Source organism: Electrona antarctica (genome assembly GCF_951216825.1).
Source record: "Electrona antarctica genome assembly, chromosome: 15".
NCBI classification, from domain to species: domain Eukaryota; kingdom Metazoa; phylum Chordata; class Actinopteri; order Myctophiformes; family Myctophidae; genus Electrona; species Electrona antarctica.
The window spans coordinates 21,843,784-22,383,783 of record NC_136796.1 but is presented as its reverse complement, the minus strand read 5'-3'; the positions used below and the strand labels follow the sequence as shown (position 1 = coordinate 22,383,783).

At 43.3% G+C, this 540,000-nt stretch overlaps 1 protein-coding gene across 1 annotated transcript; it reads left to right on the top strand.

Annotated features, from left to right (window-relative positions):
* The first annotated feature begins 201,076 nt into the window (after nt 1–201,076).
* Nucleotides 201,077–438,347, top strand: grin2da (glutamate receptor, ionotropic, N-methyl D-aspartate 2D, a). Its single transcript, XM_079522009.1, has 18 exons — nt 201,077–201,178; nt 207,108–207,245; nt 247,799–248,065; nt 276,922–277,109; nt 291,209–291,349; nt 328,990–329,104; nt 347,188–347,393; nt 371,353–371,521; nt 378,529–378,682; nt 391,065–391,190; nt 396,044–396,156; nt 399,702–399,818; nt 404,870–405,030; nt 410,443–410,512; nt 414,403–414,520; nt 422,801–422,862; nt 424,958–425,128; nt 432,415–438,347. The coding sequence occupies exons 2-18, from the start codon at nt 207,165–207,167 to the stop codon at nt 435,592–435,594; spliced, it is 5,439 nt and encodes a 1,812-aa protein (XP_079378135.1). The 5' UTR covers nt 201,077–201,178; nt 207,108–207,164; the 3' UTR covers nt 435,595–438,347.
* The last annotated feature ends 101,653 nt before the right edge of the window (nt 438,348–540,000 follow it).

Below are 540,000 nucleotides of genomic sequence, written 5' to 3'. Positions count from 1 at the left end.
AACGGCTCCCTTCAGAATAGGGAACCAGCTGTTCGTGTCCTGGGGTACCAGGACCAAGGGAAAGCCTGTCACAACAGTTACTATCTCTAACTGGATAGTGGAAGCCATTCGTCTGGTTTACACAACCCAAATGTCCTCAGTGATATCTGGCTTTACAAACCGGATATCGTTGGGTTAGAAATTTCTGCATCCCGGTTAAGTTCGGATCGGACACCACTGCAGTGGGCTCTAACTTGCCTGGGGTGACCAGGGGGCTGATGTCACGTGATGCCACGATGACCTGGGGGCTTACCTGGGGTGTGTGACGGGAATTGCGACTTCATGACAGAGTGATGGGAATTGTGGTTTATGTGACAAAAACGCAAGATTTCATAGTTATCTGCGACCTTTGGTCGCTATTAACAAGGCCAGTGGTTCCCTATACACAGGCATTGTTAAATGGAATCATTAAGGAATCAGAGCGTTAAGAATCTTTAAGGAACCCGAATCGTTAAAATCCTAAAGAATCCCTGCAACCCTAATTGGTATGCATGTTAAATAGTGAGTGGCACTGGCATGCATGTGAAATAGTGATATGATGCATGCTAAGCAGTGATTGGAATGCACGTCAACGAGTTTCCTAATGAGGCAGATGGAGTGTTTGAGTGCTCTGTGGATTCACTATGACTAGGCCATGTGGCCGGACGCCCCTAAGCTGTGTGTGTGTGTGTGTGTGTGTGTGTGTGTGTGTGTGTGTGTGTGTGTGTGTGTGTGTGTGTGTGTGTGTGTGTGTGTGTGTGTGTGTGTGTGTGTGTGTGTGTGTGTGTGTGTGTGTGTGTGTGTGTGTGTGTGTGTGTGTGTGTGTGTGTGTGTGTGTGTGTGTGTGTGTGTGTGTGTGTGTGTGTGTGTGTGTGTGTGTGTGCGCGCGCGCGACAATCTACTCTCCCCTCCCCTCTTTCCTTTCCATTACGTGTCATTCCTTCATTCATCTTCCTTCATTCCATTTGTACAGCTTGCCTTCATTCTTCTTTTCCATCTCCTTGCTTCATTACGTCCTTAATGTCACATATCAAAGGTACAGTAACAAGACTAGGGAAATACTGCGGTTAGTTGAATAGTTGAGGCAACCTCTCTTTCTGTCAGAAACTGCTTTTTTCCTCCCTTCCATTTCCCTTCTGTGTCGGACACGGTAGTCCGACATACCATTAGTCCGACATATGTGGCCAGTTAAGACTCACCCGTGGCTCCGACATGTGTTGCCGGCAGGGACGTCGCTGACCATTTGGTTGCCCTACTCATAGGATATTTGTGCTGCCCCCCTCCCAACGAGAGCGCTGTTTCCTCATGCAGATGCTATAATGCAGATGCTATTTTCGCTGTGCGAGGACGCACACACAGCCGCTCGTTATTCCGTGGCAGAGCCGTGAAGAAAATTGTTATTATGAGGGTCGGCTTGGCAGTTTTTGCAACATTTTGTTGCACCTCTCGGCGTGTTGTCCTACTCGCAGTGCGTATTGCGCGTATACGTAGCGACGGCACTAGTTGAGACGCATGCATTGCCGGTTAAGACTCATCTGTGGCTCGATTAGTAGTGATATGTTTCCTTGGACATGTTACTGTTTGGCCATTGTCCTCCGCAGAAGATGTCCGTCGTGGGCCACCGTCCTGTGGGTGTGACATAGGCCTGATCACCCGACGTTCCCCACTGGCCATGCAGGCAGTCACGTGACTTCGCTGTCTTCCTGGAGGGAGGGCTTTATAAACACAGTCTGTGGCAACAGCTCTTCGAGTAGCAACGCTACGGCAGCTCTCCCTGCAGCTGATGCCATGTTTCGTTATGTTTAGCCACTTTCCAGTTTGTGTTTCTGTTCAGTTCTGCTTTGTTTGTGCCTGTGAGAGAGGACGTCCGTGTGGTAGGTGTAAGTTGTAGTTCTGTCCTTGTATGTTTAAATGTTTTTTTTTGTGGCTTTCGCATTTATTTTATATTTTTTATGGAGGGACAGACAGTAGGCTGACAGGAAGTGGGGAGAGAGATGGAGGGAAGACATGCAGTAAAGGCCGTCGGGATCGGGAGTCGAACCCGCGGCACACTGCCAGACTGGATTACCAGCCAAGGTGCCTGGACCACTGAGCCATGGCCCAGGCCTGTCCTTGTATGTTTGTCAGGGTTTTGAGTTAGGATTAGGTTTGTCCTTTCTTTCGTTATTCCGTTGTCCTAATTCTTGTCATTGTAAGTAACTATACATCCTGCAGAGCCTTCGTATATATTCTGATATTGATTCATTCTGAGCCTTCTCTAGGTCGTCCTCAGACGAGCCTTCCATCGTCGCTTCCAGTCATCCCGGTTCTCCATACATCCGGCCAGCTCGTAACCCATGCACGCACACACACACACACACACACACACACACACACACACACACACACACACACACACACACACACACACACACGTTCAGTTCAGACAGGTCTGATTTATTTATTTATTTATAGTGCAACAATACCCCAGGGGGTCTCTGTACACTTCACAACAAGTCATACAACAAAACACAGTATAGCAAGTCATTGATTGTGGCACAACTACAAGCTCAAACAGATCCACTGAAGTTCTCATTTATTGAATGGCAGCAGCCAGACTCCACTCACAATGCTCTTCACTTCCCTGCATCTTTCATGTTATGTGTACCAACCAACTGTCTGTGTTTGTGTAGACTGTAGAGGTCTGCATAGTTGAGCTGGACACCTCTGGCAGACGTACGTGTCAGTGTTACCAGATTTAGTGAGAGAAAAGAAAGTAAACAAGCATGCACGCACGCACGCATGCACACACACACACACACACACACATTGGCTATTTGAAATCTACAAGCTCACAAGCGAGCTTGGAAATCTGCTATTTTCAAAGGAATGTTGGGGAAAAATGTGAAATGGCTTTGAAACAACACAAATCTGGTATGGGGGTCCCAGTTACAAAATATTTTCAGATGGGGATATGTGGACAATTACATAATCCTTCAGATGAAAATGTTAAGGACCACTGATTTAAACAACAATTAGGAAGCAAGCCCCCCAAAAAACGCAACCCGAAACTATCAATATTTACAAGCAACTTAACAGAAAAACAAACCCAAAGTTTGCTTATAATAATAAGCGGACATGGCAAAACTGACAATTGCAATATCCTTAAGCTCAGTATTATGACAACTGCAGTGCAAACGTTTTGCTTCCAGAACAGTAGCCTATTTGTCTGGGTGCTGTTCTGGCAGAGAGCTCTCTCAAGTGTATCCTCTTCATACTACACTGTCATCGCTCTGTGTTCCTTTCCCTACCGTCAGTCTCACAGACGACGAATGAAAAAAGTCGCAAATTAAACGGACTCACTCTCACTTTTTGTTTTTGCAACAAATTTCCTTTTTTTCTGATAGTGCTGCAAGGTTTCCTTTCCCTCTGCTGGTGATGTACTCTGACAGCATAACAAACTCAAGCCAACAAACAAAGCAGAAGTGTTTGAATAACGGTCTGAATAAACCATGAGTCCAGCTGGGTTTGTCTTTTCTCGTAAGGTGATGTGTGCATTTTTTGAAGGCTGCTCAGGTGTCTGCCAATGCCAGAACACTGACCCCACTGCCACGTTGTTTACACAGTGCTTAAGTTAACGGACATTTAATCGTTGATCCAGCGATGCCCAACCTGTCTGCCGGGGCCCGCTGGTGGGCAGTGAGGCTATTGCAAATGGGTTCCCGAATAATTAGCAAAACACTAAGATTTTAATCGTAATATAACATTAATGTATAAAATAAATTAATGTAAAAAAAGAAAAGTTGTCATGGGTTCAGTAGTAGTGTGCCCCCCCCCCCCCTCCCCCCATCCAGTTATTATACTGGCGCAGTCCGGAGATGGAGAAAAGACGGAGAAAAATAGAAAGCATAAGACAAGACAAAGAAGACTAGACTCAAGGTTCAAGGTTCAAGGTTCAAGGTGTTTATTGTCACACAGATGTACAGGTACAGCATTGTGAAAAACTTACGTTGGGTGATGCTCCACAATACACATAAGTAAAAAAGTAAATAATTAAATAACGATACTAAGTATAAAAGTTTTAAAAAGTTTAAGGAACTCAGATCAGTATACAAGGCCGTAATACCATGGCATGTTCAATGTTCATTCATTTAGGCTTGTTAAGCAGCCTTACAGCCTGGGGGAGGAAACTGTTCTTTAGTCTGCTTGTGTTGGCTTTGATACTTTGGTACCTCTTCCCCGAGGGCAGCAGCCTGAAAAAAACTGTATGGGGGTGTGTGGGGTCCTTAATGATCCTCAGGGACTTCCTGAGGCATCGCTGAGTGTACAGCTCCTCCATGCTGGGCAGCCGACACCCAGTGATGCGCTCGGCTGAGCGCACCACCCTTCTGAGGGCCTTGTGGTCCCCGTCTGTGCAGCTCCCATACCAGCTGGTGAAGCTGCTTGTCAGAAGGCTCTCAATCGTCCCTCGGTAGAAGTTCCTAATGATTGTAGGACTCAGGCCGAACTTTTTTAGGCGTCTGAGACCATATAAGCGTTGTTGCGCTTTTGCAACCACCACAGTTGTGTGTGCCTCCCATTTAAGTTTTTCGTGGATGTTCACCCCCAAGTACTTGAAGGTTTCCACCCTCTCCACCACAGCGCCGTTGATCGTGACAGGAGGATGTGGGTCCCTCCCCCGCCTGTAGTCCACGATGACCTCCTTGGTCTTGGAGACATTCATCAGGAGATGATTCTCCTCACACCACCGCTCTAGGTTGGTCACTTCCTCCCTGTACGCTGCCTCGTCGTCTCCGGTGATCAGCCCCACCACCACCGTGTCGTCAGCGAACTTCACGATGGTGTTTGTAGGGTGTGAGGCCACACAGTCATGTGTGTAGAGGGAGTACAGGAGTGGACTGAGAACACAGCCCTGTGGTGCTCCTGTACCGAGAGTCAATGGGGAGGAGGTGCAGTCGCCCACTCTCACCACCTGGGGGCGGCCCGTCAGAAAGTCCAGGATCCAGTCGCACAGAGCTGCGTGCAGACCCAGATCCTGGAGCTTAATGACGAGCCTAGATGGTATTATGGTGTTGAACGCCGAGCTGTAATCCACGAAGAGCAGTCTCACGTAGGTGTTCTTCCCCTCCAGGTGGGAGAGGGCAGTGTGGAGGACATGCGAAATGGTGTCCTCCGTACTCCTGTTGGCACGGTAAGCGAACTGCAAGGGGTCCAGGGTGGGGGGGAGCATAGGACATATTTGTGCCTTAACCAGTTCCTCAAGACACTTACTGGCTATGGGTGTGAGGGCTATGGGGCGCCAGTCGTTAAGACTGGTCACTTTCTGCTGTTTGGGGATGGGAATGATGGTGCTGGACTTGAAGCAGGTGGGAACAGTTCTGAGGGAGAGAGACTCGTTGAATATCCCCGTAAACACCCCTGCCAGCTGGTGGGCACAGGCTTTCAGGACACGTCCCGGGATGCCGTCTGGACCGGCTGCCTTGCGTGGATTAATCCGACTGAAGGAGCGGCGGACGTCAGCCTCACTGATGGTAAAGGGACAGTCAGAGGGGGGTTGCGGGGGGGTCTGTTCTCCCACAGAGGTGGAGGTGAGGGAGGGGGCAGTCGTGCTGATAGAGGGTTCAAACCTGGCGTAGAATGAGTTAAGTTCATCTGGGAGGGCAGGTGTTATTTGTGGGGTTTGGTTTGTTTTCCCCCTATAGTCACTTATAGCCTGGAGTCCACACCATAGGTGCCTCGGGTTGTTAGTAACGAGCTTGGACTCAATTTTCTGGCTATATTCCCCCTTTCCAGTTTGATGGTTGCCCTGAGTGAATAGTTTGCCTTTTTATACTCCTCCTGAGAACCAGACCGATGAGCTATGAGCCGAGTATGGAGAGCTGTCCGTACTTCAGCATTCAGCCATGGTTTCTGGTTGGGCATGATTTTTATTTTCCTCATAGGGACAACATCCTCTGTGCACTTTCTGATGTAGCTGGTGACAGTGTCTGTGTAGTCGTTCAGATTTCCTGCAGCCTTGAACGCATCCCAGTCCGTGTTGTCAAAACAATCTTGAAGGATGCCTTCTGATTGGTCTGACCAACGATGTACCGTCCTATAGACCGGGGCTTCCCGTTTCAGCCTCTGCCTATAGGCGGGGAGGAGCAGGATGGAGCAGTGGTCGGATTTGCCAAATGCCGGACGGGGGAGGGCTCTGTAACCATTGCGGAAGGGAGAGTAGCAGTGGTCCAGCGTGTTTGCACCTCGGGTTCCGAAGTGGATATGCTGCTGGAGTTTGGGCATAATCTTTTTAAGATTTGCCTGGTTGAAATCTCCAGCCACGACAAGCGCTGTATCTGGCTGATGTGTCTCCTGCCTGCTGATCGCGTCGTGGAGTTCCTCAAGCGCTGTGTTACAACAAGAACTCTGTCACACTGGACAACTATCCACCTCAGTGGTAAGAGGATGGAGGAACAGATACTGCCGTGAGAAGGAATGGCAACACATGGAGAAGTTTGTCAAGGACGGATGCCAAACGAGCCCTGGAACAAACTGCACATGCCACTTTATTAGCGCCTGGCTGGAAGGGGAACAAGGTTAATCCTTTTATTGTTTTTGCATTATGTCAACCTTTGTGTGTATATGTTTATGGATTTATTGATTGACTTATGTTATGTATATTATCTTTCTCAGTTTCTACGGTGAATTTTGGAATAAAGTGTCAGTCAAAATCATCAGTCGGCTTCACCCTTATTGTCCAGCCGGGGTCCGCTACACACACCCCATGAAGCCTCATTGTTTTTGTTGCATTTCTGAGCCAATAAGTTGATGTATTTGAGTCTCCTACGAGTCCTACCGGATACTCTTCAGGAATGCGACAAAAACAAAAAACTCCATGAATTCAAGGCTTCGTGGGGTGTGTAATTGATATAGAATAGAATTATTGTTTTGGATGAACTGCTCCTTTAAGAATGTAAATCCTCATTTGTACACACTGACAAAGGGCGGAGGGGAAAATTAAAGGGACACTTCACCCCTTTTGCAAGCAATTTTAATGATGTTTGGGAGACAAACACTTTCCTGGGCTCAGCCTCTAACTGAGACCATTTCGAGTCAAACAGCCAAATGAGTTAATGCTTTCTAGATACTGAGTTCCCAAACTGAATAAATGCCATGCTATACACTTCCCTGTTACTGTAGTTCAGTCTTGTTTTAACTAAATATCCGCTGAAAGATTATATATTTTTTTCATGGACAGACTTGGGTCCTGATTAATATACTACAGGCTCAAAGGGCTGTAGACCCAGGGATCCAGGAGACCCAACAAGCACTGCATGTGTACGTGCGTTTGCCTGAAATCATAGACCAGCTAACTATGATTATAAGATATGTCTTTCCTGGAGAGGCCATTGAGGAGCGCTTCTTGGAATTTCTTCGAATTTCTAGTCACACTGGGAAAATCCTTGTTTCAAGCAGTTGCAACAGTATTGGAAATTAATCTTGATGGGTAGTGAAATTGGCAGTTTTAAGTGACGCAAGTATGTGAACTCGCAGAATGGGTCTCATGCACAGCAGTGTGGCCTACCTTGAATGTAGTTGGAGTGAATACTGTTGCCTGGAAGTTTGTCAAATTATTGCTTTAATCATATTTCATTGTGATGCCACCGCTCTTGTAATATTACTCAAGTAAAATGTTGAATACAGGGGTTTTACTTGTAACAAAGTATTTCTAAATTGTGGTATTGCCACTTCCACTGCTTTGTAAACTTGTCTATCAGCTATTTTCAGCAAATGCTTCCCCCACAATAACAGAAAACAGAAAGCCCAGAGGGACTCCGCTTAACCTCAGTGATTCCCCTAAGCCTTAGGGGAATCACTGATAAAAAATGTAATTGTTAAAGTGCAGCTACAAGTTGATAAAATAATAATGTAAATAGTACAGTAAGAGTATAAAACAGTAGTGCAACATCAGCTGAATCAATAATTTATTATTATTATGAAATATCACGTGTATAAATGGTATCTGATTGGGATAGACTGGCATACTCGCTGATACCGATACCAGCAATTTAGGCAGTATCGGAAGCTTTGACAATACTAGTGGTATCAGAAAAACACCACAGAAAAGTGGCGGTTTTGGACTTATGACTTATGGCGTTGACATGGAGGTGTTTTGTTTCCAACACACTACTGAGCGGTAACACCAAACGTGTGTTATGGAGAGTGAACGTAGCTGGCATTACATTTGGATCCTGCCACAGTCTCTCTCTCGCTCTCTTTCGCTCTCTCTCTCGCTCTCCTGTGTCTCTGCAGCAGCTTGACTCGCCCTCTGAAGAACAAAAGAACATAAAGGAGAGCACATTACAAACTCTGATTTCTTTCTTCCCCAACAAAAGAATCATTGTGTTTCCATGAATTATGCAATATCAGTGTGTCAAAAGGACACTGCTGCAGTGCACGCCACATCATTTTCGTCAGTGAATTATTTTCAAATGAGAATTAATGGAAATGATGTAGGATATATATTTAAAAACATGTTTATCACGATTTAAAACATGATACATTTCCCTTTTTCAGTGTGGCCTTCCCTATTAATTGTCTCTGAGTCTAATCTGAGTTCCCAGAAGGTTTCACCAGCTCCCTCACTGAATTATGAATCACTGAGTCAGTGGCAAATGTAGTTGGTGGGCTAAACAAACAAACCAGCAAAATGCAGATTAATTGTCCCTCCAGGCTATTTAATAGTCGACCAGTTGGCCTGTAACAACAAACTAGCCAACTGCAGAGCAATTGTCCCTCCAGGACATGGGATGCAGCCTATATGCATTTGGTTGACCCTGATACAGTGGTTCTCGAAAGTGGGGACCCTCAGTGTTCCTTGAGGGGGTTCCAAATGGACCCGTGCAGCTGGTCCATTTGTATGCCCCTGATTTCCCTTGAACGTTTGAGAGCCACTGCCCTGATACCCTGAAGATGTTTACTGCTTACTAATGTTGGGGGAATGGGTCACTGCAGGGGACAGTAAGAACCCAGAGATTGAGGCTGTGTGGGGTGTACATTTGACAGAGGAAGGTACTGATGTTTTTCCATTGTGGTGGATAATTTTTGTGTTGTGTTGTCTTACATTTATCTATTTTCTGAAAATGAATGCCCTATACTTGATCATACTACAGCGTCACATGAAAACAAAAAAGTAGCAGATCCACTTGCGTCGAGTACAGTGGTCGTAAAAGTATTCCTTTTAGGTAATACATTGAATAGGAATAGTAATCTAGGATCATAATTAAACCAAAAAAACTATCATCAGTCTTACAGTAGAATATCAAAGAACAAAAAGGTACAGGTACATTGAAACTATACACACTATAGGATACCTGAATATCGGCATTACATTTTAGCCTTTGCATAAGCCTTGAAGGTCATCGAGGCTAGGGCAAGTGCTTCTGTTTTTTACTATTTCCCCTCCTCACTCACCAGGGGCCTGTTTCACGAAACTTGGATTAACTAATCCAGCATTTAAGCCAAAACCAGGCTTGTTAAATCATGGTCTGTACAGCCTGGTTTATTCCATTCCACTAAAGCCAAGCGAGGCTTAGAATGGGTGGATTTATCGAGCCAGGATCATAAAGCCTGGCTGAATGCAGAGCCTGGCTTTTCCTCTCTAGACCCATTCGGTGGAACACAGATTTACAGATCCTTCTTCTTTGTGGGGTATTATGGCAGTTGGCATCCTTAATAGTTGCATTACTGCCCCCTTCTGTATATCTCAGTATCTTTACTAATCTATTCCAGACTTACTGATACAAGGATTTAAGCTTCTAAAATAAATACTAATTAAAGAGAGATAATACTCTCAATAGTGGATAGACTGAATGATTAACTACGCCAAAAATATAGTCTACATTTTACCACTACTCTTAACTTAAAACTTCATAATGAAATCGTCATAATAAATGTAACAGAATTCTTAATATTGTAAGCATAATGGTATTGTAGCATTGTGATATTTGGCCATAACTCCCTCCTCTGAGGGAGCTACCTTTGGGGAAGGGGGTTGTTGCCCAGACAGGGGCCAGACTGGTGAACCGTGGGTCATGGGTTCAATAGTGGGTGAAATGTTACAATGGTAATATGTTGTAAAACAATGAGTAATGGTAATATTTAGTAATGTTTTCACCTTTCCAAAAAAAATATAATATAATATAATAATTCTTCTTTACCACTTGCACCACAGCAAACCTATTCTAGGGGAACATTCACCAAAAGCAGCTGATCTACAAACTCACAAGCTGTCATGATGAGGTTGTGCAGCCTATATATTTTGGTTCTTTGATTTTGTATATAGTGCTTAAATTAGTCCTTTAATGCAGACCGATTAAAACAAGGCAACATAAACCCATAATTGAATAAGTGTGGCAAAAATCATTGATTTGTGATCAGATTGACTGCTTAAAGAACAGTAAAGACATCAGGATTAGGTTAAACCTGGCTGTTAGCCTGGTCCGGAGCAGGCTAAATCCACAGCATTAGTTTCCATGGTAACTAGTGTGGCATTGCTTTCATGAAACTGAATCAAGCCTCAACATATCCAGGTTAACTGGAAAACTTAATCTGGCAAGATTAACCAGCTTTCATGAAACCGGTTAATCGCTGATCCAGGATATATTAAGGCAGGATATCTGTTAAATCCCGGTTTAATCTCTAATCCAAGTTTCGTGAAACGGGCCCCTGATCTCCAGTTGAACGATGCATTCCTTCACCCTATGAATGAAAGTCTGCCTCCTGTGCTCCTCTCAGGAAACAGAAGGCAGACCCCTCCCCAACACCCCCAATTCCCTCGACGCCTCCCTCTCTCCTTATGTTTATAGATCTGCAGGAGATCTGAGGAGTTCCCCTCTCAGATGTGAGACCACAGGGGACACAGGCTGGGGAGTTACTGAAATGGGAACTGGAAGAGGGTGAAAAAAGAAGGAAAAAACGTCTTGTCTCAGTGGAATAAGGATCACAATCACTAAAGGCTGAGCGAGAGAGAGAGAAAAAGGTTGAAGCAGGTAAAGGTAAAGAAAGAAAATGTGTGTGTGTGTGTGCGTGCGTGCGTGCGTGCGTGCGTGCGTGCGTGCGTGCGTGCATGTGTGTTTTAATGCCAGGTCTGTAAAGTGTCGTCTACACAGAAACATCCTCAGTGTTAATTTATCTCAGAAAGTGTGAAAAGTGAATAGACATTTATGTTACCCTCATTTCCAGTGTTTTCAAAGGTATAAAATTAGAATTTCGCCACCCTTCGGGCGGCTCATCCTAGTTACGATGCAACAGAAGGAAATTGCGGGATTTGACAGCCTCCACTTCATGTTTCAGCTGTGTTTTTAAACCCAGTATTGTGCCATTCACATGCAGTAACAGTTACGGATGGCTACACATCGTAGACACACGCACACCCAGGGTAAATAGTACTGGATGGCCACACATCGTAGACACACGCACACCCAGGGTAAATTGTATGTGTACTGTACTGAGGCTCATAATAGGAGCATCAAATGTACTTAGTTACTTTGCCTCATGTCCAGTATGTCATTTTAAAGGTTTTATTACTGACAAACAGCCGATCTACAATCCCACTTGGTAACAATTCTCTTTGCTGCAGAAGGAGAAGAACACAGCTCTACACTCTGGTTCAATTGGCCTTCACACAGTTTTGTGTTACACATGATACGTAGCTTGTGGAGTTAGTTCAGTCAGATATACTCGAGTGGCTTCATGTTATGCTCAAGGGTGCATACTGTATTTACTTGAGGGGTTAATACGCTGCATTACTATGTGGGTGTATACAGTGTTTACAAGACCCACATGTCATACGTTGATGTGGCAGTCAACTGACCAATTGGGTGGGGTATTTAAGCTCGCCTAGGCTGCATGCATTCTTCCTGCCTTTCGTTCTGCATAATGGTTCCTGGTTGTTGTTATGCAATGTTTTCTCGCCACCCCAGCACCACCGGTGGGCTCTGCTATTTCTGTTCCCCATGGGGGGTTGTTATTATACAGTATATCTTTCTCCCTGTTTAATGATGGTGTTTAAATTGTGCCGAGCAGGGAGAAAATGTAGCAGATAAAATATTATATGCACACTTGTATTCTCATTCTATAATAATATTGGTTAAATCCATTCGTGAGTTATCTGATTGAAATACAGTTTATGGCTACTCTGGCACCCTATAGGCATGACTGTGTTTTTGAAAGAGGAAGCATGGTCAGTCCTAATTTGTTCATGCGTAGTTAATTAGCTTTTAATGAGATGGTACAAAGGCATGGGAGAAGCACCACAAAATTGCTTTAAAATATGTTTACAATTACTATTATTATCTCAGAGGCCACCTCTGTACTTTTTGTCAACTTGTTGTCTTTAAAAAAAACAAGTTATTAGACAACAACCTGTGATATTTCTTTTATATTTCTGAAACGATTAACGAACGATAAAGGACACAATCGTTCAGAAATAGTGTTTGTTCACAAGCTTCCAGCCGGCTGTCATTGACTGCAATTTATTTCGCTGAATTTCTGGAGCAAGTTTTGAATCCCATGCGTTTCAATGGTGCCTGACTGGCCTGTGGACTGACTGCACCTTCTTCTATCATAGCCTTGATGCTAAAGCTCTGGTGTTGGTGTGGAGTAATGCGTTGACAAAGTTAAAAAAAAGTAATTTGAAGCAGACGGCAAACTGGACTGGACACTCCCTCCATTGGCTCCCGGTCGCTGCCCGCACAGAATACAAAACTCTGATGCTGCCATTCAAAGCAATCAAAGGTATGGCTCCCCCATATCTTGCAAGTATGATCGAACCCTACAAACCATCCCGCGCACTCAGATCAGCCAACGCAGGGAAGCTGGAAGTACCTTCACTAAAAACGACATCGTTCTCCTGCCATGCCTTCTCTATGAATTTTCCTAAAACAAAAACGTCATTGCTGAACAACCAATTTAGCATAAAACATTCAGACATCCAAAACAAATCTGGGTTCTTATCCTGAATTTTTTCAAATAAAGAGTTTCTTAAATCATGTGGACAGTAGAAAACTAAATGAAACTCATCCTCTACAACTCCCAGGTCACAAAGAACACACAATTCTCCATATTCAGACCGCAGCCATCTTGCCAGCAAGGTGATACCTAGGTGACACTTCCCATAGAGAGCCCATTCATCCAAACAGAAAAGTCCTCTCTAATTATATTAAACACCGTCAAAATCACCCAACATTGCAGCTGTAGGGAAAGCTTGAATTATCCTCTTTTAATCTGTAAAGTTTTTGTTTAATAAAAATCCACCGTAGACATTTTATGAGCTACTTCCTGTCAAGAAATTCCTTGCAGATGATTCTTTTCTAAGTATCAGAGTATGGAAGCGCTCGTTATCAGTAAAGCAACCTCCTGCTGCCTGCTGCATTATGCGCACATTCAAAACAGGTGGGTACCATAGAGTATATAAAAGGATAGAGACTGAACTGGCGCGAAGCTCCGCCCCCCCAGCTATTCATGTCAGTGGAAGTTGCTCAGTGGCGTTTTGAAGCACCCGGAAGACTGCCGGAAGTACCGTCTCAGAACGTCTACTTCCGCATTTGACCACCACATTTTGGTGGTCAAATGCGGAAGTGCAACCGAGCGCTCAATGTTAAAGCCCAGCTGCACGGGGTTTCCCGGTCATGAATCCACGGGTCCGCCTGTAGTCCCTCCTCCTACCACTAGGGCCCAGAGCTTCAACGTTGAATAACCTCACTGGCCCCTTGGTGGGTACGCATGGGCCGTTGAGGGATAGTCAACGAGCACTTCCAAACTCCAGCACTTAGAAAATGCCTGTGTCAGGCGCTGTTTAAGAATTGCTGATTCGGATGTTTCACTTTTTTTTAATAGGCTGCTTAATTCATTGTGCGTCACTGCTTTCATAAAGCCGGCTGCTACCCCCCGGTGTCGAAGCGTCGACGATCAATGGGTTTTTTTTGACGAAGCGTCGATCTCCAAAAACGTGATCTAAGGTCAGCCCTACTCCCCAGACAGCCCCCCCCCCCCCAAGTGTCCCCCCAGTGCCTCCCCAGACAGTGCCCCCCCCAGTGTCCCCCCAAGTGCCCCCCATTGTGTCCCCCAAGTGCCCCCCCAAGTGTCCCCCAAGTGCCCCCCAAGTGCTCCCCCCCCAAGTGTCTCCCCAAGTGCCCCCCATTGTGTCCCCCAAGTGCCCCCCCAAGTGTCCCCCAAGTGCCCCCCCAAGTGTCAAAACAATAGGGTAAACTTAAACTCAGGGATAAACTGGAGAAAATCTAAGAGTGGTTAGATCAGGTGCCCCCCCAAGTGTCCCCCCAAGTGCCCCCCCAAGTGCCCCCCAGTGTCTCCCCAGACAGTGCCCCCCCAAGTGCCCCCCAGGTGTCCCCCCAAGTGCCCACCCAAGTGTCCCCCCAAGTGCCCCCCAAGTATCCCCGCAAGTGCTCCCCCAAGTGTCCCCCCAGACATTCGCTTACTATTCGCGTATTATTCGTGGAATTTGCGTATTATACGCGTCGATCTGTATATCAATCAACCACATCACAAATCATGTTTAGTGAATGAATATAAGGATTATTAATGAATCGATCAAACGATCAATGAGTGCACGCCATAAATTAAATCTAACATGACATGTTGTTATGTGCTAACATATTTACATCAGAATGAATGCAGAGGAGAATATGATTAGCGTAAGAGAATCAGCTGATGTTTATGAGCACAGAACATGAGCGAGCAAGCAAGCACATTTCTCACGGGCAGCGTATAGGCCTACAAAACAAAATGAGAGCAAGTGTAACAAATATAGTAATACAAATACACGCACGCACGCACGCACGCACGCACGCACGCACGCGCACACACACACACACACACACACACACTCCTAGGGTAACCCAATCATCTTGAGAGTTAATACAATCAGGGACTCGGGACCTGTGTTTAATTGGAGCATATAAAGCAATAGCATAGCTGTCACTAATGACCACCATAGAGCAGCAGCAACACTGCCGTTCTTTTCACTCACACTGTCCCCTGCCTCATTAACTCACTCAATGGCCCTAACAACATGTCCCATAACGTTCACATGTATTCATGTCATTGCATAATATAATTGTGCATGCGTGCGTGCGTGTGTGCGTGCGTGCGTTAAAATCCCAAGTGTGGATTTAAAGGACAACTCCAGACTAAATAACATATAGGCTCATTTTCCTACTTACAGAATATTGATCCCAAATGCCTTGCTCAGAATTTCCCCTGCCGTCCAGTTTCAACAGCAGACCCCATGCAGCAGCCCTCATAGAGCATAAGTATATTGCTTTTTTGCTATTTGTTGCAGTCAAAAGTATATATTTTTTCATGAATGTGTTATTTGTTATTACAAACACATCCATGCCTTCATTGTCCCACACAAGCCACTGCAGTCTCGTTTTGGGGTCTTTCCTGGGACTTGGCAAAACACATAACAGCATAACATCTGTATAGTAGACTCTGATGGCTCGTGTGGGACAAAGGCATGGGCACATTTGTGACAATTGATAAGAGATTGATAATAAAAAAGAAATCACTTTTGAATGCACCAAAAAGTGTAAAAGCGTTATGCTTATGGACTCCACTCTATGCTCTGAGGGCTGCTGCATGGGGAAACAGGGGCAATTCTGTAAAATAGACCCCATGGCAAGTAATTTGTCTGAAATTTCTTTATTAGGATCAATCCCTTGAGATGAACCATCTTGTTTTCAAGGGGGTCCGCAATTCACGAAATACACTTCATACATAAAGACACTTTTTACAGACAATTCAACCAGACAAAAAAAAACAACAAAAAAAACATAAGAAAACAATGCATAAGAAAACAAAACAACTGCAACAAAACAACAGTACACATAACATGGATATAATATGGGATCAATATATGTAGGAAAATGAGCCTATATGTTATTTAGTCTGGAGTTGTCCTTTTCAATTCATTAACTAACATCACATTTGTCCGAGTTCATATAAAAGACCACGCATGCTCTATCCCAGGGGTTCTCAACCCGTGGGTCGCGACCCCTCGGGGGGGTTATTATTTTAGGGGGTCCCCAAATTATTTTCAAAAAAAAAAAAAAATGTTTTTTATTTTTTTTTCACGATTTTTCAAAAATAGCAGACCTACAAGCTCGTAGCGCGCATTTTTAAATAGCTAAATTATAACAATGCTTAAAACACCAAAAGGGGTTCCCGCCCAAAATGGTTTAAGGTTATTGTAGCAGTCAATTTATATTGGGGGTCGGGAGGGGGCGGGGCGGGGGTCCCGAGACATTGCCAAAGCATTTCCGGGGGTCCCCGGCCAAAAACGTTGAGAACCCCTGCTCTATCCAGTGGTTCCCAAACCTTTTAGCCTGTGACCCAAAAGAAGAATTTGACGTTTGCCCGGGACCGTTTCATTTAAAATAAATACATCTTTGGGGGGGAGGGTATTTTTTTTTAAATATCGTTTTATAAATGTAGGAAGATAATATTTTTTACTCGAGTCGTGATCCCCATAATTGGTCTGTGACCCACAAATGTGTCCCGACCCACTGTTTGTGAACCAGTGCTCTATATACCACTCCTAAAATGTAAAAAATAAACGTGTATTTAATTCTCCCATATGGAACAATAAAGGTGGAAATAAAATGTAATTAGCCACATTTCAAACTTTATGTCAATCTGTTGGTGTCAAACGACAAACGCTTATGTCGGCCCTTTTGTGTCCTCAGAGCAGCATAAAAATGTAATTTCCGTTTTTTATTTGAAGTGACTTCCAGCTGGCACAAAGTGCCAACAAAATGTCATCTTTTGGAGATCTTCTCTACCGGTCTGTGATGATAAGCCTGCAGGAGAGAGAGAAAAAAAAGATAAATGTTCAAGTATAGAAGTTGTGGCTTCGGTAAAACCGCCTTTTTGTTGCTCTTCTGTCTGATGCCCACCGGTGAGCATACACATTCAAAATCGAGGTAAACCCCAGGACTCTATTGAAATCTGACAGACAGACCTGCAGGAGGGGGCAGACAGACTGACAAAATACCGTTGTGCTGTGGACAAACAGTTTGAAACACCTGAAGCAGAGACAAAGGTGGGTTTGTGGGGAGGCGGGACACAGAACGATCGTCTGGTCATACTGTATGTTAGGACAGTAGTTCTCAAACCTTTTCGTGTCAAGGAAATATATTTGGCCACTGACCCCCATCTGAAAATATTTTGTACTATAACCCCCAGAAGAAAAATAGAAGTGTACAAGTGACGGATAAAGTGGTTAAATTGATTGTGATGCTGTATTAACACATTTGGCTGGGGTCCCCCTGGAACCCCCTCAAGGACTCCTGGGGGTCCCCGGACCCCACTTTGAGAACCACTGCGTTAGGATCTATTCCATATCAAATCCCAGGTGTTCTTTCAGAGTTTGATTGATTGATTAATTGAATCGTTTATTAACAGTAGCCTACAGGTCAGGTGAAGGTACTGAAAAAAGATAGCACAAAAATCGTAAACGTATATTTACAGAAAGAGGAGGGGTAAGAGAGGATGCTGCTACTAAGGTGTTCAAGGAACTAAACTACAAATGTATAAATTAACTACGTATACTATTACTACCATGTATATCCTGGTATGATACTAACACATTACAACTTCCTTTAAATGGTTTGTTAAAGACTGCCGGCAGCACAAATGTCAGCGCACTCAGCAGCTGAAAACTGATTTGCTTCCTCCGTCGTCAAAGTACAAAGCCAGCAGCAATGAAATCATGGGGAAAATCTGCATATTCTCGCAATAAAGCAACTCAATTCACAAGAAAACAAAACACATTTTGATATGAACCGCTTTAGCATGCATCTCATCGTGCAGTCAACTAATGAGTACCATACACCATTTTGTCCTCTCTTTCATTCATGCTGCTGGCTGTACTTGATATTGGGCGCATCCAGATGTTAGTATCACTCAATATTATAGATAGTAACATCTGTGCAGGCTAATAGAAATCTGTGGTGGAATAAGTCCTCAGATTCTTTACTTGAAGCCATTACTGTGAAACATTTTTTAGTTTTTTGTCTGTCTTCTCTAAACAGTATGTGTCTGACGCAAGCACCGAAAATGTATTTAGGTAGTTTATAGTTAATAAATACAGTTTATTTTACCCCCTTTTCTCTTTAGTAAATGTCAATTGATTTCTCACCAAACACATTTCTGTGTCACTTTTAATCCTACTGACTCATTTGCCACTCCGAGTTGAAATAAAGGTTGTGATATGATGATGATGATGATGAGTCAGACCCAGCCTTCGTCCTACTCCTACGAGCTGGGGCGGCACCTACTTTACAGCAGGTATACGATTGCGTGCAGTGACAACTAACCCTGCCTGCCTTCCCTCCCCGAACACAGGCCAATTGTGTTTGTATGAAGGACGGGCACAGGGAGGAGACACATACTGTACACTACGATGGATTTATCGGGTTTATTTTGCGTTGGTGTCTCTGTCGTGCCTCTTTAAATGTTTGTTTTTTTGTGGCTTTCGCCTTTATTTTATATATTTTATGGAGGGACAGACAGTAGGCTGACAGGAAATGGGGAGAGAGATGGGGGGAAGACATGCAGTAAAGGCCGTCGGGATCGGGAGTCGAACCCGCGGCACACTGCCAGACTGGATTACCAGCCAAGGTGCCTGGACCACTGAGCCATGGCCCAGGCCTCTGTCGTGCCTCTTTACGTGTTGGACAGTGCAACACGAACCACCCTACCAGACCACCACCCAATGTATTCATACTATTCCGGGGAACATTTCTCTCTCAAAATAACAACCTTTCTGCTAATGTTACTATGTTGGAGTTGCTTTGACGAGTATCCCTCAACTAGCTTGTGTGTGTGTGTGTGTGTGTGTGTGTGTGTGTGTGTGTGTGTGTGTGTGTGTGTGTGTGTGTGTGTGTGTGTGTGTGTGCGTGTGCGTGTGCGTGTGTGTGTGTGGCTGAGCCACCATCAACTTTGCTCTGTCAGACACTATTTGTTTTTTTATTTTGATTGTGCTGTCATGCTCGTTTGAGCACAGGTAGAGAGCCTATATGTGTTTGGGAATGTTGTTGAAGCCTATGTTATTTTGTCAGCTAACATCCAAGCCATACAGCATGTATTTAATTGATATCTCCAACAGTCAATGCACTGCGCCCAGGCTAGCTTGGCTAGGTGGCTAACAACACGCAGACTATACTAAACGGACGTGTATCACAATCTGTGTGCAACATAACTGCTATTTACTGAGGAGAGAACACGTTTGCCTGATCACTTCTCAATTCACTCTCGTGGTGATTTTGTTCCTCTCTCTGGTTCCATGTCCACATGTCTTCTCATCAAGTCAAGTTGTAAACATTGAGCACTGTTTTGACATGAGGGGAGATTGAGGCGGAGATCAGAGCACCCGAAAAAATTCTAACGGTGAATAAAAGCACTGTCCCATAGCTAAATTAGAGCGACAAACTTGACAAACATAGTAGAGAGATGGAATATAGTGTACTGCAGTGACAGTCTACACACCGTCACCAACAAGCAAACTTAAGAACTAGACTGGCATTACTTATACACGTCAAACTCGTTGGCTGGAAAATGGCGCCCAAAGTGGGCGGAGTTAACCCCAAATCTTACCTGCCTCGTTGCTGTGCGAGTCATAGACACCCAATGCAGACTATAGCGAGTGAGGTGAAGAGGGAGTACCAGTACCAGTGGCGATGAAGAACATGGGAAGGGTGAAGTAGGCAAATGCATAGTGCAAGTGCCTGGGGGTTCACACTTCACAGGGCTGACGTTGCATGCTGGAAGAATGTTCATCGTCTTCATTACTTCCTCTGCCCCAAACAGAGGAGGAAGGAAGCTACAAAGAGGAAAGCAAAGCGGGGATGAAGAGAGGACCCTGTGGTCCAACAGAGGAACAGGAGGCATGTGTTTTCTGTGTTAAACATGGACCCACAACAGCAGTAGAAGCAGTAGGAGGGCCTGTACTAATAAGGTGACCTCGGAAGTATGCGGCGGAAAGAGTCTGGTCTTAACCCAGTCTTAATGATGCTCGTGGACGTGACAACCAGAAGGGGAGACTGCGTTCGTGCCCTGATAGACCTCGCCTCCGACACGAGCTATATCACACACCAGACTGGCTGGTGAACCAATCACACTAGCTGTGTATGGTGTTGGGAAGATGGAAGTAAGAGTCGACACGAAAAGTTATCTTGTGACAATAAAGGTGTGGAACCCACGAGGGACCTTAAAGCTACATGAGATGATCTGCTTCGCTGACTGACAGAATAAATAAAGGTGCAAAAGTATTGGGATCAAACTATACTTACAGTACCAAATGTAAAAGTACTCTATACAGAATGGCCTGACCTCGGTCATACATGTGTATGTATTTAATGTTGCAGCTGGTAAATGGCTGGCTGACTTTAATGCCTATGTGCTACAGTACAGACAAGATTGAGAGACAGGTAGGTAGATAATGCCTTGCGGAGGGGGCAGGCACACAGACAGGATGAAAGACAAGCACACAGTATACAGTCAGACAGAGAGACGTAGACAGACATGGTGAGAGACGGGGAGGGCAGACAGACAGAGAGACAGACATGCACACACACGTACGGTGCTACAGCGTTGTCATAGCAACTGAACGGACCGACCATCAGTCATCCACAGATCGCACGTTGGGGTTCAGTCAATCTCAACTGTCCCCAGGGCATCATTAGTATGGACGGACAGACTGACTGACAGCGGGGGAAGTAACCAAGTACGTTTACTCAAGTACTGTACTTAGGTACAATTTTGATGTACTTCAATACTTCTACTCCACTCCATCTCAGAAGCAAATGTTGTGGTTTTGCTCCACTACAATTATTTGAAAGCTTTGGTTACACAAGTTACTTTGTAGATTTATATTATTGTTTCAAAAGCTCTATGTTATAATTCAAATCTATTCAAAAATAGCTGATGAACAAACTGTGTTGTGAGCTTGTAGATGTGCTATTTTTTTTAAAGGTTTGACATTATTTTACTTTTACTTTGTTACAAGGCAAAATCAAAATATACTTCCATTAACAGAGTATTCTTTTACATTGTATTATTGCTAAAAATCTGAGTACATCTTCCACTAAGTGCTGCTGACTGAGGGATGGACGGACGGACGGACTGACTGGGCTCCCAGCCTCGCGTAACCAGACAATATCACTGCTTGGATATTAATCTTGTCCTTCTCAGTGTTAGGATTTTACAAAAAGACTAAAAGACTCAAACAGACTCTATAGAGGGTATGCGCATGCTTAAAGTGAATGGCACATCGAGTGGCAATGCATACTGGTCCCTGGTTGGTTATAGCTGGGTTCCAAACGAATCTGGTTACATTGGCAATTTTAAAACGTGTGTGTGTGTGTGTGTGTGTGTGTGTGTGTGTGTGTGTGTGTGTGTGTGTCATGTGTACTTGAGTACTGTACTTAAGTACAGATTCTGAGGATCTGTATACTTTAGGCTACTTGAGTATTAGATTGTTTTGTTATATAATAAGAGTACTTATTACTCTTACTCGAGTACATTCCCTGTCTTATTCCAGCCGGCAAACACAAAAAAACAGGCCCCCCGAAAATCTGCATGCTACCCGTGACATCATGTGGCATGCAGCCACACTTCACATGAGTGTGATTTGTTTTCTTCCCACATCTGCTCTCACACTAGCCGTGTATATGGCTTTCCCCTCCGCTCGCCACTAGCCGTGTATATGGCTTTCCCCTCCGCTCGCCACTAGCCGTGTATATGGCTTCCCCCTCCGCTCGCCACTAGCCGTGTATATGGCTTCCCCCTCCGCTCGCCACTAGCCGTGTATATGGCTTCCCCCTCCGCTCGCCACTAGCCGTGTATATGGCTTTCCCCTCCGCTCGCCACTAGCCGTGTATATGGCTTCCCCCTCCGCTCGCCAGACTAACTAATTAACTGTTGTTAAGAGGGGGACGAACAGCACAATCAATTCCAGTTATTTTTCTGTATTGTATCAAAAAAGGAAAGTATAATCCTTTTATACTAAGATGAATACTAAAGTGAATGCAGTACATGTGGTTTCAGAGTCACTTATCTGAAACAAGAGTTACAAGGTCCTATAAATTAATTGTAAAACAAGAAATGATCACATAGTGATATTTGTCAGGTGAAGAAGCGCTGTCTCCGTTGTGTTCTCAACTCCCCCATTCGTTTCCGACGTTCTGTGCGTGGTTCAATGACTGTTTTGTTGTGGCTTCGCATTGGCTGCACTGCGCTGTCTGCAGCCTGCGTGGCTGACAGGGATATTTGCCTCTCCCCAAACTTTTTCTGTGTCTTGTGCCAGGGACCCCCAGAAGAGAAGAGTTGTTAAATTTAAATGTAAAAAAAATATTAAAAGAAATCACACCCATGTCCGTGTGAAGTGAGGGGCCGTCTTCATAGAAGGGGCTAGTTTCCCTGACCTGCAAGCTCGCAGCACAACACATCTGCTTCTTTTGAACAGCCAACGTACATTATACAATATGAATGAAGTGGTTAAAATGATTGTGATGCTGTATTAACAAATCTTTATGGGGACCCCCTGGAACCCCGGTCCGTGGACCCTACTTTGAGAACCATTGCTCGGAGTCGGGATAATAAATAAGATCATATTTTGTATCAAAGTTTCAGTATCACCATGAAACATTACAAGACAATCCACCCAGTGTTACCCAGTGATTCTGATATAACCTGGCTAGAGACCTGGCTTGGTCCCAGTCTGCAGCTTTATAGAAACTATGGAGGGGCCATGAAATATATTCCAGAGAGTTCCAATGCTGTAAATCCCCCATGATGGCAAATAATGAAGGGAAGCATATTGTGCTGGTGGTGTAGCTCTGGGGTGTGATTTACACGCCTAAAAGCTGCTCAGTGCTCCGTGCACTTCCCACAAAATTTAAGGAAGGCATCGAGCTGTCGTCCTTGGCTTTAGTTTAGCCGAACTCTCTCTCACACACACACACACACACACACACACACACACACACACACACACACACACACACACACACACACACACACACACACACACACACACACACACACACACACACACACACATTCACTTACACACAGGGTCCTGCACCGGGCTCCGATATGCCTGGGTGATTCCCTGCTCTCCAGTTGGGGGTTCTGCCTATTACCTGCTGTCCATTCATGCTTGTTAATCATAATTACCAACTGGTTGGAAGGGACTCATTAGCTGCTACCACCCAAACACCTGTGTTTCTGTACCCGAGACACATCTCCATCAATTGCCTGAACTAATGGAGACACATACCTGTCAACCCATCTTGTTTGCCTACATTTCACGTTTCTCTCCCGCTGTCTGCCCTCCTGTTTCACTATTTACCTGTAATTTGTTATCTATTTATAGTTTTGAAAATGTTTAATAATACTTTCCTGTCAAATATTTGACTTTCAGAAGAACGTGATTGAACAACATTCATACTGTGCTTCCCAGTAGCAGACTAATATTTTTGGAGGGATACAATGCAGGGGGCGTGGAGCAAGCAAGCGGCGATAGCCATATTCTATGCAAGTAGACAAGCATATACTCTAGAGTCATACAGACATACAAAGACACAGACAGACGGGGAGATCAAAATAGAATTAAACTGGAATAAAATTAAGAACAGGGCATATATGAACTGAAGGGATAACAGGCATGTATGTTACTAGAATTTCGCGGGCCTTCGGCCCGCTCATCCCAGAGTTGCGTTGCCCCGCGTTGCGATACAGAAGTCCACAGATACAGAAGTCCACAGTGACACGCGTTTTATGCAGCTGTTTTGTGTTGCAGCGCGTGCGCGTGTAGTGTTGTTGTTCTTATCCATAACAATAAATGGATCAAATATGCTCTATATTAGTTATGTATAGATGTAAAGCAGTGGCTGTCAAAGGTGTGATCCAGGGACCCTCGTGGTTCCTTGAGGGGGTTCCAAATGGACCCATTATAGGTCTGTAACTCTGAGAGTGTACAAATGGAACCAAGTGGACCCTACAGGTCTGTAACTCTGAGAGTGTACAAATGGAACCAAATGGACTCTTTTATAACGTTTAACTCTGATACTGTACAAATGGAATCAAATGGGACTCTTATGGGTCCATTTGGTTTTACTCTCAGAGTTATGGGGGTCCTTGAAATTAAAAAGGTTGAGAACCTGTATGCAATGGCTTATGTCTTGTAAAAAGAGAGACCAGCCTATTCGCCAAACCATCATATGTTATGCTTTGCTAGGTTGTACAAATTAATATTGGGTCAATATAATTTGCAGGACTCACGTGTGTGCTCTCTGTCTCTCTCGCTCTCTTCTCTCTCCTCCGTCTCTGGGGTGTGTGGGGGGGGGGGGGGGGGGATTAGTTGCGCGGCCTGCGACAGTGCTATACTTCTCCAGCAGCGGTGCAGAACCGAGAGAGTGACACATTATTTTGGATGTAAACTGCGCAACGTGTAGCTTTAAAGTTCGGATTGTGTAGTCGCACCGGTGGTACAAAGTGAATGTTACAGCGCGCACGGTGATGTTGTAAGGCGCAAATGCGAGTACCTAGTCGCACTGTCGAGCCCTGTGTAGTGTAGTGGCATTTTCGCTGCATCGCGAGGCGATCCAAATTCCCCCCCGCGCACGCACGCACGCACACACACACACACACACACTGTACGTAGCTGTGTGTTGTTGCAGCGCGCGCGTGTGCGTGTAGTGTTGTTGTTGTTGTTGTTCGTGTCCATGTATGCGCGTCGGTTTGTCCCGCTTGTACCACGGCAGGTTTGCACAGTGCGCTCAGTGCGATATTTCCGAACGTGGGCGTTGTGTGTGTGTGTGTGGGTGGGTGTGTGTGTGTGGCTGGCCTGTGTTTTGTTGCGTAGGGATCGCCATGTGAGGGGGCTAGCCAATAAGGGCCCTGTGTTGCATGTGGAGAATTGTGTAGGTTAGTGTGTGTGGCGTAGCCGAACGGGGTGGTGAGAACATGAGGGGGATGTAGCACAGCAATCGGTGACCCCTACATTAAGCTGTGTTGCTCCCAAGATGCAGTGCAAATGCGTGTTGTAGCAACCGTAGCCAATGGGAAAACAGGATGCAGTGTTGCCAGGTCCGCGAATTGTAAGCGAGTTGTAAGTAGCGTGTTGAATGGCATTTTTTCTGGGCTTGTTGTCATAGACCTGGCAACAAATTAGGCGGGGGTGTCGGTGCTTGTGGCGTGTTTGTGTTTATTATTGATATTGATGTTGTTTGTGAGTGTGGACGGGAGGCGGCTTTAGTGGAAGTGCAATGACAGTTTTTACGCGGGTGTTGGTGAGTGGGGCCGTGCGGCGCGACATGAGGAGATAGGGAACGAACGACGCGGAGGGTAAGTCTGTGACGTGTTAGTGTGTTTAGTGGGTTGTTGCAGTGTGTGTTGCAGTGTGTCAGTGACGTAGTAGCTGGTGCCTTTTGTTCCTGTCCTGGGGACACCTCCTGGGGACACCTTTTCAATTGTATATAAGATGTATGTAATGAAGTACAGAGAGACAGGCACATGGAGATGGGGTCATCCCTACTGTATCATGTTCCCTGGGTTCTATGGTCCCCACTCCCCGCTTACCAAAAAGGTTATGGTTAATATTAGGGTTGTAAGCGGGGGACATATAGGACCCTGCAGGGGACATTAACCCGGGGAACATACTGTTTACCATCCCCATAGACGGACGTGTGAGAGAGAAATGCTCACGCACGCACGCACGCACGGACACACACACATAGGACGCCTCCTGGTGACGTGCCAAAGCAGTCCCCACAACACAATCGGCAGTCATTAACAATAAAATGTTCTGAGTAGGACTGATTGGCAGGCTGCAGACACAATATTGACATGGCGTCTTTGCCAGTAGAATGTCTTGGCGGTATAGGGAATGCATCTGATTGGCACAGGAAAGGACATGTTTTGGCAACGTGCATGGTGGCTAGGCAGTTAATGCATGCAAGGGAAGAATTAGTCAAGATGTGGAAGTGGGAGATGAGTTTGTTTAGCCATGTGTTTAGTTTCTGATTAAATAGAATTTGAAACTTTGTTTTGATTGGTTTTTGCACGCACACGGCATGAATCAAACTAGGCGGCGTCAGGCACCTCTCTCCACACAGTGTGTGTGTGTGTGTGTGTGTGTGTGTGTGTGTGTGTGTGTGTGTGTGTGTGTGTGTGTGTGTGTGTGTGTGTGTGTGTGTGTGTGTGTGTGTGTGTGTGTGTGTGTGTGTGTGTGTGTGTGTGTGTGTGTGTGTGTGTGTGTGTGTGTGTGTGTGTGTCATATCATGTGTGTGTCAACATCATACAGAGCAATAGTTATAATATCCACAATTGGCACAACTGCTGCAGGTATGCTTTGTGTAGAGTGAGAATGTGCAGAGACAAGCAATTCTCAAATGAAAGGCAGATAACACCCAAGAATGTACTGTGGTGGGAAGGGACTGTACTGTAAAAATAATAATCAGATACAGCGGTCTGCAGCCAAATACATCTAATTTTTGGGGTACCAATTTGCACATAAACTGATTTAGAAGGCATTAAACAAACATGGGTATACTTCCACCACTGATAGTTTTTTCCAGCTGCTCTATCACCATTTCTCTCTCTCTCTCCCTGCACGAGATCTGAATAGCACTTCATCCCCCACTCACTGCATAGAGCATCCTGTTTTAGCACTTCATCCTCCACTCACTGCATAGAGCATCCTGTTTTAGCACTTCATCCTCCACTCACTGCATAGAGCATCCTGTTTTAGCACTTCATCCTCCACTCACTGCATAGAGCATCCTGTTTTAGCACTTCATCCTCCACTCACTGCATAGAGCATCCTGTTTTAGCACTTCATCCTCCACTCACTGCATAGAGCATCCTGTTTTAGCACTTCATCCTCCACTCACTGCATAGAGCATCCTGTTTTAGCACTTCATCCTCCACTCACTGCATAGAGCATCCTGTTTTAGCACTTCATCCTCCACTCACTGCATAGAGCATCCTGTTTTAGCACTTCATCCTCCACTCACTGCATAGAGCATCCTGTTTTAGCCTAAAAGCACAACGTAGCCCCTGGCATTTACTCTAATCTGCTGAATCTGATGGAGGCTGCCGGCTCAGACAACATCCTCCCAAAGGCTGACAGAGTTCACAAGCTAAACAAAACACCAATGTAGTGAAATAATGGAAAAAGAAATGCTGACAGGAGGAATAGAAGTTACTCAAATGCCCTGAAGAATCTTCTCTCTCTCTCTCTCTCTCTCTCTCTCTCTCTCTCTCTCTCTCTCTCTCTCTCTCTCTCTCTCTCTCTCTCTCTCAAAATCTAAGAACTACTGTCATCAAAACATACTTAAACTGAGTAAAAGTAGAAACGACCCACTCACTTTTACCTTATTATTTCCCCTCCGCTCTCATCTTTCTCTCTCATTATAAAATTAGGATAGTTGAATCAGAAGCAAAAACTCAGGTTCCATGCCGGTTCAGTCCAGCTGCAGGTATTTAATCTGTAGTGACAGTACACTACAGAGACTAAAGCCCAAAGACCCAAAGGGTGGAGACGGGACGAGACGGGACAAGACGGGACGAGTCGGGACGAGACTGTTTTAGCGTTCGTCCCAGCAGTGTGATATGTCCTGTTGCACGTCGACCCAAGCGATTCAACTGATTCAATTCAATGGCCACATCACACCAATGGGTCGCCAAGCATACTCACAACCGTTTCGTTGCAAGGAGTTGCATGGCGACCCATTGGTGTGGTTTGGGCCACACCAACGACATATAAAGTAATAAAGAATAAAGAATAGAGGAACATCGAAAACAACACACGTAAATTAACACCTTACTTGATCACCACACGAAAACATCAAATGTAGATCTACAAGCTCAAAACGTGGTGCTTAGCGACACTTCTTGGGCTATTTTACTACTTTTGAATCCCGAAAAGTAACAGATTTGGACATAATTAGCTTTCCACCCGACAGAGACAAAATACAAAAGTACAGCTGCTAACACTGACAGAGTGTAAAAGTAAGCATGGGGGATTCAGACTCAAACTCATGATGGCCATTGTGCTACACATTTCATCAATATGGAGTAATTTGTGCCAGCTGTGTCAGTTGTAGACCCAGTCGATCTTGCTATCCTAATAGAGCATCGCAGTCCCGCCCCCTACCAGGGCCCAGGAAATGATTCTCCGTTCATTTTCCTCATAGACATTTCAGAAAGTATTTATTTAAAGACGTTTACGCCGCGGACAAAGCCAACTCTTGTCGTGACAAATCATGACAACAAACACAATTTTTCGGGCCAAACAAAGAATTAGAAAGTAGAAAAACACGGCAGGTTACAACACTTTTTTGTTGTTTTTCTTCTATGTAATTATTTGTTTGGTCCAAAATATTGTGTGTGTTGTCATGATTTAAATAAATACTTTTTGAAATGTCTATGGGAAAAATGCATTGTGATTCATTTTCTGGGCCTGGCGTCGTCATTAAAGGGGCGGGACTGCGACGCTCTATTGTCTGAGGTAGAGCCACAAGGATCTAAACATCATGCTACGAGGTGGTAAGAAAACTTTAATCTTTTTGGAGCACAATCCAGTGTGACCCGGTCAGTAAGTCAGTCAGTCAATCAGTCAGTCAGTCGCTTGCTCGGTCACTCACTCATTTAGCTAAAGACAGGGCTGGCAACATTGCTGCTTTCAAAGACAGAGAAACAGACTAAAGCGGCTCCAAAGGGGGCCACTGCAGACAGACAGTCCCCATGGTGGGACATGAACAGGGCTTACAGGCCTTGCACGGCATGCTTCCACCAAGAATCGTCAAACGAGAGGCCTCACTGCCACTCTAATGTCACCAAAGCCCCCAGGACATGCTGAAAGTACTGCCACATAAAACACGTAGAATGAGCTGATGGTATCCTACCCCAATTACACTGTAAAGAGTCAAGCATGCCGGGGAGAGAGTTTGATATGGGATCAAAACTCCTTTCTGCACATTACAGCTTCCCCACTTAGCCCCGTGAAAATGCGTCGTAGAAGCAGCAGGAGCACCCATGATAGTAGCTGCCACATCAGCAAATGAACCTTGGTGTAATCTGCTCCTCTCTGGTGCAAGACCCACGACCTCTCTGGAAACAGGAAGGCTGTGAAAGGAATTGCCAATAGAAACCATTTTTATTCCGTTAATCTCTGATGAAAAAACTGTCCACTAGAATTTAGAAACAAGTCCAAACTAGAAAAAGTGCCCTTCTGGGCACAGGTCTCCACCAGGAGGATAGGAGTGTGTGTGATGTTTGGCAAAATGTTTAGGAGCAATATAAACGTGTGTGTGTGTGTGTGTGTGTGTGTGTGTGAGACGCGGCTTGGCCTGTTGTAGCGCCACCATGAGGCTGATTTGAAAACTGTCAAGTGGCATTTCTTCCAAAGCCTAGTGGGAATATGCATGCACAGTTTCACCACAATCGGACGCTGCGTTGAGTAGTTGTGGCGATTTGTACAAAACGGGTACAAAGCGGGCTACTCCTGAAAAGTTTAGAAGCCAATCGTAGCCAATGAGGGTGGATTATGAGAAATCAAACAAACCCGTCTTGATCACATGACTATGAAGAGCATGTGTACCGATTTGGATAAAATCTGAAGAAGTAATATTAGAAAATGTGTTTTACATATGTCGGCCTCCTGGTGGCGCTATAAAGAGCAGATGTGAAAAATTCCAGGCAAAGGTTTTTCCTTGGCCTCTAGGGAGTTGGCATACAAATCCACAGATCCGTGCAGTTGGAGGTAAAACACTTTTCGGCCAATTATAGCGCCACCATGAGGCCGAGTTGAAAATGTTCATGTGGCATTTCCTCCTCGGCCTAGTAGGAATGTGCATGCACAATTTCACGGAAATCACACGATGTGTTCATGATTTGCAGCATTTTGTTTGAAACTGAGCACTCCTGCGAACTTTGGAAGCCAATCTTAGCCAATCAGGATGGAGTCTGAGAAATGTGAATGACCCGTTTCGTTGAATGGCTCTAGAGAGACTGTGTACCAATTTGCGTGATGTTTGGACAAAATCTGTAGGTGTACTGTCCAAAAACTTGTTTTGCACAAAGCACAAAGTTTTGGTGGCGCTATAACAGGCCGTTCTGGAAATTTTGGGGCAGAGGTTCATCGTTGGCATCCAGGGAGTGTGTGTGCAAAATTTGGCATTGACCGGGTTAACGGTGCCGGAGATTAGCTGTTCACAGACGGAAGGACGGACACACGGACGGACGGACGGACGGACAGAGTGCAAAACATACTCTCTCCCCATGCCTTCGGCCTGGTGGAGACAATAATCAACTACACTTTAGAAACAAGCCCAAATAAACAACTACACTTTAGAAACGAGCCCAAATATACAACTACACTTTAGAAACAAGCCCATTTGGGCTTGTTTATTATTATTAATAATATATAATAAGCAGACATATGGCAATACTGCTGTAGGACTGCTCAAGGAATGAAGGGAAAACAGCACCCCTTTAAGTCACAGATCACATAACTGAATAATGAATATGCTTCAAGCCCGGTTTCTCTGCTAGCTCTATTTTCTACTATTCCTGCAAGACATTTTCCTATAAGCCATATCTCAAAAACTAGTGGGTTAAACTGCACAACCAGTATGTCAATTTGAAGCTATGATTCCGTGCTTCCCTGCAACGAAAATGAATAGTAATTCAATGACTTAGCCCCGGTCAGAAAGGGACACAAATGTTCTTCTTACGTAGTTGTATTTACCTTTATTTGGAGGCCATCATACTCATTAAGGTGATGTCCTTAAGCATTGGCCCTGCCTCCCTCTGGTTCAAATGCACAACCCCGTGCCTGCAAACCAAGGGGACCGCCCACCCAACTTCTAGACCAATCATTGATAGCCCAGAGTGAAAGGGGAGATGTTGGGCAAAGCCGGGGAGCCACAGGCCCAAAAGCTCAAGGAATAGGGTTTTACCTGTGATGTCATGCCGTACTTTTTATTTGTGTTTTATCTATTCACTTGGTCATTAAGGTCCACAGAATGAGAGGCCTGCTCTGCCGGAAACATTGTGAAAACAAAAAAGTTATGGCCATTTTTGTATACCACACCATAGACAACCAATATAAGACAACATTTTCCAAATTTCATCATGCTTCTCAACGTTTTTGGCTGAGGACCCCCGGAAATGCTTTGGCCGTGACATCACGCCTCCATATATGGTCACGCCTCGTGACATCACGCCTTCATATAAGTCATATACGCCAATTTTGTGGCCAATTGCAACTCTTTATTTTAGCTCAATACAGTACGTGAGAATCAATCCTTCCCATGTTCCTTAATAAGTCTAAAACGTTAAAAGATGAACAGCTGCTCCTCCTATATTGTTTTAGAGCGAGAATAGTAATTTAATGTAACAAAAGAGGTTTTGTCCTCGGTAATCTGTACCCCCTATCCCAGAATGCATTGCATGTGAATAAAGAACTGAAGGTGTCTGGCTCATGTGACAATGGGTGAGAGAGACTGTTGTTTTGGTTCCATTATGATTCTCTGCACATAACTCGGGAGAAAGATAATGGGCAGGGGAAGCTATGTTGAATTTCACTTACCCAAACAAATGTCCATAATCCATCACTTTTCTACTTGTACTGCACTGGGGAGGCATTATCTATTCATAACTGAACTTTTAGTTAAAAAAACTACACTGGAACGCATCACTGTCAAAGTATTGTGACACTTTCGTTTTGAAACGAAGTTGATTTTGCATGCATTTTATCAACCATGCATCTACCCTGCAATTGGTAATGTTTATAAAAATGCATGGACTGGTGAATTGTTCCATACAAAAGAAGCTGTGCGTGTGAGGTGTGGTGAGTACTGTATACAGTGAGGTGTACTGTGACAATGCAAGAGAGATTGATGGATACAGAGAGACAGGGAGTGAGAGATGGAGACACACAGAGAGACAGATAGATGGACAGAAGTAGGCAGCTAGATAGCTCCAACAGAACTACACTTCATCCCCATCCCAGTCCATCTGTATTTAAGTCTGACGTCATTTTGTAGTCCTACGTTACGTCCGGGTCCAAGTGGCACCAGCTCCCGTCCGCATCTCATTGTAAATAGAATATCTAAACGCGTGAATCTTTTCACAATGACGTTATTTTTCAGAAAGGAAGCCATTGAAGGTTAAAATGCGTCTTAATGCTTCCAATTCGAGTAGAATTATTAATGTTCTGTACAAGTGTCCATGACAAAGAAAATATATGATGTGGAGACAATAAAGACTATTATTATCATTATTATTGAAGGTGGTAACAGTCCATTTGCTCAGTACAATATTTCGGGGGCATATTTAGAATGTGTGCAGGGTTGAGTATGTTGAATCTAGTTTGCATTAATGAGGATTTAGTTGACACAATTAAATAAAATGGAGATAGTATTCAGTGTGGGGCAGATGGCCTGTCACAGCCAGATTTGGGGGACCAGTAGCTTTGTTGTTGCAAGGAAAGCGGTAAAATGAGACTTTTGTTGTTGTTTTCGTCTCAGATTTAGTCCGATGGAGGGACACAGTATAACTCTATGGGGACACAAAAGCGACACAAAAGTGGGACCCGGAAGTATCTCTGGAGGGGGTGCTCACGTCACGGCTAAAATACTGAATAGGAGCAGCTTTGACGATAAACCACTCCTGGAAGGAGCGATGTGAGTCTTCTCAGACTCAGGTCTTCTCCTGTTCTGAGTGTCCATACACTTTCATGTCTCATTGTTTTCTTGGCTGAAATGCCAAGAGTTGAAAACAGTTTAGCTTTCGGCAGGCAGGGTACACGCAAGCACAAGGTATAAATGCTCAGTGCAGCGGAAAGCTGCTGGAGTCTCCGAAGACGTGCCGCTCTGGAAAAACATCTTGGTGGACACGGGGCCTTGTGGAACATGATTATTGATTGCACTTCAAGAATGGCATTATGGCTGCCACGGGGCACAGCTGATGAGTTATCAGCTCTTCATAACATAATTAACCGTTTCCGCGCCATTGCCGACGATTAAAGTCAATTGAAGCCTAATTTTGATACTGACGCTTAACGCCATTGGCGACGGCCTACGGCAATTGCTCGAGCCATAATGCTACTCACGTTAGCCGGTTAGCTAGCTGTGTTGTTAGCACAGCACTGGATCGCCCATCTTAAATCGTCGTCGCCATAATAATCCATTCTATCCATTTCTTTCAATCGCCTGTATCTCCTATTCCTTGTCCCAGATGGCATTTTGGTCAAAACAGCGTTTCTTTGACGGCACAGATATGATGATCTGGAGCTCTGCAGAGCTCCGGTCTGGCTTCAGATGGTAAACAAGGCCTGTCCGCTCCGTCTAGTTTCCTAGGTTAAGACATACTGCTCATGGACCGGAAATGGCGGCTTTTCAAAATAAGTGTTAAGCAAACCCTGTCGTTCAGGACACACCTGAAGTCAAATGAAAACTATGGAACAGCTCGGAATAAAGCAGGCTTTGACTGGAAAGTTCCTCTCTGTGGAGCAGACGCATTTAGCCACAGAAGAGCCGCTTGTTGCTAGCATCTGGACGAGGAAGAGATAACTGGCCTTCAAGAGACTGCATTAAGATGAACGAGTATATACAACAGGAGTATGAATGAGAGAACGAGTATATACAACAGGAGTATGAATGAGAGAGAGAGTATATACAACAGGAGTATGAATGAGAGAGAGAGTATATACAACAGGAGTATGAATGAGAGAGAGAGAGTATATACAACAGGAGTATGAATGAGAGAACGAGTATATACAACAGGAGTATGAATGAGAGAGAGAGAGTATATACAACAGGAGTATGAATGAGAGAGAGAGTATATACAACAGGAGTATGAATGAGAGAACGAGTATATACAACAGGAGTATGAATGAGAGAGAGTATATACAACAGGAGTATGAATGAGAGAGAGAGTATATACAACAGGAGTATGAATGAGAGAGAGAGTATATACAACAGGAGTATGAATGAGAGAGAGAGTGAGTGCCTGGGAAGAGAAGTGAATGGATTTGTATACCAAAGTTACACGAGTTAAATATATAGTTTTAAAATATTCATTTGTTTTTCAGTTTGGTGTTTGATTTCAGTTTAGTTTTAGTTAGTGTTATGTGTGCAGTGCATAAGTAGTTCTAGTTTTAGGAGTTAGTTAGTTATCCATCATAACCCTGGTACGGGGCTAACCATGCAAAACACTGGATTGATCAGTGCCAAGAGAGGCGTTAATGGCTCTGCTTGTTCTCCAAGAACACAAGAAAAAGCAGCTCAACTTAATTGTACTTCATGCCCTTAAATGTGCAAAGTGTGCTGCCCAAGTCAAGAGCATTTGCAGCACTCACTGTTTCCAGCATTACTCTACTGTATACTGTCTGTCTAGATAAGCGATCAAAAGAAGCAGGAAAGGCATTTATGTTTGCGCCATGGAGCCAATCCCAGGCAATTAATTACCCAGGAAGATGGATCAATTGTTAAGCTATCCATCTCCATTGTGAAGTTTCCGGATGATTAATGAGGAGCTTTAGGATTTGCTTAGGCTAAAGACAAGCTTGCAGTGTGAGGGACATTGGTTTAGAATAGAGTAGAAACATGTGTATGTATTTTACTGTAAACACATAGCACGCTTACTTATCGTCTCTGTCGGGTGGAAACCTCATATGTCCCAAACTGTTACTTTTCAGGATTTAAAAAAAAATGGCACAAGCTTGTAGATATACTACTTTTTATGTTTTTGTGTGATGCTGTAGTATGATCATCAAGTAGAGCATTAATTCATGAAAAAGTACTCCTACTACTGTTTCAACAGCAAACGTTATACTTTATCGTACGATGGACCATGGTGCAAAAATAGCAAAACAAGCAAGTTCACACATTCTCGCCATTTTTATGTTACTCTATGCTATGGCATTCCCAAAATAGGGACACCAGGTCACTTTCGGCCACTATGTCCATTTCGCCTCAGGGTTTCCTCCGGATGCCGTCTCTATTAATATATATACTCTAAGGTAGAGACACACAATGTTATGTAACGTAATGTTATGTTATGAGACCGGCTGGTCGAGAGGAGCGTAGCTTACTTAATAAATGAATGAATGAAAAGACAAGTATGACTCAATGCACTAACTAATAAATTATAAGGCACACAACATTGGCGACGAGGATTAGTGTGGACGTTTGAAGACTGAGTTGAACGTTAAAAGGAGTTAAACGAGCAACATGGTCACCCAGCAGTATTGCAGCTGTCCGTACTCGAATGGACGTACATACATACATACATACATACATACACACACACACACACACACACACACACACACACACACACACACACACACACACACACACACACACACACAGCTGTTCATTTTGGCACCGCTCAAAAATGTAATATGGAGATACAAGGTTTCTTTCTGACAGCAACACTATTTGAGAATGTTGTTGGTGGCTCACATGACCTCACATACGGTACAAAGAGCAAGGTGCATGTGTATTACAGTAATGGTCCAAATGATGATAGCACAAACAATCCCCTTTGTTGGATGATTCCTCACATTGCGCCCACATGTATCACTGGTGCAATTACCGCTAGGCCACACACCTGGGACACGAGATGACTTCCAGTTATCATCAGAGCACACAAGTAAAATCCCTGAGTGTTAATTCAACTCGGAGAGTGTCCAAATGGAACCAAATGCACGCTAGCCCATTTTGTAACTCAGAGTGTACTGTACAAATGGAACCAAATGCACCCTAGCCCATTTTGTAACTCAGAGTGTACTGTACAAATGGAACCAAATGGAGCCTGCTGCCTCACACTTATCATGCGGCTGCAGTTGATTCAGAACGTTCATGAGTCGTATGCTTTTCTCATACCAAGAAAATGGACCCTATCACTCCAGACAGTGCTTAGCTCTTTACTCTGGCTACCCTTTTCAAAATGTATAACACGTGGAATGGTTTAGGCCCTAAGCCTTAAAGTGGCACTAACGTTTTTGTAACAAATACATTTCATTTTTGCCCAATCTGCATGGTAGATTATGTTTAATACAATACAACTTATTCAATTGGGGTGATTATATTTTGTCTCTTCTATTAAGACATTTAGATCATGTCAATCATCATGTCTCACCTAGACAAATATCTTCAATATGTGGAACATTTTTTTTAAATGTTTGCATATTATGACATGGTTGAAATTGGTTAATGTTTTGTGTACAGCACAAAAATGCCTTGCTGTTGCTATACAAATGAAATGGACTTGCCTTGTCTTTATGGGTCCATTTGGTTACATTTGCACACTCACAGAGTAAAATGAACACTCAGAGTTAGGGCTCTATTTTTAGCCTAGTAAAGGCAGTGACGTCCCTAAAAAGCGACAGGTTCTCTGTCTGCCGTCTCCCCTCTGCTCTGTTAACATTATGGGCAACTCATTCAAGTGGTAAATTAAATGTGAAATATATCCTCTATTGAGAAAATAACAATATATGTTGACAAAGACACTTTTTGATTCTGTACACAGCTGTTACCCATTCCATGTGATCATGATTAAATGTGTTTTTTTTGTGGCTTTCGCCTTTATTTTATATTTTTTTATGGAGGGACAGACAGTAGGCTGACAGGAAATGGGGAGAGAGATGGGGGGAAGACATGCAGTAAAGGCCGTCGGGATCGGGAGTCGAACCCGCGGCACACTGCCAGACTGGATTACCAGCCAAGGTGCCTGGACCACTGAGCCATGGCCCAGCATGTGATCATGATTGACAAGAGGGTTGTATAAAGATGTGTTCCTCTGTGTTCATCTCTAGTCTGAGGAAGAGCATTGCGCTCGAAACGTCAGTCATTTGTTGTGCAAATAAAGGCACTTCACGAGCATCGGAGCCCACAGTGCGCGAGTATCTTATTTTCTTTATCTGGACAAAGACACTTCATACATTTGGAAACATATTTTTATTCAAATCAATATAGTCTTCAGTTAATTTCATATTATTTTAAAAGTAGGCTAACTACAGTTGAATTTCATGGGCTGGCCTGCAGTACACCGTTCTAACGGACCAGAAGTGGGGCCGCTGTCTCATTTGGGGGTGTGAAACTTGTAGTCCCCGTGTGTGTCTATCCCACGGCACGTTCTCAATCAGCCCGATGTCTCTCACCTGTGCAACCTACCCGAATCATACAAACCTGTCTCCCTCACAGTCAGTAGATCTGCGTCTGCTCTCTCGCGTGCTGGTCGGGCCTGGCGGTAAGAAGCTACCATTATTCCTCCTCACATATACATTGTGCGTTACATGATTAGTGACTGTTGTGTTTCTCACCCTAGGCATAAATGCACGGTGCATGTTCACCCTTGACAAGATGGCTTAAAGGACAGTATAAGGAACTCTGATAAACACGGAAACGCTTCGGAAAGGAAGGAGAAAAGCCTAAGTTAAAACCCCACCTGTCTCTTGGAGAAGGATAAGTGAATGATATATTATGTAGCCATGGCCTTATTTCCCCCTCAGCTCAGTGGCCCTTTGACATTTACGTCCACCTGAAAGAAATAGACAATTATTCATGAACTGTTTCTATACCACGCTGATTTCCTGCTTTATCTGTGATAGACTATACCCGCTGGGCTCACTTGGTACATGGCTCCTGTGTGTTGGTTTGGGTCGGATGCCACACCTACTATTTGGACATGCACATGCAGTGGAGGATTTATTTGTATGTGTCGGGTGGTGGAACATGCATTTCACATCCAGGATGCCTTTGTGTTGGTGAAAGGTGTACCAAAAGCACTTCACATCCAGGATGCCTTTGTATTGGTGAAAGGTGTACCAGAATCACTTCAAAGCCCGCTTTCTGTCTCATTACCTGTAAATAAACCCCCCCTCCCCTCCAGTAGCTCATGTGCAACTGCAAACCTGTCCTGGAAGCTGATGTTTTCGACCGCTGAGAGCGAAATAACGACTATACGGTAAAAAGCTTTCCGCCACAGCCGAGCCAAAGGAAATAATGATGTGAAGGCATGGTTAAATCAGTCTGTAGGTTTTCCAAATAAATATATATATAAATAAAATATATTACCAAGCTTGTGACTAAATAATAAATAACTACATTGGATCCATTTGGAACACAGGCCCCCTTTTACTTCCATTTGCTAAAAAAGTAGCGGTTTAGGACATGTAAGGTTTCCACCAGACAGCAACAATATACTGTACAGCTTTATCAATATCTCTCTCTCTCTCTCTCTCTCTCTCACACACACACACACACACACACACACACACACACACACAGTCATGGCATTGGCTGCAGAGGGCATCAGAGCTGTCTATTTCAGAGCATTGTTCTACCTGGCAGCAGCCTGTTGGAAACCCTCCTCGCCTCAATAATGAATTCACCCAGAGCTGTGTGTAAAGGTGTTGTGGCACCATGAGCTGCCAGAACAGTCTCAGTGCACCGTAGCATAGATCAGGACTGTCCAAACTTGTTTTCTCAAAGCCGGCCATAGCCTAGTGTAGGCCCTACACTACAGCATTTGAAAATGTGAAAAAGGAGTTTGGTCTTCATCATGCTTTAAAGGGAGTATATGATCAGGATCGTCCATGACCACATCCAAACCGCTCAGTTTCACTCCAACTATGGAGCTAAGCCTTCCTCACCAGTTTGTTGGCATCACTTACCCCCGCGGGCTGCAGCAGTAAAGAGAACACTGTGGCTACCACAGACTGGTAGAACATCTGTAGCAGTCTGTTGCACATTGCTGAAGGAGCTGAGTCTCCTCAGGAAGAACAGCCTCCTCTGCGTCCTTCCTGTAGAGAAAGCTGTTTAATTGCAAATTAACAGCCCCAGGATTCTTTCAAAATAGGAGCTCTGGGGTGCCGGGAAGACATGACCGCTTTTACTCTGTAAAGCCTTCTGTTCCGGAAAAAAACAGAGATTTTTTTTGCTTGCTTACCTTTCTCTCGATTGATTAAATAAATAAATAATCCATTGTGTTCTTATTTTGAACGAGAGGCAGTTGATAAGTCAGAAATGAAGAGCTTAGTATATCCATCAGATCAAAACCACGGAGAGCGCTCTAGATTAGGAGAGACGAGGAAGTAACCGGGACCACTGGTGATGCAGTGCCATGATTTTTTTCCACCCTAAAACATGATCATCAGGTCTTATTGTTATGTAAGGAGGAAGATTTTTTTTTTTTTAAAGTGTACAGTATTTGTTAAAATGTCGTTTTTATGTGTGCACGCCCACCAGTTTGCCTGGTGGGTGGTGATCCACCTGAACTGAAGCCACACCCACAGCTGTTGTTGTATGATAAAGGGGGAGGGGTTAGGGGAGGGGCTGATAGTGTGATGTCACTATATTACTGTTTTTTTCATTGGCACGTTTGACTGTCAAGGTTTCAGCCTCCAGGAATAAACCCTAAAGAGAATAACAACCACACCAAGGGGTCTAATGGAGCACTGTCACCTCTTAAACACATGAAAAATTGGAAAAAGTACAAAACTCACGGCACTCCATCTTTAAATATCTTCTCTGTTTTCCCCAGAATTCAGATTCTGGGGTTTAATTGGTTAATGAATTAATTGCAGATGTTAATATGAATACATATTGAAATAATTGTGATCACACAATTATGTAATGATTGTGACAGGCCTAATTCATGCAAAGGTCTTTAATACACATTTTACACAAAGGTCTTTAAACACTTTGATTCACATTTGCATGTTGATGCAGGATACACAATAGGGAATTTGCTATAGCTCTTATGTAATGATTGTGACAGGCCTAATTCATGCAAAGCTCTTTCTCTTGGTCTGTGCATGGCTTGTAGATCGGCTATTTTCGGTGCGTGACACTATGGTACGACTAAGCTTAAATCATGCGTTTTTTTATGGCTCAATCAAACTCTGCTCTAGCACCCCCCTCCTGGGATCCCCAGGGAAGGTTTGTGCAGACAGTTTGGTGTTTCTCAAAAGTGGTGCCTCCAAATATTATATGTTTAATTACCCCTATCTGTTTCTCATTGGAAATGAAACACATTGGTAAGCCATTTGCAGATGGAGGTCCAAACAAACAAGTATACGCCATTCCAGACATTTTTAAAACAAGTCTCTTTTACAAAGGCATTTGTATAGATGGACTTATTGCTGCCTTTTTATTATGCACTGTATAGTTGGGGAGGGAGAGTCTTACCATATTGATCAGAATTGTATTCATTTCATCATTGTTATTTTGTATATTAGCCTACTTTTAATCTATTGTCTTGACCTTTATGCCATGTTCTACTTTGAGATTTGTGTCAAATAAAGTGCATTACAAATAAAATGTATTAAGCTGATAGTGAACGCCTGCTCTAAAATCCCTGCAGTGCCTGTCCTTTAACCTCAGTGTCAGATGCTTGGGTGCCACCTATGCTTGCATGGGGCAGTGCCTCCCCACGTATTCCACTAACCACCACAAAGTATTTTTTCTGGTTTTAATTAGTTAAGTATAGTTAAGGACAATTCTGAGCTCTAATTTCAGCTATAGAGCTTCATGGCACATGAAACTGGACTATGACATTATTGATTAATTTTTTTCTTTGTGATCAGCGGAAAGCCTTCCTGCTTACAGATTGTATACCACACACTTGCGGCACTGTAAATATTCAGTCTACACATGGCAACATTGCTCAAAGCGCTTTACAATGGTTCATTCATTCATACATTGGGAGGTGAAGCGGCAAACAGTCAATGCCAGCGTCCTCACTTCCCACATTCACACACCAATGGTGGCAAGCTCACACCAACTCATTGGAGGCAATGTAGGGTTCAGTGTCTTGCCCAAAGACACTTTGACATGTGGACAGGAGGAGCCGCGATTCGAACCGCCGACCCGGGGATCATTGGACGACCTGCTCTACCTTCTGAGCCACAGCCGCCCTATTGTGCTGATCAGAGATCTGATCTTCAGAGGACGGTCGATGGCCATTTGAAATGTGAAATAACACTGCTGTAGTGCCCCATATTGTGTGTGTGTGTGTGTGTGTGTGTGTGTGTGTGTGTGTGTGTGTGTGTGTGTGTGTGTGTGTGTGTGTGTGTGTGTGTGTGTGTGTGTGTGTGTGTGTGTGTGTGCGTGTGCGTGCGTGCGCGCACACACATGCACGTGACTATTATTATGGCAGATCCCTGAACAGCATTTGTGTCAAGTATGGTGCAGATTGGGGGCCACGGTGGCACAGTCGGTAGTGCTGTCGCCTCACAGCTATAAGGTCCTGGGTTCTGCTGGGGATGCTGTGGGTGCTGGGGGCGTGCTCTTTCCTTCACGTCATCAGTGCCCATACCCGAGTTGGGGTTGGCGAAAAGGGCCTTTCTGTGTGGAGTTTACATGTGTTCTCCCCGTTATGTGTCTCCAAAAAACATGCAGTAATCCTGGTCTCTATAAACTGCGTCCCCCTGGGCGCCGGTGCCAGTAGGGATGTGAAAGAAAGTAGAAATCGAAAAATCGTTTTCCCCGTTGTTGGCTGGATATGCGGTGTCTTTGGCGCGGGGGAGCGCATGGCCCACCGCTTCAAACAACTCAGTTATTCTTATACCAGTTGGCCGTGCGCTGCCCCGTTCCGCTCCTCTGGCCCTCACACTCACCTCCGAGGTGGATAGTCTGGTGACACACACTGATGGAGGTTACTCTGTGGCGGGAAGTAAATATTGCCGATAAAGTATAGTTACTTTTTGGAGAGCCAATGTTGTTAGCATAGAGGTGGAGAGCTATTAATAACATAACAACAACAGCGTCAGCAGCAGGCTGCTGCTGCTCCTCCAGTGTCGCACAAAAGTGACATCACTGTAGAACCCTTGGTATCTTTATAACCATCTTTGGCATACGTCCATATGCTCCTCCAGTGTCGCATAAATGTGACATTACTGTGGAACCCTTGGTATCTTTATAACCTGCAGCTTCGGCATACGTCCATATGCTCCTCCAGTGTCGCATAATAGTGACATTACTGTCGAATCCTTGGTATCTTTATCCTAGCCCCTGTGCGTTCAGCGTCAATAAACTGTATTTTTTCACCCTTCTGAAATACTCAACAGGATTATTATTTCATGTCGACATTCAAGTAGGCTACAACACACACACGTGGGCCTGCATGGGCGCGATGAAAAGCAGCCGAAATTCATTCATAGGCTAGGGAGAAGAGGTGTGATTTAAAAGTGTCAGGGGAGTGACTCCCTCAATGTCATGTGATGATTGCATGTTCAAATGTCAGTATGGCTGGCTGCTTGTGTCAGATTAACTTCATAGAGCTAGTACACAGAAACATACAGTCCTTTTGATACTCCACCAATCAACATGCAAGCACATACACACACACACACACACACACACACACACACACACACACACACACACACACACACACACACACACACACACACACACACAGTGCTACAGTAACGCGTTACGTCCCAACACTGGCTACAACTATCAGAAGATGTAACCCAGCTTAACCCGGGTAAAGTAATGAGTCACTCTGCAAGTTAAACGTTTTCCACCTGTCCAATGTAATTTCTGATACAGCCATGTTGGACTCCTCCTGCATTGAAGGAAGCATGAGGTCAGTCCGTTACTCTCCCCAGGTTGGCAGAGGGACTGTACAGGATTACATTAGATAATTGACACTGAAAAAAATGGGTTTCAAAATAGTGGGATAAAAAAAAGATTGGAGCAATAGTGTCAGTGTGACTATTGTCAGAACAGTGTGGCAGAATGGCAGAACAGTGTTCATGTAAAGGTTAGCCTGGTCCAGCCACGTGCTTTCTGGTCTATAGAGGGGTGGGCGCGCATGGAGCAAGCGCTGGAGAATATTGGTTCACTGATCCCCCCTCCGCCCCTTTTTTCCCTGGTAGAAAACAGCGGAGAAAACTGACATCACCATTATTTCGAGCGACGCCCCTCTGCACTGTATAGTTCCCCGAGGCTTTTTGTTTTTTTAGCCCAAAAACATTACTTTTTTCCACAATGCTGCTGTGCATGTCGTTGTACCACTGAACTCTCAAATGTCCATTTGTCTTTGTAACGACAAATGGACTCTTTAATTATGTAGCTGTCGATGAACTGCTCTTGCTGACACAGTCTGATCATGTCCTGCATTGACATTCTCAGTCACCTGCGGAAGAGTTGTTCTTGTATTTTGCCTTGCACTAATGCACAAGGATCACGTCATTGAATGTGGGCTTTTGACCATGGTTTCCGATAGATAGATAGATAGATCTTTATTGTCATTGCAACATGTACAACGAAATTGAAAGTGCCAACCAATCAGTGCATCATATCACAAAACAACATAATGCTAAAACAAAACACACATGACTTCCTGCATTGACTGCAACTACCGCTGTGGAATAGAAGCTTTTTACTGAATCTGTTGGTCCCTGACTTGATCACTCTGTACAGTCTGCCTGATGGCAACAGTTCAAACAGTGAGTGACCGGGGTGGGAAGTGTCCTTCATAATGTTCCAGTGTGGGGAGAGGGCATCCAACGATCTTCTGTGCTGTATTTATGACCCCCTGGAGCTTTTTCCTCTGTGCCACTGTACAGCTGGTGTACCACACACACACACATATGCAGTATGTCAATATGCTCTCTATGGAGCACCGATAAAAGGACACCAGCAGTCTCTGTGTGATGTTGTTCCCCCTGAGCACCCTACAGGAAGTATAGTCTCTGCTGGGCCTTTTTCACCCTCCTCAATGTGGACTCCCAGAAAACGGAAGGAGAACACCCTCTCCACACAGTCCCCATTGATGAACAGTGGTGGAATGTCTGTTTTCTTCCTCCTGTAGTCTATGACCAGCTCCTGGGTCTTAGATGTGTTCAACTTGAACGCGCGCGAGCGCGCACGCACACACACATGCACGCACATATGCACATGCACACACACGCACAAAGGAAGTGGGACCGCACAGTTGTCAGATACACAGCTCTACGTCTTCCAGCTCCCATATTTCCCTGCACAGCTTTTTCAGTCACTCTTCAGTCTTTTTCTCTTGCCATCTTGATGCAAAATCGAGGTCAACCAGGCCTGCTTGCCATTTTAATAGATGTCACACAGTATGATAGCATGTTAATTGCTTAATTGTATCATGCATGTATCATTAATTTGTCAAACGTCAATATGTCTTACTGTCCGTGTGCATGATGTATGCGTGCATGTGCATGATGACTGCGTGCATGATGAAGTCTGCACAAATGCAAACGATTAGGTCTATACTCAAAATGTTTGTGTGGAAATTTACAAACGGATAAATGACTTTTGTGTGTGTGTGCGTGCGTGCGTGCGTGCGTGCGTGCGTGCGTGCGTGCGTGCGTGCGTGCGTGCGTGCGTGCGTTCGAGTGTTACATATAGTCTGCCAGCAGCCTAATAATCACGTTGACAGTTAGTTAGCTAGACAAACAGCCAGCCCTTCTACAAGGAGAAGCCAGTGCTGCCATCTTCCAGTTTACAACTGCAACATAAACAAGAGGTGCAGCGTGCATGCGCGTGCGTGTGCGTGCACGCATGTCTGAACCATTCTTCTGATAATTAGGCCTATTTTTAAACATGCCAGACAGCCGGGTTGACTGGTCTGGACTGTAGATTCTATATTTATGCCGACAAGGCAACGTGAACTGAAATACCAAGCAGAGAAAGAACAAGTGTTTTGACAGGAGATACACGTGCATGCATGTGCACGCACGCACGCACGCACGCACGCACGCACGCACGCACACAAGCATGTGTACAAGCATGTGTACAGATGACAGTGCTTTATTGTCTTCCTGCCTCTAATTTACACACTCATCCAGACTATTGCACACATGCTTGCTCTCTCTCTCACATGCCATATATCTCTTTATGATTATACAGTATTTGAAGACAAAATCATGTCATATCTTCTTCTAAAGTAAAAGCCTGTTCTGTCCTTCTCAAAGATGACAGCGTTAGGATACTTTGTTTCCTTTACATTAAAGCAGCAGTTCATACCAGTCCAGTTGTTCTGCAGGTGGGGAGAACATAACAGAGCTGCAACTACAGGAGCCTACTCTGTCTTTCCAAAACTGTTACTTTTCAGGATTCAAATTCAAAAACATAAAAAGTAGCTGATCTAAGCTCGAAACGTGGTGCTTCAAGCTTGCAGGTCTGCTACTTTTGATGCTTTTGTGTGACGATGTAGTTGATCAAGTAGGGTGTTCATTTACAACATAAAGTTAGAACATAACAGGTTTCTGCCCAACAGTAACGTTATGTTCTTACTTAGCTATTATGCTATTGAATATGTTTTTCATAAAAGGTAGGGTAAGCGATTTATTTATTTGGTTAAAACAAAAACTTTACTATACAGTGTTCAGTAACAGGAGTCTCTCCATCTCTCCAGCTCTCCCGAAGATAGATTTTCAGTTGGGTTGCAAAATTCCAGCCAATCATAAAGAGAGAGTACCCATTTATCAGCTTTTTTTTTTTTATGACATTCTTTTTTTGGCTTTTTCTGCCTTTATTGATAGGTTGAAAGTAGACTGACAGGAAATGGGGAGAGAGATGGGGGAAGACACGTGGCACACCGTCAGGCTGGCTTAGCAGCCAAGGTGCCCAGACGGTTGAGCTAACCGTCTGGCAGCTTCTTTATTTTAATAGTATTTCAGTTCCAATTTTGTCTCATTTCTTTGAGTCATCACTCTCAATTTCACTTTGTTTAATCTGTATCCTATTTTAGTTCACTATCTTGATGGGATTAAATTGGTATGCCGACCGGACATTTTTCTGTTTAATAGAGCTGAACAAACACTTTGTAGCAATGAGTACCATTGTACATCAGAATATTGAGCTATTTAACACTTATTTTAACCAAAGAAAAGCACTTACCCTATCCCACGAAACCCCATTTCTCACCCAGTGTCAATTAGGCTATCTAATGTAATCATGGGCACTACACTCATCTGCCAACCTGGGGAGAGCAACGGACTGACCTCATACATGCTTCATTGCATGAGGAGTCCAAGCCACTTCTTTTCACCTGACAGTGGGGAGTTTCCCTGGTAGGACATAGCGCGTGGAAGGAACACGTTATTCCAACCAGTTCCTTTCCCCTCCATCAGGCGCTCCGGCTGACCAGGGGGAGGCCAATCAATGTTTTATGATGTAAATCACTGAGTCTGACGAATGGTCTAAACCTCAGATCAATGCCTATGTTGTGTAGTATCCTCATTTTCTTCTGAGGGGGGCAAAAATATCTCTTTCTTTGGCCCCTGGTTATGGATTACCTACAGACCAAACTCAAATTGGCCTACTTTCCAACAGTTGCACATGTTTGGACACTATAGCCTGTATACTGTGTACTGTGTACTAGCCTCTGTGTAGGTCTCAGTTCAGAACCAGTATTTAGTCCATGAGCAAGACCTCCAAAATTGTAACATTAATTATGAATTGAGTGGGCAAAACCATACCTATATTAAATTGTTTATAGGATCAATATAAGTAAATTAATATATGATAACCCTTCCACAGTAGTAGCTTTTTCATATTTTACATTGTTTGCATATTTTCCTATATAATGCCTAATTTGCATATTTACATTTTTATGATTTTTAATACAATAAATCCTTTTGTCTTTGTGTAAGTAATCAACTGGGGAAGTTTCATGGCAATAACAATTTAATATAGGTATGTTTTTGCACATTGAGTCACATTGAGTCTTTGTCTCAATGTGTTTTTACAGGTTAAATAAAGGCTAAATAAAATAAAATCTGCAACTCTGGGGTAGAGCCTCTGCTCCGTTACTTGGAAAGGAGCCAGCTTATGTGGCTCGGGCATCTAGTACGGATGCCCCCCGAGTGTCTCCCTAGGGCGGTCCTCGCTGCACTGGAAGGAGACTTCCTGGCAGACCAAGGACCAGCTGGGGGGGATTATATCTCCACACTGGCCTGGGAACACCTCAGGATCCCCCAGGAGGAAGTGCCCAGTGGGTAATTGTTTGAAGACGGATGGATGGATGTCCATGCATATCCCATCGACCTGCACTGCAAAATAAATGTCATTCAATGGAAGAATGTGAAGGTATAAAGAAAGAAATATGGCCGCAAAACAAACTTTGGCGCATGGGTTTTCTCTGGGCTTTTCAGCAATGGAATTGCTCTACCTTGAACTTTAAGTGCTTATTGTAGTGCCAAGTGTCATCCAGCAGAAGAGCAACATTTCAGACTGGTGTCTGTCTGCTGGGAACTGTTAATTGAGACACACATAGTGTGATCAGTGTGCTGGAATGAATTGCACCGTTGCCCTTTGATGCAGGGCACGCTGAGCGGAGTGAGCGCCCATGCAGGCATGAAATCACCTCCAGCCGTTCCTAGAGATATCATGTTCACGAAAATCGGTTGCATTGGGTGTGGTCACAGTCAGTAACATTGACCTTTGACTACCAAATAATTCTTTTATTCTATTCTATTCTATTCTTTTATTCTATTTTATTGTTTTGATTTGTTTCCGGGTGTATTCCATAATTACGATAGCACAGTGATAAGAGAAACGACAGGAAACGGGAGAGAGCTGGCGAGAGACACCCACCACCGGGCTCGGTAATCGGCTCTATAGACACAGTTGCAACTCTTCCTACTTCCGAGCCGAATGATAAAGGCTCTGTTCCATTTAGTGTACAGTGGTTCTCAAACCTTTTAATTTCCAGGACCCCCATAACCTGAAACACTTCGAGACCATGCTCACTGTTTACAGTGAGCCAACATGCACAATAGCAGCACCCAGACTCTGTTTGACCAGAATGGAACAGATTAAAGTGCATGTGTAGTTTGTATGTTTTATTGCAAACTCCATGTCCGCCATGGCTGTTGCCGTTGTACGAATACAAACAAAAAAGCCATGGCAAGTATTTGCATCATTAAAATCCCATCAGTATGCTGCACGTACAGCATGTTTGTGTTTCAGAGGATGTTTCGTGCAGATACATGTCTGTAATGCAGATATCAGTGTATGAGTATCTTATCTCCTTTGAAATATACACTTCTCAATTCACCTGAGCTTTAATCTCACAGGTTTACTGGTGTAAAGTTTGGCCATACTGCTCTGCTTTGTTTGGCCTGGGACTTTGATCCCAAAATAATGACTAAATGCACTTTGAAGGACTGACTGGGTGACCATATGTACCAGAGTTTCGGGGACCTTGTGGAATTCTTTGTTGAAGTGAAGTTGTTGCTATTGCTTTGTGCTGTGTATTTGGGCCCAGATGATGAGGTTTTCAGTGAAGTGAGCTTTGAGGATCCGCTCGTAGATCCTCTTCAAAACCTTTTATTGTTTGCACAAAACTATATTCTAGTGCAGTTCCCTGAATTGGGAAAAGGCAATACTTAAGACACAGTGTCATAAACACCGTCCAGTATATTTTATAAGTTCAATTACTGTTTGCTGGAGTGGAACAATTATAATATGATGGCCACTGCATTGCTGCAAAGAGCCCTATAACGTTATTTGCTCTAGTCTAAAGAGATTGTTTCCTGATGAAAATATGTGCACTGGCACACAGGCCTTTGATCTACTTGGAACGATGCAAGTTGCAAATGCATGCCCCACGGCACCCAGTTATTACGTCTGTGTCCCTTTTATGCCCATATATGGAGTTCTTTGTCAGGCATGCCCAAATATAGAGTTCTTTGTCAGGCATGCCCAAATATGGAGTCTATGCAGATGTCAGAATACAATTGTGATGTCAGAACAGGCAACAGGACGGCTCCATATATGGAGATATAGGGGTGATCAGGTCCAGAGCCTGGGCAGAGAGAGGCTTTTGTGCTGGTTCTGGACAACCAGCTATCCAACAGACTCGTCATCGGGCACTGCACTCCCTGTGGTCATGTGTAACGCGTGTGTCGAATTTGAAGTCAGTGGGGCGAACCGTTCTCGAGCTACGTGGATTACAGACGTACACACGTACGTATGTACTGTACGTACGCACAGAGACGTGGTGCATTTATAGATATAAGCCACTATAAGTGGACTGCAAGTGTAGCCTCGATACCCAGGCTTATATTTTTGTTTGCATGCAGCTCAAAAAGAAAAGCCTGTGGAAGATATGAAGTGGGAGAAGTGGGAGCCAACTTGTATTTCGCTAACCAATAACAAATTTGGTGATGTCAGTGTTCTCTGCTGTTGCCTACCAGGGAGGGGAGGAGCGGGCGGGGGCAGGCGGGTGCTCAGATCGGTGAACCAATAGGATTCACCGCTTTTCCGTGCCGGCACCCGCCCCTCTAGAGCAGAAATCACACAGGCTGGGCCAGGCTACTACAAGGACTAGGATAAGCCAGAGGCTCAACGGAAACATTTTAATTTGACACAGACTTACACGCTCACTGTGGTTTCTATTTGCAACAACTAAAATACAAAATAAAATAGCCAATTCCCCATAGCAGCCCTGGGCGAACGCCACCTGGCTATGAGGATAATGTGTTTTAATACCACACCATAGACTCCGCCCACTCCACTGAGTGAACTGCTTCAGTCTTATAATCAGCTAGGCTATTATAATACTTGCACAGATTGCACATACATGCCATTGTTGATTTCACAGACTATGACGCAAAATATTTGTCAACTACCTTTTTTCACTGACGAAAACTAAATAAAAACTAAGCTATGAGGACTAAAACTGAGACTACCGTAAATATATTGACAATTTCGTCACCAAATGAGTACTAGACTAAAATGTTAGGGAGGCAGTGGAGAAGAGATCCAGTAGAAGTCATTTTATGTTTGGTTGAGCTCCGGTGTTGCACTCAAAATAATGAATTACAAGCTATTTTCAGCATGCAACCAAGTGTAAAACTAGAAATGCACTCTGTTGAGGTGCCAACTTGCGCCTTGCACACAAGTAGGCCAAACCTGGGCCAGGTATGGCCAGGTGCAGAGCGCGCACTTGTGTGCAAGCAGAGCGCGCAAGTACTGCTACTAACTAATGTCTATTACAACTGCTGTTCTAAATCCTTTAGACCCGTTATTGACCTTATACCAACCTTGAAACGTACCTTAGTTACGTCACCATCAACAGCCAATAAGGGACCACCATTCTTACCCCGACATAATACATACATACCCAGCCAATCACCAAGAGTACCTTAGTTACGTCGTCCTAAATGGTCGTCCCTTATTGGCCGGTGAACAACACCGACTTACCCAGCCGATCGCAGTACTTGCACGCTCTGCTTGCGCAAGTAATCAGGCATTACAATGCCGCCAACAGGTTTTTGTCGACAAAATCAACTGTATATTTAGTTGACTACCTTTTTAAGATAATTTAGTCAACTAAAATTAGACAAACTTCACAGATGACTGAAATATGACTTAAACAAATTTCACACACACACACGCAAGCACACGCACACACACAGGTTAGTTTGCTAGAATGAATCAACAGCGAATTGCGGACTTTATTTCCTTTAAACAGAGAAATCTGTTTGCTGGTATAGGGTTGAAAGATGTGAGTTGTGTTGATCACCTCCCAGTCCCTATAGTGTCCTCTCATTGAAATTCTGCACAGCACTGATTCACATCTTGCAATGTATCCTTAAGTATAATTATTCATTCCAGTTTCTGTTTTACTATTGTTGTCTGACACAGGTGGACACAACGCTAATTCACTTAAATAAAATGCAGAAGAAGCTGTTAATTGCTTTTTGCTGTCAATTGCTGACTGGTAGACTGGTACGTAGCCCCTGAATGGAGTGGCTCAGAATGTAGAGCAGCTGCCTGCCTGCGACCCATAAGGTTCCTGGCTCGATTCCCGTACTCAATTTCCTCCTGGCTTAGTGTCAAAGAGGCTGAAGAACAAATTGCTCCCGATGAGCAGGTCGGTGACTTCATTGTATGGTTGCTTCCACCATCAGTGATTGAATGTGTGAATATGTAACGCACATTGTAAAAGCACTTTGTATAAAGGCACTATTGAAATGTCCATTTCAGTCTTTCACTTCACCGGAAAGGTGTAGCCTTGGAAGGGAGAACTTTATTTTCTCCTTTTCTTCGTAGGATGACAGGGGATTGCTTTTGAATAATGAATGAGCCATGTGTCAAACAAGGCAATTAATGAGGCCAGTGTCAAACAAGGCAGGAGCGCAGACTTGATCCCTGTGAGGTGCACCTGAGCAAGGCCATAGTCAGGCGACTGCCCTCACCTAGCGGTGTGAGGGCCCTGTTGTCGTCTCGGCATGCTCCATGTTGTATACCCCATAGGTTAGGGATCAGTTACTGTATAATATTGTTGATGTCGGGCAGAATCCTCTTTCTCCATATTCCATATTCTCATCTGGAGGTTATGCCATTGATAATAAATTGTATCATTACTGTTGGACAGAAACTGTATCTCCATTTGTCGTTTCTTCGTAAATGAATGCCCTACTTGATCATACTAAAGCATCACACAAAAAGCAACAGCAGATGTACAAGCTTGAAATGACACATTTTGAGCTTGTAAATCTGCTACTTATGCTATTTTTAAGGGGCCAAGCCAGAAGGGACTTATTTGTCCCTTATTGTATTTGTCTGTTTTTTTTCTTCTTCTCCTTCAGTTATAGCAGTTCTGGCTTAACCGTGCAGTCGGTTGATCGCGAAACATGGCAATATGGTAGACGGCTATGCCAAATGGTGAGGACGCGAAGCCCACGACCATTGGCCAAAGGGCGGTGATGTATCTGGAAACCACAATTCACATTAATATAGCATAAACAACCATGTTTTAGACTACAGTGTAAACCTGGATCTTTGTCTCTTATTGAGATAGTGACATGTTTAGACAGGATGCATGGGTAGCTGCAGGGGGGGACCCTGTATGCTAATAGATCAGCTCGCTGATAGCAGCACTGTGCTTCCTTCCTGATGACCACTACCTTATTTAGGCATGTTTGACCATTTGGTACTGGGGTGGTTGAGACCATGCACCTTTCCTTTGATGTCTCTGTCTTTGAGTTGTATAAAGCCTACTGAAAATCTTTGTAACAGGGTGAGTTAGTCCGGAGGCCGAGAGGCTGAAGGAATCCATGGGGCTCCGGCCCCATGGCTGCGATGTATTCTGAACTCTGAAAATAAATGGAACTCCGGAACAACTTTCATCTGCCTGTCTCTGCTGTTGACTTCATTCTCCGTCCTGAGTGTTTTTTAGTCTAAGTATTTAAGGTCTGTTTATGGGCTATAGGGAGAGGAAAAGCAGTCTCTCTTTGTAGAACAGATTCCTCAGCGGCACTATAGCACTCAATTGAAAATGAAAACTTTGAACAGGCATAGCTCATGAACCGCTTTGCCATCGTCAATGAACTTTGATACACATACAGTATGCGCCTCCTCATGCCGAACAACTTTCGTGTTCTGACTTTTGACCTCTGAACTATAGATCACCCACTATTTTGATTTATATGAACAGTTCAAATCTATCTCCTCCCGGGATCTTTGATCAAAATGCACAAAAAATCCTACACGTGAACTTTGGACCTATATCGACAAAAAAACTGGAGTACTTTTTTTAAGTGAAAGAATTAAGGTTTTATGAGCCAATGAAAAGTGCAGTTTTATGAAAATTCTTCTTCTGCCCCTAATACATAGATGCAGAGTCACATGTTTATGAAACTTTACAGTATGGTATAGAGGGTCATGCCAAATAGCACTGAAAAGAGTCTTAGCAATCGTTTAAAAATGAAACCTTTGAACAGGCATAACTCATGCCTCGTTTGGCCAAAAGCCATGGCACTTGTTTCCATATGTGCCTTGACTCATGGGGAACACATCTGTCACTTGAACTAGTAAGCTCCACCCTCAGATTTTCCGCCATTTTGAGCCTTTTGAAAAACGCTTAACCCTAGAACACTAAACATATCTTTTGTCACGCCATCACTAAACACGGGTATATTTTACCCAATGTAAAATATTCAAACAAACAAACCTATCCCTTCGATGTCACTGAGCATCATGAAGGTGACCCACCCACCTCAGACATCTGCAATGTCGCTCTTACTATGCAAACATGCAGTAACGCTCTGACGCTAACGCTCAACCATCACATCACGCTCTACACACACACACACACACACACACACACACACACACACACACACACATGCGTGCCGGCAGAAGCCTGTAAGCCACCACCCACTCCAGAAAGTGTGAGCTACTCACTCCGGAGAAACATCAATATTGTTCTTATAAAATAGTTGGTAATGGTTTGTGCCTATAAGTATTAAGATTATAAAGATCGCTTTGGTCATTTTGACTGCCAGGGACTTCCCATCCATTTCCAATGATCGCGGTGGTTTGACAATATGGATATAAAGAATCAACTGACTGAGAGAAAACGCTAATGTTACTGCCGTCGAATTATTACAATTTTTTGAGACAGTTTATTTACAGTTGTGACGACACAGAGACAACTCCCTGACAATATCGCTGAGACAGTTTATTTCTTTTTGGACAACAATGCTTATATGAGACAATTTTAAATGAAACTTGTATGACAGTGCTGACATAATGAAGTGACATTATTCCGGTAGAGTGTGTCAGCCCTTCGGTCGCCCGTCGCCTAATATTAAGGCGTCTTACTGGTGTTATAGGGTTAAACCTGATTTTCTGCCTGGAATTTTGAGCAATTTGCGTAAAACGTTATACACACACTATAGACAATTATCTGAAATCCCAGTTGAAGATAAGTTTGTACGTGAAAATGTGTAAAATAAATTGGCTGCTAGCAGTGATAACGAGCACTTTGAACAGCTTCGTTTGACCTTTTTTTTGGGGGTGTAACGATACATTTTAACAGCGATATGTATCGCGATACATGGTTGACGATACGATACATGGACGATATTGGTTCATTCTGGCGATACGGTACGATTCAATGATTTAAAATCGACACAGTAGGCCTAACTAAATATGTGTGAAAGTGCAGGTTTTTTAAGGGAAAGATTTATTATTATGGATATAAATAAGTAAACACAGTGATTCTCTGGCAAGTAAATGGACATTGTATTTGAACACACATGGACAAACCCACACCTTACATGAACACAGAGAATACACACATTTTTCGATAGACCAATGGCTATATGGAATGGAAAAGTAATTAAACCCATCTTTTTTTTTCTCCTTAAAATTTCTAAATACAATGCACAAGTGATTAAATGATTATTTCGATACCGATTATTTCCATTGGCGATACGATACGATACAAAGTCAAACGATTTATAATAAGGTTTTTTTTTAATTAAAATCGATATTTTAATACAGTTACTATTTAGTTACACCCATAATATATATATATACCGCTGGGTGACCTAAAGTGGCACTGTTGAGCAGCCTATTCACACTGAGCATTATAACTACTAGACCTGTACGTGCCCGTCGGCCACCGGCCTACTTGAGAACGATGCAACTTGGGAGCATAATAATACCCGTTGTCAACTTGTCATAGCATCCGTTTTAACTGTCTGTCTGTGTCCCTTTTGTGCCCATACTGTATATGGAGATCTCTGTATCTGTCTGTCTGCCTCTGTCTGTCTGCCTGTGCCTGAAGAGTGCAAACTGACTGTGAAAAGTGTACTGGTTAAGTAATCAATTTTCAGGTGTGGGGTTGCCATGGCAATCAATTGGCTGAGGCAGAGGCTGGGAATTGCACAGGTGAGGGGACTTAGGCTGATTAGGCCCAGGTTCTGGAGAACCGTGAGTCCGACCGACTCGATACCGGGCACTGCACTCCCTGTGGGGGTGTGGAATGCGTGTGTCGAATGTGAAGTCGGTGGGGCAAACGGCTCTCGAGTTACATGCATTACAACCGTACACACACATGCACGCACGCACGCACGCACGCACGCACGCAGACACACAGAGACATGGGGCATTTATAGTAGGATAACTGCTGCCAGCCAGCAGTGTTGTTGAGCAGCCTGCACCGCTCAGTTCACACGGGTGTGATTTTTCTTATTGCTTGGCCCAGTCTTGTCGCTGCTTGCAGCTATATTTTAACTTGAATCGTGAACAGTAAACTGTTTTGGAGATGAGAGGTTTCCACCCGACAAAGACGATGTGTAAAACCCCAATGTTTTCGTCTGCCGTTGAAACCCAAATGAAACGGAACATCATTGGATAACACTGAAAAAATGGTAGAAATGAAAAGGAACGTGATTGGATGACTGCACTTGGGCTCATTAATAATTCATAAGACTTTTCCTGCCATCCTAAGGGAACACAATCTTGCAGGATGGGGTGCACAAACACCATGATGTTTTTTTCTGGGATGTGAGAGAAGCATAAGATACAGACTTTTTTTCCGCAGCTGCAGCATGCTTTGTGCATGCTCTGTACTTAATCTTTTTACGTATCTTTTTTGCCCCTTAAAACGCTTGACTCTTCCTACCAGGTTAACAAACATAAACATCAAATCGAACGACACCCTCATCTCTGACAAGCTTGATGTAGCCAACTACTTAAACATCTTCTTTACAAACATTGTAAACAACTCTGGTTAACAAACTGCCCTCCCACTCTGGGCGTTTTGGTGCAGAGCACATCAAAGCCTTCTACAAAAACCTAGGTGTTTGTAAAGAACTGAGGAGGTACTTAAAAAACTGAGTGCCCTTCAACCCCACAAGGCCACTGGCCATGACAATATTCCCTCCAAATTTCTCAGAGACTCGGCCATCTCTATATCGTCGCAGTCCCGCCCCCTTTCATGATGATGCCAGGCCCAGGTAATAATTCCCAATGCATTTTTCCCATAGACATTTCAAAAAGTATTTATTTAAAGACCTTTTAAGCGTTGTACGAAGCCAACTCGAGTCGTGACAAATCATGGCAACAAACACAATATTTTGGACCAAACAAATAATTACAAAGAAGAAAAACAACAAAAAAAAGTGTTGTAACCTGCCGTTTTTTTCTTCTTTCTAATTATTTGTTCGGCCCAAAACATTGTGTTTATTGTCATGATTTGTCACGACAAGAGTTGGCTTCGTCCACGGTGTAAACGTCTTTAATATAAATAAATACTTTTTGAAAAGTCTCTGAGGTAAATTAACGGGGAATTATTTTCCGGGTCTCTCGAGGGGGCGGGACTGCAACGCTCTATAGGGGGAGAGCGTAGTGACGCGTTCGGGAGGATTTTGGCTTATTTGGGCGCCATCTTCTTGCCTACATGTAGGCTAGTAGGATCCTAGGCTACTTGGTTGCCAGTCTGTAGTTCGTAAGTTTGCTTGTCAGTGACGCTGGTGTGTACACTGTCACTGCAGTACACCATCTTCCATCTCTCCTATCTTTGACTTGTCACAACTCTTCTACTCTATGGCTCTGGATCGACGGTGGTCGCCGTTAGAAAATGTTCTGATAGCCGCCTCCCCCCGCGTCAAAACAGTTCTCAATGTTTACATCTTACTTGACGAGAAGACATGTGGACCTGGAACCAGGAAGAGGGGGAAAAACACCACGAGAGTGACGAGTGATCAATGTGTTCTCTCCGCAGTAAATAAATAATCTGTCTGTCTAATCTGACCATTATTATTTTGTATGTCATGTCATGCTCGTTTGAGGACAGGTAGAGAGCAGAGCATACATGTGTTTGGGAATGTTGCTGAAGGTTATGTTATTTTGTCAGCTGACGCCAAATCAAAGAAACCATACAGCGTGTATTTAATTATTTGATAATTAAGCAGCAGCCTACTACTATAGCCTACTAGCCTACTGGTAGGCAGGAAAATGGCAACCAGAATAACCTGTTCTGAGCTAAACTCCTCCCTACACTCTTTTAGGGTGGAAAAACATCATGGCACTCCATCTTTAATACTTCCTTAATGTGAAAGTCCACACCCACAACACCAGAGGGAGCTCAACAAACCATGTGCAACCCAGATTCGGCACAAACAAGGGACTAAATGCATTAACGCTCCTATGCCACCAAAATGTGGAACACCCTACCAGCCATTAAGACATGCAAATCCCTTGACTCCTTCAAAACCGCTCTCAAAGGGCACCTACGGGCAGCTGCAATTCGAAACTGGCCCCCGTAAAATCTGAATCACCCTCACCCACCCCCTTTTTCCCCTCACCCTATGTTTTTTCCCTTTTTACCTCTATGAAGATTTCTGGCTATATAGAAGTGTATATTTGTACGTCTCTAAATGTTGATGAATTGAAAACGGTGGGCCCTATTGTAAACAAGTGTAATGCTTTTATGGTGTGTACACTGACATTTTTTGTTATATTATAATAAAGTATCATACTACTGTATACTATACTGTACTGTAGTAACCTTGCTTCTTGCGGCTACATTGTCTGAAGGAAGCAATTGAACAACCTTGAACCTTGGTGGAAGCATGCTGTTGTTGTAGTGCTGTTCTACCGTACCTCTGGCAATAGAGAGGCACAGCTTATGGACCTCAGCAGTAAACTTTGAAGTTTACTGTCCTTTGCATAACGCAGGCCAAATGCTATGAACAAATTGTGACTTTCATAACAAATTTAGACTTTAGTTGTACATTTTTTAGCACTTTGATGGTGCTATTTTAACACCAACTTCTTTCCAACAAATAGATGTTATGGTATAGAGCACAATTTGCAGAAATAAGGTGGGTGGGGATGATTTTGTTTCTGAATACTGGATTTATTAATTGAAGAATGATTTTCCTCTGTTTTTTAGAGCAAAAAAAATGTGCAGCTGTCTATCATTATTCATTATGCATAATGGTGTTATGCAAATGAAAACATGTAAAAAGATACAAGTGGCTGCCAGGACGTGGGAGGTTAAAACGCTGGCAAACCGACTGCCAAAGAACGCGCTCCTGGGGGCAAAATGAACTCCCGACATCTCAAAAATACTCCTGAAATCAGAGAGAGGGATTTCAGCATGCATACATTATGCTGAAATGATTTAACCACGTGAACCGCATGCATCTCCTCCCGCCCGCCCAACACTTCCTGCTGACAGGCGCCGCCCCAGACCTTAGAAATGCATGCAGTGACAAATATCACCCACCCCGCCCGGCTTCCCTCTCCCGAAAACGGGCCATTTGTATTTGCATATAGACGCCAGACAAAGCCGGATGCACCACGGTGGATTCTAACCCAAATACAACTAATTATCCATCCATCCATCCATCCATCCATCTTCAACCGCTTATCCGTAGTCGGGTTGCGGGGGCAACAACTCCACCAGAGAGCTCCAGACCTCCCTCTCCAGAGCAACATTAGTGACTTCCTCCTGGGGGATCCCGAGACGTTCCAAGGCCAGTGAACAACTCTCTCTCTCTCTCTCAATTCAATGCAATTTAAATAAAGCTGAAGTAAAACTAAAATGCACTAAACCGCGGCCGGAGGTTACCGCGGCCGCAACGTCTGGCTACGCAAGACTATAGGGACCAACCGACTACAAGGAATTGAGGGAGTGCGGTGTCCACCGCTGAGTTGTTCGGATTGCGGTATAGTCCAGAACCGCCAATCCGACCGATATCCATATGGGCATTTTGGTTTGTAACTCCTCAGAATTAAATTAACACTGAGAACACAGTGTTGTATCCCAGATGTAAAAACAAATAAAAATCAAGCCCTAGCCTATACTGTTAATAGCCTACAGCCAGGGGCTAGGCTAATATTTGACCCTGCAACATTTGTGTGCATTTCCTGCAGTGCTGAGTGCCTCAGCTGTAATTATCATCTGCCTTGGGGTTGGGTTGATGTGAGAGGCACACAGCAGAGCAGCAGGAGGGGGCTGTTTTCTCTTCTTGTCTTCTTCTCCTGACATAATTAACGGCAAAAAACATTCTATGGCTGAATTCAGCGGATATGAGAGGGGATGGATGAAGAAAACTGTTATAGCCTTGCCGGATGCCTTCCATTATTTTGTGTAGTCATCATCATAGCACAATGATGCCTTTGTAGCCACGACGTACGTGTAGCTATTCGGAATTGTTGACACATCACCTTATCTGTCACAAATGGCTGGATGGGAAAAGACAATCAGTCCCTCAGGGTTCTCAGTGTCTTTTCTGTTTTCTGTCAATGTGGAGAATACTTTGGATGGCTATTTTCTGCAAAAGCTTTCCCCACAATATGGATGCTGAGGTCTATATGTGCTTAACTCCTACAAATGGACCTGTTGTACACTCTCATATACACTCGGCACGCAGTTAATGGGTTTGATTGTGGACAGGAAAATGAAAGGAACAGAACGAACACATTTTAAAGGATTCAATTAGGCCTAACATGCTACATTTGTTAATACTATTAATGGATTGAATTCTGGTGGACCGCTCATTGGGGGCGCATGCGTGCGTGCGTCCAAATTCCACCGTTCCAGTCGGGTCGGGGAGAGAGACAGAGAGAGAGCGGGGAGAGAGAGAAAGAAGGGAAAAAGAAAATTCCACAACGGGCAAGTTTAGCATTCAACACGTGTCGCAGGAGTGAGTGAGGGAGAGAGAGAGGGGAGGTATAGAGGAAAAGAGAGAGAAAGAGAGGGGAGAGGTACGTTGCTAGGTGACGGAGCGTACATACTGAATTTTAACAAAATAACCAGAGAGAGAGAGAGAGAGAGAGAGAGAGAGAGAGAGAGAGCGCAAGCAGTGAGAGAGACTCAGCAACATGTAGCCTCTCGCCGAGTGAACGAGAAACGGGTAGAGAGTCGGTATAGGCTACAATTTCTCTGCTGGAAGTGCAATATAGACATTTCTTCACGCCACCGTGGGAAGGCATGAGAGACGCGCTTTAAAACCCCCCAGGATATGTGATGTCCAGAGGAGGGATGGACGGATGGGCTTCTAAGGAGGATGGAGAGACTCGGAGGAGAAAGAAAGAAGAAGAAAAAGAGAGTGTCGGGTTCTTGAAAAACAGTGAGTAGGGAAAAAAACATGTATTCTCTCCCCCCCTCTGTGTTCCAGCTGTTCTTTTGGTGCAGGTGGAACATTTTAAGCGTTTATTTTTTCTTTTCTCCCCCGTTCTCTTACACAAGTGTCAGGAGGTTTGTCCTTCAGAATGGAGACTGACGCGGTGTGTGCGTGCTTGTGCGGGGGGGGGGGGGGGGGACATGCATGCAGGCAGGCGGTGTTGTTGCTGGTGTTGGTGGGATCATAGTGTACTGTGGACGTGCCGCTTGGCCGGGCCGGGCGGGCAGGATGGATGACTGGATCTTTTGGATGTGTGGGCGCAGCAGGCGGCCGGCGGCCACCGGCCGGTCGGTTCTTTTGATGGCAGGAGGAGGACGCAACGGGTCGGGCGGCCGGTGCGCCGCGACGCTCGCTTTAGTTTGACCCCTCTGTCATTGATGCGCGCCTCGCGCCGATGTGGTGGCTGTGTGTGTGTGTGTGTGTGTGTGTGTGTGTGTGTGTGTGTGTGTGTGTGTGTGTGTGTGTGTTGTGGGTGCGAGTGCACGCACAGGCCTATAGGCTACATTGCCTCGTGCATACCCCCCCCCCCCCCCCCCCCCACCCATACGAAGTCAGTACATAACTTAATATGAGCCATATTGATTGTAATGCTCGTATTTTTTTTAATTATCTGAGCGTCACTACGGTGTTTGCTGTCCGCTATATTATATTATAGGCCTATTGTTAATTTGCATGCTGAGGGTCGAAGCAAGAAGACAGCTCCCCCCACCTGCCCTGAACCGGCTGTTGCGCATCATGAATGATGTGTGCCTGCCGTGCGCGTCCTTCTCTATTCTACAGCTATATTGTGTGTGCGCACTGTGCAGCACATTGAATGTACACTTATTGGAACACACGTGCAATGCATGCAGTCAGCGCGCACACACACACACACACACACACACACACACACACACACACACACACACACACACACACACACACACACACACACACACACTGTACTGCACATCCATGTGTGAGGGAGGGGGGAAATGCACTCTGAATGATGACATGCAACCTCCCATGGAATTGGAATTCTGTGTGTCCGTGGCAATTTTCTCTGGCCCCCCTTATCTTATCGCTTCAATACGTAAAAGCATGAAAAAGAGAAATCTGCTTTGGGATGATTGTAGCTTTGCTGGTGTGTGTGTACGTGCTTAAGTGTGTACGTGCGTGAGCACACAGGACTGAATGTGCTATTCACCAGTTCTCCCATAATGTCCTTTTGGCTTGCCTCCTGTCTTGTGTTACGCTGTAATTCTAATTAGTTTAAGTGTAAAGTACACAATTTATGAAGTCCCACCGAGGCTCTACAGCAACTCCATCTGTATAAAAATAAACATTTTGCTGAAGTAGGGTGAAACACCTTGGCTATACTCTCGGTTATGCCATAATTGAGCCCCGGCCCGCTTCCCACCATTTTTTTATGGCTGTCTGTATCGCTGATACAGCACAGCCTCCATTACAGTCTGAGCTTGTGGGCAGTTCTAGTTTTATTCAAACCTTTAGCCTGTGTGATAACACCTCAAATGGGCCAGCAATGAGATTTGATTGCATGGACACAGAAAAATAAAGTAATGGTTCTTCTTAAATGGTTCTTTAAAGGGCTATACGGTATGTTTCCAAGCAGAACCTTCACCTATACTGAAGAACCATATTATTTTAGTGAGTGGTTCTTCATGTTCCTCATATACAGTATGGTTCTAGACTTTTGTTTTTTGTTTTTTCTTTCTTTGAGGAACCACAAATGGCGGATAGTTCTTTGAGGAACTACAAATGTCAGCTGCAAACTCTGCAATCGTGCTTGAAAATGCAATGTGAGAACAGGCAGCTACGCTCCCAAGCTGGAGTTATCAGTTAATACACATGTAGTGCGAGGTTGACTGTGACTGTCCTGAGGCTAGTCATAAAATGAACAGAGGAGATGACACGAGTCTTTCTGCTGCCATGCTCTTGTCTCCCAGTCAATAAAATGTTGTTCATTGTTTATGCATCAGTTCATTTTAGGTTTGTTATAGACTCGTTTCTGACACCATGTAAGATACTTGTGTACTGTACTGGGAAAAACGGAATCCATTCTCTTTGGATCAAATAGTAATCTCAGCAAGGCAGATGGCTTCTTGGTTAGAGTGGGTGACAGTATTATCACACGGAAAGATGAAATTACCTACCTAGGTTCCATCCTGGAGGAAAATCTTTCCGGTGATAAAATGGACACCAACGTAATCAAAAAAGTTAACCAAAGAACAAGATTCCTGTACAGGATCTCCTCACTAGTCACCAAAACACCTTGAAGACCCTAACAGGCTTCATCGACTATGCATGCACCTCTTGGTACCGCAGCACCTCAAAGGCCCTTAAAACAAGGCTCCAGACTTCCCAAAACAAACTTTTCAGGCTACTACTTGGCCTCACTCCCTGAACCCACCTCACCCCTGCCCACTTTGACAGGCTGGAATGGCTTAGGGTTGACGACAGAGTACAGCATCTTGCAATGGGTCTGGTCCACAAGATTCGATACACCACCAAGATACCCATGTACCTGTCTAAATACTTACTTAATGTCAATGAAGTCCACACCCACAATAAACAAACCATGTGCAACCCAGATTCGGCACAAACAAGGGACTAAATTATTTTTGCTCCTATGCCACCAAAATGTGGAACGCCCAACCAACAGTCATTAAGACATGCAAATCCCTTGACTCCTTCAAAACCTCCTTCAGTGCACCTATGGACGGCTGCAATTCGAAACTGGCCCCCGTAAAATCTGAATTTATCGTCTCGTATTCGTTGTTGTCTGGAAGAAACCACCTAACTCCATTTTGGATGTTTCGGATTTTCTTTGGCATAACCCTTGGCATAACCCTTTACATCTGTGTGTTGGTAAAAATACAAGCCCTCCTCCCTGTGTGTGTGTGTGTGTGTGTGTGTGTGTGTGTGTGTGTGTGTGTGTGTGTGTGTGTGTGTGTGTGTGTGTGTGTGTGTGTGTGTGTGTGTGTGTGTGTGTGTGTGTGTGTGCATTTGATTAGTCTACTCCCTCACCCTCCGTTTACATGTCTGACAGCAGAGCTTCCAAGCTAGTCCAGGAGAGCCTGTGGTCAGTCCTCACATTATTATGCAGACATCCTCTCCCTTTGATTTGGACTTCAAATGGATCACGTGTTGCAGGGCATGGAGAAGAGAAGGTGACATGCTGGCTCCACTGCTTGGCTGCGTGGCCAATTACCATAATTGTGTTCCACCTTCCATTTCCATTTATACTCACAGTATAATCTTGTTTTAATTTCATTCATTTGTAATTCCAAATATGTACTAAATGGACTACCTGATGGGTCCATTTGGTTCTATCATTACACTATCAGAGTTACTGTGCGGTGTAGACTATTCCTATGTCTGAAATTTCATCCTCCATCCATCCATCCATCTTCAACCGCTTATCCGTAGTCGGGTCACAGGGGGCAACAACTCCACCAGAGTGCTCCAGACTTCCCTCTGCAGAGCAACATTAGTGACTTCCTCCTGGTGGATTCAACTGCGTCTTGGTCTTCCCCCTTGGTGTGTGTGTGTGTGTGTGTGTGTGTGTGTGTGTGTGTGTGTGTGTGTGTGTGTGTGTGTGTGTGTGTGTGTGTGTGTGTGTGTGTGTGTGTGTGTGTGTGTGTGTGTGTGTGTGTGTGTGTGTGTGTGTGTTAGGCTGTGCAACAGTGACACTTGGTGGTGAACAAACACTATAACGCTATTTTCGTGCTCGGACAGACCCAGCCACCCAGCCAGGGACAGACCCAGGGATACACATAGCTGAAGACTTAGAATGGCCACAATTCAGTCCAAGATCCACATGGAAGCCATGCCATTATTAGACTCCATCTTGTTTTGTTTTTTTGAGGAGCGCTAGCCCCTCCTACATCCAGCTTTACCATCCACAAACATTAATTTCACATTGACAATGAATGGAGAATTTTACATCAGTGTCTGAGCAAATAGACATAGTGTCTATTTTACGTTATGATGATGTACGATGATAAGAGCGCCCCTCACTCCACACGGGTGTGATTTTTTACGCCTAACCCGATAATTTCCGGGCTTGCGTGATAGGCCTACAATTTCAAACCAATCAGTTAAATGCTTACAGATGGCGCCATCCAGGCTAAAATACTTGCAGGTATTACTTGGGAGAGAGCCTGTAGTCAATTTAGACAATTCTTCAGGTTGATTGCATTCCGGGGGACAAAAAGTTCAACCAGGTATATAGTGCATGAAGACGACTGTCTGTGTCTTGTTCGAAATGCCTTGTTTAGCCTCTAATTGAATTCTGCCTTCCTTACATTCCCTGATGGATTATCTGAGCTCGCGGTCAATGGCTGGGTTTCCAAAATAAATGTTGTGTAGCTTGAACACACCCCTCTAGGCCGCAAACAGAAGCCTGTGTGTGGCCTAATTGGCTGTCTGGCAGCCAATCAGACACTATGTCCTTTTTTGGGAAACACTGTCAAACACAACAACATAGCAATAGACAACCTAGACTAGAGAACAACCATACCTGTCCTCATTGCGCACGTAAGGCCTCCTGCATGAATACAACAAACCTGTTTCCCTAAAGCCTCTTTAGCCTACACACACAAGAGAGCCTACTGTCAGCTGTCCAGCAGTCCAAATATTATTAAATTAAACTTCAGAGGTGAAGTGATGTCAGCAAGGTAAATGTATAGGCCTATATGAAAACACAGGCCTGAGGCCTACCATACCAGGCCTCAGGCCTACCATTGCGTGGCACATCTATGCACGGAATATCTATTCACAGTGAAGGGGGTGTTGTTGAGAAGAACCACACGCCCACTCCCTACGCATGAACCCAGCCAATGTTGATGAAACCGAGGCATTTGATCTCACTTTGTGTTTCATCTCATCTTGGGTATGAAAACTGGATCTGATGTTGTAGACATATATATTTCAAAGAGTCATACCCTGCAGTGGAGATCTGAGAGCTTTGAACAAGAAGTTAATTGAGCTCCAATGGGTGCAGCGTAATGTAAACATGTGCCAAGTCAGATATTACACTGTCACAGGTTAAATTAAACTCTAAAGGGTTTTTGCATTGCAGTGCAATAAAGATGGCATCGCTGCCCAGAATGCTTGGCTGTATAGGTTATTCCATAATTGAGTTTTGCTATGGTTGTGTATCATTAAGACAGCTACTGTAAGTGTGTTAATTATCACTGCACAATCACACAGTATAGTGGGTATGCTGTGTTCAAAGTTCAGCTAAATTATCTTGTCACTGCTTTAAATCCTGTTACGTTCACAAACAGTTCAGGTTATGAAAAGTGATGACGTGAAGTGATCATGTATGTCAATCTCACACACAATAGTATAGCCAACAAAGAGAGTGTGTGCGTGTCAGTTTACTATTATTTTACGACTTACTTTTTTCCCCTTTTTCCCTGTGCAGTCTAGTCCCTTGTCACTGGTTCTCTTATAGCTGGTCCTAGCGAGAGCACATACGATCACGTCTCCTCAGATACATGTGACATCAATGCTGCTTCTTTTTGAGGAGAGCTCCAATGCATGGCTTTGAAAGATTACGTCATATGGCAGTCAAGTCTATGGACTTCAAATGTTTGTTTAGGGTAGCAGTTAAACATTGGCGATGTGAGATGTGGCCGATATGAATACAGTGGGCGCCCCTCACTTCACACACAGTGTGATTTTTAGCAGACAGTGAGTGAGCAGAGTTTCATCAAGAGCATGTAACACATGTGCAGGAACATGCTATTCTTCCCAGTCAATAGGTTCCCTGACCAACCTGTAGGAGTCACTATTGCCGTGCCAGAGATCAGCGTATACCTGGCTTATTTTCCTTTTGGGCTTGAAGGTTTTGTGCGCCTCGGGCCAGTCCGTGTCGGTCCAGACTCGTCTCGTATTCGTTGTTAACTGGAAGAAACTACTAACTCCATTTTGGAGGTTTCGGATTTTCTTTGGCATAACCCTTGGCATAACCCTTTACATCTGTGTGTTGGTAAAATACAAGCCCTCCTCCCTGGTGTGTGTGTGTGTGTGTGTGTGTATGTGTGTGTATGTGTGTGTATATATTGAACCAATGGAAAGTATTAAAAAGTGCCTTGACAAAAACCTAAGTCCATTGGATCCTCAAACTATCTACCAAACTAGCTAACTCCACCCGTTTATCTATCTTTTTTCATGAATAAGTGCTATTGAAAACCATTTACGTCTCTGTGTTGGTAAAAACATATTGAACCAATGAAAAGTATTAAAAACATCTTCGACAAAAACCTCCTAACTCCACTTGAGCTGGATGTTTTGTCATTTTCTGACAAATGAACATTTTGGAGTCAGGTGGTTTCTCCAGACAGCAGAGATATGTACTGAAGAAGTCACAGTGACCTTGACCTTTAACTACCAGCTTCTAATAAGTTCATCCTTGAGGCCAAGTGGACATTTGTGTCAAATTTAATCAAATTCACCCGAGGTGTTCCTGAGATATTGCGTTCAGGAGAATTGATGCATAATTCCCCCACTCCCAAAATAATGTCTCCAGCTACAGTTGGGTGCCACCGATATTGTCCCTTATCATTTGACCCATTTAGGCCTGACCTCAAAATTTTAAAAAATCCTTCTAAATCCTCCAGTTTTCTGAAATAAATATTTTCACGATTTTTCAAAAATAGCAGACCTACAAGCTCGTAGCGCGCCACTCGGTGGCGCGCTATGAGCTTGTAGATCTGCTATTTTTCAATAGCTAAATTATAACATAATGTTTAAAACACCAAAAGACCACCAAAACACCAAAATGGGTTAACTGTCCTTTTGCGCAGATCACGCAAACCTCAGCAAAAAGAAAAGGACAATATCGATGGCTTCCAACGGTATGACTTTCGGTGGCAGAGGCATAAAAATATCTAACATCTCGAAGATGGCATTCTGTACTGCATGTTTGTTTTCCTTTTCACAGTGCTTGCACAACTGATCCAGGCCAAGCTTCTCTCCTCACCTTGTGCCTGTTACTGTTAGCTTTTTGAACGATGCAAACATGTACCGTTAGGTATAGTCACCGGTGAACAGATTGTGCAGCACAGAGACTTTGACACATTCAAGAGCCATGCCCAGAAAGCAGTACCAAGACAGTCAATCAGAAACGATTCTCTTTTGTTCCCCAAACACTAGGTTGCACAAAGGTGTGACCTTGTGCAACTGTAGGAGTGTGACGGATACAGAATGTGTTTAAAAAAGCACACTTTCCCTGGATACACAAAGGTTATAAAAAGCCAGCCAGGGCTGGGTTTATTGACGAATCAGCTTATCTCGAAGCCAAGGTCATCCTTGTTCCATTAAATGTGAATGGATCGTGTGTACCCTACTGTATCTATCCATTTTGAGGCAACGAGTATCCCCTTATCCCAAGTTCCTCATTCACTATCTCGCGTTGTCAGACCAGACAGTTTGTTCCAGCCAAACGTGGACAAAATGTCAGACAAAATGTATCACGCTCTTATTTTCACTCACTGTAATCTGGGTTCAAGAGGATGCCAGTTTAGAAATATAAATAACAGATGTGATGCCTTACATTGGAGGCAAAGAAAAGCTTTGCACAAGAAAGACTGGATTTGAATTCAAAAGGGTAGAACAGACATGCAGATGGACGCAAGGTCAAAAACCTCTTATGGTCTTTCATGCCCTTTTATTCTTACTATTTTGTCCTCTCTTTCTCTGTCTCTTCCTCTTAATTCGTTTCCATAAAAAACAGATTCCCAGGGGCTCTATACAAGTCTCCCTTTTGCTCAATGTTATGTTGTAAGGATGCAATCATGCAATAGTAGGGATTCAAATGGTATTGCCACTACGCTGTTTGAATCCACCTCATCCCCTTATGTCACGTAAACATAACACCTGTACTTCCCACCCTCCATCCATCTGTCCCTCCCTCCCTCTCTCTCCTTCCCCCCAACCTCTCCTCCTCATCTCCTTCCATCTCCCCTTCGATGTATCTGACGCGGGACTTGGCTGGTGTCAACCCCTGGAAAGTGGAAGCTAAGTAGGCTATCGCCCCTGATGTATCAGATCTGTATTGATAGGGACAAAGTCACAAAACACTAGAGCAAAGATCCAGAATGGAAGGGAGCCAGGTGGCAGTCACATCAGTACCTGTTCATTGATTTTATTCTGAATGTATCCTGCATTATGCAGTTTACTGTTGAAGCTTTTACACCGGTTCACCTCCTGCACCTGCACTTTATTATGGATTTTGTTTTGCTGTCGGGCAAAGACCTTATATCTCCATATTTTACCTTTTATATTTTATTTAACTTTTACGTAAATGGCCAAAGACAGATGCAAGTGGAGAAACTTTGTTGCTGCCCTATGCGCCAGCCGGCACAATGGGGATATTATAATGAAGTAAGTTAAAACATTGTAAGTGTCAGCCCAAAAGTAGTGCAAATAGCAAAACAAGCCCACAAAGGGCCGGGATCGTGACGGCATGATCTTGCAGATCTGTTTTTTATTTCGATTTTTTTTTAAGTTTATGTTTTTAAATGACATACTCAAAATATAGGGGTTGGCACTAAGGTCTCTGCCCGTTGGGCAAGTACAGGTCATGTTCTATAATAATTATCCATGTATAAATTATGGATATGGGGTCAGGACAGATGGGCCTTTTCGGGGAGGGGTCAGAATAAATGATGGACTTAGATGGTTGTTCGTAATAATGGGAACATTTTGAATTATTGTTCAGTTTAACACTTTTTTACCTTCTGGGGGTGTGCGATAAAAAATGGCATACCTAAATGTCTAATACCTATATATTTGGAATTTGCATAGCGACTATGGGTTCACACTTGTTATTTTATATTTTTAAGTGTGGCAACAGTGAAAACAACACACTATAGGTAAACAGTGCTCTTATTTTACATTCCACAGACCAGAAGACTAGAAGCGTTCGGGTGTTTAGACAGACATCTCGTGTTGTTTATACCTGAAAGCCACCTCTGCCTGCTGTGTGGGGTTTTATAATGATCGAAACAATGAAACGTATTAACAAGAGTTTGAGACTGAATAATAACCACATTTGAACAGAGTTTATTTATTCATGTAATTCCTTTTTGTCAGTGACATTGTTTATGGTACGATTTGGAAACGGTGGCACTGACAAACCGGCAGAAGGCGGAGCTTCAGGTGGCTCATTGTATCACGCATGTCTATAACCTGACTAAATCCATGTTACCACTACTGTTCGAAGCCATCTAAACATGTCAATCCAACCTTTGCCTTAACCCCTTAAATCGCAGCATTGTACGTGCCTGTAAACAAGCTTGACGGGGTCTGTTTTGCTGATAGGCTTTATGCACACGCCATTTTGGAAAGAATTTCCTTCTGTAGGTGCTACTATTGTGCATGTTGGTTCACTGGAAACACTCTGCTAGACCAGTGGGTCTTGAGTGGGTTAAATGGCCTGTACGGTTGTGTAACTGTGAGAGTGTAAACGTGGAACCAAATGCTTCCATTTGTACACTCAGAGTCATGGGCGTCCTTGAAATTAACAGTTTGACGGCCGCTAATTGTTTAATCCAGTGAATATTTGATTAAAATGCGGGTAAAGCGTTTTATGGAGTCAAACTGTTAAAAAGTTTGAGAACCACTGCACATTAGTATTAATTAGTCTTAATTAGTATAATCAGTAAGAGGAAGGTCAGAGAGGAGGTGTATGGATGTGGCGAGAGAGGACATGCAGGTGGCAGGGAGTGAGTGAGGAAGATGCAGAGAACAGAAACAGATGGAAACCTCTGTGATGAGAGAGAGAGAGAGAGAGAGAGAGGAACCGGGGGATACTGATCATGGCATTCATTGTGATCATGTGGCAATGTTGTGGCATATGCCCTAACATCATGGCAATTAGGATGCCCCAAAAAGTGTCGGACATGCAAGGTTTCCACCCGAGAGCAATAATATAATATTGGCTTTGTAACTATGCTGTTTACTCGTTTCCATAGTTTTCAGTTAATGTACATCCTGTACTGTACTGTGTTCTCTCAAAACACCACTTCCAAGACCCACTTTACCGTGCCTCTGCATTATCTTCATGGCGCTTCCTCTGACCTTGCCCCTTAATTAAGTGACTCACTCTGACTAAGTCCGCCTGTTCATCGCTTAAATTGTGATTGTGTGCAGTTAATGTGTTACGGGAGGTCACTGCATTGCGTAGTCCATTTGTATACGTGTTACGGGAGGTCACTGCATTATGCACAGGCAATAAATGGACACGCCGAAGCTTTGTTATTGAGACCTTCATCTCTGGAACCACCTTTGCATCTACTGACCTCAAGGATCTCTCTCTCTCTCTCTCTCTCTCTCTCTCTCTCTCTCTCTCTCTCTCTCTCTCTCTCTCTGACCCCTGTCTCAAACTAAAGATTTGAGTTAAAGATGTTTGCTTCAAAAATAGAAGATTTGCAAAATATATATATATATATTCTTTTTCAAAAATAGCAGATCTACAAGCTTGCAGTGTGGCACAAAGTGCTATTTTTGAATAGCCAATGCTAAAATGACACAGATGCTTTCCCGGTTTTGGTGCATGGGTTAAACTCATGCTCACTCCCCGCCCACTCCTCTCCGGGCGTTTAGGGTTACAGCCAGGAGTAATCGTCTTGGCGCCTTGGCTCGGACCCTTGAACTCATTACCCTTCGCTTGTCAGAGATGCCAGCGATGAAGGAATGTAATCAGTCTGAATTGAATTTGATGAAGCTCATCTAACTCCAACAGCACCCATTTTGTGTATTGCCAGAGAAGCAGGAACTGAAGCTTTATTCCATGGTTGTTCTTAACCCCCTTAACCACACAAACCCTAGCATCCCTTCTTGGGCATATGTCATAATAGGTGAACATTCAGCACACATTGACACTTCTTGGGCAAATGATTCCTCCTATAATGACATGCCTAATATAGGGATGCCTATATCCTGTACTGGATACGCAAATGTGCCTTGCATGCCTTTGATTTGCCGCGCAGCAAACGTTTTGACGACGCATGTGCACTGGTGTACCAGTAGCCTAATGTGCACTGGTGTACCAGTAGCCTAATGTGCACTGGTGTACCAGTAGCCTAATGGGCACTGGTGTACCAGTAGCCTAATGGGCACTGGTGTACCAGTAGCCTAATGGGCACTGGTGTACCAGTAGCCTAATGGGCACTGGTGTACCAGTAGCCTAATGGGCACTGGTGTACCAGTAGCCTAATGTGCACTGGTGTACCAGTAGCCTAATGGGCACTGGTGTACCAGTAGCCTAATGGGCACTGGTGTACCAGTAGCCTAATGTGCACTGGTGTACCAGTAGCCTAATGTGCACTGGTGTACCTGTAGCCTAATGTGCACCGCTGGTAATATGGTTTTTCAGTGTTCTCTATCGAGATGGCACCCAGGGTTGTACTAGCTCTGGTCCATAGCTCTAATGCGTTGCATTTAGAGCTATGTTACTCTCGACTTCCTCCGCTCGCATGAATGCAGACCAGCCTCTCGTCTTTAGCGTAAATAAAAACGCTTTTGGCCAAAAAGTACTGTTTATACGTGTGGTGGGGGTCTCAGAGTGCTCCGACTAAGGAAAGTAGGCTTTCTAATGACACAACCCGCCTTTGTTTTGGTGAGTAGCAAAAACGTTCTTTTTATTTACGCTAAAGACAAGAGGCTGGTCTGCATTTATGCAAGCGGCGGAAGTCGAGAGTAACATAGCTCTAAATGCAACGCATTAGAGCTATGGACCAGAGCTAGGGTTGTACATGCATTGTATCACGCATGTCTATAACCTGACTAAATCCATGTTACCACTACTGTTCAAAGCCATCTAAACATGTCAATCCAACCTTTGCCTTAACCCCTTAAATCGCAGCATTGTACGGGCCTGTAAACAAGCTTGACAGGGGGTCTGTTTTGCTGATAGGCATCCTTGTAATGTCGTTTAAAATGTCAGGTATTTCTTCCCTTTAAACTTATTTACATGTATAGGAGTGCACCTGCTCCTGACATCCATAACTCAGCTGTATTCTGGCCCTTATCTCAGGCAGCCCAGCATGTAATCTCTCATTTGGGATTAGCAGAGGAGCGATAGCTACTGCAGATCACTGTGATATGGTGGCTGTCAACCTGGACGAAAAAATAAATAAATGTTAATTTAGGATGGAAGTTGAGGAAGGAAAGGAAGGAAAGACGGTGGCACTAAGGAAGGAAAGTAGGAAAGAGGAAAGGATGGTAAATAAGTGTAAGGGAAATGAGCCATGGAAGGAAAGAAGAGATGAACGAGCAAAGGAATCCAGTAAGATAATATTGAGGGAATGTTTGGGGAGTGTACAAAAGAACAGTGAGGGTGACATGGGAAGAATGGACATGGGAAAAGAACACACAGCGGCGTAAGAAAGCGGACAGGAAGAGAAAGAAGAGGTGGGTAGGAGGAAAAAAAGGTGAAAAAAAGAAGCACAAGAAGAAGAAGAAGAAGCTGCAGGGTGCGAGGAAGTGATCCAGGAAGCACCCGGGGAACTGCAATGAATGAAATGACGGGAACAGCTTTCTAGGAAAGGAGATGTAAAGAGAAGATTCAACATGAGCACTATAGCAGCATCTCTATTCTGGGCGTGTCACAATAGGCCAACATTCAGCTGATCTGAAATAAGCAAAGATTTGTCAAAAATAGGTGATGTACAAGCTCATAACGCGTCTCGTTGCGATACACTCAGACACACCAAACAAAGTATATACGATTTTTACATGACTAAAGAAAATAGTGGACATTCACTCAGATGGGAATCTAAATGGTAAAAAAAAGCACCTTTAGAACACACATTCACTCACCAACAGTGTAGACAGAGTAGTTAGGGCATGGGCTTCAGTGTCTTGCTCAAGGACACTTCTGCACTTCGCCTTTTTACTGGGGCCAGTTCTGAATTGCAGCGGTTTTGAATGAGAGTAGGGATTCACATTCTTTTATGGATGTTAGACTGTTGGTATAGGCTTTCCACATTTTGGTGGCATAGTATAGGACAACACATGTAAACACTTGTCCGTGCAAAATCTGATTTGTCCGTGCAAGAAAGTGATTTGTGGAGCTCCCTCCAGTGTGATTGTGGACGTGATTGACATTTTTGAGGTAGTATCTAGTTAGACCAGGCCCATTGTAAATTCTACATCTGAAGATTAATGTCCCTCTGTTGCACAAGCAGGGACCAGAGGAGGGGGGGAGGGAGGTAAGAGAGGAGAGTGATATATGCTGGCGGGGAGGGATTTCTATTATGCACCTGTAACCCCACCTGATGTCTGTCGGCCGGGCCTCTGAGGCAATGGACACTTGGGAGCAGAAGAGTGTGAGAGGTGACGTGAGGGTGGGAGGAGGAGGAGGCGGCAGGAGCGTAGCTGACCATTTGGTTGCCCTACTCATAGGATATTTGTGCTGCCCCTCCTCCCTCAGATCGGCTATTTTTGCCGTATATTGCGCGTATATGTAGCGACGGCACTGGTAGGAGGGGAGCACTAGCACCTCAATTTCACCTGAGGATTGTGTCTGTGCTTGCCTTTCTCTCTCTCTCTCTCTCTCTCTCTCTCTGTCTCTGTCTCTGTCGACGTTTCCCAATTTGCAATTTGAAATTAGTAATTTAGCAGCCACTTTTATCCAGAGCGACTTACAAAATGCACAATGGGAGTGACTGGCATGAACCCAATCACCAGCCGACAATGGCCAAGTAAATAAGAGTGTAAAGAAAAACAATTTAGTACTTCTAATGAACTAGGACACCAGGCACAAATCTAATGTATAGCGTCTGTCTAAACAAAAATATATCAAATTACAGTTCCAGCATTTGTGGACAAGCAAACCGTATGTATGTCTATCTAAATAACACAATGTGAAATAGTAGCCAACATAAATTATGGCATATAAGTGCTGTACTAACACATTCACTGCCATTGATGTAATATTCCATAATTTCATATGCAACCGTTCACTGCCATTGACAGAATATTGCATCATTTAAGGGCTTATATTGATTAAGTTAGATCGTGCTCGTATGCAATAATGCAACATACTGTATGCCTCACGGTTGCTAGGCGATCGATAAAACCGGAAATTAACCAGAAGTGGAAAAACGCCTAACTAATGCTCATGATAGTATGGTAACATTTTTATCTTCCACATCTGTGTCTCAGGGGAGGGCTGTGTGGACGGTTAAAACATCTACCTACCAGTGACATCACCAATGCAGAATCCAAGCTAATAGAAACAATCATGCATGCTTTCTATTCCTGGAAAGTTAGCATGCTATAATGGAAGCCATTGTTTTTGTGTTAATAAAATGATGTAAATACATTTGAAAACTGCCTAATCATCATCATCACACAAGTTCATTTACAGTCAAACCTGTGTCCCCACTCAGAACATCTGGAAACGTGAGTGGTCTTGTTCCTCTTATTGGGCAGGGTATAGTTCTCCACTGAAGAATATCCAAAATGACATTGGCTTTTCCTCTGTTGCAGTGTCCAACAGACCAGAGTCTTCTTTGTGCCACAACAACTGAGATGGAAGGGATGCATTCATAGATCTGAGCTTTAGTTGGATGGTTCCTCTATAAAAGGTTCTAAGGAGTCTTGTGTAATGTGTATGTTCCATCAAGGTGATCCCGAGGTTCCTTATTCATTGTCCATGTTTCGGCACCATAAAGAAGGATACTTCCCAGTTCCCACACAGGCTTTGAACAGGTTGATCTTGGAAGATGATGATGTTACTGGCAGGCAGGTTTCTGAAGTGTCCACAGCCCTCCTATGAGACACAGACCGAGATTTGACCATTATCATGAGGACCAATTATAGGAAGGTTAACAATGGGTGAAGTTGTCCTTTAACCCTTAGAAGAGCAAAGACGCCAATTGGCGTCTTTGCTTATATTCCGTAAATGAGCAATGACGCCAATTGGCGTCTTTCTATTTTCTTATTAATCTAACCATATTAATATCCTCCGGAGCGCTGTTTAAATCCCTGAGCTTATATTCCAACTACATTACCCATAAAACCCGTGTCACGTGACACACCTGCATCCTTTGCTATAAAACCTGGCCACCCCCCCGGGATCTGCGTGGGGAAGACAGTTTTGGAGTAGTCTATGGTGCGTGTCGAAAGTGAGTGAGTAGTATTATATTGATTGAGCGAGTTTTGTAGCAGTAGTAGTAGTAGTAGTAATAGTAGTAGTAGTAGTAGTAATAGTAGTAGTTAGTTGTAGTAATTTAGGTTTATATTTAGTTTAGATTCTTTAGTTAGTAGTCTGTTGTCTGTCTGTCTTTGTCTGTCAAAAAAAAAAAAAAAAAAAAAAGTGTCCGCGTCTTGCCGTCTTATCTGTGTATAGTATAGCTTTAGATCGTTAGTTTAGTGTGTTTATTTTTACCTGTTTAGTGTGTGTCTGTCTGTTGGTTGAGTGTTGGTTTGTCTGTACGTCTTGTTAGTTTATATAGTAGATTACGAGTGTAGTCGGTCAGTAGTCAGTGTCAGAGTGTAGTTCGACATGGCGCCAAAAAAACGCTCCAAGCGTCCATCTCCCCTTCCCTCTACCTCCACTGGTGGTGTGCGCCAAACAACCATGGAGGAACATCTCCGCATGGTCTTCGTCGGGAAGAAGGGCCGGCCCCGTAATCCTGATCCTCTTCCACCTCAGACCGACGAGGAGTTGTCTGGTAGCGACGGAGAGAAGCCAGGAGATGCGGTGGTGCCTCTTGTCCCCCCCGGGCCTGATGCTAAGCCCCTTGTCCCCGATGTCGAGCCTACTGTCGTCCCCGATGTGAAGCTCTTGTCCCCCGTCAAGAAGAAGAGCAGGCAAGCGGCTTCGCCCGGTCCCCAGCCCGGTGGCAGCGGGTTGCAGGATCGCGGCCTTCTCGCATCTACTAGCCCCAAGCCTGCGCCCAGTGTTAGCGGTCCCTCTCCCCGGCCTGGCTCGAGCGACGACACCGTGCTCCGCCGATCTACACGGGTTACGAGGTTTTCCAAGGGGTTTGTCGCCCCCCCCCCCCAATCTTCCTCCGAAGAGGACTTTGAGCCGTTTCGAGACAGCGATGGAGACGAACCGTCCCCCGATGAGCTCGATGGTAAGAATCTTATTGTCTGAAACATTGTTACGAAAAATGCCAACACATTGTAGCCAACACACATCAAAGCAAAGCAAAGTGTCCATCGTTGTATCCCCCCCCCCCCACTGCTACAGCGGTGGAGTCCTAAGCGAACCAATGGGGCTTTCAAATAGATCTGTATTGAGCTTGCATGATGATCAAATGAACGTATTGTACCGTGGTTTATATGCTATATATTATGAGAAATGTTCCATTACTTTTTTCCCCATCTATTCAGTATTGTTTTATCGTTTATTATGATCCCTGTTTTTTTGTATTACTTTTCCGCGCCGCTGGGGGAAGGGTGGTGTAATGCAGGCCGCAAAGCTAAGCTAATTCATTATACTACTAAATCTATATAATATTGCGCTTGCATGATAATCAAAATAGTGTATTGTACCGTGGCTTATAGGCAAAATCATATAAGATGATCGCTAGAAATAAATGATTTGGATTATGTAGCATGCACGATAAAACTATCATATAAAAAATGTATTTTGACGATGACGAAGGTTTTCAGGAGGAGGCCGCCATCATGCGGCATGCCCGCATGATGGCGGCACCTTCGTCAAACCTTCGTCAAACCTCCGCCGCGGCGGCGGCGGAGGGGGCAGTGGGGGGTGATCGTCCACTCAGGGCAAGAGCAGGTGACGACAATAGGAGACTTGAGGTGCATTTGCGTGGCCATGTGCCAGTGAGAATTGACAAGAGAACCTGCAGGCTCCACCTGCTCAGTAACGGTCCCAATGGTAGACCAATCCGGCATATGACCCTGTATTACTGCCCTGATTGTGAGGTGCCCTTGTGTTTGTTCCCATGCTTCTTCGTTTACCACAAGGACAAGAATATCAAGCACTACTTTGAATAACTGTTTACAACTGTTTACAAGTCTACACCCTCAACGTCAATAGAACTGTACCCTGTATAGCCTACACATACAATGTCAACGTCAAAATAGAACTGTACCCTGTATAGCCTACACATACAATGTCAACGTCAAAATAGTGTAACAGTGCGGCTAAGCTGCTTCATCTCCGGTGGTTCAGGGGGGGAGGGGGGGTGGGTGTCCTACACACACACTGTCAACGTCAAATAGAACTGTACCCTGTATAGCCTACACATACAATGTCAACGTCAAAATAGTGTAACAGTGCGGCTAAGCTGCTTCATCTCCGGTGGTTCAGGGGGGGAGGGGGGGTCGGTGTCCTACACACACACTGTCAACGTCAAATAGAACTACCCTGTATAGCCTACACATACAATGTCAACGTCAAAATAGTGTACAGTATGTACACTATGTATTGCATTAGTATTTATTTATTTTCTGTAATTATTTAAAATTATAATGTTTATGTTCTGGTTGTGTTGTTCTGAAGAAATAAAAGTGCACTTTTCCAATTTGAGATACCTGTCGGGCTATTTTTACACTATTCAGAGGTTTATGGTTTGACTAAGCGAGTTTCAACTGTGATTTACTCTGTAATTGTAGATGGTAAGAACCCAATTTTTTTTTTATAATGCAGTATACATTCAAGTCTATATTTTGATACATATCATGGGCACCAAGTCATATCAAAACAATGTCCTTGGATGTGTTTTTTATCAAAACTGTGTTTCTTCGTAACAGGTTTTTGAGATTCATGCATGAATATACAAGGTACTGGTAAGACTATGTAGACATGGTATATATCAAAATGTGCGTTAGAATGTCTACATTTACCCAAAAAAGAATTTGAGTTTCTATCACGTTCCAATGCAGAGCTATGGGAACTTTTAGCTGGATAGGTCAGATTGGTCCTGACTGACCATGCTATTTATAGATGGCAAAATATCTACAGTGGTACATGTGTGAAACTTTTTTCTTTTTCTTTTTTTAACTAGACAACTCACCCTTTAAAATGAGATATGGCATGGGTGTGTACGCCCAGCAGAAAAAAAGTTCTTTAGAAAATAAAACTTCAACTGGTCATAACTTTTTTTGGTTGTCCTAGAAACAGAAAACAGTGTAAATGCAGGCTCTTTTAAATGGCTTCCAACACAAGAACTAAACATTTTATCAACAAAGTTCATTTTTTTCCTGGAAGCAGACAAGTCAAGCTTTCTCTGAAGGTCTTTCGTTGTCACACATTCACAACAGAGAATTTTCAATAAATCATTCAAAAACGCCATTTTTCCATAGAGAAGTCTACAAACTGTATAGAAATCCTTGAAACTCTCAAAGAGTTAAGGCTTAAGCCCTATACCATGAGGTGCCCACACTTTTTTGACTCAAGAACTACTTTTAAACTGGCCAGCTCAACAAGATCTACCCAACCCAAAAGATATGATCCCATAGAAAGGCAAAATGGAATTTCTAGGGTTTTTATATATATTGTAACTTTGTAATGTTTGTCTGCAACGCTCTTGAAAACAATATATTGCTTTGTGGGTTTGAGCTGACAGGTCCTTTTTATGTCAATCAATCAAGTCACCTGAATTCAAGTGGCATATGCCAAAAATTGAATTTTATTATTATTATATATTTTAGGAACATGTCATGTGGTCTACTTGCACAGCCTATGTGATATACTGGTAGATCGTGATCTACCTTTTGGGCACCCCTGCCCTATACTTTACTGAGCAATAAGATTGGCTTTTAGATCAGTCTTTCTCCTCCTTTTAATTTTTACATTTGTGAAATAAATTGCCTATAACGAGGGTGAAAGTGGGAAATTAGTGAAAACATCTGATGTATAAGTTCACAGTGTGTCATTATGATCATTTTAAAGAATTGTAGGAAATGTACTCACAATCCTAGACCCCAACTAGAAAAAGTGCCCTTCTGGGCACAGGTATCCACCAGGAGGATAGGAGTGTGTGTGATGTTTGGCAAAATGTAGGAGAGGTTTTTGCATCTGTAACATGTATGCCACCACATGCAAATGACTGCATATTCCCTACGGCTGTTCATTAGAGCCGTCTGTCACAAACAATAGTCTCAGTGCTGTTGCCAATAGAAGAAAAACAAACAGACGAGAGAGAGAGAGAGAGTGAGAGAGAGAGAGAGAGAGAGAGAGAGAGAGAGAGAGAGAGAGAGAGAGAGAGAGAGAGAGAGAGAGAGAGAGAGAATAAGCAAGAGAGACTCAGCAACATGTAGCCTCGCCGAGTGAACAAGAAACGGAGACTAGTATGTATAGTCTACTATTTCTCTGCCTCATATGTCCAAAACTGTTACATTTCAGGATTTGAATTCAATAACAGCAAAAATAGCAGCCCATTTTGAGCTTGTAGATCTGCTACATTTTTTGACGCTATAGTATGCTGAAGTAGGGAATAAATGTATGATTTTTTAAAAGATGGAGTGCCACAATTTTTGTATTTTTCCAGTTTTTCATGTGTCTATGAGGTGACAGTACTTCATTAGACATCGTTTTTATGTGCAATGGTGTATTAACTTTGTATTTAGGGTTTCTTCCTGGAGGCTGAACCCTTGACAGTCAAACGGGCCAATGAAATAAACGGTAATATAGTGACATCACACTATCAGCCCCTCCCCTAACCCCTCCCCCTTTATCATACAACTACAGCTGCAGGTGCGGCTTCAGTTCAGGTGGATCACCACCCATCACCACCCACCAGGCAAACCAGGCATACTTAATGAACTGGTGGGCGTGTCCACATAAAAGCATGATTTTAACAAATACTGTACACTTTTTTGAAAAAGTTCTTCCTCCTTAATAATAATACCTGATGATCATGTTTTAGGGTGGACAAAAATCATGGCACTCCATCTTTAAGTTAGAATATAGTATACAGATAAGAGGTTTCTGGACGACGGCAACAATTTGGCGACCTGTAGTGTGCAAAGATGTGGTTAGTTCAGCCGGAGAGCCTGTGCATGCTGTGAGGTTACAGAATTGCGTCAGGTTTTGTTTTGTTTTTATACGAATTTGACAAATGTATTCTTCTCTTGCCTCCCCTTTGATCTCACCTCTCTGTCCATCTCGTGTCTCTCTTTTCTGCCTCTGCCCACCACAAGTAGCTAAGTACATTTACTCAAGTATTGTGCTACAATTTTCATGTACATTCTTGAAGTACTTTTACCTTGCTTGATTATTTCATGTTTCTTTTTTTAATACTTTCTACTCCACTATCTCAGCGGCAAGTATTGTACTATATCAGAGCGTGTCACATCAGGTTGTGAGCTTGTAGTTCGGTAGATTCGAAAGATTTTGACAAATTAAAAAATCTATTTTGATATTGTTTGCAGTACAATTTGGAATACAGCACTTTTACTTGTAACAGAGTATTAATACAATGTGCAGGTATTGTTGGTACTTCTATAAATAAATATATAGAACTTCGTCCACGGCTGCAGGTCTCTCCCCCCCCCCCCCCCCCCCCCCTCTCTCTCTCTCTCTCACTCACTCACACGCTCACTCATTCTGTCTCTCTGTCTCTGTTCTTCACAGCCTGTGCTGTGAGTCACCGCCTGTCCTGCCTATCAGACCACTCTGCTTACTCTCTCTCCCTATAAGTTATACGTCTTCCATTAAGCCAACCTGTCCTCCTTGTGTACTTGATGCTGCCCTCCGGCCATCCAGCCGTAGTGACTATTAGCCCGGAGCCAGTATGAATAACCCGCTATTCTTCTATTTCCGTGGCTGAAATACCAAACATGACTTATTGTTAGAGGACCTTCTTTTCCGAATGGCACTGTTCAATCATGTACAGTAGGCTCTACCCAAGAGGTAAAACATGACATAAATCCTCTTCCATGTCCTCCACTGTTCCTTTGTGAACCTGTGCTGCCTTGTCTGTTTGCCTCTTGTCTCGTGGCTCATGGTAAATGGTAAATGGTGCATTTATATAGCGCCTTTATCCAAGGCGCTTTACATAGATTGTGCATTACATTCACCCATTCACACACACATTCATACACCGATTGCGGCGGAAGCCATGCAAGGTACCAACCAGCACATCGGGAGCAATTTGGGGTTCAGTGTCTTGCCCAAGGACACTTCGACATGTAGCCAGGAGGAGCCGGGATTCGAACCGCCGACCCATGGATCATTGGACGACCTGCTCTACCTCTTGAGCCACAGTCGCCTGTGGCTCAAGGCGACTGTTTGACGACAAGGCGACTGTCAAGGCGACAGTTTGACGACTGGCGACAGTCGTCAAACTGTCGCCACAGTTTGACGTTTGTCCCAATAAGTCATGATATGCATTTTGGGGAGTGAGAGTGTGTTATTTTGGAGGTAGTCCAACATTGTTGCACAAATGCTTTCATCCACTGTCTGCCTGTATATTCTCGAGTAGCTCTGGTCCATAGCTCTAATGCGTTGCAATTAGAGCTATGTTACTCTCAACTTCCGGGCTTGCATGAATGCAGACCAGCCTCTCGTCTTTAGCGTAAATAAAAAGAACGTTTTTGCTACTCACAAAAACAAAGGCGGGTTGTGTCATTAGAAAGCCTACTTTCCTTAGTGGAAGCACTCTGGAACCACACGTATAAACGGTACTTTTTGGCCAAAAGGGGATTTTGTTTCCACCGAAAAACAAATACTTTTAGTTACTCCACTGCGCCTTCTACCGATATTGCCCAGAGAATTGCCTCATAGAGAATATTTTTCCTCCGGTGAAAAAATAATCCTTTCTGGCCAAAAAGTACCGTTTATATGTGTGGTGGGGGGCTCAGAGTGCTTCCACTAAGGAAAGTAGGCTTTCTAATGACACAACCCGCCTTTGTTTTGGTGAGTAGCAAAAACTTTCTTTTTATTTACGCTAAAGACAAGAGGCTGGTCTGCATTCATGCGAGCCCCGAAAGTCGAGAGTAACATAGCTCTAAATGAAACGCATTAGAGCTATGGACCAGAGCTAATTCTCGAGGTGATCTACAGATCACAAAGTGTGGCAAAACGATTCCTTGAGATATTTCCCCTATTTGTCGTACAAGATGTTAGTAGCCTCTCTTTAGGTGTGGTCGCTACATTAGCTTAACTTGTGTCAGCAAATGGTAACTGCTTAGTGCCATCTGACTTGCAACACGAGTCAGTTCTGTATTGTTTTATTAGTGTCAAAGTGGTTTAAGTGACGCTCTCATACGGAGCATTTCCTGTGACTAAAAAGCTAGTTTTCTGCACGCAGGAAATTAAGGCAAACGCATGACGCACACGCATGAGCATGCGCACACACACAACATGGCCAGGGAAACGCTGGGAAAAGGGACATATTTCACTTTATGTATAAGTGAGCAAGGTGGTTGGCAGGGTTACATCGTATAATTGCTATCATTCAGTGGTGGAAAAGGTACTCCATGTTTTTTTATTTAAGTAAAAGTATCTTTACCATCAAAAAGGTGTTGTACCCTGCCCTTTTTTTCTTCTTTCTAATTATTTGTTCTGACTAATTATTTGTTCGTAACCAAGTGCATCCACTTGGTTACTTTCCACCAATGATATCACTTCTAGCCGGTGAAATAATCGCTAGATTAAATTGCTCATTTTGTTGGGGGCCCTTCAGAGTCTACTGAAGGACTGCAGGTCGCCGGAGCCAACTTTGAAAACCATTAATTATTGTCATCGACCAAAATCTTTCTTCTACTTTTATTAAATTATGGTCCATTGAGCTAACACCTGATATACTGCAGCTCATAACAATAAGTCATACAAAGTGTGGTTGCTTTGATCAGCACAATTCATCATCGTTATGAACACAGACATTGACATTTTTTCCTTGAACAACTGCATACTGATAGCGTACACTTTTTCCATCACCATCTCTGGAAATGCACACGCATTACAGTCAAGTCTTCCTTGAAAATGACCTTGGGAAAAGCAAATATTTACCTCACAAACGCAAGGCTATGCCCATTTTCTTCACAAAGATGAATTAAGATCACCAAAGCGACAGTATGGCAGTTTGTTGGACAACAATGGAGTTGTGTGACTTATGGATATGAGCTACTGTATATCTGGTGGTGGCTGCCTGGTTAATATAATACTTCAGTATAGGAGTTATGGCAGTAGACTAGCTTAGCAGGTATTGGGCTATTTGATGACAATAAGAAAACAAGATGGGCTCATTGTTTTGTTTTACTTTTAAGCAATTAAACTTCAAGTGTTTTCCAGTACTGTTGAGTGTTTTTGCCCCATTCACGTCTCACTTGTCTCAGGGGCCAGGGCTTAAATGGAATCCTCTTCAACCTGTTACCCATTCGTCTTAATCTCTCTTAAACAGCATGCGTCAACAGTTGACACACTTGTGCACAATCCTGCATTTAAAATGAATGCATCACAAGCTTATTCTAGTGTGACGTTGAATGGAAATGAAAGAATCAAACGTGTTTTGTTTAAACCACTGGTTCTCGAAGTGTGGTCCGGGGATCCCCAGGCCAGGGGTCCTTGAGTGGGTTTCCCGAGGGTCCCCAGACATAATTGATGGTTATGAACCAAATCTACCCTTGTGGGATTACTACTGTATATCAACTTAAGTTTTTCAGAAAACTCTTAGGATTAAGAACATTGGTTTAGAACAGTTTTTTAATTTTTTTTGAAAACTTCTGAATTTCTTTCTTTACCCAAATCTTCTCATCTGGGGGTCCCTGCAGGCACAACACATTTTCAGATGAGGGTCCGCAGTCAAATTCATGTCATTCTGTGGGTCCTTAAGTTGGCACAACAAAGTTTGAGAACTGCTGATTTAGAAGGCATTTGTAAAATCGGCCTCAGGTCTTAATTAGAGTTCTCATCGGGCCTGAAAAGTAAGACCCGGCCCTACCCTACCCTAACTGGGTCGGCCCGAGGCCCGGCCCGACCCTAACAATTACCATAATGTCAGGCCCGAAAACCCGAAAAAGCCCGAGTGAAAAAAAAGAGAAAAAAAGGAAAAAGAAAAATGCCACTATATGGCCGCGGCGCCGTGGATTATTGAGACGACCGTGTCAGAGAACGTACTAATAGTCTAGTCGCCGAAATAAAGGATTTATGTAACTCACGTTAATGTTCCATTTTCAACATTCTAATGGTTTCCAGCAATTTCCAGGGGTGAGTAAACATCTTCTGAATCAAAGTAGCAGCGATCCTCTGAAGTGACGCAGTTAATTATGTCCAATAGGCTACTGGCAATATTATGACAATTGTCAACTTGGCTATAATCTACTAGTTACTGTATAGTTTACATTAATCATTGCCTCTCAAACCCACATACCACGCGTAATGTGCGTTGCCTAACCAAAAGAACAGACATACAAACCATCAACATGCCGCTCGATGGCGTGTCGAGTCTGTCGACAGCTTGCAGATCTTTTATTTTGGGCAGTGGGCACACAACGAGGCGCGCTGCGCTACGATGGGGAAATTAAATAGCTGTAGGCGCGCTGCGATACGATTTGTAAACCAAATAGCTGTAGCCTACAGTGTGACTGTAACATTGCTTGGTCATCATGTAACTATATTACGTGCAGGCGCTTTCATAGTTATATGGAGCATTTACCGTTGATTAGGTAGCCTAATTTAGCTTATTCACCCAGCTGGGTTCAACGAGACAGCAGTGTCTCGTTAAGCCCCGACGTTTCCAAAACGAGCTATTGCGGATAAATCGATGGTCTTATAAAACATTTAAGCATATGGCAAGTTGACTTAAGTTATATAGTTGATGCTGAGCAGTAAGCAGCTCATTTGGTTGGCAAACCAGAGGCCAGCCAGCGGTAGCAAATTCAACAACCACCGTTCTATTCTGTCACTTTGGTGCACTGCTGCCTGCTGCTGATCATCGCCTCCTCCTCCTTCAGTCACATATAATAGCCTAAACTGTAAAAGTTAATCGCCAACATTCACCAGCTCAGCCCTCTTCATATTAAATAAATACATTACACAAACAACAGAATTGTTATTATTGTTATAATAAAATTACATAAAAAGAAAAAATCACGGAAAATCACAGAGCCCGAGGCTCGGCCCGGCCCGACTAATTATCGTGCATTTTGGGCCCGGCCCTACCCGAAAATGCCGGGCCGGGTCGGGCCGGGCCGGGTTCGGGCAGAGATTGAGAACTCTAGTCTTAATTAAACTGAGGGCTTGGTTTCGCACTCAAGCATTTTGTGTAGGCCTACTACTACTCAGAAGGACATTGTATCATTGTTTTTTCGTCTCACCGGGGCCCTTGTTCCTATCTGTGAACAGCATGCTAATAAGATGATAATCACCATTTAGCGCAGAGAAAGATATCTTTGACTACCGAAATCCCTGCTAATACACTCGTTTCGCTCATCTTGGCTGGGCCCTTTGTTTGCCCCAGACACTGCCAAAAACATTATTGTCCAGTCGATCGGGAGGCGTTATTATAAAATTAATCATTTCTGATCTCTTTTTTTTCAAGTTAGTTAGTTCATCCTTTTCCCCAAATGCAGTGATTCCCAACCTGTGGGCCAGGCCCTGTGGCCCCCAGAAATAATTTGACAAAACACTACCATTTTAATGATATCATCACATTAATCCAATTAAAGGACAACTTTAGTTTGTTTTATTATTTACTATAGTCCAAATAGAACCCAGGAAATTACATCTGACCACACAAGATCATGGGATCTACTGAATGTTAACACAATCAGCGCCGGGATTTCTTTTTTGGGGTCTAGTAGGAGCTCCTGACCAGAGTGGAATCAGAGTGTGCCAAGGTTGGCCTCCGGCTGAATGCCAAGAAAACTGAAGTTATCACCTATAACATCCCATCAGAGCATCCACCTCTGACAACAACAGGAGGCACTGCTTTGAAGGAAGTCAAGGACTTCAAGTACCTGGGCTCATGGGTCAACTCAACCGAACAAGACCTGAAAGTGAGGAAGGCACTTGCATGTAGGGCCCTAAACGGCATGGCCAGTGTATGGAACTCCAACAGGAACTAAACAGAGTATAGTGTACCAATAAACAACTTGGAGCTTTGCTCTACCTTCTGGCTGTTGAGAAGTTGACCCTTGTTGGTCTTTGGAGCTGGGTTGTTTGGAAGGCTGATTCAATTTGCAATTGAAAGCTGTTCTCCCTCTGCACTCGCTGTAAGACACTTCTGGTTAAAGGTCTTTCTTAACCACTTTCAACACTGTGTCTCTATTTTGGGTATGTTGTTAGACAACACAAATATTCTTAAAAACATACAGAAATCTCGAAGATACTGTAGCTGATCCGATGCTTTATAAAAAGGGCTTAGGAGGTGAAATATTGAATGCAACCATCTCTTTAGGTTGAGCTATACGAGTGTGAGCTATGTACAGTATGTATACTCCACGCCTCAAGTGTTGCACACACACACAATGGACTGTCCAGAAAACCCACACAGGGCACAATGAATGCACACATCAAACAGGCCGATACAACAGAGCAGATAATGACCTTGAATGTATAATCAATGTTGTCATGTAATTATCCCCCCCACATGCACGCACGCATGCACGCACGCACGCACGCACGCACGCACGCACGCACGCACGCACGCACGCACGCACGCACGCACGCACGCACAGCACACACACACACACACACACACACACACACACACACACACACACACACACACACACACACAGTCACACACACACATCCACTCGTACATGTCCTCTCTGTCTCATACTAAGATAGGCATTCAGGTATAGTGGACCTGCTGAGGCAGATATGACCTTGTGAGTTTCTTTGCATGCGGGACGTGTCTTGCATGTAGAACAGAGGGCGGCTTCATATGATGTATGAGCTTTCAAACCGTCACAAACAACCGTCTGAACCACATAACCTTAGCATCCCATTAGGGTGGCTGTTAGCACAGTAGAGAGGCCGCCTGGAAGGTCAGCAGATCGCCTCCCCGGCCTCGGCCCCCTGAGCAAGACACTTAAAGCTCGAACTACTCCCACCCCTGTTCGCCGCCTCGGCCTCAGCCCCTGAGCAAGATACTTTAAGCTCTAACTACTCCCACCTGAGTGCTCATCATAACCATCTGAGCAGCCGACAAGTGACAACAACAAAATCCCGAACATAGGCAAACAACGTGACACACCTGTGAGCTTTTAGATCTGCTATTTTCGGCAAAGAGGGTTAATGTAGAGGGGTACAAAGGGTTGGACCAAGTATAGATAGACCCTTGGGGGACCAAAGGTCAACAAAGTCTAGAGTGTAAGTGGTTAACTGCTCCAGTGGCTAAACAGAAGATGGCTGTGGTTGTACTGGGCTGTTTTCTGCATCTTTCAAAAGTTTGTAGATCATCTATTTTCAAATATTGGAAGTGCAAACTGCAAAGTTTTTCAGGTCAAGGGTTCATGTGGTTAAATGTAAAAAAAAAAAGAAAAAGTTAAGAGCCGTCAGAGTCCCTATACACACTGTAATCAGAAAACCCTCAACCACCAACAACACTTCACGTAACACTCAGAATTGTATCGTCTATTGCAAAAGTATAAGAAAGGGCTTAATGCAATTTCTACTATTTTATATTTCATAGAGAATATTCACCAATACTTTTTTGGCAGTTATGTCGATATTTATTTGTACTGAACTGCTCACCACTGATACATAATGGAGTAGACGCGGTCTGCAGCTCTGTCTTATCAGGCCTGTCCTGTGATGTGATGCATGGGGAAACAGGTGCAGGCGGTATTGATTGTTCTGAACGTGCATTCAGTATAGAGTATGGAGACAGAGTCTGTGGAAAAATCCAGTCTATATCAAGGGTTGACAATAAGGTCTCAGAGGCACTTGCCTGTCGTGCAAGTACAGGTCATGTTCTACTTGCCCGCAAAGTAAACCGTCCATTAGGGAAAAAAAATTAAATGCTTTTTGTAGCAAAAGCTTGTACATATCGAAGGCCCATACAGAAGAAAACCCTTTACCTGTACTTTTGTGTAACAAAACAATTTCCACTCACAAATCCAGTGTTTACTTTCTCCCGATAAACACAAAGGAATGAAAATCAACGAGCAAGGGAGCAGTGTGATATGGAGCTACTATAGAGTGAACCCAGCTGGGTTTTATTCTCTCAGTATAATCAAAGAACATCTTCCAAGGCTTTCTCCTTTGTGGATGAGAAAGCCTGAGAAATGCGGTTCTTGTTGTGTTGTATTAATAATAGTTGTGTCCAGCTATAGAGGGTATGCGCGTGACATCATCATCATACCCAGAAGTGATGCGGGAATGTCTACTGCAAAAAAACTACTTTCTGGCCTTGACAGCCCATACATCCAAACAGAAAAGTCCATTCTGATTGCATTAAATTTAAGTTTGGAAAATTGTTACGGGTTGTGATTTTACTCAAGTTAAAAAATAACAAATCCATGCCTTTTACTTAACAGTGTATTTCTACATTGTAGTATTTTACCTAAGAAATAAAATAACAAATCAGAGTACATCTTCCACCACTGCACTCAACCCCTTCAGTGGTTTCCAAAGAAAAGCTCTCGACTCCTTCTACTATATCTGCACACTTTATTCTGACAGCCAGAGACAAGGAACGACAACAATATTGAATCACAAGGCGGAAAGTGACTCTCAGTCCTGCTGTCACCTCGAGTTGATCTCTCTCTCTCTCTCTCTCTCTCTCTCTCTCTCTCTCTCTCTCTCTCTCTCTCTCAATCTCTCTCTCTCTCTTTCTCTCTCTCTCTCTCTCTCTCTCTCAATCTCTCTCTCTCTCTTTCTCTCTCTCTCTCTCTCTCTCTCTCTCTCTCTCTCTCTCTCTCTCTCTCTCTCTCTGTCATCCTTTAGCTGCTCTGTCTCTCTACTAACCGTCCCTTGAAATAAGGAACAGTCACTTATTTGGAAACCAAAAGATGTGTCTCTTATTGAACTGATAAGGGACATGCTTTGTTCCTTATTTTTCTGGAATCTGTCAATGATACACATTTTACAAGTTCACACAGCATGTACACAAATAGCACATGTTGTCAACCAAAAGTCTAGACTTACTAAACTGGACCTTATTTATGTCTGTATAAGGCAGAGCTGCATTTGCTGTCCACCTCTCTTTGCCAAAATAGCTATATTGTTCCCCCCAAAGGTGGATGATCGGGTTCACTGTACAAGTGTAGCCTGCATTCAGTATTATACAGGGAGGTCTCACATGTCTCCCCCCTTCTCCCCTCCCTCCATTGGCTCCCGGTCGCTGCAGTACAAAACTCTGATGCTGGCCTTCAAAGCAACCAAAGGTATGGCACCCCCATATCTTGCAGGTCTGATCGGACCCTACAGACCCTCAGATCAGCCAACGCAGGGAAGCTGGAAGTACATTCACTAAAAATGCTGGGACAATGTTCCACATGTCCCAAACTCTTCTCCCTTCTGGCTCCAAAACTATGGAATGCACTTCTCATTGCAATCAGAACTGCAGACTCACTCCCAATCTTCCGCCATAGTCTGAAAACCCACCTATTCAGACTTCATCTTAGCCTGTAGCACTTGCCCTAGCCTCGACGACCTTGCAGGCGTATGCAATGGCTCAACTTATGTAACTTGCTAAAAGATAGCAATTTATTTAGACATAGCACTCTATTGTGTATACGCATATGTTTCATAATATAGATATTCCACTGTTATAGGTCCTTAGCTTACGTATGATTCTTGATGACTATTGTTTATGTATTTGATGTATTACCATGTTTTGTTCTTGCTTACTGTAAGTCGCTTGCTTGCTATTGCCCTTCTTGTTCCTGCTTGCTATGGATTGGGCAATGAAGTAATAAATCCACAGCAGACAAGAAAAATGGAATACAGTGGACAATGTGGACACAGCTAGATGATCTGGACTTTGTGGATGACCTGGCCCTTCTCTCTCACACCCAACAAAAGATGCAGGAAAAGATCAGCACTGCTGGCCTCGGTCTTAACATCCACAGAAGGAAAAGCAAAGTTGTGAGAGTGAACTCTGCCAGCACTGCACCCATCATGCTGGAAGGTGAAGCACTGGAGCAGGTTGATGAGTTCACCTACCTTGGAGGTATTGTCAATAAGCAGGGTGGAATAGATGCCGATGTGAAAGTCAGGATTGGCAAGGCCAGGGTACTGTAGCTTACCTCCAATTAAAAAACAACTGGAGTGCGAAATACCTGGCCACCACAACAAAGATCAAGATCGTTAACAGCAACGTGAAGTCAGTCCCTACTCTACGGTGCCGAGACATGGAGGACCACTGTGAACACCGCAAACAAAATCAACACCTGTCTGCGACGAATTCTCCACATCCGCTGGCCTAACGTACAGTAGTGTATTGTACTTACTATAGAAGGCTTATAGAACAATATTTTGTCATTCACGCTGTTTTGAGCCATAGAGAAATGGGGATCCACTCATAATTTCGATGCCACATTGGTCCGACACGTGGCATTGCGTGCGGTTAGGGTTGGGGACAAATTGGACAATGTTAGTAATGGGGCGAGTGACGCAAGCTGGCACATCAACATAAAGCTCCGAGTGCATTTCCTCACAAACCATCACATTTTAGCTATGTCTGGGTCTTGGGTCTCTTGAGTGGATGTTGTCTATCCATGTCCAAATAAATGACTCACCTAATGCATGCTCGTATGTTTTAGTTTTTTTCTTCATCTTCATCCAAAAACAGCTAATGGATGGGTTAGGGTTTACGTACACGTACATCCCAGTAAATTCAATGGGAGCTCGAACAAAATAAATAAACTGAAAAAGGAGAAAGTTTGCACATCGTTTTAAAAGCTTTACCAGAGCAGAAAAAAAAACATTGTTGCTGTCGGGAGGAAACCTCATAACTCCATTTTTGAGTGTTTTTTTTGGCATCAGTGCTATTGAACACCCTTTACGTCTGTGTGTTGTTTCGAAAATATTGAACCAATGAAAAGTAGTAAAAAGTGCTTTGGACAAAACCTCTTAACTCCATTGGACCCTCAAAATGTCTGCAAAAGCAACTAACTCCACCACCTCTCCCACTCTCATGGAAGTAATTGACAATATATAGAGTTACAACACCAACTTTGATGAGGCTGTATTGCTTTGTTTTAAAAATATATGGTTTTCTTAATTTCCTGAAAAATGTATATTTTTCATTTCCTGAAAATGTTGGAGTTATGAGGTTTCCTCCCGACAGCAGAGATATACAACGTTTCGGCCTCCTTCTTGCTCAAAAAACCTTTCATTCAAGGCACTAAATGATACCATGTCTCGCTAGATTTGTTTTTTAATGTATTTGCCACTGTTGACCTTCATTTTTACCATGAAAATAATCGTGTACGTGTTGTTGCTGTTGTTGTTGCTGTTTGTTTTTACTGTTGTTGAGACGGAAGACAAATTTCCACAGGTGGACAATAAATTAAACTAACTGAGGAATGGGATGCCATCCAACAGCAAAATGTGTCTAGGTTGGTGATCAGGAGGTGCCAATCTGATTTTGGATATTCTACCCACTACTGAGTTCCATAACATTGTGTTGTTTTTTCCTTATTACTATCGGAGAGTGCAATCATCCAATCCACTAAGCAACTTAAAGCAACGGTTGAATACCAACCATTTGCCATTTTGGCACATTTGTTGGAGGTGCTTACCCACATGTTTAGCAGTATTGCTCATTCCACGAATGCCCGATCCTTACAATCTATACAGGTTGTACAGGTGACAACGATCAATGATTAAAATTATATAAAACATAATTCCAATTGGTATTATCAAAGTAGAGAAATAAATAATGGACCAAAGTTACGTTTTCAAACTTTTATTGCCGAGTTTATATTTGCAACAACAATTGCAAATGTAATTATTCCACAAGTTAGGTCTAGTCCCATTTTTCTCTGCCTCTCCTCCATGGTTGATTTGTTGTTGTCTAACTTGTCTTTCACCGCAGTTTTCCATGCATGCAATGTAGTCAGTAGTGCAATAGGCCTATACCAAATTCATCCACCAAAGGGCAGCGGTCTTTCTGGCATGAGTACTGCTGTTTGGTTTCACCGCTTCAGTGAGTCCACCGTCACGGCAAAACTCACGTAGTTACAGAACGTACAGTATGATATAACCAAATCAAATAGCCAAATCAACCATGAATGGATTGGAGAACTAGCAACACCAGAACACATAGCTGCATGCCTGCAAAAAAAGCACAAAAAAAAAGAAGCAAAAAAAAATATTAAAATTAATATTAGTTCAGTGTCGAATAGTGTTTTGCTAGTCGAATATTCGAGCCAGCACACACTGTTTGCTGCATGGCTTAACAGAAATGCATATAGGGACACACAGACATAGAGACACACACGGCCACGCTGCTCACCCAGCGGTATTGCAGCTGTCTGTACTCAGACAGACATACAGGTACATGGAGACATACATACATAGAGACATACATACATAGGGACACATAGCTGTTCATTGGAGCGGTTAGTCACCGCTCAAAAAGACCTTTGGTGATAACACTGGCCCATATTTGCATACCGGTTCCTGATTGGTCCCTCACTATTTCGGAGGGAGTGAAATCCAATCAGAACTGAGTGGTGCCAGAGTAAATCTGTCGAGGTCAAACAATCTTTTCCATCTGGTTTCCAGGCTAGTTCATTGTGTCAACAACACTGTCATTCAAAACAGGTTCGAATCTCACTCAGCTCCGGTAGTCATGGTTCCACCACCTCTACATTTACCTGAGTACTGTAATTGAGTGGTTAATTAAATTACTATTGTAAGTGTACCATCAATTGCTGTTAATATCTCTACTTTATTTGAGCATTTGCCATTTTTGGATAGGCCTATGTGTGCATTTCAATATTGCATTTTGGGAACATTTAAAAATGCCTTCATGGCAATGCATTAAAAAGAATACATACTTAGTAATTGAATTCTTCAACCCCATAGCGTCCGTATTGTGAGGAATGCTTTCGCAGTAAATAGCAGATCGCCAAGCTTACAACATGTTGGTATGGGATTTACTGTAAGAGGTTGAATATTTGATGAAAGGCATGTACTTTTTTCCTAAGTAACATTTCCAATTTCCAAAGGCAGGTATATCTAATTTGTGAAGGAAAAGGCTGGGTATCTCACTTTGCCACGGTAAGCTCTTTCTTTATCAGCCTGCGCTGAATCTCTGCGGCTTATCACGGCTTCAGGAATCAAAGTGGCTTAGTTTTTAGTTTCATGCCACCTCCACCTAAACATGGCGCTGATAACTCTCCTCAGCTAAAGGAAAAAGGCCCCAATCTGGTTGTGTGTGTGTGTGTGTGTGTGTGTGTGTGTGTGTGTGTGTGTGTGTGTGTGTGTGTGTGTGTGTGTGTGTGTGTGTGTGTGTGTGTGTGTGTGTGTGTGTGTGTGTGTGTGTGTGTGTGTGTGTGTGTGCGTGTGTGTGTTTTATCAGGGAGGTATCAGGGGGAGGGGCTGTTGTAATTATTACCTCCTTGTACGGGTTATGTCTTCAGCCCCATTCTGTCTTTCCCATCTGTCTGTCCCTCTATAGCAGATGTGCAGATTTTCCATGAAACTTGGTTTGAAAAGACTGAAGGTCAAGGGCACAATAAAATGTCACAGTCTGGATTACGTAATCGGTAGGGCTGTGTGATGTTATGGGAATTTGTGTTACCTTGGAGAAATAAAAAGCAACGCAGCCTGTGAAGGTTTGCCAGCTTGAAGCCAAAATGTGCCAAAATAGACAACATAACGCCAAACAAACTGAAGGTCAACTTAATTACCCTCCCTGTGCAGCTGAAGTGTCTGGATAATATGTTATTTTAGTCCATGAACACAGGATGGAAGAAAGCAAATGATTAAAAATATGATTGTGGTTAAGACAGTCAATTAACTCTTCACACTTCCCTGATCTTTCCCTGAAAGTTCCTCGAAAAGACACAGGTTTTACCCCTATTCGCCTGATTAGCCAGTTCAGACCTGGGACAATTTCACACCTGGTAAATGTCACACTTTCTCCATGAAAACGTTTGGATTTCTCACTGAATTGGCAGGCCCTTTGAAATTCTTAAACGTCACATCTTTAAGCTTGCATTTCATATCACACACCACCTGTAACTTTAACCAGCCCTCTTTACTGCACTGCACCACACTGCATCGTACATTCGTAATGCACTTCACTGCACTACAGAGTGCAAACTTTCTAGTTTTGAACACGTTTTCACCCTCTCTGATCAATAATTGTTCATCATGTCAAGTATTTCGTTAACCCCCCAACATGCTTGATAATTGATATTACCTTTTTCTTTGTCCTCATTTTGTATTCCATATTCTATAAATGATGCACAAGTCTGATGCTCCAGAGCAATGGGTAAGACATTTTTTGGTGGAATGCAGCTTTAACTTATTGGCTATTAACCCTGTAACACCCATGCCCCCATGTAATTCTCTCTAATACTGCCCCCCACAATAGGCACGTACGCAGGCATGCGCGCGCACACACACACACACACACACACACACACACACACACACACACACACACACTGAAGACATCACACAGACAAAATCTAATGTTTTATTCATGTTGTGGTTTGGAGAAATACTGCAGGTCTTGTTGTGGTCTGTTTTCAAGGGACTCCCTAGTGGTCCAGCCTTCTAGCACGTCTGCCCTCCATCGCAGTGTACTGTATATTCCCCAGTCTCTGCTCTGTCCATCATTCTTTCTGTGACTTCTCACAGGTGTCACACCTCCCCTCTCCTGTCTCTCTCCTTTACCGGCTCAGTCCACATAGCTCCTTGCCAACATCATGTCACTTGTCACTGTACTGGATCCGTCATCTCTCTGTTTCTGACAGCTGCAGTGGTGGAACAAATACTCAGTTTTTCTTTTGTTACTTGAGTAAAATTACAAGTTAAAGTATTGGCATCAACATAGCTGGGCGGACAGTTCACGTCACAAACCTAACATGCACACTTGCGAGCGGCACCATTGCTCCGATCCGCACCAAACTTCAGGGGTCTGAACAGTGAACAGTGAGTGTACCGACGGACGGCGGTTATAATACTAAGCATTTTGGAAATCAAATAGCCTGTAGCCTGCAGTGGACTATAACAAATTTGTGTGGTCATCATGTAGGCTAACTTGCTTAAGTTGTAGGCTACAGTAGCTTACATTTAGCGTTTACAGAGTTATAGCACTAATATGGATCGTTTGGTCACTGGTGACGTTGATTAATGATTAGGTTATTCCTCGCAGCCAGCTGGGTTTAACAAGATAGATCAGTGCAACATGACAAAATCCTGCGTTTGCGCTACAGCAGTGGTACTGCAGTGTCTAACATTACAATTGACAATAACTCGGTGACAATTTCTCTGAGCCGTGCAGCGTAATAAGTATTTGTATTTGAAGGCTGCATACCAAAAGTAAAAATCCTTCCGAAATTTGCTGATTAACAAGCTCACAACGTATCCCATCGCAATGTGCCGTGAGCTTGTAGATTGACTATATAGTCAAAGTATCAAATAGGGCATATTAAGAATCTAAATCTAGAAACTAACTGGTAACTAAAGTTTTCAAATTATTATAGGGGAGTTTAAAGCACAATATTTTTTCACTGAGATTTGTATATATATATATATATATATATATATATATATATATATATACGATGCATAGCCTGCCCTGCAAGCTATAGTTTGGGCAGATCCACTCGAGAGGTTTACAGTACGCATGCATGTTTCAAGCAGCTGATCAAACTGGTGGTTTCATTGTACTCCCTCTTGCTGTCTGTGTCAGCACCAGCTCCTATAGGCTCTGCTTTCCCTAAGGGTTCTGTTATAGATATGTGTACCGTATCTCCCTGATCTTAAATGGTTGTCTTCTAATGTGCTGAGCATGGAAGAATGTATAGCAGAACCTGAACCCAGAGATTCACACTTGTACTATTCACTATACATTAGCATTAGCATTGTTCTCAATCTATTTTTTTTGTTTTTTTTACCTGAACTCAAGTAATGTAATGTAAGTATTTCAAAATTGTACTCAACATTACTTGAGTAAATGTACAATTACTTTCTTTCCACCAGCTGCTGGCGGGCGACTTTCCTCTGTAATCCTCGCTCTCTGTCTGTCTGCCACCCATCTCATTGCCTGTGTCTCTTGTTCTTTCTGTTCACTCCTACCGTCGTTCCCAATCTTCCTGTTCTGTGCTTGAACCGAACTCAAGCGAACTGCTGGAAGCTCTTATATGTGCATTGGTGTCATCATGGCTTCTGCTGTTTGTTTGAGCACTCATTGGCTCTTGGTCGTTTTTCTTTGGCACACAGTGAAGCGAATATAGCATTTTGCTTCTCCCGTGCTGAAAAAGACTTGTGTTACACTAAAAACTCAGCTTCCCATCATGCACCTGTGCACAGTGTGAATCTCAACAGCACCACTTTCTCACCTGTTGGTACCCTAGACAGACAGACAGACAGACAGACAGACAGACAGACATGGTTTTAGCTGGTTTTTAGCTGTTTTTTTTAGCTGTTCTTCACCGACTTCCAGTTAATTTAGAGAATTAATTTAAAGCTTTTAATTCATGTTCAAAGCTCCTCATCTAACTGAGCTCCTATAAAAACATAGGTTAAGGTAATCTCTACACTAATCGCTTAGCATTTACACAGCATGCCTTATGTTACTGTCCGTTATATTTTGTATTATTATGCTCTTATTGCTTGAAATATTAGTTTTGTTTCTCTTATCCTTTTTTTAAACGATTTAGTGCATTTATCATTTGTAAACCAGATGGGAAAGAACTGTTGGCCCCCACTGAACAAATGCCAGGGGCTTTTTATCAATAACAAAAAATAAAAATAAAAAAGACAAATCTAAATATTGTCGATGTTAAATAATAATACTGATTGACTCATTGAGAGGCCTACTATCATCTATAGGCTAACCAGTCACAAGTGACTGCTTTACAAAGTGTGGCTGCCTCATACTCCCAGCTCTGTCCTTCTGTGCTGAGCCGGTGAGGTGAGGTGTCTCCCAGACACACACTCTGAACTTGAGGGAAGCTTCCGTGTCTAGTTGTGGAGAAGCCAGAGCCAACAAGCTTCACAGGCGACAGATGTATGTGTGGAGCTGTCCATGTTGCCAACAAGCTGGAAGGTAGCAGCAGTCTTCAGTTGCCATTGCCCTAAATACTCACTGCACCTCACTACATGTGTCGTTGCTGTCAGGTCCAAAACAGTTCCTTTTCATCATTATAAAAAAAACACTGGAAAATAGCCTACAAGCTCATAATGAGCTTGTAGTTCAGATATATTCACTCATACGTTTGTGCGACACTTTGACTTTTTGTCAGGTGAAACAACCCTGTGCCCTGTCGAAGGGCGCAGGGTCGGACATTGCAACCCGACTCGCTCGCCTATTGGCTCACCTCTTGTGGCTCAAGTCTGCTTTAGATGGTGCGGATACGTCATTTTATCAATTTGTTTTTGTGTACCCGTCACCCTTTTACGTCTTGGTGTTTGAGAACGGCACTTCCACAATCCTGGAGTGGGGAAGTGAACGGGACGGCACCATTTGAAGTTTGGCCACATTAGTCCCAATTAAGAAGTCACAATATGCATTTTGGGGAGTGAGAGTGTGTTGTTCAGACAAAGGCACACCACATATAAATATAGCCATTGATTGGTCTGAGCGGAGCAGATAAGGGAGGAGTTGTTATCAGAAGTGATTTGAATCAGGTGAGTGTAGGAGGAGTTGTTATCAGAAGTGATTTGAATCAGGTGAGTGTTCTAGGAGGAGTTGTTATCAGCTAGAATGGACATAGACCAGTGAGGGAGGTGAACCTATGTTATGTTGTTCCAACGTCATATAGTTACCACAAGTCTCTACCCTAACTAACTCGCTAACATCCCAAACACCCATCCACCTCCATCACACACAGGTACACACATATAGGCTCACAAGGCACATCAAAATTCTTACAGTATATACTTTTGAGAAAACTTTTTCAAAGCGCTCAAAGTTGGCTTGACCTTAAGGTCGCAGACTACCCGATTCAACATGTAAGCATCGCTCTTGAAGGCAAATCCGTATCGAGTACTGCTCATCCCTTAAAAAAAAGGGAAAAAAAGAAAGGTCGCCTGGGAGTTTTCTTATCTTCCTGCATCCTTATTTCCATCTCGTTAGAAAACATGCGGTATAATGTACAAACAGGTTGAACAGACACAGACGGTATCTATTCGTAGGCAGGCTGCGTGCGGAGGAGTATATACATTGCTGTCTAACAGCCTCTAGCTTTGGCTTCTGAAGCACTCTGATGTCTAAGCCTGGCCCAGAGTGCCCTGCTCTGCTGCACATAGACAGAAAATTACACTGACGTGAAAGGCCTTTAGTAAAAAATCACACCTGTGTGAAGTGAGGGGTGCTTATATATTAAAGTCTAACTCAGGTTGATTAGGTGATGTAATGGTGATGTAAAACAAACGGTGATAAAACAAACATTAAATTCTCTTTATTGTTAATGGCATTTAATGTTTGTGTTAGGGACAAGATGACGTAATTTTCCCTTCATTGTTAATGGCGTTTTTAAAACAAACATTGACTAAAAACAAACATTAAGTTCTCTTTATTGTTAATGACATTTAATGTTTGTGTTACGGACAAGATGACGTAAATTTTCCCTTCATTGTCAATAGTGTTTTTAAAACAAACATTGAACTAAAAACAAACATTAAATTATCTTTATTGTTAATGGCATTTAATGTTTGTGTTAGGGACAAGATGACGTACATTTTCCCTTCATTGTCAATGGCATTTTTAAAACAAACATTGAACTAAAAACAAACATTAAACCTGTATATAGGAGGGGCTAGCGCACCTCAAAAAAATGAACACATATATTTCGCTATAAACTAAAAAATATAAACTAAACTATAAAACTATTGTTCAGGGATCATCAATATGTCCGTAAACAGACAAATGTGTCCGTGGCAAAGACGTGTCCTTTCCTTGGCAAATTTTACATTTTCTGTATTACACATAGGCTAATGTTCTTATTTTGATCCAATTGCCCAATCACTGAATGTCAGCCTCCAGGTTTTCTTCAGAATATGTATGGCACTGATTTTCTACGACACTATGGCACATTATGAGTCCATTAGTGGTTCTCAAAGGTTTCATTTGCAAGGATACCCTATATAACTCAGGGTCCATTCGGTTCCCTTTGTACACACTCAGAGTTACAGACCTGTTATGGTCATTCAGGGCTATGTCTTTCTGGGTTTCTGGTAATACTCATTTTGCATGTCCATGGCAAACGGCGATGACCCCTGCTATTGTTTCATTTACTCCACTGCGCCCTCTATAGATCCGTCAATGGTAATTTATGACTCTAAAGGGTGCAGTGGAGTAAATAACATACTTTCCATCTGGCGGACATATTTTATTTTCTGCCCAAACAGTGTATTAGCCTATACAGAGAAGGTGGGGTCCTGAGAGGCTTCACACCCTGGAGAGTAGACTTTCAACAATACAAAACTGCCTTTGTGAGTAGCGAAACAAGGCAGTAGTAAGAATAATAATATTATGTTGAGATTTCAACAACGTAATTATACTGTACATACTGTAGTTATCTGCTCACAATGTTTTGCAGTAATCAGCTGCATCAGCCTTTTGTATTATGTGCTATTGTAGGTGCGTGACATGGCACGCAATATATCCCTCGATCCTCCCTCTTGTTCTTTCTTTCTTTCTTTCTTTCTTTCTTTCTTTCTTTCTTTCTTTCTGGCATTTATGCAAAGGTCCTCCTGACATAGCAAGGAAAGTCACGTACTTCAACATGAACCAGTAGTGTAGATCAGTACGTTTCTCAGACGCCGTGTTGCGTTACATTGTATTTCTCATTGGACCCCGCGCCCGGATCTCAACGAACCTCTCACTGTGCACTTTTGACATTTCTTAAATGACTCATACACCATTCTCTGGAGGAGAGTGGGTTTGGATTATGAAACACTTAACTAAAGCAAGAAAGAATGAGAAGTTTGTTTCTTCTGTTTTAATAACTAATAAGCGTATGAGAGACAAAACCACTCTGTGGGCCAGTCAGCCAAAGACAACACATGCGCATGCACACACACACACACACACACACACACACACACACACACACACACACACACACACACACACACACACACACACAGTAATCCACAGGCCATATATGTCAATATATGTATATATGACACATATATGCACATGTATGTGTAGCATATATGTACATGTATGTGTAGCATATACAGTATGCACATGTATGAACCTGAATATGGCATATGCAAGAGATATGTTGCATATATGTGGCATATATTGGCATATATGTTCATATATTTCCTTTCCGTGTGGCAGATAGACTGGCCCAGCTGGAACTCTCCCGGTTATCGCCATGGCCAATTCATCACTGGTGGGTGGGCTCTTGGGGCGAGTCCCCAAGAGTGAGTGTTCAGTTCATCTTGGCTGCATAGAAGTGTTGATCATCTAGTATCAAACCATGTGGTATCAGCTATCAGATACTGTTTGAATAGTGCCAGTATATCTGCAGTTCCAGGAGAGCAGCACCCAGTGCGTTCTGTGATGAAACACACTGGCTTTTTTTTACCCACGTGAGGCTCCGACATCTCTATGGCAGGGGCAGAGATGAAGCAGGGACCCCCCTACATATTGGATTCATGTTAAACCTGGATTCATGTTAACCACTTAAACCTGCAATACTTGACCCGTGGCTCTATACTTGGTCTGCTTTTTTCCCCCTGTACACCAAACCTCTGTGGTTAATGAAAGTCCCTCACAAATATACCTCCTGTTGAAGACCTCTGCTCTAAGTGGAGGTCAGGACATAGGATAGCAACACCCCGTACACTATAGTGCAATAATACTGAATGCTGTGATGTGTTGGGTTTTTATTTATTTTAACCATATAGCATCCCTATTCCTGGGGTGTGAATTTGCTTATTTGCATATTTGCCTTGGCTTTGCAAGTAATTGCTGCCACATGCCTTTTCTGGATAACTAACTGATCCGACCAGTTTCACACCAGACACTGCACTTCCTCCGGATGTCAGCAATACACACGTTAAAGATGAATGTGATCTGTTGGATAGTTTTTGAGATATGCGAATGAAAGTCATACACACACAGATTTGCAGACGTTATATATAACATTGATTGATTGATTGATTGATTGATTGATTGATTGATTGATTGATTGATCTTTTTTTAGACAGACAGACTTTATTAGACAGAAATGCACATAGTAACCTACATAGTACAACATTGAGCTTCTGAAAATACATTTGAATGTATCTTGCAATACAGATAGATTTATTTTCCATCTCTTGTCTTTTCCTCTGCTTGCTGTAACCTTGATTCAAACCACTAATGCCTGGCATGGTGTGGAAGCACATGGAGTCAGATGAGATGAGACAAGACAGGCTGATTTCAGTAAAAGCCTTTACATGACCATGGAGGGGGACGTGGCTGGACTGTGTAAATAAGAATGATCATTTAGATGGTATTGAATATCTAGACTGAGCCTGCAATATAGATTTTTATATCGCCATGCACGCTACTGTTGCAGATAGATTAAACCCCGTGTGACCCACATGTAAACACTCCACTAATAAATGTTTTAGTTCGGGGTGGTTTGTTATTAAAATTACTCCTGTGGGAGTAGTTCTCAGAGACTTTGTTTGCAGTTGTTCTTAAATGAAACAGAAAATAACAATGAATCATTCATTTTCTCCATAATACCTGATAACAGCGAGAATGAGTTTATTATGTTGAGAATTTATAAAGTGGAATACACAAGAGTACTGCATTTGAAACAGATCACTGACCTGACATTGAGGTCTGCTGGGAGAGGTACTTACATGTTTATTTATGTCAACAAAATGTTGGATGAGATTGGATCAGATTACTGGATTGCCAAGGGGAATTCAGCTCATAAAAGGAGCCAGTTAACACATTCCGTCCCGTTACCATAGGCGGGATCGTGAGGCCAGTGCCAGTGAAATGTGTGATATAAGCAAAGAAGAAGAGCCACATCCGCCCGACCCGGAAGTGATTGCCCTCCATAGCTGTAGTCTAGACTCGCTCTAAGTTGTGGATGAACACCCGCGATTAATGTTTAATATTTTATTAGGCTTTAAAGAGAGGGAGAGCGAGTGCATTTTCCGTCAGCGGCATCAGTCGTGGAGTGTCCGCGGCAGTGTTTCTCGCGGCCATGGAGTGTCTGCGGCAGGCAGCAGTGTTTCTCGCGGCATCAGTCCGACACCCTACCCCAAACCCTAACTGCAAGCACGACGCAACGCATGTCCGACCAACGCACTGCTGTGGAAGCGAGCGGCAGTGGAGTGCACCTACCCTGGCAGATGCCGCCCCTCTCACCGGCAGCGCCGCGGCTGTTACTGGCAGTTGCTGCGTGTGGAGCGGCGGATGCCGCCCCTCCCCCGTGGTGGTTTATCAAAGAGACTCTTTTAAGTCAAATTTTAAACTAGAATCAGAAAATTGATAAACCAGTGGAGCTGGAAAACTTTGAGATCTGAAGAAGAAGGGTTTTGCTCTGAATCCATTCAGAACTTTTGGACAAAGGAACCTGCTGTGGCCTCAATTTAATTGAAGGTTGGGTGAGGAATATATATTTTTCCCATTTTAAACAATGCATTGCCTTCTACAATTTTTGGTTTGATTACTTTTTGATGCTTTTTGATGAGACATTCAAAGGAACATTGTGTTGCGGGAGTTAAAAAAATCGGGAGTTTGAACATAAACATTTTGTATTTCAAAATTCAGTCACATAAAGATATTGCAATTTAATTTCAAAAACAGTTTTGTGTTTTCTTTTTTTGGTCTGCATTACAGTTACAGTATAAAGAATTTCTCGCGTGTGTCCTAGTGTAGCAGTTAGAGCATGCCTTTCATATGGAAGGTTGTGGGTTCGAACCCTGCCTGGTGTCGACGTCAGCAAGGGCATGCGGTTGCAACGGGTTCCCAACGCCAAATCAAATGGGTTCAGATCTGAGCAAGTCTCCTGAGGAGGCGTGTCTGAAGCCTGTCCTGGACGGGAGTCTCCGGACGTAAAAGCAAAAACATGCAATTTTATGGTTCTGATTGTTCAATAATGGAGGCACGTCATCTAAAGTGGACTAAAGCGAGTCGACGTGCCGAGTCTGCTTCAGTCGACTCAGCCCCATTCGAGATATGTCCAGATAGGGACAGAATCATAACTCACTGCCCGCATAGCCATATTGACGTTTGGTCCAATCCTCTGGCCAGTTGCCATCTTGGGAGTGAGACTGCATTGGATCTGCCTCATGTCATCATTGCCTCCTTATCTTGTCTTGAAATAAGTGAAACTGTGTGTGTGCACAACTATGGCCAGCCTTTTCTCCTTTCAGCCCAGATCAAGTCAAACAGATGGGCAGCCTTTGCAGCAGCACGCCCCCAGGTCATTCTGACAAGACAGGGAAGACAATGGATTCGTGACTCTGCCTTCGATCCAACTCAATGTGTCAAATGTCAGTTAGCCTCTTCTTGGAAAGGGTTGGGGAGGTGTCATGCTGCCAGGTCGCTGTGACCTAATCTGATTCTTTCTAACTTGTTAAGTCCAAAAAAGTTAATATTTTAAAGTTGTAAATTACGCAAGAGAGCTACTACACAATCTGCAGCGTAAGGAATCCTGTTAATTGTTTGAATGCAGCAGTAAAGGTCAGATAAGATTAGGCTAATCTTCAGTTTTTGTGTTTTTTTTTATTACTCCATCCACTGCACGCTTGCTAAAACATATATTTTATCCCATTTAAACCGTACCGTCTCCTTCCCCCTTCCCTTTTATTTATCTTACGCTGTATGTTTTAATTAGCCTACTTATTCTTCTTGATGTGGAGCTAATAATCGCCTGTGAGTAGCAGCCGCTTCAGAGCTGCTGTCTGAATGCATGCAGAGGGAAGATGGGTTGTGCGGTTAATAGAGTTTTGGATCCAGAGCATTCAGGTTATTACTTGCGCAAGCAGAGCATGCAAGTACTGAGATCGGCTGGGTAGTGGGTATGTATGTTTCGGTGTACTCCACCGGCCAATAAGGGACAACTGTTCTTGATGACGTAACAAAAGTACGTTTCAAAGTTGGTGTAAGGTCAATAGGGGGTACTGTATGTATGTATATGCAGCCTATGTATATATGTATGCTGGGGTATGTATGTAGGTGTCCTCCAACAGCCAATAAGGACCACCATTCTTGGTGATGTAACTAAGGTATGTTTCAAGGTTGGTATAAGGTCAATAATGGGTCTAAAGGATTTAGAATAGCAGAGAGCTCTAGGACTCAGAGCAGCAGTCGTATACCCAGACAGCAGAGAGCTCTAGAACTCAGAGCAGCAGTCGTACCCAGACAGAGAGCTCTATTGGGACTCAGAGCAGCAGTCGTACCCAGACAGCAGCAGAGAACTTTAGGACTCAGAGCAGCAGTTGTAAGTTGGCATCTTGGCATCTCGAGAGAGTTCATTTCTAGTTGAACTATTGTTTTGCAATGATACGTTTTGCTTACTCATCTGGCCCTCAAGCTTGCACTGGTAGCCTGATGGAAATCCAGAAGCTCATGCATACAGTGCGTGGGGGACCTGTTACCAAGACAACAGGTATACAAAGGGTCTGGCAGTTGAACAGACTGGCATGTGAGTGAGTCCCCCCGCCCCACCCTTCCTCTATCTGCAGTCCATTCTGTCCTTAAAGGCAAAGTGAGGATTAGGCCTGCGACTGTCGATCATTTTCTAAAAGGAAATTTTACTTTTTTGATGAAGTGCTGTGAAAAATATATATACTTGTACACTTTATTATACATGAGTGAATGGCTTAACCACCTAACCCATTAAAACCTGAGGTCGATTCGTCAGAGAGCACACTAGTACAGAGACCCGAGGGACTAAAGCCTTCCCCACAATAACAGAGAACACACTAGTACAGAGACCCGAGGGACCCCAGTCAACCATAATGGGGTTTTATCTATCTGACTGCATTCAGATCACCAAGGTTGCCTCAGGGTTCTTTTTTTCCTTTTTTTTTCTCTCTCCTCCGGGAGTTTGACTGAGCACACGCATATTGTTCCTCATCAACTCACTGCTGCAATCATTTATGTGCACATTTAAATCTGGAAGCTGGCAGGTATTTCTACTGATCGTCCACTTAACCAGCACCAGTCTCCAAATTGGGAGTAAATAGGCCTAGCTCAAGGTCACAGTTATGGTAATTCTCCCGGGGGAGAGAATTGCTAATTCATTTTCCCACCTAGATTTTAATGGGGTGATTCAAAGCAGAAGTGCAAATATGTAGCTGTTACGATAAAGTTTATAGCATTTTGTGACATCGCTGTCAGGTAGAATCTCCATATGTTTTTCTTTTGTTGATTAATGTCCACATTTGTTATACAAGACGGTCCCGCAAAAGTAGCGAGAAAATAGCCTGGCTATTTATTGCGACACCGCTTGCAATCACACAATGCCACCCATTACTTTGCAGGAACTTGAGGGAAGACACTTTTGTTTTCAAGGGGACGGGAATTAGTCACTGTAGTGACAGTGACTGAACTTGTCGGAGACAATAAACAAAACAATTTGCAGCCTGCTTCGCGAGTGCTTATTCCACACTATTCAGAGGCACTTCAAAGAAATGGAAACCAATAACAATTCAATCATTGTTTGGCATTTGTTTATCTCCTTTTCTGCTGACTATTAGTCAATGGCTTTTATGCAGTGCGGCGGAGTTGCTCATCAGGTCGAGCGCAGTAGTACATGTCTTGAGTAGATTCCCATTGTCTGTACCAATTCAATGTTTCCCCCACAAAATGCATTACATTGTGTATATATGGTGTGGCTGTTAAACTCCTTCCCTGCCGCCACTAGATGGCGCTCTTGCCTTATTTTGCCACGGTTTTCAGGCCGTGGGGCTCCTATTTGAAGCGACACCACCGGTATTGACCTACTTCCGGGAACACGGAAGTAGTAGGAAGTAGAACATGTATGATGACATGTTGTATGATCACCTCAATCGGAGCTCAATTCCAATACAAAAAGTGTTTTGGATCGCGTCTAGCATGGAAAATTATCAAGGATGGAAAATGATCAATGACGTCGCCAACACGGAAGCGAAGTGTTGCCTGGTGACGATGACGCCAATCATTATTAAACATTATTAACTAAGGGGTCGCCCACTGTCGTCCTAGGCGCTTTACGAGCATATTTTTTATCTCGTCCGATGTCGTCCTTAGCAGGAAAACGCGTTGTTGTCCCCACTGTTGATAGAAAGACAATATTCATTACCCAAACTTCTCATGCCGCAACATGTTGGTTTGTGTACTGTTTAGTGAGAAAACCATGCTGCACATTGAGATAATCATCTGGGGATGCCCCCCTCAACCTTGTTGGCCTCAGTACCCCCCTTTCCATGATTTCTGGAAAAAAAACTCCTGTAGCCATCATCTACAACATCTTTGCTTAGAAAGCTGCAAGAGAAAACCCTGGCTAACATGCCATGAATGAATGATAACCCACCCTTTTGAAGGAATTAACAACATCGCATAAAATAAATGGAGTGAAAGAGTTGCAATGAATTATACTCGCACGCACAACTCCACTGTCACATTCTCTTGGAACATTTTACCGGGTGCACGGTCAGGAAACACTTTTAGAAGAAGGAGAATACCAGCACTCACGGAGTCCTTTAAGGCACTTTATTGTTTCATTTTTAACAGGGAAAGGTAAGCTGCAAGCAGCAACACAACGCTCTGGCCATAACTTTTAGTACGTCCAGTTTTTTACGTAAATAATTCCAATTCATATGCAAACTAGATAAAGTGCCCCTCGGGGCACAGGTCTCCACCAGGGCAGGTCAGGTTGTGGTCTCCTGGTGGCGCTATGTGAAAAGGGTGCCATTTCTTCTTCCGCCTTGGATGGCAATTGGATGATTTGAGGCATTTTGTTCCAAAAATGGGTTTGTGGCGCTATAACAGGCCAATGTGAAAAGGGTGGGATATATTCCTCAGCCTAGTAGGAAAGTCTGTGAAAGATTTCACGTAAATTGCACGATGCGTTCATGATTTGAGGAATTTTGTTCCAAAAATGTGTTTTGCAAAAATCCACCTGTTGGTGGCGCTATAACAGGCCAATGTGAAAAGGGTGGGATATATTCCTTGGCCTAGTAGGAAAGTCTGTGAAAGATGTCACGTAAATTGCATGCTGCGTTCATAATTTTGTTCAAAATGGGCCAATCCTGCAAACTTTGAATGCCAATGTTAGCCAATTCGGATGGAATATGAAATATCGGACAGATCCGGCTTGAACACATGACTATAGAGATAGTGTGTAACCATTTGCGGGAGTTTTGGACAGAATCTGGAGGAGTAATATCCAAAAATGGCCGTTCTGGAAAATTTGGGGCAGAGGTTCATCGTTGGCATCCAGGGAGTGTGCGTGCCAAATTTGGCAAATTTTGGCAAATTTTGGGTTAATGGTGCCGGAGATTAGCTGTACACAGACGGACGGACACACACACACAGACAGAGTGCAAAATATACTCTCTCCCCATGCCTTCGGCCTGGTGGAGACAATAAGTATTCCTTTCACTGTGTTGTGCTATTTTTGAGCGGTGCCTCCACTAGCTATGTCCGTCCGTCCGTCCGTAATAGAGGGTATGCGCATGCTTAAAGTGAATGGCACATCGAGTGGCAAAGCAACAGGCAAAGTGAGTTTAACATTGTTTAATGTTGTTTAATGCAATCAGATAGGACTTTTCTGTGTGGATGTATGGGCTGTCAAGGCCAGAAAGTCGTTTTTTGCCACTCAGTAGGCATTCCTGCATAACTTCCTGGTTTGATGATGATGTCACGCGCATACTCTCTATTCCTTATGTCTGTCTCTGTGTCTGTACTGTATGTCCTGTATGTCCGTTCATGGTGGTCTGGATGTTCTGGGGACCCCCGCAACAATACAGCACAGAGCACAGTTACTATAAAAATAAATGTATAGTTGCACCGCTCATTTCACACAGGTGTGATTTTTACACTTTACAGATCAGCAGGTTCACACGGTCTGTTAGTGTTTTATCATTACACGGTAAGAGTAACATTTATCTTTCCATGTTCCACTTTCTCACTTTCTCCCTGCAGTACCCCCACATACCCTTAGGGGTACACAAACAGTAGAGCAAATGTAATACCAAGGGATTAGGGCTTTAAACTACATTGTACCATTAGGGGGAAACAGTGAAGCAGAAAAAAAGAAGGGAGAGACAGAGAAAATACGTTTAAAAAACATCTGCAGGCGAAGGACCTTGATTATTGAATTTTCTTTTTAAAATGGGTCAGTGGCAACTACTGTATGTCATTTATTTGGTGAAATATTAATCAAATCGCAAATGCCCATTCAGAGTACGGCATATCGACAAAACAGATTAAGCAACGTGGACAATGAATGTGTGTGTGTGTGTGAGAGAGAGAGGGAGCAAGACAGAAATAAGCTGTGGGGTGCCATTCTGTTCAGTTCTCGTATCCAGAAGAGGGGCCACGTGTATGAAGGACGAGGAGTGATTATGCAGGAACAACAAAACTCTGTGTTCAGACGCTAATAACGTTTTATAGCAAGATTAACATTTGCACTTTTCTCACTTTTCTTCAAATTGGTTCATTCTGTTCAAGATCAGATAAGAAAAGTTTTAATTCCCTTCATAATCACACCGAATAGAAATGTCTCTGCGGTTCAATGCCCCTTTCTCCACCGGAGCAAATCATTATGAACGAACGAACGAACGGGCTGATACACTTCTCTGGGCATGGCTGTCTCGCTGGATGTTGGCGACAGTGCCACTGGCATCTGTTGGGTCCAGGACACCAGCCATGTGCTATAGGTGGCTGGTCCAGTGGTCCAGGACACCAGCCATGTGCTATAGGTGGCTGGTCCAGTGGTCCAGGACACCAGCCATGTGCTATAGGTGGCTGGTCCAGTGGAGACTAGCGAGCACTGCTGTCTCCTTTCCGCCAGAGATGCAGTTCAGTCAGGACAACTCAAGAATGGATGGAATATATATTTATTGAATATAAGATGAGCAATATATTTATTAGTGTGGTTGCCCTAAACAGACTATTGTAATTGGAACACTTTATTCACCTGGAGTAACCTTTATTTTGAAATGCTACTCCTCCCACAGTTTTGACTGTACGCACTTGAGTCATATCTCAAATTGACCGGCTTCATCGGGAAGGATGTGCTTGTATTTTTCTAAGAGAAATGTTGTATAGTTTAATTGATATGAATGTATTAGTGAATAGAATTTCCCCATTGACATGAATGGGAAAATGCGATTTTTCGCATTTTGTCACATTCAAGTATTTTTTCCTCAGAGACTGTAAGCACTATAGTTACAAAACTTGGAGGGTAGGTTCATAATAATTACTAAAATTAATTAACTTATAATGTTATCGGTCGGCCTCATGGTGGCGCTATAACAGCCCACTTTACGTTTTGGCTTATAACTCTTGAACCGTAGGTCGTAAAATCTAAATGATTTTTCCCCTGGATTCCTTGGGTCATGACGCATCTCCCCATATAGGCCACGCCCATTTGCGTCATGATAGATTTTCCGCCATTTTGAATTTGATCCAAAACACACTTTTTGCTTTTCCTCCTACAGATTTTGTCCAAATCTCACAAAAATCTGGACACATGATCTCCGGACCTTTCCGATGAAAACTCGAACGGCGGAATTTTGATAGTGCATATCGTTCGGCCGTAATCGTCGTCCGAAGTTAGCGGGAGGGGCCTTCCTTAAAAAAAACGCCACAAATCACGAACGGAATGTCCAATCCATCCCAAATTTGAATCACTTGTTACGGGTGGGTTACTCAACCCAGAGCCAATAGCAATTCCATTTTCATCCATAGGGGGCGCTGCAAATGCGAAAAATGTAACAGTTTCTTGCAGAAAAATGATTTTTGGGGGGATAAATCCCCTCCGAATTACTTACGCATGATCGCAGGGGTGACGCGACATTGCAATTGGCTGGCAATATCAGTGGGAGGGGCATATGTAAGCCACTGCGGCAACCACACTTTGCAATTTTTTAAAATTGCGACCTTTCTAGTTATGGTTTGTATTGGATCTGCTTTTTAGGTACTCAGATCAAGCACATCAGTCCCGACCATAGGGACTCCGAATCCCCCGTACCTAAACCAGTGGCGTATCCAGGAATTACGTTTTGGCCAGGCAAGATATGTTAATTGTCGTCTCCCTGCGCACAATCGTAGGTTTTCAAAGAGATATACCTGCCAGACGAGTGGGATACAAAGGCTGAAAGGCATGCATTTACATTGAGGGTCGCGCTCTACCGCAACGGCCAATCAGCTGTCCATTTTAATAGTTCTCATGTCTTGTTTTGGTCCTCTTTTTTCTCATTGTATGGATTTTGGCCAGGCCAGAAATGGATTTGGACAGGCGGCCGCCTGCCCTCGCCTTATTGTAGATACGCCTCTGACCTAAACAGTAGATCCAAAATGACGGTGGTAGCTGGGGTGGAGGAGGGTGCGCAGCAAGGTTTGCATACAGCGGCGCAGCAGAATCAGCAGCAGCAAGCAAGGAAGCAGGAGGAGGAGTGCAAACCCTTCGAGTTTAAATAGCCGGTATGAAGATGGAGTGAGCGTGTGGTTGGCTGAGTGAATCATGTGAATGAGAGCGTGATGCTGAGGTGGCCCAATAACGGCCGGCAGCGACTGCACTGAGGTTCCCTGACTGAACTTGCGAGCTTAGCCCAGATACCCTGGGTAAATATAGTAATCATTTCATTTCATTTCATTTCTCTGAGCATGTCTACGACAGGCACAAATGCTCATTTATCTTACTTTCTTTTCCCTTTTGTTTATTTTTGTCTAAACTATTTAGTTTGGTGTCTATCCATGCAGTAATTATGTTCTGTAGCAATATTATGTTGTCAGGGATTGATATGGTGGTGAGTTTTGTATGCCCTGGTGGTTTCTACTGCAGAGGCACTTCAACATTATACGGGGGAAATAAATACTTGACAACAGATTGACAGTTGGGAATGAAAACTACTTAAATTCCTTCTCACGGCTGTATTTAAACTCTGACAGAACCCCCGGTTCAATATTCAGCTCTGTGCAACTGCATGTCATGCTTCCATCACCACCCCTGTTGGCAGCGGTGCCGATCGTAGCCAACTCCTGTGTACCATACTGTATACTGTAGGTTCACAATTTCATTGCAATTTCCCCACAGTTGTTGTCAGCCCATCTCTGTGTTATTGTAAGAAACACAGCATATCGAAACTTCAAATTCATTCCCTGAGCGTAGTAAAAGACAGAGAGCTGCATTTTCTCTCCTTTGTTCTCCTATCCATTCTAATCTGGATATAGGGCCCTATTTTTGCCATTGTCTTACCCATTATCCCTAAACGTATGTGCCTTTTTTACTATTTTTTAGTTTAAAACATTTTGAAAATATTTTTAAATTGTTCAACTAGGCGATCTACAGCAACACGTTGTGAGCATAAAGATATTCCTCAGCCTATTAGGAAAGTTTCAAAGATTTCACGTAAATTGCATGCTGCATTCATGATTTGAGGCTTTTTGTTCAAAACGGGTCAGTCCTGCAAACTTTGAAAGCCAATGTTAGCCAATTAGGATGGAATCTGAAATGTCGGACAGATCCGTCTTGAACACATTACTATAGAGATAGTGTGTAACGGTTTGCGGGATTTTTGGACAGAATCTGGAGGAGTAATATCAAATAATCAATAATAACAGGCCATTCTGGAACATTTGGGGCAGAGGTTCATTGTTGGCATCCAGGGAGTGTATGTGCAAAATTTGGCATCGACCAGGTTAACGGTGCCAGAGATTAGTTGGTAACGGACGGACGGACGGACGGACGGACACACGCACACACACACACACACACACACACACACACACACACACACACACACACGGACGGAGTGCAAAACATACTCTCTCCCCATGCCTTTGGCCTGGTGGAGACAATAAAAATAAATCACACTCGTGTGAAGTGATGGGTGCCCAGAGTTTTGGTGGCATGTTGATGTTCTCATGTCTGTGAAAAATTAAATAAATGTATACAAGATGTATTTATATCAGCGAGATGACGTCCTACCATAATTTACCCTAAACAAACATAAAAGTCCATAGACTTTGGCTGTGACGGGAAATGTATAATTAGGCTCTCACATCATCATCACCATTCAACTGTCTAGATCCTAGATGCCACGTCTTTCCATCGGGTCCTGTCAGCCATCGCTGCTCCCAGTTCTTGGAATGTCAGTCCTACGTGTCCCTGGAGATTGTGAGGATATGTATGAGGTCTGGTTCCTCTGGATGATTGAGGGAGCCGCCATAGCAAGATATCTGATATGACTTGATCTTTGGAGCGGTAGCAGTGACCAACAAAGATTGCTCTATGACGTTCTACTGTTGTTGTTATTGGCGGCAGTTCACCATAGATCTGCTCTTTGGTTGGATGAGTTTTCCAGGAGATGTTTTTAACACGCATGAGAAGTCTTGTATATGTACTGTGCCATCAAGCCGGTCTTGTAATTCCTTCTTCATAGTCAATTCCTTCTTCATAGTCCATGTCTCAGCACCATATAGCAGGATACTTTCAACACAGGCCCTGAAGAAAGAGACCTTTGTGGAGGCTGAAACGCCAGACTGCCAGACTCAGAGGAGTTTGTTGCAGGCGTTCCAGGCTTGTTCCTTTCTGGTAAGAAAGTCCTTTCTGCTGTCGGCCACAGCAGAAAGGATCCATTGATGTAATACTTGGGTGGGTAGGGTGCTCATTCATAAGCATGCACTCCGTTTTTTCTTGGCATTTATAGGCATTTAGGCTCTAAACAAACATTAAAAGTCCATAGACTTGGCTGGCCCCACATATGCACTCATTCATGCTGCAAAGTGTACACTTGTGCAGCCAGGCACATACATGCAGGTGCGCATACAAATCAACGTGCTCCAGTTTAAAAGGAGGCATATAATCAATTGAATGTATAGTATACACACATATATATTCATGCATTCATGCAATATGTTCTCAAGCCACCACTGGGAGTGGGCACCCACTCAGTCGAAGAATATTGCACACACTTGACCACACAAACATAACTGTAAATGCATGTGTGCACAATCATACACAGCAGTCTCTTGCCCTCATCTCTTTCTCATGCGCTCCTTGACTGCAACACATTGCAGTCGTGTGTCTCTCTCTGACACGGCATTTTCTTTTTTATTACATTGGCTCGCTCTCGCTCTCTCTCCCTCTCTCTCATTTACAGTGCTATGATGCCTTTCTCTCCAGGCCCCCGGTTGCGTTGCAGCGAATGACAGACAAATAGATGGAGAGATGGGACAGGTTTCCGCAGTGTTGAGTGTGTTTGTGCGAATGTGCGTGCGTGTGTGTCTGTGTACATGTGTGTGCCTGCCAGGGCGTGACACTCGCTGCGGTTACCGTTTTTTTTTGCACACACACGCACGCACACACACACACACGCACGCACGCACACACATGCACATGAGAACACACACAGAAACCCCAGATAATGATGCTGTGCATGCCCCTATAGTATACTTCCATGTCCATGAATTAATGATCTAGCCTCTGTCTGTCTGTCTGTCTGTCTGTCTGTCTGTCTGTCTGTCTGTCTGTGTCTCTCTCTCTCTCTCTCTCTGTCTGTCTTCTCCCCTGCTCTCTGCAAGGTCCTAGCTCACTATATCTTGCGACTATAGCTCAGATGCATTCGAACATTTCTGTCAACTCTGTTCCGATGCAGTGGCGGTATTTAGCAGTAGAGGGTGGACATTATGTTTAACCTTGGTCGCTCATTGATTTTCCCCTGTCACTTCACTTTTTATTCAACCAAAGGCTTGAGCAAACACCTCTGTACTGGGCTGAGAGTGCAGTAATACAGTGGTGGGAAAAGTACTCACATTTTATATCAATACTGTTACAGGAATACATATAGTCTGGAATTCAACATTTACTTGAGTAAAAGTACAAAAGTACTGGCTTCAGAATGCACTTAAAGTACCAAAAGTAAAAGTACTCATTGTGCAGAATGTCCCATTTTAGTAGTAGTTAAAGTATTGGAAATAATATATATATATGTTCTGCAATTTATTTCTTGGCCTAAATCACAAAACCATGTGACTTAGGCCAAAAAATTGCCAATTTTGGCCTAAGTCACAGTCTTGCGGTAGGCTGTGTTACTAAAAGGGGCGGGATCAGAAAATATAATTTTCCTCAAAAAATGACTTAGGCCATTAGTTTAAGAAGGTGACGATTACTGTTAAATTAGTTAGATCAGCCAATAACTCCATTTATCCCTTAATAATAATCACAATGGAAAAATTAGTCTGCAGAAGATACTCTTCCAACGGTTTTCCCATGGGATATTCTTCTTCAAATGTAAAAGTGTGGATCAGTGGATGCCTGGCTGCGCCTGTGAGAGGGAGATGAGTAGCGTGTAAGGAGGAGATACCACACAGAAGAGTCTGGTTGGTGTTTTGAACTTTGTCCAACAGCCAGTAGCAAAGTGTTAACTTACTGCTTACATTAAATCAACAAAAGACGTCAGCTTACCCAAGCCGGCTTATTCTGCAACTGCAGAATAAGCTTACTTTGGAAACTGACATTATAAGCATGCAATGATATTCGTATAATGGAGACCTGATCGACTGATTGGCTAACTAGCTTGGTTAAAAGCGCTTGATTGGCGAGGAGTTCTCATGCTTAGACTCTTTTCAATGAAAGGTTTGGACAGCATGGGAACGTGAGCTGAGTTATGAGATGAAAAGATCCTCCTTCGTGAAATTTCGTCCAAAGATTAAATGATGTAATATGTTTTTCGTTATGCCAGCTCATCGTGGTAAAATGCATGCTTCACACTGGTCGGGTATAAAGCTTTACAATTTTATTCCATTGGTATGGTGTGTCTGTCAAGTCAGGTCTGAGAAACATGTATTAACCACAAAATCAGGTTGAAATGAAAGAACTTTAATAGTTTTATTCTTCTACCGTGGGAATATCTAGAAAGTAGGGGGTGGAAGGTAGGGGCCACACTTCAAAGACAATAGAGACCAAGAGATAAACCATCGGAGACAAAAGAGAGGAAATTTAGTACCTCCATTCCACAGTGTAGTCTGGGACAGGTTTAGAGCTTACTCAATAGTCTGAATAGAGCTGGTGTGAATCACTCCTCTTCACCATTCTAAGGCGTTGAATCTATTCATTTTATTCTCATTTAATCTACAAGGTTTAGTTAAAAACAAAACTAATTCAATTCATACAGCGTAGCTATGATGTTCTGCTTTAATATGGAATGAAAACAATAAAATAAAATCACACCTGTGTGAAGTGAGCGGTGCAACTATACATTTATTGTTATAGTTACTGTACTGTGGTCTGTATACTGTATTGTAGTGCACTGTGCTCTCTACTGTAGTGTACTCTGTGCCACTTTACTCTGTGTTGTACTCTACTGTCCACTTTAGGTGGTGTAGCTTTCCGTGCTTGGACATACATGTATACAGACACAGGGACAGACATACGGACACACACATCTCCGTAATGGAGCAGAGGCACCACTCAAAAATCTGGAATAAAATGCCATGGCATTTGAGCCACTGTTGCTCAGTCATCACTCATTCACATGCATGTACGCACTCTTGCTCGCGTGCACATAAGCTCGCATCGGGCACACACCAACACCAGCTACCAAATCCCCTTTAGCCTCAGCAGCACATCTTCCTCCAACCATCTGGTCCAGGTGTGTTGAGGGGAAGCATATACCTCTGCCAGGTATAACACGACTCGCCAGTCTTCGCTGACAAATGGTGCTCAACCTGTGGCCCGGAGACCACTGGTGGGCTGTGAAGTTGCATCGCAGGTGGCCCAAATAATTGGCAAAACACAAGCCGGTAACACAATCAATTGATTAATTCCATTCATCAAGTTTTTTTCCTTCATTTTTGAATTATACTCTGAACGAGTCAAAGACAACACCGGGTAGGTTAACAATAGAAATATAGTCATTTCTTGGGTGAACTACTCCTTTAAAATAAACGCTGAAAATAGATGCGGCCCTGGCCCGGACAAGTGGCGGTGGCTACGATGTAGCCTGACATCGTGTCATGGGTTCGAGTCCCGATCCTGACGGTCTTGGCATGCGTGTCACTCCCCATCTCTCTCTCTCCCCATTTCCTGTCAGCCTACTGTCCTATCCATAATAAATGCCTTTTTTAAATCTTAAAATATTTTCCAAGTAAGAACCTATACTGTATAGTTAGCTTGATTTCCATCCATCCGCCTGTCAAGTGGATTCCCAGCCAGGTCGATTGGCCATGTCGCCGACCCACAGTGGCATGGCATTAATAATAATACCTTTTATTTGTACACCGCCTGTGCACAGCTGAAGGATGCTTAACCTAATAAAATGGAGCAAAGTAAAACAATAGGAATGAACGTCAGTGGGGTTTGTCTGTCTGTCTGCGTGCGTCCGTGCGTGTTTGTGCGTGTGTGTATTTTGTGCCTTTCTCTTTTGCTTCCATGGCTTTGTGGGCTTGTAGATTGGCTATGTTTGGCCAAAGAGATTGTGTGTAGAATGGTGAAAAAAGCGGTCAAAGTACAGTTGTATCTCAATTCCGCTTCTCTAAGACTATAGAGGGTTTAAGAGGTTTGGAGTGATTCCTGATGGAACACACAATGCAACAGAATAAATGCTTCACTCACCGGCGGAAATTACTTCATTACTTCAAACAGACTGCCACCACTGCATGACTGCATTGCAGGAGTCCACCGCATTGTTTGCGGCATGGAGCTGTGTGTGTGTGTGTGTGTGTGTGTGTGTGTGTGTGTGTGTGTGTGTGTGTGTGTGTGTGTGTGTGTGTGTGTGTGTGTGTGTGTGTGTGTGTGTGTGTGTGTGTGTGTGTGTGTGTGTGTGTGTGTGTGTGTGTGTGTGTGTGTGTGTGTGTGTGCGTGCGTGCGTGCGTGCGTGCGTGCGTGCGTGTGCGTGCGTGTGCGTGCGTGTGCGCGTGCGCACGCGCAGGGGCTATAGCATAGTGATTGAGATGATGGTTGCAGTACGGTGATCGCGGTCCCACCAGTGCCAGTGCCATGTCATTATAATTTGAGTGGACCCCAGTGCCTTCCTCCTGTGTGTTCCCTCCCGACACACAATGATCCCTCTAGTCATCGCTTACATGTTTCACAACAAAGCACAGCCTGTCTCCGCTACTGCAGCTGAATCTAGGGCTGTCAACTGCCTGAAATTCAAATGAAGGGGCACCTGGCGGCATGCCGTGAGCTTTGGTGGCTGGATATTGAACGTAGCGCGCGGTCCCACTGCGACTCTCGGTGCAACCACTGCCGCCACCCCGCCGACTGCGTCTCTTTCCTCGTCACTCATCACGTCCTTCACTCCCTGTCTTTCTTTACCTCTGGCTTCGTGTACAACAATTTTCTTCACTCCACATTAACTGCAGGACTTCTGACACCATGTTGTGTTAATGAATAACATACGCGTGAGTCCGACTGTACTTGTAACGTGGATAATATTTATTGAACTCTCACTGCATGTCTGTTCCTGTACTCATCACCCCTCGACTCTGTGGTCTGAGGTGAAAAACAGAAGGGCTGGGGCGGTGGCGGTGGCCGAACGGATAGCGGAGCGGTCTTGATACCGGAAGGTCGCCAGTTCGAATCAGCTGTCCGACACGTTAAAATTACCACCGCTGAAGTGCCCTTGAACAATTAAGGCATTGAACCACTACGATGAAATGTGTTCTATGAGCAGGGCCTGGCTGGAAACAAGTTCTTGAGCTTAGCCCAGATACCCTGGGTAAATATAGTAATCATTTCATTTCATTTCATTTCATTTCATTGCTCTTCACCGTGGCTCGTGACGTCATGTTGTAGTTTGGTGGTCACCTCACCACCGAAAATCCAGACTATGAATGAGCCTTAACACTGCGGTGGTTAGGACCGTTATCACCTAAAAACTGTAGTATGCCATCCCGCTTTATCAGTTCAATACGGGGCACGTCTTTTAGTTTCCAAGTAAGTAAGAGATGGTTGATGACCCCTAGCTGAGTCGCATGTAGAGAAAGAAAAATGGAATCTTCAGATAAATTCATTAATAAAAAATAAAAATAAAAATAATATATATATATATATATATATATATATATATATATATATATACTGTATATATATACTGTATATATAATGTGTATAAAAAACGCTGGCCATTGACAACAATACCCACTGAGGAGAAAGTCAAAGGACATGTTTATACATGGTGCCCCTGAATGGCGGAGGGGGAGCAGATGGCCGCTCTGTTTGAACACTGTGTTTTAATCTCTGTAACTGTGAAACCGGCCGGTCCAGCGACCCTGCCTAGCCTTATCGGAGCCGCAGCCAGCGCTAACATTTGGCTAAAGGCATTAATTGTGAATCGCTCAGCACCCAACTGAAACCCCCGCCGCCCAATACCCCCCCCCGCCGCCCAATACCCCCCCGCCGCCCAAAACCCCCGCCCAGCCGACTCGGCCACCTCCACTCCCGCTAATGTAAACTGACATTCCATTTGGGGCCAGCTTTGTAATTTAAAGTAGAGCGGGCAGTCCACTCTCATATTGAAATGGACTTGGCGAGTGAAACAGTGGGACGCGGCCTGCCCTGGCCAGTCTTAGAATTTGGTTGGAATTTATTGAGAGGATGGCCCCTTGAGATGCAGCGTCTCGTTTTATAGGGGGTCCTATACGTAAGTAAGACATTACAAATACACAATTTACAATTGTAAACAGGTAAAACATTATATACAGTGCAAATACAGTATACACACACGTACAGGTACATTGCGTTAGCTTGCTCACTACACCCATGCAGTCCTCATTTTCCTCAACTAATTTTAAAAGGTTTAATCAAAGTTAGAAATAACCGTAAATACAAGCAGTATTAACACAATCAGCAGCCGGGATTTCTTTCAAAATAGAAGCTCGGGGTGCCGGGCAGATATGGCAGCTTTTACTCTGAAAGCCGGGGGCTTCCGTTCCATACAAAAACCGGGAGGCATAATGTTGCTTGCTTACATTAAGCAGCCCTCTTGTGATGTACAGCTCAGTGAAGCGTTAATATTCCGGGCGAGATGCATGTTGAAGTCAGAAATTAAGACAGAAGTATAGCCATCTGGTCAAAACCACGAAGAGCTCCCTAGATTACGCGCGACGAGCCTTTCTTTCTGATCCGTAAACAGGGAAGTGAATGGCAGCGTGCATGCGCAAAAAGCAGTACATTGCAGACGGATAGGCCAACCCCAAAAATGAGAAAAAAATCTGAATATATTTTTTCCGTTTGATATCAATGAAAAAGCGCTAGGACGTCACAATCAGTCGGTTGGATTAGCTATGACGTGAACTAAACTGGTGGTGTGTGTCTGACAGGGGCCATGAAAATAAAATACATTAAAAGAAAAGAGTAACTACTTTTTATTCATTATTAGTTATTGAAAGTGTAATCTTTCTTTTTCTTTCTTTTTTTTGGCTAAGAGTACCTTAGCCGACAGAGGCATCTGTCGGTTCATATGCTGCTCACATATTGGCTAAATTTAATCAACATTAAATCAAGCGTCCTAGTGGCTGCCAGGCCAGCCCATTCATCAGTAGCAGCAGCCCCTGTCACCCTGCACTGAGCTGTACATCACAAGAGGGCTGCTTAATGTAGAGTTGTGTGCATTTTATTAAATTTCTATTTATAATTTAGGCATTGTTGCAGCACGGTCAGATAGTTGTCCCAACTTCTAACATATGCTCTTATCTTGAGCAACTTACAAAGCACTTGCATTTGACTGATTGATTTAAAACTATATTAGTGAGAAATGGAAACAGCATGTGGTACAGTAATTCATTGACATTAAAGCTAAAAGGATTAAAACAAAAAAAAAGTCTCCGAAGTTGTTTCATTTGTGAAACAAGAAGTTGAAGGATGTTAATGTTGATAATGTTGAACATTATTATTCCGTGTGTCCGTCCGTGTGTGTGTCCGTCCGTCTGTTACCAGCTAAACTCCGGCACCGTTAACCCAGTCGATGCCACATTTTGCACACACCCTGGATGCCAACGATGAACCTCTGCCCCAAATTTTCCAGAATGGCCTGTTATAGCACCACCAGGAGGCCGACTTTTGTAAAACACATTTTTTTATATTACTCCTCCAGATTTTGTCCAAAAATCCCGCAAATCATTACACACTATCTCTATAGTCATGTGCTCAAGACAGATCTGTATTTCATATTCCATCCCGATTGGCTATCATTGGCTTTCAAAATTTGCAGGATTGGCCCGTTTTCAACAAAAAGCCTCAAATCCTGAACGCAGTGTGCAATTTACGTGAAATCTTTCACAGACTTTCCTACTAGGCTGAGGAATATATCCCACCCTTTTCACATTGGCCTGTTATAGCACCACCAACAGGTGGATTTTTGCAAAACCACAAATCATGAACGCAACGTGCAATTTACGTGAAATCTTTCACAGACTTTCCTACTAGGTTGAGGAATATATCCCACCCTTTTCATATTGGCCTGTTATAGCGCCACCAACAGGTATATTTTAGCAAAACACATTTTTAGAACAAAATGCCTCAAATCATCCAATTGCCATCCAAGGTGTAAGAAGAAATGGCACCCATTGGCTTATTATAGCGCCACCAGGAGGCCACAACCTGACCTGCCCTGGTGGAGACCTGTGCCCTGAGGAGCACTTTTTCTAGTTATTATTATTACCATTATTATTATTATTATTATTATTATTATTTATTTTTTATTTTTTTCCCCGGAAAATAAAATAGCACATTTAACATGAAAGTGTCCACAATGTTAAATTCCCTGTATCCCCAGTACATATAGCATTTGTGAACATTAACCAAATATATCTGAATACGATAACTAGCATAATGTGTGAATGGGCATCAAGTACAGACAAAATAAAACAAAGGGAGTGCTAGGGGGTATAGCCTCATGATTTATGCACACTGGTGTTGCATGCCGTGAATGGCAGATATACAAGCTCACGACACGTGACATTCATCACGCATTGTGAGCTCGTAGATCTGCTATTTACTGAGCACGACACCAGCGCGCAACCTCGTATAACTGAGGCTTTAGAGGTGAGTTTTCAGATGGATGGGCAGTGAGTCTGCAATCCAGACAGTGGGGCCCAGAGGTCATTCCAAACGGCTTGGGAGTCGGGAGGGAGAAACGTACAGTAGCTAAAAATATGTGAACATTTTTGGAAGGTTGGAAGGTCTCAGTAGTGTTCGAGCCTGGAGATGACTGTGGCTTTGAATAAGTAAAGCAAAGCAAAGCAAAGTTCTTTGTTTACCCAGGGTAAGTGGACTAAGCTCGAGATGCTTGTTTACAGCCACGCCCTGCTCATAGAACATTTCATGGTTGGGGTGCAATGCCTTGCTCAAGGGCACTTCAGCGGTGGTAATTTTAACATGCCGGTCCGGGGATTCGAACTGGCGACCTTCCGGTATCAAGACCGCTCCGCAAACCGTTCGGCCACCGCTAGCTATGGTATTCTCCTCTGTGGGGAAGAGTTTGATCCTCCCAATAGAGCACCGAAGTCCTGACGTCACTCGCGCATCGCCTGGTTCTGCCTGGTTCACGGAAGTAATTTCTCTATGCAGAATAACATGGGGTCTTCTTAAAATCGTTTCATATAAGCGTTGTGGTCCAAAAATAAACAAGTTGTCTCAGCATTATTGCCGGGAAGGTGTCTCTGTATCGTTTGCGACCGTCCGTCACTCATATGATACAGTCTGTTTCTAGCAAAAATTTAACTAATTCAGTAGCAGTAACAATAGTGTTTTCTCTCAGTCAGTTGATTCTTCATATCCATTTCAAACAGTTATTATATGAGGCAATCTAAAATCTCCCTATAGGCAGCAGAAGAACACCACCTCTCATAAGATGCAATGGAAAAGTTCTAACTGCACTCACGTGTAAAAAATGCCCCATCAAACTTTTAGATGCTGTTTTTATCCCAGTGTGGAGGAAGAATGATTAGGATTTTTATTGTGATCTCTCGCCCTTGAAATATATAATCCATTGGTTTCTGTTGTGTTTGAACAATATTAGCAATTCAAAACCACACCTCCAGTCGCTGTCATAAGAACGGGATGTGATGCGATGTGAGCTTGTATATCAGCTGTTCTCTGTGCGCAGTACTGTTGCGCTTTGAAGTATAAATGTCTCCTAGGGTGCATCTCACTAGCCAACACACGAGAGGAGGTTGAATGGACTGAAACCAGCGCACCCCAGAACAACAGGTTTGGAGATCTGTTGGGAATTGATTACATGAAACAGTCACCCGTGCGCCCAGTCCCAATGTTTGTAAACAAATAATTGGTCTATGGGGATTTCAATGCAAATAAAAAGTACATGAACCCGTGGATTTGCGCACTCTACCGATATTGACGTCAGACTTTGGTGCTCTATAGTGTAAAGTGCAAGAGTGGATTCTTGCATTATGTGTGCCTTGAAGCGCAGTTGAATGTCCAGGATCATCACTCTCAGATTGTTGGCAGTTTGAGCTGGAGTCACCAGGGTGCTGTCCATGGAATATGAAACGGTTCCGGAGGGGACGAGACACTTCCCAGGGAATGAGGAGAAGCTCTCTTTCTGTCTATGCTTGGCTTGAGGTGGTGGTTAGTCTTTTAACCCATTAAAACCGGGAAAGTAATCCGTGTCGTTTTAGATTTTTGCCGAACTATAACCAGTCTAACTAACTCCCCTGTCAGGGACGTCTTTCACCTCCTTTTTTATGGTTTGCCCAGAGCGCCAGGGACGCATTTCACATCCGAACCTTTTGCCACTATATGGCAGTGTTTGCTAAACTATGAGTTACCATTTATTTGTTGGACTCTCTGTCCACATGCTGCCACATGGATCACATGACCGCAAACACTGAGCTACAGCTAGGGCTGGGAAGACGGTACACAATGCATTCCAATGACACGTGCCATTAAAACATGCATGCATTCCTACGGCTGTGGTTTGGGACAGGATTGATCTTATCACACAAATTCTTTTTTGGAGCTGCACGCACACCTTTTGAGACCGTGGGCAGATCGTGGCAACGCATAATATTCTAGGATTTTTCAAAGGTTAGTGGAAAAACTCTGAATTCCTGGCAGTTGTTGGACAGAGAATGTTTCTTATTGGCAGGGCTATTCAAAAATAGCGGATATACAAGCTCATAGCGTGTCACTTCATGCCATGCTATTGTATATTATTTTATTAAGTGCACTTTTTTTTTTGCTCAAATCTTAGCTTCTGGAGGTCCCTGGAACAAAATATTTTGTCGATGGCCAAATTAATACAATTTTGGGTGGGCCTTGACGTGAAAATATTTTAGAACCGCTGAAAAACGTTTTTAGAAGACATTTCTTTTAGAATCGGCTCCTCAGGTCTTAATGGGTTATGGCATGTCTCAGCCGGCCTGACTCCTAATTACATTTTAGAGTGATTATCTTTTGAGCCTATATGCACAGCCTGAGCTCCTCAGGCAGCGACCTGCTGAGCAGACAGAGGCTGAAGACAAATGGTGACTATGCCTTTGATGTCGGTGCCCTTCAGCCCTGAAGCGCTAAAACTGTGTCTTCTTTTGAAACCACTTCTTAAAACACACTTTTATCACAGTTTAATTCCATGAGTTATGTTGTTGTAAATGTTTGATTGCCTTTCTTCTTTTGTGATTTGGAAGACTTGGAAGACAGTTTACAATTTACACACTTAGCAGACACTCTGCTAAGTGTGACACTTAAAGGAGTAGTTAAAACAAAATCAATTACAAACCCCATGAAGCCTTGAATTCATGGAGATTTTTTCTTTTTTGTCTCATTACTAAGCCAATAATGTGATGTCCGGTGGCATAGTCTCCTACTGAGTCTCCTATATTGGATAGGAATGTGTCAAAACAAATCAAATCAGTAATCATGGTAAACACGAGGTAATGCATCAAATGCATAGAATAGTAATCTAGGATCATCAATCTAAACATTATAATCAGTGAATCACACCCGTGTGAAGTGAGGGGCGCTCTTATCATCGTACATCATCATGATGTAACATGTCTATTGACACTATAGCGTGAAATTATCCATTCATTGTCAATGGGAATTTAATGTTTGTGTAGGACGAAAACAGCCGATTTGCTCAGACACATAATGAGGTAAATTCTCCATTCATTGTCAATGGGAATTTAATGTTTGTGTAAGTTGAAAATCTACACTAATAGCTCAATATAGGAGGGGTTAGCGCCCCTCAAAAATAATGTGTGCATTGAAACTACAAAAATACAGGATGACAGGTCAAGAGGAAGAAGCCATCCTCTGACCCCTACCTCTCTTAGAATCCCCCTAGAGTTGATCCGGGCACGTTTCCATTTTCTGTATGCGGCGGACACGCCACCAGCATACCCCTCAACCCCCTCAAGCAAAGCTTGCAACAACAGGAGCTTTGCCTTCTCATCGTCATTGCTTCTCTTTTCCCACACCTTTCTGGCTCAATTGCTGCAGCTCTCTCTCTCTCTCTATCTCTCTCTCTCTCTCTGTGCAAATCTTTGTGCTGTGTTGTGTTGTGTCTGTGGCGAGAGTCACCAGGGTTCTGGCAGCATGGTGGGTTAGAGTTACCAGGGTTCTGGCAGCATGGTGGGTTAGGGTGAGAGTCACCAGGGTCCTGGCAGCATGGTGGGTTAGGGTTAGAGTCACCAGGGTTCTGGCAGCATGGTGGGTTAGGGTTAGAGTCACCAGGGTTCTGGCAGCATGGTGGGTTAGGGTGAGAGTCACCAGGGTCCTGGCAGCATGGTGGGTTAGGGTTAGAGTCACCAGGGTTCTGGCAGCATGGTGGGTTAGGGTTAGAGTCACCAGGGTTCTGGCAGCATGGTGGGTTAGGGCGAGAGTCACCAGGGTTCTGGCAGCATGGTGGGTTAGGGTTAGAGTCACCAGGGTTCTGGCAGCATGGTGGGTTAGGGTTAGAGTCACCAGGGTTCTGGCAGCATGGTGGGTTAGGGTTAGAGTCACCAGGGTTCTGGCAGCATGGTGGGTTAGGGTTAGAGTCACCAGGGTTCTGACATCATGGTGGGTTAGGGTGAGAGTCACCAGGGTTCTGGCAGCATGGTGGGTTAGAGTCACCAGGGTTCTGGCAGCATGGTGGGTTAGGGTTAGAGTCACCAGGGTTCTGGCAGCATGGTGGGTTAGGGTTAGAGTCACCAGGGTTCTGGCAGCACGGTGGGTTAGGGTTAGAGTCACCAGGGTTCTGGCAGCATGGTGGGTTAGGGTTAGAGTCACCAGGGTTGTGGCAGCATGGTGGGTTAGGGTTAGAGTCACCAGGGTTCTGACAGCATGGTGGGTTAGGGTTAGAGTCACCAGGGTTCTGACAGCATGGTGGGTTAGGGTTAGAGTCACCAGGGTTCTGGCAGCATGGTGGATTAGGGTTAGAGTCACCAGGGTTCTGGCAGCATGGTGGGCAGAACTGACAGCAGGTATAACTAAACAAATAGCCCATAGAGAGAGAGAGAGAGTCTACAGTAGACTATATTTTATGGAGTCCAAACATCAAGCCTATATGACTTCCAGTGCAGCTGTGCGCTCTCTCTCTCTCTCTCTCTCTCTCTCTCTCTCTCTCTGTGTGCACTCCATCCTCCTGCGGCCCTTCCCCTTTCCTTCGGTAATTCATTCACACATTGCCTTCCATTCATCCTTTTCATATCCTTTACCACTTTATCTCTGTCAGTCTCTCTCTCTCTCTCTCTCTCTCTCTCTCTCTCTCTCTCTCTCTCTCTCTCTCCATCTCTCTTTCTGTTCCTTCTTGCCTTTCCCCCTCCCTCCCTTCTTTCCTCCACTTCAACCTCTCTCTCACTCCATCACATCACTCCATTCCGTCTGCTGGTCCTTCCAACTGTATCTTCCTTCCTCCTTTCCTTCTCTCCATTCACAACCTCTGCTCTCTATCCTTCTCTCTCTCTCCATGATTCTTCTTTATGTCTCTCTCTCTCTCTCTCTCTCTCTCTCTCTCTCTCTCTCTCTCCCCCCGAGTGCAAGTAATGACTCCAGTTTGACAGACAACTTACACCCCTGGCTGTATCGACCTCTGGTCACTCCCCCCCCCCCCCCCATCTCTCTCTCTCTCTCTCTCTCTCTCTCTATCGCCCTGTATCCTGCAAAGGCATACACACACACACACACACACACACACACACACACACACACACACACACACTGGCCTTCACGTGTGTCGCTGTGATTTCCCTCAGTTTTCAAAATGGAGGACGAGGGTGGTGGTGTTTTTTTTGTTTGTTTTTGCATTTGAGTCACGGCAATGCTTTGCCACTCGGTCAGACACACACACACACACACACACACACATACTATAGTATGCATGCTTGCTTCATGCATTCTGCATTAACATGCGCACACACACACACACACACACACACACACACACACACACACACACACACACACACACACACACACACAATCACACACAGCTGTGTAGGTCGCTCAAGGGTGATACACGGCAGTGGTGGAAAAGCTATACTCTACTCACATTACCACAAGATACAAATACCATGTAAAGGCCTGTGTTCAGAATTGTACTTGTAGTAAAAGTACAAAAGTTAACGTCAGTGTATTTTGGCTACATTGTACTTGTATGAGGTGAATGCAGTGATACTCAACATGTGGGTCGGGACCCCAAGGAGGGGGTCCGCAAATGATTATGGGGGAAGCCCAAATGAAGTGACAATTTGAGCATGGATATATCTTTATTATATATTTTTCCAATATTTATCTGTGGAACCGATCGTGTAAAACTCCTACAAGTGCTTGTCAGGGTGGGGGGGTGGACAGTTTACATTGAAAATGCTGGTATACCATCCATCCATCCATCTTCAACCGCTTATCCGTAGTCGGGACGCGGGGGCAACAGCTCCACCAGAGTGCTCCAGACTTACCTCTCCAGAGCAACATTAGTGACAGAGCGATGCACTGTGAGCTTGTACATCTGCTATTATATAAAGCGCAACACCCGAGCACAACCAATCATAAAATGACTTGTCTTAGTTCTGCTGGATCTCTTCTCCACAATTCCCTCCCTTGTCAATATATTACAAAAATCACACCCGTGTGAACTGAGTGGTGTAAGGTATTATATAGCCTTATCAGCTGTGGTCTGACGTAATGTCTGACGTAATGAAATCACACCCGGGTGAACTGGGTGACCGTAGCAACCATGCTCATTTTTTTGGAACAGACAGACAGACAGACAGACAGACAGACAGACACGTAAACTAACAAAGCCAGTCGTAGGAGTGGTTTACACCACTCAAAAATTGCCAATATATTTAGTCTCAGTTTTAGTCATCATAGCTTAGTTTCTCTTTCTTTTGTCAGAGAAAAAAAGGTAGTCGACGAACATTTTTCATCAACACTGGTCGGGACATTGTAAAAATGTCCCAAATGTTGCAGTACAGTCAGGCCTACCACATGAGACTGAGAATATGGCCTCTGTGAGGTGGAAACAGGTCCAAAACCGTTATCTTTCAGTATTCATGCAAATTCAAACGTAGCAGATCCACAAGCTCGAGCTTCTAGATCTGCTACTTTTGATGATTTTGTGGAATTGTAGTATGATAAAGTAGCCAAGTAGGGCGCTAATTTATACGAGAAAAAACTAACAAACACAAAAAGTTTAAAAAAAGTGTCTGCTCGACAGAAACGCTATGATGATTTTACAGTATACACTACTTCTGCCTCTGCATTTCCCCTGCATCATCAATAAAGCTCTATCTAGTATAGTAGCCTACAGTACTGTATAGAATGTACTATACTATAGTATGCAAGCTTGCTTCATGCATTCTGCATTAACATGCACACGCACGCACGCACGCACGCACGCACGCACGCACGCACGCACGCGCACACGAACACAAACACGGATGTATGCATGCTGTATCGTAATCAACACTATGGCTTGCCAGTGAGTGCGCAAGTGCAGGCTGCTTTAATCATCATTACCTTAATTGGATTTTTAAAACATGATGCAGAGGCTGAAGGTAGCAAAGAGGCAGGGTGGATGAAAATACCACTACATCATCCTTACTGCGGAGGAGAGAGAGAGAGAGAGAGAGAGAGAGAGAGAGAGAGAGCGAGAGAGAGAAAAGGGGGGGTTGAAAAGAAACGGATATATTGTAGAACAAGGTGTGAACGACCACTAGCCTGACAATAAGATTAGAAAGAGAGCGTAGGAAGGCAGTTAGACAGAGAGAGAGAGAGAGAGAGAGAGAGAGAGAGAGAGAGAGAGGGAGGGAGGGGGGGTGTCAAAGCGGCGAGAAAGACAGGAAGGAAGGATGAAGGAGAGGAATGAATGAGACAAACGGAGGAAGAAAAACGAATGGTAGGAATCAGGAAAGCTGGTGTCTGAGCGAGTATGTGCCTCACTCCCTCATATATACTCTCTAGCCATTCTCCACACGGACATCTTCCCTGTATGCTGCATTCTTTCCCATAATACGTCCTCTCAGTTTAATATCTCTGTTTCCATTACTGGATTTGGCACAGCCGTTCAGCACAAGCTGCCAGTGCCACTATATAGAATGTACATTTCCCCTTCTTGGTGTTTCTACCCCGTCCTTTCCACCGGGAGGATGGGGAGTGACTGAGTTGCATCCCCGTTCCGTTGGAAATCTGCAAAAGCAGTGATGGGAAAAAGTACTCAAATGTTTGACTTGTAATGTAGAATGTAGAAATACTAAAAGTCTGGGTAGGCCTCACTCAGACCTTTACAGCGTTGTGAGTGTCATGGCCGCCCCAATGCATTTCCAATGGAGGTCACATGGTCTGTTGTATGGCTTTCAGCTGTGTTTCGACTGCCCCCTCCCCCTCACACAACACAAATGTTGTGTCAAACCATGTGACCTCCATTGGAAATGCATTGGGGCGGCCATGACACTACACAACATTCATCCAACAAGCATGCAGCAATGCAGTAAAGGTCTGAGCTCAGCCTAATCAAACTTTACTAGTACTAGTACTAGTTTACGAGTAAAAGTACAAAAGTATTTGCATCAAAATGCAGAATATCACTGAGGAACTGTATGTTATGGAAAAACTAACATTCATACTTAGACTACAAGAGGATAAATTCTATAAAAAGTGGGAAAAGTGGGATCTCTTCTCTCAGCCTAGCGATAATGCAAGAGGATTTCAATGAATGTATCTTGTAATATGAAAAATGCAGCCTTGTCTTTTGTTTTTTGTTTTTGTCTTCCTCCTTTTGTTCCTTTTCTTTTTTTTCTTCGTATTGTCTTTTTGTTTTGTTGTCTCTGTCTTTTCATCAATACAAATTAAGTGGAAAAAAAAAGCAGAATATCCCGTTTCACAAGGTATAATAATGCATTATGTATGACATGTATTGAAATCTTTTTAAAATAGCAGCTATATACAAGCTCTGTGAGCTTATACGTTTAAATGGGGCTGAAGTGGTTGATGTATGTTTTGTCATAATAATTCAAATCTACAAAGTAACAAGTAGTCTTCGAGTAAAAGTACAATATTCATGCCTCTGAAATGTAGAATTAGAATTATTGGAAAACTGGATATACTGAAGTGAAAAAAAATACCTCGAAATTGTACAGTAAAAAAAAGTACAGTACTTGAGTAAAATACGTAGCCTACTTAAGTACTTAGTTTCTTTCCACTACTGGTTTTCACTCGTGTTCCTTTGGATGTAATCTGCAGAAGTGATGATCAGATATGCATGAGAATGTGCAGAAAGGTTGGTCACAGGGCAGAGGGATGAAGAACTGATTAACTTTTCACACTAATTGGGGAGCAAGGAGGAACTGATTAATTTCTCATACTGACTGGGGGACAAGAGAGAACTGATTAACCACTTCAGCCGTCGTGTGACGGTGTCGTGTGCCTAAATAGTGGACGTAGCCAATCTGCAAGCACACAACACATTGCACTGTGGCGTGCATGTTGTGAGCGTGTATCAATGCAATTTCTAAACGTTTTGGAACATTCCTTTCGCCAATAATTTTGTCCCCAAAATAGACATCCCAGGTTGAAACTGCAGTAACATTTTGACACTGATAGCGATAGGACAAAAGGGGGACCCCGCAGGGGTTCATGAGCGGGGTTCCAGGTTTGAGAGAACCGCGGTACCCTACACCCTATTCCACAATACACATACAACATGTAGAAATTACCTTTCTCAAATATATATATATATATATATATATATATATATATATACTCGTGTGTGCATTCGTTTTGGTTTAGTTTTCTTATGAACATGATTTATGTTTGTCCACCCTGCCTCAACCCCCTCACACTCTCCTTCATAGCGTCATCCTCCTTATTACCCTCTTATGTTGCTGAGTCATCAGGAACAGCTGTGCTCTCTCGCCATCTCTCTCTCTCTCTCTCTCTCTCTCTCTCTCTCTCCATCCTCCCTTTCTGTCCATTTCCTTTGTAGTCCACAACCTCTGTCTGTCTGTCTGTCTGTCTGTCTGTCTGTCTGTCTGTCTGTCTGTCTGTCTGTCTGTCTGTCTGTCTGTCTGTCTGTCTGTCTGTCTGTCTGTCTGTCTGTCTGTCTGTCTGTCTGTCTGTCTGTCTGTCTCTCTCTCTCTCTCTCTCTCTCTCTCTCTCTCTCTCTCTCTCTCTCTCTCTCTCTCTCTCTCTCTCTCTCTCTCTCTCTCTCTCTCTCCAGGGCCTTCATTTGTCTATCTTAATGACTTGGTATTTAGCTGTCTCAAAAGGCTCAACTTTGACCCCAGGGGATCAGAGGCTCCTTGTCTCAAAGTGCTGTCCTGGCAGACACTAATGACAGAAACACGCACGCACGCACGCACGCACGCACGCACGCACGCACGCACGCGCCCAGCCCAGCACTTGAGTCAAAATATAGACGCCCCTGTCACATTTGTCACATTTGTACTTGAGTTAAAGCACTATAGTACGTGCTTTTAAAATAAATACTTAAGTATAAGTATTTGTACACTTTCAAAGTTACAGACCTGTAAGTTGTTCCAATATGTTCCCGTATACCATCTATCATTTGGCTGGCAGCCCAACACTTAACATCCCCAGTGGTGTGCTCAAGGAATGCCCCCTGCCAGCTGCCAGTCCGTGCTAACATCAGACATCTTCAACATCTCCCTCCCCATGCTCCAGGCTGTCGCTCTCGCTTACTTCATGCTTCAAATCAGCTCCCGTCATCCCAGTATACCTAAGAGGTCTCCAACTGCTCACTGACTACCTACAGTACCGCCCCTGTGGCGAAATGACTTTGGTCGTGGCTGGTTAATATAAGACGCACACTGATGCCTCTCCATCCCAAATGCACTGGACCCCCGCCACCGATATGCCTATTGGCTGAACCACTCCACTGGGTGGGAGGCAATAGCATCCACCACCTGTAGCCCTGTCTCACCTGTCTCACCTGAAGGACATGGATATTGTCTCTGTATTCAAACTTTTTTTTTTCCTTTTTTTTTTCTTTCGTATATTTTAACGTCCTACTTTATCACACAGCATCACACGAAGGCATCAAAAGTAGCAGATCTGCAAGCTCGAGCTGGAGCACGGCGCGAAGCCACGCGTTTCGAGCTTGTCAATCTGCTACTTTTGCTGCTTTTGAACTTGAATCCTGAAAAGTAACTGTTTTGGACACAATGAGGTTTCCGGCCGACGGTGATGATATACTGCATGGTCTGCTGTTCACTGATGTTATAGCCCAGGATTTAACACCACCTTCAAACTATGTGACAAATATAAGCCTAAGCTCTCTTGGACTGAGCACGTCCTCAATGTGAGATAGTATCTTCGAGTTTTTGACTATAAAATGGACACAGACGGTACACACACCAGGACATGTTTCACTGCCACTGTGAACACTGGATATGAGAACCCCAGGGATGTGTGCTGAGGCCCCTGCCGTACACACTGTTAACCCACAACTCACTGGAGCAAACACATCATGGAGTATGCCGACGACACCACAGGCGTGTTGTTGGGGCTTATCACCGTCAACGACCCGCGTCCTGCAATCTTCCGCCTACAGGGACCATGGGGAGACATACTCTTTGAGATCTGGTGCAGAGACAACAGCCACTCTCTGGGTTTCGACGACATGAAGGAGATGACTGTCGCGCTTGTGTGGCGCAGCGGTAAAATGCCTGCCCACCACAGTGGAGGTAGCGAGTTCGAATCCATGCACATGGTGCCGCTTTCCCACTTGAACCCTTCATTCATCTGCTATTTAAAAATGGATGAACAAGCTTGTTGCAATGTGACGCATTGTGTGCAAAAAAAACCCAAAGCAGACTTGGCAACACTATAGATGTGGTCAGCTGCAGACAGGGAGGCCTTGTAGCGGGTGGTACAGTACATCAACTGCCAGTTTCCCTGACATATGTCTACACAGAAAGGTGTAAAAGAAAGGCTTTTATGTTTTATTTGATTTCAGAAGTATTTGAAGACCAACACCAGTAGGTAAAAAAAAAAAATCCCCACAGGGGGGAAACCTGAATCATTCCACCTGACAGACTTATATCTAGAACCTTCAAAACTTTAGCAGCCAGAAACTCTGATCTACACTTCATTTTATGGGAAGTGTTAAGTTTGCTGTTCCTACTGTATATTGTTCTCGTGTGTGATCCATTTCTTTTTATTGCTTTGATTTTTTTATTGCTTTGTTTTAATTTACAGTTTTATGTTCTGCACTATGGCCCCGGGAGCACTATATTCTGGATGTTTTTTTACACAAATCTGTAAGGAGAAGAATGACAATAAAACTGTGCGTGTGTGCGTGCGTGCGTGCGTGCATACGCGCACGTGCATACGTGCATACGCGCACGTGCGCACGTGCGTACGTGCGTGCATGGGTGGCCATTTCTCGCGACAGCCACAGTGGACAAAGTGTATGCTATCTGTCTCTGTGAATTAATTGCCCATGTGGTTTGTGTTTGTCGTCCCTTGGAGAGGGATTACACCTCCTAACCTCCTCCTCAGCTTTCTCCACAACTCGGTGGAAATAAAACCATATAAATCGGCAAGCACACTGGGTTTTGATCAATCACGTATGCCGTGTGTGCGCTGCGGTGCCTCTGCGGTGCTGCTTGGCTAGTTAGAACAGTGGTATCAAACTTTTTCGTGTGCCAAGGACACCCAAATTGATATGTATTTGTGCACGGACCGCCCATCTCAAAATGTTTTGTGCCGCGGACGCCTCCAGAAGCAACAAATTGAGTTAAAAATGTTAGCTGAAAAGTATATAATATATATACTTTATTCAAAGATTTGCCAAAAAAACTACATGATTTTTGAATAGCAATAAAATATTGGTATAATAGCATAAAATATTAAAGTTAATAAAGTGATAAAGTGAGTAATCTGTGTGACACAGATGCTATATTCACACATTTTGCTGGGGGCCCCTGGGAGTCCCTAGACCCCACTTTGAGAATCAAGGTGCAAGAACTGCCAAAACAAACTTTGACATGGCAAGGCTTTTTTGCCAGGTGAAAACCTGGCTTATGATGGCTCATTTTCTTTTAGCGACCTTTTGAGGACCTTGCCATGATGCTGCCCCTAAGTCAATGGGAGTCTGAACCCGTACTCTGAAACGCAACGTAAGCCAATGGGAGTCTGAACCACTAGTGCTTCTAGTAGGGACCTGGTCATGATTGGCTGCCTCCTAAGCCCTGAAACGCAGCAACGCGGAAGTCTGAACCCATACTCTGATACGCCGCAGCGCGGAGCGAGCTTAGAGTATATATTAATAGAGACGGCACCCGGAGGAAACCCTGAGGCGAAATGGACATAGTGGCAGAATTTGGTATTGCAGCTCGAGCCAGCACTGGTCCGTTGACTATATTGCGCACGTTCATGTTATTGGGGCATTGACATGTGAACACTGTTTCATACGTGTGCCTTGATAATCAACGGCCAGCGCGTTCACGTTTTGGCCCAATCCATCCCAGAATGCACTCTGTTCATGTGTGTGATTGAGGAATGAATGAATGAAGGCATATTATACGAATAAACATTACACACTGTAGACAAAACAAAGACAGGCAGGAAACACAGGCGGACGTGGACATGCATACACAGCTGCACATGAATTATGCAGCATGGCATATTAGCTACCTGTTGAATAACAACTGAACGCACGCACGCACGCACGCACGCACGCACGCATCACGGTTTAACCAATGAGAAAGCCAACTGAGCACAGCTACGTCAGCCCATGAGAAAACCAGCTGGACTAGACTACTAGAGGACTAGCATGCACGTCGGTGATAGACTCAGCTTGCTATTTCATAGCAGGTGGTAAAAAACATGGAGACAAGTGGTTTCTGTCCGACAGCAACAATTTATTGACCAAGTTGGCTGGGGACCCCCTGGGACCTGATAGAATATTATGACAACCACCTCACCTTCCAGATTAAATATCTGTGGGAGACGCAATTCTCCCAGAGCGCCACAGCTCATTTCTCCTCTTTGCTGTGTGTGTGTGTGTGTGTGTGTGTGTGTGTGTGTGTGTGTGTGTGTGTGTGTGTGTGTGTGTGTGTGTGTGCGTGCGCGCGTGCGTGCGTGCGTGCGTGCGTGCGTGCGTGCGTGCGTGCGTGCGTGCGTGGGTGGGTGGGTGGGTGGGTGGGTGGGTGCGTGCGTGCGTCGCTCGTGGGAATAATAGACAGGTACAAGGAAAAAATGATCTGTGTCGAAGAGAGAGTTTCAGAAGCATTTCCAAGTCTTCTCTCAGAAAGGAATGCGTGGCCGTTTACGGTTGATGCCCACTGTTGAAGTGACACTGAGTGACACAGTTCTATTATGTACTGTGAAATTCATTCTTAACGGGACCATGTTCTCTTTAAGCTATTCTCAGTGTGGAAACGCTTTATTTCACCATGTCACTTTTTACACTTCCGTAAGTAAAGGACTTCTTTTGCACCTGTCTTCAGCCCTAGTAAGTCTTGAGTTCTAAACTCAAGACAAGGCGCAAACTTCCCTACCTCTTCATTTTTCTGCCATTATGTTTGCCAACTGTGTGTGTGGGAAATGTGTTTTTTCACATGTTTGACGGGATTGTTATTTCATGCAGGGAGAAAAAAGCTTAAGTCTGAAGCCCAATTCATACTTTATCACACAACGCTGTCATGCGACTGGGCATAAATTAGGCATGACAAAATATGGCTTTGCTCTTATCTGCAATGGTAATTCTTCATGCATGAGGTTTCCACGTACTATTGTGTCTGTGCAGAAGCTCTTTTGATTAAAATGTATTTCTCCTCCGGGATGAATAAAGTACTTACCTACCTATTGCACAGATAGCTTATTGGCTACTAAATATGTTTTCAACAATTACAGTAGTTTTAGTGAATAACAAAAACATACTAAACGACGAAGCAATTACGGTTTATTTATTTGGAGCTAATATTTTTGGTTGAGGTTGTTTTGGAGGTAAAGTTGTTTTGGGCTTCTTGAGGTTGCTTGGGGAGTCGGAGACAGAGTGACATTCCGATGCACTGCCATTCCGACTACGTGGTAAACCGGTTGCTTATTTTGTTTTGTGGGAGTTGGCAACACTGCACTCTAGTTATAACTTTACATAATACATTCAAGTGAGTGTTAAACTTCATAAATGTGAGCTACAGCTAAGTTAACGTAATGTACTGTCGGCCAGTGCTTAAAAATCACACCCGTGTGAACTCTGTGTGGGGTCCCCGGAAGTTCCAGACCCATAGGAACGCGGCCAGGGTGCTGGCCCGGTTCCGGGGAGCCGCCCCGTGTCCGAAATGGTTGAGAAATGACAGAGTTACCGTGTGGGGATCCCCAGGGGGTCCCTCTACTGTACTACACACACTGTACTGTACTGTCACTGTACTGTACTGTAACACCCCAAATCATCATATATAACAGGGGTTCTCAACCCGTGGGTCGCGACTCCTTGGGGGGTCGCCAAATGTATATATACTAGAATTTCACGGGCCTTCGGCCCGCTCTTCCCAGAGTTGCGTTGCCCCGCGTTGCGATACAGAAGTCCACAGATACAGAAGTCCACAGTGACACGCGTTTTATGCAGCTGTTTTGTGTTGCAGCGCGTGCGCGCGCGCGCGTGTAGTGTTGTTGTTCTTATCCATATATGCGCCTCTGTTCGTCCCGTTTGTTCCACGCCAGGTGTCGACGCAGTCGTTCGCGCAATTTTCGTGTTTGCATTATTTTAACTGTGTAGGCATACCATATTCTGAATTACCAAAAAGAGGACACATGCGCGCGTGCATGTGGATGTGCACATGCGCGTCGTGCATGTGCATGTGTCGTGCGTGGGCGGTTCTGTTAAATGCAGATGTCAAAATAATCTATAGCCTAACAATAATGTGATCAGATATGCTCTATATTAGTTATGTATTTATTTAAAGCAGTGGCTCTCAAAGGTGTGATCCAGGGACCCTCATGGTTCCTTGAGGGGGTTCCAAATGGACCCATTATAGGTCTGTAACTCTGAGAGTGTACAAATGGAACCAAGTGGACCCTACAGGTCTGTAACTCTGAGAGTGTACAAATGGAACCAAATGGACTCTTTTATAACTTTTAGCTCTGATAGTGTACAAATGGAATCAAATGGGACTCTTATGGGTCCATTTGGTTTTACTCTCAGAGTTATGGGGGTCCTTGAAATTAAAAAGGTTGAGAACCTGTATGCAATGGCTTATGTCTTGTAAAAAGAGAGACCAGCCTATTCTCCAAACCATCATATCTTATGCTTTGCTAGGTTGTACAAAATAATATTGGGTCAATATAATTTGCAGGACTCACCGCGCGCACAGCTGCCTTGTCTGTGTTGACATGACATGGGCTTGCAGGACAGAACTTTTATTTGTGACAGACACATAGTTCCTTTGCAGACAATACAATCTGCTTGTCATTGGTCAGTCACAAAGCGAAGAAAACAATGTGAGAAAAAATGTAAGGACTGGAAAGCTCTGTCTTGCTCTATCTCTCTCCCTTTCTCTCTGTCTCCCTCCCTCGCTGGGGTGAAGACGTGTGTGCTGTCTCTCTCTCTCGCTCTCTTCTCTCTCCTCCCTCTCTGGGGTGTGTGGGGGGGGGGGGATTAGTTGCGCTGCCTTCGACAGTGCTATACTTCTCCAGCAGCGGTGCAGAACCGAGAGAGTGACACATTCTTTTGGATGTAAACTGCGCAACTTTTAGCTTTAAAGATCGGATTGTGTAGTCGCACCGGTGCTACAAAGTGAATGTTACAACTCGCACGGTGATATTTTAAGTCGCAAATGCGAGTACCTAGTCGCACTGTCGAGCCCTGTGTAGTGTAGTGCCATTTTCGCTGCATCGCGAGGCGATCCAAAATCCCCCCCCGCGCACGCACGCACGCACACACACACACACACTGTACGTAGCGGTTTGTTGTTTCAGCGCGCGCGTGTGCGTGTAGTGTTGGTGTTGTTGTTCGTATCCATATATGCGCCTCGGTTTGTCCCGCTTGTACCACGCCAGGTGTCGACGCGGTCGTGTTTGCAGTATTGTAACTGTCCAAGTTAGAATCAGTGTGTGCGGTGTGTAGTTCTTCTTCTTCTACTTTGTTTTGGTATGTGTGTGTGTGGGTCACGTGGTGGGCTTTGAGCAAATGGGAGAGGGAATGTAGTGTTGCCAGGTCCGCGTATTGTAAGCGAGTGGTAGTGTGTGTAAGTAGCGTGTTGAATGGCATTTTGTCTGTGCTTGTTGTCATAGACGTGGCAACAAATTAGGCGGGGGTGTCGGTGCTTGTGGCGTGTTTGTGTTTATTATTGATATTGATATTGTTTGCGAGTGTGGACGGGAGCCGGCTTTAGTGGCAGTGCAATGACAATTTTTACGCGGGTGGTGTTGAGTGTGGGCGTGCGGCGCGACATGAGGAGATAGCCGTGGATCGACGCGGAGGGTAAGTCTGTGACGTCTTAGTGTGTTGTTGCAGTGTGTGTTGCTCCTGCTTCGGCTTCGGCACCCAGCGTGTCAGTGACGTAGTAGCTGGTGGCTTTGGGTATTGGGTTGCGTACATGTTTTCAATTGTATAATAGATATGGTTATATATATATATATATATATATATATATATATATATTCCCCAGCTAGGGACCCAGGGACATACATAGCTGTCTATATAGGAGTGGTTGCACCACTCAAAAAGCTAACACAGCTGTGTTAGGCTTCGCAACAGTGACACTTGGTGGTGAGAACCAACCAAATGCTATTTTCGTGCTTGGACAGACCCAGCCAGCCAGGGACCCAGGCAGCGACCCAGGGACACACATAGCTGTCTATAGGAGTGGTTGCACCACTCAAAAACACAAAAAGTTATCTCTATATAAAGAATATGTGTGGAGATAAGAGGTTTATGCGCGACAGCGACGATATAGCCTACTGTTTAATATACTTCCTCTACATGCCGGTCTCATATTGGAGGGCCATGCCCTTCACAATCTCTTCACTGCCCAATTATGATTTCCATACTGAAGCCGGAGTGTGGAATGCTTAAGGCGGATGCTTCCATTTAATAGTAAATTGGAATCCACCGTTCCCTATATATTCCCCATTTCCGTAAACAAGGCAAGGGAGGGAGAGAAAATCAGCTGCAGAAGAATTGGAAGCAGCATGCAACGGGGCAGGAACGGAATATGGACGTATTGAAAAGTGTTTAACGCCGTTTGGGTGAAAAATTGCTGCGGAGATTTTGCGGCCCCATAAACTAATGATTGGCCTGTCATCAAGATAAATTCCAGTGGCATTTACCTTTTAAATGGCTTAAAGCGGGTCCTCTCATCCGCATTGCAGCCATTTAAGTGTGGAGCCGGAGAGAGAGGAAACAGATTCATCAACGTTCCGCATGATAGAGAACAAATGCGGAATATTGTCTGTTGAGCCGCGGTGTTATTTACCCTGCCGATCCCCATCCAAGCCTGTCTAGCGCTGCCATTACCTGTTCCATTACCTGCATGACTATGAACTGTCTACTGCCACTTCTACTTCCATCGACCTGTATGTCGTTGCTGTCGGCCAGAATCCTCGTATCTCCCAGGTTTTTAGTTTTTTATTTAATTTGTATTAACACTCTACTAAGCTTACTTGATCACACTACAGCGTCACACAAAAGCATACAAAGTATCAGATTCACAAGCTTGAAAAGCGGCGCTAAACAACACGTTTTGAGCTTGTAGATGCTACTACTTTTGATGCTTTTATATTTTAATCCTAAAAAGTAGCAGTTTTGGACATAGTATATGAGGTTTCCACCCAACAGAGACGATATTGTACAGTATATTGTATGGCAGTGGTTTTCAAAGTGGGGTGTGGGGACCCCCATCCTTGGGGCCGGGTGGTGGTTTCAGGGGGGCCCCAGCATAATTAGTTAATATATCATTTCAACCATATTTCTATACCGTGGCTATTCTCTGCTTTTTTTTTGTAGGAAAAAGAAAATCAACCAAACATTTTTAACATAAATCTTCGCTTCTGGGGGTCCATGGCACAAACTATTTTGAGATGTTACTTTTCACGATTCAAATTCAAAAACAGTGTGGATCTGCTACTTTTGATACTTCTGTAATATAATCAAGTAAGGCATTCATTTCTGTAATATAATCAAGTAAGGCAATCGGCACAAAACATAATAGATATGAGGTTTTGATTATATTATTAATATGAGGCAATTGGTTTGGTTTCACTGTAAGAATTGAACCAATTTGCCCAAGTGAAATAACGTGATTAGTCTTATTTTGATACACAGGATAGTGCAGGATAGTGAACACAATATAGACTCATTTATTGTCTCCACCAGAGAGAGTATGTTTTGCACTCTGTCCGTCCGTCCGTGTGTCCGTCCGTCCGTGTGTGTGTGTGTGTGTGTGTGTGTCCGTCCGTCTGTGAACAGCTAATCTCCGGCACCGTTAACCCGGTCGATGTCAAATTTTGCACACACACAATTTCCAGAACGGCCTGTTATAGCGCCACCAGGAGGCCGCTTTGTGCAAAACACGTTTTTGGACAGTACACCTACAGATTTTGTCCAAACATCACACAAATTGGTACACAGTCTCTCTAGAGCCCTTCAACCAATACGGGTCTTTCAGATTTCTCAGACTCCATCCTGATTGGCTAAGATTGGCTTCCAAAGTTTGCAGGAGTGCTCAGTTTCAAACAAAATGCTGCAAATCATGGACACATCGTGTGATTTCCGTGAAATTGTGCACGCACATTCCCCCTAGGCCGAGAAAAAAATGCCACGTGAACATTTTCAACTCAGCCTCATGGTGGTGCCGAAAAGTGTTTTTACTGCACGGATCTGTGGATCACTTTGTATGCCAACTCCCTAGAGGCCAAGGAAAAACCATTGCCTGGAATTTTTCACATCTGCTCTTTATAGCGCCACCAGGAGGCCAACATATGTAAAACACATTTTCTAATATTACTCCTTCAGATTTTATCCAAATTTCACGCAAATCGGTACACATGCTCTCCATAGCCATGTGATCAAGACGCGTTTGTTTGATTTCTCATAATCCACCTTCATTGCCTACGATTGGCTTCTAAACCTTTCAGGAGTAGCCCGCTTTGTACCCGTTTTGTACAAATTGCCACAATTACTCAACACAGCGTCCCATTGCGGTGAAACTGTGCATGCATATTCCCACTAGGCTGAGGAAGAAATGCCACTTGACAGTTTTCAAATCAGCCTCATGGTGGTGCTACAACAGGCCAAGCCGCGTCACACACACACACACACACACACACACACACACACACACACACACACACACACACACACACACACACACACACACACACACACACACACAAAACATCCTCCTGGTGGAGACCTGTGCCCAGAAGGGCACTTTTTCTAGTTAATATTAACCTTCCTCTTTGTCCTTGTGTAGCTGTCAGTCAGAACATATTTTGACCAGTGAGGCCTGCCGCCTGACCCACTGCATGGCTTGACAAAACCCCAGACTGACTGTTTCTAGGTCAGTGGGAACGCTTCCCTTAATGTGGCTTAAAGTCTAGACACATATTCCCAAAATGCTAATTATCTTCTCTATTCATAACATTGGCATGGATGGACTCATAGCCCTTTGAGATCAACCACAATATGTCTTTGACCTTTGTATCTACATCTCCGTTGTGTATTTTTTGTTCTGAGCTTGATTCATTTTTTATTATAGTTTTCTGCCTCATGTTAATTTAAAATCATCTGTGTTTGCAAACCTTTTCTGAATCAGAGCCCGCTTGAATATCTCAATAATTTGTGGGCGTAACTTCTGAATATTATTCTGAAGTTACACAGACAATATTATAGGCATATTTATACAAATGTTGTTATCTGGAGAAAATCCCACTACATAGCGTCATCAGGTCACAGTCCGGTGGTCACTATGACGTGTAAAAACTGTAATAATTATCTTTCATATCTCACTGTTTCACAAAGCAATCAGTAATCACATCATGAAAGCTCAGTGAGACAGGAAAGAAGGGAAACGAGTGAGGAAAGGATTACAATTTACAATTTAGGCATTTAGCAGACGCTCTTAATCCAGAGCGATTTACATTAGGCAAGAACAAAAAGCATGGGAATACATCACATATATAAAATGCATTTATCATGAAACATGCGTAAGCTAAGAACGTAGGACAAGGATGACATTGTGATGTAAAGTCAGGTGACAGGCTTCTCGCCCAGACCTTTTGATACACTTTATGAGTGAAATAAACATTTTGGCTGTGAGTCAGACATTGGCAGGAGTCTCGTCTGGGCCTGGGAGGGGAACAGTCGCATTATGAAATAGGACATTGGCATTAATACATAAAAATCAACGTTTCCAGGGTGATACGAGTGATATACCATACAGATAAGACAGCCGAACTCTTCTCACATCCCCAATCTTTCCCTGAAAGCTCCATGAAAAGACACATGTTTCCCTGCTGTTCATGCCTGATTAGCATTTGATAGTGTCTTCCCACACAATGATTCTTTTTACAGATGAATTATGCATGAACACGATCAATAAGGATGTAACAATAAAGCGAGAGAGAGGGCCTAACACTATCCGTGTTGCCGTGTTGATACAGTATAAGGCCCCAATGAGCTGCTTTCTGTTTGCACTTTGTCTTGTTATTTTCCGACCTTGCTGGTTGATGCATAGATAACCATGGGAACAGATTTGATGCTTTGAACTTCACATCTCAAAACTGGACTGAAACCAAAGCATCAAACATAATAGCATAATTTCGGGATGCTCTTGGTTAGGGATGCTCTTGGTTAGGGAACGTGGTAATATTAAGACATTGTAACATGTTGGTGCAAGTAAGTACTTCAAACCAGTGGTTCAAACTATTTCATGTCAAGGACCCCTAAATTAATGTATAGCGGATGTGCAGCGGACCCCCATCTGAAAATGTTTTGTGCCAGGGACGCCCAAAAGAGAAGATTTGTGTTAAAAAATAATAAACAAAATACAGTTTTAAGATTTCTTTCAAATTTGTTCAAAAATGATTGTACGGTAACATATCATTGTTCCGACCTCCCGTTAGTCCGACCGATTACTAACACTAACCCTAACCCTAACCTCAGTCTTAACCGGCCACACAGGCCTGGTCTTTGGGGCAGGCGGAACAGTTCCCCACCTAGGGTGCCTTTTCTTGTATTATTATTATTTTTTTAATAATAAAAATAAAATTAATAAAATCTCTGGTGGGTGCCCAGGCGCCCCCTCCCCATTGAACAAATCACTTTAAGTGGGGGATGTTGCAACCTAAAGAAAGGGCCGTGTTGTAGGTTTCCTCCTCCTCCGAGGTGGAAAGCCTGGTGACGCGAGGTTATGTTATGGAAGGACTCCTCGGTGCCTGGATTTATCTAGTTTTTGATCAAAGCAAGCTTTTTTAACAGCCCAAACTAAATAAACAACCAATTTTATATATAAAATGTATATTCCAGGTGGAATAAAGTCATGCGTCCACATGGCTTTGTTGACATTCTGCAAGCATGGATCCCTCGTCTGGTTCGACAAAAAACACTGGTGGATTAATTCATATACGTGTCTCACAATCTCACATTGGGTGCCGAGAGGCTCCCAACGCCCAACTCCCGGACTAACGGGAGGTTGGACTTATGGGCAGTCCTCGTATGTACAAGCTCGCAGTGCGGCCGGCAAGTGTAGATCTGCTATTTTTGAATAACCAACATATGACTGGATAGAGTGGTTAAAATGATACCAGTAACTACTTTTGCTGGACACCCCCATGGACATCCCAAGCCCCCGGCCCTAACTCTAAACCTCCCTGTCAAACCTTTTGGAATCTGAAGTAAAGTCAGTGACAGATATTTTGACGATTATGGAGAACTGAAATTGTTCTCCATAATCATTGCCGTCTTGACACAGTATAAGGTCCCTATGAGCTGCTATCTGTTTGCACTTTGCACAAGTCCGTGACAGAGAATGTTGACTTTTATGGAGAACTGAAATTGAATGCGCAATTTGAGGGCAGACATCTTTCCTGAGGTGCTTATTATAATGTTTTTGCCTTCTCTCGAGTGGATCCGTCTGTTTCCCCTTCCAGCTTACTTTTCTCATACCCATTAAAACCGGCAAAGCGTCTGTGTCATTTTATATTTTAGTTACTGTATGTAAACATAGTTGTCTCCACCAGGCCGAAGGCATGGGGAGAGAGTATGTTTTGCACTCCGTCCGTGTGTGTGTGTGTCCTTCCTTCCGTCCGTCCGTCCGTCCTTCCGTCCGTCCGTTATCAGCTAATCTCCGGCACCGTTGGCCCGATCAATGCCAAACTTTGCACACACACTCCCTGGATGCCAACGATGAACCTCTGCCCCACATTTTCCAGAACGGCCTGTTATAGCGCCACCATGAGGCAGCTTTTCACATTGTTTACCTAAAACTGCACCGATCTGCGTGATACGTTGCATGCACACTCCCTAGAGGCCAAGGACAAACCTTTGACCTGCATTTTCTGCATCTGCCTTTTATAGCGCCACCAGGAGGCTGACTTTTGTAAAACACATTTTTTGATATTACTCCTCCAAGTTCTGTCCAAAAATCTCACAAATCGTTACACAGTATCTCTATGGTCATGTGCTCAAGTCGGATATTTCATATTCCATCCTAATTGGCTATAATTGGCTTTCGCAGTTTGCAAGATTGCCCCGTTTTGAACAAAAGCCTCAAATCATGAACGCAGCATGCAATTTACGTGAAATCTTTCACACATTTTCTTACTAGGCTGAGGAATATATCCCACCCTTTTCACATTGGCCTGTTATAGCGCCACCAACAGGTTGATTTTTGCAAAACACATTTTTGGAACAAAATGCTTCAAAAACATGTTTATATTAATCCTAAACATTTTGCCAAACATCTCACACATAAGTTCTTCAGAAAACTTTGGTTTAACTTTAGAACAGTGGTTCTCAAAAATAGCATATCGTTGCTGTCCAGAAGAAACTGTTTTGTTTTGCACATGAAGTATCCACGTTTTCCCCGCCAATGTACTGGGTGTGTGTGTGCTTTGCTTCCTTCAGGCCGTGTTGCCATGTCTGCTTATTATAAGCAACCTTTGACTTGTTTTTTCTGTAAAGTCACTTGCAAATACATTATTGGTAGTTGCTGGTTGATGTTTTTTTGGGCTTGATTGTAAAGTGTACATGTACAGTAGTTGCTTATTTGGGCTTGCTTCCACATTTCTTCACATCAAGGAACCCCAGATTAATATGTAATTGTCCACGGACATCCATCTGAACATATGTTGTGCCTTTTTTATTAAAATGTTTAAAAACATGTTTTTATTCTCAATGTGTTTTTAAATAACAGATGTACAACCTTGTCGCTGTGAGCTTGTAGATCAGCTATTTTAATTTGTGGTTGTTTTCATAGACCCATGGCCACTTGTTTCTCTTGCAAAACTGGCAACACAGCAAGATTAAGAGGAATTAAGAAAAAGGTGGATAGGCTACACATCATTTTGGGACACGAAAAGGATTTGAGAACTACTCATTCAGAAGGAATTTGTAGAATCGACCTCAGGTCTTAATGGGTTAAAACAAAAGAAAAGGTGATGGAGGTGTGTATGTGCGTGCGTGCGTGCGTGCGTGCGTGCGTGCGTGCGTGCGTGCGTGCGTGCGTGCGTGCGTGCGCTTCACTACATCATCATACTGTAATCCAGAGAGCACAGCCGCTGTGGCGACCCTGAAGGTCGCCGGCGTGGGCGCCCTAGCTAAATCATTAGAGCATGGCCTGGGCTACATCAGTGCAAAATGTGGCGCTTTTAGACTAATTAGCGTGAAATATCCCTATGCTCCTCAACTATTCCCTGCCAAGGTCTCCAACCCTTCAGTGTCCATTTGGTCAGTGCAAAAGCATGCTTTCCTGGTTTTAACGAGTTAAACGCCACTGTACCGGCTCAGCGTTCTGCTGGCCTGCATGGTGTATATTGTGTTGTAGTGCACTCAGTTCTGTGCCTGTGCATGTGCAATTGGATCGATAGACAATGCGTGGTATAGCCTCTTAGTGTCAAACTTAACTCCTCTCTTCAAGTGCCTTAACTCTTATTTCAAGTGCCTTGGCTTCAACACTCAAACACTGAGTGTTTTGTTTTTCCCACTGGCTGAGTGATCCATGTCTGTATACATCTATCCCATATAGTTACTGTCGGGCAGAAACCTCATATCTCGTATTTCAACTTAAAAAATATATATATATTTCTTTTTAAAGGAGTACTTCATCCAAACATCTCTAATGCAAAGTGCCTGCAGAGTGCTTGGCCGCTTGGCTGCTAGCAGTTACACACGCACACACGCACGCATACGCGAGCACAGTAGCCCACACAGGGAAAAAGATCCAAACAAATGGACGCAACCCACACAAACACTTTGTTGAGCGCCTTCGCCCACATAGGCCCATATAAAGCATGCCATGTAGCCAACACGCACGCACACACGCGCGGGCACACACACGCACACGCACGCATACACACACACACACACACACACACACACACACACACACACACACACACACACACACACACACACACACACACGCCCAAATCGAATTAGACGGGTCCCCCCATTCGATCTGCCTGACAAATCCAACAATTAGAGTGCAACAACGTTACTGTCTTAGACCTTCAATCAAACATGATCAAGGTCTAAAACCAAAACATTGTTGCAATCCCATGAATGTAATCTAATGTGTGCATTTGAAGACCATGCGAGCAGGAGTTTCTTTTTTTTCCTCACCGTTGTGGTTTGGGGGCTTGGGGCCCACTTTGATGTTCCCGTACAAACCTGTCAATTTGTATTTGTGGCAAAGGCTTGCCTTTCCTCCATCAGTCTGACATGAAAAGACATTTTGGGGTAAATTAAATTGTCTAAATTACAATCAATGTCCCATCAAGGACATGCGTTCAGCTTTGCTTGTGTCCCCCACCTGTCCCCTGAGCAAGGACACCTTTAACGCCAGTGCTGTGTGGCATGTTAAACCAACCTGTACAAAGGACATGCATTGAAGCATTGTCTAAAAATACTGTGACAGCGAACAACACAACAGGGCCAAGTCACTGTTGGACACAAACCTTGTACAGGATGTACAAAAAAGTGACTTTCTCACGAAATGGAAAGAGCCTGCATGTGTTCCAATGTAACCACTGCAGTTTAGAAAACCCCACAGCCTGCTTAAACACATTTAATTTCACTTGCGAAATGTATTTTAAATGAAATGGCTAATATTGCTGATCTACAAGCTCAAAGCTTGTAAAGATCAGCTAATTTAGCCACTTCTGTGTGACACTATAACGGAGTAGAGCATTAATTTATAATTTCTGTCGGGTGGAATATATGTCCAAAACTGTTATTTTTATACTTGTATCAAAGCATCAAATCATGATGCAGCATCATTTTTTACAGCATCAATGTATGACGCTGTAAAATTGTTCATTAAAAAAAACAAAAAAACAAAAAAAACACATACTGTACACACCCTGACAACGAACGACAGTATGTTGTGTCCTTGTGGGTTTCTACTGTTCCTGCCCTTGTGCAAATACATCCATACTTACTTACTACAAACCATGGCCTGCTCTGGGGATTCAAAGAGTCAGCCCCGACATAACCAATGGGACTACACAGCAAAATAACCTGTTCATGTATATCCAATTGTAAATCCCAAGAGTGTACAAAGTTACATTTGTGTGTCTGGGTTACTGGTGGCGTACGTGATATTTTTTCGTTAACACAAAAAATAACTGTATTTCAATAGCAATCAGCGCTATAGACCATTTTGTTCAGTCTCTTCGGCTCTTTAGTAAACAGAACATTCATGTTAAGGTCGGAATACCAATTTTATGCAATCAGGAGAGAGAACTCATTCACAGGATGAAGTGTAATTGCATGTGATGGAACGGAAAGAAGGGGGAGTAGAGGGGGGTCGGGGGTTGCAGACAAAATTGGAACTGGTAGACTCTACTGTAAATTTGAAGCAGATGAATGATCTTTGTGGTGTACTCTTTCACTCTCCTGATCAGAAAGTAATGGTATCTCCACCTGAAAATGTATTCTTTTTGAGGGGCGCTATAGCTTTGAGGATTTGTGTACTGTAAACACAAACATTGAAGAAAAAAGTGTGTAAACACAAGACAAAAGTGAGGACGCAAATTGGCCAGAATGAGATGATGTATGATGACGTATGATGATAAGGGTGTGATCTTCTGTATACTAAAGAGATGGAGAAATGAGAAGACCCCAGTGCTGAATAAACACTCTACAGCAGTGATTACTATCGCAGGGGATTAAGGGACATTTTGCAGGCACTTCAAAGCTATAGAGACCCCACCATTGTAACCTAACCACTGGCCCGCAACATTTTTGTCAGGTTACTGATCCCCCATCAAAAAGTGGTTCAGGAGGTAGAGTGGCCGCTTGAGAATCATAGGTTCCCGGTTCGATCCTGGTCTCCCCTGTGTCTTTGAGCAAAACGTTAAACCCCTAACTCAGGGCTGGGCAACTGGCGGCCCGGGGGCCACATGCGGCCCCCACCTTCACTTAATGTGGCCCTCAGGTTAATGTCATAATACTGATATAATATTGGTTTCAACTGTTTACAATTCCACAACATGCAAACATGACCCGCTTTAATTACTTCAGTCTAAATTAGTAGCTCATTGCGCAACACAAGTATAATTAAAGGCATTTGAAATTACATAAAAATGTTAATTTTCAGGATTCCAATTCAAAAATAGCAAAAATTAATTCAAGATTTCATTTCGAATATAGCAAAAATAGCCGATCTACAAGCTCAAAACGCGTCGCAGCACGACGCGTTTTGAGCTTGTAGATCGGCTATTTTTGCTACGACTAATATATGGCCCTAGGGAGTGATTGTGGAAATATAGTGGCCCTCTCCATCGTCAAAGTTGCCCACCCCTTCCCTAACTGCAGGAGCCTTGCATGGCTTCCTCCACCATCGGTGTCTGATGAGCGTACATTCACCCGTAGGCGCTGTGGATAAAGCCACTAAATAAATGTGCCATTTACCCTTTACATTTTGTCCACTTCAACGATTCAAGTTATTCCAGGCCATTATTCAAGCATTTTGTCTAACAAAACAGGGGAGTGCAGTGATCAATCGCATGATCAAAAAGGAACCGCTTGTCTGAGAAAATAGAACATGGTGTCGTAAAGCCTGCAGTGACCCTGGGGAAGCAGCAGACCATTGCTGGTTTTCATTCCATGCATACAGAGGACTAATGAGAGAGGCATGCAGCCGCACCAGTTGAATGCAAATAACCGCCCGGCAACAGGAGAAAACTAGCAATGCTGGTAATGCTTTAGGGTAGTGGTTTTCAACCTTTTCCATAGTCAAGATGCATTATTTATTTGGCATTTGAGTCACAGACCTCCATTTGATGAGATTTAGCCTCTCAGAACGAAAGCTTGGATGAGATTTTGTCCACAATTTGATGTGGTACCATATGAAAATAACAATTCTTCTACAATTGCTAATTGTGTAGACTAGGGGGGGGCTGTTGGGGTGTATATATATATATATATATATATATATATATATCTGTGGCACAAAACCTTTTTAGATGGCGATCCACGGCCATAATACATAATTATTTTTTGAGAAGCATGAACTGATGTAAATGCACAATGGTAAAGGCCAGTGCACACTCACTCTCACAGAATGCAAGCTCTCCGTGTTTGTCAGACTTGCATCTCTGCCAGACAGAATTTAGAGCGCATCTCATACAGCGGCATTGTTGGAAATACAATACATCTTTGTGTGTGTGTGTGTGTGTGTGTGTGTGTGTGTGTGTGTGTGTGTGTGTGTGTGTGTGTGTGTGTGTGTGTGTGTGTGTGTGTGTGTGTGTGTGTGTGTGTGTGTGTGTGTGTGTGTGTGTGTGTGTGTGTGTGTGTGTGTGTGTGTGTGTGTGTGTGTGTGTGCGCGTGCGTTTTTTTTTTTTACTGATACCAAACCAAAACACGTTAGCCAGTTTCCAAGTTCAAGCCAATTGCCACATTTATTTATTTTACAGGAAGTAAAATTACTTTTCTTCATCTAAGTAAATGATTGATGAATGGGTACATTTCAAACGAAAGCACAGGTCAATACAAAAGCTGTTACTCTGGAGTCTGGACACACCATTATTAAGCACTCACACTTGTTTACAACAGCTGGGTCCAGCATTTTCAATTAATCAGAACATTTTGAGACGTACAAATATACACTTCTATGGAGTGCCACCATACTGTACGTTTGCTGTTTTACTCAACAGGGATAATTTCAGGCTTTTTTGGCCAGAGATAGCCTGAAAGTACCCAAGCTTTTCTTTGCATAGAGGTCAAACTAGCGCTGGAAAACGGATGCCAACCTTATTTTTTGCTATGTTGATGAAATGAAGGACCACAATTGAAGTCCCATTTTGGTTGTGGGACCAATGGAAACGAGCATCAGGACTTTTGTTTGTGTTATCCTTTCAGCCTTAATGACTTGTGCACCTCGTGCTGTTTACATCTCTGAATAATAAAGTATTCAATCAATCAAGCTGAAAAGGTTTGAAACCAATGGTTTGAAACCTTGTAATCAGTGTAATCAGATCCCAGACCAGTAGTACACAATAGTAGACAGGGAGGGGAAGGCGGGGTCCAAATCATCACGCACGCTTAATGTTGTATACATATTGATTTTGAATGTTACACGGTTTTTGAAGCAAGGGGAGAAAAATCAAAGAACGCTAAATTAATTTCAGGGCGAGTAATTATAAGGTACAGCCGGTGGGGGAAGATTGCGAACGTGATCAACTGTGTGCAAAGCACTTGTGACAGCTTAATGAACTGGTGCTTATAGAGTGTTTTGGGGTAGAGGACATGTGCTGGATGAGGGATGTGAATGTCTGCGTCAGTACATTCGCTTTTTTTAATGTTTTTTTGTGGCTTTCACCTTTATTTTATATTTTTTATGAAGGGACAGACAGTAAGCTGACAGGAAATGGGGAGAGAGATGGGGCAGTGACATGCAGTAAAGGCTGTCGGGATCGGGAGTCGAACCCGCGGCACACTGCCAGACTGGGTCCCTGTCCTGTGTCGTACATGGTAGCTATATCAGCCCAATGTTGCTGTTAAATAGTCTATACAACCATATTAGACCTTGTGCGCTCTCTCTCTGTGTGTGTGTGTGTGTGTGTGTGTGTGTGTGTGTGTGTGTGTGTGTGTGTGTGTGCGTGTGCGTGTGCGTGTGCGTGCGTGCGTGCGTGCGGCATGCACAGAGAGAGAGAGATAGAGGTGCACATGCGTGAGATGTAAAAATGAATACAATAAAAACTAATTAATTTCGGGTCTGGATCGCATCTTGGTGAACTCTTGCAGTGTGTGATGCCTAGTCTGCGACCAATGTTTAGTGTGAAAGCCACAACGATATAATGACAGACGATTTCAAAAAAAGACTCCTGCAGTGTGAAATACATAACGATCTGATGACTCGCCGACAACTTTGAAACTCCTACAGTGTGTAGGCAGGCGCGCCTGAGCCATGGAGCAAACGGAGCAGCTGCGACACCAGATTAAAAAGAGGGGGCGCATTGCGACACCACTTTCAGTCCCCCCCCCCCCCCCCCCCCCGGCCGCCGCCGCCGCCGCCACGCTCGAAGCGCACGGTGCGCGACAGCGAGAGAGAGAGAGAGAGAGAGGAGGAGAGGGTGTTTGTCTATGTGTGCGTGAGCGCGGCACGCGCGGAGAGAGAGAGGGAGAGAGAGTGGGATGCTGCGTGTTAAAAAATAAATAGGCTACTAATTCGCGCATTGCATCCAATAATGCCCGGCTTGCCCACCTGTGTGAATCACTTACTTTGTGCTTGCTGCTAGTTTTCAGAAGAATTAATCCAAGGTTTGTCATATTATGTTTTAAAGTAGGCATACATTTTAGCTGGTCAGTCAGTGTGTGCAGACTCAGAGAGAGAAGCAGCACTGCTCTGCTGATTAAATTGATATGACCTAGATATGTCATATGCGCTGACTGGCAAGTTAATTAGTTATTTGGCAACACCTGTGTGAAATACCAGAATAAGCTTTTTCTTTTTTTTTGTGGCCATCTACAGGCCGGCCATGACTGTACTACTAGTACAGTCACTGGAAGGGGGTATCATGCACCCCCCGGAATTATACTTCTAATCAGTGTTTTCTTATTGGAAAAAATGTGCTGAAAATGATGAGCTATGATAAAAAGTTGTCAAAATGTCCCACCTACCTCAAAACCCCCTTTTTGGTATATGGCTCTGGCGAAATTGTGTAAAGGCAAATATTAATTCACTAAAATTACATAAATAGACATGGTGGTCTGAAATTGGTCATGGAGTATCTTGACACATAGGGGTAAGTAGCAGAACAGGATTTGGTTGGTTGCTACCATTATATTCTTAAATATGACCCACATCATCCTCAGAAACACCAAAAAATATGGTGTCCGCTTGACTAATAACAACAAAGATGGTTATTTTCCAACACATTATGGTGAGTATCACTGCCTCACTTGTATATAGAAAACTTCTCATATCCCCAAGCTTCAATTTGAGCCCAAGATAACCTTTCTATCTTGTAAATTACTCTTTCTGTCGCCAAAATTATGAACTATACCTCAAATCGGTGAAAATTGTATATTCAGTCAGTATCAGCTATACATTTGGAATAAATGAATGAATGACTGAGTTTTAACTCACTCCACATCATGGAATATTTCTTACTTGAATAAGCTATGTTAAAAAGTTTGCAAAGTGTCCCATCTACCATTTTTATGCAAATGAGTGCCTCCATTATCAAATTAATCGATTTTCACTATATCTCAGCCAATATTGCACTTAAATGAACAAATAAGGTGTCTAGACCTATGTTTTGAGGGTCGAGGATCTCAGTGAAACTATTCCTAAAGTGACCACATGTGCCCGTGGCATGCTGGTGTACAAATCAGTGCCGATTAAATCAATTCCTCTATCTCGTCGGCTTCTTGTCCATGCTCTCCAGACAGTGTCAAGGAGATCAACCAGTGAGGTTGGTAGGACTGCACCGCAGGACACACTGGATTAAAAAACTCTTTAGTTTCAACCCCCCCTGCCCTTCATCATAGGGTTTTGGTTTTTCCAAAAAAGCTTCATCAGCTCGCTTGTATAAGACACGATGGTTCTCTTCAGAGCAGAGTAGCATGGAGGAAGACGAGCCAGGTCAACTTTAGATTTAGAAATTAGTTTGTCATCTGCTCCCACCACTGTTTCACTGAAGACTCACAATTCAAATAGCTCTATAGCTCAAGCCAAGCCATGTGGCCCATAGGGCAGGAGCCTAACAAGTACACTCCCTGGCATGACTAGTATGTCGCAGGGACTTACCCCAATCCAACCCTTTGGTATTACCCAGCTGGGGATCGAACCCCTGACCATCCAGTCTCAGGGCGGACGCTCTAACTACAAGGCCACTGAGCTGTTGATGATATCCAGGGCCTCTTACGAGTGTGTAACTTTACAGTGTGTACAGAATGGAACCAAATGGACCTGTAAGCCTTGCAGAGCCTTGAGGCCCATAGGGCAGGAGCCTATCTCCTGTTTCTGTAGTAGGAGGCAGCTTGATGTACAAGTACACCCCCTGGACATGACGCTAGTATGTATCAGGGACTTACCCCAATCTAACCCTTGATGCTGAGTGCCAAGCAGGGACAAGCAGGGATGTACTGGGTTCCATTTTTCGGAGTCTTTGGTATGACCCGGCCGGGGATCGAACCCCGACCTCCCAGTCTCAAGGCAAACGCTCTGACCACAAGGCCACTGAGCTGTTGATATGCAGGGCCCCTTACGGGTGTGCAACTCTGAATGTACAAATGGAACCAAATGGACCTGTAAGGGTTATGGGGGTCCTTCAAATGTGCCTTGTGCTACACTATATGGAACAGATCCTTAATTAGTATAGTTGGAGCAATTCATCTGTCTGCTGTATGGACAGAGTTGTGAGTCTTCAGTATGGTAAATGGTGCATTTATAAAGCGCCTTTATCCAAGGCGCTTTACATAGACACACACATTCACACACACATTCATACACTGATGGCAGCGGAAACCATGCAAAGCACCAACCTGCACATCGGGAGCTGTTAGGGGTTCAGTGTCTTGCTCAAGGACACTTCGACACTAACTCTGGGGGAGCCCGGGTTTGAACTGGCAACCTTGCGGTTACCATCCAGCCACTCTACCCCTGAGCCACCGCCGCCCCAGTGGACGTCACCCGTGCCAAGTTGCTGCGGACAATGGTGGGGGCAAATGACAAACTCACTTCTTAAATCTAAAGTTGACCTGGCTCGTCTTCCTCCATGCTACTCTGCTCTGAAGAGAACCATCGCCTTATACAAGCGAGCTGATGAAGCTATTGTGGTAAAAACAAAACCATATGAAGGGCAGAGATGGTTGAAAATCCTTGTCATTGGAGACCATGGACAAGAAGACAAAGAAGACTGATGAGTTCTATGAACACGATGACTGATTAATGTGACGTTTGTGCATTTTGTTCTTTATGGTGCAGGCTAGGGTGGTCACTGTTTGTACACTGTTTACATTTTTGCCTTTGAGTGTGTATAGTAATAGGATGAAATACTGTTACAGGATTGTGTGACTGTTTGAATTTTGTACTGCATATTGCAGGCCATTCTATAGCGTGTATACTGCCGTATACTATTGTTCATACTAAGGATGTTTTTAGTTTTTGATGTTATGCTACAGTATATTCTAAATTATAAAGCTTGCTTAAATGCACAGCACCTGTCTAGATACCTTATTTGTAAAAGTTATATGCAATATTGGTATCTCTTACTTGGTATAAATGTGACTTTATTGTAATGGCAGCACTGATTTGTACACCAGCTGCCACGGGCACATGTGTTCACTTTAAGAATAGTTTCACTGAGATCCTTGACCGGTTGACCCTCAAAACATAGGTCTAGACACCTATTTGTTCATTTAAGTGCAATATTGGCTGAGATATAGTGAAAATCGATTGTTTCATAACTCATTTGCATAACAATGGTAGATTGGACACTTTGCCAACTTTTTAACATGGCTTATTCAAGAAATATTCCATAATGTGGAGTCAGTTCAAACTCAGTTATTCAATCATTCATTCCAAATGTATAGCTGAAACTGACTGAATATACAATTTTCACCGATTTGAGGTATAGTTCATAATTTTGGCGACAGAAAGAGTAATTTACAAGATAGAAAGGTTATCTTGGGCTCAAATTGAAGCTTGGGGATATGAGAAGTTTTCTATATACAAGTGAGGCAGTGATACTCACCATAATGTGTTGGAAAATAACCATCTTTGTTGTTATTAGTCAAGCGGACACCATATTTTTTGGTGTTTCTGAGGATGATGTGGGTCATATTTAAGAATATAATGGTAGCAACCAACCAAATCCTGTTCTGCTACTTACCCCTATGTGTCAAGATACTCCATGACCAATTTCAGACCACCATGTCTATTTATGTAATTTTAGTGAATTCATATTTGCCTTTACACAATTTCGCCAGAGCCATATACCAAAAAGGGGGTTTTGAGGTAGGTGGGACATTTTGACAACTTTTTATCATAGCTCATCATTTTCAGCACATTTTTTCCAATAAGAAAACACTGATTAGAAGTATAATTCCGGGGGGTGCATGATACCCCCTTCCAGTGACTAGACTATACAGCTGGAAGTTTTTTCCACAGCTGTGGAATTGAGATCCTTTTTTTTTAACTCATATAATCTGCTATGATTTCTTAAATTATTATTCATGACATGAATGTGCAGTAGCCTACCAAAAAAAGATATAGATATAATGTCACGTTATTATTTATATAAATAAAAAGTGGACTGGTTGGAGGATAAAATAAATAGTATTCTTAAACTACATTTGTGTGACTTTTTGGTTTTTTTTTTTTATCATCGTCTCTGCTCTGCTTTTTCTCCCTGGAAATAAAAACGTCTGGGTTTCCGAGGCTACTGCTCTGCTGCTGACGCTATTTCCGGTTACCTTTACGCACGGGGCGCACGGATTTGAATTTCTCCGGTCAGCCTGAATGTGTGTGTTGTTGTTGTCAACATGGCTCAGAAGAGAATGAGTGATTTATTTGGTGGGTCCAAGCCCAAATCAAGTCTAGTTAATGAACCCTTGGCCTTCATGGGCACCAGCAGCAGTGTTCAGCAGGGAACGAGTGCTAACGTTGTTGGAGGAGAAGGAGGACAATAATAAAAACAACAACAGCAGCAGCAGCAGCAGCGCAAGCAGCAGTGTCCATCTCACGTAGCCTACATAATGACATTCTGGACACGTAACTCACGTTGGATATACAGTAAATGCCATGATGAGGGAATTAACCACCCCGGAGCGCAAGAGCACATTTGGGGTTTAAGGTAAAGCATTTACAATTGAACTATATTATTTCTCTAATAGTCACTATTGCAGTGAGAAATAATATAGTATTTACTAATTACTATGGCCGCCGTGCCAACTGAACTGCTGAATGCTGCTGCAATTTAATGTTAGATATTAGATTCTGACGGGGAGGGATCTATGATGAATGATGACGATACAACACCGGGGTCGCCGAGCCCAAGCGCGCTGCGCTGTCAGCTCGTCTGTTGTATAATAGGGCTATAATTTATATGTTTTGTTTTGATATCGGCGCCTTGCCAATGTCATGTGTAGCCTAAATAGGCCTATGCCTTTTTATGATGCATTTTGTCAGTTTGTTCATATAACTTGCGTGTGGAGAGGGAAAGTAAAAGCCACTTTTCCTTGTGAAAATGCGCGAAAACGCGCGTGCACGAGGCACATGCACGCGCATTTTTGCGCGCGCGCTACGCGCGCGCATGAGTCCAAATCTGTGCTCCCCCACCTGGAAACGAAGTTAGGCGCCCCTGTGTGTAGGGGCCATAACCCTAACCTCAATCTTAACCGTTAGATGGATGTTAGGTTCTTACTTATGAATGATTCTTGATGACTATTTTCTTCATGTATTTGATGTATTACCATGTGTTCCTGCTTACTGTAAATCGCTCTGGATTAACAGTGTCTGCTAAATGCCTAAATTGTAAATTGTATTCTATGGCTACTGTCACAGTGACAGTGAGCCCCTTGGCATTGGTTGTGGGATCTTGGTGATCTACAGTGGGGATTTCAGCTTGTCCTTGGATCTATCCTTCAGCGCTTGTTTTCCTCACCTGGGGATCCTGCACCATTACTGAATATCCCTGAGTCATTCCGGTGACACACTGTACAGGGATATTAATCACATTGGTTGTCAGGTGTAATGACTCTTAACCTTGCATTGATTGTCGTGGGCTTCGTGTAATGTTGGTCAGCTAGCATTCAAGCTTATTGTATTTTGGCACAAGTCCCTTTGAAAAAGAGGTTGCCGGAGGCAGTTCTGTTTCGTGACAACTTCACTTTGTAAACTGTGGTGATAAAATAAGGTTATAATCAATGGAATACAACCGACCCTAGGACTACTATCTGTACCGAGTAGACTTACTGTATAACTACTACACATAAACAGAGCTGCTACCTTAAACACATTTGAAATCTAAGGCTTTTTTGCATACTATTTAAATAGTTTTGAGAAAAAAGGCTGCTAATTGTCACAACTGTATATACTGTTTTTTATTATATTTTGACACTTGCTTTGGCAATGTAAATGTACATTTTCTCATGCCAATAAAGCTCATTTGAATTGAATTGACACCATGCACATGGAAAGAGCTATGAATGGTCTATCTTTGAGCGACACATACTGTATGCAGCATACAAATAAAATCTGCCTCCTAACCAACTGATTACAAGCCTTGCGCTCCCGCCTCCAATCTTTGCACAAGGCCTCACATATCTCCTAGATGGCTCAGTCAACAGACATGAGGGAGGGTATTGGTTGATCCTGGCTCTGTCCTGGCCGGCTTAATACACAGGCTTTAGAGGCTACCACCAGAACCACAGAAATATAAGATAACATGATAACATGCCGTTGGAGTGCTGTCAGGGGCGGGGGTTGCTGAAAAATCGCTAATCGGTGCCTGCATCACCAGCACTGAAGAGAGTCTGGAAAGGTGGATGCACTAGAGAGAAGAGGCATTCAATTCAGCATGAGTAAGACAGAAAACGTGTGTCTGAACAAGACAGAGGACAGTGAAACAGTGAGAATGCAATGAGTAGAGGTGGAGAAGGTGAAGGAGTTTAAAGGCCTAGGGTCAACTATATCCAATGTAATGGGGAGTGTGGCAGAGAGGTCAAGAGGGAGTGCACACAGGGTGGATCCAGAGGAAGGTGTTTTCGTGACAGAAGGGTAACCAGCAAGAGTGAGATGGAAGATATATAAGACGTTAGTGAGACCAACCATGCTTGTGCGGCTTAGAAACGGTGGCACTGACGAAAAGACTAGATTAGCAATTATTTGGAACCAGTTCTGGTTCTAGAGCTTATAGGTATAGTTATAGCTTATAGTTATAGTGTTTTGGGGCAGAGGACACAATGCTGGATGAGAGATGTAAAAGCCTGCGTCAGTACAACATCCTAGTCTTCATCCCATAGTAGAGAAAAAGGAATAACTTGTCTGAGCATTGTATTCTAGCTACTGTTATGTAATCTCTCAAGACATATTCGTAGGTCTGCTGCAGCTGAATCTGTCGACAACTCCCATTACAACCTGTAGATTTAGTTGTTAGTAGAAATGTAAACAAAGACGCACCTAGAAGAGGAGGACTGAAAGATAATAATAAGAAGAAAATATCTGGGGAATTGGGTGGTGCGGTGGTTCCCTGGGCAAATTTAAAGGATATGCCTATGGGTTCTCAGATTTGAAAAAAAAACAACAACAACTACGATCTCAGGAGTACTCAGGAGGCACACAGCCTTTATTTATTAAAAGGCAACTGCCAACATGTTTCGACCTTGGAAAGTGTTCATCAGGGTGGGGGAAAAGGCTTCCCAGATTGCTACCACTGTGACATTGAGCTTTGTGCCCCTTGGCATTGTTTGTGTGATCTTGGTGTGGGAATTACAGCTTGTCCTTGGATCTCTCCGTTGTCTTCTTCACCTGGGGCTCCTGCCACTACTGTATATCCTTGAGTGAGTCACTCCGGTGACAGACACAGATTTTAATTACATCGATTGTCAGGTGCAATGACTCTTAACCTTGCATTGATTCTCATTAGTTTCTTGCAATATTTGCAAATGTCAGCGTTCAAGCTTGTTGTGCTTTGGGCAAAATTCTCTTTCTACTAGAGAATACATGTAATACAATTATAATGTAATATGTTAGTGTCTACCTTCTGATCAATTACATGAGGCATTGTGTGCATTGCTTTGGCTGTTGATTTGTTGCATACCATACAGGTGATCAAATTGATCGAATTGAATGTAAATCCACAACATGTAACAATAAAACAAAAATTTACCTTGACCGAGACAAGACTGAGACCATAAAAATATGGCCCAGTCTGACCACTTGTGGGGGAGGCATATACTGTAGCTTGGGGATTATACTGTCTCTCCATGCTACGTATATGCCTTGGAACATCTCAGGAAGCCCCAGGAGTAAGTGGCTAATGTTGCCCTGGAAAGGGAAGTCTAGAGCTCTCTGCTGGAACTGTTGCCCCCCCGACTCAAATCCGGCGGTTGAAGATGGATGGATGATTCATTGATTGATTGGTCATTGATTGAAAGGCCATCACTGCAAAGATGTTAAGAGTATGTGTATGTGTGTGCTGAATACTTTATTAGCCAGAAATGCAAACAGCATGTGATACAGTAAGAGTAAGACATTGAGGCTAAAAGGATAACAACAACGTCCTGGAGACATGTTTCCATTGTAGTCCTATGTATTCAATTCACCAATATAGCATAACACTAATTCATTTTCCAATGTTTTAAAATATATATTGTATATATTTTTTACATAAATTATTTGATATTACTGTTTTTTAACAGGATGGACGCCAGATCGCCTCGTCAGATGACGGGTTAAGATTTACAGTAACCCCGGAGGTCGCCAAACCCGTCAGATGGCGTGTAGTAAGGGTTATATTAGTACCATGCAGCCGAAGCTCAACACTAACCTTCCGTGCTGCCCAGGCTGCTAGACAGCGCCCACGTTCTTCCCATCGTGAGGAACAATGCGCGTGCCTCCCATAAGGATCCACTCATTATCGTTTCTTTGTTGCTTGTTTTAGTCCAAACCGCCCGGCGTTCAGATGTGAACAGTGATTTCTGATCGCGCCAGCCATGTCACCTTAGACATGTCGGTTGCTGCTCGAAAAAGTGTTTGCGCCTCTACTCGTTGTATTGGGCTGTATTGACGGTAATAGAATGGCGCCTATATAGGGAATAATGCTGCCTCCCTGCGGTCATTTAAAATGGCCAGCAGGAGGCGCTGAAGGTGTTAATCACTAACATAACAAATGGACCAAATGGCCCATTGGGCTGCATGGGAATGGCTGGTCTTACGTACAGTACAGTAAGTATGTTGGGGAGGTTGTGTGAATGTGTGTCATAGCTGCCAACGGAAGACACCTTTAACTGCATGAAAATTCCATTTGTGGAGTGGAGCCCCCGCACTCCGTCAGAAGCCAGTTGGCCGTGACGGAAATTGAATTCCATTTCACGTGCTGCGTGTGTGTGCATACGTGCGTGTGTGTGTGTGATCAACATTCAAATGAAATCTAAATTATTTTAACAAAATTCAAGACACTTAAAATGGTTAAATCGATTGTGACGCTGTATTTACACATTTAGCTGGGGACTTTGAGAACCACTGGAGTAGGGGATTGGGGAGTCGCAGCGGGGGAAATGACATACTGCATGACAGTCATGAACCAGGCAGCGTGATGGATGGTGTTTTGGCATTCCTCTCTCCTGCTGTCCAACCAAAGCAGCTTCAGACCACAGTGCTACTGTGCTGCCCGCTGAGAGCTCCTCGACACCTAGAGATGGAATGCACATTGGGTACATCGTGATTCGTCTCTGTCGGGTGGAAACCTCATTGTGTCCAAAACTGTAGCAGTTCGACAAGCTCCAAACGTGTCACTTCACGGTGGGTTTCAAGCTTGTAGATCTGATACTTTTTAGAGGCTTTTGTGTGATGCTGTAGTGTAGGCCGTTATTAATTTACAAAAATAAAATAAAACAAAAATGTATTAGTATGACTATTAATACATTTACTTAAGTGAAAATGTGTCAGTTCTTTTGAGGAGGATAGCAGGGTGTAAGTTCTTTTGAGGAGGATAGGAGGGTGTCAGTTGGAGTTGCAGCCCAATGTATGCTTCGTCGTATGATGGTTGGGTTGGGTGTCGTGCGCCGAAAATAGCCGATTCACACGCTCACGTACGATGGCTATTTTTGAATGACGCAGGAATAAATGGAGCATGCTGGCTGCATAATCACAGTGTATGTCTGACTGCTGGCTGTCATTAGAAAGAGAGAGTAATTGAACCCTATAACACCCACTTTATTCCGGGGGAAGGGGGGGGGGGGGTATTCAGAAGAAAGAAATATCCAATCTATGTCGCCACACGACACGTTGTGGGCTTGTAGCTCATTAAGTATTTGACAAAGACATTTGGTGTAGCTGTCTCTCTTGTGCTCTTTGTTTCCTCGACACTGTAGAGGGGAAAAGAGCACACTTAAGTAGACAACTCTTTTATAAGGTTTATATGCATGGTTAAGAGTTAAAACTAGGAATGATGCGCAGCCGGCATCTACCTGATCAGAGCGGCTATTTAAACTTCTCTGCCTACCTGCTCATTCCTGGCTTCTCTCCTGCTGTGCAGACGTGCAACGCTGCTGCTGCCTCCCTGCCTCGCTCGCAGCTAACCTGCTGCTCATGAACTTTTACAAATCCCCCCGCCTCCCCAGCTTCCACCTGTAGGCTCTGTTTCTAGATCCCCCTGCATGGGGGTCTTAATTCATTCCCTGTAATTCTATTTGGCTTATAACTTAACTATGATGAGATGAGATGAGATGTACTTTTTTATCCCTGCAGGGAAATTGATACGCTACAGCAGCATAATGTAAAATGTAAAAATACACAACAGACAAACAGAACACATTGGACACTACTGGACATAATCACAACAAGACCACAGACTTCAGACACAGGACCATAAGCATTGGGGGAGAAAGTTCTTATGTGTTGTATAGTCTGATGGCGGTTGGCAGAAAGGAGAGTCTATACCGCTCTGTGTTCATTCTCGGAGGGAAGGTGAGCCTATGGCTAAAGGTGCTCACTCTGTCCTGTAAGTCACCATAGAGTGGATGGGAGGCGTTAGCCAGCATGGAGATCAGTTTGTCCCTGATTCTCCTCTCTGTGACTGACTGCAGCCCCTCCATCCTGAGGCCCACCACAGAACTGGCCTTCTTTGTGATCTTGTTGAGCTTGTTCAGCTCCCAGGCCTTAATACCCCCACCCCAGCATACCACTGCATACATTAGAATGCTGGCTACCACGGACTGATAGAACATTTTCAGTAGCCTGCTACACACATTAAAGGACTTGAGCCTCCTCAGGAGGTACAGTCTGCTCTGTCCCTTTTTGTAGACAGCCTCCGTGTTGTCTCTCCAATCCAGGTGTTTGTTCAGGTGGACACCGTGGAACCTCTTCCCCGTGGATGGCGATGGGTACTGGGGTCGTCCTTCTGCTCCGCCTCGTGTCTATCACCAGCTCTTTGGTCTTCTTGATGTTGAGAAGAAGGTGATTTTGTTCAGCCCAGCTGAGTTCTCCACACCTCTGTACTCTGTGTCATTGTCCTCAGTGATACAACCCACAATGGAGGAGTCATCTGAGAACTTCTGGAGATGGCATGTTCCGGTCATGAAGCTGAAGTCAGAAGTGTAGATGGTGAACAGGAAGGGTGACAAAACAGATCCCTGGGGTACTCCGGTGCTTCCCATTACCACGACGGACTGGCAGCCTTGTAGCCGGACGTACTGTGGCCTCAGTGTGAGGTAGTTCGTAATCCAGGCCACCGGGTTGTGGTCTACATGCATTGTTGTTAGCTTCTCGGCCAGCAGAGGAGGCCGGATGGTGTTGAACACACTGGAGAAGTCAAAGAACATGATCCTCACCGTGCTCCCCTTCTTCTCCAGATGCGCGTAGGCCCTCTGCAGCATGTAGATGATGGCATCCTCCACTCCAACTTTGGCCCGGTAGGCGAACTGTATAGGGTCCAGGGATTCACTCACCAAAGGGCGTAGGTGCTGCAGAACTAGTCTCTCAAAGGTCTTCATGACATGGGAGGTCAGTACTACTGGCCTGTAGTCATTGAGAGTACTAGGATGCACTACTTTGGGCACCGGAACTATGCAGGATGTCTTCCACCTCTCAGGCACCCTCCTCAGTCTCAGTGAGAGGTTGAAGAGATGACAGCTGGTCTGCACACGTCCTCAGAACCCTCGGGCTGATGCCATCGGGCCCTGCAGACTTGCCCTGGTGTAGCCTCCGCAGTTCCTTCCTCACCTGTTCAGAGGTCACAGTCAGTCCCACATGGTGTGGTGGTGATGGGGAAGGGGAGGAGGGAGGGGGGGGGGGCATAGGGGGGGAGTGGCATCATGAGGGGAGGGTTAGCCTGGGAGCCATTGCCATTGTACATAGTCAGTAATACAGTCTGTCAATCCATCGATGTCCTCCCCGTGTGCCTCATAGAAAACTCCCCAGTCCGTAGCCTCAAAACACCCCCTCAGCACCTCATTGGCCTCTGGTGACCACTTTCTCACTGTCATGTGCCTACACTCTTGCGGCATAACTTTGTGTCACGGTCCGATCGCACCGTCAGGAATCCATTTACAGACACCACGGAGTCCGATACATCTCCATGCAGCCATGTCTCTGTGAAGATCATCAGGCTACACTCCCGATACTCCCACTGTGATGTTAACTAAAATGTTATAAAACAGAGCCCTGATGCCAATCTATGCCTCATATATCTATGCTCAATTATGCTCAATAAATATAAATTCTGAATTAATTCTAAGAGTTGAACTTGCTCTCTCTCTCTCTCTGTTTAGGAGGAACCGAGTGTGAAAATAGGTGATGTGCATTATGCATGTTCCTAAGCCTGGGATATTGACTCTGAAAGTCAATACACATCTGACTGTGTGTGTGTGTGTGTGTGTGTGTGTGTGTGTGTGTGTGTGTGTGTGTGTGTGTGTGTGTGTGTGTGTGTGTGTGTGTGTGTGTGTGTGTGTGTGTGTGTGTGCGCGCGTGCGCATGACTGAGTGTGCATGTGTGATGTGACGTCTATTAGCACCATAAGACTGTGCAAAAGAATGACACTACAGACATGAAGATGAATGTCCAGGTGGCGTGAAGCATATATATTAAAACAAACCAATAGATGCCTCTTTGGCCGCTGCAGTTCGTTTGAGCCGTGTATCGATGTGAGGGCGGAGACGTGCCCCTTGAAGTGCAGAAGCCACGCTGTCACTCAAGTGTCTACTGGCCAATCACAGCGCGTCTTTTCTGGGACTTGTCAGACCTGACCCTCCGCTCTGTGACGCACGGGGAATAGAAGCTTCTGTGAAGCACTGGTCTCGTGTTGCCAGACTGTTGCCTCTGAGAGGCAATCAGAGACTCTCGCAATAGTTGTCTAGCTACATAAGACTATCATGAGGCACCAACGCAGAAGCATGCACACATACATGCCCTGCTCTGAACTGGATTTAGAATCGAAAGACATTATTTAAATGAAGACGCACACACACTGAATTAGGTCAGTAAATTGCACCATATGATATGCTATAGAAGGAATGCATAGAAGGGTTCAAAGGGAGGGATGTGTGAGAGGTGTCGGCATGGGATGCAGTATTTAATGAATGAATGAATGAATAGTGGTGGTATGATGGAGGACCGTGTGTGATGTGTCCTTGAGCAAGACACTGAACGCACGGCTCCCAAGGTTGGTGCCTTGCATGGTTGACTCTGTCGTCTGTGTGTGTGTGTGTGTGTGTGTGTGTGTGTGTGTGTGTGTGTGTGTGTGTGTGTGTGTGTGTGTGTGTGTGTGTGTGTGTGTGTGTGTGTGTGTGTGTGTGTGTGTGTGTGTGTGTGTGTGCGCGTGCGTGCGTGCGTATTCTGCCTGCCCCCCCAGCAATTGCTTAATTACTGACCACCAGCAGCTTATTTCTGACCACCTCTCCCACCCGCATGCAAACGTTTATTCTCACATAATCCCACACTATTAGCATCTAGTCCCACATAATCCCATAGAGACCCCAAAAGATTGATTGTTGAAAAGATTTCAGAGAGAGAGAGAGAGAGAGAGAGAGAGATTCAGCACCATGGACAGCTACACAGTGGGCACGGCTGGACTTATTGCTTGCCAGTAGGTTGTTAATACATGCATTATGCACAGGAACGTTTCGATATGACGTTCTCCTCTGCATTTAGCTGTGCGATAAAATTGTGTTCATATCAAGCTAAAGTCATTCATTATTCATTCATTAAAAGTCAGTGTAAAATGAAACCCTTACAGGTCCTTTTGATTTCATTTTACGCTCTCAAGAGTACATTTTGGTGAAATATCTGCATTACTTAATTTACATTTTTTAGTCATCTTGGCTTACTTTTAATTTAGTTTTCTTTGGGGAAAAAAGACAAAATCAACACTCCACCCCCACAAGCGAAGACATGGCGCCATGGCTGCCAGCGGTGAACGGGAAACCATGGAGAGGTTATAAAGTCAAACGCGAGAGCGGCCCTCGTTAAACGCGGGCGGGAGCGGTCAGGCGTGTCACTTCCTCTCTCTCTCTCTCTCTCTCTCTCTCTCTCTCTCTCTCTCTCTCTCTCTCTCTCTCTCTGGGGACAGTTATTTATCCTAATGGACATGGGCTTATAAACCGCTACAGTGAAGTCAGTGGCTAAAATGGAAATTGATTTTGCTGTATCCCTCAGTGGCATTCCTTCTGCACGCTGTTATACTGGAGGCTGATGGCTGCCGAGGGTCAAGGGTGTTAGCCTGGAGTGATTGGTGGGGTTATCGTGTGTAGCAATGAACTGCACAGTGCACACACATCATGTCACTAGCACGCACAAACGCACTCACTCACTCACGCACGCACATACGCACGCACACAGGTTTGTATTATATTTGTGAGGACATCAACATATAAGATAGTGATTTTATAAATGCCACATAAAGGCCGAAAAATAGTACACCAGGACGCAAGTGTAAATCAGTGTAAATCACTCTACCGCTAAACTTGACTCCTAAATGTCTAATCCTAACACCAACCTGAATCTTTTCCTAATCGTAATCAAACTCAAATCTAAACTAACAACCTTTCTGACATTCTACAATACTTGTGGGGACGTTTGGTAGTAACGCACGCACGCACGCACGCACTGCTATCCATTCTCATGCTCGGGAACAGTTTAAAGCTGGCATTCCTGCAGACACAGTGCTTCCTCCCATCACCATATTTTTCGCCAAGTAACATCATACTCAGTGGCGGCCTTATATATGTTTCAATCGTTTCAATTGAAACGGGCCTCGAGCCTCCAGGGGCCTCCAAATATATATTTATCCCTATCCTTAAGGCCGCCCCTGATCATACTTATCATACTACAGTGTGCAAAAAAGCATTCTAATCCTAAACATTAACAGTTTTGGACTGGTTTCCACCCGACAGAGACAATACTTATAGGTGAAGGTGTCAGCGATCAGATCATTTCCGTCAACATCAAACACAAGGTGCACAACAACTCATTCCGTGGGCTGATAGGTCCAGTAGTCCAGCAATGATCTCTGAGTCTGGACTCACATACACCCCAGACAAGGGGGGGAAATCAACCTAACCTCCGGCCCTCTCAGCTGCATGAGGCAGAGGTAACTAATAGGAGACTCTCTGACACAGATAAAGTGTAACGTCAAGGTTCTTTAACCCATTGCGACCGGAAAGCATCTGTGTCATTTTAGATTTACACCACTTTAATTGTTATTTTATACTTTGGCTATTTAAAAATAGCAGATATACTAGTTCACAGTGAACTTGTTGATCTGCTATTTAAAAAAAAATCATGACTTTTCTTTTTCTAATCCTTGAGTTTTTAAAGTGATATATTTGTACAGTTCCAAGCTGAGTTGGGTTAAATTGATGTAAACTGCACTCAACTTGCATGCACGACCTTCTTAGCACTTAGCATGTCGTCCTTAGTGGACTTAAGGGTGGCGATGACTGCTTGTTCCTTTGTTCCGCCTGATCCTCCATGCTGCTCCATGGTGACTTTAAAATATATTAAAAAATAATTTGGTCCCTATTCCTTGGCTTGTTTTGTTACTGTATATCTGCACAAATTCATGCAATTTGTCATCTGCATTTACCCTTCCTAGAACATTTGGGAACCACTACTCTAATACTCCTGCTATGGCCGTGAGGTGCGACATACCTAACGCATACCTAACGCAAGCCAGAGTTCAGAGTAGACACGTCCGTTTTCCATGTTACCTTGCAGGGTGGTTGGCTGTGCCAGCTGGACTGTTTTAATTTTCGGCTGTGTAGATCAGTGTATACTTGACGTTGGAGTGTTGTTGGCACCCTGAAAGATAACTACAAGCCAAATGGCATGCCAACTTTGCCAAGTGCCAGTGGGTTCAACGCACGGCACTTCTGTCCTATTTGCGCGATGCACTTTATACCCACTTCAGCATTTCAGCACTTCAAAGCGCTGCGACGGGATGCTTTGCCCCTGTTCTCCGATAATAATAGAAGAAAACGGGCCAGCTGCAGCACGGGGGTTGGCTTGGCCGTTCCCCTTGGCTTGCCACATGCACAATTAAGTCACGCACAGCCGAGCACGACTCAGTAGTGCATGTTTGCCATGGTCTGGATGTACTGGTCAGTTTGGTGTGTGTGTGTGTGTGTGTGTGTGTGTGTGTGTGTGTGTGTGCGTGTGTGCGTGTGCGTGTGCGCGTGCGCGTGCGTGCGTGCGTGTGAGAGAGAGAGAGAGAGAGAGAGCAAGATAAGTATTTAGTTTTCCAGTGGCTCTACCTGGATGATTTGTTTGCCCAGGCCAACAATCACTGCTGCCAGCTCTAGGAACATGCTAGCATAGCTAACATTGGCTAACATTGGCTAAAAGATTAACATGGTCCTCCTGGAATACGATGATCAGCAAATCCAGAGTTTACCCACCTGATCCGCAGCATACCTATAACCTATTCTGGGGGGGACAGAATAGGTTAGGTTTTGAGCTTGCAGGTCAGCTATTTTCGATGAAGTGATTTGGTGCGCACTGAAACTCAAGTCCATTTCACAAAGACTACAGGGTTAGAGTGTTTAAAGCATTGGTTCTCAAAGTGGGGTTTAGGCGGGTGCATACGTTGGTTAGACATATTAACAGTCCGACAGGCATTAGTCCGTCAACACCGTCACTCCCGACATGCGTGGCCGGTTACAACTAACACGTGGCCGGTTAAAACTCACCCGTGGATCCCGACATGCGTGGCAGGTTAAAATGATGATATGGGTTTTGGCTATAGTGCATGTCGGACTGTTAGTAGGCCTACGTCAAACCAAACACATGCACCCAGTTCAGGGACCCCCAGGGATCCTTGGGGTGGTTCCAGGGGGTCCCCAGTAATATGTGTTTAAACAGCATGACAATCATCGTAACCCGTTCGTCCATTATTGTCTACGTCGGCTATTCAAGTTTGAGAAGCACTGCACTGCACTAGAGTGTTTAAGTGGTTAAAGCCTCTACAGGCTTTCCCCAGTGAGGAGGAGTTGTTGGAACATCCACAAATCCCATCTCTGGTTGCAAGCTGGAGGCTGTGTTGACGCTTACCCACAATGCTGTGCTTGACTAATGGCCAGGTGCCAGGGATACCACGGCCATCCATCACATGCACACGCACGCACGCACGCACGCACGCACGCACACACGCACGCACGCACGCACACACGCACACACACACACACACACACACCCCTACGGTCAGTCTCACTAAAGAAGAGTCCAGACACACACATGCTGCACCAGTGGGCACCTACGGACGGCTGCAATTCGAAACTGGCCCCCGTAAAATCTGAATCCCCCACCCCACCGCCCACCCCTTTTTCCCCTCACTGTATATGTTTCATTTCCCTTTTTACCTCCTTTATGATGAATTCCTTTTCTGTTCTTTGACTATATAGAAGTGTCTATTTGTAAGTCTCTAAATGTTTTGATGAATTGAACAAGGTGGACCCTCTTGTAAACAAGTGTAATGCTAAATTGGGTTGTCCACTCACAGTTAACAGTCTTTGTATTGAGCTTGTGCTTGAAATATACTGTAATTCTGCAAACTGTTAATAAATATTTCAATCAATCAATCAATCAATCAGTGGTTCTCAACCTGTGGGGCTGGGAAACACTTCGTCCGTGAGTGGTACTGTATATTGCAATTGGTGAAACAAAATGATTTCTCACCCTGATATTTATCGGTTCCACAGATAAATATAAAAAAATCTAAAATGTTGCCTCTTTCTTATATTATTTAGCCTGGTGGTCTAATGTTTGACCAGTCTTTATATTATAGTTTTTTTTCTTCCCTTTAATGCAGTAATGGTCTTTATTTTCTTTATTCGTTTATTTCTTTATTTTTTTCTTTCTTTCTTTCTTTCTTTCTTTCTTTCTTTCTTTCTTTCTTTCTTTCTTTCTTTCTTTCTTTCTTTCTTTCTTTCTACCAATCCAACACACTCCAGCAGGGGTGCACCATAGCAGCGCCAGAGCCAGGATGTGGTGGCGGGGTGTGAAGTGAACGAGCGAGAGAACAAATTGAATGAAGTCAGAGTGAGTTATATTAGCGGCTAGCAGCTGTGCCTTTCTGGGCACCCCTCCCAGAGCTCACTGTCAACCAGCAAGTTGGTCCAGCAACAACAGCACAATGCGTAGCAGAGTGATGGTGTAGTCTCTAGCCAGACTGTCTTGTCTTCTGCTATCCCCATTTTACCATACGGTCCTCTCATCTTATAGTGATTGAGTACGTGTTAAGGCAGGGACGTCGCTGACGATTTGGTTGGGTGCATGTGTTTCGTCCGACTAGTCATTGGTCCGAAACACGACAACCCACCTCAAACCCTAACCTAACCATAACCGCAAGCACGGGAGCAGGCGCTAGTCCGAGGTGCGGACGCATGTCGAACCATTGCTCCGTCGGACCATAGTATGCCTCAGAGTAGACATAGACATTAAAATGACCCCAAACATGTTTGAAAGTTAAATATCCCTTTATCGGTTCAGGGATATAAAACAAGAGAAATATTTATTTCTTTTACCCCCAAACAATTGTTTTCCGATGTGCACACTGTATAATTTTATTGAGGCATCTAAACAGCGGCGTGTATCGTTTCTGCCACAAACTTTCTGATTCGGCAGTATCGCAAGATTTGGTTGTCAGGCGGGCAATGGTGGACATGTCTCACAATACATTGTGATGTTCTGAAATGAATAGGAGGGGCGTGAGTGATCGCCCTTTAGATATATTACAACTCTATGCTCTCTGTGGCAGTTCACCCTGCCATACTGACAATGCATTCAACCTGTAATACGTTTCCTGTGTTATTTTGTTCCCCCAGGAATGTAAACACACAAACAATGAGTGATTGAGTGTTGACTCCAGTGTAGGGACTAGGGAGCATACCAACTGTGGGTTTGTGTAGGGAGCATACCAACTGTGGTTTAGTGTAGGCTAAAGTGGGAAATTGAGTACTCTAATGTTTATGTTTATATTATGATGTGGATAATTTGTTGAGTAATATGCGAGAATGAAATGTGTACATGAATTGTAAATTACTGTCTCTGGACATAACAATACTTAACTGGTAAATTGAGGATTCGATTCAGGTTTGGTCCGGTCCAGTGTGATGGGCTTAGCCTAAATTTAAGTAGGGAGACCTGCCACTGCCTGGCAGTCAAGGTAATAGGACTGTTGAGGGGTGAAGAGAAGACCCAGCGCCAATCTGTCCAGTATTGTAAATAGGCCTACTTTTGTTCTGCTTCATTTTGATGTCTGTGTAAAAAGGTGAATAGAAACCCACTTCAACCCTGCATCACCAAAAGGCAATTTTCCAGTATTTTTCCCATTTTGCACCCTGGCCCTTTATGGGTCCATTTGTTGGACACTCTCAGAGTTATGGAGGTGTTTGAAATTAAAAAGCAGTTTGAGAACCACTGTGCTACACAAAATGGAACAGAACCTTCATTAGTATCATTGGTACCACCTGTAAAGGAAGTAAGGAAGAGGCCTCATTTCTTTCCAATATATGGCTGCCTGCAGAGCCTGTTTTTGGCAGTCACATAAGAAGAGACTGAACTTTTGGTTCCATGTGGATCTTTGGATTTCTAGGTTAAATGATTTCTTATGGATTGACTTAACAGAAGACTGGACAGATGGTAAGGGCAGAATCATTTGGTTTATGGACAGTGACAGGGCGCTATTAGAGAGCTGTTGAGTATTTCCCTCTATACGAGCAGTTATCAGACACTGAAGTAGTGTGGTGTGTTTACCTGCAGGAATAAAAAGGCTGTATTTTGTTGTGTTCACTGTTGTTTTTGGTTGACAGGATGTTTTTGGACAACCAAAACAAACAGAGAAAAACACCAAAATACAGTGAGAGAGCAATACTCAAACACACAAACTTTATTGTCCACAAAGGACATTTGGTTTGGGCTTTCACCCCTGCTGCAGCCGCACAAAAAACATCAGTGGGGGTAAATAATAATCACAATTGAACTCCAGTGGCTGATAACTGCTGTTATAGAAGGAAATTATTTGTCTTGTTATGTAAACACATGGCAACGTTACTGGTCTGTGCTGATGACTTTGGTCTTCCTTGGATCTTGGTGGTTGATGATGATGATGATGATGACCAGTAAGATGCCCTAAGGGACCTGAGAACCACACGTGCATGCATCGTGTGGTTGACGGCATGGGTGACGGCAGATGGAAGACTGCTGAGCGAGCGCTGGCGCTTTTACTGGCCATATATGGGGCGTGTCTTGAGTGTACAGGTTTTGTTGAGGTCAAATCAACATATGGAATGTCAGAACAGGTCAGCTCCATATATGGAGATCTAAGGGTTTGAGATTTGAGAGATGTAGAGTTGCTGGCCGGCTCGATATATGCAGATATGGAGATTAAAGGGATAGTTCCGATTTTTTTAACTTAAGCTGTATGAAATACTTGCCAATAATATAGTGGTTGCAACTGTATTAATTGATTGCCCAAGTCCCGTGGTGGGAGTTCTGCTCTGGTTTTGGTGAAATATTAAGTAGTTCCGGTCATTTTGTGTGGGGCACAGGGGGTCACGCATTAAAAGTAAATTAATCCACTAAACTAAAGCCATTTGTATTGTTGTGTCCATATCACTACGCCCAAAAAATAGTTCCATGTGATAGAGAGGTCAAAGTTGAACGAAAGCTGCGCTAATATTTTAGAAAGGCCCCATGTTGGCAGAGGAAGTGTAACGCCCAGGATTACATTCGATAATTGACACTGGGTGAAAAACATGGGTTGCAAAATTGTGGGATAAGTAGGAGAACGGATATTTTTTTCTTGTCAGCAGACACCCTAAGATCATAAATTACTAATGGCTGATGGATTCCAAATACCAGTTATGAGCTGCTGTTGGTACTAGACTGGGTCAAATGTCTGTCATGTAATTGGTAGATACTGGTCATGTATCTTTGCTGTAATTGTGTGTGCGTTGTAATGTGTGTGTGTGTGTGTGTGTGTGTGTGTGTGTGTGTGTGTGTGTGTGTGTGTGTGTGTGTGTGTGTGTGTGTGTGTGTGTGTGTGTGTGTGTGTGTGTGTGTGTGTGTGTGTGTGTGTGTGTGTGTGTGTGTGTGTGTGTGTGGTATTGAGATATATTGTATTGAAAAAGCTGTGTGTGTGTGTGTGTGTGTGTGTGTGTGTGTGTGTGTGTGTGTGTGTGTGTGTGTGTGTGTGTGTGTGTGTGTGTGTGTGTGTGTGTGTGTGTGTGTGTGTGTGTGTGTGTGTGTGTGTGTGTGTGTGTGTGTTTTATGCATCGAGGACTACAATATATAGAAAAATCTTTGTGCGTGTCTGACCTGTACGTACTAGTCCTCAGGGTATGCAGTCACGGCCCGACTCACTGCATCACTCACTCAGTCACTCCTCTGTATAGCTATTCCACGCACGCAGGCACAGATTGCGCATGATGCCAGTAGAAGAAAGGAAAAAAGACAAAAAACAAAGCTGGTTTAATCCACATTACACACAGCTGTAACCAGGACAGCTGTACACACAGCAGGAGACTGTAATGTCTGATATTGTTGTCTATTTGTTTGCTGGACTGGTGTCTCACATTGAAAATAGCCGATCTACAAGCTCACCACCTGTCGCGTCGAGTATGTCGAATTTGTCGTTTCAGTGAGCGACACTGGGACTAATCTTGTACAGTAAATCAGGCTTAACTGTGCTGTTTGTGTTTGCATTATGAAGGAGGCTTCTTAAACACTTTAAACCCAGCTAAGCTGCTTGTCAATCTGCTGTTCTGTCGATCTGCTTTCTTTCGGCACAATAACAGGAAACAGAAAAGACACTAGTCTGTGAAATTACTAAATGTACGAAAAATGTATGCATTTTGTAATCTGTGACCCCCTTGAAAATGAGATATTCATCTCAGGGGTTATTCCTAATAAAGAAATTAAATATGCTAGTGTAGAGCCCTGAGGGACTCCGGCCAACCAGCACATTTAGTTCAGTGGTATTATAAGTGGTTAAAACCAAAGCCCCCAGAACTGCGGTAGAACAGTGAAGTCGTCGCCTGGTGGTCAAAGCTGAGATTGCAGGACTTCCGCTTGGGAATATTGTGTGGCTTGTGACGATCGGGTTCAATATTTTGTTCAGTTACCACGGGGCTAAAGAAAGGTTCAGCACTCTTCCATTGGAATGAATGCACTCCAAACCTGCTTCCGGTCTCCTAACTTACAACGCATTGCATTGTGACGTCTTGTGATCTTGTAGATCTGGTATCTTTTCACTACTTTTGTGTGACACTATAAATTAATTTAGGAAAAGAAAGTTGAAACATGAAGATACGAGGCTTCTGCCCGATGACGAGGATATGATGGCCAGAGGGTCAGTAGGTGTGTGACTATATCGGTGTGAATAATGCCGCAGGTTAGCCGTTTGGATTCACTCAAGGCCATGGCTGCTCTGCCTGAATTACAGATATGAGGAGCACTGCTTTAATATCTCTTCATTCTCCTCCTCTCTCTCTCTCTCTCTCTCTCTCTCTCCTGCGTCCCTTATGTCTGTCTGTCTCTCTCTTGCCACTGAAAAGACAGCAACGACATGCACATGCTCCACGATTCTTGCTCAAATGTGAATCTCGATTTTCCTCCACAAGAATTGAGATCATGATTCTCATTTTCTTTATATATTTATTGTCTTTTAAAGTCTAACTCTCTTGTAACAAAAAGAGAATGAATTGGACAGCCAACTAGTGCTGCACGATTCATGCTCTAAATGTAGAAATTAGATTGTAACGTAGGAGAATTATCTGTGTGATGTTTCAAGCACAAGGCTCTTCTTCAGACTTCATCCTCTCTCAGCATATTGTGGAGCACTAGCACTCTACCGGACGCTATCACTTGGTGTTACTGTCTCTCTCTTTAGGTCTTGTTTAACCACTTGACTTGATATGGTTGAGCGGACTTCCTCAGGGCCCTGTGCTAGTGTATTTTCAGTTTTCTGTTATTGTGTGGAAAGCGTTCTCTGAAAATAGCCGATCTAGCCAAGTATCTAGTACTCTCTCTCTCTCTCTCTCTCTCTCTCTCTCTCTCTCTCTCTCTCTCTCTCTCTCTCTCTCTCTCTCTCTCTCTCTCTCAATCTCTCATGCTGGTATTATAGCTTCTACTTTCTGTCTGTGGTATATCCACCAAAAACAGCGATGTGCTCTGAATAATAATGTTCTCTTTTGACGCATGTCTATCGACATCTTCCCTTTCTGCTATATTAAAATGAGCCACAGCCACTTTTCATCATCTTAATCCCTGCCATGGGTCTTTCCATGCATCCCCCCCCAGCCCCTCCCTCCCTCCAAAGTCCCATCACAAGAACGAGAGGAGGAGGGGGGAGTGAGTGAGGCGAGGGTGGGTAAGAGCAGTGGTGGAAAAAGTACTACATTTTTGAGTGGTGCAAACCACTCCAACAACTGGCTTTGTTAGTACCCGTGTGTGTGTGTTTGTGTACCTGTCCCTCAAAAGAATGAGCATGGTTACTATGGTCACTGACATTACGTCAGACCACAGCTGATCAGGCTATATAAGACCTTGCACCACTCAGTTCACACGGGTGTGATTTTTTTTTACTTAAGATAGCTGCATGTAGAAAAGTATTTACACGACACTGGTTGCTTCCTGAGGCCCCCACCATAAAATAATGGATAGATATAGTAAATGATATTTATAATAATGGAACAGATCACTTTCTCTCTCACACTAGGAGAAAATGTATAAAGTTTTGGTCTAACTGGGTGGAATATATTATACCTTTGCGACCAGATTTTGTAGTGGCAAGGATTGAATGATTCCGTCTTACTCATGTCTCTCTTTTTTTGGTTTTGTTGTTTTTATTTTAATTACTGCTCACAGCTTCAAATATACTCTCTTATGTCTTCCTATGAGTATTATATTATATTGTACTTTAATATTTCTGTACACATCATCCATCTCTCCCATATGTCTTATTTTATTTTGTATTTATTTTTCTGTTCCTGTGGACAAAAAAAAACACTATTTGAAAAATGGTTGTATATGATTGTGGATGTCCCTAAAAAAAAAAAAAGAAATGTATCAAGTTTTCAAATGTAATACATGTATGAAAAATCTTTAGAAAATAGCAGATCTACAAGCTCACAATGCAATGTATTGTGAGTGTTTAATGCATGTTTTGTAATAATATAAAAAAATCGAAAAAGTAACTAGTAACTAAAGTTTTCAAATAATGGTAGTGGAGAAAAGTATAATGTTTGTGTCTGAGATGTAGTGGAGTAGAAGTAAAAGTACAGAAAATTTGAAAAGCTCCAGTAAAGTAAAGTGGAGGGAGGGAGATGGGAAGCAATTTCAAATATGTTTGGGGTCACTCTGACTTTAAGACTCATCAAAGTCAACAAATCTGCAGGCCCAGATGGTGTAAAACTAAAGGTTCTCGTCCACAGCAATCACAGTAGTTCTCAAACTTTTTTTAGCACTCCGGACAGTTTTTAAGTTGCTTGATTCAGTATGTATATAATATCCTGTACGTGCACCAGTGTGTCCTTGTTGATAACTTTGAGACTCACTTTGTATAAGATGGTCTTACTCGACAGTCCACGCACAGTATGTCTCCCCGTTGGGGTGTTGTGAATGACAGGAGTAGACCCTATACTAGCTCCCCTTCCTCCACTGCAGCAGACCTCTAAATCCAGACTCCTTCCATCCAGAGAGGGATAGTCAGAGAGAGAGAGAGTGACGTCAGCAGACTGCTGCTTCAAAGCAGTGACATTAATGAGAAATGTCTGGAAGCTGCCAGTCAATATGGAAACAAGTTTAGGTGTGTGTGTGTGTGTGTGTGTGTGTGTGTGTGTGTGTGTGTGTGTGTGTGTGTGTGTGTGTGTGTGTGTGTGTGTGTGTGTGTGTGTGTGTGTGTGTGTGTGTGTGTGTGTGTGTGTGTGTGTGTGTGTGTGCGTGAATTTGAAATGTATGTGGGTTATTGAGAGTGTTTGGCAAAGCTACTTTATTTGTACCTGTGTGTGTGTGTGTACCTTTATGGAGTGCTTTCCTGTAAAGTGTGTGTGTGTGTGTGCGTGCGTGCCTGTGGGGGTGGAAGGGGGGTGTTAATTAAAGAGAGTGAACTACATGTGCATGTAACAGAGAGAAGAGAGAGATGAGTATGGTTGACTGATGATTGATTGACTACAAGTGCCTTATATTTCCTTATGTTCATGTACACCGATGTCAACATTTTGACCCACACGCCCTTTTCTTTCCGCACGCACGCACGCACCTCCTGCACACATTTTCTCAATACATCCATTTCACACACACATACTGTACATACAGGATACATCCTTCTGTAATTCCTCATTCAGAGACATGCATGTGTTATTGTCGTCCTGGGCTCATATAGTAGGCTACAGGGTAGTCTAATGACTCTCCTCTTTGTGTGTGTTTGTGTGTGTGTGTGTGTGTGTGTGTGTGTGTGTGTGTGTGTGTGTGTGTGTGTGTGTGTGTGTGTGTGTGTGTGTGTGTGTGTGTGTGTGTGTGTGTGTGTGTGTGTGTGTGTGTGTGTGTGTGTGTGTGTGTGGGGGGGGGTTCATGTACTGCAGTGGTTTTTGTCTCCACCAGGCCGAAGGCAGGGGAGAAGGCAGGGGAGAGAGTATGTTTTGCACTCCGTCCGTGTGTCCGTCCGTCATTCTGTGGACAGCTAATCTCTGGCACCATTGGCTTGAACGTAGCCATACTCTGCACACACACTCCCTGAATGCCACAGCTGAACCTCTGCCCCAAGGTTTTCACATTGGCCTCTTATAGCACCACCAGGCTCAGTGCTCAGTTTCAAACAAAATGCAGCAAATCATGAACACATCGTGTGATTTCTGTGAAATTGTGCACGCACATCCCCACTAGGCCAAGGAAGAAATGCCACTTGAACATTTTCAACTCAGCCTCATGGTGGCGCTATAACTAGCCGATTAGTGTTTTTACCTCCTAACTGCACGAATCTTTGTATGCACACTCCCTAGAGGCCATGGAAAAATCTTTGCCTGGAATCTTTCACATCTGCTCTTTATAGCGCCACCAGGAGGCCGACATATGTAAAACACATTTTCTAATATTCCTTCAGATCCAAATTTCATGCAAATCGGTACACATGCTCATGTGATCAAGACGGGTTTGTTTGATTTCTCATAATCCATCCTGATTGGCTACGATTGGCTTCTAAACTTATCAGGAGTAGCCCGCTTTGTAGCCTCGATACCCAGGCTTTCATTTCGTCTGCGCGAAGAATACCCGCTTTGTACAAATCGCCACAACTCCTCAACGCAGCGTCTGATTGTGGTGAAACTGTGCATGCATACTAGGCTGAGGAAGAAATGCCACTTGACAGTTTTCAAATCAGCCTCATGGTGGCGCTAACACAGGCCAAACATTGCCAAACATCACACACACTCCTATCCTCCTGGTGGAGACCTGTGCCCAGAAGGGCACTTTTTTGTCTGTGTACATGAATTTCTCTGCACACACAGAATGTATACTCTGTGTGCTGGACGTGAATGCATGTGTGTATGAATAGGTTACATTATATATACTGTATTGATCCCCGAAGGGGAACTTCATAATGTCACCATGCAGTGCAGAACATGCATGTTTTATTCGAGGTAAGCAAGCAAATGAGATGATAAAACACATCACAATCTTTGACCATAGGGCCTTTCTGTGTGGAGTTTGCATGTTCTCCTCATGTCCCCTATAGGTACCCTCACAAAAAACATGCAGTAATCCTGGTCTCTATACTGCCTCCCCCTGGCCAGCCGGGGTGCCTGATGCAGGGGAAGAAGCTGCTTGGTAACATTTTGATCGAAGATGTAGTGGAGTAGAAGTAAAAGTATTGGAAATTGGAAATACACAAGTAAAGTAATTTGTTTTACTTAAGTACAGTACTTAAAGGTATATTCAGTTATTTCACTTAATTCAAATATCACTTCTTTTTTTGTTTTGTTGTGATAATCCTCCCTACTATAGAGTGTGCTAACCATATAAGGAGTTCCTCCCTGTCCCCAGTTAACCCCTGGGGTCAAAAAAACGTAGGTTTCGTTTTTGGCTAGGTGGCCCAGCCGAGCGGGGGCGGGCCTTGGTGTGTGTGCTGTTGGCCTGTCGCGTGTCCCCCCACTGTAGTGTGTGCGTGCATGTGCACATCTTGTTACCGGGGCAGACCGGGGGGGGGGGGGGGGGCAGACCGGGGTTTTTTCCAAATCACCCAAATCACTGAATGCTCCTTTAAGTAAATGCACGTACTTAGCTACTTTCCACCACTGCCCATTCTCCACATCTCCTTTTCCGTCACATAATCTCCTCTGTAGCTTATTATGTTGAATTATGTTGCAAGCTCCAGATCCAACGCATCCTGGGGGCACCCCACTGCGCGCCCCACCGCGCGCCCCACCGCCTGACTCTAATACACTGCTAATCACAGCAGCAAGATTTGATATCAATTAATTTCACTAATTAGACTTTGATTATGTTCTGGCTCATCATCTAACATCTCAGAAAAAAAGAAAAAAGGCTTGTACGTGGCCAAACTTTACCCGGGGACCCCATGCCTAGAACATCTTTGAAAAGTTCTTCCCTCGCATTTATAGGGATAAGGATATAATGCAAGAGGGTTCCACATGCCTGGGTGAATGAAAGCCGCTGTAAATCTCCACAAAGCTGGTCAGAACAGACCTTAACTCACCCGTCACCGAGTTTGCCTTTTGACGCCTATTTTCGTATGTACCTCAGCGCCGATGACGCCTTATCACGCCTTTTTTAATAACAATTGATTATGGTGATCAGCTGCGTCCAGTTTCCCTTCATAACCCATTTTGATCCGAAAAAATTGTTCAAACCGGAAATGGAAAAAATAAAGGCTTTCTATGGGGACACAGCTTCTTAGAACGTAAATATCTCAGATACGGTTGCAGTTAACACATCAAAGGGTTAGTTCGGATTTGTGGGCTTAATGCTTATAGAAATACTTGCCATTAATATAGTGGTTGCAAAGGTATTCATTGATTGCCTGAGTCGATCCCGTGGTGGGAGTTTTCTTTATGAATATTAAATAAGTTCCGGTCATTGTAATATATCGGTATCAGAATCGTCATTGTCCGATATGATCAAATTATGGTCATAATTTCAATATAGTGGCCAAAACATGTGTTTTAGTAGATCTGACCAGCATGATTCCTCATTAGTGCAACAGCAGATTTGGTTCAGATTTGCCCAGTTGTCTGCAATTGTAATGCATCCAAATCCATCATGTTTTCTGTTGATTCAGGTTCAGACACAGACTAGTTAAGACTCATCAAAGTCAACAAATCTGCAGGCCCAGATGGTGTAAAACTAAAGGTTCTCGTCCACAGCAATCACAGTAGTTCTCAAACTTTTTTCATGTGGGAGCCCCAAAATTATGTGTTTGGCCGCGGACCCACATTAGTAGAGGATATTATCGTCAAATACATCTAAAAATGGAGTTTGTGCCAGCGACCCCAGAAGAGAAGATTTATGTTAAAACATATTCAGATACCAAACGACAGCTCGCAGCACAGTACAAAGTATTGTGCTGTGAGCTTGTAGATCTGTTGTTTTTGAATGGCCAACAGAATGGTTATTAACCGTTTCAGCTCTAGCATTTATTGAAAAATTAGGATCTAATTCACGCCAGCATTTTTTCCAGTCTTAGTCTTATTTTGAAAAGCCACATTTCCGGTCTACCGCAGTAGTATTAACCTAGGAAGCTGAACGGAGCCTGGGGAGGCCTTGTTTACAAGATCGATCTATGTTGGTGCACTGGAGAGCTCCACATCGCCGGCTCTGTGCCGTCAAAGAAACGCTGTTTTGAACAAAATGCCATCTGGGACAAGGAATAGAAGATACAGGTGATTGAAAGAAACGAATAGAATGGATTATTATGGCGACGACGATCTAAGAATGACGATCCAGTGCTGTGCTAACAACAGAGCTAGCTAACAGGTAAGTAGCATTATGGCTCGATCGATCGAATGCACTATAAAAGCGCACTTGCCATTAATCAACGGCAATGGCGTTAAGCGTTAGTATCAAAATTAGGCTTCAATTGGCATTAATCAACGGCAATGGCGCTCAAAGTATTTTAACTCATTAACTGCCAGAGTTCATTGCCTATAGTATAGGCCGAGGCATAGCAGTGGTGGCCATTTTCTGGTTCCATTGATCCAGACCCCATACATTTTTCCCATAGAGAAAATATTTCCAAAAATATTTATATTAATTTGTTTAAGCCTAGAATCAAGCTATCATGACCATAAAACATTTGATGTGAAAAAATAAAATTAATAATAATAGTGATAAGAATAAGAATAATCATTAAACAATAAATGATCACATGGTGATATTTGTCAGGTGAAAGAAGCGCTGTCTCCGTTGTGTTCTCCCACGGTCCCACCCCCCATATTATTTTAGTAACGTGTATGTTTGTGTGTCACAACCACACGTTCTGTGTGTGGTTCAATGACTGTGTTTTGTTGTGGCTTTGCATTGGCTGCGCTGCGCTGTTCCGGCTGCGTTTGTTTTGAAGTTATATCAAGTGTTTGATCAATGCAAACGTGTCAAATAACTGTATGCGCCATGTAGTTCCCTGTCAACCCGTGAGTGTGACTGTACTGCTTCTCTGCTGCGTTGCTCTGCACTGTCTGTCTGCAGCCTGCGTGGCTACCAGGGATATTTGCCTCTCCCCTTCCCATTGCCCAGAGGCCGCTTTGCCGTCCCATTGGCTAGAATCAGCCAATCACGATCTTGTCGACTAGTTTGCGTACATTTCATGAGCGTTGTTAGATCAGGTTTCACCAAAATACACACACACACACACACACACACATATAATAATAATCACAGTGTAGCCTATTGACCCAGTGGTTCCCAAACCTTTGCAGTCTAGACTCTAGACTAGAGACTACGGAAGTAGGCTGCCCTAGCACCATGGACAGTGACACTGTTATGAAACACACTAGAGACTGAGAAAGTAGGCTGCCCTAGCACCATGGACAGTGACACTGTTATGAAACACACACTATTCAACTTAAAAAGCACAGTGTCTTTGCCCTGTGATTTTCATAACGAAACAAGTAGGCCTACATTCTCTCTCTCTCTCTCTCTCTCTATTTTTGTTTACTATCATGTCCCTCTATACCAGCAGTTATCAGCCGCTGAAGCAGTGTGGTAGTGTTAACCTACAAAAAAAAGGATGCTGTATTTTGATGTTTTCAGTGTTGTTTTGGTAGACATGGATGTTTTAGGGCAACCAAAACAAACATGAAAATCATCAAACATCAAAATTCAGCCAGAGGGCAATGTGTTGCTGCAGGTAAACACCAGCACACTACTCTAGGACTACTGGCATAGAGGGAAATGATGGCTAAAATATGTATTGTTTTTGATGAATTATTAGGTTTTGTATAATTGTTTTACTAAGTAAAACTAAGTACGTTTTTAAGACAGGCGATAACAATACTTACTGTGGGCCAATCAACGTCTCCCTCTCTCAACCAAAAGCAATTATTTCCATAATAGATGTCAAAATATGTTAATCATGCTCACAAACAATATTCATTCATTCATTCAAGTTTTATTTATTCTCGAGTAATTATACTCATTTTCAGTGTCGTCGAGTAATACAATATCATATAAAAAACATCACAATACATCAGAAGATCAGGAAAAGGAAAACAAAAGGTATACGTATGAATTACATACGTAGGTTACAAATAGAAGCAAATAGACAAATTTCAAAACGATCTAAAAACAGTTACATATTGTGGGGATCTGTATGCTCACCAAGGTTTTAAAACGACTCAGGGGTACCAATGTGGTCAATTTTAATGTAGTTTGCAGGTCATTCCATCTATTAGGGCCACAAAAGCCAAAAGTAGATCTACCAAGTTCAGAGTTAACTTTTGGTACCTTGAATTTGGGGAAATGACTTGATCTGGTGTGGTAGGGTTCAGAGTCCTATTTCAGAAATGATGAGATGTATTTAGGACGATCTCCAAGCATGGCTTTATACAAGAACAGGTGCCAATGCAGTTGCCGTCTCTCTGTCAGGGAGGACCATCCAACCTTGTTATAAGATGGGGAGTACCATAGCTATCACCTGTAATAAATCAAATCGATGAGTGATAAACAGAGTCTAGGGATTTAAGTTGCTGCTGCATGTCTATAGATTATGTCCCCATAATCCAAGACAGACAGGAACACTGCCTCAACTACCCTCTTTCTGCTAATGACAGGCAAACTGGCTTTATTTCTATACTGTACAAAAAGCCAATTTTCTGTCACAATTTACCAGCAAGGACCTCTACATGGTGTTTAACCTCTACATGGTGTCTCTCATGAATCCAAATACCAAGATATTTATACTCTGTGACTCTTTCAACTCCATTCATAGAAGATATGCAAATGTCATTATAGGAGATATTTTTGGCTCTGTAGAACAACATGCATTTTGTATTGCTGATGTTCAACAACATGTCAGAAACAAAAATATTCATTTTATTAGGCCATTTGGCATCACAGCCAGTCAACTGCATTTTCAACTGGTACCTTCTTATTGCTTAAATTAACATTGAGGCTGTTGTCACATCAAAGGCTTTGTGAGACTGGAGTTTTGTGTGACAAGCTATTTATATTTGTAACCCCGCCAGGAGCAAGACCAAATCTATCTGAATTGGCACAGAGGAAAAACGAAAATGAAGCATGGTGGAAAGACGTTTGAAAATTGTCAGTGCTTCGAGGGGGATTAAACATTTAAACCATTCAAACTGGCAACATAATGTTTTTCAGAAAACTCTTAGGATTTTGAACAGTGGTTTAGATTTAGAACAATGCATGGTTCTCAAAAAGCAGATATATATTGGGGCGACTGTGGCTCAGGAGGTAGAGCAGGCTGTCCATTGATCTGTGGGTCGGCGGTTCGAATCCCGGCTCTTCATGTCCACATGTCGACACTGAACCCTACTCCAATGAGTTGGTCGGTGCTAACTTGCCACCATTGCTGTGGGAAGTGAGGACGCTGGCGTTGTCGCTTCACCTCCCAATGAACGAATGAATGAATAAAGCGCTTTGAGCACTTGGAAAGTGCTATAAAAATGCACTTCATTATAAATGGAAATTCATTATACAATTGTAAATTTGCTATTTGTGAACATTTTAGAAAAACATTTTTTTTCTAACTTCTCTTCCGGAGGTCTCCATCACAAAACAAAATAAAAAAGTGACCATACATATTGGACACAATTACATTTTATTCATTACAAAAGGTACATGGTGCCGCTTTGAGCAAAACAATTAAAATAAATAAATAAAAGGCCTCTTTGCACTTTCCACTTCCACCATAGTCTGGTTACGGGATCCTTCCTGGAATGTGGTGTTTGTTTACGTTGAGAGTCAATGGTCTTGTAAATAAAACTGTGAATAAAGTGGGCGTTCAGCATTTGGCCATGCTGTCACACTGGGATTATGTCCCTGTCTGGTTAGGTGAGGTGTTTGGGGGATTGGGGAAGTGCTGGGGGGCTTGGGGTAGCCACCTCAGGCACGGTTAGGCTATATACTTATATATACGTAAATTTCAGCACTTACACTAGAGACAGTATATCCTTGTATCCATTCTCAAATCAAAAGATAAATAACCAATACAGGCTAACATTATCATTAAATGATAATGTTAGCCTGTATTGGTTATTTGTAAATTTTTTACAACTCACATTGCATTGAAAATGTGATTGTAGCTGAACCTCAGACCTTATACCGTAAGCACTGATGTGGGATCAGCATCAGAAGGCAGACGATGCCCAGCAGAACAGCAGGGTCTATTGAAGGGCCTGGCACTCAACACCTCATGCATGTCTCCAGAAAAGTGCCTGGCGGCAGCTGTTGCTTCGCCGCCATCTGTTCCTCATCCCGTTTTGGGAGTTTTGAGGTCCTGCAATGGGCACACACATGCACGTCAACATGCACACGTATACATGCACACATAATAAATCTCCCTGAGTTAGAACTTCTCCTTATTCTTAACCCCATTAAGAACAGAGGCCGATTCTACAAATGTCTTCTAAATCAGCGGTTGTCAACCCGTGGGTTGTGACCCCTCGGGGGGTCCCCAAATTATAAAAAAAGAAAAACTGAATGGCTGAATTTTTTGCAACTGAATGGCTGGACAATGGAAATGAAGAGTTTACATATAGTACACATAGTACATGCATACACCTTCCCTAATGTATATCTGGTTTCAGTATGTATTTATGGTGTATTGTCTCTATTATTAAGGTTATTGTAGCAGTCAATTTATATTGGTCGGGAGGGGGCAGGGCGGGGTCCCGAGACATTGCCAAAGCATTTCCGGGGGTCCCCGGCCAAAAACGTTGAGAACCCCTGTTCTAATTTTGTGTTTTTTTTATGAGGGTTTTTTATGAGGGTTTGTGTACCTCACAGGTACACAAACCCTACTGCCCCTGCACTTCCCTTGGTTTCCCGTGAGATTTAGAGGACCTGTAAAGAATGTTTCAGAGCATACTTTGTACTACTGTACCTTTTAACTAGTCACGGAATATTTAGCTCCACTACAACCACGTGATTTCCTGGTTTCAATAAGATTTAAACGGTGAATCATTGGTTAGCGAAGAGCGCCATCTAGTGTAAAACCACTGAAAACACATCATGACGAGCATCTCGTCTTTGGCAATGTGAGCCTTGGAAGAATATGATGAGAAATCTTAATGTAGCCATTGCAGCAGGTCTTGGTTCGGGTTTAGATAACCAGACGAGACCAGTTTAGATATAAGACCACAAGACCACAGGGCTTTATTGTGTTTTATCCTCTGTTATGTGTCTGTTATATGTTGTGGCAATGTTCTCTTTTATCACCAAATACATACATTAAATAAATCCTCTAATAGTAGTAACCCAGGCTTGTATTTTTCTCAACTGTATTGGATACCGGGCTTTTATTGGAAGGAGGCATCTACAGTATAAGAATGAGGCCTATATTTCTACTTTTCAAACCGATCATAATGCATAAAACCACATTTTGTGTCAGTTTGAAGTTGAACCCAGTAAGATGTACTGGGCTGAAACCAAGTACCTCATGAATTATTAAACAGTGCAGTTACAGGTGGTCACTGGTCATACAGTTAGGCTAATAACAGTCAAGTTCAGCTGCAAATAATTAAATAAAAATAAGATATATGGTAGACTATTTCGTATAATAATATCAATCCAGCTTGCATGAATAAAACATCAATTTAATGCATGCAAATTATAACTTCAACAGGGTTACCCTGTTGAAGTTATAATTTGCACAAGTTAAAATGAGAGCGAGAGAGAGAGAGAGAGGTATTTCACACAACTTCAAAGCACACTTCAGAGTGCGGATGGAGAGAGAGAGGGGTATAGTTCTCACTTCACAGTGCAGCTTTAGCGCAGCACAGAGAGAGAGAGAGAGAGAGACGTGCTCTCCACAAAGGCACAAACAGTATGCCTCCATTACTCACCGTAGATTTCCTTCGCTTTGTTTTGTATCATTTTCCTTGACACTCGGTTGTTGTTTGTCGCGCATTGTATAAATCCACTCTAAAAGTTGTCTCCACCTCCTCGCTACCTTTCTTCCTTCCTCCTCCAGTTAGACGTTCTCTTTTATTGTCCACAGCCAAGTGCTTTGCGGGCGGCTTTGTTCTTTGTTTGTTCTTTGTTGTGTTGTGCGTGACTGGCGTATTCCATATACGGAAGTATAAAGTCAGGCAGGGGCAACAAAGCGTACTGTAACAGATAAAATAATTCTTATATTAGAAGGATGCATGTTTTTATATTCATTCGTTCGTCCATTTAAACGCTGTACAAGTTGTTTGTGTTTGTACAGTGTGTTTAATAAACCTTGCGTCTGGCATTGCTAAACAATTACTAACAGGTCAACAAGCTAAAGCCATATCACATAAAACACCAACGCTCACATTCACACAGCTGTGGAAAGGTGACTGATCGGTTGCTATACTTCCATGCAAAGCCTCCCGTCAAATCCTATATGTGTGCAGTATCGTGTGTGTTTGTGTGCATCTGTGTGTGTGTGTGTGTGTGTGGGGCCATATGCATTAGATTTATACGGCTGCCTGTGTGTGCTCTGTAGTCATGTGAGACATAACCATGAATCAGCCCTGGCTGTAATGAATTATGATGGCTCACAGGAGAGAGAGAAGGAGGGGGGAGAAGAGCAAGGGAAGAGCAGAGAGGGGAAAAGAGATGGGGGAGGTAAATGTAGGCTACATTCCCATTGAAAGGATGTCATTCACTGCCACCGTTTACATACTGTATGCAATGAATCCGTTAAGGGGCAGAGAGTCGGGATTACTGTGGAGGGACGTTTATCGATCGATCGGATATCGGTGCTAAACCGGTATTTTTAAAACTGTGCCGATGCCTAAACGGTGCCGACACGGATACTTTTAAATACAAAAATGACAAAAAAAGTAAATTAGTAGCATGTTGTCTTACAGGCCACGGGGACTGTTTAGCTTCACAGCTGTCTTAGCGTGTGTACCAGAAATATAGAAGGTGAAGATGTAACACCAGGGCTCCACCGGGCGCGTCAGCGTCGCGTCTCTGTCACCGTCAGGGAATGTTCCCTTTTTAATCAATGAAGGGTGGCTCCACTGCCCGCGTTGCGTGACGCATTAAAATTGAACCGGTGCGTTTTTTGACGCACGCGACGGAGACGCAACGAGCCCTGGCACAGCATAGGCATCAGCGCTGTGTTGCTGGATCTCAGACGACACACGTCAACTAAGCAGGTTTATTCCATCAGACTTATATACAGAGGACTTAACAAGCACTTCCGGTCTGTGTTTGTTACCTCACAATAAGAGTCAATAAAATATATACAATTTAGATATAAATACATAAATCTTAACAGGGACACTGCTTCATTCTGCAAGTGTTGCCGCACTTTGTGCTGATTCTAGATCAGCCTAAATACTAGTATAGTAGCAGTTCTCCTGCTATCAGTTCTACTATGGTAACCCTATTGTAGTAGTACGAGTTCAACTATAGAGAGAGAGAGAGAGGGGAGAGACGAGAGCAGAGAAGCTGAAGTCCCGGAGGTTTTGTTGGTTTCACTTGAACAAAAGGCCCTCAAAGAAATTCAAGCTGCATTCATTTAATTTCCATTGCTGCATGTGTGCACCCAGCACGAGAGGAGAGGAGAGGGCGGAGGACCGCAGAGACTGATGTTTCATTAACACAACCCCGTACCGTAACACACTAACATGAGGCAGCCAAGGTGCTATGCCCTTATACTGTAATTAATATGTCAGAGAGAGAGAGAGAGAATTCTGCTGCAGTGGTTCTCAAAGTGGGGGACCCAAAGGGGTCCTTGAGGGGGTTCCATTGGCTCCCTATATCAAAAATATTTTATATACATCTATATACATCAGCTATTTGAAAAATATGCAATCTACAATCAACAAGTTATAAAAAGTAATTTTCTGTCTTTCTATTTAAGTGCAATTGCTATTTTATTAGGCTACAGATAGATCTAATCTTCAGTGCACACCATTGTGATTCTCATCATTTAATATTCACATTTATTCTGATGTGATGACAAAATCTGTCATCAATTGTTAGAGATAATTTTGTGCATCTGGCAGTAATGAGTCATTCTTGTTTTCTGATGGCTCTACTCAGATCTCGGTAACAAATGAAGTTAGTACAGCCCGACAACGCTTCCCACTCAATTTAAGCAAAGTGTCATTACTGTTTGCCTCTCTAAAATGCCACTGTGCAACACGTTTTGAGCTTGTTAATGTTTATTAGTGTGGTTGCCCAAAGGGCAAACAAACAGACTATAGTTATTGTCACACTTTTTTATTGTTCTTCTAGAATTGTGAAATACAGTCTTTCGAACAAATTATGAGTTTCCACCTCGACTGTGTGATGGTATCAATTTCGGCACACATGAGAATGTGTGAGAAGTGAGAGGCAACTGCTCTGCACTGGGATGGTTTTGTGGAGAAATGCAGTGAGCTGTGGCTGCCTGCTTGTTGCACTGATGATTAGATTGACACTCTCTTCTCCTCTCTCTCTCTCTCTCTCTCTCTCTCTCTTCCTCTCCTCGGCCCCCTCCCACTCCTCTCTCATTGAGCGAAATTCGCTCCATTCCCTTTTGCCTTTATTGGACTCTTATGTACCATGCCCCACCTCTTTACTCCGTCTCATTGCATCTCTCTCTCTCTCTCTCTCTCTCTCTCCATTTCTATAAAGCAGTTCCTCTGAGCATTGACGGAGCACTGATGGAGACCATTATTTCCTATTACCCCCACAACCAACTCACACGCGCACACACACAGGACGACAAAAGTGGTCACGCCATAACCTTGCACGCGCAAGTGCACAGAAATTGCATGTCACGTGTGCATTTAAACGCACCTGTAATCACTATACATGCAAGCGTGTCGCGTGTATGTGCATTGTGCGCGCACGTCTGCGTGGGAGACACGTGCGGGTGGTGCAGCTACACTAATGTGCATGTGGACACACACACACACACACACACACACACACACACACACACACACACACACACGTACACACAGATTGAATGCAGCTCCAGGTATGACGTATTTCACGGACCGTGCGCCATGTCTCCGGGCAGCTGCATCCTGACAGGCGATCAATCAGCCGTTAACGAAGAGCTCTCGTTGACAACTGGGAAAAAAAATCAAAAAAGTAAATCAATCTAGCTGCAACACGCACAACACTACTACTACCAGCCCAGGATTATCAACCAGCATGTCTGCTCGAATTGGTTGCAGGAGTAACCATACAGCTGTGTCCATGACACTGATTCACAAACTGGGGGTCAGGACCCAAATATTTGTTTTGAGGGGGAGGGGGTGTTCCCAGATGATTTGCTTAATGTGTAACATTGTTTTCTCACTCATCTGTAATAACCAAACCAACATACAGTATACAGGGTATGTGCACATTTCTAAAGTTAGAATTTAATGGCCTTTTTATTACCAAACCTAATTGTCAAATATTACATATAAGAAAGAGGCAAACCTTGTTAAAATTCCTTGCAGAGGGGGCACAGTGGCACAGTCGGGCGTGTTCTCTCCTCCATGTCATCAGTGCCCATACCCTAGGTGGGGTTGACAAAACCTTCTGTGTGAAGTTTGCATGTTCTCCCCATGTCGCCTAGGGTAGGTACAATCACAAAAAACATGCAGTAATACTGGTCTCTAAACTGCCTGATGGAGCGGGGCGCCTGATGTAGGGGAAAGGAACTGGTTGGAATAACGTATTCCTTCCACGCGCTACGTCCAACCGGGGAAACTCCCCCCTGTCAGGTTAAAAGAAGCGGCTTGGACGCATCCTTCAAAAGCCTACCCCAGGAAACGGTGAAACTGTAAAACATGTGACATCATGGCTCACGTGGGTTTACAACGCTTATGTTTATTACCTTGATGCAGAGCCGTAGGTGATATTTGGAGTTCCTAGAATGAGCAAGCACTTCCTCGCCCTGCTCATTCTACAAATAATGTACAGCAACTAGCGATGGAGAATGTAAACCATGATGTAAACAAACCTTGTAAACAAAGCCTTGTTGTGATAGGAAGTAGAACGGAAGTGGTGCCTACATTACATGCGTGCCTGCATGGTCTATCTGGCAGTCGTCACCGCCACCTAGCGACTTGGCTGGTTTCTGTACTTGTACTGTAACATAGACATCTTGACAGTCATTTGGGCCGTGGAGCTGCTGGGATCAACGTGACAGACATGCTGAGAGGCAGAGAGGCGGCCAATGGTGTTTTTTTCCCACAACTATCAGGCTGTTCCGGGGAGTGTGTTCACCACCCACAGACATCTATTCTCACCTAAATACACAGAAACACAGCAACTTTACGAAACCAACATAATAAGAAAAAATATAATAAACGTAGTAAAGCAGTGGTCCTCAAAGTGGGTCCTAGAATAAGTCACAGCCTTATATAGACATCACACATACACAAATCTTGTGTAGCGTTGCTGTCAGGCAGAAATCTCTTATATTTTTTAGTTTATTTTTATTTTTACTTTATGAGGTTTCCACCCGACAGAGAAATGAAATGAAATGATTACTATATTTACCCAGGGTATCTGGGCTAAGCTCAAGAACTTGTTTCCAGCCAGGCCCTGCTCATAGAACATTTCATCGTAGTGGTTCAATGCCTTGTTCAAGGGCACTTCAGCGGTGGTCATTTTAACGTGTCGGACCGCTGATTCGAACTGGCGACCTTCCGGTATCAAGACCGCCAGTTCGAATCAGCGGTCCGACACGTTAAAATGGATATATGATATAGCGGTGGCCGAACGGATTGCGTTCGGCCACCGCTGCCACTAGAGACGATAACTAATTCTGCTGAGGACCCTTCCGGAACCCAATGAAAGGACCCCTTTTGGTGGTCCCCGGTCTCCACTTATGTCGAGCCACTGCCCGACATAATTGACAAATTGTATCAAATATTCCATGCATAGCAGCTGTGGTCAAATCAACCTGTATCGACCAATGACAAGAGAGAGAGAGATTTCACCGGTACCTCCAGTACAAACAGCTCAGATATCTGCCCATGCAGCTGCCAGGCTGCTGGTGCAAGCAGCCAGGCAGTTCTCACATACTGCCCACGCACACTTTGTAGACGGGCCAAAATCTTTAAAAGAATTATGCACACGGTTAACGGTACAAATCCCAGTAAGGCCCCTGTGGGTCAATTTACTTCCATTTGTACACTCTTTAGTGTTATATAACACCAAATAAATGGACTGTGCAGATTTCTCTCTTTTTTATTATGACCGAAATCCGATCTCCGACTATTTACAGGGTCATATCGACCTATGCTGATACCAATATATTACATTATTATATAATATTTATATTGAACTGTATATATTGAACTTATTTATTACATTTTCTAATTTTTGTTTTGCTGGTGAAAGTAAATGGTAAATGGTGCATTTATATAGCGCCTTTATCCAAGGCGCTTTACATAGATTCACCCATTCACACACACATTCATACACTGGTGGCGGCGGAAACCATGAAAGACACTAGCCAGCACATCAGGAGCAATTTGGGGTTGCTTGCTCAAGGACACTTCGACACTAACTCTGGGGGAGCCCGGGTTTGAACAGGCAACCTTGCAGTTACCATCCAGCCACTCTACCCCTGAGCCACCGCCGCCCCAAGCCCCCGAGCCACCGCCACAGCCACTAACCGCTGACGCTCTTAAAGAGACGGAGACAATCAGACTGCTCTGCGAATACAACGCCATTGACGGTCACATTATTATTGCGCCCTCAATATATATTCAAAATTCTGTACCAATCAATACGCTACCGATTATATCTCTACTTTTTTCCCCCTTTACCGCTTTTTCTCCCCAGTTTAGTCATTATGCCAATTATTTCCTCCCCAAACTCATTTATGTGTGTTGTAGAGCCTTTGTCCTACTCCTCCCTTTCAACACTCACTGCTGACAGGTGCTGCCAGCCAGCACGTAGAATTACGTGCTCGTGTAGACGCTCGACAAAGCCGGATGCACCACGATGGATTTGAACCTACAACCTCCGTGGTGGTGGGCAGGGACTTTAGTACTGCTCCACCCAAGGTAGTCACAGTCTGCTGATGAATGTCCTTCAAATAGAATTGATGCTATAATCTACAGGCATCTCCCATGAATCATCCAACCTTTTTTTTTCTCCTTGTCTCATCATCATTTGGATGAAAAAAGGATTGAAAGAAAAGCATGAAATAGAACCATTTCCAAAGTGCGAAGGCATTCCTGCTCATCTAAAGACCTTCATTAGCTCCTGAAGAGTTCATGAAAGTCATTTCCTTTCTATCTTCATCGTTTGCTCTTCTCATTTTAAAAGCTGTCACCCCACATTTTAATAATACAATGATTTTCCAGCTAATCCACTTTAATCCAGTTAAAGTGTATTAAACTCGAACTAGTTACATCTGGCATGCAGTGACTCGAGGTGGTCTCGAGACTCGAGGTGGTCTCAAGGTGGTCTCCCATTGAGACCCTGGTGTAGTGGTTCTCAAAGTGGGGCCCAGAGACACCCAGGGGTCCTTGAGGGGGGTTCCAGGGGGTCCGAAGCAAAATGTGTTAATGCATTTAAAAAATCGCAGATGTACAAGCTTGTAGGCCTATATCTGATTTTTTGTTTTTAGCATTTTAGAAAAATCTTGAAATTCAGCATTTTTTTTAACCCAATTCTTCTCTTCTGGGGTCCCTAGCTCAAAACAGGTCTGCCAAATGCATATGACACAAAAAGGTTTGAGAACTATACTGCCCTTGTCGACACCTACAGTATATGGTTGTCAAGTATCCCCCACCTGAAGCTCATACAGTATGTCAAAACACTAGTTCTCATATGATGAATAGTGGAAATACCCGATATACAAGATCACAACATGTCGCATTGCGAGCATATTGTGAGGTTTTTTTTTCTTTTTCTTTTTTACGTTTTTTGACAACACAAGTATTGACCTTTCCAAAAAAGGGGATTTCAGGTTGAAAAGTGGATGAAATCAAGTGATGGTTTTTGTTCAATGTGGTTGCAAAATGTTGGATTATTACCTCCAAACAGACACAGCCTCATGCTGTGTTCACACTGGTCAGATTCAAAGCATTGGTTTTCAGTGAAAGCCATGCAGCAACATGAAGATAACAAAGCGACACCCCACGTTTGTACTAGCTTGTAGGCCTATACTGGTAGAAACATCTACAAAGCTACAATTGAAGCTGAGCTGGCATCAACTGCAGATACAAAGCCACACGATGACACAGTACGCTACAAAAGTGTTGTTTATAGCATTCCTACTCCTCTTCTCTCTCCACACTCTCGTCCTGCTTGTAATGGAGGGAAAACTAATGGGTTCCATCTGCTACTTCCATGTTTCTTTTTAACCCAAGGCTTGTTTTTCTTTATATTTGTTTCGCTCGTCGGACGCACACTTTATGACCTTTTAATGAATGTGCTGATCAACGCTTCCAACAGCAACTCGGCAACAGGTATACGCGTTCCTTTCGTTGACTAAAACTATGACAAAAAATGTCCGACTATACCTTTTTTCACTGACGAAAACTAAATATAAATTAAATAAAAACTAAGCTATAATGACTACAACTATGACTAGGATTGACAATTGACAATTGACAATGACAATTTCATCAACAAATAAACTACTAGACTAAAATGTTAGGGAGGGACTAGTGGAGAAGAGATTCAGTAGAATTAAGACAATCCATTTTAGTTTGTGCTTGGAGTAGTACTGTATATCGGTTTTCATGGGTTTTAAATCCTCTTAGCAGACCTTGTATTAAACTGTACTTTCCTGTGCTTTTCCCCCCAGTATTCAATCAATTAACTCAATGGGGAAAACAAGGGTATATATATATATATATATATATATATATTCTGACAGTACTCATTGGTATACTATGTTTGTTAAGGCTCTCCCCGTCCCTCCTGCTCTTGAGTAAACAGAAAATGCATTTTCAGTTATACAAATTTCATTCCATCAGGAGAGAGAACTCACACAGGACACAGATCAAACAAGTGCAATTGGAAGTGATGACAAAAAATTAAATGAACAGACACAATAATTGGAACTGGGACACTATACAATTTGAAGCTGATGAATGGGTACTTTCTCCCAATTGGCTGATGATTGGCCGCACCTGAAAATGGATTTTGTCTTTATTAAAGGTCTGGAGAGATGTAAAAGACACCTGCTCTCTCTAGCAATTATAGTATAGTACTTTTTAACTTTTTGTTTGTTTGTTTGTTTGTTTTTCATCAAAACATATAACTTACTTAGAATAATTTGGGGGTCCTTGACATGCAAATGTTTGAGAACCATTGACATTATTACACAGCGAGTCATGCAGTACCATTGAGGTGTGTGCATAAGTCCACACAGGTGTTGCTAACGCGGTGGACACCGGGAGAGATGGAATCGAAACGTCTTCCCCTCATTTCCGCTGTCATTGTTGCATGGTGGAAGCTAATAAACCCAGCGGTCAATATCTGTCAGTATCGCTTCCCCTTTCTCTCACCGTCTTCTAATGACAAAAACAGCCCAGTGTGTCATCTTCCGTTTATCAGTGATTAACCAGCTCAGCGATCTTGTGGTTAGAGTGTCCGCCCTGAGATTGCGAGGTCGTGTTTGATTCAAAATGCCTCCCTGCTTGGCACTCAGCATCAAGGGTTGGATGAGGGAGAGCGAGTGCATTTTCCGGCAGCGGCATCAGCCGCGGAACACCCACGGCAGGCAGCAATGTTTTTCGGTGGCATCAGTCCGACATCCCAAACCCTAACCCTAACCGCAAGCCCGACGCAACGCATGTCAGACATTCCACTGCCGCGGAACAGCGCGGCAGTGGAATATCATAATCCCCCCCACCTTCCCCGGCAGCGCCGCGGCTGTTAACGGCAGTTGCGGCTTCTGGAGCGGCGGCCGCGGAACGTACCGACGCTGCCGCGGAACGGAGCAGTCATAATCCACCCACCTTCCCCGGCAGGTGCCGCCACTCCCCCCGGCAGTGCCGCATCTCATTGCCGCGGCCGGGGAATGCACTCGCTCCTTCTGGGTTGGATTGGGGTTAAGTCCCTGTGACATGCTATAGCATCACGCCCAGGGGATGTACCGTACAGTACTTGGGGGCTGCCAAAGATCACAGCGGGGGCGTGATGCTGTGTTCACACTGGCATCTTTTTTCTTTCCTTTTTTTTTTTACCAACCCAAATGCTGTATTCAAATTTTATTCTTTTGAATAAAATTTCATTTAGTTTTAGTCATTATTTTAATCATGTGAAAATATTTAGTTTTAGTCTAGTTGTCGACAAAAGTTGATTTTGCTGTAAAATAATATTTCGGCAGGGCTTGATGGCATCATAATGCCTGATTTTACACAGGGTGCTCTCTGAAAATAGTAGATCTACAAGCTTGCGATGCAATGCGTTGTGAGCTTGCAGATCTGCCATTTTCGTCCAAGCCTATATTATAGGCTTCAAGTAGTTAACCTAATTTTGATGCTATATTATAGCTCATTCAGCTGGTGATCCCCTGGGAACTCCTCAAGGAACCCTGGGGGCACGCACGCACGCACGCACGCATGCACGCACATGCGCACATACACACACGCACACACAGCAATTTACACGCTAGATTGATTTCGGTCCCATACAGTATACACTAGTTTGCACATGCCTCTCACAAACTGGCACGCACGCACGCACGCACGCACGCACGCACGCACACACGCACGCACACACGCACACACACACACACACACACACAGCAATTTACACGCTAGATTGATTTCGGCCCCATACAGTATACTAGTCTGCACATGCCTCACACACACACACACACACACACACACACACACACACACACACACACACACACACACACACACACACACACACACACACACACACACACACACACACACACACACACACACACACACACACACACTGCCTCTATTGGTTTTCATCACTTACAGTATCTGTTCCCAATGCAGCTGGTCTCTCGCTTGTTTACCCTCCTCTCTCTCTCTGCTCTCTCTCTCTCCCCCTCCATCACTCACTCTCTCCCTCTTCTATCTCTCTCCATCCATCACTCCATCTCTCTCTCCACTTCCATATTCTGCTTGTTCTGGTGCATAAATTCCCTGCAGTGCTGCTCCTATAGCTATCTCATTCTTTCAGGGTCCAGCCAGACCCCAGGCAGGGATTTGCTCTCAAGTATGTATGTCAAAAGAAATTCCCTTTTTTCTCTCGATACTTCTCATATTCTACTTCTACTCTACTTTCTTTTTTTAAACTCAACTACATTTATTTGAAGGCTTTAGAAGGTTTAGATTCAGATTACAAATTATGCCCCATATGGTTCAGCAGAGTCCCTCAGGGCGATGGACAAGCTCACGGCGTTGCCTCAGAATATGGATACTGAGGTTTGAAATGAACTATAAACTTAACTTCTGTATCTACAAGCTCACAACATGTTGTACTTATTCCACCACTAACAACAAATTACCCCTTGGAAGTGCTCATTGGAATTTGGATATCACTCAACATCCATGCGTACCACCTGTTTTGAATTTGTACATGTAATGCAGGAGGCATCAGGAACGTTGCTTTACTGATAACAAGCGCTTCCAAACTCCGCACATGCATTCCATGAATTCCATGGGGCCACATGGACATATGTGACCATATTTGACTGAGGGACTGCCATTGTATTTTTTTTTACATTTTTGTTTTTTCATTAAAGCATGGAGTCATAGCTTCAAATTGACATATTGGTTTTTCAGTTTGACCCACCAGTTTTGGAGATATGGCTTATAGAGTAATAATGTCTTGCAGAAAACAGCGAGTTGAGAGAACAGGCTTGAAAGGTTCACTTCTGTGGTCTCTAACATTACACCTAGCTACATTTTTTCAGCTCTGACATTTATTTCAGACATGCTCTAGTTACTAGAGTTAATAGCACAGGCAGACTCTTCACATACTAGAGTCTAGTATGTGAAGAGTCTGCCTGTGCTATTAACTCATTTTGGATAAAAAATAAAATGATTTCAGTTTTTCTCCTCTGGTGAAAAGCTGAAGGCTGCACGATGGCAGCCCCTCAGTCACATCTGGTCACATATGACATCATCAACTTGTGACGGGAGCGGTCCCTATTGAGTGAAAGGCAAACTATTTCTAAAATAAATAATATTTAAGGTGTTTTTAGTTTCTAATTTTAATTCTATATGGAAATTATGATGTGTTACGGCATATTAGCCAGGGATCCCCTTTCAACAAAGTGGTCAGATGGTGGGCTATGCACAAGCACTTATGAGATATTCGAGTGGGCCCTCGTCCAGAAAAGTTTAGGAGCTGCTGCACTAGCACTATTAATGCACTCCATCACTGTTTTATGCTCCTCTTTCGGTGGTGTCTTGCTTCACGGGATGGCTCAGCTGCAACGATTGATTTCCCCGCATTATTCTAAAGTGGGGGAAACGGTTTTGATGTGATGTGTACCAAGGGATTTATGGGTTCTTCTATTTTATTCATAGGTCATTATGGGTCTATTGCAGTGGTACTCAATTTCGCTCCGAGGGAAATTAAGGCACATTGGTTCTGCACTTGGTGCTGCATAAGGTCTGCTTATACCTTTGTTTGCCATTTTATGGGGGGAATTGCTCTAGTTACCAAAACACAAAAATGCTTGCTATTTGATATTAATTCTTCATTAGCCTTCATCAGTGCAATTTTTGAGGTACTTTACTTGAGCATTTCTGGTTGTCAATACTTTACTCCACTACATCTCAGAGACAAAAATTGTACTTTTACTCCACTTCAATTATTTGAAAACATACCGTTTCCCAATGTAAATTTCAAGCTTCTTTGGCAAATTTGTAAGTAGAAACGGACACTATCAGCATCCATGGACTGATGGAAGTTATATTTTAAGTTCCCTATATATACCGGTAACTTTGAAACTCATTGTTTACGTCATCCATGTCCGTTTTTAGATAAACATACATAGATACGTCATCATCCAATCCCTGATTGGCCGAGCGACGCCACCACATTTTTTTCCTCATTCCAGCTGAAAGAACACGGAGAGAAAATGGCTCACTAGAGTGGATTTTTCAGTTAAAACCTTTTAATACACATTTGAAGCACCACAATAAAGACTTTTAATGTTTGTAAAACCAGCATGTCATGAAACCTTTTAGTAAAAATGTGTTTCCACCACGGTCCACTGTCCAACATCCATGCTAGCTGAGGACTGATGTTCTGTCATTAAATTCCTGTTGGAATGAATCAGCAGCAGGCCTTCATGAGTCTGGTTTCATGAACCATGGAAGGTTTTCACACCCCCAAAACACCCCCAAACCTGTCATGGGGCATAAAGAGTGGAGCTGCTCCACAGCCAATGAATCACAGACGATGCTGAAGGTGACGGAAAGCACCCATGGGTGGTTTTCCAGGGATATGGGGAGATTTTCTGCTTTACAATTGACAGCGGCATTGTAGAGGAGAAAGGATGAAGTCGTGGTGTGAAAAATCATAAAGTTCTGTTGATCCGCACAAGCGCCTTTGCACATTCTCTGCGGAGCAGATATACTTACAGTATTAGCATATAATTTCCCTCATTTGCACCCTTTTTATTTTATCCCTTTATCCCCTGCATCATTAACCAGAATTAGTTCCAATTTCTCCGCTAGGAATTGTCTTTTTGTATGCAAACTGGAATATTCTTCGTACTCTCTGTGATGTTCCCTTTGTGTGTTTAATTAGGTATTTGTGTCTACTCTATTAGGGCAGAAAATATATCATAACCAACATTTAGAACCAAATAACCACCTAGCTTTGTGTATGCTTCATCTGGCAGATAAATCAATTCCCAAGTTTGATTTATTTTTATAGTACCAACAATTAACAACAATACACATCAATTAGTGTGATTACCTACTGTACTTACTTAAGCCACAACAGCTAAAATAGCCCACAGTGTTGTAATGCCTTGTGAGCTTGTAGATCAGCTATTTTCACCATTTTGTTTGTAAGCATTAAATGATTACTAATCATTTAATCCAGCGCAGTGAATAGTTCATTACAGACACAGAAGGCAGGAGGTTACTTCTAATTATCTCTCCCCGGAACCCCCCCATTCATTCTGTAATAGTTAATTCATATATATTATATATAGCACCTATACCACTAATCACTCTGTTTCTCATTCGCTTGCAGCTAACTCACTCACGCCCACAATACAATCAGGTTTAAGCAGTCACTATACATGCTAGCTGACACAGTGGTATGCGTTATTCAGATGTCAGCGTTCAAATTCCCTCCACCTCCCCGGCCTCCTCCCTGTGGCATTTAGTTCCGTAATGGGTGATTCTGTGATTTTAATGTGATTTATAGATTGTACTGATATGTGGTATCTAGTTCTGTTATGGGTGATTCTGTGATTTTAATGTGATTTATAGATTGTACTATATGTGGGGGTTATCAGATTCTGTGTCCTGGTGCACAGGTAATCTGTGTGAGCAGAGCCACACATGCAAACTAAATGCAATAGCTTTGCAATAAATGGTAATGGTCAATCCTGACCTGAGGAGTCTTAATGAAATCGTATCAAGACTGCTTTTGAGTTCGGCTAATTCCCATAAGGGGTTGCCAATGTGCCATAGCATATCATCTGTTTACATACATATGCATCTTCCTCGGCCACTCCTGCCACCTGCATGTCCTCTCTCGCCAAATCCATGAACCTCCTCTTTGACCTTCCCTTTTCTCCTCTTGCCTGGCAGCTCCTCCATCTTCAGCTCCCAATGTTCCCCTCACCACATATGTCCAAACCATCTCAACCTCCCCCATATTTGTTTTATCCCCAAACCTTCTCCCCAGGGCTGATCCTCTCATGTAATCATATCTGATCTTGTCCCTCCTTGTCAGTCATAATGGGAATCTTCACTATACTGCCAGCTCGGCCTCCAGTCTTTCTGTCAGTACCACTGTTTCCAAACTGTTTCCAAGATATACAGTCTCACTACTCTTCTGTCACAAATCCCTCCTGACACTTTCCTCTGTCCGTTCCACCCTGCCTACTTCACCTCTCTTGCACACTCCACATTACTTTGGATAGCTGAGCCGAGGTATTTATGCTCCTTCAAGGACTAGTCCTATTGTAATCAAGCCAAAAGTTTATATAATCGTATTGATATGATATTGATATGAAGTCACACATCACTCAGCCTTCTCTTCTCTTCTCTTCTCTTCTCTTCTCTTCTCTTCTCTTCTCTTCTCTTCTCTTCTCTTCTCTTCTCTTCTCTTCTCTTCTCCAGGCTCTCCTCTCCTCATCAGGAAGTGAAGCGTAGCTAAGCCGCCATCCCGCCTCTCTCCTTCGCCCCTCCTTCCCAGGAACTCCAACCCCCACCCTCTCCAGGGGGCTACGCCCTCCCTCCATTATCTCCCGTAGAACCCAGCCAGTCTCCTCCACTCTGCAATCCCATCGCCACTTCCCCCGTCTGACCTGCCGCTCCCTCCCCATAGACGGATGGCGGGCCCGCGGCCAGCCCTCTCCCTCCTGCTGGCCGTGCTGGCCTGCACGGGGCCCGGGCGCCCCTCGCCTCCCCTGCTGCACCGGCCCCGGGACAGAGAGAGGGACTCGGGAGGTGTCAACATCGCCGTGGTGCTCTCGGGCTCTTCCCTGCTCCCGGAGACGGCGGTGGTGGGTGGCACGGGGGCCGGAGGGGGCGGAGACCCCCCGGGGCTGGGGCCCGGTCCCGGGAGTGGTCCGGGTGGAGGTGGGGGAGGAGGAGGAGGAGGAAGGGGTACAACGGCGTCAGCGGAAGGAGGTGCAGGCGGAGCTCCGGTGGCGGCGGAGGGTGGTGGTGGTGGTGTGGCGTCAGGGGGCGGAGCGTCGACGTTCACCGCCTCGCTGGTGGCCCTGAAAGGGGAGTCGGTGTCCACGCCGTCGGGGCCGGCCAACGTCATCTACCTGTCCGTCAACGAGAGCAGCCCCGGCAGCCTGCTGCTGCAGCTCTGTGAGCTGCTGGCCACCACGCCCTTACAGGTACACACATAGGCATCAACTCATTTATCAACTCGGCGTACGCCAAAATATGGGTGCACGCCGGAATTACCGCAATTGTCGGCATTTACCATTTCCGCCAAAGCTTGAAATTGAACGTGTGCCAGGACAAAAATCACGTCTGGTCGGGAGCTGTCGTACGCTTTGTCCTCGGCTGTTTTTCTGTCGTACACAAGCGGAGCAGCATTGTCTGAACTGCTGACACACTGTCACAGGCATCTAAACATATGTATTCCCTCCAAAAATGTTAATATAAAACTGTATGTATATACATGTAAAAAAAGAAAAAGAAAAAGAGAGATTTCCAACTTTAAGCAATTCAAATCGCGCAATTAAAAACAATATAACATGTTTACAATGTATTAGTTTGTGCTTATTAAATCAAACAGTGCTTTACTGGCCTTGTTATGCGAGCGCACTTGTGAGATGATTTGGGAGCGCATGCGGCATGAGCGTGACATCAGATGACTACTGTATGGACTGCACGCCTTTATTTCCAAGTGACAATGACAAGCATACAGCTTGCCTATTTGCAATTGTAGCAGGCTATAGGCGTAAGGGGTTTAATCATTCACCATTTAAAGTGCTTTGACAGTTCAGATAAAAGCGAGATCATTTTCGGGAGTCGGGAGGACGGGACCGCGGCGTGCGTCGCCAGCACATACCAGCACACATGCAAGCCTTCATCCATATGTTTATGATTCGTTCATCAATGATCAAATCACTCCATAAACGTTGATTATGACTGCCTTGACGACATGGTAGCCTATCTCTCATGCAGGCATCACTCACCCACAGGACTTATCACAGCAGTGCACAGTCTCGCTGATCGCCTTCGCCGTGCACTGCGCACGAATGGGTAAAATTAATATAGGCCAGCCTACAAATTCCAATCATGGCGATGCGATGTGTCATGTAGCCTTGAGGTGCGTGCGTGCGTGCGTGCGTGCGTGCGTGCGTGCGTGCGTGCGTGCGTGCGTGGACATGACAGCAAGGCAAGCGAGGTGAGAGGGAAACAGACAGGGTATAGGCCTACAGCTTTATTTAATTCATGCAGGTGTTCGTTCTTTATTTATTTAAGATACAACACACCAGTTAGTTGGGCTTGCAAGTTGCGTGTGCGTGCGTGCGTGCGTCTGTGTGTGTGTGTGTGTGTGTGTGTGTTTGTATGAGAGAGGGGGGTGAGGGGGGAAAGGCACTGGGGAAACTTTTTTTTTTCCTGTAACCATGGTTTCCAGGTCGTATTGCAGTTGTTCATGTCGCAAAAACAAGGGCGAGGCTTGATTTCATAGGGCGTGCCAGATAGATTTCAGCCGTCACATTTATTAACGTCGGAACGAAATTAAGGAAGGATCAGCTGTTTGCGATCACTTTATAAATGCCGTGGCGACGTGGGTGTACGAGCGTCGGTTTTGTAGTACACTCACGTCGCCACGGCGTGATGGCTGAAATCAATCTGGCACGCCCTATGAAATCAAGCCTCGCCCTCGTTTTTGGCGACATGAACAACTGCAATACGACCACACAACGTGGAAACCATGGTTACATGAAAAAAGCCAATAAAAAAGTTTCCCCCGCTTGCCTTGCTGCCCCCACCCCTCTCATACACACACACAGACGCATGCACGCACACACACGCAACTTGCAAGCCCAACTGGTGTGTTCTTAAATAAATAAAGAACGAACACCTGCATGAATTAAATAAAGCTGTAGGTCTACCCTGTCTGTTTCTCCTCTCGCCTCAAACCTCGACTGTCAATTATATGAATGTGCAGCCAAAACCGTAGCCTCATGTGGCTCTGGCACTGGTGGTGGTGGGCTGGCTGGGTTAGCTTATACCTATCTTGGTTCCCACTTGCGCTGGCACGGTACATTTGGCATTCGAGCGACGCGTCAGGTTTATTAAACGAGGAGATTGCACATACCATAACTCCAGAAAGACATCGGCCTGCTGTAGATTAGGCTACAGTAGGCTACCCATGTTGGGACTCTCCGCAGCTGCAGCACTGCACTATACTCTCCAACGTCCCGTCATGGAAATATTCCAGCACAGACAGCCCAATCCTTGCATGTATGCGCTCATGCAAAACACTGTTTAAATGGCTTAAGCATCTAACTTGCAACATTGTTTTTAATTGTGCGATTTAATTGCTTGTAAAGTTTGAAATCTCCTACTAATTTCATATGACACAAAGACACATTGTTGATGTATTCCTTTACTTTTTTCTTTTTTTCCCCTTTTTTACATGTAGCCCATATACATACATACATACATACATACATAGAGTTTTATATAAACATTTTAGGAGTGAATACATATGTTTAGATGCCTGTGACAGCCTGATCAGCTGGTCAAACAATGCTGCTCCGCTTTTGACAGAAAAACAGCTGAGGACAAAGCCTACGACAGCTCCCGACCTAACGTGATTTTTGTCCTGGCTCACGTTCAAGTTCAAGGTTTTGCGGAAATGATAAATGCCGAAAATGGCGTGCACCCATATTTTGGCGTACGCCGCGTTGATAAATGAGGGCCATAGTGTCTATTTTAAGTCATGATGATGTACGATGATAAGAACGCCCCTCACTTCACACGGGCGCTAGCCCCTCCTATATTCAGCTATTAATGTAGATTTCCGTCCTACACAAACATTAAATTCCCATTGACTTTTATTAACGCATTTAGCGGTGGACCCCCTGGAACCGCCTCAAGGACACCTGGGGTCCCCGGAACACACTTTGAGAACCACTGCACTGAACCATGCAAATAAAACATCAAAATGTATCAACTGAAGAATATCTAATAATTGTGGATTAAAACAAAAGTCTTGGAGGATAATTTGAGTCTATTTCTAGTATTTTAACCAGTTAATTTAAATTCATGCGTGATCGACACAAGAATTCTCAAAGGGCTACATTTATTTTGAACTGAATTAAAGTGAGATATCAAGTACTAAATATGAGTGTAAAGGTGATTGATGAGCATATTTCCATATCAAGGGTTTACTCTCCTCCTCTGATCTAGAATAGATCAGCGACTAGAGAGATGAAAAGAGAAGCATGCAGTTGTTAACAATGGATCCATGGATATGTCCTGTAATGCAAGGGTTCTCAACCCGTGAGTCGCGACGCCTCGGGGGGGTCGCCAAATTATTTGGGGGGGGGTCCCCCTTTATTTTTTTTTATTTTTTTTGCAACTGAATGCCTGGAAAATGGAAATGAAGAGTTTACATAGTACACATACATGCATACATTTCCTTAATGATAATATCTGGTTTCAGTATTCATTTATGTATAGAGTACAGCTCTTCACAGGTCCCTCAATTCCAAACTCGCGTACAGGTCTCGGAACTCGAGACATGTACGTGTCCGGTTCTGTGTTTTTCCATAATCACTCGGACCCTGGTCAAGTCCGGTTCTATTATCTCTGACCTCGGGTCTGTTTATCATTGTGTGTAATACCCGTGTGGATCCGAGAAGACCCGTGCTCATTGCTGATCGGTAGAGAAAAACATGAAGTGCTATGATGATTACACTGACCTGGAATCAGATTACAGCAGCGCAATATATACAGGGAAACAAAGTCTGCGCATGCTGTCATTTTTGTGTGAGCGGAGAGTATTCGGAGCGCAAAACGTGCAATTTAGTGTCATTGTCTGTTATCGTATAGGCTGTACTGTAGCTGCTATGGTTTCATTATGGGGTATAACTGACACCTTTCTTTTTACATATAAAGCAATTGGTTGGATACTTTGTTACTTAAAGCAATAGGTCCGAGTCCGTCTTTAAAAAAATAACATTGGGTCCACTCGGATTTCTGACATAATTTGAAAAAAATATCAGAACCAGTTGGGACAAAATTCACGGGCCTCTTAGGGTTCTGGTCCGTCATTTTGGACCCGTGAATAGCTCTACTGTAGATCTATAGACGGTAGGGTTATAAATATGCAATAACACAGCATAGGCAGATGGACACCTTTAATAATACCGCAGGGGAAATTCAGGCAGCACCGTGAAAGTTGCAGATAGATGCACGCACAGTATACTGTAGGTACAGAAGAGTAACAACATCACATCAAAGACACCATTAAACAAATAGGAATAAAAGTAGACTAATCTATCTATGTCTATGTAATCTATCTATTTACCATTTATTGACTATTTCAGTCTGTTGCAGATACACAAAGACACTGTCAATAAAAACGGCATGCCTATATAGATGGATGGGTGCATTGATGGATTGATCGATCATGCCTGCAGGGTAGAATGCAGAGTGTTGTTGTGGAGGTTTGAGATCATTATGGTCTCTGTCGGGTGGAAGCCTCATGTCCTAAACTGTTACTTTTCAGGATTCAAATTCAAAAGTAGCAAAAGTTGCTATTAATTGATGAATACGCACCACAGCATGTTTGCAATGTGTTTTATTACCGGAAGCAAATTAACGAGTGAAATGAACAAATGCATGGATGAGTGAATTTATGAATGAGCAATTGCCACAAATAAATTAGCAGACCCCACGCCAACAGCTAATAATAATAACAATAATATTGTGCCTACGTACATGGATGTACTGTATGGCCCTCGGGACCTCAGACAATGGAATGAACAAAGCCAACCATGCCATTACCCATTGAAAATGAGTGCATTGACATGCACACAGTCATTAAGGAAATACATAATTCATGCAAATGGATCCTCCTTACACAGTACAAATCCCCAGTGTTTATCAAACTCTGAGATCGTACACATGGAACTGAAAGGGTTCATTTGTTTAGTTAGTCCATAGTTGTTAGTCGGGTGGAAACCTCATAATGTCAGAAACAGTTCAGGATTCAAATAAAAAAACAGCAAAAGTAGCAGATCTACACTACAAGCTCGAAACACGTCGCTTCGCACAGCGTTTCAAGCTTGCAGAGCTAAATCGTTTGATGCCTTTGTGTGACGTTGTAGTATGTGATCAAGTAGGGCGTTCATTTACAAGAAAACAAAATGTTAGATAAGAGGTCTCTGCCCGACAGCAGCGATTGTTAATTTAACTCTCAGAGTTTAATTAAAGAGAGGAGTGTATGACAGGTGCGCTGTAGCGTAACTAGAAAAACAATTGTTTTGCTGCTGATGAGTTTCTGGTGACGCATCTCAGTGTAATCATGGCCTAGGCCAGTGGTCTTCAACCCTTTTCATATGAAGGTCCATTATTTATTCTGCATTTGAGCCACAGACCACCTTTGGTTAAGATTTAGCCTCTCAGACCCAAGACTTGGAATATTTTGTTATTGTTGAATACAAATTTGTACACAATTCCATGCTGTATTGATGTGGTACCATATACATTCTCTTCTAGACTTGTAAATTACCAATAATTTAACTAGAGCGTAACATGAGGTCCATTTGGTTTCTCAAGAGTTAAACATCTACAAGGGTCCATTTGGTTACCAACTCTTCATCTTTTAGCTGGGGACCACCTGAAACCCCCTCAAGGACCACTGGTTGAGAACATATAGGTGCCCAGCCCTGTGTGGTCACATGGTCTTTTTGTTCTGCCACCATAAAGCCAAAGGCTCATTATGAATGAATGAATGAATGAATGGATGGATGGATGGATGGATGGATGGATGGATGGATGAATTTCGACACATACATTATCATTACATAATAAAATACAAACAGAAAAACAAGCATAGCAACACAACAAAAGGTGTAGGATGAAGTGTAAAATCCTACCCACCTTTTGCAATGCAAACTCTATTAACTCATAATTATCAGAATTGTATACACAACCCAGAGATTTCCAAAGCATGTGCGTCCGCTTGACCATCCGCCCCCATCTATTCTATTATTTTTACTTTAGTACTATAGTATAGGGGTGTGACAGTTAGTCTAATTAACTGTATCTAATATCTGTGTCTTCTCCCAGGGTTTGGTGTTTGAGGAGGAGAGGCCACCACCCCCTAACCGCGCCCCCCTGGCCCCCATGTTGGAGTTTGTCTCCGCCCAGACCGGCGTTCCCGTGGTAGCCGTGGGAGGAGGGGCCAGCCTGGGACGAGAGCCACAGGTAAGAACTCAAACATCATGGACGTTCAGGCCCGCTGATGGGAAGAGCTGGATGGATACAGCATGTGGCTGAAACCGCAGACATATTGTTTGTTATCAAATGTTTTTTAAGACAAAATAGCACAATCAAACATGTTAACATAATTAATGAATAAAGAAAACAAGTAATACACATACAACAGCAAAAGAAAAGGAACACAAAAACAAACAACAAACAAACAATCCCACCCACCACTCCCTCCGGGACCAAAGATGCCACAAAATGCACACCTACCAAAATACAGTAATAAAGTAATAAAGACTAAATCATGTCCTTGACCATATCTGCAATGCTAGACCAAATATGAATGTTTTCCTCTTTTTCTCCATGTAACCTTGCCGTTGACATCTCCAGATAGATGATATCTAGAAAGATTAAAGCCCATTGGCGAGATGTCAATGTATTAGGAGGTTTCCAGCGCATAGCAACCATCTTTTTCAAAGAAGAAAATAAGGCCCGGGCGAGACATATGCCATTAGAACTGGTATACGTTGTATTTTCACTGGCCAATAAGAATGCAGAGGGGGCGTCACTCCAAATGCGGTGACGTCAGTGTTCTCCGCTGTGTGGAGTCGGGAGCAGAGGGGGAGAGAGGGCGCGGGCACATAGCTTAGAGATGGTTCCACCCCTGAAAAGCCCAGAAAAGCCTATATGTAGGTCTCTTTCAGGCTATGTGGCTGATGACAGCCACACAAGTTTGAAAACCATCTTCTTGCTATAGAGTCTGTATATAATTAGGCCCCCTGAAAGGGCTACAATGGACATTTTTCTCCCGAATTTAGTTGTTATGCCATTTGATTCCTTCCCACACACATTTTGGTATGTTGTCATTGCTGTTGTATCCTCCTGACTCACCAGCCAGTGAGGAGACCCTATTGGGTGGACGTAGAGCCTTCGTCCTATACTCCTCCCGCAGTGGTGGGTAATTCTACCACTGTGCCACCTGAGCGCCTAAGACGATAGATAACTATATTTTAAAAATATTTTTGAATTTTTAATTTCCTTATATTAATTTGATTTACAGCAGGAAATATGTATGCAACTGCAAAGATGAAATGCAAGTCGGAGAGAGAGAGAGAGAGAGAGAGAGAGAGAGAGAGAGAGAGAGAGAGAGAGAGAGAGAGAGAGAGAGAGAGAGAGAGAGAGAGAGAGAGAGAGAGAGAGAGAGAGAGAGAGAGAGAGAGAGAGAGAGAGAGAGACTTTCTAATAAGAAAACAGGTCACCCTCTCACATGGACGAAGAGATTTTTCTGAGTGGCACGACACCTCAGGGCAATTTCAGAAGCATTTCAAAACTGCGGCAACAATTTGGCAACAGTGTCCTGAGAGACTACATCCTAGAAGAATACTAATATGCTCCCTGAATGTATACTGCATAAAGTCCCTTTAAGGCTTGCTGACACCCTCTGGCTGTCAATCATCATAGCTCACACGCACACTTTGCATTAAAGCCCTTTACGCCTTTTTGTTTTACAGCCGCGCCCCCATTACCTCGCTACAGTATATCTATGGAGGGAAGGGAACTCCCCTTTCTTGCCTCGTGTTTATAGGACTGAGTGCCTACCTTAAGTTCTTCACAAGAACAATGTTGTTGTAATTAGGTTCACAAATAAAGCAGAGATTTTGTGGTTGAGCAGACTTTTAATGTTTGTGGCTAGATGGCATTCTTTCATGGAATCATGCACAATAATGCACATCATTTGTCAACAATAGCAGCTCATAACACCAAAGCTTATAGCGTTGCGCTGTGATGCATTGTGAGCTGCTGGTAGAGCGGGTTTGAACCTAACTCTAAATCAAATGGGTTCAGTCTCATGCAGGATGCGTGTCTAAAGCCTGTTCTGGGCAGGAGTGAAAAAGGTATATAGGGTTTAAGTGCATCTAAAATGTTTAAAAGAGCCATGCTGCCACTGTCTACCCTGTAGTAGTGCCTTGTTTTTTGTTTTGTTTGTAACAATACCATCATATCATAAGCATTAATGCATTTATCCTTGTGATTGTATCAATATTCTTGCCAGCTCCGCATACTAATTATTCTTATTATTGAGGCTCGAGTGAAAGACATAATAAATCTTTGTTGCTGTGGTCCCCACCGTGGCGTCGATAAAAATGCCACCTAAATATTAAGTGTGCTTTAATATTCCGTTTGACTTCCTAGAGGAAGTGCAGGACCAAATGAATACACACTGACAGACAGCCCTGGGATTTTGTGCTTAATTACTTTTGGGACGGCGTGCCACGCAAGTTTCCCCGCACACACCAGGAATCAATCAACCTTGTGTCAACAGTATTTTTCAAGCCAGGGCCTCGGGAGGCTGAGCGAGTTGCGGGCGATATCTCTGCTGAGATCCCACGTGAGCCGGTGTGCCAAATAAGAGAGTGGCTTTTGAAGAGACTGAATAACGTTCAACTCCTGTCTGCCGCTCGCACTACACTGCCACATGTACTGTACACGTGCGTGCACACACAAAACACATACACATCAAATGTAGAACACACTGGAGCAGCTCAGATAATTAAGCCTCTTTATTATGAAGGTGCTAAGTATACAAAGAGTATATAATACAGCAGCCTGACTTTCAATGCTGCTGCATCTTCCTCAGACTCATGAATAAATGGCAATGAAGATGCATGCAGCAGTACTGCAATCTTGCACTTTGTCAGCTCACTCACATGTGTGTGTGTGTGTGTGCGTGTGCGTGTGCGTGTGAGTGCGTGCGTGCGTGCGTGCGTGAGTGCGTGCGTGCGTGCGTGCGTGCGTGCGTGCGTGCAGGGAGTACTAAGAGGTGATGACTCAGCACACAGCCCTGAATGGCTCCTAGCTGTATTGAGGGTCAGAGAATGTGATGTAATCTTACCCATTCTCACCACGGTCGGGTGCAGGCCACAAATGTCTCTGATCTTTGTGTCGAGCTTGGCAGAAACTATTGAGTTGAATGCAGACATATAGGCCACAAACAGCATTTGTACACATCTGTTTGCCACATCCTTCTTCTTCTTCTTCTTCTTATGGGCATAAAAAAAAACAATTCTACCCTCTGTTTTACACCTGAAAATCTGTGATGTGACAATAACTTTAGGGGTGTGTGAAGACCCAATTGCATCTGTTTTGACGATATGCAATTGTTCAGCGAGGTAGCACAGTTGCATTCTCTCACCAACAACCCCTCAAGGCACGATAGAGTTGTGGGCGACAGGACTCCAGGCATTCAGACCTGATACCTTGGGAGTGCTGCTGGGGTACCAGGCCTCATGGGGACCTCAGCCTGCTGGGGTACCAGGCCTCATGGGGACCTCAGTCTGCTGGGGTACCAGGCCTCATGGGGACCTCAGCCTGCGAGAGGGAGGGAGAGGTTGAAAATATCTGCCAACAGTCTCAAAGTTGGTCAAAGCACACACTTTGAGGAATGCAACAGGACCCACAGGCTGTCCACACCAAGTACTGTAACAATAACTACAATTTAGTTTAAGTCAAGTGGATGACAAATCCATACCACAACTATCCCATTTAAAACCCACCTTTTGCCCCTCTGACACTATTCCCTCTCGCCTTTTCAAAGACGTATTCACGACCATCTACCCCCTCATTTGGCCATTATCACCAGTAGCTTGGAAACAGGAATTGTTCCCTCTAGTTTTAAGCACAATTCAGCCCTTACTAAAAAAAACAGGCCTTGACCCCAATGACCACAATAACTATCGGCCCATTTCTCACAGATTTTATCCTACCTAAATTCATTCTCCATCCTGGACAAATTCCAATCTGTTTTTTGAACTCTACATAACACAGAAACTGCCCTGCTAAAAGTATGACACAATGACATCCTTCTAACAGTCGACTCCGGATCTTGTGCAATATTAGTTCTCCTGGACCTCAGTGCAGCTATTGACACTATTGGTCACGCCACCCTTTTAAATCGCCTAGAGGATAAGGTTGGTTTTAAAGGTTTAGTTTTAAAATGGTTTGCCTCCTACTTGCAAAATAGGAGTTTTAACGTGCAGATCGGAGACTGCTCCTAATCCTCATCCCCTATCACATGTGGTGTCCCCCAGGGATAAATTTTAGGGCCTTTGCTTTTCTCCCTGTACATGCTCCCCCTTGGCACCATTCTCCAAATCACCTATCACTGTTATCAGGCCCGGTTCTTCCTACAGGCCGACGAAGCGGCGGCTTCGAGCGCCATGGGGGAGGGGCGCCAAAAAAAAACAAAAAAACATGTGGACCCCCAGTGCCTCCACAGTGTCCCCACTGTCCCCCCAGTGTCCAGTGCCTCCACAGTGTCTCCTCAATTTTTGGGACAGAATTAAAAAAAAAACTTTTTTTATTTTCTGAGGGGGGGGGGGGGGGGGCCGCGAAAAATCCTGCTTGGGGCGCCAGATTGCTCAGGACCGGCCCTGACTGTTATGCCGACGACACACACTTTTATCTACCAGCCACACACAACAGTAGCAGCTCCATAACCAACCTTCTTACCTGCTTGGAAGACATCAAAAGCTGGAAGGCACTCCATTTCCTTCAGTAAAATAAAAACAAAACAGAGGTAATCATCTTTGGCCCAACAACCTCAACCGCCCGTCTATCCCATTCACTCGGCCCCCTGCAGCCAAACTCCAAATGCTCTGTTAAAAACCTGGGAGTCTTTTTTGACACATTTTAATAAACAAATCATGTTGTGAAAGGCAGTTTTTACCAGCTCAGAACCATAGCCAAACTAAAACCCATTCTAACCCATATAGACCTAGTCACAGTCACTCATGCATTTATCACCTCCTGGTTAGACTACTGCAACTCTCTATATTTGGGTCTGCCCCACTCCGCCATCTCCCGCCTACAGAGGGTCCAAAATGCTGCTGCTAGACTGATAACTGGAACAAAGAAACAAGATCATATCACTCTGCATTGGCAAAACTACACTGGTTACCTGTTAAATTCCGCATTCAATTTAAATCACTGCTCTTTGTATTTAAATCCCTCAACGGCCTTGCCCCTTCCTATATTTCCGAACTAATAACAGCTCCCCCTGCCACCAGGATACTTAGATCTTCCACTCTCAAACTCGTTGCAGTCCCCCCTTCAAATATGAGAACCAAAGGTGATCGGGCTTTCTCTGTAGCTGCACCTACACTTTGGAACAATCTTCCATTCCACATCAAGGCTGGAGATTTTTAAATCCAACTTGAAAACACACAACATTTTATTTATAAAGCACCTTTCGAAGCAAAGCTACAAGGTGCTGAACAATACACAGTAAAAACAAATAGAAGCACGGAGAACACAGAACAAATACAGTTGTGACAATATAAATGAGCAAAAACAAACGAGGCAGAACAAAGACAATATTTACGGAATAAATGAGTCTTTAGGAGTCTCTTAAAACAGTCAACTGATTCAGCATTTTTCAATGCCAGAGGCAAGGCATTCCATAGGGTAGGAGCTACCACAGCGAAAGCCCGGTCACCCTTCGTTTTCAACTTGGACGCGGGTATTTCTAGCAGACCTTTGTTGGAGGACCTGAGAGGTCTGACATTGGTTTTAGGAGGTAGTAGGTCGATGATATACAGCGGGGCCAGCCCATGTAGAGCTTTAAAAGTATTTTAAAATCAATTCTGGCTTTAATAGGGAGCCAGTGTAGTGCGGCTAATACTGGAGTTATATGTGCCCTGCGGTTTGTGTATGTGAGGATTCTGGCTGCGGAGTTTTGTATTAGTTGAAGTCGGGATAGTGTATGTGTATGCATGCATGTACACTTGCGTATGTCCCCTGCTACCTTAATTGTCTCCACCTGGAGATCATGTATTCAGAGCTGTCTGTCTCTGTCAGCATGAGAGAGAGAGAGATGGAGAGAGATGCAGTTTGATGTTTCCGTGTCAGACAGTGCAGGTATAATTATTGAGGCATGCCTCCTGATGGAGATTTGCACTCCACTGAGCACACCTTTCTAGTTCAGATTGCAATCAAAGTCAAAGTTTGTGACGAAGAAGGAAGCAAGATTCCACGGCTCAGAAAGGAGCAAACTTGCAATCTCACACCACGCCGACAAACAAGAAGAAAGCAATCCTTTGGCTATCACCCACATCTGAGAAATAAGCCACAAGAAGGTTTCTTCCAGCAACTGAGAATATGTGACAGTTTGCCAATTTGATGACCCCTAACGCTGTGTCTACCTGCATGCGACTGCACTAATTTCCCCCCTCATCCTCATCACTTGTCTTCATTATACAATATAATAAACTGATATCATTTACAATGCATAGTGTCATTCAAAAGTAATTATAATGGGTTGGTCATTATGGAAAATGTACTTATGCCTGACACCCTTACTAGGGTATAGGCCATTGACAATGTGCCAGGTGTGTCCCGGTCTCTTGGTGTCTGCCTGGACATCCTGCCGCCAGGTGTTTCTGGTCAGGCCTATGTTTCTCCTCCCTTGAGGGTTCCAAGTCAAAGCCTGTCTGGTGGTGTTTGACACTGTCTGGTTTGCTTTTTAGTTTTTGAAGGGTTTTTCCATGTCGTATACGTACTGTAGGCTACATTTTGTGAAGTAAGGCTGCTGCATTGTGCGCATGTAGTGTGTGTGCATGCGTGAGAGAAAGCACCGGTCTGACATGGCGTCCTGTACGCCATACAGCCTCTGGGCTCATAGCCAACTGTTGCTTCAGGGAAGATACATCAGGTCAGCAGAGATTTGTGCATGTACTGTAGATTAAACTTAGTAACGTGTATTTTTCAATGAAGTTACACTTTGGCTTCACTGACAGTCATTCGACTTATTTTTCTTTTCTTTTTTTGCGGCTTTTTGCCTTTATTGATAGAAGTAGGCCTACAGTAAGTAGACAGGAAACGGGGAGAGAGATGGGGGGGAAGACACACAGCAAGGTTTGTCAGGTTCGGTAAAGTGGTAATGGTTGTGATGCTGTATTAACTAATTTTGCTGCGGACCCCCTCTGGAACCTCCCCAAGGACCCCTGAGGGTCCCCGGCCCCCACTTTGAGAACCAATACGCCAGTGTCCATAGCGGTAGGCGGAGGTATAATTTCTGAACAAATAAGGGGTGACAGGCCACCCACTTCGAATGTTATCAACTGATAATCACCAGTATGTTCTTATCAAGCATGCAATGGAGGCAATATGGACATTTCCTACGTACTGCGTACCGCACGTAGATGACTAGGACACGCGGAAGTTAAATTACTGCTGCCGAAGCCAAAACATCGCAAAACTGCACTATACAACAACTTCACTTACATGGCCGGTTAAGACTGAGGTTAGGGTTAGGTTTAGTAATAGGGTTAGTAGTCGGACAATGCGCCAAACGCGATGTCGGACATTGCCTGACAACGTCAACATGTAGAAAATGTCCATACTGGCTCAATTACGTGGTCTTGATAAGGGCTGATGACGGATATTAAATCATCTGATAACATCCAAAAACGCTAGACAGGCTGCTTACAGCAGCTAAAAACCAGGAGACGGACGAGCACATTACTAGGAGAGATTTAAGTGTCTTCTTCCTGGCAGAGAGACATTTGTACCACTTAACAAATGGATGAACATTCTTCAGAGATACCTTTGGTAAGTAATGTTAGCATGCTGGCTTTAGAAGTTGGTAGAAGTTTGGTTCTTCATTACATTTAAAACAATTGCCATTGATCAGTACCGGTATTACTACTATGAGTTGCCACCTTGTGATTTTGCAGATTTATTTAGCTAGCTGTAACCTTATCTCTTATATAATTGCTTTTAATCATACTTTTCCTCTACCCAATGGCAGTTGGCAGTTAGCGAGCCATATCAATCAAATATAGACATAGCCCTAGACATAGATTTTAATTGCAGTTGACATTGAATTTATTTTAGTGTTTCATAGAAACTTCTTAGTGCTGTAGTTTCTTACTTACAGGTTCACTCTCCTAGTTGCTATGTCTGTTTATTGAGCTTATGTCGTCTCTGTTGAGTGGAAAACAGTTACTTTTCAGGATTCAAAAGTTGCAAAGGTAGCAGATCTAAAAGTAGCAGATCAAAAGCTCAAAACGCACCACTTCTCAACACGTTTCGTGACACGTTTTGAGCCTGCATATCTGCTATGTTTGCTGCTTTACTGTGACACTGTAGTTAGTATATGTAGGTGTTAATTTGCAGAAAGAAACCCACATGAAGTTAAAATATGGAGATACAGTAAGAGGTTTCTGCCCGATAGCGACAATGTGTTATTGTTTTGACATTTTTGTCCGTATTTGTTTATACTGTATGTCACAAGGTGTGAGGGGCCTGGGAGAAGACAAAACACTCTGGAACATGCTCAGATCCTTTCTTCCTTCTGCAGGCTCCAGTAGAACTGACAGCAACAACAGCTTCCAAGAAAACCAGGGCGGAGAGCGTAATAATTTAACCACGGCCTTGCCTAAAGGTGGTGAAAAGCCCTGACCACTGCAACATCAGCTGGCAGTGAAGAAAGTCTGATGCCATCCTTGGAGTGCTGCCCACACACGTAAACATATGTGACTATTAAGCCTATATGATGCTTTAAGGGCTTCTTTAATCTCTCTGTTCCCTCAGTCTGTACAGAAGAACTTGGATTATTGGCATTGAGATTATTATTTTTAATCCTGTCTCTGCATTTAATTGTGTAACTTTGTTGATGTTGCTGCTGTTGGCTATTTTTGAAACATTTTGAAAGTGTAAGTGGTTGATTGTGTCTGTGGGTTTTATGAATAGTAAACCAATGAAAAATATTAACAAAAGCTTGTGACAACACCAGTGGATCTATTGGAACACAGCTTTTGAACATACAAGGTTTCCACCCGACAGCGATTCTTATTTGCAACTGTGGGCTGAAAAAATCAAAAGAAAAGAAAAGGAAAAAAGGCAGCAACCAAAGGCCTCTTGAGGGACAGTTGAGCAGTTGCACAGATTATAGGGGGAACAGAGCCCAACACTGACAAGACTGTCGTTTAGTGTAAAAGTGTGTCTGGGCGCTCTCAGTCATGTCTTATGTATGCAGCTGAGTTTTCCGCCTCTATTTGGGGGGAAAAAAGCACTATACGCCCTGCAGGAGAGAAGGACACTTTACAGAATAAATTGGCTGACATGTACCACTCCAGAGAGGTGCCAGAGGCTAAACTGCACACCGTCACTTCACTGAGGAACCAAGGCATCTGTTCTGCGAACAGTGATTACGCCGTCAGCACGTGGGAGTGGGAGTGGAATTCAAGGGCATGGATCTTATGAGTGAACTGTGGGCCTACGCATGACCTTGAATCACTGCTGTCAAATTGAAACAATAGTTTAAAAATAAAAATGGAAAGAAATGCCATATAGGCCTACTGTACTTTGTCACACAAGAGTGCGGAAGCGGCAAAAAGCTTGTATGTCGGCTATTGTTGGTACCTTTGAAAGAAAGTCAAAGTGGTTAAAACGGCACTATGTAACTTTCCTCTTATAGTTATAACCCAAGAATTTGTGTCAGATCCTGTGTCTAGGTGTCTCAATAGAAGAGCAGGGAGACAAATTACAACCACCCTAATTGTAAAAGTTATATTGTATTAACATACATACAGTTTGGACAAAATGTATTACTTGGACAAAATGTTATAGTGTTATTCTAAAAAATAAAAAAAACATAGTGTTTGTGGGTTTTATAAATATTGAACCAATGGAAAATATAGGCTGTATCTAATACAAACAACATTGGAATACTGTTTATTTTTGTTTCTCCATTTCCTGAAAAGTAAAAAGTTTGATGGAGGTTTTCGAGACGACATCAACAATAATTAGTAGGCCTACTGGTTTATTCATTATGCTAACCCAGTCAGTGCAGGGGCAGATGGCTAGATCAGAATGTAAGTCCACCGGTTTGGCAACCCTTCATTTTACGGTTCGGTAATTATGAAGGGTTACCACTGGGGTAAGTTTTCATGATGAGACTTTGCAGTATTCTAGCTGTCATAGTGTTGCTGTTGGGCAGAAACCTCTTATCTCCATAAATTAACGCCCTACCATCTTGATCATACTACAGTGTCACACAATAGCATCAAAAGTAACAGATCTACAAGCTCGACGCATTTGAGCTTGTATATCTAAGAAGTAACAGTTTTGGACATACAGTATGAGGTTTCGGAGGAGACAATATAATAGGGCCTTGGTCTGTGTGTCTGTATTTCCGGAGCTAATCTCGCAAACCGGTCCACCGATCAGTGCCAAATCTCTTGTCCACACTGCCAGTAAGCCAGTACAGAAGGACTGAAATATTTCATTAATCTTAGTTGTATCTCTCTTCACTCACCTGTATCTGCCAATGTTTTTCTTACTGTAGGGCTGTGATGACACCTACAGTACAATAAAAGCCTATCCAAATGGCATGCAGGGAGAGATGATGGATCCCTGTCACACTCTCTCTCATATATACAACGTACAAAACAAGAAAAACAATCCGACAGGAATTTCTGTCAAAAAATTGAAAATGTCTTTGATGAGAGAGCACCATATGAAGGATGAAACTATTTCATCTTTTTGACAGGGAAGAGGTGAAGCCTGTTTTAACCACACATTCATGCTGTGACAACTGTGACAGAAAATGTGACTGTGAGGCTGCATGCAGTGGAAATGCTGGTGCAAAAAGTCATAATGGAGAGATCAAAACTGTGTGTGCGATTGGAGAAAATATCAGAAGATATGGCACGAGATATGTCAGAGTCACCTTGCACCACTGACCACGATGGCTGCTGCCTAAAGGCTGATCTCCCTAGGAAGATAGGCTGGCAATACATTTACTCATGAAAGAACTAGGTTTAGTGGACATTTGGAGATTTTGATAAAATAGTAAAAATAATAAATCCCAGTCAAGAATAGTAGGATTAATTCTATTGTTGAACGCAACATTGGTGTCATGCAACAGTGACATTTTGTCTAGCAGCAGCAACTGATTTTCACAATACATTGATGGAGGCAGCTATTATTTAAAGACTAGTATTTGACCAGTCATTATCTCAGGACTTTTTACATTAAAAAAATAAATAATGTCATATCCACAGAGACAATACTGTAGGTACAGTGAAGTCTGGGAGGCATTTAAAGCATTTACAAAGGGTAAGACTATTGGGTATTCCAATGAGAGAGAGTCGAGGAAAAATAAAATCTCAGCTAAAGGGAAAAGAAAACAATCTGCAAATAGTTACAGTGACGTATTACTTGTGCATACTTCTGCAGCAACTGAATGAATTGACTTGAATGAGATTTATCACAACAAGGCTGAATATATCTGTATGGTTTATTTTGTAATGGAGGAATATAAGGCACAAACTGTTGGTCAAACAGCTCAAAGAAAAAGAGGCCAGTAATTCCTATGTTATTAAAAAAGGAAAAGGGAGCTTTAGACACTAACAAACGATATCAGTTGGGTGTTTATGATTTGTATTCAAAACGTTATACTTCAGAGATAGCTTCAGACCCAGACAGGCTGAATAATGTTTGATCTACAGTATAACTTCAGATCAGTTGGGTAGTTAGATGCCCCATTTAAGAATAAAGTCAGAGGAGCTATTTAATGCATGAAACCTGGACAATCTCCAGGATTAGATTGCTTCCCAGTGAAGCCTTTCTGGATGGATGGATGGATAGATCCATCCACGCTGGCACTATTCAGAGGAATTTTACAAGGGCAGCTACCAAAAATGCAAGAGTGAAGTCTAGCCGACACCAACCATTAAATAGGTTTAATGCAGTGCTTTGATATCATTATATCACCTCAAATAGGATAAGAATCCACGCCTGTTATTTTAGTCAATTTGGAAAAGCTTACTAAAGTCCTGGAAATATGGCTTGAGAATAATCTTTCCAGATATTATTGAACACCAGACAGGATTTCATCACGTATGCTGACCATGGCATCGCACAACCTCTTCTCCATTGACAATGTCAGAATCGTCAGGGTCATTGACTTCAATTTCCTCTGCATACAGTACACATCTTTGAGGATCTCACATGTACTACATATCCCGAACCTATAACCTATATGTCCTGACACTTACCACCCTAGCCACAATCTGTTCACTCTGCTAGCACCATGAAGGCGGGCAACACCACAGCATCAATGTTGCAGAAGCAGCGAGTGCATAATCTGGCAACTACATGAGACGCGGCACTGCTGGGGGGAGGGCCGGCAGCTGCCGGAGTAGGTGGATGGATTATGACAGGTCCGTTCCGCTGCTCTGTCGGTCCGTTCGGCAGCCGTGCTCCAGCCACCGCAACTGCCACCTGCCGGTAGACTGCCGGTAACAGCCGGAAGACACGCGGCAAAGGCCGTCGGGATCGGGAGTCGAACCCGCGGTATGCCGTCAGGCTGGTTCAGCAGCCTAGGTGTCACTGATGACGCGGAGGAGAGAACAATCGAACCCAGGACCTTCTAGCTGTGAGCTTTTGGTTTTATGTCTGGATTTATCAACAAAATGTCCCCCCTTTTCACCTTTCAAGAGGAATAAAGCAAGGACATCGTCTCGCCTTTATTGCTCACTTTAGTAGAAGCTCTTGCAATAGCAGTAGAGGTAGAAGAGCGAATCAAGACAGGATGCAGAGAACATTGATTGTTTTTTGTATGCAGGTGGCATTATTTGGCTATCCTCAGGCCCTGGAAAAAGTGCTGACTGATATGGCTATAAAACGTATTGGCAGTCTGAGCTTATGCTGCAGCAGTTTAAATGCATACCATCACGGATGAGTGCTGACATGAATAAAATAATACGACTTAATATGATCCTGTTGCTTCATAAAATAAAATATAATCCACACAAATGAAAATCTTACTCTTTGGGGGGAAAAATATATTTCCACAAATTAACTTAATTTCCATTTCCATTTTAAAAGGCAACTGATATTGTGTTTAAATATCAGAGGTTGCCCCATATCTGTTGCCCTACATTAATACTTTTAGACCAGGGGTCCTCAACTAGAAATGCTGAAGGTCCATTCATAATTTTTGAAAAAGACTAAGGTCCGGTCCCATGAGCGCGACGTGGGCCACGCAGCGGCCAGCGGAGAGCGGGGCTCTATATTTTTTAGTACAGTTACACCAAGGCAAGCTTATACGAATCGCATCCCCTCCCAAACAACGAATACTGGGGTGCAGAGTATGGAAATAAAATGTTTCACAAATATTCCCCTCCAAAAATTCACAGCAAATGAGAGGTATTGTGTTGAGGCACAAAGAACACTTTTATTTTGTCAAGTTTTTTTTTTCCCCCCAGGGTCCACAGAGAGGTGGTCCGCGGTTCGGTCGTGGACCGCGGTCCGCCTATTGAGGACCCCTGTTTTAGACTATTGAAGATGTATGGAAACTTGGAAACAATGGATGGTTCACTAGGGATGTCCAGAGTATACTTACATATCATTTACATGTATACTGTAGGCCTACTGTCTATAATTCACCAGTAGGAATTTCTAATAATGCAGAACAACTTGCGATGTTTTTGTTGTTGAATTGAATACATAGGACCACAACGGACATGTCCTCTGGACTTTTTTGTGTTATCCTTTTAGCCTTAAAGGGATAGCAGGTTTTTTTGCTATCGATTACTCACCCCATGGAGACTTGAATGCTTTTGTCCTAAGCCAATAATTTGACGACTAGCAGTGGTTCCAGTAGGAGACACAACAAGTCTTCTTTGTGTCTCCTACCGGAAACACAGCAGGTAATCAAATTATTGGCTTAGGAAAAAAAGACTCCATGAATTCAAGTCTCCATTGGGTGAGTAATCGATAGCAAGAAGTCATTTTGGAGGTGAACTACTCCTTTAATCTCTTGCTGTACCATGCACTGTTTACATTTACAAGTTTACAAGTATTCAACCAATCAATCAAAACAGCTTGGAAATGTTGGAAATAAAATTTTAGAGGCCTTCTTACAGTTATTACAGGATAATATCTCTTTGTGCTTTTTTACCTTTCTGGGAAGGAGCTATTGGGAAATTGGGTGAATGGCTTTAAAAGCTTCTTACCAGAATTGCCACCATTGTGTTTTTGGAAATGGATCAAAGGAATATTTATAGCAGAATAGCATGACAGTCAGTGGTATAAAGTAACTAAGTACATTTACTCCAGTACGTTTTTCTTCATTTCCTGGAAAATGTGTATTTTTCAAAATGAACATTTTGGAGTTAGGTGGTTTCTTCCCGATAGCAGAGATATATAGGAGAAGGATGTCAAATGGAATACAATGGAATACAAGCACCTTAAGGAATACAAACCATTGTGTGTACACTGTTTATCAAAAGCTAACGTCTCCTATATGGATGCATATTGTATAATTATCTCTCAAAATATTTGAAATCTTGTGAAATAGGCTATTCTGCGTAATGAGTAGAGTAGGCTACTTTCTACTTTTGGAACTTTAAAGGACCACTTCACCACTTTTCAACCTATCTTCATAGGTCCTCACTAATAATCATGAAATAATGGCGCAATTTTTTTCTACTCGGTCTGTGTCTCATAGGAGGGATGTGGGCAGTTTAGAAACCGTCCTCCAGTGACATCATCGATGGGGAATACAAGCTAATAGAAACTGCAGGCTTTCTAGTCCTGAAAAGTTGCAATGCGAAAATGGAAGCCATCATTCTCACGATAATGAAAATTTAAACATTTTTGTAAAAAAAATCTTGTTTAAAAAAAAATCTGCCTAATGATGATGTCACTGGAGGACGGTTTCTAAACTGCCCACAGCCCTCCTATGAGACACAGACTGAGTAGAAATAAATCATGCCATTTTATCATGATTATAGGACCTATTATATGAAGATAGGTTGAAAAGTGGTGAAATGGTCCTTTAAGTACATTTTGATTACCAAGCACATTTATAATTCCAGACAGAGCACGTCTACATTGCAGTATTGGTGCTTTTACTTAAGTAAGACATTTGAGTACTTGTTCCACCACTGATGACAGGTTTCAACAATGCAGCTAGAATTTGTCTATCTGCCACTGGATGAGACAGACTGGGGTGTGGGGCAGACTGTTATGACAGGGTTGAGCTGATATGACTGATAATGCCTTCTTTGAAATGATGGTAGCTAGATTGAATTATAACAAAGCGATACATTTAGGGCCATTATATAAAAGAAGGCAATAGGTGCCTATTCGGTCCAATTTGTCTAGGCCTATACATCTCTCTCTCTCTCCCCCCCCCCCCCCCCCCCCCCCCCCCCCCCCCCCCCCCCCCCCCCCCCCCCCCCCCCCCCCCCCCCCCTCTCTCTCTCTCTCTCTCTCTCAATGTTGAGTAATTGCATTGATTTGGCTTGGCTCCACTGTTTTTGTTTATACCGTGTTTCCCGGATAATAATTGGAAAAATGACAAACAAGAGCAAACATTTAATCGGTTGTTTAAGTTGTTTATTTTTTTCTATTCATTTTACTTGTTCTTACATTTTCTGTACGTACGCCATTTACTGTAGATTCATCAAAGTAGTCTGTTTGTCTTTACTCTGAACATAATGTACTACTGCTATGAGAACCAGAGCAAAGGTCTTGTGTTATTAAATAAACACTGATGCATTATTTGTTATCCCTCTCGTGCCTTTTTCTGCTGTAGGTGCATCTGACGTTTATGTGATTAATTATCCATTTTACGAGTTCTTTATTCAGTCTCTGTTGTAGAGGGCCATGTGTGGGTTTTTGTAAGTTATTGCAAGACCCTCCCATGAGTCAGGTTGAACACCTGTTGCTCCAAACGAACCTTAACCATTGTCCTGATGACTTCTGCCTGGCAGGGAGGAGTTTGCCTTCCTGACTTGGGGCTCATTTGGCAGTCCTCATAACAATCTTTCATTAACTGTTTTTTAGGATTCCAATGGTCCTGCACATCTGTTGTGCAATGTTGAATTGGAACATTTGCTCCATGCTCTAAAATGTGTTTGCTTTGTGTAATGCACTTTGTGCTCACAATCCAATCCTATTACAATAACGCATGCGCACACACACACACACACACACACACACACACACACACACACACACACACACACACACACACACACACACACACACACACACACACACACACACACACACACACACACACACACACACACACACACACACACACATGTAATGTTTATTTATGTCCACATAATGAGAAGTACAGGAATACCTTGTACAAAGGACATAAACACTGCCAGTGCAGTTTGACAGTGGGAGAGCAGCCAGTTACAACGTGCATGGACGTTACATACAGTACAGCTGACGCACGCACGCACGCACGCACGCACCTTCTCTCATGATGGTCAAGTGCAATATCCACTATCCAGTCATTGGTTTTCTTGTTGTCTCTGCCAGGCCGAAGGCGTTGCCAAGACTATGTTGTTCCCCGTCTCTGTCCGTCCATGTGTCTGCCCTTATGTCCGTCTGACCTGTGACAAACTTATACCTGTTTATTGTATAATGCTGCTTTATTTGTATGATTCTGCTGCTATTCGTGTGAGTGAGCACATATTACATTCCTTAGTGGTCTAGGGGTGGAAAAGGATGCAATACTGTTGGCGAGTGAAGATTCGCTTTATTAATTGGCCTTTTATTGGCTCTTTTCAACTTAACATACAAAGTTACATTTAAACTTAACAGACAATGAACCCTGGCACAAACCAATAAACAATCAAAATACTTCTAACCTAACATTTAAGTACACACTCACTTACCTAACCTAAAATAAGGACAATAGATCAAGTATAATCTTACTACTCTAATCTAGCCTATCAAAAGTGACTGTTACAAAAAGCTGGTGCCAGTAGTTCTACAAACAGATCACATAACATTTAGAGTGGAAGGGTGTGTAGGCCACGCACCTGGTGACACCAAACTTTTGGGCACCAGCCTATAGACCACACCCACCATCTCCAAGGACTCATTTTAACCTGCCTTCTAGCGAGTTAAACCTTTACCAACATAAAACATAAAGTCCAGAAGGGTGTGTAGGCCACGCACCTGGTGACACCAAACTTTTGGGCACCAGCCTATAGACCACACACCCACCATCTCCATGGACAGTGTCTAACACACTGCCAACACACACAGCTGATAGCAGTTCTTAAATAGGGCCCAGGTGGACAGGCTTCTTCTGCTGATTGGCCGAGCTTGATGAGGCCACACGAAGCAGGTAGGTCTCCTCCCACACACAGGACCTGAGACTGAGAGCTGCAGTCAGTAACAAACTACATACTTGCACACACACACACACACACACACACACACACACGTGTGTGTGTGTAACACCCCCTCCCTCAAAATCAAACAAAGTTTGAACAACATTTACATTCTGGGCACAACCCTCCCAAACACATCAATTACGGGATAAACCAGAATTACCTTGGTTTACATTGCTTTAGCTTGAGGTAGCCTCAACCACACTCTAGTGAGGCGCACGCCTACTAAGACGTCCCCTGCACTCTATAACACTCACAGAGTTAGCCGCAACTATACTCTAGTGAGGAGCACGCCTACTAAGACGCCCCCTGCACTCTATAACACTCACAGAGTTAGCCGCAACTATACTCTAGTGAGGAGCACGCCGACTAAGACGCCCCCTGCACTCTATAACACTCAAAGAGTTAGCCGCAACTATACTCTAGTGAGGAGCACGCCTACTAAGACGCCCCCTGCACTCTATAACACTCACAGAGTTAGCCGCAACTATACTCTAGTGAGGAGCACGCCGACTAAGACGCCCCCTGCACTCTATAACACTCAAAGAGTTAGCCGCAACTATACTCTAGTGAGGAGCACGCCGACTAAGACGCCCCCTGCACTCTATACAACACTCAGAGTTAGCCGCAACTATACTCTAGTGAGGGAACACCTATTAACACAAGACAACCCCTGCACTTTGCACACACAATCACTGAATTAGTCAAATACATGACAACTGAACATACCGAGTGGGTCACAAAGAAACATTTGTCGCATGTCTTCTATCATGAAAGGGAAAAAACACCACCTCCCATTTATCTGTATGGCTTGTTAACCCCTGCCACCTTCCCTCCACGAGTTCGAGAACATTTACATTTGTATTTTACACGCATGCATACCTTAGTTAACTGAGTCTACAAACACACAAAACATCAACATTTTATTGAGAACTCTTCTCTATCTCCACTGAGGAGCTGCTTTCAATCTCCACTGAGAAGCTCTGTCTATCTCCACTGAGGAGCTCTGTCTATCTCCACTGAGGAGCGCTGCCTATCTCCACTGAGGAGCGCTTTGACTTCAACTAGCTTTCAATATGAAACACATCGAACTCACTCAAGTTCAATAAGAGCGAGGCTAGACTATCCAGCCGCTCTGTATAACGAACCATGTACAGAACACACATGACATTGAACTCACTCAAGTTCAATATGAGGCTAGACTCTCCAGCCCTCTTAACAATACGTTCAGAATCTGCTTTTCCTTTATACCCCTCGGTATTTGAAAATACTAATCACAACAACAGGGGACATTCTAAACCACACGATTGGATGCACAATCACTGGATAGCCAAATACATGACAACTGGATGGGAGGGACGGTCAGATATATGACCACTGAGGAACACATGTCCCATGTCTTCTGTCATTATGCCCTCCCCAGCACACATGACATAAAATGAACAAAAAGGCCACAGAACACACCAAATCATCTCAAAACGAACGAATCCTAATTAAACGCTCAAATTTGCATACTGCCGCATAGTCCTTCTAATGAGCCGAATACACAAGATTGACTGGTTGTTAACGAAACAAAACGCCCACGCAGGAGCTTTGCATTAGCCATAAGTTCAAACACATTCACATTTTGGTCAACAGATTTCTTGACAGAACGAAATCTAAGTCTGTAATCTTTCACTCAACAAAAACAAAGGACAGGCTATACCAAAACGTCACATCACTTAAGTTACTAGTTTTAACTGAATCATACTACAGACTCAAAGCCTGTATACCCCCAAACTGTCATGTACTGTAGAGAAAGAGTAGCAACAACCTCCCACATACGGCCTCGAATTATGCACTATAGCAGCAGCGCATCTTTTGGCCACTTGAGCGCAGAGGAACCCAAGCAAAATAGCAACCCACCTCAGACTCGATCCCCAAAGTTAGCATTAAAGCAAGATGATTAGATACATCAAAAATGACTGGAGTAGTAGTTGAAACACCCGCCGACATACCTGAATTTGATGCGGTGTGAGCCCCTCGTTGAGCACATTTCCATCCGTTTCCCACGGCAGTGTTGCCTCATTCTCCAGTTTCTCTACCTGGAGCTAGTGCTCAAGCACAGCTTGTCATATTTGCCGTTGCATCCGTGCAATACGGATTTCAGCGTCCTCCTTGGACCTTGGATCCATCTGGATCGGGCAGTGGATGACCACCCCCATGTACTTGTATACCTGTGGCTGGATCGGTGCCTCGGCACCCTCCCTCACTCTGAGCATCTACTCGAGCGCCACCATTCGTCTCGCTTTGGGACATACTCACCACATCGCCATGCAGACAACACCAGCAGGATATTCTTAACTACCAAACCAGACAAACGAGCGTCTTTAGCACTTCCTTACCTGCAACCCTAGGAACCGGAATCTTTAATGGCAAGCTATTTCACTTAAATCCTCTTTGCACAAGTGCCAACTAAGCCAACGTCGGGCTTTTACGAAATTTGTTGAGGTCAAAAACGGAGCACTCTCTCTACACCAGCAAACATGACAAATTTTCCAATTTAGAAATGGCCAATGGTCTAAATTCCTTAGCAATCTGCTAACCAAGCCAAATCAGTCAAAACACAAATCTTAATGAAAAACCAGTTAATAAAACTCTGCTTCACTCACCAATTTACGAGCCCCCAATATATTACATTCCTTAGTGGTCTAGGGGTGGAAAAGGATGCAATACTGTTGGCGAGTGAAGATTCGCTTTATTAATTGGCCTTTTATTGGCTCTTTTCAACTTAACATACAAAGTTACATTTAAACTTAACAGACAATGAACCCTGGCACAAACCAATAAACAATCAAAATACTTCTAACCTAACATTTAAGTACACACTCACTTACCTAACCTAAAATAAGGACAATAGATCAAGTATAATCTTACTACTCTAATCTAGCCTATCAAAAGTGACTGTTACAAAAAGCTGGTGCCAGTAGTTCTACAAACAGATCACATAACATTTAGAGTGGAAGGGTGTGTAGGCCACGCACCTGGTGACACCAAACTTTTGGGCACCAGCCTATAGACCACACCCACCATCTCCAAGGACTCATTTTAACCTGCCTTCTAGCGAGTTAAACCTTTACCAACATAAAACATAAAGTCCAGAAGGGTGTGTAGGCCACGCACCTGGTGACACCAAACTTTTGGGCACCAGCCTATAGACCACACACCCACCATCTCCATGGACAGTGTCTAACACACTGCCAACACACACAGCTGATAGCAGTTCTTAAATAGGGCCCAGGTGGACAGGCTTCTTCTGCTGATTGGCCGAGCTTGATGAGGCCACACGAAGCAGGTAGGTCTCCTCCCACACACAGGACCTGAGACTGAGAGCTGCAGTCAGTAACAAACTACATACTTGCACACACACACACACACACACACACACACACACACACACACACACACACACACACACACACGTGTGTGTGTGTAACAGCACACTAAACAAAATGTTATATACAGAGTACTCAAAGCAAACAAAAAGGTAGGAGCGCACACCAAGAGTAGGGAGGTGCTGACCATGGGAGATAAGCTTTAAAATATAAAGGAGAGGCCGCACAACTCGTAGTCCCGATGCCAAAACACTTTTTATTTACCAACATTTCGACAAACATGTTGCCTTCTTCAGGGTATGATATATGAGTACTGCTGTAACTCAATTATTTTCTTAGTGATTATTCTATTGATTACTTTTTCGATTAATTGCAACAAATCTATTAACCACTTAAGCCATATTTTAAGTCTGTTGAAGATCTAATGGTCTAATCATCCCTCAGATAAGCCTACTCTGCCACTCCACCACCACCACCATTATGAACATCTGAGGTAATACTCTGTGTCATCACAGCACTGTTGTTGTTGTTGTTGTTGTACTTTATGTATAAGTTATAGAAATCTGAGGCACGTTCTCACCAATTGCACTTTATTGCCTGTCGCACTAGTCGTCTGTGGTCTAAATCACTGTATTATTGTTGTATACAATGAACGTGAAAAAATACTACTGAATGCCAAAACTGCTTGAACTTGAATTATGTTGCAAGCTAAGGCGAATAATTCTCAGGTGGGATCATGTTCCCATGTCACAGTCTGATGTAGCCTTAATAAATCCGTGTTTTAATCCGTGGACGTTTCTGTCGGAAGTTTGAGGCAGGGGCGTAACTACCGCGACGCAGACAATGCAACTGCGTGGGGGCCCAGAGGCAAGGGGGGCACACGGCCGCCCACCCGTGCCGTCTGTAAAATAAAATTATTGTATACAGAGATGCAATGACAGTTGAGTTGAACAACGATTGGTGGGGCCTGGTGGTGGCTGCTGCTAGCTCACACAGCCACACACCATACCATATGCATAGGCACACATTTGCCACCGCCTCCCAACTGCTCTCCTCTAGTAGAGTGTAGCCTCGGTCCCAGGCTATAGGCTAATAACGTGAAGGAAGTCAGAACTTCAGAAGTGTCTGTGGCGAGTGTGCAATGGGATTTCCCAGTCTCGAGTCCCGACAGCCAGGTACGTGCACAAATCACAACAACTGTACAGTGCCCCGCTGTTTATAAACCAAAATGCAGTTTGGGCTTGTTTTTACAGGCTGCGGCTGCTGCTGTTCACAAACGCGACAGGTACCGTCACAACTGCTACTACACAGTGCCCCACTGCGCTGTTAAGCCACAACTGTTGGGGAGGGGGGGGGGGGGGGGGCTAGTGTCGGGGGAACTCGCTGATCAGGGCCCACTGACATCTAGTTACGCGTCTGGTTTGAGGCTCGCCGGTATAGTAAGCACCTTATATTTTGCATTTGTCCATGTTCGGAGAACTGCAGGCTTTATGGGTGAGATTCCAGGGAGGGTGGAGGTGGGGGGGACACACTCATAGATATACAAAGGTCAACATCGAATAAATTAATATTCATCTAAGGCTAAGTCTGATGTAGTGTTAAGTAGGATATCGCTTGAGCATCAAGTCATTGACATTCATGCTGTAATGAAAATCAGCCTTCTGGATCGGATCCTTCAATTTCTTCTATGGAGATGTGGCATTTCTCATTGATCTGAGGGTGGTATCACCATGAAGTGTGTCTCGTGATAGATAGTCAATCTGCTCTTCATTTCAAATGATGACCATCCAGTTAGTATTTCTTTTCACTCCCTAATTTATCTGTGTCATCCGGTGTGGATTCACACCTCGTTGTCAATAGTTATGTATTAGAGAGAATGAGTCAACCAGGTGCTCACCGAAGACGTAATAATAGCATTAGTAAAACCATAACCCAAAACATGTTGGCGTTGTTAGGGGCTATTATAGGGGCTATTCCCTCTTTTAACTTTGAGTGCCCGGATATCCCATCTTTTATCTGAGTTATCAGCAATGATGCAGTGAAACAAAACAAATGTTAGTTTGTCTTCTTCAGTAATGGTACACACTTTCTATCAAATTTTTGCACCATATTGTCGCAGTCTTATGCTGGCATGCAGCATAAGGCGCGATTCATACTCCTATTTTAGAGCCGAATAAAAGTCGGTTCGGCTCTGTAGAGCCTACAATGTGACGTCATTTGAGGTTCGGGGGGGGCGGGTACCGTCCTAAAGTTGGCTCTTCGGTGCTACTGAAAATTTCTGACGAGCCGAAATCATTTCGGCACTACAGCGCCGAAACAGCGGTAAAATAGGACTAAGACTTCCCCCCCGCCCCCTTGGCTTTGGCAGGTCTTGATGAAACGAACAAAGAAAGTTTTCCCAAGACAAAAATGTCTTATACTCTCTGCAGCTCTGCTCTGATTTATGAACATTGCTCACTTTATCCAGTGCTGGAACAGCCAGTAATTTTACCACAGATATCCTCTCTTTTTTACACCAATGTCCAACGTTCTTTGACATAATTTGTTTCTGGCCACAGACACAGTAGACAAAGTCTGTGCTATCGCTCTTCATTAATCCATTGCCATCTGGATGTGTTTGTAGTCACTCAGAATAGGATTATAGGTGTTTGCACCATCCCAGGCAGCATGTCTGGGGTGGATGGAACATTGCTATGGAAATAAAACATCAACAACATCAATCACAAGCAAATTGGGTGTCTGACCCTATCACACCAGTGAGTTTTACAACTCTCTCTCTATTTGGGAAAAAACATTCGACATAAACAATGAGTTTTAAAGTGCTGTCATTTTCCAAATTCAATGTAATATGCATTGATCCTGAAGAAATGCCATATTTTTTACGTGTATTTACAGTAGATGGCTGTTATGACAGATAACACTGCTTGATCTAGAATTTGAATATCATAATCTTTTTGTGTTTTGTCATAATTATTGATTATCCCATTATAAGGACAGGAACCCCTGGTTGTTGTTGTTGTTACGTACATATAGCAACATATTGTTTTTGTAATTTTTTAATAAATATTTGAAAATAATCTGAAAACGTAGGTCAGGATTTAGAAGGCGCCTCAGGTCTAAATGGGTTATACTACAGCTTAATGAAAGCATTAAAAGTAGCAGATCCAGGCCTGGGCCATGGCTCAGTGGTCCAGGCACCTTGGCTGGTAATCCAGTCTGGCAGTGTGCCGCGGGTTCGACTCCCGATCCCGACGACCTTTACTGCATGTCTTCCCCCCCCATCTCTCTGCCCATTTCCTGTCAGCCTACTGTCTGTCCCTCCATAAAATATATAAAATAAAAGGCGAAAGCCACAAAACATTTTTTTTTAAAGTAGCAGATCCACAAGCTTGTGGACCTGCCACTGTTTATGTTTGTTTGGACATATGAGGTTTCCACCCGACAGAGATGATATGTTACAAGGCCTAGGCTACTTGTATCCTAACCTAATGTATGTATACATTGATGTCTTTTACTATCATGCTCAGTTATGATAATTTTCCCATGTCTTAATTGTCAAGTCATTGACATTTACGCTATGATGATGATCGGCCTTCTGAAACCAAGCCTCTAATTGTCTTGATGGAGACGTGGCGTTTATCTTCGATCGAAGGGCAGTATCACCGCCAAGTGTCGCCAGCAGTATCACGGGCAGTATCACCAGCCAAAACCGTTGAGAACCCCTGCTTTACTGTACTTTGCTGTTCTTCGTAGTACTGTACTGTACTGCATGGGTTCTCAACCCGTGGGTCGCGACTCCTCGGGGGTCGCCAAATTATTTTGGGGGGTCCCCAAATTATTATTATTATTATTATTTTTTTTTTGCAACTGAATGGCTGGAAAATGGAAATGAAGAGTTTACATAGTACACAGTACATGCATACACCTTCCCTAATGATTATATCTGGTTTCAGTATTTATTTATGGTGTATGGTCTCTATTATTAAGGTTATTGTAGCAGTCAATTTATATTTGGGGTCGGGAGGGGGCGGGGAGGGGGTCCCGAAACATTGCCAAAGCATTTCCAGGGGTCCCCGGCCAAAAACGTTGAGAACCCCTGCTGTACTGTACTTCGTAGTACTGTACTATACTGTTGTGAGCTTGTAGATCTGTTATTACTGAACTGTACTGTACTTCATACTGTACTGGGATGTACTTCTGTTGAGCACCACTTTGTCACGTGTTGTGCACGGCAACACGTTGTGTATGGAAGCATCTGAGAACAAAAAAAAGATACTGTACTGTACTGTACTGTACTGTACTGTACTGTACTGTACTGTACTGTACTCCTGGCCTGGCCTGTGTGTGTGTGTGTGTGTGTGTGTGTGTGTGTGTGTGTGTGTGTGTGTGTGTGTGTGTGTGTGTGTGTGTGTGTGTGTGTGTGTGTGTGTGTGTGTGTGTGTGTGCGTGTGTGCGCGCGCTCTCTACTGGCCACTTTAGGTGTTGCAGCTACGTACACATACTGTACGTACACATACTGTACATACACACGTAGCTTCGCATAGGAGTGGCGCTAGCAGAGGCGCAGCCAGAAATGCAATTCTAGATGGGCCCCGCTATGGCAAGGTGGGCCGGCATGCGCGCGTGCGTGGCGGCCGCGGTAAAAAAATCTGATTATTTATTTATTTGCCGTATTTCGGTTATATTGCCAATTGCCCCCGGAGTGACAGTGACAGCCAGGCAGTTGTCGTGACACATGTCATGAGCATTATCATCTGATAAAATATCAATAGCTGCTGGCTAGCAATCATTCATAAGCATACTGTATAATAAATACAAATAGAAAGAAATCCACTTGAATTAGATGAGGCTCTTGTAAATGATTCAGCACACTGCAGTGCACGTGCGTCAGTCAGGGTAAATTGCAGACAGTTAATTATTTTCCAATTTTTACTAGCAAATATTTTACACAAATAAAATGAAATAAATTCAATTCAAGGCACGTATCATTATTCCAAATGTTTTCCAAGTTTTATTAAACGAAACTTGCATGCATTTATGTTTAGACATGACATGTACAGCATTGTTCCAACTTTCACATCATTTTTTTTTCTTATTATTCTTCCAGTTCCAACCTACAAATTACAATATCAATTGGAGACGACGGGGCTTTTTGTTGAACACTGTAATGATTTCGTCATAATTCAGTTTGTCAGTTTCTTCCCGTTCAAATGACAACAGGGACAAATTATTGAGACGAGAAGTTGACATTGAAGTCCGTAGACACGTTTTGATGCGGTTTGTGGTGGAAAATAGCCTTTCAACCGTGCAGGATGTCATTGGTAGTGTGACGAGTGCCCTTAACATGTTGTGTATGCCAGTGAAGACGTCGCATGGGGTATTATCCAGCACATTAATTAGTTTTGGGAACTCCTCTCCCGCATCAGATTTACGTTTCATATACTGCGTGTAGACTGTCCAGTCAGCTTCACTGACAGCTAAATCATAATGGTCACATGCGAAATTCACAAATTATTTTTCTCCAAATGTATTGGATTGTGGCTGGCATGCAGCAGCGGCACGCCCAAAACCGTATGTGTCTTCTTGAAAACGGTTGTCCATCTCCGTGATTTGACGGTCCAGCATCTCATTCCACAGCTGCCTCAAATTGTCATTGTTTTTAATTGGGGCAGATTTACCGAGTGAACATGTAACCACAGACACAGAGGGATCTAACCTTGCAGGCAATCTCCTCGTTCGGACACTACCGACATCCCAATTTGCAATATCGTGTAGTGTCATCAAGTCATCAGTTAATTTGATTACTTTATTGAAGTCATCTGGATTGTTCCTGAACTTTCTAAAATTTGATTTAAGGCTCTCAATCAAATGCGTGCAGTCTGTGACAGACAAAGTGGACGACTGCAGTCCCTTTGTTGCACTATCAGACACCTCAAACAACAATCCAAATGTCACTAATAGAAATAGAAACTTTTTGGTCTGAATCTGTTGCAGAAGAGCTCCTGCATGCAGTTTAGTTGCTGCGCAGGTGCTTTCAGAATATTATATATATAAGTGTTTCCAAGATCGCATCGAGCAAAGTTAACACCTTTCTAACTGACCCCGACTTGGAGCTCCACCTTGTGTCCACTGACCGTTCCAGCTCCATGGGCTGCCTGCCTGGGTGCAACTCCCTCTGAATGTCTACAAACCGTGCATGACGGCTGCTACCAGTCATAAATGCGTGTAAACTGTTCAGTGTCTCCAAAAACATAGCCACATGTCCACACGCTTTTGCAACACTGCAGAGAACTAGATTAAGGCGATGGGCAATGCAGTGCACATACACTGCCTTTGGGAAAGTGCGTTTAAGTATAGCTTGCACTCCTGCATGGCTCCCCGACATCACAGAGGCACCATCGAAACAGAATGCGACACACAATAATGGATCTAAATCGAAAGGTGCCAACACCTGTAGGATTTTGTCTGAAATTCCAATCGCACTCATGTCGGCTGTATCCAAAAACCCTACTGCTCGTTCCTTGACCATTCCATCTTTCACATACCGAAGGCACACCGTAACAAGTTCTTTTTTTGACATATCTTTACACTCATCTGCCAATATGGCATAATAGTTGTTTGAAACAGAGCCGTCTTTGTTTTGTTTTGCATGCAAATCATCTTTTATCTTTTGGAGAAGGAGGGAAGCAGCCGATTCGAGTAGCTCATTTTGTATGTCTGAGCTCAACATTTGAGCATTTTTATTTAGCTGACCAAGGCGAGTTTGAATCTCTGAATCATATTTTTTTAGCACATCAAAAAGTGTCAGAAAATTGCCTTTGTTTCCTTCTGTGGTGCTGTGACCCCGCAGTGGGAGGTCCTGCTTTGCACAAAACAGAACTATGTCTAGTACTACTTTAATGTGCTCCCGATTTCTCTCTACATAAGATGCGTTGACTCTGTCTCTGTTTAACTGGTTTACAATTGTCCCTCTGCCATCCGAGTTGTGGCTCTCTCCGTATGCAAGCAGTTTGCTTTGTGCATTGTTATGGCTATTACTGACCTTGTGCTTGTCACAGGCTGTACCGATATGCTTCCAGTCTCTGTATCCAATAGTAGTAAATGTTTTCTCATGACTCATCTCTTGGAAGTGTCTGCATGGTTTGCAGAACACAGCATCTCTTTCTTTACAGTACTCCAGCCAGGGATATTTTCCATAGTAGTCTCGATTAAAGCAGCGCATTTTCCCAGAGAAGTTAGTCACAGGAAACGTTTGCATTTTGGGCTGTACTGGTGGCTCCTCCACAGCTGAGAGTAGGACTTTTCCTCCTCCTCCTGCTGCTGCTGTGCCCAAAGTTGAATCAGATGAGGCTAGAAAATAATAATAATAGAGTAAACACTCTACAATTAACATTTAAATGAGTCACTCAAATTACAAAAAAGCTCCCATTAATCTATACCTGCTGCTGCTGCTGCTGGTGGCGGCTGTGGACGACGGGCTGTGATACAACCTGACGCTGTTGCTGTTGTATCCAAACTATCCATGGTTGCATCCGGTGCGGAGGCTAGAAAATATAATGCTTTTATTAACAGACATTCAAAAGAAATAATGAACGTCAAATAAATATATAAAAACATCCAGCCTCCCACCTCTTGCTGACGGTGGCTGTGGACAACACATTCTCATCCCATGTCATAATTTTACCTCGCCTTCTGACGTTTGGCAGGAGCATGAATTACCTCACCTATTGACGTATATCGGAAAAATAATACGTCATGGCGTGACTTAAGTGTAAAAAGGTCACGCTCTGACGTTTTTTATTTTTCTGTCAAATAATCTGAAGCTATATTATTATTCATGTCATGTTAGAGCAGGTCTGAAATAAATGTCAGAGCTGATATCGACATATAAATATGACATAAATGCTTAAACATGTCACTATGTCTAATGTTATAACCATTGGGTTAACCAATGCTAACAGCTTCCCTGCTAAAGTATGCAAATTCCGCTAAAATCCGCCTTTTTGTAGGGTTCTTGGATAATACATAATTCTGGGGGTCCTTGACATGGAAATGTGTGAAAATCACTGGAAACTTAGAAACAAGCCCCCCAAAAACGCAACATGCAAGGCTGCAACTACCAATAAGCTCAAAGTCGCTTATAATAAGAGGACTTGGCAACCCTCGCTACAGGAAGTTAAGTCATTTGACACTACTCGGTGAATATAAATAATAATAAAAACATGTAGGACCAACTTCCTGTAGCGAGGGTTGCCAAGTCCTCTTATTATAAGCGACTTTGAGCTTATTGGTAGTTGCAGCCTTGCAGGTTGCGTTTTTGGGGGGCTTGGGCTTGTTTTCATATACCGGGCGGGTTGCTTATTTCTCTCGCAGAAACTGGCAACGCCGCAACGATAGCCGTTAGCTACATTATTTAGGCGGACCAACATAAACACACTTTTTACAAACTATCAGTGTTAATACTTCTTTATCTGCTATTTCTGTTAGCCAGTTAGTAAAAGACTAGTATTATCTTCCAAAACGATTGTGTACAAAAAGGCGGATTTTAGCGGAATTTGCATACTTTAGCAGGGAAGCTGTTAGCATTGGTTAACCCAATGGTTATAACATTAGACATAGTGACATGTTTAAGCATTTATTTCATATTTATATGTCGATATCAGCTCTGACATTTATTTCAGACCTGCTCTAACATGACATGAATAATAATATAGCTTCAGATTATTTTAGACAGAAAAATAAAAAACGTCAGAGCGTGACCTTTTTACACTTAAGTCACGCCATGACGTAATATTTTTCCGAAATACGTCAAGGATTGAGGTAATTGAAGTATTTGCCAAACGTCAGAAGGTGAGGTAATCATGATGAGACAATGTTGCTGTGGATGGGCTGGGACTACGGCGGCTATAGTATCCTCCACGGCTGCTGAGGCTAGAAGTATAATATAGTTTGGTTATTAAAACACTCAAAAACAAGACGTCAAAATTAAAATCACAATAAAGCTACTATAGTAATTAAGTCCATTACCTGCTGACGGTGGCGGTGGCTGTGGATGGGCTGGGACTACTACGGCGGCTATAGTATCCTCCACGGCTGCTGAGGCTAGAGAAGTATAACATATAGTTTGGTTATTAAAACATTCAAAAGCAAGACGTCAAATCAAATCACAATAAAGCTGGTAAGTCACTAAGTCCATTACCTGCTGACGGCGGCGGTGGGGCCCGTGGGGGGGGGGGGGGGGGGGGCTGCTTCTGTTGCACTGTACTACTACTACTATCTGTATTATTGTTGTTGTCAGCGACCTCCTCCTGCTGGGATTCTGGTTGGCGTTGTTCCTGCACCTCCAGTCTGGCCTTTTTAAAATACTTAAAAAGGTTTGACTGTTTGTTGTGTTTGTTTGCCATTGTGACACAATCAGACACGCTGCTTGGCTTGGCTTGGTTTGGTTAGCTGTCTTAGCATCTTTCTCTCCACCTGTCCTGTTCACATTAATCACCGGGTCATCATGACAGTTCAGAGTTCAACTTCAGGAACTTCACAGCTTCGATCAGCTTTTTGATTGGGGTGGTCTGACTCTGGGGAGACTGGGGAGCTCAGGTAGTGGGATTTGTAGTTTTTGCGCGATTGAACAACACAGACAGACAGAAGCTTAGGGCGCGTTCGGAAATAGCGCACTGAGCCCACTGTGCAATGCAAAATAATAGGCGAGTGCGCTGCGGTGTGGTATTTCCGAACGTGCCCATAGTCTACTAGTACTCTGAACTTGAAGTCAGAGGCTCAGAGCGGAAAAAAAAGTGACAGCCTGTTTATTCATATTAAGGAAGATGATCACGCAAAAAACACAACAAATACATTATGAATATGATTATGAAAATAATAATTATGTATTTATTTATAAAAAAAGAAAAATATTTATATATATATATTTTTTTAATTTGTTTCCCCCAAAAACGGATGGGTGGTCCAGCTCTCTATATGGGTGGGCCGCGGCCCACCCAGGCCCACCCGTAGCTGCGCGCCTGGGCGCTAGTACCACTCAAAAAATCTGTAGGGGTGGCGCTCAGGTTAGGCAGTGGTAAAGTGTCTGTCCACCACCAGTTTGTGTGTTACATGCACTGGCTTTGCCGAGCATTTATACAAACACAATTGCCCCATGTTCAAGTGAGAGAAGCTGGGCGTTTAGGGTGATAAATGTCATTGCACATACTCATAAGGGCTGGGGCACCATCTGTCAGCAGGGAATGTTGGGCGGGAGGAGTAGGGCGAAGGCTCTACGACTCTACGTCCTCCCAGTGGGGGCTCCTTACTCGCAGGTGAGTCAGTAGGGCACAACGTACACCACCGAATGTGTGTGGGTGGAAATAATTGGCACAATGACTAAATTGAGGGGAAAAGGGGGGTAAAGAGCACAACAACAACAAAACAAAAAATATTTGCACCTCGCTGTGAATATATCATTCTGGGCTGAAGCAGAGCTTTTCCAGTGGAAGGATGACAGCTTGTAACCTGACTCCGCCAGATGGGGCAGCAGAATTGGCTGAAGTATATAGACTAGTCTCTGGATCATTTTTCAAGACTCTGTAGAACAATTTTAGGCTGGCTTTGTAAGATTAGGTTTTTCTAGTGTTCAGAGCAGAGGCAAAAAGGTAGAGAGGGAGAGTCACTATAATTGAAAACTTCCCATAGTTATTTTTTTAGTGAGTTTCAATAAAGACACTCATGAGGACACTCATTAAGCTGTCTTTATAATTTGTGACTACATTTGACTGAGGGACTGCCATTGGATTTTTTTTGAATTTTCGTTTTTTCATGTCGTATGAAAGCAGGGAATCATAGCTTCAAATTGACATATTGGTTGTTCAGTTTGACCCGCCAGTTTTGGAGATATGGCTTATAGAGTAATGTCTTGCAGAAAACAGCGAGTTGAGAAAACCGGCTTGAAAGGTTCACTTCTGTAGTCTCTAACATTATACCTAGCTACATGTTTGGGCATTTATTTCATATTTACATGTCGATTTCAGCTCTGACACTTATTTCAGACATGCTCTAGTATGTGAAGAGTCTGCCTGTGCTATTAACTCATTTTGAAAAAACAAAACAAAAAAAACGTTTTTCTCCTCTGGTGAAAAGCTGTAATTTGCGCGATGGCAGGCTCTCAGTCAAATCTGGTCACATTTAACTTTGCGCTGCAGCTCATTCTTGCAGCAGATCTTCTCATTTTGTTACTGCAAAGTGGGCCACCCAGTCTCCAGGGGTAGGCAACCTCAGGCACGAGTGCCAACATTGGCACAGGGAGGGAAGGAAGTCCCCTGGGTGAATCTGTGGAAAAAAATAAATCAGTCTGAAGTGAGTGGTGCTGTGCTATACTCACGCTGTAGTACTGTGGGTGCGTGCGTGCGTGCGTGCGTGGTTTCTACTCCTGTTGTGGCTGAGTTCTTTGTTGTCCTATAGTCCAATATTCTTTGTCTTGTCCGATGTTTTTCTATTTATTTATTTTTTCATTCTGACCCCGGGCCAGTCCGAATAATTGGATTGGAGCGCACCACCAATACCGAACCTATGAACCTACAGTATGAACCTATTAATGGTTTACAATTATAACTTCTACATATTTATTACATGTTCTTCTGCTCTCCCGTCCTTCTTCTAAATGAGAGCTTCAAGGTTCAAGGTTACCTTATTTGTCCCATAGGAAGGTTTGTCTTGGACATACCGACTGCCACACAAACATTTCCCCCTTATGTTTAATTGGTAACCCTGTAGCATCTGTCTGATTGTGCAGCAGGTTGTGTTCTGAATTCAGGCCATGGGAGAGGTCAGTCAGTACATTGCTAGTCTTCCTCAAAGAGCATTTGCAGGAGGTACGCTACCTCATTACCTTCCCTTTCATTGCTTGCTGCTATTTTATGTTCTGTTATTGTTCCTTAACTGTGATTAAATATCACAGCATGATATCATAACAGCAATACTTCTGTCCAACACCCTGAGTCACTCTGCACCAGAAGAATCGATGTTGGATCCTATAGTGCATCCAGAGTACACTAGACAATATGTACATATTGAGGTAATACCGAGTCGGTATAATGGAAGTTCCCGCCCGGGAAATGGCTTCGGGACCCGACGTCCCGGAGGTTCTTTTTTTCTTTCTTGTTAGAAATTACACAAAAGGAGTTTGCACACAGAGCGCGTTTTTCCGCTTATCTGTGAGTGGTCAAATATCCAATCCCTCCCATCATTTTCAAATGTTTGATGATATTTATATGGAATTATGGATCACACTCTAGGGCTGCAACGGGAACGGGAGCCAGCGGGTATTTAAATACCTGCGGGCGGGCACAGGCGGGCAAGATAAAATCAGCGGGACTCCACAAATCCTGCATCCTCCCGCAATTAACCAGATACAGAGCATATATAGGCTACACTTTAACCAAATATGAATGTCTGAGGAGAACGTATAATTTCCCGTCTGCGCTGGACAAGCACCGTGGAGTCACTCTCTCCAACAGACATCTTCAGGCACGCTCCCAAAGCTGCTGCACCTGTCAATCATTAGCAACCTAATCACTCTGTGAGAAGTGTGGGAGTTTCCTTTCCCCGTGATGGACATTGTCGCTTCTATGGCCTTTTTGCTCTTCCCTGCATGTGTGTGTCACTCAGCAATAACGTGAAACAGAACAAAAACAAAGATGAGTAGGCTACAATTTGTTTTATAACCAGTAGGCCTATAACCACCAGCACGCAGCACCTCTCTGGCTCTCTCTCTCTCTCCCTCTCCCCAATATAATCAGTGTAATCACACCCAATCGGACTTTTCATAAAGTACAAAGCGAGATGATCACATTCTCAGCGGAGAAGAGGACCCAGCACTGCTCAAAGGGTGAAAGACCATAGCTAATCTATGTGAAAGACGTGAGGTTGTTTATTTCTTCGACAGTCACATTAGTGCAAACTCCTGTCCTGTGTCACTTTTTCTGAATAGCGTAGTATAACATTATTAATATTCTAATTTTAATTTTAAATGGCTATATATAGGCCTACGTGTCCATGATCAGAACAAATCCATTCTCCACATGGTATTCAGACAGATGACAGTGAGATGATATTAATCTAAAAGACGGACTTCCACTAATTAAGTAATGCAGCTCTGATTAAAAAATAAATATTGGATATCTTTTTATACCTCTGCAAAGGTGTGAGTGAGCAATTGTTCAATAGAAAAGGCTTTATGATATAATAAGTAGCCATGGTCCCGAACTTAAATAAATAAATGACCAAGAGAGTTTGTGTGTCCAACATTACATTATGTAGGTTAGGTTAGGGCAGCGCTACTCAACCATTAACATTACATTATGTACAGGGCACGGTGGCACAGTCGGTATATTGTCGCCTCACAGCTAGAAGGTTCGATTCCCGCTGGGGACGCTGTGGGCGCTGGGAGCGTGTTCTCTCCTCCGCGTCATCAGTGCCCATGTGCCCATGGCGGGGTTGGCGAAAGGGCCTTTCTGTGTGGAGTGCATGTTCTCCCCCTCACAAAAAACATGCAGTAATCCTGGTCTCTAAACTACCTGCCCCTGGCCAGCTGGGGCGCTTGATGGAGGGGAAAGGAACTGGTCGGAATAACGTGTTCCTTCCACACGCTACGTCCGACCAGGGAAACTGGTCGGACGTTAAAAAACATTATGTAGGTTAGGTTAGGGCAGTGATACTCAACCATTAACGTTACATTATGTATAGGTTATAGGTTAGGGCAGCGCTACTCAAACATTAATGTATATGTGGCCTGTCATGGTGATACCAATAAAAACATAATGAGTCATGTTCATGTTCATACCAAACGTTCGTGATTTGTGGCGTTTTTTTGTAAAATAGGCCCCTCCCACTAACTTCGGAAGCCGATTATGGCCTAACGATACGTAGAACTCAAAATTCTGCCTGTGGTGTTTTAATCGGATAGGTCCAGAGATTATGTGTACTGATTTCTGTGAGATTTGGACAAAATCTGTAATAGGAGGAGCAAAAAGTGTGTGGCGGAAAATCTACCCTGACGGATGATGGCCTATATCGGGAGATGCGTGATTGCCCAAGAAATCAAGGGATTCAATGGGCTGCCATGAAGTTAATTAATTCTTGTAATTATTATGAATCTCCCCCCCAAGTGTTGTAACTGTAGCCCTTACGGTCTCAGAGAAACAAATAGTTGAATGTGAGTTTTCGCATTTTCCCATTCAAGTGAATGGGGAAAGTTAATTCACAAATTAATTCATATCAATTAAACTATACAACGGATGTCTTAGCGAAATGATAGCACACCATTCCCGATGAAGCTGGTCAATTTGAGATATGGCTCAAGTGTGTGCGACAAAAACTGTGGGAGGAGTAGAGAATCAAAATAAAGTTTATACAGAAAGAGATCACGCGTCCAATTCACTACAAGGCCAGGTGCATGATGGGAGGGCCGCAAAGCGGAAGGAGCGCATCTGTTTGGCTGAAGTAAAATCTACAAGACAAGTCTTTAATGGTTTGGCAGGTATCATCCTTATCTGTATGAGAGAAATCAGAAATGTGTCTTCTCTCCTCTCTTTCACTGGACTGTCAATCTGCACTCTTATTGGCTGCATGCCTCTGTTCCTTCCTGAAGTCCATCTGTGTAGATGGCTGCTGAGTCTCTCTCTCTCTCTCTCTCCCTCTCTTTCTCTCTCTCTCTCTCTCTCCCCCCCTTTCACACAGTTTGCGTGCGTGCGTGCGTGCGTGCGTGCGTGCGTGCGTGCGTGCGTGCGCACACATTTTGTGTGTAATCCTTCTGTGTTCAGCTGCTCTTTCTGTGGCAGTGTTTCACAGCAGTGAAATTTGCTCTACTCACTCTGTGTCTAAGCCACCTCAGTCTCTCCAAGCTTGCGTTGCATAGTGTTTTCCTTTGCCCGGTTTCGCTCTGGTTCTTATCAGTTCGTTCATGTGAACTGATTGTTCGGGGGAAGAAGCTTTTTTGCAGTCTATTTCCAGTGGCTTTGAGACTGAGAAACGTTTTCCATGCAGCAGCATCTCAAACAGTCTGCGGTTGGGATGGTTTGGGTCCTTCATAGTTCCACAAGCTTTGCTGACACAACGTTTGTCATACAGGGCTGATGCATTCGGCTGTGCGCACAACCTTCTGCCTTGTTTTGCAGTTGAGGTCAGTGCAGCTGCCATACCAGGCAGTGAAGCAGCCAGTCAGGATGCTCTCTGTGGTGCCTCGACCTGTAGAAAGCTTTTAGGACTTTGGGGCCTATGCCAGCTTTCTTGAGTCTCCTCAAGGAGTAGAGGCGTGGTTGTGCTTTCTTCACCACCCGCTTTGTCTGTACTGCACAGGTGAGATCCTTCACCCCAAGGAATTTGAACTCTCTGACCCTTTCCACTGCAGAATCCCCAATCTGGATGGGATAGTGGTCTCTGGGAGGTCTCCTGTAGTCAGCTCTTTTGTTCAGCTCTTTTGTTTTGTCAATGTTGAGTCAGGCTGTTCTCCTTTGCCAGGTTCTCCACTTCTCTCCTGTAGGCTGATTCATCATCGTCTGTGATCAAGCCTATGACTGTGGTGTCGTCTGCAAATTACAAAGTAACGCAAATGAATAAACCACTTGGCAACACAACTACAATACACAAATCTATATCTGGTGTTGTTCATGTGCGCTACACAGATTTGTTCTGCATGGGACATTTCTGAGCCATGCGCGTGCGTGCATGGGCGCACGTTAGGGGGAACATTGGTTGTGAGCAGAGCAACAAAATCGTCAGCTATAGCCCTTTAACAGAAGCAAATAATATTACACCATCTGATTGCAACCTGAGAGAGGGTGAACTACTGTAATCAATTGAATTAAACAGTGTTTCTGTCTGGCCCACTTAATCACAGCTGTCCCGATAAGACACAGTCACAGTTGTCTCATAGTCATCTGTGTGGGTGATCGGCAGAACGCCACTGGCCTTTTTTCCACTCAAGCAAATTATATTGCATAGCGGCAGTAAGAAATGAAAACAACAACATATAAGAATACACTGGAAATGTTGTTCTACCTCCAGAATTCAACGTTGTAGCTGCACAAGAAATACCCATAGCATGCATCTCTCTCTCTCTCTCTCTCTCTCTCTCTCTCTCTCTCTTTCCCTCTCTCTCTCTCTCTCTCTCTCTCTCTCTCTCTCTCTCTCTCTCTCTCTCTCTCTCTCTCTCTCTCTCAGTATAAAGCACACCATGCTGTGAAAGAACCCAGCAAAATTGCATATAAAACGTGGCTAAAATAAAGGCTAGAGTAGCTCCAACTATAATAACACCCTGTCTCTTTCTTTACTCCAATTCCAGCTATGAATATAAAACTGGCTCAGCTAGATTTCCCTGCATTTAAAAAATCTAATAAAGGGAAATTGGGGTGGTTTTACATTTTTCTAATATTTATTTTTTTCCTGCGGGTGTCTGGTGGCTCAGTGAGTCAGTGCACCCATCATGCTAATGAGTACGAGGACAAAAGTTTGAAGCCGACTCCTGTCTGGTCTCATGTCTCTTCTCTCTCTCTCTCTTGGTTTTCTGTCTCTCCACACAAGCTGGGGCCCACCGGTGGGCCATAACGATATTACAAGAGGGCCCTCAATGATACTCAGATTTGAATGATAACATTGATATAAAAATTGTTACCAATAAACAGGAACCTAAACTATACTGTATTAGTTCCATTGATCCAAGCTGAAACCTAATCAATAGATCATTAGTCTTGTGTAGCCATATTCCACAATCTCTGGATGCTATATATATATATATATATATATATATAGCATCCAGAGATGACTATATATATATATATTTAACGTATATATATATATTTAACGCCGATAACGGCCCAGCAGTAATATGACTCTTATCGTGCGATACAAAAAATATCGCCCATAATCTATTCTCAAAGTTGGTCATGGGAGCTGGGTCTCACTCTGCACAGAGCCTCTGGGTCTGCAGCGGCCACGAGGCGGGCCGTGTGTGTGTGTGTGTGTGTGTGTGTGTGTGTGTGTGTGTGTGTGTGTGCGTGTGTGCATGTGCGTGTGCGCGTACGCGCGTGTGTGAGAGAGGAGGCGGTCCAGGCGGAGCACTGCGACTGCATGGAGACAGTGCACTCTGTGTAGTCTGTGAGAGGGATGGTAAACAGTCAGCAACACGTTACATTTCTACTTCTACTAAAGAAAGAGGTAGCGCTGGAGCCACACGTCCATATCCATAAGTTCTGTGACATAAAATTGTACTAAATACTGTTAAACATGACGGCAGGAGCCTGCTGCATCCTCCTAGCGGTTGTGTGCTAAGCTAAATTATCATCCATGCATCACAACCGTTTTAAGTGGTCAGATGGGTGGGCAGCGAACACGAACCACTGCTCTAGTCTACACTGTATCCTATCTGAAACACTGAAACACACCCTAACCCACATTTAGTCTGTCCTTCGGGTTCTTCTCAAAGGAGTTATTCCTTCTGCCTTCAGTCTGTATAGTTGCATCAGTATTATGATACTCAGATACAGCCTGTGGTTGCTTAAGGGAGGGAATTAACTTCTCCGTTGCAAAGTGTGCATATACTGTACCATAGGGGCCAGGGTATGTGATGCTATGATGGGTTTGAGAATTCAGTACAAAGACATCAATGGTGGGTGTTGTGCTCTGCTGAATGCTAATGCTATCATTTCTGTGTCGGGCAGAAACCTGCTATCTCTCCATATTTCAACTTTACACCTATACTTAGCTACTTCACACAAAAGTAGCAAAAATTGCAGATTTACAAGCTCAATACCAGCTTGGTGACCTTGTTGCGAACGAAGTGAGCACTAACTATAGAAGCTGGCCAAAACTGTCTGTGTGTCTGTCTGTCTGTGTGTGTGTGTGTGTGTGTCACGCTGTAACACCATCCGCCCGCCACCAGAGGGCAACTGAAAGTGGAACGCCACAACAGCTTAGTTCGCTTCACGCGTTTTCTGAATATTGAACCAATGAAAAGTATTAACAAGAGCTTGTGACTAAATAATAACTACATTGGATTGCATTGGAACAGAATTTCAGTTTTCTGTAAACATCTTTGGACATACAAGGTTTTATGTTTTCTCCATCTCCTGGGAGATTGATTCCAACTTACTGTACCTGCAGGCCAGGTTGTAGTGCTGCATTTTATTCTGCAGTTATTACTCTGAAACACAGTGCATCTGTGCGTGAATAAATAATAGTTGGACACTCACATACACCTTTCCATCGTCTTTGCAGGTGTAGAAGATGAATTAACATGCACTTGGGGCTGGCTCATCGCCGCAGTTCCAGCTAGGAAATGCAAAATGGGACGTTGCTTTTTACGAGAGCGTCTGCACCGCTAGAATGGCATGACTGCAATAATGCTTAACATAAGGCTGTATTTTCTGTGAAGGACCTTGATTTTCGTCTACCGATAAAACACTTTTGAAAATCTCAACCCATCTTTTCGGTTGTTGCTCGGAGAATGGTTCCATTAACTTCACCTCCCCAGTAGCTCCAACTTGGCGTAAACAAGGCTAAGACTCAACCAGGACAAAGTGGTTTGACCTTCCTGACCAATATTGTCATTTTAGATGAAAACAAGTTGACGTTTTCCTGGCGTAAGAAGAAAGTTCATGGGGTCAACAAAATTGGTAAGGTTCATAACAATCCAATCGAGCCAGTCGATTGCGAGGTAGGCCTATATTGTTTGGGAACTGGTGGATGGACAGACCAAACATCGCCATCACCATCTTTAGAGAGTGAAAACATAATGGTGCATTGCTGCCCAGCAATTTAGTCCTTTGGAATATTGATTTGGTCTGACAAGGCTATTCTTTTTTAGAAGGCCCAGGTCCTTCTCTGTGTGCAATACAGAATGTTGCAGATATTCGCAGTCTGTAGTGTCCTTTTTTTCCTAATGACCTGCTGGGAGGGTTGGGGGTCACAACAGCGCTGGGACCACAACCATCATTGTTTTTGCAGTGGTGTAAAGTAACTACAGTATGTACATTTGCTTAAGTACAATTTTGAGGTATTTGTACTTTAGTAGAGTATTTACAATTTCCTTTACTTCTACTCCACTACATCTCAGATCCAAATATTGTACTTTTTCCTCCTATTGTACTTTGAAGATTTTGATTATTATTACAAAACATGCATTAACCACTTCAGCCCTATATGCATTTCGGCAATTTGAAAATAGCCAATCTACAAGTGAGCTTGTAGATCTGCTATTTTCTAAAGATTGTAATACATTACAAAACAAACATTCTGCATAGTTAGTACTTTCTACTTTTTGTACATTTTGATGCCAATACATTTGTACTTTTACTATTTCTATATTGCAACATTGATACTTCTAAATGTGAGTAGCTATACTTTTTCCACCACTTTTGATGTCACCCTGACCTAACCATCTGACACATCTGATAGGAGACGCAATGAATGACAAGGCACTGTGGGATAGCTCTAGTCTAGCCTGGAATCCAGCCTGATTTGCTACATTTGTCTTTTTTTTCACTTTTCGCTACTCAGTCTGGCCAGGGTCCTAATTTGACTCGTATTTCCATTACGTAGGCAAGGCACGAAGGGACTTGCTCTTTTTTATGCTCTCTTTCATTTCATCTTACAACAAAAATATAAAATCCTGAAAAGTAAGGCCTCAGTCACACATTCAAAACAGATACAGAACACGTGTTTTGTCTGTGTTCTGGGGGAGGAGGGGGGGGGGGGGGGGGCAGAGCAGCTCACAATTCATTTTCAATGGGAGTCACATGGTTTTGACGAGACAGCCTTGCTTGATGGGTGGAAGGGGGCAGAACAGAGCTGGAACAGAGACACGCTCTGTCACTGCTTCGACAGTGTGAGTGAAGCCTAACAGTTTTGGATATGGGCGTCAGCAATGTAAATATTAACTCCCTGCTCTCTCTCTCTCTCTCTCTCTCTCTCCCAGGAGAGCGGCTCCATCTACCTGCAGTTCACGTGCTCCACGGCGCTGCAGCTGGATGTGATCTTCGAGGTGCTGGAGGAGTACGACTGGACGTCCTTCTCTGTGGTGACCACGCGCCACCACGGCTACGAGGACTTCCTGGACATGGTGGAGAGCTTGACGGACGGCTCCTTCATCGGCTGGGAGAAGAAGAGCGTGGTGGTGCTCAACGTGACCGACGACCCCGCCGGCACGCGCACCAAGCGCCTGCTCAAGGACAACGAGGCGCAGGTAGGCGTTTTTTAAAGGGACACTTCACCCCTTTTGCAACCAGATCTTATTTTAATGATGTTTGGGAGACAAGAAACACTTTCCTGGTGTTTTTATGTGGGTAATATGTGTTTTTAGATATTTTTGTATTTCAAAGGGTCCATGATGTCATGGACACTGGGCTCACTTCCTTCCTGGACTACAGTTCCCATAATACTTTGGCGCACTGCTCCTCCTTGTGGATAGGGGGAGGGGCTGTAGTAGTCCAGGAAATAAGTGAGCCCAGTGTCCATGACATCATGGACACTTGGAAATACAAAAATATCTAAACACTTATTACCCACATAAAACCCCCCAGGAAAGTGTTTCTTGTCTCTCAAACATCATTAATAAGATCTGCTTGCAAAAGTGTTCCTTTAAATAAAACATTCATATGTCTCGTTGCCGGGAGAAATCGCTTACCTCCATCTATTTGCTTTTTGTGTCGTCGTCGTCGTCCCCCCCCCGTAAATGAACGCCCTACTTGATCATACTACAGTGTCACAAAAGCATCAAAAGTAGCAGATCCACATGCTCGAAACGCTGATCAAAAGAAACGCGTGTCGATCTGCTACTTTTGCCATTTCTGAATTTGAATCCTGAAAAGTAAAGATATGATTGAGTACAACCAATGTTGCCATCGCCACCGTTGTAGGCTACGCTTTCAGCCCGCGCTTGGCTTCTGTGTGTCTAAACAGAAGTACTGGAATTTGGCGCAAGTATTATTGCATCAAATGAGGCTATACGTTGAGCTTAATTTACAGATCTGTTTACATTCTCTGTGCTAGAGTGTTGTGATTGGTCGAAAAAGATAATAATGATGGAAGTCCCGCCCTATAGACACACTTTGCATTTGGTAGTGAGTGACCTTTGTTGCCTCGCACAATTTCCAAATAATTGTGTCATACGGACGGAAACTCTGAAAATTATCAAGAGATAAAGTTAATGTTTCCTCCCCGCTTTACAGTCGCACAAATTTGTCCTAATATAAATACAAAATAATAGCTGCTTTTCAGAAATTGACATTCAAAAATAAAATGTTTAAAATGTATTTTGGCAAACGGAACTGACAAACAGATCTGACAGCTTACGCTGTGTAGTTCCAGACTCTATATAGCATTGGGAGATTGTGGAATAGTTGTCTGGCTATGCGAGACTGACCAAGCTTTTATCCTCAGACTTTCAGTCTAGTCTCCTAGCTATAGCTTGAAAAGCAGATTGAGAGAGAGAGAGCAGAATTGTGCAGGTTTATTATTCATACACTGTTCAACGGCTCAATTTGATTGAAAACATTTTTGCTTGAATAGCAAAACAAGGTGACCCTCATCATGCAATTTTATGGTGGGGTACGCAATAATGTTGTCTGAAGGCTAGAGGGATCTACAGTTAAAACCTGAGGGCTAATACATATTAATAAATCAGGGTCATTTATACACTCTCAGAGTTGAACAAGACCTACCATTTTAATACATGTAATACATATTTTTTTTTAAATAATGTTCAGAAACGTAGTTAATCATTTTGACATTAGCTTATATATTAAATTATTTATTTTTGAAAGTAAAGTGTCTTAAAGAGTCTTGAGTGAATAGGGACATCTGTGCTGACCTCAACATTCATGTAAAAAAGCCCTTTCACTAACATTGTTGGCCTCGGAGTGCACTGCATAGTAATCCATTTGTCAAGGTTTTAATCAATATATTGTTGCTGTCGGGCAGAAACCTGTTATCTCTTATTTCAAATGAAAATAACAGATCTACTTTAATAGCATCTCTGTCAGGTAGAAACCTTTTATGTCCAAAAACTGTTACTTTTCACGATTCAAATTCAAAAATAGCTAAAGTAGCAGATCTACAAGCTCAAAAGGTTTTTGAGTTTGCGGATCTGCCACGTAAGATTAAGTAGTGTGTTAATTTACTGAAACAGAAAATGTGATATAAATAATAATATAAAGGAACGGTTCACACCCGACAGTGACAATACAGTATATATATATATATATATATATATATATATATATATATATATATATATATATAACTTTATTTTTGAAAGTTAGTACAAAGGAAGTGAACAGCCAGACAGAAGGGACATCTGCTCAGGTCAACACAGCGTGTCACCTGTGTGTCCCTGTACTGGCACATCTGATAGGAGACACAATGAATCACAAGGCACTGTGGGATCTCTCTCTCAATTCAATTCAAAGGGGCTTGTAATGGCAGTTTTAGAATGCCAATTCTACTATTCAATAAGAACTATTATTGTATTCCATTCGGTCAAATAGGATGAAACAATCATTCACTACGCAGTCAAACCAACCAACAGCTGTCAATCTGACAGCTGTCACTATTACCTCTACCTACTTGGGTGTGTTCTCAAATTAGTTTGTTTCCTGCTTGCCTCCAACTATCCCCCATTTAGACTATGTCTAAATGTCGCAAGCAAACACCATGAAAGGAGATGAGTGAGACCACCTGTTATTATCTGTCCATGTCCTGTTGTATTTGAATAAAACACCTGTCACTGACTGTCAATTTGGGGGTGTGTGGTTGGGAAATAAAGGGGAGGGAAAGGAACAACTTGGAAAAAGGGACGGGGTGATGCTTCACTTTTGACTGTACTACGATGAGCAACCATGCTACCATTCTGCTGTACTGAGATGATCGGAACGAATAAAGAACGATGATGACGATTATGCCGGACTCCTTGATGCTGTGTCGTGCCTTCACCTCTGTCTACAGTCACATATGCTGAGACCTCATAATTTCCTTAACAAATGACGCCGTGAGAGCAGGATCAATATTTCGTCTTCACCATAGATGAGTACTTGGTAAAAAAAACGACAATTTTAGAGATGGGGGCAAAGCAGAGCCGAAAGAGACTTCGACAGGAAATGAGCGACGCACAGCAAAGGGAACTGGCACTCCAACACCAACTAGAGGACCAGAAGAAACTAATGGACGACGCACAGTCACGTGTAACTCTACTACAACAGAAACTTGAAACCGTGGTAATGCAACTCACAGGCTTACACGCCAACTACACTTTGCATGCCAAACCAACAAACGACCAGGACCAAGCCAACACAACCGACGACCAAGCCAACACCGTTCCTGTCAACGAAGAAGACCAGAACAGCTACTACAACGACCAAAGGAGAGACACACGACTACATGTGTCCCTACCACATGACAGCTACTACAACGACCACATCAACCACATTCACAAAAGAGACTTTCAAATGACCAAACCGACGGAACCAAGAATAACCAATCTACTGGGTGGCTTCGAGGCACTGTCACTTGATGGGCCAGACGACATCGAGCCTACCCCACAACCAACAGCCAGGACACCACATCAAGTAATCACCAGACCACCCGTCTGGGCTACAAGACACCACCCACAACCTTGGGGAGCCTGGCATAGCCAGCCTAGCAACCCAAGGCCGTACCACAGCCAGCGAGTTAGACGACCAGGACCACCATCATACTGGCATGCCCGAGCCAGGGTTGACGCTGCCAGAGGACCACCAGGACCACCAGGATGGCAGGCCCAGGCTAGGGTTGATGTTGCCAGGGTGGACGCGAGGCGCCAGGAAAAACAAGACAGAAGAAATCGACACAGACATTATGCACGATGTTTGGGAAAGAAGACGACCGTGTGTTTTTACTGCTTCAAGGAAGGCCATATGACCCGTGAGTGCCCCTTAAACCAGGAAGCTTGGCGTTGCCGTAAAGCAGGCCAGCAAATCAATTTTGGCTAAAGAGAAAACAACTGAAAGTAACTAGATCTTTAGTTTGTAATTTATCCTATGTGATTTAATATATTTTAGTTTTACTACATGTACAAGTAGTGAACTACAAAATTATAAACTACGATCTAATCTAAAATGCAATCCAACAGTCTAGGGAAAATTATAACTAGGCTTATTAAAATCCACTTTAAAATTGGTAAAAATGTATGTGAAAACAGCAGCTGACAACCAGAAACCTAAAATAGGACAATGGGTAAAGTTGTAGTGGAATTTGTTTCCACCCACAGACCATACTGAGCGCATCTCATTCTCCTCCCAAAATGGAAGGAGAGGTGTTTTCAGTGTGTGTGTGTGTGTGTCAATAAACCCAAATTAGGAATACATTTACAGTTTTGCAAATAAGTAATATGGATCTAAAGTAACTATTCAAAAGTTAGTGTTTCAAGGTGTTAAATCAATAATGTGAAATCGATCATTTAAGATGGCATGGCACAAGGTTAAAAGTCTAATATTAGTTTGTCTCCTGTCAATTAGTCTGGTTTTACTAGGTAGCCCACGGTAATTCTAATTCCATGTCAAGAATTTATGAGAATTCCACGTGATGTATGAAAAAAGAGGACAAAAAACCTATTTTTGAATAGTAAGATCTGCAGTTAAATCGTTCCAGTGAGCTTTCAAAATAGGTCCTTATCTCCGTGGGCTAACTTAAGTAATATAATACAGAAAATGTTGAACGAATGGAGATAATATGTAGACAGAGAAAACCTCGCCTTGTTCACATTAGCAACAGTTTAATTTGAATTAATTCGATATTGGAAAATATAAATGTCTGATTTACAGCCTTCCTTTCTTTCTCTTTCTCTGTCCAGCTAGCAGGGGGGGGGGGGGGAGGTATTTGTGTGTTTGTGTGTAACTGAGTTAAAAGTAGCAGAGAGCCTAAACTACAGGATTTGGTCACGGTCAGTTTATTTATTTATTTATTTTCGGGTGTGGAAAACAGCCTGAGAGGGGGACTAACAGTGGCCATATTCAATTATTTTAATTGTTGAGTGTTTAAATTCTATCCTAATAGAATCCATTTTAATTCTTTCCATTTGAACGTAAATCCTACCTTAATTGTAAGTTTAATCATTTCAGTTAATTTTGTTCTTAACTAAACTATTATAGGTACGTGTAGAGTGGAATTATACTTTACCAACAAATAGTATTAGGAACGGAGCAAGAAATAACTACCTTTTCTAAAATTAGCAGATCTACAAGATCTTTCTAGATGTGCGTATCTTCCTAAATTTAACTAGATGTGTTCACTATCTCCTAATGTAACTATAGATGTGTTTTTCTTGATTCTAGATGTGTCCAGTAATTTTTAAATTTCTTAGAAGTGCAATTTTCTTAGAAGTGAAAAAAAAAATAATAATAAATAGCGAAGCCTTCTTTATCTGACCACTGTCATCAAACATGAATCTAGCCATACAGTTTTAATCATCAATATTTGTCATTCTAAAAATCTCCTGGGCCATGTAAATTAATAAGGTATCAATTTTCATATATAAAGCGGTGGATTGTAATGGCAGTTTTAGAATGCCAATTCTACTATTCAATAAGAACTATTATTGTATTCCATTCGGTCAAATAGGATGAAACAATCATTCACTACGCAGTCAAACCAACCAACAGCTGTCAATCTGACAGCTGTCACTATTACCTCTACCTACTTGGGTGTGTTCTCAAATTAGTTTGTTTCCTGCTTGCCTCCAACTATCCCCCATTTAGACTATGTCTAAATGTCGCAAGCAAACACCATGAAAGGAGATGAGTGAGACCACCTGTTATTATCTGTCCATGTCCTGTTGTATTTGAATAAAACACCTGTCACTGACTGTCAATTTGGGGGTGTGTGGTTGGGAAATAAAGGGGAGGGAAAGGAACAACTTGGAAAAAGGGACGGGGTGATGCTTCACTTTTGACTGTACTACGATGAGCAACCATGCTACCATTCTGCTGTACTGAGATGATCGGAACGAATAAAGAACGATGATGACGATTATGCCGGACTCCTTGATGCTGTGTCGTGCCTTCACCTCTGTCTACAGTCACATATGCTGAGACCTCATAATTTCCTTAACAGGCTTTACAGGCGAGAGCGAATTCAAGTTCCCTCAGCCTTATGTTCCCTCAGATCTATCTTCCCTCAATCCTATGTTAAGAGAAAACATACTTTTACAACGCAGAGACAACACAGAGACAACACATTATATGATCTTACTCTGCCTTTCATTCCATTGTTCCCTCTCCTGTTCTCTCCCTTTGCACTCTATGCAATCTTGTCTTTTCCCACACCCTTCCGTTCCGCCCCTCGTTCTCGACCCGTCGCCTTTTGTGACCATGTCTATTTGTACGTCTCTAAATGTTTTGATGAATTGAACATGGTGGACCCTCTTGTAAACAAGTGTAATGATTAATTGGGTCGTCCACTCAGAGTTAACAGCCTTTGTATTGAGTTTGTGCTTGAAATGTACTGTAATTCTGCAAACTGTTAATAAATATTTCAATCAATCGATCAATCAATCAAAACCAAACAACCTTGTTGGAAATGGAAGCCTGCAGGCAGAACTAAAATAAGGCAGAGTTGGAGAACAGACCTTCAGGAAGAAGTGGCAAGGTGTTATACATGATGTAACATAATGAAATGACTCTGAGAGACTGTCATACTGCATGGCCTATGAAGTTGTCTTGAGTGTCTGGAGAGGAATTAAGTATGAAGGTACAAGAGCACGAGTGAAAGAGACAGCCTCTCTTTGTACATGAATACAGTCCACTTAAACACATGAACCCTAATCTCTCAAGACTGCCAACAGCAAGGAGAAAACATATTGCAGGTTGCATGAACCGTAGTCCTCCTGCTGAGCGAAAATATCCAACCGACAATGTTGCGACCCCAATACACATTGTGACCTCGTACATCTGCTATATTTTAGAAATATGAATATGAATTTGAAAGTAAAAGTTCTGGGTTCCCAGAAGAACTTGGGGTTAGTACCACCTCCTGAGCAGGGCCCAAATTAAGTTCTGAGAACATACTGGTAATCTGAAACCGAGTGCCGAAGCATAATACTGTATTAAAACAAATACAGAACCCGCAAAGTACGTTTCACTGCACAATTTGCTTAGTTCTTGTAGTCGACAAGAGCCATTATTCTCATAAAGTGAGATCATGGCCGTGCGCTACCCATTGAGCAGCACTGTAGCACAATACGTGAAAATCCTAACCCCAATGGCAATGTTATACTCAAATGACCAAACTCACAAACTAACAGCTTTGACTTTGGCTGCGATGGTACCGTTTTCTACCCATTGAGCTATTAGACAGAGCATGAGTTCTCACCGTATACCTGAATTGTAAATATTGCAACTGTTAGGTGGCTCCATTTGAGTTTTGTTTGAATATGAGATGCATTGCCCACCTTTTGGTGTCAGATTTGCCAGTCTTCCTACGGTGGTCAAAATGGAGACAACTGTCATCTGGAAAAGAGAGAGACGTCATCTCTGAACAAATGATTGATGGACCTCATGGACAGTGCTGTAAGTGTCATAATGAGATGATATATTACAGGTACTGATCTTCCACCCTGGGCTGAATACTGTATGTGGCATTATGGAATCCAACTACTTAGATCTGCTCTTATGAGGTTAAATTTTACCTCTTGTCCCCTAATTTGTATGCCCCTTCCTTTTTCACTTGCGTAATTATTTCAAACAATCAGCCAGTGATCTATGAATGAAATCTAGTCGTTAACAGAAAGTCATTTTGGGTAAGCTATATGCTCGGGACAGTTATTACAGTGGCACGGGGCGCAGTTCGAAGACAGGGAAGAGACATAAGTAAAACATAGGACACAACAAAGAACACTAGACTGGGACAACAAGAATTGTCAGTCAGGAGGAGTAGAAACTAAACACACACCAAAACACAAAACAACAAGCTACTGTGTATGCCTAGACTGCTGGTGTACGTGTGGTATTGCAAAGTGGCTAGGGGGAATAACTCTACCTGGTAGTGATGCGCGGGCTAGGTTTTTTCATAAGTAGGAGGACTGGAGAATACTGACTGTCAGCACTGCCTCGTGTCCTGCATTTTGGGTCCTACAAACCTTATTGGTTCCTGACAGTACAAACTGGCCATTCTGGACCCAGCGGACAGAGGTTTTGCTTTGGGATTTTTATTTTGATGCAAGTATGCCGCCGGTCTGGAGCAAGCCACAGAGGCCATCTGCCATGGAAGACGATGCAGAGGATGGCTGGCCAGTCGTGTTTCCAGCAGTTAGCCACCGTCTGCCATATTCCTGGGAAAGTTTTGGAGGAACAAGAGAGGTTTTTTACGAGGACCCCGACTTCATGGAATCCCTTGCCATATCTTGGAAGAAGGCTCCTGAAATTGCCCAGCACATGGCAAACTACAGATGGCTGTGTGATGGGGGTCGCCTCCCTCAGTTGGCTCTTCATGAACCGGTCACTCCAGCCTCCTCTACTCTCCAGCCTGCTGGTGACCAACCTACTACTACCCAGCTGGCTCCACAGTCACTTGGACTCCGCTTTGTTGGCCTCCCGTCTGTTCTGCCCGCCTCGACCCTGTGTCTCCTGACTCGCCCTACCCTGAAACTATGCCGGCCTCCAGGCGACGGCGTCGTGGTCGCTCCGCTGTCAGGCAGCGACGTAGAGGTTTCACTGCTGCTCGTCAACACCGACGCTGGACGTCGATGCCATGGTTCCCTGCTGCTCAGTACGGGGCCCCAGCTGTCCAGCGATGCAGAGACCCCGGTGCACAGCAATACCGAGTCCGAGGAAGAGACTGAACCTGAGTCTGTGCCGCCCAGCGCCCCAGTGCCCAAGCCGCCCAGCGCCCCAGTGCCCAAGCCGCCCAGCGCCCCAGTGCCCGGGCCGCCCAGCGCCCCAGTGACCGGGCTGCCCAGCACCCGGGCCGCCCAGCGCCCCAGTGCCCGGGCCGCCCAGCGCCCCAGTGCCCGGGCCGCCCAGCGCCCCAGTGACCGGGCTGCCCAGCACCCAGGCCGCCCAGCACCCCAGTGCCCAAGCCGCCCAGCGCCCGGGCTGCCCAGCGCCCCAGTGCCCGGGCTGCCCAGCACCCCAGTGCCCGGGCCGCCCAGCACCCCAGTGCCCGGGCCGCCCAGCACCCCTGTGCCCGGGCCGCCCAGCACCCCAGTGCCCGGGCCAGCCAGCACCCCAGTGCCCGGGCCAGCCAGCACCCCAGTGCCCGGGCCAGCCAGCACCCCAGTGCCCGGGCCGCCCAGCACCCCAGTGCCCGGGCCGCCCAGCACCCCAGTGCGCAGGCCGCCAAGCCCTCCAGTGCCCGGGCCGCCCAGCACCCGGGCTGCCCAGCACCCCAGTGCCCGGGCCGTCCAGCACCCCAGTGCCCGGGCCGCCCAGCACCCCAGTGACCATGTTTTTCGTGCAATTGCATTGGCCACTCTCTCCCTGCATCTCTTCTAATGCTCTTCACACCTCTCCCCCCGCCAACATTAGAGTTATATATTGTCATTTGTATATAGAGGGGGAGACATTATAGGCTACACGTGTATGGGTAAGGGGCAAGGGCGCATCGATGTAATTAATATACTGTATATTTGATTGATTGTGCCAGCGCCAGAGGACTGCAATCTCAGCAGCAGCTGAGGTTTATAGCAGCACGGTTTATATACCATAGGATAGATCAAGTCATGTGACGCATCACCGCCACAAATAGTGCTACAGCGTTATCTAAAATGCACTTCCGCATACCTCACCGTCAGTTACTTGGATTCATGAACATATTCTCTCCCTCTCCGCGAGAGAGGGAGAGAGAAAAAAAAGAGAGCCGTGATGCATGCAAATCAGTTCCACTGGTCGCGTGCAGAAAAGTTTACAGACAAAGAAGGACGGACAGAACTGTTATCTTTTGACTGACAAAACATTTAGAGGTCTTTCGGGTTGGACTGATTTCAAACACTGTCATTTTTATTTGGAATCGCGCATCGGCAAGCATTCTCGCTCCAAGGAAAGGAAATGTCGTTCGGGTCAAACAGATCATGCACAGCTCATAGTCACGATGCTATAAACTTTCTTATTCCAGGATAATTGATTTATTTTTATCATCACCACCTTACATAATTATGCTATAAAGATGGCGTGTATAGTCAACATTTATTTATATCTATTGAGCTATGCGCTTGGTGGAAACAATACGCCAGTCAGTCAACACAACATATTTCACCATATATTTCTTTCCGTTTCGGGAAAAATAAAGTCAGACATTGTTATTTCTGCAAACCGCATATAACAAATATAACCTCTAAAACAACATTTAGTCTATGTTGTGAGTACATTCGTAATGTAAGTTTGCCTACATGTGGAAGTAGTTGGAATGCAAATGACCCATTAGCTTGAACAATGCCCGTCTCCAGCCGGGAGGGAGGTGTGAACTTCACTGCTTGCGGGGGAGAAAGGGGGACGGCGGTCAAATTGACCGAAAAAGTGCAGATATAGTAGGTATAAGCATGCCTAAAATCATATTTACAAAACGTTTCAGATGAGAAAAAAAACAGAGATGATTTGAATCGAACATTTAGAAAAAGTCATGCAAGGGGAACTTTCTCCGGACTTCATGGGCAAAGAAAATCCACTTCAAAATTTCAAAATCGGTCAGAAAGACCGCTCCGACGTGCTAGTGTTAATCCACATTATGGTGGCATAAGAGCGAAATTAATTTAGTCCCTTGTTTGTGCCAAATCTGGGTTGCACATGGTTTGTTGAACTCCCTCTGGTGTTGTGGGTGTGGACTTCGTTGAAGATCGGTTGAAAAGTGGTGAAGTGGTCCTTTAACTGAACTGACATTTACTTGAATCGAACACAATGCTACAACACATGTCTATGAAATTTATCGATGAAATCTATGAACAACACAATTTTATACGATATGGTCCCTGCTTCATCTCTCGCTCAGTCTCAGTTATGGGGTCCTTGCCCTATAAAACGTTGCAGAGCCCTGCTCTAGGGTTTACATTTAGTGTTTAAACTATAACTGCAGAGGTATTTGATTGAACAAGGAGGAGGGGGAGCATACTGCAGAACAGTGCATATCCGTTCATTGGCCACCCTGCGTTATTAGCCCCCCCCCCCTTCTCTCTCTCTAGCTCCTCTACTCACTGGTTTCTCTGGGTCTTTCTCACTATTACAATCTCTCTTTTTTCCCTTGGCTCTCTCTGGGTTCTTCTTCACTCCTTTCAACATTTACGATTGGCGCGTGCGTGCGTGCGTGCGTGCGTGCGTGCGTGCGTGCGTGCGTGCGTGCGTGCGTGCGTGCGCGTGCGTGTGTGTGTTTGCGTGTATGTCTGCACCTACTCTTCAGGGGGTCAGTGTGTTTCATTAGAAAAGGGAAAGGCTTTAATCAAATGTATGAACAAGCGAAATGTGTTGCATAAGTCTTTTGTTGTGAATGCAGGCAGATATATTCAGATATATTTTTTACATACGTACAAGTAGCAATACCACAATATAAAAATACTGTACTCTGTTACAAATACAGTAATAGGCCTGTATTTGATTAGCATTTAAATACTTACAGTGCCAAAGTAGAGGTCTAACATGACTCAGAGAGACGATGATGTATGTCCTATGAAGAGTATCTGAAGAGGAATATGTATTAAAGTATGATATCACAAATTGAAAGAAACACCTTTTCTTTGTACATGACTAGCCGTTTTCACACTTTTTGGTGCCAGGGAGTTGTGTTAAAACAAAATTATTCAACATTATTTCAAAGTGGATGAAATTATTTTGATATTATTGAAGCTCCTTTCATAATGTTCCCAAATTGCACATTAGGACTCTGCAATACAAACATTTTCAGTCGTAAGATTTTATTTAGCTTTTCTCTTCTCTCCCCTCCCCTCCCCTCCCCTCCCCTCCCCTTCCCTCTCCTTTCCTCTCCGCTCCGCTCCCCTCCCCTCCCCTCCCCTCCCCTCCCCTCCCCTCCCCTCCCCTCCCCTCCTCCCCTCCCCTCCCCTCCCTTCCCCTCCCGTCTCTCCTCTCCTCTCCTCTCCTCTCCTCTCCTCTCCTCTCCTCTTCTCTTGTCCCCATCGCCCCTTGTACTGTAGACTCCTCCCTCATGTCTCCTGCACTCTGTGTCCCTCAGGGGGCAGTCACAGGGAGACCCTCAGGCTGTGTGACAGGCAGATACATATTCAGCTGTCAGAGGAGATGCTGTCCCTTCACCCATAGTCTCTCCTCTGGGGGTTAACATGACAGGACATTTTCCATTTTCTTTGCTATCTCACCGACCGTGGTGCACTGCAGTAGACGTCTACCTAGCTAGACCTGTAAGCCCCCCGTGTCCACTGGGCTCTATTTTCTCAGATGAATACACCAAGGCGCTCGCCTAAAGGTGCTTCCAGGTGCCCGAGTTGAAAACAGTTTAGCTTTCAAGCCTCATGTGAGCACAAGGCCAAGCTGCATGCTAGAGTCTCCAAAAACGTGGAGCTCCAATGACATTCTACATTATATTATACACTTCACTTCAGAGTTTCTCTGAAACAGTCTGTGCACATTTTTGGCATTTATACTAATCTTTCAATACCTATACTTTACTAGTCGTCTTTCTCAAAAGAAAGAGTCTCTATACTTTCATCGGGGGGAGGGGGGTGTGTGTCACTGTTTCGTTCTTTAGTTATTGGTAGTTGAATATAGCTTGTTTTCATCAAAAACACTGTCTGGAAATAGAAATCAGAGAAAAAATATTTTTGTATACATCCTATAACATTAGACTGGAAGTCGTAGGATCAGTAACAGGGTGCGGAAGAGTGCCCTCTATCGTAAACCACTGAAAAACTAAATGATAAACGTCATACGTCAATGACAGGCTTGGATTGAAATTACGAATATATTCGTCAATGGCAGTGAATGAGTTGAACCAAGTCGGGTGGGGTGGGGGGGGGGGGGGCAGGGCATGCCCAAAATGTAATTCCTGGAAACGCCACTGCCCTGTAGTCTGTTTCTACTGCCAAGTTGAGCTGAGCCTGTTTGGTCCAAATCATTCTCTGCTTCATATTTCTCTTTTCCCACTTTAAGATTATATCTTTTGCATGTCTGCTTAACTTTTGAGTAAAAGTGAGAGAGACGGGATGGCATGAAGTAAAGTGCCTCGGGATGGACATTGGAAGGGATGTTTTATTTCTGTGGTATTGGAAAGTGGACATATACTCTGCCAATTGATATTCTCTGCATGCCTCTGGTCAAAATAACAATTTGGTCTACTTTGGGTTTTTGTTTCATCTGCCCAATGTGCTAAATATAGGGTTTTTTGACTGACTCAGTTTTAAATCAGAGCTGATGGGTGCCTGCATGCCTGTTGGGTTTACTGTACAGACAGCAAACTATAAAATGCACAAAACAGACTTTCTCGCACATAACTCAAGCTCTGTCTGGTCGATTTACTTAATACATTGTCTATGTCGGGTGGAAACCTAAATTACAAACCTAATAAAAACCAAATAAAATTTGTAACAGGCAACATGCGTTGCCGGTTACAAATCACCCATGACTCACGACATGCGTTGCCAGTTACAAATCACTTGTGCTGCCGGTTACAAATCACCTGTGGTGTCCGCGTGCGGTTAGGGTTATGTTAGTGTTTGGGTAGTGTGGCGGACTAATGTCTGTCAGACTCTTGGTATGTTGGAACAAATGCCTGCACCCTGGCATAGATCGACACATTATCCTTCCTCCACCAGTTGAGAACAAAACGCTGTTGAACTTCTGTTCAGGCCAACGCTTGATTAACACTGCAGCTGTATATGTGCCAGTGGGTGAGGGAAGATGACACTGCCATGAGGGGCCTGGCTTTCAGGTTCCATGGGCAGTGCAGAGACTGCCGTCATCACACTGAGTGTGGAGTAGTAATCTGGATAGAAACTGCAAAGCCACTGCTGAGGGAATTGAAGCCACGTCAGGTTATTTTTTTTAAGCATGTCTTCCTGCCTTGTAATAACTCGACTGTCTTACTTAACCATTATGGTTGAGCGGAGTCCCTCAGGGCTATATGCTAGTGTATTTTCTGTTTTCATGTTATCGTGGGGAATCTTTTGCTGAATATAGCCATATATATGAAAAACGTCCCCACAATACGGATGATTGGGTTGAGTGGTTAAATGTTTTCCTTTAACCCATATGACAGCAAAGTGACTTTACTTTTGATGGACTTTTTTGACATTTGTGTGTGTGTGTGTGTGTGTGTGTGTGTGTGTGTGTGTGTGTGTGTGTGTGTGTGTGTGTGTGTGTGTGTGTGTGTGTGTGTGTGTGTGTGTGTGTGTGTGTGTGTGTGTGTGTGTTCATGAGGCACTGCAACGGATGTTATCATGTTGACATAAACTTTCAATTTTGTCGCTATCGGGCAGAAACCTCTTATCTCCATCAGATAATAGATGAAGAGGCGCTGCATGGAAGGGTGCTCTTTGGAAGGGTTCTAAGTTAAATTCCTTTGTAGGCGTCACAGTGGAAAACTATACAATATAAGGCAGAACTTCAAGGAGTGAAGGACCAAGGCAGCTCTGTTCAGTTAGAAAATATGTTATAATTACTTCATAAAAAAGCAAGGGTTAAAACAAACAAACAAACAAACATACAAAAACATATCTCTGCCTGCAGAGTGTTTTCTTAGTGTGTGGAGAGTGTTTTGGAGAGAGGATGTGTGCTTCCTCTTAAAGTCTGGCTTTTGATCTGTATATTTTTCATGGGTGACTCACAGCTTCTCAGGGTTCACACTAGGTTTTCTTAAACGCTGTCGGGGTTCACGGGGTGATTGATCAGAGCTCTCTATGGCAGCAGCCAACGCGTGGCTGGGTGTCATGGCCGGCAGTATAACAACGGATGTGAGGGTTTTAGAATAAACATCTGCCACCGGCCACAGTATCAAAGTACCACTTTGACGTGGAATTCTCGGCAGAAGGGTGTAATTTGACGGTTGTTTGGTGTGAAAAGGAAAGGATGAACATTGCATTTGTTATGTTTCTGGATTCGTCTGACAAGGTCAATACTGTTGAGTGTGGAATATTTTTAGAATGACAATTTCCCTCCCGCTTAATCCTGCAAATAAAATCAACTTGTCTAACTTGCCACAATTTTTTATGGGAGCTGTCAAGTGATTGTGAAACTGTGTCAGCGAAGAATACACAACATGTAGCATACACGATTCATAAGAATGACCATGTTGTGCTTGGGTGGTGAAGTGGTAAAGTGCCTGCCCATGCAGTAGGCCTACCCGAGGCACGGAGGTTGTGGGTTCAAATACACTGTGGTGCGTCCGGGTTTGTCGAGCATCTACACAAACACAATAGGTCATAGCAGTGGGCGTGATTTTCTGGAATCACTGAAAAATCTGCCATTCATTTTTCCCATAGAGATTTACAAAAATATTAATATTAATATTATCAATTATTTTAAGCCTAGATTCATGACCATAAAACATTTGATTCTGTGATTTTAAAAAATCCTTTATTTAGCGACCATAAAACCTTTGATATTGTGAAAACAAATGTTTTTCACAATATCAAAGGTCATGACTCATGAATGATTCACCAGGATCCTGGATGGCTTGATTCTAGGCTTAAAATAATTTATATTATTATTATTATTAATATTATAATATTAACAGTTTGACTGTGGTGATTAAACAATTGTGTTCAAGATCTCCCTGCCTATTTTTCACTAACCTTTGAAGAGCCACTGCACCGACTTGATCGTTGCTTTTCATGAAAATCCGCTTTAAAATGGTGTAAACGCTTGTTTGTAGTGTTGAAAAATATTCCAAAGTGGCGATCACAACAACAGAGCGGAGAAGGAACACACGCTGCGTGACACCGCTGACATTGCAATCAATTTCCCAGAACCCTTTGCATGCCAGTGCGACTGATGTTTTTGCGATGACGTCACTATCCCACACTGTCCGATGGAAACCCTGTATGTCATAAAACGTATTAATTAACGGTTTAACTGCTTGTGACGGAACGTTCCGCCAGTTGGAATCCAACCGGCAACTACATGGACGCCCAAAACAGGATGTCAGTCCAGTGTGTGCAGCATTGAAATAGCCTCGGCAGTCGGCTCTGTGTCCAGCAGGAGGCATACACATAACTCGTGTAACTCTTTATTGGAAGGGAAGCTGTTCTACAGTCAGGGAGAGTGTTAATAATAATTATATTAGTATATTAACATTTTTGTAAATCTATGGGAAAAATGAATAGCAGATTTTCCAGTGGTGCTAGAAAACCACGCCCATGGCTATGCCCCGGCCTATTACACGTACTAGTCCTACAACCTGGTGCGGACTGATTCGACTGCCAATCTCTCAGTCAAGTCATGCAAATAAATAAATATATCATGTCGACCATAGACAACTTTTGGCCAATCAGTTCCGACTATAAATTCTTAGTCGGGGACAGCCCTAATTCAAGTAATATTTAATGTTGATGATTCTGGCTGCACCATTTTTGCAATTAAATTAAATAATTTGTGTTTTGCCAGTGGACAGCTAGTGCACCTATACCTGTAGTGCGTATCTCAGTGCTTCTCAAAGAGCGGTCCAGGGACCCCCAAGGGTCCTTGAGAGTGTTCCATGGGGTTCCCAGCAAAATGTTCTTACATATACTATAGTAACTATACTAATTGAAAATAGAAGATCTACAAGCTCACCGCATGTTGCGTTGTGATGCATTTTGAGCTTGCATGTACATCTGCCCATTTCAATTTTTAATAGCCTGGAAAGATTTTTGAAAAATCTTGACACTGAAAATGATTGTTGATGAGTTAATTACTGATGGGGAGAAAAGAGTAAAGGAACGATGAAACTCTGATCAAAGTGGTTAACACAAAGAGAAAGAAAACCAAGAAAGAGTAAAAAGGGGAAAAACCTAAGAACATGCCGTAAAGGCAAAGGCAGAAGATGAATTAGAGGATTTATTTCACTCTGACAGTGAACAAGAGTCTTCTTATTCGTCTTGCACTTTTTTTCAAATTAACTAAAGGGTTGAAAAAGGCAAGTAATTATGGACGATTTCTTTCTCGAATCGATCTTTGCATTGATTTAGGTAAGTGGTTGATGAGATAGAGAGGTGCTGATGGTCTGAAAAGAGCTGGATTAAGAAGACGATGGTGATGATCGGCTTTAAGACCCCGGCCCTTCCTGCTGCAAGTTAACACCAAATTATTTTCACACGCATGATGCACACACACGCATGCATGATATAGAAAAGGCCGTCATAGTTTGCAATGGAAAAAAAGAAAGAACCAGAGCATGATTGATTGGCACTTCAAGTTTGGAGCTAGGGGCCCCGGGGCTATAGAGACATGCTAGTCTGTGCATACATACTGTATGGCTTCTGGTTTCCGAAGGACACATCGGTTTATATCGCCTTAGGGAATTAGTGCAGAAGGTGAGATGCATCAATGGGACCCAGTGCCTCCCTGCTTGGCCCTCAACATCAAGGTTTGGGTAAGTCCCTGCGACATACTGGCGTCATGTCCTGGGGGTGTATACATCAAGCTGCTTCACACTACAGAAACAGGAGATGGCTTGGCAAGGCTTACTTATCTGTGTGTGTGTGTGTGTGTGTGTGTGTGTGTGTGTGTGTGTGTGTGTGTGTGTGTGTGTGTGTGTGTGTGTGTGTGTGTGTGTGTGTGTGTGTGTGTGTGTGTGTGTGTGTGTGTGTGTGTGTGTGTGTGTGTGTGTGTGTGTGTGTGTGTGTGTGTGTGTGTGTGTGTGTGTGTGTGTGTGTGTGTGTGTGTGTCTCTCTCTCTCTCTCTCTGCTTTCTCAGTTTCAGCTGGACTCAATCACCTGTCCAGAAAAGCTGAGCACTTGAACTTGAAAGTGTGATGTCTCGATATACACTTGTTTCCACAATCCTGGCCAGTTTGGTAAAATTGGAAGACTTGTTGTTCTATGTCCGTGGAGGGGAAATAGTAGTATCAGTGACAAACCTTTTACTTACTCTCTTTTAAATTACTCTCAAGACAACTTAAGGGAGAGCAGGCAAAGGCCTTTACCTCTTCTTTGCCAGCTAAGAGACCGAGACAGATTACTCTCTTCTTTAGTACCTTAACTTTGCCTCATTTAGAGCACATCGGTGTCTTCTGCATATGATGTTTTTGATTAATTTCATTTCCCACTGCTAAATGCCCTCTACTAGATGGGGATTGCAACTGCATGAGTTGTAGAATAATTCAATTAAATAAAAACAAAAAAACAGACACATCCACTTTCTCTTTATGAGGCAAATGTGTCTGTTGTTGAAAAGGACAAAATATCCCATCAATCCTTACTCAATTTTACAAAAGAATTGGCTGCTAGAGTAATGGTGATGACGTGCACTGAGCGTCGCTCAGTGCTCCTGATGCAAAATAAATAATGAGTGAGGCTCATGTCTGGTGGAAAACATGTCCAAAACTGTTACTTTTCATGATTCAAAAACCGTGACTGCAGTGGGAAGCACTATAGCCTTATTTATGTGGTATGCACTAGTCTTTCCAGCCATCGTAGTGCCAGGAATGACTTTATCTATTTGAACATTTAAGAAGGTTTGTATTTGGAAAGATTTTGGTCGAATGGATTGAAAGGATTTACCACGCTGACTAAATCTTCTGTCATAACAAATAATATCTCATCAGAGCCATTTATTAGTGGCAGCGTGACAGGAAGATTACCTGCCCCGTTTGGTATTTAATGTAGCACTAAAACCTTTTTGGCAGTGAAGTGAAGTCTACATTATGGCATTCACAGAATAGTATTCGTCAATTATTCTAAATAAATTATGTATTTATTTTTCTACAGCAGACCTCCAACTTAAGTACTAATCCATTCATGATGAATTGTTGATTGTTTTCATATCAGCATTCAAGAAAGATTTTCTTGGGATAAAGCATATCTACGCTCAATTGGGACAACACTGTAGAGTGTGTAAATACTTTACTTACTATTGGTGAGTTCATTACTGTAGTTTCAAGTTAGATTGGAGATGTGACATGCCGTGACAACATTGTGGACTTGCAACTCTGATTCTAAACAGCTGTGAGTTTAGTCTAATCATAGTCTTGCATTGCCAGATTGCTGCCTCTCGCAATTTCCAAATGCTTCCGTCATACTCATACAGTCTGGAGAACGGAAGCTCTGATGATGAGCAAGTGATAAAGCGGAAATGTATCCTAATATGAATAAAAATCATCTAAGCATACTGTATAGCCTATTGCTTGCTGCCTAGCAGAAATTGAATTTAAACAAATAAAATATATTTTCGTGAATGGAAATGGCAGCTTCCTTGCTCAGATTTCGGGGGGTGTAGTTCCAGACTCTATATACCATTCAGAGATTGTGGAACTTAGAGTATATATTAATAGAGACGGCACCCGGAGGAAACCCTGAGGCGAAATGGACATAGTGGTAGTGCAGCTCGAGCCAGCGCTAGCTGGTCCGTTGACTATCATTGCGCACGTTCATGTTATTGGGCCCATGACACGTGAACGCTATGTTTCATATGTGAACGCGCACAAATGGCGCAATGATAGTCAACGGTTTGGACAAATCCATCCCAGAATGCACTCTGTTCCTACCCGGGAAGGAGGAGTGAAATCGCCTCATGCGCTTTTGAGCAACTTAATGCAAGTGGATGGGAGGAGAAATCCGGTGCCGTCTCTATTAATATATACTCTAAGTTGTGGAATAGTTGTCTGGCCACGCAAGACTAGTCCAATCAGAACGGCAGCTGATGTTCACCGGCCCAGCCTATAGTTAACCCTTTACTTGCTTATTGTTTTCAAGGCTTCCCACAAGGTGTTTTAATATATATATATATTTTATATATTTTATATATTTTATATATTTTATATATTTTATATATTTTATATATAAATATATATATTTCACCGCCGAACAATCGACTATTCGACTATGGTATTTGAGACTACCAAAAAGCTACATTGATTCTACATTTAAGTGATTCATATTAGATTGGTTCATGATTTGTGGCATGGTTTTCTTAAAGATGGAGTGCCACAATTCTTTCCAGTTTTTCATGTGTCTATGAGGTGACAGTACTTCATTAGACACCCTGGACTCGTTTGTATGTGCAATGGTGTATTAACTTTGTATTTAGGGTTTCTTCCTGGAGGCTGAACCCTTGACAGTCAAACGGGCCGATGAAATAAACAGTAATATAGTGACATCACACTATCAGCCCCTCCCCTAACCCCTCCCCCTTTATCATACAACTACAGCTGTGGGTGCGGCTTCAGTTCAGGTGGATCACCACCCATCACCACCCACCAGGCAAACCAGGCATACTTAATGAACTGGTGGGCGTGCCCACATAAAAACAACAACAATTCACATGAACATAATGGATAGTGATTAATGTTTTGGAGAAAATCTGTAAGAGACTCCTAGAAAGAAAAAAATGGCCTGAGGAGTTGCAAGGGAATCCTCAGAAAAGACAAGACAAGACAAGACAAGACAAGACAAGACAAGACAAGACAAGACAAATGTTGATTATTCAACCAATGCCTCAAGAGTTGCCAAAATGTAAAGCGTGCTGGTTGAGCACCATGATGCTGATCATGGTGTGGTGTCATCCAACAAGTCTGGTGCAAATCGGTCCAGCAGTTTTCAAGATAAGATGCAGGCAGGCAGGCAGGCAGGCAGGCAGACAGACAGACAGACAGACAGACAGACAGACAGACAGACAGACAGACAGACAGACAGACAGACAGAGGATATACACATTATGCACAGACTATCAACAATGATTATGAGACTATAGTATTAATAGTGTGTCAGCCGGCCTTCTGCAGTGGATATCTGGAAAATATGTCTGAATGAAAATAATAATACTAATAATAGCTCAAAGTGCTTTACATAGCAATAAAAAAAGAAAAGCAAAGGCATAAAACAACATTAAAATAATAGCAGTAATGCAAAGGATTTTAAAAGCTCAACTAAAAGCAAGAGATTAGAAGTTGGTCTTGAGCTGTGCTTTAAAAATGTCTACAGAGTAGGCCAGGGTTCCCCAATTAATTTTCCTCGAGGGCCATATTTTGACTAAGGTACCAGGCTGGGGGCCGAGTCCGCACGCGTGAGGTCGAGGTCTTGCCCTGAAAATTCATTTTCAGGGCAGGACCCCATTTGAAAAGGATGCCCAGTTTGACATGCATAGGCTACTGACCCCCATTTAATGCCATTTATATCTGGGACCCCCCCCCCCCCCCCCCCCCCTTTCTTTTTTTTAAAAAATTCTTCCGCGGGCCGCAAGGGGGCGCTCCGCGGGCCGCAAATGGCCCGCGGGCCGCCTATTGGGGAACCCTGGAGTAGGCTATGTAGACATGAGTAAGTATAGCCTGGCTAATAAGCCAGACTAATATCACACAACACTGTCGCGGTATATTAGTCTGGGCTGGCTCCACTTGGATTTCATTTCCCGGGGGGCGGGTTCAAACATTTTCTCTTTGACGCAATTGGTCAGAGCTACTGTCAGTCAAAGGTCTCAAGCATTGAACGTCACTGTACCAAAGCCCGCCCATATTGCATACCGTGTCCCGATTGGCCCGACCTGTTCTCGGTTGTAGGAAAGAGGCGTGCTACTGAGCCTCGCCAGACCCTAATCCGCTGGCAGGCAATTTTTTTTTTGCCAACGGCTGATTCGGTCTGGTTTATTAACCAGGCTAGAGTAAGTAAGCCTTTCCGAGCCATGTGGCTCATAGGTCAGGAGCCTCCTGTTTCTGTATCGTGAGGCGTATCATCTGTACATGATGCTATTATGTTGCAGGGATTTACCCCCCAAATTGAACAAATTGAAGTGCCAAGCAGGGAGGCGCTGCAGGGTCCCACCTTTAACCTCAACAGGTGTCTGTCATGTCTGTAGTGTCAACCTCCCTAGTAGTCGATGTGCAAATGCACCAAAGAGTCAAGCAGGAGTTCAGTTATCCCAATGAACAGAACAGCATGGAACACATGGGGTCGGGCTTGATTGTGGAGCCATGGCTTCTGGCACAAAGGACTGTGCAAGCCGCTTTGTTTTGTGCTGGGGGGATGATGAGCATACGTCTGAATGTCCTTCCCCACTAGCTCATCATGGACAGGATGAGAGGGATCAGGGATAGCGGATAGAATTGACACATTTGTGCAGGATTCTATATCTGTCAAATGTATTGTGACAGCTTGGGAAAGGGGACATCAAGGCTGTGTTGCCTGATAAAAAAATATATCCCATATTCATAGTTCAATAAAACCCAGACACACATTAATTCAGTTCAAAGTTATTCACCGGTTTTCATTATAATAAGGTCATGTTATTCTCTATTTTGTGTACTCCAATGTTTCAGATGTCAGGTTATCTGAGTTTTAGGATTGTCTGGCAGGGACATGGCTCTGTGGCTGGATGCTCAGAGGGCCCTTTGAGTCTCCCGTGACGCATTCAAACAGCTGTATTGATGGGAGTGGTACTAGCAAACAAACAAAGGAAGATAACTCCACCATGCTTCAGAAACTCATTGCATGGATGAGTTTTGGTTATCCCCTTGCATAAACTTTGATTTATTAATTTAAAAGGTCAACATGAAACTCCTGTGACCGTTGGACTAACTACAGTAGTGCATTTACCAGTAGCTTGTGTGGGTTGGAGCAATATACTTTCTGAATGTCGTAGGCTACGTTTCAAGTATTTAAGTGCTTTTTACATTTCTGTCTAATAAAGTATTCAATCACCGTAGCTTGACAAAAGCTACCTACGTCACTATTTCAGTGTCACAACAGATGTGGAATGGCACTTGTGACTTTGAGTTTGTCCATCATCACATCAAAGGGAGATTCTCCATTGGCTTCCACACAGTCATGTTTTATTCAGTCACTCAGTGTCCTCAGCCAAATTACCAACCCCGTCAGAACACCTGTGTCTTGGTATCAAGCAGTGGTTTAAAGTAGAATTTACTCAAGTAGGCCTACCGTACAATGTTGTGGTATTTTCTTTACTTGTACTGGCCGGAGTATTTCCAAATATACCTATACTTCTACTCCACTACATCTCAGAGGCAAATATTGTACTTTTTACTCCACTACGATTTATTGAAATCTTGAGTTACTATAATTACTGTGTAGATTTTGATTATAATTAATTACAAAACACACACAATTGACCCTCTTCACATGCACTCATACAACACATCGCATTTCTCACACCATCAAATCACCCCAATTAGGAAATTGCATCAACACATGCACCACTGAGAAATCCACTTCAGCCGGTATTAGAGCGACAAAGGGAATGAAAATGATTGTATCTGAATAGCCCCGGCCCCCACCCGTTAACTGTAGTGAAAACCAGAAATGCACGTGTCTGTCTTCTCCCTTAATTATGTCAGGAACGCTGCGTTTACGCACATCATTGCGTTGGTTATCATTCAGCATCATATGCTGGCTATCATTTTCTCTTGCAGTTTAAGCATAACATTGTAGGGCCTACAGATGAAAATGAGCTTCTGGCTAACTCTGGCCCATTTACATGGATATGAAAACTGACGTGTTGATTAATGCATTGTCCCTGATAAAAAAAACAGTTAAAAAAAATCATGTTCATGTCAATAAGGGAAACATGATGAGAAATGACTAATGAGCAAAGTAAAAGAATATGGAAATGCAATTTATAATGAATATTATTATATATGAATATTACAACCCCTATCACACAGGAAAGTGTATTTATGAAACTAATAATAAAACGATCAGCTTAAATACTAAAATAGACATGATAGACATGTATAAATAGGCCAAGCATGTAGGCACTGGCTGTGAATAAGGACAGTTTTTATAAAGTGATGCAAAGTGTCATGAATGGCGGACTCATCTTCAAAGTGCTGTCCCATTCCTTTCACAACAATTTGGAGCCCTTGCAGCCTAGCTCTCACCCTCAAGCACTTACAGCTGACGTCACTAAAGTCAATGAGGGTTCAGGGCTCGAGGGCTTGAGGGAGGCAATAGAGCGTCGCAGTCCCGCCTCCTACCCTGGACCAGGAAATGAAACCCAATGCATTATTCTCATAGACATTTCTTAAAGTATTTATTTAAAGACGGTTACGCCGCGGACAAAGCCAACTCGAGTCGTGACAACTCATGACAACACAAACAATATTTTGAAAAACAGAACAACAAAAAAAGTGTTGTAACTTGCCGTTTTTTTCTTCTTTCTAATTATTTGTTTGGTCCAAAATATTGTTTGTGTTGTCATGAGTTGTCATGACTCGAGTTGGCTTTGTCCGCGGCGTAACCGTCTTTAAATAAATACTTTAAGAAATGTCTATGAGAATAATGCATTGGGTTTCATTTCCTGGTCCAGGGTAGGAGGCGGGACTGCGACGCTCTATTGGGATTGATCAGACCAAAAACAGGAAGTGGCAAGTATGTGTTTAGCAATGAGCTTCTGTTAAATCAATATGTGTAAGTTTCAACCATGCTAATTTCTGTGTATCATTTGTTACCTGAAGTAATTGAAATGTATCTGAAATGAAATATGTAAAATGTAAATCTGGTCAGGATGTGAAAACAAAGTCCCTGATGCTATGTAGCTAGCATACTAGCATTCACATTGTTTGGTGCTGACCATGTGAGGCTGAAAATATACGTGAGAAAGTAGTCTCTGTCTTTACCACACATTTATTTACCACTTCAGCCCTATATACAGTTGGAGGCCATCGATATTGTCCTTTTCTTTTTGCTGAGGTTTGCGTGATCTGCGCAAAAGGACAGTTAACCCATTTTGGGCGGGAACCCCTTTTGGTGTTTTAAACATTATGTTATAATTTAGCTATTGAATTGTAGCAGATCTACAAGCTCATAGCGCGCCACCGAGTGGCGCGCTACGAGCTTGTAGGTCTGCTATTTTTGAAAAATCGTGAAAATAGAAATAGAAAACTGGAGGATTTAGAAGGATTTTAAAAAATGTTGAGGTCAGGCCTAAATGGGTCAAATGATAAGGGACAATATCGGTGGCACCCAACTGTACATTTTGGGCCTTTTAAAATGACAGATGTATCACTCACAGCTGTGTGTTGTGATGTGGCACATTGTGAGCTTGTATAGCCGCAATTTGCAACACTACATTTCTTTTTATAATGGGATGAATCTAGAGTTGCAATACCCTCCATTGACAGCCATTGATCCAAAACGAATTTCCGATCTGCTTGTATTAAACGGCGTTAAACTCATCCTTTTCTGTATGAGAGAAATTCTGTGTCTTTTCTCTCCTCTCTTTCATGTGACTGTCAATCTGCACTCGTATTGGCTGTATGCCTCTGTTCCTTCACTCTTATTGGCTGTATGCCTCTGTTCCTTCCTGAAGTCCTTCTGTGGAGATGGCTGCTGAGCCAATGTTGGAGCGATTTCAAATCTGCGATCTTTCTATATCCGGCTCCAGCACAGAGTTATAAATAATAGAGACGCCACCGGATTCCTCCTCCCATCCACTTGCATTGAGTTGCTCACCCAGCATGAGGCGTTCTTCCGGGTTGGAACCAGTGCATTCTGGGATTGCTTATGGGCCATACGTGAACGCGCTGGGCAGTTCATAGCATTTCACTTGTTCACATATGGAGCATAGCGTTCACGTATGTGGAGCATAGCACGTTCACGTTTGGCCCATAGTGCTATGCATAGTGCCATGGCACATAGTCTAATATCACTTTTGGCCACCATGTCTTTTGCGCTTTACGTTACGCTACGTCTCTATTATATAAGGGGTCCGGCTATTGGTTGGGCCAGACATGGGACCAGAGCGGGGGTGGGTCTTACTCGAAACCCATGTGTACAACAAGAGCAGGGTTGCATGGGTCTTGTATTGATAGGGCCCCTGAAACGGCTCCTCCCACCCCCGAGCCCTGGTTGTCTGTGGAGGCAAACCTGAAATTCTGCCCAGGGAGAAGGCACCTCAGATAGGGACATGGGGCTTGCTCAACGATGGAGACCACGGAGCTTGAGTATGATATTGCGATTATGCAACAGTTACCCTGAAAACCCCCCCACATCAACTCAATTTCATTGCAACTAAGATATTTGATAGAAATTCATAATCTTTAATGCCATATGTAGTCACTACGACGGCAAATGTCTAGCCGCAGGCTGCTACCCGAACATTGAACAACAGCTAGCGAGTGCAGCGGAGAGGCAGAACGGAGTGTGAAGCTTGTCGATCAAAATCATCCCAAGGTAGTTACGCCGAATCGCCGATCCCACAGCATACCATATACTTTATCATCATTTTTTTAATAAATGGGACCATCATTTACTAAATGGAATATCATGGTGATTGAAAGAAGACTTTACAGTCGTGACTGTAAGCAAAGTATTTATGTCCATGTTTATTAAGGTAATAAAATCAATGGTAAAGTAGAGCCAAAAACCCATCCACTTGCATAGAGGATAGTTTTTTCTGGGTCCGCACAGCGACCCTACAGGCCTTCATATGAACTTGCATTTCTGAAGCTGGCCGCTTGGAGTTACTACAGGGGGGTTCGCCAAATCTTTGTGTTATAGGAACTTTTTTACTTGAACCACTTTAACCCTAGCACCATCCCTATTCTCAGTGGAACATTTGCAGGAAATACATGTAGGATACTAGAATTTCGCGGGCCTTCGGCCCGCTCATCCCAGAGTTGCGTTGCCCCGCGTTGCGATACAGAAGTCCACAGATACAGAAGTCCTCAGTGACACGCGTTTTATGCAGCTGTTTTGTGTTGCAGCGCGTGCGCGCGCGCGTGTAGTGTTGTTGTTCTTATCCAATTTGCGTGTTTGCATTATTAAGTGTGTAGGCATACCATATTCTGAATGAGCAAAAAGAGGACACATGCGCGCGTGCATGTGGATGTGGACATGCGCGTGCACGTCGTGCATGTGTCGTGCGTGGGCGGTTCTGTTAATTTCAGATGTCAAAATAATCTGTAGCCTAACATTAAATTGATCAAATATGCTCTATATTAGTTATGTATTTGTTGAAAGCAGTGGCTCTCAAAGGTGTGATCCAGGGAGCCTCATGGTTCCTTGAGGGGGTTCCAAATGGACCCATGATAGGTCTGTAACTCTGAGAGTGTACAAATGGAACCAAGTGGACCCTACAGGTGTGTAACTCTGAGAGTGTACAAATGGAACCAAATGGACTGTTTTATAACTTTTAACTCTGATACTGTACAAATGGAATCAAATGGGACTCTTATGGGTCCATTTGGTTTTACTGTCAGAGTTATGGGGGTCCTTGAAATTAAAAAGGTTGAGAACCTGTATGCAATGGCGTATGTCTTGTAAAAAGAGAGACCAGCCTATTCTCCAAACCATCATATGTTATGCTTTGCTAGGTTGTACAAAATAATATTGGGTCAGTGTAATTTGCAGGAGTCACCGCGCGCACAGCTGCCTTGTCTGTGTTGACATGACATGGGCTTGCAGGACAGAACTTTTATTTGTGACAGACACATAGTTGCTTTGCAGACAATACAATCTGCTTCTCATTGGTCAGTCACAAAGCTAAGAAAACAATGTGAGAGAAAAGGTAAGGTGTGTGTGTGTGTGTGTGTGTGGGGGGGGGGGGGGGGGGGGAGTAGGTGCGCTGCCTTCGACAGTGCTATACTTCTCCAGCAGCGGTGCAGAAGCGAGAGAGTGACACATTGTTGTGGATGTAAACGGCGCAACTTGTAGCTGTAAAGTAGTTTGGATTGTGTAGTCGCAGCGGTGCTACAAAGTGAATGTTACAATTCGCACGGTGATATTGTAAGGCGCAAATGCGAGTACGTAGTGGCACTGGCGAGCCCTGTGTAGTGTAGTGCCATTGTCGCGGCATCGCGAGGCGATCCAAATTCCCCCCCCCCGCGCACGCACGCACACACACATTGTACGTAGCTGTTTGTTGTTGCAGCGCGCGCGTGTGCGTGTAGTGTTGTTGTTGGTATCCATATATGCGCCTGGGTTTGTCCCGCTTGTACCACGCCAGGTGTCGACGCGGTCGTGTTAGCATTATGGTAAGTGTCCAAGTTAGAATCAGAGTGTGCGCTGTGTAGTTCTTCTTCTTCTAGTAAACAGAAGCCGTGTGTGTGTCACACCAAAAGTGGTGACCTATAGAATCCTGTACATAGAAGCATCACGCAATCGTCTCCCTCCCTGTGTGGGTCACGTGGTAGGCTGTGAGCCAATGGGAGAGGGAATGTAGTGTTGCCAGGTCCGCGTATTGTAAGCGAGTGGTAGTGTGTGTAAGTAGCGTGTTGAATGGCATTTTTTCTGTGCTTGTTTTCATAGACGTGGCAACAAATTAGGCGGGGGTGTCGGTGCTTGTGGCGTGTTTGTGTTTATTATTGATATTGATATTGTTTGCGAGTGTGGACGGGAGCCGGCTGTAGTGGCAGTGCGATGACAATTTTTACGCGGCTGGTGTCGAGTGTGGCCGTGCGGCGCGACATGAGGAGATAGGGAACCAACGACGCGGAGGGTAAGTGTGTGACGTGTTAGTGTGTTGTTGCAGTGTGTGTTGCAGCGTGTTGCAGCGTGTCAGTGACGTAGTAGCTGGTGCCTTTTGTTCCTGTGCGTGCTTTTGGGCACATGTTTTCAATTGTAATATAGGATGCATGGGAACTACTTTTGCAAATGTGTTGGTTTAATCCATTTTTCTAGTACCATAGTGTCCGTGATCTTGACAAAAATCTTGACAACTTTGCACTGCGTTACAAGCTGGTAGATCTGCAATTGTATTGTAGTTGTGTGATGCTGTAGGTAGTATGATCAAGTAGTAGGCATTATTTTACAAAACGAAAAAAGAAAAACATAGAACACGGAGATGAGAGGTTTCTGCCCGATGGCAACGAAATGTAGAATACACAATACAATTAAATGAATGAGTTAAAAACTGTCTGTCTGTCTGTCTGTCTGTCTGTCTGTCTGTCTGTCTGTCTGTCTGTCTGTCTGTCTGTCTGTCTGTCTGTCTGTCTGTCTGTCTGTCTGTCTGTCTGTCTGTCTGTCTGTCTCTCCAGGTGCGTCTGCTGTACTGTTCCCAGGAGGAGGCGGAGATGGTGTTCCGTGCGGCCTGGGCTGCTGATCAGGCTGGTTCCAGCCACATGTGGTTCGCCGTGGGGCCGGCACTGTCGGGTCTGGGCCTGGAGGGCCTGCCAAAGGCCCTGTTCGCCATCCGACCCCAGGGCTGGAGGGACGAGGCACGCAGGTAGGGTGGCGGGGTGGGGTGGGGTTGGCTGACTGACGGGATGGATGGATGGAGCAAGAGGGGGACATAGGGAGAGAGTTGGGGAAACATATTGTTTCTGTCAGGCAGACACATTTTCTTTATCTCCATATTTTAACTTTTCGTGTTTTGGGGGGGACATTATTTAACGCCCTACTTGATCATACTACAGCGTCACACAAAAGCATCCGAAGTAGCAGATTGACAAGCTCATCGATCTGATGCTTTTGAATTCGACAGACAGAGACAATATTGACGGCTATGTTTCTCTAGCTAGTTTCTCTTTGTAAAGATCGACAAGCTCAGAACGCATCGCTTTGCACTACATTTCAACTAAGGTTGTAGATCTGCAATTGTTTTATACAGTAGTTGTTTGATCCTGTAGTACGATTATAATTTTTTTGATAAAACGTAGAATTTGGAGATACTGTAAGAGGTTTCTGCTCGACAGCAATGACTTGTAGAATAATTCGTAGAATAATGTTTCCATCTCTCTCTCTCTCTCTCTCTCTCTCTCTCTCTTATGCTCTCTCCATTGTTCTCCCTATCTGTCTCTTTATCTTAAACATTCTGTATGTGTGAATCCCAAAGCGTTCTATATGGTTTACAGTCTGGAATGTTGCCCGAGGTGCTGAGAAATGTTTGAATTTATTATGCAGACAGTGTAGTTGTTGCAGCGTAGTAGTATCTACAGATAGTGCATGGCTCTTTAACGCGTCGCTAATCTATCTGCTGAGACTCCAAGCAGCTGGAAAGAAACATGCTATACAGTATGCACCTTGAATCTTTCAGGATGACAGGGCATTGTGAAAGGAGGGACACCCGCACACTGCCACTTGCTGGGTTCAGAGCATTTTATTAAAGCTTTAATAAAATGCTCTGAACCCAGCAAGTGGCAGTGTGCGGGTGTCCCTCCTTTCACATTGTATATGCCTCGTCATCATCGCACCTGCTCCAAACCTACCGGGTGTGCGGAAGTCATCTCTCTATAAGGATGACAGGGCATAAAACAACCCATTGGCCAGAGAATGTTACCGTTTTATTTTTCGCCAAACATATGATGTGTTGAATGTCAACTTTGCAAGGCAGCTGTGCCGTCAGCAGGGGGCTTGAGCCCTTTATGGTGCCCCCTGAGCGGGCCGTTAGCCAAGTGAGTGGCCACACTGTGTGGGGTGAAGCAGTGGTGGAAAGGCATGATTCTAAACTACGTCCGTCTCTAGACAAAGACCCGCCCATGGTAACGCCCGCCTTCATCAGGTCTCAGAGACCTGATACATTTAGCAAAGTTCTTAATTTGTCACTGCTGTTTGATCTGCAGCACTGATTAATGTGTAAACTTGAAACATTATTGTACTGGATCTTTATCCTTTTTAGTATACTAGTATTAGTTTGCTATAATTAGATTAATTCACGATAATCAACACAAACACTCATATTACAGCGTACGCGTTCAAACTATTATTCAAGCAAAGCAAACGGCCTAAACAATATTAGTTTGCCTCTTCTACAAAAGTAAAAGTTACAAGTTACAAGGCTGCATTCTGGAACGTTATCTGTCGCACATGCCAAGCTGTCAAGGTTCAAGGTTCAAGGTTTCTTTATTTTGTCTCCCAAGGGAGAAATTTGTCTTGGACCCCAAGGACCCGTCCTGCAGCATACAGATACAAAACAATACAGTACAATACAAAACAATACACAATACAAGACAACAAAGGCACACGGTGACCCGTACAACATTAAAAAGAAAAGAAAACACACACCAACATACCTAGTGCAAAAGAAGAAGAACATCACCTCATAACCTTTGACCCCTACCCTGTCTGCTCTCTGCAAGGACTCTGTTAAGGAGTGTGATTGACAGAGGGACAAAGGAATGCTTGTACCTATTATATTTGCACGCATGGACCTCGTACCTCCTACCTGATGGCATTAGCCGATATTCAGGGTATAGTACATGGGAGGGGTCAGACACAATTTTCTTAACCTGTCCAATGGTGGCCTGCTCAAAAATGACCTGGGGGGTGATCGGAGGTGTAGACATACCCATGATCTTCCCTGTCATTTTGGCTAATCTAAGGATCTCAGATTTGTATTTCACAGTTAGGTTTCCAAACCAACTGGTGATACCATACCTTAGAATAGACTCTATACTAGCTCTGTAGAAAATCAGCATTATGTTTCTACTTACACCAAAAAGTCTGAGCCGACGGAGAAAGTGAAGGCGTTGGTGTACCTTTGCACACATACTTGTCACATGGGAGTGCCAGCTTATATCACAATCCATGTGCACTCCTAGATATTTATAGGAGGTGACCTGTTTGATGTCATGACCATGTATGGTGATCGTGGTGTGGTCACCTATAGACCTGGGATCCACTACAATCTCCTCAGTTTTCCTTACATTAACTTGTAAGTGATGTTCATCACACCAGGTTACAAACCTGTCCACTCCAGTTGTATGGCTACTGGTGTTACCTTCACTTGTGAGTAAACTAAGTATAACAGTGTCGTCAGAGAACTTGACTACACACTGATTGGACTGTGAGCTGACACAGTCGTTTGTGTATAGGGTAAACAAAAGGGAGGAACTAACTGTCCCCTGGGGGGCCCCTGTACTGCTTACTGCTCTATCAGAGAGCGCCAAATTAAATCTCACCTGTTGTGGCCTGTTAGATAGAAAGGAGAAATACCATCTAATCAGAACTGGATTCACCTTCATCTCAGATAACTTACGAAGAAGAATGTCTGGATGGATTGTATTAAAGGCTGAGCTAAAATCAACAAAGAGAAGTCTTGCATATGTTTTTGCTCCCTCTAAGTGCTTCAATACACGGTGTGTTAGTGTGGAAATCGCATCACTAGTTCCCCGATTCCGTGCATAAGCAAATTGATGTGGATCTAGTGATCGCTCCGTTTCCTTTCGGAGCTCCTCAGTTAGGATTCTCTCCAGGGATTTGACCACATTGGAGGTTAATGCTACTGGCCGATAGTCATTGTTCTCTTGTGGACAGGGCTTCTTTGGGACTGGAACTATAATAGATTTTTTCCAGATTTCTGGCACAGTATAGGTGTCTAAGGATAGCTGAAATAGACGCTGCCATGCAGGAGTTAATTCCTCTGCGCATGTTTTTAATAAAAAAGCACACATTCCATCCGGACCTGTTGCCTTGTTGGTCTGCATAGATTTAAACACCTTAGTTACAGAACCTGGGTCTATTGTTATCCCGACATCATTATAGGGTAGGGCATTTAATACATCCCAGCATTCTCTGACAGTATCAGTCTCAAACCGCATAAAGAACTCATTTAGCTCATTTGCCCTTGCGCTCTCATTCTGAGAAGCCATGGGCTTCTTAGTGGGTTCCATGTTCGTCATTTTCCTAATAGAGTCCCAAAGTCTCTTGATGTTGGAGTTAGCCAACTGCTGCTCTGCACGCTCTTTATGTTGCCTCCTGGATTCTCTCAGCTGTTGATTGAGGTCCTTTTCCGCAGCCCTCATAGCTGCTGTGTCCCCTGTCCTAAAGGCTGTCTTCTTTCGCCTAATGCAGTCCTTTATTCCCCTTGTGATATAGGGTTTATTGTTTGGATATTTTGTTATGGTTTTCTGGGGTATTATTGAGTCCACACAGAAGGTGATGTAAGCGGTTATTGACTCTGTGGCTATGTTGATATCTGCATCATGAAGGAAGACATCCCAGTCTGTACAGAGAAAGCACCCCTTCAGCTCCTCCACTGCATCACCAGACCACACATGGACAGTTTTTGTGACTGGTTTACTGGATTTAAATACAGACTTATATGTGGGGGTGAGATAAATAGTCATATGATCGGAGGTGATCCGATCAGAGTGATCAGAGGCTAGTGGGGCCATAGCTCTGGCTGTATAAGCCCCCTTGATATTACCGAAACATTTGTCCAGAGTGTTATTTTTTCTCGTGGGACACTTGACATATTGTTGGAAGCCAGGTAAATATTTCTCTAGTGGGCAGTGATTAAGATCACCCAGAACCAGCATAGGTGCGTCAGGCTTGTTCTGAAGATGACGGTGTACACAGTCTGCGATCTGGCTAGCTGCACTGGCTGCCCTCGCATTCGGTGGTACATATACAACACACACAAAGATGTTGGAAAATTCCCGCGGTAGATAATAGGGTCTCAACGTGACGCACAGCAACTCCAGGTCAGGGTTACATATCGTGTCTCTGATCGCATAGTTCCGACACCAACTGTCTTTAATATAAACACAGAGACCCCCACCTGTTTGCTTCTCAGAGCGAGCCTTGTCTCTGTCAGAGCGTATGTGTGAGAACCCTTCTACCTGTATAAAACTGTCCGGGATGTCCTTGTCAAACCAGGTCTCCGTAACAACAAGTAAGCCAGACTCATTCTCTGTCCCTTGTATTATACCGTAATTGTAATATTTACCACCACAGAGTAACCTTGCGTCAATGTCACCATAGCTATCCACATCGGAGGAAAGTCTGGTAAGACGGGCAGTGTCGATAGGCCAATCAGAGGCAGGCGGGGCGTTACCATGTCTGGAGACGGACTAGTTTAGAATGATGCAGTGGAAAGTAACTACAGTAAGTAAATTTACTTAAGTACTGTACTTAAGTAAAATGTTTATGTCCTTGCACGTTACTTGAGTATGTACTTTTACTCCACTACATTTATTTGACAGCTTTAGTTAGTAGTTGTTAGGTAGATTTGGATTAGTATTACACAACTTACATTAACCACTTTTGGCCATTTGAAAATAGCCAATCTAAGTAACTATAACTATAGCAACAGTATTTCTATATTGCAGTATTGATACTTTTACTCTAGTACAAAAACTCCTACTTTTTCCTCCACTGGTGTGAAGCCTGCTGCTATACTGACTATTATTGTTAGATACCATTAAGTGAGTTACCAAACATAAAGCGACTTCATTCTACTGGATCTCTTCTCCACTAGTCCCTCCCTAACATTTTAGTCTACATATTAATTTGTTGATAAAATTGACAATTTATTTAGTCTTAGTTTTAGTCATCATAGCTTCGTTTTTATTTTGCTTTCGTCAGTGAAGAAAGGTAGTCGACAAACATTTTTCATCATAGTTTTAGTCGACAAAATTAACACTGCTGGTGGGCTGAGGTCGCCACTGGGAGCTTTCCTGCAGGACAAGCGAGCAAGTGTTTGAGCAGGGCAAAAAGAATTATGAAAGACAAACATCATCCTAGCAGCGGACTGTCTCTCAGTGATGATGTGAAGTGGCAAGAATCGCTTGAGATGCCTGGCTCACAGCCCAGGGGCTCAAGGCTTAGAGAGAGTTGAAATAGAGAAAACGATCCAAGCACTCAAAAAAATGAACGGAACAGAGGGCGTGAAATCAATGTACTTTAATCATATATTGCAAGAAAATTATGAAAACCAAACATGTTTCGACCAAACTGGTAAGTAGCACAGAGCTTTGAGAGATTTCTCTCCCGGCTGTCAGGGGTGTAAATGAGGACGTGGTGAAATGTACACACACACACACACACACACACACACACACACACACACACACACACACACACACACACACACACACACACACACACACACACACACACACACACACACACACACACACACACACACACACACACACACACACACACACACACACACACACACACACACGGAATGGAAAGTGACTCTTCTTTCTTATGAACTTATGACTTGGCACGGCTGCTGAAGATAGAAAGATGCAGGATATTTTATGCCTCTGCTTGTGCACTTTGTGACACAGCTGCTAAAAGACAAGATATCTGTATCTGGACGTTGCACCTGCACATTTGTGACACTGCTGCTTAAAGATAAGATATTCTCTAGGACAAGAAAGACCCCAAGTTCCCCAACCCTAACTTTTATTTTGATCGCAGCCAGTATTTCTTTTATCTTTATTTATAGTGCTTATCGTTATGTTTATTCTTACTTTTTATTTATGTTTTGGGGATAAGAAAGCAGAGTCTCAATTTCCTTTTTTTATGTGGTCGCATTTTGCAGAAATGCACAGTGCATTATCTCTAGTGACCACCAAGTCCCATACAAATACACAGAAAAGAAAAGGTTGCTCATTATAAAATACAAGCTGCAACTAACCAGTGATTGATGACCAGACATGCACTCATAACAGAGAAGGTTAGAGGCTAGGTGGCCACTGAAACGGCTGAATTATTTGGTGATTTGATGACTTGCCTTATATCGGGACATAATCTCGAACAGTGCTGAAGCAGACTTTGCAACGCTCAGTGCGGTGAATCTCTCGCCTGACGGCTTGCTCGGCGCTGTCTCTTATCATCTTGAGTTTGAGAACGGCATTTCTGCATTCCCAGAGTGCGGAAGTGTCCAGGACACGAGCATGGAAATGCTAACCCTAACATCCCACGGGGCAGCACACCTAAACCTAACCTTAACCCTCTCCCAACCCTTAGCACACCCCTCACCAACCTTAATCCGGTCGTTTTAACGCACCCCTCACCAACCTTAATCCGGTCGCCTTAACGCACCCCTCACCAACCTTAATCCGGTCGCCTTAACGCACCCCTCATCAACCTTAATCCGGTCGCCTTAACGCACCCCTCACCAACCTTAATCCAGTCGGACAAATGCTATGTCTAACCAATGGTATGTCTAACCAAAGTATGCCTCCAGCTGGGTTTGCATAAATGGTCACGCCACTCTCCCCTCCAACTAGTAGTCCGGGATGAAGTATAGTTTTAGACCGCGGCGGAGGGGAGGGGTGCCGTCTCAAGCGAACTTGAGCCACGGGAGACACCACAGAGCACGCTAAAGTGCGTGAGTTGCCTTGTCGAACGTCGGCTTAGCCGACTCAGCCCCGTTCGAGTTGCGACCTGATTTGGACAGAATTGTAAATCCAGTTATTCTGGCGAGAGAGTTTGCCCCGATTGCCACTCAAATGGCTACTGGCCAATCATAGCGCTTCCTTGCACAAGTGCACTGGCCAATCACAGCGCGTCCTTACGCAAACCCGGCCCCATTTCCCTGATCTCTGACCTCCGCCACCCAAACCCCCCCCCCCCCCCCCCCCCCCCGTGGGTTACTGTGTTGAAGTGTCCTTGAAGACACTGAACCCCTAACTGCTCACGATGAACAGAACAGAATTCATCCCCCACCACTGGTGGAATGGTGGATGAATGTACTGTGATGCACACATTGTAAATCCCTCTGGATAAAGGACGCTATATGTATAATTTACCATTTTTATCGGTGGTGTCCAGAGACGTCTAACATATGGACTGTGCAACAACACCTGGAGTGTCCGTTCCGAAGATTAAAGGGTACCTTGCACATAAAACATGAATAGGCTACATACTGTATCTCCTCCTGTCATTTTGCAAGACCCTTATTATGCATACAGGAGTGACGCATACTTTGAGATGACCCGCAAGGTGTGCTTAAGATAACAAGCATGCTGCTTTTTCCCGGGATGGTGCGCCTGTTTGATAAATAACGTGCATATTTCTAGCTGCAGAATGCATTCAAAATGAGACGCAGAAGGCTTACTAAAACTGGCCCTCTGTCTCGATCTGTCTGTTCTCATTTCACTCTGCACTGTTATTAGAATTGCAGACACTGCTGTCGGGCAGAAACCTGCATGTTTCAACATCTTTTTTAAGCGTAAACTAATCTTCTACTTTGTCATTCTACACTACAGTGTCAGTGTGTCACGCTAAAGTAGCAAAAACCAGTACGAAAACAATCGATAGTTGCAGCCCTACGTGTCTGTCTGTCTGTCTGTCACTGTTTTACAACCCCGTTATCCAGAGCAGGAAGCTAAAATCTACCTCGGTTGAAAGAATATTAATAATGCAGAACTGGTGAAACTAGTTGATCTGAGATCGGGAAGAGGCTGGAAAACAGCGGAAAACCTCAGTGAGCAGACCGGTCTGAGGTCTGTTCCTGCAGCGTCTGTTAAGTGAGGTGATCTGTTCACTAACCGGCCCACTCAGAGAGACATTGGGAAGAGGACCTAAGGGTGAACAGAATGAAAGGAGTTTGGATCACCCAACCCTAGAGGTCTCTGCGGCAGTAGAGGAAGGAGAGGGAGAGGAGGGTCTACTCCTCTCTTTTTCAATGCCTAAGCTGGGAGACATACGTGAACTGTCCAGTAAGACCCTATATGCTGTGAGTGTCAAGGTCAACAAGGACACACTGGTGTCAAAGTGGTCAGAAGTTCTTGCAACAGGCTCCTCCCCACGGGGCAGCTGGAGGTCCATGTACAAAGCTCCAGTGGAGAAACGCACAGCGGATCTACAGTGGAGAATAGTGCATGGGGCCTACAAACAGACATGTGGCACACATTGACTCTAGGGCCAGTAGAAGTTGTCCATTCTGTCAGGAGGAAGAAACACTTGAACATCTATGGTTAAGGTGCCCAAGGCTTGGTAGTCTGTTTGCACTGCTACAGAGATGGTTTAACAGTTTTAATGAAGAGCTCAATGATGAAATGTTTATTTTTGGGCCAAAGTACAAAGCATCACAAAAGAGACGAGTGGTACTGCTGAACTTTTTACTTGCGCAGGTAAAAGTTTGCATCTGGCTCACTAGGAGCAGGAAGGAACAAAATGCAAGGAGCAGGGACCCGGAACTCATGGCAAAAGGACTGATAGCAGCTCGTCTCAGAATCGAGTTTGCCTACTATAAACTGATTTCCTGTCTAGAACAGTTTGTTGAGATGTGGGGGCATGATAACCTATTGTGTAGCATTGAGCAAGAAATGTCCTGAAGAATATTTGAGTGTACACAAAAGATTAAATAAAGGCTTTGTTAAAGGTCTCTCTCTCTCTCTCTCTCTCTCTCTCTCTCTCTCTCTCTCTCTCTCTCTCTCTCTCTCTCTCTCTCTCTCTCTCTCTCTCTCTCTCTCTCTCTCTCTCTCTCTCCCCCTCCCCCTGGGTCCTCCCTCCCCCTGGGTCATTGGGTTGTGTTATATCATTAGCACACTGAGCAGCTAGTACACATTTAGCAGATGTGAGCCATTCTGGACAGAAAGTACAGAAAGCATTAAGGCCACCTGCTCTCCATAAAGCACAGTGAACATGTAGCAGTATATACCCATAAGGCATGCCTTATATGGAGATGACCCCCGCCGTCACAGGCACTTTGGTTAAATGCTAAACGTACCCTCTCCTAAACAGCTGTCGCCAATTCGTATCCTGGCACAGCATGTAAATTAGTTATTGCGCTTTAGATTATCAAAGAAAAATACTGCAAGTAAATTCATATATTATAAATGTAATGGCCAGCTGTATCTCTGGCATCAATAAAACATCACTGGATGAAAAGAGTGATGGATGGGAAGCTGTGGGTGAATGTCATATTTACTGGCTGTTTTTTAATGTGTTTGGGAATTTGCTGTTGAAAGAAATCTTTGGAGAAATGTGTCTAACTACATTTTGAACATTGTGATTTTACCACCAGCCTAGTCCTGCTGGGATTGAAGCCTTTGACATGCAAATGCCATCTTTGTGAAAATGGCTACACTGTTTGACTGTTGTTCTTTTGCCTCCATTGCTGGAGACATTATGCTTCTGGGTTGTCCGTCCGTTTGTTCACGTATGTGTGTACTTTTACATACAATACTCTCCCATCATCCTCGTGAAGACAATATCTCAGTAACGCCTTGAGGTGAATCTCATGACATTATCGTCTGTCGGGTTGGTCCAAAACTGTTACTTTTCAGGATTCAAATTCAAAAACAGCAAAAGTAGCAGATCTACAAGCTCAAAACGTTTAAGTGACGCACGGCATTTCAACCTTGTGGATCAGTTACTTTTGATGCTTTTGTGCGCTGTAGTATGATCAAGTAGGGGTTCGACTAGAAGCCACTTTAGACTAAGAAAATGAGCTAGAAGATGAGTTCTGGGATGTAGTTTAAGGAGTAATCAAATCATTTAGTTTTGAGAGGTATGTAGCTTTGTTTTGGGTTATTGGGGTATTGGCTAGAATACCAGGAAGTGCATGCATATAGTCGAAATTACATTGTACTAGCGCTGAGGCTAGTATTTTCAGGACTCTTTGTTGATTTACATGAGTCGAGACTCTAACAAGAAATTTGGGAGTCATCCGTGAAAAAAAAACAAATCAGTCACAGGCTGATTTCATTTCATGCATGTAATAAAAGTTGACCTAGTATTGGCTGGGAATCGATGATGTCACTGGTAGGCGGCTTTCTGAACTGTCCACAGCCCTCCTCTGAGACACATGTACAGACCAATTTGACAAAAGTGGTACCACTTTATAATGAGTATTTGTAAGGAGCAATTATATGAAGATAAGGTTGAAAAAGGGTGAAGTGGTCTTTTAAGCAAAACATCAAGGTCAAGGTCAAGGTAAACTTTATTGTCCACGAGGGAAATTTGTCTTGGGCTTTCACCCAGCTACAGCCACACATAAAACATCAATGAAAAAACAAAAATACATTACAGAGGAAGACACAACATTACACAATTGCACAAATTATGTGGATAATCTAGCCTCACACAGTTACTGCTGTTTCAGAGCCTCGTTCAACATCTTAGTTGATACATGATCATATTAATCTTTCCACCACTCATGTAAATACGTTACAGTATTATATCAGGACTGAATTCATTCCACATCGCTTAGCACCTCTGAGGGAATATCATATGGACATCCTGTCCCTGTTTCCCTGGGCTTCACTGTCCAGCAGCCATCTTGGGCTGTCAAGATGATGAACGATTTGTCTCTCCCGCTGCTTTACAGGACACTTTATTTTATTTTTAGCTCAGTCTGATACATCCCCACTTGTGAAATTAGTTTCTGGGCATGGTGATCGTGAGCTGTTATTCTATTGATGTTAGCTGAAAGGAATAGTTAACCCAAAAAATGACTTATTTTCTATCAATTACACACCTCATGAAGCCTTGAATTCATGGACATTGTGTCATTGATAGAAAATAATAATAATAATTCTTTAAGCGCAACAAGCTCAATATAGATTGTCAAATAGGGTCTAATCACCAGGGTTGGGAAGTAACCATGTTACGCCGTTACGTACAAAGTACAAAAACGGTAACTGTAACGTCTTAGGGTACATTTTAAAATGTGTAATCTGGATTACAGTAACGGCCGTATAGTAATGGGGGTTACAGGCTTGATTACAATCTCCCCTTCCCCTCATCAATTTTAGGGCTACAAATAAGTTAAAACACCAAACAATAAAATAATCAAGTCTTAATAGTACGCATGCATGGCACATGATGCGCTGTGTGTGCGTGTGTTGCTGCTGCTGCTCACTGCGCAGTGAACACAGGCTCGCGTGGCTCGGCTCCAACACGAGCCACATCGGTCACAGCCAGGCAGTGGTTTCCCCCGCCGTCAGACTCCCCAGTCCAGACATATTATATTATATTTCATTAGTGCTGTGATCTGTAACCAGCGGACAATGATCTGTAGGCTACTGTACCCGGGGACAGAGGGGGGACAGTGAGAGGAGGCGCCGCGTCGGGGTGGACTGACTGGAGCGCTCTGGGTTAGATTTTGACGGGGAGTGGAAAAATTATATAAAAGACACCGTTCAAATGACACTTTAACACTGTAGTAGTAGGCTCGCTAAAAACCATAACTCTATGGACATAATAACATGCAGCGGGGTGTAATCAGCCCTCCTCAACAGCTTCACAGTGTGGTGGTGGTGGTGGTGGTGGTGGTGATATGTTCAAACGGGATACAAATCCAAAGAGTTTCAGTTGAATCAGTTGTAATTAAACTGCGATTAATTTCAGCTGTGACCAATAGAGATATGCCTTGCAATGCGCTGGGTCGCACATTGCAAAGTGAAACAGTCTGAAACTCATCAGCTCCGTAACGTTGCGCTAGAAAGGTGTGTGTGTGTGTGTGTGTGTGCGTGCGCGCGTGTCTGTCTGTCTGTCTGTCTGTCTGTCTGTCTGTCTGTCTGTCTGTCTGTCTGTCTGTCTGTCTGTCTGTCTGTCTGTCTGTCTGCCTGCCTGCCTGCCTGCCTGCCTGCCTGCCTGTCTGTCTGTCTGTCTGTCTGTCTGTCTGTCTGTCTGTCTGTCTGTCTGTGTCTGTGACAACTTAGTGTTAAAGTGCTAGTGTTTTCCTTCTTTTGTTTTAATCAATATTTATTTTTGGAGTCTACAGTGCCCGACTTTGGCTAGGGCCTATATTCTTTATATTTGTATATTGTATGATTTGGAATGAATTAGCCTTTTGTGTGAACACGTGCCTTAATTGCCTAGCCGAATAGGACTGTATTTTAACATGAATCATAATAAGGTTGGAACTTGAGAGCCAAATATTTTCTGAGGAGGTTCTGCTTGTTGTAAAAAGGTTGAGAACCACTGATTTAACCATATTTCTGTTGTCCTTTTCTTAATTTCATAAGCTCAACATTCTTGTCTGGTATTCAATGGTAAAACGTGTTTTATCTAATTAAATAGAGTTTTGCTTAAAAGTAATCCAAAAGTAACTGAAAGTAACTTGTAACTGTAGGGGATTACTTTTTAAAAGTAACCTTCCCAACCCTGCTAATCACCCTGTCAATAATGATTAATGAATCATGATAATTATCCTGATTATTACACGGCTAATTAACAAAGAAATTAATAAATTGTTAATTGCAATATTGGACTGCCACCCCAATAGCAGCTTTTCAGTGCCTTCTGCCAGCTCTATTCATATTTTTAATTCATAATTTTAATGCCAATAGAAAAATCCGTGAGATACACACTATATCTCATTTTAACATGGTAATCCTATAGTATTAGAGGTTTGGATTAATGAATTCACTACGTCAAATCCGTCAACGGTAGTTCAAGGGTTAATGTATTCCAGGTGCATCCAGTGCAACGGTTTGCCTCGGGAAAACAACGGGAAGTCTTGGGAATCAATATTCGGTTACTTTGTCTATTTCTCACCTCAAATGTATTCTTGAGAGCACTTTGATTTAACTGTAAATGCTGCAATGTTGGATTCGGAACAAAATTTCAGTCCAGATTGATTTAGCAGGTTAGTCTGTTATTGAGTTCAGCCGTCACTATTCAAAAATAATAGACCGCTGAAATCAGTGACCATTCAGAATCAAGCATTCAACCAAGCCGTGTAAATACCAATATGACAATATGACCAATATGACATTCAAACTTTTTAGAAATTTGTATTGATCAAGTTTCTTTATTAGGAAAAAAGACCCCTTGCTGAGATGTACTGTATCATCTCATTTCCGAGGGGCTCCCAACACAGATACATGTCACAATCATTATTGTACATGTAAACAATAAAACAAAACCAATTACATACGACGTACATGGACAGGACAAAACACTAAACATTGCAAACCTTGAAAACCTTACAGCCTCATTACGGCATTTAATCCAATCATATAACATATTATGAAAATACTACGTCCTATACAGTGAGTGCAAAAAATTTAAATAATGATAATAGTAATGCAAAATAAAATAATGAAATAAAGGAATAAACATGGGGCTCAAGAGGTAGAGCAGGTCGTCCAATGATCCATGGGTCGGCGGTTCGAATCCCGGCTCCTCCTGTCTACATGTCGAAGTGTCCTTGGGCAAGACACTGAACCCCAAATTGCTCCCGATGTGCTGGTTGGTACCTTGCATGGCTTCCGCCGCAATCGGTGTATGAATGTGTGTGTGAATGGGTGAATGTAATGCACAATCTATGTAAAGCGCCTTGGATAAAGGCGCTATATAAATGCACCATTTACCATTTACCATTTATAATGGCATTCCAAGGACCCCCCCATTACTCTGAGTGTACAAATGAAAATCCACGTGGAACCCACCCAAGGAACCACTGACATAAATATTTGATGGCAGACATTCTATTGTGGCAACGCATCTCAAATGGAGCTTTGACTTTTTGTTTAGCCTGGCTCCAAATAAGCCATGGGGGAAATGAGTCATAAACCTCTCTCTCTCTCTCTCTCCCTCTCTCTCTCTCTCTCTCTCTCTCTCTCTCTCTCTCCACCCATGCTCTCTTACTACCTGTATTGAAAGACATTTTTATCCCCCCCTCTGCAGACGTATCGCCAAGGGCGTCTCGGTGCTCACCCATGGGGCCATGGCGCTCCGCAGGGACCAGGGGCCCGGCAGCCGTGGCCAGTACGCCGGCAACTGCATGACGGACGCCAACCAGACCAACAGAGTGCCAGACAGAATCAGGTGAGCCGAGCCGGCAGGTGGGCGGGCCGCGGGTGGGCAGGCTGGGAAAAATGAGAGGAGATCAAATGGTGCTTTTGAACTTCTGTATAGTCCTCCAGCACAACATTCATCCACCTTGTCTGCAGAGAACCAAAATGCATGCAGCAACTGTAACTGTGTTATAAGATCCATTACGTTTAATGTAGTGTCAGTGAGAGAGGGGGCAGGTACACGCCACAGAAAAATAATGGCTTGCTGTCATAGTATCGGCCTCTTTTCTACATGGATCTGACACTTTGGCAAGAAAGAACTTTCAAAGGGTCAATTCATGTGATGTATGACTTAAGCTTAAACAACACGCTTGGTTCATCAATCACATCAAACAGAGGATAGATCAGCAATGAACTCCCTGCAATAATCACCTTGTTTGGTTGCTTGAACTTGATACATCTCTCATTTGTTTTGTATTGGCCTGTTACTGTGTAATTTGTATTGCCTGTTGTTGTATGGTGATTGATTGCGTAAGTCATATCAAAGTAGGGTGGTATTCATCGCACAGCCTATTGTAATATCTAAGCTAAAAGGTGGAAAAACCTAAATGAATATGTAGACCGCTTATTATTATTTCAGGTACAGCTCCCCTCCAACTGTGTTTCCACCGCACATCATTTATTGCATGCGCCAGGATTGCACTGCCTGGCCCATACCCGATTCCAAGCCTACCCCACAAAGACATTCTGGCTCCGCCACTGGGGGAGGGGCGGAGACAGTTTGTCGTCACAGTGTAGGCCTACTGTATGCTGCGATGAGACGAGTGGAGATGAAAGATGCAAGCTGAGGGGAATGTAGACGAGGAGGAGGAGGGAGGGAGGAGACGGGTGACGTTGTCTTGCTTCTAAATGGTAAATGGTGCATTTATATAGCGCTTTTCTCCAAGGCGCTTTACAGAGATTGTGCATTACATTCACCCATTCACACACACATTCATACACCGATGGCAGCGGAAACCATGCAAGGCACCAACCAGCACATCGGGAGCAATTAGGGGTTCAGTGTCTTGCTCAAGGACACTTCGACACTAACTCTGGGGGAGCCCAGGTTCGAACTGGCAACCTTGCGGTTACCATCCAGCCACTCTACCCCTGAGCCACTGCCGCCCCTGGTGCCATTTCCCTGTCGGTGTGTCTGTGGGCACTGCGGCTTCTTCAACGATGATGCCTTATGCTACTGGATTGAGACCAGAAACTGCAGACCGGCAAAGACTTGAATTAATCACCAAGCCTGTCATGAAACAGTTCCAACCGCCTCGCGGTCACTTGCGTTCTCAAAGTAGCTTATACCGTCTCATTTGAAGAAAACACCCGAGACCTTCTTCTGAAAGCCTCACTCACTCTGCACTCACTCACACACACACACACACACACACACACACACACACACACACACACACACACACACACACACACACACACACACACACACACACACACACACACACACACACACACACACACACACACACACATGCATGCTGAAATTTGCATAATTTATAGAAGGATATAAATGGCAACTGTTTTATAAAAGAGATTTGTTGTGGATGTTGTTGAGGTGGAAACATTATGTCCAAAACTGTTACTTTTCAGAAGTTCAAAAGCATCAAAACTCAAAAGTAGCAGATCCACAAGCTCAATGTGTCTCGTCTGACACAGGTGACACTGTAGTAATAGTATGATCAAGTAGGGCATTAAATTGCAAAAAGTTAAATGGAGATAGAAATCAGTCACCCAGAGGCAGCACAGCAATTAAGAGTTTAGTCAGAGTTCCAGGTGGAGAGGTAAAGTGTAAGGAAAGACAGTGCTGTCGTATTCAGCAATAAAAGTCAAGAAAAATAAAACAATTAAGAAGCACTGTCCATACAGAATAACAGCATACAATGCCTGTACAACTGCCCTGCACTATGCAGGAAAAGAAACACAAGGTTACAGTGTCTCACTGTATACCGTCGTAAAACTAAATAGTGCCCAGTTCAATGAGTGCAATGCGAAAGAAAGTGACAGTGTTCACAGTGGAAAAAATGTACAATAACCATAACCTAAGTCATGTCCTTGATACATCTAATATTCTAAGTTATGTTACGGTAGATAAGAGGTTTCTGCCACGATACATTGTGTTTGATCCTGCTGGTGTGTGTCCATAACAGCTTTCTATACAGTTACACTGCACAGGTCTTGTCAAAGCGTATATATTTCAGCATGCGGCATGCCCATGAACCATGACCTGCTCGCAAGAGCAGAGGACGAGGGAGGAACGATGCCATGCCGCCGTACCCTTCACTTATTTGATTAGTGTCGTCCAGACTAAATATGGTTGGAAATTCAAACAGACGCACAGACAGACTGATCGAGACGGGTAGTTCTCTAATCCGTTATCTTGTGAAGGTGAAGAGATACATTTTGGGGCCAGCTCTTTTCTCTTCCCGTCCTGAGCACTCTGTCACGCTCTGAAGCGCCAGCCTCTCAATCGGCTCATTTGTCAGCGTTGGCCGTCTATCACTCTGTCTGCCACTCCACTTGGCGGGACTCGCGTCGCTGCAGTCAAGAGTGACAGACCTTGGTATGGCGGGTGTGAATGACACCTGTGCCATGTGTGTGTGTGCGTGTGTGTGTGTGTGCGTGCGTGCGTGCGTGCGTGCGTGCGTGCGTGCGTGCAAAAACCGTCCATAGCCGTAATCACATTTGGAAAAGTGGCTATGGCCGTTTTTAGCCCAAGGAGTGTTTTTTGTGCAAAATAAATTGTTGGAATGGATTTAGGATCATGAAAACCCCCTAGTTTGACCCGTCACATGCTACTTAAAACATTTTTGGCCTGCATACTGTATGGGTTGTTAATGTTACCCCAACTTTCAACAGTTGTCACAAAGTTTCCCAAGGGAGTTGGGTTGGAACAAATTGAGAGGTGATAGTAGACACCTTTATGAACACATCTGTGAAGAAAGCTATGGGTAAGCATTCATTTTGCAGATTGGTCACCCATTTGACTAACTTTCCCTAACTAATATGCACACACACTTACTTTACTTTTATCTTCATGTACTAAAGGACTCTCATTACGATGGTCCAAGCAGGGAGACAATGGACACTTCAAAAAGTGGTGTGGCATGGTGTTATCAGCAGTGGACTAAGAACATTTACTCAAGTACTTGAGATATTTTAGTTTTTTGATACTTGTTACTCCAGTAACAGCATAACTTTTGAAGGAAACAACCTACTGAGACAAATTAACCAACTTTTCTATACAATTTGGACCCAAGGAATTCATTAAAGTGGTTATTATTAAGATTCAAGCACATCTTGACTCTATTGTAGGACAAAAACTGCAACAAATATTGCTGAAAACGTTCAGATCAGATTTTACACTTCTCTTTTCACTAACTTTTTGGAGTGAACTTTTTTACAAAAAAAGGTCCCATGGGGTTCATTTTTAAGACTTCAATCTTACCCAAATCCGAAAATGGAATTAAGGAGAAAACTATTGAAATAAACAACCTACAGGGACAAATTAACACATGTTTCCATACAATTAGGACCCAGGGAATACATAGAAATGGTTATTATTAAGATTCAAGCACATCTTGACTATTACAGTACAAAAACCGCCAAAAGATTAGCTGAAAACGTTCAGATCACATCTATTCTTCCCTTTTCAGTAACTTTTTGGGGTGGATTTCTTAATCCTTTAAGTGTGTATTTTAAGATTCTGACGGGTACCAAAATGCGATAGTCAAAATGCGATAGTCAAAATGCGATAGTCACAATGCGATAGTCACAATGCGATAGTCAAAATGCGATTTCAACACTGTTGTAAAACCACTGTTGCCCCTAAAACACAGTAGTTATATAAAATAAATAAAAAGTCGATAGAAAAAGTCGATGGTCGAAAAGTCGATGGTCGAAAAGTCGATAACAACACACTGTTGTAAAACCACTGTTGCCCCTAAAACACAGTCGTTATAAAAAAAAAGTCGATGGGAAAAGTCGTTGGGAAAAGGTCGTTGGGAAAAGGTCGTTGGGAAAATGTCGTTGGGAAAATGTCGTTCGAGGGCCATGAGATTCTCCATGATGTAGATCTTGGCCTCGTCTGCATTAATACAGGATTTGCGCTCACCTTCCTTGGTTGTGATTTTTAAGACAGCTGGAAAAGCAAGGCCGTACCGTTGTACTCCGGGGCAACTTCTTAACAGGGCTTTAGCGTCGGTAAAGGCCACACGTTGCCTCATCACCGAAGCCGTATAATCAGCGAATATATGAATTCGGCTACCGTTGTGTAGAATGGATTTTGCTGCTGCTGCTTTGCATAGAATATCCCCCTTCTCCTGGAAGTAGTGGAACTTGACTACGAAGGGTCTCGTCGGTTGTTAGCCTGGTTCTGCGGCCTCATAGCGCTGCAATGTGTCCGGTCCAAGGTCGGGAGGTAGTCAAGTTTCAAGGATAGCTTTAGCAGTTCGGCAACAGCTTGTTCTGGTCGTATTTTGCCGAATTTCTCGTCGATTCCAAAAATACGGCAGTTGTTTCTACGTTGTCTAGACTCCAAGTCATCCGTTTTTGAAGCCAGTTGCTCTGCTTGGGCAGTCAGTAATTTAACTGCATCTTCCAGTTCAACGACTCGGTCGGAGTAGCTGTTAGCAGCCCCTTCCAGGCTGCTAATTTGTGCGGCGTGGGCTGCGCATTCGGTCTGGATGTTGTTCAGTGAGTCAGTGTGGAGAGAGTTTCAATTATTTTGTTCGACAATTCTATCTTGGCTAGTACTCGATGCTCCGACTCCTTAATAGCATTCATGAGGGCTTCCACGGCCGAGTCAGGCATGAACAGCGTGCGTGCTTCCTCCTCGTCGTCGGTGCCTGGAGTTGCCGATGCGGTTTCTTTACCGCGTTTAGGTCCCTTTGGTGGCATCGTGGAACCACAAATAGTCCGAATAAGTTGTAAAATGACTTTTGAACTATAGTTTAATTCATAAGGTTGTGTTTGTTGGCGTCCGGGAGGGTTAAATTAAGCTAGACATAGACGCTGTGCGGAGCATTCAGGAAACACGTCTTCACATGCTGCCGCCCTCAAATAACTAACTAACTAAACATTAATGAAACATTAATTAATACTGAAATGAATGTGACTTTACTTTGGAGGACAAGCATCTAGTAACTAACCCCTAACTAAACATTCATTACACATTCATTAATAATGAAATGAAAGTGACTTTACTTTGGAGGACAAGCATCTAGTAACTAACCCCTAACTAAACATTCATTACACATTCATTAATAATGAAATGAAAGTGATTTACTTTGGAGGACAAGCATCTAGTAACTAACCCTTAACTAAACGTTAATTAACTGGTAGTTAATTGATGAAAAATGACCCCTGGGGGTCCTCCTGCGACCCCCAGGTGAGCCAGCCCAACATGCGAGACCCCCGGAAGTTTTAGAACCAGTTTCGGAGACCGAGTCAACTCACTAATCCTACCCGCCTATGAGCACTTATCCTGGGCATAGAACTGACCGATAATAACATATCTACAAACACACCACATTAAGTAACAGGCTTAACTACTGATAGATTAACGGAGGTTAAGTAATGGTTAAGTAATGGGTTACTTAAGCATTAATTGATTGAAGAAGACAAGGAATGAATGATGATTTAATGATAGTTCATGATAACTAATGCATCACCCAAGCCTTAATTAAGCCTTAATTACGTGTATGAATTTGTCCCTTAAAGTAAAGTGTTACCCCTTTATCAATGTGTTCCATTCATAAACTAGCCTACACAGTGCAATCTATGGTGATAAAATTATACTATATATCATAACGTGCATGTGTCGTGTCGTGCTGTCTGGGACTGGATCCCCCCCCCCCCCCCCTCTCTCTCTCTCTACGCACGCAGAACGCACTGTTCTTTTGGGCATTTTGTTATATCAGTGCGATGAGCGCACTGATATAACAGACATTCAGCAGCGCAAAATGTTTACAAGTTTATCGAGATGAAAGTCCCTACTCCCCATAACCATTGCTATTATAAGTTCAGTAACAGCTCCAGCTCTTTAATAAAGGGGCAATACATTTTCAGGTAGAAGAACCCATTCTCTGGAAAAAAAATTATAGTGTTCCAGTTTCAATTCACTTCCAATTTTACTTGTTTATCCTGGTACCTGTGTGAGTTCTCTGTCCTGGATGAAATTGGTATGCCGACCTGAAAATGTTTTTTCTGTTTACTAAAGAGCTGGAGTGATGCGGAGACCTACCCCTGTATTCTGAATACTCTGATTGCTATCAGAATATTATAGAGCTTGGACTGAATGTAATATGGGTGGCCATTAACCACTTAAACCCTAGCATCAATATTGTGGCAAAAGCTTTCGCAGGAAATGGCTTACAACACGGCGCGTGTTTGGCTATTTTTAGCAAAAGCTTTCCCCACAATAACAGAAAATACACTAGCATAGAGCCCTGGTGGACTCCGCTCAACCATATGGGGTTTAAGTGTTCTTTTAAGGGCTGTATCTTACAGCGGGCTCAATACAGCACAAAGGAAGGGCAAGTGTCGTATTTTACAGCTGTTGTCGTTTTTATGCCCACCGTTCCTGTTGCGAAAGTACGGTGCTTGTGCCCATCTGTGCACACATAGGCGATTTTAGGCTCTCGCAGGGGGGGCACAGATGGGGGGGGGGGAATTAGTTTAGGGATAAGGGTTAAGCAAGATATAACCCTTTATGAATTATTTACTAATTTTGGAGCATATAGCCAATATAGCCGAGTATGAAGTTACAATTGACAAAAAATATATATTTAACCTTTTTTAATGTGTGCACACGTTGGCCTCACAATAATTGGAATGTTCAGGCAAATTATTGCCGTAGTTGGAGTGGGAGTGAGAAAAGTCAGAAAGAGATGGCATCGTAAGTAAGTTTGATGAGAAAATGGCTTATTGTCGTTATCTTGTCGTCGTGAAAGTAGGAGTCTATCCCCGTTACACTGCGCCGCTAGACCCCTGTGAGAAGGATTAGTATCCCCTGTGAGAAGGACAAGCTCACAATGCATCACCTGCAAAACATTGTGAGCTTGTTAGATCGGCAATTTTCACTCAGCTTGAGTCAGCTAAGATATTTAACCGTTTGGCTGCCAGGATTAATGAATTTGCTGTAATTCAAGCCCGGATTTCCCCCTGTTTTACGACTATTTTGAAGAGCCAAAACCCACGACCGGATGTTACTTTTGTTACTTACACTGTGTGTGTTGGCGGACCACATCCGGATCTACCGCTCGATGATGAGAAAGGACTACCGTAATTAGCAGTGCAGTTTTATAGTCCACTCAGGCACTCAGTATAATGTGTTCCCAAAGACTGCAGGCTCAGTAAAACAATTGAGTGAATGTGAGAAATCATTAGAAAGCTTTTCTTCCAGAGCAAGATATTGACCTGTTAAAAAAAATGCAATGCCTCAAACCAATAGTTAGCATGATTGATTGATAGAAAAAAAAAATAACTTAGATTTGTCTTCAGAAGCGTTAATATTGTACTTCTACCCCACTACATCTCAGAGGTGAATATTATACTTTATACGCCACTACAATCATTTGAAAACTTTAGTTAATAATACTTTGTTGATTTTGATTATTATTACAAAACATACATTAACTATACTTCAGCCCTATATACTGTATACCCGGCCTATATATTTGTGTGCTATTTGAAAGTAGCCAATCTACAAGCTCACAACGTGCGGTGTGATGCGTTGTGAGCTTCTAGATCTGTTATTTTATACACTTTTATGCATTTTAGACTTGAAAACTTGTGAAATGGGACATTCTGCATATTGAGTACTTTTACTTTTGGTACATTTTGAATAACGAACTTTCACTTGCAACAGTGTATTTTGTGGTACTGAAACTTTTACTGAAGAAAAAACACGTGAGTACCTTTTTCCACCACCGGCGGGCAGCTACTCTGCTGTGCCACCCGGCGGTCCCGAAGCTGTAGTAGAGAATTATGTTGCTAGTGTTACCACTGCCAGTGCTACTGATGAAATACATGTGAATGCATCTTTCATCCTTCCATTTACAGGGAAGTGTTGTGTCTAGCATCTTCTCTCCCACTCACATAGCCTACAGTTTGTGCGATGCCGGTGAGGTGACACATTTTAAATTGAAATCTTCAGCAATCAGCCAAAGCTCCCCATATTATGCAGAGTGAAACGCTATAAGTGCAAACATGAGGATTCGTTAACAGTCATGAATAACCATGATTACAAGTTGGAGCGCCGCCATTTGCTGTATCAGGGGACGACGATACCGAGGAATAACTGCATGAAGAATAGAGGAATGGAATGGCTTTTTTCTGCCATAGTGCAGTTTAGTGTTAGAACAAAGCGCCGAGCACCTCTGATCGTGTTGCGTGATATAGTCGCTAGAATTTCTAGCGACAACAGCATAAAATATTCAAATTGCTGTCTGAATTTCAACAGTTTAAGCAGAGAGGGCACAGAACAAAGGGGGAGGTGAATGGAATGCAGGCAGGAAGGAAAGAGACAGTATTCTAATTGATCCATTCACGTGCAGTGACATTTCTCTGTTGTTTACAAGGTTTATTATGAGATGCCTGCTCGCCTGCATTCTAGTTGTGGGTGGCATGATAGACAAGACAAAAGAAAAACGGTCCTGAACGTTGGAGATCAACTTCCAAATGTGTTGTCACATCACATCAGTTTGCATGCTGGTTTAAAAGAAAGGATTTTGCTCCCATAAATTGCTGTTACAAAATAGAACATCACAAGAAAAGGAAAATGTCAACATAGCAAAACAATGCAAATGTACCTAAGGTGTATAAAAAGCAGGCTTCTTGCCCTGAAGAAGGCCTGTGAGGCCGACACATTTTTTATCACTTTTAATTAACTAGTCTAAAGATGTGCAAATCAAGGTGAGAGGGGGGAGCGGAGGGGAGCTCCACTCCGCTCGTATTCCCTGCTCTTGATGCTAGTTATAGATATGCAGATAATAAAATATTGTTGCTGTCGGGAAGACACCTCTTATCTCCATATTTAACTGTTTGTGTTTTTTCGTAAATTAACGGCACAGTGTTACACAACAGTATCAAACGTAGCAGATCCACATGCTTGATACGTGGCGCGATGCGTTTTGAGCTTGTAGATTTGAATCCTGAATTTTTTTTGAACAGATGCGGTTAATTTCCGCCCGTTAACACTCTAGTCGTGGTACTATTTATTTCCCCTGTTTTTTTTAATAGGGTTCATGGCATTTACAGTGATCTTGCACTTTGTAACTTTGCACTTTGTAAGTCACTCTGGATAAGAGTGTCTTCTAAATGCCAAATGTTGAAATTGTCTAAATTGTAAATCGCAAGGAACCTGTGGGAAACGGCTAACAAGCAAGCAGTACATCGGTCTGGGATAAAGACGGGCTGCCCTTTGAGTGATGTGAATGTCATCTAAGCCATTAATCAGCGTATAAAATATTACTGAGGAGAACAACCTATTTAGTCTTTAGTCAATGTTAACCATTAAACCCATTTGGTGCCCTTTATTCCTCGCAAAGCGGTGTAAAGTCACTCCCGCGGCACTGCACGAATGGGACATATAGTTGGACTGGACTAAAATGCATTGTATGCAGAAAGAAAAACACATAATCTTCATGTACATCCCGGTATGCACATGCACTGCCGGTGCAAACGTGACGCATGCATGTGGGTGTGTCATGCAACAGGCCTGATTGCATGACAAACAATGGCCAAAGTTTTCTGTCCGAATATTTCCATATGGCTAAGCTATTAGCTCAATCTCATTGTAATTACGATATTCGATTGAAATGCACAATTTCCTTAAGCTGAGACACAACCTGCCTCCATTTCACCAGAAAACGTCACAATAAAGGTTGCAGTTAGCGATCAGCATATTGGAAATAAAAGTTTACACTGGTGTATATAAGACTGAGAGTGCTCGAAGCAAAATAATTGAATTGTATCTATACTCTGTATTTATACATATGACAAACTAGAAAAAGTGTCCCTCGGGGCACAGGTCTCCACCAGGCCAGGTCAGGTTGTGGACGGACGGACGGACGGACGGACGGACGGACGGACGGAGTGCAAAACATACTCTCTCTCCATGCCTTCGGCCTGGTGGAGACAATAAACCTGAACCTGACAGGTACAGATATGGGCATATTAGTTTGGTCGGCAGTGCCACATGAGGGCCAAAAGGGGGCATACTGATGATCAGTGATCTCCAGATATAGGCGTGTGGCCGGGTGGCTGGCATCTCCCTTAGAGATAGGGTGAGAAGTTCAGTCACACGAAAGAGACTCAGAGTAGAGTCGCTTCTTCGCCTGGAAAGGAGCCAGCTTAGGTGGTTCGGGCATCTGGTTAGGATGCCTCTCAGGCGTCTCCCTAGGGAGGTCCTCGAGGCACGTCTCACTGGGAGGAGACCCCGGGGCAGACCAAGTGTGTTGGAGGAAACACATCACTAGCTTTGGAACGTCTCGAGATCCTCCAGGAGGAGGTCACTAATGTTGCTCTGGAGAGGGAAGTCTGGAACACTCTGGTGTAGCTATTGCCCCCGCGACCCGACTACGGATAAGCGGTTGAAGATGGATGGATGGATGAATGAAAGTATTTGTTCTTTTTTATTGTATTTCTTCAAATATTTTTCATCTATGCTGACTGTGGTTAAAATGAAAACGGAGGTATAGAGGACGTTGATGGAACAGAGACAGGATATGAAGAGTACAAGTCAATTGTAATTCAATAAGGTTGTCTGAAAAACACGCACACACGCATGCACACACCAGAACAAAGCGGCTGTGGCTGAATGATGGAATGAAACATACAGTACAAAGAATAACAAAGAAATAACTGAAAGACAGAGAGGGGGTATGAAGGGTTGGTGGGGCAACTGCTCATCTGGAGTGGAGGAGTGTCGTGTCTCTCTCTCTCTCTCTCTCTCTCTCTCTCTCTCTCTCTCTCTCTCTCTCTCTCTTTCTCTCTGTGATAGATATTCTTCCTCTCCCCAAGCCATTTTCTGTCATCATCATCTCCACTCTGCTCGTCTTGTCTTCAGCAGTATATGTGGAGTAATTCTGCCTTCCCTGTCTCCCTATGTCATTATCACCCTCTCCTCTCTTCCTCTCTCTTAGTGTCTCTCCCTCTGCGTTTGTGGTTGGCATCCTGTAGTCGGTGAGAACGCTCCCTTCCCTCTCTCTCACTTCCCATACACACCATTGATCGATGAAGTGAATGGAGGTGACGCACGCTCATGCTCGCACTCGCTCATGCTCGCTCCCTCTGTCTCACATGCCCCCAACCACTTCCTGTGTATTCTTTCCTCTCTCCATCCCTATCTTCTCTTTGCTCCTAGCCTTTGAGAAGTGTCACCCGATTGCTCTATTTCACCTCTTCCCTTCCTTCTTGTGTTATATCCCACTTTATCACCCCCCCCCCCCTCTCTCCTCTCTCTCAACACCTGTCACCTGTCATATTGCTTCTCGCTGTCATGTGGCTGATCTTCCTCTCACATCCTGGGTGTGAGGTGTTTTCCTGTCCGTGGACCGTGGTGTTAGCCTGGCCCCAGCCCTCAATCGCTAGCCACGCCCATTAAGAAAATATGCTCTGGCGATTCAGGTCTGGTGACTCTCCCCACGACTGTGTCAGTCTCAGTCGAAAATCTGTTCACAGCAGCTGATTGGCCATCAGCCCCCTCACTCGACAGCATCAGACAACAAACATGGCTGCCCCCACTGCGGTGACTCACGACCGTATCAATCTGGCTATTAAATCGACGTATGATTCTTTACAGAAACTGGAGGTTTTATAAACATCATCATCCGACATCCCTCCATATTTTACCGCTTTTGTTTACATGTAGTAAGAGAAACCTATGAAAATCTGGGAACTAAATCGTTACCAAGAAATTTCTTCACCAATGTGTTTCTAAAGGTGTCTAATAACATGTACTAAAAGTTTGAAATTCAACTCCCGTGGGAAATTTGAGCTATTAGCATAATATGTGACCATACCATTAACATCCTATATAAGGCAAAAAAAATCTTTAAGTAGCATGTGACATATGAAACTAGGGGGTTTTCTGAATCCATTCCAAGCATTAGTAAAAATAGCCGTCATCACAAATGTGATGAGGTCAGCACATTTCGATATGGCCGAATTTAGCCCAATGAGTGTTTTTTGTGCAAAACTAACTAACTGCAAAACTAACTAACTTTTTTTGCCTTATAGAGGATGTTAATGGTATGGTCACATATTATGCTAATAACTCACATTTCCCACGGGAGTTGAATTTCAATCTTTTAGTACATGTTATTAAACACCTTTAGAAACACATTGGTGAAGACATTTCTTGGTAACGATTTAGTTCCCAGATTGGTCAAATACCTGATAAAATGCCCTTACTAATTCTAGTAGTGCTCGTTTGCTGTGTTTGTTTGGTTAGCAAACGGGTTAGCCATAGCTTCATGATTGACAACAACGTCATCTGCTTTCTTACTATTCTGATTGGTATGAACCAATCGCCGAGGACTGCCGCTTTGACAACGCCCATCCCAGAAACTGCTGCTGTGGGGAAGGCTTTCAGTCCGAATAATGAAGTGAAACGAAATGAAAATTCAGACAGAAAATTGAGTGTCAGGCTACCGCGGTGTAGTACTTTTAACCAATGAAGACCTGAGGCCCATTTATACAAAATACCTTCTAAATCATCTGAAATTTTTATTTTATGTTATTTTAGGCCAGACGTGTCCTTTACGATGACTCGTTGACTCGCCAGTCGGGTGCACAGCTTGGCAGAAACAAAGGGAAGTTGATTGAGATTGAGTGCTATGATTGGTTACTACCAGTGAAAGCAGACCGAGGCATGGAATGTGCGTAAGTTAAAGGGGTTCATGATAGGGATAATGGCGGAATGAAAGCGGCAGGCAGAGCAAAAGACAGAGAGGCAACGGTTGTGGGTCTGAGCTGAAATGAGATAGATGGATGGATGGGGCATGGCAGAGCAGATCTGAGGCTGGCTGGCTGAGGATTATAGCTCTGGAGGATTGGCAGGTGGGAGGAGCATGCAGGCACACCAGGTGACCCTGAGCAGGCAGATGAGGTGAGCACAGGCAGGCAGCAGGGAGTCCATGTTTGGTTTCACTGCTGTGATCTTGAACAGTTGTAGTCCTCAACTTCAGCATGTCAAGGACCCCCAAATTAATGTGAATTTTGCCACGGACTCCCATCTGCAAACATTTTGTTACAAGGACCCCATACAAGATTCGTGGTGTTCAAAAGTGATATAAGATATTCAAACATTTTCAGCTTTCAGCTTTGAGGGTTTGTGTGAACACAAACATTGTTTTGAAAATCACTGTTGTGTATAGTAGGGTTTAAAATAAAATAAATAAATGTGTCAATTTTGTGTCTATCTAATTGTGTATATGGGTTGAAATCATCCTCATTTTATAAGCTTTAATACAAAAATAAAAATAGAACTATTTGTCAGCAATACAATAACAATAGTTATTTTCTTTGAACATTCTTTGACAACAAGCAATTTGTTTTATTTAAAGGAGCATTCAGTGATTTGGTCCCAGTCCGCCCCGGTAACAAGATGTGTACATGCACACGCTCTACAGTGGGGGGACGCACAACAGGCCAAAACACACACACACCAAGGCCCGCCTCTGCTTGATCATGATTGGAGGAAGGCCCCTCTCTATCCTGATTGGATAGAGAGCCACCCCCCCATATTATTATTATTATTATTATTATTTAATAACGTGTATGTTTCTGTGTCACAACCTCACGGCTGTTTGCGTTTGATTCCGACGTACTGTTCGTGGTTCAATCACTGTGTTTTGTTGTGGCTTTCCTGCTGTTCATGCAGTTAGTTCATAGCCTCGATACCCAGGCTTTAATTTTCGTCGGTGCAAAAAATGAAAGCCTGGAGGAACGCATTGGCCACTCTGGGCTAGAAGTGGGAGTCAAACCTTCCGGGTGGGCGTCGCTCCAAATTATGTGACGTAGCGCTGCACTAGGGGGGAGGAGGAGGGGCTGGGGCTGACGGACAGATCGGTGAGATCCAATCAGGGTGTGCGCAAATCTCTGCCGCGACCCGCCCCTCTAGACCAGAAACCTAACACGTTAGCTCAGGCTAGTTAGCTCATAACATTAGCAGCTGTTGTCGCTTCGAGCTGCAGTCGTAGAGTGGCTGCGGTGCGGCGTTGCCAGACTTCCACGGTGCAGGGCAGGGCTTAGGAGGCAGCCAATCATGACTAGGACGCTACTACGTGATTGGCTACACGAGTGGTGCAGACTCCCATTGGCTTAGGCGACATTTCAGAGTATACCATTGACTTACAGTAGGCGGCATGGGGTCAGACTCCCATTGATTCTACATTTCATGCACCTGACAAAAATCCACTCATATGGATATGAAGAATCAACTGACTGAGAGAAAACGCTATTGTTACTGCTACTGAATTAGTTACATTTTCGCTATAAACAGACTGTATCATACAGTATATGAGTGACGGTACAGAGACACCTCCCTGACAATAACGCAGAGACAGCATAGAGAAATGACTGCCGTGAACCAGGGGATGAGTGAGTGACGTCAGGACTTCGGCGCTCTATAGACGACGCTATCTTGCCTTGACAACTATAGTAATTTGTTTTACCTTAAGAGTAGTTCAAGGTAAATTCACTTTAAAGCATGTCTGGTGACATTGTCACAGCTGGCTTTTGTCCCCAATTTACCCAGTGTTAATTTTAATCTAATTAAAATATTGGGCTCTACACTCCCTCTGCCAACCTGGGGAGAGCAACGGACTGACCTCATGCTTCCTTCAATGCATGAGGAGTCCAAGCTGCTTCTTTTCACCTCACGGGGGACTTTAAGTGGATAAACTGATTTTGATATTAACTCATTTTGCTGGTGATCCCCTGGAATCCTCTCAGGGACCCCTGGGGGTCCCCGGACCCGACCTTAAGAACCCCTGCATGATTATTTATTAGACATGGACCATCAATACTTTTTCTGGGGACTTCCTGGAAAAGCCTCAAGGACCCCGGGGACCCCACTTTGAGAACCACCTATCTTGATTAGGATTTATTTATATTCTGTCCTCACTCACCCTGCAGACCCTAAAGGGACCATGTGTGTGAATTTGTCAGTGGTGGAAAAAAGTACTCAAATGTTTTACTTAAGTAAAAGTATCAATACTGCAAATGTAGAACAACTCCATTACAAGTAGAAGTCCCATATTCAAAATGTACTAAAGGTAAAAGTTCAAAAGTATCGGCATCAAAATGTACTTCAAAAGTAGACTATTGCAGAATGTCCCATTTCAAAAGTGTGTACAAAATATTTTGAAAATAGCAGATCTACAAGCTCACAATGCGTCACAAGCTTGTAGATCTGCTATTTTCAAATGGCCAAAATGTATAGGGTTGAAGTGGTTAATGTACGTTTTCTAATCAAAATTCAAATCTCCAAAGTAACTAGTAGCCTACCTAAAGTTTTAAAATAATTGTAGTCGAGAAAAAGTATAATTTTTGGCTCTGAGATGTAGTGGAGTAAAAGTAAAAGTATTGGAAATTGGAAATACCTCAACATTTTACTTAAGTACAGTACTTAAGTAAATGGACTTACTTTCCACCACTGGAATTTGTATTCATTGTAAACTTGCTCCGATGATGTCAGAAATAAAGAAATTGACTTTTGCAAAACCTTATTTTGTAGTGCTTCCACCTCTGTGGATCTTTAATCTAAGTCCCGGCGTGATTCGGCACAAGGATGCACGGTAGATGAAAACAACAGTCTTGGCGAAGAGTGTATCGAGGACCAGATTAGATACTGTATACTATGAACGATGTAAAGGGAGAGTGGCGATGACGTACCTGCTAACAATAGCTTTGAAAAAGAGGGAGATTACATGGGATATAATATTGGCAAATGGCCTATAGTACGCACGCACGCACGCACGCACGCACGCACGCACGCACGCACGCACGCACGCACGCACGCACGCACGCACGCACGCACGCACGCACGCACACACACACACACACACACACACACACACACACACACACACACACACACAGGGTCATTGACGGTCATTTGCCGATATTATCCCATGTAATCTCCCTCATTTTGTTAGCAGGTATGGGGGTGTAACTAGAGTCTCGGCAAAGCTGTGAAAAAGAATGTGTTTCTCAAAAGAAGAGTTAACAGTTCACTGTTTAATCCTTTTACTGAGAAAAAGGGGCATACAAATCAAACCATAATGCATTCTGGGCACTGTAGTAGGGAACTATGGAGAAAATCTAAGCATTTGAATGGGCCAGCAATTTCAAATTTCCCTCCGATCCGTTCGGACTGGTCCAATTGCCATATATATATATATTGCCTGTATATGTTAGATGTACAGTATAACGTTTTCTTTGCACTCTACTGACTTGACCATTTACTGAGTTGTTCATATCATTGCTGTTGGGCAGTAACCTCTTATCTCCATATTCTAGATGTTTGTGTTTTGTCATAAATAAATACCCTATTACCGGTACTTCACACAAAGGTATGCAAGGTAGCAGATCTGCAAGCTCGAGTTCAAAACGTGGCGCAAATTGTCACATTTTGAGCTTGTAGAACTGCATGCTACTTATGCTACTGTAGTTTTGAATGAGGTTTCCACCCTCCAGACGATATAATTTACTCTGACCTTGAAATTCCCTCATTGCAATTCCTTTTACTGTTTCCCTCTGCAACTGTCTTTTACTCACAGATAAACTCAATTAATTTTACTTCATTTGCATCAATGTTTGATGAACGCCAAATTTCCCTAAAGCATATTAACATTTAAAAATAATGATAACAAGACTAGGTCAAAAAACGTGCATGAGACACTTCGGGGGCTTTTGAAGATACTTATTAGTATTTGTATAGTCTGGAGGGCAAAGAGAGGTCTGTCTGTCTGTCTGTCTGTCTGTCTGTCTGTCTGTCTGTCTGTCTGTCTGTCTGTCTGTACTCAACTCAACTCAAATTTTATATAGCACATTTAACATGACAAAGTCAACCAAAGTGCTGCACAGGTTAAAAGAAAACAAATCTATATAAACGGACATTAAAAGACAAGGAACAAACCGTGCAATATATATGGCAGGTCTGTCGCTCAATCAAAGCATTTGTAATTCACGTCTGCCACTCTGCGGGATGCTCATTCATTCATTGACATTCCGTAATTCATTCATTGACATTCCGTAATTCATTCATTGACATTCTGTAATTCATTCATTGACTCATTCAGAGATTCATTCAGATAACAGTGAGTCGGTTAGACTCACCCTCTCCTTCAAAACCACAAACCACGTCACTGTTTTCCTGCACTCTCTTCTCTCTCTCTCTCTCTCTCTCTCTCTCTCTCTCTATCTCTCTCTCTCTCTCTCTCTCTCTCTCACTCTCTTAATTAATTCCCCCCAGCTCTACTACCCCTAATTAATTCCCCCCGGCCCTATACTACCCCTACTCTCCTCTATCTCTCGTTCCATCGATGCGTCTATCTCAGGTCTTCCACCTCATCTCCACATCTCCTGGCTCTCCCACCGGGTGCCGGTTCTCTCAAAGTGCACCGGATGCATCATTCTACATGTAAATTGGATAATTGGATCCACGCATAATGCGAAAGCACAGAGAGGGAGTATAGGTAAAGGAGATGGAGAGCTGTATGTATTGAAAGAGACAGCAGTAGCACACGGGAACACCTTGCACGGGAACACCTTGCACACAAACACGCAGGCAGGCAGACAGACAGGCGCTTGATATGCACGATAAGTTGGAGTCACACTCATGCAAGCGGAAATGCAGGCGGGCAAGCAGGCATTATGCAGATGCATACCGGTATACGTGACCTGGCATCCTGGCTGAGAAACTCGACTGATAGACTAATGTATACTCATACACACACGTCCGCTAACATAAACAGCTGGTGTCTTATGCTGAGTCGTAGCTCTGTTGGCACACAGCTCACCTGTCAGTTCTCTGGGTTTAAGAATCCTCATCTGCCCTTCTTTGGCAGTGCTTGAAAGTATAACATGAGTACATTTACCAGTCAGTGGTTCTCAAAGTTTTTCGTGTCAAGGACCAGCATATTGACACGTATAGCCTGCAGGCTCCCATTTGAAAATGTTTTGTGCCAGAGACACCTATAGAAGAGAAGATTTTTTTTCAAAAAAATTCTAAATTATTATCCAAACATTTTCCATATGTTTCTGAAATGATGAAGACTAATTAGACGTGTTTCCATTGTGGTCCTACCGTATGTGTTCAATTCATCAACATAGCATGACAATAACAAAAATTCACATCATAAACAAATACAAAACCCTACAGAAGAAGAAGAAGAAGAAGCGCTGCGTTGGTCTGTGAATATGGAAAAGTGCAAACCGATGCTCTTTTTATGGGGAAAAATTAGTTTAGCACCCCTTCTCCTGAATGGATTTTAACCAATTTAGACCTGAGGCCGATTCTAAAAACACCTTCTAAATCCTGACTTATCCTGACCTGAGTTTTCTGAAAAACGTCAAATATTTATTCAAAAAAATACAAAAACATAATGTTGCTATATACTGTACATATAGTAACAACAACCCCAAAATGGGTTCCCGTCTTGAAAAGCAAAAACACAAAGAGGTTTTCCTGTCCTTGGTCTGTTTTGAAAGAAGCCAGTGATCCAAAAAGTTTAAGGGATTGTCTCAGAGCATTCCACATTTTGTTGGTAGAGTAGTAGAATGAGAATTTTCCCATGTTTGTTTAATAGCTGGGTGGTACCAGACAATTGCTCTAATACTGCCATGCAGTTGACCATGAAGAGAGCTGTGCCACCATGTGGCCTTTGAGTCCTTGACCAATAGCCTGTTTGCTTGTTTAACTTCTTCCACCACTGTTCATTAAACAGGTCAGGTCAACATTATAGCACTGTGTTTGCTCAGACCAGAGCTGAGCTCACAGTGAAGAGCTTTGTTCAACAATCCCACTGCCCTTAATATGTCTCTGAATGTTTCCTCACACCTCAATAGACTCAATCAACGCAGACACGTTCATCACACTTTGGATCGACACATTGAGGACACCAGTATTGTCCCCAAATGAGATGCCATCTCCAAGCATTTGGTTTTAATGGCCACCATTTGTCCCCAAATGGCCTATGTGAGGAAAGCACGCACGCACGCACGCACGCACGCACGCACGCACGCACGCACGCACGCACGCACACACGCACACACCCACACACTATTTCTACCTTAGGGGCCTTGTTGTTCCACATATTCTGCTAATGAAACAAGTCACCTCAATGTGATGACAAGTGCGAAGTGTGTGTGTGTGTGTGTGTGTGTGTGTGTGTGTGTGTGTGTGTGTGTGTGTGTGTGTGTGTGTGTGTGTGTGTGTGTGTGTGTGTGTGTGTGTGTGTGTGTGTGTGTGTGTGTGTGTGTGTGTGTGTGTGTGTGTGTGTGTGTGTGTGTGTGTGTGTGTGTGTGCGCGCGCGCTTATCGCTGTGTGAATGAAGCATCAAACTGAGACATTGCGTTGGTGGTGCCAGTGCTGTTTAAATACCAGACCTCTTTTCTCCTCTCCGCTGTGATCCTCTCGCTCTCCTCCTCTTCTCCTCATCTCTCATTCTGTCCTCCTGTCTCTCTGCCATCCTGACCGCCACCTTCTCTCCATTCATCCCCATCTTGTTTATTCCCGCCTGTCCCTCTTTCGCCCGTCTTTCTGTCCCTCCTCTCTTTCAGATGTCCTTCCTTTTCCCTAACTTGCTCTCCTCCTATTACATTGCATTAACCACTCAAGCCCTGGAAATCCTTGTTCAGAGCGGAACATTAGCCAGAAATAGCAGATCTACAAGCTCACAATGCCTCGCAACATGAGGCGTTGTGAGCTTGTAGATTGGCTATTTTCGCCGAAGAGGTTTGACGTAGAGGGAAAAAAGAGCAGACCGAGTGCAGAGTCAAAGGTCAAGTTTTACTTAAAGTGAAAATTAATAATAGGGCTAGGACTTAAACTGATTAATGAATAATTCATTTGATTACTGATTAGAACAAATAATGTGATTAAAATCATTAACGCATTTTACTTCGTTCTTGCTCACTGGACGAGTTCAGGCCTACTGATCATACCGGTGCACTTGCATGGCCCAGTGGATACTGATTCACTTCACCAAAATCTGTTTTAATTGTACAAAAAAAAAGCTTATCAGATCAAATGTTGATATGTGATTAAACATGCAATTCATTTTGATTAATTCATTTCAAAGCCTCTCATAATTAGATTATTATTTTCCCCAGGCTGCTTCATCTCTCTCTGCAGTTAAGGGGTCCTTGGCCTGAAAAAACTATTGAAGACCCGCTGGCCATAATAGAACTGAATTGGGGGTCATCGACACTGGCATAGAGTAGTACTTGCAAGCCCTGGCGCAGGCTATTTCGGACAGGCCCCCGATGTTGCAGTGCACGCTACCCTAAATGAAGAGGTTTGAGAGTTGCTGCTATAGTAACTGTCCAAACCGTCGCTGCGTGTTCAGATGTTGGTGCTGGAGGCTTGTTGTCGTGGCCACAGCTGGCGTACACCGTCCACAAACACACACATCGCCATGACAACTGGGACACTGGGAGAGAAAGATGCTCTTAGAACTTTGCTGTCTTCTTCAGTTTGTTTTATTTTGTATATTTTAACAACACATGCTTTCACTTGTCATGCCATAGGGGGGGGGGGGGGGGGGGGGGATGGAGCAGTGGTAGAGGGGAAACGGAGGTTGTTTGTAAAAGTGTCTGTGATTATGAAAAAGATGTTGAAGTATATGTTCTACAAAGGAGAGACTGCTTTTCTCTCTCTATCAGGGCCGGCCCTCCCATCAGGCAGAACAGGCAGTTGCCTGGGGCATCATGAGGGGAGGGGGGCATCCACCAAGCACAAGGGGGCCATGGTCAAGGGGGCATCACGAAAAATCCTGCCTAGGGCACCAAATTGCTCCGGGCCGGCACTGCTCTCTATAGCCCATAAACAGACGTAAAGACTTAGACTAAAAAACACTCAGGAAGGAGCATGAAGTCAACAGCAGAGACAGGCAGATGAAAGTTCTTCCGGAGTTCCATTTATTTTCAGAGTGTACAAAATACATGCTGCATGGCTTGAGCCATGCAGGCACCCGACAGCCTCTCGGCTCGACTAACACACTGTTACAAGCATTTTCAGTAGACTTTTATACAACTCAAAGACAGAGACATCAAAGGGAAAATGCAAAGGTGGTCCCAACCCCCCTGTACCAAATGGTCACACATGTCTAAATAAGGTAGTGGTCACCAGGAAGGAAGCACAGTGCTGCTATCAGCGAGCTGATCTAATTAGCATACAGGGACCCCTACAGGGCCTGCAGCTGTGGGTCTGTCCTAACATGTCTCTCTCTCAGGGGAGACAAAGATCCGGGTTTACACTTTAGCTAAAACAGACTATATTAATGTGAATTGTGGTTTCCATATACATCAATGTCTCATCCACCAATGTTGCAGATGTGTCATTGGTTGTCTCATTTTGGCAGGAAGAAATGTAGTCAAACCAACCTTTGCCTTTATAATTGCATGGGTTTAACTTGGCTACATAAAAAAATGCAGCTAAACAGTACAGTAAGTATATGTGCCTGAAATCATTTGAGGCGAGGAATAGGCAGTGTGGCAACATAATCCTCATTCATGTTCAGAACTATATACAGTAGTTTGATAGTTTGATCCAAGTATTGGTTGACGGGAGTCATGGGTCCACATGCACCATAGACCTCGCCCACTCCACTGAGCCAACTGCTTCTCTGAAGCAATTCAGTCTGATAATCAGTGGTGTACTTAGGTACATGTACCTAAGTACTATACTTAAGTACAATTTTGAGGTATTTGTACTTTACTTGAGTAATTCCAATTTCCAATTTCCTTCTACTCCACTACATCTCAGAGGCAAATATTGTACTTTTACTCCACGACAATTATTTGAAACCTTTACTTTGCAGATTTGGATTATTATTACAAAACATACATTAACCACTTCAACCTTACAGTATATACATTTTGGCCATTTGAAAATGTAGATCTGCTATTTTCAAGAGATTCTTTATAGATTTGAGATCTTGAATTGAGACATATTCTGCATAATGACTACTTTTACGTTTGGTACTTTAAGTACATGTTCATGCCAATACTTTTGTATTTTAACTCAAGTACATTTTGAATTCTGGACTTTTACGTGTAACGGAGTAGTTCTACATTGCAGTATTGATACTTTTACTTAAGTAAAACATCTGAGTACTTTTTTCCACCACTGCTGATTAATCAGGCTAGGTGGATAGATCTTATTCGCATACAATTGAATTCAACAGTTTATGCAAATTTTGACGAGAAGAAGGAGAAAAAAAAGTCTGTGTCATATCCATCGTGCACCATGTGATGCTCACCGCAGGGAATCAATTGCTCCCGTCGATGGATTCACTGTGTCTGTAGCTGAACAGGAAGCATATTGTCGCTGTCGGCGGGAACCGTGTGCGTCCAAAACACATTTCAGGACATGGAAAAATAAAGAAGCTGTTCCGATGTCATTATTATTTACTCACAAGCATGTCAATGTTTCACTAGTTCGACATGTATAAAGCCCGGACAGACGTAACCTTTCACTTTCACGTCAAATGTTTTTCAATAATAGTAAAAAATAGTAGATCTACAAGCAACGTTTTTCTACTTTTGGGTGAAACTGCATGACAAAGTGAGACATTAATTACGTTGAAATATTATGGAGATACAAGGTCGACAGCGACGAAAATACATTTGCATCCTCCTCCGTTCAAACGACTGAACGTTCTTCTGCGCTGTGTGACTGCAAATAATGCCTTTTCACATTGGCTTTATGTACCAAGCGTTTTGTCATTTGCTGCGACATATCAAACAAACGGGCCATCGTTCCCCTTAACATAAACAAATTAGCTGGAGGCGTTGGGATGATTACTTGACAGCTTGTTTCCGACGACGTCTCCAGACGCTTTGTTTGAGCATAAACGCCTCCGTCTCAGCAGACACTTTTCACTCGACGTCTATCAACAACGGCGACGGTCTTATGATTATAAAACAGCCTTCAGGGAAAGACAGACAAGAGCAGGGAAAGAGAGACAGAGAGTGTTGGGGAGAAGGGGAGAAAGGAGAGTGCTATGGCAGAGAGAGAGAGAGAGAGAGAGAGAGAGAGGGGGATTGTGTTGAATGAGATAGTTTCTTACATGTCCTTCCTGATGTCCATTTTAGTCCCTCCGGGGGGAAGAAAAGAAATAAATGCAATTACTTGATCCTCAGCTACACCATGCATATTGCAATCAAAGGCTGCTCTCTGGATGAATAATTCTGTATTTGTCAGCAGGAGATCTCCACTCTTTCTCTTGAGAACATGAAATGATGATTGGCCTACAACTCGGGCCAAGGCTGATTCATCTTTAAGTTCTTTATCTTTAACCCACCGCTTTCATTTCTATTTCATTTATACTGTATGTTGTACTTCTATATCTCTCTCGCTCTCGCTCTCGCTCTCGCTCTCGCTCTCGCTCTCGCTCTCTCTCTCTCTCTCTCTCTCTCTCTCTCTATCTGACTGCTAGCCTTGAATCTGATTCATTCAGCGTGTGTGTGTGTGTGTGTGTGTGTGTGTGTGTGTGTGTGTGTGTGTGTGTGTGTGTGTGTGTGTGTGTGTGTGCGCGCACATGCGTAATTCAATGAAAATAATCAGACCCGTCTGAACTGAGTGGTGCTCTACTGTACTCGTACTGTATTCGTACAGTACTGCATTGTACTGTGCTGGTACTGTACTGCACTCTACTGTACACATACTGTGCTATACTAACTCGTACTGTACTGTACTACTCCGTACTGTACTGTACTGTACTGTACTGTACTGTACTGTACTGTACTGTACTGTACTACTCCATATTGTACTGTACTGCACTGCACTGCACTGTACTGTACTGTACTGTACTGTACTGTACTGTACTGTACTGTACTGTACTGTACTGTACTGTACTGTACTGTACACACGAGGTGTTTCAGCTGTCCGTGCTTGGACACATACACATACACATACAGTACATACATTCCGTGCTCGGACACATACATTCATAGGGACACACATAGCTGCTTATAGGAGTGGCTAGCACCACTCAAAAATGAAATTAACGTTATTCCAGCACAGTTTACGACCCCGACCAAACGTCCTCTCCCTTGCGATGGCTTATCTTTCTTGGCGGAATGGAAGTCAACCCCCAGCAGACTGTATAGTGTACGCAGCACACCATCATGTAGCTGGATGATGCATTATGAATGGTGTTTCATGTTGCAGATGATGAATTATGAATGGTGTTTCATGGAGGAATCAATGAGCACATGAAGTCCACCAGGAGCATGAGGGGGAAAGTAACCGAGCACATTCTGAGTGTTTTACTTGTAACAGAGTAGGCTACTTTTATATTCTGGTATTGCTTGACCAGGAGACAGACAGACAGACAGACACACAGGCAGGCCAGGCAGGCAGGCAGAGATGGGTTCACTGAGTCTATAAGGTTTGTATTCCATTTTGGAATTATATTCAACTAGTAGTTTTGGACTGGAATCAGTTGGTGCTCACTGCTCACTGAGCATGTTGATGAACTCATTATGCATGTTGTGCTCATAGGGTGTGATTCTTCCATGTGTGGGGCTGGGAGTATTTGTTTTCAGAGCTTGGGCATAAGTGTATTGGCGTGTGGTTGGTGGTGCTTGCATGTGTGTGGATGGTGGTGGGTATGTGTAGTATGTGGTGGGCATGAGGGGGGCCGGGCCTGCCTGTGGTGCGCTGGCATGACCTCCGGGTGGGGCAGGGGGGGCCTTGGCTGTAGAGTGGTGTCCTATGGGTGCTGCTTGGTGTCTTCTGGGTGTAGAGTAGTTTATAGGCGAGTTGTTCATCGCCCTGTTACTTCTGTAGGATATGCGCAGGGTGCGGTCGAATGCGGTGTCTTTCAGGCTCTGTGCAAAGGTTGAGATTGCTGCTTTGCAGATGTGTACTTTGTCCCACAGGCTGCTGCCGTCCAGGTCTGGGTGTTTTGCAAAGTAGACTTTGTGCTTTGTGTCACAGATTCTGGAGATCTGTGCATTGATGGTGTTGATGTCATCATCTTTGATATCACCTCTGGGTAGCAGTGCAGATATGACTACTTTTGAGGTGGGAAAACTCGAGCTGGCTTGTTCTATCACTTCTTTGATAGACTCAACCAGTTTGTGTTCTCTTCTGTGCGGTTTCAGACTGTGTGTGCCTGTGTGAATTATTATGTGTCTGGGGAACCCCAGTTCATCTTCAGTCTCTCTCTCTCTTGCTCTCTCTCTCTCCCCTTCTCTCACTCCTCCATTTCTCAACATTTCTGTATCTGTCTTTATATCTCCCTCGCCCCTCTCTCTCTCTGTGTCTCTCATTTGACCCTTTCTCTATCTCTCTTCTGTCTCGGTAATGTCTGTCTCTCTCCGTCTCTGCTTCTGTGAATGAATGGGGCTTTTAGTGTGCACTGCTGTTGTCATGGTGACACAGAAAGCTTCTCTGCAGCAGTGTGCAAAATGCTGTGCGTCTTGAGTGGCATACACACGCGTGCTTATCTGCAGCAGTGTGCAAAATGCTGTGCGTCTTGAGTGGCACACACACATGCTGATTGGCTATAGTGTGCTCCAAAATGAATAAATAAATCATATAGTCTAGAAAAATATGTACCTGTCTTGCATATTTAGTTGTTTGTATTTTATGTCTTAGCCATTGAGTTCTCACAGATGTGTACCCAGATATCGTAGGCTATTATTATACCACCTGTAATCCTTGCCACCCCCCAAAAAAAAGAAAAGAAAGAAAAAAGAAAGACAAATCTGGGATAGTCTCAGCGACTTCAGCTGGAGCCCACGGTGCCAGACAGTGTCGTATGTGGCGGTCAATTCGCGATGTCCGGCAACTGTCCCCAAGGCTTTCTCGTCGTTCCGGAGGCTGTAATGATGACTTGTGTAAGTAGTGCTGTACAGCACCTGGTCCACTGTCGACCTTACCAGATGGAAACCGGCTTATTCACTCTGTGTAGCCGTAGGTCCACCACTGGGTCGATGTGGCTGTGGATCATCCTCTCCGGAATCTTGATTGGGGAACGCAGAGCAGCGAGATAAGTCTTATGGACCCCTTGGGGTCTTTCGCAGGTTTGCTTGCCTTCAGAAGGGCGATAGATACATGTGCGTCGTATAGTTTAGATCTCCGGAAGTGCGACAAGAAGAACGATGGCGCTGGTGGATGATGAACTGCTTGGATGGATGATGAAGTCATACACAAACATTTAGAAAGATTAGCTGTTGTCGGGCAGAAACCTCTCATCTCCATATTCTAACCTTTAGTGTTTTTTTTAAGTAAAAGAATGCCGTACTTGATCATCCTAAAGTGTCACACACAAGCATCACAAGTAGTTTTGAGCTTGTAGATACTGTAGGCCTATGTCATTTTTCATGCTTTTGAATTTGAATCCTGAAAAGTAACCGTTTTGGACATGTGAGGTTTCCACACTTATACAGACACATACATTTATAAACACGCACGCACGCACGCACGCACGCACGCACGCACGCACGCACGCACGCACGCACGCACGCACGCACGCGCGCGCGTACACTTACACATACAATACATTAATAAAGTCACACATTTATACAGATAGTCACATTTGTTAAAAAAATACATTTATACTGACACACTGCTGGTTTGAGCTTTTATGCTGTTTGTTGGAGGATCTGTGCGTCATTAGTCCCTGGCTGCCCACACTCCCTCCCTCACTGAAAGACACGCACGCACACGCACACACACACGCAAGCAAACACGCACGCACGCACACACACACACTTGCTTGCTTGTGGTTGTCCATCGTGTCCGATGATGAGCATCTTCTCCTATTTGTGAGTCTTCTGGTGGCATGCACGCACGCACGCACGCACGCACGCATGCACGCACGCACGCACGCACGCACGCACGCACGCACGCACGCACGCACGCACGCACGCACGCACACACACACACACACACACACACACACACACGTGTCCGATGATGAGCATCTTCTCCTATTTGTGAGTCTTCTGGTGGCTGTATATAAAAGCGGTACTGGGGGGAACAGGGTTGGCTTTGCATGCCTCTGTCCTTCCAAGGGATGCCGAGGATCTTCTGGAGACATCTAACATGGAAGGCCTCCAGGCTTTTCTTTTTGTATTTCCTTTTCTGCTAAGCAACAAGCTATATATGCTTAGTTAGGTGATTTCTATTTTGAATAAATGTGCGTGACAGTGAATATGAAACGGAAGTGGGGATGAGTCTCCACTTAAGCTTTATCGATTACTCATGATAGAGCTTCCGTTGCTCCAGACTGTATGAGGGAAGCATTTGAAAATTGCGAGAGGCAACAGTCTGGCAACTCAAGACTAGTTAGTATCTTACGATGCATTGGCTTTTGATAGCCACCGTTTCATGTACAGTATTGCGACAGTTTCCTTACAGATAGATTATCTTTCCGCTGTTGTTTTAAAAACTTTCACAAAGCAAGTTAAGTTTTCGTGGGAAAGGGAGGAGTAAATCTTGGAGGAGACCCCTCCAAATTATTTGGCGAGCCCTCTGGGGGTCACGACCTTCAGGTTGTGAACCACTGCTCTATTATAACACAGTTCTGTTTTCATGATGCTGTTATTTGGTTTGCAACACAATCTGTTTGGAAAAGATGATGGCGATCGGTGCTCTGATATTTTTAGGACATATTGACACTGAAACAAGCATTTTGGTTTAGTACTCGGCTCTATATATTGTAACTAAACTTGTTGACGAGATTGCTTGAAGGTGATAGGGCATGTTTTGCATTTTGTGAAGCTAATTGAAAATGACTCTGAGACTGCCAAACTTCTCAGAAAGTCTGAAATTTGATTGAAATGTTTTTTGGAGTCCATTTGGGGTCACCTCTGCATCCGAAAGACATTTATTTATTGTATTATTCATGTATTCACACCGCCATTATGTTTGGAAACAAAACATGGATCTTCACAGCATGCCGAGCAAGATAACCACACATTTAAAAAGCACTGGTTCATGACACAGATTTATTATTGTTGTTTCTTATCTGAGTTGACTTTTCAACAATGTAGTTTTCACTCCCACAGAATGGCTTCTGGCAGCTTCAATAAGTCATTGCAGGCTGACCAGGCCAGACTAGGCCCATGAGCTCACAACGTGGCGCGAAGAAAAGCGTTGTGAACTTTTTTCACTTTAGTTTGTGTCCCGGGGAGACAGTATCTCTTTTTGATCATGGGCTAAACGTTTGGGAACCACTGCTGTATATCATCTTAAAAAAACACAAATAAAACACGGAAGTTCGTATAAAGAAGAGTTTTGTAGTTGGCTTAACAATCAGCTTGTCACTTATCTGCGACAAGCTGTCCTCAATTGGTTTCAAGATGTCCATATATTGCCTGCTATGTTGACGTCAGTATCAGCCTGCAGACTTTCATGTCCAGGGGAGACATACATGTTGGTGGGGGGGTTGGATGTCTCACTGACATCTTGGTGGCCTAGGTTGGTTTATTATTACAACATAACAACCACAGCACTATTATGTCAAAGGAAAGCCTGACACACACCATACAATTGATATAATTTCTGTCGGGTGGAAACTGTATGTCCAAAACTGTTACTTAAAACAAAACAGCAAAAGTAGCAGATCTATAAGCGGTTCGTGCCAGTTGATTTGCTACTTTTGATATGTTTGTGTAACACTGTAATGTCATAAAAAATAAAAAATAAACACCAAAAGTTAAAATTTTGAGATAAGAGGTTTCTGCCCGACAGCAACAATTTCTTATATTTCCTCTGATGTAGCAACAATTCATTACTGTAAAGGACACACTCTGACATGGATAATGTGTGTATTCTTACTATTTATTTTGTCCTGCATAATGTGGGTTGAGGACAAACTGTTGTATGTTGTTCATTATTGACAGTGTTACGTCTTGTGTGTGTGTTGTCTTTACCATGCTGTATCTGCCTGTACATTCGTGCCTTAGTAACTGCATCTTAACTGCTGTACGTCCTTTTCCGACTGAATTTTCCTTGCAGGATCAATAAAGGTCTTGATATCTTTCTCATCTTATCCACCAATATTGGAGAAAATGCTGAACCCTGTTGTTGGTCTTACAGGTGCAAGAGAACTAGTATGTCCGCGTTGCGCAACATTGTACCGCCACCACCAATGTGTCACTATACGTCAGAGGCTTCACTTTATCACAGTATTTCCAAATAAACCATGCAGAGAAAAGAGAGGTCAACCAGGTGCTCAAACGTAGACTGATGCAGTGCTTCTATAGGATCAAAGGAACCATGTCTTGAAAAAGAGAAAACTATCTGAGCACTCAAAAATGAGTGAGTGGGCGTACAAATCAATGTACTTTAATATTTGCTGTACTTACAATATTTACAAAAAAATCACACCCATGTGAAGTGAGGGGCACTCTTATCATCGTGCATCATGATGTAAAACAAAAAATATTTGCTCAGACACATTTGCTCATCGCACATCAACATGGTGACGTAACATGTCGATTTGCTCGTCCACATTATGACGAAGATTCTCCATTCATTGTCAATGGGAATGTAATCTTTGTGTAAGATGCAAATCTACCATAATAGCTGAATATAGGAGGGGCTAGCACCCCTCAAAAATATATAAAGAAACATGACTCGGCCAAAACTGGATCTCATCCAAAAATGCACTCTCGTCTCATCTCTAAACAAAATCTCATCAACGTGTAGAGCAGTATTAAACTGAAAAGCACCATTCCAGGTCAATTATTCTCACAGCGTTACCAGGGCCTTATCCGTCATCTTGTCCAAGAACATTGGGTTGTAATCGAGTCTATAGCGGAGGGAAGCATAAGCTGACACACCACTCTCAGTATGGAGGCAAAAGCCAGGCTTACTGTATAAGGAAGGCGAGGGGCATGCAGCGAGTTCACTGTAACAGCACCCGCAACCCTCCGGCGTACGTATGCCACCCTCCTGACAGTGGCAGAGACGTGGCCATATTGAACGCTGTGGTATGTCTGTGTACGGATGTGTACTGCTCATAGCAGATAAGCTACAAGCTGTCTGGAAGAAGCCAAACAGAAATAAGTTTTACTCTTACAGTATGTAGCTTACCTGTACACAAGATGTGACAACCTTGAACCTTGGAGCTGACTGTTACGGGTGTCGAGCAGCGTTGATTTTGACAGAGAATTCATAGTCTTTTGAATAAAATTCCATTTAGTTTTAGTCATATTTTAGAATCAAAGGTTTTAGTTTGAGTCTAGTTTTAGGTCCCTGGAGAAGGTCAGTAGACCGAAAGCTTGCAAAATAAATACTTTGATTGTGCGCAGATCTGAGTGTGCGGAGCTTCCCTTTATTTTTCTCAGGTCCAACCGACTGAAATGTTGCATTAGAAATAGCATTAATAAAGTTGAAAGAGTTTAAAGTGAGTTTAAAGTAATAAAGTGAAGACAGTGTGCGGGACTCCCCTCTTTTACTACTCTGCCACCAAAATGTGGACTGCTCTGACACCATTAAACTATGTAGATCACTAGTTTCTTTCTTTTCTGGCCTGAATAAATCATCTATTTAGGAGACCACAACTGGGGGTAAATGTGATTCCCCATAGAAAGGTTGTTTCATTCATAGTTTTTCCCCATAGTATTTATAGTTTGTATTTGTTGATGACATGTATTAATTGTGTTATTGTTATGCTATGTAGATGAATTGAATTATCATTGTAGCCTTAATGTCTGACTGTACCATTTTTGACTAAAATATTCAATCAATTAATCAAGCAATGCATCAATCAATCAGGTCTGGGGATCACCAGACCCTTATTGGATTGTGCAACATGGTTAAGTGAAAAACAAATGTTTATTTAACTCTGAGATTGTGAAAATGGAACCATGTTGCACAATCCCATGAGTTAAATAAACATTTGTTTTTAATCAAAATGGGTATCAAATTGTAGCCTGGGTTCCAGCCTGTTTCACTGCGTTCCGTGGATTTGTAAATGTCACTTCGCTACTCACTGAATACAATTGGGGTCTGTGTGGCCTAATGCATATACACTGGGGGTCCTTTAAATATAAAAAAAATAATAAGAATCATTTAATCGGCTACTCACGTCATTGTACTACTGCACCAGTGTTCAGGGCCAGACTGGAGGAGAACATGGCAAGAATGGTAGGTTTTGGCCTGGGCCATGGCTCAATGGTCCAGGCACTATAGTGAAATACGCACATCACTTCATGGAGGTGCTGGGTTCAAAAAGTAACATAGGAAAAGAAGGAAGCCGCACACTCATATGCTCCGAAGGATAAGTTTATTGACGACGTTTCGAGCCAAGGCTCTTCCAGTTTGACCAGATGAAGAGCCTTGGCTCGAAACGTCGTCAATAAACTTATCCTTCGGAGCATATGAGTGTGCGGCTTCCTTCTTTTCAATGGTCCAGGCACCTTGGCTGGTAATCCAGTCTGGCAGTGTGCCGCAGGCTCGACTCCCGATCCCTACGGCCTTTACTGCATGTCTTCCCCCCATCTCTCTCCCCATTTCAGCCTACTGTCTGTCCCTGCATAAAAAAAATAATGGTTGGTTTTAAGGTCTTTGCATCTGTAGCCGATTGCTTAGGCACCGGAACATTGCGAGCTGAATATATAGTGAGTAATTGTAATTTTTGTCCACACTCTGGTCAGGTTTCACCTAACCATAATGAAGCCTGTGTCATTGGCTTTGAAGGTTTTGTATTGCATCGCGCTCTGAGCAGATTTTGAAATTCATTGTTGGTCTAGACTCTAGCCTATAGTCTCTTGTTATCAGGGAACCCACCACTGAGGTGTTTGTCGGAGGAAGTGACAATAATGTCCACAGATCTGTTTATGTATAACAGGACATACTATTATGCCCCCGAGTCTTGGGTTGTCTGACTTACAAATAGGTTTCTCTTTCACATTCTCACTGCATCTCTTCCACTCAACTTGTATTGTGGCATTCTCTGTTTTTAGCAGCTCGCTTTCAGCTGCTGCTCTATAAACACGAGGAATGTATATATATATATATATATATATATATATATATATATATATATATATATATATATATATATATATATACATAATTAAATTCATAGACTGTGAGGCAGAATGGTGCAGGACAGATTAATGTGACTGTTCATCGTGAGGCAAAGAACAGAACAGTGGTGTAAAGAAGAGATTGTTATTCAGTGATTGTGTGTAGAAGGCTGAAGGGGTTAGCAGGGTTTCAAGCCAGTAGGTAGGTTGTGTTTTAATGCAAACAAGGAGAACATATAATAGGAGAGGGGAGGGGAGGGAGAGGAGAGCGGAGAGAAGCTTGGCATCCATCCATACAACAGTGAGTGTATATGACTTATGACCGCTGCATTGCTATATGTCTTATATATCATTTCTGTGGGTGAAGGCTGGGAAATGGGGCTTGAAAATGAAATCAGCTGGAAGAGAGGAGATCCGCATTTCATGGACACTGCCACTGTGTCTGTGGGTGTGGAAAGACACAGGCGTATACTCCTCTCTTTCCTGGTGGGTGTGCATTAGTTCTCTAACCAAGGCTGCGACCCACCAAAATAATCATATTTGAACTGGGGACCCCCAACCCTGACAAGCACTTGGAATTGTAGGCCTTACATTTAGTTTGACTCAGTTCCACATACAGGTTATTTGCCTATTTTCACAATGTTCACCTCTATTTTCTTAATTCTAATTGTTTATTCATGTATATTTTTTATATATATTTTTTTAAACACACATATGTACATGTGCGTGTGTGTGTGTGTGTGTGTGTGTGTGTGTGTGTGTGTGTGTGTGTGTGTGTGTGTGTGTGTGTGTGTGTGTGTGTGTGTGTGTGTGTGTGTGTGCAGATCAAGGCACAGCCGTAGGGTCTCTCTAATCTTACGTGCTACAGTATGTGATTTGAGCCATTGCCTATGTAAATTGTGCAGCCTTTTATGGCAATAACCGACTTAATTATTTTATTGCCATCTACGTTTATAAACGTAGATGGCCCCTGGTGGTCTGTGGACCTCGGGAGTACATTGAGAAGAACCAGTGTGCTTTATAATGGACATTTCCTGTTATAAAAGCCTCGCCCCCCCAGGTTTTGTGTGTGTTTTGTGTGCGCGCACGCACGCACGCACGCACGCACGCACGCACGCACGCACGCACGCACGCACGCACGCACGCACGCACGCACGCACGCACGCACGCACGCACGCACGCACGCACGCACGCACGCACACACACACACACACACACAAGCTCAGTATAGACTCTAGTCTAGACCATAATGCCCCTGCAGATCTCAAATATAACACCTGGTGAAAGTAGCAGGTTATGGAGTTCATTTGGACCCCTGGTGGTCTGTGGACCTCGGGAGTACATTGAGAAGAACCAGTGTGCTTTATAATGGACATTTCCTGTTATAAAAGCCTCGTCCCCCCAGGTTTTGTGTGTGTTTTGTGCACACACACACACACACACACACACACACACACACACACACACACACACACACACACACACACACACACACACACACACACACTCTTGAGTATTCATGACATTTGAGTGCAGTACATGTGTTAGGTCAATGCTACACAAGAACCTGACACTGAAAAACATACTTTGTGCGAGGGATGGGCTTTTTTGTGCCTGCGTGCGCCGTTGGGTGGGGGGGGTCTTCTGACAAGCTCAAAGAGCATGTCAACATGTTGTTTGACGTGGCTTAGCTGCAGGCAGGCAGGCACTGTGCGTAGGGCGATGATTAGAGTGGTGCTTTTTACAGTTTTCTTTTTTAGCTGCCGGGGCTTGAAAACCAGTTAGCGTGCATCTGACTGCTGGCCTTGAATCTGATTCATTCAGCACCTGTGTGTGTGTGTGTGTGTGTGTGTGTGTGTGTGTGTGTGTGTGTGTGTGTGTGTGTGTGTGTGTGTGTGTGTGTGTGTGTGTGTGTGTGTGTGTGTGTGTGTGTGTGTGTGTGTGTGTGTGTGTGTGTGTGTGTGTGTGTGTGTGTGTGTGTGTGTGTGCGCGTGCGTGCGTGCGTGCGTGCGTGCGTCACTTGACAAGTCCACCCCCTCCCCCCTGCCCCCTCTCTCTTCTACCATGCTTTTACTGTCTCGCTCCACTGTGCTGGCTAATAAAGCAGAACTGCCTTAAAGACAAAGAAACGTCACCTCTAACAGGTTGGAAAGAACAGCCTCGTTATCGGGGGTTATATCAGCTATAGGGTCAGCCTAATGGAACTGTGGGGCTAAAATGGCTGACAGGCAGACACTTTTCTCCTCACCTCAACTTAACCATATATATATATATATGCGAGGGGGTACTTTATTTGATGCAGTGTGGAGTCTTGTGATGTAGTGTGGTGTGGTGCTAAAGTTGCAGTCGAAATCCAGCTTTAGTGTTAGTGAGAGTGTTAGTTATAGGTGCACATGTGGAAGTTTTATTAGAAAGCTGTGATGTACTTTTAAGCTTAATGTTTAATTAAAGAAGGAGAGAGAACCCTGTGATTATTCTTGTACAGTAGATTCTCTCATTTGACGTATTTAACCTCTATTTCATCATAGTCACTTGAGTTCAGAGATCTCTTTTTCAATTAAGACCTAGAATGGACTACTTTCTAGCCTGTGAAATTTCAATTAATCACTTTCCACACGTACAGGAAGAAAATATATCTACAGGGCCACAATAGTCACTTCACGACACTAGGGTGTATAGGCTAAGTGGCCATTCCTAAGTTTTATTGCGACCCCATATTCATGGCACCCCTGAAGGACCCCTGTGTTAGTGAAAGTTGTGTTTTCTTCTCTTACTTCCTGCTCCGTTTCACTGTGTGAGCTATTGTTATACAGCTCAGTTATTTTCTACAAATCTCTCTTTCCACTCACCTCTTTGTATCTCTCACCTCATTTCTTGCAACTCAACACTGTGACTTCCATTCCCATCAGGGAAAATGTGTTCTGTATTGAAGAAAACCTGATGTTTGCTTCCTGCTGAGGAAGGTCTCGGTTCCATGAATTGGATTTTGTCTTGATTTCTTTTCTATTCGTGTTGTCTCTGTATCGTGTTCTTTTATTTCTTTCCTAACAAAATGCAAACACTGCAAACTCGACAAATGATCCTTGATAGTATACGCCGGGGTATTTTATGTTAGAAAATCCAGCAAATGACTTGCCACAGCGGATTCAGACAATTTGAGCTCGGATAAAGCTTCTACACAATCAATATTAGAACAAAGCTTCATTACTTTCTAAAGAGAGCTTTGTTTCGTTAGCTTTTGGTGGTTTTGCTTACCGTCGTCAAATCTGGTTTAAAAGTAACCTTTTTATCATTAAAACAAACTACAGTATTTTAAGCACACACACGCACACACACACACCTTCCAATGTATTCTTAACCAGTAAGACGCCTGAGGGCGAGAAGCGACCTTGCCCTCTAAGGGCATCCGCTCGTTGACAGCAGACTGCTGGGCGAGCACTGGCGCTTTGGCATGGGATTCAGATCAATATGGAATGAATTCTGTACTGGCCATATAAGGAGCATGCCTTGAGTGTACAGGGTTTGATGAGGTCAGATCAACATATGGAATGTCAGAACAGGTCAGCTCCATACAGTATATGGAGATCTAAGGGTGGTAGCGGGGACATTCTCTTGAGTGTACAGGGTTTGATGAGGGCCCAGGTAGGGTCAGGCCTTAATTGAGGCTTGTTGAGAACTCTAGTTTTCGTCCGGCCGGCTGCCGGGCGTGGCTGCACTAATAACTTTGGGGCAGGCCCGTCTAGAGTTTGAATGGACAGTTGGGCCCGGGCGTGGCTGCACTAATAGGCCCGTCTAGAGTTTGAAACCAAACACAGCTATGTCTACCTGCTATGCCACCTCATTATGATAATACCAACCTTATACAAAACTCTTACGTGCGTGCGTAAGAGCCTCCTAAGGTAGCACGTAGCATCAAACCCGTTTCCCGAAAGCCTTCGTTGCCACGCACTGCGTAGCCAACTAACTGGCTTTGGGAAGCACCACTTGCGTTGGTTCTCAAGAGCACAGCGTTACGTGTCTCCTTAACTGGCTTCGGGAAACGGCACTTAAGGCCTCCCTCATGAAGTCATTTAGAAACAAACCCGTTTCCCAAAAGCCTTCTTAGGATACGCAGTACTGCATGCATACGCAGCAGTTTGAAAAACTCCACCCTGACTCTTTCTGGCATCGAATGTACAGTTGGGTGCCACCGATATTGTCCCTTATCATTTGACCCATTTAGGCCTGACCTCAAAATTTTTAAAAATCCTTCTAAATCCTCCAGTTTTCTGAAATAAATATTCTCACGATTTTTCAAAAATAGCAGACCTACAAGCTCGTAGCGCGCCACTCGGTGGCGCGCTATGAGCTTGTAGATCTGCTATTTTTCAATAGCTAAATTATAACATAATGTTTAAAACACCAAAAGGGGTTAACTGTGCTTTTGCGCAGATCACGCAAACCTCAGCAAAAAGAAAAGGACAATATCGATGGCCTCCAACTGTACCTATTTCCTTTGCGCAATTCTCACTCGAGAAAGCTGATGCCTTCCCTAGCACCAGGATTTTCCTTCTTTAACATCAACGTCAAGTCCATCAATCACTGTGCGCGGGATGATGATAATCCCAGCTACATGTGTTTGGGGAGTGGTGGTTTTCTTCATTTCGTGTAAATATAAAAGCTTTGAAAATTAAACAAAATTAAGCTCAGCATCATCTATCTACCTTTAGTTCACTTTTGAATATTTTTACAAGTTGATCGGATCATCCGTGATAGCACATTTTTAATGTAAGTTTTATGTAAACGTTATAGGATCAACTGCTTACGTGTATGCTAAGGTAATACATAGCCTGTTTTGAGAGAGGCGCTTACGTGCACATTTGGGAAACACCTGCAACGTAAGGCAGCCTTCGTAGCAGAGCCTTTGTAAGGACCACAAGCAAGCCCATGCGCAAGTTCTCTTTGGGAAACGTGCCCATTATCTTCTGCTGCATTTGTACTGTATTTGTGAAACATCAAACCCAGTTTGAAGTGATGGTTTTATTTCATTGAGCTATACAGCAGATTAACTAGAGAACCAATGTTAATGTCTTTTCAAAGATCGAAACGGCAGGCTGCTGCTATAATGTGCGCTGTGCGTGCATGCATAAGTGTGCTTGCGTGCACGCTGTATCTTTCAGTTTGTTTGTGTGTGTGGTGCGTGCGTGTAGAATCACACTTTGTGTTCCTGTGTGTGTTTTGAACAGTTGCAGGAGGACATCTCATGCTCATGGAGACTTATACAGTACACACAGTCAGTTGTAGAAACGAGGAGCATCGCTTAAAAATATACCGTTTATACAGTGTAAATTAGGTAAATTATATATTAACCATGTACTGTTGTATTATCTTCTTTCCCAGGTATTTTACGAACATATCCATCGGTGGGCGGGACTATTCCTTCAACAGTGACGGCTACTTGTCCAATCCCCTGCTGGACGTCATCTCCTACACCAATGGGAAAGGCTGGGAGGAGGTGAGTGACACAGCTGTACATAACAAACATTTACTCGAGTACTGTTCTTAAGTACAGTTTTGAGTGTTTACTTTACTTGAGTAGTAAAGTACAAACTAGGCTTTCATTCGAACAAAATAATATAACGATAGTATTTACTGAAGTACAAATTTGTCTGAGCAACTTTAGCATGCACAGCTGAATAATATTTGCCCAGGAGGAGTGCACAGGTATCTATAGCCTAGCCCTACTTTGACTCTAGTACTGTGGTTGAGTAGCTGTGTGCAGCACTGAACCTGACACTAATTATATTAGCGAGGTGGCTAAACCCGGTTAACCGCAATTTCACACCCCATCAAACATGCTAACTCATCGCCTCTCCGTTGCCCTGACCCAATCCCCCACTGGGTTTCTCTCTCTCTCTCTCTCTCTCTGCATTGATTACTGCATGTTTTTTGTAATGGTACCTACATGACATGGGGAGAACATGCAAACTCCACACAGAAAGCCCCCCCCCCCCTCCTCTCTCTCTCTCTGAGGTACAGTAACCTTGGATTTAAAGTCTGCTCTCAGAAAGGCTCATTCCTCATCACTCTTGTGACCTCAGTCGAGCAAATAAACCTTAAATAAGCCTTAATCGCATTTAGGCGACCTTTGTCACAACTCAAAATGTCTGTCCCTGGCCCGGCGCCTTAAGGCCTCCCATGTTTCCAAGCGGTGGGATATAAATGAATGCTCTTGCCAACAATGTGTGTCCGAATGCAGTAAAATATGATGAGGGTCATAAGAAATTAAGGAACTGTAAAGATGTCATACATTATTCTTTATTAGGATCCCCATCCACAAGTGGTTCCTCGATAGTCTTCCTGGGCTCCACAACTAGCAGATACTGCAGCGCTGTGTAATATTACAACATGAATTTGTATGCAGATATGCCAAAACTTGTCATCAACTGTCACGCTAATGAAGAAGCAACGGTTGATTTTGTATGTGCCGTGTGCAAAATCAAGGGAGTGAGATAGATTTGTAACTCAAATTCATTTACTTTTGGAGGTTCTTGACATGAACATTTTTGAGAACCACTGATATAGCATCATATTATATAAACATAAACATATTATATATAACATTGTGACAGTGTGACCCCACCCTGCCACTGTTCATGTTTTGCTCATTACATGCCTTTCAGTAGCGCTCACTGGTTAGGTAGGGCAGGGGTTCTCAACCCGTGGGTCGCGACCCCTCGGGGGGTCGCCAAATTATTTTAGGGGGTCCCCAAATTATTAAAAAAAAAATATATATATATATTATTATATTATTTTTATTTCTTTTTCACGATTTTTCAAAAATAGCAGACCTACAAGCTCGTAGCGCGCCACTCGGTGGCGCGCTATGAGCTTGTAGATCTGCTATTTTTAAATAGCTAAATTATAACAATGCTTAAAACACCAAAAGGGGTTCCCGCCCAAAATGGTTTAAGGTTATTGTAGCAGTCAATTTATATTGGGGGTCGGGAGGGGGCGGGGCGGGGGTCCCGAGACGTTGCCAAAGCATTTTCGGGGGTCCCCGGCCAAAAACGTTGAGAACCCCTGAGGTAGGGTATGGACAAACGAAACAACAAACAAATACCCATCAGCTCTCGGTATCTCTGTTCAGCTATCAAACATGTTCATAAACATATACAGTATGATTTTCAGAAAACTGTCAGTCATGTTTAGATATTCCTCAATTGCCAGCTCATCTGCAATCTTCCTTCATCAGCCTTGAACCTTTTAAGAAAATTAACAGCTGCTCTCAATGCAAATCAAGACTTGGATGGCCTAATTTTAATAGTCTTAATTATACATTACAAGACGTGAATAATTTATTTAAATTAGGTGGCAGTTTTCTGCCAAACTTGCGTTGTCAACAACATCTCCCTGAACCATGTGGTGGTTCTTCTTCTTCTTCTTCTTCTTCTTCTTCTTCTTCTAACTGAAGTAAAAGTATCACTACCTCAATGTAGAAATACTCTGTTACAAGTAAAAGTCTGGAATTCAAAATGTACTTGAGTAGTACAAAGGTATGCCTATTGTGTCCCTAAATGTACTCGAAATGACTCATTATGCAGAATGTTTCATTCTAGATCTACATGATCTACAAGCACACAATGCTTCGCATAGCAACACATTGTGAGCTTGTACCGTTTGTACTCAAAAGCTGATACACAGACAGACTTTTGAAAGGAACATTGTTTGTTTGTCTGTTTTCATGGCAACTGCTTAAAACAATATTCAGTATCATTTCTGGAGAGCTCTGACTGATTTCATCATTCTTGCAAGTCTATAAGTTTTTTTTGCACGACACATATTTGTTTTCTTTTTGTTTCGTTTTTTTCACTCAAGAAGTACTGCATTTGTCAGTCAGGAGACGTTCTCAATGTTTAATGCTGCATGGTGTAAGTGGCAGGAAACTATATCTGCCTCATCTTCAGGGAGCGTTGGGTTTGGCTTCCTATCGTCTCTTGATGCTCATCTCCCCTATATGCTCTTTCAAGGCTTTTCCACTGGATAATAGAGCAGGGTATTGTAGGGAGATTGGCAAACATAGTTCAATCCATTAAGCCCCAAAGCCGATTCTAAAAACAGATGTATCTAAAAAATATATATAAAATAAACTACCATAGTAAAAAGACTAAAATCTCTCAAAATGTCTACAATTGTTTTGAAAAGAGCAGATCAAATAGCATAGGCCTACTGCGAGCTTCTAGATTCACTATTTCCGAGAAGCCGAAAAATAGGACTTAAGAAGGTTGTCGATTTGTATGAATAATCGAGTGTAACTAAATTGTCAAGTATTTTTTGTGAAGTGAAGCACAATATTTGGCTCTTGAGTATAATGTATAAAAAAAGGCAATACTCAAGTTAAACAAGCCCTCACTGTCATGGTCAACAGACCATTTGGCGTTTGGCGTTTTTGGACTTTACTGCATGGGTGCCTTTGAAAGGTTTGTATTTTTGGACTTTGTTTTTGCCTTTGTTTTTGAAGAGTTTCATTTTTTGGCATTCCTGATTTTTCTCTGCTTGCAACTACTGCTAACTTTTGTAAGTCTGACCTTGTTTAATTTAATAAATCAATTAATTTGAACCTTCCTGCTCCCTGCCTCTGCATTTGGGTTCAGTCATTCTGCTAACGTGACACTCACGTGACATTGGATGTATTCAGGAAGGATGAAGATCACATGGACGTGGTGATGTTCAGTTGAATTTCCCCAGACCTCACTATAGGGCAGGGGTTCTCAACGTTTTTGGCCGGGGACCCCCGGAAATGCTTTGGCAATGTCTCGGGACCCCCGCCCCGCCCCCTCCCGACCCCCAATATAAATTGACTGCTACAATAACCTTAAACCATTTTGGGCGGGAACCCCTTTTGGTGTTTTAAGCATTGTTATAATTTAGCTATTGAAAAATAGCAGATCTACAAGCTCATAGCGCGCCACCGAGTGGCGCGCTACGAGCTTGTAGGTCTGCTATTTTTGAAAAATCGTGAAAAAAAAAAATAATAATCACGACTCGAGTAAAAACCTAATTTTCTTTTCTTACATTAAAAATAAATACAAATAAATAAATTGTATACATTTTAAAAAACAAACAAATCTAAGAAAATCCATGAACAAAAATAATAATGTGGTGAAAATAGCTGATCTACAAGCTCACATTGTGGTGCAAAGCAACGCGTTGTTTGCTTTGGGTCCGGGCAAACATTTAATCTCTCTTTTGAGTGTCAACCTGAAGAGTTTGTGAACCACTGCTATAGGGTGCTTTGTGTCAAGTTCAAGTTTTATTTGTCTACAGTATAGGGAATACAGCAGCATTGGAAATAGCCACGCTTTTATAGCCTTCTTCAAACTCCCATCTTTGCTTCCAATCGGGCTTCAGGCCCTACATTGTTTTTAAAAGGTCTTGGAAAAATGAGAGCTGCACAAGATCTAATGTCTTACCTTTACTTAAAAAGCTGTGTTGCAAACATTGAAGTTGGCAAATCCTCTCTTTCTTTGCATGTCCACGACTCCTTCAGTGTTTTGAAGCTTGTTTCAATGCCATTGTTTGCACAGTTCAAATCCATGCACGCTCCATATTGTGTATCTATGTGTATAAGTCTTTTCCATCTTGGTGTCTCACTTTGATACATGTACTTGTATGTGCTTCTAAGTCTGTCTGTCTACAGTATGTGTATTCCTGAAAAGTAACCATTTTGGACATACAAGGTTTCCACCTGACAGTGACAATATGCACACGTTTAGGCTGCGCACATCCATACTGTACATTGTTCGGGCCATGTACAGTAGTGTCCTTAAGACCTTTTTAGGTCTTGCACCTCCGTTTGTGGAACAGTCTTGGACCAATCTCCCAGTACCAGGTCACTGAGATCTGACAATCAGCTCTTACATGAGGATTCCACAGTCATCTCCCACCAGGTCACTCAGATCTGACAGTCAGCTCTTACATGAGGATTCCACGGTCTAGCACAGGAAGCACGGGTGACTGTGCCTTTGCTGTGTTGGCACCAAAGATGTGGAGCGAACTCCCTTTGAGGATCAAAGCTGCTCCCACCCTATGAACTTTTAAAAACACTAAGTTAGTGTTGTATAAATAGTCTGTATGAAAACAAGTTCAAATTTTGTCCTTTCTGAAAAAGGCATAGCCTATAAACACTGAATTTTTAAAAGCGGTGCCTCTCTATTCCAAAACTATGGATGTGCCGTTATTGAAATGTTGGCCCATATCCCAACACAAACAGCCCAACATAAACAGTTGACCCTTTGAAAGATTCCCCAGAAAACACTGATTGAATCTGCAGCCTTCAATATCACAAAAGGCTTTTTCAGCTTCACATTCAAACATAATGATTATATAAAAAAGGGCTAAAACCTTTTGATTTCGGCTTGCTACCAATATTGCATTTTAAGGCCAACATTGTCCAATATCAGAAGCAGAATCAGAAGCCTTTATTGCCATACATGTAAAACATTTTAGGAATTTGTTTTGGTGAACAGCAGAGTACAGTTACAAATGCAGTTACCACAGCTGCCATGGACGGCGCTATATTGGATTGGGCGAGAAGGCAGGGAAAAAACACGAGGGAAGGAGAGAGAGAAAATGTGACCGCCTTCTTTCAAGAGCAAGACAGGGTGGCGATATGATGACCGATTGATTGTCCGTCCCTAGTTAGAATATGGATTTTGGTTTGGAAGTGGTTTCTGCCCGACAGCATCGAAATGCTGAAGAGGCGTCTGTTCAGCATGTGTTACACACTCCTTGTTGATTCCGTCGACTAAAACTATGATGAAAAATGTTTGTTGAATTTCGTCAACAAATATAAAGACTAAAAGGTAAATTGTTAGGGAGGGACTACAGTGGAGAAGACATCCAGTACAACTAAAAGACAAGTCAGTTTGGTTGCGCTTGGGGGTTGCACTCTGAAAATAACAGATCTACAAGCTCACAACGCGTCACAGAGGGACACGTTGTGAGCTTGTAGATCTGCTATTTCAGCATGCAATGTTCATTTTTCCATGACGACACGATCAAGGACTAAATCAGCTGTAGATTTAGTCGGCTAAAATCGATGATATTTAGTCGACTAAAACTAGACTAAAACTAAAACCTTCCAGATGACTAAAATATGACTAAAAATGTTATTCAAAAGACTTTGACTTAAAGTAAAAAACAAAATTGCTGTCAATATCAACACTGCTGTCATGGGAGAAAAGAAGAGACTGCAGACTCATTGGTGTAGCAGAGAAAGAACGTACATCCTCACACAGCCGTCCTCGTGCCAGCTGGGGGTGATGGGGTTGGCATTGACAGGAACCGCAGAGCACATGGGGGAATTGGCAACGACAAAATTAGGAATGAAAAAATTAAATAAAATTAGACTTTTCCTGGCACGGTGAGACACCCAACCTAAAAATGAATCACCACGCGCACGCACGCACGCACGCACGCACGCACGCACGCACGCACGCACGCACGCACGCACGCACACAGTCACCGCACTGAGTCACTGGTTGGCCTTGAACCCAGGACTTGTTGCTCCCACACAGCTATTTCAGTGTCAACGTCACTGTGTTTCAAAAGCAGTTCACCAACTCACAGCATGACCTTTGCATAAGCTTTCCTCCACTGAGCTCAACACTTCCTCAGGGCTTCAGAGTGCTACTGAGAGAAGCCTTCTGTCTCTACATGAGCCAGCTGGATGGATGGATGACACTGTCTCTATGGGTCGGTTGCACACTTAACCTCTTAAAGGAGAATTCCCGACTAGCCGCTTTCTTGTGTGTGTACGGTTGTAATGCACGTAACTCGAGAACCATTTGTCCGACCAACTTCAAATTTAAAGGACCTATAACATAAAATTCAACTTTTTCAATTTCTTTTGTGTTTCTGGGGCTCCCATATGTGTTTTCTATCCCCACAAATAACCAATGTTGAACAATCAGGCTTTCATATCATATGGGTGCTTTAATGGAAATTGCTCTCAGGAACAGCTCAACTGATTTTGTCCTCATCGTGATGTCATCAATGCCACCCTACTTTGTATAATTCCTCCTCTTCTTCAGTCTTCAGTTCCAAATTTGCATTTCCACTTTGTTTACACTGTCTGCCATTGTTGATTGTCCAAGCTGGCATGGAATGGAAACAAGCCTGGTTTTATCTAGCATCAGTATTATACTGACTCAAATATTAAATAATCTGCATATCAGCACCCCCACCACCTCAGGACATTGTGGTATTGCAGCTAAAACTGCTTTCAAAGTCCAGAAAGAAATGACTGCCATTAGAAATAAGTTTGAGGGACATAGACAATATGATATTAAATATTAAAAACAGTTTTAAAATGCATGTTATTTCTGCTTTAACACATTCGTTGGCGTTCCACACCACCACAGGGAGTGCAGTGCCCGGCCTTGAGTCAGTGGCATACACTGTTGTCCAGAAACACCACAAAAGGCTGGTCAGGCTCTGCCAGTGGACCTAATGAAGCCGAGTCCCCTCACCTGCCAATTGATTACTTAACCAGTCCACTTCTCACACTCAGTTTGCACTCTTCAGACACAGGCAGACAGACAGATACAGAGATCTCCATGTGGGACACAGACAGACAGTTCAAATGGGTGCTATGACAACGGGTATTGCATACTACAGAGATCTATATACAGTATGGGCACAAAAGGGACACAGACAGATAGTTAACTCCCACATTGACACAGTGACAAAAGACAGGAACAAATGCTGACGTCTTTTATAATGCGTAATTTGAAATATTGATTATGAATACTTTGCCACTAATTATTAAGCTAAAAGCAGCATATGAGCAGCAGGGTTCTAGATCCCATCTTGCACCGTGGAACCTGGAGTTCTAATCTCCTGTCCTGGCCCCATAGCCACACTGAAATTCTCATTTGTCTGAAGCCCAGCTATTTCCCAGGAGTGTAAAATTGCCAAATTGAAGTCCATTGAACTGAATCATGGAGTGTGTTTGCTGATCGCTGCTGAACAAGGCTGTCTGAACAAGCTGTGGGTGCTCAGCTGGAGCCAGAGGTGGAAGAGGAACTCAGGTTGTTTTAACCACTTACTCCATCCATATTCTGTGAGGAACATCAGCCAAAAATAGCCGATCTACAAGCTCACAGCGCTTCGTAACGCAATGTAAGGTGAGCTTGTAGACCGGTGTACTGGCCTATTAACATAATATATGCGGGGTTCGAGATTTCTCGTATATAGAGCTTAAACCCGCCTCTGCCAAAACGAAGATTCTAATATTTGTTGATTTTAAATGATGTATTAACCAAAAATGATAATATTTAACGGGTGGTCGCTTCTCCTCTTTTCTTCCCCTCCTTTCTGTAAACTCGTTAATTGGGGCTATGCACGTGACATCGTACCCGGAAGTTATGCTGGAACGCCTACTGATAGTCGGGGAGCCACAGGCCCAAAAGCTCAAGGAATAGAGATTAACCTGTGATGTCATGACATACTTTTTATTTGTTTTTTCTATTCACTTGGTCATTAAGGTCCACAGAATGAGAGGTCTGCTCTGCCGGAAACACCACAAAAAAGTTATGGCCATTTTTGTATACCACACCATAGACAACCAATATAAGGCAACATTTTCCAATTTTCATTGGAATTTTCATTTTCATTTTTTTCTTTAAGTAGCATGTGCCAGAAACAGAAAAGATCTATCTGATTGTATTAAATGACGTTAAACTCACCAACATTGCAAGTGTACGGAAAGCTTGAACTATCCTCTCTCTATCTGTAAAGTTTTTGTTTCATAAAAATTCTAATGCAGGAGATTCTAATGCAGGAAAACAAGGTCAGGTATTGGTTGGTATGGGTTGCACAGTATTTTAACAGCTTTCATCCATGGTTGTCCCTATTTTGGCCATGTTATTATAGGTGAAAATCTTCAAAGATGTTCTACAACTTATATCCTTTTCCTCTTAAAAAAGCAGGTCTACAAGCTCACAATGTGTTGGGTCACGCCGTGTTGTAGAAATGAGACGTAGCTTGCGAAGTTAGTTCATTCAGACAACCTCAAGGGGGTTCATGCCATGCTCAAGGCGCATACTATACTCAAGGGGTTAACATGCTGCATTACTATGTGGGTGTACAGTGTGTGCAGTCCCTCACGTCATTCGCCGATGCGGCAGTCAGCTGTCCAATTGGGCGGGCTACTTAAGCTCACCAGTCTGCATGCTCTTCCTGCCTTCCTCTGCATATGGTCCCCGGTTGTATGCAATGTTTTTTGTTCCTCGTGGTTGTTGCTGCTGCTATTGCTGTCCGTGTGTGCAGCTACTTCTGCTTAAATTATGCTTCTCAGCTACTGTCCTTGCTGTGATAAGGGCCTGCAGGTTGTATGCAAATATTGAGTTTGATATGATTCTGCTAATGCTGCTGAGTTCTACTATGTGGCTTCAACAAGCTTCATAATAGCCCGTTTTGGTAATTAAGCCGGATGCGCAGTCAGTGCTGCAGCTTCTATTGTAACATGGTATGTGTTCTATAGCCAAGTTCTCATTTTGCTAATGTTTTGCCAAGTCAGCCCAGGTGCAGTGTTTCTCCCATTCAGTGATGGGTCCTCAACTCATGTGCAGTGGTTGCCACGTCCGCTTTTATAAGCAATGTTGGGCTTGTTTTCTGTAGTCAATTGTTCGGTTCTGGTGTCATTTTTGTCTTACCTGCTGTCCTAATAAAATATTGGCACTCTGGCTATTGGCGTGTGCGGCCACCTTCTTGTTTTTTCAAGATTTCCTCTACGGTTCTGGTGTTCTGTCATGGATCCAAATGACCTTGTCCAATGAACTGTATTGTTTCAAAGTCGTCGTAGTCAGTAGGGTATATATTGTAAGTTAAGTTGTCACGTGGCGAGTCCTAGTCGGGTACAGGATGGTTCTACACCTGGTTGCTTTCTTTCTCAAGATCTGGCAACTCAGCTGCCTGTTTGTCTCCTAGCAGTTTCATTCATTTTGGAGCAAGACTTCAGTCACACTCTGCTTACCAAAGTATTCCTTAAATCACTTTCTATATGTGCTTTGGAAAGTGTTGTCTGTGAGGTAACTACCTTAATTGCAATCTTGATATAGGTTGGTGCTTTTGTAGCCATGTGGTGTTGAGGTTTCCTCATTGCCATGAGGGTTTGTTCATGCTAAACTAATGCTAAAGCTAGCACCCTTTTGCCTGTGATTTATTATGCTTCAGTTTTATGCCTGGTTAACACTAATACATTTATGCAGCTCTAGAAGAGCTTTCTGACTGTCAAGTCATATGTGGCATAGTTATTAATCTTAAAGTTATTCCATGTTTCCAATTCATAAGGACAGTATCATATGTTATGGTTAATTCATCTCAATCCATTTCAGTTATGTGCAGCGTCATTCTAAAGTAGGTTAAAATTGCAAATTGCATTTGCAGTAATGTCATGTCAAGTGACATAGCCTACTGTCTACTGCTGTAGATCTGTAGATTTGTTTCTAGCTGTTTATTTCCGGACGTATTTCTCAATGGGCATCATTTAATTAGTGCTTTCTTTTCGTTGTATCATGTCTCAGCTTCACTATCCGGGTTGAGCTGTCTTGGAGAAGAGTTAAAAGCCTTAACAGACTGCTGCCTCCGTCCGCCTCTTCAAGCATATCTAGCTGTCGGTCTAGTCACTCCAGTGTATACCCCCCTCACTCGATTTGAGGTCAGAAGTTCAGATCAATATATATATATATATATATATATATATATATATATATATATAGCGTCTTGTCACCGTGTGTCCCATTGCCCATTTGTCACCTTTAATGTTTCAGATTCATACTGTATGTTCTGTTGATCAGTCCTTGAGTAGGACTAGGTAATGGCAGTTGCTTTGTGGGACTGAAGATGTTTCAAAAGGTGGTAGGCTAGCAGCTTGCGTATTGCTTCATTTCTGCACAACTAACATCCACTGCCAGGAGCTCTAAAGTGAAACTCCTAAGCATTAATTCATCACTTATCCGTGAGGGGACCTGGGATGAAGGAAGGCAGCCATAGACGTATGTCTATGTTCGCAGCAAGCTTGGCTTCCGTGTCGCAGTGCTTGTGCGACCTATAGCGTGTGAAAACGTGTACGTCACCAAGAGGGGGTGGCGTCTGAAAAGCTTGGGACGGCCCTCTCGTGGGCATTAAATTCTAGCCCACATCACTCAGAATAGAGTGACGGTGGTATGTATTTGTAAATATTAAGCTCGTTCTTGGCGACAACATAGTGAACCAACACCACGTCGGGCCCAAATACATTACAAGGACAAGTTAAATGTTGTGAACAAACACGGCTGTGCTTAGATACTTTGTTGAACATTATGTCTCTGCGCCCATGCGCCGATCCAAGCCATTCTACGTCTTTTGTAAACTCGTCAATCTGGGTTCCTTGATGCTGTCTCCATGCTGGAAAGCTGAACATCTAATTCCGTTTTCTGGCTCATTTCCTCGACGTGACCTGCTGTGGCACTTATTTACTGAGCAAGTCTGCACCATTGTGAGGTCAGTTTTGTTTTTGTTTTTCTCAATGCAAACAAGCCAGCAAGTATGGCGGCCGCTACCATGTGACACATGTGTCGATGCCCCCTCCAGGAGATTTTGGTACACCCTATTGGTTGTGTTTTCCCCGGTGCAGCCGGGAAATGTAGTCTGCCAGTTTGTATTCAGACCAGTAATCGATTTGATGTCGCTCAGTACCACTATAGTATTGAGTAACAGCATTAGGCAAATATCACAGTGATGACGTTTAATGTCTATTTAATTCCGCAGTGGATATATCATAAGTTTGGGTTAGTTGCAACTTGCATAGGAGGCTTTGCTTGTTTCTCCAGTTTCAATTGAAACGGGCCTCCACCCTCAGGGGGCCTCCGAGCGCTGGCTGACTGTCGGGTGTCCCCCACCACCCTTGGCCTCTCGCTCACTCGCTCACTCATATCTTGTTGTTAATCTACTTAACGTTGCAGTTAGTAGGGATGGGACCGATTGTCTTCGTGGCCGCTTGGTAGCTACTTGGTAGCTACTATCAGGTGAAATCTGTTGTAAGCCTTCATTTTCTGGTATCAGCTCAGGGGCCTCGCTGCTAGTCGAGTCCGCCCAGGGTCTGGGAGGTTGTGGCTCGATCACCGGCTGGGTCATACCAAAGACTCCGGGAAAATGGGAACCCAGTGCTTCCTCCGATCCTCGGCACTCTGCATCAATGGTCGGACTGGAGTAAGTCCCTGCGTCATTCCAGTGTCACGTCCAGGGGCTGTACGTGTACATCAATCCGCCTCACACTTCTGAATCAAGAGTTGGGCTCCTGCCCCGGGCCTCATGACTCTGCAAGGCTGTTTTTCTGCTCCTCTTAGTTATTGCTTCAAATGGCATTGGATGGCAATCTAAATGAATGCAGTATAAGTTCATAGGTAATGGCATCGATGTCGTCAATTATCTGTCATCGCTTCCTCATAGAAGCTGTTTAGTGTCATGTTAAATAAATTAATACATGTATTAACAATATTAATTATTATAATAAAAATCACACCTGTGTGAACTGAGTGGTGCAAGGTCTTATATAGTCTGATCAGCTATGTCAGTGACGTCACACACTAACCATAGTAACCATGCTCACCTTTGCACGGACACGTAGGTATACAGGTACACAATACAGACAAGCTGGTTGTTGGAGTGGTTTGCACCACTCAAAAAAAAAATAAGTGGCTATACAGGACAGGCATATATCTTGCTTTCTCTCAAAGCAGATCATGTTTTATCTATTATCTGTGGCTCATTTGTTCAACAGGTTCATGACCCTCAGATATTCTCTTGGTCCTAAGCTTTCTTTCAGCACAAGTCTCAGACGTCCTAAGGTCGCTCAGTCAGGAGATTCACCAATGCTTCTTCAGCTGGTGTTGGTCGGTTGGGGTTTCTTCGAAAGTGATGGTTCTAGTATCTTGCAAAGAAGTAAGTCCATCACCATCACCCTGACCCTGCAGCGCTGTTGATTCTGCAGCATGATTATAGATTGCTCGTATGGAACATGGTAGTGTATCTCATCCCAGTTCTGGACGAGGGTGGTCTTGAACAGTTCTCGGGTCTGCATGACATGAAGCTATTTTAACTTCTTTAAGCTCATATTCAATTGCTCAAAGGCCTCATGAAGAGCATATGCCGCTCATGTAAGTTAATTCATTAGGGGCATCTATCACGTGGGTGTCTAAATAGACTAGGATTAAGATCTAAGGCTTTTCTCTTTAAATATCGGTTTCTCTCTCTTTAAACGGCTTATCGGGCTCGTGTGGTGTGGGAAGTCTCTTCTGCTGATCTTGACCCTCAGCATGATCTCTGTTTCCGATCCGTGCTTAGGATCCCCTATTCACACTTTTAATCATTCAGCCAGGATGAAGTATAAGTAACTCTGTCTCTGCTTGTGTCTTTTAGTTCTGCATTGGGCAACCTGCTTTGGCTGCGTTCTGGACTCCGTAAGGTGGCGCGAGCCCTGCCTAAGCCAGGGCTATCGGTCTTCTCAGCTCATGCCTCGCTACTCCTGATTCTACTGCCACGCTGATGCGCCAGTTGCCAACCAAAACTCAGGCCATGGTCCTCAGCTGCCCATGAATCATTATGTGCATCTAATCAGAAGAGCTTCAGTTGTTTATTCAGGATGTAATGAATGCAAGTGCTGTATCCGATCAGGAATGGTAATCTTATTACCTTGCATATACGGTGGTCGCTGGGTGGAATGCTTACAGGTCGTTATCTCAAGCTTAAATGGCTATAGTAGCATACCGGTTCTCATCTCAAGCTTATGTTCATAGCGGCTCTGAAACAGCGGGCCGGTGGCGTTCCTCTTGCTGACAGAGGGCCGGTGGCGTTCCTCTTGCTGACAGAGGGCTGGTGGCGTTCCTCTTGCTGAGGACGTCGGCGTAACGGTGAATGGTTGCACTACACGCGTGTAGTGCAACAGCAGCAGCAGCAGCAGCAGCAGCAGCAGCAGCAGCAGCAGCAGCAGCGTAGAATATTCCTCTATAGTGGCAATAGAGGAATGGCCTATCGGCGAGCGCAGCCAAGCAGGCCTTTTTCAGCTTAAGCTTAAGGTTAGTATGCCCCAGCCGATCCCAGATGGTTGTCTCTCATGCTGGGAGAAGAAAAAAAAAAAAAAGGGGTATCGGCCGGGGCCCCACACATTATTTTTTCTCAAGAGGTAAGCCTCACGGCTCGGCGTGCAGTCATGGCTACACATAGCTCACGTAAAAGTTAAAATATCCGTGCAAAATCCAGAAATGCATAGCTTGCATTTCGTCACTATTCTCAGTGGGACATCTGCACGGATGTGTATCGGTTGAGTATTCCCGTAGGGCGTTCCGGTTCTGCTTTGTTGGGGGGGTTAGCATATCCGGCAGGTTCCAGAAATGCATATTTGCATTTCGTCACTGTGTATCCATAGTGGGTCACCTGCCCGGATCAACGGTGAGAGTTCACCGAAAGTATGTGTGTTGGGGGGGTTATTGTATATCTATCTCCCTGCTCTTTATATTCTGTGTTATTGCTTAACCATGCCGAGCAGGGAGAAATCCAGCAGAGCCGAACGCCAAATCCAATATCATATGCACACTTGTTACTCATTCTGCAATAAATATTGGTTTAACTATTCGTGAGTTGTCTGACTGAAATGAGACGTAGCTTGCGAAGTTAGTTCATTCAGACAACCTCAAGGGGGTTCATGCCATGCTCAAGGCGCATACTATACTCAAGGGGTTAACATGCTGCATTACTATGTGGGTGTACAGTGTGTGCAGTCCCTCACGTCATTCGCCGATGCGGCAGTCAGCTGTCCAATTGGGCGGGCTACTTAAGCTCACCAGTCTGCATGCTCTTCCTGCCTTCCTCTGCATATGGTCCCTGGTTGTATGCGATGTTTTTTCCCACCTCCTCCCCAGCACCACCACGGCTCTGCTATTTATGTTCCCCATGGGGGGTTATTGTATATCTATCTCCCTGCTCTTTATATTCTGTGTTATTGCTTAACCATGCCGAGCAGGGAGAAATCCAGCAGAGCCGAACGCCAAATCCAATATCATATGCACACTTGTTACTCATTCTGCAATAAATATTGGTTTAACTATTCGTGAGTTGTCTGACTGAACTACTATAAATAAAGTAAATGAAGAGAAGATTAACCAGGGGTCATCAATATGCCCTTACACGGACAAATGTGACCAGATTTTACTGAGAGCCTGCCATCGCGCAACCTCCAGCTTTTCACCTTTTCTTTTTTTTAAGAAAAACGTAATTCTTTTTTTATCCAAAATTACTTAATAGCACAGGCAGACTCTTCACATACTTAACTAGATTATGTCTGAAATAAGTGTCAGAGCTGAAATCGACATGTAAATATGAAATAAATGCTTAACTCTATCTCTACCGCTAGCTGTTAGCATGAACCCCAGTTCCCAGTGCCAGCATACGCGTTCACTTTAAAAGACGGAGTTTGATAGATTTTGTCTTCACACACCATTATGTTCTTATTTTGATCATGAGACCCATGACACATTAGGAGTCCACTAGGACAGCTTTTCTCAAAATGCATCTTGAGAGTGTACAAATGGAACCAAATGGACCCTGTACACTCTCAGAGTTACAGACATGTAATGGTCATTTAAGGCTAGATCTTTGTGTTTGTCTACTCATTTTGTATGTCCATGGCAAAAATGTAATTTCGACAAAAATGTCCACCACAAGCCAGCATGGCGATGACCCCTGAGAGTCACTAATAATTCAACCTAGTTATCTCCTGTCGTTCTTTTTTCTCCGCTGCGAAGGGCTAATTCAAAATTGTTTTAATCCATTTTAAAATGCAATTAATCAGCATACTATATTGAAATAATGTGCTTCTTGCCAGACTGGAGAGAAGGCACTGATCATCACTTTGCACAAAATGTGACCCAGCACAGTTTTAAATGGGTAAAAAAAAGAACAGAAAGAAAGAACAAGATAATCAGCTGAACACTGATTAAAATGACATTACCTAAACGTAAAGAAAATGTCAAACAATATGCAGTAAAATATAAGTATAAGTATACACTGTAAGGCTTAATTTGTCTAAAAGTTTGGTTGTGATTAGTCTGTTACAAGTTTACTTGTATTTTCACTATTTTGAAAGTTTGATTACATTTTCAGATTCTCTTCTCAACCTGCAGACTCCCAGCATTCTTTGCAATTTTATTTTTGTCTCCAGTGAGACGTGTTTAGTTTTGTCTCAGAGAGGGGCAGTGGGAGGTTCATTCCCCTTCAGCAATATTGTGCTCTGCTGAAATGGTGTCTCAATATAAGTATAAACAGAGACAATAAACAGTAGTATTTGATCCTAGGCTGAGATGGTGCGAGCGAGGCGGTGGCTTTTTAGCCTGCAGAGTGCAGACCCAAAATGCAAATCTTTAATGTTTTAAAATAACTTGAACTTTGGGTCACTTCCCTCTCAGACTACTGTCCAGTACTGAACTCAGACTGGACATTGTTCAGTACTGTTCCAAACAAACGGCAACCTTCCCTGTGTTTCTTCACTGGTCCGATCCAGAAGAGCGCAGTTTGCCGGCCACTGCTACAGAGCTGACAATGAGGTTATATAATCTTCCCTTCTTCTCTGGAGTCCTGCCTCAGGGTGGACCAGAGGTAGAAAGCTGTCGTTCCATGATGTCATCGCTAGGGACACATGCTTCAGTAGGCATGAGGAACTGGGGGTGGCAATGAAGGACCGGTGCTTCAGTAGGCAGGAACTGGGGGTGGCAATGAAGGACCGGGAAGTCTGGCGTAGCATTGTGGAATCCATGATCTCGACCGCGGTCGAAAAATGATGATGATGATGATGTTCCAAACATTAGAGGCAATGTGTTCCCAGCATGGCTGCAACCTTAAATGCTCTGGGCCTATAACCTCAACATGTTCCATGGCTGCAACCCTAACTGCTTGGGGATTATAGCCTCAAAACACTCATGTGTTATTGCCAGTGGTGGACAGTAAAGAATTAATGAATATTTATTTGTTTTTGTCGCATTCCTAAGCCAATAATTTGATGACCAGCAGACACAGAGTCTCCTTTGTGTCTCCATAGGGAACCACTGCTGGTAATATTTTGGGTGAACTATCCCTTTAACAATAATTTAACTCTTGAAAAACAAACCAAATGAACCCATAAGGGTCAATTTGGTTACCAACTCTACATCATTTAGCTGGGGACCACCTGGAACCCCCTCAAGGACCACTGGTGTTCCCCGGACCACTGCTTTAACCCATTAAGACCTGAGGCCCATACGAATGTCTTCTAAATCAGCAGTTCTCAAACCTTGTCTATAGGACCTATTGGATGAAATACAGTGAGCATGAGGCTGGGAGAGAGAAAAGGGGTGATGGAAAGAGTGAAAAAGAACAAAGACAGATGCAGAGATTAAGTGAGGTAATGATGAGACAGAGATTTGTGGCCTTGGACTTGCTGGCTGGTGTGTTCTGCCAAGTGCACACATTTCAATTTGGATGCTTGTGTTAATGTGGTCGTCAACAGATGACTAATGAGTGATAACGATGCAGATGGAGTGGGTGGGTGTGTTCGTGCAAGTGTGAGTGTGTGTGTGTGTGGAGACTGTATATGTGCTCTTGCGCTTGTTAAGGGCCAAATGCCCTCGCGGGAAATGACGCAAGATTAAGGAAAGTCCTGCAAAGTGATGATATTTCGGCACTACTGGCACTTATTTTTAACATATTTTTTGTGATCTCACTTCTGTGTTTGTGTCCCAAGGTCATTATTGTCAGTGCAATGAATCCCCCCCACCATCAATTCCCCTTTTATCTCCCAGTCTAATCACTATTATGCCAATTCCCACAGATCCTCCTCCTTGTCACGTGATCCTCTACAGCAGTGGTTTTCAGGTCACCCCTGGAAATAAAATTTTCATCCAAGGCACCGCTGAACTTTACATTAATGTCATTACGATAAAGATGTAAATCTTTCCCCCTAAGAAACTGTATGTATCACGAGGAAAGCTTAATAGTAACGACAGACTGAAAATACTTACTTGACATTTTCATACTTGACATTTAAGCAGTTGAGAATTACAGTCTAAGTCCATAATTTATTCTGACCCCTCCCCGAAAAGGCCTATCTGTCCTGAAGCGTAATCCATCATTTATACATTATGGATAATTACTATGGACTTAGACTGTTATTCGTCTCAACTGCACTTAGCCACTTGAACCTAAGCATCCCTATTCTGGGGGGAACATTCAAAAATATCTGAGATGTAGTGGAGTAGAAGTAAACGTGTGATGCGTTGTGAGCTTGTAGATCGGCTATTTTTGTCGATGATCTTTGTTTTTTTTAGCCGCCTCACTGAATGTGTGTGTGTGTGTGTGTGTGTGTGTGTGTGTGTGTGTGTGTGTGTGTGTGTGTGTGTGTGTGTGTGTGTGTGTGTGTGTGTGTGTGTGTGTGTGTGTGTGTGTGTGTGTGTGTGTGTGTGTGTGTGTGTGTGTGCGCGCGCACATGTGTGTGTGTGTGTGTGTGTGTGTGCGGCTACTCTCCAGGTGGGCTGGTGGGAGAACGGCCAGCTGCGGCTGCGCTACCACCCCTGGTCTCGCTACGGCTCCTTCCTGAAGCCCCTGGACGACACGCAGCACCTCAGGGTGGTCACGCTGGAGGAGAGGCCCTTTGTCATCGTGGAGCCGGCGGATCCTGGCACCAGCTCCTGCATACGGGACTCTGTGCCCTGCCGCATGCCCGTCAACACCAGGTACACATACGGGACTCCGTGCCCTGCCGCATGCCCGTCAACACCAGGTACACAACACTGCCCGCAATGCTCCGTGGCCCCTTTTCCACCAAAATAACTTTGGTTCTAGAACTGGTTCCGTTCTAGATTCTTGGAACCTTGGTGCTTTCACGGAACCGGCGGCCATTATTTGGTTCCAGTTCCGAACCAACTTTTCGGGTTCAGAACCAATTCATTTTCAGTGGAGACACTCTGAACTGGTTCAATATTTGGCGTGAAAAACGAACCAAACCGGTTCAACCCGGTGGAAAAGGCGCCATTCCGACTTCTTGGGATGGATATCCCGAAGAAGTCAAACGGTGACTGGAAGAAGGGGGTACCCTTCCAGTCAAACACCGCACTCCAGGAACGGTGCAGAAATGTGGAAGTGCAGTTCTCAAACCCAAGACGTAAAGAGGGAGATGGGTCTGAAGAAATAAAAATTAAAACGAAAGCCACAAGAGGCGAGCCGTCGCGGCATTGCGAAGGCCGCTTGAGCCGACTCAGTGCCATTCGAGTTATGCCCCGATAGGAACAGAATTGCAAATCATCGTCGCCCAAAAGGAAGGAAGGAAGGAAGGAAGGAAGGAAATATGTTGAGAAGTGGGGTGAACTGAATGCCTCATGTTACTATTCCGTACAAAAGAAAATATCGCACACAATAATATGTTGTGTACATCTAATATATGGCAGAAATGTACAATGCAAACCACTGGATAGATACTGAAGACAACAGAGACTTAGGGCATGAGACACACCTGAGGATTCACTTGAATTTAAACCCCATTGAAACACTTTTGGTATTCTTGGTACCATATGGGTGATTACCTACGCAGGTTTATTTCAGTCAGACACTTTGATCAAGATAAGCGATTTATTGCAGTGATATCGCATTACATTTGGCAGCGGGACTCCGCTCCTGTGATATAGATTTTATCTGTGCAGGCATAGCGCATAATCTGAGATCACAAGCACCCCTGAATCAGAGCCTTATTAGATACAGAGTTGTTACATGGGCATAACATTGAACCCTTCAAGGGCATTACTTAAAATACACAGATAGCATCATACAATCCACAGGAATCCATACATTAACATATTGACATATAGTGAACTGAAGAACTAATTGCCACAAGGACTAAGCTGGGGAGGTATAGTAGTGGAGGAAGAAGTACTCACATGTTTTACTTGAGTAAAAGTATCAATACCACAATCTAGAAATGCAGTTACAAGTCCAATTTCAGTATTTAGAATTTAATTGAGTAAAAGTACAAAAGTATTGGCATCAAAATATGCGTGTAGGCGAACGGCAGGCAACATTTTCACTTCTGTTTAATTTCCGGTTGTATCCGTTGCTTGCAACCTAGAACCATCAAAAAGTTGGCGAAGAGCGCTATATCTATATTAAACCACTGAGCAGACAACATGATGGAGATCTCCGTCATCATCGGTGAAGCATTGTATTAGACTTGACGTAGATCTCCGTCAACGGCAGAGAATATACTACGCTTAGCGCCATTGGCGGAGATTTTCGGCGATTGGTCTTTTATAGTACTTTTGATTGATCAAGTCGTAATGCTACTTACGTTGGCATTGGACTGCTAGCTGGTGTTGTCAATAACACTGGAGCAGGCCATCTTGAACTGCGCACCCACGCCCGTTCTATCTAGTTTCTTTCAATCGCCTTTATCTCCAATTCCTTGTCCCAGATGGCATCTCTGGTCAAAACAAGCTTTGGCACAGTCGGTAGTGCTGTCGCCTCATAGCTAGAAGGTCCTGGGTTCAATTCCCGCCAGGGGCGCTGTGGGCGCTGGGGCGTGTTCTCTCATCCGCGTCATTAGTCATCAGTGCCCATACCCGAGGAGGGGTTGGCGAAAGGGCTTTTCTGTGTAGAAATGTTCTCCCCGTGTCCCCTATAGGGTAGGACTAGGTACCCTCACAAAAAACATGCAGTAATCCTGGTCTCTAAACTACCTCCCCCTGGCCAGCCGGGAGTCTGATGGAGGGGAAAGGATCTGGTCGGAATAACATGTTCCTTCCACGCGCTGTCCAACCAGGGAGATGCATAGAAGGAAGCATGAGATCAGTCCGCTGCCCTCCCCAGGTTGGCAGAGGAAGTGTAGTATAGGGCTGAATTGGTTAATGTATCTTTTGTAAAATAATCAAAATCTACAAAGTAAGTAATTTACAAAGTAAGTTTTCATGTAAATGTAGTGGAGTAAAAGTTAAATTCCTCTGAGATGTAGTGGAGTAGAAGTAAAAGTATTATTGTTAAATACTCAAGAAAGTAAAAAATAAAATCCTCAACATAAGTAGGCTACAGTACCTGAGTACATGTGCTTAGTTACTTTACACCACTGCCTAGAATGAATCATTAGGATCGAGGGCGTACGTGTTAGCTTGTTAGTGAATGATCCGAGGGTGACTGAGCGTGAGGAACAGCCTGAGTGCCGTGACTGTCTGAACTATCACGATGCTCCATTAAGCTAACACAGGTAAATGGACCACATTTGTACAATATCAATGCCTTATTTTCTAGTCATTGCGACCCCTCTAAAAGCTCTTTACACACGCACACGCACACGCACACGCACACACACACACACACACACACACACACACACACACACACACACACACACACACACACACACACACACACACACACACACACACACACAAAGACATTCAGTGAGGCGGCAAAAAAACACAACAAATGGAACACTGTGACACATTATGTGTTATATTCAGTACACATTCAACGAACCAGAAAAGGGGGCAACCATGTAAGGCAGTGGTTCTAAACCTTTTTCAAACAGCGACTCCCTAAAATAATCATATTTGAACTGTGGACCCCCCAAAATAATCATACTTTTACTGGTGACTTCCCAAAATAATCATATTTGAACTGTGGACACCCCAAAATAATCATACTTGAACTGTGGACCTCCCAAAATAATTATATTTGAACTGTGGACCTCCCAAAATAATCATATTTGAACTGTGGACGCCCCAAAATAATCATATTTGAACTGGCCGGGGACCCCCCAAAATAATCATATTTGAACTGGGGACCCGCAAAATAATCATATTTGAACCGAAGCACTTGGGATTGCAGGACATTACATTTTGTTTGGCTTGCACGGTTTCTTATTGATTGTGACTGTAGGTCGCAGTTTACTATGAAAACCTGCTTTTCCCGTCATTCCGTCGGTCTTTCAGTCGGTCACACCTTTATATTTGGTCACGCCTCGTGACATCACACCTCCATATATGGTCACGCCTCGTGACATCACGCCTCCATATATGGTCACGCCTCATGACATCACGCCTCCATTTCTGGTCTCTATATGGTCACTCCTCGTGACATCACGCCTCGTGACACGTCACGCCACCATATATGGCCGTCTCTAGTATATATGAAGATCATGACACTGACCTCATCAAACTTGGAAAGTTAGAGGAAAGTTAGTAGTCTTGCTCGTGCCATCAGCCAGGAGCCACGGATCCTGAGCCACTGCCAGCCCTTATCCATGCTCATACACTTTGCCTCGTTTAATGGCTCGTTTGCGCTCACATTTCAGTCATTTGTCACAGTCATTTGTCACAGCGAGCATGGGCAGGAATGGGCTTTTGCTCAAGGACGCGTTGACATTTTCAGTAATTTAGTTGTGTCACTATTATCCAGACTGACCGGACAAGAACACCTTTGTAAGTGACAGTGGGGGGAAGCCCTATATTTCAGCCATTTGGAAAGAGCCAATCTACAAGCTCACAATGTGTCACGATGCGACGCATTGTGAGCTTGTAGATCTGCTTTTTTCAAAAGGTTTATATACATTTTGAACTTGGGACAAAAAAATGGAACATTCTGCGTAATGACTACATTATGGTACTTTAAGTACATTTTGATGCTAGTACACCTACTTGGAATTTACAAGTACATTTTTAATATGTACTAAACTTTATTTGTATAGCACCTTTCATGACATGAAATGCAGCTCAAAGTGCTTTACACAAAAAAGAAAAGAAAAGCAGGGCATAAACAATACAGTGAGGACATGAATAACATTTTTTTTAAAAGACAGATAAATCAATTAAAAGCAAGGGTGTAAAAGTGGGTCTTGAGCTGAGCTTTAAAAATGTCTACAGAGGCTGCCTGTCGAAGGTACAGTGGGAGTTTGTTCCACGCCGTCGGCCCGTAGAAGCAAAAAGCTGCTTCCCCGTATTTTTTAGTTGCCATTTTTTTAGGCAAGCGAGCAGGCCAGCAGTGGAAGACCTTAGGGGGCGGTTTGGGACATATTTCGGCAGGCAGTCATGTAGGTAGGAAGGTGCGAGACCATTGAGAGCTTTATAAACAAGTAAAAGAATTTTAAAATCAATCCTAAAAACAACCGGAAGCCAGTGCAATGAGGCCAAGACTGGAGTAATATGTTCTCTCATCTTAGTTCTAGTTAAGACTCTGGCTGCTGCATTTTGGACAAGTTGTAATCTGTCAGTTGATTTCTTAGGCAATCCAGAAAAAAGTGCATTGCAGTAATCAAGCCGAGAAAAAACAAAGGCGTGGATTAGCGTTTTTGCATCGTCCAGTGACAAATAGGCTCTGATTCGTGCAATATTTCTAAGATGAAAAAAGGCAATCTTGGTAACATGATTAATGTGTGAATTAAAATTCAGTTCAGAATCAATAGTGATCCCCAAGTTCTTTACTGTACTGTTACTTTCTACAGTCAGGTTGCCAAGTCTGCTTTTTATCGATTCTTTCTGCTCACTAGAACCGATTATGAGAACTTCTGTCTTATCCTCATTTAGCTTGAGAAAGTTCTCACTCATCCAGCATTTAATGCTAGACAGACAGGTCAACAGCGGGTCTAAGGCACAGAGATCATCTGGATCTACAGAAAGATAAAGTTGGGTATCATCAGCATAGAAATGAAAATTGACTCCGTGATTGGTAATGAGTTCTCCCAATGGCAGTATGTACAGGGAGAATAACAGAGGACCAAGAATTGAGCCCTGTGGAATACCAGAACTGATGTTGTGTTTGTCTGAGTCAAACTCAGCTAGATTGACAAAATAGCTTCTGTTTGTTAGGTAGGAGGAAAACCAGGACAGGGCCGTGCCAGACAGGCCTACCCAGTGCTCCAGACGCTGTATTAAAATTGAATGGTCAATCGTGTCAAATGCAGCCGTTAGATCTAGAAGTAAAAGAACGGAAACATGTTTCTTGTCAGCAGACACCCTAAGATCATTCATTACTTTTACAAGTGCTGTTTCTGTGCTGTGGCCTTTCCTAAAGCCAGATTGGAATTTGTTATGCACATTGTTGTTCTGTAGAAACACATCCAATTGATGAAAGATGCATTTTTCTAAAACCTTGCCCAAAAAGGGCAGATTAGAAATGGGTCGGTAGTTACCCATCACAGAGGGATCAAGATTGTGTTTCTTGAGTAAGGGCCTAACTACAGCCGTCTTCAGTGAGTCTGGAAAGACGCCTGATTGTAGAGAGCTGTTTACAATTTTTAGGATATCTCCAATCACACTGTCTAAAACCTCTTTGAGAAAGGTGGTGGGAATTGTGTCCAATGAACAGGAGGATGATGTCATCTGAGATATGGTTTTTCGGAGTTCGTCTTCATCAATTGTACAGAAAGACAATAGGCTCCCCCTGGAGAGATCAACCCTGGCACCATTAGCTGCTGTTAGAGGGCTTGAGCTAGCAGCAGCACCATTCATAATATCAGCTCTAATGTTACAAATTTTGTTATCAAAAAAGCATGCAAACTCATTACACTTAGCTTTAGAGGCCGGGAACGACTGCTTGTAGGACTGGGGGGGGTTTAAAAGTCGTTCAATGGTAGAGAATAAGACTCTGGCATTTTTCTTGTTCTCATTAATAATGCCAGAGAAATAAGCCTGCCTTGCCAGACGCAGGGCTTTGTTATATGTGACTGTTGACTTTTTAAGAATCTCTAGGTGGATGGTGAGTTTGTTTTTTCTCCAAGCTCGCTCAGCTCTACGACAATCTTGCTTCAGTGAACGTGTATGCTCATTTATCCAGGGTGTTACTCTGGTGTTCTGTTTCTTTTTAGTTTTCATAGGAGCCACTATGTCAAGAGCTGACTCTAGTTTAAGATTAAACATTTGGACCATATCATTCACTGGGGGAGTATCGGATAGGGGGGGGCCCAGATGACGAGAGAACTCGTTGGCTGCAGATGAGCTAAAAAAACGCTTTTTTATAGTATATTCAGTGATGTTTTTCTCTAGATCAGAGACAGTCATATTAAAACACAGCAAATAGTGGTCTGATAGCTCAGGCATTTCAATAGTCCTTTCAACAGTGATGTTCAGACCTCTAGAAATCACCAGGTCCAGAGTGTGCCCCTGTTTATGTGTAGGCCCAACAACATGTTGGATGAACTCAAAGGAGTGCAATAACTCTAAGAAACCCAGAGCCACCGCATTTGAAGCATCGTCCAGGTGTAGATTAAGATCGCCCGAGATAAGAGTTCTGTCATAGTTAGTGGAACAGATAGATACAAGTTCTGATATTTCTGTTAGAAATACAGCTTTGCTGCACTTTGGAGGACGATAAATGCTGATCATTGGGATAGAGGACTGACCCTGCAGTATTGTGGCCTGGTATTCAAAGGATGAAAAGCTGCCGAGCGTCAGAGCCTTGAATTTTAAAGTGTCTGAAAAAATGATTGCCAGTCCACCTCCTTTCTTAGCCTCGCGAACAGAGTGGTTTGCGGGACAGGCTGGCGCTAGGAGAACAGCTCCATCCGAGCCAAGCCATGTCTCTGTTAGAAAGATAATATCTAGCTTCTCTTTACATATTATATCATTTACAGAAGAGGACTTATTTGTTAATGACCTGATGTTAAACAAGGCAAGGTTTAGCTTGTTATCAGATTTTTGGGGGCTGTGATGCCTGTGAGGTACATTAACCAAGCAGCATTCTCTCTTCAGGCTACTCCTTGTCTTGGACAATCTATTTGAAATAACAGTGGAAATGTTGTGAACCTCAACCTGTACGGTGATTGAAACACCAGGCTTTCTAGAAGCAAGGGGTCCATACATGTTTGTTGCTACGCATAATGGACCCTGTTCATATCAGTTATCAAATGTATTTTCTAGGCTATATGGGCGTGGCATATAGCGTGGGATTAACTCTGGCCATGGTATCTCTCGCATTTTGGGCTGTTGGGCTGGCCGTACGGTAAGGGGGGTCAGCCTTACTCCAGCGTTTATCAGGTCCATCATGCCCGGAGTGAATTTGAGGTGATGTATTGGTGAAGGAGTTTGAAATTCCTCCATTCGACTGTCATATAGGACTTGTACATCTAACAGAGTATAGGCAGTATTGATAACATAATGAGTACTTCTTCCATCACTGGTATACAGTAGACTGTACGTTTCACTGTAAAAAACTGATGATCAAAAGATTCTGTTTCCAAGACGTAATAATATCCATCAGCACTAGGTGTGTGTGTGTGTGTGTGTGTGTGTGTGTGTGTGTGTGTGTGTGTGTGTGTGTGTGTGTGTGTGTGTGTGTGTGTGTGTGTGTGTGTGTGTGTGTGTGTGTGTGTGTGTGTGTGTGTGTGTGTGTGTGTGTGTGTGTGTGTGTGTGTGCGTGCGTGCGTGCGTGCGTGCGTGCGTGCGTGCGTGCGTGCGTGCGTGCGTGCGTGCGTGCGTGCGTGCGTGCGTGTGTGCGTGTGTGTGTGTGCGCGTGTGTGCGCGTGCGTGCGTGCACACATTTGTGCTTGTGTAGCCTGGGCTTCTGGTATGTCCCTGATAAGCATGCCAGCTCGCAATCTGGCCAATAAGGAGATAAGAAGCGAAAATCCATCAACTTTATTGGCCGAGACCCAGGCTCTCATGCTCGTCAAACTGTTTCTTTTTCAGCTTTTTCTCGCTTGCTTCCAGTATTCTCAGACAGGTTTATCTCTATCAGTCCTTTTTCTCATTTATGCAGCTGCGTGTTCTTTCTTTTAGTTTTTCTGCTACCTTGTCCTTGATCCTTAATGTACAGTAATTGATTTTCTTTTTGTTTTCATTTAATTTTGGTTTAGGTCTACTTATTTTCTTTTTCAAGCTGTTACAAGTACAAGTCTGCTATTTTAAATTTACTAAATGTACTTTTTAATTTATAAAAGTATTGATATATACTTAAGGCCCAAAATGAGAAAATACTCATTATGCAAAATCACCAGAATGTCCCATTTCAAATGTTTTCAAATGTGTAAAATTTGATGATGATGAATCCAAATCCTTGTAACTTGAAGGGGTGTGCCAGTTCATTCAAATTATCATAGGTAGGTAGGCCCCACCTATCCTAATTAGCATCCTAATTACCATAGGGAACCGCCCCACCAATCCCATATAAGGCATTGGGAATTCACTTTCCTACCTGTGCTTTACCCATAGAGTATAAAGAAGGATAGAGACCGAACTGGAGCGTTAGCCCAGCCCCCCCCGCTATTCATTTCAGTGGAAGTTGCTCAGTGGCGTTTTGAAGCATGCACCCGGAAGACTTCCGGAAGTATAATTATAACTCAATGGCTCGAGCGAGCGGAAGTTTAGCCTAGCCTAGCCCCGGACCTGAATTTTGAGGTCTGGGCTTACGCACGTGACGTCATGAACGTCCGTCCACTTCCATTAAAGTGCTGCAATTCCACATTTCGCCAGTAGGTAGTGGCATCTTCAACGTTGGATACCCTTACTGGGGGCTTGGCTTTACCCAGGTGGGTGTGGTTTTGCAAGACTCCATGACCTTGCCTGCAGTCACACCTGTGTGTGATTGCAGCACACAGAAATCACAGGACCACAGAAATAAAGTTGAGTGAATAAAGTAAAGAATACCTAAACTAAAGTCTAAATATGGTGGAACACCAGACTCCAAACATTAAACATCTATAGTAGGCTACTGTGGAGGTACTTCTGAAGTGAACAGTAATTTTCACATTTTCAATATTTCAATATTGAAAATATTCATGAATGTATTTTATTATTTATCTCACAATAGTCAACTTTCACCACTAGACATCATTGTAAATTTGCTGAAGTTCAGGCGTAGTGAAACGGAAATGGTGGACATTTTATTTTGAAGTTTCAGACGGTTTCAAGTTGAAACACCGCTATGAAGTTTCTGAACCAATCAGAGCGTCGCATCCCTTCAGGCGATAGGACGGTAGCTAGGGGCGGATACGCAGCGCATGGTGTGTGAAATGAAATGAAATCTATATTTACCCAGGGTATCTGGGCTAAGCTCAAGAACTTGTTTCCAGCCAGGCCCTGCTCATAGAACACATTTCATCGTAGTGGTTGATGCCTTGTTCAAGGGCATTTCAGCGGTGGTAATTTTAACGTGTCGGACGGCCGATTCGAACTGGGAACCTTCCGGTATCTAGACCGCGCCGCTATCCGTTCGGCCACCGCTGCCACGTGTGTTTGTTTACAAGTCAGATAGACATGCTGTAGCCTACCAGTTTACTGTTATGTGGCTTATTTCTACCGTATAATGTTTTCAGATATATATTTTAGCGTGATGATTAAGTTGAAACCGAGTAATACACTGTCTGGATGTTATCTTGAATGGGAATAAAAACGGAGGATTTCTGTAATCAGTAGCAGCAGTGCTGGACGGATGCGGAGATATGGGGAATTAAACGGGTGAGCTTCATTTTTATTGGCTTTTATCGATGTGGGCCTCGACACGTCATCGCGCAGCACGTTTTCTTTTTCAGGAAGTAATACAATATATTTTTATGGACTTTTGATATAAAAACACACAAAAATGAGAATTTGCCCATTTTTTTGGCATCCATTGTTAGGTATGCCCATATGATGACCACGGATATGGTCTAAAATAAAAGTGTGAAAAATGTATTTTTCATTTCACTACACTTTTAAGGCAGCAACTGCTTGGTATGTAAAGGTGAGGAAATAGGGGTGTTGAGGGTAATATGGTGGTGCAAGGGGTGGGATAGCGGGGCTTGCAGGTAGGAAGCTTACAGGAAAATGGAGGTGGTGGCATATGGGGTGGGGGTGTGCGGGGGGCAAGTTTTTTATTCCTAGGATAGCTCAAGAAAGGAGCGCTCGTTTTACCATGCCGGCCACTAGTAGTAGGGTGGGGCGGGTGGGGTGGGGGTTATGTGGTGGGTATGGTTTGATTGATTGATTGAAGAATTTATTAACAGTTTGCAGAATTACAGTACATTTCAAGCACAAACTCAATACAAAGGCTGTTAACTGTGAGTGGACGACCCAATTAAGCATTACACTTGTTTCCAATAGGGTCCACTATGTTCAAATCATCAAAACATTTAGAGACGTACAAATAGACACTTCTATAGACAGAACAGGAATTCATCATAAAGGAGGTAAAAAGGGAAAAGAAACATATACAGTGAGGGAAAAAAAGGGGTGGGCGGTGGGGGGGATTCACGTTCAGCTCCGTTAACTTGTTTGTTTTCCTTGGAGGAGCTGCGTTGGGTCCCCAAGTCGGCTCCGTGGCCGTACCTTGAGTTGGCTGTGTGGCCGTGACCGTCTCTTGTGTTGTCCTTGCGTTGGGTCCCCAAGTCGGCTCAGTGGCCATACCTTGAGTTGGCTGTGTGGCCGCGACCGTCTCTTGTGTTGTCCTTGCGTTCGTGTTTGAGGGATTCTGATTTTACAGGGGCCAGTTTCGAATTGCAGCCGTCCGTAGGTGCACTTTGAGAGCGGTTTTGAAGGAGTCAAGGGATTTGCATGTCTTAATGACAGTTGGTAGGGCGTTCCACATTTTGGTGGCATAGGAGCGAAAATAATTTAGTCCCTTGTTTGTGCCGAATCTGGGTTGTACATGGTTCGTTGCACTCCCTCTGGTGTTGTGGGTGTGGACTTCGTTAACATTAAGGAAGTATCTAGACAGGTACATGGGTATCTTGGTGGTGTATCGAATCTTGTGGACCAGACCCATTGCAAGATGCTGTACTCTGTCGTCGACCCTGAGCCATTCCAGCCTGTCGAAGTGGGCAGGGGTGAGGTGGGTTCGGGGGGCGAGGTCAAGTAGGAGCCTGACCAGTTTGTTTTGGGAAGTCTGGAGCCTGGTTTTAAGGGCCTTTGAGGTGCTGTGGTACGTGCGTTTGTTTGGGTTGGGTTGTAAACTCTAAACCAGTGGTTCTCAAACATTTTCATGTCAAGGACCCCCAAATTGACATGCATTATGCAGACCCCCATATGCTAGGGAAATGTTTTGAAGATTTATCAAAATGTTTAGAAAATAGCCGATCTACAAGCTCAAAATGGGCAGTAATGGGACGCGTTTGTGAGCTTGTAGATTGGCTATTTTCAAAGTATAAAATGGGATTAAAGTGGTAAAATGTTCCATATTTTGCTGTGGACTGCCTGGAACTTCCTCAGGGACCCCTTGAGGTCCTCAGACCAAACTTTGAGCATCATACAGAGGGCGCTGTTTTTCCTTTATGTTTTCTTTAGGTTTTCAGAACAAAAAAGGCTCCACAGTGGGCCTCATGCGCCAACCGTTCTTAAGAAGTTCTTAAAGGGTAAGACCACTTTTTTAGAGGTTTGGGTTGTTTTCTTACCTTATTATGGTCAAACTAGTCCAGTCCAGGAGTTATTTCGCTCCATAGTGCAGTTTTACAGAAAATAGCGTTATAAAAATACCAGCCCATTGACTTACATTGTACACTGAAACAGCTCTCAAAATCACTCTTTTAGTTCGTAAACAAACACAAACAAAGTTGTTTCAGACAATATAGAGCAACACCAAAACTCATGTGGTTTTATTTCTTCATAAAAATGGTAACTTCCTGTTGATTTTACTATATGAAGATCTGGATCCGGATCCATGGATCCAGTCCGGGTTTTCTTCTGAATAAAAATGGACAAATCAACAGGAAGTTAACATTTTTATGAAAAAATAAAACCACATGAGTTTTGGTGTTGCTCTATATTGTCTGAAACAACTTTGTTTGTGTTTGTTTACGAACTAAAAGAGTGATTTTGAGAGCTGTTTCAGTGTACAATGTAAGTCAATGGGCTGGTATTTTTATAACGCTATTTTCTGTAAAACTGCACTATGGAGCGAAATAACTCCTGGACTGGACTAGTTTGACCATAATAAGGTAAGAAAACAACCCAAACCTCTAAAAAAGTGGTCTTACCCTTTAAGAGGAAATTTGTTCTTAGACCCACTTAGGAAGTTTTTAAGAAGGTTTTGGGATCCCTCAATGTTTTCTTAGCTGTAATTTGTTCGTAGGTAAGAACAGAATCTACGCACACTGTGGAGCACTCTTAGGGTGCCTTTTTTGTTCTTAAGTGCAATCTGAAAACAAAGGAAAAACAGCGCCCTCTGCATGATGCTCAAAGTTTGGTCTGAGGACCTCAAAGGGTCCTTGAGGAAGTTCCAGGCAGTCCACGGCAAAATATGGAACATTTTACCACTTTAATCCCATTTTATACTTTGATAATAGCCAATCTACAAGCTCACAAACGTGTCCCATTACTGCCCATTTTGAGCTTGTAGATCGGCTATTTTCGAAACATTTTGATAAATCTTCAAAACATTTCCCTAGCAGAAAATATTTTCATATGGGGGTCTGCAGAATGCATGTCAATTTGGGGGTCCTTGACATGAAAATGTTTGAGAACCACTGGTTTAGACTTTACAACCCAACCCAAACAAACACACCATACCCACCACATAACCCCCACCCCACCCGCCATCATCCCCCCCCTTTACACCCCCACCCCGTATACCAACAGCCACCACCTCCATTTTCCTGTAAGCTTCCTACCTGCTAGCCCCCCTATCCCACCCCTTGCACCACGATATCACCCTCAACACCCCTATTTCCTCACCATTACATACCAAGCAGTTGCTGCCTTAAAGCCCCTCCATATCCATGCACCCTCCAGTGCTAACATGTTTTATATCCACTACTATCCACTACTTCTGAACATGACATATGGATAATATGATAATTTCAGCAAATTTACATTGATGTCTAGTGGTGAAAGTTGACTATTGTGAGATAAATAATAAAATACATTCATGAATATTGAAAATATTGAAATATTGAAAATATGAACATTTCTGTTCACTTCAGTACCTCCACACCACAGTACTATTGCTTTTTAATGTTTGGAGTCTGGTGTTCCACCATATTTAGACTTTAGTTTAGGTATTCTTGACTTCACTCAACTTTATTTCTGTGTATGAGGTCCTGTGATTTCTGTGTGCTGAAATCACACACAGGTGTGACTGCAGGCAAGGCCATGGAGTCATGCAAAAAAACACCCACCTGGGTAAAACACAGGTAGGAAAGTGAATTCCCAATGCCTTATATGGGATTGGTGGGGCGGTTCCCTATGGTAATTAGGATGCTAATTAGGATATTTGGGGCGTCTACCTATGATAATTTGAATGAACTGGCACACCCCTTCAAGTTACGAGGATTTGGATTCATCATCATAAGAACATGCTTACGAACAATTCTGCCTACTTAAGAACGTTTCATGAATCTGACTGGACTTCACTTAGGAATTCACTTAGGAAGAAATGTAAGAGGAAAAGTTAGGAACTTATTGGCGCATGAGGCCCAGTGTGCGTAGATTCTGTTCTTACCTACGAACAAATCACAGCTAAGAAAACATTGAGGGATCCCAAAACCTTCTTAAAAACTTCCTAAGTAGGTCTAAGAACACATTTCCACTTAAGAACTTCTTAAGAACGGTTGGCGCATGAGGCCCATTGAGGGATCCCAAAACCTTCTTAAAATCTTCCTATGTGGGTCTAAGAACAAATTTCCTCTTAAGAACTTCTTAAGAATGGTTGCCGCATGAGGCCCAGTATACTATAGGCCTACAGATTATTTATGAAAATCCTGTTTGACAGTCACTGTCACAACGCACAAGAGCATTTTGTACCTACCGGTAATTTGTAATAATTATAATAGTTTTTTTGTTTTTGTTTTTTTACATATGGCTTTATTTTTTGCCATTATAAAGTGCTTAGATAGTGGTAAATAACTACATGGACTATAATAAATTAAATGCAATTGAATTAAATTTGCCCTTCCAGGACATACCAGAACATGCCACAGTTTCAATCATCTTGTAAAGACATCAATATGTCCATATTCATGACAAATGTGTCCCTGGAAAATTTCTTATTTTGGTTTTACATATCATTATAATGTTCTCTCATTTTGATCAAGACCCAAAGAATCAGTCTCCAGGTTTTCTTCAGAATACTGTATGTATGACACTCATTTGCTATGACATAATGGCACATTAGGAGTCCACCACTATGGTTCCTTTTCTTTTCATGGACGCCCATAACTCTGCGTGAGTACAAATGGAACCAAATAGACCCGTATTGTCCATTTGGTTCCAACACTCTCAGAGTTACAGGCTCTTTGAACCACCTTCAAGCAACCTCCAAGGTCCCTCAACCCACTTTGTGGACCACAGCACTAGTACTATACAGTACATTCAGGGCTACTGTAGCTCTATTTCTGGTCATATTTGGACAGTATGTCCATGGCAAAAATAGAATTTTGACAAGAATGTCCACCACAAGCCGGCATGGCGATGGACCCTCTAAGGGACATTTTACACAACCAGGCCATTAGGCTGCTTCTCACTTTGTGACTGCAAATACATTCCCTTTCACATACATTTTATGCATGCATGATATCTGCTGATGTATTTGCGAGAGAAGGAGGCACTCTTTATTACACAATTTATTTATATTTGATTTTTGTTGTTCCACAACTCTTTGTCCCTTAGTTGCAAAAAAGCCGGGCCTGTTGAGTTGCTAATCTAGTCTTTGGAACAGAGAGCAGCAAATCTTTAAGACTCTGTACCACAATCTACATCTTGCTGCACAGGCAAAACAACACGTTATCAAGTACCCACTTAAGCTTCAAAGATTAGCTGTTCACAGACATACACACGCACGCACGCACGCACGCACGCACGCACGCACGCACGCACGCACGCACGCACGCAGAGACAGTTACGACAGACAGACAGACAGACAGACTGACTGACTGACTGACTGACTGACTGACAGGGGTGAAAACATAATCCGCTGTACGGCCTGTCAAAAAAAAAAAAAAAAATTAAACACCATACAGTACCATTCCTGTTGCAGCCAGCTTGTCCAGTGTGTCGTTGTCTAGGTCAATTAAGCCACCATCACATTCGGTGGCCGGTATATGGGGCAGCTGGTCAGCACGTGTTCCACAGTCTGTAGTCGATCCCCACATTCGCAGTTGGCGCCGTCTGTGAGACACTACTTTTGCATGGCTGCACCAAAAGGGCTCCCCACGTGGTGCCGGCTAGACGCCGTATCAGTGAGTCACGGCTCTACGGGTTGTGCAGTTAACAGCGTTCACACAGTTTGTGAACTCATTCAATATTCAACAACAAACCACTTACAAAACAAGTGTGTTTTTTCTGAGTGACGTTGCTAGGGAACTAGTGCCGAGGGCACAATAGTTAAGTGACTAACGGACCGCCCGCTACTGTTAGGTGACAGTGGGTCTAAGATGGCACGTAGTCTATCGACTTGTCCAATACTGACTTTTATAGCTTTATTAAATTAGGGAAAATCAACTGAAGCATGGGCTGTTCTTTTTTTACAGCAACTCTGTTAAAAGAGCCATCCATTCATGCTGCAGGCGTTAGTCAGATTCCCACATGGGAGTCTGCTCAATACAGCCACAATCTTCTATTGTCAGCTACTGAGCAGCAAGTGGAGCTTTGACATTAGCTGCTTAAGGATTATAATAAATCCATCTGGTTGTGGTCAGAAAAAGTACTCAAGTCCAGTAGTTGAGTCAAAGTATAGAGATACTCCACCTGGTCAATTATTACTCAATACGTGAAAGTTGCCACTTAAAAAAAAAACGAAGTATTTCAAAGTACAAATTACAGGGTACATTTTTAATTTTTTAATATCAATGCATTTCTGTATTATATTTTAGTGAAATAGGCAATATATGAGACTGGTTTTTCACATAGGCTATTTATATTATATATCACTATAAAAAATCTAACTTAAAATATAACCTTTGCCCTTCCTAGAAATGCAGTCCAGACAAAAATAGTTATAACAATAATTATCCCGATACGCCAAAATTATACTTAACACTTATGATGCCTATAGAACGTCCACACACGTCCTATCAAATAAAACCGCGGGGTGGACATGTCTTAAGGTCTTTTTTATAAATATAAAATGTGATCACTAAAATCCTTTTTTTTGGGGGGGGGGGGAAAGAAGCAGGTGAAAAGAAGCAGCTTGGACTCTTCGTGCATAGATGGAGGCATGAGCTCAGTCCGCTGCCCCCCCAGGTTGGCAGAGGAAGTGTAGCGCCCAGGATTACATTAGATAATTGACACTGGGTGAAAAAATGGGTTGCAAAATCGTGGGATAAAAAAAAAAGTTTTGCTGCATGCGCAGCCATTCACTTCCTGGTTTACGGCAAGGTTAATTAAATAAGGTTAGGAAGTGAAGACTGTACGGTGGACTCCATGTTGGTACAGGTAACCAGTGAAGGATGGCTAAAATGGGGGTGATGTGGTCCCGTCTTTTTGAGTTGAGTTGGCAGCTGAATTCTGAACGAGTTGGAGACGGGATATAGCCTTCTTATACAGGCCAGAGTAAATCGAGTTACAGTAATCATAACGAGACGAGATAAAAGCATGGATTACCTTTTCCAAGTCTGCGGGTGACAGGAAACTTGATTCTGGCTATGTTCCTCAGTTGGAAGTAGCAAGTTTGCACTACTCGTATTACTTGGGGGTTGAAAGTGAGGCCAGAATCATTGGTGACCTTTAAAAGCGCTGTCTCTGTGCTGTGGAGTGCTCGGAAACCAGACTGGAAAACCTCAAAAGTACTGTTAAAATTCATAAAATCAAGCAACTGAATGGACATAATCTTCTCCAGCAATTTAGATAAAAAGGGAAGTTTAGAAATTGGTCTAAAATTATTCAGGACCAGGGGATCAAGGGAGGGTTTCTTAAGTAGTGACCAGATGTCCCTCTTTGCGTGGGACAGTCCCTCATTTCCAAGACTTTTCAGGCGTCCCACAAATTGAGACCCTGTCCCACATTGTGACTGGCAGGCAATTGCATCAGTGTTCAAATGCCCTAATAGTTAGTCCCCTAATAGTTGGCCTTCTGTTGTAAAGCTCTCTCATTGTCTCTCCTGCAATGTGTTTTTAAGCCTGTTAAATTAGCATAAAAACTAGAAAAAGTGCCCTTCTGGGCACAGGTCTCCACCAGGAGAGTGTGTGTGTGTGTGTGTGTGTGTGTGTGTGTGTGTGTGTGTGTGTGTGTGTGTGTGTGTGTGTGTGTGTGTGTGTGTGTGTGTGTGTGTGTGTGTGTGTGTGTGAGTGAGACACGGCTTTGCCTGTTGTAGCGCCACCATGAGGCTGATTTGAAAACTGGCATTTCTTCCTCAGCCCAGTGGGAATATGCATGCACAGTTTCACCGCAATCGGACGCTGCGTTGAGTAGTTGTGGCGATTTGTACAAAACGGGTACAAAAAGTTTAGATGCCAATCGTAGGCAATGAAGGTGGATTATGAGAAATCAAACAAACCCGTCTTGATCACATGACTATGGAGAGCATGTGTACCGATTTGTGTGAAATTTGGATAACATCTGAAGGAGTAATATTAGAAAATGTGTTTTACATATGTCGGCCTGGTGGCGCTATAAAGAGCAGATGTGAAAAATTCCAGGCAAAGGTTTTTCCTTGGCCTCTAGGGAGTTGGCATACAAAGTTATCCACAAATCCGTGCAATTGGAGGTAAAAACACTTTTCGGCCAGTTATAGCGCCACCATGAGGCTGAGTTGAAAATGTTCACATGGCATTTCTTCCTCGGCCTAGTGGGAATGTGCGTGCGCAATTTCACGGAAATCACGCGATGTGTTCATGATTTGCAGCATTTTGTTTGAAACTGAGCACTCCTGCGAACTTTGGAAGACAATCTTAGCCAATCAGGATGGAGTCTGAGAAATCTGAAAAACCCGTTTTGTTGAATGGCTCTAGAGAGACTGTGTACCAATTTGCGTGATGTTTGGACAAAATCTGTAGGTGTACTGTCCAAAAACTTGTTTTGCACAAAGCGGCCTCCTGGTGGCGCTATAACAGGCCGTTCTGGAAATTGGGCAGAGGTTCATCGTTGGCATCCAGGGAGTGTGTGTGCGAAATTTGGCATCGACCGGGTTAACGATGCCGGAGATTAGCTGTTCACAGACGGACGGACACACGGACGGACGGACACACGGACACACGGACACACGGACGGACGGACGGAGTGCAAAACATACTCTCTCCCCATGCCTTCGGCCTGGTGGAGACAATAAATGATAGCCTAATAGGCCTATGGTTGAATATGACATCAAGGCATTTAATAGCAACTCAAGTAGTACGTTTCTAACCCGGTACTCCAGTATCGCTTGTGTGGGACAAGTGGGACGCACTTGTCCCACACAAGCGATACTTATGTCGATCAAATGAACAGTTTGGATCTGGTCACCCTAACCAAGGCCTTCTTAAAGCTTGCTGGGAAAGAGCCAGTGGACAGAGAGCAGTTCATAATAGATAATGTGTCTGGACCAACCGTATGGAGAATCTCTTTGAGGAATCTGGTTGGAATGGTGTCGAGTGGGCAGGAGGTGGCGCTCATGTGAGAGACTATCTTCTAGGATTGTCATGGAAATCTGTTGAAACTGGGGGAATTTAGTCATTAATAGGGGACAATCTGGGGAGACTGCGGGTGCAGAGGAGATTTTCAGCCTGATGCCCTCTATTTTTTCCACAAAGTGGGAGACAAACTTGTTGACCATTTCTGGGGAGGCTTCTAAGGGCTGACTTGGAGGAGGGCCCATTGCGGACTCAATTGTCTGGAACAGTACTCTATAGGGTTATGTGGTTGTGAGGCAAACATAATTTGAGAAATATTGGTTTGCACTTTTTATTCTGAAAAGATTCCCCAGCACCATAAGTGTTAAGTGTCATTGAATCAACCCCCCCAGTAGACACTACGTTTATCTCACTTTAGCCGAGGTGTTCGGTTGGACACACACAATTCCCCTCATTTATTGGCATGCAGAGGCTTGTATCTCACTTTGACTTCTCTTATCTCAGAGCCCAAAATGAACCCTTAGCTCGCCTATACAGGATCTGTGCACCTGAATTCCCCCTCCATCCCTTTCAACTTCTTAAACCGTCTGACTCAATGAAATAGCCAGGAGCAGACCACCAAACAAAATACATTTGAGCCTGTCGTTCCCCGCTGAGCAGCCAGATAATCAGACAAACCCCTGCTGCTGCCCAGAATCAGCACGCACACACACACACACACGCACGCACGCACGCACGCACGCATGCACGCACGCACACACGCACACACACACACACACACACACACACAAACACACGCTGGCCCCTATATATCACTACATGGACTACCGCTGACCCCCACATCACCGTACGGACTCCCGCTGTGCCTCCAGATCGAATGTCATCAAAGTCTTCTCACTGGGCCGGGCCGGCCTAGCGGTCAGGGCACCTAGGCTGGAAATCCCGGGTCCCAATCCCCATTAGGACTGCGTATCTTCCCCCCATCTCTCTCCCCCGTATGTGTAACCACTTTAACCATTATTTTACATGTTGGCTATTATAAATAGCAGATCTACAAGCTCATGGCATGACACTAGCGCTCTGAGCTTGTAGATCTGCATTTCTTATTGTGTTATTATAATATTATATGTTATATAACATTTTCACCTCAAATCTTTGCTTCTGGGGGAATAACATATTTTGATATGGGTGTCCGTGGCCAAATACACATCATTTTAGGGTTCCTTGAAGCTGGTTGAGCACCACTGATATTTATAGTAGCATTTATTTTTTCTCTCCATACAACTGTTATGATTTAGAAGACATTTGTAGAATCGGTTTCATGTTTTAATGGGTTAATGTACTCTCAAAAATGTCTGTTGATTCTTGGTCCTGACCTCCAAAGAGCCAGGATGTAATGCTCTTTCTGCCGTTTCATTGACAGTCTCTGCCCTCCCAACACAACAATACAACACTATGGGTGGATGCTGATTTCGATCACACTCTTGCATCCTTTTCCAATAATTCATATTGCCCTTCTCTGTCCCCTCAGTAAAAGCCCAGGCTGTCTTCGTTTAACTTTGAAAGTTACGCCAACACTCAGTGTTTGCTGTGAACGCGCCCAGCCGCCCACTTCCTCTCTTGAACAATATTTACAGTACATCTCAGTCTGTTTATTGACAAATCCCTTTCTATAATAGTCTTAGTTTCCCACTTCCCTCTTATGCTTCTGTCTGCTTGCATTTTTACCTCATTCGACCCTCGCCTCTCATGCTGTCCTCGTCTTCTTTCCTTATCCCCCCTCTCCTTCTTTAAATGCCTCCTTTATCCTCTTCTGACAGGTTCTTCTCTCCTTATAGCACAGCCCTTAAGTTTTTACAAAAAGGTGGCTTTAACTACAGTACAGACTCATGTAGGTAATGACAGGAAGGCAAACAATCATGCACACACCACACACACACGCACGCACGCACGCACCGTCGCACGCACGTACACATGTGCACGGCTGCACGCACGCACGTACACAGATTCGGATTGACAGTCAGTGATTATAAATAATCCCTAGGCTTTTTGAGTTTATACATTTCAGACGTGAATATGTCCTTATTTACATATTATAGAGAGTGTGTAGTTCACTGTATTTAGCGGAGACAGACAGTAGGTAGGTAGGTTACTAGGGGAGAATACTGTGGCATGGGGTTTCATCCAAGATCAGCAGGTATTGTACATTTAATTTTGCTCGTAGTGGAAAGCATTCTTAACCACTTGAGCTTTCTCGGAACCGGCTGGCGTTTCCACCAGTGTTAAGCAGAACCATTGTTAGAGTTAGAGAGCACGTCTGTGGAGTGGTATCCCCAGTTGCCAAATGCTATGCCTGGCCAGCAATGTGTTGAATTAGCTCGGTCGAAGTGTCCATTTCACGGGAAAGTTTCCCTTTTCCTTTATTTTTTAAAATGATCACTCGCTTTTTGTCTGTATCGCATCTGTATCTTCCAAGCTGTAGAATACATGTCCACTTTAGTTCCCAGTTCAGGGTAAGAAACCAACTTTTAAGGTTTCCTGTATTACCCACAGCACCATTGTCTAGCTCAGGGGTTCTCAACGTTTTTGGCCGGGGACCCCCGAAAATGCTTTGGCAACGTCTCGGGACCCCCGCCCCGCCCCCTCCCGACCCCCAATATAAATTGACTGCTACAATAACCTTAACCCATTTTGGGCGGGAACCCCTTTTGGTGTTTTAAGCATTATGTTATAATTTAGCTATTGAAAAATAGCAGATCTACAAGCTCATAGCGCACCACCGAGTGGCGTGCTACGAGCTTGTAGGTCTGCTATTTTTGAAAAATCATGAAATTAAAAAAAAAAAAAAAAAAATCTTATTTTATTTTTTATTTTTTTTTGAAAATAATTTGGGGACCCCCTAAAATAATTTGGCGACCCCCCGAGGGGTCGCGACCCACGGGTTGAGAACCCCTGGTCTAGCTAGCAGATGGACAACTTTTGTGTTTCCACTTATACACTGTATGGCACTTGCCAGTGCCTTACAGTATATCCTTCATTTATTCCACTTAGTAAATCCTGAAAGGCATTCAAATCTAGCCAAGTTCTCTATTTCTACCAACAGAAGCTCAGCAAGGATTATAGTATCACTGGGGGAGCTCTGGAAGTATAATTTTCACCGTGGATCAATGCGATTAATTATTGCTACTGCTTCTGTAGCAAACTGCCACTTACCCCGACAGTTTCATTTCTATTTGGATCGACAGTTGGTAATTATAAATCATTTCCGGCCTTTTAGAGCTTGTAAATAGCAGAAGTGAAGCGGTCCTGCAATGGGGTGTGAATAAGGTAATATATAATTCTCTCACACGGGGACAGGATGGTCGTTTAATAAACGTTTGTCAATGTTTTTCTAATCCAAAATGCTTAGTGGCAGATCAAAGCAGTTTGGACTGTTGTAATAGGTACTTGTCAGTGTCAGTGGACTCATATATTTTTATTTAAAGGACTTTTCAACCTATCTTCATGAAATTAAATGATTACTATATTTACCCAGGGTATCTGGGCTAAGCTCAAGAACTTGTTTCCAGCCAGGCCCTGCTCATAGAACATTTCATCGTAGTGGTTCAATGCCTTGTTCAAGGGCACTTCAGCGGTGGTAATTTTAACGTGTCGGACCGCTGATTCGAACTGGCGAGTGGCGACCTTCCGGTATCAAGACCGCTCCGCAATCCGTTCGGCCACCGCTGCCACTAATATAATAGGTCCTCACTAATAATCATGATAAAATGGCACAATTTCTTTCTACTCAGTCTGTGTCTCATAGGAGGGCTGTGGGTAGTTCAGAAACCCGTCCATCAGTGACATCATCGATGGGGAATCCAAGCTAATAGAAATGGCAGGCCTTCTAGTCCTGAAAAGTTGCAATGCGAAAACGGAAGCCATCGTTCTCACGATAATACAAATCTAAACATTTTTGTAAAACATTCTTGTTTAAAAAAAAACGATGATGTGACTGCAGGTGGACGGGTTTCTGAACTGCCCACAGCCCTCCTATGAGACACAGACTGAGTAGAAAAAACTGTGCCATTTTATCATGATTATTAGCGAGGACCTATTATATGAAGATAGGTTGAAAAGTGTCAATATTATTAGTAAGTATGTAAAAGTCCTGGATTCAAAATTTAAAGTAAAGTGCAAAAGTATTGGTATTAAAATGTAGACTACTTAACTTATACCAAAAGGAGAAAGTGGGCTACTCATTTCAAGTTTTCAAATGTATATTAAAAATCTTTTCAAAATCTTTGAAAATGCCCAATCTACAAGCTCACAGTATGCATTGTGAGCTTGTAGATCGGACATTTTCAAATGGCCGGAATTTAAATTGGGCTGGAGTGGTTAATATGGTTTGTACAACTATTGAAAAAAGTAACTAAAAGTAGTAGTTTTCAAATAATTGTAGTGGTGTAAAAGTATAATATTTGTCTCTGAGATTTGCTGTAGTGTAGGCCTACAAGTACAGAACACTGGAAATACTCCAGTAAAGTAAATGTACACTTTGTACTTAAGTACGGTACTAAATGTACTTACACCACTGGCAGATCAAAGCAGTTTTGACTGTTGTAATAGCATACTGTCATGGCTATACTACACACCAGAAGACTTTGAAAAGACTAAAGTCTGACACCCTCTCAACATCTAAAGACAAAATGATTCTTCAGGAGATGTTTCAGCTTTAATAGCCGTCCTCTGTGTAGTATGAATGGGATCTGTCTGTATATTAATAAAACTGTCCAAAGATGTGAAATAAATGTATTCTTGGTGTCAGGCTGGCCCATAGAAAGATTAATCAATAGAAGTACACAGAACAATGGTGTAATGCTAATAACCACTTTATTAAAGAATCCTACTTGTATCGTTTATCAGACTATAAATCACACAGTGGAAGCAACGCAGCACAATCGATGATTGCAAGCATGGATCATTTCATCTCTGTGAATGAATCGAAAAGGAAATGCAAATAAACCACTGATGCAATGCTTATGATCACAAACCTATGAAACCAAAATCTATCTATCTATCTATCTATCTATCTATCTATCTATCTATCTATCTATCTATCTATCTATCTATCTATCTATCTATCTATCTATCTATCTATCTATCTATCTATCTATATCTGAAATTAGATACTGTAGATCTTCTATTTTGGGCTTGTTTTCATAGACTTATAGGGGTTGCTTATTTTCTTTTTTTCCTCCACTGTCCCCTCCCTCTCTCTCTGCCAGCGTGGTGGTGGACGGCTCCGGCCCCATGAAGCACTGCTGCAAGGGCTTCTGCATCGACGTCCTCAAGCGACTGGCCAAGATCGTGGGCTTCACCTACGACCTCTACCTGGTGACCAACGGCAGGCACGGGAAGAACATCGACGGAGAATGGAACGGCATGGTGGGCGAGGTCAGACTTTACTCTGTACTATAGCGTACACTTTGCACGTGACACAGTAAGAACTCTGAAAGCTACACGTTAACTCTGAAAGTGTGCAAAATGTAACCAATGTGTTACTACAAATTAATACATCATGAGCCCATGACCTGAGGCCGATACAAAAACGACTTCTAAGTCCTGACTAGTTTTCTGGAAAACACGTTATAGTTACGTATAGGGGTTCCCGGTCTAAGTGGGTTAACATTGAGGATGTTTACTGTACCTAATACAGTACATAATAGACTAAAACAGTGGTCAAATGTGTGGTTTTCAGAAAAGTGAAAACATATTTGTAAAGATTATGAAAAAATTAATTCCCCCATCTCAGTTTTTAAATTATGTGTTACAACTCGAACCCAGGATTATTATTTTTTCTGTGTTCCTGTCATCCTCGCTGTTCCAGCAATTAGGCCTATCTTATGTAGATGTCCCTAGATTTATCTGCCATCGTCTGGCTACAGAGCGTGAGAGTAGTGCCTTGTAAGAAAGGTATTATTATTTTTGTATTTAATGTATTTCACTTCCACACTGTGTCTCTTCTGTCCTCTTTCTACGTTACACTGTGCTCACACAGCCACTCCCCCCCCCCCCCACCCCTCATCTAATCTGTTCAGGTCACAAGAGCAGTACCACATAATGCAGTCCAAAAAAGAAAAAACGCTCACTTTGATAGATTCCATAACATGCATAATATATCAGGTTCCAGAGGGAGAAGTGCTGCATACACATGAACCCAGTAACAAGCATCAACAAGGGTATTGTTGCTTTTATATGGCTACAAATGAAATGAAACATTTACATTTAGGTTTTATGCATATCTGACAATGGGAAATAGAAACCTGCAGGGGAAGAGGGGGCACGAACATGCTATATGGGAATTGCTGTGGCCCCATGAAGCCCAATTATGTGGAATATGTTTTGGAATGCATGACTGGAGCCGCCATTAATAATGAAAAAATAAAATAATGTTTGCAACGAACGGACTGCCCTTGAGAAAGTAAAGTAAAGTGCTGTTTGTTCAGTGTTCAATCTCTTGAAGTCCTGCGAGTGCGTCCTCTCCCCTGTGCCTCCGTTGGTGCAGTGTTGGAAAGTAGTATTTAAGTACTGTACTCAAATGCAATGTTGAGGTACTTTTACTTTACTGGATTGTTTCCAATTATCAATACTTTCACTTCTACTCCACTACATCTCAGGGACAAGTACTTTTCACACCACTGCAATTATTTGAAAACTTTAGTTACTAGTTACGTGGTAGATTCTGATTATTATTGCAATAGCCTATGTTTAGCCTAAATTATCCACTTATACAATATACTCTGTCTAAAAGTGACGAGTTGACGAGTTGTGAGCTTTCAAAAGATTTGTATACATGAACCTGTGAAATGGCATGCATATTTATATGCCTTTTTTACTTTTACTCAAGTACATTTTGATCACCAGACTCAAAATGTACAATACTGGAGTGTTTCTGCATTGCAGTATGGATACTTTTACTTAAGTTACAAACATTTAGCAGTTTTTCCACCACTGTACTTTAACTGCCTGTATGCCTCCTCCTCCCTCTCCTGCCCACATTTGTACTTAAACGAAATGAGAGGAACAAACACAAGAAAAGACTATGAACCGAATGACTCTGCAATAAAGCGAAAAGTGCTGCAGAGTCAATTAAGATCCACAAACCCAGGCTGCCCTGAAGGCTATAGCAGTTAATGCGTGGTAATTGTAATTTCCTTGGTTCACTCAAGACCTTTGTTGCATGTCATCTCCATTATCTACTCTGTGCCGGCTCTCTACATTAATGTCTCTATCTTAAACAGAAGAAAGAAAAGAAGTAGCTTCAGGTGACGGTATAAACACATTGACATAATTACTGATACAGCAACAAGTTAAAGCAACAATCTGGAACTTATTTTACGGTACAGAAGATACAGAAGGCTCTGCCATTGAGAACTGTATACCTGTGGTTCTCACATTTTTGGCTCAGGTCACCCCTGTAAATAAACTTTTCCTCCACGTACACCAGAGTTACATCATTCATTTATAGCACTTTACATTTATATTATAACAGTATGTAGTGTACTCAAGCCTGGTCTCGACTCCACATTTTAATTTACTCAGTCTCGTCTTGGTCTCGCACATAATTTGACTCGGTCTTGACTTATGACTTAAGACGTGATATGACTTGAGTCATATCACGAGTCAATCCAATGAAATAAATGTATTATACCCATATTATGAGGAGCCCATTCACATTAACATTTTAAGAGAGCTGTCAGCTCTCGCAGTGTTTTCTGTACCAGAAAAAGATTTTTGAGCGGTGACTCGGACTCATCCCCCACGGAACCCTAGGGTGACACGGCATGCACTTTGAGAAACTCTGCTGTAGACTCTCTGGTTGACACTGTGTACTGTCTGGAACTCATGAGATCTTGGCAGCTTGCCAAGCACAGATTCCGTCTTCTACTTTGATGCAGCTTTGACCCCGGGTCCCACACACTGGAGACCCGGTGTGGAATCCCTGGAAGTACATGGAACTTATGAACTGCAGATAAAAAAGAAAAAGAAAGTAAGAAAGAAAGAAAGAAAGAAAGAAAGAAAGAAAGAAAGAAAGACTGTCGTGACAAAAATAGAACCACAGGTTTAAACAAATGTCAAACATGCCATACTGTAACGAACGAACACGGATACCGCTAGAAGTTGAAAAGATGTGCCAAAATGTTAATCTAACTCTGAGCGAGTTCATTTCCGGACCCATTCGGTACAGTGTCAGAATTACAAATGGATAGGCTAAATTATATATATATTTTTACTGTGTAGCAAGTACGCACAGTTTCAGAAATGGAAGCTTCAAATATATGCGGAGAGAACGAAGTGACTCTTGAAAAGTTTGCTACAGTTAATTGCATTTGAGTTTGTTTTACTTGTGTCTTCATTTAAGTCTTGAGTATAACAGAATGCTGTGTGCCTTTCCAACTCACTCATTGGCACAAACTAAATCTGTTTGATCTGAGCGCTGCATTGAGGAGAGGAGGAGAGAAGGACTGAGAGAGAAGAGTTAGAGAAAGTTGAGTTAAAATAGCCTACATTACAGAGAAAACACGAGCTCACAGCAAGTTGAGCTTTTGAGCTTGTAGATCTGATTTTTTGGAGTATAATGGGAATTAAAGGAGGGGGCCTAGTGTCGTAGAAATTCCACATCTTTGTGCCGTGCTGCGATGTAGATATAGAGCGCTGTTGGTAGAGGCAGACTGAGGAGCTGTTCATCCACAGGGGTGCTGAAACCAATAGTCTGAGGAGCGGGTGCTGACATTGTACTACTGAGGAGCTGTCCTTATCGAGGGTGCTGAAACCGATACTGTGTGTGTGTGTGTGTGTGTGTGTGTGTGTGTGTGTGTGTGTGTGTGTGTGTGTGTGTGTGTGTGTGTGTGTGTGTGTGTGTGTGTGTGTGTGTGTGTGTGTGTGTGTGTGTGTGTGTGTGTGTGTGTGTGTGTTGCCTCGTCCATGTCCAAGCCCATGTTAAACAGGCTTTATTAATCCAGCCACCCTGGCAGCCTGGAAATTACACAGCATGCGTACTGCACACACACACACACACACACACACACACACACACACACACACACACACACACACACACACACAGTACCACATTGTTTACCTGAGCACAGTTCCCAAACATTCAGCATGCAGGTGGCCTTCCATTCTCTCTCTCTCTCTCTCTCTCTCTCTCTCTCTCACTCTCCCCCCCTCCCCCCTCTGTTCCCTATAGCTGCCTCCTGTCCAGCCTCTGGCTGCTGCAACTCATTACACGTTTAATCGCACGCACGCACGCACGCACGCACGCACGCACGCACGCACGCACGCACGCACGCACGCACGCACGCACGCACGCACGCACGCACGCACGCACGCACGCACGCACGCACGCACACACACAGATGACGGCTGACTGCATATGAGAGCTGATATGTTTAATTTTGTCACTGTCATACCCTCGCAGGTCACCCTCTGCAACTCCAGGCAGTAATTACTTCCATCTAAAAGTCTCTCTCTCTCTCTCTCTCTCTCTCTCTCTCTCTCTCTCTCTCTCTCTCTCTCTCCGGCCTCCAATTTACTTTTCACAATAAAATCCTCTTGAAAGCGTGCGCGGCCCACCCAGCTGACCTCTTAGCGTGGCAGACCACCGGCTGGTACTGTACGTCCTCCCAGTGGGGGCTCCTCACTGGCAGCTGGGTCAGTAGGATACAACAGTACGTCCTCCCAGTGGGGGCTCCTCACTGGCAGCTGGGTCAGTAGGATACAACAGTACGTCCTCCCAGTGGGGGCTCCTCACTGGCAGCTGGGTCAGTAGGATACAACAGTACGTCCTCCCAGTGGGGGCTCCTCACTGGCAGCTGGGTCAGTAGGATACAACAGTACGTCCTCCCAGTGGGGGCTCCTCACTGGCAGCTGGGTCAGTAGGATACAACAGTACGTCCTCCCAGTGGGGGCTCCTCACTGGCAGCTGGGTCAGTAGGATACAACAGTACGTCCTCCCAGTGGGGGCTCCTCACTGGCAGCTGGGTCAGTAGGATACAACAGCTCCTCACTGGCAGCGGGGTCAGTAGGATACAACAGCTCCTCACTGGCAGCTGGGTCAGTAGGATACAACAGCTCCTCACTGGCAGCGGGGTCAGTAGGATACAACAGCTCCTCACTGGCAGCTGGGTCAGTAGGATACAACAGTACGTCCTCCCAGTGGGGGCTCCTCACTGGCAGCTGGGTCAGTAGGATACAACAGCAGTGACAACACAGAAATGTGTGGGGAGGAATTCATTGGCAATATGGCTACAATTGGGGAGAAAAATGGGCAAAACCAAAACAAGGAAATTGTGTTAATCACATTAAAATAGGACTTACTGCAAGTTATATGTTTTATATTGGAATAATGGACATAGTCAAAAGTTAAATAAATGAATATAATAAAATAAAAAGTCAAAAGTTCACTTAAGTACAGTACTTGAGTGGATGTAATTAGTTTATTTCTCTCTCTGTGTCTCGAGTTCCAGTTTGCACATTTAATTTGCACATTTATAAACACTAAGCATTCCACTGTGAACATTTCACAAATGCAGTCAGTGCACGTTTTATTGTATTTTTTTTATTTTTTACCAGGGAATACAATTCTCCTCTCCTCTCCTCTCCTCTCCTCTCCTCTCCTCTCCTCTCCTCTCCTCTCCTCTCCTCTCCTCTCCTCTCCTCTCCTCTCCTCTCAGTTTTGTGTTTTGGCTTTTATCTCTTATGTGTTCAGTTCTCTCCAATTGTCTTGGCTCACCTTAACGGCCGTATCACGTGTGATCTCCTCTCTTCTCGTTGACTAAATTAATCTTCCACACGCTTCGGAATCAGTTTCTCACCGCACTACAAATTTCCGCTTTCATCTTCCTGTGTTTTTTATTTATTTATTTCAAATTTGTAACCCACAGCTCACCGCATTGTCTACGGTTATTTGTCCTATATTCAAAGATGCTGATGGTGTGTGTGTGTGTGTGTGTGTGTGTGTGTGTGTGTGTGTGTGTGTGTGTGTGTGTGTGTGTGTGTGTGTGTGTGTGTGTGTGTGTGTGTGTGTGTGTGTGTGTGTGTGTGTGTGTGTGCGTGCGTGTGGATCCTTATACTGCAGCATAATACCCTTGTCTCTCTCCCATGGCCATCCGGTGGTCGGGGTGTGCACGTGGTCGGGGTGTGCACGTGGTCAGGGTGTGCACGTGGTCGGGGGCGTGCACGTTGTCGGGGGCGTGCACGTGGTTGCATAACTTTGCGTCCTTCACATTCTTGTCCAGATGTTGGTCCTGCTGTTTCATTTAGCTCCTTCCTGACAGGACGTCACAGTCCAGTGAGTTAACCCATTAAAACTGGGAAAGCATACGTGTTACATTTTTTCAGAACAGTGTTTCTCAGAAATAGCAGATGTACAAGCTCACAGCACAGCGCGTCACTTCATGCTGCTCTGTGAGCTTGTAAATCTGTGTTTGAACATTCTTTAATAAGTAATTTAGTATTTTTTTCTTGACTGGAGGTGTCCCTGATTTGGGGGGTGGTCCGCGTCCAAATACCTATCCTTTTGGGGGTCCGCAGCATGAAAAAAGTCTCAACTACTGATTTAGACATGTAGAATCTGCCCCAGGTCTAAATGGGTTAACGCTTCCTGGCGAGGGAAGGTGAACAACACATAACATCACAGACGCTGACAGCAGACCTGTTTGAAATAATGCTTTTCAAGCCTATAAAGTAGATAAAGTGTGTGCGTGTGCGCGTGCGTGTGTGTGTGTGTGTGTGTGTGTGTGTGTTTAAAATCTGTGTCGAGTTCTACTTTTTTCTTTCTTTACACTGTAAAAATCTTTGGTTCAATTTTGTTAGATAACTAACTGAGACTTAACTCCAGTCCTGGTCTTCTAGGTGGTGAACAACATGACCATGGTTACTCCAGTCCTGGTCTTCTAGGTGGTGAACAACATGGCCATAGTAACTCCAGTCCTGGTCTTCTAGGTGGTGAACAACATGGCCATAGTAACTCCAGTCTGTATATTCCAGGTGGTGAACAACATGGCCATAGTAACTCCAGTCCTGGTCTTCGAGGTGGTGAACAACATGGCCATAGTAACTCCAGTCCTGGTCTTCTAGGGGATGAACAACATGGCCATAGTAACTCCAGTCCTTGTCTTCCAGGTGGTGAACAACATGGCCATAGTAACTCCAGTCCTGGTCTTCTAGGTGGTGAACAACATGGCCACATAGTAACTCCAGTCCGTGTGTTCCAGGTGGTGAACAACATGGCCATAGTAACTCCAGTCCTGGTCTTCTAGGTTGTGAACAACATGGCCATAGTAACTCCAGTCCTGGTCTTCTAGGTCGTGAACAACATGGCGATAGTAACTCCAGTCTGTGTGTTCCAGGTGGTGAACAACATGGCCATAGTAACTCCAGTCCTTGTGTTCCAGGTGGTGAACAACAGAGCGGACATGGCCATTGGTTCTCTCACCATCAATGAAGAGAGGTCGGAGGTCGTGGAGTTCTCTGTTCCCTTCGTGGAGACGGGCATCAGTGTCATGGTGTCCCGTAGCAACGGCACTGTGTCGCCCTCTGCCTTCCTCGGTGAGTTGACATGGCATGGAATGACATGGCACAAGTAGAGATGAAATAGAGTTGAGTTACGTTGACTTGAGTTGAGATGAAGGTGCTAGCTTCTCTTTTCTGGGCATGCATGTCAGGTGAACATTCAGAGAAAATAGATCTTCAAACTTGCAACACGTCACCATTGGTGTAGAACAGTGGTTTTCAACCCATTTCATATCAAGGACCATTATGTATTCGGCATTTGAGCCACGGACGACCATTTGATGAGATTTAGCCTCTCAGACACAACACTTTGAATATTTATGTTGTCGTTGGATGAGATTTTTTTCCTGTGGTCAAAGTTGCTGCTGATTGATGTGGTACCATAGGAGAGATAACAGGCAAATGTTCTAAATTCTCTAATTGGGTAGACTTCTTGTAAAATAAGTAATGCCGATCTTTAACAATACTTTTAACTCTTGAGAGTGTAAAATGCAACCCAATGGGCCCGTATGGGTCCATTTGGTTTCATTTCACGCGCTCAAGAGTTAAAGATCTAATAAGGGTCCATTTGATTACCAACTCTCATTTAGTTGAGGACCACCTGGAACCAGGGACGTGCACAGGGATTTGGAGGGGCAGGGGCCGAAGCTTTAAGAGGGCACTTGCGGCGCGACACCACATCATTTGGGTTTTATTTAGGGGTGCCAGTGCCAGACACCTGTATGTAGGAGGGGCTAGTGCCCCTCAAAAAGGAACAAACTCATGTGCCCACTGTAGTTGCCTCACTATTTTTAGTGCCCTAAACAAACCGTCCATAGACTTGGCTGGCACCCTGTCCCTGATCCCTGAGTTTCGTTTGTGACTTGTGAGCAGCTGTGTGTGCACTCAACTGCATCAATGATCGAATGCCATGTGTTCAGCTTGTTTGGTTGATTGTGTGTTGCACATTCATCAGCAGCATATTTTTGTCTTTGTGACTAAATGTAGCCTACTACATTTGCAAACAGTGCTGTTGAGTGTTGACCACGTTGCTACATTTTCCACATAACATTTGTGCAACAAGAGCCAATGCCAATATTCTATATTAATATTAGAACTTTTTAAAGACAGATTAATTGACAACAATGCAGCTGTGGGCGCAATGGGGCATCATCACTGTGCTGCCTGCAGTTCAGAATGTAGGAAGACAACTTTCATATTATTAGCAATTACTCACAGAGTGCTGACATCGTGAAATGGAGGATGTCATGTAAGAACACACTTTTGTTGGTTACAGACCAGGGTAAATATGAAGTTTTGCCCCAAAGTCTTGTGTTTATTATATTATCCTTATGTCCAACGGTGGTGTGTTGTTTTTAAGCAACGTAACGTCAACGCACGTTGGACATGTTTAAGGGGGCCTCCGATGGATGACCGTCGCTTCCTCCTCCCGTCAAACTGATGGGAGGAGAAAGCGACGCCCGCCCGTCGTGGGCCCCCTCAAAACGACGTTCTACTTTTACTATTGGGTGGAAAAATCAACTACTGTGTAGTTTGCGTAGCGGGGCAGCGAGCGAGAGGGGCGAGAGGGGAATTATTTGCTACATTTCAGTTCAGGACGGAGAGGGCACTTTTCTCCGACGGTCTAAACGGCAGGGGCTAGGGCCCCCTTTCATGTATTACTGTGCACGACCCTGCCTGGCTGGAACCCCAAGGAGGACCAATGGTGGTCCCCGGACTACTGGTTGAAAACCACTGGTGTAGAGGGACAAAAGGAGGAGACCATGCATGGGGGCTGGCGGGCAGGCAAGCAGACAGCCACTCTCCCACAAATGTGTGCACCCACGCACGCACGCATGCACAAACACCCAGCCACACTAATAGTAGTGGAGTAATAAGTACAATAGTTGCCTCTGAGATGTATTGCATTGGGGTAGAATTAGTTAGCCTGCTTTATTAATCATTTAAGATGTGAACATGTCAGATCACTGACATCATTTAGCATTGGCTCTCACTATGCGCTTCATGAGAACAAGAGCCCATAACAAAGCGCTCGGCATTGCAACAAAAGGACATGAAAAGCAGACGCCAAACACAGAGAACACGAGGGACCTCGCGATAAACCTCTTGTCAGCACCACACAATCAAAGTGTGGCTTTCGCCAACCGCCTTCTTTTACATGCATAACCCTGTGCCGTCGCCGTGTTGCCAAATGATCCCCAATTATGCCATGGGCCTTGATTTTCTCCCATCGCTTTTGTCTGTTACTTGAAAAGCATGATTTCCCTGCGCCGACTTAGATCCACGTCTCAGTGGAGAACCCGTGGGTGAGGGAAAAAAAAAAAGCTTCTGTTCTCTATATTCAAATGAGCTACTATTCTTTTTATGGTGTTATATTCCACACTCCATGATACCGGCTCAACTTGAATCAAGTGGACTCTCATCTGCTACTATAGGTACTTTGCTTAATCCTGCAGATAGTACACATCAATGTTCAAGGTTTATTTATGTGTTACTGCTTGTGTATGAGTACAGAGGAGTACAATTATTTTGTTCTAGTTTCCTTAAACCACTCGTCCCAGCCACCAGCTTAGTGGCCTGAGACATGGGGCCTGGGAGGTTGGGGTTGGATCTCCGGCTGAGTCATACGAAAGACTCTGAAAATTGTACCCAATGCATCCCAGCTTGGTACTCAGCATCAAGGGTTGGATTGGGGGTAAGTCCCTGTGACATACTAGCATCATGCCCATGGGGTGTACTTGTACATTAAGCTGCCTCACGCTACAGAAGCAGGAGATGGGCTCCGCTTTGCAAGGCTTACTTATTCGTCCCAGCACAGTGGAGGCTTATTCAGCTCATCCATCATTGACATAAAAATGCCTTCCGCTTTCATGAGAGTAGTGTCCTGCTGTCAAATGGACTCAAGTCATTCACTGCTGTCAGACCAAGAGGTGAGCTGTTTTATTAAGGTCGAACTGACCATCACTGATGATGAGTCCGTGGTTCATGTCGACAAGTGTCCTGATCAAGTCTCCGTAGAGTAGGTCAGCAGATAATTGCTCCAACATGTCTGCAAGTCTGTTCCAGCAGTGCAATCCCGGATCAAGCACAGCTCAGGCACAGCTTGTTGTCTCACTCCCTGGATGCATTCGTGCAGCTTGTCATTGCTGACAGTGGCCTTGAGGAAGTGCCTGGCAATCTGTCGGATCCACAGCAGGCTGCTTCTTGTACCCTGGCCTGATGAGCTGATACTCTTTGACTGACTGACTGACTGACTGTTGTCAACTGGTCTAAATCTACAATCCAGGCAATTAACAAATAATTATCTTTAGCACGTTTCACATTTCTATAGTCACTTGGTTTGAGAACTCCAGTGTTCTTGCTTGAATTTCTACATAATACTACACGTAACCCTCACAATTTGACACTTGAATACACAAAGACCAATCCCGTTATTAACGAAGTAATGTGACACACACACACACACACACACACACACACACACACACACACACACACACACACACATTCACACAAATGGAGCAGATTGTGATTACTCCATGTTACTCCATAATGCCGTTTTATCCTTCCAAAGGTTCTGAAACGCTTTGGCAAAGCTGTTTATCGCATGTCTGTGCTAATCAAGCAAATTGAATTGAAGGTACATGAGAGAGAGAGAGAGAGAGAGAGAGAGAGAGAGAGAGAGAGAGAGAGAGAGAGAGAGAGAGAGAGAGAGAGAGAGAGAGAGAGAGAGAGAGAGAGAGAGAGAGAGAGAGAGAGAGAGAGAGAGAGAGAGAGAGAGAGAGAGAGAGAGAGAGAGAGAGAGAGAGAGAGAGAGAGAGAGAGAGAGAGAGAGAGAGAGAGAGGAGAAGCATGTGTAAAGAGAAGGCAGGGATTAATAGAGGATACAGAGTTATTAGATATAGAGGTTTTAGTCTGCTTGAGGTTTGTCTCTGTTTCCCGACAGAGACAGTTATGTGAAGCTACTGTATGTGAAATAGTAGTCGATCAGCTACTTGTGATTTTGTGTGATTTTGTATGGTCAAGTTAGAATATGTAGCAGGTTTCTGCCTGACAGCAACTATGTTTTAACATAAAATATTTATGCATGCATAATGACTACTTTTGGTACTTTAACACATTTTTTATGCCAATACTTTTGCACTTTTACTCAAGTAAACACTGTGTTAATGTAAATAATGCACACATTAAGCTTGCAACAGTTAATCTAAATTAACCTATTCAGTTTTACTTTCAAAAATGGCAAAACTAAATTACAGATCTATAAACTCACATTGTGTTGTGATGCATAGATCTTTCTCTCGTTTGTCAATTTAGTCAATAAAAAAACATTGATTGATATCTAACAGTTAAAAAAATATTATTTCATTATTCGAAAAGGTAATTGATAGAGTAATCAAATAAAGTTGCAGCCTTAGCTCAAATGAAACAAAATGTACCCAATCGGATAGATTTGTAGACTCTTCTCCCTTCTGGCTCCAAAACTATGGAATTAACTTCCCATTGCAATCATAACTGCAGATTCACTCCCAATCTTCCGCCGTAGTATGAAAATGCACCTCTTCAGACTCCATCTTAGCCCGCACAGCACTTGCCGTACCACTTGCCCTAGCCTCGACGACCTTGCACAGTGCAATGTATTTCTTCATCAGTTACTCTGGTCCTACGGGAGATTGCACTGATCTCATGTGATTGAAAAGTCACTCGTTACAATTTGCTGTGCTGATGTTGGAATAAACATACACTAATTTAATTGACTTTCTGTGGCTGTCATTAACAGTCCATCATAACACCTCCTGGAATGTCACCTGTCCCCAGTAGGTCTTAGATCAAGTGTCATCCGAGCCTTTATTCTGTAGCTCACGTCTCCATCTTCCTCTTTCATCTCATGCAAAAGAGACATGCGCACATCCACATCGTTCAGATGCTGGTGCGTTGGATAGTGATAACATCAGTTTTCATTCAAACTTGTCACATTGAATACAAACTGATGCTGCTGAACAAGAGCAGTGTGCGGGACTTTTTGTTCATGAAAGATTTTCTTATGATTGCTTCGCCTCTTTCATCCCAGGAAAAAAAGAATGACTTTGAAAGGAGAACCACAAAAGGAATGGCGAGATCACTCTCCATTTGAAAACAAACAAAAAGTATATGGATCGAGCTCTAAACATTTGTATTTTTAGCCTCTTCTGGGCACTGTTGTTTAACCCATTAACAGCTTCCGCGCCATTGGCGTAGATCTAGGTCAATTGAAGCCTATTGTTTGATACTACGCTTAACGCCATTGGTATAGATCAATGGCAATTGCGCTTTTATAGTGCATTCGATTGATCAAGCCATAATGCTACTTACGTTAGCATCGGGTAGCTAGCTGTTGTTGTCATGACAATGGATCGCCCATCTTAGATCGACCTCGCCATAATACTCCATTCTATCCGCTTCTTTAAATCGCCTGTATCTCCTATTCCTTGTCCCAGATGGCATTTTTTTGTCAAAACAACGTTTCTTTGACGGCACAGAGCCGGCGATGTGGAGCTCTCCATTGCCCCGGTTTGGATTCATCTAGTAAACAAGGCTCCTAGGTTATGTGGACTTCCGGTGGACCGGAAATGTGGCTTTTCAAAATAAGAGCTCAACTGGAAAAAATGCTGGCGTGAATTAGATCCTAATTTTTCAATAAATGCTAGCGGTTAGAGTGTTAAGACCTGAGGCTGATTCTAAAAATGTCTTCCCAACGGTTTTCTAAAAATCAGTGTTGCTATCAGTGGTTCTCAAACTTGTGGGCCGCCATAAATTATATGTATTTGGCCGTGAACCCCCATCAAAAACTATTTTGTGCCAGGGACCTCCAGAAGCAAAGAGTTGAGTTAAAAATGTTTGCTTTAAAATAATAACATATATTCATGTATTGTGTACACAAATGAGTACCACAGACGAAAAAACAGTCTAAGTCCAAATTTCATTCTGACCCCTCCACGAAAAGGCATCGTTGTGCTGAATCCTTATCTATCATTTATACATTATGGATCAATAGTGTGGACTGTTTTTCGTCTGTGGCATTCAAATGTTCATGATTTTTCAAAAAGAGCAGATAAGCTCATAGTGCTTGCATGTCTGCTATTTTTGAATAGAGGGTATGCGCGTGATCATCATCATCATGCCCAAAGGTTATGCGGGAATGCCTACTGAGTGGCAAAAAACTACTTTCTGGTCTTGACAGCCCATGCATCCAAACAGAAATGTCCTATCTGATTGAATTAAAAAACATTAAACTACATTAAACTCACTTTGCCACTCGATTTGCCACAAATTATATATGCGCATAGCCTCTATAGTCAAAGTATTAAACAATAGTTTTAAAGTGGTTAAAATCTAAAATGACAGATGCTTTCCGGGTTTCGCATACAGCCACCTTAATAAGGGGAACATATCAGTTCCATTGTCTCTATAGCCACTGTAATACACATATCCATCTGTCAGGAGAGATTTACGAGACTATCAGAAACATGTCATGGTTGGCTGCCGACAAGTTGGAACTCCCCAAGGCTGTTCTATCTGACAGACAAGGAAGGAAAGATGGGGTGTGTATTGGAGAGGAGAGAAGCAAAAGGTTAGGGATGGGCGGAAGGGGGAGTGTAGATAGGAGAGAGGTTTATGACGGAAGGGTGATCCTCCTATAAAGTGTGGGAGGCAGGCAGGTGATTTTGGGGGAGAGGAGGCACAGGTGAAGGAAGGAAGGAAGGAAGGAAGGAAGGAAGGAAGGAAGGATAAAATAGAACAATGTGTAAGGTGATTAGTAGTTTTTGTTCCCTACCTATGTTGAATACACTTATTGTAAGTCGCTTTGGATAAAAGCGTCTGCTAAATGACTGTAATGTAATGTAATGTAATGTAAGGTGTAACTGTAAAGTGTGTCTCCCCAACACTGATTTATAGAACTAGTCCTTACCCGTTCGAATATATGAACACCAAAGTATGTACAGTGTGGGTAATGCAATTTAATAGATCATGTTATTGATCTGAATGTATTTTGAGGCGTAATCAGTCTGGTCTCAGAGGCACTTGCCCGTCGGCCAAGTAGTACAGGAAAGGTGCAATTCTGGGGAAATTGAGATTTGGACAGAATCTGTAGGTGGACGAGCAAAAAGTGTGTTTTGAAGAAAATTCTAAATGGCGTGAAATTTGGATTTGTTCAAGAGCTATAAGGCGAAATGTAAAGTGGGCTGTTGTGCCACTATGAGGCCGACTGAACATTAGTTTTCACATCTGTCGTATAAGGCAAGAATAACAGTACGAAGCAGCGTCAATACAGAACAGTATACAATAGTGTATACCTATACAACTAGCCTGCACTATGCAGGAAAACTACAACAACACAAGTTTACAGTGTCCTCACGTATCCCACCCCAGAACAAATAAAGTGTCCGTTACAATCAGTGCAATGCCAATCAAATAAAGTACCCTGCAATCATTACAATAACCATACCCTAAAAGAGTCCTTGATACGTCTATGTTACTAACTTACTGTTGACCTCGACTAGATCTTTGTTTTATTTGAAATGTTTATTTCGAATAAAGCCATTTTAAAAGCCTCATACAGTTCCACCCCACATACAGTGAATCTGTTCATGTGCTGATCAATGAAATGTGCTGTAAAGTAACTCAGTGGTGCTGCGGATGAAAAGGTTATTTACGGTAGAGTCTGCAGCATGGCCACCACATTCACTACACCTTCAGTTTTATACATTCCATGTGTGCGTAAAGATCTGCTTATCCTCACCTTCTTAAACTAATGGCCTTAGTCATTTTTTGAGGAAAATGATTTATTTATATACCACAGGATGTCAGCTAGTGCTTTAATATCATATTGCTAAGCACTGAGGTGAGAGCTTATAGGTCTCGCTGGCGGGGTGCATGCATAATCACACAACAAATATCCCCACAGATCCTCTAGTCAATGTCGACAGCAGCTCTCAAAACACCCTGCGCCGTTACCTCGCATTATAGTGCAATGCTTCTCCCAGGAATCCAGAGAGAGAGAGAGAGAGAGAGAGAGAGAGAGATAAACAAACAAATAATAATTAAATGTGTTTTCAGCAAACCACACAATACCTAATGAAGCTGATCCTCCAAGGCTATTTTAAACCGAACAGTAAAGTAAATTATGTAAATAAACCAAAACACGGCCTAATGCTTTTTCCCAGTTCGGGGTTTTACCTGCTGACGCGATTTAGACGGGATTATGGTATATCTGGAAATGATTTCCCACTGCTTTGGAACAAACAATAAAGTTGGCGCCAAGCAATGATTTATGGGGGTGCATTAGTTTAGACTAGTCATTGGTTGGGGTGTGGGGCGACTGTCGCTCAAGAGGTAGAGCAGGTCGTCCAATGATCCATGGGTCGGCGGTTCGAATCCCGGCTCCTCCTGGCTACATGTCGAAGTGTCCTTGGGCAAGACACTGAACCCCAAATTGCTCCCGATGTGCTGGTTGGTACCTTGCATGGCTTCCGCCGCAATCGGAGTATGAATGTGTGTGTGAATGGGTGAATGTAATGCACAATCTCTGTAAAGCGCCTTGGATAAAGGCGCTATATAAATGCACCATTTACCATTTACCATTTATTGGTTAGACATGGGTTAAGGTTAGGTTTATGTGTGCTGCCCCGTGGGAGGTTAGGTTTAGGGTGAGGGTTTGAGATAGGTTGTAGTTGTAGGACTAATGACTGGTCTAACCAATGACTAGTCTATACCAAAAACGGTCTAAACTAAGTACTGCACCCGATTTATGGACATTGGCCACCTGGGCAACCGGCAGAGACAAAAACAACCCAAACAAAATACTGTAAACAAGTAGAAGGCTATCTAAAATGAAATACAAATACAAAATAAAAGAAGAAGAAAATGAAACTACCGGTATTACTTATGGGCATAGTCCAGCAGATGGCTGTTGCTACTGGCAGTGGTTAGAGAGGCTGGTTAGATCCCTGCAGCACCAAGTAGAATGTCTATAATGATAACTTTATTCCTACCATCTGTCATACATAAAAGGCAGCCCCAAAGTGCTTTGCATAAAAATTGTTGATGGGTGAATGTTAAAAATAGTACCTAAGTTAGAAGAACAACTGTAGAGGCGGCTGGGTGCTTGGCTACAGATACAACTAAATAAAAAAAGAACAAAAACTAAGTGGAAAAGGCGGCACTCCAAAGTAATACATGCAAGACAAGCTCAGATACACATTGTTCTATTTATTGAGAACGCATCTGAGTCTTATCTACTACTTTGGAGTGCCACTTTTTCCACTTGTACTTGTAAGCATGAGGGCTATACGTGTTTTTCACTAAAAGAACAGTGACCAGAAAGAAAATTACATGAAAGAAAAACAAACATCTGTGCTGTAACACAATAGATAGACCACCAACCTTAACATTGATTTTACAATATAAATCTGGGGTCCCAGAGATAGAAATGCCATTAAATGGGGGTCTGTATAGAAGAGAAGAAGAAGAGCCGTACAAATCTTCACTTATGGGGGTCCCTGGCATATCTTTTCAAATGGGGGTCCGTGGGCCAATTAGTGTCAATTTGGGGGTCCTTGACATGAAAAGGTTTGGGAACCACTGCTTTATGGTTTATGTAGCTCAGTGCTTCCCCAGACAGTGTTCCAAGGCAGGCCAGGTGAACTGGGGTTTTATGACAACCACCTGTGGTGGAAAGTAACTAAATAGCCTACATTTATTTAAGTCATAGATAAAAAGAGAGGATCCGGGCACTCAAAGTTAAAAAAGAAAATGAGGAACACCTTTATTAAATTAAAAAGGCAACTGCCAACATGTTTCGACCAACAAGGTCTTCATCAAGGCAAGAATGAAGGGCAACACCAAACATACTACATATATACATATAGCAACAGGAAACACAGCTTTGCAATGAGATAATTAGCAGTGTCAGAGGCACGTGAGTGCCCATTGGTTAATACAGCCCAATGGGCACTCAGGTGCCTGTTGGCAGTTGCCTTTTTAAATTAATAAAGGCATTCCTAATTTTTTTACTTCCTCTCTTTTTATCTATGTCTTGATCCCGTTTTTGATCCGTGTGAGCACCTTTTTATCATTATCATGTTTTGCTATCTCCGTTGAGCACCTGGTTAGTTCTTCTTTTTCCCACATTTATTTAAGTACTGTACTTAAGTATCATTTTGAGGTATTTGTACTTTACTTGAGTATTTTCAATTTCTAATACTTTTACTTACAGGAAATGCGCGATTCCATAGTTATCTGCGACTAAACTAAATCGCAAGATAGCGGATCTACAAGCTCCTAATAACACTTCCCAAGGCGACACCTTCTGAGCTTGTAGATATTAAAGCAATTTTCACTATGAATACAGGTGAGAAGTTGTGAAAATCACTTGATTTATATGACCTTCGTCTAAGCACACGGTGCCAGCTGCTCCAGCAGAGCTGGACAGCTCCCAGGAGGACATATGTGTGATTGTGTGAAGCCAGGAGTCCCTATGAACAGCATCTGTGCTCACTCAAATTTCCCTGATTAACTTATTAAAACCGGAAAAGCATTTGTGTCATTTTAACCACTTAAACCATCATGTTATACTTTGGCTATTCAAAAATAGCAGACATACAAGCTCATAGTGCCACTTTGTGCCGTGCTACAAGTTGCACATCTGAAATTTTTGAAAAATCGTGAAAATATGTGCTCACCTTTGAATATTCTTTTAAAGCATTTTACTAAAATATTTGCTTCTGGGGTTCCCTGGAACAAAATATGTTGAGATGGACGTCCATGGCCAAATACAGTGCATATGATTTTGAGGGTCCTTGACATGAAAAGGTTTGAGCAACACTGATATAGAAATATACATTTAGACATTTTGTAGAATCGGCCTCAGGTCTTAATGGGTTAAATGCAGGTTAAAATTACAGATTTTAAAGTCTTCAATTATGCACCAATTAGAGTCTGTTATCGTCTTGGGGATGCTAATGGCTCCTATGGCCTTAATTTCTCCAACCTTTCGAAGATATAGCCGGTATAGTATATCCCATTGAAATTCCTCTGGGCAACTGAGCTGTGTAGGTGAGTTGATGGATAAATAAATGAATAAATCATAGAAACAATGCCTAAGCTAACAACTGTCAATGTGTCCCCTGCTTCTCTGTGACCCAAGAGAAAAAGTGCGTGCGTACGTTCGTGGTTGTGTGTGAGTGCGTTCGTGCTTGCGTGTGTGTTTGTGCGTGCAGTAATTGCGTGCATGCAGTGCTTGCGTGTGTGCATGTATGGTATCACTGTTGAACTTTGAAGCAGGGTAGTTGCAGGGTAGGAGTAAACATTCACTGGGATGGAAAAAAATATATATATGGACCAGCAACTGCTGAATTCAGCAGAATGTCAACTTTTTTTTGCTGGCAATGATGCAATGCACAGGTGGAGGTGTTGATGGGTTCCCGCTTTCTCCATGACAAGAGCTGATTAGCTCTACATCGGCTGCTGTTAACGTTAGTTGTTTCTCCACAATAGCAACAAGTCCCTGACTAATGAGACAAAGTGCCGTCAGGTCCCCGGGCCCTAAGGTGGAGCAGAAGGGGGCCACGGGGAAGGGGATAGTCGCACGGTATTCGCACAATCAGGTGTGAAACCCAATCGTACCAAAACAGAACAGTATTTTACCAGCAGTCAATGTCTGGCTGCTATTTCTATAGTACTATGTCACTACATAATGTTATGTCATTGACCTAAAATGGGAGTTATATCAACAAGGATAGGATGATTGAAAAAGGTTATTTCTGTATAAATACATAACTTTGGACAGGTGGAACCGTGGAATACTTTAGTTAAACTTGCAGAGTGACGCATTACTTTACCTGGGTTACATCTTCTGTCCTTGAATTTTGACATGAAAGAATAATTGACTTTTATTAGCCCACCGCTGTGTATTTGTGTGTGTGAATGCTATACACCAGTGGTTTCAACCTATTTCATATCAAGGCCCATTATTTATTCGACATTTGAGCCACAGACCACCATTTGATGTGATTTTCCTCTCAGAAATATTTTGTTATCGATGGATAAGATTTGTTCACAATTCCATTCTGTATTGCATCTCTAATCGTGTATGCTTCTTAATTAATTCATGCAGCTGTTTAACAAACATTGAACTCTTGAGAGTTCACTCTTGCGAGTTCACTCTCAAGAGTCAAAGATCTAATGGTCCATTTGGTTATCAACTTTTCCATCATTTAGCTGGGGACCACCTGGAACCCCCTCAAGGACCACTGGTTGACAACCGCTGCTATAACACCTGTGTGTGTGTGTGTGTGTGTGTGTGTGTGTGTGTGTGTGTGTGTGTGTGTGTGTGTGTGTGTGTGTGTGTGTGTGTGTGTGTGTGTGTGTCCTGTTCCAGAGCCCTACAGCCCAGCGGTGTGGGTGATGATGTTCGTCATGTGCCTGTCGGTGGTGGCCGTCACCGTCTTCATCTTCGAGTTCTTCAGCCCCGTGGGATACAACCGCAGCCTGCAGAGTGCCAAGAGTAAGATGGAGCCAAGAAACTCACTACGCATGTCGGAACACCACCAGCAGCGCATCCGTCAACACTGTCTCACTCCCCAAAAGGCATATTGTGACTTAGTGACCGAACATCAACATGTGCCTTGACTTCCGGAAGTCCAATTCTCAGCGTTTTTTTGGTGATCCGTCAGAAATCGGTTAAAACGTTGGACACGCACCGTCTCAGGCGGACTTGAGCCATGGGAGGCACCGCCGAGCGAGTTTAGGCGAGCGAGTCGCTGTGGCGAGCGTTGCGAAGTCCACTTTGAGCCGACTCGGCGCCATCCGAGTTATGTCCAGATATAGGCACAGAATCATCCGAAAGTCATATTGTGTCTTTATTTTTGCCTCCCCTTCAAGGCACATGTTCACGTTCGGTCAAAATTGTCCCAAAAGCTCAAAATATTCCTTTTTGTCTGTGAGACAGCGTTGCGTCTGTCTGTCAGCACCACACAACTGTCAGTCCTCGTTTCAACACACCTGTCAGTCTGCCATGTCACGTCACCTAACACGTCTAATATTATATTACAGTCTCTCGATGCCTTGCATTCCTTATTTTGATGCATTTTCATCCAACTGTCAGCTTTCATCTTTCACTTACTTGGAGTGAATCCAACACTTTTTTCTATAACTTTGCGCACACACTCTCACGCGCACGCACTCTCACGCGCACGCACTCTCACGCGCACGCACGTGCACACGCACGCACGCACACACACTTAATACAGGCCAGCTGTCAGTCTTGCCATGGCTATGTGTGCAGATGATGTGCTTGGGGGTGGGGGGTTAAGGGGTGTAAAAATTGTCTTAGGTTTCAGATGAAATTATGCAAATCGTGCCCACCCACATGTTAAACTAAGCGACGTGAGTCGTGACCCGCTCTACCCACATCAATCAAGATGTCGCTGAGAAGAAGTCGTTTTGAGTTATGAGCGCAGTGGGAACGAGGGGATTGTGTGAGCGTTGGAACGAGGCCCTGTGCCCCCACGTCAATCAACTAACTTACTGTACTGTAGCGTAGCGCCACTAGCAGTGATCCATTTCACACACTGATACTCCACTCTTACTGTACTGTAGCACAGTAGCAGTTGTTCCCAATGTGGGGTCTGGGGACCCCTAGGGGTTCCAGCTAAATGATAGTTTGGAACCAAATGGACCCTTATGGGTCTGTAACTCAGAGTGTATGGTTCCATTTTTGGTCCATTTGGTCCACTCTCACAGTTAAATTAACATTGATTTTACAATATAAATGGGGGTCTCAGAGATAGAAATGCCATTAAATGGGGGTCTGTAATGCATGTCAAACTGGGGGTCCTTGAAATGTCATGGTTGAGAATCACTGCCTTAAAAATCTTCTATTATGGAGGTCCCTGGCATATCTTTTCAAATGGGAGTCTGCGGGCTAATTAGTGTCAATGTGGGGGTCGTAGACATGAAAACGTTTGGGAACCACTGCTGTACTGTAGCGTAGCGCCACTAGCAGTGGTCCGTTTCACACACTGACACTCCACTCTTACTGTACTGTACCGTAGCCGAGAGTAGCACCACTAGCAGTGGTCCGTTTCACACACTGACACTCCACTCTTACTGTACTGTACCGTAGCCGAGCGTAGCACCACTAGCAGTGGTCCGTTTCACACACTGACACTCCACTCTTACTGTACTGTACCGTAGCCGAGAGTAGCACCACTAGCAGAGGTCTGTGTCACACACTGACACTCCACTCACGCTACATATCGTCGCTGTCGGCGCAGAAAACTTGTATCTCCGTATTCCATCTTTTGATCTTTGTTTTGTTTTTAATGTCGTCTTTGATACTACGTATGTAACGAAAACAGCATATCTAAAAAGCTCACAATGTGTCGTGGTGCAATGTGTTAATTGTTGTGAGCTTGTGCTGTAGATGTTCAGTTTATTAATTGTTTTGCTGCTTTTGAAAGATGATTGATGATTGATTGATTTTCTTTATTTAAGCGTCATGCTTCCAAGGAAGCCCAGCCCAATTGGACTTATATGACACTTTTACTTTCATTTATAAATAGATAGACAATGACAATGAATCGACATGATAGTTCACAAACAATGATCAAATGAATAACCATCTAAAAACAGAAACAGAAAATACAGAAAGATTTGAAATTTTTACCCGAAGGTGACGAAATGGCAGCTAGCTCTGAGTGGCGGTGGGGTTGCAGGACGACAGGGCGAAGCGTGACATTGATTGGCCATGACAGACAGACACACACTCTTTGATTTTGATTATTCATGTATTCCTTGTGCCAATCTGGAGAAGCATAACACTTGATTAGCCATGACAGCTGGGAACACTCCCTCTTCAATTATTAGTATTCATTTATTTCTTGTGTGAAATGTTGACAATAGAATAGCCTAATAAACTGGAACTTCTTGTTTATTAACCAGTTTTTTAACAGGGTAACATGCATTCTTGTTAGAAAAAAATAAAAGACTGGAAAAAGTACTCTCATTTTTACTTAAGTAAAAGTAAAAGTTTGGTATTCTGAATTGACGAGTAAAAGTACAAAAGTATTGGTATATGAAAATGTACTAAAAATGTAAAAAGTAGGCTACGCATTATGCAGAAATGTCCCATTTAAAAAAAATCTAAATGTTTAAACATTTCATAAGCCTGAAGCCTGATTAATGCATATTATTCTGGTTAATGCATATTATGTTGTAATAATTTTGTAGTAATACAAATAGTAACTAGTAACTAACATAATTGTAGTGGAGCAAAAGTACAATAATATTTGCCTTGATGTAGTGGAGTAGAAGTACACATATTGAATATCGGAAATACTCCAGTAAAGTAAAAAAAATAAAACATAATAATAATAATAATAATAATAATAATACTTGTGAATCTCTCCAGCAGGACATAATGGAGGCGGATATGCACAGCAAAAACTCTTTAAAGCGGACGCTTTTCTTGTCCTCTGTGTGTCAGTCAAACCAACTCTTCTCACAGCCACTGCTTAGTCTGTCAATTACAGAAGTGGTCGCGACAGGGGGGGAATGCATGCAAAGCTCAAATTATGCAAATCAACCCTGGCCACGTGTCTTCAAATGGGTTGAACATGACTTGGGACGTTAAAAAGCCTATCCCATGTCACATATTAGTGCACTGGCTTGCATAGATACTGGCGCAATGCCGCGATGGCGTGTTGTGTGTACATCATTAATAGATTATTGTGTGAACCAACCCCTCCCGCTAACTCAGATCAGCTAACACACAGGGAAGCTGTCAGAACCTTCCTAAAACATCCGTTACACCACTCCACACGTCTCGACCTAACTCAATTTACAATTTACAATTTAGGCATTTAGCAGACGCTCTTAATCCAGAGCGATTTACATTAAGCAAGAACAAAAAAGGTTGGTTGCTTTGAATGCCAGCATCAGAGTTTTGTATTCTGTGCGGGCAGAGACCGGGAGCCAATGGAGGGAGCGGAGAAGGGGGGAGACATGTGAGAATTTTGGCTGGTTGAAGACCAAGCGAGCTGCAGCATTTTGGATCAGTTGGAGAGGCTTAAGTGCACATGCCGGTAGGCCAGTAAGGAGGGAGTTACAATAGTCAAGTTTTGACAAGACTGTTGTCTGGATTAGGAGCTGGGCTGACTCCTGGATGAGGAACAGTCTAATTCGTCGTATGTTATAGAGTGTGAACCTACAGGATCGAGTGACAGCTGTGATGTGTGTTTTGAACGAGAGCTGACGGTCCAGGACAACACCAAGGTTCCTTGCTGTTGGGACAGACGTTACCAGGGCGTTGTCTACAGAAATAGTTAGCTCCCGCATAGGGCAGGACTTTGCTGGGAAGAAGAGAAGCTCAGTCTTGTCTGGGTTCAGCTTGAGGTGGTTGGAAGACATCCACTGTGAGATGTCAGCCAGGCATGCAGTGATGCGCTCTTCCACCTGAGTGGCATAGGGGGGGAAGGATAGAAACAGTTGTGTGTCATCGACATAGCAGTGATAGGATATATTGTGAGCAGAGATGATAGTGCCAAGGGATTTAGAGTACAGTGAGAAAAGGAGGAGACCAAGTACAGATCCCTGTGGGACCCCAGTTTGGAGGGTTCGGGGGGATGACAGCAAACCTTTCCAAGAAACCTGGTAGGTCCGGTTGGTGAGGTAGGAGGAGAACCACTTTAGTGCCGTCCCACCGATGCCTAGATCAGCTAGGGTGTCTAGGAGCAGCTGGTGGTTCACTGTGTCAAATGCTGCTGATAGGTCTAGAAGAATCAGGACTCCCCTTTCTGGTTTCCAAACTGTGGAAGCAAACTCCCTCATTTCAGTTACAACTGCAGACTCACTCCCAATGTTCCGTAATATGAAACCTCACCTCTTCAGACTCCACTTTAGCCCGAAGCACATGTCCTAGCCTTGACGACCATGCGGTCTTATGTAAACGTCAAAATGTAATTTAGATAGCATGTTATTTAGACAGATTCTAGGTTGATTTGTTGACCTGGCTATAGTTTGTATAGTTTCAACATACATATTCTCTATTTTTATGATATCGTAATGTTTAGACTGATGATTACTGAGGCACTACACGGTCTCCATGGAAGCCATTGCTCTCGCAATAATAAAAAGAAAAATACAAAATGTGAAATATTGTTTGAAAAAGAGAAGAAAGGAAAAAAAACCTGCCTATGATGATGGTTACTGGTTACAAGTGTCCGCAGCCCTCCTATGAGACCCAGGCAGATTAGGAAAAAAAAGTAGCATTTTATCAGAATTAGTGAGGACCAATTATATAAATTGTAAATTGTATCGGGGTGTAAATTCTCTATCCTCTCTCACCTGTCCTACCAGAGACCGGTGGCTCAAAGTTCACCATAGGGAAGTCCATCTGGCTGCTGTGGGCGCTGGTCTTCAACAACTCCGTTCCTGTGGAGAATCCCAGAGGAACCACCAGCAAGATCATGGTAAACCTCAGATATTTGCAGATCTGACATTTGGATTTATATACGGTAACAATTCATCACAATTCTCATATCCCACCATGTACCTATACTAGGTACATGTATCATACTAAGCAATATTTTGGGAGGGACTAATCATCATTTAAAAATAAACAAATACAAATGTTCTACTTTAAAATATTTATACATGCATATACCGGTATACATTTTTGATAGAATATTCGCCAAATGTGAAACTTTGTGGTTGATCTCACAACAGAACAAAACAAACAAACAAACAAACAAACAAACAAAACAAAAAGCCCCATGAAGAAATTGTGTTTGCTGACCATGTTTTCCGAACTATGACGTGACCATGTTCAGATGTGTAAGATTGTCTATGACCTTTTCAATTGCTGTTGCTGCAGTCGTTCTGGATGTGGGGGAAACGGGTGAAGAGTCAGATCTTCTGTTGTCTGGAGGTGAAGGGGTCCAGTTGGTGAAATCAACCAAAAGTCCCAATTCCACCTTTCTAAGAGCCTTTCCAAACCAATCATCACAAGTGATCAATAGGTGCTGCACAAGGCCTAATGAAAGGCCAAGAGTCACTTATTTTTAGGTTTCTCCTGAAGAATGAAAGAAAAACTAAAACAAATAACTTTTAGTTCCCTTTATGATAGAGATATAGTAGGAATTCTGAGAGGCAGAAAGATATGCCACTAAAAGTTCCATTGACACAAGACTTGATTCTGCCAATGAGGCGGGTTCTGCCAATACTTTTCAATGGGAATGCAGTGGTTTTTTTTTTGTGTGAATCTCTAGGTCGTCCTCAGACGAGCCCTCCATCGTCGCTTCCAGTCATCCCAGTTCTCCATACATCTGGCCAGCTCGTGCTTTGCGCTCCTGCGTCTTTCTTGAGTACATGTACATCCACATAAGTCATGGGACGTCCTCATGACCGGCACCCCACAGCACTAGTTTGCTGGCTGGTAGCTATTGATGTCTTTGGCAGTGTCTTGCTAGTCTCATTCTCCTGGCTGCTATTTTCTGGCTCACCCTTGGCATTCCATCATACAGATTATTTTTGGTAAAATGTGTACTCTTGCAGATGTAGAGTGCTGCACGCGGCATTCTGGTGTAGCACTCATCTAGAGACTTCTGCCGGGTTGGCTTCAGGGTGCAGCATCACTGTGTATAGGAGAACAGATTCTACCGATACATAGAAGAAGCTGAGTTTGGTTTGACGGGGAAGGTTGGAGTTCTATTGGCCATGCTGTTCACGGCCCTCTATGCAAGTGTCTTCCTGACCCATGAGCCCAGGTACTTGAAGTCCTTGACTTCCTTGAGAGCAGTGCCTCCTGTTGTTGTCAGTAGTGGATGTTCCGAAGGGATGTTATAGGTGATAACTAACGTTCAGCCGGAGGCCAACCTTGGCAGTTGGCACACTCAGACTCCACTCTGTTCAGGAGCTCCTGCATGAGCTTGTTCCACGTAATCGGGGAGCAGGCTGATGTCGTCTGTGTAGTCCAGGTCTGTCAGGACTACTGTGGGGTGTTGTCACGACCTCCTTGGTGTTAAGAGTGAGGCCAAGATCCAGCTCCCGTCCATTGATAGCCTTCCTTAACGCATAGTCCAGGACTATGGCGAACGAAGATGAATTGGGCTAGGGTGTCCCCTTGCAATACCCCAGCCAAGATGTTAAACTCCTCACTGTTGTCATCTGGGGTCACCACCTTGGCCCTTGTTACGGCATACATGATCTCTAGTGTAAATTGGGAGGGACACCGCATGCAGCAACCCATTGAAAACCATTGGCAGAATCTGCCGCATAGACAAAATTAAAGTCCCCAACCTATTACACATGTGCCCTATATTGCTTGTGAGCTGTTTTTTGTTCAGTTATCCAGTCAGGTCAAAATCTCCAGCTAATAGTAAGATTGGATTGCATTGGATTGCATTGCAATTTGATATATTGAATGAGGATTAGCATAGTCCCAGTAGTGCATCATTTACAGTGCCATACACATTGCGGGAAAATAAACGATACAATCAATCATTAAAATAAGGTTGTCCTTGGGCCAAGACAAAGACCAAATTCTCCTCACTAATTTTATGTGCAAATTCTCCTCACTAATTTTATGTGCACAGCATAAAGCTTGCAATCCAAAACAAGTGCATGTTTGAACCACAGCAAAGATGGCAGTAAGAAGAAAAAAAAGGGTATGAGAACACCAATATATTATTTACGACTAATGGAATTACTTAAGTGACCTTTGGGCGTTTGGCCCCTTCCTACATGATAACCCCCTGTACGCACCAACACCCCCCCTGCACGCACAGACACCGTTGGGCTTCCTGCCAGCTGTACCCAATCACCTTTGAGTCTGTGTGTGTGTGGGTGTGCTTCCTTGTTCATATGGGCCACTTTACTTCTTTGTGAATATCACTTTGACTGTGTGTGTGTGTGTGTGTGTGTGTGTGTGTGTGTGTGTGTGTGTGTGTGTGTGTGTGTGTGTGTGTGTGTGTGTGTGTGTGTGTGTGTGTGTGTGTGTGTGTGTGTGTGTGTGCGCGTGCGTGCGTGCGTAATGCATAATGTAGTATTATTTGTGAAAAGCAGAAGTCATTAGAGAATGTAGGTAATAGTTTGAATGACTGACTTATAGGGTAGAGAGATCGCAGTATAAACAAAGTTGTCATTTATTCCCTGCTAGCGGTATGTCCCACTGTCAACATTAGTGGTGAAAAGTAACTAAGTACATTTACTTAAAGGGAAACTTCACCCTTTTTGCCAAAAAATATATGTTAATGACGTTTAGAAGTATTTTAGATTTTAGCAGTGAGCCCAGTGTCTCTGATGTCATGGACACTGGGCTCACTTACTTCCTGGACTACATGTTGTCTCAGTAAGACAGCCCTCCCCCTATCCACAAGGAGGAGCAGTGCACCAAAGCATTATGGGAATTGTAGTACCACATATTACACACATAAAGACCCCCAGGAAAGCGTTCTAAATCTTCTAAACGTCATTAACATATATATTGTTTTGCAAAAAGGGTGAAGTGTCCCTTTAAGTACTGTACTTGTGCAGTTTTGAGGTATTTCATTTACTTTACTGTATTTCAAAATGTCAGTACATTCTACATTCAGAGGCAAAAAAAATACTTTTACTCCACTATAATTAGATTTGGATTGTTATTACAAAACATGCATTAACCACTTCAGCCATATACATTTCGGACAATAGCCGATCTATGCATTATGAGCTTGTAGATCTGCCGTTCAAAAGATTTTTTGGAAAACTTGTGAAATGGGGAATTCTGCATAATGAGTACTTTAAGTACATTTTGAATTCCAGACTTTTACTTGTAGTATGTAGTATTTCTATTTCAGCAGTAATACTTTTACAAAATAATGTGAGTACTTTTTCCACCACTAGTCAACATTGCTCAATGTCTCATCTTAATTTGTGTCCTGTGTGTGTGTGTGCGTGTGCGTGCGTGTGTGTGTGCGTGTGCGCGCGTGCGTGCGTGCGTGTGTGTGTGCCTGCGTGCCTGCATGCGTTCTTTCAGGTGCTGGTGTGGGCCTTTTTCGCTGTCATCTTCCTGGCATCCTACACGGCCAACCTGGCTGCCTTCATGATCCAGGAGGAATACATAGACACTGTGTCAGGGCTGTCGGACAAAAAGGTACTGCTGGGATGGATGGAGGGATGGAGGGATGGATGGATAGATGGATGGATGGATGGATGGATGGATGGAGGGATGGATGGACGGACGGACGGACGGATAGACGGATGGATGGATGGATGGATGGATGGATGGATGGATGGATGGATGGATGGAGGGATGGATGGATGGATGGCACGGACGGACGGACGGACGGACGGACGGACGGACGGATGGATGGACGGACGGACAGACGGATGGACGGACGGATGGAGGGATGGATGGACGGATGGATGGATGGACGGACGGACGGACGGACGGACGGATGGATGGATGGATGGAGGGATGGATGGATGGACGGATGGATGGAGGGATGGATGGACGGGTGGATGGAGGGATGGATGGACGGGTGGATGGAGGGATGGATGGACGGGTGGATGGATGGATGGATGGATGGACGGACGGACGGACGGGCGGACGGACGGGCAGACGGACGGACGGATGGATGGATGGATGGATGGACGGACGGGTGGGTGGATGGGTGGATGGACGGACCGACGGACCGACGGACGGACCGACGGATGCATGGACGGATGGGTAGATGGATGGATGGATGGGCGGACGGACGGATGGATGGATGGATGGATGGGTGGGTGGGTGGATGGATGGGTGGGCAGGCGGGCGGGCGGGCGGATGGATGGATGGGTGGATAGGTGGGCGGATGGATGTGTGGGTGGGCGGATGGATGGCTGGGTGGGAAAATGGATGGATGGATGGATGAATGAATTTAGCAAACTAATACTATGACGAGAAAATGTTTTGTCTACTACCTTTTTTCACTGACGAAAACTAAATGAAAACTATGATGACTGAAACTAGGGCAGTTTCGTCAACAAATAAAAACTAGATTAAAATGTTGCGGCTAGTGAAGAAAAGATCCAGTAGAACTAAACTACAAATCTACAAGCTCACAACAAGCTCACAACAAGCTATTTTCAGCATGCAACCAAGTAAGTTTAAAATCAGGCATGTTGATGCCATCAAGGCCCACCAAAATACATTTGTGTCAACAAAATCAAACTGCAGATTTAGAAATCTACAGTGGATTATAAAATAGATAAAGATAAAGAAAATGGAAGGGAAATAAGAAAAGAAAAAGACTTTAAGAATTAGGTGCTGGGTGAGTTGGATATAGGATCAACACTAGTGTAAACACAACACAACACAAGTCCCATTATTGTCTCCACCAGGCCGAAGGCCTGGGGAGAGAGTATGTTTTGCACTCCGTGTGTCCGTCCGTCCGTCTGTGAACAGCTAATCTCCGGCACCGTTAACCCGGTCGATGCCAAATTTTGCACACACACTCCCTGGATGCCAACGATGAAACTCTGCCCCAAAATTTCCAGAGCGGCCTGTTATAGCGCCACCAGGAGGCCGCTTTGTGCAGAACAAGTTTTTGGACAGTACACCTACATATTTTGTCCAAACATCACGCAAATTGGTACACAGTCTCTCTAGAGCCATTCAACGAAATGGGTCTTTCAGATTTCTCAGACAGGAGTGCTCAGTTTCAAACAAAATGCTGCAAATCATGAACACATCTTGTGATTTCCGTGAAATTGTGCACGCACATTCCCACAAGGCAGAGGAAGAAATGCCACATGAACATTTTCTACTCAGTTTCATGGTGGCGCTATAACTGGCCGAAAAGTGTTTTTACCTCTAACTGCACGGATCTGTGGATAACTTTGTATGCCAACTCCCTAGAGGCCAAGGAAAAACCTTTGCCTGGAATTTTTCACATCTGCTCTTTATAGCGCCACCTGGAGGCCGACATATGTAAAACACATTTTCTAATATTACTCCTTCAGATTTTATCCAAATTTCACGCAAATCGGTACACATGCTCTCCATAGTCATGTGATCAAAACGGGTTTGTTTGATTTCTCATAATCCACCCTCATTGGCTACGATTGGCTTCTAAACTTTTCAGGAGTAGCCCGCTTTGTACCCGTTTTGTACAAATCGCCACAACTACTCGACGCAGCATCCGATTGTGGTGAAATTGTGCATGCATATTCACACTAGGCTTTGGAATTAATGCCACTTGACAGTTTTCAAATCAGCCTCATGGTGGCGCTACAACAGGCCAAGCCGCGTCACACATACACACACACACAGACGTTTATATTGCTCCTAAACATTTTGCCAAACATCACACACACACACACTCCTATCCTCCTGGTGGAGACCTGTGCCCAGAAGGGCACTTTTTCTAGTTATTATTATTATTATTATTATTATTATTATTATTATTATTATTATTATTATTATTATGATGTTTAATCAACAGAAAGCAAGGACATGTTGGTGTATGCGTGACACAAGCTGCACACTTCAAAGTTTAACAAGGGAATATGGTAAAACTTGGCTAGCTGATTATTATTAGCGGATTATTATTACTACAAAATGCTAACAAGGTTCCAGCTGATATTTTTCTCAGTTCCTCAGTGAAAAAGTTAAAAGAACCACTGCTCATCTGCTGAAAAAGACTTAAGTGAGGTGCTGGAGTCACAAAGAGATAATGAAAAATATATAAAGGGAAGCTCCGCACACTCAGATCTGTGCACAATCCTTCTTCAGGCATCTTCATGCCTGATTATATTATATTTTATATATATTATATTATATATTGTATTTTTCTCAGTTACTCAGTGCAAATTCAAGAACAGAACGTACAATGTCAAATAAGCTGGTTCGAAATGTTAGCCCCTAAAGTGAAGACTGGCTGTTCTAGTGTGAAGCAACCGAAATTGGTGCTGTGTTGATTTTCCTCATTTCTACTGAAGAATCTATTGAACCTGAGGAGAGCTGATTATGAAGTCATTCGACAAACAAATCATGCTGTGTGAAGCATGTTTTTACTTAATCAATGTTGACTATAGTTTCTGGTTGATGGGAGGTTGTGAGTACGCTGTGTAATCTGCTTGTGAATGAATTCAAGTGCAACATTTTTGAAGAAGATAAATGCGGTGCAGTTTAGTATGATGGCCCAGATGATGTAAGCCTGTAAGGGAAGCCCATAGATGCTTTGAACACCCTTTAAGTCTATGTGTGGGCTTTACAAATATTGAACCGTGCAATGAAAAGTATTAAACAGCGCTTGTGACTTAACCTCCTATAACTCCATTGGAGGTGAACTGTCATTATACCACAGGTCGTTTCGAGGAAGCAATCTGATTGGTTGAAACATCCTTCTAGGCGTGGATCAAACAAGCACCACTCCACACCTAATCAAAACAAAGAATCCAGCTGCTCTGTTTTCCCAGAGTCGGTGGCTAGGCTAGCTAGTTTCTTGGGACATTTGTGGTCGTGGTGACTACATCTGTCATTAAAAAAATATGTTTTTTCAGCGATTTTCTTAGTTTTAAAGGTAACTGTTGTATAATTGCAATATTACACTTGAGGGTGTGGTTTAACGTGATTATTGCCACTTCAGTGATGCTTGCGGAACTTGACTACGTCTTGTTCCTGACCGCATCACTGTCGTGGCAATAATCACGTTAAACCACACCCTCTCGTGTAATATTGCTTAATTCAAACCATTCATCTCCAATTTATATGTACAAGTAATGCAGATGTGATCCCCGGACCACCGGTTGAAAACCTCTGCATTAGGGATGTTGTTTGGGACAAAGCGGATGGACAGACCGACGTTTCCATCACCACCAGTGGGGCTAAAAATAATAATAACTTTATCAAGAAAGAATGGGAAGGTTAACTTGTCCTTGGAGGGAACGCTTGAGAAGTTTCCTTTCAATTTATATGAAGTAGAGCGGTGCCCGTTGGAGCCTCTACAGCGGTGCCCGTTGCGCACTGGTCTGCTTGGAACGATGCAAGTTGGAAATGCATGCCCCACCCAGATATTATGTCTGTGACCCTTTTATGCCCATATATGGAGTTCTTTGTCAGGCATAACCAAATATGCAGACGTCAGAATGATGTCAGAACAGGCCAGCTCCATATATGGACACTGGGCATGGGCCCAGCTGTCCAGAGCCCGGGCACGCTTCTGGACAACCGGGGGTCCGACCAACTCGACACCGGGCACTGCACTCCCTGTGGGGGTGTGGAACGCGTGTGTCGAATTTCAAGTCGGTGGTGCAAACGGTGCACCCCTCTCTCTCTCCATCTCCCCATAGCCTTTACTGTCTCTTCTCTTCGTTAAATGGTGTCAGTATAGACCCAGCAGCAGAGCCTGTTTGACTGGTGAATTGACACTGCAACAACTCATCACTTATCCTCCCCTTACTGCCACTTCTCTTCTTAAAACAAATCCTTTCCTTGACAAATAATCTGCCTCAGAGTGCACCACTCCTCATAACACAGCAGCATAACACAGCCTTGCTCCCTCTTTGCCTTGTCTCCAGTAGAAGGTCTTTGTATTCTTTCTTTTCGGTGTTGATTTTGACAGCAAATTTTGATTTAGTTTTTAGTCATAGTCTTTTGAATAAAATTCCATTTAGTTTTAGTCATATTTTAGTCATCTGAAATGTTTGCGTTTTAGTCGACAAAATATCATGTGATTTTAGTCGACTAAATCTACACTTGATTTTGTCGTCAAAAAAGTTAAATATTTTGGCGATGGCTTGATGGCGTCGTAATAGAAGATTTTACACTTGGTTGCATGCACAACAGTGCACAACAGTTAATTTTCTGCATGCAACCAAGTGTAAAATACACCCGAGAGCGCAACCAAACAGAAAATGACTTGTCTTTTAGTTCTACTCCATCTCTTCTCCACTAGTCCCTCCCTAACATAACATGCACGCACGCGCGCACGCACACCAGGCCAGCCTATGTTAATTTTGTCTCTGTCAGGTGGAAACCTCATGTGTCCTGTAACTTTTCAGGATTCTAATTGAAAAGCATCAAAAGTAGCAGATCCACAAGGTCGCTTCGCGCCACGCTTCAAGCTTCAAGCAACTCTCTCTCTCTCTCTCTCTCTCTGTCTCTCTCTCTCTCTCTCTCTCTCTCTCTCTCTCTGTCTCTCTCTCTCTCGCCCCATGCAGTTCCAGCAGCCTACGGAGCAGTACCCGCCGCTGCGCTTCGGGACAGTGCCAAACGGCAGCACCGAGGAGAACATCCGCTCCAACTATCCCAAGATGCACCAGTTCATGATACGCAATAACCAGAAGGGTGTTGAAGAGGCCATCGACAACCTGAAGACTGGGTGAGGAGGGGAGGAGAGAACAAACGGATATCTCCGTCTTTTCAAACCCATCTGTTGACTGCCCAGAATGGAGATCTCAGTCTTTTAATTGCTTTATATTTGTTTGATATCGGCAAGCGACACACTACAGTCTGTAAGTGTCTAATGAACAACATTCAAAACCGGAAGTCGTTGGTCGGTCGGCAAAATGATTCCCCCTCCATTATAATGGACGGGAGGCCAATCTGAATCTAAATCACAGATTACGATTCTAATCAAAACACGTGTTTTTGACGGCCCATCATGGTCCCGTCGCTAGTCGCGGTAAAATAATTCATGCCTCGTCGGCGATCGCCCCGCAAATGTTTTGGTTATCCATTTGCCGTTAGTCTATATAGGCTATCACTAACTGCCGCCGGATCCAGCGGCAGCGGGGACTTTTATTTTGAAGACTCCAAAATGTACCCCAAAATCAACCAAATAGCTTTAGGCTAAAGCTAATGTGGCGATCGTAATATTGTAACCGCGAGGCAGCAACGACTGAGTAATGAGCCACTAACCTCAGTCTGAGCCTCAATTCCGGGAAAAAAAGACCGGCACCAGCGCAGCAGTGTTACCTATAGCGACGGGGGGCTGCTAGACGGTAGATGCGAGACCATTCTGAATCAATAAAAACCAAGAACACGTGAAACATGTCAACGGCAGCGAGCGCCATTGGGAAAAAACACAGTAAAAGAGTTAATGGGACTCTCTCGTCCGCTCTTTCGCTTGTAAACCATAATTGCTCACTTTTACCCCCACAGGCCACAAACTGAAAACAGCAGGCGCGCCAAGAACGATGTCACTTTAACACTGACACTAAAACAAGCAGATTTGTATTTCCTTTATCTCTCTCTCTCTCTCTCTCTCTCTCTCTCTCTCTCTCTCTCTCTCTCTATCTCTCTCGTTTCCACTTTAATTCCAATGTCCCTCGACATGGTGCGTCAATTAGCAGATGTTGTTTACCTGCTTGCAACCTGTTGGCACATATGACGAGCACTTTGCCTTAGAGGAGCTCGGCTAACCGCCGTTGTGCTTCCCAAAAACATCAAGATCACGTTTAGCCAAAATAAAAACTGTACAAATAAAGTGCAAGAGAAAAACATCCTTTTTAATAATGCATGCTATAGCAACAACAACCGCATGCGCTCGCGCACGTGTGTGTGTGCGTGCGTGCATGCGTGCATGCGTGCATGAAAGCAGCACACTGCGCACATTGCCTTTCGGGTATCGCCTCACGTCATCCTATCCCACACACAGTTTATTATGCACTCATGTCATCAGCAAAGTATGCCGTGAAAACACTTACACTTACTAGAGAGAGAGAGAGAGTAGTATTGATACTTTTCCTCAAGTAAAACATTGGAGTACTTTTTCCACGACTGATGACACCGGGGCAGGGAGAACAATGAAAATGGAGAGGAGGAGTGAGAGAGGAAGCGGTTGGTACATAGAGCTATAATATATTTAGAGGACGGATTGAGGAGCGATAGCCCCGCCCCCCACTATTCACTTCAATGGAAGTTGCTCAGTGGCGTTTTGAAGCCATAGAAGAACGAGAAAGTTTTCCGAGTAGTACCCCTTGAGCGTGGATATGATTGGTTGGCTCCTATCATATAGTACCCCTCGCACTGTTCTTGTTGTACCTCTACGTCACGTTTCATTCATAATTGTAACCTGGGCCCAGCCATGAACTGCAGTACCACTTTTGACCAGTAGGGAGACGGCTTCAACGTGGATGAGTGAGAGAGGAAGCGGTTGGTAGGGAGAGAAAGAGGGAGCAGAAAGAGTAGAATGATGGAGATAATGAAAGGAGGAAGAAGATGAAAGGATGGGAGGGAAGGGAGCCATTGAGGGGAAGTGAGGAAGTCGTTGTGGTGTCGATGCAGATGAGTTGGCAAAAGCTTAATGGGGCAAGTGAACATGCTGTACATGAGCACCGTACGCATGCACGCATGCACGCACGCACGCACGCACGCACGCACGCACGCACGCACGCACGCACGCACGCTATTACTGAGAATCTGTGTACATAGCACTAAGTTGTATTTGATGTTGCAATTTGTCTATCTATATTATCTGTCAGGAAAGGGAGCTAATGGTAAAACATATGGATTGCAGGTTTAATTTCACTCAGAGTGCTCACAGCAAGTGTCCACGCAAATAAGTTTACAGCATTTCTTACTGGGGTGTAAGAAATGCTGTAAGTGCACGCTAGTCGCTACTGCCTACCACCATCTCTCTCTCTCTCTCTCTCTCTCTCTCTCTCTCTCTCTCTCTCTCTCTCTCTCTCTCTCTCCGGGTACCTCGTGAAAATCCTACTCAATAGTGCTGAATTGCTTCACAGAATCTGATTTAGCTTGCCCAAAATCTCTGTCTGTGTGTCCATCCAACTGTATTTCACGCATATCTCGAGAACCGTCTGACCTACAACCAGAGGGAGTGCTGTGTCCAGCGCTGAGTCGAAGAGATGGGCGGTAGTCCAGAGCCGCTGATCCGACCGATATGCCCATCATAGACATATGGAGATCCGGTTGTCCAGAACTGCCGATCCAACCGATCAGTCAGACAACTTTTAGAGTGAATTTAGAATATATATTGAGCATAATTGAGCATAGATATATGAAGCATAGATTGGAGTCATTCCCTGTGACATTAACATTTTAGTTAAATTATAAGCCAAGTAGAATTACAGGGAATGAATAAGACCCCCATGCAGGGCGATCTAGAAACAGAGCCTGTATAGTGTATACAGGTGGATGCTGGGGAGGCGGTGGAATTTGCAAAAACTTCATGAGCAGCAGGTTAGCAGCAAGCGAGGCAGGGAGACAGCAGCAGCGGCACACGACCGCACGGCAGGAGAGAAGCCAGGAATGAGCAGGTAGGCAGATAGGTTTAAATAGCCACTCTGATCAGGTAAAGAGTGCATGAGACTATAGTCACCTGATCAGGTAGGCGCGCTGCCTGATCTGAACTAGCCTGCCTGCCTGAGTTGCCTGCCTGAACAGGCTTCGCATATATATATATATATATATATATATATATATATATATATATATAATATGGGCATAAAAGGGACACAGACAGACAGACAGACGGGTACCACAGATATTGCATAACTGGGTGGGGCATGCATTTTCAACTTGCATCGTTCCTGACTTGCAATGAGTTGTTTAAAATGATCAGACCTGATTTACATGCGGGCCACATGTAAATGAAAGTCATTATTTCTCTTCACTATTATGCAAGTTGCATCTATTCAAAAAGAATAAATTGCAATTCCGTTACTTCCCACAAATTTCTCAGCAACTGCTCTTTTGCTTCTTCTTTTTTTACATTGATATGTCATTCAAATGATGCATTCCTTCACTCCCTCCCTCTTTGCGTTCCTCTCTTCCATCGCTCCTGCTCCCTCTCAATCCAATTATCTCACCTCTTCCTTCACGCTCTCCTCTCCTGTCCTCATCTCACTCTCACCTCTCTTTGTCACCCTCTCTCTGCCACTTGCTGTCTCTTCACCTCCGTCTCATCCTGCTTGCGTTCTCATGCATGCACACACATTTTGTATTTATCAACAGTGACATCACACCCAGTACATTGACAGTCAGTGTGTTGGAGGAGTAGGATATGGGTCCTTTTTGTGGCTCGGGAACTTGAAAAACGAATATTGTACTCGTTTTCATGTTGCAGCTCCCTGCACTACAATACTTAACCATAGTTTTGTGCTGGGACAAAAAAAGAAAATAAATCATTCATCACTATACTGTACAGTGATAGGAGTGATAGGAGACATCTCACAATTCCAACAATGCCGATACCTGTTGTACGTGTACCTCCAAGACAATGGCAGACTCGGCCACGCCCCCACGATCATGGTTTCTTAGGGCCGATTCATACTCCTATTTTAGAGCCGAATAAAAGTCGGTTCGGCTCTGTAGAGCCTACAATGTGACGTCATTTTAGGTTCGGGGGGGGGGGGGGGGCGGGTACCGTCCTAAAGTCGGCTCTTCGGTGCTACTGAAAATTTCTGACGAGCCGAAATCATTTCGGCACTACAGCGCCGAAACAGCGGTAAAATAGGAGTATGAATCGGCCCTTAGCCAGAACCTCATTCTTATACTTTAGCCTACTCATAAGAACTGCCAAGAAAAGAACAATGTCTTGAATATCTTGGAAGAACAAAAACTCTTTCATGTAATAATGATCTTCTTGACCTTGTAGCCATAGGGACATGTGGTTTTGTTGTAGTGGGAATCAAACAAATTGTTTTCAAATGGTTTTGTGCTTATTACTAATAAGTGGACCCAAACACAGAACACAAAGAGTGGAATGGAATCAGATTTTTTGAAAAGTGGTTATTGTAGGAATAAAGGGGAACACAAATTATGCCAACAGAGTGGCAATTTAATTCTATTGAATGCTTGCTTACAATGACAATAAAGGGGATTCTTATTCTGAATGAGGGCAGCAGACATTGGAGAATAGAGAGGCAATGTCTCTCTATTCTGGGCTGAGCTGGATGGTGGATGGATATGGCACGTGGCTGGCTGAGGATTAGAGGCACATGAGGTGAGCAGGCAGCCATGGGCACATGAGGTGAGCAAACAGGGAGACCGGGGTGTTTGTGATCCTGGGGCACACAAAAACACGATAAATACTTGTAAAGCCATAACACAAAAATAGCTCACAAAGTACTACTGAGTTTCTGGAAGCAAGAGACTGCCACAGTAGTTGAAGCAGCAATCAGGCGATGAGTGGGTGGAGGAACGGATGTACTATTTGAGCTGAGGAGTTGATGGAAGGAGGAACTCTCACTCTCGAGGTAATTAAGGAAGGTAAATGAACCAACAAACAAACAAACACACAGGGAAACAGGAGACACAAGGGAAGAATGAAACACAGAAAGACAAAGTGAGTGAGTGAGTGGTGTTGCGTGCTAAGAATGGCAGATCTACGCTTAACATGCTGACACGGCTCCACAGCGTGTTGTGAGCTTGTAGATCTGCCATTTTCGGCCCCTTGACACTGGTGCCCATGTAATTACAGTATATGTCGATCAGGCTTAGAGGCACGGTAGGGCTGTGACCCTTCTAGATAACTCAATGAGTGCTGCAATCAGGAACTCCAGTGCTGTTTGGCCGAAAGCACATGCTATTATAATGTCCTCTCTCTCTCTCTCTCTCTCTCTCTCTCTCGCTCTCTCTCTCTCTCGCCATTTCCCTTTCCGATTGAGTCATGCATAGTCTCTCCTTTCCTTTCGCTCATTGTACCTTGTTCTCGCCATCTTCCCAGCTTCCGCTCTCGGCGCTCCTTTAACAATGATCAATGTTTAACCCCACTACCCCCTCTCTCTTTCTATCCTGCCCACCCTCCCCTCCCCTCTCTCTCCCGTAGTAAGCTGGATGCCTTCATCTACGATGCTGCAGTTCTGAACTACATGGCGAGGAAGGATGATGGGTGTAAGGTAGAGTACAATATCCATCACCACAAGGCTCTGCAGTAGTGTATTTTGAATACAATTCCAGTTCCATATTTTCAGGGGGCGAACTCCAAAAGTGGTATTGAGCTCGCCCTCCCTTCATATTTTAGTTATCTGAAATGTTTTAATTTTAGTCTCGTTTTAGTCCACTAAATATCACAAGATTTGTAATGGCATATTTTACACTTGGTTGCATGCTGAAAATAGCCGATCTACAAGCTCACATCACATCATGCATTGTGAGCTTGTAGATCGGCTATTTTCAATAAAGCTCAACACCCGAGCGCATCCAAACATAAAATTACTTGTCTTTTAGTTCTACTGGATCTTTTTTTCCACTAGCCTGAAAGAGCCCTATTGACGATATGCACGCGGCTGCCATCTTGCCAGCAAAGTGCTAACTATAGGTGCAACTTCCCATAGACCGGCCATTCATCCAAACAGAAAAGATCTAATGGTATTAAATAACGTCGAACTCACCAACATTGCAGCTGTACGGAAAGCTTGAATTATCCTCTATATGCAATGTGTTTGTTTAATAAAAATCCACTATAGACATCAAATCAAATCAAATCAAACTTTATTTGTATAGCACATTTACATGCCAACCAAAGTGCTTCACATTACAGAGCATAATAACATACACAGAGGCAAACAGAAAGAGGGGGATAGAAAATGGCATTACTTCAATATGTAAGAGAGCAAAATGTAAAATACAATAAGCAGTACATGGGAACATCGTAGGCTACATGGGTAGACTTAAATTAAATTGAATTAAAAGCGATAGAGTAAAAATGAGTCTTTAATAGGGATTTGAAAGCCGTCAAAGACCGAGCAGAGCGAACATGGAGAGGCAGGGCGTTCCAGAGGTTGGGACCGGCCACGGCGAACGCACGATCACCTCTGGTCCTGAAATGTGTGTCAGGCACAATCAGGAGAGACTGATTAGCCGATCTGCCACTTGCTGGTCATTTTGGGCTTTAAAAACAAATACTAAAATCTTAAAATCAATTCTGAAGCGGACAGGGAGCCAGTGGAGGGAGGCGAGGACTGGGGTGATATGGTCCCGCCTATTAGACATGTTATGAGCTATACATGTTATATAGCTATAATGCAGGAGGCAGCTGGAGGTTGCTTTACTGATAAAGAGTGCTTCCAAACTCTGACACTTAGAGAAATAATCATCTGCAAGGGATTTCTTGACAGGAAGTAGCTCATAACATGTCTACGGTGGATTTTTATGAAACAAACACTTTGCAGATAGTAAGACGATAATTCAAGCTTTTCGTACAGCTGCAATGTTGGTGTGTTAGACGTTATTTAATACAATTAGATAGGATTTTTCTGTTTGGATGAATGGGCTGTCAATGGGAAGTTGCACCTAGTTAGCACCTTGCTGGCAAGATGGCCACCGTGTGCATATCATCAATATGCTTTTCTGGGCATAGAGGGGCGGAACAAACTAGCACTGGAAACCGACACAGAGTTCCTATCTCAGGGCCGTAGGAGACACGGGGGTCCCGGGACGCCGGCCACGGGGAAGAGAAAAGGAATAAAAAAGCCTCAAATAGGGCAGGCACTTGGACCATGCGGCCGCTGACTCGGAGGGGGAAGTGAGGGCTGCCCCAGCCCCCTCCTTACCTGCTGTGTGACGTATATCTGTTACCTCAGCTGCTCTGGCTGGCTGTGCCTGGCATGGGGCTGCGATGTGGAGCTGTCATTTATATGGAACGAACGTACGCTTAGCTTGACGCTAACGCGACCCCCCCCCCCCCCCCCCTCTCTCTCTCTCTCTCTCTCTCTCACGCGTGATAGAGAGACGCGTCTCTCTCTCTCTCTCTCTCTCTCTCTCTCTCTCTCTCTCTCTTTAACGTGCGATAGAGAGACGCGTCTCTCTCTCTCTCTCTCTCTCTCTCTCAGCAGGGAATCATAGCTTCAAATTGACATTGGTTGTTCAAGTTAAATTGATGTGTTGATGTTATTATGGTATTTACCATAGGCAATATGCCAATATTGAAAAAGGTTAAAATGACCAGTGAGCATGCAGGCTCATCAAAAACGTAAGATTTTCACTAGGCTATTTCTGCTGTGCAGACCCGTTTTTGACCCGAAAATAACGACTTTATAACCGGAAATACCCGATTTTTTTCACTGACATAAATGACAGCTCCACATCGCAGTCCCATGCCAGGCACAGCCAGCCACTAGCCTGGTATCCAGCCTGCTTCGCTACGTTCGGCGGATTTTTTTTTCTCTCTTCGCTTATCAGTCTGGAAAGCCTCCTATCTCCAAGGGAGGCGGGACATGCCAAAAGCTTCGAAACCTAACGTGGCTTCTGATTGGTCTGTGGTGCGGGGCGGGACAAAGCACCAGTGAGACGTCATAGCAAAGCGCAGCTACTGCAGTGAAAAGCATGGAGGGTGGCGCTGGCTGATGACGTAGGTTGCCTAACGCTACTCTCATTCGTTGGAACAACATCCAATCAGCAACGACGTTGACTACGTAACATATGTAGTTCTAGTGTAGTTCTGCAAAACCTCCCAATGGGAGGCTTTCCAGACTGATAAGCGAAGAGAGAAAAAAAAATCCGCCGAACGTAGCGAAGCAGGCTGGATACCAGGCTAGCCAGCCACAGCAGCTGAGGTACCATTGGACCCCTCCATCTGTGAAGTACTGGATACGTCTTCATTCACAGAACAGTGTCAGCTAGTAAAATAAGATAGGGGCAGAAGTTTAATTTAACAGGTTGGGAAGCAACTTTATTCCTAGAGGTCCGGTTGGCCGTGACCTACTTCAGCAGTGAGGCAGGAGGGAATACGAATACAGTACTTTGACAGAGTCAAGAGAGTGAAAATGTAGGCCTCCAAAGCATCGGCAACATGCAGTCAACACACTGTCATCTCCACTGCAGAATCCCAGTATGACAAGTTGAAACGTGCATTTAATGAACGACACAATCATTTATTTTCTCAGCATGACTAGAGCTAAATTATCGTATTGTTTTCTCCTGGGCTCATGTTGCTTTATTTATGAGAACATATTTGATAAGGGCCCCGCGTAGAAAGAATTAAAATTATGGACAGTGCTCATTTGTTACATTGTCCTTAGGAAAGTAATTTTTCATGAATGAATTATGAATTTGCCAGTACCACAGTTATTATTACTGGTGGGTGCTTGTCCATATGAATTTCTCTACTGGAACGGATTATTTTGCTGCAGCGCCTGTGTCGTTTATGAAGGGAGCATCAATATTGGTGTGTGTGTGTGTGTGTGTGTGTGTGTGTGTGTGTGTGTGTGTGTGTGTGTGTGTGTGTGTGTGTGTGTGTGTGTGCGTGTGTGTGTGTGTGTGTTTACAAACGCCTTCTGTTTCCGGACAAAACTAGTTTCTATAATATAGATTAGAAACAGTGGTTCTCAAACAAAAGCAAAGATTTGAGTTAAAAATCTGCTGGCCCTGACTGCTGGCGTTGTGGTTTTAATGACCAGCAGTGGTTCAATGTGATGAACGAACGAATGCGACAAAATCGTAAAAAATATTGAAGTCAAGTCTCCAAGGGGTGAGTCATTGATAGAAAAAAGTCAATTTGACACAATCAGACACATTCATTTCGTCTCTCAGCATGACTATAGCTAAATTATATATTTTTTTGTTTTATTTTTTTCTCCTGGGCCCATGTTGCTTTATTTATGAGTTCACATTTGGCCCCCTGTAGAAATAATTTAAATTATGGACAGTGCTCATTGAGTCATTTGTTACACTGTCCTCCACAAAAAAACAGGTAATAGTGTGTTCTGATTATGTTGTGATATGATTCTCTCCCTCTCTTCTCCCTCTATACAACCACTCTATCCGCCTGCGACCCTACGTGTGCCAGGTCATGACCATCGGTTCGGGCAAGGTGTTCGCCACCACAGGCTATGGCATCGCCCTGCACAAGAACTCTCGCTGGAAGAGACCCCTGGACCTCGCCCTGCTACAGCTGGTGGGAGACGGTGAGAGACCACGGGCAAGGAAATCATAGGGAGGAGGAGGAGTGGGGAGGAACAGAGGGTGGAGGAAGCACACAAACAATGGATAGTCATTGGGAAGACAAAACAGTCAGAGGAGAGGAACGTTAAAGCAGTGGTTCCTGACCTGTGGGTCTGGACCCACATGATTTATTTATTTGTGGGTGTGTGTGTGTGGGGGGGGGGGAGGTCCCAGATGACAGTGAAGTCAAATAACAAATAACAAATATATAATAAAACCTCGTCAAACATTGGCTAAATTGTCAAATAATTAATTGTATGAAATAGGCAAAACTTGTGAGCTTGTAGACCTGCTATTTTCACAATATTCATCTGTGGAACCGAGTCAAAGTAAATGTAATTTGACTCAACTCCTACAATTCTGCACTGAAAGTGCTTTTCAGGATGGCAAATGGAATTGTTTTGGGGGTCACGGCCTGAAAAAGTTGAGAACAGTCGGGGAGGAGAAAAACAAAAGTGTGTCCTCTTTAAGCCCGATTTTTAATGAAAATATCCAATCTATAACTATAAGCTCACAATGTGTCACATTTGTGACGCCTTGTGAGCTTTATGGATCAGCTATTTTCTGTCGTGGTCACCCTCATGTGTGATGGAGCATAAATGTGGTTATTTAGCCAAATACTTTTGCACATACCTCCTGTAATGAGTCCTCTACAAGTACCCATTCCAACTACTGTAAGTACTGTAGTAGCAATGGATGTCATTCTGGCGTCTGGGGAGTGGTAGGGGTGAGACGTCTTGCTCAGGGACACTTTGACTGGGTGAGCCGGAGGGTCCAAATGGTGATCTTCCAATTCCCAGACAGCATCTCTACCCACTCAGCTATGGATGATGAGTGTATAGGAGGGTGGGGGAAGAGAGAGAGAAGGACAGAAAGAGGGCAAGACAGAAGAGAGGTCAGAAGAGAGAGGAGAAGGAAAATGACAGTTAAGATTAAATGAATCCTGTGTCCTCTTGCCCTTTAGTTCAAAAACGAATCAGAAGACAGAGAGAGAGCCGGAGCGGAGGTCAAATGTTCCACAGAGACTTTTACACAAGTTCCATTTTGTAAAGTAACTTGTTGGAGAAATCAAGACACAGCTTCACACTTCCCCTCCTCTGGGGTGATTTCACCGGCTATACCTATGGAGAAATTCATTTGCTGAGCTTCATTTATTGGCGGCTCTGGGACACTGTGGCTTCTAGGCAATTAGTGAGTTTAAGAGAAGCGAGCCACGAGTGAGTTCTGCTGTGGACAGTGGATCCCTGGGGATGCTGGAACCAGGCCGGTTCTTCTCAACTCCCAGCAAAGTCTGTTTGCACTGTTACACTCCAAATTTAAATACAGGCAAATTTAAATATCCAGTTAGGGAAAATCTAAGTGATTTGCAACTCTCTCTCTCTCTCTCTCTCTCTCTCTCTCTCTCTCTCTCTCTCTCTCTCTCTCTCTCTCTCTCTCTCTGCTTCTAAAATTAAAAATCACACCTGTGTGAACTGAGTGGTGCAAGGTCTTATATAGCCTGATCAGCTGTGGTCTGACGTCACATACTAACCATAGCAACCATGCTCGTTTTTTTGGTACGAACAAACACGGGAACACGGGTACACGGGTACAAAGCCAGTTGTTGGAGTGGTTTGCACCACAAAAAAAAAACAAACAATAACACAGTTTTCTGAGGACATATTGCAGCGATGATGCAGCATCATGACAGAAGTTGTCTGCAATCATGTTTTCCTTTGTTGTTCTCTAGCTGTTATTGACTACTGTATGTAGTGGAAAGGGAAGGGAAGGGAAGGGAAGGGAAGGGGAAGGGAAGGGAAGGGAAGGGAAGGGAAGGGAAGGGAAGGGAAGGGTGCATGCTGCTCTGTGCAGCAACACTACAAGTACAAGTCCAGAATTCTAAATTAGCTGAAGTCCCCTCAGGTAATAGCCCACTAGTCCCGTGTGAATAGGGCTTAAGAATCAATTACTGGCAATGTGGCTTCTTCTGTCGTGAGATTTCTCAATGGGGAACCACAGGATAAACAGGGAACCTAGCTGCTAGAAAGGCACAGATGAGAACAAACCGGGAGCACACATTTTAAAATGAGGACAGTAAGTTAAGTCCTGCTCAGGGACTTACAGCAGATGCCAAGTATACAGGGTCCTCTTTCACAGATTCTTAGTAGGGCGGTGCAAAATAAACAAAATAACTTTAATGTATGGGCGAATCAGAATGCAGACAGCCTTTGGCACTTTCTTTGTAGGCTCAACATTCCATTATGCCTTGAGGAAATTGATGTGTGTGGTTTCTGTGGAGGGTCTCTTTGTCTGAAATACTTCTACAGTAGCTATGTTCCTCTTGGTGTCTTACTTGCTATACACTTGCGTCACACAGGCAAAACAAGAAAGAAAAAGCCTGTAGCCTGTGTTTAGTTTAGTTTTTCACCTTGCCCATGGTTCATATTATAAACAATGATTGATTTGATACAGTAGCAGACAATTCCTTTCACAAACTGTGTGCTGCAATGTGCTACAGTAGCAACTATTCCTTTCTCAAAAGTAAGGCAAATGAGTTGAGTTGTTCCCGGTACGATCCCCGCAGCTCCTCCTGAAAGCATTTCGGCCGGAGTTAAGTGTATTGCTCAACGGAACAGACACGAACACCTGAATTAAATTGAAATTAAGCTGCAGTGCACACACACACACACACACACACACACACACACACACACACACACACACACACACACACACACACACACACACACACACACACACACACACACACACACACACACAGAACAAGGGTTCTGTTTTTAAACCACCTGCTCCAGAAGAGACGTCCCCTTAACGCCCCTGCTGTTTTCCACCGCCTCTGGAAACCCACTTGTGAGGAGATGAGAGAGGAACGTACTTTAGTATGTGTCAGATGATTAACACACTCACAGAGGGGAAGGGGGAGGAGAGAGAGAGAGAGAGAGGGGGGGGGGGGGGGGGGGGGAGAGAGAGAGAGAGAGACACCATGACGCTCATTGAAAAATGATGAATTGGATAACACAAGAGTGCCATGCACTCGCTCAACATGCATATCAGCGCCCCTCTGCCGAGACACGTCGAAATCAGCACTGAGCACCCCATGAACCGCAGGGGGAGTGGGAGGGGGCGGGGGGGAGAGAGAGAGAGAGAGAGAGAGAGAGAGAGAGAGAGAGAGAGAGAGAGAGAGAAATGGAATGATTCTGCACAGACATGCAATGGAAGAGACGAGAGTATCTAACACAGAACACCTGGTGGGGTTGATACATGGCTGTCAAGGAATGTTGCAATCCTTAGCAGGGAATGTGTGCATGTGTTAATTGCAGGGCCACACGAGTATAGCCTCACAAGATACATTGATGTTTTTATGGTTAAAAAAATATTTTTTTGAGGTACAGTTAGAAAGAGGTTCCTTTAGACTTAGGGGTTCGGATTAGGAATAAGCCTATCTCACAGAATTTCCCCGCCCCCCTAAATACGCCCCCTTTCGGGGTTAGTGGTGATAGCGTGACGTCACTCCATAGACACTACATGTTAATCGAGGTAATTTAAGAAGTCTACAACTTTTGTTTTCTCAAGGTAAGGTTTGTTCTATCTGTTCGACCTGATTTACCATCTTGTTTGCTTCATAATAATATTGGTCTGTCACATTTTGACATTAGAAAATGTACTTAGATTCTCCAGAGAAAAAACCGTGTAAATGCTCATGTTAAAGACACCACTATTTACCGGAAGTGGGCGTGGAAAGCGGGCTGTGAGATTTATTTAGAGGTTAGGTTGCGGATTACTATGAAAACCTGCAAAATCTGTCGCTCCGTCAGTCCATCACGCCTCGTGACACGTCACGCCTCGTCAATCCTCGGCCATCAGTCCATCACGTGTCATGACACGTGTCATGGAAACACTTTGATGCCTGCGCACTGGCGCACCGGTTGTGTACCCCTCTGATTAATAACATCTAAACATAAACATGTAAACACAACAAACATAGTAGCCTACTCTTATTATGCATATCGCATTCTCGCCGAGATATATTTTAGAGTTGAAAAAAGGAGAAAAAATTATAATAATAATATAAAATAAAAAATAAACGAATGGTTCAAGCCCATTAATTAAGATTTGAGTGCTAACCCTAACGAGCGAACATTCGAACCCTGAATGTTTGGGGACAGCCTTAGTGTGTGTGTGTGTGCGTGTGTGTGTGTGTGCGCGCGTGTGTGTGCACGTGTGTGCACACGCACGTGCTTGCTTGCATGCATGTGTGTGTGGTGTTTGAATGCAGTCGTGTCAGTCGTGTCAGTCTACAAACGGGCCCTATAATCCATGTGTAAAGGGGGAAGCCAGCTATAGGTTGGGGCTTTACAAACGCTTGTTAATTAACCCAGGGGCCAATGAATGTTGTAACTCTGAGCTGGGAGGATTTAGACCTTCTTTGACTGGATGGCCGCGTTGCGTCATGCAGGAGCATGTGTGTGTCCCTGTGTGTGCGCTGGGATACTAACGCTGATTTCTCTGTTGTGCTGGTTGTGCATGGGCGTGCATGGGCGTGCGTGCGTGCGTGCGTGCGTGCGTGCGTGCGTGCGTGCGTGCGCATGTGACTGGGTTTGTGTGTGTCTGTGTGTGTGTGTGTGTGTGATGGCATTTCCTTCCCTGAATTCATTTCTTTGATTAATGCATTAATGCTCTATAGCTCTATAGAGTCCCATTAGACACATGCCTGTAGGCCATGTGTGTGCCTACAGTATATACACGCATGTGTATGTATGCTGTACATTTCTATTCCAGTGTGTAATTAATATGCGCTTTCTGCGTGTCTATCTATTTGCCTGCCTGCCTGTGAGCGTGCTTGTGTATCAGCCTTTCATCTGCCATGCCTTGTCCTACCATCAAGTCTCAATGCGGCCAGCTCATAGGGACATTTTACATGATGCATCAAAGCCCATCTCTCTCTCTCTCTCTCTCTCTCTCTCTCTCTCTCTCTCTCTCTCTCTCTCTCTCTCTCTCTCCATTGCAGTATCAATGCTAGTCGTGCTAGAAGTGAAGGTCCTTGCAGAAAAAAAACTAAAAATTAGTATGTAATATCCACAGTGTGTCATATCGCAACGCAATGTGAGCTTGTAGTTTGGCTATTTTCAAATGGCTGAAATATAGCCTACAGTATATAGGTCTGAATTAAGTGGTTAATCTAATCAAAAACCACAAAGTATAATAACTCAAATTTCCAAATAATTGTAGTGGAGTAAAAGTACAATATTTGCCTCTGAGATATAGTAGAATAGAAGTAAAAGTAGGCCTATTGGAAATTGGAAATACTCAAGTTAAGTACAAATACCTAAAAAAATTACTTAAGTACAGTAGCCTACTTGAGTACATGTATTTAGTTACTTTCCACCACTGGGATTCAAGCTTTAAGATTGCTCCACTCATGTTGTTTTTCATCACCCCTGCCCCCCCTCCTATCTGTCTCTCATTCTCAGTAACACAATAGGCTCAGTCAGACTGGCCTCTCCTGCACCTCTCCTGCTGTTAGCATCTCTCTCATCTTCTCCCTCCGGGGATGAAAACGCCTCCCTCCCATAGCAAAGTGATGATAATCCCATATGGAGACGTCAATCCCTTCTCCTTTCCTTTTTTCCCCTCAGTTCTCCCTTTTTTATACCTTTTTCTCCACACCTAGTGTCTTCTTTTATTTTATTTTTTGAATGGGTTTTTTTCAGAGTTCCGACACAGAACTCAGTGCATGTACAATTTACAATTTAGACATTTAGGGGCAGTATTATGCGTGTCTTAAGTACCAGGTCTTATTACTTAACTTAAGACCTGGAGGCGTGATCAATGCCATTTGGCTATTCTGAGTGGCCAAACAGCATTGACCACGCCTCCAGGTCTTAAGTTAAGTCATAAGACCTGGTACTTAAGACACGCATAATACTGCCCTTTACACTCTTAATCCAGAGTGATTTACAGTAAGCAAGGTAAACACGAGGCGATATGAAATGCATAGGCATAGTAATCTAGGATCATATAGGTAAATCAATAACCTATAATCAGTCTAAACAGTATAATGTCATCACTCAATAATCTGTACATTGAAACTCTAGTCTACGACGCACTATAGATGCCAGGTCTACACATGAACCTGGCAGTCTACATAACATGCTATCTAAATTATTATTTGCATTGACTGTCTTATTTCTTGTATTTAAAAAAAAATGTTTTATTTAAAGAACCTCTAAGGAAACAAGTATACTGATGTAGTGGGGTTTGAGATGGTGGAAGAGCCTTTGTGTATGTCCTTATTTGTCTGTTCTGTATTATTGGATTGTTTTGTTGTTGTATGTTGTGCCTCCTTAAAAATTAGTTGCTTCAACTCAAGGGGCTTATCCTAGTGAAATTTCAAAAATAAATAAAATACATTTACATAAGCCTGCAACGTCGTCAACGTCGCCACAGGCTAAGGTGGAGTCTGAAGAGGCGAGTCTTCAGATGTTCAGTTCTAACTGCAATGGGGAGTTTGTTCCACAGTTTGGGAGCCAGGGAGAAGGGTCTGGGACATATGGAGCGACAGGAGCGGCACATCCTTCTCCGCATATTTCAAGCCCCGCTTTGCTGACAGATATCTGCCACTTATTGTGTCTTATTTCACTTTCTCCTCGTTAAAACAAAACAAAATAATTATGCAGGTACTGTTGCCTGAAAGCCCTTTGTGGTTATGACACGTAGCTCTACCTCCTCTACAAAACGATTACTTCTACCACCTCACCACCTGCCTGACGGATATAAAAGAAATTGATGCTAATTAACTCATTTGAAGTGCTAATTGTCGGCCCAGACTCCACACAAAGGTTTCCCCCACTTACCACTTACACCCTGTATACTTTGATTGATCGGGGTCTGCCCGGAACCAATTTGAAATTTGGCACAGACTGACACAATTGTTTTGCTTTTAATTGTACCACTCCCTAGAAATTACAGACATCTGGATTCCAGGACTATATACCTTTAAAAAAAATTAATGATGTACGGATATAGGTCAAACATTTTGCCATCATTGAATGGTAATACTATAGTGTCCTATAAACCGTGGAGCTACAACAAAGGGGGAGATGACAGATGGGGCTAGCAGAACCCCGGGACCAAGCGTTGGAGGGTGAAAGCTATGCCTTCCCCAGTTGCTGCTCCGGTTCTGTGGAACACTTCTAGCTCATATCAAAGCTTCCCCCACTCTTGCACCTCTTCAGTCTCGCTTTCCACAACTAAGCTTTTTTAGACACTATTTGTATTATTTAGTTTGCCTTAATTATGTTTCGGTTCTGTTTATGTAACAGAAAAGCTCTCTATAAGAATTATGGAATGGTTGTGCCATACATGAACCTGGCTTGGATTAATTTAGTTGGGGGACATTTTAGTCTTTGCACAATAAATTGGGACTGTTTATTTCTTCCCAACATACATTTTTTTATTTATGAAATATATATTTTTAAATACATATTCTTGCTTATATTTGAAGAGTAGAGAGGGCGAAGGACTTGCGACACCTCTACAACTGGAGTCAAACTGGGGGTCAGCGGTGTAAAGTTTCTAAGTACATTTACTCCAGTATGGTAATTAAGTAAAACTTTGAGGTATTATGTACTTTACTTGAGTGTTTTCAATTATTTTACTTCTACTCCACTACATCTGAGAGCCAAATATTGTACTTTTACTCAACTACAATTATTTGAAAAAATTACTATCATTATTATTACAAAACATAGGCTATACATTAAACTTCCCCGGAAGTTGCAGACCCCCAGTTCCGACGTGCCGCCCCACGTCCGAAACGGTTGAGAAATGACAGTTACCTTGTGGGCGTCCCTCTACTGTACCCTCTACTGTACTGTACTGTACTGTCACTGTACTGTATTGGCACACCCGAAATCATACAGTTAATATGTGCGTGTGTGTTTGTGTGTGTGTTAGGTTGCGCACAGGTGGTGAAAAACAACCATGCTGTTTTCGTGCTCAGACCCAGCCAGCCAGCCACACACAGTGCTCAGACCCAGCCAGCCAGCCACACACATACTGTAGTGCTCAGACCCAGGCAGCCAGCCAGCCAAACACATAGCTCTGTAAGGGAGTGGTTGCACCACTCAAAAATAGTATTTTTTGTTCCACCACGTATTATTATTGATGTCATGTTTTCTCTCTCCTCTCCATCTCCTCTCTCCTCCTCCAACCTCTTTCAACTTGTCCTTTTCAACTCGCAGATGAGATTGACATGCTGGAGCGACTGTGGCTGTCGGGCATCTGCCACAATGACAAGATTGAGGTACGTACACAATATGGATCTGCTGAATTCTGTGCATATCAGAAGGCCCACTACAGTTTTGTGAAAGAAGATTGCAGTCTTTGTTCACCCCATTTGCTTGAGCTAAGAGTGGAGCACACTATAATACTTTACTCACAAAGTAATGTACAGTTATGAGCTTGTAGTCCACTGAGATTAGCTCTGTGCCAGCAAAGAGAGTTAGTACTAGTCATCCACTGTCTGCAAGGGCAATTGTGTACTTCCCATTTAAGACTTAATTCAACCTTGCTGTCAACAATTTAAAGAAACAGTCACACATGCCTATTAAAGTGTCCTGGAGATTTACAGTAGTGCATGCAACCACATTGCCCTGCAGCAAATGGATCATGGTATGCATTTAAATATATGACTGGGTGACATTAAAATGTTCTCTGCCTTATGTCTTCATTAGCCAGGGTCAAGCTGTTTGGCTAACAGCCAGTACGTGTCTCCATTGTCTTCATAACCATGCCTGGCGGTACTGTGACCAGATTTCATAATCTTATTATAAACAAACTTCATTTTTATAACACCATTAAAAAAGTCAATAAATGAGGCATGGTCTATATGGCAAAAGCCATACAGGAATACAGGAATAGTCACTCCTGTAAGACTCAAACTCAAACGTAAAGGGTTGAAGTCAATGTCAAAGAGTAAGACAATGTAATTATTTGAATTTAATGACAATTGCATAGTTTCAGCACATTTTGATGACACCATTGTGTTTATTTCAATTGCAATTGAGTGAGTTTGACCCACCTTTCTGTGCAAAATGCCTCAACTATATCTACAGTTCTACACCATAGAGCCTGCCATGACAGAGGCACTGTGTGTGTGTGTGTGTGTGTGTGTGTGTGTGTGTGTGTGTGTGTGTGTGTGTGTGTGTGTGTGTGAGTCGCTTCTCGCCCTCAGGGCGTCTTACTTGTATAGACTATGTGTGATTCATTACAACAGGCGTTAACAATGATTGTCCCAAAAATTGTTAAAGCTATAGTCATTTTGAAACCGTTACCGTTATGTCAGCACTCACGCCACGCAAAGTGTTACTTTGTTTTGAGAGAGTTTTGCCCCCATAGGTGTTACCATGTCCTGACCTGACCCATGGAGTATAAGGCTCTGGCTGACCATATTTGGTTTTTATAAAGATTCGAATGAAAAGAAGAAGAAGAAGAAGAAGAACATCCAAAATCCATTTGTCCGCTAATTTGCAAATAGTGGACTTTCAGTCCCTAAAGATAAAGAAGTGTTGTGCGCCAGCTGTTGTTGACCTGGTCGATGCAGAGGTAGTGAGAGGGCAGTGGTTTCATAAAGATGGTACCGATAATGAAAACAGAGGTCTGCGTTGTACTTGTGGACGTAATTAACTTCTTATCTCCTGTCTCCGAGACAAATCGGCCCCCTTAGTAATAATAAATATCCTCATTCTCTCATTTATTTTCCCTTCTCGGTCCACCCTCTTCCCATTCCTCAACTGGTATATCCTTCCCCATCTCTTTCCCTCTCTCCTTCCTTATCCGATGCCATATCTCCTCCACTCCTTTTATCTTCCTTCTCCTCACTTTCATCCTCTTCCCTTCCTTCCTTCCTTCCTTCCTTCCTTCCTTCCTTCCTTCCTTCCCCTGTTCTCTTCCCTCAACTGCCTCCATGCACCCTCCTCCATTCCCGCCCATCCATCATTTTCATTTTATCTGTTCTCTTTTCCTCGACTTGCTATGTTCTCGCTCCTCTCCATTATGCACCTTAATAATCCCATGTAGAACGCACTGGCTTTTTGTCTTTTATGTGTGTGTTCTTAACCTTAACTAACGTCCATCATGCACAGTAGGCTATACATCTGCTGCTCATTTTCTTCGTTTGTTTTTCTTATTTGAGCTCCTTTCCCACTCCCCCCTTCTTCTTCGCTTTCTTTTTTTTCAATGAAAATAACGACACGATGGGAACTATGCATGCAAACAAATTTCACCCAATTTCCTCTCCTCTCCTCTCCTCTCCTCTCCTCTCCTCTCCTCTCCTCTCCTCTCCTCTCCTCTCCTCTCCTCTCCTCTCCTCTCCTCTCCTCTCCTCTCCTCTCCTCCAGGTGATGAGCAGTAAGCTGGACATAGACAACATGGCGGGCGTTTTCTACATGCTGCTGGTGGCCATGGGCCTCAGCCTGCTGGTCTTCGCCTGGGAGCACCTGGTCTACTGGAAGCTGCGGCACTGTATGAGCCGCAATGGCGGAATGGACTTCCTCCTGGCGATAAGCAGGGTAAGGGCGTGTGAAGGTGTTTGTGCGTGCGTGCGTGCGTGCGTGCGTGCGTGCGTGCGTCGTGCGTGCGTGCGTGCGTGAGAGAACAAATGTTTGACGACTACCTTTTTTCCACTGACAAAAACTATATAAAAACTAAGCTACGATGACTAAATATATTGACAATTTCATCAACAAATAAAAACTAGGCTAAAATGAGACAGAGGGACGAGTGGAGAAGAGATCCAGTAGAAGTATATACTGTTCCTTTTTGTATATTGCGCTCTGAAAATTGTGAGCATGTTGTGAGCTTGTAGATGGGATATTGTCAGCATACAATGCCCGAGCGCAACCAAACATAAAATGACTTGTGTAAGTGTAAAATCTGCCATGAAGGCACCACCAATATATTTTTTGACAGCAAAATCAATTGTAGATTTTTGTCAACTGAAATCTTGATATCCTGATATTTTGTCAAAACTAGACTAACACTAAAACATTTCAGATGACTCAAATAGACTCTATTCAAGAAGACTATTAAAGACTACAACTAAATCAAAATCAACACTGGTGTGTGTGTGTGTGTGTGTGTGTGTGTGTGTGTGTGTGTGTGTGTGTGTGTGTGTGTGTGTGTGTGTGTGTGTGTGTGTGTGTGTGTGTCAAACTCCATTCTTTTATTGTATATGTCATCACACCGGAGAGAGACTAGTGTCTCCCTCCAGAGCTTCCCTCAGCACTCCTCCACACACATGTCACACACATATTTTATACCTTCATGAGTGTACAGAGTTTCAGGAGTAACAAGAGATGGTCATTCCTTAAATGGACTCTATTCTATAGTTGACTCACACAGTTTGAAATAGGTTTACATGAGTCGGCAGTCTCTAATGAGTTTGTCAGTGAGGAACAGGTGGTAATTAGAGTGTTAAGTATCATCTACTGGTAGGCTTCATTAAATGTATCAATACCATAGTGTCTATATATGCATTTTCGCCACCACAGTGCATGCGAGTGTGTTTGAGACATTTTTCTACTGCTTATACACTGACACCACGCTAGACAGGAACGCCCAAAAACGTCACATCCGGTTTTAGCCTGGGGTAAGAATTTTCTATGGGTGCCAATGCAACTTGGTCCAATCCTTAATCACATACGGACAAACATCTATGCCGATGCTATCTAAATTGCGGGGGTAGCATGCTTTGTCCACGGGCAACAGATCTTTCAACGTATGGCATTGCAAATACGTTTGATAATCGCTACTCTGCTCAATATTGTTTTGAAAATGCCGCAAATTGCATTGCAGTGAACGAGCGCAAATCACAACTTCCCCCGGGGGTGGGCGGAGTCACCGTTTGAGGCGCTGATTACGCGCCGTGGTGTCAGTGTATCACGCGTTACCCGCATTTTAATCAAATATTCTACACTGCCGAGATTGTTTTATTACCTTTAGATCATACGCTGAAGTATTTGGGCTTTTGATCCGTGAAAATCCGGCAAAAAATGGTGCGTCCGTTTGTTATGCTCTGCAGCACCAGCGAGCGGCCATGATGTTAAGGCACAAGATCCGCCTCCAAGAGGCGTTGTAGTCCAGACAAACCCCCGTTCACTTGCATTGGCCTCAATTTCCCAGAAGCCCTAGCAGCCCAGCGCATGGGTTGATTTCCGGTTTCGTCATCATAACATGAAGGTCTAGTCACCAGGTCCGCGGCAAAGACGGAGTTTCTTTTTAATTATTAAAATTCCGCGAATTAAATACATAAAACAAATGTCGGGTATAGCGTATTAAACAGGGTCTATCGTTTGATTAAACAATTTAAAGCCCTCAAACTGTTATTTAAGAGACAAAACAGCTGTGGGGATCGAGGCATGGGAAGGAAGTGCCGAAACAGTTTGTAAAGGAATGCTTTTACTAGAGTAAAAGCATGGCAATACCACAATGTACTGTAGAAACATGCGTAAAGTACTTACACCACGGTAAAAGTAGGCCTATTCATTATACTCAATGCCCCTCATTTGTTTCAAAATCAGTTGGTGACGCTTTATCTGTAACAGTAACTATGTGTTTTGCAATGATAATCTAAATCTGAAAATTAACTAACTAACCAAAGCTGTCAAATTTTTTTAAAAGTACATTTCCACCACTGGATGCAAAGATACAATGTGAATCTCCAGACACGGAAGAAGCACGTAGGCCTATGCAGAGTGTGACGGCCGCGTGAATCATACTCTTGCTGAGGTTGAGGTGTATAGTCTGCATGAAGAATTGAGTTTTCAGACTGAGGATGAATAATTGGTTGTGACTTTTCAGTCCCTGACTGACAGAGGGAGCTCATCACAGCTTGGGAGAAGAGAAAGGGGTCACCCGGAGGCACTGCCCCCGTTTTCAACCGGTATTAGCTAATAGCAGTTTGCCGATGGGGTTTAGAAGGGCTGGATCATAGCCTGATGGCAGTGCGCCGATGGGGTGTAGCAGGGCTGGATCAAGGTTTCTTTATTTTGTCTCCCGAGGGAGAAATTTGTCTTGGACCCCAAGGACCCGCTTTGCAAAAGTTGCTGCGGAGCCCTTGTGTCCGTGTTGCCGCAGAGCAGCGCCACATTACAGTTTATGTTTGATCCTGATTAGCTCTCTCGGATTTGGGTCCCAGGTCAGCGTTATCTCATGTCCATGGTGGAGAATGGAAAACATAGCCGGTTGCTATGGAGATGGCCTTGGTTCCCAGACCGAAAACCGAAAAACACCCTCAGTTGTCCATGCGACCGCCTTCTTGAAGTGGCAAGACAGAAGGGCATAACCTGATGGCAGTGTGCCGATGGGGTGTAGCAGGGCTGGATCATAGCCTGATGGCAGTGTGCCGATGGGGTGTAGCAGGGCTGGATCATAGCCTGATGGCAGTGTGCCGATGGGGTGTAGCAGGGCTGGATCATATGGAGCCTGCAGGTGGGTGGGTGAATTGGGTGCCACCATGCCCCTTGGTGGTCTTGTACTGTATAGTTTAGCAATACTTGTTTTTAATGGCAAGTGAGCAGAATTGGATCTGTCACTGAATGACATTAACTTTGACTTACAGTAGGAGTTGTCTACGCAACTGCAAACGCAAATAGTGAATCCCCAGTACCCAGTGAAGTCTAGTAGACAAAGTGACAAAGTACATTTACTATATTCTACTTAAGTTAACTTTTTTGAGTACCCAAATGTATAGGGCATAGCAGTGGCAGACATTTTCTGGTTCCACCGGACCAGACCACATTCATTTTTCCCATAGAGATTTCCCCAAATATCAATTATTGTAAGCCTAAAATCAAGCCTAGAATCAGAGCATTATGTGCGTGACATCATCATCATGCCCGGAAGTTATGCGGAAACGCCTTGAGTGGTAAAAAACTACTTTCTAGCCTTGACAGCCCATACATCCAAACAAAAAAGTCCTATACGTATATATGATTGCATTAAACAACGTTAAGGCTCCTACTTGACCTAGCCCCCCGAACCCACCTCACCCCTGCCCACTTCGACAGGCTGGAATGGCTTAGGGTCGACGACAGAGTACAGCATCTTGCAATGGGTCTGGTCCACAAGATTCGATACACCACCAAGATACCCATGTACCTGTCTAGATACTTCCTTAATGTTAACGAAGTCCACACCCACAACACCAGAGGGAGTGCAACGAACCATGTACAACCCAGATTCGGCACAAACAAGGGACTAAATTCTTTTCGCTCCTATGCCACCAAAATGTGGAACGCCCTACCAACTGTCATTAAGACATGCGAATCCCTTGACTCCTTCAAAACCGCTCTCAAAGGGCACCTACGGATGGCTGCAATTCGAAACTGGCCCCCGTAAAATCTGAATCCCCCCCCACTGCCCCCCCCTTTTTCCCCTCACTGTATATGTTTCTTTTCCCTTTTTACCTCCTTTATGAATTCCTGTTCTGTCTATAGAAGTGTCTATTTGTACGTCTCTAAATGTTTTGATGATTTGAACATGGTGGACCCTATTGGAAACAAGTGTAATGCTTAATTGGGTCGTCCACTCACAGTTAACAGCCTTTGTATTGAGTTTGTGCTTGAAATGTACTGTAATTCTGCAAACTGTTAATAAATTCTTCAATCAATCAATCAATCAATGTTAAGCACTCTTTGCCACTCACTTTATGCATGCGCATACCCTCTATAAATACCCTTTGTTCAGCACTGTTTTCCAAACAGTGGGCCGGGTCACGAGTAAATTTCCCTTTATTTCATGAATAAATACAGAAATGTAAAAAAACGAAATAATAATAATAATAATAATAATAATAAATACATCCCATACATTCGAAAACAAATTTAGTAGTGACACGACACACTGTGAGCTTGTAGATCTGCTATTTTCACTAGTTTGGGGAGACATAACATTTTTCTTTTGGGTCTCGAGCTGAAAAGTTTGGGAACCAGTGTACAGTACTCCTCTGCAGAGGGCCTACAGGGACCCCTAGTGTCTGGCTGACTGATGGTTCAATTACCATTTAATGGAGTTATTTTGTCAAGTTATCAGCCGGGAGATGAGAGAATCTGGAGAAGACGGGGGCCTGTTACAATTACTCTGCTGGAGCTATCAGAATGAAAGGAGAGGCGGAGGGAATGGCGAGGCGAGGTGAGAGGACGGGACAGGACAGAGACGGGCACGAGAATGAGTGGGTTCATTTAAGTTCAGTTCAGTGTTGATTTTGACGGCAAATTCGTTTTAGTCATAGTCTTTTGAATGAAATTCCAGTTATTTAGTTAGTAGTCAAACATCGTACAAAATCATAATAGTGCGTACGTGCGCGCGCGCGTGCATGCGTGCGTGTGTGCGTGCGCGCACACTTATTATCTATACACTTCTATGAGAGGTATAGATAATAAAAAAAATCACACCCGTGTGAACTGAGTGGTGCAAGGTCTTATATAGCCTGATCAGCTGTGGTATGACGTAATGTCAGTGTCCATAGTAACCATGCTCACCTGTGCACGGACACGTACACAGGTACACGGACACGTACACAGGTACACGGACACGTACACAGGTACACAAACATACAGACAAAGCTGGTTGTTGGAGTGGTTTGCACCACTCAAAAAGCTTGGTGATTTAGGGAGCTTGGTGATTTAGGGAGTTGCACTTTAACCCTTTTTGATGGGTATAGGGATGGACTGAGGGTGGTGGTAAGGAGGGATGGACAGGGGGCTTAGGTGGTGATGGCCATGTAGGAGGTAAAGATAGGAGGAATAAAGATACCGGAGGGAGGTTGAAGGCAGGGCAGACTATCGGGAAATCAGCAACTATAGCAGAATAATTCGATCAATCCAAGTGCTTGTGCCATTATTTAATCGCGCCACTCGCCTGACTTACCTCTACATCACTGAATTTGATTTAATCCAAAACTCAAAATGTACTGTAGCCTATATGTTGTATGCTCAGAATTCTAAGCTTTTGCTTTGCGTTAAGGAGCTCACACCATAGCCTTATACAGGGTCCAGCCTAAAACCCACTCCACGAGTCAGACAGCTTCCAATTTCACACTGTACTGAGTCCACTGCTTATACCCGCCATGCCACACAGCTTCTGCTGATACTTTGAAATGAAAACTTACATTCAAACTGTTTTGCTCAGTTGTAATACCATGGAGTAGCTCCTAGCTGTAGCCTATACCTCGGGACGCGGTCACATAGCATTGCTATCCAGGACTGGGGATGCTGGGCAAACATTCAAACATTCAAATATCAAAATACATTTAAATTGAAAAAAGGCACACATTAGAAGGACAATATCACACCAGAGCTGAGTCTAACACGGTTCAAATTTAATTAACTTAGAATTTCAATATATTTGGAGGGGGTTGTGTCTGATGCCATGAATGTTAAATATCTAATTATTAAATCAAGCAACTTAAAAAGTGAGGTGCACACAAAAGCGAGTAGATGTTAAAAAATACACCTTGAAGTAGGCTATATTTAAACATAGGCTACATACTGTACTTTTGAATACCTAACTTAAAGCTACTTTAGTAATATTTAATATTATAGTAATATTTGACCAGGAATGTGTATGCTTCGACGTACGTCTGGGGTTGCGTGGTACATTGACCGCCCAGTCATGATGTGTCACAGGTGTGTCTTAAAGGTATATTCAGTGATTTCACTTCATTCAAATATCACTTATTTTTTCTTTTTTTTGACAATCCTCCCTACTATAGAGTGTGCTGACCATATAAGGAGTTCCTCCCTGTCCCCAGTGAGCCCCTGGGGTCAAAAAACCCTAGATTCAGTTTTGGTGGTGGGTGGCAAAGCCTTCATCCAATCAGGATGAGAGGGGCGTTCCTCCAATCATGATCGAGTGGGGGCGGGCCTTGGTGCACATGCTGTTGGCCTGTTGCACTTCCCCCCACTGTAGAGTGTGTGCATGTGCACATTTTGTTACCGGGGCGGACTGGGTGGTTTTCCAAATCACCCAAATCACTGAATGCTCCTTTAATGTCTAAGACACAGGTGTGTCTTAACTTTCAGGTCTTCACTGGCCTCGGCTGCCTCTGAACACCTCTAGTATGGCCATCATTGCTCTCTCTCTCTCTCTCTCTCTCACTCTCTCTCTCTCTCTCTCTCTCTCTCTCTCTCTCTCTCTCTCTCTCTCTCTCTCTCTCTCTCCATCCATCAGCTCACTGTCCTGTGTATGGTGAGGAGAACAGAGATTTACTGGAGCCCCGCGGGCCATTTGTCATTATGGGGCTGATATTGATGGCTATTATGAATCACGTCCACATACTCTATGAGGGGTAGATAATCCCTGGTCCACTGCTCCCTTATTACAGTCTAATAGGCCTGAAACACAGGCCTATAGGCATGCAAACACGGACAGTGCAGTGATGTAGTGGCACATAGGAGTGATGCAGTGAGTAGTGACACACAGGGGCAGTTTCAATGCATACATAATACGTACGTATACAGTATATGCATCCTTTGCTGTTAATCAGGGTCCCACGTAGGGGGGGTCTATATTTTGCCCCCTTCTTTTTTCTACGCCTACCACCTTATCTTAACTGAACGTTTGCCTACAATGACAATCAATTTGTGTAGACGTGGTACTGAATTTGCAGCTCAACAAAAGCTAATTCCTATTGTGTGACTGAGGACCACAATACGATTATTGTGAGCAGGATTTTTTTTTACCACAATAAACGATATTACTGATTATCGTCCCATCCCTATAGCTCATTACCTTCAGTATTTGACAGCCTGCTGCTGGCCTGTAATTGCACATTTTCTCTTATCTTTCTACCCAGGGAATGTACAGTTGCTGCAAGCAGTTTGAAGATGACACGGATCTTGGATCCCTGCCCCAGTACCACACGGTTCCCAGCATGCCCCCTGGCATGCAGATGCAGCAACACCTTGTGACGGCCACTGTGACCAACTCCGCCGCCATCGCTATGGCACAGCAGCAACAGCAGCAGCAGAAGCACTACCAACAGCAGCAACAGCAGGGGCAGGCCTATACCACTATGCTCCCCGGATCCCCTCCCACCACCGGCCACTCTGCCATGGCCCTGGGTCCCTCGAATAGCCCCTTGTTAGAAGGCCCTATGCCTTGTTCCTCCTTCCTGCCCAGACACGATCGACGGTTGGCTGTGGTCGATCGCTGGAACAGGTCAAAGCCTGACAAAACTATGGCCGGAAGTGCTGGTGGGGTGGGTATCGGGGGCATAGCAGGCGGCATTACAGAACTTCAGGCCCAGCAGTACCAGCAGAATCTGGGCCAGCACTGGACCTTGCCTGGAGAAGGTGGTACTGGTGGTGGTGGAGGAGACACTGGGTTGGATGAGTACAAGCGCTACTATGGTCCAATTGATCCAGAGGGGCTGGGGGCCAGCACTGACCAGCAGGCAGTAGGACTTCAGCAGACACCCAAGGTGAACCCCCGCAGCTCCAAGGTGGCAGGGATGCCCCGGCCGCCCCCCAAAGGGCCCCCACAAGCCCCGGCACACTTAATATCCAAGCAACCGCCGCCAATCGCATCCTCCCCACACCGAAGGCCCTCCTTCTTTAGGCGAGGCAGCCTGGGGGGCATGGCGATGAGAAAGGGCTCTGGTGGCCCCCTTTATGAGAACATCCTGCCCCTGGGCAGGCGGGGAGGAGGGGGAAGGTACGGCATGAGGGATGGGGGTGGGGCGAGGAGAGGACGCCGCCCCCCGTCTATCCCGCTGCCGGTCTCCCTGTCATCCCCGACGCACACCCCGACCACTCCCTCCTCGCCCTGCCGCCTCTACTCCTTTTGTTCCAGCGCCTCCTCTTCTTCCTCCTCCACCTCTTCGACATCTTCCTCCTCCTCGTCGACATCTGTCTCGCTATCCCGCTCCAACTCGCCATCCTCCTGCTCCAGTGACAGTTCCTACAACTCTTCGCTGAGTTTCCGATACCGGGCAGGTGACCGCGACATCATGGTGGATGAAGACTATGACTCAGACCTGCTGACAGAGGAATCGAGCCTTTTGGCCTTGCGCCGGAAGACTCGGTCGCGCCGCATGTCTTCGCGCTCACTGCCCTGCAGCCCTCCGCCTCCGCCCGTCCCGCCACGCAAGCCGCGTCCACAAAGAGAGTACGGAAGGGACCGGAACGGGAGCCAGCTGGCTCAACTGCAGGAGTGGTGGGCCTCGTGGGCGGAGAGAGAACGAGGCAGGACGACGGGACGTGAAGTGGGAGGAAGTGGAGGGTTGAGGGCGGAGAAGAGGCACCATAAGGAGAGGGAGCGCGAGCGGAAGAGGCGGAAGAAAGGGCGGAAAAAGAAGAAGAGGGAAGACAGGGAGCGTGAACGTGAGCGCAAGCGCCGCAAGGGCAAGAAGAAAAGAAAGAAAGAGGACAAGACAAGGAGGACGGATAGAAAGAGATCAGAGCAAGAGGACGGAGACACAGAAAAGAGGGAGGAGATGAAAGTCGCTGTGCCAGACTACCCGCCCTATCCCCCGCTGAGACGAGACTCCTTCCGGAAGAAGAGTGTGGGCTCCATCAGGAGCTATGGCTGGAACATCACGGGTGCTGCTGATGAAGAAATCGGGAGGCGGGAAAGGGAGGAGAAGGAGAGGGATGACGGGGAGGATAGCAGAGGGAAAGAGAGGCACCACAGACGACGGAATAGCAAGCACTACCAGAGCTCCAGCAGCAAAACGCCAACATCTGTCAAGTTCTGGGGAGGTGGGAATCTGTCCTCGGACACCATTCCCTCCGCCTTCCTCCCCCTGCTTCCTCTCTCCTCCAAACGCAGGAAGAGCAAAGGCTCAGACCGGGAGGGCGTGGGGAGGGAAGGTGAGAGGAGGCCACTACTGGGGCGGAACGGCAGAGCGGAAGTGCATTCTAAGGAAGGACTGTCCTTCCACGAGTGGGAATCAGAAATGGAGGAAGAGGATGAGGATTCTGAGGAGGAGAGGAGGAAATTGGAGCGAGGCAAGCGGCGAGGAGGAGGGAGGACATTAGAGGAGGAGAGGGAACGGGATAAGGTTGTCGGGATATACTCTGATGATGACGGATCCTCGGGAGAGTTTGGGAAGTTCGAAAGGTATTGGGAGGGCCATGAGGGAAGGGCGGTGGGGGGCATAGGTGGAGGAGGATGGTTCTTTGGCACGTACCCCTCCAGGGATAAAGCTGGCAGCATCAACAGCAGAGACGACCTATTTCTGGGGCGAGGGGAGGGCTATGGTGGAGCTGAGAGTGGATGGGGATCTAGTGGCAGAGGAGGTGGAGGAGGAGAAGGAGACTGGGGGTCAGGTTCCCGCTGGCCCCCGCCTCCCCTCACGCCTCCACCTCCCAGAAGATACTGGTCTGTGGACAAACTCCACATACAGGATGAGAAGAAGGGAAAACGCAAGTCCAAGGACAAAGGCAGAGGGTATTCAGGCACTTGCGCCTCTTGCCAGTCTCCCCACCATCGCCACGGGCACTCCAAATGGGCCCGGGTGACCTCCAGGAGCCAGGAGGAGCTGTACCAGCACTGCCAGAGTTTCAGTGGCACCCCAAAACCCAAACGTCACTCCTCATCTTCCTCCAAACCTGACCACTCACAGATCAAGTCGGGCAGCCAGTCTAACCTGAGCATGCAGCGGACGCAGAGAGCTGAGCGGGACAGAGACCGAGGAAGACAGCAACAATCCTCCCCACCTCCCACCTTAATTCCAAACCTGCCACCCACTCTCCCAGCACTCCCGGCACCCCCATCTTCCTCCCACCCGATCCACGGCCCTCCCCCTACCTCTTCCTCGTCCATCTCGTCTCCCTCTGTGGTATCATCCACCCCAGGGGCAGCTCAGACTTCCGCAATGGCCTCAGCCAGCGCCAAATTGCAGTACCAGAGGCTGCGCTCAGTACCCCAGCCCCAGAGGTTCCCCCAGTCCCCACACTTACCACTCAAAGCCAAGAGCCTTTGCTCTCGTAGGGGATCGGCACACTTCTCAAGCGTGGAGAGTGAAGTGTGATTGAATTGTTGAATTGCCTGTTGACATGAATGGACCATTTGTTGCTCTTGTTATAATTCGGCAGCAGAAAAGGCAGCACACAGTATAGATTTCATATAGACCTCTTGCACAAAAATAGAAGCATACAGACAAACAAGCGAACTAACTCAAAGCCAAACAAAACTTCATGGGGTGAGTGAAAGACAGGTGACAGAGATCAGAGAAGTAACGGTGATTTTATTTTTATTTTCTTTCAGTTATTTGAAAGACTACTGCCACAATGAAGTGTGCTGGGAGGATTTATCTGCTACTGTAAAAGGGAACAGGAGTTTATAGAAGTGTTAATACTACTATGACTACAGACCACACAAAGGGAGGTGTTCTTGAAGCCGAGTGGTAGTTTTTATCCATGGGAGTCAAAATTCGGAGGATTCTACATTCTTACTGAGGGCTCAGGAACTTTGTAGTACTGTATATATACCCGCTGCTCTTGGAATCCTCTGACGCCGTGCCGTGTTCCCCGATAAGGAACACTTGTTTTTATTTTCCCTTAAGACACACTTTTAACCACCTTACTGTACTTTCCTTTCCCCTAAACAAACTTGTTTACATCCCTGCAGATCTGTGTCTCCCTCCCCGAGGCACCATTTGTGTACGATCCATAACTTGTCTTCTAGCTATGGAGGATAATTGCTACAGTATGTCTTCTGTTTTGTTCTTTGCTCTTCTCAGCACTTTTCTTCTCCATCTTATTCTCATTCTCCACATATTCTTTCTGTTCCCTCCTCTCCATCGTTTCTTCTCTTCTCTCATTACACTCCTATCCTTGACGTGTTTATTCTGTGCGTCTGTGCTTTTCTGTGTTTGTATTCTTGACAACAGGGTAAGTCAACCGTGACTGACATCGCGCTGGCTTAATGAAAAGCTGAGTGCCAAACTTAAGTGGAGTTTAACCATCCGTAAATAATGTTAGCTTCTGTATTATTTTCGTTTTCATCTCAGCTGACATGCTGTCATATACCCAACATACACGCACGCACGCACACACACACACACACACACACACACACACACACACACACACACACACACACACACACACACACACACACACACACACACACACACACACACACACACACACACACACACACACACATTTAATAACATACATGTGCACACATAAGAAATAAGTTCACCTACCCTCTATCTTGAGCAATACATTAGCCACAGACCACAGTTGTTGTTCAACCTTTTACATTTTAAATGGGATATTTTACTTCTCTGTCTTATTGTTGTTGTTATTGCTGGTGTTATATATTATATTATGATTATTTCTAATACCATGTAAGCACTGTGCTGTACTACTTAAACCGGGGGGAGTGCACACAAAACATTCAGAACTACCTACAACAACAAAGGAGGAAGCCCCTCGATCATTTCCCACCTGCTTTTGACTGAATGTAAAGTTAGCCACAAACCAGTGTGCTATCATGAAACACTTGATAACGGCACTGGTAGCATTTATTCGAAGGGGTGGTGAGTAAGGATACAAGATATTGATTTGGCTGCAAGACAAACAAGTGTACAAATCATCAAGTGTACTGAAAAAAAATGTATTTTGATTGCGTGTGTTTGATGTTCCCTGACACACAGGCGAAATGGAGGGATTATCAATACCATATGGCGCTGTGGGTAAAATAATAATGAATAGTTTTTGACCCACGTTTGCCTGCAGCCAAGCAGGGCACCTGTGTGTGTATGAAATAAAAAATAGGGCTACATGGTTCAATCAGGCAAGATGACTATGGTGCAGGGAACTAGCCTATATGTATATCTAGCCTTATGCTGGTCCCTTCGGCCATTACGTTTATTTGATGTTTGCGTGGGGGGGGAAAAATAATATATAAAAAGCTATTATGTTCTCCCGGATTAGCCTTATGCCAGAACTGTGTGATTTTACAGGAGATTATTTAGTTTCCACAGTATGTACGGTGAGACCTTGTCCTGTTGTGTTGTACGCCAACTGTGATGGCATACTCTGAGAGGCAATGCCAATGTTGACAGTTGCTAGCAGCGTGAGATGTTCTTTGAATGATGTGTGAAAGACACTGTCACACCTCACGGTTAAGGCTTTCTGTTTATGTCCTCCTCTCCTGGCAAAACGTGTAACCAAGAGCTATAGCCTTTTAACCATGACCATTTTTACAGTTGAGCTGACACCAGCACTCCCGGCGGCAAGCACTTATAAGCTAGCACTCCAGAAGCCTTTTTTTCCCCCTTACGACTTTAATGTTAGTGTCTGGAGATTTTGTACCATAATAACATTGTTGGCACTTTGAGATTGCTGGAGTTTTTAAACGTAGAGTATAAAACTACAAAGTCGTTGCTGTTGCCACTAGGCCAAAAAGCCTGCATTATCATCCATCTCACAATAGGCTGGTCAGCTCCTGTTTGCCTAAAACTGCATCTGAGCCATACGTTATTGTACTTAAGCAGAAGATGAAAGGGGGAGAAAACAATACTGTTCTTTGTTTTGTTTTTTTAGTGTAAAGTTTGTCTGCCTTTCTTTGAAAAGAAAAGAAAATCTAGATATAGTATACTTGTGGAGGTGGGTAGCATTAGAAAAAAAAAAGTTTGACTTCTTGATATTTGGGAATATTGTTTACCATTCGAGTTTCATTGTGCTGATAAATAGTAGCCTATATATTACCTGCGTTTAGGGGGGAAAACACATGGTAATTCATAATTCCTCATGTCCAGTCAACAAATGACTTATTTTATACCAATTAAACACCCCATGAAGCCTTGTATTCATGGAAATTGGTTTGTTTTTCCGCATTCCTGAGCCAATAATTTGATGACCGGCATAGTCTCCAGTAGGAGATTCAATAGAGACTCTGACTCTGCACGTCTGGTTACATTTCTTATTTTAGATTTAAATTACTTTAAAAGGATACCTGTACTAAATCAAGTTTGACAGGTATTAATAACGTTTAGTGCTATGCTCCTTACAATCAACAGCTTACAAGAATCCCAAAGTGTCAAATGTGGAATACATGTGCATAGCATTTGCTCTCACCACAAGCAACTAAAGAAATCAGCATTAAAGCCCAGTCTTGCCCAGTATGGTGGTTGCCTCATTTCCTCACCTGATGGTGTGGAAAAGCTTGACTGAACATAAAGGTCTGTCTGTAAACAAGCATTACTGATTGCCTATAGCTACAGTAGCAGCCATAATGTTTTGTTTCCAGAGCCACCGGCCGGTAAACCAGGGTTTACCGGCCGGTGGCTCTGGAAACAAAACATTAAATTCAGGACAAATAATGCCAAATAAACTAAAAAGTGGCGCATGTGCACGCACGCACGCACACACACACACACTCACATGGCTTGCCGCTGTGTAAAATACATAGATAAATACATAGAATTAAATTACTGACTTGATTAGAGTGAATTTAACGTAAGTATGAATTTTCATTAAATAGAATTGCATAATATGCCATACCTCAAACTATTAGCAGCCATCATCGGTCAGCTGAAAGAGCACATTTTGAGGCACTAGCTTTCGCAGGGTTAACTTACAAGTAACGCGAGAAGTGGATTGGGTTAACTTGCTATCGACCATTCTACATTATAGTAAGATATTGATCGTGATTTTTGGTTGCTCGTGGTAGGATATTTTCTTTAGAAAAGGTCTGTACATTCTGTACAGGGTTGGGATCCTTTGGAATTTTAACGACTCCGGTTCCTTAATGATTCCCTCTCAACGGTCCGATTCCTTAACGGTTCGCTTTAACAATTCCTATAGGGGGTTCCAAATGGAACCAAATGGACCCTTACAGGTTACCCTTAAATAAATAAAAAAACCGCCTTAAAACCGGTTCCAGAAAGTGTTCCAAGTGTGATGGAACCGATCTTTTCGGTTATTTTATGTTGGATCCGCCTCCTGTGGTTCCTCCGGTTCTGGATCCCAACCTCTGTGCCCTACATCCCCCACACCCCACCCCAGCCATCCAAACCACCATCTCCTCTGTCCTCATGTCACCTCGTTGTTGATGCGTCTGCAATTGTAAAGCTAGTTCTATTTTTTGAAAAACAAACAAAAAAAGGTATCTGTGGATATATATATTTCTTTCATCTCCAATAGAAGCATATCTAAATATATATGATGAGTATATTTCAAAGCGCAAAGTGCAAGATCTATGTTATATAAGTTTGTCAAAACTAAATTTTACAGTGTTATTATCTCTATGAATGTCTTTTTTTGTCCTTTATGTCTGTCTCTCCTCCTCCTCTCAGCTCCTCCCTCACCCACCCCCACCCCCACCTCCCCTCTCCCCATGCAGTGAAAACAAGAGACCTGTATGTAACTGTGTTTTTGCTCACTTTAAAGACCGACCATCCGCCACCATTAGCTGATGTCGACTGTAGCTAAAAAAAAAAAACTTTTAAAAACGTTGACTGAGGTGACCACGCAGAGGGGAGCACGCGTGTCTTACGACCATGTCACTGTAGTACTGGTGTGGTGCGGTGGGGTGATGTGTGTGAATCCAGAGGGGCCTTTACTTTTCTTGTTTTTTTTGGGCCGGGGGGGGGGGGGGGGGGGGGGGGGGGTAAAGTATGACAACTTAATAATAATAATAATAATCTTTTATGGATAAATGCAGCTTTTACCATAATTCTTCACTCATCAGATTGATGATTACCTCCAAAATATGACCTTTTAATCAATGTAGCAAGCAGCACAGGCTTGATTTGTATTTTTATTTGTACCCTTTATTTTTAGTAGCTTTATAGCCACATATGCTGCACACACAACCCAACCGACACGTATACAAGGAGGACTTTGATATACCTTGCAGTGCATCGCATTACACTACTATCTTCTACCAAGATGCCATGCTGTGAAAGATGTAGTCAAATAACAGAACAAGTGCTGCGTTTCTGTACTACATGCCGGCAGTGAATCTCACAGGTCGTCTAATAAAACCACTAAAAGCCTGATTTATACTTATGGTCGTATGATGGTGTCCCGCACGGACAATAGTCAAGTCTACAAGCTCTTTGGCTATTTCTGGCATGGGACACTGCACGGTGCGCTACTGACTATAAACAAGGTTTTACAGCTTGGTTTCCACTACCGGGATAATAACTTAATATCCAATGTAATATCTCTCCCCAAAAAACGCTGTACTGTACCTGGCCATTTTGCAGATGGGCTAAAGTTGAAGATCACATTATGGAATACTTTTTAAATTTTTGGTCTTTTAAAAGCAAAATGTATGAACCTAAATGCCATTGTTCTGATGTGAGGAGAGTGTGGGGCAACGGTGCTTTCCAGCTGTCCATGAGAAACACAGGAATGGTGGTATTTTGGAAAAGTTGAAAAACAAAAGTCTAAATAAAGCTGACCTTCTGTACTTTTGGTTCTCTTTCAAATATTTCATTTGGTGTCTCGCTAGGGGGAACGTAGGGAGCATTCCCCTATAGTGAGAAGCCTCACTCATTATCAGAGAACCGGGGTTTACGCAAGTATACTGTAAGTTAAACACTTTTTGGCTTTCACTTCCAGATAGGGTATTTTCATATGAACTCTCAGTCCACAGCCATGACCAGGTCACATTTTGGTCCTGATCTTGGTCTCTTTGGCCCTGAACCAGGCTTCGTTTTGGCCCTGATCCAGGCCTGATTTTGGCCCAGCAGTGGAAACCCAGCCACTGAGATCCCTCCCCACTGCCCGCATCTCTGTCTGTACACTACTATGGACAGTGTTTCATGGCCTTGTACCAATAAAACATACAATACACTATTGTACTGCTATACTAATCCACTGTATGGTTGCTTTGTGCCATAGTCTCTCTCTCACGCATACACGCATACACTCACGCCATACTCTCTCTCACACGCATACACTCACGCACAGTCGCACGCACACAAACACACAGACACGCACGCACGCACACACACACATACGTCACAGGTAATGCCTAATTAGTAATTTATGCTCCATCGTACAATGGTGTGGTGCACCGAATATAGCCTGCAAGCTAGTTAGTTTGTAGATATGGGCTACATTGGGCATGTGGCACCGCCACACGACAAAGTATAAATCAGCAGGTTATGCTTGGTTCAAAAATGGTACCACACCGTTCTGCTTTTTAGGCACTCTGTCACCACCACTGAACAGTGATGATCACCGTACTGTGCTGTAGCTGTTATTGCAAGGAGGACAGGAATAAAAGATGATTTTAATAAGGAGTCGTCTCGCCTCTCTGGCTTTTATTTGCATTTTGTCTGTTGTGGATCGGTGAGTATGATGATGAGATTGGGCAGAGTGGTGTCGGGTGGGGATGGGCGTGGGCGAAAAGGGTGCAATAAGATTGGTGAGGGTTGGAAGTACACAGTAAAATCTTAAGTGCTCGTTAAATTCTGAACAATGTTAAAAATAATTACCCAGATGTCCCCGCATGTTTCCGTCCTCAATCAACCTTTATCTAAGCTCCGCCCCCTACAGTTAGGACAAGCACTAACACTGGTTTACATTGGGATATAAAGGGATATAAACTCCTCCCTCTGGAGGTGTGCAAATGTTTTATTTAGAATCTAATTCCTAGTCTGGATCCAGCCCTGAATCGCTAGCCATGCCAAAAAAATATGTTCTGAATAATGAAATGAAATGAAAAGTGTCAAGCTATCTAATTCCTATAGGCCTATTGTTGTATTGTATTGTTCTAAGCACTGAAATACAATGCCGGATTCTCTCACCCATTTGCTTACTATATGTGGGTCAAAACAACCACATAAAAATGCCAAAAACTCACAACACCGCCAACATTTCCCACGCGTGTGCATGCACAGATCTGCACGTGCATGTGCATGGGGGCCCTTCGAGCTTCAGTGCCCAGGGGCCCTCAGAGGTGCTAATCCAGCCCTATTAAAGTGACTCAAATGCCACAATCTGTGCCAATCTGTGCCAACCTCGAGATATCTCGTGAATAGCTATTTAATCTGTGCTAATCCAGACTTTGTAAGAATATTTTGTACCTTCCGCGGCTATCCACCGCTAGCTTCCATGGAAGAAGCAACCGAAATCTCCCAAAATCTGCGCACACGCCACATGCACATGGTCTTTAGTGACTTTAGGGCTCAGAATGAGGTAAGTGACCATGTTTATATTAGAAGACTAATAAAACTTAATCCACCTCGTGGATTAACTAATGTTTACATCGGCAGATCAAGGCCCGAGTGAAGCTAGGAAATGGAAGATTAGTACTTCCGGTTCAAAGAGAGAGTTCACGGCTCTCTTCTTCTCTCATTTTTGTGCATTCTGCTGGCACTGGCTCCAGATTCCCTCCAGTTGTTACGGGAGGTATTGTGTTAAGAACCTAAAACACTGATCAAATCAAACTGATGATGAAAAAAAAGGTTTCTGCTTAATAAGTACATTGCTTTAGCCTTGGTGATAATCTGTGATTTGGGACTAGGTTCCTAGTTTTAAACAACTCTTTGAAATGTTATTATTTTGCATCTAATTCCTCATGGATTTAACTCCAGTATCATTGAACCCTCTATAGCAGAAAGAATAATCTGTATGTTTTTTAATGATTTGTAATGATGTACAGCCGCCGTACACTCGACTGCGAACCGGTCCAGTGAGAGCTGAAGGTCTTGGACCGATGGTGCCATCAGGACCACATCATCTGCAACAAGCAGTGAAGCAACTCTTAGCTCACCGAGCCGTATACCCTCTCCGCCACGACTTTGCCTCGAGATCCTGTCCATGAAAATCACAGGAAAGGAACAGGATAGGTGACAATGTGCAGCCCTGGCGGAGGCCAAAGCCCACCAGAAACGAATCCGACTTACTCCCGAGCACATGGACACAGCTCTCACATTGGGTGTACAGAGATTTGATGGCCCTCAACAAGGTCCCCCTCACCCCACCTCCCACAGAACCTCCCGGGGGACCTGGTCCAAATCCACAAATCACATGTAGACCGGATTTGTGTACTCCCAGGATTGGGAGTACGCATTTTTCGTGATTTTCATCTTTTTCTCAAATCATGAAAAACGGCATACAATATGCGGTCCGAAACCATGCATGGACTATAGTATGCCCTTTTTTTAACTATAGTAGGCCTATGCCGTTTTTCATGATTTTGGAGGATTTGAGAAAAAGATGAAAATCACAAAAAAAGGTCATACTATCGTCCATGGTTTCGGACCGCATACTATAGTATGCCGTTTTTCATGATTTTGGAGGATTTGAGAAAAATATTGTTACGAAACCCTTTTGGGTCTAGGGATGAGTTTGTAACCATAAAACCAGGCTGTTGAGCACAGAGGTGCAAATAAATGGAGACAATAGTTTAGAGTAAAAACAAGTGCAAACAAGTGTTTTCTTTACTCTTGAATTAGTTAGGTACTGAGGGGGAAGTATGTAGGACTACTAGTAGTAGCATGCCAACGTTTGTGCTATTGCCATTGAGAATACATTGGGCAGAAGTTAAATAACTCTACAAAACATTTTATTGGTTAAAGTGATATTTTGACGTGCCAACATCTGCCATTGAGCCCCATTATAAATGTCTCAAATTTGAAAGCACTATATTTCTAAAACTATGAAACATTTCAAAGATTCGTTTCAGGCAAACGTGTCCACCGTAAGATGAACCTAAATAGGTTTGAATGGGGTTTCTAGGTGTAAGTATGTAGGACTAGTAGCATGCCAAAGTTTGTGCTATTGCCATTGATAATGCATTGGGCGTTTAACTTAAATAACTCAGAAACTACAAGACATTTCAAAGTAAAAAGTTCCAGCATGTGTCTCCACATTGAGCTGAATTATAAAAAGTGTGAATGGAGTTTCTAGGTGAATGATTTTTTGACGTGCCACTATCTGCCATTATAAATTTCTCAAATTTAAAGCACTATATTTCTAAATCTATGAAACATTTCAAAGATTCCTTTTCAGGCAAACATGTCCACCGTAAGATGAACCTAAATAGGTTTGAATGGGGATTCTAGGTGTAAGTATGTAGGACTAGTAGCATGCCAAAGTTATAATTTTTTTCGGACGGCATACTATAGCATATCGTTTTTCGTGATTTTGGACTATTTGAAAAAAAGATGAAAATCATGAAAAAACGACATACTATATAGTTCATGGCTTCGGACAGCATACTATAGCATGTCGTTTTTCATGATTTTGGAGGATTTGAAAAAAAGATGAAACTCATGAAAAAACGACATACTATAGTCAATTTTTTGGGACGGCATAATATATTTTGTCATATTTTCTTAATTTTGAGACACTATGTCAGAGCCAGGACTTGAACCTGCAGCCTCCTGATTCCCAGGCAGGCTCTGTACCCAGTGAGCCACTGTGCATGCTGTTCTTAAAAGGCCGAATAGATAATGACAGAAGAGCCAGAGACTTGTTTCCATTGTGGTTCATAAACATTCGAACGTCTAGAGATAAACAACAGCAAAAGAAACAATAGACAAATCTCCTGTTATTTTATTTTTTGTATTTTATTTTTGTATCAATGTTGTACTCAAAGGGAGCAGCAGACTGTGTTGTGGCAGGTAGCAAGTAGATCAGTGACTTAGCACACTGGTTGCATGATCTGGAGATTGTGGGTTCAAACCCCACTCAAATCTTTACTTGCCAAAATCTACCATTGACCCCCATTCTGAATTTCTCAAATTTAAAAGCACTATATTTCTAAAACGATGAAACATTTCAAAGATTCCTTTTCAGGCAAACATGTCCACCGTAAGATGAACCTAAATACGTTTGAATGGGGTTTCTAGGTGTAAGTATGTAGGACTAGTAGCATGCCAAAGTTTGTGCTATAGCCATTGAGAATGCATTGGGTGTTTAAGTTAAATAACTCAGAAACTACAAAACCTTTAAAAGTAAAAAGTTCCAGCATGTGTCTCCACAGAAAGCTGAATTATAAAAAGTGTGAATGGAGTTTCTAGGTGAATGAATTTTTGACGTGCCACTATCTGCCATTATAAATTTCTCAAATTGAAAGCACTATATTTCTAAAACTATGAAACATTTCAAAGATTCCTTTTCAGGCAAACATGTCCACCGTAAGATGAACCTAAATAGGTTTGAATGGGGATTCTAGGTGTAAGTATGTAGGACTAGTAGCATGCCAAAGTTATAATTTTTTTCGGACGGCATACTATAGCATGTCGTTTTTCATGATTTTGGAGGATTTGAAAAAAAGATGAAAATCATGAAAAAACGACATACTATATAGTTCATGGCTTCGGACAGCATACTATAGCATGTCGTTTTTCATGATTTTGGAGGATTTGAAAAAAAGATGAAACTCATGAAAAAACGACATACTATAGTCAATTTTTTGGGACGGCATAATATATTTTGTCATATTTTCTTAATTTTGAGACACTATGTCAGAGCCAGGACTTGAACCTGCAGCCTCCTGATTCCCAGGCAGGCTCTGTACCCAGTGAGCCACTGTGCATGCTGTTCTTAAAAGGCCGAATAGATAATGACAGAAGAGCCAGAGACTTGTTTCCATTGTGGTTCATAAACATTCGAACGTCTAGAGATAAACAACAGCAAAAGAAACAATAGACAAATCTCCTGTTATTTTATTTTTTGTATTTTATTTTTGTATCAATGTTGTACTCAAAGGGAGCAGCAGACTGTGTTGTGGCAGGTAGCAAGTAGATCAGTGACTTAGCACACTGGTTGCATGATCTGGAGATTGTGGGTTCAAACCCCACTCAAATCTTTACTTGCCAAAATCTACCATTGACCCCCATTCTGAATTTCTCAAATTTAAAAGCACTATATTTCTAAAACGATGAAACATTTCAAAGATTCCTTTTCAGGCAAACATGTCCACCGTAAGATGAACCTAAATACGTTTGAATGGGGTTTCTAGGTGTAAGTATGTAGGACTAGTAGCATGCCAAAGTTTGTGCTATAGCCATTGAGAATGCATTGGGTGTTTAAGTTAAATAACTCAGAAACTACAAAACCTTTAAAAGTAAAAAGTTCCAGCATGTGTCTCCACAGAAAGCTGAATTATAAAAAGTGTGAATGGAGTTTCTAGGTGAATGAATTTTTGACGTGCCACTATCTGCCATTATAAATTTCTCAAATTGAAAGCACTATATTTCTAAAACTATGAAACATTTCAAAGATTCCTTTTCAGGCAAACATGTCCACCGTAAGATGAACCTAAATAGGTTTGAATGGGGATTCTAGGTGTAAGTATGTAGGACTAGTAGCATGCCAAAGTTATAATTTTTTTCGGACGGCATACTATAGCATGTCGTTTTTCATGATTTTGGAGGATTTGAAAAAAAGATGAAAATCATGAAAAAACGACATACTATATAGTTCATGGCTTCGGACAGCATACTATAGCATGTCGTTTTTCATGATTTTGGAGGATTTGAAAAAAAGATGAAACTCATGAAAAAACGACATACTATAGTCAATTTTTTGGGACGGCATAATATATTTTGTCATATTTTCTTAATTTTGAGACACTATGTCAGAGCCAGGACTTGAACCTGCAGCCTCCTGATTCCCAGGCAGGCTCTGTACCCAGTGAGCCACTGTGCATGCTGTTCTTAAAAGGCCGAATAGATAATGACAGAAGAGCCAGAGACTTGTTTCCATTGTGGTTCATAAACATTCGAACGTCTAGAGATAAACAACAGCAAAAGAAACAATAGACAAATCTCCTGTTATTTTATTTTTTGTATTTTATTTTTGTATCAATGTTGTACTCAAAGGGAGCAGCAGACTGTGTTGTGGCAGGTAGCAAGTAGATCAGTGACTTAGCACACTGGTTGCATGATCTGGAGATTGTGGGTTCAAACCCCACTCAAATCTTTACTTGCCAAAATCTACCATTGACCCCCATTCTGAATTTCTCAAATTTAAAAGCACTATATTTCTAAAACGATGAAACATTTCAAAGATTCCTTTTCAGGCAAACATGTCCACCGTAAGATGAACCTAAATACGTTTGAATGGGGTTTCTAGGTGTAAGTATGTAGGACTAGTAGCATGCCAAAGTTTGTGCTATAGCCATTGAGAATGCATTGGGTGTTTAAGTTAAATAACTCAGAAACTACAAAACCTTTAAAAGTAAAAAGTTCCAGCATGTGTCTCCACAGAAAGCTGAATTATAAAAAGTGTGAATGGAGTTTCTAGGTGAATGAATTTTTGACGTGCCACTATCTGCCATTATAAATTTCTCAAATTGAAAGCACTATATTTCTAAAACTATGAAACATTTCAAAGATTCCTTTTCAGGCAAACATGTCCACCGTAAGATGAACCTAAATAGGTTTGAATGGGGATTCTAGGTGTAAGTATGTAGGACTAGTAGCATGCCAAAGTTATAATTTTTTTCGGACGGCATACTATAGCATGTCGTTTTTCATGATTTTGGAGGATTTAAAAAAAAGATGAAAATCATGAAAAAACGACATACTATAGTCCATTGTTTGGGACGGCATAATATATTTTGTCATATTTTCATATTTTTGTCATTTTTGAAAAAAAGACAAAAATCACTCCGAGACCATGGGCTATAGTCCATTGTCTCGGAGTGATTTTTGTCATTTTTTCAAATCCTCAAAAATGATGAAAAACAACATGCTATAGTATGCCATCCGAGGCCATGGGCTATAGCCCATGGTGTTTTTCATCATTTTTGAGGATTTGAAAAAAAGACGAAAATCACTCCGAGACCATGGGCTATAGTCCATTGTCTCGGAGTGATTTTCGTCTTTTTTTCAAATCCTCAAAAATGATGAAAAACGGCATGCTATAGTATGCCGTCCGAGGCCATGGGCTATAGCCCATGGTCTCGGGGTGATTTTCGTCTTTTTTTCAAATCCTCAAAAATGGCATGCTATAGCATGCCGTCTGAGGCCATGGGCTGAACTTGAACCCACGACCTGTGGTTCACATAGACAGCAGCTTATCACAGAGGCCACCATGCTCTCTGAGAATCTCCTCAGCTATCCATCTCTTTCCAGTTCTCTTCTGGATGTTATTCTCCAAAACATGCTGCAAAGTGAAATTAGCAGGAACTCAGCTGGATTTGAACTCACAACCTCTGGCTCACATGGACATCATCTTAACAAGGGTGCCACTGAGCTCTCAGTGATTTTTAGGTTGTAAGTTTTTCTTCTTGGTGTTACTTTTCAAAGGGGCCTTGGGATAATGTACAGAGCATTTGAATGGTGCTGTGCATCAAAGGTGTCTTTAGTGCTTTTAAGTGTTATCGTGGATGTTAATCAGATAATACAGAGGAGAAACCATGACAGGACACAGACAGCCTCCCCATTGGTGGATGTGATCCTGGCAGCCAGCCCAGGTGTGTTCTGGTCCTGTTGATTGAGCTGAGAAAAACTATATATATGGGCTATAGTCCATTGTCTCGGAGTGATTTTCATCTTTTTTTCAAATCCTCAAAAATGATGAAAAACGGCATGCTATAGTATGCCGTCCGAGGCCATGGGCTATAGCCCATGGTCTCGGAGTGGTTTTCATCATTTTTGAGGATTTGAAAAAAAGACGAAAATCACTCCGAGACCATGGGCTATAGTCCATTGTCTCGGAGTGATTTTCGTCTTTTTTTCAAATCCTCAAAAATGATGAAAAAGGCATGCTATAGTATGCCGTCCGAGGCCATGGGCTATAGCCCATGGTCTCGGAGTGTTTTTCATCATTTTTGAGGATTTGAAAAAAAGACGAAAATCACTCCGAGACCATGGGCTATAGTCCATTGTCTCGGAGTGATTTTTGTCATTTTTTCAAATCCTCAAAAATGATGAAAAACGACATGCTATAGTATGCCGTCCGAGGCCATGGGCTATAGCCCATGGTCTCGGAGTGTTTTTCATAATTTTGGAGGATTTGAAAAAAAGTCGAAAATCACTCCGAGACCATGGGCTATAGTCCATTGTCTCGGAGTGATTTTCGTCTTTTTTTCAAATCCTCAAAAATGATGAAAAACGGCATGCTATAGTATGCCGTCCGAGGCCATGGGCTATAGCCCATGGTCTCGGGGTGATTTTCGTCTTTTTTTCAAATCGTCAAAAATGGCATGCTATAGTATGCCGTCTGAGGCCATGGGCTGAACTTGAACCCACGACCTGTGGTTCACATAGACAGCAGCTTATCACAGAGGCCACTATGCTCTCTGAGAATCTCCTCAGCTTTCCATCTCTTTCCAGTTCTCTTCTGGATGTTATTCTCCAAAACATGCTGCAAAGTGAAATTAGCAGGAACTCAGCTGGATTTGAACTCAGAACCTCTGGCTCAGATGGACATCATCTTAACAGGGGTGCCACTGAGCTCTCAGTGATTTTTAAGTTGTAAGTTGTTCTTCTTGGTGTTACTTTTCAAATGGGGCCTTGGGATCATGTACAGAGCATTTGAATGGTGCTGTGCATCAAAGGTGTCTTTAGTGCTTTTAAGTGTTATCGTGGATGTTAATCAGATAATACAGAGGAGAAACCATGACAGGACACAGACAGCCTCCCCATTGGTGGATGTGATCCTGGCAGCCAGCCCAGGTGTGTTCTGGTCCTGTTGATTGAGCTGAGAAAAACTATATATATGGGCTATAGTCCATTGTCTCGGAGTGATTTTCATCTTTTTTTCAAATCCTCAAAAATGATGAAAAACGGCATGCTATAGTATGCCGTCCGAGGCCATGGGCTATAGCCCATGGTCTCGGAGTGTTTTTCATCATTTTTGAGGATTTGAAAAAAAGACGAAAATCACTCCGAGACCATGGGCTATAGTCCATTGCAGTGGCGTGCACAGATAGACACTAGGGGGTGCTAGAGCACCCCCTGCCCTTTTGGCAATGTGCCCTTTTGGGAAAAAAAAAAAAAAAAAAAAACTATTTCTTTTCTTTTTCAAAAATAGCAGACCTACAAGCTCGTAGCGCGCCACTCGGTGGCGCGCTATGAGCTTGTAGATCTGCTATTTTTCAATAGCTAAAGCATAACATAATGCTAACACCAAAAGGGGTTCCCGCCCAAAATGGGTTAAGGCAACCGGCCGGTTCCACGGGCTGCACAAGGTGCCCTTTTTTTACTTGAGCACCTGCCCCTCTAAATGTCTGTGCACGCCACTGGTCCATTGTCTCGGAGTGATTTTCGTCTTTTTTTCAAATCCTCAAAAATGATGAAAAACGGCATGCTATAGTATGCCGTCCGAGGCCATGGGCTATAGCCCATGGTCTCGGAGTGTTTTTCATCATTTTTGAGGATTTGAAAAAAAGACGAAAATCACTCCGAGACCATGGGCTATAGTCCATTGTCTCGGAGTGATTTTTGTCATTTTTTCAAATCCTCAAAAATGATGAAAAACGACATGCTATAGTATGCCGTCCGAGGCCATGGGCTATAGCCCATGGTCTCGGAGTGTTTTTCATAATTTTGGAGGATTTGAAAAAAAGACGAAAATCACTCCGAGACCATGGGCTATAGTCCATTGTCTCGGAGTGATTTTCGTCTTTTTTTCAAATCCTCAAAAATGATGAAAAACGGCATGCTATAGTATGCCGTCCGAGGCCATGGGCTATAGCCCATGGTCTCGGGGTGATTTTCGTCTTTTTTTCAAATCCTCAAAAATGGCATGCTATAGCATGCCGTCTGAGGCCATTGGCTGAACTTGAACCCACGACCTGTGGTTCACATAGACAGCAGCTTATCACAGAGGCCACCATGCTCTCTGAGAATCTCCTCAGCTATCCATCTCTTTCCAGTTCTCTTCTGGATGTTATTCTCCAAAACATGCTGCAAAGTGAAATTAGCAGGAACTCAGCTGGATTTGAACTCACAACCTCTGGCTCACATGGACATCATCTTAACAAGGGTGCTACTGAGCTCTCAGTGATTTTTAGGTTGTAAGTTTTTCTTCTTGGTGTTACTTTTCAAATGGGGCCTTGGGATAATGTACAGAGCATTTGAATGGTGCTGTGCATCAAAGGTGTCTTTAGTGCTTTTAAGTGTTATCGTGGATGTTAATCAGATAATACAGAGGAGAAACCATGACAGGACACAGACAGCCTCCCCATTGGTGGATGTGATCCTGGCAGCCAGCCCAGGTGTGTTCTGGTCCTGTTGATTGAGCTGAGAAAAACTATATATATGGGCTATAGTCCATTGTCTCGGAGTGATTTTCATATTTTTTTCAAATCCTCAAAAATGATGAAAAACGGCATGCTATAGTATGCCGTCCGAGGCCATGGGCTATAGCCCATGGTCTCGGAGTGTTTTTCATAATTTTTGAGGATTTGAAAAAAAGACGAAAATCACTCCGAGACCATGGGCTATAGTCCATTGTCTCGGAGTGATTTTCGGTTTTTTTTCAAATCCTCAAAAATGATGAAAAACGGCATGCTATAGTATGCCGTCCGAGGCCATGGGCTATAGCCCATGGTCTCGGGGTGATTTTCGTCTTTTTTTCAAATCGTCAAAAATGGCATGCTATAGTATGACGTCTGAGGCCATGGGCTGAACTTGAACCCACGACCTGTGGTTCAGATAGACAGCAGCTTATCACAGAGGCCACTATGCTCTCTGAGAATCTCCTCAGCTTTCCATCTCTTTCCAGTTCTCTTCTGGATGTTATTCTCCAAAACATGCTGCAAAGTGAAATTAGCAGGAACTCAGCTGGATTTGAACTCAGAACCTCTGGCTCACATGGACATCATCTTAACAGGGGTGCCACTGAGCTCTCAGTGATTTTTAGGTTGTAAGTTCTTCTTCTTGGTGTTACTTTTCAAATGGGGCCTTGGGATCATGTACAGAGCATTTGAATGGTGCTGTGCATCAAAGGTGTCTTTAGTGCTTTTAAGTGTTATCGTGGATGTTAATCAGATAATACAGAGGAGAAACCATGACAGGACACAGACAGCCTCCCCATTGGTGGATGTGATCCTGGCAGCCAGCCCAGGTGTGTTCTGGTCCTGTTGATTGAGCTGAGAAAAACTATATATATGGGCTATAGTCCATTGTCTCGGAGTGATTTTCATCTTTTTTTCAAATCCTCAAAAATGATGAAAAACGGCATGCTATAGTATGCCGTCCGAGGCCATGGGCTATAGCCCATGGTCTCGGAGTGTTTTTCATCATTTTTGAGGATTTGAAAAAAAGACGAAAATCACTCCGAGACCATGGGCTATAGTCCATTGTCTCGGAGTGATTTTCGTTTTTTTTTTCAAATCCTCAAAAATGATGAAAAACGGCATGCTATAGTATGCCGTCCGAGGCCATGGGCTATAGCCCATGGTCTCGGGGTGATTTTCGTCTTTTTTTCAAATCGTCAAAAATGGCATGCTATAGTATGACGTCTGAGGCCATGGGCTGAACTTGAACCCACGACCTGTGGTTCAGATAGACAGCAGCTTATCACAGAGGCCACTATGCTCTCTGAGAATCTCCTCAGCTTTCCATCTCTTTCCAGTTCTCTTCTGGATGTTATTCTCCAAAACATGCTGCAAAGTGAAATTAGCACGAACTCAGCTGGATTTGAACTCAGAACCTCTGGCTCACATGGACATCATCTTAACAGGGGTGCCACTGAGCTCTCAGTGATTTTTAGGTTGTAAGTTCTTCTTCTTGGTGTTACTTTTCAAATGGGGCCTTGGGATCATGTACAGAGCATTTGAATGGTGCTGTGCATCAAAGGTGTCTTTAGTGCTTTTAAGTGTTATCGTGGATGTTAATCAGATAATACAGAGGAGAAACCATGACAGGACACAGACAGCCTCCCCATTGGTGGATGTGATCCTGGCAGCCAGCCCAGGTGTGTTCTGGTCCTGTTGATTGAGCTGAGAAAAACTATATATATGGGCTATAGTCCATTGTCTCGGAGTGATTTTCATCTTTTTTTCAAATCCTCAAAAATGATGAAAAACGGCATGCTATAGTATGCCGTCCGAGGCCATGGGCTATAGCCCATGGTCTCGGAGTGTTTTTCATCATTTTTGAGGATTTGAAAAAAAGACGAAAATCACTCCGAGACCATGGGCTATAGTCCATTGTCTCGGAGTGATTTTCGTTTTTTTTTTTCAAATCCTCAAAAATGATGAAAAACGGCATGCTATAGTATGCCGTCCGAGGCCATGGGCTATAGCCCATGGTCTCGGGGTGATTTTCGTCTTTTTTTCAAATCCTCAAAAATGGAATGCTATAGTATGCCGTCTGAGGCCATGGGCTGAACTTGAACCCACGACCTGTGGTTCACATAGACAGCAGCTTATCACAGAGGCCACTATGCTCTCTGAGAATCTCCTCAGCTTTCCATCTCTTTCCAGTTCTCTTCTGGATGTTATTCTCCAAAACATGCTGCAAAGTGAAATTAGCAGGAACTCAGCTGGATTTGAACTCAGAACCTCTGGCTCACATAGACATCATCTTAACAGGGGTGCCACTGAGCTCTCAGTGATTTTTAGGTTGTAAGTTGTTCTTCTTGGTGTTACTTTTCAAATGGGGCCTTGGGATCATGTACAGAGCATTTGAATGGTGCTGTGCATCAAAGGTGTCTTTAGTGCTTTTAAGTGTTATCGTGGATGTTAATCAGATAATACAGAGGAGAAACCATGACAGGACACAGACAGCCTCCCCATTGGTGGATGTGATCCTGGCAGCCAGCCCAGGTGTGTTCTGGTCCTGTTGATTGAGCTGAGAAAAACTATATATATGGGCTATAGTCCATTGTCTCGGAGTGATTTTCATCTTTTTTGAGGATTTGAAAAAAAGACGAAAATCACTCCGAGACCATGGGCTATAGTCCATTGTCTCGGAGTGATTTTCGTCTTTTTTTCAAATCCTCAAAAATGATGAAAAACACTCCGAGACCATGGGCTATAGCCCATGGCCTCGGACGGCATACTATAGCATGCCGTTTTTCATCATTTTTGAGGATTTGAAAAAAAGACGAAAATCACTCCGAGACAATGGACTATAGCCCATGGTCTCGGAGTGATTTTCGTCTTTTTTTCAAATCCTCAAAAATGATGAAAACCACTCAGAGACCATGGGCTATAGCCCATGGCCTCGGACGGCATACTATAGCATGCCGTTTTTCATCATTTTTGAGGATTTGAAAAAAAGATGAAAATCACTCCGAGACAATGGACTATAGCCCATATATATAGTTTTTCTCAGCTCAATCAACAGGACCAGAACACACCTGGGCTGGCTGCCAGGATCACATCCACCAATGGGGAGGCTGTCTGTGTCCTGTCATGGTTTCTCCTCTGTACTATCTGATTAACATCCACGATAACACTTAAAAGCACTAAAGACACCTTTGATGCACAGCACCATTCAAATGCTCTGTACATGATCCCAAGGCCCCATTTGAAAAGTAACACCAAGAAGAACAACTTACAACCTAAAAATCACTGAGAGCTCAGTGGCACCCTTGTTAAGATGATGTCCATGTGAGCCCGAGGTTGTGAGTTCAAATCCGGCTGAGTTCCTGCTAATTTCACTTTGCAGCATGTTTTGGAGAATAACATCCAGAAGAGAACTGGAAAGAGATGGAAAGCTGAGGAGATTCTCAGAGAGCATGGTGGCCTCTGTGATAAGCTGCTGTCTATGTGAACCACAGGTCGTGGGTTCAAGTTCAGCCCATGGCCTCAGACGGCATACTATAGCATGCCATTTTTGAGGATTTGAAAAAAAGACGAAAATCACCCCGAGACCATGGGCTATAGCCCATGGCCTCGGACGGCATACTATAGCATGCCGTTTTTCATCATTTTTGAGGATTTGAAAAAAAGATGAAAATCACTCCGAGACAATGGACTATAGCCCATGGTCTCGGAGTGATTTTCGTCATTTTTTCAAATCCTCAAAAATGATGAAAAACACTCTGAGACCATGGGCTATAGCCCATGGCCTCGGACGGCATACTATAGCATGCCGTTTTTCATCATTTTTGAGGATTTGAAAAAAAGACGAAAATCACTCCGAGACAATGGACTATAGCCCATGGTCTCGGAGTGATTTTCGTCTTTTTTTCAAATCCTCAAAAATGATGAAAAACACTCCGAGACCATGGGCTATAGCCCATGGCCTCGGACGGCATACTATAGCATGCCGTTTTTCATCATTTTTGAGGATTTGAAAAAAAGACGAAAATCACTCCGAGACAATGGACTATAGCCCATGGTCTCGGAGTGATTTTCGTCTTTTTTTCAAATCCTCAAAAATGATGAAAACCACTCCGAGACCATGGGCTATAGCCCATGGCCTCGGACGGCATACTATAGCATGCCGTTTTTCATCATTTTTGAGGATTTGAAAAAAAGATGAAAATCACTCCGAGACAATGGACTATAGCCCATATATATAGTTTTTCTCAGCTCAATCAACAGGACCAGAACACACCTGGGCTGGCTGCCAGGATCACATCCACCAATGGGGAGGCTGTCTGTGTCCTGTCATGGTTTCTCCTCTGTACTATCTGATTAACATCCACGATAACACTTAAAAGCACTAAAGACACCTTTGATGCACAGCACCATTCAAATGCTCTGTACATGATCCCAAGGCCCCATTTGAAAAGTAACACCAAGAAGAACAACTTACAACCTAAAAAGCACTGAGAGCTCAGTGGCACCCTTGTTAAGATGATGTCCATGTGAGCCCGAGGTTGTGAGTTCAAATCCGGCTGAGTTCCTGCTAATTTCACTTTGGAGAATAACATCCAGAAGAGAACTGGAAAGAGATGGAAAGCTGAGGAGATTCTCAGAGAGCATGGTGGCCTCTGTGATAAGCTGCTGTCTATGTGAACCACAGGTCGTGGGTTCAAGCTCAGCCCATGGCCTCAGACGGCATACTATAGCATGCCATTTTTGAGGATTTGAAAAAAAGACGAAAATCACCCCGAGACCATGGGCTATAGCCCATGGCCTCGGACGGCATACTATAGCATGCCGTTTTTCATCATTTTTGAGGATTTGAAAAAAAGATGAAAATCACTCCGAGACAATGGACTATAGCCCATGGTCTCGGAGTGATTTTCGTCATTTTTTCAAATCCTCAAAAATGATGAAAAACACTCTGAGACCATGGGCTATAGCCCATGGCCTCGGACGGCATACTATAGCATGCCGTTTTTCATCATTTTTGAGGATTTGAAAAAAAGACGAAAATCACTCCGAGACAATGGACTATAGCCCATGGTCTCGGAGTGATTTTCGTCTTTTTTTCAAATCCTCAAAAATGATGAAAAACACTCCGAGACCATGGGCTATAGCCCATGGCCTCGGACGGCATACTATAGCATGCCGTTTTTCATCATTTTTGAGGATTTGAAAAAAAGACGAAAATCACTCCAAGACAATGGACTATAGCCCATGGTCTCGGAGTGATTTTCGTCTTTTTTTCAAATCCTCAAAAATGATGAAAACCACTCCGAGACCATGGGCTATAGCCCATGGCCTCGGACGGCATACTATAGCATGCCGTTTTTCATCATTTTTGAGGATTTGAAAAAAAGATGAAAATCACTCCGAGACAATGGACTATAGCCCATATATATAGTTTTTCTCAGCTCAATCAACAGGACCAGAACACACCTGGGCTGGCTGCCAGGATCACATCCACCAATGGGGAGGCTGTCTGTGTCCTGTCATGGTTTCTCCTCTGTACTATCTGATTAACATCCACGATAACACTTAAAAGCACTAAAGACACCTTTGATGCACAGCACCATTCAAATGCTCTGTACATGATCCCAAGGCCCCATTTGAAAAGTAACACCAAGAAGAACAACTTACAACCTAAAAAGCACTGAGAGCTCAGTGGCACCCTTGTTAAGATGATGTCCATGTGAGCCCGAGGTTGTGAGTTCAAATCCGGCTGAGTTCCTGCTAATTTCACTTTGGAGAATAACATCCAGAAGAGAACTGGAAAGAGATGGAAAGCTGAGGAGATTCTCAGAGAGCATGGTGGCCTCTGTGATAAGCTGCTGTCTATGTGAACCACAGGTCGTGGGTTCAAGTTCAGCCCATGGCCTCAGACGGCATACTATAGCATGCCATTTTTGAGGATTTGAAAAAAAGACGAAAATCACCCCGAGACCATGGGCTATAGCCCATGGCCTCGGACGGCATACTATAGCATGCCGTTTTTCATCATTTTTGAGGATTTGAAAAAAAGATGAAAATCACTCCGAGACAATGGACTATAGCCCATGGTCTCGGAGTGATTTTCGTCATTTTTTCAAATCCTCAAAAATGATGAAAAACACTCTGAGACCATGGGCTATAGCCCATGGCCTCGGACGGCATACTATAGCATGCCGTTTTTCATCATTTTTGAGGATTTGAAAAAAAGACGAAAATCACTCCGAGACAATGGACTATAGCCCATGGTCTCGGAGTGATTTTCGTCTTTTTTTCAAATCCTCAAAAATGATGAAAAACACTCCGAGACCATGGGCTATAGCCCATGGCCTCGGACGGCATACTATAGCATGCCGTTTTTCATCATTTTTGAGGATTTGAAAAAAAGACGAAAATCACTCCGAGACAATGGACTATAGCCCATGGTCTCGGAGTGATTTTCGTCTTTTTTTCAAATCCTCAAAAATGATGAAAACCACTCCGAGACTATGGGCTATAGCCCATGGCCTCGGACGGCATACTATAGCATGCCGTTTTTCATCATTTTTGAGGATTTGAAAAAAAGATGAAAATCACTCCGAGACAATGGACTATAGCCCATATATATAGTTTTTCTCAGCTCAATCAACAGGACCAGAACACACCTGGGCTGGCTGCCAGGATCACATCCACCAATGGGGAGGCTGTCTGTGTCCTGTCATGGTTTCTCCTCTGTATTATCTGATTAACATCCACGATAACACTTAAAAGCACTAAAGACACCTTTGATGCACAGCACCATTCAAATGCTCTGTACATGATCCCAAGGCCCCATTTGAAAAGTAACACCAAGAAGAACAACTTACAACCTAAAAATCACTGAGAGCTCAGTGGCACCCTTGTTAAGATGATGTCCATGTGAGCCAGAGGTTGTGAGTTCAAATCCAGCTGAGTTCCTGCTAATTTCACTTTGCAGCATGTTTTGGAGAATAACATCCAGAAGAGAACTGGAAAGAGATGGAAAGCTGAGGAGATTCTCAGAGAGCATGGTGGCCTCTGTGATAAGCTGCTGTCTATGTGAACCACAGGTCGTGGGTTCAAGTTCAGCCCATGGCCTCAGACGGCATACTATAGCATGCCATTTTTGAGGATTTGAAAAAAAGACGAAAATCACCCCGAGACCATGGGCTATAGCCCATGGCCTCGGACGGCATACTATAGCATGCCGTTTTTCATCATTTTTGAGGATTTGAAAAAAAGATGAAAATCACTCCGAGACAATGGACTATAGCCCATGGTCTCGGAGTGATTTTCGTCATTTTTTCAAATCCTCAAAAATGATGAAAAACACTCTGAGACCATGGGCTATAGCCCATGGCCTCGGACGGCATACTATAGCATGCCGTTTTTCATCATTTTTGAGGATTTGAAAAAAAGACGAAAATCACTCCGAGACAATGGACTATAGCCCATGGTCTCGGAGTGATTTTCGTCTTTTTTTCAAATCCTCAAAAATGATGAAAAACACTCCGAGACCATGGGCTATAGCCCATGGCCTCGGACGGCATACTATAGCATGCCGTTTTTCATCATTTTTGAGGATTTGAAAAAAAGACGAAAATCACTCCGAGACAATGGACTATAGCCCATGGTCTCGGAGTGATTTTCGTCTTTTTTTCAAATCCTCAAAAATGATGAAAACCACTCCGAGACTATGGGCTATAGCCCATGGCCTCGGACGGCATACTATAGCATGCCGTTTTTCATCATTTTTGAGGATTTGAAAAAAAGATGAAAATCACTCCGAGACAATGGACTATAGCCCATATATATAGTTTTTCTCAGCTCAATCAACAGGACCAGAACACACCTGGGCTGGCTGCCAGGATCACATCCACCAATGGGGAGGCTGTCTGTGTCCTGTCATGGTTTCTCCTCTGTATTATCTGATTAACATCCACGATAACACTTAAAAGCACTAAAGACACCTTTGATGCACAGCACCATTCAAATGCTCTGTACATGATCCCAAGGCCCCATTTGAAAAGTAACACCAAGAAGAACAACTTACAACCTAAAAATCACTGAGAGCTCAGTGGCACCCTTGTTAAGATGATGTCCATGTGAGCCAGAGGTTGTGAGTTCAAATCCAGCTGAGTTCCTGCTAATTTCACTTTGCAGCATGTTTTGGAGAATAACATCCAGAAGAGAACTGGAAAGAGATGGAAAGCTGAGGAGATTCTCAGAGAGCATGGTGGCCTCTGTGATAAGCTGCTGTCTATGTGAACCACAGGTCGTGGGTTCAAGTTCAGCCCATGGCCTCAGACGGCATACTATAGCATGCCATTTTTGAGGATTTGAAAAAAAGACGAAAATCACCCCGAGACCATGGGCTATAGCCCATGGCCTCGGACGGCATACTATAGCATGCCGTTTTTCATCATTTTTGAGGATTTGAAAAAAAGATGAAAATCACTCCGAGACAATGGACTATAGCCCATGGTCTCGGAGTGATTTTCGTCATTTTTTCAAATCCTCAAAAATGATGAAAAACACTCTGAGACCATGGGCTATAGCCCATGGCCTCGGACGGCATACTATAGCATGCCGTTTTTCATCATTTTTGAGGATTTGAAAAAAAGACGAAAATCACTCCGAGACAATGGACTATAGCCCATGGTCTCGGAGTGATTTTCGTCTTTTTTTCAAATCCTCAAAAATGATGAAAAACACTCCGAGACCATGGGCTATAGCCCATGGCCTCGGACGGCATACTATAGCATGCCGTTTTTCATCATTTTTGAGGATTTGAAAAAAAGACGAAAATCACTCCGAGACAATGGACTATAGCCCATGGTCTCGGAGTGATTTTCGTCTTTTTTTCAAATCCTCAAAAATGATGAAAACCACTCCGAGACTATGGGCTATAGCCCATGGCCTCGGACGGCATACTATAGCATGCCGTTTTTCATCATTTTTGAGGATTTGAAAAAAGATGAAAATCACTCCGAGACAATGGACTATAGCCCATTTATATAGTTTTTCTCAGCTCAATCAACAGGACCAGAACACACCTGGGCTGGCTGCCAGGATCACATCCACCAATGGGGAGGCTGTCTGTGTCCTGTCATGGTTTCTCCTCTGTATTATCTGATTAACATCCACGATAACACTTAAAAGCACTAAAGACACCTTTGATGCACAGCACCATTCAAATGCTCTGTACATGATCCCAAGGCCCCATTTGAAAAGTAACAACAAGAAGAACAACTTACAACCTAAAAATCACTGAGAGCTCAGTGGCACCCTTGTTAAGATGATGTCCATGTGAGCCAGAGGTTGTGAGTTCAAATCCAGCTGAGTTCCTGCTAATTTCACTTTGCAGCATGTTTTGGAGAATAACATCCAGAAGAGAACTGGAAAGAGATGGAAAGCTGAGGAGATTCTCAGAGAGCATGGTGGCCTCTGTGATAAGCTGCTGTCTATGTGAACCACAGGTCCTGCGTTCAAGTTCAGCCCATGGCCTCAGACGGCATACTATAGCATGCCATTTTTGAGGATTTGAAAAAAAGACGAAAATCACCCCGAGACCATGGGCTATAGCCCATGGCCTCGGACGGCATACTATAGCATGCCGTTTTTCATCATTTTTGAGGATTTGAAAAAAAGATGAAAATCACTCCGAGACAATGGACTATAGCCCATGGTCTCGGAGTGATTTTCGTCATTTTTTCAAATCCTCAAAAATGATGAAAAACACTCTGAGACCATGGGCTATAGCCCATGGCCTCGGACGGCATACTATAGCATGCCGTTTTTCTACATTTTTGAGGATTTGAAAAAAAGACGAAAATCACTCCGAGACAATGGACTATAGCCCATGGTCTCGGAGTGATTTTCGTCTTTTTTTCAAATCCTCAAAAATGATGAAAAACACTCCGAGACCATGGGCTATAGCCCATGGCCTCGGACGGCATACTATAGCATGCCGTTTTTCATCATTTTTGAGGATTTGAAAAAAAGACGAAAATCACTCCAAGACAATGGACTATAGCCCATGGTCTCGGAGTGATTTTCGTCTTTTTTTCAAATCCTCAAAAATGATGAAAACCACTCCGAGACTATGGGTTATAGCCCATGGCCTCGGACGGCATACTATAGCATGCCGTTTTTCATCATTTTTGAGGATTTGAAAAAAAGATGAAAATCACTCCGAGACAATGGACTATAGCCCATATATATAGTTTTTCTCAGCTCAATCAACAGGACCAGAACACACCTGGGCTGGCTTCCAGGATCACATCCACCAATGGGGAGGCTGTCTGTGTCCTGTCATGGTTTCTCCTCTGTATTATCTGATTAACATCCACGATAACACTTAAAAGCACTAAAGACACCTTTGATGCACAGCACCATTCAAATGCTCTGTACATGATCCCAAGGCCCCATTTGAAAAGTAACACCAAGAAGAACAACTTACAACCTAAAAATCACTGAGAGCTCAGTGGCACCCTTGTTAAGATGATGTCCATGTGAGCCCGAGGTTGTGAGTTCAAATCCGGCTGAGTTCCTGCTAATTTCACTTTGCAGCATGTTTTGGAGAATAACATCCAGAAGAGAACTGGAAAGAGATGGAAAGCTGAGGAGATTCTCAGAGAGCATGGTGGCCTCTGTGATAAGCTGCTGTCTATGTGAACCACAGGTCGTGGGTTCAAGTTCAGCCCATGGCCTCAGACGGCATACTATAGCATGCCATTTTTGAGGATTTGAAAAAAAGACGAAAATCACCCCGAGACCATGGGCTATAGCCCATGGCCTCGGACGGCATACTATAGCATGCCGTTTTTCATCATTTTTGAGGATTTGAAAAAAAGACGAAAATCACTCCGAGACAATGGACTATAGCCCATGGTCTCGGAGTGATTTTCGTCTTTTTTTCAAATCCTCAAAAATGATGAAAAACACTCCGAGACCATGGGCTATAGCCCATGGCCTCGGACGGCATACTATAGCATGCCGTTTTTCATCATTTTTGAGGATTTGAAAAAAAGACGAAAATCACTCCGAGACAATGGACTATAGCCCATGGTCTCGGAGTGATTTTCGTCTTTTTTTCAAATCCTCAAAAATGATGAAAACCACTCCGAGACTATGGGCTATAGCCCATGGCCTCGGACGGCATACTATAGCATGCCGTTTTTCATCATTTTTGAGGATTTGAAAAAAAGATGAAAATCACTCCGAGACAATGGACTATAGCCCATATATATAGTTTTTCTCAGCTCAATCAACAGGACCAGAACACACCTGGGCTGGCTGCCAGGATCACATCCACCAATGGGGAGGCTGTCTGTGTCCTGTCATGGTTTCTCCTCTGTATTATCTGATTAACATCCACGATAACACTTAAAAGCACTAAAGACACCTTTGATGCACAGCACCATTCAAATGCTCTGTACATGATCCCAAGGCCCCATTTGAAAAGTAACACCAAGAAGAACAACTTACAACCTAAAAATCACTGAGAGCTCAGTGGCACCCTTGTTAAGATGATGTCCATGTGAGCCAGAGGTTGTGAGTTCAAATCCAGCTGAGTTCCTGCTAATTTCACTTTGCAGCATGTTTTGGAGAATAACATCCAGAAGAGAACTGGAAAGAGATGGAAAGCTGAGGAGATTCTCAGAGAGCATGGTGGCCTCTGTGATAAGCTGCTGTCTATGTGAACCACAGGTCGTGGGTTCAAGTTCAGCCCATGGCCTCAGACGGCATACTATAGCATGCCATTTTTGAGGATTTGAAAAAAAGACGAAAATCACCCCGAGACCATGGGCTATAGCCCATGGCCTCGGACGGCATACTATAGCATGCCGTTTTTCATCATTTTTGAGGATTTGAAAAAAAGATGAAAATCACTCCGAGACAATGGACTATAGCCCATGGTCTCGGAGTGATTTTCGTCATTTTTTCAAATCCTCAAAAATGATGAAAAACACTCTGAGACCATGGGCTATAGCCCATGGCCTCGGACGGCATACTATAGCATGCCGTTTTTCATCATTTTTGAGGATTTGAAAAAAAGACGAAAATCACTCCGAGACAATGGACTATAGCCCATGGTCTCGGAGTGATTTTCGTCTTTTTTTCAAATCCTCAAAAATGATGAAAAACACTCCGAGACCATTGGCTATAGCCCATGGCCTCGGACGGCATACTATAGCATGCCGTTTTTCATCATTTTTGAGGATTTGAAAAAAAGACGAAAATCACTCCGAGACAATGGACTATAGCCCATGGTCTCGGAGTGATTTTCGTCTTTTTTTCAAATCCTCAAAAATGATGAAAACCACTCCGAGACTATGGGCTATAGCCCATGGCCTCGGACGGCATACTATAGCATGCCGTTTTTCATCATTTTTGAGGATTTGAAAAAAGATGAAAATCACTCCGAGACAATGGACTATAGCCCATTTATATAGTTTTTCTCAGCTCAATCAACAGGACCAGAACACACCTGGGCTGGCTGCCAGGATCACATCCACCAATGGGGAGGCTGTCTGTGTCCTGTCATGGTTTCTCCTCTGTATTATCTGATTAACATCCACGATAACACTTAAAAGCACTAAAGACACCTTTGATGCACAGCACCATTCAAATGCTCTGTACATGATCCCAAGGCCCCATTTGAAAAGTAACAACAAGAAGAACAACTTACAACCTAAAAATCACTGAGAGCTCAGTGGCACCCTTGTTAAGATGATGTCCATGTGAGCCAGAGGTTGTGAGTTCAAATCCAGCTGAGTTCCTGCTAATTTCACTTTGCAGCATGTTTTGGAGAATAACATCCAGAAGAGAACTGGAAAGAGATGGAAAGCTGAGGAGATTCTCAGAGAGCATGGTGGCCTCTGTGATAAGCTGCTGTCTATGTGAACCACAGGTCGTGGGTTCAAGTTCAGCCCATGGCCTCAGACGGCATACTATAGCATGCCATTTTTGAGGATTTGAAAAAAAGACGAAAATCACCCCGAGACCATGGGCTATAGCCCATGGCCTCGGACGGCATACTATACCATGCCGTTTTTCATCATTTTTGAGGATTTGAAAAAATGACAAAAATCACTCCGAGACAATGGACTATAGCCCATGGTCTCGGAGTGATTTTTGTCTTTTTTTCAAATCCTCAAAAATGATGAAAAACACTCCGAGACCATGGGCTATAGCCCATGGCCTCGGACGGCATACTATAGCATGCCGTTTTTCATCATTTTTGAGGATTTGAAAAAAAGATGAAAATCACTCCGAGACAATGGACTATAGCCCATGGTCTCGGAGTGATTTTCGTCTTTTTTTCAAATCCTCAAAAATGATGAAAAACACTCCGAGACCATGGGCTATAGCCCATGGCCTCGGAGTTATTTTTGTCTTTTTTTCAAATCCTCAAAAATGATGAAAAACACTCCGAGACCATGGGCTATAGCCCATGGCCTCGGACGGCATACTATAGCATGCCGTTTTTCATCATTTTTGAGGATTTGAAAAGAAGACGAAAATCACTCCGAGACAATGGACTATAGCCCATGGTCTCGGAGTGATTTTCGTCTTTTTTGTAATCCTCAAAAATGATGAAAACCACTCCGAGACCATGGGATATAGCCCATGGCCTCGGACGGCATACTATAGCATGCCGTTTTTCATCATTTTTGAGGATTTGAAAAAAAGATGAAAATCACTCCGAGACAATGGACTATAGCCCATGGTCTCGGAGTGATTTTCGTCATTTTTTCAAATCCTCAAAAATGATGAAAAACACTCCGAGACCATGGGTTATAGCCCATGGCCTCGGACGGCATACTATAGCATGCCGTTTTTCATCATTTTTGAGGATTTGAAAAAAAGACGAAAATCACTCCGAGACAATGGACTATAGCCCATGGTCTCGGAGTGATTTTCGTCTTTTTTTCAAATCCTCAAAAATGATGAAAAACACTCCGAGACCATGGGCTATAGCCCATGGCCTCGGACGGCATACTATAGCATGCCGTTTTTCATCATTTTTGAGGATTTGAAAAAAAGATGAAAATCACTCCGAGACAATGGACTATAGCCCATGGTCTCGGAGTGATTTTTGTCTTTTTTTCAAATCCTCAAAAATGATGAAAAACACTCCGAGACCATGGGCTATAGCCCATGGCCTCGGACGGCATACTATAGCATGCCGTTTTTCATAATTTTTGAGGATTTGAAAAGAAGACGAAAATCACTCCGAGACAATGGACTATAGCCCATGGTCTCGGAGTGATTTTCGTCTTTTTTTTAATCCTCAAAAATGATGAAAACCACTCCGAGACCATGGGATATAGCCCATGGCCTCGGACGGCATACTATAGCATGCCGTTTTTCATCATTTTTGAGGATTTGAAAAAAAGATGAAAATCACTCCGAGACAATGGACTATAGCCCATGGTCTCGGAGTGATTTTCGTCATTTTTTCAAATCCTCAAAAATGATGAAAAACACTCCGAGACCATGGGTTATAGCCCATGGCCTCGGACGGCATACTATAGCATGCCGTTTTTCATCATTTTTGAGGATTTGAAAAAAAGACGAAAATCACTCCGAGACAATGGACTATAGCCCATGGTCTCGGAGTGATTTTCGTCTTTTTTTCAAATCCTCAAAAATGATGAAAAACACTCCGAGACCATGGGCTATAGCCCATGGCCTCGGACGGCATACTATAGCATGCCGTTTTTCATCATTTTTGAGGATTTGAAAAAAAGACGAAAATCACTCCGAGACAATGGACTATAGCCCATGGTCTCGGAGTGATTTTTGTCTTTTTTTCAAATCCTCAAAAATGATGAAAACCACTCCGAGACCATGGGCTATAGCCCATGGCCTCGGACGGAATACTATAGCATGCCGTTTTTCATCATTTTTGAGGATTTGAAAAAAAGATGAAAATCACTCCGAGACAATGGACTATAGCCCATATATATAGTTTTTCTCAGCTCAATCAACAGGACCAGAACACACCTGGGCTGGCTGCCAGGATCACATCCACCAATGGGGAGGCTGTCTGTGTCCTGTCATGGTTTCTCCTCTGTACTATCTGATTAACATCCACGATAACACTTAAAAGCACTAAAGACACCTTTGATGCACAGCACCATTCAAATGCTCTGTACATGATCCCAAGGCCCCATTTGAAAAGTAACACCAAGAAGAACAACTTACAACCTAAAAATCACTGAGAGCTCAGTGGCACCCTTGTTAAGATGATGTCCATGTGAGCCCGAGGTTGTGAGTTCAAATCCGGCTGAGTTCCTGCTAATTTCACTTTGCAGCATGTTTTGGAGAATAACATCCAGAAGAGAACTGGAAAGAGATGGAAAGCTGAGGAGATTCTCAGAGAGCATGGTGGCCTCTGTGATAAGCTGCTGTCTATGTGAACCACAGGTCGTGGGTTCAAGTTCAGCCCATGGCCTCAGACGGCATACTATAGCATGCCATTTTTGAGGATTTGAAAAAAAGACGAAAATCACCCCGAGACCATGGGCTATAGCCCATGGCCTCGGACGGCATACTATAGCATGCCGTTTGTCATCATTTTTGAGGATTTGAAAAAAAGATGAAAATCACTCCGAGACAATGGACTATAGCCCATGGTCTCGGAGTGATTTTCGTCATTTTTTCAAATCCTCAAAAATGATGAAAAACACTCTGAGACCATGGGCTATAGCCCATGGCCTCGGACGGCATACTATAGCATGCCGTTTTTCATCATTTTTGAGGATTTAAAAAAAAAAAGACGAAAATCACTCCGAGACAATGGACTATAGCCCATGGTCTCGGAGTGATTTTCGTCTTTTTTTCAAATCCTCAAAAATGATGAAAAACACTCCGAGACCATGGGCTATAGCCCATGGCCTCGGACGGCATACTATAGCATGCCGTTTTTCATCATTTTTGAGGATTTGAAAAAAAGATGAAAATCACTCCGAGACAATGGACTATAGCCCATGGTCTCGGAGTGATTTTCGTCTTTTTTTCAAATCCTCAAAAATGATGAAAAACACTCCGAGACCATGGGCTATAGCCCATGGCCTCGGACGGCATACTATAGCATGCCGTTTTTCATCATTTTTGAGGATTTGAAAAGAAGACGAAAATCACTCCGAGATAATGGACTATAGCCCATGGTCTCGGAGTGATTTTCGTCTTTTTTTTTAATCCTCAAAAATGATGAAAACCACTCCGAGACCATGGGATATAGCCCATGGCCTCGGACGGCATACTATAGCATGCCGTTTTTCATCATTTTTGAGGATTTGAAAAAAAGATGAAAATCACTCCGAGACAATGGACTATAGCCCATGGTCTCGGAGTGATTTTCGTCATTTTTTCAAATCCTCAAAAATGATGAAAAACACTCTGAGACCATGGGCTATAGCCCATGGCCTCGGACGGCATACTATAGCATGCCGTTTTTCATCATTTTTGAGGATTTGAAAAAAAGACGAAAATCACTCCGAGACAATGGACTATAGCCCATGGTCTCGGAGTGATTTTCGTCTTTTTTTCAAATCCTCAAAAATGATGAAAAACACTCCGAGACCATGGGCTATAGCCCATGGCCTCGGACGGCATACTATAGCATGCCGTTTTTCATCATTTTTGAGGATTTGAAAAAAAGACGAAAATCACTCCGAGACAATGGACTATAGCCCATGGTCTCGGAGTGATTTTCGTCTTTTTTCAAATCCTCAAAAATGATGAAAAACACTCCGAGACCATGGGCTATAGCCCATGGCCTCGGACGGCATACTATAGCATGCCGTTTTTCATCATTTTTGAGGATTTGAAAAAAAGATGAAAATCACTCCGAGACAATGGACTATAGCCCATGGTCTCGGAGTGATTTTTGTCTTTTTTTCAAATCCTCAAAAATGATGAAAAACACTCCGAGACCATGGGCTATAGCCCATGGCCTCGGACGGCATACTATAGCATGCCGTTTTTCATCATTTTTGAGGATTTGAAAAGAAGACGAAAATCACTCCGAGACAATGGACTATAGCCCATGGTCTCGGAGTGATTTTCGTCTTTTTTTTAATCCTCAAAAATTATGAAAACCACTCCGAGACCATGGGATATAGCCCATGGCCTCGGACGGCATACTTTTTCATAACTTTTGAGGATTTGAAAAAAAGATGAAAATCACTCCGAGACAATGGACTATAGCCCATGGTCTCGGAGTGATTTTTGTCTTTTTTTCAAATCCTCAAAAATGATGAAAAACACTCCGAGACCATGGGCTATAGCCCATGGCCTCGGACGGCATACTATAGCATGCCGTTTTTCATCATTTTTGAGGATTTGAAAAGAAGACGAAAATCACTCCGAGACAATGGACTATAGCCCATGGTCTCGGAGTGATTTTCGTCTTTTTTTTAATCCTCAAAAATGATGAAAACCACTCCGAGACCATGGGATATAGCCCATGGCCTCGGACGGCATACTATAGCATGCCGTTTTTCATCATTTTTGAGGATTTGAAAAAAAGATGAAAATCACTCCGAGACAATGGACTATAGCCCATGGTCTCGGAGTGATTTTCGTCATTTTTTCAAATCCTCAAAAATGATGAAAAACACTCCGAGACCATGGGTTATAGCCCATGGCCTCGGACGGCATACTATAGCATGCCGTTTTTCATCATTTTTGAGGATTTGAAAAAAAGACGAAAATCACTCCGAGACAATGGACTATAGCCCATGGTCTCGGAGTGATTTTCGTCTTTTTTTCAAATCCTCAAAAATGATGAAAAACACTCCGAGACCATGGGCTATAGCCCATGGCCTCGGACGGCATACTATAGCATGCCGTTTTTCATCATTTTTGAGGATTTGAAAAAAAGACGAAAATCACTCCGAGACAATGGACTATAGCCCATGGTCTCGGAGTGATTTTTGTCTTTTTTTCAAATCCTCAAAAATGATGAAAACCACTCCGAGACCATGGGCTATAGCCCATGGCCTCGGACGGAATACTATAGCATGCCGTTTTTCATCATTTTTGAGGATTTGAAAAAAAGATGAAAATCACTCCGAGACAATGGACTATAGCCCATATATATAGTTTTTCTCAGCTCAATCAACAGGACCAGAACACACCTGGGCTGGCTGCCAGGATCACATCCACCAATGGGGAGGCTGTCTGTGTCCTGTCATGGTTTCTCCTCTGTACTATCTGATTAACATCCACGATAACACTTAAAAGCACTAAAGACACCTTTGATGCACAGCACCATTCAAATGCTCTGTACATGATCCCAAGGCCCCATTTGAAAAGTAACACCAAGAAGAACAACTTACAACCTAAAAATCACTGAGAGCTCAGTGGCACCCTTGTTAAGATGATGTCCATGTGAGCCCGAGGTTGTGAGTGAGTTCAAATCCGGCTGAGTTCCTGCTAATTTCACTTTGCAGCATGTTTTGGAGAATAACATCCAGAAGAGAACTGGAAAGAGATGGAAAGCTGAGGAGATTCTCAGAGAGCATGGTGGCCTCTGTGATAAGCTGCTGTCTATGTGAACCACAGGTCGTGGGTTCAAGTTCAGCCCATGGCCTCAGACGGCATACTATAGCATGCCATTTTTGAGGATTTGAAAAAAAGACGAAAATCACCCCGAGACCATGGGCTATAGCCCATGGCCTCGGACGGCATACTATAGCATGCCGTTTGTCATCATTTTTGAGGATTTGAAAAAAAGATGAAAATCACTCCGAGACAATGGACTATAGCCCATGGTCTCGGAGTGATTTTCGTCATTTTTTCAAATCCTCAAAAATGATGAAAAACACTCTGAGACCATGGGCTATAGCCCATGGCCTCGGACGGCATACTATAGCATGCCGTTTTTCATCATTTTTGAGGATTTAAAAAAAAAAAGACGAAAATCACTCCGAGACAATGGACTATAGCCCATGGTCTCGGAGTGATTTTCGTCTTTTTTTCAAATCCTCAAAAATGATGAAAAACACTCCGAGACCATGGGCTATAGCCCATGGCCTCGGACGGCATACTATAGCATGCCGTTTTTCATCATTTTTGAGGATTTGAAAAAAAGATGAAAATCACTCCGAGACAATGGACTATAGCCCATGGTCTCGGAGTGATTTTCGTCTTTTTTTCAAATCCTCAAAAATGATGAAAAACACTCCGAGACCATGGGCTATAGCCCATGGCCTCGGACGGCATACTATAGCATGCCGTTTTTCATCATTTTTGAGGATTTGAAAAGAAGACGAAAATCACTCCGAGACAATGGACTATAGCCCATGGTCTCGGAGTGATTTTCGTCTTTTTTTTTAATCCTCAAAAATGATGAAAACCACTCCGAGACCATGGGATATAGCCCATGGCCTCGGACGGCATACTATAGCATGCCGTTTTTCATCATTTTTGAGGATTTGAAAAAAAGATGAAAATCACTCCGAGACAATGGACTATAGCCCATGGTCTCGGAGTGATTTTCGTCATTTTTTCAAATCCTCAAAAATGATGAAAAACACTCTGAGACCATGGGCTATAGCCCATGGCCTCGGACGGCATACTATAGCATGCCGTTTTTCATCATTTTTGAGGATTTGAAAAAAAGACGAAAATCACTCCGAGACAATGGACTATAGCCCATGGTCTCGGAGTGATTTTCGTCTTTTTTTCAAATCCTCAAAAATGATGAAAAACACTCCGAGACCATGGGCTATAGCCCATGGCCTCGGACGGCATACTATAGCATGCCGTTTTTCATCATTTTTGAGGATTTGAAAAAAAGACGAAAATCACTCCGAGACAATGGACTATAGCCCATGGTCTCGGAGTGATTTTCGTCTTTTTTTCAAATCCTCAAAAATGATGAAAAACACTCCGAGACCATGGGCTATAGCCCATGGCCTCGGACGGCATACTATAGCATGCCGTTTTTCATCATTTTTGAGGATTTGAAAAAAAGATGAAAATCACTCCGAGACAATGGACTATAGCCCATGGTCTCGGAGTGATTTTTGTCTTTTTTTCAAATCCTCAAAAATGATGAAAAACACTCCGAGACCATGGGCTATAGCCCATGGCCTCGGACGGCATACTATAGCATGCCGTTTTTCATCATTTTTGAGGATTTGAAAAAAAGACGAAAATCACTCCGAGACAATGGACTATAGCCCATGGTCTCGGAGTGATTTTCGTCTTTTTTTCAAATCCTCAAAAATGATGAAAAACACTCTGAGACCATGGGCTATAGCCCATGGCCTCGGACGGCATACTATAGCATGCCGTTTTTCATCATTTTTGAGGATTTAAAAAAAAAAAGACGAAAATCACTCCGAGACAATGGACTATAGCCCATGGTCTCGGAGTGATTTTCGTCTTTTTTTCAAATCCTCAAAAATGATGAAAAACACTCCGAGACCATGGGCTATAGCCCATGGCCTCGGACGGCATACTATAGCATGCCGTTTTTCATCATTTTTGAGGATTTGAAAAAAAGATGAAAATCACTCCGAGACAATGGACTATAGCCCATGGTCTCGGAGTGATTTTCGTCTTTTTTTCAAATCCTCAAAAATGATGAAAAACACTCCGAGACCATGGGCTATAGCCCATGGCCTCGGACGGCATACTATAGCATGCCGTTTTTCATCATTTTTGAGGATTTGAAAAGAAGACGAAAATCACTCCGAGACAATGGACTATAGCCCATGGTCTCGGAGTGATTTTCGTCTTTTTTTCAAATCCTCAAAAATGATGAAAAACACTCTGAGACCATGGGCTATAGCCCATGGCCTCGGACGGCATACTATAGCATGCCGTTTTTCATCATTTTTGAGGATTTAAAAAAAAAAAGACGAAAATCACTCCGAGACAATGGACTATAGCCCATGGTCTCGGAGTGATTTTCGTCTTTTTTTCAAATCCTCAAAAATGATGAAAAACACTCCGAGACCATGGGCTATAGCCCATGGCCTCGGACGGCATACTATAGCATGCCGTTTTTCATCATTTTTGAGGATTTGAAAAAAAGATGAAAATCACTCCGAGACAATGGACTATAGCCCATGGTCTCGGAGTGATTTTCGTCTTTTTTTCAAATCCTCAAAAATGATGAAAAACACTCCGAGACCATGGGCTATAGCCCATGGCCTCGGACGGCATACTATAGCATGCCGTTTTTCATCATTTTTGAGGATTTGAAAAGAAGACGAAAATCACTCCGAGACAATGGACTATAGCCCATGGTCTCGGAGTGATTTTCGTCTTTTTTTTTAATCCTCAAAAATGATGAAAACCACTCCGAGACCATGGGATATAGCCCATGGCCTCGGACGGCATACTATAGCATGCCGTTTTTCATCATTTTTGAGGATTTGAAAAAAAGATGAAAATCACTCCGAGACAATGGACTATAGCCCATGGTCTCGGAGTGATTTTCGTCATTTTTTCAAATCCTCAAAAATGATGAAAAACACTCTGAGACCATGGGCTATAGCCCATGGCCTCGGACGGCATACTATAGCATGCCGTTTTTCATCATTTTTGAGGATTTGAAAAAAAGACGAAAATCACTCCGAGACAATGGACTATAGCCCATGGTCTCGGAGTGATTTTCGTCTTTTTTTCAAATCCTCAAAAATGATGAAAAACACTCCGAGACCATGGGCTATAGCCCATGGCCTCGGACGGCATACTATAGCATGCCGTTTTTCATCATTTTTGAGGATTTGAAAAAAAGACGAAAATCACTCCGAGACAATGGACTATAGCCCATGGTCTCGGAGTGATTTTCGTCTTTTTTTCAAATCCTCAAAAATGATGAAAAACACTCCGAGACCATGGGCTATAGCCCATGGCCTCGGACGGCATACTATAGCATGCCGTTTTTCATCATTTTTGAGGATTTGAAAAAAAGATGAAAATCACTCCGAGACAATGGACTATAGCCCATGGTCTCGGAGTGATTTTTGTCTTTTTTTCAAATCCTCAAAAATGATGAAAAACACTCCGAGACCATGGGCTATAGCCCATGGCCTCGGACGGCATACTATAGCATGCCGTTTTTCATCATTTTTGAGGATTTGAAAAAAAGACGAAAATCACTCCGAGACAATGGACTATAGCCCATGGTCTCGGAGTGATTTTCGTCTTTTTTTCAAATCCTCAAAAATGATGAAAAACACTCCGAGACCATGGGCTATAGCCCATGGCCTCGGACGGCATACTATAGCATGCCGTTTTTCATCATTTTTGAGGATTTGAAAAAAAGATGAAAATCACTCCGAGACAATGGACTATAGCCCATGGTCTCGGAGTGATTTTTGTCTTTTTTTCAAATCCTCAAAAATGATGAAAAACACTCCGAGACCATGGGCTATAGCCCATGGCCTCGGACGGCATACTATAGCATGCCGTTTTTCATCATTTTTGAGGATTTGAAAAGAAGACGAAAATCACTCCGAGACAATGGACTATAGCCCATGGTCTCGGAGTGATTTTCGTCTTTTTTTTAATCCTCAAAAATTATGAAAACCACTCCGAGACCATGGGATATAGCCCATGGCCTCGGACGGCATACTTTTTCATCATTTTTGAGGATTTGAAAAAAAGATGAAAATCACTCCGAGACAATGGACTATAGCCCATGGTCTCGGAGTGATTTTTGTCTTTTTTTCAAATCCTCAAAAATGATGAAAAACACTCCGAGACCATGGGCTATAGCCCATGGCCTCGGACGGCATACTATAGCATGCCGTTTTTCATCATTTTTGAGGATTTGAAAAGAAGACGAAAATCACTCCGAGACAATGGACTATAGCCCATGGTCTCGGAGTGATTTTCGTCTTTTTTTTAATCCTCAAAAATGATGAAAACCACTCCGAGACCATGGGATATAGCCCATGGCCTCGGACGGCATACTATAGCATGCCGTTTTTCATCATTTTTGAGGATTTGAAAAAAAGATGAAAATCACTCCGAGACAATGGACTATAGCCCATGGTCTCGGAGTGATTTTCGTCATTTTTTCAAATCCTCAAAAATGATGAAAAACACTCCGAGACCATGGGTTATAGCCCATGGCCTCGGACGGCATACTATAGCATGCCGTTTTTCATCATTTTTGAGGATTTGAAAAAAAGACGAAAATCACTCCGAGACAATGGACTATAGCCCATGGTCTCGGAGTGATTTTCGTCTTTTTTTCAAATCCTCAAAAATGATGAAAAACACTCCGAGACCATGGGCTATAGCCCATGGCCTCGGACGGCATACTATAGCATGCCGTTTTTCATCATTTTTGAGGATTTGAAAAAAAGACGAAAATCACTCCGAGACAATGGACTATAGCCCATGGTCTCGGAGTGATTTTTGTCTTTTTTTCAAATCCTCAAAAATGATGAAAACCACTCCGAGACCATGGGCTATAGCCCATGGCCTCGGACGGAATACTATAGCATGCCGTTTTTCATCATTTTTGAGGATTTGAAAAAAAGATGAAAATCACTCCGAGACAATGGACTATAGCCCATATATATAGTTTTTCTCAGCTCAATCAACAGGACCAGAACACACCTGGGCTGGCTGCCAGGATCACATCCACCAATGGGGAGGCTGTCTGTGTCCTGTCATGGTTTCTCCTCTGTACTATCTGATTAACATCCACGATAACACTTAAAAGCACTAAAGACACCTTTGATGCACAGCACCATTCAAATGCTCTGTACATGATCCCAAGGCCCCATTTGAAAAGTAACACCAAGAAGAACAACTTACAACCTAAAAATCACTGAGAGCTCAGTGGCACCCTTGTTAAGATGATGTCCATGTGAGCCCGAGGTTGTGAGTTCAAATCCGGCTGAGTTCCTGCTAATTTCACTTTGCAGCATGTTTTGGAGAATAACATCCAGAAGAGAACTGGAAAGAGATGGAAAGCTGAGGAGATTCTCAGAGAGCATGGTGGCCTCTGTGATAAGCTGCTGTCTATGTGAACCACAGGTCGTGGGTTCAAGTTCAGCCCATGGCCTCAGACGGCATACTATAGCATGCCATTTTTGAGGATTTGAAAAAAAGACGAAAATCACCCCGAGACCATGGGCTATAGCCCATGGCCTCGGACGGCATACTATAGCATGCCGTTTGTCATCATTTTTGAGGATTTGAAAAAAAGATGAAAATCACTCCGAGACAATGGACTATAGCCCATGGTCTCGGAGTGATTTTCGTCATTTTTTCAAATCCTCAAAAATGATGAAAAACACTCTGAGACCATGGGCTATAGCCCATGGCCTCGGACGGCATACTATAGCATGCCGTTTTTCATCATTTTTGAGGATTTAAAAAAAAAAAGACGAAAATCACTCCGAGACAATGGACTATAGCCCATGGTCTCGGAGTGATTTTCGTCTTTTTTTCAAATCCTCAAAAATGATGAAAAACACTCCGAGACCATGGGCTATAGCCCATGGCCTCGGACGGCATACTATAGCATGCCGTTTTTCATCATTTTTGAGGATTTGAAAAAAAGATGAAAATCACTCCGAGACAATGGACTATAGCCCATGGTCTCGGAGTGATTTTCGTCTTTTTTTCAAATCCTCAAAAATGATGAAAAACACTCCGAGACCATGGGCTATAGCCCATGGCCTCGGACGGCATACTATAGCATGCCGTTTTTCATCATTTTTGAGGATTTGAAAAGAAGACGAAAATCACTCCGAGACAATGGACTATAGCCCATGGTCTCGGAGTGATTTTCGTCTTTTTTTTTAATCCTCAAAAATGATGAAAACCACTCCGAGACCATGGGATATAGCCCATGGCCTCGGACGGCATACTATAGCATGCCGTTTTTCATCATTTTTGAGGATTTGAAAAAAAGATGAAAATCACTCCGAGACAATGGACTATAGCCCATGGTCTCGGAGTGATTTTCGTCATTTTTTCAAATCCTCAAAAATGATGAAAAACACTCTGAGACCATGGGCTATAGCCCATGGCCTCGGACGGCATACTATAGCATGCCGTTTTTCATCATTTTTGAGGATTTGAAAAAAAGACGAAAATCACTCCGAGACAATGGACTATAGCCCATGGTCTCGGAGTGATTTTCGACTTTTTTTCAAATCCTCAAAAATGATGAAAAACACTCCGAGACCATGGGCTATAGCCCATGGCCTCGGACGGCATACTATAGCATGCCGTTTTTCATCATTTTTGAGGATTTGAAAAAAAGACGAAAATCACTCCGAGACAATGGACTATAGCCCATGGTCTCGGAGTGATTTTCGTCTTTTTTTCAAATCCTCAAAAATGATGAAAAACACTCCGAGACCATGGGCTATAGCCCATGGCCTCGGACGGCATACTATAGCATGCCGTTTTTCATCATTTTTGAGGATTTGAAAAAAAGATGAAAATCACTCCGAGACAATGGACTATAGCCCATGGTCTCGGAGTGATTTTTGTCTTTTTTTCAAATCCTCAAAAATGATGAAAAACACTCCGAGACCATGGGCTATAGCCCATGGCCTCGGACGGCATACTATAGCATGCCGTTTTTCATCATTTTTGAGGATTTGAAAAGAAGACGAAAATCACTCCGAGACAATGGACTATAGCCCATGGTCTCGGAGTGATTTTCGTCTTTTTTTTAATCCTCAAAAATGATGAAAACCACTCCGAGACCATGGGATATAGCCCATGGCCTCGGACGGCATACTTTTTCATCATTTTTGAGGATTTGAAAAAAAGATGAAAATCACTCCGAGACAATGGACTATAGCCCATGGTCTCGGAGTGATTTTCGTCATTTTTTCAAATCCTCAAAAATGATGAAAAACACTCCGAGACCATGGGTTATAGCCCATGGCCTCGGACGGCATACTATAGCATGCCGTTTTTCATCATTTTTGAGGATTTGAAAAAAAGACGAAAATCACTCCGAGACAATGGACTATAGCCCATGGTCTCGGAGTGATTTTCGTCTTTTTTTTTAATCCTCAAAAATGATGAAAACCACTCCGAGACCATGGGATATAGCCCATGGCCTCGGACGGCATACTATAGCATGCCGTTTTTCATCATTTTTGAGGATTTGAAAAAAAGATGAAAATCACTCCGAGACAATGGACTATAGCCCATGGTCTCGGAGTGATTTTCGTCATTTTTTCAAATCCTCAAAAATGATGAAAAACACTCTGAGACCATGGGCTATAGCCCATGGCCTCGGACGGCATACTATAGCATGCCGTTTTTCATCATTTTTGAGGATTTGAAAAAAAGACGAAAATCACTCCGAGACAATGGACTATAGCCCATGGTCTCGGAGTGATTTTCGTCTTTTTTTCAAATCCTCAAAAATGATGAAAAACACTCCGAGACCATGGGCTATAGCCCATGGCCTCGGACGGCATACTATAGCATGCCGTTTTTCATCATTTTTGAGGATTTGAAAAAAAGACGAAAATCACTCCGAGACAATGGACTATAGCCCATGGTCTCGGAGTGATTTTCGTCTTTTTTTCAAATCCTCAAAAATGATGAAAAACACTCCGAGACCATGGGCTATAGCCCATGGCCTCGGACGGCATACTATAGCATGACGTTTTTCATCATTTTTGAGGATTTGAAAAAAAGATGAAAATCACTCCGAGACAATGGACTATAGCCCATGGTCTCGGAGTGATTTTTGTCTTTTTTTCAAATCCTCAAAAATGATGAAAAACACTCCGAGACCATGGGCTATAGCCCATGGCCTCGGACGGCATACTATAGCATGCCGTTTTTCATCATTTTTGAGGATTTGAAAAGAAGACGAAAATCACTCCGAGACAATGGACTATAGCCCATGGTCTCGGAGTGATTTTCGTCTTTTTTTTAATCCTCAAAAATGATGAAAACCACTCCGAGACCATGGGCTATAGCCCATGGCCTCGGACGGAATACTATAGCATGCCGTTTTTCATCATTTTTGAGGATTTGAAAAAAAGATGAAAATCACTCCGAGACAATGGACTATAGCCCATATATATAGTTTTTCTCAGCTCAATCAACAGGACCAGAACACACCTGGGCTGGCTGCCAGGATCACATCCACCAATGGGGAGGCTGTCTGTGTCCTGTCATGGTTTCTCCTCTGTACTATCTGATTAACATCCACGATAACACTTAAAAGCACTAAAGACACCTTTGATGCACAGCACCATTCAAATGCTCTGTACATGATCCCAAGGCCCCATTTGAAAAGTAACACCAAGAAGAACAACTTACAACCTAAAAATCACTGAGAGCTCAGTGGCACCCTTGTTAAGATGATGTCCATGTGAGCCCGAGGTTGTGAGTTCAAATCCGGCTGAGTTCCTGCTAATTTCACTTTGCAGCATGTTTTGGAGAATAACATCCAGAAGAGAACTGGAAAGAGATGGAAAGCTGAGGAGATTCTCAGAGAGCATGGTGGCCTCTGTGATAAGCTGCTGTCTATGTGAACCACAGGTCGTGGGTTCAAGTTCAGCCCATGGCCTCAGACGGCATACTATAGCATGCCATTTTTGAGGATTTGAAAAAAAGACGAAAATCACCCCGAGACCATGGGCTATAGCCCATGGCCTCGGACGGCATACTATAGCATGCCGTTTGTCATCATTTTTGAGGATTTGAAAAAAAGATGAAAATCACTCCGAGACAATGGACTATAGCCCATGGTCTCGGAGTGATTTTCGTCATTTTTTCAAATCCTCAAAAATGATGAAAAACACTCTGAGACCATGGGCTATAGCCCATGGCCTCGGACGGCATACTATAGCATGCCGTTTTTCATCATTTTTGAGGATTTAAAAAAAAAAAGACGAAAATCACTCCGAGACAATGGACTATAGCCCATGGTCTCGGAGTGATTTTCGTCTTTTTTTCAAATCCTCAAAAATGATGAAAAACACTCCGAGACCATGGGCTATAGCCCATGGCCTCGGACGGCATACTATAGCATGCCGTTTTTCATCATTTTTGAGGATTTGAAAAAAAGATGAAAATCACTCCGAGACAATGGACTATAGCCCATGGTCTCGGAGTGATTTTCGTCTTTTTTTCAAATCCTCAAAAATGATGAAAAACACTCCGAGACCATGGGCTATAGCCCATGGCCTCGGACGGCATACTATAGCATGCCGTTTTTCATCATTTTTGAGGATTTGAAAAGAAGACGAAAATCACTCCGAGACAATGGACTATAGCCCATGGTCTCGGAGTGATTTTCGTCTTTTTTTTTAATCCTCAAAAATGATGAAAACCACTCCGAGACCATGGGATATAGCCCATGGCCTCGGACGGCATACTATAGCATGCCGTTTTTCATCATTTTTGAGGATTTGAAAAAAAGATGAAAATCACTCCGAGACAATGGACTATAGCCCATGGTCTCGGAGTGATTTTCGTCATTTTTTCAAATCCTCAAAAATGATGAAAAACACTCTGAGACCATGGGCTATAGCCCATGGCCTCGGACGGCATACTATAGCATGCCGTTTTTCATCATTTTTGAGGATTTGAAAAAAAGACGAAAATCACTCCGAGACAATGGACTATAGCCCATGGTCTCGGAGTGATTTTCGTCTTTTTTTCAAATCCTCAAAAATGATGAAAAACACTCCGAGACCATGGGCTATAGCCCATGGCCTCGGACGGCATACTATAGCATGCCGTTTTTCATCATTTTTGAGGATTTGAAAAAAAGACGAAAATCACTCCGAGACAATGGACTATAGCCCATGGTCTCGGAGTGATTTTCGTCTTTTTTTCAAATCCTCAAAAATGATGAAAAACACTCCGAGACCATGGGCTATAGCCCATGGCCTCGGACGGCATACTATAGCATGCCGTTTTTCATCATTTTTGAGGATTTGAAAAAAAGATGAAAATCACTCCGAGACAATGGACTATAGCCCATGGTCTCGGAGTGATTTTCGTCTTTTTTTTAATCCTCAAAAATGATGAAAACCACTCCGAGACCATGGGATATAGCCCATGGCCTCGGACGGCATACTTTTTCATCATTTTTGAGGATTTGAAAAAAAGATGAAAATCACTCCGAGACAATGGACTATAGCCCATGGTCTCGGAGTGATTTTCGTCATTTTTTCAAATCCTCAAAAATGATGAAAAACACTCCGAGACCATGGGTTATAGCCCATGGCCTCGGACGGCATACTATAGCATGCCGTTTTTCATCATTTTTGAGGATTTGAAAAAAAGACGAAAATCACTCCGAGACAATGGACTATAGCCCATGGTCTCGGAGTGATTTTCGTCTTTTTTTTTAATCCTCAAAAATGATGAAAACCACTCCGAGACCATGGGATATAGCCCATGGCCTCGGACGGCATACTATAGCATGCCGTTTGTCATCATTTTTGAGGATTTGAAAAAAAGATGAAAATCACTCCGAGACAATGGACTATAGCCCATGGTCTCGGAGTGATTTTCGTCATTTTTTCAAATCCTCAAAAATGATGAAAAACACTCTGAGACCATGGGCTATAGCCCATGGCCTCGGACGGCATACTATAGCATGCCGTTTTTCATCATTTTTGAGGATTTAAAAAAAAAAAGACGAAAATCACTCCGAGACAATGGACTATAGCCCATGGTCTCGGAGTGATTTTCGTCTTTTTTTCAAATCCTCAAAAATGATGAAAAACACTCCGAGACCATGGGCTATAGCCCATGGCCTCGGACGGCATACTATAGCATGCCGTTTTTCATCATTTTTGAGGATTTGAAAAAAAGATGAAAATCACTCCGAGACAATGGACTATAGCCCATGGTCTCGGAGTGATTTTCGTCTTTTTTTCAAATCCTCAAAAATGATGAAAAACACTCCGAGACCATGGGCTATAGCCCATGGCCTCGGACGGCATACTATAGCATGCCGTTTTTCATCATTTTTGAGGATTTGAAAAGAAGACGAAAATCACTCCGAGACAATGGACTATAGCCCATGGTCTCGGAGTGATTTTCGTCTTTTTTTTTAATCCTCAAAAATGATGAAAACCACTCCGAGACCATGGGATATAGCCCATGGCCTCGGACGGCATACTATAGCATGCCGTTTTTCATCATTTTTGAGGATTTGAAAAAAAGATGAAAATCACTCCGAGACAATGGACTATAGCCCATGGTCTCGGAGTGATTTTCGTCATTTTTTCAAATCCTCAAAAATGATGAAAAACACTCTGAGACCATGGGCTATAGCCCATGGCCTCGGACGGCATACTATAGCATGCCGTTTTTCATCATTTTTGAGGATTTGAAAAAAAGACGAAAATCACTCCGAGACAATGGACTATAGCCCATGGTCTCGGAGTGATTTTCGTCTTTTTTTCAAATCCTCAAAAATGATGAAAAACACTCCGAGACCATGGGCTATAGCCCATGGCCTCGGACGGCATACTATAGCATGCCGTTTTTCATCATTTTTGAGGATTTGAAAAAAAGACGAAAATCACTCCGAGACAATGGACTATAGCCCATGGTCTCGGAGTGATTTTCGTCTTTTTTTCAAATCCTCAAAAATGATGAAAAACACTCCGAGACCATGGGCTATAGCCCATGGCCTCGGACGGCATACTATAGCATGCCGTTTTTCATCATTTTTGAGGATTTGAAAAAAAGATGAAAATCACTCCGAGACAATGGACTATAGCCCATGGTCTCGGAGTGATTTTTGTCTTTTTTTCAAATCCTCAAAAATGATGAAAAACACTCCGAGACCATGGGCTATAGCCCATGGCCTCGGACGGCATACTATAGCATGCCGTTTTTCATCATTTTTGAGGATTTGAAAAGAAGACGAAAATCACTCCGAGACAATGGACTATAGCCCATGGTCTCGGAGTGATTTTCGTCTTTTTTTTAATCCTCAAAAATGATGAAAACCACTCCGAGACCATGGGATATAGCCCATGGCCTCGGACGGCATACTTTTTCATCATTTTTGAGGATTTGAAAAAAAGATGAAAATCACTCCGAGACAATGGACTATAGCCCATGGTCTCGGAGTGATTTTCGTCATTTTTTCAAATCCTCAAAAATGATGAAAAACACTCCGAGACCATGGGTTATAGCCCATGGCCTCGGACGGCATACTATAGCATGCCGTTTTTCATCATTTTTGAGGATTTGAAAAAAAGACGAAAATCACTCCGAGACAATGGACTATAGCCCATGGTCTCGGAGTGATTTTCGTCTTTTTTTTTAATCCTCAAAAATGATGAAAACCACTCCGAGACCATGGGATATAGCCCATGGCCTCGGACGGCATACTATAGCATGCCGTTTTTCATCATTTTTGAGGATTTGAAAAAAAGATGAAAATCACTCCGAGACAATGGACTATAGCCCATGGTCTCGGAGTGATTTTCGTCATTTTTTCAAATCCTCAAAAATGATGAAAAACACTCTGAGACCATGGGCTATAGCCCATGGCCTCGGACGGCATACTATAGCATGCCGTTTTTCATCATTTTTGAGGATTTGAAAAAAAGACGAAAATCACTCCGAGACAATGGACTATAGCCCATTGTCTCGGAGTGATTTTCGTCTTTTTTTCAAATCCTCAAAAATGATGAAAAACACTCCGAGACCATGGGCTATAGCCCATGGCCTCGGACGGCATACTATAGCATGCCGTTTTTCATCATTTTTGAGGATTTGAAAAAAAGACGAAAATCACTCCGAGACAATGGACTATAGCCCATGGTCTCGGAGTGATTTTCGTCTTTTTTTCAAATCCTCAAAAATGATGAAAAACACTCCGAGACCATGGGCTATAGCCCATGGCCTCGGACGGCATACTATAGCATGCCGTTTTTCATCATTTTTGAGGATTTGAAAAAAAGATGAAAATCACTCCGAGACAATGGACTATAGCCCATGGTCTCGGAGTGATTTTTGTCTTTTTTTCAAATCCTCAAAAATGATGAAAAACACTCCGAGACCATGGGCTATAGCCCATGGCCTCGGACGGCATACTATAGCATGCCGTTTTTCATCATTTTTGAGGATTTGAAAAGAAGACGAAAATCACTCCGAGACAATGGACTATAGCCCATGGTCTCGGAGTGATTTTCGTCTTTTTTTTAATCCTCAAAAATGATGAAAACCACTCCGAGACCATGGGATATAGCCCATGGCCTCGGACGGCATACTTTTTCATCATTTTTGAGGATTTGAAAAAAAGATGAAAATCACTCCGAGACAATGGACTATAGCCCATGGTCTCGGAGTGATTTTCGTCATTTTTTCAAATCCTCAAAAATGATGAAAAACACTCCGAGACCATGGGTTATAGCCCATGGCCTCGGACGGCATACTATAGCATGCCGTTTTTCATCATTTTTGAGGATTTGAAAAAAAGACGAAAATCACTCCGAGACAATGGACTATAGCCCATGGTCTCGGAGTGATTTTCGTCTTTTTTTTTAATCCTCAAAAATGATGAAAACCACTCCGAGACCATGGGATATAGCCCATGGCCTCGGACGGCATACTATAGCATGCCGTTTTTCATCATTTTTGAGGATTTGAAAAAAAGATGAAAATCACTCCGAGACAATGGACTATAGCCCATGGTCTCGGAGTGATTTTCGTCATTTTTTCAAATCCTCAAAAATGATGAAAAACACTCTGAGACCATGGGCTATAGCCCATGGCCTCGGACGGCATACTATAGCATGCCGTTTTTCATCATTTTTGAGGATTTGAAAAAAAGACGAAAATCACTCCGAGACAATGGACTATAGCCCATTGTCTCGGAGTGATTTTCGTCTTTTTTTCAAATCCTCAAAAATGATGAAAAACACTCCGAGACCATGGGCTATAGCCCATGGCCTCGGACGGCATACTATAGCATGCCGTTTTTCATCATTTTTGAGGATTTGAAAAAAAGACGAAAATCACTCCGAGACAATGGACTATAGCCCATGGTCTCGGAGTGATTTTCGTCTTTTTTTCAAATCCTCAAAAATGATGAAAAACACTCCGAGACCATGGGCTATAGCCCATGGCCTCGGACGGCATACTATAGCATGCCGTTTTTCATCATTTTTGAGGATTTGAAAAAAAGATGAAAATCACTCCGAGACAATGGACTATAGCCCATGGTCTCGGAGTGATTTTCGTCTTTTTTTCAAATCCTCAAAAATGATGAAAAACACTCCGAGACCATGGGCTATAGCCCATGGCCTCGGACGGCATACTATAGCATGCCGTTTTTCATCATTTTTGAGGATTTGAAAAGAAGACGAAAATCACTCCGAGACAATGGACTATAGCCCATGGTCTCGGAGTGATTTTCGTCTTTTTTTTTAATCCTCAAAAATGATGAAAACCACTCCGAGACCATGGGATATAGCCCATGGCCTCGGACGGCATACTATAGCATGCCGTTTTTCATCATTTTTGAGGATTTGAAAAAAAGATGAAAATCACTCCGAGACAATGGACTATAGCCCATGGTCTCGGAGTGATTTTCGTCATTTTTTCAAATCCTCAAAAATGATGAAAAACACTCTGAGACCATGGGCTATAGCCCATGGCCTCGGACGGCATACTATAGCATGCCGTTTTTCATCATTTTTGAGGATTTGAAAAAAAGACGAAAATCACTCCGAGACAATGGACTATAGCCCATGGTCTCGGAGTGATTTTCGTCTTTTTTTCAAATCCTCAAAAATGATGAAAAACACTCCGAGACCATGGGCTATAGCCCATGGCCTCGGACGGCATACTATAGCATGCCGTTTTTCATCATTTTTGAGGATTTGAAAAAAAGACGAAAATCACTCCGAGACAATGGACTATAGCCCATGGTCTCGGAGTGATTTTCGTCTTTTTTTCAAATCCTCAAAAATGATGAAAAACACTCCGAGACCATGGGCTATAGCCCATGGCCTCGGACGGCATACTATAGCATGCCGTTTTTCATCATTTTTGAGGATTTGAAAAAAAGATGAAAATCACTCCGAGACAATGGACTATAGCCCATGGTCTCGGAGTGATTTTTGTCTTTTTTTCAAATCCTCAAAAATGATGAAAAACACTCCGAGACCATGGGCTATAGCCCATGGCCTCGGACGGCATACTATAGCATGCCGTTTTTCATCATTTTTGAGGATTTGAAAAGAAGACGAAAATCACTCCGAGACAATGGACTATAGCCCATGGTCTCGGAGTGATTTTCGTCTTTTTTTTAATCCTCAAAAATGATGAAAACCACTCCGAGACCATGGGATATAGCCCATGGCCTCGGACGGCATACTTTTTCATCATTTTTGAGGATTTGAAAAAAAGATGAAAATCACTCCGAGACAATGGACTATAGCCCATGGTCTCGGAGTGATTTTCGTCATTTTTTCAAATCCTCAAAAATGATGAAAAACACTCCGAGACCATGGGTTATAGCCCATGGCCTCGGACGGCATACTATAGCATGCCGTTTTTCATCATTTTTGAGGATTTGAAAAAAAGACGAAAATCACTCCGAGACAATGGACTATAGCCCATGGTCTCGGAGTGATTTTCGTCTTTTTTTTTAATCCTCAAAAATGATGAAAACCACTCCGAGACCATGGGATATAGCCCATGGCCTCGGACGGCATACTATAGCATGCCGTTTTTCATCATTTTTGAGGATTTGAAAAAAATATGAAAATCACTCCGAGACAATGGACTATAGCCCATGGTCTCGGAGTGATTTTCGTCATTTTTTCAAATCCTCAAAAATGATGAAAAACACTCTGAGACCATGGGCTATAGCCCATGGCCTCGGACGGCATACTATAGCATGCCGTTTTTCATCATTTTTGAGGATTTGAAAAAAAGACGAAAATCACTCCGAGACAATGGACTTTAGCCCATGGTCTCGGAGTGATTTTCGTCTTTTTTTCAAATCCTCAAAAATGATGAAAAACACTCCGAGACCATGGGCTATAGCCCATGGCCTCGGACGGCATACTATAGCATGCCGTTTTTCATCATTTTTGAGGATTTGAAAAAAAGACGAAAATCACTCCGAGACAATGGACTATAGCCCATGGTCTCGGAGTGATTTTCGTCTTTTTTTCAAATCCTCAAAAATGATGAAAAACACTCCGAGACCATGGGCTATAGCCCATGGCCTCGGACGGCATACTATAGCATGACGTTTTTCATCATTTTTGAGGATTTGAAAAAAAGATGAAAATCACTCCGAGACAATGGACTATAGCCCATGGTCTCGGAGTGATTTTTGTCTTTTTTTCAAATCCTCAAAAATGATGAAAAACACTCCGAGACCATGGGCTATAGCCCATGGCCTCGGACGGCATACTATAGCATGCCGTTTTTCATCATTTTTGAGGATTTGAAAAGAAGACGAAAATCACTCCGAGACAATGGACTATAGCCCATGGTCTCGGAGTGATTTTCGTCTTTTTTTTAATCCTCAAAAATGATGAAAACCACTCCGAGACCATGGGCTATAGCCCATGGCCTCGGACGGAATACTATAGCATGCCGTTTTTCATCATTTTTGAGGATTTGAAAAAAAGATGAAAATCACTCCGAGACAATGGACTATAGCCCATATATATAGTTTTTCTCAGCTCAATCAACAGGACCAGAACACACCTGGGCTGGCTGCCAGGATCACATCCACCAATGGGGAGGCTGTCTGTGTCCTGTCATGGTTTCTCCTCTGTACTATCTGATTAACATCCACGATAACACTTAAAAGCACTAAAGACACCTTTGATGCACAGCACCATTCAAATGCTCTGTACATGATCCCAAGGCCCCATTTGAAAAGTAACACCAAGAAGAACAACTTACAACCTAAAAATCACTGAGAGCTCAGTGGCACCCTTGTTAAGATGATGTCCATGTGAGCCCGAGGTTGTGAGTTCAAATCCGGCTGAGTTCCTGCTAATTTCACTTTGCAGCATGTTTTGGAGAATAACATCCAGAAGAGAACTGGAAAGAGATGGAAAGCTGAGGAGATTCTCAGAGAGCATGGTGGCCTCTGTGATAAGCTGCTGTCTATGTGAACCACAGGTCGTGGGTTCAAGTTCAGCCCATGGCCTCAGACGGCATACTATAGCATGCCATTTTTGAGGATTTGAAAAAAAGACGAAAATCACCCCGAGACCATGGGCTATAGCCCATGGCCTCGGACGGCATACTATAGCATGCCGTTTTTCATCATTTTTGAGGATTTGAAAAAAAGATGAAAATCACTCCGAGACAATGGACTATAGCCCATGGTCTCGGAGTGATTTTCGTCATTTTTTCAAATCCTCAAAAATGATGAAAAACACTCTGAGACCATGGGCTATAGCCCATGGCCTCGGACGGCATACTATAGCATGCCGTTTTTCTACATTTTTGAGGATTTGAAAAAAATACGAAAATCACTCCGAGACAATGGACTATAGCCCATGGTCTCGGAGTGATTTTCGTCTTTTATTCAAATCCTCAAAAATGATGAAAAACACTCCGAGACCATGGGCTATAGCCCATGGCCTCGGACGGCATACTATAGCATGCCGTTTTTCATCATTTTTGAGGATTTGAAAAAAAGATGAAAATCACTCCGAGACAATGGACTATAGCCCATGGTCTCGGAGTGATTTTCGTCTTTTTTTCAAATCCTCAAAAATGATGAAAAACACTCCGAGACCATGGGCTATAGCCCATGGCCTCGGACGGCATACTATAGCATGCCGTTTTTCATCATTTTTGAGGATTTGAAAAGAAGACGAAAATCACTCCGAGACAATGGACTATAGCCCATGGTCTCGGAGTGATTTTCGTCTTTTTTTTTAATCCTCAAAAATGATGAAAACCACTCCGAGACCATGGGATATAGCCCATGGCCTCGGACGGCATACTATAGCATGCCGTTTTTCATCATTTTTGAGGATTTGAAAAAAAGATGAAAATCACTCCGAGACAATGGACTATAGCCCATGGTCTCGGAGTGATTTTCGTCATTTTTTCAAATCCTCAAAAATGATGAAAAACACTCCGAGACCATGGGCTATAGCCCATGGCCTCGGACGGCATACTATAGCATGCCGTTTTTCATCATTTTTGAGGATTTGAAAAAAAGATGAAAATCACTCCGAGACAATGGACTATAGCCCATGGTCTCGGAGTGATTTTCGTCTTTTTTTTTAATCCTCAAAAATGATGAAAACCACTCCGAGACCATGGGATATAGCCCATGGCCTCGGACGGCATACTATAGCATGCCGTTTGTCATCATTTTTGAGGATTTGAAAAAAAGATGAAAATCACTCCGAGACAATGGACTATAGCCCATGGTCTCGGAGTGATTTTCGTCATTTTTTCAAATCCTCAAAAATGATGAAAAACACTCTGAGACCATGGGCTATAGCCCATGGCCTCGGACGGCATACTATAGCATGCCGTTTTTCATCATTTTTGAGGATTTAAAAAAAAAAAGACGAAAATCACTCCGAGACAATGGACTATAGCCCATGGTCTCGGAGTGATTTTCGTCTTTTTTTCAAATCCTCAAAAATGATGAAAAACACTCCGAGACCATGGGCTATAGCCCATGGCCTCGGACGGCATACTATAGCATGCCGTTTTTCATCATTTTTGAGGATTTGAAAAAAAGATGAAAATCACTCCGAGACAATGGACTATAGCCCATGGTCTCGGAGTGATTTTCGTCTTTTTTTCAAATCCTCAAAAATGATGAAAAACACTCCGAGACCATGGGCTATAGCCCATGGCCTCGGACGGCATACTATAGCATGCCGTTTTTCATCATTTTTGAGGATTTGAAAAGAAGACGAAAATCACTCCGAGACAATGGACTATAGCCCATGGTCTCGGAGTGATTTTCGTCTTTTTTTTTAATCCTCAAAAATGATGAAAACCACTCCGAGACCATGGGATATAGCCCATGGCCTCGGACGGCATACTATAGCATGCCGTTTTTCATCATTTTTGAGGATTTGAAAAAAAGATGAAAATCACTCCGAGACAATGGACTATAGCCCATGGTCTCGGAGTGATTTTCGTCATTTTTTCAAATCCTCAAAAATGATGAAAAACACTCTGAGACCATGGGCTATAGCCCATGGCCTCGGACGGCATACTATAGCATGCCGTTTTTCATCATTTTTGAGGATTTGAAAAAAAGACGAAAATCACTCCGAGACAATGGACTATAGCCCATGGTCTCGGAGTGATTTTCGTCTTTTTTTCAAATCCTCAAAAATGATGAAAAACACTCCGAGACCATGGGCTATAGCCCATGGCCTCGGACGGCATACTATAGCATGCCGTTTTTCATCATTTTTGAGGATTTGAAAAAAAGACGAAAATCACTCCGAGACAATGGACTATAGCCCATGGTCTCGGAGTGATTTTCGTCTTTTTTTCAAATCCTCAAAAATGATGAAAAACACTCCGAGACCATGGGCTATAGCCCATGGCCTCGGACGGCATACTATAGCATGCCGTTTTTCATCATTTTTGAGGATTTGAAAAAAAGATGAAAATCACTCCGAGACAATGGACTATAGCCCATGGTCTCGGAGTGATTTTTGTCTTTTTTTCAAATCCTCAAAAATGATGAAAAACACTCCGAGACCATGGGCTATAGCCCATGGCCTCGGACGGCATACTATAGCATGCCGTTTTTCATCATTTTTGAGGATTTGAAAAGAAGACGAAAATCACTCCGAGACAATGGACTATAGCCCATGGTCTCGGAGTGATTTTCGTCTTTTTTTTAATCCTCAAAAATGATGAAAACCACTCCGAGACCATGGGATATAGCCCATGGCCTCGGACGGCATACTTTTTCATCATTTTTGAGGATTTGAAAAAAAGATGAAAATCACTCCGAGACAATGGACTATAGCCCATGGTCTCGGAGTGATTTTTGTCTTTTTTTCAAATCCTCAAAAATGATGAAAAACACTCCGAGACCATGGGCTATAGCCCATGGCCTCGGACGGCATACTATAGCATGCCGTTTTTCATCATTTTTGAGGATTTGAAAAGAAGACGAAAATCACTCCGAGACAATGGACTATAGCCCATGGTCTCGGAGTGATTTTCGTCTTTTTTTTAATCCTCAAAAATGATGAAAACCACTCCGAGACCATGGGCTATAGCCCATGGCCTCGGACGGAATACTATAGCATGCCGTTTTTCATCATTTTTGAGGATTTGAAAAAAAGATGAAAATCACTCCGAGACAATGGACTATAGCCCATATATATAGTTTTTCTCAGCTCAATCAACAGGACCAGAACACACCTGGGCTGGCTGCCAGGATCACATCCACCAATGGGGAGGCTGTCTGTGTCCTGTCATGGTTTCTCCTCTGTACTATCTGATTAACATCCACGATAACACTTAAAAGCACTAAAGACACCTTTGATGCACAGCACCATTCAAATGCTCTGTACATGATCCCAAGGCCCCATTTGAAAAGTAACACCAAGAAGAACAACTTACAACCTAAAAATCACTGAGAGCTCAGTGGCACCCTTGTTAAGATGATGTCCATGTGAGCCCGAGGTTGTGAGTTCAAATCCGGCTGAGTTCCTGCTAATTTCACTTTGCAGCATGTTTTGGAGAATAACATCCAGAAGAGAACTGGAAAGAGATGGAAAGCTGAGGAGATTCTCAGAGAGCATGGTGGCCTCTGTGATAAGCTGCTGTCTATGTGAACCACAGGTCGTGGGTTCAAGTTCAGCCCATGGCCTCAGACGGCATACTATAGCATGCCATTTTTGAGGATTTGAAAAAAAGACGAAAATCACCCCGAGACCATGGGCTATAGCCCATGGCCTCGGACGGCATACTATAGCATGCCGTTTTTCATCATTTTTGAGGATTTGAAAAAAAGATGAAAATCACTCCGAGACAATGGACTATAGCCCATGGTCTCGGAGTGATTTTCGTCATTTTTTCAAATCCTCAAAAATGATGAAAAACACTCTGAGACCATGGGCTATAGCCCATGGCCTCGGACGGCATACTATAGCATGCCGTTTTTCTACATTTTTGAGGATTTGAAAAAAATACGAAAATCACTCCGAGACAATGGACTATAGCCCATGGTCTCGGAGTGATTTTCGTCTTTTATTCAAATCCTCAAAAATGATGAAAAACACTCCGAGACCATGGGCTATAGCCCATGGCCTCGGACGGCATACTATAGCATGCCGTTTTTCATCATTTTTGAGGATTTGAAAAAAAGATGAAAATCACTCCGAGACAATGGACTATAGCCCATGGTCTCGGAGTGATTTTCGTCTTTTTTTCAAATCCTCAAAAATGATGAAAAACACTCCGAGACCATGGGCTATAGCCCATGGCCTCGGACGGCATACTATAGCATGCCGTTTTTCATCATTTTTGAGGATTTGAAAAGAAGACGAAAATCACTCCGAGACAATGGACTATAGCCCATGGTCTCGGAGTGATTTTCGTCTTTTTTTTTAATCCTCAAAAATGATGAAAACCACTCCGAGACCATGGGATATAGCCCATGGCCTCGGACGGCATACTATAGCATGCCGTTTTTCATCATTTTTGAGGATTTGAAAAAAAGATGAAAATCACTCCGAGACAATGGACTATAGCCCATGGTCTCGGAGTGATTTTCGTCATTTTTTCAAATCCTCAAAAATGATGAAAAACACTCCGAGACCATGGGCTATAGCCCATGGCCTCGGACGGCATACTATAGCATGCCGTTTTTCATCATTTTTGAGGATTTGAAAAAAAGACGAAAATCACTCCGAGACAATGGACTATAGCCCATGGTCTCGGAGTTATTTTCGTCTTTTTTTTTAATCCTCAAAAATGATGAAAACCACTCCGAGACCATGGGATATAGCCCATGGCCTCGGACGGCATACTATAGCATGCCGTTTGTCATCATTTTTGAGGATTTGAAAAAAAGATGAAAATCACTCCGAGACAATGGACTATAGCCCATGGTCTCGGAGTGATTTTCGTCATTTTTTCAAATCCTCAAAAATGATGAAAAACACTCTGAGACCATGGGCTATAGCCCATGGCCTCGGACGGCATACTATAGCATGCCGTTTTTCATCATTTTTGAGGATTTAAAAAAAAAAAGACGAAAATCACTCCGAGACAATGGACTATAGCCCATGGTCTCGGAGTGATTTTCGTCTTTTTTTCAAATCCTCAAAAATGATGAAAAACACTCCGAGACCATGGGCTATAGCCCATGGCCTCGGACGGCATACTATAGCATGCCGTTTTTCATCATTTTTGAGGATTTGAAAAGAAGACGAAAATCACTCCGAGACAATGGACTATAGCCCATGGTCTCGGAGTGATTTTCGTCTTTTTTTTAATCCTCAAAAATGATGAAAACCACTCCGAGACCATGGGCTATAGCCCATGGCCTCGGACGGAATACTATAGCATGCCGTTTTTCATCATTTTTGAGGATTTGAAAAAAAGATGAAAATCACTCCGAGACAATGGACTATAGCCCATATATATAGTTTTTCTCAGCTCAATCAACAGGACCAGAACACACCTGGGCTGGCTGCCAGGATCACATCCACCAATGGGGAGGCTGTCTGTGTCCTGTCATGGTTTCTCCTCTGTACTATCTGATTAACATCCACGATAACACTTAAAAGCACTAAAGACACCTTTGATGCACAGCACCATTCAAATGCTCTGTACATGATCCCAAGGCCCCATTTGAAAAGTAACACCAAGAAGAACAACTTACAACCTAAAAATCACTGAGAGCTCAGTGGCACCCTTGTTAAGATGATGTCCATGTGAGCCCGAGGTTGTGAGTTCAAATCCGGCTGAGTTCCTGCTAATTTCACTTTGCAGCATGTTTTGGAGAATAACATCCAGAAGAGAACTGGAAAGAGATGGAAAGCTGAGGAGATTCTCAGAGAGCATGGTGGCCTCTGTGATAAGCTGCTGTCTATGTGAACCACAGGTCGTGGGTTCAAGTTCAGCCCATGGCCTCAGACGGCATACTATAGCATGCCATTTTTGAGGATTTGAAAAAAAGACGAAAATCACCCCGAGACCATGGGCTATAGCCCATGGCCTCGGACGGCATACTATAGCATGCCGTTTTTCATCATTTTTGAGGATTTGAAAAAAAGATGAAAATCACTCCGAGACAATGGACTATAGCCCATGGTCTCGGAGTGATTTTCGTCATTTTTTCAAATCCTCAAAAATGATGAAAAACACTCTGAGACCATGGGCTATAGCCCATGGCCTCGGACGGCATACTATAGCATGCCGTTTTTCTACATTTTTGAGGATTTGAAAAAAATACGAAAATCACTCCGAGACAATGGACTATAGCCCATGGTCTCGGAGTGATTTTCGTCTTTTATTCAAATCCTCAAAAATGATGAAAAACACTCCGAGACCATGGGCTATAGCCCATGGCCTCGGACGGCATACTATAGCATGCCGTTTTTCATCATTTTTGAGGATTTGAAAAAAAGATGAAAATCACTCCGAGACAATGGACTATAGCCCATGGTCTCGGAGTGATTTTCGTCTTTTTTTCAAATCCTCAAAAATGATGAAAAACACTCCGAGACCATGGGCTATAGCCCATGGCCTCGGACGGCATACTATAGCATGCCGTTTTTCATCATTTTTGAGGATTTGAAAAGAAGACGAAAATCACTCCGAGACAATGGACTATAGCCCATGGTCTCGGAGTGATTTTCGTCTTTTTTTTTAATCCTCAAAAATGATGAAAACCACTCCGAGACCATGGGATATAGCCCATGGCCTCGGACGGCATACTATAGCATGCCGTTTTTCATCATTTTTGAGGATTTGAAAAAAAGATGAAAATCACTCCGAGACAATGGACTATAGCCCATGGTCTCGGAGTGATTTTCGTCATTTTTTCAAATCCTCAAAAATGATGAAAAACACTCCGAGACCATGGGCTATAGCCCATGGCCTCGGACGGCATACTATAGCATGCCGTTTTTCATCATTTTTGAGGATTTGAAAAAAAGACGAAAATCACTCCGAGACAATGGACTATAGCCCATGGTCTCGGAGTGATTTTCGTCTTTTTTTTTAATCCTCAAAAATGATGAAAACCACTCCGAGACCATGGGATATAGCCCATGGCCTCGGACGGCATACTATAGCATGCCGTTTGTCATCATTTTTGAGGATTTGAAAAAAAGATGAAAATCACTCCGAGACAATGGACTATAGCCCATGGTCTCGGAGTGATTTTCGTCATTTTTTCAAATCCTCAAAAATGATGAAAAACACTCTGAGACCATGGGCTATAGCCCATGGCCTCGGACGGCATACTATAGCATGCCGTTTTTCATCATTTTTGAGGATTTAAAAAAAAAAAGACGAAAATCACTCCGAGACAATGGACTATAGCCCATGGTCTCGGAGTGATTTTCGTCTTTTTTTCAAATCCTCAAAAATGATGAAAAACACTCCGAGACCATGGGCTATAGCCCATGGCCTCGGACGGCATACTATAGCATGCCGTTTTTCATCATTTTTGAGGATTTGAAAAAAAGATGAAAATCACTCCGAGACAATGGACTATAGCCCATGGTCTCGGAGTGATTTTCGTCTTTTTTTCAAATCCTCAAAAATGATGAAAAACACTCCGAGACCATGGGCTATAGCCCATGGCCTCGGACGGCATACTATAGCATGCCGTTTTTCATCATTTTTGAGGATTTGAAAAGAAGACGAAAATCACTCCGAGACAATGGACTATAGCCCATGGTCTCGGAGTGATTTTCGTCTTTTTTTTTAATCCTCAAAAATGATGAAAACCACTCCGAGACCATGGGATATAGCCCATGGCCTCGGACGGCATACTATAGCATGCCGTTTTTCATCATTTTTGAGGATTTGAAAAAAAGATGAAAATCACTCCGAGACAATGGACTATAGCCCATGGTCTCGGAGTGATTTTCGTCATTTTTTCAAATCCTCAAAAATGATGAAAAACACTCTGAGACCATGGGCTATAGCCCATGGCCTCGGACGGCATACTATAGCATGCCGTTTTTCATCATTTTTGAGGATTTGAAAAAAAGACGAAAATCACTCCGAGACAATGGACTATAGCCCATGGTCTCGGAGTGATTTTCGTCTTTTTTTCAAATCCTCAAAAATGATGAAAAACACTCCGAGACCATGGGCTATAGCCCATGGCCTCGGACGGCATACTATAGCATGCCGTTTTTCATCATTTTTGAGGATTTGAAAAAAAGACGAAAATCACTCCGAGACAATGGACTATAGCCCATGGTCTCGGAGTGATTTTCGTCTTTTTTTCAAATCCTCAAAAATGATGAAAAACACTCCGAGACCATGGGCTATAGCCCATGGCCTCGGACGGCATACTATAGCATGCCGTTTTTCATCATTTTTGAGGATTTGAAAAAAAGATGAAAATCACTCCGAGACAATGGACTATAGCCCATGGTCTCGGAGTGATTTTTGTCTTTTTTTCAAATCCTCAAAAATGATGAAAAACACTCCGAGACCATGGGCTATAGCCCATGGCCTCGGACGGCATACTATAGCATGCCGTTTTTCATCATTTTTGAGGATTTGAAAAGAAGACGAAAATCACTCCGAGACAATGGACTATAGCCCATGGTCTCGGAGTGATTTTCGTCTTTTTTTTAATCCTCAAAAATGATGAAAACCACTCCGAGACCATGGGATATAGCCCATGGCCTCGGACGGCATACTTTTTCATCATTTTTGAGGATTTGAAAAAAAGATGAAAATCACTCCGAGACAATGGACTATAGCCCATGGTCTCGGAGTGATTTTCGTCATTTTTTCAAATCCTCAAAAATGATGAAAAACACTCCGAGACCATGGGTTATAGCCCATGGCCTCGGACGGCATACTATAGCATGCCGTTTTTCATCATTTTTGAGGATTTGAAAAAAAGACGAAAATCACTCCGAGACAATGGACTATAGCCCATGGTCTCGGAGTGATTTTCGTCTTTTTTTTTAATCCTCAAAAATGATGAAAACCACTCCGAGACCATGGGATATAGCCCATGGCCTCGGACGGCATACTATAGCATGCCGTTTTTCATCATTTTTGAGGATTTGAAAAAAAGATGAAAATCACTCCGAGACAATGGACTATAGCCCATGGTCTCGGAGTGATTTTCGTCATTTTTTCAAATCCTCAAAAATGATGAAAAACACTCTGAGACCATGGGCTATAGCCCATGGCCTCGGACGGCATACTATAGCATGCCGTTTTTCATCATTTTTGAGGATTTGAAAAAAAGACGAAAATCACTCCGAGACAATGGACTATAGCCCATTGTCTCGGAGTGATTTTCGTCTTTTTTTCAAATCCTCAAAAATGATGAAAAACACTCCGAGACCATGGGCTATAGCCCATGGCCTCGGACGGCATACTATAGCATGCCGTTTTTCATCATTTTTGAGGATTTGAAAAAAAGACGAAAATCACTCCGAGACAATGGACTATAGCCCATGGTCTCGGAGTGATTTTCGTCTTTTTTTCAAATCCTCAAAAATGATGAAAAACACTCCGAGACCATGGGCTATAGCCCATGGCCTCGGACGGCATACTATAGCATGCCGTTTTTCATCATTTTTGAGGATTTGAAAAAAAGATGAAAATCACTCCGAGACAATGGACTATAGCCCATGGTCTCGGAGTGATTTTCGTCTTTTTTTCAAATCCTCAAAAATGATGAAAAACACTCCGAGACCATGGGCTATAGCCCATGGCCTCGGACGGCATACTATAGCATGCCGTTTTTCATCATTTTTGAGGATTTGAAAAGAAGACGAAAATCACTCCGAGACAATGGACTATAGCCCATGGTCTCGGAGTGATTTTCGTCTTTTTTTTTAATCCTCAAAAATGATGAAAACCACTCCGAGACCATGGGATATAGCCCATGGCCTCGGACGGCATACTATAGCATGCCGTTTTTCATCATTTTTGAGGATTTGAAAAAAAGATGAAAATCACTCCGAGACAATGGACTATAGCCCATGGTCTCGGAGTGATTTTCGTCATTTTTTCAAATCCTCAAAAATGATGAAAAACACTCTGAGACCATGGGCTATAGCCCATGGCCTCGGACGGCATACTATAGCATGCCGTTTTTCATCATTTTTGAGGATTTGAAAAAAAGACGAAAATCACTCCGAGACAATGGACTATAGCCCATGGTCTCGGAGTGATTTTCGTCTTTTTTTCAAATCCTCAAAAATGATGAAAAACACTCCGAGACCATGGGCTATAGCCCATGGCCTCGGACGGCATACTATAGCATGCCGTTTTTCATCATTTTTGAGGATTTGAAAAAAAGACGAAAATCACTCCGAGACAATGGACTATAGCCCATGGTCTCGGAGTGATTTTCGTCTTTTTTTCAAATCCTCAAAAATGATGAAAAACACTCCGAGACCATGGGCTATAGCCCATGGCCTCGGACGGCATACTATAGCATGCCGTTTTTCATCATTTTTGAGGATTTGAAAAAAAGATGAAAATCACTCCGAGACAATGGACTATAGCCCATGGTCTCGGAGTGATTTTTGTCTTTTTTTCAAATCCTCAAAAATGATGAAAAACACTCCGAGACCATGGGCTATAGCCCATGGCCTCGGACGGCATACTATAGCATGCCGTTTTTCATCATTTTTGAGGATTTGAAAAGAAGACGAAAATCACTCCGAGACAATGGACTATAGCCCATGGTCTCGGAGTGATTTTCGTCTTTTTTTTAATCCTCAAAAATGATGAAAACCACTCCGAGACCATGGGATATAGCCCATGGCCTCGGACGGCATACTTTTTCATCATTTTTGAGGATTTGAAAAAAAGATGAAAATCACTCCGAGACAATGGACTATAGCCCATGGTCTCGGAGTGATTTTCGTCATTTTTTCAAATCCTCAAAAATGATGAAAAACACTCCGAGACCATGGGTTATAGCCCATGGCCTCGGACGGCATACTATAGCATGCCGTTTTTCATCATTTTTGAGGATTTGAAAAAAAGACGAAAATCACTCCGAGACAATGGACTATAGCCCATGGTCTCGGAGTGATTTTCGTCTTTTTTTTTAATCCTCAAAAATGATGAAAACCACTCCGAGACCATGGGATATAGCCCATGGCCTCGGACGGCATACTATAGCATGCCGTTTTTCATCATTTTTGAGGATTTGAAAAAAAGATGAAAATCACTCCGAGACAATGGACTATAGCCCATGGTCTCGGAGTGATTTTCGTCATTTTTTCAAATCCTCAAAAATGATGAAAAACACTCTGAGACCATGGGCTATAGCCCATGGCCTCGGACGGCATACTATAGCATGCCGTTTTTCATCATTTTTGAGGATTTGAAAAAAAGACGAAAATCACTCCGAGACAATGGACTTTAGCCCATGGTCTCGGAGTGATTTTCGTCTTTTTTTCAAATCCTCAAAAATGATGAAAAACACTCCGAGACCATGGGCTATAGCCCATGGCCTCGGACGGCATACTATAGCATGCCGTTTTTCATCATTTTTGAGGATTTGAAAAAAAGACGAAAATCACTCCGAGACAATGGACTATAGCCCATGGTCTCGGAGTGATTTTCGTCTTTTTTTCAAATCCTCAAAAATGATGAAAAACACTCCGAGACCATGGGCTATAGCCCATGGCCTCGGACGGCATACTATAGCATGCCGTTTTTCATCATTTTTGAGGATTGGAAAAAAAGACGAAAATCACTCCGAGACAATGGACTATAGCCCATGGTCTCGGAGTGATTTTTGTCTTTTTTTCAAATCCTCAAAAATGATGAAAACCACTCCGAGACCATGGGCTATAGCCCATGGCCTCGGACGGAATACTATAGCATGCCGTTTTTCATCATTTTTGAGGATTTGAAAAAAAGACGAAAATCACTCCGAGACAATGGACTATAGCCCATGGTCTCGGAGTGATTTTCGTCATTTTTTCAAATCCTCAAAAATGATGAAAAACACTCTGAGACCATGGGCTATAGCCCATGGCCTCGGACGGCATACTATAGCATGCCGTTTTTCATCATTTTTGAGGATTTGAAAAAAAGACGAAAATCACTCCGAGACAATGGACTTTAGCCCATGGTCTCGGAGTGATTTTCGTCTTTTTTTCAAATCCTCAAAAATGATGAAAAACACTCCGAGACCATGGGCTATAGCCCATGGCCTCGGACGGCATACTATAGCATGCCGTTTTTCATCATTTTTGAGGATTTGAAAAAAAGACGAAAATCACTCCGAGACAATGGACTATAGCCCATGGTCTCGGAGTGATTTTCGTCTTTTTTTCAAATCCTCAAAAATGATGAAAAACACTCCGAGACCATGGGCTATAGCCCATGGCCTCGGACGGCATACTATAGCATGACGTTTTTCATCATTTTTGAGGATTTGAAAAGAAGACGAAAATCACTCCGAGACAATGGACTATAGCCCATGGTCTCGGAGTGATTTTTGTCTTTTTTTCAAATCCTCAAAAATGATGAAAAACACTCCGAGACCATGGGCTATAGCCCATGGCCTCGGACGGAATACTATAGCATGCCGTTTTTCATCATTTTTGAGGATTTGAAAAAAAGATGAAAATCACTCCGAGACAATGGACTATAGCCCATATATATAGTTTTTCTCAGCTCAATCAACAGGACCAGAACACACCTGGGCTGGCTGCCAGGATCACATCCACCAATGGGGAGGCTGTCTGTGTCCTGTCATGGTTTCTCCTCTGTACTATCTGATTAACATCCACGATAACACTTAAAAGCACTAAAGACACCTTTGATGCACAGCACCATTCAAATGCTCTGTACATGATCCCAAGGCCCCATTTGAAAAGTAACACCAAGAAGAACAACTTACAACCTAAAAATCACTGAGAGCTCAGTGGCACCCTTGTTAAGATGATGTCCATGTGAGCCCGAGGTTGTGAGTTCAAATCCGGCTGAGTTCCTGCTAATTTCACTTTGCAGCATGTTTTGGAGAATAACATCCAGAAGAGAACTGGAAAGAGATGGAAAGCTGAGGAGATTCTCAGAGAGCATGGTGGCCTCTGTGATAAGCTGCTGTCTATGTGAACCACAGGTCGTGGGTTCAAGTTCAGCCCATGGCCTCAGACGGCATACTATAGCATGCCATTTTTGAGGATTTGAAAAAAAGACGAAAATCACCCCGAGACCATGGGCTATAGCCCATGGCCTCGGACGGCATACTATAGCATGCCGTTTTTCATCATTTTTGAGGATTTGAAAAAAAGATGAAAATCACTCCGAGACAATGGACTATAGCCCATGGTCTCGGAGTGATTTTCGTCTTTTTTTCAAATCCTCAAAAATGATGAAAAACACTCCGAGACCATGGGCTACAGCCCATGGCCTCGGACGGCATACTATAGCATGCCGTTTTTCATCATTTTTGAGGATTTGAAAAAAAGATGAAAATCACTCCGAGACAATGGACTATAGCCCATGGTCTCGGAGTGATTTTCGTCTTTTTTTCAAATCCTCAAAAATGATGAAAAACACTCCGAGACCATGGGCTATAGCCCATGGCCTCGGACGGCATACTATAGCATGCCGTTTTTCATCATTTTTGAGGATTTGAAAAGAAGACGAAAATCACTCCGAGACAATGGACTATAGCCCATGGTCTCGGAGTGATTTTCGTCTTTTTTTTTAATCCTCAAAAATGATGAAAACCACTCCGAGACCATGGGATATAGCCCATGGCCTCGGACGGCATACTATAGCATGCCGTTTTTCATCATTTTTGAGGATTTGAAAAAAAGATGAAAATCACTCCGAGACAATGGACTATAGCCCATGGTCTCGGAGTGATTTTCGTCATTTTTTCAAATCCTCAAAAATGATGAAAAACACTCCGAGACCATGGGCTATAGCCCATGGCCTCGGACGGCATACTATAGCATGCCGTTTTTCATCATTTTTGAGGATTTGAAAAAAAGACGAAAATCACTCCGAGACAATGGACTATAGCCCATGGTCTCGGAGTGATTTTCGTCTTTTTTTCAAATCCTCAAAAATGATGAAAAACACTCCGAGACCATGGGCTATAGCCCATGGCCTCGGACGGCATACTATAGCATGCCGTTTTTCATCATTTTTGAGGATTGGAAAAAAAGACGAAAATCACTCCGAGACAATGGACTATAGCCCATGGTCTCGGAGTGATTTTTGTCTTTTTTTCAAATCCTCAAAAATGATGAAAACCACTCCGAGACCATGGGCTATAGCCCATGGCCTCGGACGGAATACTATAGCATGCCGTTTTTCATCATTTTTGAGGATTTGAAAAAAAGATGAAAATCACTCCGAGACAATGGACTATAGCCCATATATATAGTTTTTCTCAGCTCAATCAACAGGACCAGAACACACCTGGGCTGGCTGCCAGGATCACATCCACCAATGGGGAGGCTGTCTGTGTCCTGTCATGGTTTCTCCTCTGTACTATCTGATTAACATCCACGATAACACTTAAAAGCACTAAAGACACCTTTGATGCACAGCACCATTCAAATGCTCTGTACATGATCCCAAGGCCCCATTTGAAAAGTAACACCAAGAAGAACAACTTACAACCTAAAAATCACTGAGAGCTCAGTGGCACCCTTGTTAAGATGATGTCCATGTGAGCCCGAGGTTGTGAGTTCAAATCCGGCTGAGTTCCTGCTAATTTCACTTTGCAGCATGTTTTGGAGAATAACATCCAGAAGAGAACTGGAAAGAGATGGAAAGCTGAGGAGATTCTCAGAGAGCATGGTGGCCTCTGTGATAAGCTGCTGTCTATGTGAACCACAGGTCGTGGGTTCAAGTTCAGCCCATGGCCTCAGACGGCATACTATAGCATGCCATTTTTGAGGATTTGAAAAAAAGACGAAAATCACCCCGAGACCATGGGCTATAGCCCATGGCCTCGGACGGCATACTATAGCATGCCGTTTTTCATCATTTTTGAGGATTTGAAAAAAAGATGAAAATCACTCCGAGACAATGGACTATAGCCCATGGTCTCGGAGTGATTTTCGTCATTTTTTCAAATCCTCAAAAATGATGAAAAACACTCTGAGACCATGGGCTATAGCCCATGGCCTCGGACGGCATACTATAGCATGCCGTTTTTCATCATTTTTGAGGATTTGAAAAAAAGACGAAAATCACTCCGAGACAATGGACTATAGCCCATGGTCTCGGAGTGATTTTCGTCTTTTTTTCAAATCCTCAAAAATGATGAAAAACACTCCGAGACCATGGGCTATAGCCCATGGCCTCGGACGGCATACTATAGCATGCCGTTTTTCATCATTTTTGAGGATTTGAAAAAAAGACGAAAATCACTCCGAGACAATGGACTATAGCCCATGGTCTCGGAGTGATTTTTGTCTTTTTTTCAAATCCTCAAAAATGATGAAAACCACTCCGAGACCATGGGCTATAGCCCATGGCCTCGGACGGAATACTATAGCATGCCGTTTTTCATCATTTTTGAGGATTTGAAAAAAAGATGAAAATCACTCCGAGACAATGGACTATAGCCCATATATATAGTTTTTCTCAGCTCAATCAACAGGACCAGAACACACCTGGGCTGGCTGCCAGGATCACATCCACCAATGGGGAGGCTGTCTGTGTCCTGTCATGGTTTCTCCTCTGTACTATCTGATTAACATCCACGATAACACTTAAAAGCACTAAAGACACCTTTGATGCACAGCACCATTCAAATGCTCTGTACATGATCCCAAGGCCCCATTTGAAAAGTAACACCAAGAAGAACAACTTACAACCTAAAAATCACTGAGAGCTCAGTGGCACCCTTGTTAAGATGATGTCCATGTGAGCCAGAGGTTGTGAGTTCAAATCCGGCTGAGTTCCTGCTAATTTCACTTTGCAGCATGTTTTGGAGAATAACATCCAGAAGAGAACTGGAAAGAGGTGGAAAGCTGAGGAGATTCTCAGAGAGCATGGTGGCCTCTGTGATAAGCTGCTGTCTATGTGAACCACAGGTTGTGGGTTCAAGTTCAGCCCATGGCCTCAGACGGCATACTATAGCATGCCATTTTTGAGGATTTGAAAAAAAGACGAAAATCACCCCGAGACCATGGGCTATAGCCCATGGCCTCGGACGGCATACTATAGCATGCCGTTTTTCATCATTTTTGAGGATTTGAAAAAAAGATGAAAATCACTCCGAGACAATGGACTATAGCCCATATATATAGTTTTTCTCAGCTCAATCAACAGGACCAGAACACACCTGGGCTGGCTGCCAGGATCACATCCACCAATGGGGAGGCTGTCTGTGTCCTGTCATGGTTTCTCCTCTGTATTATCTGATTAACATCCACGATAACACTTAAAAGCACTAAAGACACCTTTGATGCACAGCACCATTCAAATGCTCTGTACATGATCCCAAGGCCCCATTTGAAAAGTAACACCAAGAAGAACAACTTACAACCTAAAAATCACTGAGAGCTCAGTGGCACCCTTGTTAAGATGATGTCCATGTGAGCCAGAGGTTGTGAGTTCAAATCCAGCTGAGTTCCTGCTAATTTCACTTTGCAGCATGTTTTGGAGAATAACATCCAGAAGAGAACTGGAAAGAGGTGGAAAGCTGAGGAGATTCTCAGAGAGCATGGTGGCCTCTGTGATAAGCTGCTGTCTATGTGAACCACAGGTTGTGGGTTCAAGTTCAGCCCATGGCCTCAGACGGCATACTATAGCATGCCATTTTTGAGGATTTGAAAAAAAGACGAAAATCACCCCGAGACCATGGGCTATAGCCCATGGCCTCGGACGGCATACTATAGCATGCCGTTTTTCATCATTTTTGAGGATTTGAAAAAAAGATGAAAATCACTCCGAGACAATGGACTATAGCCCATATATATAGTTTTTCTCAGCTCAATCAACAGGACCAGAACACACCTGGGCTGGCTGCCAGGATCACATCCACCAATGGGGAGGCTGTCTGTGTCCTGTCATGGTTTCTCCTCTGTATTATCTGATTAACATCCACGATAACACTTAAAAGCACTAAAGACACCTTTGATGCACAGCACCATTCAAATGCTCTGTACATGATCCCAAGGCCCCATTTGAAAAGTAACACCAAGAAGAACAACTTACAACCTAAAAATCACTGAGAGCTCAGTGGCACCCTTGTTAAGATGATGTCCATGTGAGCCAGAGGTTGTGAGTTCAAATCCAGCTGAGTTCCTGCTAATTTCACTTTGCAGCATGTTTTGGAGAATAACATCCAGAAGAGAACTGGAAAGAGATGGAAAGCTGAGGAGATTCTCAGAGAGCATGGTGGCCTCTGTGATAAGCTGCTGTCTATGTGAACCACAGGTCGTGGGTTCAAGTTCAGCCCATGGCCTCAGACGGCATACTATAGCATGCCATTTTTGAGGATTTGAAAAAAAGACGAAAATCACCCCGAGACCATGGGCTATAGCCCATGGCCTCGGACGGCATACTATAGCATGCCGTTTTTCATCATTTTTGAGGATTTGAAAAAAAGATGAAAATCACTCCGAGACAATGGACTATAGCCCATGGTCTCGGAGTGATTTTCGTCATTTTTTCAAATCCTCAAAAATGATGAAAAACACTCTGAGACCATGGGCTATAGCCCATGGCCTCGGACGGCATACTATAGCATGCCGTTTTTCATCATTTTTGAGGATTTGAAAAAAAGATGAAAATCACTCCGAGACAATGGACTATAGCCCATGGTCTCGGAGTGATTTTCGTCATTTTTTCAAATCCTCAAAAATGATGAAAAACACTCTGAGACCATGGGCTATAGCCCATGGCCTCGGACGGCATACTATAGCATGCCGTTTTTCATCATTTTTGAGGATTTGAAAAAAAGATGAAAATCACTCCGAGACAATGGACTATAGCCCATATATATAGTTTTTCTCAGCTCAATCAACAGGACCAGAACACACCTGGGCTGGCTGCCAGGATCACATCCACCAATGGGGAGGCTGTCTGTGTCCTGTCATGGTTTCTCCTCTGTATTATCTGATTAACATCCACGATAACACTTAAAAGCACTAAAGACACCTTTGATGCACAGCACCATTCAAATGCTCTGTACATGATCCCAAGGCCCCATTTGAAAAGTAACACCAAGAAGAACAACTTACAACCTAAAAATCACTGAGAGCTCAGTGGCACCCTTGTTAAGATGATGTCCATGTGAGCCAGAGGTTGTGAGTTCAAATCCAGCTGAGTTCCTGCTAATTTCACTTTGCAGCATTTTTTGGAGAATAACATCCAGAAGAGAACTGGAAAGAGATGGAAAGCTGAGGAGATTCTCAGAGAGCATGGTGGCCTCTGTGATAAGCTGCTGTCTATGTGAACCACAGGTCGTGGGTTCAAGTTCAGCCCATGGCCTCGGACGGCATACTATAGCATGCCGTTTTTCATCATTTTTGAGGATTTGAAAAAATGACAAAAATCACTCCGAGACAATGGACTATAGCCCATGGTCTCGGAGTGATTTTTGTCTTTTTTTCAAATCCTCAAAAATGATGAAAAACACTCCGAGACCATGGGCTATAGCCCATGGCCTCGGACGGCATACTATAGCATGCCGTTTTTCATCATTTTTGAGGATTTGAAAAAAAGATGAAAATCACTCCGAGACAATGGACTATAGCCCATGGTCTCGGAGTGATTTTCGTAATTTTTTCAAATCCTCAAAAATGATGAAAAACACTCCGAGACCATTGGCTATAGCCCATGGCCTCGGACGGCATACTATAGCATGCCGTTTTTCATCATTTTTGAGGATTTGAAAAGAAGACGAAAATCACTCCGAGACAATGGACTATAGCCCATGGTCTCGGAGTGATTTTCGTCTTTTTTTTAAATCCTCAAAAATGATGAAAACCACTCCGAGAACATGGGATATAGCCCATGGCCTCGGACGGCATACTATAGCATGACGTTTTTCATCATTTTTGAGGATTTGAAAAAAAGATGAAAATCACTCCGAGACAATGGACTATAGCCCATGGTCTCGGAGTGATTTTCGTAATTTTTTCAAATCCTCAAAAATGATGAAAAACACTCCGAGACCATAGGCTATAGCCCATGGCCTCGGACGGCATACTATAGCATGCCGTTTTTCATCATTTTTGAGGATTTGAAAAAAAGACGAAAATCACTCCGAGACAATGGACTATAGCCCATGGTCTCGGAGTGATTTTCGTCTTTTTTTCAAATCCTCAAAAATGATGAAAAACACTCCGAGACCATGGGCTATAGCCCATGGCCTCGGACGGCATACTATAGCATGCCGTTTTTCATCATTTTTGAGGATTTGAAAAAAAGACGAAAATCACCCCGAGACAATGGACTATAGCCCATGGTCTCGGAGTGATTTTTGTCTTTTTTTCAAATCCTCAAAAATGATGAAAACCACTCCGAGACCATGGGCTATAGCCCATGGCCTCGGACGGAATACTATAGCATGCCGTTTTTCATCATTTTTGAGGATTTGAAAAAAAGATGAAAATCACTCCGAGACAATGGACTATAGCCCATATATATAGTTTTTCTCAGCTCAATCAACAGGACCAGAACACACCTGGGCTGGCTGCCAGGATCACATCCACCAATGGGGAGGCTGTCTGTGTCCTGTCATGGTTTCTCCTCTGTACTATCTGATTAACATCCACGATAACACTTAAAAGCACTAAAGACACCTTTGATGCACAGCACCATTCAAATGCTCTGTACATGATCCCAAGGCCCCATTTGAAAAGTAACACCAAGAAGAACAACTTACAACCTAAAAATCACTGAGAGCTCAGTGGCACCCTTGTTAAGATGATGTCCATGTGAGCCCGAGGTTGTGAGTTCAAATCCGGCTGAGTTCCTGCTAATTTCACTTTGCAGCATGTTTTGGAGAATAACATCCAGAAGAGAACTGGAAAGAGATGGAAAGCTGAGGAGATTCTCAGAGAGCATGGTGGCCTCTGTGATAAGCTGCTGTCTATGTGAACCACAGGTCGTGGGTTCAAGTTCAGCCCATGGCCTCAGACGGCATACTATAGCATGCCATTTTTGAGGATTTGAAAAAAAGACGAAAATCACCCAGAGACCATGGGCTATAGCCCATGGCCTCGGACGGCATACTATAGCATGCCGTTTTTCATCATTTTTGAGGATTTGAAAAAAAGATGAAAATCACTCCGAGACAATGGACTATAGCCCATGGTCTCGGAGTGATTTTCGTCATTTTTTCAAATCCTCAAAAATGATGAAAAACACTCCGAGACCATGGGCTATAGCCCATGGCCTCGGACGGCATACTATAGCATGCCGTTTTTCATCATTTTTGAGGATTTGAAAAAAAGACGAAAATCACTCCGAGACAATGGACTATAGCCCATGGTCTCGGAGTGATTTTCGTCTTTTTTTCAAATCCTCAAAAATTATGAAAACCACTCCGAGACCATGGGCTATAGCCCATGGCCTCGGACGGCATACTATAGCATGCCGTTTTTCATCATTTTTGAGGATTTGAAAAAAAGATGAAAATCACTCCGAGACAATGGACTATAGCCCATATATATAGTTTTTCTCAGCTCAATCAACAGGACCAGAACACACCTGGGCTGGCTGCCAGGATCACATCCACCAATGGGGAGGCTGTCTGTGTCCTGTCATGGTTTCTCCTCTGTATTATCTGATTAACATCCACGATAACACTTAAAAGCACTAAAGACACCTTTGATGCACAGCACCATTCAAATGCTCTGTACATGATCCCAAGGCCCCATTTGAAAAGTAACACCAAGAAGAACAACTTACAACCTAAAAATCACTGAGAGCTCAGTGGCACCCTTGTTAAGATGATGTCCATGTGAGCCAGAGGTTGTGAGTTCAAATCCAGCTGAGTTCCTGCTAATTTCACTTTGCAGCATGTTTTGGAGAATAACATCCAGAAGAGAACTGGAAAGAGATGGAAAGCTGAGGAGATTCTCAGAGAGCATGGTGGCCTCTGTGATAAGCTGCTGTCTATGTGAACCACAGGTCGTGGGTTCAAGTTCAGCCCATGGCCTCAGACGGCATACTATAGCATGCCATTTTTGAGGATTTGAAAAAAAGACGAAAATCACCCCGAGACCATGGGCTATAGCCCATGGCCTCGGACGGCATACTATAGCATGCCGTTTTTCATCATTTTTGAGGATTTGAAAAAAAGATGAAAATCACTCCGAGACAATGGACTATAGCCCATGGTCTCGGAGTGATTTTCGTCATTTTTTCAAATCCTCAAAAATGATGAAAAACACTCTGAGACCATGGGCTATAGCCCATGGCCTGGGACGGCATACTATAGCATGCCGTTTTTCATCATTTTTGAGGATTTGAAAAAAAGACGAAAATCACTCCGAGACAATGGACTATAGCCCATGGTCTCGGAGTGATTTTCGTCTTTTTTTCAAATCCTCAAAAATTATGAAAACCACTCCGAGACCATGGGCTATAGCCCATGGCCTCGGACGGCATACTATAGCATGCCGTTTTTCATCATTTTTGAGGATTTGAAAAAAAGATGAAAATCACTCCGAGACAATGGACTATAGCCCATATATATAGTTTTTCTCAGCTCAATCAACAGGACCAGAACACACCTGGGCTGGCTGCCAGGATCACATCCACCAATGGGGAGGCTGTCTGTGTCCTGTCATGGTTTCTCCTCTGTATTATCTGATTAACATCCACGATAACACTTAAAAGCACTAAAGACACCTTTGATGCACAGCACCATTCAAATGCTCTGTACATGATCCCAAGGCCCCATTTGAAAAGTAACACCAAGAAGAACAACTTACAACCTAAAAATCACTGAGAGCTCAGTGGCACCCTTGTTAAGATGATGTCCATGTGAGCCCGAGGTTGTGAGTTCAAATCCGGCTGAGTTCCTGCTAATTTCACTTTGCAGCATGTTTTGGAGAATAACATCCAGAAGAGAACTGGAAAGAGATGGAAAGCTGAGGAGATTCTCAGAGAGCATGGTGGCCTCTGTGATAAGCTGCTGTCTATGTGAACCACAGGTCGTGGGTTCAAGTTCAGCCCATGGCCTCAGACGGCATACTATAGCATGCCATTTTTGAGGATTTGAAAAAAAGACGAAAATCACCCCGAGACCATGGGCTATAGCCCATGGCCTCGGACGGCATACTATAGCATGCCGTTTTTCATCATTTTTGAGGATTTGAAAAAAAGATGAAAATCACTCCGAGACAATGGACTATAGCCCATGGTCTCGGAGTGATTTTCGTCATTTTTTCAAATCCTCAAAAATGATGAAAAACACTCTGAGACCATGGGCTATAGCCCATGGCCTCGGACGGCATACTATAGCATGCCGTTTTTCATCATTTTTGAGGATTTGAAAAAAAGATGAAAATCACTCCGAGACAATGGACTATAGCCCATGGTCTCGGAGTGATTTTCGTCATTTTTTCAAATCCTCAAAAATGATGAAAAACACTCTGAGACCATGGGCTATAGCCCATGGCCTCGGACGGCATACTATAGCATGCCGTTTTTCATCATTTTTGAGGATTTGAAAAAAAGATGAAAATCACTCCGAGACAATGGACTATAGCCCATATATATAGTTTTTCTCAGCTCAATCAACAGGACCAGAACACACCTGGGCTGGCTGCCAGGATCACATCCACCAATGGGGAGGCTGTCTGTGTCCTGTCATGGTTTCTCCTCTGTATTATCTGATTAACATCCACGATAACACTTAAAAGCACTAAAGACACCTTTGATGCACAGCACCATTCAAATGCTCTGTACATGATCCCAAGGCCCCATTTGAAAAGTAACACCAAGAAGAACAACTTACAACCTAAAAATCACTGAGAGCTCAGTGGCACCCTTGTTAAGATGATGTCCATGTGAGCCAGAGGTTGTGAGTTCAAATCCAGCTGAGTTCCTGCTAATTTCACTTTGCAGCATTTTTTGGAGAATAACATCCAGAAGAGAACTGGAAAGAGATGGAAAGCTGAGGAGATTCTCAGAGAGCATGGTGGCCTCTGTGATAAGCTGCTGTCTATGTGAACCACAGGTCGTGGGTTCAAGTTCAGCCCATGGCCTCGGACGGCATACTATAGCATGCCGTTTTTCATCATTTTTGAGGATTTGAAAAAATGACAAAAATCACTCCGAGACAATGGACTATAGCCCATGGTCTCGGAGTGATTTTTGTCTTTTTTTCAAATCCTCAAAAATGATGAAAAACACTCCGAGACCATGGGCTATAGCCCATGGCCTCGGACGGCATACTATAGCATGCCGTTTTTCATCATTTTTGAGGATTTGAAAAAAAGATGAAAATCACTCCGAGACAATGGACTATAGCCCATGGTCTCGGAGTGATTTTCGTAATTTTTTCAAATCCTCAAAAATGATGAAAAACACTCCGAGACCATTGGCTATAGCCCATGGCCTCGGACGGCATACTATAGCATGCCGTTTTTCATCATTTTTGAGGATTTGAAAAGAAGACGAAAATCACTCCGAGACAATGGACTATAGCCCATGGTCTCGGAGTGATTTTCGTCTTTTTTTTAAATCCTCAAAAATGATGAAAACCACTCCGAGAACATGGGATATAGCCCATGGCCTCGGACGGCATACTATAGCATGACGTTTTTCATCATTTTTGAGGATTTGAAAAAAAGATGAAAATCACTCCGAGACAATGGACTATAGCCCATGGTCTCGGAGTGATTTTCGTAATTTTTTCAAATCCTCAAAAATGATGAAAAACACTCCGAGACCATAGGCTATAGCCCATGGCCTCGGACGGCATACTATAGCATGCCGTTTTTCATCATTTTTGAGGATTTGAAAAAAAGACGAAAATCACTCCGAGACAATGGACTATAGCCCATGGTCTCGGAGTGATTTTCGTCTTTTTTTCAAATCCTCAAAAATGATGAAAAACACTCCGAGACCATGGGCTATAGCCCATGGCCTCGGACGGCATACTATAGCATGCCGTTTTTCATCATTTTTGAGGATTTGAAAAAAAGACGAAAATCACCCCGAGACAATGGACTATAGCCCATGGTCTCGGAGTGATTTTTGTCTTTTTTTCAAATCCTCAAAAATGATGAAAACCACTCCGAGACCATGGGCTATAGCCCATGGCCTCGGACGGAATACTATAGCATGCCGTTTTTCATCATTTTTGAGGATTTGAAAAAAAGATGAAAATCACTCCGAGACAATGGACTATAGCCCATATATATAGTTTTTCTCAGCTCAATCAACAGGACCAGAACACACCTGGGCTGGCTGCCAGGATCACATCCACCAATGGGGAGGCTGTCTGTGTCCTGTCATGGTTTCTCCTCTGTACTATCTGATTAACATCCACGATAACACTTAAAAGCACTAAAGACACCTTTGATGCACAGCACCATTCAAATGCTCTGTACATGATCCCAAGGCCCCATTTGAAAAGTAACACCAAGAAGAACAACTTACAACCTAAAAATCACTGAGAGCTCAGTGGCACCCTTGTTAAGATGATGTCCATGTGAGCCCGAGGTTGTGAGTTCAAATCCGGATGAGTTCCTGCTAATTTCACTTTGCAGCATGTTTTGGAGAATAACATCCAGAAGAGAACTGGAAAGAGATGGAAAGCTGAGGAGATTCTCAGAGAGCATGGTGGCCTCTGTGATAAGCTGCTGTCTATGTGAACCACAGGTCGTGGGTTCAAGTTCAGCCCATGGCCTCAGACGGCATACTATAGCATGCCATTTTTGAGGATTTGAAAAAAAGACGAAAATCACCCAGAGACCATGGGCTATAGCCCATGGCCTCGGACGGCATACTATAGCATGCCGTTTTTCATCATTTTTGAGGATTTGAAAAAAAGATGAAAATCACTCCGAGACAATGGACTATAGCCCATGGTCTCGGAGTGATTTTCGTCATTTTTTCAAATCCTCAAAAATGATGAAAAACACTCCGAGACCATGGGCTATAGCCCATGGCCTCGGACGGCATACTATAGCATGCCGTTTTTCATCATTTTTGAGGATTTGAAAAAAAGACGAAAATCACTCCGAGACAATGGACTATAGCCCATGGTCTCGGAGTGATTTTCGTCTTTTTTTCAAATCCTCAAAAATTATGAAAACCACTCCGAGACCATGGGCTATAGCCCATGGCCTCGGACGGCATACTATAGCATGCCGTTTTTCATCATTTTTGAGGATTTGAAAAAAAGATGAAAATCACTCCGAGACAATGGACTATAGCCCATATATATAGTTTTTCTCAGCTCAATCAACAGGACCAGAACACACCTGGGCTGGCTGCCAGGATCACATCCACCAATGGGGAGGCTGTCTGTGTCCTGTCATGGTTTCTCCTCTGTATTATCTGATTAACATCCACGATAACACTTAAAAGCACTAAAGACACCTTTGATGCACAGCACCATTCAAATGCTCTGTACATGATCCCAAGGCCCCATTTGAAAAGTAACACCAAGAAGAACAACTTACAACCTAAAAATCACTGAGAGCTCAGTGGCACCCTTGTTAAGATGATGTCCATGTGAGCCAGAGGTTGTGAGTTCAAATCCAGCTGAGTTCCTGCTAATTTCACTTTGCATCATGTTTTGGAGAATAACATCCAGAAGAGAACTGGAAAGAGGTGGAAAGCTGAGGAGATTCTCAGAGAGCATGGTGGCCTCTGTGATAAGCTGCTGTCTATGTGAACCACAGGTCGTGCGTTCAAGTTCAGCCCATGGCCTCAGACGGCATACTATAGCATGCCATTTTTGAGGATTTGAAAAAAAGACGAAAATCACCCCGAGACCTCGGACGGCATACTATAGCATGCCGTTTTTCATCATTTTTGAGGATTTGAAAAAAAGATGAAAATCACTCCGAGACAATGGACTATAGCCCATGGTTTCGGAGTGATTTTCGTCATTTTTTCAAATCCTCAAAAATGATGAAAAACACTCTGAGACCATGGGCTATAGCCCATGGCCTCGGACGGCATACTATAGCATGCCGTTTTTCATCATTTTTGAGGATTTGAAAAAAAGACGAAAATCACTCCGAGACAATGGACTATAGCCCATGGTCTCGGAGTGATTTTCGTCTTTTTTTCAAATCCTCAAAAATTATGAAAACCACTCCGAGACCATGGGCTATAGCCCATGGCCTCGGACGGCATACTATAGCATGCCGTTTTTCATCATTTTTGAGGATTTGAAAAAAATATGAAAATCACTCCGAGACAATGGACTATAGCCCATATATATAGTTTTTCTCAGCTCAATCAACAGGACCAGAACACACCTGGGCTGGCTGCCAGGATCACATCCACCAATGGGGAGGCTGTCTGTGTCCTGTCATGGTTTCTCCTCTGTATTATCTGATTAACATCCACGATAACACTTAAAAGCACTAAAGACACCTTTGATGCACAGCACCATTCAAATGCTCTGTACATGATCCCAAGGCCCCATTTGAAAAGTAACACCAAGAAGAACAACTTACAACCTAAAAATCACTGAGAGCTCAGTGGCACCCTTGTTAAGATGATGTCCATGTGAGCCCGAGGTTGTGAGTTCAAATCCGGCTGAGTTCCTGCTAATTTCACTTTGCAGCATGTTTTGGAGAATAACATCCAGAAGAGAACTGGAAAGAGATGGAAAGCTGAGGAGATTCTCAGAGAGCATGGTGGCCTCTGTGATAAGCTGCTGTCTATGTGAACCACAGGTCGTGGGTTCAAGTTCAGCCCATGGCCTCGGACGGCATACTATAGCATGCCGTTTTTCATCATTTTTGAGGATTTGAAAAAATGACAAAAATCACTCCGAGACAATGGACTATAGCCCATGGTCTCGGAGTGATTTTTGTCTTTTTTTCAAATCCTCAAAAATTATGAAAAACACTCCGAGACCATGGGCTATAGCCCATGGCCTCGGACGGCATACTATAGCATGCCGTTTTTCATCATTTTTGAGGATTTGAAAAAAAGATGAAAATCACTCCGAGACAATGGACTATAGCCCATGGTCTCGGAGTGATTTTCGTAATTTTTTCAAATCCTCAAAAATGATGAAAAACACTCCGAGACCATTGGCTATAGCCCATGGCCTCGGACGGCATACTATAGCATGCCGTTTTTCATCATTTTTGAGGATTTGAAAAGAAGACGAAAATCACTCCGAGACAATGGACTATAGCCCATGGTCTCGGAGTGATTTTCGTCTTTTTTTTAAATCCTCAAAAATGATGAAAACCACTCCGAGAACATGGGATATAGCCCATGGCCTCGGACGGCATACTATAGCATGCCGTTTTTCATCATTTTTGAGGATTTGAAAAAAAGATGAAAATCACTCCGAGACAATGGACTATAGCCCATGGTCTCGGAGTGATTTTCGTCTTTTTTTTAAATCCTCAAAAATGATGAAAACCACTCCGAGACCATGGGATATAGCCCATGGCCTCGGACGGCATACTATAGCATGCCGTTTTTCATCATTTTTGAGGATTTGAAAAAAAGATGAAAATCACTCCGAGACAATGGACTCGGAGTGATTTTCGTCATTTTTTCAAATCCTCAAAAATGATGAAAAACACTCCGAGACCATAGGCTATAGCCCATGGCCTCGGACGGCATACTATAGCATGCCGTTTTTCATCATTTTTGAGGATTTGAAAAAAAGACGAAAATCACTCCGAGACAATGGACTATAGCCCATGGTCTCGGAGTGATTTTCGTCTTTTTTTCAAATCCTCAAAAATGATGAAAAACACTCCGAGACCATGGGCTATAGCCCATGGCCTCGGACGGCATACTATAGCATGCCGTTTTTCATCATTTTTGAGGATTTGAAAAAAAGACGAAAATCACCCCGAGACAATGGACTATAGCCCATGGTCTCGGAGTGATTTTTGTCTTTTTTTCAAATCCTCAAAAATGATGAAAACCACTCCGAGACCATGGGCTATAGCCCATGGCCTCGGACGGAATACTATAGCATGCCGTTTTTCATCATTTTTGAGGATTTGAAAAAAAGATGAAAATCACTCCGAGACAATGGACTATAGCCCATATATATAGTTTTTCTCAGCTCAATCAACAGGACCAGAACACACCTGGGCTGGCTGCCAGGATCACATCCACCAATGGGGAGGCTGTCTGTGTCCTGTCATGGTTTCTCCTCTGTACTATCTGATTAACATCCACGATAACACTTAAAAGCACTAAAGACACCTTTGATGCACAGCACCATTCAAATGCTCTGTACATGATCCCAAGGCCCCATTTGAAAAGTAACACCAAGAAGAACAACTTACAACCTAAAAATCACTGAGAGCTCAGTGGCACCCTTGTTAAGATGATGTCCATGTGAGCCCGAGGTTGTGAGTTCAAATCCGGCTGAGTTCCTGCTAATTTCACTTTGCAGCATGTTTTGGAGAATAACATCCAGAAGAGAACTGGAAAGAGATGGAAAGCTGAGGAGATTCTCAGAGAGCATGGTGGCCTCTGTGATAAGCTGCTGTCTATGTGAACCACAGGTCGTGGGTTCAAGTTCAGCCCATGGCCTCAGACGGCATACTATAGCATGCCATTTTTGAGGATTTGAAAAAAAGACGAAAATCACCCCGAGACCATGGGCTATAGCCCATGGCCTCGGACGGCATACTATAGCATGCCGTTTTTCATCATTTTTGAGGATTTGAAAAAAAGATGAAAATCACTCCGAGACAATGGACTATAGCCCATGGTCTCGGAGTGATTTTCGTCATTTTTTCAAATCCTCAAAAATGATGAAAAACACTCCGAGACCATGGGCTATAGCCCATGGCCTCGGACGGCATACTATAGCATGCCGTTTTTCATCATTTTTGAGGATTTGAAAAAAAGACGAAAATCACTCCGAGACAATGGACTATAGCCCATGGTCTCGGAGTGATTTTCGTCTTTTTTTCAAATCCTCAAAAATTATGAAAACCACTCCGAGACCATGGGCTATAGCCCATGGCCTCGGACGGCATACTATAGCATGCCGTTTTTCATCATTTTTGAGGATTTGAAAAAAAGATGAAAATCACTCCGAGACAATGGACTATAGCCCATATATATAGTTTTTCTCAGCTCAATCAACAGGACCAGAACACACCTGGGCTGGCTGCCAGGATCACATCCACCAATGGGGAGGCTGTCTGTGTCCTGTCATGGTTTCTCCTCTGTATTATCTGATTAACATCCACGATAACACTTAAAAGCACTAAAGACACCTTTGATGCACAGCACCATTCAAATGCTCTGTACATGATCCCAAGGCCCCATTTGAAAAGTAACACCAAGAAGAACAACTTACAACCTAAAAATCACTGAGAGCTCAGTGGCACCCTTGTTAAGATGATGTCCATGTGAGCCAGAGGTTGTGAGTTCAAATCCAGCTGAGTTCCTGCTAATTTCACTTTGCAGCATGTTTTGGAGAATAACATCCAGAAGAGCACTGGAAAGAGGTGGAAAGCTGAGGAGATTCTCAGAGAGCATGGTGGCCTCTGTGATAAGCTGCTGTCTATGTGAACCACAGGTCGTGGGTTCAAGTTCAGCCCATGGCCTCAGACGGCATACTATAGCATGCCATTTTTGAGGATTTGAAAAAAAGACGAAAATCACCCCGAGACCTCGGACGGCATACTATAGCATGCCGTTTTTCATCATTTTTGAGGATTTGAAAAAAATATGAAAATCACTCCGAGACAATGGACTATAGCCCATGGTCTCGGAGTGATTTTCGTCATTTTTTCAAATCCTCAAAAATGATGAAAAACACTCTGAGACCATGGGCTATATAGCCCATGGCCTCGGACGGCATACTATAGCATGCCGTTTTTCATCATTTTTGAGGATTTGAAAAAAAGACGAAAATCACTCCGAGACAATGGACTATAGCCCATGGTCTCGGAGTGATTTTCGTCTTTTTTTCAAATCCTCAAAAATTATGAAAACCACTCCGAGACCATGGGCTATAGCCCATGGCCTCGGACGGCATACTATAGCATGCCGTTTTTCATCATTTTTGAGGATTTGAAAAAAAGATGAAAATCACTCCGAGACAATGGACTATAGCCCATATATATAGTTTTTCTCAGCTCAATCAACAGGACCAGAACACACCTGGGCTGGCTGCCAGGATCACATCCACCAATGGGGAGGCTGTCTGTGTCCTGTCATGGTTTCTCCTCTGTATTATCTGATTAACATCCACGATAACACTTAAAAGCACTAAAGACACCTTTGATGCACAGCACCATTCAAATGCTCTGTACATGATCCCAAGGCCCCATTTGAAAAGTAACACCAAGAAGAACAACTTACAACCTAAAAATCACTGAGAGCTCAGTGGCACCCTTGTTAAGATGATGTCCATGTGAGCCCGAGGTTGTGAGTTCAAATCCGGCTGAGTTCCTGCTAATTTCACTTTGCAGCATGTTTTGGAGAATAACATCCAGAAGAGAACTGGAAAGAGATGGAAAGCTGAGGAGATTCTCAGAGAGCATGGTGGCCTCTGTGATAAGCTGCTGTCTATGTGAACCACAGGTCGTGGGTTCAAGTTCAGCCCATGGCCTCGGACGGCATACTATAGCATGCCGTTTTTCATCATTTTTGAGGATTTGAAAAAATGACAAAAATCACTCCGAGACAATGGACTATAGCCCATGGTCTCGGAGTGATTTTTGTCTTTTTTTCAAATCCTCAAAAATGATGAAAAACACTCCGAGACCATGGGCTATAGCCCATGGCCTCGGACGGCATACTATAGCATGCCGTTTTTCATCATTTTTGAGGATTTGAAAAGAAGACGAAAATCACTCCGAGACAATGGACTATAGCCCATGGTCTCGGAGTGATTTTCGTCTTTTTTTTAAATCCTCAAAAATGATGAAAACCACTCCGAGAACATGGGATATAGCCCATGGCCTCGGACGGCATACTATAGCATGCCGTTTTTCATCATTTTTGAGGATTTGAAAAAAAGATGAAAATCACTCCGAGACAATGGACTATAGCCCATGGTCTCGGAGTGATTTTCGTCTTTTTTTTAAATCCTCAAAAATGATGAAAACCACTCCGAGACCATGGGATATAGCCCATGGCCTCGGACGGCATACTATAGCATGCCGTTTTTCATCATTTTTGAGGATTTGAAAAAAAGATGAAAATCACTCCGAGACAATGGACTCGGAGTGATTTTCGTCATTTTTTCAAATCCTCAAAAATGATGAAAAACACTCCGAGACCATAGGCTATAGCCCATGGCCTCGGACGGCATACTATAGCATGCCGTTTTTCATCATTTTTGAGGATTTGAAAAAAAGACGAAAATCACTCCGAGACAATGGACTATAGCCCATGGTCTCGGAGTGATTTTCGTCTTTTTTTCAAATCCTCAAAAATGATGAAAAACACTCCGAGACCATGGGCTATAGCCCATGGCCTCGGACGGCATACTATAGCATGCCGTTTTTCATCATTTTTGAGGATTTGAAAAAAAGACGAAAATCACCCCGAGACAATGGACTATAGCCCATGGTCTCGGAGTGATTTTTGTCTTTTTTTCAAATCCTCAAAAATGATGAAAACCACTCCGAGACCATGGGCTATAGCCCATGGCCTCGGACGGAATACTATAGCATGCCGTTTTTCATCATTTTTGAGGATTTGAAAAAAAGACGAAAATCACTCCGAGACAATGGACTATAGCCCATGGTCTCGGAGTGATTTTCGTCTTTTTTTCAAATCCTCAAAAATTATGAAAACCACTCCGAGACCATGGGCTATAGCCCATGGCCTCGGACGGCATACTATAGCATGCCGTTTTTCATCATTTTTGAGGATTTGAAAAAAAGATGAAAATCACTCCGAGACAATGGACTATAGCCCATATATATAGTTTTTCTCAGCTCAATCAACAGGACCAGAACACACCTGGGCTGGCTGCCAGGATCACATCCACCAATGGGGAGGCTGTCTGTGTCCTGTCATGGTTTCTCCTCTGTATTATCTGATTAACATCCACGATAACACTTAAAAGCACTAAAGACACCTTTGATGCACAGCACCATTCAAATGCTCTGTACATGATCCCAAGGCCCCATTTGAAAAGTAACACCAAGAAGAACAACTTACAACCTAAAAATCACTGAGAGCTCAGTGGCACCCTTGTTAAGATGATGTCCATGTGAGCCAGAGGTTGTGAGTTCAAATCCAGCTGAGTTCCTGCTAATTTCACTTTGCAGCATGTTTTGGAGAATAACATCCAGAAGAGAACTGGAAAGAGATGGAAAGCTGAGGAGATTCTCAGAGAGCATGGTGGCCTCTGTGATAAGCTGCTGTCTATGTGAACCACAGGTCGTGGGTTCAAGTTCAGCCCATGGCCTCAGACGGCATACTATAGCATGCCATTTTTGAGGATTTTAAAAAAAGACGAAAATCACCCCGAGACCATGGGCTATAGCCCATGGCCTCGGACGGCATACTATAGCATGCCGTTTTTCATCATTTTTGAGGATTTGAAAAAATTACAAAAATCACTCCGAGACAATGGACTATAGCCCATGGTTTCGGAGTGATTTTTGTCTTTTTTTCAAATCCTCAAAAATGATGAAAAACACTCCGAGACCATGGGCTATAGCCCATGGCCTCGGACGGCATACTATAGCATGCCGTTTTTCATCATTTTTGAGGATTTGAAAAAAAGATGAAAATCACTCCGAGACAATGGACTATAGCCCATGGTCTCGGAGTGATTTTCGTCATTTTTTCAAATCCTCAAAAATGATGAAAAACACTCCGAGACCATTGGCTATAGCCCATGGCCTCGGACGGCATACTATATCATGCCGTTTTTCATCATTTTTGAGGATTTGAAAAGAAGACGAAAATCACTCCGAGACAATGGACTAAAGCCCATGGTCTCGGAGTGATTTTCGTCTTTTTTTTAAATCCTCAAAAATGATGAAAACCACTCCGAGACCATGGGATATAGCCCATGGCCTCGGACGGCATACTATAGCATGCCGTTTTTCATCATTTTTGAGGATTTGAAAAAAAGATGAAAATCACTCCGAGACAATGGACTATAGCCCATTGTCTCGGAGTGATTTTCGTCATTTTTTCAAATCCTCAAAAATGATGAAAAACACTCCGAGACCATAGGCTATAGCCCATGGCCTCGGACGGCATACTATAGCATGCCGTTTTTCATCATTTTTGAGGATTTGAAAAAAAGACGAAAATCACTCCGAGACAATGGACTATAGCCCATGGTCTCGGAGTGATTTTCGTCTTTTTTTCAAATCCTCAAAAATGATGAAAAACACTCCGAGACCATGGGCTATAGCCCATGGCCTCGGACGGCATACTATAGCATGCCGTTTTTCATCATTTTTGAGGATTTGAAAAAAAGACGAAAATCACCCCGAGACAATGGACTATAGCCCATGGTCTCGGAGTGATTTTTGTCTTTTTTTCAAATCCTCAAAAATGATGAAAACCACTCCGAGACCATGGGCTATAGCCCATGGCCTCGGACGGAATACTATAGCATGCCGTTTTTCATCATTTTTGAGGATTTGAAAAAAAGATGAAAATCACTCCGAGACAATGGACTATAGCCCATATATATAGTTTTTCTCAGCTCAATCAACAGGACCAGAACACACCTGGGCTGGCTGCCAGGATCACATCCACCAATGGGGAGGCTGTCTGTGTCCTGTCATGGTTTCTCCTCTGTACTATCTGATTAACATCCACGATAACACTTAAAAGCACTAAAGACACCTTTGATGCACAGCACCATTCAAATGCTCTGTACATGATCCCAAGGCCCCATTTGAAAAGTAACACCAAGAAGAACAACTTACAACCTAAAGATCACTGAGAGCTCAGTGGCACCCTTGTTAAGATGATGTCCATGTGAGCCCGAGGTTGTGAGTTCAAATCCGGCTGAGTTCCTGCTAATTTCACTTTGCAGCATGTTTTGGAGAATAACATCCAGAAGAGAACTGGAAGAGATGGAAAGCTGAGGAGATTCTCAGAGAGCATGGTGGCCTCTGTGATAAGCTGCTGTCTATGTGAACCACAGGTCGTGGGTTCAAGTTCAGCCCATGGCCTCAGACGGCATACTATAGCATGCCATTTTTGAGGATTTGAAAAAAAGACAAAAATCACTCCGAGACAATGGACTATAGCCCATGGTTTCGGAGTGATTTTTGTCTTTTTTTCAAATCCTCAAAAATGATGAAAAACACTCCGAGACCATGGGCTATAGCCCATGGCCTCGGACGGCATACTATAGCATGCCGTTTTTCATCATTTTTGAGGATTTGAAAAAAAGATGAAAATCACTCCGAGACAATGGACTATAGCCCATGGTCTCGGAGTGATTTTCGTCATTTTTTCAAATCCTCAAAAATGATGAAAAACACTCCGAGACCATTGGCTATAGCCCATGGCCTCGGACGGCATACTATATCATGCCGTTTTTCATCATTTTTGAGGATTTGAAAAGAAGACGAAAATCACTCCGAGACAATGGACTAAAGCCCATGGTCTCGGAGTGATTTTCGTCTTTTTTTTAAATCCTCAAAAATGATGAAAACCACTCCGAGACCATGGGATATAGCCCATGGCCTCGGACGGCATACTATAGCATGCCGTTTTTCATCATTTTTGAGGATTTGAAAAAAAGATGAAAATCACTCCGAGACAATGGACTATAGCCCATTGTCTCGGAGTGATTTTCGTCATTTTTTCAAATCCTCAAAAATGATGAAAAACACTCCGAGACCATAGGCTATAGCCCATGGCCTCGGACGGCATACTATAGCATGCCGTTTTTCATCATTTTTGAGGATTTGAAAAAAAGACGAAAATCACTCCGAGACAATGGACTATAGCCCATGGTCTCGGAGTGATTTTCGTCTTTTTTTCAAATCCTCAAAAATGATGAAAAACACTCCGAGACCATGGGCTATAGCCCATGGCCTCGGACGGCATACTATAGCATGCCGTTTTTCATCATTTTTGAGGATTTGAAAAAAAGACGAAAATCACCCCGAGACAATGGACTATAGCCCATGGTCTCGGAGTGATTTTTGTCTTTTTTTCAAATCCTCAAAAATGATGAAAACCACTCCGAGACCATGGGCTATAGCCCATGGCCTCGGACGGAATACTATAGCATGCCGTTTTTCATCATTTTTGAGGATTTGAAAAAAAGATGAAAATCACTCCGAGACAATGGACTATAGCCCATATATATAGTTTTTCTCAGCTCAATCAACAGGACCAGAACACACCTGGGCTGGCTGCCAGGATCACATCCACCAATGGGGAGGCTGTCTGTGTCCTGTCATGGTTTCTCCTCTGTACTATCTGATTAACATCCACGATAACACTTAAAAGCACTAAAGACACCTTTGATGCACAGCACCATTCAAATGCTCTGTACATGATCCCAAGGCCCCATTTGAAAAGTAACACCAAGAAGAACAACTTACAACCTAAAGATCACTGAGAGCTCAGTGGCACCCTTGTTAAGATGATGTCCATGTGAGCCCGAGGTTGTGAGTTCAAATCCGGCTGAGTTCCTGCTAATTTCACTTTGCAGCATGTTTTGGAGAATAACATCCAGAAGAGAACTGGAAGAGATGGAAAGCTGAGGAGATTCTCAGAGAGCATGGTGGCCTCTGTGATAAGCTGCTGTCTATGTGAACCACAGGTCGTGGGTTCAAGTTCAGCCCATGGCCTCAGACGGCATACTATAGCATGCCATTTTTGAGGATTTGAAAAAAAGACGAAAATCACCCCGAGACCATGGGCTATAGCCCATGGCCTCGGACGGCATACTATAGCATGCCGTTTTTCATCATTTTTGAGGATTTGAAAAAAAGATGAAAATCACTCCGAGACAATGGACTATAGCGCATGGTCTCGGAGTGATTTTCGTCATTTTTTCAAATCCTCAAAAATGATTAAAAACACTCTGAGACCATGGGCTATAGCCCATGGCCTCGGACGGCATACTATAGCATGCCGTTTTTCATCATTTTTGAGGATTTGAAAAAAAGACGAAAATCACTCCGAGACAATGGACTATAGCCCATGGTCTCGGAGTGATTTTCGTCTTTTTTTCAAATCCTCAAAAATGATGAAAAACACTCCGAGACCATGCGCTATAGTCCATTGTCTCGGAGTGATTTTCATCTTTTTTTCAAATCCTCAAAAATGATGAAAAACGGCATGCTATAGTATGCCGTCCGAGGCCATGGGCTATAGCCTAAAGATCACTCGGACGGCATACTATAGCATGCCGTTTTTCATCATTTTTGAGGATTTGAAAAAAAGATGAAAATCACTCCGAGACAATGGACTATAGCCCATGGTCTCGGAGTGATTTTCGTATTTTTTTCAAATCCTCAAAAATGATGAAAAACACCCTGAGACCATGGGCTATAGCCCATGGCCTCGGACGGCATACTATAGCATGCCGTTTTTCATCATTTTTGAGGATTTGAAAAAAAGATGAAAATCACTCCGAGACAATGGACTATAGCCCATATATATAGTTTTTCTCAGCTCAATCAACAGGACCAGAACACACCTGGGCTGGCTGCCAGGATCACATCCACCAATGGGGAGGCTGTCTGTGTCCTGTCATGGTTTCTCCTCTGTATTATCTGATTAACATCCACGATAACACTTAAAAGCACTAAAGACACCTTTGATGCACAGCACCATTCAAATGCTCTGTACATGATCCCAAGGCCCCATTTGAAAAGTAACACCAAGAAGAACAACTTACAACCTAAAAATCACTCAGAGCTCAGTGGCACCCTTGTTAAGATGATGTCCATGTGAGCCAGAGGTTGTGAGTTCAAATCCAGCTGAGTTCCTGCTAATTTCACTTTGCAGCATGTTTTGGAGAATAACATCCAGAAGAGAACTGGAAAGAGATGGAAAGCTGAGGAGATTCTCAGAGAGCATGGTGGCCTCTGTGATAAGCTGCTGTCTATGTGAACCACAGGTCGTGGGTTCAAGTTCAGCCCATGGCCTCAGACGGCATACTATAGCATGCCATTTTTGAGGATTTGAAAAAAAGACGAAAATCACCCCGAGACCATGGGCTATAGCCCATGGCCTCGGACGGCATACTATAGCATGCCGTTTTTCATCATTTTTGAGGATTTGAAAAAAAGATGAAAATCACTCCGAGACAATGGACTATAGCCCATGGTCTCGGAGTGATTTTCGTCATTTTTTCAAATCCTCAAAAATGATGAAAAACACTCTGAGACCATGGGCTATAGCCCATGGCCTCGGACGGCATACTATAGCATGCCGTTTTTCATCATTTTTGAGGATTTGAAAAAAAGACGAAAATCACTCCGAGACAATGGACTATAGCCCATGGTCTCGGAGTGATTTCCGTCTTTTTTTCAAATTCTCAAAAATGATGAAAAACACTCCGAGACCATGGGCTATAGCCCATGGCCTCGGACGGCATACTATAGCATGACGTTTTTCATCATTTTTGAGGATTTGAAAAAAAGATGAAAATCACTCCGAGACAATGGACTATAGCCCATGGTCTCGGAGTGGCCTCAAAAATGATGAAAAACACCCTGAGACCATGGGCTATAGCCCATGGCCTCGGACGGCATACTATAGCATGCCGTTTTTCATCATTTTTGAGGATTTGAAAAAAAGATGAAAATCACTCCGAGACAATGGACTATAGCCCATATATATAGTTTTTCTCAGCTCAATCAACAGGACCAGAACACACCTGGGCTGGCTGCCAGGATCACATCCACCAATGGGGAGGCTGTCTGTGTCCTGTCATGGTTTCTCCTCTGTATTATCTGATTAACATCCACGATAACACTTAAAAGCACTAAAGACACCTTTGATGCACAGCACCATTCAAATGCTCTGTACATGATCCCAAGGCCCCATTTGAAAAGTAACACCAAGAAGAACAACTTACAACCTAAAAATCACTCAGAGCTCAGTGGCACCCTTGTTAAGATGATGTCCATGTGAGCCAGAGGTTGTGAGTTCAAATCCAGCTGAGTTCCTGCTAATTTCACTTTGCAGCATGTTTTGGAGAATAACATCCAGAAGAGAACTGGAAAGAGATGGAAAGCTGAGGAGATTCTCAGAGAGCATGGTGGCCTCTGTGATAAGCTGCTGTCTATGTGAACCACAGGTCGTGGGTTCAAGACCATGGGCTATAGCCCATCGTCTCGGAGTGATTTTCGTCTTTTTTTCAAATCCTCAAAAATGATGAAAAACGGCATGCTATAGTATGCCGTCCGATATGGGCTATAGCCCATGGTCATAAATGATGAAAAACGAGGATTTGAAAAAAAGACGAAAATGACTCCGAGACGATGGGCTATAGCCCATGGTCTCGGAGTGATTTTCGTCTTTTTTTCAAATCCTCAAAAATGATGGAAAACGGCATGCTATAGTATGCCGTTCGAGACCATGGGCTATAGCCCATCGTCTCGGAGTGATTTTCGTCTTTTTTTCAAATCCTCAAAAATGATGAAAAACGGCATGCTATAGTATGCCGTCCGATATGGGCTATAGCCCATGGTCATAAATGATGAAAAACGAGGTTTTGAAAAAAGACGAAAATGACTCCGAGACGATGGGCTATAGCCCATGGTCTCGGAGTGATTTTCGTCTTTTTTTCAAATCCTCAAAAATGATGCAAAACGGCATGCTATAGTATGCCGTTCGAGACCATGGGCTATAGCCCATCGTCTCGGAGTGATTTTCGTCTTTTTTTCAAATCCTCAAAAATGATGCAAAACGGCATGCTATAGTATGCCGTTCGAGACCATGGGCTATAGCCCATGGTCTCGGATTGATTTTCGTCTTTTTTTCAAATCCTCAAAAATGATGGAAAACGGCATGCTATAGTATGCCGTTCGAGACCATGGGCTATAGCCCATCGTCTCGGAATGATTTTCGTCTTTTTTTCAAATCCTCAAAAATGATGAAAAACGGCATGCTATAGTATGCCGTCCGATATGGGCTATAGCCCATGGTCATAAATGATGAAAAACGAAAAGACAAAAATCACTCCGAGACCATGGGCTATAGTCCATTGTCTCGGGGTGATTTTCGTCTTTTTTTCAAATCCTCAAAAATGATGAAAAACACTCCGAGACCATAGGCTATAGCCCATGGCCTCGGACGGCATACTATAGCATGCCGTTTTTCATCATTTTTGAGGATTTGAAAAAAAGACGAAAATCACTCCGAGACAATGGACTATAGCCCATGAAAAAATGACGAAAATCACTCCGAGACCATGGGCTATAGTCCATTGTCTCGGAGTGATTTTCATCTTTTTTTCAAATCCTCAAAAATGATGAAAAACGGCATGCTATAGTATGCCGTCCGAGGCCATGGGCTATAGCCCATGGTCTCGGAGTGTTTTTCATCATTTTTGAGGATTTGAAAAAAAGACAAAAATCACTCCGAAACCATGGGCTATAGTCCATTGTCTCGGAGTGATTTTTGTCATTTTTTCAAATCCTCAAAAATGATGAAAAACGGCATGCTATAGTATGCCGTCCGAGGCCATGGGCTATAGCCCATGGTCTCGGAGTGATTTTCGTCTTTTTTTCAAATCCTCAAAAATGATGGAAAACGGCATGCTATAGTATGCCGTTCGAGACCATGGGCTATAGCCCATCGTCTCGGAATGATTTTCAACTTTTTTTCAAATCCTCAAAAATGATGAAAAACGGCATGCTATAGTATGCCGTCCGGTATGGGCTATAGCCCATGGTCATAAATGATGAAAAACGAGGATTTGAAAAAAAGACGAAAATGACTCCGAGACGATGGGCTATAGCCCATGGTCTCGGAGTGATTTTCGTCTTTTTTTCAAATCCTCAAAAATGATGGAAATGGCATGCTATAGTATGCCATTCGAGACCATGGGCTATAGCCCATGGTCTCGGAGTGATTTTCGTCTTTTTTTCAAATCCTCGCTTTCGTCTTTTTTTCAAATCCTCAAAAATGATGAAAAACGGCATGCTAAAACTATGAAACATTTCAAAGATTCCTTTTCAGGCAAACATGTCCACCGTAAGATGAACCTAAATACGTTTGAATGGGGTTTCTAGGTCTAAGTATGTAGGACTAGTAGCATGCCACATTTTGTGCTATTGCCATTGAGAATGCATTGGGCGTTTAAGTTAAATAACTCAGAAACTACAAAACATTTCAAAGTAAAAAGTTCCAGCATGTGTCTCCACAGAAAGCTGAATTATAAAAAGTGTGAATGGAGTTTCTAGGTGAATGCATTTTTGACGTGCCACTATCTGCCATTATAAATTTCTCAAATTGAAAGCACTATATTTCTAAAACTATGAAACATTTCAAAGATTCCTTTTCAGGCAAAAATGTCCACCGTAAGATGAACATAAATAGGTTTGAATGGGGATTCTAGGTGTAAGTATGTAGGACTAGTAGCATGCCAAAGTTATAATTTTTTTCGGACGGCATATTATAGCATGTCGTTTTTCGTGATTTTGGACTATTTGAAAAAAAGATGAAAATCATGAAAAAACGACATACTTGGAGCATGGTGGCACTCTGTGATAAGCTGCTGTCTATGTGAGCCACAGGTCGTGGGTTCAAGTTCAGCCCATGGCCTCAGACAGCATACTATAGCATGCTATTTTTCATCATTTTTGAGGATTTGAAAAAAAGACAAAAATCACTCCGAGACCATGGGCTATAGCCCATCGTCTCGGAGTGATTTTCGTCTTTTTTTCAAATCCTCAAAAATGATGAAAAACGGCATGCTATAGTATGCCGTCCGACATGGGCTCTAGCCCATCGCCTCGGAGTGATTTTCGTAATTTTTTCAAATCCTAAAAAATTATGAAAAACGACATGCTATAGTATGCCGTCCGATATGGGCTATAGCCCATGGTCATAAATGATGAAAAACGAGGTTTTGAAAAAAGACGAAAATGACTCCGAGACGATGGGCTATAGCCCATGGTCTCGTAGTGATTTTCGTCTTTTTTTCAAATCCTCAAAAATGATGGAAAACGGCATGCTATAGTATGCCGTTCGAGACCATAGGCTATAGCCCATCGTCTCGGAGTGATTTTCGTCTTTTTTTCAAATCCTCAAAAATGATGGAAAACGGCATGCTATAGTATGCCGTTCGAGACCATGGGCTATAGCCCATGGTCATAAATGATGAAAAACGAGGATTTGAAAAAAAGACGAAAATGACTCCGAGACGATGGGCTATAGCCCATGGTCTCGGAGTGATTTTCGTCTTTTTTTCAAATCCTCAAAAATGATGGAAAACGGCATGCTATAGTATGCCGTTCGAGACCATGGGCTATAGCCCATGGTCTCGGAGTGATTTTCGTCTTTTTTTCAAATCCTCAAAAATGATGGAAAACGGCATGCTATAGTATGCCGTTCGAGACCATGGGCTATAGCCCATCGTCTCGGAATGATTTTCGTCTTTATTTCAAATCCTCAAAAATGATGAAAAACGGCATGCTATAGTATGCCGTCCGATATGGGCTATAGCCCATGGTCATAAATGATGAAAAACAAAAAGACGAAAATGACTCCGAGACGATGGGCTATAGCCCATGGTCTCGGAGTGATTTTCGTCTTTTTTTCAAATCCTCAAAAATGATGGAAAACGGCATGCTATAGTATGCCGTTCGAGACCATAGGCTATAGCCCATCGTCTCGGAGTGATTTAAGTCTTTTTTTCAAATCCTCAAAAATGATGGAAAACGGCATGCTATAGTATGCCGTTCGAGACCATGGGCTATAGCCCATGGTCTCGAAGTGATTTTCGTCTTTTTTTCAAATCCTCAAAAATGATGGAAAACGGCATGCTATAGTATGCCGTTCGAGACCATGGGCTATAGCCCATCGTCTCGGAATGATTTTCGTCTTTATTTCAAATCCTCAAAAATGATGAAAAACGGCATGCTATAGTATGCCGTCCGATATGGGCTATAGCCCATGGTCATAAATGATGAAAAACGAGGATTTGAAAAAAAGACGAAAATGACTCCGAGACGATGGGCTATAGCCCATGGTCTCGGAGTGATTTTCGTCTTTTTTTCAAATCCTCAAAAATGATGGAAAACGGCATGCTATAGTATGCCGTTCGAGACCATGGGCTATAGCCCATGGTCTCGGAGTGATTTTCGTCTTTTTTTCAAATCCTCGCTTTCGTCTTTTTTTCAAATCCTCAAAAATGATGAAAAACGGCATGCTAAAACTATGAAACATTTCAAAGATTCCTTTTCAGGCAAACATGTCCACCGTAAGATGAACCTAAATACGTTTGAATGGGGTTTCTAGGTCTAAGTATGTAGGACTAGTAGCATGCCACATTTTGTGCTATTGCCATTGAGAATGCATTGGGCGTTTAAGTTAAATAACTCAGAAACTACAAAACATTTCAAAGTAAAAAGTTCCAGCATGTGTCTCCACAGAAAGCTGAATTATAAAAAGTGTGAATGGAGTTTCTAGGTGAATGCATTTTTGACGTGCCACTATCTGCCATTATAAATTTCTCAAATTGAAAGCACTATATTTCTAAAACTATGAAACATTTCAAAGATTCCTTTTCAGGCAAAAATGTCCACCGTAAGATGAACCTAAATAGGTTTGAATGGGGATTCTAGGTATAAGTATGTAGGACTAGTAGCATGCCAAAGTTATACTTTTTTTCGGACGGCATATTATAGCATGTCGTTTTTCGTGATTTTGGACTATTTGAAAAAAATATGAAAATCATGAAAAAACGACATACTTGGAGCATGGTGGCACTCTGTGATAAGCTGCTGTCTATGTGAGCCACAGGTCGTGGGTTCAAGTTCAGCCCATGGCCTCAGACAGCATACTATAGCATGCTATTTTTCATCATTTTTGAGGATTTGAAAAAAAGACAAAAATCACTCCGAGACCATGGGCTATAGCCCATCGTCTCGGATTGATTTTCGTCTTTTTTTCAAATCCTAAAAAATGATGGAAAACGGCATGCTATAGTATGCCGTTCGAGACCATGGGCTATAGCCCATCGTCTCGGAGTGATTTTCGTCACTTTTTTCAAATCCTAAAAAATGATGAAAAACGGCATGCTATAGTATGCCGTCCGATATGGGCTATAGCCCATGGTCATAAATGATGAAAAACGAGGTTTTGAAAAAAGACGAAAATGACTCCGAGACGATGGGCTATAGCCCATGGTCTCGGAGTGATTTTCGTCTTTTTTTCAAATCCTCAAAAATGATGGAAAACGGCATGCTATAGTATGCCGTCCGATATGGGCTATAGCCCATGGTCATAAATGATGAAAAACGAGGATTTGAAAAAAAGACGAAAATGACTCCGAGACGATGGGCTATAGCCCATGGTCTCGGAGTGATTTTCGTCTTTTTTTCAAATCCTCGTTTTCGTCTTTTTTTCAAATCCTCAAAAATGATGAAAAACGGCATGCTAAAACTATGAAACATTTCAAAGATTCCTTTTCAGGCAAACATGTCCACCGTAAGATGAACCTAAATACGTTTGAATGGGGTTTCTAGGTCTAAGTATGTAGGACTAGTAGCATGCCAAATTTTGTGCTATTGCCATTGAGAATGCATTGGGCGTTTAAGTTAAATAACTCAGAAACTACAAAACATTTCAAAGTAAAAAGTTCCAGCATGTGTCTCCACAGAAAGCTGAATTATAAAAAGTGTGAATGGAGTTTCTAGGTGAATGAATTTTTGACGTGCCACTATCTGCCATTATAAATTTCTCAAATTGAAAGCACTATATTTCTAAAACTATGAAACATTTCAAAGATTCCTTTTCAGGCAAACATGTCCACCGTAAGATGAACCTAAATAGATTTGAATGGGGATTCTAGGTGTAAGTATGTAGGACTAGTAGCATGCCAAAGTTATAACGGCATACTATATCATGTCGTTTTTCGTGATTTTGGACTATTTGAAAAAAAGATGAAAATCATGAAAAAACGACATACTATAGTTCATGGCTTCGGACGGCATACTATAGCATGTCGTTTTTCATGATTTTGGAGGATTTGAAAAAAAGATGAAAATCATGAAAAAACGACATACTATAGTCCATGGTTTGGGACGGCATAATATATTTTGTCATATTTTCATGATTTTGGGACACTATGTCAGAGCCAGGACTTGAACCTGCAGCCTCCTGATTCCCAGGCAGGCTCTGTACCCAGTGAGCAACTGTGCATGCTGTTCTTAAAAGGCCGAATAGATAATGACAGAAGAGCCAGAGACTTGTTTCCATTGTGGTTCATAAACATTCGAACGTCTAGAGATAAACAACAGCAAAATAAACAATAGACAAATCTCCTGTTATTTTATTTTTTGTATTTTATGTTTGTATCAATGTTGTACTCAAAGGGAACAGCAGACTGTGTTGTGGCAGGTAGCAAGTAGATGAGTGAATATAAACCTTGAAGGTTTATAGGTCCTTCTCAGCTCAATCAACAGGACCAGAACACACCTGGGTTGGCTGCCAGGATCACATCCACCAATGGGGAGGCTGTCTGTGTCCTGTCATGGTTTCTCCTCTGTATTATCTGATTAACATCCACGATAACACTTAAAAGCACTAAAGACACCTTTGATGCACAGCACCATTCAAATGCTCTGTACATGATCCCAAGGCCCCATTTGAAAAGTGACACCAAGAAGAACAACTTACAACCTAATAATCACTGAGAGCTCAGTGGCACCCTTGTTAAGATGACGTCCATGTGAGCCAGAGGTTGTGAGTTCAAATCCAGCTGAGTTCCTCCTACTTTCACTCTGCAGCATGTTTTGGAGAATAACATCCAGAAGAGAACTGGAAAGAGATGAAAAGCTGAGGAGATTCTCAGAGAGCATGGTGGTACCCAAGAGGAGAATTAGCAAGAGAGGCCAACTTTGCTTTACTTCCTGTATCTGCGTGAGGTGGGCGGTAACATTATTAGGAGACAGGAAGAATGTTGGAGTCTATTCATTTCCAATGGGAGAGTGAACGTGAACACAGCTTCTGAACCATTCCTTAACTCCATGGTCACTGAACTAAATACTGGACCAAATCATCACAAGGCACACAATATTTACAAGATATTCATAGTAAAATGGCTTCTTTTAGCGAGACAAATCAGGAGAAAATCTACTTTGTTAATGAGATTTCTTTATCCCAGTAACAAACTCTCGCGATATTTGTCATGAGTCCGGAAGCCTCTCTCTGTCCATCTGCAATTTCACGGACAACACATAGGGGGCTCTGACCCCATATTTAAGGTGATAATATGTGAATATTATAATGTGAAATGAATGGACATATTTAAAACGATTAGAAATTATCCTTATGTGCCCAAATTAGAGCTGGCATACTTGGTCTGCATATTGAGACAGGCAGATATGTAGATATGGAGGATAGATTGTGTAGTTTGTGTGATCTAAAGGAAATTGAAAATGAAAAGCATTTAGTTTTTTATTGTCCATTCTACAAGGGAGAGACTTTTTAATGAATCGTGAATTTATATGGTTGGAGGTCTTCGAGAAACTAAAACGACTATTTCAAAAGTACCTTGTCAGTTGTTTTCAATGTACTTTGTTAAATGACTTGTCAGTGTTGTTGTCTTCTTCTTCTATCGGGTTTCATGGCGGTTGGCAAACCTAAATGGTGCATTACCGCCACCTACTAGACTGACTGTGGAAACAGTGTTGTTGTCAGGGGGGGAGGGTGGGGGTCGGGGAGAAGCAAACCACGCCTACTATATTTAGGAGACCATTTGTAGGCTTTGTGTACCATTTCGCCTCTAGTGGCTCAAATGAAGTTGGCCCATCTTCATACATAAACCATCTTTGGTGGCACTCTGTGATAAGCTGCTGTCTATGTGAGCCACAGGTCGTGGGTTCAAGTTCAGCCCATGGCCTCAGACGGCATACTATAGCATGCCGTTTTTGAAAAAAAGACGAAAACGAGGATTTGAAAAAAAGACGAAAATCACTCCGAGACCTTGGGCTATAGCCCATCGTCTCGGAGTGATTTTCGTCTTTTTTTCAAATCCTAAAAAATGTTGAAAAACGGCATGCTATAGTATGCCGTCCGATATGGGCTGTAGCCCATGGTCATAAATGATGGAAAACGAGGATTTGAAAAAAAGACGAAAATCACTCCGAGACCATGGAGTCATCGTCTCGGAGTCATTTTCGTCTTTTTTTCAAATCCTCGTTTTCAAATCCTCGATTTGAAAAAAAGACGAAAATGACTCCGAGACGATGGGCTATAGCCCATGGTCTCGGAGTGATTTTCGTCTTTTTTTCAAATCCTCGTTTTCGTCTTTTTTTCAAATCCTCAAAAATGATGAAAAACGGCATGCTAAAACTATGAAACATTTCAAAGATTCCTTTTCAGGCAAACATGTCCACCGTAAGATGAACCTAAATACGTTTGAATGGGGTTTCTATGTCTAAGTATGTAGGACTAGTAGCATGCCAAATGTTGTGCTATTGCCATTGAGAATGCATTGGGCGTTTAAGTTAAATAACTCAGAAACTACAAAACATTTCAAAGTAAAAAGTTCCAGCATGTGTCTCCACAGTAAGCTGAATTATAAAAAGTTTGAATGCAGTTTCTAGGTGAAAGTGATTTTTTGACGTGCCAATATCTACCATTGAGCCCCATTATAAATTTCTCAAATTATATTTCTAAAACTATGAAACAATTCAAAGATTCCTTTTCAGGCAAACATGTCCACCGTAAGATGAACCTAAATATGTTTGAATGGGGTTTCTAGGTGTAAGTACAGTATGTAGGACTAGTAGCAAGTTGAAAAATTTCCCATGACTTTTTACAGATTTACAGTTCAGCCTCAATGAACGTAGTGTTTTCCTGACCAACTTCTTTGTACCTGGGTGACATTATTATTGTCATTTATGTCTATACGTTTTACGATTTTTGTGTTTTGTATGCATATCTTATCTCTCAACATAACTTTTTATTCACAGGGATAAGCTAGCATATGTGTGCCAGTGCCTTCCTATTATATACATGTTTGCATTTCTGTAGCGGGGCCGATGACATTTTCCACAGATCACAGTGTCAGGTAGCCTCCATGTCTAATGGCACCACAATTCTCCATGTCTAATGGCACCACAATTCCACAGCTGGTGTAGACGTCAGAGGTGTCCTCATGATCAGGCAGCCCAGAAAAAAAAGAAATAAAAGCAAAAGATTTAGTTACACAGACATAACAATTAAAAGCTGGAATACTGTAATTGTGAAAAATCATAGCTGTGGACATAGCAGTGGGCAGTCTATAGCATAATGTAGATGTGAGGCCTTGTCTTCTAATCCGCACTATAGCCCTAGCTTAATGTTCTCTCACGAAAATCACAATCACGAAAAAAGGGCATAAAAGGGCATACTATAGTCCATGGTTTCGGACCGCATACTATAGTATGCCGTTTTTCTTGATTTTGGAGGATTTCAGAAAAAGATGAAAATCACGAAAAAAGGGCATACTATAGTCCAGGGGTCGGCAACCTTTTTGACATGAAGTGCCATGTTTTCATTTTCTTGATAATCAGTGTGTCTTATCAACATAAAGTTTAATTATGTCACCACATAGAAATGTAATATTTCCATCTGATTTTGATTGTCCATAGGCTAGAATTATGCAGGGTGTAATTTATATGAGGGGACTTAATTTCACAGACTAAACGTTTTTGAATACTTCTTAATATTAAAATAAAAGATCTCTCTGCACTTATGCCAGTGTGCCAGTGACCACCCTCCCCTGTGCCAATGTTGGCACCCGTGCCTGAGGTTGCCTATACCCCTGCTATAGTCCATGGTTTCAGACCGCATATATAGTATGCCGTTTTTCATGATAAAAGCAATGTGCGTGCATGTGTGTGTGTGTGTGTGTGTGTGTGTGTGTGTGTGTGTGTGTGTGTGTGTGTGTGTGTGTGTGTGTGTGTGTGTGTGTGTGTGTGTGCACAGCGATGGTAACACACTGCAGTGACCGCACACACCACACAGTGCACTGCACACACACTCTGGACTCGAGTCCAGACACATCTCCTGAACCCCTGAACCTTTAACTTGAGTAATTGCAATAACACAGTTATGTAAATCGTGGTAATTTTAATCTTTGGCTTACCTGTTGTTTAGGACAGTGGTTTTCAACCAGTGGTCCGGGGACCAGGTGTATACTAGGAGTATACCGACTTACTAGGAGGTATGGGTTAGCGCCCCAGCCTGTGACCTCCGTGAGGAGGAAGCCCAACAAACCTCGGTGATGCCTTTAGGAGGGCCATTATAATCCACCACTCCTGAATGGAGTGCCTGGTGCTGGGAGTCTGGTGCAACGCATAGGTCCTGGGCTTGGTGAGAGCAGGAGTGGACCTGGTGAAACGTAGGAGGGGCCCAGCCAGGAGTCAACCCACAGAGCCTCCTTCCACGTGCCAGAATTTGGTTATCCCAGTCCGGGCAGAGTAGTTCCGGAGCAACGGATTGTGTGGCCCTGATGGACTGATCGAGGGTAGCTACTGGGACGTTGCATCCATGCAATGTATTTTTAGTTATAGTTGGAGTATACTGGTAGTATGGATTATAGTAGTATAGTAGTACTAGTAGTATGAAAGACACGTTTCGTTGAATGGCTATAGAGAGACGGTGTATCAATTTTCCTGATGTTTGGAAAAAATCTGTAGGTGTAATGTCAAAAAAATGTGTTTTGCAAATTTCGGCCTCCTGGTGGCGCTATAACAAGCCCATGTGAAAAGTTTTGGGCAGAGGTTCAGCTCTGGCATCCAGGGGATGTGTCTGCAGAGTTTGGCTGCGATTAAGCCAACAGTGCCAGAGATTAGCTGTCCACAGACAGACACACGGACACACTCATGGACAGAGTGCAAAACATACTCTCCCCATGCCTTCGGCTGGTGGAGACAAGAACTGGTTGAGAGACACTGAGCTGAGGTGGAACCCGGGCTTTTATAGGCAGCAGATGGTTGTGATTGGATGAGGGTGGAGTCAGGTAACAGGCTGATTGGCAGATGAGGTGACTTCAAACCTGCAGAGAATGATAGAGTAGACTAGGGAAGGACAGACGGGAAGAATACAGAGCAAACATACACTCCGTGGCACGTAACAAAGATGAAAATCACAAAAAAGGGCATAGTCCATTATTTTGGACCGCATACTATAATATGCCGTTTTTCATGATTTTGGAGGATTTGAGAAAAAGATGAAAATCACGAAAAAAGGGCTTACTATAGTCCATGGATTCGGACCGCATACTAGGCCTATAGTATGCTGTTTTTCATGATTGTGGAGGATTTGAGAAAAAGATGAAAATCACGAAAAAAGGGCATACACTATAGTTCATGGTTTCGCATACTATAGTATGCCGTTTTTCATGATCTTACAGACGAAAAGCAATGTGCGTGCGTGCGTGCGTGCGTGCGTGCGTGCGTGCGTGCGTGCGTGCGTGCGTGCGCGCGTGCGCCAGCTTGTGTGTGCCAGTGTGTGCGTGTGTGCGTGCGTGTTTGTTTGCAGACGCGTGCACACTGCAAGGTTGTACAGGTGTTTGTACATTGACAATAGTGTGAAATGCTATGGTACAAGATTTCAACATATTTGTGGTGGTAAAAACATTGGTCCACAGACCCCCCCCAATTTTTAAGATATTTATCTCTGGGACCCCCAATAGATCTGTGTCTTCGTGCTGTAGTTGTATGTAGTGAAAACCTGATCAAATCAGATATCAGGGACATGCAGAGAATGTTAGAGAGGCAGCTATAGGCAGGGTCTGAAATTCCCTAAAAGGGGACTTTTGGCCGAACATATCGAAAACAGATCTAGCATGGGGTACAGGCTTTAGTTCCGACATACTATTGATCCGAAACCTCAATACCTAACCTAACCATAACCGCAAGCACGGGAGCAGCGCATGTCGGGCCATCGCATTTTCGCATCGCATGTCCCCGTGCTTCGGACCTTTGGTGTGTCGGATCTTCGCATCGCGCTGCGTGCATGTAGATCAGCTATTTTCGGGGCATGACCCTGCACTATTAGCTACTGAAGATGCGGCTTACGACATGGATTTCTACACATAATTTCAACGCAAAATGTTGCGTTCAAGTTCAGAAGAGTTCGGAAAGCGGCAATTCTCCTGAATGCTGGCATGCAAAAGGGGCATTTGCATTTCTTTCACCATAAATGCTGCATTCATGGTCTGGAGAGGGCAGTTCTTTTTACAGACGGGTAAGGCAGGGGTCTGTATTGATGTCTGATGTGAGCACGTGCCTGTCAGACATAGTATATTCTCTAGTTGTATTCACTTGTCCAATGGTCAAGACTATCAGCCATTTAGCTACGGACCCCCTTTGTGAGCTTGTCGATCTGCTATTTGATTTTAACCCACGTGTATATGTGCACGTGTACTTTTATAATCTCTGTCAAACCACGTCCATTAAGGATCTTTAATGGGGGTCCAGGGAGCGGTCCTTGTAATGGTGACAGCATGGAGCCTGTCCAGATGGCTATCACTAGCCTCCATCTTAATAAAGTGGACAGTTAGCCTATAGCCTGCGTTTTATGGCCCTCCAGAGGGCAGCCTTTAAATTTAAGACATCGCGGATGCACATCCACACGTGCACTGGCAAATTGACTAATAACACTCAGGATTGTACTGTGTGCATACAATGACCTGGTCTGTTGACACTAGTAGACTACATCTTAAAGGGCAGTGTGTGAATGTGGGTACATGTGCAATGCTTAATTGTACTGTATGTACGTGTAGGCATACTACTATATGCGGAAAAATTCCTAAAGTTTGTAAAAATGCAAGGAGAGTATATAAGGACCGTCTCAGAGTTAACTCAACACGGGAGGATTAAGCAGTGTGCGCGCGCGCGCGCACGCACGCACGCACACACGCACGCACACACACACACACGTCACACACACACACAAACCCTTTTACAGCGGATGGTAAAAGCCCATTTAGAGGGAACACGACTGAACCCCTGAACCTCCCGTCTAATTATAGCACTTTAACGGGCTGACAAGGGAAGTGACGTTCAGTTTGTGTGCATGTACGTGTGTGTGTGTGTGTGTGTGTGTGTGTGTGTGTGTGTGTGTGTGTGTGTGTGTGTGTGTGTGTGTGTGTGTGAGAGAGAGAGAGAGAGAGAGAGAGACATTCCCCTGTCTCCCATAGGCAGCAGTGCTCAGTGATGGCCCATTCATTGTGCGTCCAAATGGCAGCAGCTTCTATCCCCCCCCAGCCCTGACAGCATTAGGCCTACTGACACCAGCCCCCCTCCTTTCCATCTGTCTACCTTCACCCCCCCGCTTTCTCTCTCCACCCCCCCCGACCATTCCCTCAACCCTCTTGCAATCAGTCTTTTAACTTGCCCTCGTTCCATCAACCGGCTCCCCATTAACCACCTCCGTCTTTCTCTGCCATCGGTCCTCTCTCTCTCTCTCTCTCTCTCTGTATTGTAGCTCTCTCTGTATTGTAGCTCTGGTGCATGCAGTTTGTCCCTGACTCCGCAATGATTAAGTCTGAGTTACCCTCTGTCTGCCGTGCTCCTTTGCACATTTTATTTGTCTGTCTGACTGTCTCTCTTTTCTTCTTCTTCTTATTATTATCATTTTTTTGTTTTTTTCCAAAGCAAAATCTTTGGCTTGGGGTTGTGATATAAATCGCCCTGCTCTTAAATGGTTATCTTCTAAAAATGTGCTGAGGAGAGAATAGCAGAGCCGGAGCACCAAGATCAAATAATAATATTCATGCAAATAATAATTTCAATCTATCCGTGAGCAACTCACGGTGAGTTATATGTCTGAACTGACTTTAATGTCATATGCGTGACCAATC

What these genes read in the sequence shown, in the direction of transcription:
- grin2da (XM_079522009.1), top strand. Translation starts at nt 207,165, where the DNA reads ATGTTGGAGTTTGTCTCCGCCCAGACCGGCGTTCCCGTGGTAGCCGTG. An exon ending in GCCACAATGACAAGATTGAG is followed by an intron (nt 422,863 to 424,957) that starts GTACGTACACAA and finishes CCTCTCCTCCAG; the next exon opens with GTGATGAGCAGTAAGCTGGA. An exon ending in TCCTCCTGGCGATAAGCAGG is followed by an intron (nt 425,129 to 432,414) that starts GTAAGGGCGTGT and finishes CTTTCTACCCAG; the next exon opens with GGAATGTACAGTTGCTGCAA.